Here is a 502,478-nt window from a genome sequence, read left to right as displayed (position 1 = left end):
CCTAACCCTCACCCCACCTCCAGCCCCCACGTCCCTCCTCCTCCTCTCCCTCCTCTTCTGCCCAAACCCCCAGAAGAAATGGGAGGGCGTTACGCGGGACGCGTGCTTGGCTCCAGCACTTTGGGAATGAAAGGAATTGCAGGAGAGCCCCGGAGCACACGGAGTTTTCAACGAGCTTCTGTATTCAATAAAAAAGCAGCTACTTGTCTCCTCGCACCCGTCTGGTAGCCTCGGGTTCGTCGGCGGGGGAGGGGAGGAGCCCGGCGTCTGATCCGCCACACCGCTGGAGTCCTGGGCTGGCAGCCGTAACCTTATCCTTGTGCAAAAATCTACTTGGTGGGGCAGACGTGGAACCCGCGGACTCGTGGCGCTGCCTGCTCCTGAGAAGTGTTTGTATGCTTTTTTAATCTGAGAATTAAAGGAAAAGCAGGATCCCCGGAGATCAATCACCCATGAGTTAGAAGGGAAGCAACCCTCCTTGGAGATCTGGGACTGTTGGGTTTCTCTATGAAATGTTCTAACTCCAACTCAGCATTAGGTTCATTCAGAGGCTCGCCTCTTAAAGAGCGGAACTGTCCTCTGAGGTCAGAAGGAAGAAATAAATGTATGCAAGCTGACAGTAAGGGGGTGGGTAATTTAATTTTCTAGCTGATTCTGTCCTGAGCTCGGAAGAGGGAGGAGAAAAGGCAGAGCAAGCGTAAATCTCCAAGTGGCAAAGCCCACAGCTCCTCAGGAAGCCACGGGCCCTGGCCCAGGCCCTGGCCTCAGCCTCGGGTCTGAAAGTATGGTGAGTGCACACAGTAATGAGGATCAGGTTTCCAATTTATCTCTCTCTCTCTTTTTTTTTTTTTTTACCCATCCTCAGGGAATATTGATTCCTTTATCACTTTTTCCTACATTTAAATTATTCCATCCTAGTGACTCCTTTTGTTCCTTAGAATTTCCTAAAATGTGTCTTTCAAAGACTTTCTGGAACAATGCGCACAGCATCATACTCCTTTTAGCCACTCAATGGAGATGTGTTAAATGAATGAACACTTTTCTGTTGCTAATACTGAAGTGTTGGCTAAGACCTACTCTTTAAGACTTTTAAATGCTTAGGTGTGTAATCAATTCTACATTTTCCACTCATCTTTAGAATCTAATTTTATAACATTCAGAGTATGTCTCATGACCCATTAGATCCTTTCACTTCATGCAGTTGAAAGAAAGGTGATCACAGACGCTATGGAGTCCCAAGATGGAATTAACAACAAGAATAAAGGCATTAAAAAATGAGCAAATCACTCAAAATACCTTCATTATGAATGTCACTCTCTGTCACAACCACTCTCTCATCAAGTTTACCTCTTGGGACACAAGATATAGTGTAGTGTTTCAGGTGCCTTATATCGCTACAGAGAAATACGGCCCAGTAATGCTTTAGATCACAACTTCAGGTTGTTAATATAATTTAGTAAAATAATTTAATTTCATCTTGCTTCTAAACTAGGACAGCATAACTACAAAATAAGGACTTCACAGTGGAAATGTAAGTCCATTTACCGTCCTCCTTATCTTCTCCCAAGTGGGAAATTGTGTTTCTAATTTCTAAACGTTTTTGAAGCTTGATTTTTGTCCACTTATTTTGTGTATTTTAAAAATTATTTTTCTGTCTTCCCTTATAACCTAAAATAGTAAAATGAATGCAATTTAAAAACACGTATGTGTAATGCCGGTGTTGTGGCATAGCAGGTAAGGCTGTTGCCTGTGATGCTAGCATCCCACATGGACACTGATTGGAGTCCCAGCTGCTCCACTTCTGATCCAGCTACCTGTTGGTGCACCTGGGAAAGCAGTGGAAGATAGCCCAAGTCCTTGGGCCCCTGAACCCACATAAGCAACCCAGATAAATTTCCTTGCTCCTGTCTTTGGCCTGGACCAGCCCTGGCAGTTGCAGCAGTTTAGGGAGTGAACCAGTGAATGGAAGATTTCTCTGTCCTCCTCTCTCTGAAACTCTGACTTTAAAATAAATAAATAGTTAAAAAAAAAAAACATAAAAAAGAATAAATACATATGTGTGAGGCTGCCAGAATCCTAAACTGAGTCAGTAACTAGAGTTTCAATGTTTGTGATAATGCATAGAGATGATATTCCAAATAGTTTTTAAGGCTCTCCTGACTTACTGACAGTTCCATGGCTTTATGCTGTTCTAGAAGGTTGAGAAATGATGCCGTCAATCTAGCAGTCCCTACCTCTGGTCACATCTCAACCATTCTGACTGCTGTGAAAGGGAGCTTTCAGACCCAGCATCTGAGGTGAATAGAGTCATTACTACCTTATGCTCTCTGGACTCTGTGGTCTGAATTCCTCTGGCCACTGCCCAGAGAGGCATAAGCTAGGTCTGAATTAATGCCCCTGGAAGGAAACACAGTAGATTCATGGTAAGGAATAATTATGTCAACCTCTGTAGCCTGCAGCTGGCTGCCAGATCTGGAGCCTCACAGGGAGCTGCCCATGGAATTACAGGCGTTGAACTCATTGAAAGGAAAGAAAATGTCCAGAAACAAAGGGAGCAGAAGACAATCCCAGGATGATCATCTCACCTCCTTCACCTTCACTCTGGGGAGCTTCCAGTAACATTGTTTTCTGGGCCCCCTTCTAGCCAGTCTTTGCTAATAGTTTATACATAGATTCAAAATGTAACACAATGTGATAATTCCCTCATTATTTTGAAGCATAATTACTTACATATTTCCTATTCTGTCACACTGAAAGACAATGTTTAGAGATACTTGTTCAACCTTGTGGAATTAGTCCTGATTTGCAATCCTTTCAAAAGCAAGGAGGGAGGGAGAGTGGGGAGAGAGAGATAAAGAAAGAGAGGGGTTATAACTTCCTTTGTAGTACTATCTTAATCTTTTGTCCATATTGACTTGTCAGAGAAACATAATAATTTGTAACTGACTAGGAGATCAAATTAAGGAAGCTTAAATGTTCTTAAAAAAAAAAATCTTCACAGTCCATGCAGCTTTCTTAAGAATTCTGAAAAGCTCACAGTTTTGAAATCCCTTCACAAATGTTTAGGAATCAGGAGATCTGGATTCAGTAATGTTTGAAATATTGAGACTCCGTAATAACCAAAGGAAACTGAAGATTCCTTGTCCAAGCATTGGAGTGTCAGGTGGAGAGAGCTCTGCAGATAGAATTATGAGAGAAGTAGATTAGATAACAAGATCATAGAAATGATACATCTTTTAAATCACTTGGCATTCATTCTCTTTTTCTCATACTGATATTTTGTCCTTTCTATTTTTGATACATACAGTTGGCCGTCTTTGCCCACAGGATATGAGTTCAACTAACTCCAGATTGAAAATATTCAGGGAAAAAAATCACATCTGTGTTGAATAGGTACATGCTTTTATTTTTTGTCAATAGAAAATACAGTAATACTACTATTTATATAGCATTTATATTGTTTTAGGCATTATAAGTAATTTTGAGAATATTTAAGGTATACAAGAAAATAGGTGTATCTCATAGGCAAATATTACACTTTTAATATAAGAGATGGAATAGAAAGATTTTGGTATCCGTGGAACCCATCTCCCACCAATACAGAAGAATTGGTGGAGAAGAGTTAGGGAGAAAGAGAGATTAGACATTGTTTTGCAAATGCTTTGTATCTTGAGAATTACTACATCAAATTTGACTTCTTAAGTGAAAAATTAATGGGAGGGGGACTCTTATACATTCCAGAAATATGTAACATGTCTAAGATGAAATTGTTTTCTAATCTATACTTCTCTTACTGGGTTGAATGATTTATCCTTCTTTCCCTTTTCTAAACTTTAGGTCAATTATTTTAAGAAAGAAATGACTAAGCATCTTGACATTCATTTTAGTTTTTCTTGTACATGAGTGGCTAGAAATTCATCTTAGTTTGAAAGTGGAATTCACTCACAGATGGGCCATTGTGTTGTAGAAAGTAAGGGTGGAGAGGGACACAAAGTTTATTCCCATAATCTAGCCTAGCTCAGAAGAACCCCACAGTGATGACTGGGTATTTTTTGGCAAACCACTCTGAAATAACTTACAGAACTTCAGAGGAATCCAAATTTAGTCCAATTTCCATGATACAACAGAATCCTCAGATGAAAATTTTGTTTTGTTGAAGAGTTGAAAGAGCCAGCTCAGAGATAACAGACCTACTCTGTTTAAAAAGAACTAAAATAAAATGAATTCTAAATGAACCCAAAAAAGCAAGGAATGTGACCTTGTATCTTCCTGTATGCTTCTTTAAAATACCCTGTAGTTAGCTATACTTACAGGAAGTGATCAGAGTTCTTTGTCATAATTATCCAATCAAAGATAAAAGGGAAGAACAGAAAATAGAATGAATCAGGGTAAAAACATAGATATTCTTTAAACTTGTCAAGACATTTTTGCTCTTTGCATAGTTTTCTTTCCTCGTTGAGTAGGTTTGGCATTTAGTAAACTCCAGGGATGTTCTGAAAATATGTATGTCAACCAAAATATAGCAAGATATTTTACAAAATGCTATAGCATAGCATCAATAAAACTAAATCGTAAATAGAGGGATAGATAGTAAACATTTTCATAAAACAAATGTCTTCGTTAAAGGACATATCACACTAATAATAAATAACAACAATGTTTCACTATGTGGCATCGCAACTATAGTGTTGACTAGTATTGCCTTTATTCACACTGGTTGTTTTTAATAAAATAAGGTTGCTGAACATACAGATTTCGGATCTTTGAAGGGATTATTTACTCAAATTTTATTCATAACAATTTCAAATTTAAAAAGATTAATTATGGTGGTAAAATGAAAATATACAAATAATTTTTCTTTGCTACTACTTAAGCACATAAATAATGACAGGGAAAAAGATTCCAAACACCACTGCACTTTCTAGAACAAGTAGCATAATCTTTTCCATCTCTATTGTATCTTCATTTCTTGATCCACATCAATGGCCTTTCATATTATTCTGAACTTGAAATGAGTATTATTTCCAGACAACCATATGGAGGTTTGTGCCTCCACTAACTATGCCAAGTCATTTAATTCTGAAACAAAATGCTTGCACTTCAAAAATCTGAAGATGTACACGAAACAGATTTCTGAATCATATACAATATTTCTATTTTCTATATAGCAGTCTTATACATTCCACGACAAATGTCAAGTAAAAGATTTAAGGCTGGTGAGTATGGCTAAATATCAAAATAAATCTGATTTTTAAAACATCTGTATTGAATAACTTCAATTTAATTTGTTTTGCAGATTCCAAGTGTTTAATACCTCACTCAGTATTGTATTTTCTGCCAGTACTTGTATGTCAAATTATTGCACATTCAAGGGTTGGTCAAACAATAGATATTATTTCAAAGCTCTTTATAATTTAATCCTCAAAGGTTGAAAAATCACATTTCAATATAAATAACTGAAAAATAAAAATATTTAATATGAAATCATTTTCTTAATGTTTAAAGGCACTTGCCCCTATATTCTTTTTTAATTTGATACAGAATGGCTTTTGTTAACCTTTATGACATTTTCAAAGGTGAGAATGTGACAATGTGAATAGTTTCTGTGTAAGGTTAAGGTATGGGAGACTCAAAATTCAAAGCAGGAATACAGAAGGAAAGAGAATATTCATATATGAAAACATACATATTTAATAATTCTCATTATGATTTCTATCCTCATAAATGATGAATTTTTAGAATACATGAAAGGTTTTCAAACATTCATAGAAAATGTATATTTAACAAAAATTAGGATGGATGTCAATATTTTTAAGCCAAACTAAACATGATTCCACTTTCTAAGAACTTTCTGGTGTCCTTGTGTTTTATATCCTTCTAGGTTAAGTATTAAGATCAATGGGCAGGCCGGTGCAGTGGCTCACTAGGCTAATCCTCTGCCTGCGGCACCAGCACCCGGGTTCTAGTCCTGGTCGGGGCGCCAGATTCTGTCCCAGTTGCCCCTCTTCCAGGCCAGCTCTCTGCTATGGCCCAGAAGTGCAGTGGAGGATGGGCCCTGCACCCGTATGGGAGACCAGGAGAAGCACCTGGCTCCTGGCTTTGGATCAGCATGGTGCCACGCTGGCCATTAGAGGGTGAACCAACGGCAAAGGAGGACCTTTCTCTCTGTCTCTCTCTCTCACTGTCCACTCTGCCTGTCAAAAAAAAAAAAAAAAATCAATGGGCTCTGTAGTGCTATACATCTTAAAGATAATGTCAGGATCATATTTAGAGCCTTAATACTATCTGTGAATCTAATTTAAAAAGTCACATATGTAGATACATTGATATTAAAAAATATTCAAACCTGTTTTAAAAAGTGAGTAATAGGGGCATTGTAGCATAGTGGGTAAAGCTGCCACTTGCAATGGCAGCATCCCATATAGGCACCAGTTCATGTCCTGGCTGCTCCACATTTGATCCAGCTCCCTGCCAACTTGCCTGGGAAAGCACTGGAAGATGACTCAAGCACTTCGACCCTGGAAGAAGCTCCTGGCTCCTGGCTTCTGCCTGGCCTCAGAGTTGGTTGTTGTGACCATCTCGGGAGTGAATCAGCAGATGGAAGAGCTCTTTCTCTGTCTCTTTCTCTGTAATTCTGACTTTCAAATAAATAAATAAATCTCAAAAAAAAGATAAGTAATAAGGGTGGTGTTTGGCCTAGCAGTTGATTCCTGCATCTCATATGAGAACAAGGGTTTGAGTGCTGATTCCTCCACAGATTCTATTCTCCTGCTAACATCTCTTAAATAAATAAATAAATAAATATACAAATAAATACATAAAAGGGAAAAAATTAGTACATTTTACAACAATGCATATACAGGTCTTACTCTAACTTTTATAACTTTATATACTTCTTTTGTGAGTTTTATTTATTTATTTGAAAGACAAGCGTTACATAGAGAGATGGGAAGACAGAATCAGAGAGAGAGAGAGGGAGAGAGACTCTATCACTGATTCACTCCCCAAATGGCTGAAAAGGCCAGGGCTGGGACAAGCCAAAGCCAGGAAGCAGAAATCCCATCCACTGGGTTGTCTTCCACTGCTCTCTCAGGCACATTAGCAGGGAGCTTTATTTAAAGTGGAGCAGATGGTACTTGAACAAGTGCTCATATGTGTTGCCAATGACAGAGGTGCTGGCTTAACCTGATGCACCATAGTGCCATCTCTTTTTATGCTTTTACAAAAGAAAGCATTAGAAAGTCATTTTATACTTTCCAAGAAGAAGAAAGAAAATGGAATCAATAAGAAATATCATACTTACATTAACATTTTGGAAATGCCTGGAATATCCTGAAAGTACAAATCCTATGTAAGAACTTCTAAGCCAAAACACAAAACCTTTGAGGTAGAATATATATTGAGCCTTAGATAAATATTTACTGCTAGACTGTAAATCTCTTGAGAGCAGAAATCACATTCTATCCTGATTTTCAACGTCTTGGTTTCCCATTCTCCTTGTGTTCCATATGATTTATCTGACACCTACCTTATTTGCTAATTCTTTTTTTTTTTTTTTGCTTTCAAACTTTTATTTAATGAATATAAATTTCCAAAGTACAGCTTATGGATTACAATGGCTTCCCCCCCATAACGTCCCTCCCACCCGCAACCCTCCTCTTTCCCACTCCCTCTCCCCTTCCATTCACATCAAGATTCATTTTCCATTCTCTTTATATACAGAAGATCAGTTTAGTATACATTAAGTAAAGATTTCAACAGTTTGCTCCCACACAGAAACATAAAGTGAAAAATACTCTTTGAGTACTAGTTATAGCATTAAATCTCAATGTACAGCACACTAAGGACAAAGATCCTACATGAGGAGTAAGTGCACAGTGACTCCTGTTGTTGACTTAACAAATTGACACTCTTGTTTATGGCCTCAGTAATCACCCTATTCTGCATTAAACAAAAAAGAGCCAATTTTCGTGTTTGCCCATTATTTTAAGTCTGAATCTTTAGATGTGAATCATTGTCCTTTCCAGTCTTTAGATTGGAACCCCAGGATACAACTGGTGATGCCACAGGGATTCTCCCAACTGGGAAAGAAGACAAGCACTTATACCAGCTGTGAAATTCACCTTTTGATTGTGGGTATTGAAGACAACATTTGGCATATTCCATGCAGTACAGTTAATTGGGACATTTAACTAAATCAAGGTTCAACACTTCAGAAGGATTGGTTCTACTAATACAAATGCCTTCAGATTCAAATCTTCTCATTTCCACAATCTCATGTCAATAATCATTGTGTATAGTTTGTCAAATATCACATGAGCTTACTATGGACAGTCAATAGCACAGATACTTATAGTTTTCCCCATCTTCTTGTTATTTCTACCCAATATCTAAAATAGTATATCTAGATAAATTTTGATGAATGATTAGAAATTGAAAGAACAAATAATTCATATTAGGATTTAAAATTGGGAGATTACAAATAATACATCAAAGACATTTTTGTTTGTTTAAGAGTGAACATATTCATATTGTATGTGATTTTCCCTTTACAAAATCTATATTCTTCAGTGATGTCTTAAACAGATCTTCAAAGGGCAGGTGTTTGGCACAGTGATTAAGATACCCCACTTACTGTATCCCAAATAACTGGTTCAAATCTCAGCTCTACTTCCAGTTCCACCTTCCTGCTAATGCACACCCTGGGAGGCAGCAGGTGATGGCTCAAGTATTTGAGTCATTGCTACCCCTATGGGAAACTTGGATTGTGATCTTGGCTCCTTGCCCTAACTCTTGTAGGCATGTGGGATGTGAACCAGCAGATGGTACAGCTCTCTTTCTCCTTTTGTGTGTGTGTATATGTTTTCCTTTTGAATAAAATGGAGATAAATGAATAAATAATAGATAGATAGATAGATACTTTCAGGGCTGGACGTTGTGGCTTGGTGGGTTAAATCACCTCTTGGAATGCCCAAGCCTTGGTCAGACTGCCTGAACTCAAGTCCCACCTCCACTTCCAATCTGGCTTCCAGCTAATGCCCACCCTGGGAGGAAAGATAATGGCCAAAGAACTTGGACTCATGCCACCCACATGGAAGAACCAGTTGGATTTCCTGGTTCCTGGTTTTAGTTTTGCCCAGCCTTGGCTATTACAGATGTTTGAGAAATGAACCAGCAGATGGAAGATTCTTTTCTCTCTCTTTTCCTTGTTCAATGTCATTCTTCCTTTTAAAATAAATAGGGCCGGCGCCGTGGCTCACTAGGCTAATCCTCTGCCTTGCGGCGCCGGCACACCGGGTTCTAGTCCCGGTCGGGGCGCCGGATTCTGTCCAGGTTGCCCCTCTTCCAGGCCAGCTCTCTGCTGTGGCCAGGGAGTGCAGAGGAGGATGGCCCAAGTGCTTGGGCCCTGCACCCCATGGGAGACCAGGAGAAGCACCTGGCTCCTGCCATCGGATCAGCGCGGTGCGCCAGCCGCAGCGCGCCAGCCGCGGCGGCCATTGGAGGGTGAACCAACGGCAAAGGAAGACCTGTCTCTCTGTCTCTCTCTCTCACTGTCCACTCTGCCTGTCAAAAAAAAAAAAAAAAATAGATAAAATAAAAAATGTATCTTCAGTTGGTATTATAATTTAAATAAAATTTATTTTGATGTTTAGAAATATTACAAATATGCATCTTAAAATACACATACAAACATACATACGTGGGCCGGCGCTGTGGCATAGCGGGTAAAGTCGTCACCTACAGTGCTGGCATCACATATGGGTGCCAGTTCAAGTCCCGGCTGCTCCACTTCTGATCCAGCTCTCTGCTATGGCCTGGGAAAGCAGTAGAAGATGGCCCAAGTCCTTGGGTTCCTGCACCCACATGGGAGACCTGGAAGAAGCTCGTGGCTCCTGGCTTCAGATTAGCACAGCTATGGCCATTGCAGCCAATTGGGGAGTGAACCATCAGATGGAACACCTCTCTCCCTCTCTCTCTCTCTCTCTCTCTGCCTGTCCTTCTCTGTGTAACTCTGACTTTAAAATAAATAAATAAATCTTTAAAAAAAAACTCATACATACAAACTCTATATTGCTATCTCAAATAAAATAAACAACTTAATGAAATGTAACATTATTCAGAAATTTGGTGATGGATATTATAGTCCTTGAGACAAATGCATACTGTTCTATTTAGTCTCTAGTCACAGAATAGAATTTATATTTGCTAGTTTCTCTTTAAAAAATTGGTTCAGTCTCTACTCCACCTGTTTTAGCAATATCCTTGAAGATTTTCAGTAGGAATTTCTTCTCACCAGTGAATGGAACCTACTCTAGGATTGATCACATACTAGGCCATAAAGCAAGTCTCAGCAAATTCAAAACAATTAAAATCATACCATGCAACTTCTCAGACCACAGTGGAATGAAGTTGAAAAGTAGCAACTCAGGAATCCCTAGAGCATATGCAAACACATGGATCCTGAACAACATGCTTGTGAATGAACATTTGGTCATAGAAGAAATCAAAAGAGAAATCAAAAACTTTCTGGAAATAAATGAGGATAACAACACAACATATCAAAACTTATGGGATACAGCAAAAGCAGTGTTAAGAGGATAGTTTATAGCAATAGGTGCCAACATCAAGAAACTGGAAAGGCACCAAATAAATGAGCTTCCAATGCATCTCAAGGATCTAGAAAAACTGCAGCAAACCAGCCCAAAATCTAGTAGGAGAAGAGAAATAATTAAAATCAAAGAAGAAATCAACAGGATTGAATCCAAGAAAACATTACAAAAAATAAGCCAAAGGAAGAGCTGGTTTTTTGAAAAAATAAACAAAATTGACACCCCATTGGCCCAACTAACTGAAAAAAAAAAAAAGCCCAAAGAGATGAAAAAGGAAATATAACAACAGACACCACCACAGAAATAAAAAGAATCATCAGAAATTACTACAAAGAGTTGTATGCCAGCAAACAGGGAAACCTATCAGAAATGGATAGATTACTGGACACATGCAACCTACATAAATTGAACCATGAAGACACAGAAAACCTAAACAGACCCATAACTGAGACAGAAATTGAAACAGTAATAAAGGCCCTCCCAACAAAGAAAACCCCAGGACCAGATGGATTCACTGCTGAATTCAACCAGACATTTAAAAAAGAACTAACTCCAATTCTTCTCAAACTATTCAGAACAATCGAAAGAGAGGGAATCCTCCCAAATTCTTTCTATGAAGCCAGCATCACCTTAATCCCTAAGCTGGAAAAGATGCAGCATTGAAAGAGAATTACAGACCAATATCCCTGATGAACAAAGATGCAAAAATCCTCAATAAAATTCTGGCCAATACAATGCAACAACACACCAGAAAGATCATCCACCCAGACCAAATGGGATGTATCCCTGGTATGCAGGGATGGTTCAATGTTTGCAAATCAATGTGATACACCACATTAACAGACTGCAGAAGAAAAACCATATGATTATCTCCATAGATGCAGAGAAAGCATTCAATAAAATACAACATCATTTCATGATGAAAACTCTAAGCAAATTGGGTATAGAAGGAACACTCCTCAATACAATCAAAGCAATTTAGCACAAACTGATGGCCAGCATCCTATTGAATGGGGAAAAGTTGGAAGCATTTCCACTGAGATCTGGTACCAGACAGGGATGCCCACTCTCACCACTGCTATTCAATATAGTTCTGGGAGTTTTAACTAGAGCCATTAGGTAAGAAAAAGAAACTAAAGGGATACAAATTGGGAAGGAAGAAGTCAAACTATCCCTCTTTGCAGATGATAGGATTCTTTATTTAGGGGATCCAAAGAACTCAACTAAGAGACTGTTGGAACTCATAGAAGAGTTTGGCAAAGTAGCAGGATATAAAATCAATGCACAAAAATCAACAGCCTTTGTATCCACAGGCAATGCCACAGCTGAGGAAGAACTTCTAAGATCAATCCCATTCACAATAACCACAAAAACAATCAAATACTTTGGAATAAACTTAACCAAGGACGTTAAAGATCTCTACGATGAGAATTACAAAATCTTAAAGAAATAGAAGAGGATACCAAAAAATGGAAAAATCTTCCATGCTCATGGATTGGAAGAATCAATATCATCAAAATGTCCATTCTCCCAAAAGCAATTTATACATTCAATGCAATACCAATCAAAATACTGAAGAACTTCTTCTCAGATCTGGAAAAAATGATGCTGAAATTCATATGAAGACAAAGGAGACCTCAAATAGCTAAAGCAATCTTGTACAACAAAAACAAAGCCGGAGGCATCACAATACCAGATTTCAGGACATACTACAGGGCAGTTGTAATCAAACAGCATGGTACTGGTACAGAAACAGATGGATAGACTAATGGAACAGAATAGAAACACCAGAAATCAATCCAAACATCTACAGCCAACTCATATTTGATCAAGGATCCAAAACCAATCCCTGGAGTAAGGACAGTCTATTCAATAAATGGTGCTGGGAAAATTGGATTTCCACATGCAGAATCATGAAGCAAGACCCCTACCTTTCACCTTAAACAAAAATCCACTCAACATGGATTAAAGATCTAAATCTGTGACTTGACACCATCAAATTACTAGAGAACATTGGAGAAACCCTGCAAGATATAGGCACCAGCAAAGACTTCTTGGAAAAGACCCCAGAGGCACAGGCAGTCAAAGCCAAAATTAACAACTGGGATTACATCAAATTGAGAAGTTTCTGTATGGCAAAAGAAACAGTCAGGAAAGTAAAGAGGCAAGCAACAGAATGGGAAAAAATATTTACAAACTATGCAACAGATAAAGGATTAATAACCAGAATACACAAAGAGATCAAGAAACTCCACAACAACAAAACAAACAACCCACTCAAGAGATGGGCCAATGACCTCAATAGACATTTTTCAAAAGAGGAAATCCAAATGGCCAACAGACACATGAAAAAATGTTTCAGGGAAATGCAAATCAAAACCACAATGAGGTTTCACCTCACCCAGTTAGAATGGTTCACACACAGAAATCTACCAACAACAGATGCTGGCGAGGATGTGGGGAAAAAGGACACTAACCCACTGTTGGTGGGAATGCAAACTGGTAAAGCCACTATGGAAGTCAGTCTGGAGATTCCTCAGAAACCTGAATATAACCCTGCCATACAACCCAGCCATCCCACTCCTTTGAATTTACCCAAAGGAAATTAAATTGGCAAACAAAAAAGCTGTCTGCACATTAATGTTTATTGCAGCTCAATTCACAATAGCTAAGACCTGGAATCAACCTAAATGCCCATCAACAGTAGACTGGATAAAGAAATTATGGGGCATGTACTCTATGGAATATTATACAGCAGTTAAAAAAATCAATGAAATCTGGTCATTTGCAACAAGATGGAGGAATCTGGAAAACATCATGCTGAGTGGAATAAGCCTGTCCCAAAGGGACAAATATCATATGTTCTCCCTGATCGGTGACAACTAACCAAGCACCAAAAAGGAAACCTGTTGAAGTGAAATGGACACTATGAGAAACAGTGACTTGATCAGCCCTTGTCTTGACTTTGATGAACAACTTAATACTTTATCCCTGTTAGTATTTTTTGTTCTACTTAGTACTATTGGTTGAAATCTTTAATTAACACACAATTATTCTTAGGTGTTTAAATTTAACTTAAAAGTGATCTCTGTTAAATATAAGAGTGGGAATAAGAGAGGGAGGAGATGTACAATTTAGAACATGCTCAATCGGACTTGTCCCAAATGGTGGAGTTAGAAACATACCAGGGGACTCCAATTCAATCCCATCAAGGTGGCATGTACCAATGCCATCTCACCAGTCCAACTGATCAATTTCAGTTCACAATAGATCATAATTATAGGACTAAGAGTCAAAGGGATCACATAAACAAGACTAATGTCTGCTAATACTAACTGATAGAATAAAAAAGGGAGAGAACGATCCAACATGGGAAGTGAGATACACAGCAGACCCATAGAATGGCAGGTGTCCTAAACAGCACTCTGGCCTCAGAATCAGCCCTGAAGGCATTCAGATCTGGCTGAAGAGCCCATGAAAGCATTTTAGGCATGGAAAGCCAAGACACTCTGGAAAAAAAAAAAAAAAAAAAAACTAAATGAAAGATCTCCACGAGTGAGATCCCAGTGGAAAGAATGGGCCATCAAAGAAGGAGGTACCTTTCTCTGAAGGGAGGAGAGAACTTCCACTTTGACTATGACCTTGTCTAAATAAGATTGGAGATGCCGAATTCAAAAGGCTTCCATAGCCTCGGCAACTCATGACAAGAGCCTAGGGTGATTACTGATGCCATAAACAAGAGTGTCGATTTGTTAAGTCAACAACAGGAGTCACTGTGCACTTACTCCTTGTGTAGGATCTCTGTCCTTAATGTGTCGTACAATGTGAATTAATGCTATAACTAGTACTCAAACAGTACTTTACACTTTGTGTTTCTGTGTGGGTGCAAACTGTTGAAACCTTTACTTAATATATGCTGAATTGATCTTCTGTATATAAAGATAATTGAAAATGAATCTTGATGTGAATGGAAGAGGGGAGGGAGAGGGAAAGGGGAGGGTTGTGGGTGGGAGGGAAGTTATGGGGGGGGGAAGCCACTGTAATCCATAAGCTGTTTTGTAAATTTATATTTACTAAATAAAAGTTAAAAAAAATTGGTTCAGTTTCTACTCCACCTGCTTTAGCAATATCCTTGAAGATATTCACTAGGAATTTCTTTCCAGCCTTCTATTCTCATAAGTTATGGGCACCTTAGATACATTTAGATTCCAAATCTATAATAAGACATCTTCTGGAATTTCATATTGCTAGAGAATTTTTCAAATTATGAGGGGATAGGAAAGGAATAAAAGTGCAAACCTTTATTGTAGAAAAGCAATCAACAATGGGAGAAAATTGCCTGCCTTTAAATGGAAAATCCTAGGGTTTTGGTGGAAAAAGTTGAGGAGGAAGCACATGGAAACATGAAAAAAAAACCCTCACACTTAGCAGTCTTTATGAAAAAAGGGACAGTTGTCTCAGAAAGTATTTTAAGACTGCTCGTCTCATTCTCTGGCTTCTGGAAGAAACACTTAGTTGTTAAGTAGTTTGGCTCCCATGGAACTTGGGGCCTTTCTCACGGGGGAGATGACCTCAACTAAAAGTGTATGGGAATACACCATAAAATACCAAAACCTAGTAGTGGGATAAGACTATCACAGGAAAGAAAAGTGATAAATTCCCAGTATCTCAGAGTATCATAGAATCCCCCAATGACGTTTTGTGACAATTATCCAAGAGGCAAAATTAACCAAACCAAAACTTAGGGGCTTACAGAAATGATTGGTCCTGCTGCTCATCGTGATGACAACCTGAGTCGCTCACACTATTGCAATAATTTGGGAACTTGTCTAGCACTGAAACGTAACAGGTGGATTCATTCACACACCTAGTGCCTCAGTGGAGGTGGCTGGAAATGCTGAACCCTGATTGGATCCCTTTCACCAGAAGGCAAGTCAGGCTTCCTAAACAATAGTGTGGGGCTCCAAGAGACAAGAGTCAAAAGCCACAGGCTGCTTGAAGCCTAGACTCAGTAGTAACTAAACTTCATCTGATTGGGAATCTACAGGTCACCACTAGTAATAAGAAGCCCAGATGCAGTCGGAGGAAAAGGTGATAGACAAGTAGAAGTGTGATAGCATGCCTACTCCATTAGAAGGAATTTAAGGGGCTGGCGCTGTGGCTTAGCAGATAAAGCCACCACCTGCAATGCCAGTATCCCATATGGGCATGGGTTCAAGTCCCAGCTGCTTCACTTCCAATCCAGCTCTCTGTTATAGCCTGGGAAAGCAGAAGTTGGCCCAAGTCCTTGAGTTCCCGCACCTGCATGGGAAACCCTGAAGAAGCTCCTGGTTCCTGGCTTCTGGTCAGTTCAGCTCCACCTGTTTTGGCCATCTGGGGAGTGACCCAGCAGATGGAAGACCTCTCTCTCTCTGCCTCTGCCTCTCTGTAACTCTGCCCTCAAATAAATAAATAAATCTTTAAAAAAGGAAGAAGAAGAAGAAGTAATTTAACACAACTCACACTCTGGCCAACCAGGCAGAGTATATTCAACTCCTCATAAATGCCTGGAACTAATTCAGCTGTGTCACACTATTTCAAAGTACACTGTTTCACAATTTGAATAAGACCCAGATGCAGATGAGCATTGGAGATACATCACTTCTTGAACTGGAAATATTTGAACTAAAAAAGTTAGTTATTTGTCTCCCACAATAGACCTTGTAATTCAAGAGTGGTGAGGAATGGCAAATATGGAAATCACCAGCCTCTTAGAGTTATAAATTCAACTAAGTGTTGGTGCCAATTCTCCCAGAGAGCTGGAAATATTTTTTGCTTACAGGCTACTTATCCTATCTGAAGATTGCTTGATGATTTGTAATTCTCCACAACTCTTCATTCAGCTCTCTCAGTTCTGTTAATGCCCCACCCCCTGAGATAGATTTTTTTCCAAAAAATGTCTATGCTTATAGTTGAGTAATATACCAAAATTTATTCCTGTCCAGAAAAAGTTGAGACTTTTCTATGGCTCTTTAAAAAAATTTGATCAATATTTGTGCCTTTTAGTCAACTGGTGTTATATTTGCTATTAAAATTTGCTTAAAACCTTGGTGGGTTTCCTATGAATCTTTTTGGGGTTCATTAGTTTGACTAGAAGCCATATTCATTATTATTTTAGGAAAACTTTTTTCTAATTTGAGTAATTCTATTTTCTGAAACAATCCCCTTATAACTTTTGAGTTTAACTGAGAGGTTATATAACACATATATTGAAAATGTGTAAAGTTTTTCAGACAGGGTTTTACAAGTATATCCGTGACTTGTCTTGACTTACTGTTGGGTTCACTTCATTATTTACTGCATATTGATTTGACTTTTCCCTGCAGTTTTCTCTTATGTTGAAACCTTCTTTTGCCTAATTAGTATAGCCTGGCCCAACTATTATTTTCTCTGAATTCTGTTTGAGACTAAATAGTCCCTTAGTTTATGTCTTTCTTCACACACACTATTTTATTTGTTTTGTTTTAAAGGCAGAGCCACAGAGAGGCAGAGAGAGAGAGAGAGAGAGAGAGAGAGAGAGAGAGTTTTCTATCCGCTGGTTCACTCCCTAGATGGCCACAACAGGTGGAGCTGCGCCTATCTGAAGCCAGGAGCCAGGAACTTCTTCCAGGTCTCCCACATGGGTGCAGGGGCCCAGGAACTTGGGCCATCTTCTGCTGCTTTCCCAGACCATGGCAGAGAGCTGGATCAGAAGTGGAGCAGCTGGGACTCAAACTGGCACCAACATGGGATGCCGGCACTGCAAGCAGCAGCTTTATCTGCTGTGCCACAGTGCCAGCCCCAACACATACATCATTGAGAATAAAATAATGGAACAAAATGAAAGTATCAATGTTATAATGAAAATCTCATTAGCTGATTTGTGATATTATGAAATGTTTATTTGGCCAACATTCCCATTTTCTGGCAACACACATTCTAATATCCTTGGAATCCCTTAAATAGTAAGTTCTTTTGTGAATGCTAATGAGATGACAGGTGGCTGGGGTTCTCTGAATCAAAGGTGAAACTAAGCACAGCATTAGAAGGTTGGAGTTTTCAGTCCCAAGCCCCACCTCTAGGGAGGGGTAGAGACTGAAGTTTGAGCTGATCACCAATGGCTCATGCTGCATTTAGTCATTCCTACTTAATGAAATTTCTATGAAAATGCAAAGAGGCTTGTTTTGTGGGGCTTCCAGTTGACTGAACATGTGGAGGTGCTTGAAGGGTGATGTGGAATGAAAGTTCCCCTGCCTCTTCTCATGTACCTTGCCCTCTGAATATTTTCCATGTGACTATTCATCTGTATATTTTGTAACATCCTTTATGACAAATGAGTAAACATATATTAAGTGTTTCCTTTAGTTTTGTTTGGATTTCTAGCAAATTAATTGAACCTGAGGAATTGGTTGTGGGAATCCTAATTTGTAAGCAGCGAGCAAGAAGCATAGGTTACAGCCTGGGCTTGTGATTGGCATTTGAATTGTGTTAGGGGGGTAATGGTCTCTCTTGTGGCCCTGAGCTCTTAACCTGTTGGATCTGACACCATTTACAAGAAAATATATCAGAATTGAGTTAAATTATATGTATAGGGCACTCAGTTGCTGTCTACTAGATAATTGACTGTTTACTTGGTGTGTGGGGAATTAAACCCACACATCTGCCATCAAATGTGTTCAGTAGTAGGTGAGAATGGAAAAGACATTTTAGTTTTTCCTATACTTTCTAATGATTTTTATCTTTCTAATTACTGCAGGTAATGGTATTATTAGTTTTTCACCATCACACATCATTGATTGCCCTTTCTCCAGCTTCCTCCAGCAATTTTTTTAAATTACTGTTCCAAGTTTCATAAATAATTTGTTTGCCATTTTTTCATCTTCAGGTAACTGGTCCTAAAGTTAACGCCAGATACCTCAAGGTTTTGTTACACAGCACTTCCCATTCAAGGACCAGTTGAAATCAATTATACTTAGAGAAAACAATTTCCAGATTTTTAATTTTTAATTATGAGAAACACTTCAGTCTCTTTTCTCATTTTCATTTCCATCTTTAAAACCAGAGAGATGTATGCAGCAGCTACTGAGTAGGGTTGGACAGAGAATGAGAAATATTGAAGTAAACCAGATGCCTTTCTCCCACTAAAACATTTTCCAGCCTTAGGCTTGAGCTGAATAAGTGGTCAAGTGTTAAATTGGATGAGAGCTTGGAGTTTTAATATTATACTTGGCTAAGTTTGAGAAATGAAAATCAAGAACTAAAGCAATGAAAATTTTCCAAAGAGGTAAACTACAACCAGAGGAGATCCTTCAGTTTCAGAGGTAGGAAAGAACAAATCAGCTTCATAGTTGTCTCCTATCAAGTCTACCTTATTCAAGAGGTTTAGAATCATCACTGATAATTTCTACACACTTCAAATATGAGATAAAGACCAAATTCTCGAATTCAAACTTTCTCATGACTCAACTATTTTCAGTTCTATTCTGTGCAACATTTTGGCAATATCCTTAGGAAAGACCATTTTTACTATCTTAGAATTCATTTTAAAATTTGGTCCACTAAGGGCAGTCATTGTAGCACAATGGGTTAAGCTGCCACCTGCAATGCCAGCATCAGATATGGGAACTGGTTCTAGTCCTGGCTACTCCACTTTCCAAGGCAGCTCCCTGTTAATTTGCCTGGAAAAGCAGCAGAAGATGGCCCAAGTCCATGGGTCCCTGCACCCACATGGGAGACCCGGATTAAGCTCCTGGCTCCTGGCTCCTGGTTTTGGCCTGGCCCAGGCCAGTCATTGTGGCCATTTTGGGAGTGAACCAGCACATTGAAGATCTCTCTTTCTGTATCTCTCCCTCTGTAACTCTGCCTTAAAAAAATTTGGTACACTCAACTGCTCTGAAGATCTTTCAGACAGATTTTATATTATTGACTCTTCATATTATTCAAAATAGTTGTTTCAAAGAAGACTGAAAAATGACTGACATTCATTATTGAAAAATTAATTAGAGGGTACATGTAGAAAAATCGATCTTTATAAAATACTAGAATCATCGCATTATTATTCCACATATAATTATATTGTGATATAAAAAATAAAATTTACTACATGGATGAATTTAGTACAAGCAAATATTCTGCTATATTTTAGATCTACTATTTTAGATCTCCATATTTTAGATCTACTTAATCATTAAAAAAAAAGTTACAGTCAGTCAAACCTAGGAATGAGAACAGGTTTTTTTTTTTTTTTTTTTTTTTGGACAGGCAGAGTTAGACAGTGAGAGAGACAGAGAGATGGAGAGAAAGGTCTCCCTTTTCCATTGGTTCACCCCCCCCAAATGGCTGCTACGGCCAGTGCGCTGCACCAATCTGAAGCTGGGAGCCAGGTGTTTCCTCCTGGCCTCCCATGTGGGTGCAGGGCCCAAGCACTTGGACCATCCTCCACTGCCCTCCTGGGCCACAGCAGAGAGCTGGACTGGAAGAGGAGCAACTGGGACAGAATCCGGTGCCCCAACCAGGACTAGAACCCCGTGTACCAGCGCCGCAGGTGGAGGATTAGCCAAGTGAGCTGCGGTGCCGGCCATGAGGACAGTTTTTAACCAATATCACTGGGAGAGAAGACTCCTGGATTGTCCTAGCTGCCATCTTGCTCCTAGCCCTGTAAGTTACAAATATAAGAGGTAGAGGATATGTATACAACTTCAAGTGAGACAGTAATAATTTGTATTTGTTTTTTTGACAAAAAAACTCAAGGAATTTTGGGAAATACAGATTATTCAGTGCACCTATCCAATAGCAAACTTAACTAGTTACCTCTTATCTCTCTTATAAAATATACTGTAGCATTTATATTTTTTTTAAGATTCATTTATTTATTTGAAAGTCAGAGTTACACAGAGAGAGGAGAGGCAGAGACAGATAGAGGTCTTCCATCCGATGGTTCAATCCCCAGCTGGCTGCAATGGCTGGAGCTGTGCCAATCCGATGCCAGGAACCAGGAGCTTTTTCCAGGTCTCCCACGTGAACGCAGGGGTCCAAGGACTTGGGCCATTTTCCACTGCTTTCCCAGGCCACATCAGAGAGCTGGATCGGAAGTGGAGCAGCCAGGTCTCAAACCGGCACCCATATGGGATGCCAGTGCTTCAGGTCAGGGCGTTAACCTGCTGCGCCTCAGTGCCAGCCCCAGGACTTATATTAATCACATAAATTGAAATATGTGGTTACTATTTTTGAATGATGATTTTCACTAATTAAAATTTAAATGGCTTTTATTTTCAAGGCTTGGTAAGATTAGTATTTATAAGAATGAAAAACCTCTAGCTTTGTCATAGGAATTTAACTTCTAATGATAATTATGCAATTATCAAAAGTTGATAAATCATTTATTTAGAAACCACATTTGATGTTTAAAATTTAACTGTCGAAGACAAAAATCACAGAAGTATCAACAAACATGGGAGAAGCCTATTTCTCTGTAGAAATATCCAAAATTAAAGCAAAACTGTCAGAATTATTTTCAATTTTTTTAAAAAAAGATTTATTTATTATTTATTTATTTGAAAGGCAGAGCTACAGAGAGGCAGAGACAGGCAGGTCTTCCATCCACTGGTTCATTCCCCAAATGGCTGCAATGGCCGGAGCTGGTCTGATGTGAATCCAGGAGCCAGGAGCTTCTTCCAGGTCTCCCACAACATTGCAGGAGTCCAAACACGTGGGACATCTTCCACTGCTCTCCCAGACCAGAGCAGAGAGCTAAATCAGAAGTGGATCAGCCAGGTCTTGAACTGGCACCCATATGGGATGCTGGCACTGAAGGCAGCAACTTTACTTGCTACGCCTCAGCACCAGCCTGAGAATTAATTTTATTAAAACTCTGAAAAATAGAACAGAGAGCAATAAGAGAGTGCTGAATCAAGGAAAAGACTACATAAAAAAAGGAAGAAAGTTCCGTGGCATTTTATTTGCTTTTGCCTCACATCCTTTGCTGCCTTCACAATGATCTTAAAGGTTGTACCCAACTCTCTCAAGGTGTGAATCTGATGCCTGGCAGAGGAATCAATGCAGAGCTTACATTCAAAGAATTGCAGCCTGCCTGAAGGATTGATGTAAAGTTTTTTGTGTTTGTCTTTATATATATATTTTTATTTCTCTAACTCAGAGCTCATGCTGGCTTTGGAAAGAGCAAGCATCCCTAGACCACACAGTAAGGCAAAGGAAGAAACATAGCTGCCTGGGGCAAAATATTAATGTCTAAGTACATAACCAAGTGCCCAACGTCTGGGAGGAATAACTGTGGAAAGAGAGTTTTTCTTTTTTTTTTTTCCCAGAAGTTATGGCACTTGAAAGCACAACTGCATACAGGGAAATTTCGGAAGCTACAGTAAATGCTTATGGCAAGAAACAAGTTCAGAAAAGATCTAGAAGACGATATTCTGTTACCTCTGGCCAATATTTAGTTTTAGTGCATACAGGAAGAGAAGGCTAAGACTGTTGCAAATGGACTGGCTCAGCAATTAAGGTATACCCAATTATAGAAATCCGAAAATACTGGGGAAAAGTATAGTTTCTCTCTCTCTCTCTCTCTCTCTCTCTCTCTCTCCCCCTCATCTCTCTCCTTTCTCTAATCCCTCCTGATTTTCCAGGAAAATTTGTCATCATACTAGCTAAGGGGTAGGCATTTGGTGTAGCAGTTAAGACATTGCTTGGAATGCTTGCATTCTGTACTGCCATGCCTGGCTGTGTTCAAATCCCCATTCCACTTCTGATCTAACTTCTTGCTAACATAAACTCTGGGCGAAAGCAGGTAATAACTCAAGTACCTGGGTCCCTTCCACCCATGTAGGGGACCTTTATTGTGTTTGAGGCTCCTGGCTTTGGGCTAGCCCAATCCCAGCAGTCATTGACATTTGGGTAATCAATCTGCAGGAAAAATGTCTCTCTCTGCTTCTCTCTCTTTCTTTGTCCCTCTGCTTTTCAGGAAAAAACAAACAAACAAACAAAAAAACCACCAGCTGACCACGAACTAAAGAATAGACTTCAATGCCTATAGGAATCACAGACTATCAATGGACAGTAAACAAACAGTAAGAGAGAGAAAAAAAAAGAAAGAGTTAAAATCTAATTTAAACTTTATGGTTTTTGACAAAAATTTCTTGTAAACAAGAAAGTAGAATGGGATTTTGACACAGTAGTTAGCTCACTGCTGGAGCCCACATCCCATGTTGGAATGGTTGGTTTAAATCCCAGCTACTTTGCTTCAAGATCCAGTTTCCAGTTAATATGTACACTGGGAGGCATCAAATAATGGCTCAGATACTTGGACCCCTGCCACTCACAAGGGAGGCTTGGATTGAGTTCCAGATTCCTGGCTTTGACTGGGATCAACCTTGGTTGTTATGGGCATTTGGGAAGTAAACCAGGAGTTATAAGATTTATCTGGGCCTGTCTCTTTGTCTCTATATTTCTCTCTATCTCTGACTTTCGAATAAAGTGAGAATAAATACTTTTGTTTTAAAGAAAGAAAGAATGACCTATTCACAGAAAACATTAATAAAACTGTCCTTGAGGAGGCATAGATATTAAACTTTTGAGATGAAGACTTAAATCAATTGTCTTAAAAATACTTAAAGAGCTAAAGGATACCATAGAAAAATAGAAAAAAAAACGAGAATGACAAATGAACAAACAGAAAATTTCAATAGAAATATAGAAATTGGGGCCTGCACTGTGGCATAGAGGGTAAAGCTGCCGCCTGTGGTGCCAGCATCCCATATGAATGCCGGTCCCAGCTGCTCCATTTCCGATCCAGCTCTCTGCTATAGCCTGGGATGGCAGTAGAAGATGGCTCAGGTCCTTGGGCCCCTGAACCCATGTGGGAGACCTAGAAGAAGCTCCTGGCTCCTGGCTTCAGATCGGCACAACTCCAGCCATTGCAGCCAACTGGGGAGTGAAGCAGCGGATGGAAGAGGCTCTCTTTCTCTGCCTCTCTTTCTCTCTCTGTGTAACTCTGATTTTCAAATAAATAAATCTTTTAAAAAGTGGAAATATTTTTAAAAATTAATTTTTAAAGATTTATTTCAAAGGCAGAGTGAGAGAGAGAGGTGTGTTGGGGGGGAGTCAGAGAGAAAAAGAGACAGAGACAGAGATCTTCCATCCACTGGTTCACGTCCCCAATAGCCATAAATATTGTGTTTGAACTAATTAAAACCAGTAGCCTGAAACTTATTTATGCCTCCAACATGGTTGGAAGGGACCTAAGTACCTGGGCCATCTTCTGCTGGTTTCCCTTGTCACATTAGCAAGGAACTGGACAGGAAGTAATTCAGCTGAGATTAGAAGGAGTGCTACAGAATAGGATGCTGGGGTCATAAGTGATAGCTTACCCCACTGCCACAGTGCCAGCCCAGGAATTCTGGAGCTTAAAAACAAAGCAACTGAAATGAAAAGCTCACTAGAGGGTTTTAATATGAAACTGAACAGAAAATAATGAATCAATCAATGTGAACTTGAAGATAGCTAAGTAAAATTATTTAGTTTGAGAAAGAAGAGCAAATGCATAAAGATGAACAAAACCTGAGACACTCTTGTGGTACCATCAAGAATACCAACACATGCATACTGGAAATGCAAGAGAGAAAGGCCAGGAAAACTACTTGGAGAAATAATGGCAGGAAACATCCCAAATATGAAAAAAGTATGTATAAGTCTGTTCATCTAAGAGTTCAGTAAAATTCAACAAGGATGTACACAAATTGATTTACCCTAGATGTATCATAATAATGTCAGGGTCAACGCATCCAAAGACAAGTGACTGGTCATACACAGAAAACCCACAATAAGATCTTACATGAAACCATGGTGGCAAGACAAGTGTGGGAAGACATTTTTAAAGTGCTGAAGAAAACTAAAACACATTGGCAAAGTATTCTATATCCAGCAAAATCATTCCTCAAAAATGAAGGGGAAAAGTCAGACATTTCCAAATAAACAAAGCTGAGGGAATTTTTTACTAGTAAGTCTGCCCTATGAAATATGTTAAACAAAATTCTTCAAACTGAAATGAGACACCAGACAATAAGTCAAATCCATTTGAAGAAATAAAGAACTCTGATAGGGGTAACTATACAGAAAAACATACTATCCAGTATTGGATTTGTAATTTGCAAAAAAGTAAAATAAAAGGCTTTGGAATTAGAAAGAAAGATAACTGTCTCCATCAGCAAGCAGCATGATTCCATGCACTGAAATTCTTAAAAATTCACAAAGAAAATTCTATACTAATAAAGTAATTCAGTAAGTTTGCAGAGTCAAAGGTCAACATGCAAAAATGGTTTGATTTTATACACTAGCAATGGATAATTCAAACAAGGAAATAAAAAATTATTTATTATGATATACAGAAGGAGAAAATACCTAGCAATAAATTTAAGCAAGGGAATGATAGATTGATATACTGAAATATAGAAAATCTTGCTGAAAGAGATTAAAGACTTAACTAAATAGGAAGACACAGCATGTACAGGAGCTAGTTGAATTAGTATTGCTAAGATGGCAATGTTGTTGAACGTGATCTACAGATTCAGTGCAACCCCTACCAAAATTATAATGCCCTCATCCACAGAAATGGAAAAAGTTGGTCCTCAAATTTATACAGAGATGTAGTGTATCTTAAACAGTCAAAAATATCAAAAAACAGCACTAGAGGACTCAAAATCCTAGTTTCAAAATTTACTACAAAGCCACATAAATAGCAAAAAGTACTTTGAAAAGCTTAGATATAGTGACCAATGGAATAACATTCAGAGTCAAGAAATAAATGCATAGGTCCATTGATAATTTTGACAGGGATATTAAGACCCTTCAAAGAAGAAGGAATAGTCTCTTGGACAAATGGTGCTGGATCAACTGGATATCCATATAAAAAATGAATTCAGATTCTTACTCCATATCATATATTATTATAACTCAAACTAGATCAACGTATCAGCTAAAACATAAGAGCTAATCCAAATCAGCATAACAACTTATACATGAGAGAAAGATTAGCTAAAATTATACAGTTTTTTTTTTAAATATAGGGGCAGTCCTCATGATTTTGAATTTTCCACTGCTTTCTTACATATGAAAAAAATGAGCAACAAAAGAAAATTAAATGAATCTGATATCAAATAAAAAATGTATGTGCATCAAAGGACACATTATCAAGATATTGAAACAAACATAGAGAATGAGAAAAATAACTGTAAATCTTATATATGGTGTCTATCACAACAAATATAAAGATCTACTACACTCAACAACACACAATCAATTTCAAAATCAGCAACTGGTTGAGTAGGTTTTTCTTCTGAAAATATATAAAAATGGCCAGTAAACACACACAAATATGCTCAACATCTATAGTCATCAATGAAATATAAATCAAAACTATAATGAAGTATCATTTTACAAGCAGTAGAATTGATAAACACTGGGGGTTGTAGCCTGATGAGCTATCTTAAGTTGACAATATTTAAGTAGAAAATAAATTTAATACACCTAACTTGCTGAACAATATAGCTTACATTATACTAACATTAAACATACTAAGAACATTTACATCAACCTGCAGTTGAGAAGTCATCTAATACGAAGACCATTTCACCACAGACTGCTTAGTATCTCATGTAATTTATTGAATACCAATATCCTGACATTTCTAGGTCTCTACTCCTGCCTGGTGTTATAAAAGAATATTGTACTATTTATGACTAGCCCATGTAAAGATCAATATTGAAAATCCAAAGTATGGTTTCTACTGAATGTGTATTGCTTTAGCACCATTGTAATGCTAAAAAATCATAAGCATATATCAAAAGTAGGGGATCATCTGTTATTACAAAGAAGTAAAAAGAATACATATCATCTGTGAGAAATTTGAACTCACATACATAGCTGGAAAGAATGCTGAATTCGTTAGCTACAGTGGAAAGTGCTTGCTTGATCATTAAACACAGAATTCACATAAAACCCAGCACTTCCTCACCTAGGTATATACCTCTGTTTTCACAGGAGGATGAACTATTGGATTCAGACAGACCAAAGAACAACTTCACAGCCTTTTGGGGAGTCATACCTCTTTATTCTTGCAGCAAGAGATGAGGGTTCAAACACATCCCCTTTGCTCGTGACATCCACTTAGCCTGTCCTGTTTCTTACATATGTTTTACTGTCAATGGTGGCACGCAGCCAAGGAGTTGCAGAGCAGCACTATAACCATTTCTGGGCCAGCTGACTAGCAGAAAATGTACCAGCTACTGGACATGCTTGGTTACCATGACAGTGAGGGAGACTCACTCCACTCCTAAAAATGTTGTATATATAACCTTCCAAGAGGGTCTCCATGATAGGAGAGTGGCAGGAGTGTGGACCATTGCTCTTAAAGGCCACACAACAATGCAAACTGTAGTAACACAATATAAATGGGCATATAAGGCCAAAAACAATGAACAGGCATGTTTTTAATCAATTTGTTAGGGATACACACCAGTCTTGGAGGGGATCCCCAGTCAGTATATGTGGGAGTAGCATTATTGTACCTATAGAAAATCAACCCAAACCATCCCACCCAGAACACTGCAACCTGGTTGGTTTTAATTATACTGCACCTAGGCTAAAGTATTTTCTTTAAAAAAAAAGATTTATTTATTATTTATTTGAAAGTCAGAGTTACACAGGAGAGGCAGAGAGAGAGAGAGAGAGAGGGAGAGAGACAGAGGGAGAGAGAGTCTTCCATCTGCTAGTTGATTCCCCAGTTGGCTGCAACTGCTGGAGCTGCGCTGATCTGAAGCCAGGAACCAGGAGATTATTCCTGCTCCCCCATGCTGGTGCAGGGGCCCAAGGACTTGGGCCATCCTCTACTGTTTTCCCAGGACATAGCAAAGAGCGGGATCGGAAGTGGAACAGCCAGGACATGAACCCACACCCAAATGGGATGCTGGCACTGCAGGCCAGGGCTTTAACCCCCTGCGCCACAGTTCCAGCCCCAGGCTAAAGTCTTTAGCTGAGTTTAGTTGTTATCCCCTAATGGATCAGAAGAATTCCATCATCTGCAATCAAGTCCAATTTTGGTCAGTGGCTGTGATTACTTTTCAAGGCAGTCCAGTTACAGAGCTGATAGGCTGTTTAGTGTACATCCAACAAACCAAATGGTAGGCTATTGTGGTGAAGGTGTGTGTGCCAGTCCACCAGGGTGTTTGTAGCCACCATGCTAAAGGCAATAAGACAAAGAACTTAGAGGCACCAAAAATATCAAGCCCTGAATATCAGGTAACATACAAGCCAAGGCTTTATTCTGAGATAACACTACAGCATGCACAAAAGATCATCTTAGCCTCTTATACCAGAGGTTGGGCATAGCTTGTGCTGGGTACTCCTCTACATGTATACTAGAAATTGGCAATGAAGCTCAGACAACTGTGCCCTTGGGCAAGATGGTGGCCCTTCCCTTTCATTGGAATGTACCTTGACCACAATGGGCCAAGTGGCTGTTATTCATGGTGTTGCCTCAATGTCTTCTCTTCTGGCTACCCACAGCAACAGCTAGTCAACCAGGCTTTACTAGCTTTTTGTATCTTTCATGGCCACTGCCAAGGTAGCAGGTTCCCCTGGCTCAAGGGCAATTGCAGCAGATAGCAACACATTGTTTTTATCTTTTGAATCCTGGTTTCAACAGATCAGTGGTTTGCAGCTGCAGCTGAGTGAGCACTGTTGAATAATGAAGCAAAGTGTCCATGGGAGCTAATGCTCCTGCTTGAGGCCATTCATTCAACAGCCACAACACAGTCCACAGTCTCTGGTCTATCGCACCAGGGGTCCTGAGTCAGCTTTCTTTCTGAGGCCTTGTTTCAATAGACCATTTTACCATTCAGTCTTTCAGATTGTTTGGGGAAGGTATGCATGTAGCTTCCAGCTGATACCCAGGCACTTAGCCAAGTCCCGCACTCCAGAGCCTACAAAATGGGTCCCATGATAATCTGTGGTTGCCCATACCTGGTACATACAAAATGGGTCCCATGATAATCTGTGGTTGCCCATACATGGTACATAGTCTTTCCAAGGCATGCGGGACCACTTCCTTGACCTCATAAGGGCAGGTACGTAACTGTCCAATTCTCTGCATGCCGTGTCACTATCTAGACAGTTAAGCCCTGATAGATTGCACAACAGTCCATGGAAATAGCAGTGGGAAAAGCTCACTTACAGCGATCAGCCATACTACTTGTAATTCATTCCATTGACTACTTTGATGATTATTTGTTTCACACTAGACTGTCTTGGTGAAAGGCTGAAAGTAGTCCGCAGCACAAGATGTCCTCTGCGGGGCCCATCTGTGTACCAGGCCTTCACAGGAATCTGGAGTCGCATCCTGGTAGGGACTAGGTACTGGTTCTGTGGTTCATGAGGCCTCAGGACACATACTGTCAGTCAAATAAGTCACAGGGCCCCAAATCCCTTGGTACTCACCTTGCAACTGGCCTGTGTTTAGAACTTCCCACTTCTACAAGTAGGCCCCCCATTTTATCCTTGTGGGCATTTGCATTGCCACACTATGTGGTTTCTTTCTCTTTTTTTTTAAGATTGTATTTATTGATTTGAGAGGTAGAGTTACAGACAGTGAGAGAGAGAGAGAGAGAGAAAGTTTTCCATTCATTGGTTCACTCCCAAAATGGCCTCAATAGCCGGAGTGAGTTGATCAGCAGCCAGGAACCAGGAGCTTCTTTCCAGTCTCCCATGCAGGCGCAAGGGCCCAAGCACTTGTACCATCCTCCACTGCTTTCCCAGGCCATAGCAGAGAGCTGGGTGAGAAGAGGAGTAGCCGGGACTAGGACTGGTGCCATATGGGATGCCAGCACTGCAGGCAGAGGATTAACCTACTGCACCACTGCATCAACTCAATACACTATGTGGTTTCAATGACCAGTCTCCTATTCAGCCAGAAATAGTTTGCGAGGTGCACACAGTGAAGGAGCAGTGCCCCTTATGCTTTCAGTAGTCGTCAAAGGAGCGTGTACTGCAGCAAGCTGTTTTTTGATTAAAGCATATGGAATCTATGTTCCTTTCCACAATTGGGACCATAACCCAGTAGGCTGTCTCAGCTTTCATGCCATTGCCAAAAGCCTCAAAGATTGAAAATCATGAGTTCTTATGTAAAACAAACACTTTACACATACAGCCATTGGAGCAAAGTATCAGGATAGGTTAATGTAAAATAATATCTTTGACATTTTCCATATCAATATATAAAGTCAAGATTTCCAAAAATAGTATTATCTCAATATTATTTTTATATCTTAAAGATAATAAATCTCAATACATTGAGAAAGAAATATTCTATTTAGAAACAATTAAAATAAAATTTAGTTGTATTCTTCAGTGCATGTTTAATTATGCTGAGTGTAATAAGCCAAGCCCAAAGGGACAAATACCACTTGTTCTCCTTGATAGGTGACAACTAACTGAGCACCAAAAAGGAAACCTGTTAAAGTGAAATGAACACTATGAGAAACAGTGACTTGATCAGCCCTCGCCCTGACTGTTGATGAGCAACTTGATATGTTATCCCTCTTAGTATCTTTTTTGTTTGTTCTACTTAAAATTTTTGGTTGAATACTGTAATCAATACATAATTCTTCTTAAGTGCTGAAACTTAACTGAGAAGTGATCGCTGTAAAATATAACAGTGGGAATAAGAGAGGGAAGAGATGTGCAATTCGGGACATGCTCAAGCTGACTTACCTCAAATGGTAGAGTTAGAAACATACCAGGGGACTCCAATTCAGTCCCATCAAGGTGGCATGTACCAATGCCATCTCACCAGTCCCAGTGATCAATTTCTGTTCACAATAGATCATAATGATAGGACTAAGAACCAAAGGGATCACATAAACAAGACTAGTGTCTGCAAATACTAGCTGATAGAATAAAAAAGGGAGAGAATGATCCAACATGGGAAGTGAGATACACAGCAGACCCATAGAATGGCAGATGTCCTAAACAGCACTCTGGCCTCAGAATCAGCCCTTAAGGCATGCAGATCCGGCTGAAATGCCCATGAGACTATTTCAGGCATGGAAAGCCAAGACACTCTGGGGAAAAAAAAAAAAAAAACTAAATGAAAGCTCTCTGCGAGTGAGATCACAGTGGTAAGAATGGGTCATCAAAGAAGGAGGTACCTTTCTCTGAAGGGAGGAGAGAACTTCCACTTTGACCATGGCCTTGTCTAAATATGATCAGAGTCAGTGAACTCAGGGGCCTTCCATAGCCTTGGCAGCTCATGACAAGAGCCTAGGGTGATTACTGAGGCCATAAACAAGAGTGTCAATTTGTTAAGTCAACAACAGGAGTCACTGTGCACTTACTCCTCATGTAGGATCTCTGTCCTTAGTGTGCTGTACCTTGAGATTTAATGCTATAACTAGTACTCAAACAGTATTTTTCACTTTATGTTTCTGTGTGGGAGCAAACTGTTGAAATCTTTACTTAATGTATGCTAAACTGATCTTCTGTATATAAAGGGAAACGAAAATGAATCTTGATGTGAATGGAAGGGGAGATGGAGTGGGGAAGGGGAGGGTTGCGGGTGGGAGGGACGTTATGGGGGAGAAGCCATTGTAATCCATAAGCTGTACTTTGGAAATTTATATTCATTAAATAAAAGTTTTAAAAAAATTCTAAATTTATTTTCATATATTTTAATATGTGATACATAAATATGTAGTATTAAGTTATGTATATGTATATATATCTATATATATGTATGTATACACATATTACTAGACATATTTGTATATGTACTAATATGGCCCCACAGAGTCATTTGCAGTTTGGTTCCTTAGTTGTCACCATAAAGGCTGTTGCGTCACACTCTCGGTCCCACAACTTTTAGTTATGCAGTATATGAAAGAACTGGTAGATTCCATTGCTATGTGTTCTTTTCTAAACTTCTTTTGTCACTGTGAAATGGATTATATAATCTTATAAGCATGGTGCTGATAGATCAAATATTCATTGTGTAATAGAAACCATGTATAGACAAAAAGGACAAACTGATTTCCACAGATGTGATTTAAAATAGCCAAAATGAATTGCTGCCATTGAAGTACAGTGTACTTACCCTGTCATCTAAAGGCTAGTTGGTTTCCTGGAAAGATAATTTTACAGTTGAGGCTCAGCACTGGCAATATCTTTTCTGAATCAACAATGCCAGTAATTTGATATGCCTTTTTTTTGTGAGAACTTCAACCACTGGGTTTATGTGTATCCTTCATTTCCATATAATCATATTTCCATTATTCTCATTGTGCCATCATTTAAGTAGTGACAGATACTGACATACTGACTTGTCAGCTGACTGAGAAATTTTGTCTAATTAGTTTAATGTTTCTTTCATTGTGGACATTCTCTTGCACACATTAATATGCAATACAAAGATCTTTAATCTGAATTTCTATCCCAATTGTTCTAGTTTTTAAACTAGTGTTTTCCATGAAATTCACATAGTATATTTTGCCACTGATGATCTAATACTGTAAGGACTTCTGGGCACTACAACTATCAGGGCTGCTTGCTCTATATACTCCAGATTTATTTTAAAAACTCCTATTCTTCCCTGAGCCCTTCCCACAGCTAGAAGCCAGAACATCATTCATAAATATGGAACGTACTGCTTCGAAAACTTGCCGCGGACTGCTGAGTGTAAGATGTAAGACATAATAATCTCTCTTTTTCTTTGGAGATGTCCAGGCATAAAGCAGGCAAGGGATCCCTAAAATATTCACTGATACGGCAAGTCCTGAATCTTAATATTTTAGCACCCATCTTTAAAATACATGTGACATATCAAGATCTCTGACATAGTTAAACTACAGTTATTCAGCTAGATATAATGGTATTAACAGTTTGCCAGTACGTTTTGCAGAATGGTTATATGGTACAGGATCCTTTGGCTCTATTTTGAAAGAAGTATGGAGAGTTTATAAAGATATATTGTAAATATATACTACTTTCTGTCTCAACTGAATTGAAATATTCTTAATTTTCTTCCTGTTATGAGTGGGAAGAATGGAATTATTGGATCAATGACTGCATAATATAACTGTGGTCACATTATTCTGCTACAACAGAATATCATCTCTGAAACAGTAGCAGCAGTCATTGTTAACTTTGTATCCTCCTGGGGCCTGCGCGGTGGGTTAAAGCCCTGGCCTGAAGCACTGGCTTCCCATATGGGCGCTGGTTCTGGTACCGACTGCTCCTCTTCCGATCCAGCTCTCTGCTAGGGCCTGGGAAAGCAGTAGAAGATGGCCCAAGTGCTTGGGCCCCTGCACCCGCATGGGAGACCAGAAAGAAGCTCCTGTCTCCTGGCTTCAGATTGGCACAGCTCCAGCCATTGCAGCCAACTGGGGAGTAAACCAACAGATGGAAGACCTCTCTCTCTCTCTCTCTCTCTCTCTCTCTGCCTCCCCTCTCTCTGTAACTCTGACTTTCAAATAAATAAAATAAGTCTTTTTTTTTTTTTTTTGACAGGCAGAGTGGACAGTGAGAGAGAGAGAGAGAGAGAGAGACAGAGAGAAAGGTCTTCCTTTTCCATTGGTTCACCCCCCAGTGGCCACTGCGGCCAGCGCACCACGCTGATCCGAAGCCAGGAGCCAGGTGCTTCTCCTGGTCTCCCATGCGGGTGCAGGGCCCAAGCACTTGGGCCATCCTCCACTGCACTCCCAGGCCACAGCAGAGAGCTGGACAGGAAGAGGGGCAACCTGGACAGAATCTGGTGCCCCAACTGGGACTAGAACCCAGGGTGCCAGCGCTGCAGGTGGAAGATTAGCCTATTGAGCCGCGGCGCAGGCCTAAAATAAGTCTTTAAAAAATTTTGTATCCTCCTCCAGTATCTAGCTGCATTCTTTGTCTTTGAGGATGAGACAATAACCATTAACACCTTACCTCTACTACCATGATATAATAGTTTGTTTTAAAATCGTGACTGGGAAAGCATTAGTTTCGTAACCTTGGAGTTGGCTTTTCTAACAATATCTCTTGCTCTACAGAATAAAGAGCCTGTATGGGGCTTGTGTCAAGGATCAAGTATCCATTATTTTGCATTTAGGGATTGAGAAAATTGCTATGGAGAGGGTCCAGTGGGTAATTTAGACCCAGCTTGAGTATGTATATACTATCTTGCTCCTATATAGTTCTACTCTTAGAGGGGCAGAAGCAATCCATAAATTTGGTCCCCAAGATATTAATATCACGTCAACATTTTTGGCTATTCCCTTTTCCTCATATGGTGTTGCATGGTCTTCTTTCTTGGGAATATAACCTATTCTTCAATCACTGTAATTGCAAGTCTGAGAACTGGTATAAATCTGTACCCTGACCAGAGCATTACTGAGACGGACACTCTTAGTTTCTAGGTATCCATTCATCCTTGATTTCATTGCTTTTATAGATTGAATAATGAGATTTTCAGATACTTTTACAACTATAGGGATTCCATATTTTGTTAACCATCTTTATAGTTTTCTAAAGGCCAGAACCCTACTAATCACCTCTATCTAATCTTATCTCTATTTATTTTCAAATGTTTATTTATTTATCTGAGAGGCAGAGTTACGAACAGAGAGAGGGAGGGATAGAGAGAAAGAGATTTCTGTCCGCTGGTTCACTTCCTGAATGGCTGCAACCACCAGAGCTAGGCCAATCCAAAGTCAAGAACCAGGAGCCTCCACCTGGTCTCCCAGGCAGGTGTAGGGGTACCAAACACTTGGGCCATCTTCCACTGCTTTCCCAGGCGATCAGCCAGGAGCTGGATGGGGGTAGAGCAGCCAGCCAGGACTCAGCTTAACCCACTATGCCACACAGCTGGCCCCAAGATTTATGTAGTTAAAAAGCAGGGTGGCATAAAGAAGGAGAAGGAGGAGGAGGAGGAGGTGGAGAAGAAAGAGAAAGGAAGAAGAATAGAAAAAAAAGGAAAGGGAGAGGGAGGGGGAGGGGAAAGGTAAGAGGGAGAAGAGGAAGAGGAAGAAGAAGAGGAGGAGGAGCAGGAAAAAAGAGAGGCAGGGGCCGGGCTGTGGCGTAGTGGATAAAGCCCCTGTCTTCAGTGCCAGTATTCATATAGGCACTGGTTCGAGTCCCGGCTGCCCCACTTCTGATCCAGCTCTTTGCTATGGCCTGGAAAAGTAGTAGAAGATGGCCCTCCCAAGTCCTTGGGCCCAAGCACCCAGGTGAGAGACCTGGAAGAAGCTCCTGGCTCCTGGCTTTGGATCAGCACAGCTGCCACCACTGTGGCCATCTGGGGAGTGACCCAGTGGATGGAAGAACACTCTCTCTCTCTCTCTCTGCCTCTGCCTCTGCCTCTCTGTAACTCTGCCTTTCAAATAAATAAATAACTCTTTAAAAAAAAGAGAAGAAGAAAGAAAGAGAGAGATATCTTCCCTCTGCTTGCTCATTCCCCTAAATGGCCTCAACAGCCAGGTCTTTGCCAGACTGAAGCCAGGATCCAGAATCTGCATCTAAGTTTCCCACATAGAGACGCGAGTACTTGAGTGATCTTCTGCTGCCTTTCCAGTGCATTAGCAGGAAGTTGGATGGGAAGCAGAGCAGCAAAAACACAAACCAGCATTCTGATTTCAGAAATAGTGCTTAAACTGGTATGCCATAACTACAACCCCTAAACACTCTTACATTTATTTATTGGTGAAACTTACCACTCTTACTTATGTCAGAAATCTCAGTTTAGTTACTATTTGAAAAAGTACCTTTATTCTGAGCTCTGGGTGCTAGAAGCCTGCCATACAGCAATTCTTATGCCTTTTCTTAGAAATATATTTGTTAATGCTTTAGTAATTGAAATGTCCTATGTATCATTGCACAGGTCATTGTTAACTGATGTGCATCCAGTCTTGGGCAGTATATCTACATTTGTATGCTTATTTTGCCTTTTGACATTGTTTCACAGATGACCAGAGGATCCAACACTTCTATTGTACTTAATGTGAATTATGCTTCCAGGACCCATCTTAGCACCATTTCTTGAGTTCTTTCCATGATTCAGAGGAATCCGAGGATTTGCAAGTTTCTGGTACCTTGAATTAGGTGTAGTTAGACAGCACATATTGTCTCCCATCTCCCCAGTGCATATATCAGACCTTCCCAGATAGAGTATTCAACTTCCTCAGAAATTCTGCCAAATGAATATACCTATGTGCTGGGTGCGACACTAGTTTTTTGGCCATATATACGAAAGAGATAGAACTACTTTATTTACCACTAACAGACTATCTGGCTCTTATGAATAATTTTTCATCATCGGTAATTAATCATCTCATATTTAGACTTTTTTTATTTCTAATATATCAGTTTCCTCTAGCAACATCCATTCAATTTCATGATCTTTACTGCTCATGAACTTCCGATATTTCTAAGATATTGAATCTGACATTGTATTTGCTTCCAACACCATGGAATCCAAGTTTATAACAGGTGAAAGTTTAACAATTCCAATAGTTGTTAAATACAATTATGCTAGGGGTTAACCATGCCTTACTTACCACAAGTAATGTGGGCCTCATTACCAGATGACCATTTGATGACTCAACTACCGAATTCCATTTTAGTTCGCATTTCTTGGAACACCTTCTGTAATTCATCCCTCTTACAGAAGGTTTCCAGGAAACAGACTTAAGCAGCTTTGCCTGTAGAATATTTATTGCAGGTTGCCCTACAAGATGAACACTTGTAGAAAAATCAAGGCCATAAGTTTGGGGTGAGAGAGCTGTTATGCTGTAACGAAACTGCAGTAAACAACTCCCATGATTCTCCAGGTATCTCTGGAGCTGGGATGAGCCTTAATAATTCTCCAGAATTGAAACAGTATATGTACATCTTTCCTGTATCATTATCTTTGGATTCAGTGTTCCCAAATGAAAAGGAGCTCTGTGGTTGGTTTCAAAGAGATTGGAACAGTGTTGACCCTTTGGGAAGTGGCAGAAATCTTCTCAGGGGCTTGTGATTTCTGTAGGCTATGCCATAAGGCTGAATTCTGGGTCAGGAGGTTCTTGGAAACCATAAATCTCCAAATTATATAGGGATTTCTTCCTTTTTGAGTTTTTTTTTTTTTATTTCTTAGGTGAACTGGAAGAGAGGAGATATCAGTCTTTCCCTATAATTTATATTACTTTAGTAACTGCAATAGCAAAAATCTTAAAATTAGTTCTCAATAGCAGCATCTTGTAACATGTTGACATTTACTTGTCTCTCATGAAAATAGCCCATCAGGATTTCCTCAAATGTATACAGCATAATCCTTTTGGGAGTACAATAAAAATCCTTTATTAATGACTCAGATGCAAATGTAGATTTGTGGTATATAGACATACTTTATACCGAGAAGTTTTTTCAATGAAGAATTAAGCCTTTATGAATTTCAAGGTTATGCACAAAGAAACTCAGTGTAAACATTCATAATGAACCCCAGATTTCCTACTCCCCACTTATTTTTTACAATAACTGAATTTCCCTGCTTTCCAATATGTCATAATAAGCATTAAATTATGTTAAAAATACAAATCACTCCAAGATTTAAGATAAACCCAGTCAATCATTATTACGTTTGAAACTAGTTAATGTTATGGCTGGTGCCACAGCTCACTAGACTAATCCTCTGCCTGCAGCGCCGGCACCCCGGGTTCTAGTCCCAGTTGGGGCACCGGATTCTGTCCTGGTTGCTCCTCTTCCAGTCCAGCTCTCTGCTGTGGCCCGGGAAGGCAGTGGAGGATGGCCCAGGTGTTTGGGCTCCTGCACCTGCATGGGAGACCAGGGAGAAGCACTTGGCCCCTGGCTTTGGATAGGCGCATCGCCGGCCATAGGGGCCACCTGGGGGTGAACCAGAGGAAGGAAGACCTTTCTCTCTGTCACTGTCTTAGTCTGCCTGTCAAATAAAAAAAAAAAAAGAAAAGAAAAGAAATTAGTTAATGTTTTTATTTCTGTAAGGCTGTTCTATATTGTTTTAAATAGAGTGGTTTTTTTTTTAAGATTTTTATCTATTTATTTATTTGAGAGGTAGAGTTACAGAGAGAGAGAGAGAGAGAGAGAGAGAGAGAGAGAGAGAAAGAGAGAAAGGTCTTCCTTCCGTTGGTTCACTCCCTAACTGGCAGGAACCATGCCGATCCGAAGCCAGGAGCCAGGTGCTTCCTCCTGGTCTCCCATGAAGGTGTAGGGACCCACACACTATCCTCTACTGCTTTCCTAAACCACAACAGAGAGCTGGACTGGAAGAGGAGCAGCTAGGACTAGAACCGGCACCCATATGGGATGTTGGTGCCGCAGGCTGAGTTTTAACCTACTGCGCCCCAGCGCTGGCCCCAATAGAGTGGTTTAAAAATGTGTATAATGAAAAAATTCATGTAACACTTTATTTTTCATGACAAATGAGAATAACATGCAAATTATGATTATTGATCCTTTTTATGTAATTGTTTACTTTTTGCCAAATTTCCCATTCATGTATATCTCTTTTCAGTGATAGAATCCACCTCACAGAAGTATTAGAAAAACAAGTAGGGCCGGCGCTGTGGCACAGCAGGTTAACAACCTGGCCTGAAGCACTGGCATCCCATTTGGGCACTGGTTCGAAACCCAGCTGCTCCACTTCTAATCCAACTCTCTGCTATGGCCTGGGAAAGCAGTAGAAGAGGGCCCAAGTCCTTGGGCCCCTGTACCCACAAGGGAGACCAGGAAGAAGCTCCTGGCTCCTGGCTTCAGATCGGCACAGCCTGGCCATTGAGGTCAATTGGGGAGTGAACCATCAGATGGAAGACCTCTCTCTCTCTCTCTTTCTCTCTCTCTGCGTCTCCTCTCTCCATGTAACTCTGACTTGCGAATAAATAAATAAATATTTAAAAAAGGAAAAAGAAGTGATAATATATGTGACACATTAGCCAGGTACAGAAACACATCACACATTCAATGAATATTGACAGGCTATTTGAACCAGCACTCATATGGGCTGCTGAGGTTGCAGGCCAAAGCTTACTTGTGGTGCCACAACACCACAAGTCCTTATGATATATTTATGAGTGGTTTGACACAACTTAAAAACCTCTATTGCTTTGTATCCTGGTTATTTCTAAGAATTTGAGGTACCCAATGTGTTCCTAAATATTTACACATTTCATTTATATTTCCTGGAACTTCAGCACAAATGGAATTTAATTTGTCAATTGTGGGGAGCAATCCGGACTAGACTAAGTTACTCGAATTAGGACTTATTCTATGCATCTGCTCTCCCACAATATGGCGCTGGGAGAGAAGTAAACAGCTTCCGCACAGCTGCCTCCAGTTCAACCAATTAACTGTAGGACTTGCTCCTGATTGGAGAGCAGCGTACTCAGCCGAGTTGGGATTGGCGGAGGAGGACTATAAAGGAGGAGAGAGACGGCACGCACCAGGAACATCTATGGGGAACATCTAAGGGAACCCGTGCAGCCCCCCAGAGAGCCGGCCGGTGGTGTGCCGCTCCCCTGCGGAAGTGGGGAATGCGGCCAGGGGGAACTGCCCTTCCACGGAGGTGGAAGGGATAGTAGCCAACCCGGGAAGAACCAGCAGCAAACCCGGGGAGGGCCGAGCAGACGAAAGAACAGCGCAGGGTCCTGTGTCGTTCCTCCACGAAGAGGGGGAGCGACATAATGGTGCCGTGACTCGGATATGAAGCCTAGGCAGGGCTTAGTGTCGTTCCTCCACGAAGAGGGGGAGCGACATAATGGTGCCGTGACTCGGATAGGAAACCTAGGACGGATATGAAACCTAGGACGGATATGAAACCTAGGACGGATAGGAAACCTAGGACGGATAGGAAACCTAGGAGGGAAGAAACGGGAAGAAGTGGAAAATTACCGGAGAGAGAGACTAGCGAAGAGCCTAGGGGAAAGCCGGACGAGAAAGGTGCCGGAAGAAGCTATTGAAAGCCTAGGCATAGACTTGGATATGGACTGTGGGAAAGAAGTTAGGATTGAAAGCGAAAGTGAAAGCTTTCATAGACTCGGATGCGGACTATGGCGGGGAAGCTAGGAGACTGAAAGCGAAAGTGAAACCTGGAAGAGGCTTGGACTCGGATACGGACTGTGGGGAGAAGCCAGGAGAAATGAGAGGAATATTGTTGGAAGAAAACTTAAGGAAACATACCGGGTAGAGAAAAATGTTAGGGAGGATGAAGCCGCGAGTGCAGGCCAAGCCATCTTGGAATTCTTCAAGTCACCCCGGGGAGCAAGAGGCGAAGATCTGGAACCAGAGGCAGAGACGTGGGCCGCCAGGATTCGCCAGGTTAGTCCGGGGAACTTGGACTGAATGCCGGTAGTGGCGGAAACATTCGCGGAAGCCGCCACGTGCAGAGAGAGCACGGGGCGTGAACAGATAGGAAACGCGAGGCTGGCGCAAGGCCGTGGTGCGGGCGCGAAGTGCGTGGAGACCGCGGAGCGTGCGCGCAGAGCCGGGAACCCGCCGGCGGGGCGAGGCGCCGGGAAGCCGCGCAGAGCCGTGAAGCCGCCGCGGGGCGGGCGCCGGCGGGGCGAGGCGCCGGGAAGCCGCGCAGAGCCGTGAAGCTGCCGCGGGGCGAGGTGCCGAGAAGCAGCCTCGGGGCGAGCGCCGCCGGAAAGCCGCGGGGATAAGAATGAGAGCGGGAAGCCGCAGGGATAAGAGAAACAGAAGTTTAGAGTAAAGTGAGAAAAATAGGAATGCTGGAAGATAGAAGTAAAATGGGAGAAATAGGAATGCCCGGAGATAGAGAAATAGAGAGAAATAAGGCCTCCCCTCAACATGCCAATTAGAAGGCTTGGATTCGGTCTGCCCGATTAGTGAGGCGATGAGCACCTGGGCGGCTAGCCGCAGGTCACCGAAGACAGGCACGAATTAACATCAGTAAAGCTTCCCCACAATGCAACAATTAGGAGGCTTGGATTCGGTCTGCCTGATTTAAGGCGGTAAGCGCCAGCAAAGCTCGACCAGAGTATGAGCTGCAGGTCACCGAAGATAGGCACGAACCAACACTAATAAGTCTCCCCCACAAAAAGGCAATGAGAAGGCTTGGATTCGGTTTGCCTGATAGAGCTTGTAAGCCCCTGCAGGCTCGACCAGAGCATGCGCTGCAGGGCACCGAACACAGGCACGCATCAGCGCCTAAAAACCTCCTCACAACATGGCGAAGAGAGGACCCGGATTCGGTTTTCCTGATTGATAGGACTTGTAAGAGCCTGTGGCAACGCTAGCAAGTAGAGCAGAGTGTGTGCCGCGGGACACCGAAGACAGGCGCGTATCAACGCCAAAAAATAAAAAGAAAGGGGGATCTGTGGGGAGCAATCCGGACTAGACTAAGTTACTCGAATTAGGACTTATTCTATGCATCTGCTCTCCCACAATATGGCGCTGGGAGAGAAGTAAACAGCTTCCGCACAGCTGCCTCCAGTTCAACCAATTAACTGTAGGACTTGCTCCTGATTGGAGAGCAGCGTACTCAGCCGAGTTGGGATTGGCGGAGGAGGACTATAAAGGAGGAGAGAGACGGCACGCACCAGGAACATCTATGGGGAACATCTAAGGGAACCCGTGCAGCCCCCCAGAGAGCCGGCCGGTGGTGTGCCGCTCCCCTGCGGAAGTGGGGAATGCGGCCAGGGGGAACTGCCCTTCCACGGAGGTGGAAGGGATAGTAGCCAACCCGGGAAGAACCAGCAGCAAACCCGGGGAGGGCCGAGCAGACGAAAGAACAGCGCAGGGTCCTGTGTCGTTCCTCCACGAAGAGGGGGAGCGACAGTCAATAGCAGTAATGATATTGAAATCAGTGTAATTTTGAAATTGAAATTTCTTGCAAAGGCAATAATACACCAAACACTCTATCAATCAGGATCTAATCACTAAAAATCATTTTGAGTATATATGAGAAAGATAATTTAATTCAAGTAATTGATTTCAGGAAATGTGGGAATATCTGTAAGGCTCCATGGGCATCCCAGGGTCTAGTGGTCACTCTTAGTGCTGTTCCTCACACCAAAGATACCAGCTAGTGGCTTCTCCCTGTACCCTGTCCTCCAAGCCCACCTAAGGGATACCGCTGCTGACACCTGCCAGAAGCTGGCTGGTACAGAGTCTTGAGAAATGATGCCTGCAAGAGTCACTCACCCTATGAAATAAAAAGCAGACCAAAGAATGAGCTGAAGGAAAGCAGGCAAAAATCGACACAGCAGAATCAAGAAGACAGCTTTGGAGAAGGAAAAAACAACATTATATCTTCAGGACAGCAATATCAACTGAAAAACCATTGGAAATCATAAAGTAGTTCTATAGTGACAAAGGTTAAGTTTTATTTGTTAAGGAATACCAATTAGAATATAGAAAGTGAAGGAAACTCCCATTACTTGGCAATGCTTCTACATTAATTCCAGCTCTTAGGACTCATTCCTAGCCTATTCCCACTTCTCATCATGGCCATGAGTGTTACTGCTTTTCCTACTCTTATTATTAGACCATGACGGCACTAAACACCAAAAGATGGCCCCTTGGGTAAAGTCTCTATGAAGAAATCAAAAAAACACCTGAAACTTGGAAAAAACAAAACTTACATTGAAAACATACCATGTTATTTGATTTAAAAAAGTGAATTTTGTAAAAAAATCCATGCACACAACCATGATTTACAGACTTACTATAGTTTCAGATAAGTTTGGGCAAAATTATCCCAAAGTTTAACTGAAAGAATAAAGGGATTAAAATATCAGAGATATCTGTTTTAACTAACGAAGTATCACGTGGACTTATTCCATATATTCATTTCCTCATTTATGAAATATTTAACAAACTCCTCACTATGTGATGGGTAGCATATCACAGCCGCAGACATGAACATTTCTTTGCATGAGCTTACAATCTAGTTGAATAGATGGAAAACAGCCAAGTCAGCAACCATGTGAAAAACACATGTGATGAAATAATATGGGACTCTATTATAATTCTATGTCTCTCCTGCAAAAAGAATTCTAGATTTTCAAGAAAACTAAATTTAGGAAAAATAGGAAATGAAATGTTTTTTTTAAAAAAAGAACTAAATGAAAATAACTTTTATGTAACTCAGAAAAAAATGTTTCATTTCCTCTTGGGACTTTATATACCGAATAAATATGTTATCATTGAATTGGTAGATATTCATATTTTCTCATAGATCTGGGGTTTTTTTTTCTATGTGTAGAATGTTTGACCCCATGTCTGTTTACTTAGAGCACTAACAACCTGGGCCATTGTCAGAGTGATTTTTTGGGTTGCACTTAAAAGACACAGATGGAGTAAATTTGGAGAAAGTTCCACTTTACAGAAAAAAAACCTGATAAATCTTTGGACAATGAATCCATAAATGGTGACAATCAGTGTAGGTATTTGTAACAAATATATAGTGATAAATGTGAGGCAATAACTTAAAATGGTTAGAGAGAGTTTCTTAAAAATGTTTTCTAAGATAACACATATTTACATAATCACAGAAGAGGATTGAAATTTTATTTAAATATGTAGTATCAATGACATTAGCAATAATAATGAAAATAAAAATGAATATGTGAAAAATTTGAAAATTTTTATAAGCATTTTTACATTCACTATATAATTTTATATGTTTAATTTATTTTTTAGAGTATTGTATTTCACTGTTGCACACCTACTTCATCTGTTTTGTATCTCTAAAAGGAATTTTGCTAAATTTTGAAAAGTAAGAATATATTATCTTAAAACAACTGTCACACAAAAAGAGTATATATTTATTCTACATTAAGAATAAAATACATCATTACACTATGAACATACAAAATTAAATCAACTTTGTCTCTTCCTTGCACACACACACACACACACAAAGCATATAGGTTTTTCATCCTGAAGAGTACAGATTAAAAACACCAGGTTGAAGCAGCATTTGGCACAGTGGTTAGACATCAGTTAGAATGTCCACATTTCATATTGGAGTGCCTGGATCCGAGTCCCAACTCCATTGTTCTTTCCAGCTTCCTGCTCATGTGTACACAGGAAAGCAGCAGGATATGGTTCAAGTAATTTAGTCTCTTCCATCCACTTGGGAGACTGTGATTAAGATCCTGACTCCCATTTGTGTCTTGAGCTGTTACTCGCATTTCGATGGAAACTCTTTCCTTCAAAAACATAAATTTAATTGCCGGCGCCGCGGCTCACTAGGCTAATCCTCCGCCTAGCGGCGCCGGCACACCGGGTTCTAGTCCCTGTCGGGGCGCCGGATTCTGTCCCGGTTGCCCCTCTTCCAGGCCAGCTCTCTGCTGTGGCCCGGGAGTGCAGTGGAGGATGGCCCAGGTGCTTGGGCCCTGCACCCCATGGGAGACCAGGAAAAGCACCTGGCTCCTGGCTCCTGCCATCGGATCAGCGCGGTGCGCTGGCCACAGTGCGCCGGCCGCGGCGGCCATTGGAGGGTGAACCAACGGCAAAGGCGGCAAAGGAAGACCTTTCTCTCTGTCTCTCTCTCTCACTGTCCACTCTGCCTGTCAAAATAAATAAATATATTAAAAAAAACCATAAATTTAATTAACTAATTAATTGTTTTTTTTTTTAAAAGCACATTGTCTCTTACCAGGTTAATATTTAAAAATTACACACGATTCAAGTTTTTCAAAAATAACTTTAATATTTTGGATACTTTAATTAAAGCTGTTTATTTATCCAAAGAATATTCTTAGGTATGATAATACAATATATTGTAGCATGTAGAAAAAGAGCAAATTGCCAAGTTTTGTCATTTCACATTTTGAAAACTCCTTCAGAAACTTGTTATAGTTTCATCTATAACATTTAATAATTATGCAGTTTCTGACTCTACCTTTTTTATCTCTATATCAATATTTTTATATTCCCCCAACATAAAGTTTTCTCAATTACAAGAACTGCACGTAATCAAAACAATGCAAAATGCAGAGTGCACAATTCACAGTGCTCCACAGATGTGATCATTAACTGTCAGCAGATATGGTATATATATATTTTAATTATAAAGAAGACACTTGACTACTTATGATGTCAGGTGAGTATAACTGAAGAAGTAGCCCTGACAAGTCTGTAACTTTGAAAAAGCTGAATACTCTGAAGGTGGCTGTTTTCTCCTAGAAAGATAATTATGCAACAGAAGCCAAAGAAATAAATGCATAATTTAGTAAAAAGAATTTAGCACATTGGGTATACTTGAGTTCACCAAGGTACTGATTTCATACATAGGAATCTAATTAAATGGATTTGTTTCATTCAGCCAATTTTCTCAAACAAATGCAATTTTTCCAAATGCAGATTTAAAACGGGGACATTTCTTGTCCTCATAGTCTCTAAGAATATTCCAGAGCCCTTTTTCCTCTGGGTCAAGGAGAGTAACATGAATACTAATGTTTCCTTTTGCTCTGATCAGAGTTCCACTCCACTTTGGATGATATTACTACTAGGTGCTTTTGCACTCACCTTAATGCTATTATAAAATAAAATGTATAGTGATTACAAAAATACTCATCATAGAAACAACAGAAAAAGTCCACATAATAAAATAAATATCAAACCCATAATTTTACACTCTCTACTGCTATTAAATTCACAGTTTTTCCTTTGAATCATGTTTCTGTGCATCTTTATACATCAGGTTGTAATTTATTTTTAAGTAAATTTTGAAAGATACTGTTCACATAACCATGATCTGTTTTTTGACTTAAAAAAGATTTACTGTGTCAAAGCATATTTTCTCCAATAACATTTTAACTATTATACATTATTTCATTATTTCCATGTGTCAGAATTTGCTTAACCAAAGTAGTATTGCATGTTGGCTGTTTTTCCTTTTAATTTTATAAAATTGCATCTGAAACATACTTTTAAAATTGAAGGTTATGGGTCAAAGGGTATAATGATTAAAAAATCTTACATTATTAGTAAGATTCCTCTAGACAGGAAAAAGAAAGTACTATCACCAACTATGTAAGAGAGAAACAGAGACCTGGCTGTTGTGGGCATCTGGGGAGTGAACCAGCAGATGAAACATCTCTCTCTCTCTCTCTCTTTCTCTCTCTCTCTCTCTCTCTCTGGCTCTCTCCCTCTCTATATCTTTCCTTCTATTTTCAGGGCTCTTTCCCTCTTCTCATGGAGATCCTATTTTAATGGCCTTATAAAACCCTAACTACCTCCCAAAGTTTACACTTCTGAACATCATAGGCAGGCTGTTTCTCTCCTTTTAGGATCTCACACTGGGGGTTAAGTTTGAACAAATAAACCCTGAGGGACATACTCAGACATATCCAATCAAGAGCAGTATCATTTCTAACTTTTCACTTATAACTAATGACATGAACAATGACTTTTACATATACAGATAACTATTTCAATAGATAAATAATTTATGAGGATTTAGAAAACCAGATAAATATTCTATAATCACAGTTAGAAAAGAAACAATTAGGTAATGCTAAGTATTTAGTTTATATGTGAGAAAACATGTTTAAAAGAATTCATACAAGGGATAGGTGTTTGGCTCAGTTGTTAAAACACCCTCTTAGGGGCTGGTGCTGTGGTGTAGCGAGTAAAGGCACTGCCTCTGTGCCAGAATCCCATATGAGCACCGGTTTGAGTCCTGGCTGCTCCACTTCCAATCTAGCTCTCTGCTGTGGTCTGGGAAAGCGGTAGAAGATGGCCCAAGTCCTTGGGCCCCTGCACCTGCATGGGAGACCAGGAAGAAGTTCCTGGCTCCTGGCTCCTGGCTTCAGATCGGCGCAGCTCTGGCCATTGTGACCAATTGGGGAGTGAACCATTGAATGGAAGAATTTTCTCTCTCTCTGCCTCTCCTCTCTCTGTATAACTCTGGCTTTCAAATAAATAAATCTTAAGAAAAACCAGCACCCTCTTAGATAACGGTGTCCCATATAGAAGTGCCTAGTTTGGAGTCCCGGCTCTGCTCTTTGATTCCAGCTTGCTGAAAACGCACATCCTGGGAGGCAGCGGGGGATGGTTCAAATATTTGGGTCCCTGCCAACCCCACACGAGACCTGGATTAAATTCTGGGCTTCTGGCGATGGCTAGCTCTAGCTGGTTGTTGCAGACATCTGGAGAGTAAGCAAGCAGGTAGAAAAATCTTTGTCACTCTCTCTCTTTATGTCTTTTAAATAAAATAAAGGAAATAATTTAAAAAAAAGCCCGAGTCTATTTTATTCAATGAAATACAATCCTTTAAGGATTAAGCAGTTTCGTGAGCGATTTTATCACTGTGACTGGGAAGTTGTTCACCATTTTCATAGTCTGCAAGATAAAACAAGAGATTTCCTTTTAGAAAAATGTGACATACATGCTCTGAAGTACTAGAACACATGAAAAGATAGAAATGTTTACTGGACATCACTATGCACTAGTTTAATAAGTTTATTTCTTTTTTAAGATTTATTTATTCATTTGAAAGGCAGAGTTATGCAGCGAGAGAAGGAGAGGCAGAGAGAGAGAGAGAGGTCTTCATCTGCTGGTTCTCCCATGTGGGTGAAGAGGCCCAAGGACTTGGGCCATCTTCTACTGTTTTCTCAAGCCATAGCAGAGAGCTGGATCAGAAGAGGAGTAGCCGGGACTAGAACTGGTGCCCATATGGGATGCCGGAGCTGAAGGCGGTGGCTTTACCCACTATGCCACTGCACTGGCCCCAAAATAAATATATTTCTAAAATTATTTAGTCACAGTATGAAAAAAGTTAAAGCATTACATCCTCTTTCAACAAGCCTAATTTACGATGTATTACTTATACTATTTAAGTTCTTTCTTTGCTATTATCTCAAGTTAGTAGGTTCTAGGTATTTTAAATTTCCCCACGACTTTTTACTCAACATTTAACTAACCATATTTATAAGAAGATTGTAATAAGAAGATTGATAAATTTTCAGTGTACCTAAGAGCATATGCTGGAGGGGCCAGAGCTGTGGCATGCAGGCTAAGCCTCTGCCTGTGGTGCCGGCATCTCATCTGGGCATTGGTTCATGTCCTCGCTGTTCCACTTCTGATTCAGCTCTCTGCTTATGGCCTGGAAAAGCAGTGGAAGATGGCCTAAGTACTTGGGCTTCTACAATGGTATGGGAGACCCAGAAGAAGCTCCTGGGTCCTGGCTTCAGATTGACCCAGCTCCTGCCGTTGCAGCCATGTAGGGAGTAAACCAGTGGATGGAAGACCTTTTTCTCTGTCTCTCCCCTTCTCTGTTTGTAACTCTACTTCTCAAATAAATAAATAAATAACATTTTAAAAATGTTTTCAGTGAATAAGGTTAAATTTTACAGTTAATAAGGATTCAGCTCTCAGCGTATGGCCTGGAAAAGCGGCGGAAGATGGCATAATTACAGACGGGGACTATCACATTTAATTGTGGTGGAAGTGGTTCAGAAACTTTAAAAAGACAAGCATGTCTAACACTAAGCTTTGATATGAAAAATCCAACACTCCATAAAACATCAATGGTCAGAGGAGGCTGTGAGGTGGTTGATATTTGTTGTGGGAAAGGAAGCTGGAGGAGAGGAAAAAAAAAAAAAACACAGGACTAAGAGTCTGGAGGGAATATAGGAAATTTCAGAATATGATTCGAGGCAGTAACTAGATAAAAGAGATATTCCCAGTCCCATCCATCCCCAATATTGGAGAGCGGTCTCCCTTTCTAATGATGATGCCAGCCTTATGTATTTATAGTTTTGAATATTTTAATTAACAGTTGTTCCTACAGACCTTGAGGAGTTTAGATTAATAAGATGTTCTTGATTATACTTGTTGAAAACTAACCCACACTACAATAAACAAAATCATTACATGCCTCTGCAAGTTTACAATTCAAAAAGAAGGTAAGATTTCATAACAACTTTTTTTATTATTATTATTATTTTGACAGGTAAAGTGGACAGTGAGAGAGAGAGACAGAGAGAAAGGTCTTCCTTTGCCGTTGGTTCACCCTCCAATGGCCGCCGCGGCCAGCTCGCTGCGGCCGGCGCACCGCGCTGATCCGATGGCAGGAGCCAGGTGCTTCTTCTGGTCTCCCATGGGGTGCAGGGCCCAAGCACTTGGGCCATCCTCCACTGCACTCCCTGGCCACAGCAGAGAGCTGGCCTGGAAGAGGTACAACCGGGACAGAATCCGGCGCCCCGACAGGGACTAGAACCCCGTGTGTCAGCGCCGCAAGGCGGAGGATTAGCCTAGTAAGCCGTGACGCCGGCTTCATAACAACTTTTTTTTTTATCTTTTATTTAATGAATATACATTTCCAAAGTACGACTTATGGATTACAATGGCTTCCCCCCCATTCCGTCCCTCCCACCCACAACCCTCCCCTTTCCCTCTCCCTCTCCCCTTCCATTCACATCAAGATTCATTTTCGATTATCTTAATATACAGAAGATCAGCTTAGTATACATTAAGTAAGGATTTCAACAGTTTGCTCCCACACAGAAACATAAAGTGAAAAATAATAGATGATTTTTTTTAAATGATGATGAAATCAGATCAGACCTATTGTCATGTTTAATCCCAGTGAGAGTCAAGTTGGGAATTGATAATTTCTTTTTTTTTTTTTTTTTACAGAAGATCAGTTTAGCATACATTAAGTAAAGATTTCAACAGTTAGCTCCCACACAAACATAAAGTGAAAAATAATAGATGATTTTTTAAATGATGATGAAATCAGATCAGACCTATTGTCATGTTTAATCCCAGCGAGAGTCAAGTTGGGAATTAATAATTTCTTCTTCTTCTTTTTTTTTTTTTTAATCAAATGCTTTGTGGGAGATCAGACTATTTGCATCTTTCTTTAAAAAAATTATTTATTTATTTGAGAGGTAGAGTTAGAGGGGGAGACAGAGAGAAAGGTCTTCCATCTACTGGTTCACTTCCCAAATGGCCAAAACGCCCAGAGCTGGGCAGATCCAAAACCACGAGCTAGAAGTTTCCTCCTGGCCCAAGCACTTGGGCTATCTTCTACTGCCTTCCCAGGCCATAAGCAGAGAGCTGGACTGGAAGAGGAGCAGCCAGGACAGGAACTGGAGCCCATATGGGATGCTGGTGCTGAAGGCAGAGGCTTAGCCTACTAAACCACAGAGTCAGCCCCTCATCTTAAATGAGGAGATAGCAATGTGAAAAAGTTCTAACAGCCCTAGAAAAGCCATGCAAGTCAAATGCCCTTTGAATCACTATGTTATGTTAACACACACGCACAATTATATATTAAATAAACAATAAATTTTAGCTGAAACTCTTAAAATGTTATAAGAAAATTAATAATTGGAATGGTTGAATCTCATATAATCCTCTAGGGAAAATGCAGAAAGAAGTTAACCTTACCAGGATAAATAGAGTATCCATTCAACATCAAATATCTGTAGACTCAAGTTAATAGAGGTACAGTTGTTTGGATCACATTTTCAAATTTGGGGAAAATTTAAGCATATTTTTCCTGAAAATATAAGTACTCCTTTAATAAAAGTATAATTTTCAAAGTTTTACTGCCTTCTTATGGTATAATTTGGTGTTATCTTTTTCCTTTTGGTCAGAGTAGTTCTCCAGGTCAATACTTTAAGTCAGTACATCCTAACTACATTTAACCAAATCTTGAATTAATCTTCACACAGTGACAATCTGAGTATCTCCCACTTCTACTAACGTTTGATGAAGAAATGGAAAACACATTGTGGAGATGAACAGTGCAGACACATGGGGAGGGACGGAAGATGTGACCCTGCATATATAACATACGTATCACTGGAGCTACCAACATCATGCTTGTTGTCAAAGGAGATGAACGAATAAAATTGTTTTCCCTGATGGGTTTGCCTTGGCAAGCTCATGGAAGTGTCCTGGACAGAAAACACTGAGAAACATTGATTTATTGTCATGGAGAAAATAGCTAAAATAACTAAAATTTTAATTTCCTTGAAGTTTTTGTCTTTATGAAGCCACTGGATAAATAAAAGAACTCACTTCTTTATTTTTCTTAGAAGTATATGTGCCTATATGTGTGCATCTAAGGTAATTTTATGTTTGGTTTGCTACATTATCAAGTGCAAACTGAAGGATTTGTGTTTGGTGGAACATACACTAATATGGTTTCACAGAGTTCACCACTTTTCTTGCTTATGTAAGTGAATATGTACACCATTAACTAAACTAATGCTTGATCTCTCATTTAGAATAAGTTAAGTGAATTTTTAAAATCTCCATATTCTCTTTAATTCTGAAATTCTGTGAAAATGTAGTCTTTTATGTTTGCAGAAGCCACCAGTGCAATGATCGTAAAATGCTACATTCTTAAAATAGCTATTTAAAAATTTTTAAAGTTTTAAAATTAATTATTCAAGCATTCATAAGATATTAATTGGGGTATTACTATATGCTACATGTTGAATTACCTCCTAGAGATAGAAAGAAGAATAAAAATATTCTTTTCACTTAATAAATTCATAATTTCTTGACACTCTGCTTGCCAAATTAATTTTACCATATGCACATACTCCTTGTCAAAATCTTATAAAAGCATAAACTGCAATAGAAAAAGTAGTTAATCTCAAAATTAAATGTATCCTTATTAATGAGTAACTCTTAAAATTTAAAATGTAGCATTGTTACCAATAACTAGAGTCTAGGCAGGTAAAGGGATGTGGAAAATTCCGTCCAGGATGAAGTGAGCCTAGAAATTCAGCCCTATTTCTTCAAAGATCAGTTATTATGGGGCAGCCTAAATATGGGGGAAGAATTCTGATCATGAAACCAAACTAACTCCTTTCTTTGTGACCAACACTCTATTTCTGGAAAATATGCATTTCAAAGCACCACAAAGAGTTGAAATTATGAAAGAGGAATTCAAAGGCTTAGTAGCTCAGCTGGTTTGAGGTGAGGAAAAGAATGTGAGGTTTTAAACACCAAAGTAAATTTCTCTAGGCATGAACTCTGAGAAATCAAGGACTGTACCCTAGAACGACCCTTTTCAGGTTCAAAATGTGCTGAATATTACTATTTATGGTGCTAAACTTAAATTGCACATTCTTTATTTTTAAATTATGAGTCTTTTTTCTTTTATACAAAATCCTCATCAGATGCAAATATTTAGTTTAAAAGAGTTCATCATTTTCAAAAAGTAAAGTTATTACAGTTTAATATTAACAAAACTCTAGATTCTATTTAGTATTCAAATAAATATACAGGAACATAAAGGCAACTTCAAATAGTTCATGGAAAAGTGGAATTTAAAGATAAGTTTATTTTGGTACAAAAAGTTGAAGACCATGCCTAGGTTTTTCATACTCTCCACTTTCTGTGAATTTCATGAATACCCTTTTAATATATTTTTTAAGAATTGAAGAAACAGTATGCAATGACGGGCATTTTAAAATATAACACAGTTTTTGGATCCCAAATGAATTTTATTGGTATGTGGGCATTTTGTTGAAATATGAAAATATATATTTAATCATGTGTTTCCACCAAATATTTCAAAAAATAATAAATATATCCTCATAGAAAATTTTATTTTGGATATTTGGCCTTAAGTCAGACAAATATTTTCAATTAGTACACCAGGAGTCAAATCTCCTCTCTAATTTACATCAGCGTCACTAAAGCTATCATTTCTGTCAGGAAAAAAATTAAAGTACATCTACAAGGCAATGTAGCTGGCCACGTCCCACTGTCTGCAGGCAGGTTGCCCAAACAAACAAAAAGTAAATAAATAAAATAATTAATGTCACTTTCAGCTGTTTGTGCTGAAGCACAGTGTTACTCTTTGCTTGAATGGTGCTAGTGGAAGGAGTTCAAAAACAGGAAATGGAAGGGGAAGAAAGAGGCCCTTTCATGAATTACTGAACCTTAAGACACCAAACTGCCTTTACTTCTGAATTTTCTGCTTGGAAACATGCTAATTCACGTTTACTCTGGAAAATTAATTTAAAAATCACAAATTAATCATCTTCTATAACTTAAAGTAACGCAAGTTAGCTTAATCTTTTTAGTAATTTTTCCCTGTAAATGTTTGTGAGACTGGACAGAGAATCTAAAGAAAATGGGCCCCTTCTTAACCACCCTTCTCTAAAAGAAATTACTTCTCAGAGATGAAAATAGTCTAATTTGATGTACAGACTAAAAAAAGCTGCATATCTTTTAAGAGCACCATTATTTAACAAAGAGAAAGAAAGAAAAGAAAAAACTAGTGGTAGAAAACTACATTTTTGGTTTCTCATTCTCATGAGATGTCTTAGTTTTAATTCAATTTCCTTAAATGGAAGGAAAAATGCATTTTAGTTTATGGCCTGTTTTTAATTTTTTCCACCCTACTTCAGTTGACTAAAAGCGTGAAAGAAAAGCATAGAACTATTTTTCACTGAATGTACTGTAGGAAGGGAGTGGTGTTCGTGGTTAGAAAGGAGGATTCGTAGCTCAATTTCTTGAGTTCTATTTCTGGCTTAATGCCTGGCAAACCGTGTGGTTTTATGACAGTTGCTTATATGGTCATATATGAACGTACTTATCTGAAAACTGGGTATTGCAAATGCTTTGTGGTTCTAAGAAGGAGTGTTACACTCTTAAATTCAAATTCCTACATAAGGGAGGGCCTTTAGCATAGCAGTTAAGACATTATTCAGGATGACCACACACTTGGGTTAGAATCCAACTTCTTGTAATGCACACCCTTGGAGGCAGCAACGTAATGGCTCAAGGAGTTGGGTCCCTGCCACCCATATAGGGGGCCTGGATTGAGTTTTTGACTCCTGGTTTTGACCTGGCCCAACTCGCTCTTTCACTCTTGGTCTCTCCATCTCTCTCTCTCCCCCTGTCAAATAAATAATCTTTTTTGACAGGCAGAGTTAGACAATGAGAGAGAGAGAGACAGAGAGAAATAAGATAATTTTTTAAAACCTTATATATTTGAAACTAAGTTTTGTATTTTAAACTTGTTATGCAACCTCACCTTTGTTATATAATCCTAAAAAAATTTTTTACAGGTTTTTCCTCACAATGTTCTCTTGTATCAACCATATACAACAGTCCCAAAATAATGAAGTTATTCTCATCCTTCCGGATTCAGCCTAGTTTTGCATTGTATCCTAATTGCCTGATTGTTAGAAATAGGAATCTTCTCTGGCTAGCTTAGACCACAAAGTAATTTCTTTGAAAGGATTCATCAGTATGCCTCAGAATCCAAAGAGAAATTGATCAACCAAGCTTTAAGGGACATGGGGATTAGGGTAAATTCTGGACTTCAGCAGAAAAAAATTCATGAATTGTTCTACTGGGGTACTGTCAACAAATTGGTTGTGCTCCTATGATTCCATATGCCCTTTTCTCTCAGTTCTTTCTTCTAAATTCCAAGAGAAGGACCACAATAGGTGCAGAATCAGTTCTTTAGGGCCTGGGATTGAGATTTACTTATTTATTTTAGTCACTATATGCATGAAAGCAAGAACAATTTTATGAGTCTTGGAGACAAATCTAAAGATCTTTACTATATTGTCCATTCATTCACTCACTGACCACATATCTTAACTTTCCATTAGGTACAAGAAACCATCATAGGGCCTTAGATCACAACACTAAACATAAAGGCATCCCTAGCTTCAAATAATAATTATACATATATAATACAAAATAGGTGTGAAAAGAAGTGGTATGAAATTTAAAAAGTACAAAGAAATGAAGAATTAACTCTCCCTGAGGATATTTTATCAAATAGAATTACTCCAGACTTCATCAACAAAAAACATACTACAACCACTTAAATAAGGGAAGTTTGCTTTTTCTTCTTTAAACCATAAAATAAGTATTCTGAAGGCTTATCACTATTGATATTAAGTCAACAGTTCAGTAAGTGATGTCAAATTCTTTCCCTAATAGCAACAAGATGGCTGCAGGAACTCAGCCCAGAAGTTGGCCAAATCCATTTCTTTATATCAAGAAAGCAAAAGAAAGCTGGAAAGTTTTCAAGGTCATAATATCAGCTATAGGTGTAAAGCTAGCTTATGGAGAAGGGAGGGAGGGAAGAAGGGTTGGAGGGAAAAAAAAGAGAGGGAGAGAGAGATGGTATTTGGCTTCTCTGAGACCTTAAGAGACCATGTCATTAATACCTCATACCAGGCAACCCTAGACACTGTTTTTGGAGCAGGCATTTAGTCTGGTGGTTACCAAGCTAGTGCTCTATGGGAGAGGGCTTGGATTCAATTCCAGGCTTCAGCTCCTAACTCCAGTGTTTTTGCTAATCCAGACCTTGTGGGTCAGTGGTGATTGTGCTGGTGGTTATATTTCTGCCACTCATGTCGGAGACCTGGGTTGCATTCCAGATTCCTTTCCTTTGTGGGCATTTGGGGAATAAACCAGTAAACAGGAGGTCTCTCTGTCTCTGTCTCTCCGCCTCTCTCTCTTTAAAAAATTATTTCTTCTAAAACCCTGTAGGCTGCTTGACTGTCTGTGCTTCTTATTATCCCATGATCATTTTCCAAGTTTAATTCATGTTAGTGATTTATTAATATTAAACATTTCTTTGCATCACCTCTAACTTCTCTCTTCTTCATAGTCTTTATGCAATATCTTATGCAACTTTTTTCTCTGATACAGAACTCTCCTTCCTCAGTCTCTTAATAGAAAGCTCTCTTCTCTGTGCCTGACCAAAACTGGTTCTCAGAACTTTCTACATCTTAGGACCAAAAAGTAAAGTTAATTTCATGTTTGCTCCACAACCACTGTTGGATATCATTAATTCTCTATCTTTGCATAAAACTTATGCACATTTGAGGCTTTCATCTTCTCAAATCTTTTGACCTCTACAGTTTCTCATTGTTTTGATGCTACGCATCCAGGAGTACCAAATATTTCTCTATGAATTAGGATTTCCCCAGTTAGGATTTCCTTTCCATTTTACCCTCTGCCTCCATCCCAGGAGGATTGTAAAATCCAAATCCATAGTCAATCTAGTGCATTGCTCTTAACTTCCTAATTATTTCTTCTTTGGTAGCATAATTAGTATTATCAATATGATTTATGCTATGCGTAATATATAATTTAGCATAGATTATTTCCTAGTGATTTTAAGAAGGTATAAACAATTTATAAAAATAACACGCATAAATGTTTTGAGTGGAAAAATATAACTATTTCTAGCCTTCTAACTGATACATAGGAAACTGAATGTTATTCCTTTTTTTTTTTTTAATCTCTAAGGTTCATGTTGGGGTACTAGAGCTTCTCAAGGGAGAAACTGTTCACTTACTAAAATGTTAAACTTCTTAGTCTCTGGTTACAAACTACAGTTTGTCATCTCTTTCTTAATCTCCCTTTTACAGTTTATTCTACTTGACAGAAATTTTGATTCCCTAGATCTTCTTTTGTTTCCCACAATCCTTTGTTGTTCAAGTTAATACTTCTCTTTCCATTAACCACTTTCTTTCCAATACCTTCAGTACTGTAACTCAGTTTTCTTTTTGTAACATTCTAGAAAAGATCCAACCAACATTTAAGACAAGTGTTTGGCCTTCTTCTGTCTTATTTCCACCTGAAATCAACATATCTATTCTTGCTTTCTTCTGCCTAGTGTGACATGACATATCTTTTTTCACTCTTTACTTTTCATAAATATATATATATATACGCACATATACATACACACAAACATACATGGTAGATTTTTAAAGACATAGTGTCTGTGTTTTCTTTGATATATATACAACTTGATTAATTTCTACCACATTTGTTACCATTTCTAATTTTTTAAAATTTTTTTGAGAGCAGGGAGAGAGACGGAGAGAGCAAGCTCCCATCTACTGGTTCACTCCCCAAATGTCTATGAAGGCCTGGGGATCAAAATCATAATTTGAAAATTCAATCCCAATTTCCCATTTGAGTATTAGAAGCCACTTGAGACCACTTGAGACATCATGGCTTCTACCTATGGTCTGCGTTCACAGAATGCTATAATCAGGAACCAGAGCTTGGAGGCAAACCCAGGCATTCCAATGAAGGGTGTATGTCCTAACATCTAGGCTCTCCCTACTGATTTCTATTTTTCTATCCTTGTTCTTTGTTCAATTTTTTGTTCTTCCTTCATTTTCTGACTTTTGTGGTATTTTTTTTGTTTGTTTAAGAAAGTATTTCTGGGTGTGTACCATGAAAACAATAATGTTCAGAGAGATTTTCTTTTTGTTTTTTTTTTAATTTTTATTTATTTATCTATTTGAAAACAGAGTTACAGAAAGAGAGGGAGAGACATAGAGAGAGGTCTTCAACCTGCTGATTCACTCCCCAAATGGTCCCAAGGTCAAGGATTGGTTCAGGCTGATTCCAGAAGCCAGGAGCTTCTTCTGGGTCTCCCACATAGATGTAGGGGCTGAAGCACTTGGGTCATCTTCTATTGCTTTCCCAGGCACATTAGCAGGAGCTAGATAGGAAGTGGAGCAGCCAGGACTTGAATCACTTACCTGCTATGCCACAATTCCAGCCCCTTGGAATATTATTTAAAGTGTTTTAAATTTATAGGCTCATCATTCTAACATCCCTTTCATATACAATTCTTGTTCTGATACTTTTTCTCTTCAAAATCTGTTTTTCAATTTTGTGTAGTTTTTTGTGTGCCTTGTAATAGTTTCTTGAAAATAAGACATTCAATATTTGATAAATGGAACTCTGGTAAATAGATCTTCAGTGATGTGTTACAATGTATTGCAGAGGGGGGCAGGTTCTACAGCCCTAAGTCATTCAGTGAGCCTGTGGCTCTGGGCTGGGGACTTCACAAGTGCTCTGTTTTATTCAGACATCTCAAGTAGATTAGTATGGTTACTTTGTGCTAGAGTTGAACATTGCCCTTCTTCATGCTTGGTGCCTGAAAAAACTCCAATGGAAGAGTGAATATTTGGCACGGCGGTTAAGATGCCTCTCTAGATGAGTGCATCCCATATCAGAGTGCCTGGATTCAAGTCTGTCCCCACTTCCCAAACACCCTACTGCTATGACATACCCCAGGAAGAAGCAGATAATGGCTCAAGGATTTGGTACTTGCCATTCACATGGGAGATCTGGATTGAATTCCAGTCTCTAGCTTCAGTCTGGCTCAGCCCTGGCTGTTGTGGGGATTTGGGACAAGACCAGCAGATGGAAGATATCTCTACTCCATCTGTTTGTGTCTCTTTTTCCCTCTGCCTTTCAAAAAAAAGTAATTAATTAATTTACCAAAAAACCTCAAGACATTAGAATCTGTATTAGTCCATTAAATTTTCTTGCAATAATAAATATACCCAGGGCTGGGTACTTTACAGAGAAACGAAATTTATTTGGCTCACAATTATGGTAGACAGAGGTTCCAAAGAGCATGGTGTCCCAACATGATTGAGAAACAGAGAGAAAACTGGCTGAATGCAGAAGGGATCATGTACCTAGGGAGGCCATACTTTAGAATGCACCCCCTCTCATGAGAATCAACTCAGTCCCCGAGACCTGCACTAATCCCTTCTAAGGGAGGTGCCCATGCACCAGACAGTGAATGCTGCTCAGTACCCAGGTTCTTGACTTCACCTGGGGAAGTAATTCATGAGAGAGTTGGGGAAGAGTAAATAGCATGACAAGTGTTTTATTGAGAAAGCGAGAGTACAGACTCAACAGTCAAAATATAGGCTCACTTGAATGGATGTGGCCTTGTCTCCGAGCTGTGTTTATTAACATTATATGGATTGTTTAATAAAAAGGTGGTGTATTTAATAAAGGGAATATTAATGGATTTCCTGAAAAGTATGTGGAGATTTACTGGAATCTGTTGCAGCCCCTTTTCACTCTTTTTGGTCCAATGTTTCTGTCATGTGAATGGTAGCTGTGTCATCTAGGATGCTAAAGTATTAAAATAAATGTATAATGACTTCTAAACCCATCTAGGTCAGCCTTGCCTACCTAAACTAGTATGAACCTGGCCCAGGCAGGGATATGTGTATCTTTAAGTCCTTAAGAGGAAAAAAATCTTTAGATAACAATTTTTACTCTCAAGTGACAAAAACACTTCCTCCCCTCCACCTTGCTGTCTCACCCCATAACCTAATCACTTTATACTAGTCTCACCTCTTTAATGTTACACCACCTCAACACTACCACACCAATATTCAAGCCTTCATCATGTGAAGCCTTGGGGGACAAACCACAGCAAATATTTTCTCTTGAAGGAAGGCCGTGCTAAGCACTGGTATAGTATGAAATGGCTGCCTTTACCCACTCCATGGTAACCGTAAGATGATTTTATATATTTTCACTGTGAGACTCTGATAGAACTCCAGGGAGTTAAATTGACATTTGTCCTTTGTTTTTTGTCTTATTTTTAGTTTTTTTTTGTTGTTGTTGTTAGTGGTGTCCTTTGTTTCAACAAAAATCCTTCTGGATATTTCTGTGAAACTGACTCGTAAGAACTAATGACAGAAATAGAGAAGGTGATATAGGCTATTTTATTGTACAGACTCAGGGGAGAGATGACGTTATCTTCAGCTAGGCTGTGGCAATAAAATGGGAGAAGTAATAGAACTGCAGAAGCATTTTGAAGGTAAAAGAGATTCTTCAGACAAAAGATTCTATATCTATTATAAGGTTATATTAGGTGGTGTTACTTTAAATACATTACTGCAGGGGTTGGGCTTATGACACAGCAGGTTGAATTGCTACTTGGGATGCCTGCATCCCATATCTGAGTGCCTAGGATTATTTCCCACCTCTGCTTATAAACCAACTCCCTTGGGGCAGGCACTGTGTTGTAGCAGGTGGGACTGCCGCCTGGGATGGCTGCATCCCGTATAGGTGCTGGTTCATGTCCCTGCTGCTCCACTTCTTATCCAACTCTCTGCTAATCTGCCTGGAAGAGTAACAGAAGATGGCCCAAGTCCCTGGGCCCCTGCCATCCAGGGGCGGGACCAGGAAGAAGCTCCTAGCCTCGGATTGGCCCAGTTCTGGCCGTTGCAGTAATTTGGGGAATGAGATGGAAGATTTCCCTCTCTCTCTCTCTCTCTCTCTCTGCCCACCCCACCCCTCTCTAGGTCTGCTTTTCAAATAAATAAATAAATAGATCTTTAAAAAAATCCACCTCCCAACAAATGTGGAAGCAGTAGACAATGGTCCAAGTACATGGGTTTCTGTCACCTATGGAGTTCCTGGTTCCTGACTTCTGCCTGGCCCAGTTCCTGTTGCAGGCATTTGGGGAATGAACCAGCAGGTGAAATACCTCGTTCTCTCTCTATTAATCTGCCTTTCAAACAAATAGTAATTATTTTAGGAAACAAGTTACTGGGGTTGGCACTGCGGAGTAGCAGGTGAGGCCTGCGGTTTGAGTCTTGGATGTTCCACTTTTGATTCAGTTTTCTGCTAATGACCTGAGTAAAGCAGCAGAGTATGACCCAAATACTTGGGCCACTGCTACCCACATCACAAACCCAGATGGAATTTCTGGTTCCTGGCTTTAGACTGGCCCAGCCCCAGCTGTTACAACCAGCTAGGGAGTGAACCAGCAGATGAAAGGTCTCTCTTTGTCTTCCCTCTATCTGTAACTCTGACTTTACAAATAAATAAATAAATATTTTAAAAATAAATAAGTAAATTGTAGCAGGTTTTAACAGTGTGTTTTGAAATAATTTTTTTGAAAATTCATTTATATAAATATTTTAAAAAGTTCATTTTCTTTTTGATAACTGCATTGTTCAAGCTTCATTTAATCATTGATTTTTTTAAAGATTTTATTTATTTATTTGAGTGGTAGAGTTACAGACAGTGAGAGGGAGAGACAGAGAGAAAGGTCTTCCATCCACTGGGTCATTCCCCAAATAGCCACAATGACTGGAGCTAAGCCGATCTGAAGCCAGGAGCCAGGATATTACTCCAGGTCTCCCACAGGAGTGCAGGGGTCCAAGTACTTGGGCCATTTTCCACTGCTTTCTCAGGCCACAGCAGAGAGCAGGATTAAAAGAGGAGCAGCTGGGACAAGAACCACAGGGGATGCTGGTGCAGCAGCTAGAAGATTAATCTGTGTGACAGCGCTGGCTCCTAATAATTGATTTATAAAAGCCATTTATTTGAGAAGTAAACACAAATTTGATTTGTGAACAAATGAGTTCCCAATCTCCATAGATATTATTAGAGAAAGTTTCATGTTTGTGTGATTTTATAAAAGAGAAAGCAATGCCATACAAAAGTTAAAAAGAAATTCATTTTGTACCTTCAAAATTTTCCTTATCACTAACTTCATTGCCTAATTCCGTATTTACATAATTATCCAATTTATTAATTTTTTAAAAGATTTTATTTGTTTATTTGACAGGTAGAGTTACAGACAGTGAGAGAGAGAGACAGAGAGAAAGGTCTTTCTTCCGTTGGTTCACTCCCCAAATGGCCACTACGGCTGGCATGCTGTGCCAATCTGAAGCCAGGAGCTAGGTGCTTCTTCCTGGTCCCCCATGCGGGTGCAGGGGCCCAAGCACCTGGGCCATCTTCTACTACCTTCCCATGCTATAGCAGAGAGCTGGACTGGAACAGGAGCAATCGGGACCAGAACTGGCACCCATATGGGATGCCAGCACCGCAGGCAGAGGATTAACCAAGTGCAACATGGCGCCGGACTCCCAATTTATTAATTTTTCATGTGTATTACTAAGTGTCTGAGTAAAGCAAAATGGGTAATTTGAGCAGTTTAATAGTCATATTGATTTTCTTAATGAAAAAATGTCATGGGAACATTTATAAATTTTACACTTTTATACTTACCGATGATGTCAGTAGTTTTAAAAGCAGTAGAGGGTTTTTTTTTTTAAATATAATTAAAAAAAGACATTTTATTTATTTTTTTGGAAAGCAAAGGGACAGAGAGAGAAAGAGAGACAGAAAAAAAACTTTCACTAGCTGGTTCATTTTGCCAGATGTCCACAACAACTGAGGCTGGGCCAAGCCAAAACCAGAATCCAGGAATTCCATCCATGTCTCCCAAGGCAGGAGGCAGGATCCCAGCCCTTGGACCCATCATCTGCTTCCTTTCCCAGGTTTATTAACAGGAAGTTGGATCAGAAGAGGAGTAGGTAGACTCCGATTGGTACTCTGACAATGGATGCAGGCATCTCCAGTGGTGGCTTAACCTGCTGCACCACAATGTCATCCCCTTTGTATTTTTAAAAAGCTAGTATATAGCATTTATGCAACACAAACCAAAAGTTTACAGCTCCAGGAATTATTCAAAAGTGTATGTACTTATGCAATGAAAATTCAGATAAAGAATTATAACACTGGCAATACCAATATGATCTCCTTGTAAAAATAACCCTCCGTGACTCTCCCACTTACCCATTCCTCAAGAACTACTAATCTGACTGCTCACAGTATACATGTTAAAGTTATTTTTAAAACTTTATAGAAGTGGAATCTTACAGTATGTATTAATTTATACCTTTTTTCATTCAACAGTAACTTTGGTCATTAATATTAATGTATATAATAGTAGTTGGTTCATTCTCATTGCTACATAGTATTCCATTATGAATCAGTCATAAAATCTATTCTTCCTCCCATTGACACAGGATTTGGGTTGTTACCATTTTTGGTTATTATACACATGTTCATACCTTTTTGTGATAATTCCTGAAAGTTCAACAATAGAAATGTTAAGTTGCAAGATATGTGTATATTCAATTTAGTAGACAGAGAAAACACTTTCCATAAGAATTGCATCAATTTATTATTCCTCTAGCACTGTTCCAGTTGTATGTAGTGATTTAAATGCACAATTTGAATTATACTTTTACTAATTATTAATTAAGGGATACTTCATTAGAACCATGAACTAATAAATCTATTTTTTTGGGTAGTCATGATCTGCCCCACCGGGTTATCAGTAGACTAGGTCATTTAATTGCATTGATTGTGAGTAATTTTGTCCTAATTTTTTCTGTGTCTTTTTTAAGTTTGATTCCTCCTATAATTTGTTTGTTACCTTATGAATAAATTACAGATTTTTCTTTACTTTCACAAATTCTGTGTAGCATATTTTTCTGCCCTTCCCTCAATTTATTCTAATTATAAACATACATACCTTTAGTCAAATTTTGTCATAAGAAAATTTCCAATATTTTATCTGGTGTTTTCTGTGTACATGCATTACACAGTTTATACTTTTTCCTTCCTTTTGTGTGTGTTTGTCTGATTCAACATTTTTGAGACAAAATGTTGTTACAATTTGATTCCAGTTTTCCATGAACTTATTGAAGTGCTCTCATCCATACTTGAACACTTTCTGTTTGCCCTGGTCTGTGTTAGGCACTCTCCCAAAGAGACAACCACAGGTGAAAATGGCCACTTATACTGGTCAACAAAGTAACATACAGGAAAAGCTAACCAGTACTTTACCAACTGTTTTTCTTTCTAAGAGAGTCTCATAATGAGATAGTGTTCATGATTCCTTTATTAGTAAAAGATAGGGTGAAACCTCTGGCCTTTTCTTTTTGGGTAGGAATTTGACAACCAGTCATCCCAAGAGCTCTTCAGGAAATCTGAGCTCAACAAGAGGGCTCATTTTCTTCTTGGGAAACATTTTCCTAGTCAGCTCAGGAGTCATCCTGCAGTACAAGGTAACCTGCACAAAGGGCAGTTTTCGCAAACAAAATTGTCATCATTGCTGGCAAGATTTGTTTGGAACATGCATTTTGGATGACCCCACACATCTCACAAACTATATTATAAAATCTAATGGCCTTTCATAGCAGAGTAGTAGTTTTTAAAGTATCACAGTGATTTCATAGGAAATAAAATCCTTAAAAAGAAATATTGGCTCCTAACATGTTTGGATTTGGGGTCAGCAGTGGAAGAATTTGCTATGAAGAGCCTGGAATCGTGTTGAGCCAACCATAAGATGACTTTAGCATTGATCCAGATACATTTACAAAGTGAGCCCGCTCCATCATGGAAGGAGAAAAACTGAAGGCTGTAACTCTTTTCAATTCTTTCCAAAATGAGAAAAATAACCTTGCTAGGATTGGTGCCAGCAGCACTGCCTTGTTTCCCAGGTGAAAGGAGAGAATAATGAAAGGGCAGCACCAGCCTCAGTCTCCAGATCCCCAATATTTTGAAAAAGGGATGCAAGACAGAAGAACGATATTTGAAACTGAAGTCATGAATGAAAATGCAGTTTAATATATATAAAGCCGGCACCTCAGCAGCTCAATAGGCTAATCTTCCGCCTGCAGCGCCAGCACCCCGGGTTCTAGTCCCGGTTGGGGCGTGGGATTCTGTCCCAGTTGCCCCTCTTCCAGGCCAGCTCTCTGCTGTGGCCTGGGGGTGCAGTGGAGGATGGCCCAAGTGCTTGGGCTCTGCACCCTGCACCTGGCTCCTGGCTTCGGATCAGCGCAGTGCACAGGCCACAGCGCGCCAGCCGCAGTGGCCATTGGAGGGTGAACCAACAGTAAAGGAAGACCTTTCTCTCCTGTCTCTCTTTCTCACTGTTCACTCTGCCTGTCAAAAAAAAAAAAAAAAAAAAAAAAAAAAAAAATATATATATATATATATATATAAAAACTCTGGACAGAATTAAAGTAACACCCTACCTTTTCACATTGGTTTATTTTCAAAATTCATTGCAAGACATTGCCTTTGTCCCTGAATTTGAGTTCCATAGTCTTGAATAAAAATTTTATTTTATATTTCATCCCTCTTGTTTTCTTTTTTTAAGATTTATTTTCATTTATGTGAAAGGGAGAGTTACAGAGAGAGGTAGAGAGACATAAACAGAGAAACCTTGCATCCATTGGTTCACTCCCTAAGTGGTTGGGGCTGAACCAGGCCTAAGCCAGAAACCAGGAGCTTTATCTGGGTCTGCCACATGGATGCAGAGGCCCAAGCACTGAGCCATCTTCTATTGCCTTCTGAGACACATCAACAGGAAGCTGGCTTGGACGTGGAGAAAAAGGGACTTGAACCTGTGCGTATATGGGATGCTCACATTGCAGGAAGCTGCATAACCCACTAAGCCACAATTTTGATCACTACTTTTTCTTTTGTAAAGTGAGCTGATCAATGAAAAGTTCACAACACACTCTAAAATTCTATACAAGCAAAAATAGTCATGCGAAAAATATCACTTTGGGAGAACGTCATATACCTGTCTTTTTTTTCTGTATGTAAGATAATATCTCTGTTTCCTGAAGAGAGTTCATTAATGTTTTTTGATGGAGGGAGTGGTAAAAATTGATAATATTCATATAAGAACTTTGAGGATTTATAAACACTGTTGTCTACTTAGGATGCATAAACATGTTCCACAGGTATATGTCTCAAATATAACTTAATATGTTGTAAAAATGTAGGTTAGAAATATCAACCCTTTCCCACAGATCATTTTGTATGAAAAAATTTAATTTAAGCTCACTATGAACTTTTATTTTGCATCAGAACATACCATAGCCACTCTCATCCAAAGTATTTGATATTTAGTACCTTTTGAATTTATGTATGATTTTGACACTGAAAACGATTAATATGTAAATCCTTTATAATACAGATGTGGCTTCTAACATTTTTGATAGTGTAGGTGAATATTTGTAACATGTAAAATTTAAACATAAAATAACTGGACTAAAAAGATTACATATTAGGGCAGGTACTATGATGCAGTGGGGGTAATCTGCTGCCTACAATGCCGGCATCCCGTGTGAGTACCAGTTCAAGTCCCAGCTGTTCCACTTCCTGCCCAATTCCCTGCTAATGCAACCGAGAAAGTAGCTGAAGATGACCCAAGTAGTTGGGCTTCTGCTACCCAAATCACAGACCCAGATGGAGATTTTGGCTCTTGGTCTTAGCCTGGCCCAGCCCAGGTTGTTGCTGCCATTTGAAGAATGAACCAGCAGATGGAAGATCTCTCAAATATATGATCTCTCCATGTATCTCTGTTACTCTGCTGTTCAAATAAAAATAAATATATCTTTTAAAAATTACAGGTTCCCTTTTTTCAATTCCATAAACATTGCCATATGCATACCCACAAACCATTGTAAACCACATGCCATGATTACTATATCCATCAATCCCCCAATTTTCTCATTCTATTTTGTTATACCTTCCTCCTGACTTTTTCCACTCTACCTCCTCATCCCACTCTCTTAACAACTGCTTATCTGATTACTATCACTATATATTTGTTTTCATTTACATTCCAGAGTTTTGTGTTAGAGGGAAATCCATATAGGTTCTTTCTTCCATTCTCAGGATACTTACTGCTGGATTTAACCATGCTGTCACATGAGTCAATATTTTGTTCCTTTTTGTTGCGGAGTAACATTCACTTGAGTGGATATGCCACATTTATTTTGCCTTATGTCTCTTAATAATTGGTTAGTTTGCTTCCAGTTTGGGGCTATTACAAATAAATCTAATGAGGACATTTATACACTAGTCTTTGTGTGGAAATATATTTTCCTTTTTTAAAAATATTTATTTATTTATTTGAAAGTCAGAGTTAAACAGAGAGAAAAAGAGGCAGACAGAGAGAGAGAGGTTTTCCATTCACTGGTTCACGCCCCAATTGGCCACAACAGCCGGAGCTGCGCTGATCCAAAGCCAGGAGATTCCATGATGGTGCAGGGGCCCAAGCACTTGAGCCATCCTCCACTGCTCTCCCAGGCCATAGCAGAGAGCTAGATCAGAAGAAGAGCAGGCGGAATATGAACCGGCGCCCATATGAGATGCTGCCACTACAGGCAGCAGCTTTACCCATTACGCCACAGCGCCAGTCCCTGGAAATACATTTTCAATGCGACTGGATAAGTACCCAGAGAGTAGAAGTTGGATTATCTGATATGTGTATGTTAGTTTTCAAAAGACTATCAGTTTGTTTTCCAAAATGATCATGCTATTTTTTATTGTCAAAAATAGTGCATGAAAATTCTACTTTTTATCCATTCTCGCCAATACTAGGTATAGTTCGACTTCATAGTTCTAGCTATTTTACTCATTATAGCTTTGATTTTCAGATCGCTAACAACTAATAATGTTGAGTATTTTTCATGATTATTTGACATATTTTTGATAAAATGTTCATTAAAACATATGATCTATTAGTGGTTTTCTGTTTGTTTTGTTTCTCATCTTATTATTACTTGGGGAGTTCTTTGCAAGTCCCATGTAAAAGATGCAATTTTTAGTCAAATTCTTTCACCCAGTCTGTCACTTGTACTGCCATTCCTTTAACATATTTCAGATAGAATGCTAAATTTCAACTAAGTCCAATTTACTCCATAAACATTTTCATGACATTATATCTAAGAAATTTTTGTGAAAACCAACATAAGGCCTTTTTAGACTTTGTTCTAGAAATTTTATACTTGTAGATTTTGTAAGTGAGATAAAATATGCACTTTACTTGATTTAATTTTATATGGTATGATGTATGATTCAACATTACATTGAAGGGGTATGCAGATGGCCAAATATTTCAGCACAATTTGTTAAAAAGGCTACCATTCTCCATTGAGCTTTCTTTGCAGAAAATCAGTTATTTCATAGAGCTGTGTGTCTATTCTTGGACTCTCCATTCTGTTGCATTGATGACCACACTACCAAAGCTATACTATTTGATTATTAGTACTGCATAAATCTAGAAAACAATATCTATTCCCAATTTGTCCTTACTCAAAGTATTTTGGTGATTTTAGCACTTTTATCTCTATATATAAATTTTGAAATCATATTTTCAATTTCAACTAAAAGCCTGCTGGAATTCTGACTGGCATTATACTGACTTCATAATTCAATTTGAGAAGTGCTATCTCATTAATATTTACTCACGTGACCAATAAACATAGTTAGCTATTTGTTATAGTTTCCTTACTTTATCTCATTAATTTTATTTGGTTTTATTGTTCAAGTCTTGCTCATTTTTGTCAGTAGATATTTCACTTATCTTGATGCTATTGTAAACTATATTATATTATTAAACTGTATTATGCTATTAATTTTAATTTCAGGTATTATTATTTCTAGTGTATAAAAAGTATTTTGTATATTAATCTTGTATTGTGTGACTGTACCAAACTCCTATATTAGTTCTAGTAACAGTAATTTGGTTCTCTAATACTTGGGGCTACTCTAGATTTTCTGTTTTGATTCCTGATGTAATTCCAGTATGATCAATAAATATATACTTTGTTTGACTTAAATATTTTAAAATTTATTGGACTTTGTTTCATGAGCCAGAAGACTTGGTAACAGTTCAGCATCCCCTTGAAAGAATGTCTACTTCTGTATTTATGGAGTAGAATGTTCTATAAATATCTGTTAGATCAAGTTAGTTCTTCAAGTCTTCAGCACATGTCTACTTTCCATTTACTGAGAAGAATATTGCAATCAGGATGATAATTTTGGAATTATCCAATTGTCCTTGAAGTTCTATTAAATTTCAAATTTTTATTTTGATGCTCTATTATTAGATAAGTAGACACATGAAGTTTCATGTCCTCTTTATGAATTTTAGCCATCTAATCTGTGAAATAAGGTTTATTTCTGTTAATATTCTTTATGCTGGAATATATTTCATTTAGTGTTAATATCATCTCACTGTTTCCATTGTTTTATTGTCAATCTATTTTTTTCTTAGCTTAAAGTGAATGTCTTGCTGGTACTTATATTAATGCTTTGATTTTTTAATTCATTTTCATAAACTTTGTATTTTAACTGGGGTGCTCTCACCACTTAATTTTAATATGTGGTCACTTCTGAATCTACCATCTTGTTATTTGTTGTTTCTATGCCCCCTCCTCTCTTTCTGCTTTCTTTGTAATTGCTTTCAAATCTCCTTTTTGGATTCTATCTTATATCCGTTATTATTTTAACAGCTATATCTGTTTTTCTTTTTAGTATTTGCTTTGGATTTCATAATACATCTTATAACTCATCACAATTTTAAGATAGTATAAAACTTCTTTTATTCTCTCAAGTATATTATATATGATTATGTATGACTTTCATGCTTTCCATTTATCTTTATGTTTTTTTTTCAAACATTTTGCTCATGGTAAAGAACACAAGACATACAATTTATCATCAGTTATTAACTATTTTTAAGTGTAGAGTTCAGTAATATGTATATTCACGTTGATGTGTATACACTACTGTGTCCTATCATTGTACATTTACATGAGATATAAACCCAATAATACATCATTATTCTACTTACTTTTAAAAGACTTACATTATAAGCAAAACAGTAAATATTTCTCAATGTTTTTACAATTTTTAGTTTTTCTTTATTTCTTTAGATACATTGATATGCACAGCTATAATTTCCCCTGTGCACGAAAGACTATTTTAACATTCCTTGAAGAGTGTTTGAGGACAGACCATATGGTGATTCCCACGACCCTACCTGTTTGTCTTCTCTACTTGTGTATAATTTTCTTTCCTTGAGTGTGTGAGGAGCCTGTCACATAATTCCTACCAATGGAATACGGCAAAAGTGATGGATGTGACTTTCATGATCGCATTTCATGACAGAGCGAGTCAATGCCAACCATGTGATTATGTTGTGCCATGAAAGATACTGTTTGCAAGTGAACTTAATCTTATTTTCCCGCCAGCCTTGAAGAAGCAAGCTGTCTTGCTGTAAGCTGCCTATTGGAGAAGAACATGTGTCGCTCCCCCTCTTCGTGGAGGAACGACACAGGACCCTGCGCTGTTCTTTTGTCTGCTCGGCCCTCCCCGGGTTTGCTGCTGGTTCTTCCCGGGTTGGCTACCGACCCTTCCACCTCCGTGGAAGGGCGGTTCCCCCTGCCACTTTCCCCACTTCCGCGGGGGAGCAGCACACCGCCGGCCGGCTCTCTCAGGGGCTGCTCAGATGTTCCTCAGGTGTTCCTTCAGATAGATGTTCCTGGTGCATGTTGTCTCTCTCCTCCTTTATAGTCCTCTTCCACCAATCCCAACTCTGCTACCCACACGCCGAGTACGCTGCTCTCCTCCAATCAGGAGCAAGTCCTACAGTTTATTGGTTGAACTGGAGGCAGCTGTGTAGAAGCTGTTTCCTCCTCTCCCAGCGCCATATTGTGGGAGAGCAGATGCATAGAATAAGTCTTAATTCCAGTAACTTAGTCTAGTCCGAGTTGCTCCCAGTTGCTCCCCACAAACATGCGACAGGGAACTGTCAGCATCCTCTAGGAGCTGAGGGCAGTTTCCAGCTGATTACTGTGAAAACCTGAAACTTACAGTTCAATACACAGAAGGAAATGAGTTCTGCCACAAACCAGTGTTTTCTGTCTGATCTTCCATGAGAAATAGAAGCCCAACAGACAATTCAGTCTGAAGCAAAAAATTCATTTAAGATAATAAAATTGTGCTTTTTATTCACATTTTTTGTTTATTTGAAAGTCCGAGTTACAGAAAGAGGAGAACACACATATAACAGAGAGAGAGAGAGAGAGAGAGAGAGATGAGAGAAATCTTCCATCTGCTGTTTCACTCCCCAAATGGCTGCAAACCTACCATATGGGCTGTCTTCAGCTACCTTCCCAGGTGCATTAGCAAGGTGCTGGGATGGAAGTGGAGCAGCCAGGACTAGAACCAGTTCTTCCATATGGGACACTGGCATCACAAGCAGCAACTTAACATGATGCTGCACCAGGTTGGGCCCAAAATAAAATATTTTTATAAAGTATAACTATATCATCAAATTTGCATTTCAAAACCTTGCCCTGGATGTGATTTGCATAACAGACCAGAACAATATCAGAATTTATGTTTGAAGACTGTTTAAATAGTAATTGAAGTATCCATGTCAGGGATAATGTGAACTCCAAGATGAGTGGTGATGAAAATGGAAATAAATGAATAGATTCAAGAAATATCTTGAAGGCAAAATTGATAGCTTTAACTTATTTTGTATTCACAAGTTAGTGAGGCTGTTGACTGAGCTACACAATATAATTTGCCCTCTATGAATCTTTGTGGGACTACATATTTCCCAGAATATCTTTCTTTCAGTAATTCATGGAGAATGGAGAACTTTAGATGTGTAATCTGGAACCATCATAGAGTTATCCCAGACCAAATGCCTGTGTAACTTAGGAGGTATATCCAGAACTGCATGGAAAGAGATGGAATGGAAGATGAGGTATGTAGGCTTTGTGGCATCGTTTTTTTTTTTTTTTTTAACTTAATTTAATTTAATTAAAAGAATAAGAAGCAGGAAATTTAAATTCAAAAGACTTGGAATCAAGTTCTCCCTTTTACCACATTCTGGTTTTAAAGCTCTAGGCAGATCATCTAACATCTGGATCTTAATTTAGAGGCATTATGGGTTAGAGACTAAGGATACAAGCTCTGTGGTTAGTGATTTTATACACATTTGAAAAATAAAATGACCAGGATGCTTTAATGATCTTAGCAAGTGAGATATCTAATCTATCTAAGATTAGTGAGCAAATGACTGAAAATCTGTTAAATAGAGATTTAATTAGTATAAATTAAGTACAGACTTTAATATCTGTAGAACATACTATTTAGGGATACAGGTTCAGAAATAATTCTAATTTGTCAAAAATTTCATATGTCCTACTATTCGGTGAACTCTCTACTTAGTGTAGAGTAAATCTGATGAGTATAAAATTAACTGAAAATTGGGGCCAGAGCTGTGGCGCAGTGGGTTAATGCCTTGGCTTGAAGTGCTGGCATCCCATATGGGCACCGATTCAAGTCGATTCAAGTCCCGGCTGCTCCTCTTCCGATCCAGCTCTCTGTTATGGCCTGGGAAAGCAGTAGAAGATGGGTCAAGTCCTTGGGCCCCTGCACCTATGTGGGAGACCTGGAAGAAGCTCCTGGCTCCTGGCTTCGGATCCGCCCAGCTCCAGCCATTATGACCATCTGGGGAGTCAACCAGCGGATGGAAGACTTTCTCTCTGTCTCTACCTCTCTGTAACTCTGTCTTTCAAATAAATAAAATAAATCTTAAAAAAATTAACTGAAAATAGATCTTTGTAAAAAGTAAGAATGGGAAAGCGAGAGGAAAGAGGAAAAAGAGTGAGTATGGGTGGGGGCGGGGGAAAGAATCACCGTGTTCCCAAATTTGTACACATTAAATGCATGAAGTTTGTATTCCTTAAATAAAGTAAAATAAAATAAGAAATAGATTTAAAAATTTTTCATATGTGCCATTTGTTGATAAACATATTAACATTACAATGCATCCTCTGTTAATTTATTATGCTTCTCTTGGTTCAATACTGTCTTTGAGCTTTATATAGCAAAGAATGCAATGTTTTCATTGTCATTTATAATTTATTGTTAGTTTGATCTCTATTATAGTAAAATCCACAAAATTTGGTGAACCAAAACAATAACCCTTTTTATTCTGCTTACAAATTTTTGAGTTAGAAAACCAGACTGAACACAGATTAGAGAATGTGCTTCTTCTTCATGAAACTGGGATCACAAATGAGAAGGTTAACGTTTCTGGAGGTGATGTGACTGGTTGGAGACTAGTCCCATCTGAAAGTATTTTTCATTCTTTAATCTTATGCCTAGACAGGAGTGATTCAAATATGAGTTTTTAGCTAGAACCACCAAGCAGAATGTCTTTATGTGGCCTTTTCCTATAGCATGTGCTTCCCAAAAGCATGACAAAAAAAAGCACTACAAAAGTAGTAGGATTCCTTACAAAACAGTCCAGGTGTCCAAGAAGGATATTTGTGTAATATTTTATTGGCTCCTCACAAAACCACTGGGATGTTTCTTATATGAAAAAAATGAAAGCAAACAAACAATGTGGTTAATTAGTGAAAGAGAAAGGACAAGAATTTTACAAAAGATTATGTGACAATACCCTCATCTTGAAGATTAAATAATTCTGGTCAATTTAAAGATTTGGAGAAAAGTATGTTTGTGGTTGCAAGATCTCCATAGGAAAATGAGCAAATTTTGTTTCGCTTTTTACCTATAGGGAAGGGAAAATAATAAAATGACATACAGACATTTATGGGAGATGTGTTTGTACAAACTTGGAACCTGAAAGAGTATAAAAACACTTGTAATGTCCCAGAACACAGACCTCCAAAAACGTGACAGTATGAGTGTTTGATTAAATTGTACTTCCTTCTGAAAATTGATGTAAATGAGAGTGAGGGAACATAATAGGAATAAAAACACAAAGACTAACAGAAACAGCATAGATTTAACAACTAACATGTACTGTCAATCAAATTCTAGCAGCCAAAAAACGAATGGAAAGTGGCGCTTGACTTAGAAAACTGGGGCAATACCTAAGTCTGTAGAGAGAAAGCCAATAAATCAGGTATTCATGCCAAAGCACCCTCTAAATCTTAAGACTTAGAGGCCCTGGGTACCTCTGGAGAAGGAACACTGATAAATTTGAAAGTCTGTAAAAAATATTTAGACTCTCTGAGTTTTTCTCCTATTTGAAATAAACATGCAGATTTTGCTACCACCTCTGGCAAAAGAATGTGGAAAGATGGAATAAAACAATCTGTTTTCAGAGATAAAAGTCAAGTCTGAAAATGGGCATGAAGAACTGTTTCTCATAAAATTAACAACAAAACTGTGGGTGGGGGCATCAATATGATAGTTTGATGGGATTTTGCCCAGTGGTTCAGATGTCTCTTGGATTGCCTATGTCCCTTATAAATGTGCCTAGGTTTACACCCTGGCTCCGCTCATGTTTCCAATCTCCTGTCAATGTGTCCCTTGGAGTCATCCAGGCTCCTGGCTTTAACCTGGTCCAGCTTTGAATGACGGAGCATTTAAAGAGTAAACCAGTGGATGGAAGATCTCTGTCTACCTCTGTCTCTCTTGTGTTTCTGCCTTTCTAGTAAAAATAAAATAAAATAAAAATGGGTGATTAAATAAAGAACCCTTCTATGTTTACAGTTTCAAAATTCCTAATTGCAATGTTTTTTGGGAGACTGAGGCTTCGGGAACTTACACAAGAAATTATGAATTTCAGGCTACTGCTATTGCTGTGTTGCAATGAAAATAGTTTTCTGGCTACTGCTATTTCTGTGAGTAATAAGTGATGCTTTTTTTCTGACACACCGCCTTGTGTCATCTGCCAGCATCCATAAAAAAAAAATGAGGTATGTTAATGTTTTCACCTGCAATTAGTGTAAAATATCAGCTGCACCACAATCCTTGACAATCCAAATTTATAAATCAGAAAACAAGGCTCAGCAAGGTTAGATGACATGTCCAAGAACACACACTAGATTAAAGCCTGGTTATGAACTTGTCTGTGAGATTCCAACTTCAAGAATAGATATATTGTTTAATCTAATGCTTTTGAGAAGGAAATTTGCTAGTAAAAGTGTGTAAGGCATAGAAAATATCTATGGACAATATTAGACTTTCATTGGGATGTCTAATAATAATTACCAGTAAATACCAGTAAAGTATAAGCTTTACCTTCCTTAAGGCGATTGAGGTGTGGGTGTTCAGTGCAGTGGTTAAGACACTGCACAGAATGCCTGTATCCCATATTATAGTGTTTGGCTTTGAGTTCCAGTTCCATTTCTGATTTCAGCTCCCTGCTAATGTGCACCCTGGGAGAAAGTAAGTGATGGCTCAAGCACTTGGGTCCCTGCCACCCACATGGGAGACTTGGATGGGGTTCCTGGCTCCTGACTTCAGCATGAGCCAGCCTGGCTGTTTCAGGCATTTGGTGTGTGAACCAGTGAGTGGAAAAATCTCTGTCTGTTGCTCTCTCTGTCTCTCAAATAAAATGAAAATAAATTAATATATGAAAATCAAAGCAAACTAAATTCTCAAGGATGGTCTTCCCTACAATGTTCAATGGACCTTGGAACTGTGAACTTGTCCTGAGTACAGTTACAGTACATTCTTTCTTTTGAGAGATTTCTGGATGGCATTAATTCTAGCAATGAGCTATTAAAGCAATGTGATGTTAAGGAATGTTGCCCTTTATTATCCTTAACTTCACAAGAGTGGCAAGTGTGTAGGCCAAACAGACAATAAAAATGAAACTGAAAAAAAAAAAAAAAACAAAACCCGCGATGTGATTTCAAACATGTGAGGCTGCTGCCGCTGCACAGTGCAGAGCTCCTACCAACATCTGTCTTTCCCACTTCTTCTGATTTCCTTCCAACTACAGGAACCACAGGAATTGACTGCAAGCAAACAAAGCCCTGGATGTGTGATGGTAATCTTTGTTACAAAATAAATGCATTAGTCTGGGAAACCTCACCTACAGAAAGAGACTTTCACTTTTTGTTAAAGCTCAGGGAGGTGATGTAGCAGAGAACAAAGGAGAAAAGAAATAAAATACTTGCTAGAGAATCTAGAAAAACACATTTTACCCAGTGCTCTACTCTTTTTTTTTTCCTTTCCAGCTCATAACCCAGTGCTATAGAAATAAATTCAGCTATATATAAAAATCCTCAAATGTTCTTGATACTGCAAATTCTGTCAATGTCGCATAGCCTCTCAGAACACATGAGGGAGGGTGGCACGAGACACCGAGGCATCAAGATATGCAGTTATAGGGCTGGCGCTGTGGTGTAGGAGGTTAAGCCTCCACCTGCTGCACCAGCATCCCATATGGGCACCAGTTCATGTCCCAGCTGCTCCACTTCCAATCCAGTTCCCTGCTGATGGCCTGGGAAAGCAGTAGAAGATGACCCAAGTGTTTGGGTCCCTACACCCACGTGGGAGACCAGAAGGAAGCTCCTGGCTCTTAGCTCCTGTCTTCAGATCAGCCCAGCTCTGGCAGTTGCGACCAATTGGGGAATGAAACAGCAGATAGAAGATTTTTCTCTGTGTCTCTCCCTCTTTCTGTCTGTAACTCTGCCTCTCAAATAAATAAATGTATTTTTTTAATATTCAGTTAATAGGTGGCAGACTCAGGATTCAAATTCAGTGGGTCCTCATCCCCAAACTGCAATATTTCTAACTTCTTATTGTTAGAAGTAGGAGGCCGTTAGCAGGAGACTGTAAACTTTGAGTTCCTATGTAAAAAACTACAACCTTACTTCATATGAAATGAAACTGGAATCGTATTGAGAATATATTTCTTACAACAAGTAGCTGGGTTTCAACCAATCACAAATAGCCCATCACAGGCAGCCAGCTGATCAAATCAAGCCTAAATAACAGTAAATTTACCCAGCGACAGCCATCAGTTGATTCTCTACATTGCTTCCACATTTGGTTAATAAAATATCCCTGCTTACAATTCTGGACTTCTGGATCTGAGAGATGCCAGATTCATGCATCATTGAATCATTATTTGCTCAAATAAACTCTGTTAAATTTAATTTATCTAAATCATTTCTTTTTCTTTTTTTTTAGATTTATTTTACTTATTTGAAAGGCAGAATTACCGAGAAAGAGGAGGCAAGAGACAGAGAGAGAGAGAGAGAAATCCCCCATCCACTGATTTACTCCTCAAATTGCTGCAATGGCCAGACTGAAGCCAGGAACCAGGAGATTCTTTCAGGTCCCCCATTGCATGCAGGGGGCTGAGCACTTGAGCCATCCTCTGGTGCTTTCCCAGGCCATTAGCAGGGAAATAGATCATAAGTGGAGCAGCCAGGACTTGAACCAGCACCCACGTGGGATGCCAGTATCACAGTTGGAGGCTTTACTCACTATACCACAACCCTGGCCCCTACGTTTCTTCTTTTAACTCTATAGTACTTTCCCACTGGAAAATGTCTTGATGGGAGATGAGAGCAAAGAATAATAAACAATAATAATCATCACTGAAACCCTAATTTTTTTGGAGTTTTATAAGCAGACTCATATGGCCCCAAAACAAAAAGTCAATAAAATGCAAACTGAAATAAAAAATTATATAAAAGCAAATGAGGGCAATCAAAAACTTAAATATGACATTTTAGCTGAGGTCTTTTTCAATTATTTTTCTCTCACAGGAAAGCACTGTGCAAGTAAATGTAAAAATATTGTGTCTGTTAATTTTCATTAGTATGTAAGCATCATGAGATCAAGTTTTCATGTTACTTACTGGTGTATCCTAAGCACCTAGAATGCTGTTGGTTATCTAACAACTATTTACACACACTAAATATATGAATAAATTAATGTCTTTAATCATTTTTTACCCAGAAACCTTTTATTTAAGGTACACAAACTCCATGCATTTCATAAATACAACTTTACGAACATTGTGATTCTTCTCACCCTACCCGCTCTCCCACCTGCACTTCCACCCTTCTTCCTTCTCCCTCTCCTATTCCCATTGTGATTTTTTACTAAGATGTATTTACAATTAACTTTATACACGTAAGATTAAGTCTATACTAAATAAAGAGTTCAACAATTATTCTTAGTCATTTAAATTTAACTGAAAAGTGATCCCTATTAAATATAAGAGTGGGAATAAGAGAGGGAGGAGATGTACAGTTCAACACATGCTCAATCAGACTTACCCCTAATGGTAGAACTAGAAACGTGACAGGGGATTCCAATTCAATCCCATCAAGGTGGCATGTACCAATACCACCTTACTTGTTAAAGTGATCAATTTAAGTTCATAATTGATCAAAAAGATAGGATTAAGTGTCAAAAGGATTACATAAATAAGACTAGTGTCCACAAATAATAATTGATAGAATTAAAAAGGAGAGAATGATCCTACATGGGGAGCAGGATACACAGCAGACTCATAGGATGGCAAATGTCCTAAACAGCACCCTGGCCCAGAATCAGCCCTTAAAGGATTCAGAACTGGCCAAAAAGCCTATGAGAATTTCGCAGGCATGGAAAGCCAAGACACTGTGGCAAAACAAACAAACAACAACAAAACAAAACAAAAAAACAAACCTAAATGAAAGATCTCTGTGAGTGAGATCCCAGAGGAAAGAATAGGCCATCAAAGAAGGAGGTACCTTTCTCTGAAGAGGGAGAGAACTTTCCACTTTGACTATGGTCTTACATAAATAAGGTCTGAGTTTGTGAACTCAAGAGGCTTCCATAGCCTTGGCAGCTCATGACAAGAGCCTTGGGTGATTACTGACATCATAAATAAGAGTGTCAATTGTTAAATCAACAATGGGAGTCACTGTGCACCTGCTTCACATGTAGGATCTCTGTCCTTAATGTGTTGTACTATGCAAATTAACAGTAAAACTACTACTCAAACAGTACTCTATACTTTGTGTGTCTGTGTGAGTGCAGTCTGTTGAAATATTTACTTAGTATAGAGTTGATCTCTGTTTATAAAGATAATTGAAAATGAATCGTGATGAAGAATGGGACAGGAGAGAGAGTGGGAGATGGGATGGCTGTGGGTGGGAGGGAGGTTATGGGGAGAAAAGCTGCTATAATTCAAAAGTTGTACTTTGGAAATTTATATTTATTAATAAAAGTTGAAAAAAAGTTCAACAAATAGTATGAAAAATAAAAACTGTCCCTCAATAGTCCAGACAAGGACTGTTCAAAGGCATTGCACCTCACAAAAAAAGAAAAGAAAAACACAACTTTTGCATTAAAGGCACCATTGGATGACTGGGAAAAGAGTTCTAGTCTAAACCAAGGATCTTTATAATGTACAGGTATATGTACACATGTACTGTGTATACTGTGTATACATACATTTATACACGTATAGATCAGACTGCTTTACAGACAGCGATTCTCTGTTATATCTCTAATTTTAGAAATTTGATGCGTTTGACTATGCCTTCACCTCAGCTGCTCTGACTGCTGAAACAGGTAGTGCTGAGGCCAGCAACCCGCTCATTACAGCCCTGAAATGATTTATTTTACACCCTCAAAACAACCCTTCCAGCTCCTCAATTGTGGTTTTCCATGTGTGAAAGCAGACTCTATGGCTGAGCAGTGACTACATAATTTAGGTGCAAAAGCATGACTATTATGGCCTTTAGATCCTTATCATTATGCTGTATTTCCGGTGCTTATTTTGCAGTAGCTTGGAAACCTGATCTTATAAGAGCTTATCAAAATAGAACCTTGAAAGGCATTAATCACAAACCTACATATTTGGTTTTTGTATGTGGAGATTATAGTGGTTTATTAGAAATCTTCTGACTTTGGCAATTAATATATAGGACAAGGTCCACAGGAAACCATTAATTAGACAAAATGTGTCATCCGTATTGTCACACTACATTGGCAGCTCATTTCCTCAATGTAATTTCACCCTGGTATTCCAGATGAAATGTTTTTGCTTGTCACATAAAAGAATTTTGAAATTTTAAATCGTACATGAAAAACATTTTTACTGAAAAGTTTTCTCCGTACTCACAGTATGTATTACAAATTTTAGTGTTTTATTTATATTTTATATTTATAACCTTGCGGTAACAGATTTAACTCAGTTTATACAATTGGTAAAGCTGGGCCTCATTGTCAAATTGATTAGCCAAATAAATGTGCTTTCTGTCCAAAATGTCAGGCTATATATTAAAATCAAATTATACATGCCTAAATTTTTAGTTCAAATATATATTAAAGTCAGATAAGTAATATTATTTTATTTTAAAAATATACACACATAAGCACATCTTATGAAAACCTTACACTTATATTCTAATTGTAAAATACATAAAGGAGAAAATGGGGCAGAAAGGTAACATCACACAGTCTTGCCCAGAGTGGGTCATGGGGATAATATTAGACAGATCCCATGGAACCTTCTTGCTTGGCATCACTGGAGAACACATTCCTTTGTTGTTGCCCTGAAGAACTTTGGAACCAACTACTGACAGCATTCTCTATTAAGAGTATACTTTCTCTTGTAATGTGATGGAAAAGAAAAAGTGAAAAGAAAATTAAGAAGTGAAGGCTGACAGGCTAGAAATGCTTTCTTAGGAAGAAAAATAGTAGGATAAAAAATTACTTAGAAGTTGAGGATCTGATTATCGACTGTCTCTTTCTACTGATGTCCACCAGACTTACTGAAAAGCGTTCATATATCCTAATATACGTGAATACTAAGCTTGAAGACTATATGTGAATACTGAGTTTGAAGACCACTCTAGATCAACACTTTTTTTTTGTAATTGAAAACCATGTTTACACATATCTAACATATCATGCTCAATTTTAATAATCTTCATTCTGGCTCCTGGCTCCTGCCAGGATCAGCGCGGTGCGCCGGCTGCAGCGGCGGCCATTGGAGGGTGAACCAACGGCAAAAGGAAGACCTTTCTCTCTCTGTCTCTCTCTCTCACTGTCCACTCTGCCTGTCAAAAAAAAAAAAAAAAAATAATCTTCATTCTACATTCCCTTAAATAGCATTGTTCTGGTTGCTTACATTAGATTAAAGTGGTAGATTGTTTCACTGATTCCATTAGTCCATTCCTTCTGTGTAAGAGAATTTTTCTCACTCAAACTGGCCCTGCCTCTTTGCAGCTGGAATGTGATTCCTCACTCCATGGTCCTTCTTGTCCGTGTGACTTATTTTGGCAAAGGGTATTGAGTTAGCCAGTTGTGTACCTCGTCCAAGCAGAAGCTTTGAAAATCTTACTAAATAAGCCAGCCATGTGCTCTGCTTTTACAAAAAGTGCATCCTGGAGAATGGCTTCTCCTTTCCTGTACCTGCACAACCTGGCCTGAGAAGATGCTCATGGCCCAGGAGAGCTCAGATACCCCACAGTTCTCAAGTCACCTGAGGAAGAAAAAAATCCATATTATTAGAGCCCAGTGAAATGTGTGAGCTATGCCACAATTTTCAACATCGAAAACAAACTAACAGGACCAATGCACAAAACAGTATTCTTACTCTCAGGTAGCTTATGTTCTACAAACACTTGGTGTATATTAAGTGCTCCTATATTGAAAATCCCAAATCCGAAATGTTCCAAAATCAGAAAAGTTGTGAGTGCCCACCTGAGCACCACAAGTGAAAAATTCCACACTCCATCGTATGTGATAGGTCACAGTCGAAATATAAATGAACCAAACACTTCATACAAAATTACCTTAGGAAATGTTTCTAAAGTGCATATGATACAGAAATGAATCTTATGCTTAGATTTGAATCGTATACCCAAGATATCATTTTGTATGTGCAAATATACAAAATTTGAAAAAAAATTCAAAATCCAAAACATTTCTGAGTTGAACCATTTCAGTAAAGGAAAATTCAACCTGCATCACCAAAAAATAATCATTTTGACCAGTATATGATTGACTATGACAATTGGAGTCTCCATCTTTATTCTCTTTAGTTTGTATTTCAAAAGAAAAAATATTTTCTTTTTCGTCTTGCATGTTTAGGAAACAAAAATAATGCATCCCTAAAATCAACAAAGATTTTGCTTTTGCTTCTCTGGTGCAGACCATATCTCAATTTGAAACAACAAAAACTAAAAACAGTGCTGTAACTAGACTGATTCTTTCACTTTGCACTGAGGAAAATAATCTATTTGGAGATAGAAACCCTTACACTTACATTTTTCAAAGTTATGACCGAAGTAGAAGAGCTGAATTCTGTGCAACATCCTTTCCTGGAGTGCACATCGGATTAAACTTGACTCTAGAATCCCCTCTTTTCCCATTAGTGTCTATCACCTGTTTGCTACAATCCATCCATTCAGCTCACTCACTGGGTGCCTTTGAGGCATTGCCACTATTCCCATAGGACATTTCTTCTCTTTGGATTACAAGAGTCAATGGGTTTTTAAGTGTTTTTCAAAGTCTCCTTTTAAATATATATTTCCTGTTTTTGCCATGGTTGTGGGAATACATTAAAAGTGAATGGCACTATGTGTCTGCCATAGATACAGGGAGAAAAAAAAAAAGATGAAAAATGAGACCTTGTGTTTACACCGTGTACATTCTAGAAGCCAAAGAAAAATAGAAATAAGTAAATTGAGCTGGCGCCGTGGCTCACTAGGCTAATCCTCCGCCTTGCGGCGCCGACACACAGGGTTCTAGTCCCGGTCGGGGCTCCAGATTCTGTCCAGGTTGCTCCTCTTCCAGGCAAGCTCTCTGCTGTGGCCCGGGAAGGCAGTGGAGGATGGCCCAAGTGCTTGGGCCCTGCACCCCATGGGAGACCAGGAGAAGCACCTGGCTCCTGCCACCGGATCAGCGCGGTGCGCCGGCCGCGGCGGCCATTGGAGGGTGAACCAACGGCAAAAGAAGACCTTTCTCTCTGTCTCTCTCTCTCACTGTCCACTTTGCCTGTCAAAAATAAATAAATAAATAAGTAAACTGAATTAATAAGCTAATTTTACACACAGGTACATCAACATGCTTATATAATAATGAGTCGAAAGTTTTCATTGTTTAGTGAAGGCCTTGCTAAGAAGGTGACAACTGAAACAGTTTCCAAAGAGGTTAGGCAGCCTGCCTTGCAGGCGTCTTTGGGAAGTGAATCCTGGACAGAAGAAACTGTGCAAATGTCTTGATGTGGAAGCATGCTTGGCGGCATAGAAAGCAGGCTAGTGCAGACAGAAAGAAAGGAGCAAGGAAACGAGCAGATTCAGAAAGAGAGTGAGACCCAACTTCAGGTTGGCGCTTGAAGATCACTGTAGAAATCCTCTACTTAAAATCTACTTTAAGTGGAGAAGAGGCATAATTTGACTTTTGCTAGAGAAAAAAACCTAAGAGTTGCAAAAGGAGGGCCATAGTCCATTTTCTGCAACTTCCACAGAATACCTCAGATTGAGTAAATTATACACAGTAGATGTTGACCTGGCTCAGAGTTCTGGAGGCTGGAAGATAAGAGAGCACGGCCTGAACACCACGGAGGATAGTTTATGCTGCATGAGAACACGGTGGAAGGGCAAATGAACAGACACAAGATCAAGAAGAAATAGGGCCGAATTCATCCTTCATACCAGGAACCCGGTCCTGCAATAACTAACCCACTTTCATGAATGCACTATTCATCCGTGAGGGCAGATCCCTCCAGACCTAGTCCCCTGTTGAAGGTCCAACCTCTTAACAGTGTCACATTAGGGATTAAGTTTCCGGTGCCTGAATTTTCAGGAACATATTCAAATAACAGCAGGGGGAAGCAGCACAGGCCCAAACAGGTTGCTATGAATTACTGAGGTGGCAGCCTATGCCTGCTCGTTTCAGGAAAACATCAAAATCCATAACTAATTAAGTCTTGGAAGTAGTCACATTCTGCATTTGTCTCTTTGTATACATACTCATAAAATCATTATTTTGGAGTTAGAGTGGAATAGGTGGAAGATTTATTCTAAAATCACTTGTGGACCCCCACAAAATGGAAACAGATAAAATCTCCCTTCAGGGTTGAAAAGATCTGCTATAGATATGTAAGATAGGCCATTCCTTTAAATTACAGAGGAAACATAGGTTATTGGAAGTTTGAGACTATTCACATGGTTTAAGTATTAAAAATTACCAGTATCTTTAGTTTAGTTCATGGTCCTGCATCACATCATGATAAAAAGTCACTGAAAGTGCATTAGCAAGAATTCTTTCACTGTAAAGTGTGAAATAAATTATCAGAGTGCAGTAATGTTGTTGTTTTTCAATACTTTATATAGATTCAATGACAGTGGCACATACTTTTACATTTGTTCTAGGACTCAAAAATGATATGCCTGCAGAAGGCCACCGAGTGGATCCATGTTGCAATAATGAAGTCACCACTCTGGATCCCACAGCTGGAGGAGCCTGGTTTGAATCTTGGCTCCTCCACATCTGATCCAGCATCTGGAATATGTGTGTCTTGAGAGGCAGAAGATAAAGGCTCAACTATCTGTGTTCCTGCCACCCAGCTGGGAGATTGACACTGAGCTCTTGGGCCCCTGCCTACAGCCTGATCCTGTCCTGGCTGCAGAAGGGATTTCCATAGTGTGCCAGCATACAGAAGATCTCTACCTCTGTCTGTCTCTCTTCCTTTAAAATAAAATAAATAAATACACATTTTTTAAAAGAAGGCTGTGGCCCGGGAAGGCAGTGGAAGATGGCCCAAGTGCTTGGGCCCTGCACCCGCATGGGAGACCAGGAGAAGCACCTGGCTCCTGCCTTCGGATCGGCGCAGTACACCGGCCATAGCAGCCATTTGGGGGGTGAACCAACGGAAGGAAGACCTTTCTCTCTCTCTCTGTGTCTCACTGTCTAATTCTGCCTGTCAAAAAATAAATAAATAAATAAATAAATAAAAATAAAAATAAGGCCACCTAGGCTATAGTTCAACTTCATAGAGAGAGAACTGTATCTTACTCAGTTTCTCGTACTCAGCTACAGTGATTTAAAAACATAAGGATTTGCTTCTCTCATAAACATGAACTCTATGTTGGGTGGCTCTTGATATGCACTGAATAACAATTCTCTTGAGCTTTCCTTCAGAGTTAAAAGATTATATTGAAGCTCTGGTCATCAACACAGATAGAAGGGGAAAGTCAGGAAAAATCAGTCCCTCTTTTTAATTAAATTTAATTTTAATTTGAGAAGCACAGAGATATAGCTAGACAGACAGGCAGAACTCCCATCTATGAGATCACTCCCTAATACCTTTAATGCTGAGGCTGGGCCTCTCTGACGATAGGAGCCATGTACTCAGTACAGGGCTCCCACATGGGTAGAAGAGACCCAAATATTCGAGCCATCAGTTAATGTCTCGCCTAGTGCACATTAGCAGGAGCAGAATCAAGACTGAACCCACTCTGCTATGGGATGTCCTCACTTGAAGGGGCGTTTTAACCACTTGGCCAAGTGCACTCAACTAGACAGTGCCTATGTTGATAGGGAAATGATATTCTTCCCAGCAGTTCTTCTGCAAAATTATTCTTACTCCTCATCAGCCATAACTATGTTACCTGGAATAATTGTGTTAGCTGGAAGAGCACACATTTAGCACATCACATTTCTGTGGTTTGATAGGTTATGTGGAAGAGACATCAACAGAGATCTGATGAAACACATATGCAAATGGGGGACTGAAACTTTAAAAATGATTTTTTAAGCTCTATTATATGGCATAATTGTAGAAATAATGATGAAATAACAAAATGGTTAGAAATGACTTTTTATTTTAATTTAGAAGGCAGTGAATTAAAAATAGACAAGATTATCATTTATCTGACAGTCCTTGAAACTGTAAAAATTAATCAAACTAAATGATAGTGGAATTTTGAGTAGAAATAATAGCACTAATTATAAGTAATTTTTCACTTGGCATAATGGTTTATAATAGTAAGACTTAAAGGATCTAGAACAATTTACTACTATTTTTTCTTGTCCATATAACTAGAAAATTATTAATGCCTATTATTGGTTGAATTGTGTTTTCTCAAAACCACATTGAAATTCTAAGACCTGGTAGCTGTCAAAATGAGTTTATGTGAAAATAGGGACTTTGTAGATGTAAGCAAGTTAGGAGGAACACCTTAAGGTAGACCCTGATATAATATGACTGGTAGACTCTTACAAGAAGGAGATGGGGGCGAGGGGGGGGGGGCCTGTGTTGTGGCATAGCAGGTAAAGCCACCTCCTGCAGTGCAGTTATCCCATAGGGGTGTGAGTTCAAGTCCTGGCTGCTCCACTTCCAATCCATCTCCCTGCTCATGTTCCTCAGAAAGCAATAGAAGATTGCCCAAGGGTTTGGGCCCTGGTACCCATGTGGGAGACCTGGAAAGAGTCTTGTCTCCTGGCTTCGGACTGGCCCAGCTCCAGTCATCATGGCCATTTGGGGAGTGAACCAGTAGATGGAAGATTCTCTCTCTCTCTCTCTCTGTCTCCCTCTCTCTCTCACTGTCTCCCTCCCTCCCTTTCTAATGCTGCATTTCAATTAAATAAATAAATCTTAAAGAAAAATGGCTGGCACCGCGGCTCACTTGGCTAATCCTCTGCCTGCGGCATCGGCACCCCGGGTTCTAGTCCCTGTTGGGGCGCCGGTTCTGTCCCAATTGCTCCTCTTCCAGTCCAGCTCTCTGCTGTGGCCCAGGAGTGCAGTGGAGGATGGCCAAAATGCTTGGGCCCTGCACAGCATGGGAGACCAGGAGAAGCACCTGGCTCCTGGCTTCGGATCGGTGCAGCACGCTGGCCATAGCGGCCATTTGGGGGGTGAACCAACGGAAAAGGAAGACCTTTCTCTCTCTGTCTCTCTCTCTCTCTCTCTCTCACTGTCTAACTCTGCCTGTCAGAAAAAAAGAAAAAGAAGAAAAAGAGGAAATGGAAACATACAGGGAGCAGATAAGCGTGTGACAAATGCAGTAAATAGAAGAGTGATGTAACTACAAACCAAAGAATGTGAAGACTATCAGAAACTTTATGCTTAGTGAAACAAGCCTGTCCCAAAAATACAAATATCATATTTATTCTGTGATTTGTGGTAACTCATATATAGAGCACAAAAATGTAATATATAGTGAAATTGGCATCTTGAGATTCGATGATTGTTTATAGCCCTGTCTACACTCCTGAGGAACAGTGGTCTTTCTACTTACTACTTGTTGAATTATTTATTTAGTGGAGGGTTAAGGTTGTGATTATAAGGTAAACTGAAAGTATATCATCACAAAAATTCAAAGAAAAACAAGAAAAGAAGGAAGAGGAAGGGTGGGAAGTATCATCATGTTCTTAAAACTGTATATATATACAAAATACATGAAAGAAAAAAATACTGTTGTTTTAAGTCACCCAGTTAGTAGTACATTATAACAGTCACTTTAGAAAAGTGATATAATATCTCAACAGTGCATTTTTAATTAGCAAATGAGTTGACTATCTTGAGTGTCCTTGTGGTTAGAAATAATAAGAAAAATTCAACAGGAAAAAAAGCAAAGTAAGAGGAAGTATGACTTTCCATTGGTCTTTAATATGATTTATTATCAATTATTTGAGACATTACATATATAAGTTGTGCATTTGTCTATGTTTAGAACTATGACATTAAAGATGGTTCTGAGATTTCCTAGATTCTAATCTCTTGTGTAGTTGAAAACATTGTCCTGAATTACTTTTTCACTTTCCTGTTTTTTCTGTATATAGGTAACTCATGCTGATACATGCAAGGAGATCGCTAACAAGGAGGAGCTGAGGTCACCAGCACCCTCCTGCAGCCTCACAAACACTGCAGTCCCCCCTGCACAACCCCACCCCCCTTTCTCTGCAGAAAAAAAAAAAAGCTTCTGCAGTTTTGCAAATTAGAACTGGTGCTGGCTAAAAATGCCATGACTGGGGCAGGTTCTGTGTCACGGTGGGTTAAGCCGCCTCTGGTGCTGCCAGCATTCCATATGGGCACCAGTTCATGTCCTGGCTGCTCCTATTCCAATTCAGCTCCCTGCTACTGCACCTGGGAAAGCAGCAGAGGATGATCCAAGTTCTTGGGGCCCTGCTGCCACATGGGAGACCTAGAAGAAGCTCCTGAATCCTGAGTTCAGTCTGGTCCAGCCATGGTTCTTGCAGCTATTTGGGGAGTGAATCAGCAGATGGAAGGTTTTTCTCTGTCTCTTCCACTCTCTATGCAATTCTGCCTTTCAAATAAAATAAATCTTTAAAAAAAAAAATCATGGCCACTATGGGAAACGGTGACTTGATCAGCATAGCCCTGACTGTTAATGAACAACTTAATACATTATCCCTCTTAGTAGTTTTTTTGTCTGTTCTACTTAATATGACTGGTTTAATTCTGTAATTAATACACAGTTATTCTTAAGTGTTGAAACATAACTGAAATGTGATCCCTGTTAAACATAAGAGTGGGAATAAGAGAGGGAAGAGATGTATAATTTGGGACATGCTCAAGCTGACTTGCCCCAAATGATAGAGTTAAAAACATACCAGGGGATTCCAATTCAATCCCATCAAGGTGGCATGTACCAATGCCATCTCACTATTCCAAGTGATCAATTTTAGTTCACAATTGATCATAATGAAAGGACTAAGAGTCAAAGGGAGCACATAAACAAGTCTAGTACCTGCTAACACTAACCAATGGAATAAATAAAGGGGAGAGTGATCCAACATGGGAAGTGAGATACTCAGCAGACTCATAGAATGGCAGATGTCCTAAATAGCACTCTGGCCTCAGAATCAGCCCTAAAGGCATTCGGATCTGGCTGAAAAGCCCATGAGAGTATTTCAGGCATGGAAAGCCAAGACACTCTGGCAAAAGAGCTCTGCGAGTGAGATCCCAGTGGAAAGAACAGGTCTTCAAAGAAGGAGGTACCTTTCTCTGAAGGGAGGAGAGAACCTCCACTTTGACTATGACCTTGTCTAAACAAGATAAGAGTCGGAGAACTCAGAGGGCTTCCATAGCCTTGGAAACTCATGACTGGAGCATAGGGAGACTACTGATGCCATAGACAGGAGTGTCAATTGGTAAAGTCAACAACAGGAGTCACTGTGCACTTACTCCTCATGTAGGATCTCTGTCCTTAATGTGCTGTGTATTGAGATTTAATGCTATAACGAGTACTCAAACAATATATTTCACTTTGTGTTTCTATGGGGGTGCAAACTGTTGAAATCTTTACTTAATGTATACTAAACTGTTCCTCTGTAAAAAAAAAAAAAAAAAAAAAAAAAAAAGAAAAGAAAAAAAAAAGAAATTATCAACTCCCAACTTGACTCTCACTGGGATTAAACATGACAATAGATCTGATCTGATTTCATCATCATTTAAAAAAATCATCTATTATTTTTCACTTTATGTTTCTGTGTGGGAGCAAACTGTTGAAATCCTTACTTAATGTATACTAAGCTGATCTTCTGTATATTAAGATAATCGAAAATGAATCTTGATGTGAATGGAAGGGGAGAGGGAGTGGGAAAGGGGAGGGTAGTGGGTGGGAGGGACGGTATGTGGGGGAAGCCATTGTAATCCATAAATCGTACTTTGGAAATTTATATTCATTAAATAAAAGTTAAAAAAAAAATCATGGTTGCTGGCTCTATCCAAATGATTACCTTTAGCTCACTGGAGGGTCATTATAATAAAATTACCAAGGCTAACACTCCCACTCTCATCAAGCACTTGACACCATGACACTTCCAAGATTTCCAGTAAAAGTAATAAAATGGGCTGCAGTGAAATCCCAAACTCTTCTCCTTGTAAATGATCAATTAAACCCTCCCTTATATACCATCTCCCATGCCTCAAGATGACACAAAAGAATGGACCCAAACCTTGTTGAATACAGCTGTTTATTGAGTTGTCCACACTCTTTCCTGAGGCTATACTTTCACTGTGCATGTGAATGAATCTTGCTTTTCTGCTGAGCTATACCTATGTCTCATCCTCAACTCTTTTCCTGCCTTGACGTCAAGAACCTGGACTCAGCCAACCCACAATAATATATGAGTTCTGTGACGTTACAACTTAGTCCACTTGTTGTGGATTCACTTAAATATCATTTAAATATAATATGGTTTTATCACAATATCTAACTATACCACCCTGCATTTTTTCCATTTTCAACTAGACAGATATTTTGTTTTTCTTGCAATGTTTTTGTCCCCCCAAACAATTCTGCAACTATCCTTGTAAGTATCTTATGAAGTATATTGCTAAAGGGTTATCATGGTGAACATCTAGAACTTAAATTGTTTAAAAGTAAGACATGTACATGTTCTACTTCACAAAATGGTTCAAATTATTTTACATAAGGGGATTATTAGTTATAATCCACCAAAAAGCATGTGAGTCCCTGTTATTCCTATTCTTTCTTTTAAATATTATTTATTTATTTGAAAGAGTTACAGCGAGAGAGAGAGAGACAGACCAGGGGTGGGCCAGGCTGAAATCAGGAGCCAGGAGCTTCATCTAGGACTCCCACATGGGTGCAGGGCCCAAGCACTTGGGCCATCCTCCACTGCTTTCCCAAGCATGTTAGCAGGGAGCTGTATTGGAAGTGGGGCAGCCAGGACTCTAACTGGTGCTTATATGGGATGCCGGCACTGCAGACAGTCATATAACTCATCTACCACTATGCATGCCTCTCATATTCTTGTAAATATATAATAGTAGCTGATTTTTTTGGGGGGGGACAGGCAGAGTGGACAGTGAGAGAGAGAGACAGAGAGAAAGGTCTTCCTTTTGCCATTGGTTCACCCTCTAATGGCCGCTGTGGCCTGCGCACTGCGGCCGGCGCATCGCGCCGATCCGTAGGCAGAAGCCAGGTACTTCTCCTGGATCCTATGTGGGTGCAGGGTCCAGGGACTTGGGCCATCCTCCACTGCACTCCCCGGCCACAGCAGAGAGCTGGCCTGGAAGAGGGGCAACCGGGACAGAATCCAGTGCCCCAACGGGACTAGAACCCAGTGTGCCAGTGCCGCAGGTGGAGGGTTAGCCTATTGAGCCACGGCAGCAGCCAAGTAGCTGATTTTTAAACCTGTTCCCATGCTATTAAATATAAAATGATATCCACTGTTGTTTAATTTTAAATTCCATGATTATGTTTATTAGTATGCGTGATTTCTCCTTGCAAATATTATTTAGATTATCTCATTTTGAGGAGTTGCTCATATTTTATCCTGTTGATTATAGATATTTTTATATATTCTGAACATTAATTCCTCATTGGTTAAATTTTTTACAGGTAGCTGTTTTCTTGTAAGTTATGTCTTTTCTTTTTTCCTTGTTACTCTAAAGTTTTTTTATATAATATAGTCAAACATAGTAGTATTCAGTTCCCCAAGTGTGGGGAGCAACTCGGACTAGACTAAGTTACTGGAATTAAGACTTATTCTATGCATCTGCTCTCCCACAATATGGCGCTGAGAAGGGAGAAACATCTTCTACGCAGCTGCCTCCAGTTCAACCAATAAACTAGGACCTGCTCCTGATTGGAGGAGAGCAGCGTACTCGGCGTGTGGGTAGCAGAGTTGGGATTGGTGGAAAAGGACTATAAAGGAGGAGAGAGACAACATGCACGAGGAACATCTATCTGAAGGAACACCTGAGGAACATCTAAGGGGAACATCTATCTGAAGGAACACCTGTGCAGTCCCCGAGAGAGCCGGCCGGCGGTGTGCCGCTCCCCCGCGGAAGTGGGGAAAGTGGCTAGGGGGAACCGCCCTTCCACGGAGGTGGAAGGGTCGGTAGCCAACCCGGGAAGAACCAGCAGCAAACCCGGGAAGGGCCGAGCAGACAAAAGAACAACGCAGGGTCCTGTGTCGTTCCTCCACGAAGAGGGGGAGCGACATAATGGTGCCATGACTCGGATAGGAAGCCTAGGCAGGGTTTAGTGTCATTCCTCCACGAAGAGGGGGAGCGACACCCAAGGATATTTAAAAATTGATCCACACAATAATACAGGTAGGATGACATTATTATAAATTTTATGATAATTTTAAGAAAGAAAAGAAGGAAAACTCTTAGAGGATAAAAGACCCTTGAAAAGAAAATCAGATTAGTGTTTGAAAATCAAATTCACTTCTAGACCTTGCTGTTTGGTCATGATTTAGAACACACCATTTCTAGAATATTTTATTTTAGAATAAATGTTTTTGTGTGTTTGGGTTAAGGCTGGATCCAACCAGGTATTTCTTGCTATATTTAACATATTAATTTAGACTCAGGACTTCACTTTGAATTAAGGTGTCCTTAATGACATCTAATTGGCATCTAAGTAAATAAAATCAATGATTTTGCTCATGGCGCAAATATACTACAGATGAGAAAGTTGTGACTATAGGTATAGTATAAAACAAAAATAACATGTAATTTTAATCATCATTGGATCTATTATCAGAGCTGTGGAAGTAAATATATTATAAAATATCATGAAAGTTTGATCTTCATTTCAAATGACTTCCAATAATAAATTACTTAGTGTAGAATTTTGGTGCAAAATCAATAAGGATTGCATATGAACTAAGTTGACTGATGTAATACAAAGAATGCCCACATTTCCCCCAACTTCTGATTTTAATAGAAAATAGATAAAAAGAGCAAAAAATTATTCTTTCAATTAAAATATTATTTTAAACAAAAGCAATTAAAATTCCATATTATAACTAATTTCCTGATGCCAGAGTTTGTTATATATTCTACATCAAATAAAAAGTTTAAGAGGGTGTGTGCACAAGTGGTAAAACAATTTGAGAGCTCACATAAAACTTTCTGTTGTATGTTTGAAGTTGTTTATGTGGCTCCTTCATATGGTCAGCAGCTGGGAGTTATGCAACATCAAAACCATGAGATGCTGTTCTACATAATTTCTAATGCCCTCCTTATGCAAAATGCTAACAGTAGCAGAGTTATGAACTGAATCCTTAGATGAATCATACATTTTAATGTCTTCTGAGGGAGATGACCTTAATATTCTGTAGCCACACCAAAACACATAAAGTATTTCCTAGAGTTCTAATATTTACTGACTGAAAATTCAAAGGCTGGTGCAAGGGTATGGGGGTATAAATTGACACCACAGGTCAGATTATAGGCAAAAGCATTGATTTCGACAACAGTCTGAGTTTATGTTCCGATTCTTTCTCTTAATATTTGCTTATCACATTTCTGTCTTTAAAATGAGACAGGTAAGACTGGTATAAGCTAGACTTCAGTAACAAACAACCCCAAGACTTTAATGACTATGCAGAGAACGATTCTTTCTTTGCCATGCTATGTGTGAGTTGGCTGGGCTTTCTGTGTGTTATCTATTCCCTCTGACACAGATAGAAAAACCACCATTCCAAAGGCTGTGAGGAGTTCCAGCACAAAAAAAGTGCTCCTACAAATACATACTTCAGTCAGAAAACGACACATGTAACTTCTTTCCATTCACAATGCATTGACCAGCACTCATCAGGTGCCACCCCTCAACCTCAGAGGAGTCTAAGAGAACATTCCTACCATGTGCCTGGAAAGCAAAGATCCAGAAACAGCTGGCAAGCCATGAGATTGCCACAGGGTTGTTGAAACTTGCAGCTAGTGTACATGAAGTTTTTAGCACAATGTTTATGACATGTGGCCAATATCTGCAACTATTCTTCATTAAATGTTGTTATTGAGCATAGAATGTTGGTATTAGGAAGCAAGAAAGAACAGACATCACATATAAACAGTTTTATTTATACAAGAAGTCTATCTTAAATCTCTGGTGAATGTATTTTAAGTTTACAGAAGCATTCTTTTCATTTATTTATTTTTAAATAAATAAAATGGCATCACAATAACTTATCATAATTTTATAACTAGTGAGAAGTTTGGAAGTTTAGCCAGAAGATCAAATAATATATGTTTCCAGATATTCTTTTGGTCTTTTCAAGATTTATTAAATTAGCTAGGAAAAAATCATAAAGTACTTATTAATGATTAAATGAAGCGATTCAAACAACATATTTTATAGTTCAACCTTTCAAACGTTTTAGGTAACTAGGCCCAGAAAAATAATTTTATTGCTCAAAATTACATGATAATTTGCTGGTGGAGAGAGGGGTGAAGCCTCCTCCATATTGTCTTAGGATAGATAGATGACCACAAATAGTTTCTGATTTCTTAAAGTTCTGTAATTTCTGGGTAGTTCCACATAGAATAGTATTAAAGTATCTATTATATTACAGTTACTATAGTAGAATAGTTTATATGATGAGTAAGCAATATTACTATACATCTAAATGTTTATAACTCTTAAAAAGCACCATTAATTCCATTTGTATTCACTTAATAATTACCTGACACAAAACATTGTAGTACATATCAGAAAGTAAGAGTCCTTGACAAAAGCTGAACAGACTGAATATTCTAATGTTGATCTCCAGAGAGATGAATAGTTCATAACCTACAAAAGATAATCAGGTATTATCAAAAAGCTATTTTGAATATAGATCTGTATTATCATAAATCAATTATATCCCAATTCTTAGATAACAAACTTCCTCATAACTATAACTGATTAGACCTTAAAATTAAATCTTCAAATCATGAGTTAAAGAGATATTTAGCTAGAACTGAGGGCTAACATTAATTTCTAGCTGAGGATAATAGATTCTACAACAATAGCTATATTTTAATACTTAACTAAATGGAGAGCTTGTTAACCACTTACCCAAATAATACATATTCCTATACACCTAAAATGAACATCTGTTAATAAGAGGAGGAAGAAGGGTTGGAGCATGGGTGAGACAGAATGTAGGGTAGGAAGTATCACTGTGTTCCTAAATCTGCATATAAAATACATGAAACTTTTATGCCTTAAAAATTTCAAAAATAAATAATAAATAAAATAATGATACTAAAACCCCTTACTGAATCTCAATAAATTATCAATCCAATGAATTTCAAGGTATTGAAAATAATGTATACACACCCACACAGATACACACATATGTCCATACATTCCGTATCTGAGAGATGTGGGGGCTGTGGAGATTTTGACTCATGGTACTAGAGGGGATTTGGAAATAGCTTCCTTCTTCTTCAGAGTAAAATATCGCATTCTCCCTTCTCCTGTCTCACAAGCTTAGATAACTAAACAAACATGTCAAATACAACACACCACAACTCTGTCACACTGTCTTCCTTTGGCAAGATTAACTGTTAAAAACTTTCCCAGGATCAGAGACTGATTCTTAATCCCTCCTGAAAGATAAAGTTGGTAAGCACCGGTTGTGAGATAAAGACAGATATATTGACTCTGTAGTCAAAAGACTTAATGACTCCAATGTGTTCCATTTGAAGTTGGAGAACCATGAATCATCAAAAAATGAATGAGACTACAAATCAGGAGTAAAGGGATTCTGTACTATCTTCACAAGGGAAACATAGGAGCAAAAATTCTTATTTGCTTTTTAGAAAGCAGATGCCTACAGCAATGTAATGATCAATAACTCAAAAGTAAGTTCAAAAAGAAATGCAGTAACCACTAGCTTATATTATGTTTAATAAGGAAAAACCTAATAGATTTCATCCAAATCAAGAATAAGAAAAGAATGCAACTTCTTTTCAATATTTTTTTTCAATATTTGAGGGTACTTCAAAAAAGTTCATGGAAACTGGAATTAAAAGATAATTTTAATTTGATGAAAGAAATTTAACCCATGCATATGAGGGATCTTCAAAAAGTTCATGAAGCTTATTCCATTTCCCTATGAATTTTTTGCAGAATCATCATGGCACTAGAACTAGCTAGTATGTGAGGAAATAAAAAGGTAAAGAAAAATTTTAAAAAGGAAAAAATATTTCAATCCTTGCATATAAGGGATCTTCTAAAAGATCATGGAAAATGTGTATTATGGGAAAAAAGGCTTCCCGAATTTCAAATTTTTTATATAACAATAAACTTTTTAAAATATTTATTAATTTATTGTAAAGGCAGAATTACAGAGAGAACAGGAGACAGAGAGATCTTCCATTTGCTGGTTCACTTCCCAAATGGCTGCACTGGCCAAGGCTGAGTCAGATCAAAGCCAGGAGACTGGAATTTCTTCCAGGTCTTCCATGTGGGTGGCAAGAGCCAAAGAACTTGGGCCATCTTCCACTGCTTTTCCAGTTGCATTAGCAGGGAGCTGGATCAGAGTGGAGCAGCCAGGACTTGAACCGGTGCTTCTAGGATACCAGTTTTACAGGAGGCAGCTTAAGCCACTGGGCCAAAATGCTAGTCCCTAAACTTATTTTTAATTCCACATTTTCATGTGTTTTTATAACTACCATTAGATATAAAGAACTCTCAGAATATGGCACTAAACATACAGACACTACAATTAGAAAATTAATAAAAAGCATTCAACAAACATTTCAAGAAACATGTTATACAGATGGCAAATAAGCACACAAATTGCAAGATGTGAAAAAATATTAACCATTAGGCTAACACAGATTAAGTCATAATGAGACATTACTACAAAGGTGGTAGATAAATTGAAAAAATATTGACAATACCAAATCTTTTCAAAATGTGGAAAAACTGAATCACTCAGAAATTGCTGCTAGAACATAAATACCGGAAAATAGCTTGGAAATTGGCTTTGAAAATGTAATCAATTCAACAATCCCCCTCTTGGTCATTTGTCCCAGAGAAATGAAAACTTGTACCCACACAAAAAATATATCCATGAATGTTCATAGCAGTTTTATTTGTAAAAATCCAAAATTGGAATTAATCAAAATGTCTTTCAAACTTTGATACATCAATCCCTTAGAATACTAATTGGTAATAAAAATGAATAAATTATTGATATACTTAAAATGGATTGATCTCAAAGGAATTATCCTGAGTGTAAATGTCAATCAAAAAGACATATACTATGTTATTTTATTTATATACTATTCTTGAAATTATAAACTTGTAGGGATAAAATAGCATATTAATGTTTGGCAAGGGTTATGAACAGGGGAGAGAAAGAGAGATATAGCAGTGATTATGAAGGGTGAGCTTGAGGAAAGTTGTTGTGCTATTGGAATTGCTCCTAATGTTAGTGGTGGCTATACGAACCTGAATATTTTGCAAACTTTCATAGATAAACTAAGTGTGAAGAAAATTGGTGAAATTTAGATAGAGTCTGAGTATTTTCCCATGTTTGTTCCATTTCAGTTCCTGCATGACCTTTGACATTTTTTATCTTTACACATTATGCTCTTAAACCTATGACCTTTTAGAGAATTTTGCAGAGTCAGAAGTCATTGCCACAAAGATAAAGGGATAATCCAATTTTTTCAAATATGGTTTGAAAAGATATCAGGATAAGTTCTCACTGACCTAAAAATCCAAACACAGAGCATCTTCAAATTGTTCAACTTCTCTGCTATAAAAGAAAGGCCATTTGCAACATTTGATAAGCAAAGGAGAATTTTTAAATCTGAAATGACTTTCTGTTTATAAATTACACAGTGTGAATTGAATTTGAATATTAAAAATCCAATAACTCAAAATTTCAAGATTCATTAAATTAAAGAATTGTAAACTTATCACTAGATGAACTTCTGTTTGTTTACTTCCCTATCTTTCTACTGCTGTCCAAATGACTAATTAATGGAAGCCACAAAAAATGCTCATTCTTAATTTGTCTCTATAAAAATAATTAGCTAGCTGATAAACAACTGAATCAAAAAATAAAAATGTTCCTAAAATGTAAGATAAATAGTGCAGGGCAGTAGCAAGTTGAGCCAATAAATATGATTACTTTCCAAGGTTCAGACCACAGGGCTAAGGTCACCCATATATTCTTCCATTAAAAAGCATGGGATTAGTAGCTTGAAAACATGGACCTATTTTTTAAAAGATACATGTGGATTTAAGTTGTTGCATCTCTGCCATTTACTTGCCTGGAAAGTAGACAATTCATCTTTCAACTCTAATTTTCAGTCTCTTCAGCTGTGAAAGTGGATAATAAAACTGCTTTCAAGGCAATTTAACCAGGTTTTAAGCAGCTTGATCTATGAAAAATGTTTTATAAAGTATCTAAAACAAAAAATAAACTACTCAATTAATATTAGCTATTTTTATTCTTATTTTTATCTCCTAGGAGGATAGAAAAATATAAGATTCTCTTAGGACAATGAATTCACTCTGGCTACTCTTTTTTTTTCCACACACACTTATTCAAATGCCATTTAGGAGGAGCATAGCTGTGGAGAACAACATACTAATGATTTTATTAAGGAATTTACCTATTCATGTGTAAATCAATTCATTTTTGCAATATCTCTTTGTGATTATTTAGCTATGACATAGCTTGTTTGCCATAAGCTAGTTGGTAGTCAATGGATAGAACTGAATGACTATAAGGGATTAACCTAGATTTTGCTAGGCAATAAAAAAGTGTGGATTTAATACAATGAAAATTAGTAGATGATTTTTGAGGAAAATCTGATCTATTTAAGGGAGGACGTTTGACACATTCTAGTTAGACAAAGGGTAGGCATGTAAGTAAAGAAGTAGGAACACTTAGAACAAGCGCACCTCTTTTTTAAAGATTAAAATAGCACTAAATCAGATTCATTCAAAAACTTAAAATATTCATACTTGTAACTTATAATTTCTTTTTTATAGTAATTTTTTTAAAGATTTATTTATTTATTTATTTGAGAGTCAGAGTTCCACAGGGAGAGAAGGAGAGGCAGAGAGAGAGGTCTTCCATCCACTGGTTCACTCCCCAGTTGGCTGCAACTAGTGGAGCTGTGCCAATCCAAAAGCAGGAGCCATGAGCTTCTTCTGATCTCTCATGTGGGTGCAGGGGCCCAGGGACTTGGGCCATCTTCTACTGCTTTCCCAGGCCACAGCAGAGAGCTGGACAGGAAGTGGAGCAGTCCGGACTCGAACTGGCACACATATGGTATGCTGGCACTGCAGACAGTGGCTTTACCTGCTATGTCACAGCACCAGCCCCTACAGTAAATATTTTTGCGTTGTGATCATATGGCTTATTTTTGTCTTTTAAGGTTTATTTTATTTATTTGAAAGAGTTACAGAGACGGGGAGAGACAGAGAGAGGTCTTTCATCCTCTGGTTCACTCTCCAAAAGGCCACAATGTCCAGAGATGAGCTGATCTGAAGCCAGGGGCTAGGAGCTTCTTTCAGGTCTCCCACGCAGGTGAAGGGGTCCAAGGACTCGGGCCATCTTCTGTTGCTTTCCCAGGCATATTAGTAGATGGATAGGAAAATAAGTAGCCAGGACTGGAACTGGCACCTATGTGGGTTGCTGGAGCAGCAGGCAAGGGCCTTAACCAAATGTGCTACAGTGCTGGTCCCTATAATTTATTTCTTGAGTACTTTTCACATGTGTTTTGTATGGAAAGCATCAAAAAGTCAGGGTCATACTTCATCCTATACTTACATTTGAATTTCTTTGTCTTTTATTAAATTTAGCATTCAAAAATGTGTATTTGGGGGAATAATTTAGTTTTATAAAAATGGTTGATTATTGCAACCAAAGAGCTGGTTACTCTCAAAAATTTATGTTTCTATCATTTTAAAATATAGTAAAGGGGCCAGCACTGTAGCATAGTGGGTAAATCTGCTGCCTGCTGTGCCAGCATCTTATATGGGCGCCCGTTCGAGCCCTGGATGCTCCACTTCTAATCCAGCTTTCTGTTATGGCCAGGGAAAACAGTAGCAGATGGCCCTGCACCCACATGGGAGACCCAGAAAAAGCTCCTGCTTTGGATTGGTGCGGTTCAGGCTGTTGCAGCCATTTGGGGAGTAAACCATCAGATGGAAGACCTCTCTCCCTCTTCTGCCTCTGCCTCTCTATAATTCTGCCTTTTGAATAAATAAGTAAATCTTTAAAAATAATCTTCCAGTCCATCTCTCTGCTGTGGCCTGGGAAGGCAGTGGAGGATGGCCCAAGTGCTTGGGTCCTGCACCCGCAAGGGAGACCAGGAGAAACACCTGGCTCCTGGCTACGGATCAGTGCGGTGCGCTAGCCGCATCGACCATTGGGGGGTGAACCAATGGAAAAAGGAAGACCTTTCTCTTTGTCTCTCTCTCTCACTGTCCACTCTGCCTGTCAAAAAAATAAAGGAAGGAAGGAAGGAAGGAAGGAAGGAAGGAAGGAAGGAAGGAAGGAAGGAAGGAAGAGAAAGGAAGGAAGAAAATATAGTAAAAACATAAGGATGGCTTTTATTCCTACCATATCTTGGGAATTTATACTAAAAAATATTGAAATATGTTTCAATGCCAAGTACCCAGCTCTACTGATCTGTATCCCCTATCTGCTTTATCCTAATAAATTCCAATATGATTGAAAACAATTACTGGGACTGGCGCTAAGGCACAGCAGGTTAAATCGCTGCTTATAATGCCAGCAGTCCACATCATAGTACCATTTCAAGTCCCTGCTGCTCCACTTCTGATTCAACTCTCTGCTAATGGCCTGGGGAAAAAGCAGTGGAAGATACCCAAATGCTTGTGGCCTTGAAACCCATGTGGGAGATCTGAATAGAGCTCCTCACTCCTGGCTCCAGACTGGCCCAACCGCAGAATTTGCAGCCCACTTGGACTAGTGAATCATCAGAGGGAAGATATCTTTCTCTCATACTACCTTTCAGATTGTTCTCACTGAAATCCTCAGAAACTTGCCTGTGTTCCTTTCATTACAACCTTCCCCCACCCCATTTTCCTCTTTGTTTTAGAGACACAAAAATGTGCTAGAATTGTAAGCTGGAATTGGTTTCATTTCCTGAAATTACAACTTTGTTCTCATGAAAGTTTATAACGACAATATCTATCTGTAGTTTATGTGAAAAATGATGGTCAAAGATAAAAAGAAGTTGTTTCCTCCCTCTCTTGAATATTTTAGGAGTAAAACGGATAACACACCAATAGAAAAAACAATGTTGTCCTGACTATCACAACATTGACATTTCATTTGGGAAAATATGAGTTACAGAGGGCAAACATTCAGCAAACAATAAAACCCCACACATAGTTGATGAGTCAATAAGTATTTATAGAGTGTCTAGTAAGTAGCTAACCAACCACTCAACTGTGTGGTCCAGATGCAGGCTGTAGGAGTTTGGAGCAGATAGTACCTATGTGATCTACTGGGCTTCCCAAGGTTTTTGCTTTAAACATTATGCGCCCCTATGAAGAATGTTTGGTATGTTGGCCAGGGATCAAATTAGTCAACTGCTGTGAAGACAAATATGCCTTCAACTTGGACTCCTTAATAAAGGCAGAACCCAGGATGGAGCAAAACCAGAGATAATGAGGCTCATTAAATGAGACCTCACTCACTGTCTGAATTAGTCCTTGTACCTACAGAACTTTGCAAAGAGAAAAATGTGAGCCTATTCGACTTTAAAAAGCCTCTGAGGAAGCATAGCATTGGATCTTAGCTTCAATAACCACTTCAGACAAATTGCTACAATAATTTGGTTTTACAATGTTCCTTTATAATAAATTCCCAAATGATTTTGAAGTAATATGTTTATTATATGAATTCCAATTAAAATGTACTGTGACAGTAGAGTCTTTTTATTCATTGCTTTATGTTTAGCTTCTGACACTGTGTGAGCAATAAACAAGCTAATCTTGGGTGGTACAAAAGGAGTTTATCTTGTGGTGCTTTATAACCCATCTTACTGATAACTGATTTATTGATTTTTAGTGAGCAGACAATTGCTAATGTTCAAATTCAATCCCTGAGTTGAGAATTGCTCCGTTGTTCTTCCTTCACATTTGATCTAGGCTAATATCCAAGGTCTTATGTGCTATATTTGAAATCAGAGTCACAGAGAGAGAAAGAGAGACATAGAGAGAAAGAGAAATGTTCCTTGCACTGATTCACTCACCAAATGCCTGTAACAGCTGGGGGTTAGCCAGAACAAAACCAGAAGCCAGGAACTCTATCCACAACTCCTGTGCTGGTGGCAGGAATCCAAATATTTGGACCACTATCTGCTGCCTTCCAGGCTCCTAAGAAAGTATTGGATATGAAGCAGAGGGAAGCAAAGGGAGTGGAGGTGGGACTCAATCCCAGGAACCTAAATATGGGATGAGATTGTCCCAAATGAAGGCTTAACATGATTTTCTACAATGCCCACCCCATTCTGGTTTAACACTTTTCTTTATTTTCCAATATCCTTTTATTATAATTTTAGATTAAGAACAGAAATACTTATAAATAGAATTGTTTTCTTTAGAAAGAGCTACAATTTATATCGCTGGCATCCTTCTAGGTGAGGATAATAAGGAAAATGTTCCTAATTGAACATTGTCTAAGCTATCCTACTGCCTCCTGAGTTCTAGATAATTTCCAATGACCTCTTTTATGAGTATCAAATTCTTCCTTTTTAATGTATTTTTTAAAGAATAACAAATTTTATAAGTACAACTTTAGGAATATAGCTATTCTTCCCACCATATCAGCCCTCCCACCCACACTCCCACCCCTGCTTCTCTTCCCTCTCCCCTTGCCAGTCCCATTCTCCATTAAGATTCATTTTCAATTAACTTCGTACACAGAAGACCAACTAAACAAGGCTGTAAGCAAAGGAGAAGTTCTCTCCTCCCTTTAGAAAAAGGTACGTTCTTCTTTGATAGCCATTTCTTTTCACTGGGGTCTTACTCACAGAGATCCTTCATGTAGAATATTTTTTGCCATAGTGGCTTGGCTTTCCTTGCCTGAAATGCTCTCATGGGCTTTTCAGCCAGACCAGGAAGGCTTAAGGGCTGATTCTGATGTCAGAGTGTTACTTAGAGCGATTGATACTCTATGAGTCTTCTGTGTGGACTGCTTCCTATGTTGGACATTCTCTCCTTCTTAATGTTATCTAGTATTATTGCCAGGCACTTGATCCGATTTATATGATCTCTTTAACACTTAATCCTATCTATATGCTTACTTTAACACTTAATATCACTTTAGCAATTAAGATGGCATTTTTACCACAAAGTTTAAGGGGATTTGGAGTTCCACGACAAGTTTTTAAACTGTACTCTTAAAAGTAAGTCTGTAGGAATGTATGCAGAACCATACAACTTAACAGTTTCAGACTTCCTCCTCCCTCTTTCATTCCCACTCTTATTTTTTACTGAGATCTATTTTCAATTGACTTTATACACATACGATTAACCCTATGTAAAGTAAAGAGTTCAACAAACAGTATGAAGAACAAAAGACAAAAAAAAAGAAACAAAAGAAAACAGAACTGTTCCTCAATAGTCAAAACAAGGGCAGCTCAAGTCATCCCTTCTCAAAAAGTCATTTTCACTTCTACAGATTTTGTTTTAGGTGCTCTAGAAATATATTTCCAATGGCCTACTCAAATGTCAAACTTAATATCTATCTCTGATGAAAGCCATTGTATTTTACCTCCAATCATCACTTTACTTAAGTGATCCCTCATCATTTGGTTCTTATCTTTTAAAATATTATATTTTATATCCATTAAAAGTCTTGAGTAATCTTCAACTTCCATCATAGTATGTTTCACATTCTCCAAAACCAAGTCAGTTACTAAAAATCATCAATTCAGCCTCAAAGTTTTTCTTAGATTACCCTATTCATTACTACTAGAGTGACATATTGAACCTGCATCTATTTTGCACTTAGATTATCAGAATCATGCTTTAGCCTCAAGACTTTCCTTTAACCTTCCATCTTTCATACAATTATCAGAATTATGTTTTTATAAAGTATCTCCATTCAATTATTCAGTAATTTGGTCACTCACATTTCCATTCAATAAATTCCCATATATCAGTTTATATGGGCTCAAATTTGATTTTGGCTTCCTTTTTCAGGTTGCCTGTTAGTAAATGTGAGATACATCTGTAGTAAATCCACTGCAAATATGTAATGCATCAGAAAAATGCATTTATTCAGTAGCTTCATTGCTCACTCCATTTTATGTATACTTTCATTACCTTTTCTATTTACTCTCATATTGTGTATTGAAATCATAATGATGATTAAGTTGTGCCACAAGATCAAGCACAGATGAAGTAGTCCAGCACACATTCAAATCTGATCTTACTGGCTTCCAAATTTTGGGGCTTCTTGTCAACACTAAAATGTAGTATAATCACCCTAGATGGCTATAATATCTGGCTCCTACCATTCTTCAGCTTCAAACTCACCGTCCTGTGTCCAGGAGCACTGTTTTCTACGAATTCAGAGAGTAAGTCATAGCTTTTCAACTTGCCTTGTTTTCATATTTATGGTTGTATTTTTTTTTTTTTTTTTTGACAGGCAGAGTTAGACAGTGAGAGACAGAGAGAAAGGTCTTCCTTCCATTGGTTCACCCCACAAATGGCCGCCATGGCCGGCACGCAGCACTGATCTGTGCTGGCTCCTGGTCTCTGTGGAGAATCTAAAAAAGAATCTAAAAAAGAGTCACGGATCACTGCTTACCTGACAAGGAGATGAACTGTGGAAACACAGTAAAACATTGAGTTAAGAAGTTACCACTAGCCACAAAATAAAGGTAAAACGGAGTCATAAGTCAGGAGCTGAGGTAATGCCTAACGGCTGTTCGGGAGACGCTCCTAATCATACCAAGCAGACATCTCTGGTCAGTCAGATAACAGTGCACTACGGGCAATACCCTCCAACCCATGCTGACTGGACCATTCAAACATAAGTAAGGCGGGAGCGGTATTGACTGGACTGTTCAAACAGAAGCAAAAACCAACAAAATTGCACAAGTTGTATGATGGCAAATTGGAGGGCTGCCAAAAAATGAGGATAAAAGGGGAGCCCTGGCGCTGCTCTCCCTCCTTTCGAGGATCATGGCCTGGTGCGTGTAAACCACCGGGAGCGGAAGAGAGAAGAGCGGAGCTGAGCCGAGCTGTCACTGAGCTGTCACTGAGCTGTCACTGAAGAGATCCTGACCCGTTCCTGACCTGTTCCAGCCACAGCTCTCGGAGCTGCTCCTGTTCCTGAGCGGCCCTGGCCGCTGTTCCTGGGCAGCCTTAACCGCTATTCCTGAGCGGCTTTAGCCGCATGAGCTGTCCCGTTCCGGTCTTGTTCCTGTCTAATAAAAGTTGCTGTAACACTTTCGGCCTTGCAGCCGAGTAAAGGGCCCGGTGTCTGTGAACCTCTGGATCTCCACACATCCGGAGCTGAAGAGGCAGCCCGCTACTTTGCACGGAGCAGGTAGCAGCACAAGCCGACCTGCAGTGCTGTCCCTGAGCTGTAACCCCACTGTCGAGTGTGTGTGTGTGTGTGTGTGTGTGTGGCCCAGTACGAGTGAACCTCTGGATCTCTTCGCATTTGGAGTCGAAGAGCCAGCCCGCTTGCTTTTGCTACACGGTACAAGGCGATGACGGGATCAAGAGGCCATCTGGAGCTGCTGCGTTGCTGCCCGGCCGCTGTCTGACCAGTGGAGCTGCCGCCTCACCACCTCGCCTGGAGTCCTTATCAGCCTGCTGCCAGAGCTGACCGCAGAGCCGGACCAGGCCTCTCAGCAGGGGACCTCTCCAACTTCTCGCCTGCCATCCGCCTGGAACCTTGAGCCTACTGCCCAGAGTGATAACCTTCCCACGGCTTCCCTCCTGTAAGTAACTGGTCCGAGTTCCGTCCCTGCTGGGACATTGAACTCTGGACACTCCCCGCAGGAGAAACACATTTGTGACAGTGATGCGAGCCTAGATACGTAGCAAACAAATGTTATGTATTGAATCTTTAGCTGTGCTTGTATTGTTCATTGTGATGGTACTTAAGATTATTTTCATAGTGTTTGTTGTGACTTGTGGTATAATATTGATTGCCTGGCAGATAAGTGATATTGTTAAGATTGGGTAGATGTATTAAGTTAAGTTTAGTAGTTAAGTAGTTAAATAGTTAAGTCACATTAAATAGTAGTGTTGTTTAGTGATAAGTGTTTTAAATAGTATAGATTGATAAGTGTATTGATACTGATAAGTGTATTGACCCCAATGAGCATGCTGATGAGTAGTGTGAATATAAAACCCCTGGTGTGTCCCCGGTGTGTGAACAATAAAATTGGAAAAGACAGCCTTGTGTCTGTGTGTTCCTTTTTTCCCCGTGACTGACAAGTCATACGTTGCACTTGCTACTGTTGAGCTATGCGACAGTAGGTGCTCGCGACAGTCTCCCATACGGGTGCAGGGCCCAAGGACTTGGGTCATCCTCTTCTGCACTCCCGGGCCACAGCAGAGAGCTGGACTGGAAGAGGAGCAACTGGGACAGAATCCGGCACCCCAACCAGGACTAGAACCTGGGGTGCCGGCGCCGCAGGCAGAGGATTAGCCAAGTGAGCCGCGGCGCTGGCCTATAGTTGTATTTTCAAACATGTTCTTCCCTGAGAACCTGTTATTGCATAGCTGGCAAACAAAAGTTCCTTATATTAAAGTTATAGAGCCAGGTAAGTTTGAGAAGTGATACCACATTCTCCTACTGAGTTGAGTGCACAGTTGCTTAAACAGCAGTGGTATCAAACTTGTAAATTTGAGGAATTACGTACAATGTTAATTAAAAGTCATAGATACTCAGTACAATTTAAAAAAAGACTCTGAGGGGCTGGCACTGTGGCGTAGCAGGTAAAGCTGCAACCTCCAGTGCCGGCATCCCATAGGAGCACCAGTTCGATTCCCAGCAGCTCCACTTCTGACCCAGCTCTCTGTTGTGGGCTGGGAAAGCAGTAGAAGATGGTCCAAGTCCTTGGGCACGTGCACTCACGTGGGAGACCTGGAAGAAGCTCCTGGCTCCTGGCTCCTGGCTCCTGGCTCCTGGTTATGGAACGGCGTAGCTCCGGACATTGTGGTCATCTAGGCAGTGAACCAGCAGTTGCAGGACCTCTCTCTCTCTCTCTCTCTCTGCCTCGCTTTCTCTCTCTGTGTAAATCTTTCAAATAAATAAATAAATCCTTAAAAAAACCATCTCAAAAAAAGAGACTCTGAATCATATTTCTTAAGTAAGTTCCTGAAATCTGTTTCGTTACTCTTATCAAGTGTTCTAAGATACTTTTATAATAAAAAATTTTGAAAAATACTCATGAAAGTTTCTTAGAATTAATCAATAAATAAACTTTTTTATCTTTGTTTAAATGTTTCAATGAATGTAGGTATGGACTAATTTTTTTAGATTGGATATTTTGTACAAATAAATTATAACAATGAGATTGCTCGATAATTTCTTCTTTGTGGCCTACTGTTTATAAGGAATTACTTATTTTTTTTTTTAAGAAAAATTGTTAAAAATACTTTATTTTCTGGTTGATTCCATATCTTTTTTTTTTAAACTTTTATTTAATGTATATAATTTTCCAAAGTACGACTTATGGATTACAATGGCTTCCCCCCCATACCGTCCCTCCCACCCACAACCCTCCCCTTTCCCACTCCCTCTCCCCTTCCATTCACATCAAGGTTCATTTTCGATTATCTTAATATACAGAAGATCAGCTTAGTATACATTAAGTATGGATTTCAACAGTTTGCTCCCACACAGAAACATAAAGTGAAAAATAATAGATGATTTTTTTTAAATGATGATGAAATCAGAGAAGACCTATTGTCATGTTTAATCCCAGTGAGAGTCAAGTTGGGAATTGATAATTTCTTTTTTTTTTTTTTTTTAACAGAGGATCAGTTTAGTATGCATTAAGTCAAAATTTCAACAGTTTGCACCCCCATAGAAACACAAAGTGAAATATATTGTTTGAGTACTCATTATAGCATTAAATCTCAATGCACAGCACATTAAGGATAGAGATCCTACATGAGGAGTAAGTGCACAGTGACTCCTGTTGTTGACTTTACCAATTGACACTCCTGTCTATGGCATCAGTAATCTCCCTATGCTCCAGTCATGAGTTTCCAAGGCTATGGAAGCCCTCTGAGTTCTCCGACTCTTATCTTGTTTAGACAAGGTCATAGTCAAAGTGGAGGTTCTCTCCTCCCTTCAGAGAAAGGTACCTCCTTCTTTGAAGACCTGTTCTTTCCACTGGGATCTCACTCACAGAGATCTTTTGCCAGAGTGTCTTGGCTTTCCATGCCTGAAATACTCTCATGAGCTCTTCAGCCAGCTCCGAATGCCTTTAGGGCTGATTCTGAGGCCAGAGTGCTATTTAGGACATCTGCCATTCTATGAGTCTGCTGAGTATCTCACTTCCCATGTTGGATCACTCTCCCCTTTATTTACTCCATCAGTTAGCGTTAGCAGGTACTAGACTTGTCTATGTGCTCCCTTTGACTCCCAGTCCCTTCACCATGACCAATTGTGAACTGAAACTGATCACCTGGAACAGTGAGATGGCATTGGTACATGCCACCTCGATGGGATTGAATTGGAATCCCCTGGTATGCTTCCAACTCCACCACTTGGGGCAAGTCAGCCTGAGCATGTCCCAAATTATACATCTCTTCCCTCTCCCATTCCCACCACCATGTTCAACAGGGATCACATTTCAGGAATTACTTATTTTTTAATTGGTCATAGTTCATATACAGTGTTACATCCTGATACATGTACACAAAGCATATGAGCAAATCAACATAATTAGAATTTTCCATTCTTTAAACATTTGTTATTTCTTTTCATTGGGAGAGCTTCAAACTTTTGTTTTCTAGTTCTTCATAAAATCTATAATAAATTGGGCCTAGAGTTGTGGCACAGCTGATGAAGCCGCTGCTTGGGACCATCCCATATCAGAGTGTTTGTTCCTGTCCCAGCTGCTCCACTTCCAGTCTAGATCTCTGCTAACATTTCTGGAAAAACGACTGATGGCCTAAGTACTTGGACCACTGCCACTCATATGGGAGACCTGCATGGAGTTCTAGGTTCCTGGCTTTGCTCTAACCCAGTCCCAGCTATTGTAGCCTTTTGGAGAGTAAAACAGTAGATGCAAGATCATTCTTTATGTATGTACGTGTCACTTTGCCTTTCCAATAAAAATAAATAATTAAAATCTTTGTGTGTGTGTGTTAATTGTTGAGGTCACTTTTTTAAAAAGATTGCTTATTTAAAAGGCAGAGTTGGGGATCAGCACTGTGACACAGTGGATAAATGCCGACAATGCCGGCATCCAGTATGGGCACTGATTTGAGTCCCAGCTGCTCCACTTCTGATCTAGCTCCCTGCAGATGTGCCTAGGAAAACAGCAGAGGATGACCAAGTCCTTGGACCCCTGCACCCATGTGGGAGACCTGGAAGAAGCTCCAAGCCCCTCACTTTGGATCAGCCTAACTCTAGCCATTATGGCCATTTGGGGAGTAAACCAATGAATGGAAGAACCTCTCTCTCTGCCTCTAGCTCTACCTCTGCCTCTCCATAATTTTACTTTCCAAATAAATAGATAAATATTTTTTTTAAAAGGCACAGTTACAGGGACAGGGGTGGTGGGAGGGAGAGAGAGATCTTTTATCTGCTGGTTCACTCCTCAAATGGCCCCAATGACTAGGACTGGGCCAGGACAAAGTCAGGAGACTGGCACTCCATCCGGGTCTCCTCCCTGGGTGGCAGGGGCTCAAATACTTGGGCCATCTTCCACTGCTTTCCTAAGCACATTAGCAGGGAGCTGAGTCAGAAGTGGAGCATCTGGGATTTGAATCAGTGCTCATATGGGATGCTGGTAGCAGCAGGTGGCAAAAGGTGTGGATAACCCACTGCACAATGGCAGTCCCTGTGGTCACCTGTTTTGTTTGAAATCCAGCTCTTAGAAAGCATTAAGAAATACTGGCTTATGGTATTGCCTTTCTGTAAAATTTTCTTCCCATCTATAAAATTTGTGGTCTTCTTCAAAGGCTGGGATCAAAGCAATTTTCTTCATTAAAATTTCTCCTAAGATCTATAGTGGCGCATATATATTATATATATATATATATATGTATTTAGTCAGATTGTATTATTATTTTAACAAGCCAATTTATTTCCTCAAAATTCTGAGGAAATTTCCTAGCCATTATATCAATGTGCTGGGGCCAGCGCCGTGGCTCAACAGGCTAATCCTCCGCTTTGCGGCGCAGGCACACCAGGTTCTAGTCCTGGTCGGGGCACCGGATTCTGTCCAGGTCACCCCTCTTCCAGGCCAGCTCTCTGCTGTGGCCTGGGAGTGCAGTGGAGGATGGCCCAAGTGCTTGGGCCCTGCACCTGCATGGGAGACCAGGAGAAGCACCTGGCTCCTGCCTTCGGATCAGCGCAGTGCGCCGGCCACAGCGCGCTTTCCGCAGGGGCCATTGGAGGGTGAACCAATGGCAAAGGAAGACCTTTCTCTCTCTGTCTCTCTCTCTCTCACTGTCCACTCTGCCTGTCAAAAAAATTATATCAATGTGCTTATACATAGACAAATATTTTACAAGATTAATGCATATGAATGATTAAATTAATGAACAACTCCATAAATGAGTGGTAAGAGATCATCAGTCAGAATAATTATCAGCCAGTTAGGGAAATATAATCTGAACCACCAGAAGGGTTAAATTCCCATTTTATTCTTTATATCAGTCTCACTTCTGACTAAGGCATGTATTAATTATAATCTGTATATGCAATTATATTAAATTAAATCCCCAAGCTTATGAACCACCAGTTACCATGTCAAATTTCTGTTTTAGATTTTCTTTTTTTTTCCCCCTCTAGAAACCTTTTATTTGAGGAATACAAACTTTATACATTTTATAAACATGACTTTAGGGAATATAAATATTCTTAGAACACTTTAAAATTGGAAAGTAACAGCAGAATCAATAATTTTTCCTACTATAATTTTGGCCATGTACCAAAATCCTCTTAAACTTATAGCTCAAGTATACTTTTAGGTTCATAACAGAGAACATCTAGTTAAAAGACTTACTTATTTTATTTAAAAGGCAGAGTTAATGAAAGAGAGAATAAGAGACAGAGATAGATTTTCTATTCTCTGGTCCACTGCCCAAATGGCTGCAACAGCCTGAAATGGGCAAGACAGAAGCTAGTAGCCAGGAGCTTCTTCCAGGCCCCCATGTGGGTGCAGGGGCCCAAGCACTTGGGCCATCCTCCACTGCTTTCCCAGGCCTGTTAGCAGAGAACTGGATTGGAAGTGGAGCAGCCAGGAATCAAACTGGCATCCCTACGTGATGCTGGCATTGCAGGCAGTGGCTTAACCTGTTATGCCACAGTGCCAGCACCAACAGAGAACATTTTTATGAAATGTTTGTTCAGACATATTTTATAGAAGGTCCAAAACAGCTGAGTTCAATGTGCAATTACTCTAATAGTTTCCTAAGATATCATTGTGAACTTGACATGAGGGCTGAATGCTTTTAAAAATTTTAATCTTCAGCTTGATGTTATATAATGGTTTAATGTTTATTGAATGACTTTTAGCACAAATGAAGAAAAAAGTTTAGAAATGAAGATTTATTGAAATTGAAAATTGAAATCTATCAAGATTCTTAAAAATGAGACAGTTACAATGTACATTGAAATCAAATGTTTATTCTTGTGGAGTTTGTTTTCCCATTTTAATTTCCACATAGTTATCCAAAACAATATGTAAACAAATTTTTTTTCTCATCTAGTCTACAAGCATGCATTTAGTAACATATTGTTAACTTCTCAATTAAAATACTTTTAGACAAGAATGAAGTTTGATCAGTGGATGTAGTCAACTGTTCATGAAAATAAGTCTAAGTTCAGAGAATTTTTTAAAAAATCATTCCCCAGATTTAGTTTTCAGAAACTGGTACTTAATTCACTCTCATAGATTTTTTAAAATGACACATTATTCTTTAAAGCAATATGTGAATATAATATCAATTATTAATTTCATAAAACATTGCTGTTTTTCTAAATATTAAATTATCTAATTTTGATTAAAAAGAGTGTCAGGGTCGGCGCTGTGGTGCAGTAGGTTAATTCTCCGCCTGTGGCGCCAGCATCACACATGGGTGCCGGTTCTAGTCCTGGCTGCTCCTCTTCCAGTCCAGCTCTCTGCTGTGGCCTACAAAGGCAGTGGAGGATGGCCCAAGTCCTTGGATCCCTGCACCTGCGTGGGAGACCGGGAAGAAGCACCTGGCTCCTGGCTTCGGATCGGCACAGCACTGGCTGTGACGGCCATTTGGGGAGTGAGCCAACGGAGGGAAGACCATTCTTTCTGGGTCTCTCCCTCTCACTGTCTGTAACTCTACCTCTCAAATAAATAAATAAAATTTAAAAAAAAATGAGTGTCTTATTTGTTTGAGTTCACAGAATTTAAGTTATAAGAGAGCTTTACATATAGAAGACATGTTCATTTAGTCATGTAAGCCTTGTTTAACTACACAGTACTACCACCTTATTTATTTATTTATTTATGTATTTTTTGACAGGCAGAGTAAGACAGTGAGAGAGAAAGAGAGAAAGGTCTTCCTTCCGTTGGTTCACCCCCCCAAATGGCTGCTACAGCCGGTGCACTGCGCCAATCTGAAGCCAGGAGCTAGGTGCTTCCTCCTGGTCTCCCATGCGGGTGCAGGGCCCAAGCACTTGGGCCATCCTCCACTGCCTTCCCAGGCCACAGCAAAGAGCTGGACTGGAAGAGGAGCAACTAGGACAGAACCGGTGTCCCAACCGGGACTAGAACCCAGGGTGCCGGCACTGCAGGTGGTGGATTAGCCTGGTGAGCCGTGGCGCCGGCCTACTACTACCTTATTAAACTACTGTGGAACTCCACAAAAGAGCTATCTTGATCTATGATGAAGAAAGTAATTGGTTTAGAAAAAGGTAAATGAGTTAAGAAGCTAAATGTAGAGAATCGTATATGAAAAGCAGAGTCCTAAAATTATTTTCAAGTAGTCAAAGGAATTCTTTGGACTAGAAAATGTATTGTATAGGCTCACCACAAAAATGTGACTGCCTTATATGTCTTTAATAGTATTGCATTCGTAATATTTCACTTATGAGCAATGGTAGCCAACACTTACACAAAGAAGCCCCAGAGGAGGAGAGGAAAAAGTCACATTCCATTATATAAATGCATGTCTCCTTGGCCTGATTCCTAGAGCAATGTTAAGGAAGCTTGCAGAAGTCTGCCAGTAGCACTCCTCCCCTTCATCCCATTTTTTGGTTTTTGGTTTTTGTATTTTTATTAGTATGGGGAACCACCTGCAGATGATTGCAGGCTTATTAGAAGTCACTGGTGTAGTCCTATCAGCATGCATTAGGTCACTGAGTCCGGATCTAGCTCCTGGTTCTCTGTTACCCAAGATAGGTGTGATAAGTTTTCTTTGATTCCCAGCAAAAGGATTGTAATTAAATTCCATTTTAGTCATTTATTTGTTGTTAACTTAATTGTCATGCTATATCTTAAACATTCTAGTTCCTTTTCTTCAGACTTTATATTTTAATTTTGAACTCTGGAATGAAGTAGTTAAGTATTTTCCCTTAACCCTGGTGTGTACTCATACAACTACATACTTCATGCTACATAATTATAATATTGACTGGCTCCTTTCGAAAACAAAAAATTTTCTTGATATTTACTATTTATGTACACTTCTTATAAATTAAATCTGTTCATTTAAGTTTAAGCTCACTTCTGAGTGACTGCTTGAAAAATTTGTAAGTATTTGTTGATTTCTGCAAGAACTTCATTAACGATAGCTAGAAATTTAGGGTGTTTTCATTTTTACTAATTATTCTTTTGTATTTCTAGGTCCTTGTACACTGCCTCTGTGCTTTTTCTATGATCTTTGTTAATACTCTAAGTGCATCTTCTAATTTGAAACAGGCTTGCTGCTGTTTTCAACTATAATCAGTTTGTGGGTTAAATATATGAGATAGAAATAGCTGTGCAAAATGTGGATTTGTAAGGCTAGACATTCCAAGTAGTCCTTTGCAGCCAGGAATGTGAGTTAGTCTGGGCAGAAATTACAAACCTAAGCTATTTTAAAGTAATAGTCAACTGGTGTGAAACCTGAATTTAGATGTTCATCTATTTAATTTATATGAAATGTTGTGTTTGAAGAAGAGTGTAGTTAGACTTTTGGATTAAATGAACCCATGCACAAATGCTTCCTGTGTGTGACGTCAGGCAAACACCAAAAATAAGTGATGTAAAAGGAAACGTGGCTCAACTTCCCCCATCCTTGTCTAGCTGCTAGTCTTCTCTGATGTCAGCTACTTTATTTTAGTTGGTAAGGAAATAGGAAATTAGAATGAGTTAATACACACATTTGTTTAAATTTGAAATCTCTGAAACAGGATGAACATGCTATGGTTAATAAGAGCAAAACAGCCGTAGGTTTACAATTCCTGCCCAGACTAACTCACATTCCTATCTGAACAGCCTTGTTGGAATGTCTCATACCAGTAGCCCTGCAGGCAGAAGTGATGGACATTGACAGAAGAATGGCTTCCACATGCTTTCAATATGGTAGAGTTCAGGTGACAGATTAATTCAATTGCCCACTCTTTTGATTTGGGTGGAGCAGCCCAAGAGATGCACTCTTCACAAATCTACATCCGACTTTTAGGAAAAAGGAGGTCAAATAAAACTGAAGGAGTACCGCAAGAATAGAACAGTAAAACTCATTCGGGAGCATTATGTATAGATTCCAGATAGCAGTAAAAGTAAAAATGAATAATGGAGGCAAACAAATAGAACCACAGTGTAAAAATAAATCTTTAAAGCCAGTTCTCCCATGGCTGCAAAGAACAATAAGCTTTTTTTTTTTTTGGACAGGCAGAGTCAGACAACGAGAGAGAGAGAGAGAGAGAGAGAGAGAGAGAGAGAGAGAAAGGCCTTCCTTCTGTTGGTTCACCCTCCAAGTGGCCATTACGGCACCCAAGTGGCCGGTGCACCGCACTGATCTGAAGCCAGGAGAGCCAGGTGCTTCTCCTGGTCTCCTATGTGGGTGCAGGGCCCAAGGACCTGGGCCATCCTCCACTGCACTCCCGGGCCATAGCAGAGAGCTGGCCTGGAAGAGGGGCAACCGGGACAGAATCCGGCGCCCCGACCGGGACTAGAACCCGGTGTGCCGGCGCCGCAGGCGCAGGATTAGCCTATTGAGCCGTGGCACCGGCCAGCTTGTTCATTTTGATTTTACGGGCCCAGAGTAAATTAAATAGGCTATGATTTTAGGACTAAATAAACTCCTGGAATTTAAAGCTAGGCCTCAGGACGTAGAGTTTGCTGTAGCAGTTAAGACGTCTACATCTCATACTGATTTGAGTGCCTGGTTTTGATTCCTGATTCTGGCCTCTGATTCGGCTTCCTGCTAATGCAGAGCTGGGAGGTGGCGCAAGTAGTCAAGTCCCTGACACGCCCATGGGAAACCCTGACTGCACTGAGGGCTCCTGGCTTCAGCCTCAGCTCAAATCCAGGCCATTTCAGACATATGAGGAGCAAATCAGAAGATGGGTGAGCTCTCTCTCTCTCTCTGCCTTTCAAATAAATCATTTTTTTTTTTCAAATGCACTTAAGGCTGCTGATGTGACAACATAGGGCTTGGAGGACAATTGGGAATCTCATATTAGTCAGGTTTGAGTTGGGGGTTGAATAAGGAATAATCGAGATAGAGGAAAGCATATTTTTCAGCAAATATTCTAAATCCTCATGCCAGATTCACACAGTTCTAACTGACCTTGGGCATATTACTAAGTATCTCTGAATAACGGGAACAAGAATTGATGAGACAGGGTTAGCCAGTAAATGGCTTTTCATCCCTGGATCCTAAATTAGACACACTAGTTTCAATGATTGGAGAAATGAGACAGCACGTACTTTGAAATATAAATCTTATCAGCAAGCCAAATATTTTACATTAAACCATCTTGTTTCTGTGAGGTGGAATAACATAAGCCTCAGTGCCCAAGATAATCTGCGTATCAAAGAATGTTATTATCCTATCTTAGTGTACATTTGATTTGCAAAACATCAAACGTTTGCTTTTTGTGAAGATAGAGGACATATAACTACAGAACTGTGCCGGTGCCGCGGCTCACTAGGCTAATCCTCAGCCTAGCGGCGCCGGCACACCGGGTTCTAGTCCCGGTTGGGGCGCCGGATTCTGTCCCGGTTGCCCCTCTTCCAGGCCAGCCCTCTGCTGTGGCCAGGGAGTGCAGTGGAGGATGGCCCAGGTGCTTGGGCCCTGCACCCCATGGGAGACCAGGAAAAGCACCTGGCTCCTGGCTCCTGCCATCGGATCAGCGCGGTGCGCCGGCCACAGCGCGCCGGCCGCGGCGGCCATTGGAGGGTGAACCAACGGCAAAGGAAGACCTTTCTGTCTCTCTCTCTCACTGTCCACTCTGCCTGTCAAAAAAAAAAACAAAAAAACAAAAAAACAAAACTACAGAACTGTAATTTATTTTATGGTTCCTAAAAGCTTATTGTTCTTGGCCGGCGCCACGGCTCACTTGGCTAATCCTCTGCCTGCAGCATCGGCACACCGGGTTCTAGTCCTGGTTGGGGCGCTGGACTCTGTCCTGGCTGCTCTTCTTCCAGGTCAGCTCTCTGCTGTGGCCCAGGAGTGCAGTGGAGGATGGCCCAAGTGCTTGGGCCCTGCACCTCATGGGAGACCAGGAGGAGGCGCCTTGCTCCTGGCTTCAGATCAGTGCGTGCGCCGGCTGCAGCGCGCCGGCCACAGCAGCCATTGGAGGGTGAACCAATGGAAAAAGGAAGATCTTTCTCTCTGTCTCTCTCTCTCTCTCTCTCACTGTCCACTCTGCGTGTCAAAAAAAAAAAAAAAAAAATGAACAAGCTCTTTTTTCCATCCTCCAGGAGTTCATAGACTAATATAGAGATGAATAATAATTAAAATGTGCTACCTTAATATATAAATTATTTTTATTGAAAAGCAAACATAACATTCTAAATGGAGCTAACAATTAATATGTATCATAAAAGAATGGCCAATGTCAGTCATAACAAAGAAACTACCTAGACAAAGTACAGAGGTGAAGATGGGGTCAGGCACCACCTTCTGTGTCTCTCTTTTTCCCTCCCTAAAACAGAAAACTGAAAATTCAGGAGCTATGTCACAGCAATGTGATAATAATATCCAGTTCCTTACAAAATAATCAACACTTATTTAATTACATTTTTTAAAGATTTATTTACTTTATTTGAAAGTCAGAGTTACACAGAGAGAGAGAGAGTTTTCTGTCAGATGGTTCACTCCCCAATTGGCCGCAACAGCCGGAACTGCACCCATTTGTAGCCAGAGGAGCCAGGAGCTTCTTCCAGGTCTCCCATGTGGCTGCAGGGGCCCAAGGACTTGGGCCATCTTCTACTGCTTTCCCAGGCCATAGTAGAGAGCTGGATTGGAAGAGGAGCAGCCAGGACTAGAACCGGCTCCCATATGGGATGCCGGCGCTTCAGGCCAGGGCATTAACCCGCTGCGACACAGCGCCGGCTCCTAATTACATTATTCTTATTCTATGAAAGATTATCCACATGATCTGTATTACTGAAAAATAATATTTGGAAAAATACTTATACCATTGACCTATTTTAACAAAACTGTATGTTAAACAGAAAAGTAAACCTGTCAATATATTATTTTAAAAATCATGCATGTGTACAGGTAAATATATAATCAAGATCATCACCAAATAGTATATTTATTTGAAAGGCAGAGTTACAGAGAAAAAGCAAGGCAGACACAGAGATAGCTTCCATCTGCTGGTTCATTCCTCCAAGGGCCACATTGCTGGAGCTGGGGCAATCCAAAGTCAGGAGCCAGGAGCTTGTTCTGGATCTCCCACAGGCAATGGATTAATCAGCTATGTCACAGCACCAGCTCCTGCATTTGTAATTTAAATAGACCACTGCTAAAGGATTCTGAATATGAATTTTCAGGGATTTTTGTTTACATAACTAGGAACCAGATTTTTCCCAGTGTTGCAGAAACTTGAATACTGCACGTATTACTGAGATACATACCCCCTCATAGGACTAAGCAGCCTCCTCATTTCTTTTTCCACTCTGTCCAGGACTACACTTTTGGGTACACACATTTGCTTGATGCAGATAGCGGCTCTCTGCAATGAAGGGGGATATAGTGGAGATTTGAACTCTGATCCCACCTCCATAAAAAACTTGCCTTTATGCCTGGATTATTTTTGATTCATGCTCAACTTGTACATAATAAATGATGGTTGAAAGTGCAGTACTCGGCCAGCGCCGTGGCTCAGTAGGCTAATCTTCCGGTACCCCGGGTTCTAGTCCCGGTTGGGGCGCTGGATATTGTCCCAGTTGCTCCTCTTCCTGTCCAGCTCTCTGCTGTGGCCTGGGAAGGCAGTGGAGGATGGTCTAAGTGCTTGGGCCCTGCACCCATATGGGAGACCAGGAGGAAGCGCCTGGCTCCTGGCTTCAGATCAGTGCAGTGCGCCGGCCGCAGCGCGCCAGCCACAGTGGCCATTGGAGAGTGAACCAACGGAAAAGGAAGACCTTTCTCTCTGTCTCTCTCTCTCACTGTCCACTCTGCCTGTCAAAAAAAAAAAAAAAGAAAGAAAGAAAGAAAGAAAGAAAGAAAGAAAGAAAGAAAGAAAGAAAGAAAGAAAGAAAAAGAAAGTGCAGTGCTCTGCTAGGCATTTTGAGTGTGAAAGCTTATATTGCCATTTAACAAGCTGGTAGACAAGCAAGAAGAAAAGATTAGCATACTAATTACCAGAACTGTATAATAAGTGCAATAAACGCGTGCAAATACTATGAGAAATTTTTCAGAAGGAATATGGCTTCTAGTGGTGGGTACAAGCAAATGCATGTTAACATCAAAATATGAGTATTTCATTGGCAAAATGTAATACTAAAATGTTTAGTGATAAAGTTTCAAAAGGGCTACAGGAAATGGAATACAATTGTTATTTTTTACTGCATTAATGCTATTAAATTGTATTGATCCCCATAAAATGTATTTTTGTCGTTCAGGTTTTAGGAAGCACTAAACAAAAATGCCAGAAATAATAAGTGTAGAATTCATATGAATTCAAATATGTACTCTCCTACATACTTTGGTATTTCACATTACTAGTCTACAATTTTTGACCTATGTATATATATTTTAACTTACACCTTGTAAAATATACTTTCACTTATTTAAGAAAAAAAATTATGATACTTCAACCAGTTATATCCTACATCAAATTTCTCTGCCACTTTTGCTGCTGAAAAATAAAGTCACTACCTTTTCAGTACTGAAAGCATACTTTCTTTTAAAGCCATAAAGCTTCTGTATTAATAGAATCCCAAACATTCCATAGTGGTGGCTCAACAGGCTAAAATGTGAGTTCAGAAAGCCCATTTTGATCTAAATTGTTTACTCTGATTTTCAGCAGGGGATACTGAACAAGGGTCTACAGTTCAGTTCTTGAAACTGTGGTCCAGTTAGGGAACCGCAGGGAGGTTAACTGGCAACGTTCAGAATGCCAGGGAGACAGGGCAAAGGGTTGTTCCTGACATTTTTCAAATGACTTTCTAAACAGAACTCTTCTATGAGAGGCTTTGAAAGGGAGATTTCAGCAGTTACAGAGTAAGATTCAGAGGTGGGAGATTGCTGTTAACCTGGTGGAGAAATGCATTTGGTGGGAAGATAGAGAAGGAGGAGAGGAGAGATGAAAGGGAGACAGGGAGAAAAGAAAGGCACAGAGAGTAGTGAAACAATGACAAATATCGTGTTTCATTAAAGCATCCTTCTTAGTTTATACAGAAATCCAAAGTATCACACTAACACAATGGACTTTCTGAGATAGAAAATGAAAGGTATGTCATTAAACCAAATATTAAATTTTACTTATAAAAGTAGCAAACATGGCAATAGGAGAAGCATCCACATTTAACAAAAGGGACAAAAGGACATTATGATAGCATAACACCAGTCTCTGGAAAATTGCTTTGCTAATTATACCTCAAGAATACTTCCTTTTCATAGAGTAGAAAATAGTGTTGAGTTACAAAAGTTTTTAAGAATTTAATTATGTGTTCAGAGGAGTTTTTCATTGAAATGACTTTCCTATAGAAAGTACTGATTCTTTGAGCAGCAACAGGCATTCATTCAGGTATCTGTGCTTTCTGTCTCATGGAAATTACATATCTATGTCATCCATAACAAGGGAAGTTCTTTTAGAGAATCTCTTGTGCAGGAGCCATGTTAGCTATCCTCGCATGTCCAGCATACATAATATGCAGCATACAGTAAAAACTCTGATTTGTGTGAATAGAACTGAAATGTGCATACAGGAGTGGAAATTATTTCATGAAGAAGCCACCAGCCGTGGATGTGAGATTCCACACTTTGTCTAAAATGCAGAAGAGTTTCAACTTAAAGAGTCCTTTCAGGCCTCCTTCTGAACAATGCCTTTCTTCCCTGTTCTATCAAACATTATGAAGTTCAACTTGAGAAAAATCACAAATGAAACATGTTACCTACTAATTCAACCATGGAAAGCAAACATTGCAATTGAGTTTTGGAAACCAGAGGCTCTTTCATCTACCTGACCCATAGAGTGTTATCAGTTGACAGACTCATTACCACATGGTTATCAACTTACTCAAGCAAATGAAAATTTCATGAATACTTAGCAACCATGGCAGATGTTAACAGAGTTTACAGAGATTCAAAACATATTATGTACAAGTTTCTCATTTCTTATTGCAAACTGTTTTCACTCTGTTGGTATGAACTGTGGGAACTGTTATGTTTTTCTCTTTTGTTGTTTGGATCACTATTCACTGCAAAATAATTCATTGCTTTCAGTCATTGCCAATTGTGATAAGGGGCAAATATTTACTTGGCATAGGTGGAGTGGAGCAGAATGACTATCTTCATACCATATTTGTCCAGAGGCAAAATTCTTAAAACAGACAATAATGATTTTATAATAATACCATAAAATGTTCCACACTGAATTCTTAACATATAACTGATATCTTTGATCTATTTACTGTACAAAAGACAGAGACATTATTTTTGTCATTAATTTCTTAAAACTTATTTGACAGGAAGAGATACAGAAAGAGAGAAAGTGAGACACTGGTTCATTCCCCAAATGTCTTCAACAGCTAGAGGAGGCCAGCGCTGGAGTTAAGAGCTAAGAACTCAATCTAGGTCTCTAAAAAGTATGTGAAGGATTCAACCACTTGACATCTGTTGCCTCTCAAGGTCTACATTGGTGGAGAGCTGGAATTGGACGTCAGAGTCCAAAACCAAATCCGTGCACTCTAATATGGAATGCAGACATCTTAACTGCAAGTCTAAACACCTGCCCCTGTTTTTCTCATTTTAAAGTTAACATAAGAAATACAGGGAGTAAGGAAGTAGCTGGCATGTGGCACAACACTTAAGGCACTGTTTGAGAGCTTGTATCAGCTATCAATGCCTGGTTCATGTCCCAGCTTTTCTACCTTTGTTACAACTTACTGCTAACATACAACCTGGGAGGCAGCAGGTGATGGCTCAAGTACTTGGGTCCCTACCACTCAAGTGGGAGATGTAGATATGGTTTCAACTCCCTAGCTTCGGCCTGTTACAAACATATGTGAAGTAAACCAGTGGTTGGAGGATTTTTCTTTGGCCATCTGTCTCGGTCTCGGTCTCTCAAATAAAATAACAACAAATAAATTTATTTTAAAAATGAGAAAACTTCAAAATATTTGTGGAAAATGAAATTAAAGAGTAATACACACTGTACATTAACTTTTTAGGAACCAATGTTTGTTTAGTCAATTCTAATCAAGACAAGGAAATATTCTATACCTTTTGTTGTTCTTTAATTCTTGTGCTTATGAACAATCTTTAAGAAGAAGGTTAAAGAGCTGAGGTTGCTACAGAGGAACCTGGGTTTGAATGCATTTCAACATTCCTGAATAAGTACTTCTTGAGGTGGATAAGCGCAAGGAACACAGCTTTAAATAAAATTGACCTCCTTGCTTACAGTTCAAAATAAGTACAACAAACATTTTCTACCCAAATTTCTTCTTTCTATGGGGCCAGCAAATGTGGTATAACAAGTTAAGCCACAGCCCGTGGTGCAGGCATCTCATATGGGCACCAGTTCACGTGCCAGCTGCTCCACTTCCAATTGTACCTGGAAAAGTGGCAGGGAGTGGTGGGAGTGGCCTAAGTATGTGGTCCCCTCTGCTCACATGGCACATCTGGAAGAAGCTCCTGACTCCTGGCTTTGGCCTGGCCCAGTCCTGGCCATTGTGGCCAGTTGGGGAATGAAGCAGGGGATGGAAGATATCTCTCTTCTCTCTATGTCTCTTCTAATCCTTGTAACTTTGCCTGTCAAATAAATATTTTAAAGTATTCTTCCTTCTGATTTCATATTTTCTCTTAAAAAACAATGTAATAACATGAGGAGATGCTGTGCCTACAATATGGTTAGAACATTTCTATAGTTGACAGCATTTTGTTGTTAGCAATCTTTAAATAATGGAAGAGGCTCACAAAATAAAAATAAGGTTGTGAAAATGAGTTTTTTAATCTATTAATCCTTATATTTAAAATTATGCTGTATTTTACAAAGGCCTGAGATCTGAGTCAAATTTCTAGAAAAACATATTTCTATTCTTTAAATGGAAACCAAACTGATGAAGTGTGTCCATTTTTATTTATTATTATTATTTTTAAAGACTATTTATTTGAGAGGTAGTTACATACAGAGAGAGGGAGAACTGGAGATGTCTTCTATCCTCTGGTTCACTCCCCAGATGGCTGCAACAGCTGGAGCTGGGCCATCCGAAGCCAGTTGCCAGGAGCTTCATCCAGGTCTCCCCTGTGGGTGCAGGGACTTGTGCCATCCTCTGCTGCTCTCCCAGGCCATCATCAGGAAACTGGATTGGAAGTGGAGCACCTGGGTCTCAAACCCCGTGCCTATACGGAATAAAGATGCTGCAGGCAGATACTTAGCCTACAATGCCACAATGCCAGCATCCTATTTTTAGTTTTAAGTGAACTAGTAATCAAGTAATCCTAAAAGTATTTCGGCTATAATTCATATTTAAAGGCAATTCTACATGCCTACTTCTAGTTTTATAGCCATATATTGTATAATTAGATGCAATCAATAATGAGTTTTATTACACAGATAAATGCAACACAATAGAGAGCCCAGAAATCAATCCATGTGTATATAGTGAACGGATTTTTTTGACAAATGTGCCCAGAACATACATTGAAGAAAGGATAGACTTTTTAATAAATGATGATGGCAAAATTGGATGTATAAATGTTGAAGAATGAAATTAGAACCCTACCTCTCACCATATACCAAAATCAACTGAAGAAGGATCAACAACTTAAATTTGAGATGTTAAACTATGAAATTGCTAGATGCAAATATAAAGGAAACATTTTAAGACATTGATGTTGGCAATGACTTCTTGGATAAGACCCTTAAAGTGCAGGCAACCAAAGCAAAACTAGGCAAATGGGATTATATCAAATTCAGAAACTTCTACACAGCAAGGAAACATTCAATAGTGAAGAGATACCTTACAGAATGGGAGAAAATATTTCTAAGCTACTTATTTGACAAAAGAATAATATCCAGAGTATACCAGCAATCTAAAAACTCAATAAGAACAACAACAAAAATCGAGCTAAGAAACAGGCAAAGAATCTGAACAGTTCTCAGAATAATAAATACAAACAGTCAGCAAATACATGAAACAATGCTCAACATCATCAGCCATCAGGCAAATGCAAATCAAAACCCCAATGAGATACTATCGCATTCCTGTCTGGCTGTTATCCAAGACAGAGAGCAACAAATGTTGATGAGGATGTGGAGAAAGTGAACATTTATACATTGTTGATGGGAATGTAAATTAGCATTGGTACCATGGAAAGGAGTATGGGACCAGCATATGTTAAGTTGCCCTCTGCAGTGCCTATATCCCATGTGGATGCCAGTTGGAGTCCCAGCTGTTCCATTTCCCATCCAGCTCCCTGATAATGTGCCTTGTAGGTAGTAGAAGATGACCCAAATGCTTGAGCTCCTGCACCCACTGTAGATATGGGAGACCCTGAAGAAGCTCCTAGCTTCTGGCTCCTGGCTTCAGCCTAGCCCAGCCCTGAAAGTTGTAGCATTTAGGGAGTGAACCAAGGTATGGAAGATCTCTCTCTCTCTCTGTCTCTCTCTGTAACTCTGACTTTCAAATAAATAAGTAAATAAACACATAATAAATCATTTTTTAAAAAAGCATTTTATATTTCTTTTAAACTAGAAATGGACCTACCATATGATCCAGAAATCCTTCTACCATGTATACTCAAAAGACATGAACTCAATTGGATCAGAGATACTGCTCCATCATCTGTATAGCAACACTGTTAGTACTAACAAAAATGTGAAAAACAACCATCATCAGATGAATAGATAAAGGAAATGTAACTCACACACACATGCATGTGCACACTATGGGGTATTATTCAGATAAAAAGAACAAAATTTTATCAATTACAGCAAAGTATTTGGAACTGGGGGACATCATTTTCACTGAATAAGCCAGACACAGTAGTCAAATTTCACATGTTCTCCCTTATAAGTGGGAACTGAAATTTTAAAAAAGGAGAAATACCCATGTATATCAGTTTTCCTGAAAATACAGTGCTTTGTCACACTTTGCATTAAATCTTCATCAAAAAAAATTGATAGAAGTTATATACTACTGTAACCTTCATGATTTTGTGATTATTTTAACATTGAGTTTCTATAAAAACATAATGAGTTTTGTTCTATTTCCTGAATGAATAAGCTCTCTATTGTCCTCCACTGTGGCAGTCAGACAGACACTGAATTGCTTCCATGATCTTTGCTTCCTGTGTCCTCACCTGTGCGTGATTCCCTCCCTGTTGAGTGTTAGCGTGACCATTGACTGCTTCTAAGCAGTGGAATATGCAAAGCTGATGAAGTGCCACTTTTCTGAAGACATTATAGTACATAAAACCCTATCTTTAGACTCAATCTAGAAATACTCTTTACCTTCTTAATAAAGTTTGAGACTATGTTGGTAGTGCTCATGTAGCAAAGAACTGCAGGATGCACGTGTAATTGTAGGCCTCCAGTTGTCAATAGGAGTGTCTAACTGACACTCTGGAAGAAGTCTGGAAGTCACACCTCAACAAGGTATTCTGCAAGCAGTCTGAGTGAGTTTGGGAGCAGATTATTCTCTTGAAGGTGCCAAGAGTTCAACACTGAGGAATCCCAGGCAACCAAGCTGGGTCTAGAACTACTGAAACCCCTGACAGAAATCCTCACATATTAGATGTTGTTAAGCTGCTAAATTTTTGATGATTTAATAAGCAGCAATAAAAGACTAATTCAGCAAATAATCTGTAGTACCTCTCAAAGTCTAAGTACCTGTAGTAATTGCTACAGATAAGCTAATTGTTTTTGCACTCAACCAATGCTTATTTACTGACATTACCATTCTTCTTACTAGGAACATGGTAATACTCATTAGGGCAAAACACTTATCATCCTATTGAAGTAACTTTAATGATATTTAAATTTATCAAAGAATAATTCCAGAATTATGTTGTGTTAAGTGAATAGCAAAGGATCCGTCTTGGTCAGGGACATTAGAAAAGCTCCCTCAGCAGTATGCTAGTACCTCTTGGCAGCAGGAAGAGCGTGCACCCTGTTTCATAGCATTTGCCTGTTTCTGTGGAGTAAATACATGGTCAATAATAATAATAAACATGGTCAATTTTAATATGAATGCGATATCACTGAACAAGTAGTAGGAAAGAAATATATATCATCAGCCTTTGCAACCTTGTTCAGGCAGGCCCCTTACATCACTAGGCTTCTTTAGAAAGTGGCAATAAAATGAAGTGCTAAACTAACAGTGATGGGAATAAAAAATGTTCTGGAAGAACAGCCAAAATACCAAAGGTCCTGAACCTTGTAGGACTTCTGAGTTTGAAGAACTGAAAAAGGAGTGTGGCTGGAGCTTAAAGGCTACAGTGTCAGAAATTCAAAAGGGCAGAAAGGAGAATCCAGCAGGTGTGGGACTGCAGAAAGAGAAAGGGGTCAGATATTTTTCTTGGCTCTGGGGACAACAGAAACACAAAGTCCCAGCCACATGGTGTCCCAGAGTCATATATGCCATGTTAAGGATTTTAGAATTTCGCCTGATAGCAAGACAAAATTATTGAAGCATTACTGGCAAGAAAGTAACAATTTCTATTTGCAAAAGATAACTGTTCTTTGGATAAATTAATTTTAAAAAGCATACGACCATTTCTGGGGAAATCAGTTCAGAGCATTTTACTCACCTCTGTGTCAATTCTTTCATCCATAAAATAAACACAATAACAGTACTTGTACTGTGATTATTTTGAGACTAACTTAATACATATAAATTGTCAAGAAAGTTGATCAAAACATAGTGACTCAAGAAATTTTAAGATGTTTTTGTCTTATTTTTTTCCTTACAGTTATATAAAATATAGGGAAAGAGTTTGTGTTAGAGATACAGATTTGAAAGTTATCATATAAATGTTGTTTTAAGTTATAAAAAATAATGTTAGGGAGATAAGGATGAGTAAGAAAAGAGGGCCCAGATCAAAGCTTCATGTGGAGCCCCCAAATCTAAAGATTGGCTACAATTAAAGGAACCTTCTTTCTCTGGCAGAAAACATGTCATAAATTATGGAAATGACAGGTTCTGTCTGCAGGACAAATGTCGAACTCACACCTGGATTACAGAATTCATTTCTAAGGTCATCATTATTAAAAACATGTAGAAAAACTGGATAGAGTTCAGAGAAAAGTAATGAGACTGATTAAAGACTTGAGGTTGATAGATTTATGAGAAAAGATTAAAAACTAGAACATGCTTCAACAAACACCATTGGAAGATAGGTATAATTAATATCCCAGAGTTTAAAAAGAGTAATAAATATGGAGGGAAAAAACCTATTTTTGTCAGATTGAAAAAAGAAACAGAAAAAAAATCAGTCTATTAATAAAATATTAGAAAAGGGAACCATGACATGGAGAACATTTAATTTGTGAAGTTTTTAAAATATTTTTCTGTGAGTAGATGTCATTCAAATATAACGAAACAAATTCTGGAAGCTTTTACTTCCAGATAAAATAGAATCTCTGTTGTGGGGTGAACCAATGGAAGGAAGACCTTTCTCTCTGTCTCTCTCTCTCACTTACTCTGTCAAATAAATAAATAAATAAAATAGAATCTCTGTGAGGGCAGAGATTTGAGTCTTTCTCTGATTATCCACAACATCTGGAACAGGACTTCAATAGAGACTGCGCTCAATACAGATGTGCAAAGTGTTTTAAAAGAAAAATGTCTCCACAGGGTGGTTTCACGGGGTCAGGAAGACTCCTGGCTTAGGACTGGCGGCCATCTGAGGAGTGAACCGGTGGAATGGGGAGCTCTCTCTCTTTCTTTCTCTGTCTCTACCTCTCTATAACTCTGCCTTTCAAATAAATAAATACATCCTAAAAACCAAAAAAGCATGCACCTGTGTTGCATCTGTGTCAGAGCACCCAGAGTGAACCGTCAGTTCCAGCTTCCTACCAAGGCAGGCCCAAACTTGGGTTCCTGCAGCTCTCATGGGGGACCTCAACTGGCAGGCTTCCTGGAACTTAGTCATTGTTAGTATAATCTGATCCAAAAGAGAGAAATAAAAAATTGAGTAGTCTTCATATAGGAGGTAGAGTGATCTTTTTACAAGTATGCCAGATCATATCACCCTTCATTATAATTAACAGTGAAAATCAAAGACCACATAGACAGTGACTGTCTTACTGTAATTTATTTGATTCTTACTACGTTCTGATTTCATTTTCTACCAGCACCCTCCTTCATTCTGCTCCCTCCACAGTTACCCAGAATGCTGTCCAAAGTACTAGAGATATGAACTTATTCCCTGCCTGCAATAGTCTTCTTCCAAATAGCTCTACAGCTTCCACCCTCACCCACTTCAGGCTTACGTCCAATCTTGCCTTGTGTTTAAGGCATTCCTTGTCTATTCTGTTTAAATTTTTTAAACTTTGATTCACTGTAGTTGTTTCTACCCTCCCCTGGATGTTTCCAGAGCACATATCATCACTGAACCCATTTTATCTCTTACTTGTAAAGTTGCTTATTGCTACTTTGTTCTTACCAGAACATAGGTTTTTAAGAGGACATATAACTCATTTTTTCCTGGTGTATCTTTAGCACTTTAAATGATGTCTTAGAATGAATTTTATATGAGATAAACTGATTTTTAAGTCAAAATTGTTTTGCAAGTTACATATTGTTTTCTAAGTAGCACTTTTCCTGTATACAAGTGCCTGTAAGTATAATACTACCTATAGTCAATAATTTTAGCTTTCACTATATATTATGCAAATAATTTTATGGTTTCATACATTAATATTGATATAAGATCATGGCAGGAAATTTCAAAATCATCAGAAACTACGAAAACCAAATTATATATGCATAATATATATCATTCTATTTTGGTATATTTTATCTTAATGGCATGTAAGTACTTTATGTACTTCTATATTTAATATTTATGTTATGGGAAATTCTAACATTTAAAATTTAATAAAAACATAAATACTATAAATATTTTAATGGTTTTGAACATCAAATCTAATAAATGACATTTATAATCATTTCCAGGTGATCCACTTGTTTCTGTTTTTACACTATTATAACAAATAATGTTATTCATTTTAGTGAAAATAAGGTTATATTAAGAAATCCTGTAATTATGCTGTCATGGAATAAGACAATGGAGTTATTCTATGACATCTAAAAATAATATATTAAAATAGAAAGCCTGGTTTTCTAAACTAGCATGAAACCCCACACAGAAAATGGTGGTTTGTTGTGTCAAGTCACATTGTGTGGTCACTGTAACTTTATAATCATGTCACATTTCAGAAAATATTCAGACAGGCGAGCCCAACAGTAATTTGGCAAAATAAAGACTGAAGTTGAGAGAGATTGAATTTGAAAAGGGAGAGCAAGACTTCTGGAATGTTAAAACCATAAGAAATACTAAGAAAGCCCAAATAGACATAAGACAGAATAATCCAGAAGTCAAAGATATTGGGTAGTCTAAGACTGATTATAGTCCATGATGAAAAATTAACTTGTTGGGAAAAAGGTGGCACACGACCCAGTTTTCTATTACGTGGTATTGCATCTTCTCATTATATATATGCAAAGGAATCCAGTGGTTGTTCACAGTTGTGTCCTTCATACCTGGAAGAGTCCTGGCATATTGGGGTGGGAACAGTATATAATTAGAATGACTGAATCTTTGTATCTAATAAATATGGGTTTATAAATAATTTTTACTAATACTCACCTCCCATATAAAATATTTGTATGCGGTGTCATATGGAGATATACGAAATATTAGAGAAAAAGTAGAATTGTTTCATATTCTTACTATTAAGCTTTGTAGAGGAGATAATAAATTTCCTCATAAAACAGGCAAAGAAACATCAAGAATTGGATAGATGAATTACAGAGTTTGAATTAAATAGAGACTTCCTCAATTTTCGTTTCACTTACTTACGTTTAAAGTCATACTCTACTTGTGAAAGAATTTTAGAATGCCTGGGGAAGAAGTCAGGGATTTCTTCAAATCTGATTTTTGTTATTTATCTTTGATAAGCTATCTTGTGTATTATATTTTAGTATCTTAATGAGTTGAAATATATCTCTATTTTGAAAAAAATCTCTAATATCTACTTGACTTGTCAATTCATTTATTGATTTATTTTTTTAAGCACTCATTTATTTAAGAAGTTGAGAGAGAGATCTCATCTGCTGGGTCCATTCTCAAGCGCTTGCAATAGCTAATGGGCTGAAGTCCAGAGTTGAGAACTTAATCCAGGTCACCCACATAGGTAGCAGGGACCCAGCACAAGATATGGCCACTTGCATTCCCCTCTATTTAGTCTAAAAGAAAGTCTTGGCTCCAGTTTCCTCAAAATGGAGGACAGGATGTCACTCAGGCATGCTGTAGTTCTTCGTGCAGACATCCCTCAAAGGTTCCCTTGCACTTAGCGAGTGCTTTGCTATAATAGGAATAGAAGAGTGGAGAGTGGTGGAACATAGATGAGAAATTTCCTTCCTAAATATGTGTGTCTCGGGGCTTCCAATAGTTTAAAGAAAATATAATTAAAAGATGTTTATTTTTGTGAAAAACTTTTTGAAATTATTGCATTTATTTTCACATTATGCATTTTCATGAATTTCTTATGGCCTCCTTGGTGGGTGTGTGCCTGTGTTTTCTCACTGGGCAATTATAGTTGCAATAGTCCGTATATGTTTAGTATTTCTTTTTTTAAAAGATTTATTTTATTTATTTTGATAGCCTGAGTTACAGGGAGAGAGGGAGAGAATGAGAGAGAAGTCTTCCATCTGCTGAATCACTCCCCAAATGGTCACAATGGCCAGGGCTGGACCAGGCAAAAGTCAGGAGTCAAGACCTTCTTCCAGGTCTCCCACATAGATAGGGTTCCAAGCATTTGGGCTAGCCTCCACTGCTTTCCCACATATATTAGCAGGGAGCTGTATCAGAAGTGGAGTAATGTGATGCAAACTGGCACCCATATGGGATGCAGGCACTGCAGGCAGTGGTTTAATACACTAAACCACAATGTTTACCCTTTGGTTAGCATTTCTATAAAATGATTTAAATATTACTAGAAAATTGTATACACACACACACACACACACACTTACATTGAAAACATTTTATATGGAGGTAAAGCTTTTGGTGCAACAGTTGAAACTCCTGCTTAGCATATGAAAGTGTCTAGGTTCAAGTCCCAGCCCTGTTTCTGATTCCAGCTTCCTCCAGTTGTGCAATTTGTGGGGCAGCAGATGATGGCACTTGTCTCTGGGCCACTGCCATCCATGTGGAGATAAAGATGGAGTTCCTGGCTCCTGGCTTTGGCTTGGTCCAGGCCCCACTTGTTATAGGCATTTGGGGAGAGAAGCAGTGGATGGAAGATCTCTCTTTCTTGTGTCTCTCCCTTTTTCTCTCAATCTTTCAAGTAAGTGAAGATTTAAAGAAAAACACTTCAAACACACACACACACACACAAATCTATTTAACAAAACAAACCTCTTGAAGCTTAATATATAGCTTGGCATCCCAGAATTTCCCTGCTTTTCTCTCTGAGAGAACACAGCAGCACTGACGTCCCCTTCTTATCAACATTTATGCTGCTGGGTGAGGGAGAATCCAGGTGTCTCCATATACCTTTAACATTAGCCAATGCTAAAGCCTCATCACAACTCGTTTCAAAGAGAAATTATTTGAAAAAGGTTCCTTGAGCTAGCAAAAGTTGACTCCACTGGAAATAGCAAAAAATAGAGTTGACCTGACTCCTATTATTAGCTAGACTGTGAGTAGGCCCAGCTGCAGCTGGGAGAGGGCAGACCAGAAATACGGAGCCAGAGAGTGGCACAGCCAGTTTAAGCTGAACACACAGTGAGAAACTGAAACGCATTTGTGCTTACCTTGGCTGAGCGCAATGTAAGTACTGTACGAAATCCCAAAGAAAGCTTTCTGCTCTGATGGGCCTTTGTCTGTCTATACCATGGGACTTGGCAGGATGCTACTGGGACCACAAAAGTGAACTGTTAGGCCAGAGCAGAAATTTACACGTAAAAGTGAAAGCAAGGTCACACCACTTAATTCTGTTTATGGTTTGTTCTTCTTAGAACCTTTTTATTGTACTTACAATGTCCACTTTGAATTTCTACCACGAAGTTACTTGGCATCATACAGAATTTCACAACGATTTAGATAACTAGTGGAACAATAAACAAAAAATTCAAAATATTCTTTCTAAATTAAGTAGATCTTCAGTTTTCAGTACTTAATCAATTTTTTTTTAAACAAATTTTTTTTTAATTTTTTTTTATTTTTTTATTTTTGACAGGCAGAGTGGACAGTGAGAGAGAGAGACAGAGAAAGGTCTTCCTTTGCCGTTGGTTCACCCTCCAATGGCCGCCGCTGCAGCCGGCGCACCGCGCTGATCCGATGGCAGGAGCCAGGATCCAGGTGCTTTTCCTGGTCTCCCATGGGGTGCAGGGCCCAAGCACCTGGGCCATCCTCCACTGCACTCCCTGGCCATAGCAGAGAGCTGGCCTGGAAGAGGGGCAACCGGGACAGAATCCGGCGCCCCAACCGGATCTAGAACCCGGTGTGCCGGCGCCGCAAGGTGGAGGATTAGCCTATTGAGCCACGGCGCCGGCTTTCAATTTTTAAAAGATTATTGATAACAAGCTTGAATTTCTGTCTTGTTAGAATTGATTTTCTATGTTTAGAAATCAACATCATTTTATAACATAACTTTATTCTCTCATTCTATGTAAGATGAGAAAATGACAGAGGTACGAGTGACAGTCTGAACTGTCTCTAGAATTAATATTATTTTAATATAAAATGAAATTATTTTAATATATTTACTACATGAAACGTTGTTATTTAAAAATAAATACTTTTTAACATGTTTCATTACATACTTTTTAAATTTATTTGAGAGGTAGTTTCAGACAGAGAGGGGATGAGACAGAGAGAAAAGTCTTCCAAGCCACTGCATGCAATACCGCCATACCTTATCGGAGTGCCAGTTCAAGTGCCAGCCACTTACCTTCCAGACCAGTTCTCTGCCAATGCACCTAGGAAAGCAGCAGCAGATGTCACAAGTACTTGGATTCCTGCCACCAATGTGGGAGACTTAGATGGAATTTCTGGCTCTTGGCTTTGTCCTGGCTCAGCCCCCACCTTTGTGGCCATTTGGGGCAGTGAATCAGTGGTTGGAAGAACTCTTTCTCTCCCTGTCTCTATCTCATTCTGCCTTTCAAATAAACAAAATATATCTTAAAAAAATTATCCTCTTTTTATCAAAAGTCTATTTTAAACAGTTGCCTTTTACATCAAAGACCAATATCAATCAGCCAATTGACTAAAGACTCATGACTTACTAAACATTTTAAGAGCTAATTAATTTGTAGATGGTGTGCGTAATTAATATTAGATTGCTTACCAAAAGTAGTTTTCTAAAAATATCATGAGTTATATCCACATTAATTTAAGCACATGTGTATTAGTCTATAAATAATACATATTCAGAAGATTGTGCAGCAATCATTACAAATCTAATACAAAATATTTTCGTGACTCAAAAAAGAAACCTTATGTCCAATAGGAGCCCCTCTCCAATTTCTCCACACCCCAGACTCTGAAACTCACTAATCTAACATCTTTTCTCCATGGATGGTTTGCTTATCCTGGACATTTGATTTAAAAGGAATCATACCATATGTGTGTGTGTGTGTGTGTGTGTGTGTGGCTTCTTTTAATTTAGTATAATCTACCTATCTAATATTATTAATTTTTGGAACTTTTATCAAGTCTTGAAACACCCTTTCTAAGTCCCCAAAATTATTAACCAGATAGTACTGTGCTCTTTCTCCTGACTCAGGCAAAGCATTGAGACAGCTAAAGAACATTACCAAAATATGGACATATTGTTTATGGATTAGGTGGTTAATCAAAACTACTATAATAACAGATATAATCACAATTTGAAATTGTCTTGAGTCAGTTTTGTCATGTATAAAATGGCTATGGCATACAAGTCTCAACTATTATACGAATTAAGTGAGATAGTATATGCAAAAGATCTTTAAAATTTAAAAATCCTATATAAATGTAGACTGTTGCCATAAAAGTGAATGTAATAATTTTTGCTAAGAAAAATAAAGTTTTGAAACTATGAAAAATATTACCTCACTTTTGTAATCTATAATTTATAAATAACTTTTCTAAAATTTTAACAATGAATTTATAAAAAATAGTGAATTAAAACAGTAACATGACTACTGCCAAAAAGCTGAAAATAATAAGTGTTGTTGAACAGGTGGAGAAATTGGTATATTTCTGCATTGTTAGTGGAAATGTGAAATGGTACAGCAATTTTGTGCGGCAGTTCCTGAAGAATGTAAGAACAAAATTAAATTTGCATATGATCCAATAATTCTGAGTATATACTCAAAAGAAGTGAAAGTGGGATCTCAAAGGGATTGTTCAGCTGTTTCCATAGCAGTATTATGTATAACAGGTAAAAGGTGGAAGCAACCCAAATGAAAAGAATTGAAAGTGGGAGCTGTGGGCCGGCGCTGTGGCACAGCGAGTTACCTGAAGCACCGGCATCCCATATGGGTGCTGGTTCGAGTCCCAGCTGCTCTACTTTCGATCCAGCTCTCTGCTATGGCCTGGGATAGCAGTAGAAAATGGCCCAAGTCCTTGGTCCCCTGCACCCGTGTGGGAGACTGGGAAGAAGCTCCTGGCTCCTGGCTTCAGATCAGCCCAGTTCTGGCCATTTTGGCCAACTGGGGAGTGAACCAACGGATGGAAGACCTCTCTCTCTCTCTCTGCCTCCACTCTCTCTGTGTAACTCTGACTTTCAAGCAAAATAAATAAATCTTAAAAAAAAGAAAGTGGGAGCTGAAAGAGATTACATAGATGTGTCCATAACAGTATTATGTACAATAGGTCAAAATGTGGAAGAAACTCAAATGTCCAATCATGATAGATGATTAGAGAAACAAAATTTGGTAAATGTACCCAATGGAATATTATTCAACATTTTAAAAGAAAGAAATTTTGACACAACAATACAGATGAACTCACTTAAGCAAAATAAGTTAGTAATAAAAAAGACAAATACTGTATGATTCCACTTACATAAAGTTCCTAAAGAGTATAAAATTGTGGTTACCAGGCATTTGGAGAGCAGGTGGTGGGAAGTTTTTGTTTAGTGAGTATAGTTTTGCAAGATGAAAAGAGTTCTGGCCGGCGCCGCGGCTCACTAGGCTAATCCTCTGCCTTGCGGCGCCGGCACACCGGGTTCTAGTCCCGGTTGGGGCGCCGGATTCTGTCCCGGTTGCCCCTCTTCCAGGCCAGCTCTCTGCTGTGGCCCGGGAGTGCAGTGGAGGATGGCCCAAGTCCTTGGGCCCTGCACCCCCGTGGGAGACCATGAGGAAGCACCTGGCTCCTGGCTCCTGGCTTCGGATAGGCACGGTGCGCCGGCCGCAGCACGCTGGCCATGGTGGCCATTGCGGGGGTGAACCAACAGCAAAGGAAGACCTTTCTCTCTGACTCTCTCTCTCACTGTCCACTCTGCCTGTCAAAAATAAAAATAAAAAAAAGAGAGTTCTAGAGATGGATGGTGGTGATGCATAATATGAATGTACTTCATACCAGTGAACTGCACACCCAATGATGGCTAAAGGGATAAATTCTATATTATATACATGGTCACGTGTCACATCTGGATGGTGATTATAGAAAAATTCACCATGCAGATTGGGAGGTTAAAGGAAGCACATTAAGATCTAGATTGGAAAGTGAGACCTGTATTGATTTTAGTTACTGTTCCTATTATACACAGAGAAGTAAAGTGGAATTACTTTGATGTCAGGATGAGGGAGTATAATTACTTTATCAAGACTGAGCCTAAATACATCATCAAGAGACGGCACTGGAAACCTAAAGGTCATTGTAGACAACCAGCACTGCTGTGGGTGCACATGAGAAGAGCGGTGAAACAAAAAGGTGAGGTAAATAGCTCCTGAGAAGGAAGATAGTAAGAGGAAATCCCCAGGAAAACCTTTACTCTCATGACCATTTTGCCAGAACGCTAGCAAATATCGAGAAGACCCAGATCTTGCAAGAAACTTGGTGGCAAAACTCTGCCACCTATATGAACAAGCCTATCTCCCTGCTGCCCAGTTACTTCAATGTGAGAGAAAACTGTAGTTATGGCAAAAAAAATTCACTGTGGCAATTGGACTGAAGATGATGTGAGGCAGGACGGTGGTAGTATAATTCGGACTATTTGATTTCAGATTCTTTTGCTAGAAAAATGGCAAATACAGAAGGCATAAAACGGATGATTTGTAACTACAGAAAATTTTTGGAAGTACCACAGTGAAATTTTTTTCAGTATTTTTCTAACATTAGTTACAGTAACTAGAGATGGGTTCTATCATTTTTTTAAAGTCTCTAAATTTCTGGCATGAAGTAGTCTTTCAGCTAATAATTGACATATGTTGTTGGTACGCTTGCTTCAAAGATGAGCTGTAGACTAAACAGAGAATCAGACTGGAACCACAGGTTTTGTTTCATCAGAGTTTTGGAAAATCATCCAGGAGACAAAAAAAAAAAAAATGGTATATCTTGTCACATTCTGATTCCTAGGTTTACTTTGAATTGGGGAGAACATCAGACTGACAGTTCAGAACTTTTTGAGAACAAAAATTTATATCACTAGAAAAGATGTAGCCTATGTTGTATTGTTTGCATTGATGGATTTGAGCATAAAAAATCTTTAGGGCTGGACCCAAACAAAATGGGAATTGAAAGCTTTGTTTCATGATCTTCAATCTTCCCTATTTGTCCCCACTACAGAAATTCTTACTTGCTTATAACACTTCAAGTCAAGGAGAAATTGCATCTAATTAGAAACTGGTTATGTTTGTTTCAGCTTTTCTCCGCATCCTGTGTAGAGTTGTTTTGGTGTGTGCGTTTTTATTTTACAAAAAAATCCCTCAATAATAAACTAAAGGTAACCTTCCTAATGACTTGTACCTAGCATAATGTTTGCTGCTTTGGGATTCTGAACAGGAATTATTACTTTATTAAATGATATGTTCATTCATTATTTTATTTCATTATATGTACAATTAATAATTACTTCTGTTCAAATACAGTCTTTAGAAACTTCATGGAAAATGTACATTATGAAAATACTGGCACCACTGGAGTCAAATTGGAGGTGTACGCCCAACAGCCTTGCCCCTGGTGAATTGTGAATGACTGCGGCAGGGCCTTTACAATGGGCAGTAACAGTCAAGCCATTAGTGGATTTCACAGTTCTCCAGTGGAAGTAAACCATAGACTTCAGGAGAGTTTGACAGTCATTAAAATCAAGGCTCCTTATTTAGGAAATACCTTGCAGTTTGGGGTGGTCTATTTTCCACGATTGACTGTAGTGTGGTTCAAGTCAGAGGAAAAGAGGACCCTTGGATTTCCAGTACAAGTGGTGGCCTGACAGGAGTCATCCTGGAAGCAAGGAATGGGCCAGTGGCAGTGGGATAGCTGGCATTCTCCTAGCCTTAATCAAAGAACCTGGCATCTTGGAGAGAAAATTTGGGTCTGAGCAGTTTCCCAAGAGTCCTGAGTTTGCTGACCACCCCTTCCAATTGTCTTTAATCATTTACCATCTCCACTGGGGACAATTAACAACATAAGTAGGATGTCTTTCCCAGGATTTCTTTAGCAGGATGAGCTGTAGGTCAAGAAGGATTTCAGAAGATCAAGTTAAAATCTGTTTTGAAAACCATAGGTGGGATCAATCATGACCAAATAGACTATGAAGAGGTTTTTAGCAATTTGTTCTTTGTAAGATAGTACACTTACTTATTCACACTTGGATTATATTTGGGATAAAAAAATTCTAATATTAAAAAAATAAGCACTTAGAAGATGAAAGGCCTTTCTCTGAAGGGAGGAGAGAACTTCCACTTTGACTATGACCTTGTCTAAATATGATCAGAGTCGGCAAACTCAAAAGGCTTAACATAGCCTTGGCAACTCATGACAAGAGCCTAGGGTGATTACTGATGCCATAAACAAGAGTGTCAATTTGTTAAGTCAACAACAGGAGTCACTGTGCACTTACTCCTCATGTAGGATCTCTGTCCTTAGTGTGCTATACATTGAGATTTAATGCTATAACTAGTACTCAAACAGTACTTTACACTTTGTGTTTCTATGTGGGTGCAAACTGTTGAAATCTTTACTTAATATATACTAAATTAATCTTCTGTATATAAAGAGAATTGAAAATGAATCTTGATTTGAATAGAAGGGGAGAGGGAGAGGGAGCAGGAGATGGGAGGGTTGCGGGTGGGAGGGAAGTTATGGGGGAAAAAGCCATTGTAATCCATATTCTGTACTTTGGAAATTTATATTCATTAAATAAAAGTTAAAAAAATTAAAAAAATGAATGTTTTATAGGGGCATATTTTACCCAAGTATGTCCCTATACAGAATGTGATAAAATTTCTTTCATCCAGATTAGACTCTACTAACCAAACACAAAATAGGTAACATATTTAACATTTTTCATATTGAGTTCTAATAATTTTAGTTTAATTTTTAACAGGTGAAATAGGTTTTAATATTAATGAAACAGAATAACATATGCTAGGGAATCCAAACAAATCTTAATTAGTTAGACTTATAAGAATGTATACCTGGGGGCTGGCGCTGTGGCGCAGCAGGTTAATGCCCTGGCCTGAGGTGCTGACATCCCATGTGTGCGACGGTTCAAGACCTGGCTGCTCCACTTCTGATCCAGCTCTCTGCTGTGGCCTGGGAAAGCAGTAGAACATGGCCCAAGTCCTTGGGCCCCTGCAGCCACATGGGAGACCCGGAAGAAGCTCTTGGCTCCTGGCTTCAGATCAGCATAGTTCTGGCCCTTGCATGATTTGGGAAGTGAACCTTCTGATGGAAGACCTCTCTCTCTCTCTCTTTCTCTCTCTGCCTCTCCACTCTCTCTGTGTAACTTTGACTTTCAAATAAATAAATAAATCTTAAAAAAAGGAAGGTATACCTGTCAACCATCAATATTGGAATTTGAACATTATGCGTTTCCTGGTTGTTGGCATGTTTCATTGAATATAGTCATTTTTAAAAAAAAGATTTGGTTGTTTATTTGAAAGTCAGAGTTACGCTCAGAGAGAAGGAGAGACAGAGAGAGAGAGAGTAAAGTCTTCCATCCACTGGTTCACTCCCCAATTGGGCTGCAATAGCGCCAGGAGTCAGCAGCTTCCTGGGGTTTCCCACGCAGATGCAGGGTTCCAAGGACTTGAACCATCTTCCACTGCTTCCCCAGGCCATTGCAAAGAGCTGGATTGGAAGTGGAGCAGCTGGGTCTCGAACCTGTGCCCATATGAGATGTTGGCACTGCAGGCGGGAGGCGTTACCAACTACGACACAGTGCCAGCCCCTATAGCGATCATACCTAACCATTTCATAAGGACAAGAAGTGGAAGATAATACCTTAGATTCCCAAGAAATGTTAGCAACCTTTCTTCCCATCATCTTCATCAGGAGGGTGGTGTTGACAGAGGTGTCCTAAGTTTAGAAATATGAGAAGTAGAAATGTATGAGAGAGTATGAGAAGTATGAGAGTATGATATGTCCAGTCTGAATTTAGAGAATTGAGTACATAACTGGAATAACCATGATGTTTTGAGTTTTTCTATAATTCATGGACCTGCAAGTCCCGCTACTCATAAAAGTTTTTGTGATAGTAAAACAAATTCTACATTGCTCATTTAGTAGTTGTCTTTATATTATTTAGAGCAATGCAACATATTTGGCATTAGTACTAACCAATTTGAATCAGTGAGTATTACAAGGGAAAAATGACACGGTTCAAGAAAAAAAACTAAAATTAAACAAACAACAAATTCAGCAAGAAACTAGGACACATAGTAGAACCAATACACTGAAATCCTTCCAAGTTTATAAAAACTAAAGGTTTCATCAGAATGTTACTAAAGTCATAGGTATCTTGTGGGATGTATACTTATTGAGCATTTTTCTCTGAAGTTTCACTTCAATCACACTTCACTTTGGTACAGTGTTACCCATTTTGTTCTTCCTCCATTACCTTTATACACCATGTACTGCATAGTTTTCACCTCCTAAATTCTTCCTCCAAAAACCATTTGTTCTCAAAGATATTATCCTGAGCCTGCGTTCTGTCTTTAATATAGAATCTACCAATTTGACTTTGAAGTTTCACTTCATTCATTTGCCATTTTCAGAGAAATATTTGGCCTTATTCATTATTTTTTACTACTCTAATACCTTATCAAATTATACCAAAATCATTTTAGAATGTTTTTAACTAATATAGTTTGTTATAGGGACTGAAACTATCCACAGATAATATATTTTAGTGATCTAATACTCACTCATACTTAGGTAGAAAAATAACAATGAAAGTTATTAATAATAACTGGTACAATACGTTGTGTAATATACCCGTGACTGCGTAATACACACAAATAGAAAAGTTAATAAAACAGTATTTGGTGTGCATTACCCAAAATCAATATCAAAATTTCAAGTTCTTTATAAGAACATTTGAAATGATTATTCATTGATTTCTCCAAAAATAAAATGATTAAAAATGCATTATGAAATAAAATCTCAATACATTTTAATAATTATATATTTTTCAGCTTCCTTGACTGCAATTTCCTAGTATTTAAGCAAATCTTTATTAAATTTATTTACATAATCTGTAATCTGGGGCTGGTATTGTGACGTAGCAGGTTAACGCCCTGGCCTGGAGTTCCAGCATCCCATATGGGTGCCGGTTCAAGACCTGTCTGCTCCACTTCCAATCCAGCTCTCTGCTATGGCCTGGGAAAGCAGTAGAAGATGGCCCAAGTCCTTGGGCCCCTGCACCCACTTGGGAGACCTGGAAGAAGCTCCTGGCTCCTGACTTCGGATTGGCACAGTCATCTGGGGAGTGAACCAGTGGATGGAAGACCTCTCTCTCTCTCTTTGCCTCTTATCTCTCTGTGTAACTTTGGCTTTCAAGTAAATAAATGAATCTTTAAAAAAACTGTTAGTCTTAGAACATTTAACTGTTACAGGAGTGTAAGAGTTATAAAAACGAAAAGAGATTTTCTTTCTTCTAATTTGTGTTGTCTTCAAAATAATGATATTATAGTCCACTGTTCTTCCTAAATGCGCCCTTGTTTTACACCTCTCTAGCACTTGTCTTTCTCTCTGTTTCTCTCTGGAGTGTTAAGTTGCAATGCAATCTTTTGACCTTTTAGAGGGAAAAGAACATCGAACATCTTAACACTTGTGGGAGAAACTCTTTGATCACATGTAGTCATTAATTGTCTTATGAGTGTGTATGTACGTATGTGTTATAAATAACAAACATCCTACGAGGTAGGAAAGATCCAAGGTTTATCTCTCTGTCCTGATTAACCTTGTTTTTTTCACAAGGTTAGATCTGGGCATAACATTATGTATACATTAAGTTTGAGTTTAACATACAATTATTTAAATGAAGAACACCAGTTTTTGCCTTTCCTGGAAGTTTCTTTGGGATTTTTTCTTTGTCTTATATTCAGGTATGAAACTCAAGAAAGGCAATATCCAGTTGGCACTGAAAGATTACTAATCTCTGTTCCAGAAACATAAAGTTTCTATACTTACTAAGCATAGAGAGAGGATACTGGGTGAAGTTTGATATAATGCTATAGGGTTTACTATCCAGCTAGAGCACATGGAGGGAGGCAGGAAGACCAAAACATTGACTTTTGAGCCAGATTTCTACCAATGGAGATTGTGGAAAGATAATTATAAATATATGCTCAAAAGTGATTATGCATTCTTCATCCAAAAATTCAAAGTGGTAAATATCAAAATCTTTTGATCATCAACATAATGCCTACTACAAGTGGAAAATTCTACACTGTAAGACTTTGTTTCGAGTATACAATTATCAAAAATACTGTATAAATTACCTTCAAGCTATGTGTATGAGATGCTTTAAAAACATAAATAAATTTCATGTTTAGACTTGAGTTCCACCCTCAAGATATCACATTATGTATGTATGAATATTACTGAAATTATGATATCTGAGTCACTTCTGGTCTAATGCACTTTGGTTTTAAAAAATCTATTTAATGCATCTATTTGAAAGACAGAAGGATGGAGAATAAAACAGACCTCCTGTCTACTGTTTCACTCCCTAAATGCCTACAAAAATAGCAAGGCCCTGGCCAGGTCAAAGCCTGGAGGTAGAAACTCAATGTAGGTCTCCCATCTGGGTGACAAGGAATCAACTGCTTGAGCCATCACTTGTTGCCCTCCTGCCACTCCAGAGTGGGCATCATAGGAAGCTTGAAGAAATAGGATCAGAGACATTACTTAAATCTAGGCATCCTGCTATGGGATGAAGATGTACTGATTGGCTTATTTATTGATAATGGCAAATGCCTCGATTACCCAAGCATTTTGAATAGAGAATACTCAATCTGTATTTGCAATACTAACAACTAGAAAAACTGCACCTTTAAAAATGGGTTGATAGTTATACAAAGCATGTTATTCTGTTGTAATTAAGTTAGTGATCCAAACAATCATGAAAGATACAAGGTGTACATTAAAAAACTGCAGGAGACTATAAACATCAATTCCTCTTAAAAGGCTTGATTAAAAAAAAGGCTTGATAAAAATATCACTTGGAAATAGGATAATACAAATTTTTTTTTTGTAATACATGTGTAGATTTTTGCATTTTAGCTTGCAATTTTTCTGAAAGAAAGCAGTGTGTGTCTACAAAAGGATCTGTGAAGGGCCTGTGTTGCTATAGCAGTAACTAGCAGTTCTGGAATTGATGTGAACCAGCATCAGAAAAGAAAGGACTTGGAAGATAGAAAGCAGGAGAGAAACAACATGACAGAAATTAGTGTGGGAATGTCTGGAATGGAAACAAAGGAATAATACATGTAATACTGGTAGTGCAATAGGAAGATACAGAAACTATCTTGGTTTGAATTGAAAACTTAGGTAAAGAATCAAGGACATTTCAAGATTTTTAGTCTAAACAACAGGAGAATTATTGCAGTAGATGATATATTTTCTTATTAGGAATTAGATTTTGGTAGGGTAATCAAGCAAAGTTAGCAAAATATTGATATATGATTCTGTGTGAAAGAGAAAGTAGAATTTCAGCCAAGTATCCATGTGTCATCCTCATAGATCCAATTAGATTGGATAGAAATGGGAGACTAAGTATTTGGAGTATTGGTTTTGTGTGTGTGTGTGATGAAGCATATCGGCTTTTCTAGGGAAGACTATGTATTTTTTCCTCGAAATAATGGATTTAATACATAAAATAAAATACATGAAGTAAAATTGAGATTAACTTATTGAAACAAAGCTACCAAAGTAACTTAAAATGTGACAGCAATATAAGTATTTGAGTTTTAAAGCATTAGAGAAAAGAATTTAACAGATGATCTCATATACTTATGACTCTCAACAATAACTTTAGAGATCTGAAAATGCTAGAATGTGATATTAACTGTATTTTCCAGTGGTACCAAAATTATGCATTCTGCTAATGTCACCATGATTTCTATCATATATTAATATATTAAAGAAATACTAAATTTCTTTTGGATCTTAGTGAGATACTCCTTTTCATCATCCAAATTCCTGGATCTCTGAATTGTATTCAGTGGCCCCTTCAAGACCCTTGGTTAAGAGTTCCTTCAGATGACCACTTATATTATATGAGGGGAAGTGGAGATTTCTAGAACTGATTTGGTGATTTGGAACACACTTGAAAAATTTTGAGTGTGGAGGTTTTCCAGAAAGGGCATACTGTGCTAATGTGTGTTATAATTTGTGTTAAATCTTAACATCATTGACTTCAAGACAGAACTCAGATCTTTCACTATACGATCTTGAGCATGTTACTTCACTTCTGTCTGCCTCAGTCATCAGTTTTAATTTTGTGGTATTATGATGAGAGTGAAATGTGTTAATCTTTCAGAATAATTTTGAACACTATATAAAAATTATTTGTCAAATATGTAAATACAGCCAGGCCAATCCCCCTGAGCCATGCAACTAGCTACAGGTTGATTCTATTGTGTTGGTCATCTGAGAGAGTGAAAGAGAAATACTGAATAGAAAGATATAGTAAAAAAAAACCTCAGCGAGCAAGTTAAGATGAAATGTGTCTCAAAAGAAGTTACTTCAGAAGACAAGATGCTATTTGAAGGTTAATGACCGAGAATGAGAACAGATACTTGGACTGAGAGAAGGAAGAACTGACGACCTAGGCTCTGTTCTTGCCTCTCCAAGAACAGGATGCCCATCAACACTTTAGTCAAGTCAACAACACGACTTCCAGGTTATAAAAATCTAGGGCCACCTGCTTTCTGGGGTCCTTCAGTAGTGTAGCAAGTGGGACAAAAGAAAATGGCACTTCGTCAGTCCTGAGCCTTGGGAGGCTGGCTCATTATGAATTTGATACGATTCTGTTGTCCTTTGCTGTATAAATGTAATTAAGCTTCTTCATTCAATTTTGTGTGGTGTGGTCGTGTTGTGTGTATGTGTGTGTGTGTTCTGTTTCATTGAACTCATGAAGATAATAGAAACTACAGCCCAAGATGTGGGGCTCTGAAGTGGTACTCAAGGCACAGTGACTTATCCTTACAGTATGAACATAAATTTGTAGGTTGAAAGAAAAGAGAATTTTCAAATTTTGGCTTGTATTTTCACTTTAAGTATAAGAAAAACAACTGAGTGTTATAAGATCTGAATGAGAGTCACAACAAATTCGGTATTTTATGTCAAAATGAAGGAGTGGCCTGCACTGCGGCTCACTAGGCTAATCCTCCTTCTGCGTTGCCAGCACCCCAGGTTCTAGTCCTGGTTGGGGTACTGGTTCTGTCCCAGTTGCTCCTCTTCCAGTCCAGCTCTCTGCTATAGCCTGGGAAGGCAGTGGAGGATGGCCCAAGTGCTTGGGCCTGCACCCACATGGGAGACCAGGAGAAGCACCTGGCTCCTGGCTTCAGATCAGTGCAGCGCACTGGCCGTAGCGGCCATTTGGGGGGGTGAACGAACGAAGGAAGACCTTTCTCTCTGTCTGTCTCTCTCACTATCTAGCTTTGCCTGTCCAAAAAAAAATTATAAAAAAAAAATGAAGGAGAATGAATAGTAAGAGAATTGGGGAAAACCCAGAGCAGTTGGTGTCATGAAAGTTCTAAATAAACATGAATAGAGACAAAGAAGAGGGACAGAAAGCCATACAACAGCAATTCAAAGCCATAAAGAAGATAAAAAAGAGGAAATCATACAGAGAAAGAATAAAAGTCCTGTAATCTGAATATAATTAAGAATCATAGATTGTGGAATTTAGATTTCTTTTATTTTTTAGCTCTATTAACTGAAAAAGTGCTTTTAAAAGAGAAAATGGTACAAGTGATGTGTTTTTGTTTGACAATTATCATTAAAACAGTTTCCCTAACTGATAGGTACACTCTGGAAGAACTAAGAACATAAAGAAATTAGAGACACTTAGTTGGACAAAAAAATGTATCTGCCTTTCTGAATACTTATAAATTCCTTTGTCAAAGATGTTCAAGTGAATCTTCCAAAACATAACAACATTTTGAATTTAATTATCTTATAATTGTAAAAATATGTTTTTTATAATTTTCTAAATTTTTCAAATTGGTTGCTTACAGCTTTTCCTAAAAAATGATTGAATTTTAAGAATGAAGGTATCTACAAGAAAAGAAACACACTTCGTCATTGTTCTCTTAGAAGTATTTGAATTTTATAATGTTGAATCAACATAAATTGCAATTAGCGGATCTTCAGCAGATTTGCTAACTGAAAAATGAGCATTGTCATCACTAGAAACATAGACTTTAATTCTTGTGCAATTGTTACCAATTTTTTCTCCAGAAATGACATCAAAATATGTGCCACCAGAAAGACCAGTTTTCAAAGTGGAAAATAATTATCTGTAGTATGAAATTTAACATTTAACTTAAATTCAATATAATTAAATGCAGAATACAGACCATCTCTCAAGCAAATAAAGAGATTAACTTTGTGCTGTAAACCTCTAAGCAGTCAAAGTTTCAATAAGAAAAAAACCCAATCACAAAGCTCTCTCCGATGTATGTGAAAACCTTCCTCAGGACCAAAGATCACCTTAGAAAAGAACCAGCAACTTCCTGGTCAGTAGTGAATATTTCTAAATAAATGAAGGTTGAATAATATCAGTGAAGATATGAAGGAACTGTCATGCTTCGGCAAGAGTGACACCTGAGGTAAACATAAATATTTAAATTTGTCCTTTTCTGAATTTAACAAAATATTGATCACTTTTAAGAATTTAAATGGGATTATTTCAGTTAAAAGCTGTCTTATTGGTCCAAGAGTCTAAAAATAACTTGTGTGGAGAAAGCCATGATGTAGCATTTCTGTGAGAAAGGGCCTAATCTGTGTTATAAAGCTGTCCTGAGTAAATTTATTTCAGTTCTTCATTCCATAAGTGGCAGAAATTAAACAACTAGCCATGGTGAAAAGGAGAACTATTTGACTATTTATTTATTGGCTACTAAAATACAATTTAGGATAGATTTATCTAGTAATGGGTAGAAGTTGGCCTTGGACTGAGGCATTTCAGCTGCTGGCAAAGAAGGCTTTCGAGCTGTGTTTCTGTATGTGAAGAAATCCCTGTGTTAGAAGCAGAGGATTCAAGGATCACAAATGAAAAGGCCAACAACAAGAAATTTCAGAACTAAATACTAACAATCTCCTGAGCCAAATAATTAGTCATGGGCACATATTTCTTACATATGTTATATTATTATTTTTCATAGAAAAATGAAGAAAGTGTAGCAAACAGATTTAGGAATAGTGGAGGAAAAAGATATTCTAGTATTAAGATAATACATTTCCATGATAAAAAAATCATTACTGTATGAGATTTTACAAGCATATATTAACTACATTATGTATTTTGTAGAGTGTGTGTGTCTGTGTGTAAGTATGTATAGATTTGATATATATTGTATAAGCACATGATTTCGCAATGATGTCCACAATAAAATTTATTTGCAAGAGAAAGCCATTATAAAATGGGAGAATAAAGGAAGAAGAGCCATCGTCTTTTTTCTTCCTATTCTGATATCTGGGTTTTCTTAAATTGCTGACTAAATTTTTTCTCAGATATAAGAAAACAAAAGAGCAGGAAGTGAACAGAATAAACCAACAATATATAAGTTTAAACTATTATTTTTAATTGATATCTACTTACCAGTCATCATTGTTAAAGACAATGAATGCTGTGTTTCCTCTTCCAAAAGCCACTTGATGGCTACCATTATCCCACCAGTTACTGAACGGCTGGCTATTGACCACGTTAAGGAAAATGACCACATTCCTAAAAGCACAGCATCATATAAAATGTTGATATCCTTAAACTTCAGCAGTTTTAGGAAATTTTACTATTAGAGAAAATCTCTAAATAAATATTCCCATGTTATTTGAAGCCATCAAATGCTCACAGACCTAGTCATTGCCACAAATAGTGTTTACATTAACCGTTACCTCTTTAACTAAACCATTACCCTTTGGTAGCCCAATCCAATCATTAGCATTCTTAAATAGGAAAAAGCAACCAGCTCATACTTTTAACTTACAGGCATTTGCCTCTTTCTTCTCTAATACACCAAACAAACCACTCCTGCTTCTTCTGCCTCTGCAATGATTTTATTTAGAATTCTATTCATTTAGCATTTTTACTACCATTTTTGAGTCCTTATCATGTGTGTAGCCTCTGGTTTTCTAATGTTGTGTTTCAAAAAAAGCTAACAAATTTTTATCCCTTCATTTTCTTTCTAAGAAATAGCTTCTTAGTACCACTATAATCAGTAGAATGTCATTGAAATTAAAGAGTATTAGTATCAGAAACACAAGCATTACAATAGTTTCAATTAGGACTAGTGAAGAAAGCTTAGTCAATTTAAATAGCTTTTCTATGCCACACACTCAAATTTGTAAAATGAGGATATTGCTTAGATGCCAGAAGTGTGATGCCAGAAGTTATAAAGAGAGTAAGAAAGAGGGAGGGAGAGAGGAGAGTATGGAGAGAGGGAGGCAAAAATGGAGGTGGAAATCATTGATGATTTCTTCCTCCCTCCAAGACCTGTTCTTCTGAGGGATATGAAAATATTGTTTAAAGTAGAAAGTATTATTAGAAGATGGGAAGACTGGAATGGAAAGACAGAATGGCCAAGTGATAACTTCGTTGAGTGAATGTGAGAAGAGAACATGCTTAGGGCAGTTTAATAATAACAGTAGGAAAAATACCAATACAGTAATCAGAAGATTATAGCAATCAAATATGAGAATATTGATACTTAGATAAAAGTATCCATGATAAAAGTTTTATTTGAATTAATTTGTTTAGTCAGGATAGCAATTCTATAAGATACATGTGAGGGGGCTCTTCAAAAAGTCTATGAAAAATTAGAATTAATAGGTACGTTTATTTTGGTGCAATAGAGTCCTAAATTGATGTATGTTTTCATAATACAGGTTTCCACAAACTTTCAAAAATCAAATGCATTATTTTTTCTAATGCATGGATAAACTTGCTGTAGAGAAGTTACTTTCCAGAGTCACAAAGCTAACAAATGGAAAGGTAAGGATTTAAATTATAGTTTTTCTGTCTCCTGAGGTCACTTTTTTTTAAAAAAGATTTATTTATTTGAAAGGCAGAGTTACAGAGGCAGGGCAGAGGCAGAGGCGGGGTGGGGGGAGAGAGAGAGAGAAAGGTCTTCCACCCACTGTTCACTCCCCAAATGACCACACTGGCTGGAAGTGTGCCAATCTAAAGCCAGGACCCAGAGCTTCTTCCAGGTCTCCCACGTGGATGCAAGGGCCCAACGACTTATTCCATCTTCTACTGCTTTCCCAGGCCATACCAGAGAGCTGGATCAGAAGTGGATCAGCTGGGATTCCAACAGGGATGCCAACACTGCAGGTGGTGGCTTTACCCACTACACCACAGCTCCAACCCTGAGGTCACATTTTTTACCATTAGAATGCAGCATCTGGAAACTTGAGTCAAGAATGAAGTACACATTATGCTTCACTCTAACTGCCAACTCTTTACAGCATCACCCTATTTCACTCACTGTCAAAACAGCCTTCTCTCCTACTCATATTTTAATACTTACCTACATCAGATCAATTCCCTTGTACAAATCCATCAAACTTCTGCTTGTGTTTTATTTTCAGATATCCATTGGACTGAACAACTCCCAAGGCAATCTCTTAGTCTATGTCCACACATGTATGCATACTGGGAAATGTATTCATTGGGAAGACCTTATTATGACAATGTACATACTCTTTTAGCTTTCTTAGTGATAGATTCTATCCCAGATTTTTAGTTACTTATCAGGTTCCTAATGCAGAATGTTTCTAGTGCTTCTATCTCAGTTCTCTTTGTATTCTGATCCACTTGAAAAACTCCAAAAGTTGTAACCAAATTACTTTCCTATCAAACAAATACCTTCAGTAGCTTCTTACAGCTTTCAGAAGAAAATCCGTCCTTTCCCCCTGACTTTATTGTCCCCAGTCCTACTTTAAGTCTCATGGCTCACCCCAACTAGCTTATGGCTCTAAAAAAGCAAAAAGATCCTTTCTTGAAGTCCATTTTTTCTTCACACACTCCCAACTGTCAGAAAGGATTTTTCTTCTTAATTAACTCCTGACATGTATTACTCATAACTCTTTTAAAACATTGATCATATTCTTCACTTCATTATTTTTATTTGTTTTTGTATGTGTATGTGTGGGGTGAGCATAACCTTTCAAATAGCTCTACTAGAAATAAAATGTAAATCTCACATGTAATTTAATATTTTTGTGATATTAAAAGAAGGAAATAGAAACAAGGAAAATTGAAGTTAATAATTTTTATTTAATATAACGTACCACAAAATAAAATTTTGGCATCTAAGCAGCATAAAATTATTGATTTTTTTTTTTTTTTTTTTTTTTTTTTTTTTTTTTTTTTTTTTTTTTTTTTTGTTTTTTTTTTTTATTTTTATTTTTTTTTTTAACTTTTATTTAATGCATATAATTTTCCAAAGTACGACTTATGGATTACAATGGCTTCCCCCCCATACCGTCCCTCCCACCCACAACCCTCCCCTTTCCCACTCCCTCTCCCCTTCCATTCACATCATGATTCATTTTCGATTATCTTAATATACAGAAGATCAGCTTAGTATACATTAAGTATGGATTTCAACAGTTTGCTCCCACACAGAAACATAAAGTGAAAAATAATAGATGATTTTTTTAAATGATGATGAAATCAGATCAGACCTATTGTCATGTTTAATCCCAGTGAGAGTCAAGTTGGGAATTGATAATTTCTTTTTTTTTTTTTTTTTTTTTTTTTTTTTTTTTTTTACAGAGGATCAGTTTAGTATGCATTAAGTAAGGATTTCGACAGTTTGCACCCCCATAGAAACACAAAGTGAAATATATTGTTTGAGTACTCGTTATAGCATTAAATCTCAATGTACAGCACATTAAGGATAGAGATCCTACATGAGGAGTAAGTGCACAGTGACTCCTGTTGTTGACTTTACCAATTGACACTCCTGTCTATGGCATCAGTAATCTCCCTATGCTCCAGTCATGAGTTTCCAAGGCTATGGAAGCCCTCTGAGTTCTCCGACTCTTATCTTGTTTAGACAAGGTCATAGTCAAAGTGGAGGTTCTCTCCTCCCTTCAGAGAAAGGTACCTCCTTCTTTGATGACCTGTTCTTTCCACTGGGATCTCACTCGCAGAGATCTTTTGCCAGAGTGTCTTGGCTTTCCATGCCTGAAATACTCTCATGAGCTTTTCAGCCAGCTCCGAATGCCTTTAGGGCTGATTCTGAGGCCAGAGTGCTATTTAGGACATCTGCCATTCTATGAGTCTGCTGAGTATCTCACTTCCCATGTTGGATCACTCTCCCCTTTATTTACTCCATCGGTTAGCGTTAGCAGGTACTAGACTTGTCTATGTGTTCCCTTTGACTCCCAGTCCCTTCACCATGACCAACTGTGAACTGAAACTGATCACCTGGAACAGTGAGATGGCATTGGTACATGCCACCTCGATGGGATTGAATTGGAATCCCCTGGTATGCTTCCAACTCCACCACTTGGGGCAAGTCAGCCTGAGCATGTCCCAAATTATACATCTCTTCCCTCTCCCATTCCCACCACCATGTTCAACAGCGATCACATTTCAGTTAATTTTCAACACTTAAGAATAACTGTGCATCAATTACAGATCTAAACCAGTCATATTAAGAAGAACAGATAAAAAAAACTACTAAGAGGGATAATGTATTAAGTTGTTCATTAACAGTCAGGGCTATGCTGATCAAGCCACCATTTCCCATAGTGTCCACCTCACTCCAACAGGTTTCCCTCTTGGTGTTCAGTCAGTCGTCACCGATCAGGGAGAACATATGGTATTTGTCCCTTTGGGACTGGCTTATTTCACTCAGCATGATGTGTTCCAGATTCCTCCATTTTGCTGCAAATGACTGGATTTCGTTGTTTCTTACTGCGGTATAGTATTCTAAAGAGTACATATCCCATAATTTCTTTATCCAGTCTATCGTTGATGGGCATTTAGGTTGGTTCCAGGTCTTGGCTATTGTGAATTGAGCTGCAATAAACATTAGGGTGCAGACCGCTTTTTTGTTTGCCAATTTAAATTCCTTTGGGTAAATTCCAAGGAGTGGGATGGCTGGGTCGAACGGTAGGGTTATCTTCAGGTTTCTGAGGAATCTCCAGACTGACTTCCATAGTGGCTTGACCAGCTTGCATTCCCACCAACAGTGGGTTAGTGTCCCTTTTTCCCCACATCCTCGCCAGCATCTGTTGTTGGTAGATTTCTGCATGTGAGCCATTCTAACCGGGGTGAGGTGAAACCTCATTGTGGTTTTGATTTGCATTTCCCTGATTGCTAATGACCTTGAACATTTTTTCATGTGCCTGTTGGCCATTTGGATTTCCTCTTTTGAAAAATGTCTATTGAGGTCCTTGGCCCATCTCTTAAGTGGGTTGTTGGTTTTGTTTTTGTGGAGTTTCTTGATCTCTTTGTAGATTCTGGTTATTAACCCTTTATCTGTTGCATAGTTTGCAAATATTTTTTCCCATTCTGTCGGTTGTCTCTTCACTCTCCTGACTGTTTCTTTTGCAGTACAGAAACTTCTCAATTTGAGGCAATCCCAATAGTTGATTTTGGCTTTGACTGCCTGTGCCTCCCGGGTCTTTTCCAGAAATTCTTTGCCTGTGCCAATATCTTGAAGGGTTTCTCCAATGTTCTCTAAATAGACAGATCATCCAGTCAGAAGATCAACAAGGATACAGTAGATTTAAACGACACCATAGCCCAAATGGATCTAACAGATATATACAGAACTTTCAATCCTACAGCTAAAGATTTCACATTCTTCTCAGCAGTACATGGAAGCTTCTCTAGGATTGACCACATACTAGGCCATAAAGCAAGTCTGAGCAAATTCAAAAGAATTAGAATCATACCATGCAGCTTCTCAGACCATAAAGGAATGAAGTTGGAAATTAGTAACTCAGGAATCCCTAGAGCATACGCAAACACATGGAGATTGAACAACATGCTCCTGAATGAACAATGGGTCATAGAAGAAATCAAAAGAGAAATCAAAAACTTTCTGGAAGTAAATGAGGATAACAGCACAACATACCAAAACTTATGGGACACAGCAAAAGCAGTGTTAAGAGGAAAGTTTATATCAATAGGTGCCTACATCAAGAAATTGGAAAGACACCAAATAGATGAGCTTTCAATTCACCTCAAGGATCTAGAAAACCTACAGCAAATCAGACCCAAATCTAGTAGGAGAAGAGAAATCATTAAAATCAGAGAAGAAATCAACAGGATTGAATCAAGAAAAACATTACAAAAAATCAGCCAAACGAAGAGCTGGTTTTTTGAAAAAATAAACAAAATTGACACCCCATTGGCCCAACTAACTAAAAAAAGAAGAGAAAAGACCCAAATCAATAAAATCAGAGATGAAAAAGGAAATGTAACAACAGACACCACAGAAATAAAAAGAATCATCAGAAATTACTACAAGGACTTGTATGCCAGCAAACAGGGAAACCTATCAGAAATGGATAGATTCCTGGACACATGCAACCTGCCTAAATTGAACCAGGAAGACATCGAAAACCTAAACAGATCCATAACTGAGACAGAAATTGAAACAGTAATAAAGGCCCTCCCAACAAAGAAAAGCCCAGGACCAGATGGATTCACTGCTGAATTCTACCAGACGTTTAAAGAAGAACTAACTCCAATTCTTCTCAAACTATTCAGAACAATCGAAGAAGAGGGAGTCCTCCCAAATTCTTTCTATGAAGCCAGCATCACCTTAATTCCTAAGCCAGAGAAAGATGCAGCACTGAAAGAGAATTACAGACCAATATCCCTGATGAACATAGATGCAAAAATCCTCAATAAAATTCTCGCCAATAGAATGCAACAACACATCAGAAAGATCATCCACCCAGACCAAGTGGGATTTATCCCTGGTATGCAGGGATGGTTTAATGTGCGCAAGACAATCAATGTGATACACCACATTAACAGACTGCAGAAGAAAAACCATATGATTATCTCAATAGATGCCGAGAAAGCATTTGATAAAATACAACACCCGTTCATGATGAAAACTCTAAGCAAACTGGGTTTGGAAGGAACATTCCTCAATACAATCAAAGCAATCTATGAAAAACCCACAGCCAACATCCTATTGAATGGGGAAAAGTTGGAAGCATTTCCACTGAAATCTGGAACCAGACAGGGATGCCCACTCTCACCACTGCTATTCAATATAGTTCTGGAAGTTCTAGCCAGAGCTATTAGGCAAGAAAAAGAAATTAAAGGGATACAAATTGGGAAGGAAGAACTCAAACTATCCCTCTTTGCAGATGACATGATTCTGTATTTAGGGGACCCAAAGAACTCTACTAAGAGACTATTGGAACTCATAGAAGAGTTTGGCAAAGTAGCAGGGTATAAAATCAATGCACAAAAATCAACAGCCTTTGTATACACAGACAATGCCATGGCTGAGGAAGAACTTCTAAGATCAATCCCATTCACAATAGCTACAAAAACAATCAAATACCTTGGAATAAACTTAACCAAAGACGTTAAAGATCTCTACGATGAAAATTACAAAACCTTAAAGAAAGAAATAGAAGAGGATACCAAGAAATGGAAAAATCTTCCATGCTCATGGATTGGAAGAATCAATATCATCAAAATGTCCATTCTCCCAAAAGCAATTTACAGATTCAATGCAATACCAATCAAGATACCGAAGACCTTCTTCTCAGATCTGGAAAAAATGGTGCTGAAATTTATATGGAGGCACAAGAGACCTCGAATAGCTAAAGCAATCTTGTACAACAAAAACAAAGCCGGAGGCATCACAATACCAGATTTCAGGACATACTACAGGGCAGTTGTAATTAAAACAGCATGGTACTGGTACAGAAACAGATGGATAGACCAATGGAACAGAATTGAAACACCAGAAATCAACCCAAACATCTACAGCCAACTTATATTCGATCAAGGATCTAAAACTAATTCCTGGAGCAAGGACAGTCTATTCAATAAATGGTGCTGGGAAAATTGGATTTCCACGTGCAGAAGCATGAAGCAAGACCCCTACCTTACACCTTACACAAAAATCCACTCAACATGGATTAAAGACCTAAATCTACGACCTGACACCATCAAGTTACTAGAAAATTATTGATTTTTATACTCTATTTTCATGCTGATGGAAATACAGAATGTATTTTATAACACAACTGTATTTATACTCATCACATTTTAACTGTTGAGTAGACAATTGCTGTTAGTAATTGTCATATTGGTTTTCACAATTCTAGAATTCTAGGAGAAACATTGGCATAATACAGAAAATGTTTACTTGTAGTCAGAACTATGATTGGATTCTACCTTTGTAACTTGCCATATCATGAAAAAATTTACTCAATCTTTCTAAGCTTTAATATCTTCAGGTATACAAACTTTCTGCAAAGATTAGAGTTGAGAGTTCTATAAAATTTCTGACGTAGTGTTTATTTGTTTTAAAAGTAAACTGATTGGGGCTGGTGCCGTGGCATAGCCCGTAAAGCTGCCACCTACAGTGCCAGCATCCCATATAGGCACTGGTTTGAGGCCTGGCTGCTCCACTTCTGATTCAGCTCTCTGCTATGGCCTGGGAAAGCAGTAGAAGATGGCCCAAGTCCTTGGGCCCCTGCACCCGCATGGGAGACCTGGAAGAAGCTCCTGGCTCCTGGCTTCGGATCAGCGCAGCTCCGGCCGTTGAGGCCAATTGGGGAGTGAACCTTCTGATGGAAGACCTCTCTCTCTCTCTCTGCCTCTCCTCTGTCTATGCAACTCTTTCAAATTTATTTATTTATTTTCAAATAAATAAATAAATCTTAAAAAGTAAACTAATTAAGACATAACCCATACTACAGTAACGTAGTGAGTCATATCTACAACTTAGAATTTGTATGTTATGGACTTCTTTTGGCCACCTAAGACATTATGTTAACTGTTTGCTAGGTTTTTGGAGCATTGAATGTGACATTTACTTTTAAGCAACTTAGTCCAAAATGGTGGATATATAAACACTTATTTAGAAAACACTTAGAGTATTAGTCAAATATAGTTTAATAAAGTTACATGAGTTAAAATCTATAATATAACAAAGGTTTATTGGCTGTGCCTGGGAAAATGAGGGTAATCTTCATAAAGATGTTGCCCTAATTAACTATGGAAATAATTGTAGTTATCAGGTGCACAAGCATGGTGGAAGGGGACGGTAGGGAGGAGGAGAGCACTTGGGATGCCATGGAGGTATGAAATTTTACATCAGGTATGATGAACCTCTAGTTCTGCAATGAACAATTCTCACATGGTTGGCTGGGGAAGGATGAAAGGAGAGCATGAGGACTGGTGGAAGAATAATTAAAGTCCTCTTATTTTCACTCAATGTAATAAATAGCATCACCATCAAATGCCTATTTCATTAATTTTTCTACTTTCCTCATTTTTAAGTGCTAATCTACTTATAAACCTACAGACTATCTGGCACTAAAATATATCTTGCCTAGATCCTAGTCCAAGTCACACATCTCTATTCTGGAACCTCATAAAGCTTATCTATCTAATCTTCCTTTCTCCACTCATAGTCTCCTATATTCTGTCTTCTTCCCAGAAGCAAGAGTGCTCTTCTTTCTTTTTTTAAGATTTACTTCATTTATTTGAAAGGTGGAGTTGCAGAGAAATGGGGAGAGTGACAGAGTTTGGGGGAGAGAGAGAGAGAGAGAGAGAGAGAGAGAAGACAGAGACAGAATCTTCCATCTCCTGGGGTTCACTTCCCAAATGGCCACAACAGTTGGAGCTGCTCTGGGTCTCCCAGGTGAGTGGCAAGGGCACAGGTACTTGGACCATCTTCCACTGGCTTCCCTGGTGCATTAGCAGGGAGCTAGAATGAAAGTGGAGAAGCCAGGACTCAGGCTGGCACTTATATGTGATGTCAGCATCACAAGTGGCAGCATACCCCACTGTGCCACAGCACTGATTCCAAGAGTGACTTTTAAAGTATAGTAGAATCTTTTAGCTTCTCGCCTCATAGCCTGCATGGATCTTCTCTCTTCATGTTCTATAGGCCATATGTGGTTTAACCCGCCTCTCTCATATCTCATCCTATTTTACATTCCCCTGTATCACACATACTTCATCTGTGCTGATTTTTTTTAATGTTACTTGTGTATTCTCATCTTTTTCCTACCTTGTAATTTTATTCTTGCTCTTTCGTCTATCTATATTGCTCTTTCTCTGATTTTCAGATAGCTGACTCCCTCTAACATTTCAAATTACAGTTTAAAATAACTACTTTAAGGATGCCTTCTTTAACTATCCAATATAAAATACCTTGAGAATGAAAACACTTTCTATTTTATCATCTTGTGTTTCATACTAATTCTGTTTCCTGCAAATTATTTTGTCATCACTGTTATTACAATCATTAAAGCTGTCTGAGAATAGAAAACTGTCCTTGTCCATCAGTGTATTCTTAACGTCATCCAAGTGTGTGGCAGAAGTGGATACTCAGACAATGCTTGCTAAGTGGATGAACGAATAAGTTTTTCCCCAACTATATTATTATTCTCTTTACTAGGATTTCACTTATGTCAAAAAAGAAGAGGTGTGTGGATTCATTTATTTAGTGTTTTATCAGATAAAAGAAATATTTGACCATGGAGAGAACACCACCACCAATCGCTTCTCGGCCTTTTGGCTAAGATCAAGTGTGAAAACCACCACCCCCACCCAAACCTTACTGCTGTAGCCCTAGTATTAAACAAATGATTTCATGGAGGGGAACAAAGTTCTCTTTCTCCAGTCCATCAACATTTAAACTTCCCTAGATCTTAATGCAGAAATCTTAATAACGAAAAGTGTAGGTAAGGGGTGGAAAATAATTGAAAAGAACATTCTGTTCCTTTTATTCATTTATTTGAGAGCTGGAGGTGAGAGTGAGATAGAGAGCAAGAAAGAGGAAGTGAACAAGCTCCCTTCCACTGACTCTCCCCACATGCCTGGGACCTGGGAATGCCAAAACTCGCATGTGGGTGGCAGGGACTCATTGTGTGAACCATCACTTCTGCCTTCCAGGATCTGCATTAGCAGAAAGCTGTTACCAGAAAGTGGAAACTAGGACTCAAACCCAGGCAATTCAGTGTGGGACATGGGTGTCTTAACTACTAGGATAAATGCCCAGCCCTGAAACAAATACTCTAAAATCAAGTTTAGCAGTAAGTAGTGGTGAGCAAGGACCAAAGCTCTAGATCTGCTTTTCAGTTCCTAGCCTAGGTGACTGAGAGCACATACCAAACTTCCCCCACCCTCCCCCTGCATTGAGAAACCTCCCCACCCCTTGCATTCTTCCTGAACCAGCTCAGCACCACCTCAGCTGTTAGCCCAGGCCTGCCAAAGAAGCCCTGCCAATGCCCACACACTCAGGACCTTCAGCTGCCTAAAAAGGATCAGAGAATAGGGCTTTACCCTCACCGGTAGTGCATCCCTCTCAGGGCCGTCTCTGAATAAACCAGCTCTGGTTGTTGTGGCCATTTGGGGAGTGAACCGGAGCATGGGAGACCTCTCTTTTTGTCTCTCCCTCTCTCTGTGTACCTCTGCCTCTCAAATAAAATAAATAAGAAAATCTTCAAAAAAAATGGTAAAAAGTTCTATTCTATAATAATACAATTTTTTAACTTTCAGAATGTATAAAATGGCTGTTGGATTTATGCTTGTTTATCTTTATGGAGTCACATAAGTAATGTAAAGAAATTTTGTGAATGGACAGTAAGTTTTAGAATTGTTGGAAATACATTTTTCCTGAAGAAAAAAGGCAGTTTTCATTTTTTTCACATGCGAGTATTACTTTCAATATTTATTCACCAAATATTTACTAGATATAAATGTAATATAGTGTACAGATCTTCGTAGTGCAGAGAATATTAAAGAAATAAAATACATGTTCTCTATTTTCAAAGAATGTGGAAACTGTTTCAGAATTTTGAAAATAGCCTCTCCCTCCAAAAAAAAAATAAAAATAAGGCAAAATTCAGGGAGTCTAATATATACTTCTCATAAGTACTCATTTCAAAGGACTGCTATAACTATTACACATGCAAACACTTGTAAAGAACTTGAAAGATATATATTGCCCATAGTACAAGCAATATAACATTTGTTAAATGTGTTTTTGAAAATTCTGTGCAATTCAAATAAATAATTTAGTTGAACTGAGCTTAAATAAGTAAATATGAGGGAAAGGAAAAACTGTATGCTATATATAATATAATATATGCATATAAAATACAATACACTTAATGTATTATACATATATTTAATGTATGTTAAAGAACAGAAATGTGCAGACTATTCCAGGATAGGTAAGAATGAGAAAAATATTTGGTAGTGTGGTAAAGACATTAGTTTGAATATAAATTTCAAAAACACACTGAGACATAATATTATGAAGATAATTTGAAAGTTATTGTTAGATTTCCTTTTTAAACTGGGTATTCAAAGTTCATCCCTTAGTGAGAAGTACCTGGCTCCTGCCATCGGATCAGCGTGGTGCGCCGGCCGCAGGGCGCCGGCCGCGGCGGCCATTGGAGAGTGAACCAAAGGCAAAAGAAGACCTTTCTGTCTCTCTCTCTCACTGTCCACTCTGCCTGTCAAAAAACCAAAACAAAACAAAACAAAATAAAACCTATATGTCTCATCATTGTCTCAGATGTTATCTCTGAATTATCACTTTGATGACAAAGCCATGTTTTTTTCAACAGTTGCATTTAATGTTTTCAAAAAGAAAGGATAACTCACAGTCAGAATTTGGGGAATTTTGCTGGCATTCTAGGATAGGTGGGGATATATAAACACACAACAAGCTTCCACTAAGGGTCCGGCATTGTCACATATTTTCCAATTTAATTTTATCAGGCAGAGTGGACAGTGAGAGAGAGAGAGAGAGAGACAGAGATAAAGGTCTTCCTTTGCCATTGGTTCACCCTCCAATGGCCACTGTGGCCGGCGCACCGCGCTGATCCGAAGGCAGGAGCCAGGTGCTTCTCCTGGTCTCCCATGGGGTGCAGGGCCCAAGCACTTGGGCCATCCTCCACTGCACTCCCTGGCCACAGCAGAGAGCTGGCCTGGAAGAGGGGCAACCGGAACAGAATCCGGAGCCCCGACCAGGACTAGGACCCAGTGTGCCAGTGCCACAGGCAGAGGATTAGCCTATTGAGCCATGGTGCCGGCCCTCAAATTTCAATATTATAAGATTTCATGCATTAATATTACTGTTGAACTTATAGAGGTTTATCTTAAAGTGATTTCTCTTAGTTTCTCTTACAGGTTTCTCTGAGGTCATAATTCTCCTGAATTATACATTGAGTTAAGTACCATGTTCTCAAATGAGTAAAACTGTATCCACCAACAGTAAATTGTAAAAAAAGGAAATGAACCTGATCTGAGGATAAATAGGTGAAGTTTAGAGGAAAGAAGGCAAAGATAATCAAATTTGTCTGCAAAATCACAAAAAATAGAAATATCTTGAGCCAAAGCTCCAGCATGTTTTCAGCATTTGCAGTAGACCTTGTGTTGCTGGACACCAAAAACAAATTGGCAATGAACCCAAAACACATTATCAAACTTTGAACTACATCAGATCATGTGATAGAAATGACTTATCTCAAGACAAATTAATTTATTAATTAAAAAACATGAGTGACAGGAACCAAATACTTTAGCCTTCACCACTACCTTCTACAAAGTGAGCTGAAGGCAGAAGTCAGAGTAGGGTATCAAATCCAGGCACTCCATTATGGATGTGATGTCCTAAGTGGCAAGTTGACTGCTGGGCCACGTGACTGCCTTCTAATCATTTTAAATTATACAGTGTAACTATTTTATCTTTGCTGCTAATTTTGTTCTAAATTCTTTTTGTTCAATAGTGATAAAGCTATGCTAGCATCTCTTTGATTGAATTTGATCTAGATTTTTATCTTTTCTTTTACTATTCATATTTCAAAAATTATACCAGAAAATTCTTGCTTTTAACACAAACATATAGTTTAATTTCACTGAATGGAATAATTGGCATATTTGTGTTTACACCCACATAGTCAACTGATCTTCAGTAAAGTGCAAAAGGAGATGCAGGATGATACAAATGATCCTGTTAGCAGATGACGCTGTAACTGTTGGACAGCCGCATAAATCCAGACACACGATTTATACTCCTCATCACAAGTAACTCAAAACAGGCCATAAGCCTCAATGTAAGAGGCAGCATTATTTGACACCTTGAAGAGAACATGGGAGAAAAATCTAGATAGCCTTTAGTTTGGTGGCTACCTTTTAGATACAATGCCAAGGATATAATCAATGAAATAAATACTTTATCAACTGGAAATCTATGTCTAGACAAAAACCTGCACACCAACATTTATGGAAACTTTATTTATAACTGTCAAAACATGTAAGCAACAATCAATATATCCTTCTTTAGGTGGACTGATAAATAAACTGTGGTGCTTTTCTTATAATGAAAAATTATTTAGAGCCAAAAAGAAATGAGTTAACCAGACATGGAGGGAATGAAATGCATATTATTAGCAAAAGAAGACAATATGAAAAGACTACATACTGTACGATTCCAATTGTATGATTTCAAGAATGATATGACATTCTTGAAAAACCAAAGTTTGTACTAACTGAAACTATCAGTGGTTGCCAGGGATTACAGAGGAGGGAGGGATGAGTAGATGAACACTGAGTATTTTTTAAGCAAGGAAAATATTGTATGCTATTATAATGGTGGAGACATCATTATGCATTTATGTAAATCCATAAAATGTTGAACAAAAAGTGTAAGTCATAACAAATTTTGACTGATAAAGATTTGCCAGTGTATAGGGTGGGTATTGTGGTACTATGGGTCAAGCTTCCATTTGGGATGCTGGAATTTCATAATTGGGGTGCCTGGTTTGAGTCTTGGCTACACTGCTTCTGATCCATTTTCCCTCAAACTTCACCCTAGGAAGCAGCAAAGCAATTATAACCCATTATACTTCTACTAGCGATCTAAGGGTAATCCAGTTGCTCCATAACTTCATAACATTTGCAATTGGCTGCCTTTTTTAGTTTTAATCGCATCATTCTGCAATAAGTAAAGTGGTATATCATTGTATCTTTAATAATTATCTTTTTGTAAAATGTTTGAAAGGGAGGGGAGGTTAGTGGGGGGGGAGAGAGAAAGAGAGAGAGATACCATAAGCTGATTCACTCTTCAAATAACCACAATGACCAGGGCTGGACCAGGTTGAAGCCAGGAGCCTAGAACTCTATCTGGGTCTCCCATGTGGGTAGCAGAGGCTCAAACACTTGGGACTGTCTACTGCTGCCTACTCAGGCACGTTAAATGGAGCTGGATTAGAAGTGGAGTAGGTGGGACTCAAAAGAATGCTCATATGGGATGCTGGCATCACAAATAGTGACTCCACTTGCTGCAACAAAATGCTGGCCCCAGTTTTTAACTTCTTTGTAACTAATGAGCATTTGTCTCCCAGCAGTTTCCTATAGTTTTCACTGTATTTAACTTATTCGATAAATTTAACACTAATTGTTTTGTGTTTTTGATGTTGCTATAAATCATATTTTTAAGAAATTAGTTCCTAATTGTTACTACTACATGTATATGTATATATGAACATACATAAATATGCATATTCTGAATATGTATATAAAATATAATTTTTTATACCCTTGCTAAATTTACTCATTAGTTCTGGCAGTTATTTTTAACCTTTGTGATTTTCTTCATAGATAATCATGGATACCTTGAACATCTATGCACATGTTTATTTCGGGCTCTCTGTTTTTTTTCGTTGTCTATGAACCATATTGTCTATAACCACACTGTGTTAACTGTGAATAAAGGTATCTTTGTCCCCTCCTTTTCTTGCCTTATTATATTTCCTGGAACTTTCAATGAAATAATGAATAGCTTATATCCTTGCCTTATTCTTTGTCTCAGGAAGGACACTGTTAGGGGTTGAATCATGTGCCTTCCCCAAATTCATATGTTGAAGTTCTCATTTCTAATACTTCATAAAGTGGCCTTATTCAGAAATCAGGTGTCCGGGTATTAATATAATGTGATGTTGTCTTTACAAGAAGGAGAAATTTGGACACAAAGACAACATAGATGGAAGATGGTGTGAAGCAACACAGGGAGAGGGCAAACATCTGGAATCAGACCGCAGAGAGAACCTGAAACCGATCTTTCCCACATAGGTCTCAAAAATAACCAACCTTACTAAAACCTTGATTTTGGATTTTTAGCCTCCAGAACTTTGAGACAACATGATTCTGTCATTTAAGCCAACCAGTGTGTGTGTTAGTATATGTTTTTAATGTCACTTCTAACAAACTGATACCAGAAGGCCTCAATTTTTTAATATTTATTTATTTATTTGACACAGTTACACAGAGGGAAAAGAGAGAGAGAGAGAGAGAGAGAATCTTCCATCCATCCACTGGTTCACCCCCAAGATAGCCAAAAATGGCCAGGACTGGGCCAGGTTGAAGCCAGAAGGTAGGCGCTTCATCTGGATCTCCCACTTGGGGGTGGCAATGGCCCAAATACTTGGACCATCTTCCATTGCTTTTCCGAGGCCATCGGCAAGGAGTTGGATCAGAATTAGAGCAGTTGGATCTCCAACCTATGTCCATTATGGGGAGCCAGTGTAACAGTCAGCGGCTTAAACCACTGTTGATATGACACCAGCCCCTGGCTTCATTTTGTTTACCATTTAGAATGACATTATCTATATGATTTTTTGCAAATAGCTTTATCCTGGGTATTGTGAATAATGCTGTGATAAATAGTTGTTTAATTATCCTCTCGATATCATACATTTAATTTATTTGGATATATATCTAGAATTGGAATTAAGGGATCATATGAAAACATTGTTTTTAGCTTTTTGAGGAAGACACATACTATTCTCCATAATAGCTGCACCATTTTATAATTCCACTGACAATGCACAAAGCTTGCAGTTTCCATATATCCAAACCAATTTTGTTTCCTTTATATAAAATAAAATTTCCTTTTTGTAAAAAAAATCATTTTATGTTGTTTATTCTCATATTCTAATAATTGGTGATATTAAAAGTTTTTTCATGTGCTTTTTGGAGATAAGTTAATTTTCTTTAGAGATAAGTTCATTTAAATCCTTCAACCAATTATAAATCACATTTTGTTGGTGGTGGTGCAATAAAGTTTTAAAACTTTCTTATATGTTCTGAACATTAATCATGTGTCATATATAACCACAATTATTTTCTCTCATTCCATGTATTGTCTTTTCACTCTATTTTCTTTTTCTTTCTTTTTTCTTCCTTCCTCTCTCTCTCTCTCTTTTTTTTTTTTTTTTTTTTTTTTTTTTTTTTTTTCCGTGCAGAATTTTTAAAGTTTGGTTTAATTCCATTTGTTGACTTTTGATTTAGTTTCCTAATCTGGCACTCTCCTCTCACCCCAAAATTATCAATAAATCTAATGTCCTAAAAGTTTCCCGCTCTGTTTTTTTCTAGGGTTTTAACAGTTTCAGGTTTTGCATTCAGGCCTTCAAATTGTCTGAGTTAATGTTTTTTGTATGGTGTAAAGGAAGGATTCAGCTTTATTATTTTGCACGTGGATATCCAATTTTTACAACATCATTTGTTGAAAAGACTGTACTTTCCCCACGTGTAGTCTAGGTTTTCTTATCAAATATCACTTGACCATCTATACAAACATTTATTTCTGGGCTCTGTATTCTGTTCCACTGGTCTATGTAACTATCTTTTTTAAACAGTACAACACTGTTAGCTACTGTTTCTTTTTTTTTTTTTTTAAGATTTTATTTATTTGTTTGAGAGGTAAAGTTACAGACAGTGAGAGGGAGATACAGAGAGAGAGGTCTTCTTTCCGTTGGCTCACTCCACAAATGGTTGCAGTAGCTGGAGCTGTGCTGATCTGAAGCCAGGAGCCAGGAGCTTCTTCCAGGTCTCCCATGCGGGTGCAGGGGCCCAAGCACTTGGGCCATCTTCCACTGCTTTCCCAGCCTACAGTAGAGAGAGCTGGATTGGAAGAGGGGCAGCTGGGACTAGAACTGGTGTCCACATGGGATGCCGGCGCCACAGGTAGAGAATGAACATACTGAGCCACAGAGCCAGCCCTTGTATTATGTTTTAATATCAATGAGTGTGAAACCTCAAAGATTGTTCTTTTTCAAAATTGTCTTTGCCAGGCAAGATTTTGAGATTCTGAAGAATTTTAGGATTTATTTCCTATTTCATAATTTACGTTGTAATTTTCATAGACATTGCACTGAATCTTTAGATCGCTTTGAATAATCTGGACAACTTAACCTTAACGTCCTCCAATTCACAAGTACAAGATACCTTTCCATTTGTTTGTATTTACATAGATTTCTTTAAGCAATGATTTATAGTTCTCAGTATATAAGTATTTCACCTCCTCAATTAAATTTATTTTAAGTATTTTATTCTTCTTGATGCACTAGTTAATTTCTCTTACAGTTTGGTCCCTGCCACATGTAGGAGTTTAACTGAATTTTGAGTCCTGATTTTGTATCATGCAACTTGGTGACTTTTAATAGGTACTGCTTGTATGTGGAATATTCAAAGTTTTCTACATATAAGATAATGTCTTTGGCAAACAAAAATTACTTTAATTATTCTTTTGCTATTTGGCTTCATTTTATTTCTCTTTCTTTTTTGATTGTTCCAGATAGAATGTCCACTACTATGTTGAATAATAGTGGTGAGAGCAAACATCCTTGCCTTCTTCCTTCTTTCAGAGGAAAAATTTCCAGGCTTTCCTCATTAAGTATGATGCTAGACATGGGTTTTTCATTTGTGGCTTTTATTACGTTGAGGTAATTTTCTTCAATTCTTACTTCCATCAGTGTTTTTTTAAATCATGAAGCATATTCAATTTTATCAAAGGTTTTTTAGACATTTGTTAAGATTATCACACTAATTTTATCTTTCTCTTAATGTGATATATCACACCTATTGATTTCTGTACATTGAAACATTCCTAAGATAGAGGCATGAATCTATCCATGTCAAAGGTACAGTCATTTTAAATATGCTGTTGAGGAGCCTGGTGGGTTAAAGCTCTGGCCTGAAGCGCCAGCATCCCACATGGGCGCCAGTTCTAGACCCGGCTGCTCCACTTCCAATCCAGCTCTCTGCTGTGGCCTGGGATAACAGTAGAAGGTGACCCAAGTCCTCGGGCCCATGTGGGAGACCCCGAAGAAGCTCTTGGCTCCTGCCTTCGGATTGGCACAGCTCTGGCCGTTGTGGCCATCTGGGGAGTGAACCAGCGAAGGAAGACCTCTCTCTCTGTCTCTACCTCTCTCTGTAACTCTGTCTTTCAAATAAATAAAATAAATCTTTAAAAAAAATATGCTGTTGAATTTGGTTTCCTAGTATTCTGTTTGTGATTTTGATATTGAAATTTATCATGCATATTGGTTTATAATTTTATTTTGATTTATAATTTTTTATAAACCAATATTTTTGCTTGACCTGGTCACAGGGTGAATTAGTGAGTTCTACATCACTATAACAAAATACTTGATATGTTAAGAAAATACTATGTTAAGAAACGAGGTTTATGTGACTCCCAGTTTTGTAGGCTGAAAGTTCAAATAGCATCGCAGAGTTTCAGCAAGGGCTGTCCCTTGGATGCATAACCTCACTAAGTGGAAAGATATGGTAGCAGTGTGTGCCAATGCAAACTAGTGATTACATCTTGAACTATCCACAGAGAGATCTGGGTGGATCTAGTCTCACTCCTTTTATAACAAATCTCTTGTGAGAACTTAAGGAGTGACACAAGAAATGCCAAAGGGCTCCCTGAGAACTTTTTCAAGGAGCTAAGCCCTTCTCAATTGACTCCACATCTTTCAGGTTCTCCCAGTACAACCACTCCGTGAACCAAGTCTCAATCATATTGGTCTTCAGGGAAACATAGTTAAACTATACTCAAGCCATATCACAAGCTTACCATATCACAGCCATATCACAGGCTGACCATACAAAATGAGTTTGGTAGTGTCTCTTCATGATTGGTCCTTTGGAAGGTTTGATAAGGATTGATAATAATTCTCTTTTAATTGTTCAATAGAATTCTTTTTTTTATCTTTTTTTTAACTTTTATTTAATGAATATAAATTTCCAAAGTACAGCTTATGGATTACAATGGCTTCCCCCCATAACGTCCCTCCCACCCGCAACCCTCCCCTTTCCCACTCCCTCTCCCCTTCTATTCACATCAAGATTTATTTTCAATTCTCTTAAAATACAGAAGATCAGTTTAGCGTACATTAAGTAAAGATTTCAACAGTTTGCTCCCACACAGAAACATAAAGTGAAAAATACTGTTTGAGTACTAGTTATAGCATTAAATCACAATGTACAGCACACTAAGGACAGAGATCCTACATGAGGAGTAAGTGCACAGTGACTCCTGTTGTTGACTTAACAAATGGACACTCTTGTTTATGGCCTCAGTAATCACCCTAGGCTCTTGTCATGAGTTGCCAAGGCTATGGAAGCCTTTTGAGTTCACTGACTCTGATCATATTTAAACAAGGTTGTAGTCAGAGTGGAAGTTCTCTCCTCCCTTCAGAGAAAGGTACCTCCTTTTTTGATGACCTGTGCTTTCCACTGGGATCTCACTCGTGGAGATCTTTCATTTAGGTTTTTTTTTTCCCCCAGAGTGTCGTGGCTTTCCATGCCTGAAATACTCTCATAGGCATTTCAGCCGGATCCTCATGCCTTAAGGGCTGATTATGAGGCCAGAGTGCTGTTTAGGACATCTGCCATTCTATGGGTCTGCTGTGTATCTCACTTCCCATGTTGGATCGTTCTCTCCCTTTTTTATTCTATCAGCTAGTATTTGCAGACACTAGTCTTGTTTATGTGATCCCTTTGGTTCTTAGTCCTATCATTCTGATCAATTGTGAACAGAAACTGATCACTGGGACTAGTGAGATGGCATTGGTACATGCCACCTTGATGGGATTGAATTGGAATCCCCTGGTATGTTTCTAACTCCACCGTTTGAGGCAAGTCAGCTTGAGCATGTCCCGAATTGCACATCTCTTCACTCTCTTATTCCCACTCTTATATTTAACAGTGATCACTTTTCAGTTAAGTTTCAGCACTTAAGAAGAATTGTGTATTGATTACAGTATTCAACCAAAAGTATTAAGTAGAACAAACAAAAAAAAATACTAAGAGGGATAACATATTAAGCTGCTCATCAACTGTCAGGGTGAGGGCTGATCAAGTCACCGTTTCTCATAGTGTTCATTTCACTTAATTGTTGAATAGAATTCTACAGTGAATGCATCTGCTCCAGGCCTTTTCATTTTGGGGAGGTTTTTATTACTGCTTCAATATTCCCACTACTTCCATAGCTGTTCAGATTTTTTATTTCTTCATGATTCAACCTTATAAGTTATATGTTTCTAGCAATTCATCTCTTTCTTCTAGGTCAATAAAATCATTGCTATAATTTTCATGGTAGTCTTATAATTTTTATTTTTTGTGAGAACAGTTGTAATGTGTCCACTTCCATTGATATTTTTAAATGTTTGAAACTTCTGTTTTTATGTTGGTCTAGCTAAGAGCTTGTCAATTTTGTTGGTCTTTTAAAAAAGCAGTTAATGGCCGGCGCCGCGGCTCACTAGGCTAATCCTCCTCCTTGGGGCGCCGGCACACAGGGTTCTAATCCCGGTCGGGGCACCGGATTCTGTCCCGTTTGCCCCTCTTCCAGGCCAGCTCTCTGCTGTGGCCAGGGAGTGCAGTGGAGGATGGCCCAAGTGCTTGGGCCCTGCACCCCATGGGAGACCAGGAGAAGTACCTGGCTCCTGGCTCCTGCCTTTGGATCAGCGCGGTGCGCCGGCCGCAGCGGCCATTGGAGGGTGAACCAACGGCAAAGAAAGACCTTTCTCTCTGTCTCTCCCTCTCACTGTCCACTCTGCCTATCAAAAACAAAAAAAGCAGTTAATGATTTCCTTGAGTTTTTCCTATTATGTATTTGATTTATCTGTGCTCTAATCTTTTTGACTCTCTACTATCTGAGACTTTGCTATTACTTTCTTCATCGTATTTTCAGGTGTAAGTTAAGGTTGTTGATTGGTTATCTTTCTTCTTTATTGATGTAGGTGTTTACCACTGTAAACTTCTTCCACAGAGCTATCTTGCAGCATATCCTATAATATGCTGTATATTTGCTTTTATTTGTCTGTAGACCTCCTAAATTCCCTTGTAATTTATCTTTTATATATTGATTAAGAGTACAATGTATAATTTCTTCTTAGTTTTGGATTTTTCTATTTTCTATGCACTATTAATTTTTGCTTTCAATCTTTTATGATTAGAGAAGATACTCTGTATGCTTTAAATCTTAAATTTATTGACTTATTTGTTGGTCTTAATAAATCCTCTATCTTAGAGAATATTCCATTAGTGCTTGAGAAGAATAAACATTCTGTTTTTGAATGAAGTATTCTGCTTATATCTGCAAGGATCAATTGTCCTGTAGTGTTGTTCAAGTTATCTGTTTCCTTATTAATCTACTATCTGGTTGTTCTATACTCCACAGAACATGCAGTATTGAAATTTCTCTATATTACTGTATTGTTCCCCATTTTTCCTGTCAGTTCTGTTAACAGCTGCAAAGCATACTTAGAGAATCAAATACATATGATCTAAAATAATATAGGTACATATGTATTTACATTTGTAATACTTTCTGGTGAATTGACTCTTTTATCATTTCATAATGGTCTTCTTTGTTTCTTGTGATGACTTTTGTCTTAAAATATATTTTATCTCATGTAAGTATGGCCATGCTTTTTCTCCTTAGAGTGCTGTATGAATAGATCGCACAAGATTTTATGTAAACCATTTCTTCCAAGATCACAGAGATCATTCAGTAATCTATTTTTTAATAAACTTTTTTTTCTCGTGTGTTCTAGGTGCTAGGCACTCTCTTTATCATTGTTAATTTATTAAGTCTGATTGCTTAGTATTTTTAAATTTATTTTTCCTTATAATTTGCATGAGAATTCTGATAGTAACTCTCCTGAAATTATTCCCATGAATAATTTAACTCAACATACTAAGAATAAATACATTGAAATAGTAACCAAATGGTACCATGGTGAATGTGTTGATATTTATCTTTAACAACAGTCTATACAAATCTCTATTAATACAAAAAGAACACATATGTAAGTATTTAACTAATCAGTTATCCATGCATACATATCTATCTACTCAGTCAATACATATTTACTGAGTATAAAACAAACATATTACTAATTTTTAAAAAAGAATTGAATATTTCACCCATCTTTGAAATGTTTATAAACTAGAGAGGGTACAACAAGAAAACAAATAGGCCGGCGCCGCGGCTCACTAGGCTAATCCTCCGCCTTGCGGCGCTGGCACACCGGGTTCTAGTCCCGGTCGGGGCACCGGATTCTGTCCCAGTTGCCCCTCTTCCAGGCCAGCTCTCTGCTGTGGCCAGGGAGTGCAGTGGAGGATGGCCCAAGTGCTTGGGCCCTGCACCCCATGGGAGACCAAGAGAAGCACCTGGCTCCTGGCATCAGATCAGTGCGGTGTGCTGGCCCAACGCGCTGGCCGCGGCGGCCATTGGAGGGTGAACCAACGGCAAAGGAAGACCTTTCTCTCTGTCTCTCTCACTGTCCACTCTACCTGTCAAAAAAAAAAAAAAAAAAAAAGGCCTACAATACATAGAAGTATAAAAAAATCTAACCATGTATAAGACTAGAAAGAAGGGAGTACTTAAGATAACTATTTGCCTTCTTTCTTGCCATTTATCTATTTAAATTTTAATATTTTTATTAATATAAGATGAATACATTTCATGTATTTCATATAAACAGATTTAGGAATATAGTGATGCTTCCCACCCACGCTCCCTCTTGCCCAAGTTTCCACCCACCCTTTGCCTTCCTTTCTCATTCTTTCTTTTAATTTTTACAATGACATACTTTCAGTTTATTTTATAATCATAAGGTTAACCATCACTAAGTAAAGAATTCAACAAATAGTAAGGAGAAAAAAAAAAACACTCTTCCTCAACAGTAGAGACAAGGGCTATAAACAATAATCAAATCTCCAAATGTCAATTTTGCTCAGACACATTATATTTTTATACTCTATTAGTTACCACAGATCAGGGAAACATGATATTTGTCTTTTGGGGACTTGCTTATTTCACTAAGTATACTGAATGTCCTTATTATCATACATGCCAAGAGAGTAAAAAATATGGATGAACTTCAGTCAAGCTTTACCTGGGCTAAGATGATATATTAACAATTGTTAAGGGAAAAATCATTGGCTAAACTGTCAAGAAAATGCAGCCTGACCAGTAAAAGGAAACTTTGTCAGCTGGTTTCCAGCAGCAAAATATTCTACCAGACCTACATTTTTCATTTGTTTTACTGTTTCTGAACTTTGATTGCTGTAAGAACTAGAAATATCTTTCATCTCCAGCTGGCAATAAAGCAGTACCCCATTTTCCAAGTTGGATTGCTATAATCCTCCTTAATGAGTCTACCATAGCTCACTCTCCAGAGCCTCCAACTGAATCAGAAAATAATCCTTAGCCAGAGAAGCAGCAGAACACCATGGCCTCTTCTTCCTGATGCAATGCTTTTTTTTACAATAGCTGCTATTTTATTTCTGTTCCAAAAAAGAGGTGTTTTTAACGATTAAATAAAAGATGAGCCTTGAAAACTCATGATCCTTGTTTTTTCTCTTACTTGTGAGAATAAAAACATTAACTCTGTTTTCAGAAGAGGAAATGTGAAAGATCCCACAATATTGATCTTGCATAATCAAGAAACAGCCGTCATATTTTATAGATTAAATCATATAATGCGTTCTCTTATTAAAGCAATATTTATTGGTCTTAAAAATTAAAATTAGTAGAACACTATGAGAAACGGTGACTTGATCAACCCTCACCCTGACTGTTGATGAACAACTTAATACGTTATACCTCTTAGTATTTTTTTGTTTGTTCTACTTAATACTTTTGGTTGAATACTGTAATCAATACACAGTTATTCTTAAGTGTTGAAACTTAACTAAAAAGTGATCGCTGTTAAATATAAGAGTGGCAATAAGAGAGGGAAGAGATGTGCAATTCGGGACATGCTCAAGCTGACTTACCTTAAACGGCAGAGTTAGAAACATACCAGGGGATTCCAATTCAATCCCATCAAGGTGGCATGTACCAATGCCATCTCACTAGTCCCAGTGATCAATTTCTGTTCACAATTGATCAGAATGATAGGACTAAGAGTCAAAGGGATCACATAAACAAGACTAGTGTCTGCAAATACTAGCTGATAGAATAAAAAAGGGAGAGAACGATCCAACATGGGAAGCGAGATACACAGCAGACTCATAGAATGGCAGATGTCCTAAACAGCACTCTGGCCTCAGAATCAGCCCTTATGGCATTCGGATTCTGCTGAAAGGCCCATGAGAGTATTTCAGGCATGGGAAGCCAAGACACTCTGGGAAAAAACAAAAACAAAAACAAAAACAAAAAAAAACAACAAACACCTAAATGAAAGATCCTTTCTCTGAAGGGAGAAGAGAACTTCCACTCTGACTACGACCTTGTCTAAATATGATCAGAGTCGGTGAACTCAGATGGCTTCCATAGCCTTGGGGAAACTCATGACAAGAGCCTAGGGTGATTACTGTTGCCATAAACAAGAGTGTCAATTTGTTAAGTCATCAACAGGAGTCACTGTGCACTTACTCCTCATGTAGGATCTCTGTCCTTAATGTGCTGTACATTGTGATTTAATGCTATAACTAGTACTCAAACAGTATTTTTCCCTTTGTGTTTCTATGTGGGTGCAAACTGTTGAAATATTTGCTTAATATATGCTAAAATGATCTTCTGTATATAAAGATAATTGAAAATGAATCTTGATGTGAATGGAAAGGGAGAGGAAGCAGGAGATGGGAGGGGTGCGGGTAGGAGGGACCTTATGGGGGGGGGAAGCCATTGTAATCCATAAGCTGTACTTTGGAAATTTATATTCATTAAATAAAAGTTAAAAAAAATTAAAAAAATAAAATGAGAACTCAGAGGCCTAAAAAAATTAAAATTAGTAATAAATGAATTATTGAATGAAGTAGTAAGTGATTAGCTGAGTTGTGATGTCTGAAATTTTGTCACATCTGCTACTTTTATAACAATTTGCTTATGAATAAAACCTTTCTTCCACGCTGTAAAGAATATTGTTAATCTTGCATTCCAAACAAGAAAGTTTGATATGAATGACATTTCAAAATAGACTGCAAAAGTCATCTAAATGCATATTTCATGAACGTCTGGTTAAAATAGATAACGATAGTTTCATTTTATGAAAGAGAAGACAGTGTTTGAACTTGCTTAGATTTTTCAGAATTGAATGACTATTTCCATATAGTTAATGCTAGTAAAAGAAATGAATTGACAGATTAATTGCATAAAATTTTATTTTTCCCTTTATTAAGACACTCAGTATGTGACTGCTGTCAAGTTATGCCATTTGTAGAACTTGTAGTATCTAAATGAGTACTCCTGTAATCTGATTCTTTAAATTAAGCCTGGACACACTCAAGTTATTTACTAATGCAAACAAAGCAAGCAAACAACAATACTCCAAACTGACCTTAACCTCACAGGAAATTCACGGGACAAAAATGACACTATAACCTGCAGTTGAGACTGGTAAGCTGTCCATCAGCAAGGAAGCTCTCAAAACACCAAATTATTAGTTCATACCCTTTATATGCTTAGTATTACAAGTTTATTCATAGATATATTAATAATAACCAAACAATAAACACATCTATAGTATTTTGAATCAGTATTTAAAATAATTTCCAATTTTTATCATGAGCGATGCTAATTACCTCATAATAAAAAGATTCTCTTGGTTGTTTTTATTTTGTATGTGCTAAATTTGACTAGCCAGTTTCCTCTGGGTATATTATCACTATTACAAAGCATCCCATCAAATATCCAAGATTCCTGCCTAGTGATTTTTTTTCAAGGTGATACAGTTACTAGCCAGTAAGATGTTAGGCCTCATTCTCATACCCCTATTGTACAATGGTGGACAAGAGGAGAATTTGAAAAGAAAGGAAGGCAAAAAGGAAGGAAGGAAGGAAGGAAGGAAGGAAGGAAGGAAGGAAGGAAGGAAGGAAGGAAGGAAGGAAAGAAGAAAAGAAGGAGGAAGGATAAAGAAAAAAGAAAAGAAGTAAAACAGGATGTGCCAGAGGATTTTATAATCCTATGGGCAAAAATAAAATTAATTCATGTATCAAAAATTCTAGTAATTCATAATCAAAAATTCTCTCTAATATGTGATAAAGAAGCAAACTAGGGCCAGAACTGGGATACAGGAAGCTCCACCAATCGGAGACCTCTAATAGAGTCTTAACAGTAAGCCATGTCTCTTTCTTGTCTCCCTGTGGATCTCTGTGTTTTCCCTGTCTGCCTCTATGTGCATGAGTCTGAATGTGTGTGAGTACTGTGTCTCCCTGTGTCTGTCTGTCTTTCTGTCAGATAGCTGCAGTAATGATTTCTGCATCACCAACTTCCCCACGCAGAAGGTTTTGTGATTTATTTTTTAGTTAGAAGCTCGCATTCCTTGGATCTTTGTGGGAATTCTTTGAGGCCTGGGTAAAGGATGTGTTCCTCCGAGAGGTTACAACACAAACTGTTTCCGCAGGCCTAACCTTGCTCATAATAATGTGGGAACTGCCAAGCAATCAGTTGACTAATCTGTTAAATAGCGCCTTAAATAGGCTTGTATTTAAAGAACCATTAGCATGTTTCTTTGGCATTTGTCCTGCTGGTCAGTGATCCTTATTAAAGATCTGGGATTAGACTTGTTTAATAGTATTTGGAGGTGGGAACAAAAAATATTAGGCAAGGGGAAACTATAGTTGCCAAAAGGCTCTTTCTGATTTTACATGGCATTTGTTGTCTAGCTGAAGACTTCTACACATTGGTTTCATTTTGCAGGACTTTTACAATGGTGTGACTTTTCAAATGGAATAGAACGTAATTTCTTTATTACTATTATTATTATTGTTTAAAGGCAGAGTTACAGAGAGAGAGAGAGGGACAGACAGAGAAAGATAACTTCCAATGACTGGTTCGCACCCCAAACCACTGCAATGGCCAGGGCTGGGCCAGGCCGCAGTCAGGAGCCAGGAGCCTCTTCCAGGTCTCTCACATGGGGAACAAGAGCCCAGGAGCTTGGGCCATCTTCTGCTGCTCAGTCACATTAGCAGGGAGCTGAATCTGAAGTAGAGCAGCCAGGACCAGAAAGGGCGTCCACATGGGATGCCAGTACTAGTTGAATAAATGTAACAACCGGTATTCCTATCTAGTTTCTAACCTGAATGATAATGATTCAACATTTAAACATTAAATATAATATTCCTGTAGCATTTTTAGAATTTGTTCTTAAAAAAGGGGCTGGCGCTGTGGCGTAGTGGGTTAACGCCCTGGCCTGAGGCTCTGACATCCCATATGGGTGTAGGTTCAAGACCTGGCTGCTCCACTTCCGATCTAGCTCTCGGCTTTAGCCTGAAAAGCAGTAGAAGATGACTCAAGTCCTTGGGCCCCTGAACCCACGTGGGAGGCCCAGAAGAAGCTCCTGGCTCCTGGCTTGGGATGAGCACAACTCTGGCCATTGCGGCCAATTGGGGAGTAAACCAGTAGGTGGAAGACCTCTCTAAATTTCTCCGCCTCTCCTCTGTGTAACTCTGACTTTCAAGTAAATAAATCTTTAAAAAATTAATTTACTCCTCTCAATCCTTAAGCCATATATTTTTTGTTTATTGATTACTGTGGTGAGGTGGTTGATTTTTAAAATGTTAAGCCAGGATAGGCGTTGTGGTGTAGCAGATAATGCCACCACCTTTTATACTCATGTGCTATACTACTGTTTGAGTCTTGACTGTTCTTCTGATTTAGCTCCCTGCTAATGTGCCTAGGAAAGCGGAAGATGTCCCAGTTCTTGGGCCCCTGTCATGTGGGAGAACCAAATGCCAGTTCAAAGCTCCTGCTTCAACTAGGCCCAGCCCTGGTTTTGAGGCCATTTGGAAAGTGAACCAACAGATGGAATATCTCTCTCTCTCTCTCTCTCTCCCTCTCTCCCTGTTTCTCTCCAGCCCCTTGTAATTCTGCCTCTCAAATAAATAAACACATCTTTTAAAAAATTAATAAAAATTATTTTTGACAGGCAGAGTTAGACAGTAAGAGAGAGAGACAAAGAGAAATGTCTTCCTTCCATTGCTTCTCCCCCGAAATGGCCGCTACGGCTGGCACGCTGTGCTGATCCGAAGCCAGGAGCCAGGTGCTTCCTCCTGTCTCCCATGCGGGTGCAGGGCCCAAGCACTTGGACCATCCTCCACTATACTCCCGGGCCACAGCAGAGAGCTGTACTGGAAGAGGAGCAACTGGGACAGAACCACCGCCCCAACTGGGACTAGAACCCGGAGTACCAGCACCGCAGGCGGAGGATTAGCCTAGTGAGCAGTGGTGCCGGCCAAAAAAATTAATAAAATATTAAGCCAATATTCCATCATGAGAAAACATGACTTTTTTATTATTTTTCTTTTATTTAGTGTTGAAATTAGTTTGGCAAAATTTTATTTAGATTTTTATATCTATATTCATAAAAGAGATAAATTATAAATTTTAAAATATTTATGTCTGGTTTGATTCTGAGACAAAGCTGACTTAGTAAAATTAGGAAATGTTTCTTACTTTACTTCCTAGGATATTTTGAAGACATTGTTTTGTATATTATTTCAATATTGAAATATTTTACCAGTGATGTCATCTGGGCCTACAGACTTTTGTTGGGAAATTTATAACTAGTATTTTATTGCTTTGATTGATTTAATTTATCTTTTTTTAATTTATTTAACAGATAGAGTTAGACACTGAGAGAGAGAGACAGAGAGAAAGGTCTTCCTTCTGTTGGTTCACCCCCCAAATGGCCACTATGGCTGGCGCTGCGCTGATCCAAAGCCAGGAGCCATGTGCTTCCTCCTGGTCTCCCATGCGGGTGCAGGGCCCAAGCACTTGGGCCATCCTCCACTGCCTTCCCAGGCCACAGCAGAGAGCTAGACTGGAAGAGGAGCAACCGGCACTAGAATCGGCGTCCATATGGGATGCCGGTGCCACAGGCAGAGGATTAACCAAGTGAGCCATGGTGCCAGACCTTAATATATCTATTTTTAATAAGCTCCTACTTCATGTTATATTTTCTAGACATTTGTCAATATCACGTAGATTTTTTAAGTCCAAAGCTGAAAGATATTCATAGTAGCTGATGTGTTGCAGGAGGTTAAGCTGCTACCTGTGACTCCAATATTGATTTGAGTCCCAACTGATCTGTCCACATCAAGCTCCATGCTAATGTGCCTGGGAAAGCAGAAGATGACTTCGGTGCTTGGGCACATGCCACTCATATGGGAAACCTGGACTGAGTTCCTGGTTCCCACTTCAACCTTGGCCAAACCCCAGCTATTGTGGTCATTTGGGAATTGCATCGGTAGATAGATGATCTCTCTCTATTTCTTTCCCTCTGTATCAGTAACTCTGCAATTTTGCCTTTCAAATAAATAAATATATTTTAAAAATTAAAGATATTAATAACATTCATAACATCTTCTCATGATCTATGTGATCCCAATGGAATTTGCAACAAGGTCAATTTTTCATTCACTTTATTGATTGTCTATCCCTTGTCTTGCCAGAATTTACTAAAAGTATTAATCTTAGATCAACTGAACATTTGTTAAAGGATACAGTCCAAATGATTTTAGTGTCTTAATATTTATTCTTTAAGGAAGAACTAATACCAATTCTTCTAAACTATTCCAAACAATTGAATAGGAGAAAATACTTCCAAACTCATTCTGTGAAACCAGCATTACCTTAATTCCAAAACCTGACAAAGGTAAAACAAGCAAAAATAGAAAACTATAGACCAATAACCATGATGAAAATAGATGCAAAATTTCTCTGCAAAATACTAGGAAATTAGATCCAACAAAACATCAAAAAGATAATTCACCATGAGCAAATGGGATTTACCCTCAAGGATGCAGAAATGGTTCAACATAAGCAAATCAATAAACATAGTAATAATATCAATAGAATGAAGAATAAAAATCATGATTATACCAATAAATAAAAAGAAAATACAATATACATGCATGATAAAAAAATCTTGAACAGATTAGTTATAGAAGGAACATAACTAATACAAGAAAGGCTACATATAACAAGCCCACAGACAATATCATATTGAGAGGGGAAAAACTAGAAGTATTTTTCACTAAGATCTGAAACCAAATGAGGATGTCTATTCTCATCATTCTCATTCCAAATAGCTTTGGACGTTTTAACCAAAGTCACTAGGAAGAGAAAGAGATAAAAAGTATACAAATAGTAAAAGAGGAAATCAAATTATCTCTGTTTGCAGGTGACACAATTTTATATATGGGGGGACCAGAAGAGTCCATCAAGAAACTATTAGAATTGATAGGAGAATTCAGGAAAGTTCCAGGATAGAAAAACAACTCACAAAAATCACTAGAATTTTTGTAAACTGAATAAAGTATAAGAAAAAACTTATAAGAGAAACTCCATTTATAGTAGCTATAAAAATAAATACTTTGAGATAAAATTTAACCAAGAATGTGAAAGAATACTATAGTGAAAATTACAAAACACTAATGAATTAGATGAAGATACAAACAAATGGAAAGACCTCCCATGTTCATGGATTGGAAGAACTAATAGTATCAAAATGTCTATTCTGCCCAAAACAATATACAGATTGAATACAATCTCATCAAAATGTGAGTGACATTTATAATAAGAAAAAAAATCCTAAAATTCATACGGAAACATAAAAGGCCTCAAATAGGCAAAGGAACTTTGAATAATAAACAAAAGCAAGAGGTATCACAATGCCAAATTTCAAGACATATTACAGGGTTATTGTAAACAAAACAGCATGGTACTAGGATAAAAATAGACTCATAGAACAGTGCAAGCAGAATAGAAACTCCAGAAATAAATCCACACATTTACAACCAATTTATCTTTGACAGAGTTGCTAAAAAGAAACCCTAGAGAAAGTAAAATGCTTCTAATAAATGGTGTTGGGAAAACTGATTTTACATATGCAGTTTAAAATAAGACCCATGCCTTACACTCTATTCAAAACTCAACTCAGAAAGTATAAAAAAAACTAAATAAGATTTGAAAGTATGAAATTACTAGAGGAAAACATAGAAGACTCCAAGACATCTGTATAAGCAATTGGTTGTTGGATAAGACCCCAAAATCATAGGTGATGAAAGCAAAAATAAACAATCGTGATATCAAACTAAGAAACTTTTGCATAGGGAAGAAAACAATCTACATTGTGAAGAGAAAAGCAACAGAATGAGAGAAAATATTTACAAACTATGAATGTGATGAAGGATTAACATGCAGAATATAAAAAATACAAAAGAAATTCAGCAACAGCAAAAGAAACTGATTTAGAAATGAGCAAATAATCCAAATAGACATCTTTCAAAAGAATAAATGCAAATGAAAACAAACAGATGAAAAATGTCCAATAACACCAGCAGTCAGGGAAATGCAACCAAAGACCACAATGAAGTATCATCCCACTTCAATCAGAGTGGCTATTATCAAAAAGTAAAAATAAATAAATAAATAAAAATGCTGGCATGGTTGTGGGGAAAAGGGAACTCTAACACACTGTTGTTGGGAAAACAATTTAGTACAGCCATTATGGAAAACGGTACAGAAATTCTTAAGAAAATACTAATAGATCTACCGTTTGACCCAACTATCCCACAATTGGGAATATATCTAAAGGAAATGAAGACAGCACATGAAAAAGAAACCTGCACATCTGTGTTCATTACAGCACTATTCACAATAGCAAAACTATGGAATCAACCCAGATTTCTACCAATGGATTGTTGGAGTAAAAAAATGTGGTGTGTATGCAAAGTTAAATATTACTCAATTATCAAAAAGAATGAAATCTTTTGCAACAAAATTGATGGAATTGGAGATCACTATGCTAATGAAACAAACCTGACACAGAAAGACAAATATCACATGTTTTATCTCCTCTGAAAGTTTTTATATATTATGTGTTTCTGTGGGGGGGATGTGTATGGTAAAATGGGTGGATATCATATTATTTAGTATATACTAATTATAAATATTGCTTTCATGTAATTATATGCCTTATCTAACCTTTGTTCATATTATAATCTGTCATGAGTCCCACATTATGTGATACTAATATATACATCCATGATTTCTCAGAAATACCAGGTGTGCATAGATATGTGATGTCTACATATGAAATGAATATGGCAAAAATTGAACAACTGGTAAAAATATCTGCATTCATTGAATTCTTCTTCATATTTTTCATTATTATTTAGAGAAAATTATACAATCCAAGTCTCCTTCTGGATGGCAGGGACCCAACTACTTGAGTTATCATCTGCTACCTCCCAAAGTACACATTAGCAGGAAGCAGTAATCAGAAGTAAAGTCAGAACTATAAATCAGGCACCCTGATATGGCATGCAGCTGTCCACAGAAGCCTCTTAATCATTGTACCAAATGCTGTTCATAGAGTTTTTGATGAAAGAATTTCTTATTTTAAAGATTTATTTTATTTATTTGAAAGGTAGTTACTGAGAGAGACAGGGAGAGAGAGAGAGAGAGAGAGAGAATCTTCCATCCACTGCTTTACTCCCTAAACAGCTACAATGCCCAGGGCTGTGCCAGGCCAAAGCCAGAAGCCAGGAGCTTCTGGGTCTCTCACATGGGTGCAACGGCCCGGACTTGGGCCATCTTCTGCTGCTTTCCCAGGCACATTAGCAGGGAGTGGGATCTGATGTGGAGCAGCTGGAACTCGAACTGTCACCCATATGGGACGCTGGCACTACAGGCCACGGCTTAACCCACTGTGCCGCACTGCTGGCCCAAACAGAATTTCTTAAGAGACTAGCTATAGGATTAAAGTCTTTAGAGATGGGATCCACTCCTTCAGATTTCCCTTACTGGAAAAAAATTTAGAGAAAACCATTTTGGTGGAATTACAGTTATTGACCTGAGACAGAAGAAAAGTATATTTCTTCATATTTGGTAAAAGAAAAGTAGAATTGAAGTCAGGAAATAGAAATGCATGTCTTCCTTTCTAGACTTTGCATAAGCCTCTGAAATGACAATTTATTTGAGTTTCCCACAATAGGGGCTGATCACAACCTCAGAGGACCTCTTGTGCAGAGTTGCATATAATGTCTTAGGGCTCTGCCTTCTTTCAGCTAGCACATCACCTACCTTGGCTAGCAATAACAGCCATAAGTTTGGATTGTTGCCCACAGGAAACCAACAGTCCTGGTATAACAAGACTGGGAAGATAGTTTGTCTTGCACTGCTGACTACTGACAATTGTAGAAGAGAAACGTAAGTGAAAATGTAGCACCCTGAAAATGACTTTAAGTGTGAAGCCATCTGTCTTTTGTTCTAATTTAACACAAGACCAGTTAGCAAATATTTTTTTGAATGTCGAAACTGTGTTAGGCAAATACTGAGAATTCATCAATACACAAAAGTGGCACAAATCCATGAATTCATGATGTTAACATTCTGTTGAACTTGCCTTGCAATAGCTTTATGTAAGACTGTAGCTATCATCCTAAAAAGTTTTACTGAGATGAAATTTCATATACCACATACAATCAACCCGTGTGAAGTTAACAATTCAACAGCTTATAGTGTATTTGTGGAGTTGTGGGAATCATCACAATCTAGCTTTAGAACATCTTCATTAAACCTAAAAGAAACCATATACCCATTAGAAGGTACTCCTCTTCCCTCTCCATTCTCCTAGCTCAAACAACTAATAACATAATTTATGTCTTTGTAGATTTCCTACTTTTAGATGTTTCATATCAATGGTATCATCCTTGGTCTTTTGTTCTTTGATGTAATATGTTTTCAAGTTTCATCCATTCTGTAGTGTGAACCAGTCATTCTTTCCTTTTTGAAGTTATCTACTTTGACATTTAAAGTAAGACATTCTAGTTCTTTTTTAGACTTTCTTATACACAATAGAAAATTTCAGTTCTAATCGAGCATACAAGTTTTAATGAAATCATTTAAGTTTAGAACTAGAAACAATCTGGAGGGCATCCAACTGCCTTATAGATAAGTAGATAGTGAACTACAACAAGTGGTGTGTTGATTGCTTCATAGCAGAGATAGTATGGGAACTGACTTCCTCATTTTCCTAGCTTGATACTTTCTCACAGGGCTAACTTGTGTATGTTTTGAGAGTCTCTTATTTATCTTTATGATTCTACAACCACATTAAATTGGATAAAGTGATTTTAAATCCTTTTATAGACTATTTGATTTTCCTATAAGTACAAATCTTTGTTTCTCTTCTATAATTGGAGAAAAGAAACTATACAAATCAAGCAAACAAGATTTTAATTGATCCAAATGTAATGCCACATTTGATACTATTCTTTTAAAAATGATGCAAAAATTTACCCCTAAAATTGTATATGCCATAATTTGTACTGGTACTTTCTCATTTCTTGGAATACGCACTATATATATATTGAAAACAAATAACCCAGTAAAAGAGTATCTATCTATCATCTATCATCTATTTTTCTACAATGTTTGAAATCATAAAGAATATAACTTTCAAAAATGAAAAAGAAGATTACTTTCATAATGTTAGAAACAAAATTAATTTTTTTCAATCCTTTAAAAATCTACCCCTAAGCTCTTTAGCTTCCAGATGAAATGAATATAGCAGAGTGCATCTCATCTATCCAGCATCTACCACAGCGTTCTTGAAGGTATTCAGCCTCTGCTTAAGACCACATTCCTAAGGTAAAAGATCTCTTTGAATGATTATATTTGAAATTACTCAGGAGTTTCTTAAAAATGCCTTTACATTTTCTCGAACTTTATTTCACCTGTATCTTGAAATTTTCATATGGTCCTCATATATATTTTATGTTTTATTTCCTGTATGGCTTCTGATGTTGTAGCATTTTATATTCATTTAATTTCTTCCGACTGAAACCTCTTTCCTCCTTTCTGCAACAGCAACCATTAAGATCCTTTGTGTATTATGTGTTATGTTTAGATTTTCCTACCTCTGATTACTATAATATAGTGCAGATACTATGCACAGAGCTTGTATTTCAAAATTATACCGACCTCCCCAGAGTGCAGTAGGTGCCTGCCTTAACATGTACTCAGTATTATTTATGTAGTATTCATTTTAACAGACTTCCTATTCCACTACTGAAGGTAGAACCTGAGAAGTTAAAGGAATTCTATCCAAATATTTGGTTCCATTTGAAATATGTAAGTAGTGTAGGAATCTCTTACTTATATACCAAATCAACTGCAGCTGTTCTTTAAGTTAGTTCTTACTATATAGAATATATCTTCTATCTATGCCCTATGTTCTATTTTCATCCATGTTTGATATATATTAAACTATATATTAAGAAAAAGTTAATGTGATTGACAGAGATGAACATTAAAATATTATTTAGCAAGTAACTTGAGAAAAATGTTTTAGAGAGACTCCTGAATGCATTTTCAAAGTTTATGGTTTCTTAATTGCAGCAAAGATTCCCAATCCCCATGACACCACCATCATTTTTTCTCTAGTCTTTTTTTTTTTTTATCACCTCAAGAACTTGCACAATTTCTCAGCCCTAAAGCATTCTGGAAAAGACCTAAAGAGCCTAGGCCAAATGAGCTGTCTGGTGCTGAAAGTCTGCAAAGGCTGTGGTTCACAGAACATGTCTGTTTTATGGCACAAACCTTTTCATATTAAGTCTGGCAAAAAGTAGTGCATATCAATAAAATATCTTTTTTGTTGGCAAGCTGGGCATGAATTGAGGATTATTTACATGGATTCTAAAATTATCTTTTCTGCTTCTCTGGAGGGTCATCTCTCTGCTGCCTCCAGGAATATGGTGTATATACTTTGATTCTACCTTCAATTTTTAGTTTAGCAACATTGTTAGTTTTCTATCTCCTGCTTCCCAAACCTGACTTTTTTCCCAGGCTCTTTAGAAGTTCCTGAAACGACCCCATGGTTTCAATACCCTCACAACAGGTGTTGTAATTTTATAAATATATGTATTTGATTTCCATACTTTTCTTTGTTGAATCACAGCACAAAAAAATTGCATTTTAACCTGAATTCTATATGCAATTTCTGTACTAGTATTTTAATCACCTTTATTTTTATAGGAAAAGGTGTAGTAGGCTATTTATAGGAATAATTATGAGAATATGTAGAAACAGGAAATATGGAACTAAGAGGAAAAACCCTGAAGCACCGGACACTAAACGAGTGATAATGAAAGTGACTATGTATTTCAGACTTTCTGAGTACCCTGACGTAATAATTAATAATGATTTTCAGGGAACAAAAATGTTCTAATTTGGAAAATAAGTTATATGTTAATATGCATTCATTTTCCTCAAAACCCTATACTTTAGCTATGTACTACTTTTGTTGCATTTTTGTGTGGGATATTATTGACCTGAATTGTAGATAATACAAGTCTCCGAGCACCGATGGGTGATGAGCTACAGTTACATGCATGCTAGACAATGGAGTCTAGTAACTCCCTCTCTATTACCATTCCTGGGATTTCCCTTAGAAAATCTCTATTTTGGGAGTCCAGTATTGTGGCATCCCGTATAGGTGCCTGTTAGAGTCATGGCTGCTCTGATTCCAATCCAGCTCCCTGATAATGCACCTGGGAAAGTAGTGGAGGATGGAACAAGTCTTGGACTCCTGCACCCACGTTGGAGACCTAGATGAAGCTCCAGTCTCCTGGCTTCAGCATTGCCCATTCATGGATGTTGCAACCGTTTGGAGGAGGGAAGCCCTAGATGGAAGAGCTCTCTTTATATATCTCTCCTTCTCTTCCTCTGTAACTCTGCCTTTCAGATAAGTAAAATAAAGCTTTTTTTTAAAAAAAAATTTTTGCAATTTTACTAAGATATTATTTAATCTAAAAAGTTGTAGTTAGGATGTACAACTTGTTGTTTTGTTAAATGGTTACCACAGTCAAGCTAATATCTGTTATTGCCACATAATTATAATTGTGTTTGAATGTTGAGAAAATGTGATTCAAGATCTATCTTAGTAAATTATAAGTATACTACAAAGTTATTCTTTTAAATGCTCTCCAAATGGATTTTCTCTTCAGACCAATAAGGAATAGTTATTTATTTCTTCCTTAGAATCCATTACTTCTGTTTTCCTGATCATTCTTAGCTCTGTTGGTGTCCTGACTTGTATAAATCAGTAAGAGATGATGTTAGGATGAAAGAGTAATCAATTAGAGCCCTCTGGCATGATGCGATACATCCTCAGTGGGATTTCTTTCTTTCCTTCATTCCTTCTTTCCTTCCTTCCTACCTCCCTCCCTCCTTTTCTCTCTCTTTTTAATGATTGTATTTTTTTTTTTTTTTTTTTTTGAGACAGAGTTACAGATAGAGACAGAGAGAGAGCTTCCACCTGCTGGTTCATTCCCTAAATAGCTGCAACAGCTGGGCTGAGCAGGAGCTTCATCCCAGATTCCCATGTGGGCGGTGGGACCTGGGCCATTTTCCGCTGTTTTCCCAAGAGCTGGATTGGAAGTGAAATGGCTGGTACAGGAACCAGCAATCATACTGTATGCAGGTGTCGTAGGCGGTGGCTTAACTCGCTGTGCCACAGTGCTGATCCCTCCATGTGGGATTTCTGGGAAAGACAAGGATCTCTTTCTTTGAATTGATCAGTGTGATAATGTAAGCCTAGAGTGTCTGCCATTCTGACACTGAAAGAAGATACTGAAAGATATGCATCCAACAGCAGAATTTGAGCCTCGTATCAGCTCACACTTTAAAATAATGTATTAATTTTTGTTGAATGTATATTTCTGAACTGTCAGTGATTATGTCCCTAAGGAAACATTTGACAGCTCTTACGGAGCTGTCTCTTACAACTGAGGGTTTGGAGTGGGAGGATATTACTAGAATTTAATGGGGAGAGGTTAGGTATGTTGCTAAACTTGCAACAGCACCCAGGACAGCCCCACAGGACAAAAGATTACCTGGACTTAAATATTAATATCACTAAGGCTGAGAAACTCTTACTTAAGCCAACATGGGTTAGACTATCTGTCATTTACAATATTAAAAATTCTAAATGATATAGAGCCCTTTTGTAGGAAAAGTCTCACCTACAAATTATTGACTCCATAAACTAATTAGATTTTCAATCATCACTTCACATAAAATCTCTGTTCCAGCACCTCCAATGGCTTCTCATTCTTTACATATATAATCTACAAATCTACCCATGCTTATATCAGAAACTAGCAAACTTTTGCTGTAAAAGGCTAAGTATTTTTCCTAATAACTGCCAAACTTTATCCCCTTAGGGTGAGAATAGTCATAGATAATACAAGAGTGAGTACTCCAATAAAATACTGCTTATGGATATTGAAATTTGAATTTTATATAATTTCCATGTACCATAAATCTTATTTTACTGTTGATATTTTACACCAAACATTTAATAGTATAGAAACTGCTTTAGCTTGGAAACCAAATAGAAACACACGATGGGTCAAACGCAATCTGCAGGCTGTAGTTTGGCCAGGCCTGCTCTGTATAATCCGCAACCCTCACCCTCGGATGTAATGAATTCTCCTGTATTTTCTTTCTTCATGAATTTCCATTTTTCAACCGCCACTTTGTCATTGCTTACATATACCAAGCAAATTCTCATCTCAGTGCAAAGTAAGCTGCACCTTTTGCCTAAAATGCACATTCTACTAATCCTTTCATAGCCAATCTCCTCCACCTTGTATAACTAATTATTCTCTTGTAAAATCATGTATTATAAAACACACAGGGATGGCCCACCGTCTCCTCTTACTGGGTTTGTAGTGTTAGTGTGTAGAAACTCACAGCTGCCCTATGTTTCCAAAAAAAGCTGTCCTCTGCTGAAGCTAAAAGTTAACCCTGAGGAAGGTGTTCACAGTAATTAACTAAGGACCAACAGAAGAATCTTCACTAAGGACTAACAGAATCTTGGGCCTTATGCCTCAAGGGAAGAACTTCCCAAGGTGCACTTCATTTTCCAGAGCCCTCCTACTGCTGCTCAGGCACTGAAGGCCTCTGCCCAAGGCTGTATCTCTGCTTATCCCTTTTGGTTTCCTCCTATCTTGCTTCACTCTCTCCATTCAGATAGTTTCCTATCAGCTTCATCTAGTAAATCATGTGAAGCTGGATCTTGATCTCCAGTTCGGCTTCTAGGAATATGTTCCTATTTTAATAAATCCACTGGGGTTGGCACCCTGGCGTAGTGGGTAAAGCCGCCGCCTACATTGCCGACATCCCATATGGGCACCTGTTCCAGTCCTGGATGCTCCTCTTCTGATCCAGCTCTTTGCTACGGCCTGGGAAAGCAGTAGAAGATGGACCAAGTCCTGGGGCCCTTGCACCCATGTGGGAGACCCAGAAGAAGCTCCTGGCTCCTGGCTTCAGATTGGCGCAGCTCTGGCCATTAAGGCCAACTGTGGAGTGAACCAGCAGATGGAAGGTCTCTCTCTCTGTCTCTCCTCTCTCTGTGTGTAACTCTAACTTTCAAATAAATTAATAAATAAATATTAAAAAACCCATCAACCATTACAAATAATCCACAATTAATAGGCATATTGAAATCAATCCCAACAAATTCCAAAACCTAGCATATGAAATGACCAGTTGTAAATATCTCAATTTCAGAGTATATATAAAGTAGGATGCATTCCATCTGTTGATAACCCTCTTGTAGAATTTAACAGCAGCAAAAACTGATTAAATTATATATGCAGCTTAAGAGATATCTTGTATTTAGAAATTTTCAGTATGTGCTACAGCTAACACATTTTGCTACTCACAGAAATAACAAATCTAAAATTAAATTAATATAATAAACAAATATAAGAATACACATATGAGCATATATTTGGGTCACTATACATATATTTACTCCTTGCTGAGAGGGAAAAGAAGCAAGCATGCCACATTAGTTCTGAGCACACCATAGCCCTTAGTTTCTAATATCATTCTTCAACAAAAGGAACCAGAGATTTTTAGAAAAATAACTGGTTGTAGCATTGAGGACACAATAAGTCTGGAGAATTTTATAGTGCACAAGGTAAAATGACAGCAAGAGGAAAAGACAACATAAACAATGATGTATATATACATATATATATATGTCTAAGCAGTACATAAGCAAAATGAATGATTGTCAAAGGACCAGGGCTGGAATAATTTGAACAAAATAAATAAAGTAATTTTGGGCTATAACTCAAACTATAAAATAAATAACTATGAATTTATTTTGATATTAAAAATTACAGAAACAAATGGGAGAGAATTCAAAATTTTGTCCCCAAGGAGGTGGAAAATAACATCTAAGTGCAGGCTGTTCAGGATTTAAGTGGTGAAACCTTACAAATTTTGTCTTAGCCAGATGACCAAGGCTGATATCAGCAATGATAATGTGTTGATAGTATGTCATCTTGATATGATTTGAAAATTACACTTATTCTCTGTAGTTTTCCTCCCCCCAAAACCGTAACCCCAGTCTCATGAAAAAATCATCAGCCAAATCCCAATTAAGTACGGTCTACAAATATCTGACTCCTCAAAGCTGTCAAAGTCATCAAAAATGAGGAAATCTGAGAAACAGTCTTACCTAAGTATGTGTGTTCAATAGGGAATAGAATTTGATGGGATAAAAACTAATATCTCTAGAGAACCTGTATCCTATCAGGGGTAATTTTAGGGTATCATATCTTGTATCCAGTTCACTTTTCACCATGTCATAAACATACATATTTGAACACATTTAAAGAGGGAGAGACACAGTCAAAAATGGTAAGGGAGCCCAACTGAAACACCCACTGAGTAAAGGCATTTTCCTCACAATAGAAACTTATTACTTTATGCCCAGAAGGCAGAATAGTGACAAGAAAACTAGTAGATTCTCATTGAATACCTATTGAAAAAAATGAATAGGAATAAATTTTCAAAGTAATACAGTTACTTTCAATTGAATTTGATGAAACTCAAATTTTTTACTATTATGTAGAAGGTCCTGTCATGAGCTCATCTCATGGGAGGTGGATTCTAGGCTGCCTCAAAGGAGAGGCCCTTTAGGAAAAATATATGCTTGGGAGTTCATGAAGATCCTGTGCAGTGCCCTGACATAGTAGGTATCAAATCAATGAATCTCCAATGTGCTCAATTATGGGCAACAAATAGAGAAATTCAGACAAATTAGAAAAAAGAGTTTAGACTTCCTTAGAACCTACTCTTATAAGCAATGTATGTGTCCAGAGGAATTATGTAAATGAAGCTCTGATTTTATGATATGTGGAAACTCCTCTGAGTAGTTTTTCAGGAGTTGATTAGATCCATTCATTGCATGCTTTTCTCATTTATCAAGTTGTATAGTTTTTATGCAGACTGTAACACACACACATACACACACACAATAATAAAGCATCATGCTATTAAGTGACTTCATTTACAAACGGCTTTAAGGGAAATATAAAAATAGAATTTCAAACACAGACATATTTTGAAGCAATACTATATAATTATCTGTGAGTACAAGGAGGAGATGGTTTCTCCAATATACATTAAGCAGTAAAAAGCCAACTTCTGTCTGGAAATTCCATTTTATTACGCAATATACTCTGGGGGAGGTGGGAAGAAGATTGTAAATATCCAGCCAAGATACAAGTGCTACAGAAATGGAATTTTCATTACTGTGAAATCACTACTTTAGCACTTGCATACTTTAACAAAAATAGGCAAAAATCTTCATGGCATTAAAAGTTGGTCAATTTGTTAAACTTTTCAAATTTCCCTTTAGTTTTATATTTAATTCTATTCTAAATAACTTTTAAATGAGTTAATAAGAAAAAAAACCCATTGCTTCCAAAATACTAATCTAATTTATTGCTAATGTCATTATTATTCCTACTTTTGGTTTAGAAATAAAAATATTTATGTTATTCAGATAATAGGTTATTCTACCAACACATATTAAAGTTGAGAATATGCTAAAGAAGTCACAATGGAAAGGATTAAACTAGCCAAAAAGGTTATCTTAATGTTTAAATGTCTCATGATTTGTTTTAGTACCTTTTTAAAAATATTGTTTGTAGCTTACAAGGTAAAGGGTTCATTTCTTGATCTTTCTGAATTAAAAGCCAATAGGATCAATTTCACAGTTTCAATTTATTTTTGTCTCCTTTTATTAAAGCTGACCAGATGCCTTGAATTAATCAAGAGGGTTCTCCTTGTTTTCTCCTTGCTCCAGTAAACTTGACATTGTTGGTGACAGAAAGCATGGAATGCATAAAGCAACTTGTCACAGCATATCATGCCCATAGATGTGAAGCAGACTTTTGTTTCTCTACTTTCACCTCTGTTAATTTTGTACCCACGTATCCACAAGTAAATTCTGGGGGCATTCAAAGGAAAACATTTATGCTTCTGATTAGCTGAAAACAGAAAGAGAAAGCACACTTGGAAAAATAATACACCTCATAGTCTTGAAAAAGATAGTAGATACACTGTATGGATAAATCTGTAACCATAAATCTTGAAAAAATGGAGCTATGTACTGAATTCAGGAAAAGGACATTCCATAGGTATAACAATTCTAAGTAGAGGCAGAGCTATGCTTAGTAACCCTCTATTCATATACTCACAGAGCATTATTCTATGCCAGCTACCTTATTGGAGGCAGTGACAACTTAGAATTCATGCTCTTATGGAGTTAATACGCCAGTGAGAAAAAATGTCTAAGACTAATATCAGTTAGTCAACAGCATTTGAGAGTAACAGCAAAAATGACAACAATGATATCAGAAATAAAAATAACTGCCAAATGTAATGTCTACCCAATGTCAAGTCTTTAATTTTATAGCTCTCCCAAGAAACATCGGAAACAGGCAATTAAACAATAAACAATGAGGAGAAAAGATTAAATCATTTACCGAAGGCAGGAAAATCAGTAAGAAGTGAAGATCCCTAGTCTGAATCTCAGGCCTTTTAACTTTCTTACACTGACTTTAAAAAATAGCCAACACTGAGGTTGAAAACAAACTTCTTCTTAATAAAGAAAACATTGTAAGTTTTATTTCTGGAAATGCAATATCTTGAAGGAGGATGACATTTACACACCAGGAGCCCTAATAGCATTGTGGTTAACAGCAAAAATTCTGAAGTCAGACATTCTAATTTAAAAACCTAGCTGCTACTAACAGCCAATTATTCAGTCCTTCTCTGCCTCAATTTTCTTATCTATGAAAGGGATGGGGCCGGCGCTGTTGCGCAGTGGGTTAAAGCCCTGGCCTGAAGCGCCCGCATTTTATATTGGGCACCAGTTCTAGTCCTGGCTGCTACTCGTCCGATCCAGCTCTCTGCTATGGCCTGGGAAAGCAGTAGAAGATGGCCCAAGACATTGGGCTCCTGCATGTGCAAGACCTGGAGGAGGCTCCTGGCTTCAGATCAGTGCAGCACTGGCCATTGCGGCCATCTGGGGAATGAAGCAGCGGATGGAAGACTCTCTGTCTCTACCTCTCTCTGTAACTCTGACTTTCAAATAAATAAAATAAATATTAAAAAGAAAAAGAAAGGGATCACAACAGCATTTCGTTTTTTGGCTTCTTAGGTATTAGCTGGTACATGTGAAGAGATTACAGCACTGCCTAACTGTATCAACAGTCAATGAGTATTATTGAAATTGTTCATCTAAACTCAAGCAATTGAAGTAGACCTAATGTAGACACTTTGCTTTTCAGGAAATCTATTAAAATTCTTTTACCTCTCCTTTCAAATTCCAGTAAGAGATACTTCAACAAATTTATGGAAATGTTTAAATATAAGAATTTGTTTAATGCATAAATTTTTTGAAATCTATGATTAGTTTTTGCCATCATATACATCTTCAGTGCATTTTCTCAAGTACCTCCTTATTCCTATGTTGCCTCCACTTTTAGTAAATATTGGTCACTTGTCTATTTGTCTTTCTCCTTTGTCATGGCCATAGCTTCTCTCAATATTTTAGTCTGTCATGGTTATCCTCCTCTTACTATATTCTTTAATCTATATTTTCACTCTTTTCCCTCACTTATTGTCCATTTCAAACTTTTGGAATTTGTTTATAAGTTACATTACAATTTGTACATTATTTTGCCTTACATTAATTCTAAATTTCAACTCTTACTGTTCAGTTAGTATTTTATCATGCTTTTTTCTTTTCTCCTTTCAGATATTAATGCAGCATCTAAAAGTGTTGTACGCATTGGCAAGTGATAGAAATTTGTGGGTATAGTAAATGAACACTCTTTAGCACTGTTTTGTATCTTCATGTCCCTTACAAAGGAGGGTAAGTAGGAAAGATAGGAAGAGTATAATTTCCTATAATTTGAACTTTTTCCCCTTTGTTTTATTTTTAGATTCAGAATTTTTCTGCAAGAGCCTTATACCTTATTGGTATGTCATATCATACTAATCATAGTATATACGTTCTCATTTTAGAAAACATTTGCTTTGATTTGAGTGAAACCTTTCCATTTTTGAATCCCTTTTTCACTGTACTTTGGATGTAATGAAAATGATCATGAACATTTTCTAAACTGTAATCCAGTGCCAACGTGGAGTGGGTTCTTCTGACCACTACATTGTTATAAACAAAACTCACACCGTAATTTTCCCCCAAATGACATCACAGGATCGTCTATCCAAAGCATGAGTATCTTTGGATGAGGGAGGCAACCAGAAGTGAAAATAGATGTTGGAAAATTACATATTATACTTTGTAATGTTTGTATTCAGCATATTTTGAGCCAACATCTGTCCCTTAGATGTAGTCATACATCTCTATGGATTTTAATGGTTGGGTATCTAAGCACAAAATACTTTGAAACAATTAATTTAAATCAAAATCCTTTGAAACTCCATAGAAACAATCACATTTTACTTCAGATGTGATCAAACTAGCACAATTTTACTGTAGAAGTGGAAAAAAGTATATTCAGGGGCCAGCATTGTGGCACAGTGGGTTAAGCCACCACCTGCAATGCTGGTATCCTATATGAGCACCCATTTGAGTCCCCTATGACAGACTTCCTATCCAACTCCTTGCTTATGCACCATGGAAGGCAGCTGAAGATGGCTCAAATGCTTGGGCCCCTGCCATCCATGTGGAAGACTCGGATAGAATTCTAGGAACCTGGCTTCAACCTATCCCAGCCCTGGCCACTGTAGCCATTTGGAGAGTGAACCAGTTGATGGAAGATCTCTTTCTATCTCTCCCTCTCTTTCAATTTGTAAATATGCCTTTCAAATAAATAAATCTTTTCAAAAGTATATTCAAAACACCACCTAAATGTTTTATACTATGTGGAAAATATCTCCCTTCAAAGTCAACATCTAAATACTCCTGCAAGATAACTCACAAGTGTCAATTGAAATATGTCATTTTATGACAACTAACAATTATGTTAATGCTAACTCAGGAAAAACATGAAGGTGAAAAACTAACACAAAACCAAAACAAATTGCTTGTGGGTCCCAGAATGGAAGCATTAGCATCTCCTTTTGACCACTGCTTCTCAAACTTGGAGTGTTCACGCATCAACCTGGATTCAAGAGAGCTGAAGTAAGGCTGATTGTTTCTTTTTCTTTTCTTTCCTTTCAAGTTTTTATTTTACTTATTAGAGAGAGAGAGAGAGAGAGAGAGAGAGAGAAATCTCCCATTTGTTGGCTGACTCCTCAGATGCCCACAAAAGCCAGGGTCAGGTAGGTCAAAGACAGCTGCTGGGAACTTATTCCAGGTCGCCTATTTGGGCAGGAGGGACCTGACTGAGCCATCATTTGTCGCTTCCTAAGGTGCACATGAGGAAGAGATTGGAATGTAGAAGAGCCAGACCTGAACTCATGTATGTAGCTTCTTAAGTAATATGCTAAATGTCCTAACCAAGAATCTGCATTTCTAATAAGCTTCCATGTAAGACCAAATTGCTGGCGTTGTGGCATAGTGGGTAAAGTGCAGGCTCATCCCATATGAGCACCGGTTTGGGTCCCGGCTGCTCCACTTCCCATCCAGCTCTCTGCTGTGGCCTAGGAAGGCAGTGGAAGATGGCCCAGATCCTTAAGCCTCTGCACCGGCGTTGGGGACCCAGAGGAGGCTCCTGGCTCCTGGCTTCAGATCGCCCCAGCTCTGGCCATTGTGGTCATCTGGGGAGTGAACCAGAGGATGGAAAACCTCTCTCTCTCTCTCTCTCTGTCTCTCTCTCTCTCTCTCTGCCTCTCTGTAAGTCTGACTTTCAAATAAATAAATAAATCTTAAAAAAAAAAAGTTGCTACCCCATGGCCCATGCCTTCAGTAGTAAAGGTTCTAGAAAATCAAGGGATTCTACTGTGAATGCTGTATTTTATCAGCCTACCCATAATGATATTTTTTTATGGTACTACACACTGCATATGCATGTCTGTGAAGCACTTTGGAAATAACAGATATTTCTTTTTTCTTTTTTCTTTTTTGACAGGCAGAGTTAGACAGTGAGAGAGAGAGAGACAGAGAGAAAGGTCTTCCTTCCGTTGGTTCACCCCCAAAATGGCCGCTACAGCTGGTGCGCTGCGCTGATCTGAAGCCAGGAACCAGGTGCTTCGCCTGGTCTCCCATGCAGGTGCAGGGCCCAAGGACCTGGGCCATCCTCCACTGCACTCCCGGGCCACAGCAGAGAGCTGGACTGGAAGAGGAGCAACCGGGACAGAACCTGTGTCCCAACCCTGACTAGAACCCGGGGTGCTGGCGCCACAGGCGGAAGGTTAGCCTAGTTAGCCGTGGTGCCGGCCAGCAAATATTTCTTGAATGTACACCCATGAAATAAAATTCAGAAGTAAAAACTTCGTATCAAGGAAGTAATTAAATAATTGATAAAGTTTTATGAATTAAATAATGGATAAAGCTTTTGGAAGTATGAAAAACAGCATGAAAAAAAAGAGGAAATTTATCAGGTTGTTGCAAATAAATGTATGGGGGCCAGCACTGTGGTGTAGCAGGTAAAGCCACCACCTGCAGTGCTGGCAGCCCATATGGGTGCCAGTTCGGGTCCGGGCTGCTCCTCTTCGATCCAGCTCTCTGCTATGGCCTGGGAAAGCAGTAGAAGATGGCCCAAGTCCTGCACCAGTGAGGAGACTGGGAAGATGCTCCTGGCTCCTGGCTTCAGATCAGTGCAACTCTGGCCGTTGCGGCCAATTGAGAAGTGAATCAGTGGCTAGAAGACCTCTCTCTCTGCCTTTTCTTCTCTCTCTGTGTAACTCTGACTTTCAAATAAATAAATAAATAAATATAAAAAAAAGAATGTAAATGTATGTATTCCCTGAAAAATGGTACACATTATGGCAAGGCCATGATTTATTTCAACATTTAACTTGATAACCACACCCTACTGATGAGTAAAATTATTTTAGTAATTTGAAGAGTTTGAAGGGAAGAACTTTTAAAAAAATGTGTATGAGCAACCCAAATAATTTTTCATAAAGGAAAACAGTAAAATCAGGAAGTTTGGCAGTTATTAAATTGTCAAGAACTTTGAAAATTTTAAATACATTAAGAATGTGCACTTGTTAGGGCCAGCACTGTGGTATATTAGGTTAAGCCTCTGCCTGCATTACTGGTATACCACATGGGCACTGCTCCACTTCCAACCCACACCTGCTAATGGCATTGGAAAGCAGCAAAAGATGCCCAACTGCTTGGGCCCCTGCACACACGTGGAAGACCCAGAAGAAGCTTCTGGCTCCTGGTTGTGTGTACAGCCCTGGCCTTTGCAGCCATTTGGTGGGGTGAACCAGCAGATGGAAGACCTCGTTCTTTGTCTTTCCCTCATCTGACTTTAACTATGCCTCTCAAATAAATAAATAAGTCTTTAAAAAGAAAAGGAAAAAAAGAATGTGCACTTGTTTTGACAATTGTATTCTTTATTCTCAACGAAATAGTAGTCTTTCTTACTAGGTTGATTTAATAGCAGTTGAGTGTGGTATATCCTATTGGAGCAGCAATTTCTAAAATGAAATATTGCTACATCACTAGAATATTTTAACATTCATAGGCATGAAATTTTGGAGCATTTAGAGTCACAAAAGTCCTTGGAAATCACATGGTGCATTTCCTTCATTTTATAAATGAAGAATTATTGTTCCAATAAAATTAGATGATTTCTTTAAGGTAACACCCAGCTAGTTAGTAGCAGAAGTAGGACTAGAAACCAAATTGCTTATTCTTGTTGTCAATAATTATTTTTACATAATAGCTTAAATTTTCAGGTTTTACTCTGGTCATTTTTCAAATGCACTGAAAACCACAATGATGATGGTGATAGATTTTTGCCCAACATTTGAAGTGCCTAAAACACAATTAGGCACATTTATTTGTTTTATTTTTTGTTGTTTCTGTTTAAATTAGATTAAAATATTTGCTAAAGTATACATTAGTTGTGTAAAGAAACAATTCTGGTGGCAATTTATTAACAAAGAAATGATATATTCATGAGAAGGAATTCTGATATAATTAGAATGTATAGGGTTTAAGTTGAAAGCTAAAATCAGAAATCTAAGTACTATATTTGCAATATAATTTTTTGTTTTGAATGCCACAGTTAAAATTATGTTCCGTTTTTACAATCCTGGATCCTTATCTGGCCCTTAGAGTAGGAAATCCAGTCTTTTCCCAATACTCCAGAATAAGAACCTATCCTTGTTTGCCCTGGCTTGTTGAATTTTTCCTTCTCCTTGATGGCTTGCTAATATAGCCAGAGACTGAGAACTCAGGTGTACTTTATTAAGTCAAATTTGTACAACGTCTGGCCTTCTCAGAGCCTCTCTGTGTGGTTAAATGTTCTCCAGTTCTGAAATCACTCTCTTGGCTAACTTTCAGAGCAATTCAGATATCTGGTGCAAGGCCATAAGCAATTGAAATTGCCATAGAGCCAAAGGACTGGATTAAACAGAAATAAAAGAAGCTCAGAAGTCAAATTGTCTGTAAGTCAATGCTTTTTTTCAGTGCAGTTGCCTGTTCTTTGGGGAAGGACCCCTCAAATGCTAGGTGCACTAAGAAAGTTCCATAACAAAAAGTGTTCTAAGCTTTTACTGTGACAACTTGTAAAGAGCAGATTTTTCAATTGCTTGCTTTCCATTTTTTCAAGTTTGCTCACAATCTAAGGTTTGAGTAAATTCCAGCATAAACCCTACATTGTGCCCAATTTAATCTTCCCAAAGACAATGGGAAGAGCAGCCCAGAATCACTCTTCCACAATGGGGAGTGTCTTCTGCACATGGGGCATGCATGCTGACCTTCCCTGACAGCAAACCTAATGGGACACCACCTTAGAATTCATGATATTAACTATTAAAAAATAGTTCCTGGGCCAGCGCTGTGTCTCACTTGGTAAATCCTCTGCTTGCGGCGACGGTATCCCATATGGGTGCCGATTCTAGTCCCGGTTGCTCCTCTTCCAGTCCAGCTCTCTGCTGTGGCCCAGGAGGGCAGTGGAGGATGGCCCAAGTACTTGGGCCCCTGCACCCACATGAGAGACCAGGAAGAAGCACCTGGCTCCTGGCTTTGGATCGGCGTAGCTCTGGCCATAGCGGCTATTTGGGGAGTAAACCAATGGAAGGAAGACCTTTTTTTCTCTCTCTCTCACTGTCTATAACTCTACCTGTCAAATAAATTAAAAAAAAATAGTTCTCAATATCAAGGAGAAATCTATGGCCCTACTTCCCTTACATTGGAAAGTTTCTTTGGCTAACTTTGGTAAAATTTCGGCTGAAAATACACTTGACAAAGAGGTTCTGCTTAAAGCCACACACCACCAGCATGGAAACCCTAGGTTCTTCACATACACGAGTAATCTAACACACTATTTTGAGAACAGTTTATACATAATTTCCTCACATCTGGGTATGTAATCTGTTTTAACACACAAAAACATATATTTGAACAAGATACATTACTACTAAGTTTTAGATATTAGCTCTAAGACTAGAAAAAAAACTATTTGAACATCCTACCTCCACAAGATAGATATAGACAAGGATAAAGCTATAGACAGTTCTTTAGAACATGGAAAATAAATATGAATAACTGATAGCAAAAGAAACCTGATATAGAGGAAAAATAAATATGCAATATTAAAAAGGATAACATTTTTGTCTAATTGGTGGTTGACTAGCCTGTATTTTCTTTTTTTAAGATGTAATTATTTATTTGAAGGAGAGTTACAGCCAGCACCTGGCTCCTGGCTTCAGATCGGCGCAGCGCACCAGCCGTAGCGGCCATTTGAGGGGGTGAACCAATGGAAGGAAGACCTTTCTCTCTGTCTCTCTCTCTCTTTCACTGTCTAACTCTATCTGTCAAAAAAAACAAACAAAAAAAAACACAACAAAGTGGAGCAAACTGGTGCCCATATGGGTTGCCAGCCCTGCAGGCAGCAGCTTTACCTGCTATGCTATAGTGCCAGGCTCGATTTATCCATATTTTCAAAAACATTTACTGAGCATCTATTTTTCATAGAGAAACCAGCTTTCTCTTTGATTCAGCTTCTCTACTTTTAAATACGTATTCTAAACTTTTTTCAATTCTCATTATTATATTTTGCAACTTAGGAAAACAAGTTTCATTGGGTTTGTGTAATAAAACAGAGAATACAATGTTTTACCATTAAACTTAAAAATATGTTAAAGCCTCAGAATAGTTTGTATTCTTAGCTAGTTATTTATATGCAAATAAATTGGGCATCTGGTTAACATGTCTTTCACCAAGGACTTCAGATCTTATAAAACTGGGCTATTATTCATGATTGTATTGATTCAGTAAATATTGAGTACACACTCTTGCTGTGTGCTTGTCTAACTGCTGGATTCAACACTGAATAAAACACATAACCGTATTTCAAGTGAGATTCTGAGATCCACAGCCTACAGTGGTCCTCACTGGTTTATAAATCTTGGTGTCCTAAATGACTCAGAGTCTGTGTTATACAATTTTAGACCTATCAAAATTATTTAGCGATTTTGTGTACTTTTTTTCCCTCTTCAGTGCTCTTTTTGTTTTATCTGGCAGAAACACAACAGATAAATAGGAAAATAATGAGAAGTAACTTAAAAAGACTGTTTGAATCTGATTTGGGGGCCTAAAATATCAGTGTAATAAGTTGATATTTTTATCCTCTAGCAAATGAGGAAATGTACTGCTTTAGATAAGAAGCAAATGGCTTTATTGAATCTACAATGGCTGAAAAGAATTGTAAGACATTTGTATCATGCAAGATGAAACATGATTGTACCTGATGTGAGTGATAATGAAAGAGATAAAGTAACAGATGGGAAGTATCTACTTGCTTCCATTTTTATTCCTTTTAGCGGAACCTACAAGCTCCAATTCCCTTCCTGGGTTCCTTTACAAGGTTAAGTTCAGGACAGGTTAAACTTCCTCTTTCACTGCTGTGACTTCTTATCATTGAATTAGCCTGCGGAGGATTCCAGCTTCTGCCTGGGAACCCAGCCTGTGCTGCATTGATTCTCCTTTTGCACTTTTCCCCCTCCAGTCTCAGAGTGAAAGCAACTTCCTGCTGCTGATAATCTCTGACTTCCCTCATCTTCCCTGGTCAGCCTTTCAACCTCTTCCAATAATTATATAATAAATTCCTGGAATTGAATTTCCTGTAGTTTTTGAGATGCTGAATGATGTTTTTGTTTCCTGAATGGACTCTGAGTGACACAGAGTGTTTCTGGATCAAAATATTTTAATGAGCTATCGATTTTAAATGAAGACCACATTCCATTCTGTTAAAAGGAGCTACAAGTGGATTTTTCTAAGATGAGTGTATTTAATTTTCTTGACTGAAGACTGTCCGGCCAAACAATAGCAACTTATTCCTATTAGCTGCATCAATAAATTTGTTTGTGGGAGGGTGGGAGGTTGTAAAGAGGAACTTAAAGGCAATTAATAAAAACAACTTGAAAGTACAGCTTCAGGTACTCCTTTTATCTCCTGATTCTGGATGCTGCAAGTCTGGGGTCAGGTGTCAGTGGGGTCATGCTTCCTCTGGAAGCTTTGTCTTTAGTAGAATTATTTAAAGTTTGCTTACTTATTTTCATCTACTTGAAAGTCAGAGTGACAGTGAGAGAGATGGAGAGGGAAAGAGAGATTTTCAGCTCGTGCTCACTTCCTAAATACCTGCACAGCCAGGACTCGGCCTGACCAGACAGGAGCCCAGAACAAGATCCAGGCCTCGATGTGTGTGGCAGGTTCCCATCATTTGGTGCCTCTCATGAAGCTGATTTGAACTGTGATAGCCGGGACTAGAAACTGGGATGTCCATACGTGATCCAGGTGGCAAACACAACTGAATTCACTGCACTATGTCTCCTGTCCCACTCTGGAGGCTTTGAAGGAGAATCTGCTCCATTGTTCTCTTCTGGCTTCTTATGGTTGCTGGCAATCCTTGGAGTTCCTTGGTTTGTAGATGCATCACTCCAATCTGTTTCAGTCTCCATATGTTACTGTCTCTGGATATCTCAAAGCCCAAAATAAACAAATGCTGGTATAAACATACCATGGAATGCTATATGGAAATGAATGAACTATTGAGACATGCAACAATATCAGCGAGTCTTAATTATGCTGAGTGGGAAAAGCAATACTATTTTGTTCCATTTATATAAAATTCTACAAAATCCAAAATAATCTATCACAAAATAAAGTGGATCAGTGGTAGCCTGGGGACACACTGGAAGGATTTGGGGATGGGAGGAAATACAAAGGGGGAGTGAACACATTTTTTTGGGTTATGAAAAAGTTCATTATCTTGATTTGTGGTGATGGTTTCATGGCTGTATACATATGTCAGAGCTCATTAAATTATAGTCTTTAAAACGTTCTGTTTATTGTATGTCAATTATACTTCAATAAAGCTGAAAAAATTGAATTCACTGGGATGAATGCCATGAGAAAGAAAAGCCCTGAAATATTCTGAGGATGTGCTGGGAAGGTACCTCATCCAGGCTAACTCTTTGAGGCATGGAAATGCTAAATCAAGAAGACATTATGATTTAACATTGAAAAAGGAATAAAACTCTTCTGGAAAGTGGGCCTTGTGAGTTGGGAGACATTCTATCGCAAGGAAGCGGGATGTACAAAGACACAGAGGCAGATAGCTTGGAACCCCTTCCCCAGACTGAGGTAAAACAGGTAAGGGGAGAGATGGGAGAGATGAAGTTAAAAGGAGAAGCACAAAGTGGATAGGATATCAACATTCCATTTCAGTCCATTTGAATCTTCTCTTGAAGACTAGAGGGACATTTTGAATGCTTTTAAATATGAAATACTCGATGTACTTCTTTAAAATGACTTTGAGTTGAGAATAAAAAAAATATGGCTATGTAGTCAAAAGTAATATAGGCAACTTGGGGGAAAACCTTCTGTCATCAATTATAATTCAATTTAGTTGAATTTACCACAGTTCTCTGAAGTCATTACATTTGTTTACAGTATATTCCACTGCAAACTGGGAGACATCCTGTCAGTAGTGTAAATATTATCTGGTATCCTATTACAAAAACAACTTCTTAAATTTATAATAATTTTCTGTAGTCTGGTTTTTAGATTAAAGACATTGTCATATTTCATTTTAAGTCTTAAATGCCTCTTCCAAAATTACAAACAACATGCTTCTTAGCCTTAACCAGAAGAAAATACTAGAATTCTAAAGAAGAATAATGGTTTTTATAAACATATTATACTGCTAATCTCTCCCTTTAGTTGTTTTAATCTATGATATTTAGAAACAGATATATGTATCTATAGGATTTTGGTATGATTTCTACATATAAAATTTTATTATGCATGTATATGCAACTTATTTTTCTCACTTATGAATATATAATGGACATTTCTACTCTATAATAAATTACAAAGTAAATGTCTACTTTACATAAGCATTATATGCAGTCCTAAATGTTTTTAAAAAATGTTCATTTTATTTGAAAGGCAAAAACATATGAGGGGGAGAGAGAGAGAGAGAATGAGAGAGCGATCCTCCACTGATTCACTCCACAAATGTTCACAATAGCCAGGGTTGCACCAGGCTGAAGTTTGGAGCTCAGAACTCCGTCTAAGTCTCTCAAGTGAGTGACAGGGATCCAAATACTTGGATGATTATATGGGCCTCTCAGGATATGCATTAGTAAGAAACTGAATTGGAAGTGGCTTGAACTGCATATTCTGACATGGGATACAGGCATCCCAAGTGGCAATTTAACCACAGTGCTAATTGCCTGCCCTAGTCCTGAATTTTAATGGATAGAGCTTAACTTCTCCCCAGATTTGGCATTTCTCAGTTCCATACAATGCTAGTCAATTTTCTCAGGGAATGTTTAACGTCCCTTTTACCTTGCAAATACAACCATTCTAGAAAAAAAGTACACTATAAAAAACTCAATGGATTTTAATTTTTTGCATCAAAAATTATTTTTAACTTGTCTTTTAATTAACTTATTTTACTAACTTTATCTTTTTAAAAGATTTTATTTATTTACTTATTTAAAAATCAGAGTTATAGAGAAGGAGAGGTATAGGATGGAGAGGTAGAGGCAGAGAGAGAGAATCTTCCTTCTACTGGTTCACTCCCCAAATGTCCTCAACTGGGTCAGGCCAAAGCCAGGCTCAGGAGCTTCATCTGGGACTCCACATGGGTCCATGGTCCCAAGCACTTGGGCCACCCTCCACTGCTTTTCCAGGCATGGTAGCAGGGAGCTGGATCAGAAATGGAACAGCTGGGACTCGAATCAGTGCCCATATGTGATGTTGGTGCTGAAAGTGGCAGCCTTATCCACTATGCCACACTGCCAGCCCTTTAACTTGTCTTTTAATTCTACTTTTCCATGAACTTTTTGAAATTAATATTTATTTTGACCTTTAGCCACTCAAGTTACATTGGACTGGAAAAAGAAAAGCTGCTATTTATGTTTTAGTTCCAAATAAAAGTGATGAGTAAGGACAAACATGTATGCAGATGTGTATCATAACACATCTACTAATATGTTCTTTTTAAAAATGATAGGTCATCCAAGCCAATCTCCATTAAGAGAACAATATAATATCATTTAAAATCAGCCAGTGCTTTGAGTAATGCTAATGGAACTTCACTGCTGAATTGGAATAGATGGAATTCATACAACTATAAATTCTTCATTTTATGAGAGATGTATGCTTTTAAATGCTTTTCTTCAGGAATCTGAAAAACAAGGGAAATGGTTTCCAACTCAGGAAAGAATTAACCATATATTACTTTCCTTAATACAGGTAGGAGTGTGTACTAGTTAGGCTCTCATGGTTCCAAAAAACATTGACGCACTTCTGGTAATGAAAAAAGGGAAGTTATAACTGCAAGGTGTCCGGCGCATAACAAATCTTCCCAGGCAGACGAATCAATTAATTCACAGGCTTTTATTGGGGTTCTGCTCCCGGGCAAGGTTCCCCGGTCCCAACAGAGTGGGGGCCGGGGAAGTCACGTGTCAGAGATTGGGAGGGCTCCTTTTATAGATTCAGGGCGTGGGGGTTAAAGGTTGAGGCGGGTCTGATCCTCACTGGTTGACCTTTAGGCACGCGCGGGGACCTTGACAAAGACTTTTCTTCCCTGGAAGTATAGGCCTTCCTTCCATGCGGATCCCAAAGCTACCATCAACATAAGCATGTTTCTTGAAATAAGAAAAAAATATTTCATTCATCAGTAGAGTCTTCAGAAAACTCAAGAAAGGCTGAACAATATTTTTGAGAAAAATAATTATGATACAGTAACTGTATATGAACATGAAAAATTTCAAAGTGTTTTTTTATACCAAAGTAAAAATCTTTTAATTCTATTTTTACAAACTTTTGATGTATCTTTGGATAGTAACTAAAGTATTGCCAGGTCTACCAAGGGAAAGTGGAACATGGTTCAGGTTTAAGGTTTATTAGTCTTCATAGGACCTCTTGAAGTGCCTTCAAGAATTGGTTTAACACCTAATGAGGTGTTTTCCCATTTCAGTTACAGAATTGTCTCACTCTTTCTGATTTTTAATGATCTATATTCCCACTCTACTATCATGATCAATTTGATGATTCTGCACCATCTCGTTTCAGCTTCTATTTTGAATTACCAAGAATAGAGAAGCAGTCACAGACTTTTTATATGAGCACAGTCTGGGAACCACACAGGCTTATGGATTAGAGTACGGATTAGGTTCTGTTTTGTCAGATGGTCATGCCTGCTCCTAATGACTAAGATCAAGGTTATGCTGTTATAATTCAGAGATGGCCACATATGCTAAAAGAGCAATCTGGAGATATTTTGTCAGCAAATACATCAATTCAGTCAGTTTCAATCAATACAGGCAAGTGGTACTAGTTGCCTAGTATCATGTGAAGAACAGCCTTTAATTATATTTATACATTCAAAAATGAGGTTTCCTTACATAAGTTATTTAACTGAAGGCATGGGTTTGCTAACACATGCTTACACACACATACACATGCCAACACATTAATGTATGCAACAGAAACACCTCTGAGTAGGCTTTAAAATTTGTTCACCACCTTCAATTGCTTTGATTTCTGAGTAGAACTGTAAGAAATAGTAATTACTAGAAGAAAATATTCTGTGTATTACTGAATGAAATCAGCAGGAAATTTTAATATGAATAAAGTTCTTATTAACAATGAGATATTTTCTTTGATGACCTGTTCTTTCCACTGGGATCTCAATTGCGGAGATCTTTCATTTAGGTTTTTTTTTTTTAACTTTTATTTAATGAATATAAATTTCCAAAGTACGATTTATGGGTTACAATGGCTTCCCCCCCATACCGTCCCTCCCACCCACTACCCTCCCCTTTCCCACTCCCTCTCCCCTTCCATTCACATCAAGATTCATTTTCGATTATCTTAATATACAGAAGATCAGCTTAGTATACATTAAGTAAGGATTTCAACAGTTTGCTCCCACACAGAAACATAAAGTGAGGAATAATAGATGATTTTTTTTAAATGATGATGAAATCAGATCAGACCTATTGTCATGTTTAATCCCAGTGAGAGTCAAGTTGGGAGTTGATAATTTTTTTTTTTAACAGAGGATCAGTTTAGTATGCATTAAGTAAAGATTTCAACAGTTTGCACCCCCATAGAAACACAAAGTGAAATATATTGTTTGAGTACTCATTATAGCATTAAATCTCAATGCACAGCACATTAAGGACAGAGATCCTACATGAGGAGTCAGTGCACAGTGACTCCTGTTGTTGACTTTACCAATTGACACTCCTGTCTATGGCATCAGTAATCTCCCTATGCTCCAGTCATGAGTTCCCAAGGCTATGGAAGCCCTCTGAGTTCTCCGATTCTTATCTTGTTTAGACAAGGTCATAGTCAAAGTGGAGGTTCTCTCCTCCCTTCAGAGAAAGGTACCTCCTTCTTTGAAGACCTGTTCTTTCCACTGAGATCTCACTCACAGAGATCTTTTGCCAGAGTGTCTTGGCTTTCCATGCCTGAAATACTCTCATGGGCTTTTCAGCCAGATCCGAATGCCTTTAGGGCTGATTCTGAGGCCAGAGTGCTATTTAGGACATCTGCCATTCTATGAGTCTGCTGGGTATCTCACTTCCCATGTTGGATCACTCTCCCCTTTATTTATTCTATCGGTTAGTGTTAGCAGGTACTAGACTTGTTTATGTGCTCCCTTTGACTCTTAGTCCTTTCATTATGATCAATTGTGAACTGAAATTGATCACTTGGAATTGTGAGATGGCATTGGTACATGCCACCTTGATGGGATTAAATTGGAGTCCCCTGGTATGTTTCTAACTCTACCATTTGGGGCAAGTCAGCTTGAGCATGTCCCAAATTATATATCTCTTCCCTCTCTTAGTCCTACTCTTATGTTTAACAGGGATCACATTTCAGTTAAATTTCAACACTTAAGAATAACTGTGTATTAATTACAGAATTTAACCAGTCATATTAAGTAGAATAGACAAAAAAACTACTAAGAGGGATAATGTATTAAGTTGTTCATTAACAGTCAGGGCTATAATGATCAAGTCACCGTTTCCCATAGTGTCCATTCCACTTCAACAGGTTTCCTTTTTGGTGTTCAGTCAGTTGTCACCGATCAGGGAGAACATATGGTATTTGTCCCTTTGGGACTGGCTTATTTCACTCAGCATGATGTGTTCCAGATTCCTCCATTTTGTTGCAAATGACTGGATTTCGTTGTTTCTTACTGCAGTATAGTATTCTAAAGAGTACATATCCCATAATTTCTTTATCCAGTCTACCGTTGATGGGCATTTAGGTTGGTTCCAGGTCTTAGCTATTGTGAATTGAGCTGCAATAAACATTAGGGTGCAGACTGCTTTTTTGTTTGCCAATTTAAATTCCTTTGGGTAAATTCCAAGGAGTGGGATGGCTGGGTCGAATGGTAGGGTTATCTTCAGGTTTCTGAGGGATCTCCAGACTGACTTCCATAGTGGCTTGACCAGTTTGCATTCCCACCAATAGTGGGTTAGTGTCCCTTTTTCCCCACATCCTCGCCAGCATCTGTTGTTGGTAGATTTCTGAATGTGAGCCATTCTAACCGGGGTGAGGTGGAACCTCATTGTGGTTTTGATTTGCATTTCCCTGATTGCTAATGACCTTGAACATTTTTTCAGGTGCCTGTTAGCCATTTGGATTTCCTCTTTTGAAAAATGTCTATTGAGGTCCTTGGCCCATCTCTTAAGTGGGTTGTTGGTTTTGTTTTTGTGGAGTTTCTTGATCTCTTTGTAGATTCTGGTTATTAACCCTTTATCTGTTGCATAGTTTGCAAATATTTTTTCCCATTCTGTTGGTTGTCTCTTCACTCTCCTGACTGTTTCTTTTGCAGTACAGAAACTTCTTAATTTGATGCAATCCCAATAATTAATTTTGGCTTTGACTGCCTGTGCCTCCCGGGTCTTTTCCAGAAACTCTTTGCCTGTGCCAATATCTTGAAGGGTTTCTCCAATGTTCTCTAATAACTTGATGGTGTCAGGTCGTAGATTTAGGTCTTTAATCCATGTTGAGTGGATTTTTGTGTAAGGTGTAAGGTAGGGGTCTTGCTTCATGATTCTGCATGTGGAAATCCAATTTTCCCAGCACCATTTATTGAATAGACTGTCCTTGCTCCAGGAATTAGTTTTAGATCCTTGATCAAATATAAGTTGGCTGTAGATGTTTGGGTTGATTTCTGGTGTTTCTATTCTGTTCCATTGGTCTATCCATCTGTTTCTGTACCAGTACCATGCTGTTTTGATTACAACTGCCCTGTAGTATGTCCTGAAATCTGGTATTGTGATGCCTCCAGCTTTGTTTTTGTTGTACAATATTGCTTTAGCTATTCGAGGTCTCGTGCCTCCATATAAATTTCAGCACCAATTTTTCCAGATCTGAGAAGAAGGTCTTCGGTATCTTGATTGGTATTGCATTGAATGTATAAATTGCTTTTGGGAGAATGGACATTTTGATGATATTGATTCTTCCAATCCATGAGCATGGAAGATTTTTCCATTTCTTGGTATCCTCTTCTATTTCTTTCTTTAAGGTTTTGTAATTTTCATCGTAGAGATCTTTAACGTCCTTGGTTAAGTTTATTCCAAGGTATTTGATTGTTTTTGTAGCTATTGTGAATGGGATTGATCTTGCCAGAGTGTCTTGGCTTTCCATGCCTGAAATACTCTCATGAAGGGAGGAGAGAACTTCCACTTTGACTACGACCTTGTCTAAATATGATCAGAGTCAGTGAACTCAAAAGGCTTCCATAGCCTTGGCAACTCATGACAAGAGCCTAGGGTGATTACTGATGCCATAAACAAGAGTGTCAATTTGTTAAGTCAACAACAGGAGTCACTGTGCACTTACTCCTCATGTAGGATCTCTGTCCTTAATGTGATGCACATTGTGATTTAATGCTGTAACTAGTACTCAAACAGTATTTTTCACTTTGTGTTTCTATGGGGGTGCAAACTGTTGAAAGCTTTACTTAATATATGCTAAACCGATCTTCTGTATATAAAGAGAATTGAAAATGAATCTTGGCCAGTACCTCGGCTCAGTAGGCTAATCCTCCGCCTTGCGGCACTGGCACACCGGGTTCTAGTCCCATTCGGGGCACCGGATTCCATTCTGGTTGCCCCTCTTCCAGGCCAGCTCTCTGCTGTGGCCCGGGAGGGCAGTGGAGGATGGCCCAAGTGCTTGGGCCCTGCACCCCATGGGAGACCAGGATAAGTACCTTTCTCCTGCCTTCGGATAGGCGCGGTGCGCCGGCCGCAGCGGCCATTGGAGGGTGAACCAACGGCAAAGGAAGACCTTTCTCTCTGTCTCTCTCACTGTCCACTCTGCCTGTCAAAAAAAAAAATATGAACCTTGATGTGAATGGAAGGGGAGAGGGAGCGGGAAAGGGGAGGGTTGCAGGTGGGAGGGAAGTTATATGGGGGAAGCCATTGTAATCCATAAGCTGTACTTTGGAAATTTATATTCATTAAATAAAAGTTAAAAAAATGAGATATTTTCATAGCAAAGCTAGATATATTGCCAATATGGAGAATTTTAGTTTGGACTTGTGCCTGAGAAGACAGCAGAGGATAACCTGTGGACTCTGGTTCCTGCCACTCAAGTGGGAGACACAGACAGAGTTTTGGAATCCTGCTCTTTTTAGCCTGGCCCAGTCCCATCTATTGAGCCATCTGAGTAGTGAACCAATGGATGGCAGATTTCTTTCTGTCTCTCTGTCTCTGTCTCTGTCTTTATCTCTCTTTCTCTCCCCCCAACCCCTCTACCTCCATCACTCTGCTTTCAAGTAATTAAACCTTAAAAAATAATAGAAATGGGCATTAGCTGCATTTTTATTATTAGAAAACCCCATTCTTTATTACATGAGCTGCCACGTTTGACAGTAATTCTATAGTAGGAAAATTTATTCATTATGGCAAAGTCTTGGTACAAAAGCAGTATGGGTTAAAAGTCTTACCTTTTTCAAGTAAAAGCAGCATTAAAAATACTATCACATAAGACAATATTTATAAAGGTAAAGAATGTATGTAAAGGAAGACTTTGTTTTTCATTCTCATCTTTACATTATTAAAAAAGAAAGAATGATATTTTTTCCAGAGTTTAACAATTATAAATAAATCATAAAAATTCCCTGGGTGGTTTATGTGATCTAGGAAGTATCTCTTAAAATGTGTCCCAGATACTTCCTTCACAAGAATCACCATGAGAACTTGCTAAAGAGAATATTCCTGGGTCCTACTACAAACCTACTACTTTAGAAATTCTGAGGATGGGACGAAGAGTCAGTATTTCTTAATAAATGATCCACAAGCTTGTTATAGCCACTAAATATGAGATTTACTTACTTTTGAAACACCCATTTTATGGGCTCCAAATGAAGAATTGAAACTTTCCCAGTGGAAAGTTTCTCCCAGCTCATATACACTGTTGTTTGATAGTCTGTCTCTCTTTCATGTTCCAGAAATCCTATATGAGAAAAGCAACACTAAATTAGGATAATTTCCACTTCCAAATAGGAGCTCAAGTAATGAAATTCTTTTCTTTTTTGATAAAACATGAGCCCACATTGTTTTATTGCTAGGGCCAGCTATTTAGAGGATAAAATCAGTGTGGCTAAAGGGAATCTTAGAATTTCACTTGGACACATGAACTAATATGTTACTGCAACAATCACTAGTGTTAGTGATTATTATGTTTTGAATTCATAAAAATATATCACTACCACTGTTAACTAGGACTTGCTCAACATTTAATAATCTACTTTTGTAGGAACTAGTTTTAGAAGAGCAAACATTTCATTTTAGAATATGTAAAACATATTTTGAGCATAATAGACTTTCTTAAAAAACATTTATTTGCTTATTTATGTGAGAGGTAGAGTTACAGACAGAGAGAGGGTGAAACAGAGAGAGAGGTCTTCCATCTGCTGGTTCACTCCCCAAACAGCAACAAGAGCCAGAGCCGAGCAGATCTGAAGCCAGGAGCCAGGAGCTTCTGCCGGGTCTCACACACGTGTGCAGGGGCCCAAGCGCTTGGGTCATCTTCCACTGCTTTCCCACGCCACATAGAGAGCTGGATCCGAAGTGGAGCTGCTGGGACTCCAATCCATGCCCTGTGGGATGCCGGTGCCACAGGCAGAGGCTTAGCCTACCATGCCACAGCACTAGCCCTGAGCATAACAGACTTTCTGCCTACTGAATTGTTCATACTTGTTAAGTCTACATCAGATAAAGTAAGCATATCAGTCTTGCGGATTTTAAAATAAAGACAACAAATCACATTTACATATATTATAAAATAAACTTGAATGTGATATATAAATGGGTATTAAAAAGCAAGTTAAGGAGTAATATATTTTTCTGAATTGTATAAAAATAGACACTAGATTAAAAAATCACTGTTATTGTTTATGTGATGCAAATGTGGGTGAATATAATCTTAAGTATTTGGATTGACCAAATTTTCCAAAATGAGCATGTGTTGCCTTCCAAATAAAAATAATACTATCTTTAAAAAATTCCATTTTCCTGGAAATAAAAGTCTAATTAACTGATTAATTTTGTATTTTGTATATATTCAATCAATATTTATTGCAAATGTTCTAAATTTCATTATTTATGCTTGGTTCTTAGATGATACAGTGAATAAGATAGCTATGGCTGTGGTGCTTACAGTATATTGAGAGAATATGGGCCATTAAAACAAGCAAATAAGACTTAGTCTGAAAGGTAATATAAGGGACAATATCAGGTAACATTAAAACTCTGGACCCAACAGAAGAATTTAGAGCATGCTTCTGGAAGCAGAGGCCACTTAATCAAAACTTGAATATTAGCAGCTGATGGCAAAGTAAAAGGAGAAATGGAAGAATCAGTGTGGTGCTTTGGGAACCTATTTGTAATTAAGTGTGTTTGTGTGTAGGGTGGATTGAGAGACTGTGCAAGTAGGAAGGAGGTAGATGCAAGGCTTGTAATTTAATCAGGGCCTAGATAATGAAGGGCTTTTCAAGGTCTGCTCACCTTTTTGAATGTTGCTCTAAGTACAATAGGAATCAATTAACAAGCTTTAATTTTTTTTAATGACCTGAACATTTTTAGAGAGAAGTGCAAATCAGATGAAAAGATTAGCTGGAGGGGACAAGACAGAGTTAATGAGACTGGTTAGGAAAGTGTTACAGAATTGCTAAAAGAGAAAATGATAACAAATCCAGTTTTGCACATCTTAATTGGCTTTGTTTGAAATTCTAGCATTGGACAGCAGTCACGAACAAAAAATTATTCAGAATGCTCCACCCTACCACATGTGCAGCTTCTATTTATAGCCAGAGAAAAGGAAATGACATACACAAAGCAGAAGTGAAGTACAGAGATAACTATTGGTGACAGCATGTTCTACACCTTATTTGAACCTGGTTTAAACAGTTGGCTTCCTGTTGTTGACTGAAGTTGGGCTGCTGGGAGTGTCTGAGACTTGCCTGCTTATAAGGAGTAGACGCCATTTTGTTTACACTTCAAGTAAGGTTACAGTTCATTATGTACAGAGACACTTTGAGCTCAAACTTCAAATTCATACAAAGGTAGCTTTAAACTCAGTCTAATTCAATTCAATAGTATCCTTTGAGAAGCAGAGGTAATGAAAATGGAGAATGAGAATGGTAAGACTAATGATTTGGATTTTAAGATGAAGAAAAATGAAGTCAAAACTATATTTTTATTTCTTTCTTTGAGAGTTTTTTTTTTTTTTAAGATTTATTTATTTATTTGAAAGTTAGAGTTACACAGAAAGAGAAGGAGAAGCTTACTCCCAAATTGGCTGCAATGGCCAGAGCTGTACCAATCCAAAGCCAGGATCCAGGAGCTTCTTCTGGGTCTCCCACATGGGTGCAGGGGCCTAAGGACTTGGGCCATCTTCTATTGCTTTCCCAGGCCATAGCAGAGAGCTGGATTGGAAGTAGAGCAGCCGGGACTAGAACCAGTGCTCTTATGGGATGCTGGCCCTGCAGGCAGCAGCTTTACCTGAAATGCCACAGCACTGGCCCCTATTTCTTTCTTTGGATAATAAATGGATGCTAATCATGTCTGCAGAAATGGAGAACATACAACTAAGAGTCAGTTGGCAGGTGGAGAAGTGAGTGGAGGGTGAAAAGTTCAATTTGGAACATGTTAAGCTTGAGGGGGCCTGTGAGATAATCAGGTGGGAATTTCCAGAAAGCATTTGAATATAGGTGTCTGAATTACAGCACTGATGTAGGAGGCTTCATGACATCAAATGATGATTGAAACCACATATATTGATCTCATCTTTCAGGAAACCACATAGAGTGAGATGGAGAAAGCCTAAGGCACAACTCTGAAATGCTTGGTGCACTCAATGGACTGTTAAAGAACACAGAGCAACCACAGAGATGGGAAACTTAAGAGATAAGGTAAGTTGGCTGATAAAATAAGTTAGTTTAAGAAAGCAACAGCTACATTGTTAAATGCTGCTATCATATGAATAAAAATAAGTAAAGCATCTGTTAGCTTTATCAGTAACAAAGTCATTGGTTATATTAATCAAAGTAATTTTAGCTACATAAGAACAGAAAGACATTGTGCTACATCAAGGAATGAGGGGGAAGTGAGGTTATATAAAGAGTATAAATTACACTTCCAAAATATATGGTTGGGAAGCAAAAGAGAAGGATAAGACAACAAAGTTAGTATGTGTGATGTGTGTGTCTGAGATTTTTTTTAATATAGAAAATTCTTCAGTGTTTGGACGCCTTGGGGGTGAACCTAATCAGGGAGGGAGAGAGACCTAAAATATAGAAATGTAAAATGTTGCTAAATTAGAAATTATTTACCTATTTTATTGAAATATATTCCCAATGATGAAATTAAGGTTAGAGAAGGTAATCTTATTACAATATTTATAACATTAGGCTGAATGCAGATTTAGAGCTTTGTACATTCTAAACAGCAGAACTCTGTTGTATAAAATTGTAACTATGAGGATACTTCAAAAAGTCATGGGAAAAATGGAATTAAAAGATTAGCTAATTTTGGTGCAAGAAGAAGCTTAGCTTTTTCATAATATGCATATTCCATGAATTTCTTGAATATCACTCATAGGCATGGATTTCAAAATTCTTTACAATCCAAATATTTACTTTTAAATTCCATTCTCCACAAACTTTTTGAAGCACCTTACTGTGTCGATTGTAGCTATCAAAGCAGCCCTCAAAAGATAAGACTGAGAAATTAGATGATGGATTTTGGGAACTAAAACTGTAAAACAGATTCCCTTCCAAAAAGTTCACCTGTATTTCCACAGGTAATACACTTTATTTCTGGATCAAGGATTGAACTAGGGAAATAGTAAAGCTATTATAATAATTTCTATAAGTTGTCAGATTCTTTACCCTCACTTTCGTGGTGCTCATTAAAACCACATGTAATAAAGTAAAATATATGTCCTTAACCTCCCTCCATTTCTCTTTTCCTCTTAAATCCACTTGGCTGGATATCCTATAGAATTTTCATACTTTCCTGAGGTTTGTTTATATTGTGGTTTTGCTAATAAATAGTGCTTTCAGCAACCTACCACACAGCAGCTAATCCAAAAGAATTTTAATTTCTTCTTGAACATAAAAAAAATATATGTTAATGGTACTTTCACCATGAGGTGCTCAATACAAGACACATGGAAACATGGCAGGCCAGTTATTCCTAAAACTATGATTGTAAATATAGAAAACAAAATTCAACAACTCTAATCCTTGGAATTTTTATTGGGTAATTAATTAATATGCAGACATGTATAACAATACTTACTACCAAGGTATATTTGATTGTAAGAAGATAAGAGTTGCGAGCATTTTATTGTATCAGTGAACAAAAAAAGTAGTTAGAATATGATCAAGTAACAATTTTTTTTAAGAAATCTCAAACTCCACAACCATACCGGAGAAAGACAAGTACTAACCAAGTACCAAACTAATCCAACACAAACAGCTATAGAACACTAAAATAAATAAAAATAATAATTAATACTTTGGGGGCTTAGAGCTATATTTTCAAGAGGTACTGTATTTTGGAAGCAATGAGCATGCAAAAACTGCTAAAATAGTGCCAAAATACTGAACTCCTCTTAAGTATTTGTAAAATTATATAACTTATTTGTCTTTCCCATTATTTCCTAAGAAACATTTTTATAAAATATGCATAACCTGTTTCTTAGCTAAAGACAAACTTTGAAACAAGAAGCAGATAATGCTTTTTCTGAGTGTAAAATACAAGGATTACAATTCTGTTTTTATATGGAAGTGCTCTTTTTCATGTGAGATAAATTGCTATTTCATGTAAACACTTGATCAAACAACATACTAGAATTTCAGCTTAATGTTGTGGGCAGGAACTTCCATCTTGGTTTCACTATTTTATCCCAAAAACATTATGTGGACTTGGCAAAGAGTAGAAGACAATTAAAGTTACTTAAATAGATGAATTTGCTTCATTAACTGTCTCCATTAAAAATAACTATGAACTGAATAAATATTTCTCAAAAGAGAATATACAAATGGTAAACAAGTATAAGAAAAAAATGTTCAACATCACTGCTCATCAGGGAATTAAAAATCAAAACCACAATGAGATATTATCACATCCAGCTAGAGTGACTATTATCAAACAGACAAAAAAAAATAACAGCTGTTGTCAAGGGTTCATAGAAAAGGGAAGATTTGTGCCAACTCTGTTAGAAGCATGTGAATTAAAAAGTCATTACAGAAAACACTGAAATTTTCCAAAAAAAAAAAAAAGGTAGAAATAGAACTACCTTATGATCCTGCAATCTCACTACTGGGTATATACCCAAAAGCAATGAAATCAATGTATTGAAGAGGCATGTACATTCACACTTTTGTTGTAGTACTGTTCACAATATCCAGAATATGGAATCAATCTAGTTGTCCACAAATGGATGAATGGATAAAGAAAATGCCATATATATACACAATGGAATATTATTCAGCCATTAAAAAGGAACAAATTCTGTCATTTGCAACAACATGCAAGGAAGTGGAAGACATTACATTAAGTGGAATAAGTCTGGCACAGAAATGAAAAGTACCGTATGTGTGAGTTAAAAAGTTGATCTAGAAGCGGGCGCCGTGGTGCACAAGGTTAATCCTCCACCTGCGGTGCCGGCATCCCATATGGGTACTGGCTTCTAGTCCTGGTCGCTCCTCTTCCAGTCCAGCTCTCTGCTGTGGCCTGGGAAGGCAATGGAGGATGGCCCAGGTGCTTAGGCCCCTGCACCCACATGGGAGACCAGGAGGAGGCACCTGGCTCCTGGCTTCAGATCGGTGTAGTGCCGGCCATAGCAGCCATTTGGGGAGTAAACCAATGGAAGGAAGACCTCTCTCTCTCTCTCTCTCTCATTGTCTGTAACTCTACCTATCAAATAAATTTTAAAAAAAAAGTTGATCTAAAAGAAATAGAAAATAGAATAATGGTTACAGGATCTTAAGAAAGGTGCAGGGGAAAAATGGTTGAAGAGAAGTTGGTTAATGGGTACAGGTGGATAGGAGGAAATAACTATGCCTGACAATAATTAATTGAATATTTCAAATTAGCTAGTAGAGAAGATTTTGAATGCAGCTAACACAATATATCAGATGATACATATTGAGTTAATCTGATCTGATCATTGTACATTATATACACATTTTGAAATGTTGCACTCTACCCAATAAATATATACAGTTATATGCGCATTATGTCATCACTTGTCATGAGGGCATCCCATGCCAGAGTGCCTATTCTAGCCCTGCCTGTTTCATTTCCAACCCAGATTTCTCACTAATGTGTCTGGAAGGCAGCAGATGGTAGCCCAAGGACTTGGGCCCTTACCATCCATGTGAGAAACCTAGATGGAATTCCTGGCTACTGGAGTCAGCCTGGCCTACGCTGAGTGTCACAGCCATGTGGAGAGTTAAAAGAGTGAAACAATGCATGGAATATCATTCTCTCTCTATTTTTCTCTCATTCTTCCTCTCTTATCTTCTTTCTCTCTTACTCTGTGTGTCTTCCTGTTACTCTGCCTCCCAAATGATGAATAAATAATAAATCGTTTTAATAACTGAAAAATGAACAGTGTTACTAAATGGGATATAACCTAGGTCTCCCAAAACCAACTGGTGATCCTTGACCTTGTAACATGGTCATTTTCCTTAAGATGGCATGATCTACAACCATCAACTCATTTTACCCAGAACATATGCTGGAATTCTTATTTCTGTTTTTTTAAAGATGAAGAAATTAATACCCATAGAATAACTTAGCACATTGTCAATTTGGAAGTCAAAGCCAGATCCATCAAACTACAAAAGCTACATTTAGGTTATATTGGAACAAAGCAATCATTTGTTTCCAAGGTTAAAATATCTTCTTAAAGGAGGCAACTGTGCTATTTGCATCATATCTTCCTAATGTGAAAGTCATGGGGCCGGCGCCGCGGCTCACTTGGCTTATCCTCCGCCTGTGGCACCGGCACCCCGGGTTCTAGTCCCGGTTGGGGCGCCGGTCCTGTCCCAGTTACTCCTCTTCCAGTCCAGCTCTCTGCTGTGGCCTGAGAGGGCAGTGGAGGATGGCCCAGGTCCTTGGGCCCTGCACCCGCATAGGAGACCAGGAGGAAGCACCTGGCTCCTGGCTTCGGATCAGCGCAGCGCGCCTGCCGCAGCGGCCACTTGAGGGGTGAACCAATGGAAAAAGGAAGACCTTTCTCTATCTCTCTCTCTCTCACTAACTCTGCCTGTCAAAAATAAAAAATAATAATAATAATAATAAAAAGAAAATCATGTTACAATGCCCAGTGTTTGGTTCTCATCCATCTGGTCCAGCTTCTGACTAACTTTAGTTATAGGTTGAAGGACATTAAGTTCTGATGCTGTAATTAAGAAACAGATGTTAACTTTTCAAAACCTTCAATTCTCTATGGTGTTCTTATCTTTATTTCTTGACTAATGGAAATTGTATTGAAGAAGCCTATAAAAGAAGCCTAAAAACAGACATTTTGTTGCTTATTGCTATAAGAACTGTGTGACTGACTTCCCAGCTGTTAGCTCCTGACCTTTTAAATTTTTATGTTTTTTCAGCTTTATTTTCTCCCATGAGATGAAGAGGAAGAGGAAGAGTGAAAGAGAGAGAGATGACTTTTACAAGGGAGCCTATCATTCTGACCAAACACCACCTACATTGGAGCAAAAGGGAAAAAAATTAGGTGAATACCACATTGCTCATCGCCCACCCACAAAGGTTGGGCCATTTATAGCCCAGACTTTGGAGAGTGGGTTGATGTGGGGACAGACATTAAAGTAGCTCCTATGCTGATGCCCCATTCGCAGAGGGAAGGCACTGTGATGTGGGTCTTTCTACACCCAGGACACTCCCTGGAGAGTGCTGGTTGGCAGCCTATCTCAGCCCACTAATACTTACCTGATTTCCTCTATGTGAGCGTAGCCTCTGGCTGCAGAGAGGAATGCTTTATCAAAAAAGTTTCAAACAAGGCTACCTGGTCAGTTCAGTACACTGAATTCAATGTTGAATCATTAAAGTTACAGGATCAACTACAACATTATAGGAGAAAAAACAATTTATTTTAATCTGAGGCAGATTAGACAAAAAATGATTTTTTTCTTCCTTTTGCTAGACTTGTTTGTAAAATCATTCATATTTATGACTTCAACATATTTCATAGGGTTTATGAAAAGCTTTGGGAAGATTTTGAGCCTTCCTAATGTATGTGATAAGTTTTAGACTATTTGGGAGACACAGAGATCTGTGGATGGTTAACAATTTCAGGTTAAGAGACAGGGTTTATTTTTATTCATCTATGGTGTAATGTTAGGTTTCTTTAATGTGCCCTTAAATAAACTAAATAGATAATAAAAGACAAGTCATTTGAATATTATTTCAAGGTTGAGATGGGTTAGAATAAGCATATTTTCCTTCCTTTTGATATGCCCTTTAACATGCTAATGAATTTACATTGAAACAACAATTATTGCAGAATATTCTTATTTTATTATTGTTTCTCAAAGCATAGCCAAGGCAAATCAACTTGGGAATCCTACTCTAGTGGGGTTCTCAGAGCTGGCTTGTATGGATAAAAGAGATGAGTTTTGGATCACATATTTAAGGTAACTAACTAAATGGTTATTTACAAAATAATAAGCAACCCCTTTCCCTACTTCTTGAATATCAGTAAGCTAAAGCTAGCATAGTCTTGTGAATTGGTTCTGCACGAAAGGGGAAATAGTCTTGACTCAGAAGGAGGTACAGATTTAGGAGAATATGGTTTTGTGGTCATTCTGGACTATCACAAAAGGAACAGAAAGTAAAAGATAGGAGACTTTCTAACAATGCCCTTGTGGAGTCAGCATGTGCCCTCCCAGCCAAGGCCTAGAAAGAAAAGCTTGCTCATTGACAAGATCCATGCACACTTCAAATTCAGTATATGTGTGTGTGTGAGTGTGTAGGTGGGTGTTGAGAGATGCATAGGTATTTGTAAAAATCAATCAATATTTACTAAATGCCTACTGTGTTACTGCTGTACATACTTGGAATATGGTGGTCAGGAAGGTAAATTTCCTGCCTGCATGAAAACACATTCTAGAAAGGAAACTGCATTGTACAAATATATTTAATTGGTATATTCTGATTACACAATACATATTGAGAGGTAAGAAAAATAAAACAGGAGAGCCTATTGATGAAATATTGCTGCAGTGTGTGGGAAAATCCATTTTAAGTTATATTGAATAGAAACCTTAAAAAGTTAAAGGGGGAGGAGCTGACATTGTGGCATAGCAGGTAAAATTGCTGCTTGTGGCGCCAGCATCCCATATGGATTTGAGCTCCAGTTTGAGTCCCGGCTGCTCTTCTGATCCAGTTCTCTGCTTACAGCCTAGGAAAGCAGTAGAAGATGGCCCAAGCACTTGGGCCGCTGAACCCACATGGGAGACCCAGAAGAACTTCTGGCTCCTGGCTTCGGATTGGCCCAGCTCCAGCTGTTGTGTCCATTTGGAGAGTGAACCAGCAGATGGAAGATTGATCTCTCTCTCGCTCTCTCTAACTCTTTCAAATAAATAAACAAATCTTTATAAAAAGTTAAAGGGGAGAGCTATGCAGAGGAAGAACATTCTAGCTAAGGAAAACTGCCAGTACAAAAACTCTGAAGCAATAATGGGATCAGTGTGTGCCAGGATGGTCAAGAAGGCCAGGATGGGTGACATGGGTACTTAACACACCATTCCTTAGGTATAAATTTGAATATTCAATTAAGAACTAACAGTCCCTTGACAAAATAGAATTAAAAACACAAGGCTAGGATGAGAAACATTCAAATTCTGATGGAAAAAACAGGAGTAAAGAAAACTGAGAAAATAAATTTCCATTTAAAGTTTTATATATTAAATGAAGATGTTATTGCAGCCATGAAACTAGAATAGGTAACTATTTTTTTAAAAAAGAGCAAAACACAATCTTAGAAATGAAACTTCGGGGCTGGCGCCATAGCAGCAGCAGGTTAATGCCCTGGCTTGAAGCGTTGGCATCCCATATGGGTGCCAGTTCAAGACCCGGATGCTCCACTTTCGATCCAACTCTCTGCTGTGGCCTGGGAAAGCAGTAGAAGGATGGCCCAAGTCCTTGGGCCCCTGCACCCGCATGGGAGACTGGGAAGAAGCTCCTGGCTCCTGGCTTTGGATAGGCTCAGCTCCAGCCGTTGTGGCCAATTGGGGAGTGAACCATCAGATGGAAGACCTTTCTCTCTCTCTCTCTCTCTCTGCCTCTCCTCTCTCTGTGTAACTCTAACTTTCAAATAAATAAATACATCTTAAAAAAGAAATGAAACTTCAAAAATATTATTTTAATTCTATAGGAGATATTTTTAATGAACTTGAATTGCTTTACTAGTTTAGAAAAACTATTCTATTATTTAAATGAACTATAACTAGTTAGAGTTTCCTAGATGCTAATCAGAGTGGACTGATCTGAGGCAAAAACATAAAGAATGAATTTCAAAGGAAGATGAGTGCATCATGTGTTGTTTCTTCTCTTTTCAGCTAGTTTTCAAACATGCACCAATAACAAATGCTTTTAAGTAGGAATGTGATTAGACATTGGCTTTCTATAATTTAAAACTAAGTCAAGGTCTTAGTTATATTTCAATCAATCAAATACTATGTTCGGAAACTAAAGTGACAGTATTCTAATGTAAATATTCAGACTCATCTTGAATATTGCACAGATTGCTCAAAAAGAGACTTAATAGAGACAAACATTTCCTTTCTATTGGAAAACTAATGACCATTCCTGGGGGGATGGGGAGCTACTGGGGCAAGTAAAAATGCTGATAAAATCACTATTTATAAATAAAAAAATTTCTGGAAATGAATGAAGATGACAATACATTATATCAAAACTTATGGGATACAACAAAAGTAGTGTCAAGAGGGAAGTTTATAGCAATTGGTGCCTACATGAAAAATTTGGAAAGGTACCAAATAAATTAGCTATCAATGTACCTCAAGGACCTAGAAGAACAACAACAAACCATACCCTAAATTAGGAGGAAAGAAATAATTAAAAATAGAGAAGAAATAAACAAAATTGAAACAAAAAATACAAAGGTTCAGTGAAATTGAGTTGGTGTTTTGAAAAAATAAACCAAATTGATACAGCATTGTCCCAACTAGCCAACAATAAAAAAAGAGGGAGAAGACCCAAATCAATAAAATCAGAGATGAAAAAAGATATGTAACAACAGATACCACAGAAATAAAAAGAATCCTCAGTAATTACTAAAAAAAGCTGGATGCCAACAAATTGGGAAAGCTAGAAGAAATGGATAGATTCCTGGACACATACAATCTACCACACTGAGTCATAAAGACACTGAGTCATAAAGACATAGAAATTGAATCAGTAATAGACTCACCCAAAGAAAAGCCCAGTACTGGATGGTTTTACCAGATATTTAAAGAAGAACTAATTCTAACTCTTTTCAAGCTATTTAAAACAACTGAAAGAGAGTGATCCTCCCAAACTCATTCTAAGAAGCTTGGTTCATCTTAATTCCTAAACCAGAAAAAGAAACAACAGAGAAAGAGAACTATAAACCAATATGCCTGATGGACATAGATGCAAAAGTCCTGAACAAAATATTAGCTAATTGAATCCAACAACACATCAGAAAGATCATTCACTGGGACCAAGTTGGATTTATCCCTGGTATGAAGGGATGGTTCAACATTTGCAAATCAAGAAATGTGATATCACACAATAACAAACTGAAGAACAAAAAAAAATAAAACAAAACAAAACAAAACAAAAAAAAACAAGGTTACCTCAATAGATGCAGAGAAAGCATTCAATAAAATATAATATTCTGGGGCTGGCGCTGTGGTGCAGCAGGTTAAAGCCCTGGCCTGAAGCGCTGGTATACCATATGGGTGCTGATTCTAGTCCCAGCTGTTCCTATTCTGGTCCAGCTCTCTGCTGTGGCCTGGGAAAGCAGTGGAGGATGGCCCAAGTCCTTGGGCCCCTGAACCCATGTGGGAGACCCAGAAGAAGCTCCTGGCTCCTGGCTTCGGATCGGCGCAGCTCTGGCCATTTCGACTGTCTGGGGAGTGAACAAGCAGATGGAGGACCTCTTTCTCTTTCTCCACCTCTCGCTGTAACTCTGTCTCAAATAAATAAAATAAATCTTGGAAAATACAATATCCTTTCATTTTGAAAATCTTAAGCAAATTGGGTATAGAAGGAACATTACTCAACATAATTAAAGAAATATATGACAAACCCATGGCCAGCATCCTATTGAATGGGGAAATGCTAGAACCATTCCCCCTAAGATTTGGAACCAAACAAGGATGCCTACTCTCATCATTGCTTTTTAATATAGTCCTGGAAGTTTTAGCCAGAGCCATTTGGCAAGAAAAAGAAATCAAAGAGATACAAATTGGAAAGGAGGAAGTCAAACTATCCCTATTTGGAGATGACATGATTCTATATATGGAGAAGCCAAAATACTCCATTGAGAGACTATTGTAACTCATAAAAGAGTTTGGTAAAGTGGCAGAATATAAAATCAACATAAAAAAGTCAATAGACTTTGTATGCACAGAAAATATAATGGCTGAGAAAAACTTTTAAGATCAATCCCATTCACAATAACTACAAAAAGAACTAAATATCTTGGAATAAATTTTATCAAGGATTTCAAAGATCGGTACTATGAAAATTATAAAACATTAAAGAAAGAAATCAAACATTAAAAATTAAAAAATCTTCCATGTTCATGAATTGGAAGATATCAGTAGCATCAAAATATCCATACTACTGAAAGCAATTTACAGATTCAATGTGATCCCAATGAAAATACCAATGACATTCATTGTAGATCTAGAAAAAATGATTCTAAAATTCATATGGAAATACAAGAGACCCCAAATAACTAAAAGCCATCTTATACAACAAAAACAAAGCCAGAGGCATCACAATACACGATTTCAAGACATACTACAGGGCAGTTATAATCAAAACATCCTTGTACTGGCACAAAAGCAGATGTGTAGGCCAATGGAACAAAATAGAAACTCCAGAAATCAATTCACGCATCTACAACCAACTTATCTTTGACAAAGCTGCTAAAATCAACCCCTGGAGCAAGGATAGTCTTCTCAATAAATGATGCTGGAAAAATTGGATCCCTGCATGCAGAAGTATGAATCTAGACCCTTAACTTACACCTTAAACAAAAACCCACTTAAAGTGGATCAAAGCCCTAAATCTATGACCCAATACCATTAAACTACTAGAGAACAATAGGGAAACTGTAAGACATTGGAATAGGCAAAGAATTCTCAGAAAAGACTCCAGAAGCACAGGCCATCAAAGCCAAATTTGACAAATGGGATTACATCATCAAGCTGAGAAGTTTCTGCACTGTAAAAAATCTCTCAGCCAAGTGAAGAAGCAATAAACAGAATGACAGAAAATATTTCCAAACTATGAAACTGATAAAGGATTAGTATCTTTAATCTAGAAATAGTTCAAGAAACTCAACAATAACCAAACAATCCAGTTAAGAAATGGGCAAAGGACTTAAACAGGCATCTTTTTAAGAGAGGAAATTCAAATGACCAACAGACAATTGAGAAAATGCTCAGGATCACTAGCCATCAGGGAAATGCAAATCAAACCCACTCCAGTTAGTACCACTCTCATACAGAAATCAACAAATAAGAAATGTTGACAAGAATGTGAGGAAAAAGGTATTCTGGTCCACTGTTGGTGGGAATGTAAACTGGTGCAGCCACTATGGAAGACAGTATGGAGATACCTCAGAAATCTGAATACAGACCTACCATATCATCCAGTCATCCCAATGCTCATTGTAGAAGATATGGAATCAACCCAGATGTCCATCAACTGTTGACTGGATAAATTAATTATGGTATATATACACTATGGAGTACTACTCAGCTATAAAAAAATGAAATCTTGACTTTTGCAACAAAATCAATGCATCTGGAAGCCATTATACTTAGTGAAATAAGCCAGTCCCAAAAAAGAGATACCATATGTTTTTCCAGATCTGAGGTAACTAATAGAGTACCTAAAATATAACATATTGGAATGAAATGGACATATTGAGATTCAATGATTATTTATAGCCTTTGTCTCTTCTGTTGAGGAACAGTGTTTTGTTTTTTTTTTTAATACTATTTGTTGAACTCTTTTACTTAGTGTTGGGTTAATTTACAATCATTATGTAAATTGAAATTAGATGCTTGTAAAAATTAAGAGTGGGAATGGGAGAGGAAGGAGAAAGAAGGGTTGGAACTTGGTGAGAGGAAGGGTAAGGTGGGAAGTATCACTATGTTCCTTTCTTTATTTTTACAAATAACTTTAATTGCCATTGTGTTAAAATAACTATAATTATATATAATGTTCTGCATTTTTCTTTTTGTTCTTTTTTTAAAATATTTTATTATTTATTTGACAGGCAGAGTTCCAGACAGTGAGAGAGAGAGAGAGAGAGAGAGACAGAGAGAAAGGTCTTCCTTCTGTTGGTTTAATCCCCAAGTGGCCGCAACTGCAGGAGCCGCGCCGATCCAAAGCCAGGAGCCAGGTGCTTCCTCCCAGTCTACCATGTGGGTGCAGGGGCCCAAACACTTGGGCCATCCTCCATTGCTTCCCCAGGTCACCGCAGAGAGCTGGACCTAGAAGAGGAGCAACCAGGACTAGAACTGGAGCCCATATGTGATGCCAGCACTGCAGGTGGAGGATTAACCTGGTGCGCCACAGCGCCGGCCCCTCTTTTTGTTCTTGATGCTCCACTATCAAAACCTTCCCAAGTAGTCACTCTAATTCTTTTGTAAAGGCTGCATTGTATTGCATGATGGGTATGTCCAGGAAAGGACTGCTGTCTAAGAAGGAATAATTACTTTGTTTCCAATTTGTACTACACTGGGTAATGAAGACATCCTTGTGCATCTTTCCTTATGTAGTGAGGTTTTTCTTTTTTTCTTTCTTTTTTTCTTTTCTTTTCTTTTCTTTTCTTTTCTTTTCTTTTCTTTTCTTTTCTTTTCTTTTCTTTTCTTTTCTTTCTTTTCTTTTCTTTCAGAGAGAGAGAAAGACAGACACACAGTTTTCCAAATGCCTGCAGTGACCTGGCTGGAGATCAAAGCTGGGAGCAAGAAATTCAGTCCAGGTGTCCTATGTGTCTGGCAAGAACCCACGTGTTAGAGCCATCATTACTGCCTCCCAGGGTCCTAACTGGCAGGAAGCTGGAGATAGGAGCTAGAGCTTAGAAGTGAACCCAGGTACTCTGATATGGATTGTGGGCATCATCCCTGCTAGACCAAATGCCCAATCCCTGAGGATTTTATTACTTAGGTATAGATTTCCAGGAGATAGGTTGCTGGGTCAAAGGATTGCCTTCTAGCTTTGTTTCTTCTCTTTTTTTTAAAAAAAGATTTTATTTATTTATTTGAATGGTAGAGTTACAGACAGAGAGAAAAATAGACAGAGACAGGTTTTCCATTTGCTGGTTCATTCCCCAAATGGTTGCAATGGAGCTGAGCCAATCCTAAACCAGGAGTCAGAATCTTCTTCTGGGTCTCCCAAGTGGGTGCAGGGGCACAAGCACTTGGGCCAGCTTCTACTGCTTTCCTGGGCTATAGGAGAGAGCTGGATTGTAAGAGAGCAGCCAGGACTCAAACCCATGCCCACATGGGATGCCAGCACCACAGGCAGAGGCTTAGCCCACTATGCAACAGCGCTGTCCCAACAACTTCTAGTTTTCTAAATGTATCTGCCAGCAGTGCATAGACTGCCTTGTTCTCTTCTTACTGACACTAGTTTTCATCATAGACTTCACTGTAAACAAAAAAATCTTACAGAAAAATCAAAAGGCCACATGCACAATCTAACGTAAGAGATCTTTAAAAACAGATAACCAAGAGACTGATAGGTGGATTGGTACACGGATGAGTAAAAAGAAATTTGACCATCAAAAAAATTCTCAGCATAGTGTTAGAATAAATAGCATTAGCCATGTTTAGAAAGATAATGGACAATAGATCTGAAAACAATATCTGCAGGGCAGAGCACAGATGAGAAGTTATTTACTAAACAATGGGCTCTTACAAAGAGACATGGGGGCAAATAACCCAAAAAGAAGATAGACAAATAATGTGCAGAAACACTGCACTGAAGAGCCAAGCCAAACAGTCAACAAACATATGCTGCATATTTTTAACAGTGGTGAAATCCTGTAACAATTAAGGAAATACAAATTAGAGTGACAGCAAGCCACTACTTCTCACTCTTCAGACTATAAAACTTCACAACACTTAAAGCTAGTGTTGGTTTTTAAAAAAAACTTCATTATGTCCCTAAATCTGTATAAATTAAAAACATGAAACTTGTCTAACTTAAAAATATTTTTAAAATTACAAAATATTACAATTATTGTTGAAGTCCTCTCCCCCACATCTTGCTTATTTATTCTTGGTGCCTTTACATTTCTTGTTCTTTTACTCTGATTAGTTTTATCATTTACCTCTCCTTCAAAAGCAAGGACAAATGTTATGTCTCACATGAAACTCTCCTAAAGCACTGTTTTTGTTTTCTTTTCCCTTAATAATGACGTTTTGTGATCAAGATCATGCATTTGTCTGCTTTCTAATATTCTATTAGGATAGAACTTAGATGCATTTAGGGTAAGCAGAAAGGTACTTACTGGCTACAAATGATTTGGTACAAGGCTGAAAATCTGCTAATAGAAATGTATCCCATTACTACCCACAGTCACGTAAAATGTAATACAAATCCGTTCAACCTTTCACAATTTCCCAACACTGTCTGACCAGATTGGTTTCTCCAAATGAAAGGTAGAAGAAATTGAAATATTCAGAACATTCTGAGGTATTTGCTAGCCTGGGAATGTTTAGAGGTGAGGAATATTTTTTAAAATGGAACCACTGAATAAAGTAAGTTCAGAAAGGAAATTTATATATTTATGTGTGTATGCATATGTGTGATAAACCATCAACTCCAACAATTTTCCAAGCACCAATCCTAGGTAGTTTCTTTTCTTTTTCTTGATTTCTTATTTATTTGTGTAAAAAGCAGAGAGACAGAGAAACCAAGAGATCTCCCATCTACTGGTTCACTCTCCAATTACCTGCAAATAGCCAGAGCTGGGTCAGGCTGAAGTCAGGAGCCTGGAACTCAATCTGGGTCTCCCATGTGGGTGGCAGGGACCCAACTGCCTGGTTCATTACCTGCTGCTTCTCATGGTATGCATTAGAAGTATATTGAAAAGAAGGCTATGATGGGACTTGAACCGAGGCACTAAGATATGTAATGTGGGAGTCTCAAGTGGTGGCTTAACTGCTGGCCCAAAGACTCCTCCAACACCCGACACTGGTCTGTAATTTTTTCTTCTGTACTCATATGCCTAGTTTTTCCTAATAAAACTGCAAGTTTCTTTAAGGGAAAAGCTGCTGTGAGCTAAATATAATTTCTAATATGTAATGCATATTTAGGCATACAGAAGTTTATTTATAGTGTATGGTTTTGTTTTAAACATTTTTTGCTATTTTTACTTTTCCATAATATGATAAAAAACATAAATATTAGAATATGTTATTATTGGGGCCGGTGCCGTGGCTCACTTGGTTAATCCTCTGCCTACAGCACCGGCATCCCATATGGGCACCAGGTTCTAGTCCCGGTTGCTCCTCTTCCAGTCCAGCTCTCTGCTGTGGCCCAGGAGGGCAGTGGAGGATGGCCCAAGTGCTTGGGCCCTGCACCCGCATGGGAGACCAGGAAGAAGCACCTGGCTCCTGGCTTCGGATCGGTGCAGTGCCGGCCATAGGCCATTTGGGGAGTGAACCAATGGAAGAAAGACCTTTCTCTCTGTTTCTCTCTCTCACTGTCTATAACTCTGTCAAATAAATTTAAAAAAAAAAAGAAAAAATTTAAAAAAGAATATGTAATTACTTGTAATAAGTTCTGTTCTGAATTTTATAATTGTTGTGATTCCTATAGGTTTTAGATCCCCAGGGACTGCAGAAACAAAATACCTCAGTCTGGTGGTTCATCAACATGGAGGCTGGAGTCTGGGAAGCAAAGTTCAAACTGCCAGTTGATTTTCTTCCAGTAAGAACTCTCTTCCTGTTTTACTGATGGTCATCTGCTGGCTATGTACTTACTGGGCCTTTTATTTCTTCTGAGAGATTAGAGATAGAGATAGAGATAGAGATAATAGAGAAAGAGATAATGGAGATAGAGATAGATAGAGAGAGAGATAGAGAGAATGCTTGCTTTCTAGGGAGTAATTATATTTACTTTTCCCAAAACAAGGTGGAAAAACAGGTTCGGAGAGATGCACTTAGCTATCTGCATACATCAAATCAATGTGACAAGATTCCAGCTTTTTCAAAAATAGTAGTTTATTGTGTTTCTCTCTTCACTCCACCTTCTACATGGGACTGTACTGTGTATTTGTAGTTTATAAGATTATCAACTAAGCTTAAATCTAGCAATTATGATCATTTTTAATTGTTCTTGAAAAAAACAAGAAAGCATTTTCTGAGGTAGAATGTTTGCAGTAAATCTAACAGAATAAATGTTTAAAGCACACTCTTGGAGAAAATGTTTTAGGAAGCATGCTGTGTTATTTAGAGTTCCTTCACTAGAGAAAAACAATTTGATTTAAAAACTGTTTTCTGTTTAAAAATTTTTCTTACTATAATAATTACATAGCAAAATTTCAAATAAAATGTAAAAATATAATTTTAATAAACAGTATTTTCAGTTATCTTTTCTTATTCTTTAAAAGATGTGAATTTTTGTAGTAGATAATTTACTTATGTATTACCAATATTCTCTTTTATTTTTAAATTAATTTCATCCACTAATGATACTGTCTACATGTCTGTAAATTTGCTTAGAATTAATTCCTCTTATATAAAGTTTAATAAATGTTTATCAGTTTCAAAGGACTCCTACTGAAATCTTCCCCACAGGATTTTAAAATTTAAATAAGTTATATTGTTTGATACTGGAAAAATATATTTAAACATATTTTGCACAAATATTTTAAGTGATAGTTGGGTTATTAATATCTACAAGTTATACATAAAGTTTAACTGCTTCTACCTACTTTTAAAGCATTAATTGATCAATGCCACTTATTACAGCGTTTTAAGCATCTAGTAGTCCAGAATTTTAAATACATAAATGTTTTTGTGCCAATGTTTTTTGTTTTTGCTATGTTTGCATTCTTTGAGTTTTCAGGATGCTTTGAGTAAAATATCAGACAAAATAAAAACCCTTAAGGAGAAGTTCCTACAGTTTCCACATACTTTCAGAAACAGGAAAAGATTTTCTTGGAATCAAAGCAGATGAATAAAACTCTAAGGACAATAACCACTTCCAGATTTTGCAAAAGTTAAATAATGTAGTTAAGTATCTATTTGAAGAATTATAAGGCAAATGAGTTAATTAACAATGGTAGGGCAAGCCTTGTGGCACACAAGGCTGTGCCACCGCTTAGTAAGACTGCATCCTATATCAGAATGATGTACTACTCCCTGGGAGGTAGCAAATGGCTCAAGTACTTGGGTTACTGCCACTCACATGAGAAACACAGATGGAGTTTCCAGCTTTTGGCTTTGGCCTGGCCAGTCCAGGCTGTTGCAGATATTTGGGGAGAAAATCAGTGAATGTAAGAACTCTATTTTTTCCTTTTTATCTCTGTCACTCTTTCAAAAATAAACAAATAAATAAACTTTTTAAATGAAGATGGTATTTCCTTATAAAAGAAATGACAGTAATTAAAATATCTGGCCATACTTGGATATTAATTTTAAATTTTCATAGAAAAATAATAAAACCACAAAACAAAGCTTAAAGAAAATACAGAGAAAGAATCCTATACAAACAGAATCAATTCCAAAAAAACTGGGGAAGATTCCTTTTCCAGTTTTAAATGTAATATCACTAAAAGTTTAGCAGAGTTTACCTGTGAGCATGACATCTGCTATTTCAGAATAATGGGTGACTTGACTTGATCTATGATATGTCATGTACACATGACATATTGAAGTGGAAATGTACTTTTTTAACACATGAGAAAATTGAAGTCTAGACTGATTAGTATACTAATATGTATTCAAAGCATCAGATTTTAGACTTTCAGACACTCAGTGACTTTTGATTGGAATTTGTTCTCGCAAATCTTGTGTTCTAATTAGGGCAACAGAAGCTTGCATAATTATAACAAAATTATATGAAAAATTTGAGAGCTACCTTTTAGCACAAAGTGGGGAGAATTTTTTTAAGGTTGGAGATAAGGAATATTTTCAAAAGACATGTCATACAGCTCGTTCTTAAAACATAAAGAACAAGTAGGGAAGGGTATAGCATTAATAAAGGTTCAGAAATGGATATAATGTTGCCTGTGTACAAACTCATTTGAATATAGAGCATGTATAGGGATGTCACTTTCTTCTTCATATCTTTCTTATATCATTGGACAATAAAAATGGAGGCTGGTTTCATTATAAAGTTGATAAAGTATGAAAGTAACATTTTCATAGCTCTATTGAAACATCACTGAATTAATTAACATTTCAGTTGGGTTGGATATTGGATAATAAAGTAGATACATGATGACAGATGAACCAAATAATAAACAATATACAAAATGTGTTGTGCATATATTGTCCACCTCATTCTTGAGGATGAACCTACTCCAGGCACCAAGCAACTAGGACCAAAAATTTCAAATCTCCTGTACATTCATACCTTATTCACTCTAGACAGTAGTCTGCCTCAGAATTCTCCTTCAGGTAAATATTCTAATCATGTAGTATTCAGTTTAACGGATAATCTAATGCCTTATCATCTTCAATCCTTATTAGGATATGTGCTTCCTTTAGCAGCAGCATGAAAGCACTCGGGAAAAGAAAGGACAACTACATAAAGACAGCAGCTCTCTAGGTGAGTGGATAGGACACCAGGAATTGCCATTCATTTGCACGTTCTGACATTCTGCAGAATGTCAAAAGGCTTACGAATAGAGTCGTACATAGTTGAATCAGTTTCAAGTGATGGAGAGAAGAAAAGCTTATTGAAAAATTCAGTTCTACTTACTGTCATTCACTTACTTACATTTGCTAACTTACATTCATTCACTTGTGTGATGGTCTAAGTTTGCTGTATTGTTATATTTAGATCATTATGGTATATGCCCTCTATGCAATACTGAGATAGATAGAAGTCAAAAACCCAGAGGTTGAATGTCTGGAATGAATTATTTTAACAGGAACTCATTCTTTCTGTGCAGAGGGAGCCTTTGTACCAGGGATTGTTCCAGTTTCTTTACAATCATTCTTGCTCTCATGGAATACATATTTTACTAGTAGATGGTAAAATTAGGAAAATGCCCCAAAGCAGATAGCCTTCCATAATTATCAGTGGTTTCCAGGGCTACTGAATAAATACTTAGCAGTACAACCATACTTCTCCAAAACATCTTTCTATTTCAAGGACTACCTTTGAAGGTTTCATTGTATACTTCTCCATGTGGTAAGCGTCCAAGAATCTGTGACCCTTTTCTTTTTTTATACTAACTCAGCCTATCCCTATGTCTCAAGGGGGAAAAAACCAAGGCTTTACATTAGAGTAAAATTTGCCTTGTAACAAATGAATTCCTAGAGGCAGATCTCTTCCATGGTATAAAATTCCCTAAAAAGATGGCCCCAGTCATACATAGCAATCTGTTTCTTCTCATCATTGTTGCCTCAGCTTACTATCATATCCATCTTTCTTAATCTTACACAATCTTTCTGGAAGTCTCTTCCACTCTTATATCCTTCTTAAAGTAGGAATTATGTCTTATTCACCTCTGTGTTACCAAATTCCAGCGCTACATTTAGCAAAAAGTAGCTCTTCAATGAGAGACTGTTTTACTAATTTGAGGCAACTGTTGCAAATAATGTGCTATTCTTACAGAACAATGATCAATATTACTTCTGGTAGTGGAAGAATATAATCAATCTAAATGTTCACTCAGAAAGCATTACATTACCATTAAAAAGAGGTACAGCGCCAGGTGTGGGGTATGACTGATAAGAAAGCAGTTGGCATACATGTATGCTAGATTTGAGTACCTGGGTTGGCGTCCCAGCTCTGCTCCCAATTCCACCTTCATGCCAGTGTGTACCCTGGAAGACAGTGGGTGATGGATGAAGTATTCGAGTTCTTCACACCCCTTAGTCTCAGGAATTTGGAGAATGAACAAGTGGATGGCATTTCACTCTGTCTCTCTCTCCTCTTTTTTTTTTTTTTTAAAGATGTATTTTATGCATCTGAAAATCAGGATTACAGAGAGGAAGAGGGAGAGAGATCTTCCATCTGCTGGTTCACTCTCCACATGGCCACAATAGCTAGGGTGGACCAGGCTGAAGCCAGGGAGCCAGGAACTTCATCCACATTTCCCATGTGTGTACAGGGGCCCAAGGACTTGAGCAACTTCCCCTGCTTTCCCCAGCACATTAGCAGAGACCTGGAGTGAAAGTGGAGCAGCCAGGACTCGAACCAGTACTCATATGGGATGCTGGGGTTGTAGGTGGCAGCTTAACACTTTATGCCACAATGCCGGCCCCCTCTGTCTCTTTCTCTCAATCTGACTGCTTGGTTCTCTCCCTGTCTATCTCTCTGACTATCAAAGAAAGAAAGAAAAAAAAATTTTTTTGAGAAAAGTAGATATCAACAAACTTCAAAAATTGTACAGAAAATGGAATTAAAAGAGAAGTTAATTTCAGTGCAAAAAATTTCTGAATTCCTTGCATAAAAGAGGTCTTCAAGAAGTCATGAAAATACATGTTATGAAAAACCATGTACATATATGGAGAGAGTCATGCATCATTTAATTACAGGGACATGTTCTAAAAAATGCATTGTTAATTCCTTCTTGTCTGGACATTATAGAAAGTACTCACAAAACCTAGATGGTATAGGTCACTCTCGTGGCCTCGTGTTGCAGTCAAAATGTGTTGAACAGGAGCTGCAAGGGCTGCTGTCCACATAACACAGCATACTGTTTTACAGTCACGTGTCTAAGAGGAAGGGGTATGCTCTAAAATAAGGGTACACTGTGAAGTAAGGATATGCTGTAGTAAACAGTTAAAGCAGTAACATAGATGTTTATTTTCATTATGAAGTATGTACTATATATGTGCTATATTGTGTGACTGGCAGGATAGATTTGTTTACACCAGCAGCAGCATAAACGTGTGAGAAATGTGTTGTGCTACAATGTGACAAGGGCAATTACATCACCAAGTGATAGGAACTTTTTAGCCCCATTAAGATCTTATGTGACCACCATGCTATATATGGTCCATCATTGCAAAATATTATTACACAATACATGACACTGTGCACATAAGTATACGTATATATATTATGTAATACACACATGCACCCCTCTTTTTAGTATGTGTTGCTATATATGCGAACTCTAAAATTTTTTGGAAACACCATGATACACATTGCCTATAAAGTATTATTCCCAAATTTAAAAATTTGTAATGCCTAGTCATAAAACTTGGAAAAAATTGTGCGACTATTACTGATTATCCTTGAGAAGCAGCAGCTTTACTTTTCATTACCTTACCCCTTCATTTTCTAATTTTTCATTAACAACTAATTTTCATGAAATGAGAATATAGAGAATTTAGGGATTTCTTTTTGATTTAATGCCAAAGTGTTTTTATTCATTGATTTATTTTATATCCTGGTGTCAGTGGCTTCTAAATGACAATTTATTCAGCATTCTGGTAGTTTAGGCTATAAAAGTAAAAATAAAGGAGAAGGGAAAAAGAAATAGTAGGAAAGGAATTTATAACATACAAGTATTAGTGCCTTATTTAAATGAAAACAAATACTTTTAAAATATTTAATCAATTAATTTGAAGTCTTCTCAGAAATATAAACATGTAGAAAAGAATTTTACATTCTTGCAAAAATGTACTCTGCCATTATGTTAGATCCTCACACTAAAAATGTTCATAATATTTTTAGTTTTTACTTTCCCTCATTTTTTCTCTTTGCTTTTGTAGAATTGGTACTGTTCCAAGAGGAACATCTTCAAGCTGAACAAATAGAATTCTTTTTAGTTCACTGCAGCATTGAAATGTACACTGAAAATAATTCAAAAATAATTTACAGTTTTGGCCCAAATACTAAATAAGATTTTTTTGAGCACTTGCCAATTCCTCTATTTCTGGTTAATCATTTCTTGAAAGATGTAGGGCTTCATTAATGGTTTCCCATTACTCTAAGAACACATAAATCAAAGAAAGATTAATCCAATTTTTGAATTTTTGGCATATATATATATAAAGAAATTAGACTATGGTGGAGTCATTATTATTCTTGCACTTCATATAATTCTGGAATGGGAAATCACTTAAAAATGTAGTCACCATTATCTCCTGTTTCAAATCTAAGTTTCAAAAATGATTCTATTCTGTAATATACAATCCTTCACATTGGTTAAAAAAAGAAAAGGTCTAGTAGCTAAATGAAAAATAAAATGTTTGCCAAAAGTACATCTGGAAACAATGTTGAAGGCATGGATTTCTATGTGCAGGATCTTGGAGGAGAAGTATACCTCAAAAAGAAAAAGCATGCCTTCAGCTATTGCTTTTCCATTTAAGAGTCAATTCTAATTTTTCAACGTTCAGTAACAGTTTAATATCAAGTGTAAGTTTGGGAAAGGCTAGTACTGCCATTGTATACTCAAGTTAATTGCAGTGATGGATCTTGGATGGTATTTCGTGGTACCACTGGGTTAAGCAACTTAGTTAAATGCAGAATGTCAGTTTATGGAAATGGTGTACATAACAGACTGAGGTTTCTTGGTATGTTCCTACTGTAGCCAGTTGAAATGCTTCCATTCCTCCCTTGAGTGTAATGAGAGAACACGTTTTGGGCTTTAAGGCTGTGAGTGAAAAACTCTTCAGTTGTATCTTTAAAAAACAGTGATCAAATAACTCTTTGGTATGTTTCAGTTTTTCCTTTCCTCTCAGAATTGTCCTTTTCTTGTACCTTTCTTATTTAGTTTGGCATTCAGCCCAATATCTATCTCCTCAGCTGGTACCAATTTGACTCCTGGGTTCTCAGAACACTATGTGCTTCAGTGAGGCAGCTGGTCACAGAAGTCTGCTTTTTGACAATTTTCTGAGACAATCAGCTGCTGCCTTGTCCAACTGCAAAAACACAGGCTCTCCCTCAGCTGAGCCTTTACATGTTGAGGATGTTCTGTTTATTTCTGGAGCACATTCTCTTTCTGATTATTGAGAGAAATCCTTCATAATATCAGTCAATAATGATGCAAAGCACAAAACTCTTCTAGTGCTGAACAAAATAAAGAATAAGCCAAGAGTTGGAAGGGAATTGAATGAAAGCCATGACCTCTACCTCGCAGTTAAACGTTATGTTCATCACCTGTGCTACCCAGCTTCTTGTCAGAGAGGAATGGAACTGTTTTCTCCAAAGGCCTTCTCCTATTCAACTAAGTCCCTATATGGCACTCTCTTTCCCATGACCTTAAAATGTTCCTCTCAATTGTAATTTCTTAATTGTTAGAATTTATTACTCTGAATAATAACTAGCATTAATGTAATATTATTAAGGGTAGCCTACTTTTAAAAAGGAAAACTTTTCCTTGATGCCATATCTTCATATAAATAATAATCTCCCAGCCCAACCCCAGTAGATCTCCGCTGAGTTATATTCAAATCTTCTCTCAACTCTCAGGTTGGAATGCTTTTAGCTGCAAATAATAACAACAAATCATTTTAATCATACTTAAGGGATTTTATTAGTTCACCAACAATTAGTCTAAACTTGAATGGTGCGAAATTTAGTATATCTGCTAGCTTAATGATATCAGGACTCTGGTTCCGCTCCTGTGATTCTCTCCGCCTTTGCCTTGTGGTCCTGAGAAACATTCTGCAATGCCAAACATCAGAAGCCTGTAAGTCAGTGCTCAGAAAGGGAAAAGAAGGAGCAAGATTTCTCCACAGGAAACTCCTTCTTTTTTATCAAGGAAGAGGCTTTCCCAGAAGCTCCCAGCACATTTGCTTTTACATTCAATAAGAACTTGGTCACATATTGTACCCTAGCCAGTCACCAAAAAGGGAAACAAATAAACCCTAAATTATCTTTCTAGAAATGGTCATTACTACATGATTTTCTTAGCCTAAATGTGCCAACAGCCCTTCAAATTTAACATATGCAAAGACTTAAATAATAATTTTGCATCTTGATCTTCCTGTATGTTTCCTTCTTCAATGACTCATGCCTGTATCCACTCATTTTCTGAGATAAAATTTGTGTCACACCACTCAAATTCAATCAGACACAAAATTATGAGAATTATGTGTTTTTTTCTAAGATTCACTTATTTTTTTGAAAGTCAGAGTTAGAGAAAGAGAGAGCGAGGGAGAGAGAGAGCAATCTTCTATCCACTGGTTCACTTCCCAAATGGCCATAACAGCCAGGACTGGGCCAGACCAAAGCCTGGAGCCAGGAGCCAGAAGCCAGTAGCTTCTTTGTGTCTCCCACATGGGTGCTGAGGCCCAAGTACTTGGGCTTTCCTCCACTGCTTTCCCAGGCACATTAGCAGAGAGCTGGATGGGAAGAGAAGCAACAGGGACTTGAACTGGCACCCACACTCCCTGCTCCTTTTTTTCTTTTAATTTCTACCACGACATGCTTTAAAATTCCTATATAATTACAAACTTATTTATTTATTTGAAAGGCAGAGTTACAAAGAGAAAGGGAGAGACAAAGAAAGAGATATTCCATCTGCTGTTTTTTCACTCCCCAAATGACTGCAATGGCCAAGGCTGGACCAGGTCAAAGCCAGGAGCAGGGGCTTCTTCTGGGTCTCCCATATGAGGGGCACCAAAACTTGGACCATTTTCCACTGTTTTCCCAGGAGCATTAGCAAGCAGCTGGATAAGAATTGGAGCAGCAGGGAAATGAACCAGCGCCCATATGGGATGCTGGCATCACAGGTGTTGGCTTAATGTGCTATGCCACAGCACTAACCCACTTTTTTTTTTTTTTTTTTGACAGGCAGAGTAGACAGTGAGAGAGAGAGACAGAGAGAAAAGTCTTCCTTTTGCCGTTGGTTCACCCTCCAATGGCCGCTGCAGCCGGCGCGCTGCAGCCAGCGCACCGCGAAGATCCGAAGGCAGAAGCCAGGTGCTTCTCCTGGTCTCCCATGGGGTACAGGGCCCAAGCACTTGGGCCATCCTCCACTGCACTCCCTGGCCACAGAAGAGAGCTGGCCTGGAAGAGGAGCAACCGGGACAGAATCCGGCGCCCCGACCGGGACTAGAACCCTGTGTGCTGGCGCCGCAAGGCGGAGGATTAGCCTAGTGAGCCGCAGCGCCAGCCTACTAACCCACTCTTACATATTTTACAAATTCCAAAAGGATTATATTATCACGGCTTTTTTTTTTTTTTTAATTAGAGTCAGAGAGAAATAGAGAGTACTCCTATCTGCTGTTTCACTGTACAAATGCTCACAACAGTGGGATTGGGCCAAGGCTGAAGCTAGGAGCTGGGAATTCAACATAGATTTCTCATGTGGGTTGCAGGGACCAAGGGCTTGAACCATCACCTGCTGCCTCCCATGGTGCATGTTAGCAGCTGGAATTTGAAACAGAGCTGAGACTTGAACCCAGGCATTGTGATATGGGGTGAAGGTTACTCAAGCATTGGCTTAAGTGCTACGCCAAATATCTGCCCTAGAAGCATTATTTTAAGGAGCAACATGGAGGGGGGCAAGGCTTTTGTGGCACAGTAGTTTAAGCTGCCACCTGTAATGTCAACAATCCTATATGAGGGTCAGTTGGAATGCCAGCTTCCAATCCAAACCAGCTCCCTGCTAAGACTCCTGTGAAAGCAGTGGATGATGGCATTTGGACTACTGCCACCAACTTGGGAAATCTGGATTGAGTTCTAGGCTCCTGGTTTCTGCAGCTACTGGGGGCATGAACCAGCAGACGGAACCTTTCTGTCTCTCTATGTCTGTCTCTGTCTGTCTCTCTCTCTCTTTTTAAAAGGTTTTATTGATTTGAAAGACAGAGTTACAGAGAGAGGTAGAGACAGAGAGAGAGGTCTTCCATCCGCTGCTTCATTCCCCAGATGGCTGCAACGGCCAGAGCTGCGCCATTCCGAAGCCAGGAACCAGGAACCAGGAGCTTCTTCTGGGTCCCCCACATGGGTGCAGGGGCCCAAGGACTTGGGCCATCTTCTACTGCTTTCCCAGGCCATAGCAGAGATGGATCTGAAGAGGAATAGCCAGGACTAGAATCGGCACCCATATGGGATGCCGGCGCTTCAGGCCAGGACTTTAACCCGCTGCGCCACAGCGCCGGCTCCTCTCTCTTTATATATATAACCCTACCTTCCAAATAAATAAATACATCTTTTAAAAAAAACCAGGAAGGTGCAGCATGTTATATGTATCTGCATAAAGGCATTCAAAGGCTCCTGTTGGCCTTAAAAATTGGTTCCTAACCCTAGCAGGCAATATGAGGCTTTTTTGATCTGAATACTGGAAATGTCCCCAGCTTTACAATTCTCCTAATGAAACTCCAGATACACTAAACTATCTCTATTTCTACAAAACTCCATGCTTTTACTTTCAACCATAGGCCTTAACACAATTAGCCCTCATCCTTTAAGGCTGGATTCAGAACACTTTATAAATCATTCCTGACTCATCCTGGACTAGTTTGTGGGTCCAATTTTTGTGCTCTCATCATCATTACCCTTTACATTTGAGTCATTATCTACCTTGTCATTTTGCTTTTTAGCTGCATGTAAGCTCTTACAGGCCAAAGCTGTATATTCTCTGAATCAACATAATGCCTAAAACACAGAGGACACTCACCAAAACTGTTTGAAGACATTGTGTGTGAACCTTTTTTTTTAAATTTTTAAAATGTTTATTAATTTTCTATGAATATAAATAACATATTTCAAGCAGCTCATAGATACAATTCGAAGAATATAATGATGCTTCCCTCTCTCTCTTCTCCCTCCTCCTTTGTTTTTCCTTTTTTTTTTAACTTTCTTGATGACATATTTTTAATTTACTTTATAATTTACTTTATAATTACAGGGTTAACATTTTTTAAAGACATATTTATTTGAAAGGAAGACAGAGAGAGAGATATTTTCAATTTACTAGTTCATTCCCCAAATGTCCACAATATCCTGGGCCAGGCCATGCAGAGACCAAGAGCCCAGAACACCATCTAGGTCTCCCTTGTAGGTGACGGGAACCCCTGAGCCATCATCTGCTGCCTTCCTCAGGTGCATTAACAGGAAGCTGGATCAGAAGTGGAGTAGCCAGGACTTGATGCAACACTCTAACATAGGATGCAGGTATACCAAGCAGGGACTTAATCTGCTGTAACACAATGCCCACTGCCATGTGGTAAATTTGTAATTACAAATTACATTTGTTAATACAAATGCATTGAATAACAAAGACAATTTTTCTTATTTATATTTCACAAACATTTCACTAAAGCAGTGAAACTACATTATAAAAATCAGCATTTCCAGAAATGTCTGTAGTATGAAAACAATATAGCTATACTAAAATAAATTATATTGAACTTACTCCTACAATATTATATTTTATTCATTTTAAAATTAATTTTTCCTTTAAATTTTTAAAATGTTTAAGTGACAAAAATTGTATCTATTTGTATGGTACAATGTGATGTTTGGATTACTGTCTAAATTTAATTGCATTTTTGACTTCTACTTTTTTCTATTGACATTATTTCCACTTTTTCCTTCTATGGCTCAGTCCTACTTTCATTTACTACATCTCCTTATCAAATGTTTGAAAGTCTTTTTAGTATAGTTATTTAGCACTGGGATCAAGTCTGGGGACCAACAAAATAAAAAACAGTAAAAGGAGAGTTAGTACTTAAGAGCCTTGTAACAACTACCAGTTTCCACTGTATTGTGGCAAAATTCCACCAACCTAAATCAGAATTAATGACTTATTTAATAAACAAATTTACTGACTGTTTTAAGTGGCCATTCTCAGTGAATAAAGAATCACTCTACTTGAATAGATTTATCTTCTAATATGATACTGGTTTTGATTATTGCAAGATAACAGAATTTTAAATAATTTTCATTTATAAATAAATATAATCAACAAATATAAATTAGTAGCCACGATATAACTGAAGCACTGTGTTGAACATCGATGACAAGAAGATAATATCTGAGACAAATAAATATAAACAGATATTTATAATACAGTGTAACAGTGATATGAGCTCCAAAATCACATATTAATACCAGTACAAATATAGAAAATCTAAGATTCATTAATTATTCATTGTGGGTGTTATTTTTTTAAAAAGATTTTATTCATTTATTTGAGAGGTAGAGTTACAGACAGTGAGAGGGAGAGACAGAGAGAAAGGTCTTCCGTTCATCAGTTCACTCCTCAAGTGGCCGCTATGCCGATCAGAAGCCAACAGCCAGGAGCTTCTTCCAGATCTCCCACATGGGTGCAGGGTCCCAAAGAGCTGGGTCATCTCCTACTGCTTTCCAAGGCCATAGCAGAGAGCCCGATTGGAAGAGGAACAGCCAGGACTAGAACCGGCGCCCATATGGGATGCTGGTGCCGCAGGTGGAGGATTAGTCTATTGTGCCACGGCGTTGGCCCCCTTGTGGGTGTTATTTTTAAAAAATTCATTTTCCAAAAAAACTATAATTTAAAATAACACATACTACAAAAGTTTACTGTTCACTGTATCAATTGTTATTATACTTTCGTTATCCTAAACTTCTTTTCTTAAGCTTTGAACTAGCTATACAATATAGTTTCCATTTCAAATCTCAACTATGCATGAAGTACCATGCTCATCTTAATTTCTTTGGTCTAACTGAATCATTAACACTTCCCTGGAAGAAAGTTATTGCTGTTTCTCTATCACATATAAGAAATCAAGGATCTGTGAGACTCAATAGTTCAGGACACTTTACACTGCAAGTATCAGAAACCCCATCCAAAAATGGCTAAAACTGAAAGCCTCATCTAGTTCTTCAGTACGGCTTCACTGAGTAGCACAATGCTGCATTACTTCTGGAATTTACATCTTCTGTTTTCAAGCTTACTGGGTAATTTGAAAGGCTGGGTAGACAAAACCCTATATAATCTTCTCTTTTCTGGCAGCAGCTCTGCAGAAGCAATTGTCCCTTTGTGATGAGGAAGTACATAACATGAGGTCCTTGATTATTACCTGCTACCTTGCCTCTGATTGTTAGTTTGGGTAGCATTTCCATCATGCAAGGACTCGGATTTCCATTCTCTCAAGCGTCATAAAATTGTAGGTCCTAAGCAAAATTGACTTTTTTTAAAGGAAAGTTTTGCTTTCTTTTTTCCTTGCTTCTTTATAGATCAATTTAAACTAAACATTTCTATTTCTTATAGTTTCTAAGTAAATGAAAAAATGTTGCCAAAGTATTCCAACACTTAAAAATTTCCCTACATTATTCCTTATCCTGCAACCTCACTAAACCCATTGTTTAAATGTCACAATCAAACAGGAAACATTCCAATCAGCAAATGACTTCCCAGTCTTACAGCCTAGGGTACAGGACTCATAATCACTATATACACTATTTCTACTCATCCAACTTAAAAATCTTTTTTTTTTTATTTGACAGGCAGAGTAGACAGTGAGAGAGAGACAGAGAGAAAGGTCTTCCTTTTTTTGCTGTTGGTTCACCCTCCAATGGCCGCCCCAGCCGGCGCGCTGCGGCCAGCGCACCACGCTGATCCGATGGCAGGAGCCAGGTACTTATCCTGGTCTCCCATGGGGTGCAGGGCCCAAGCACTTGGGCCATCCTCCACTGCACTCCCTGGCCACAGCAGAGAGCTGGCCTGGAAGAGGGGCAACTGGGACAGAATCCAGCGCCCCGACCGGGACTAGAACCAGGTGTGCTGGCGCCGCAAGGCGGAGGATTAGCCTAGTGAGCCGCGGTACCAGCCAATTTAAAAATCTTAGAAACTATTAATTCTAACATTCCTACACTATATTATGAAAATGTGAGAACTATTTTGTATACATACTAAGCATAAACACTTATCCAAATGACTTTAGCAAAAAAAAATGTATTGGTTTATATAACCGGTAATTTTAGATATAAAGCCTACCTCTTGCACAGATGCACGTTAGTTACAAACAATGTGTTTAGGACTGACTTTCATACCTTCTCCCAGCCATACCTTCTCTCAGTGGATTTTAGAATCAGGCTACATATGGCAATGAGGTAACTGCTGCTGTGCAAAGCATATTCCTTAGGTATAACCTGGTAATAGAGTAGCGCCTTTGCTTGAACATTTCCAAGTAAAGTCTCATTGCCTTTTGTTTGCCTTGATTTTGTCGCATGCCCATACTGGAATCAAACATTAAGATATAAAGCATCATTATACACCAGTTAGTTTTGGACAAGTTCACTTATTCCAATAATGAACCAGGAATGAGGCCCAATCCAGGTTTGTGGGGATAGAGTATGGTTGGGATTTAAAAAAAAAAAAAAAAAGTAAGGGGCCAGTGCTACCATGCAGTAGATTAAGTTGCAGCCTGCAGCACTGGCATGCCATATGGGCAGTGATCAGAGTCCTGGCTGCCCCAGTCCTGGTTCTGCTCCCTGCTAATGCATCTGGGAAAGTAGCAGAAGATGGCCCAAGTCCCTGGGCCCCTGCACCCACATGGGAGACCCAGAGAAGCTACTGGCTTCTGGTATCCACCTGGCCCAGCCCTGGCTGTTGTCATTTGGAGAGTGAACCAGCAGATGGAAGATCTCTGTCTCTCTGTCTCTTTCTCTCTCTCTCTCTCTCTCACTTGCTCTGTAACTCTGTCTTTCAAATAATTAAAACAAATTGTTGAAGAAAGAGTAAAGTTGAGAACTATTTTGTCAGTTTGTGCTGCCTTACCAAAATAGCATAACCCAGGTAGCTCTAAATGACAGAAAATAACTTCCGAGTTTTGCAAGCTGAGAAGCACAAGATCAAGGAACTGACAGATTTGGTATCTGATGAGGACCCACTTTATCATAGATGCTGCTTTCTTGCTTTGTCTTCACATGGTGGAAATGACAGATTTCCTTGGGCTTCTTTCATAATGGCATAAATTCCATTCCTGGTGTTTTCACCTCCCGAAGATACCACCTCTCAATGCTGACACATTAGGGATTGGAATTTAACACATGAATTCTTGGATGACACAATTATTTAGTTCAGTCAAATATTTTTCCCAAAGCTGGGAAAAGTAGGAAAAAAGATGGAAGTCTTAAATAATAGAGTGCCATTGCTCTAAGTTAGGATAGCTAGCTTGGCACTAAAATAGAATTTGAACCTAAAGGATGTTTTATGCAAATACCATACTGTATCCTTAAATCCAGTAAGAATTGTTTCCACAACAAAGCCAATTATTTAATTCCCTATATCATTTATATTTTATAATATGTTTTCCTTTCTTAGAAAAAAATCTTGGCCGGCGCCACGGCTCACTTGGCTAATCTTCTGCCTGTGGTGCCGGCACACCGGGTTCTAGTCCTGGTTGGGGTGCCGGATTCTGTCCCGGTTGCTCCTCTTCCAGTCCAGCTATCTGCTGTGGCCCAGGAAGGCAGTGGAGGATGGCCCAAGTGCTTGGGCCCTGCACCCGCATGGGAGACCAGGAGGAAGCACCTGGCTCCTGGCTTCAGATCGGTGCAGCGTGCCAGCCATAGTGGCCATTTGGGGGTGAACCAACAGAAAGAAGACCTTTGTCTCTGTCTCTCTCTCTCTCACTGTCTAACTCTGCCTGTGAAAAAAAAAATCTTAAAACATGTCTTAAATGCCTTATATCATTTTGCAGGTATCATCACTAATATTTTTGAAATATTTTGAATATTTGAATATTTATTATGAAAATAAAGCAAAATTTCTTTTTGGTTCATTTTTGTGGTTGCCAGCTTCAAGAAATAGGATCTTCATATGGGTTGACCTACTTGACTCTAAAAGAGAACATTGAGAGAACAATGAATTTGTCATACCCACACAACTCAAAATGGATATCATTCATTGAAACAGAAAACATTTTGATCTTAGCAAAAAATTCTCCCAATTGGACCAAAGAGCTGGGTAATGAAAAGGAAGCAGTGAGCTAGCTGTTACAGCCTGAGAGTCAAAGTGATACGACTTTTCAGTGCAAAATGAGCACTCAGGAAATAATCAAAATGAGCACTCACATATGTCCCAGAGAACTCAGCTGTAAAGCCTACCTTGAAATTTAGTGGGATAGCACCAGTGAGGGAATATTCTTGCAAGTATAAGCAGAAATAAGAAAGAACAAAATGAAACTTCGATGAGTATTTAGATTCACCACCTCAGTGATTCTCGAGGAAAGGACTGCTGGCATGTGAGAAGCTGAGGGTCTGGTTACTGGGCATTACTACAGTTTGAAAAACCTAAGCAATATACTCACTTTAATACCTACACCAAAGACTTCACTTGAGAACAAATACAATTATTTAACTGTCACCATGTTTATATTAGGATAACAAAATATGTGGAAATAAAAATACCCGAAACAGTTTTCTATGAATCTGTTGCTAACTTGGAGAGGTGTTATTTTTAAGTTTGAAGTTTTAAAACTTGGTAGAACATCCTGGATTTGTTTAACTTATATGAAAACCTTGATTTGTTTAGAACAAGAATTAATTAAGGAAGCTATACTCACAACCAGGAATACAAATATTGCCTAAGCAAAATTAATAACACTTGCATAAATATGTACAATTTCCATGGCATCTACAAGATCTTCAAAATGGCAAGTGATATATTGTATTGAGTTGAAATTTTCTGATCTATGATATTGGTTCCCTTTCTATTTTCTATGAAAAGGAATTTAGTTTTTTTTGAAAAGATTCACTGTTTATTTGACAGGCAGAGGTAGAGAGAGAGAGAGAGAGAGAGAGAGAGAGAGGGAAATCTTTCATCTACTGGTTCACTCTCCAAATGGCTGAACCAGGGTGAAGCCAGGTGCCAGAAGCTTCTTCTGGGTGTCCCACATAGGTGCAGGGGCCCAATGAGTTGAACTATCTACCACTGTTTTCCCAGGCTCATTAGCAAGGAGTTGAATCAGAAGTGAAGTAGTCAGGACTCCAACCGGAACTCATTTGGGATGCCAGCAGTGCAGATGGCAGCTTAACCTGCCACAATCTTGGCCCCAAGAAATTATCTGAATTTCATTTTAGGATTGGATATATCAGAGAAAAAAGACTAAGATTTAGATTTATATGGCTTTTCTCAGACCTGGGTAATACACTGCAATTTATGGAATACAGTTTTGTGTAAACTTTTTTTTAAAATTTATTTTTACTTATTTGAAAGAGTTACAGAGAGACTTAGAGACAGAGAGAGAGGTCTCCCAACCACTGGTTCACTCCCCAGATGGGCACAATGTCAGGAGCTGCGTGGATCCAAAGCCAGGAGCCAGGAGCTTCTTTCGGGTCTCCCACATGGGCACAGGGGCCCAAGGACTTGGGCCATCTTCTGCTGCTTTCCTAGGACATAGCAGAGAGCTGGATCTGAAGAGGAACAGTCAGGACTAGAACCGGTGCTCATACGGGATGCTGGTGCTTCAGGCTAGGGCTTTAACCCGCTGTGCCACAGCCCCGGCCCCTCATATAAACTTAACTTGGAAATTGGCAAAGAATAGATTGTTATCTTATACTTTGCTGTACACAACTCAAGAAATATGAAGATAATGGAATTGTTAGTCTGATGAAAACAGCACAAGTTTGGGAGTCAGAAACTGTGTTTATAAAACTGACCTAGACAGCTTATCTGACTGTGCATGGCCATTTCAGATGTCTGAACCTGACTTTTTCACTTAATGAGGAGAATATACTTGCCATATGTTATGAGTTGTTTACAGCATCAGAGTTTCTGAATGCACACACTTTATAAGTGATACCTTAACTCTATTCAAATGAGTTTTTATAATCTATATCATTTTAGTTTTACATTGATTCTATAAACTTACTATGTTTAGCCATTTTCTATCTACAGAAAAAAGCTGCTTACAATGTAAAAATTTACTTACTGAAAGATTATACAAAGGATTAAAAATAGAATATGTCATACCTTTGGAAAGTTACTGAACCTCAACTTTTATAGGACACAGTATGCTGCATATTCAGTAAAAGAAAGAGATCACTTTTTTTTTCCTGTGTGTTTCCCTCTAGTATATATCACTGATGTTCTTAGGGAAGAGACAAACCCAACATTGAGAAGCTGATGTCTCAGAACCCACTGTCCTAACTTGACTTTCTTCTCTCCTGGGAGTGTCATGGGTTGCGGGGAAAAGACAAACTATTTGAAATTTTGTACACATAGGCTATTTATTCATTGATTCATTCCACAAATATTTGTTGAGTATCTCCTATATGCCCACACTCTAGCCAGGGAATACAAAGATGAATAAGGCAAGATTCCTGCCATTAAGTAGCTCAGTCTCATAAAAGTTATGAAACTATTATTTTTTAGGATGCTTCTCTGACTAGAATACCCTTCTGAAAAGTAGAGCACTTCTGTAAGGATTATCAGGACGGAGACAAAACGCATAGAACTAGAGGCATGGAAAGGCTATGAAAAAAAAAAAAAACCACAGTAAGCCTTTGAGCATTAGTCACACACACACAAACACTCCACACTCTTCTCCTGAGTCTAAACTTAGTATGAAAATATATTCAGAAATGGATTGACGTTCTGGGGCAGCTGGATAAGCCACCACTTGTGTTGCTGGCATTCCAGTGCTGGTTTAAGTCTTGGCAATTCTACTTCTGATCCAACTCCCAGCTAAATGTGCTTAGGAAAGAAGTGGATGATGTCTTAAATACTTTGGTCTCTGCCCCCCATGTGAGGGACATGGATGGAGTTCCTGGCTCCTGGTTTAGGCCTGGCCCATCCCCAACTGTTGCATCTATTTAGGGAATGAAACAGTGGATGGAAGATAACTCTCTCTCTCTCTCTCTCTCTCCCCCCCACCCCCATCTTTCCATCTCTGTCATGTTGCCTTTCAAATAAATAACTAAATCTTAAAAAAATCTACAAAATATATTCAGAAAATACACTAAGAATGTAGCAGCTCATGTTCATAAAACCTTATTTAAAATATCTGAATGACTTTAATCTCTTCTGTAAAACATGACACCAGGCATATAAAATATATGAGTATAATTAAATAATGATGAATTAATATTTTTCTTTCTAATAATTTTTGTACAAGTGTTAGAAAATTTTTGGATATAGTTTCAGAATATTTTCAGAAGAAAAATGGATCACTGGGCTGGCGCTGTGGCTCACTAGGCTAATCCTCTGCCTTGCGGCGCCGGCACACCAGGTTCTAGTCCCGGTCGGGGCGCCGGATTCTGTCTCGGTTGCCCCTCTTCCAGGCCAGCTCTCTGCTGTGGTCAGGGAGTGCAGTGGAGGATGGCCCAAGTGCTTGGGCCCTGCACCCCATGGGAGACCAGGAGAAGTACCTGGCTCCTGCCATCGGATCAGCGTGGTGCGCCGGCCGCAGCGGCCATTGGAGGGTGAACCAATGGCAAAGGAAGACCTTTCTCTCTGTCTCTCTCTCTCACTGTCCACTCTGCCTGTCAAAAAATAATAATAATAAAAAAAGGATCACTGAAATGCCTGAATAATTGCATTGAAGGTTTGTTGTACTTCACCAAACTCCATTTTGCTCCTTTAGGTCTAGAATTCTGGTAATTTTTACAATGGTGGGTTATCCGTATCTTTACTCTCCATTAACTTGAGTAAATTTCCAGAGGATAGCTCCAGTATGTATTGGCTGGTGAGTACAGAGAAGGGTTTTGTCTGTGTATTTGTTTTGGGAGGAAGAAGTTGAACACTTAGAGAACCAACAAATCAGCTGCTTGGTAATTTTAATTTTGAACATTTGGAAATGATCCTAACCTTTTTATAACGGTTTTAGTAAAGATTTCTTCCTAAGATCAGTCCAACAATACTCTTCAGTCAGGTATGCTGGACATCGCTGTGAATAGTGGGAAATAAACCAAGAAGAATAAATTATAACTCTAAAATGGGAGCCAAAATACACATCAGTTTAAAATACTGCTCTGTAATGTTTGGCTCTTGTAAAAAAAGGTGTAGCCTTTCAGTTCACTGCAAATATAGCTGAATAACATTTTTAGGTCATTTTCTGATTAATTCTCATTTCCAGGTGAGGAATAACAGAATTATAGTGGTTTATCTTATTGCCACAAGCTACTTCTTCCACCTACCTTTGACACCATGCTCCTAGTTTTTTAACCTAAGGCCTTTTATCCTCACTCGTTGACCAGGACTTGTCTTATGTTGCATACCCTAGTTATATACCCTGAGAGGTTTCCATGTGAAGTAATAATATCTGTTTGAGGAATGAGAAGAGAAGGAGGCAACATAAGAGTGAAATACGGAGAAGTTTTCTGTGTTAGTGTCTTCCTTGTACTTTAATAATAAATCTGAGGTTTGGTACTTGATAAAAATTGAAAGGCTATTTAGTTCACATTTCTGGAAATTCAAGAGCATGGTGTTAGCATCTGCTCAGTGCTGCAGAAGGTCTAAGGTTAATACTTTTCTATCACAGTGACAGGAGCCCTTATGGAAGAGGGAAGAGAGATCTCTGGTAAGACATGAAGTATGACAGCAAGCCAAGAAAGCCAAACTCGCTTTACAGTTACCCATTCTCAAATAAGGTAATCCGCCCCACAAGACTTGAACCATTCCTGCAAGAGGGCATTTATCCCACTGCCTCCCACGTGGCCCCACATTTTTATCTTTTTAAAGATTTATTTATTTTATTTGAAAAAGTGAGAGAGAGAGAGACAGAGACAGAGAATGATTTCATCCACAAGTTCACTCCCCCAATGGCTGCACCTGCCAAAGCTGGGTCAGGACAAAGCCAGGAGTCTGTGGGTGGCATGAGTCCAAATATTTGGGCCAGCCTCTGGTTCTTTCCAAGCACATTAGCAGGGAGCTAGATAGGAAGTGGAGCAGCTGTCATGTGAACCTCCACTCATAAGAGATGCCAGTGTTGCAAGCGGCATCTTAACTGCTGCATCACACCTCTGGTCCCCTAGGATCCACCTTTTAAAGGGTCTACCACCTCTTAACTGGCACACTGAGGACCAAGTTCCAAGCACATGAGCCTTTGGGGGGCAAATCACATCCAAATTGTAGTCATAACTTTGGCTCAGTCCTGCAGAGGAGCTCAAGAGAAAGGACAGATCAATTATACCTCAGAGCTATCCTTACCAGGAAATAGAATATTAAGGCCTTCTATAGGCCCATTGTTCTAAGGGATGCACATTGCAAGCAAAAGTCCCCAGCACTTTTGATTATCGTGGAGCAGAATTGGTTCTAACATCCTAAGTGTAGTCTTCCACAAAGAGAAACCTGTGTTGGCTGGTAGGCGAGAAAGCCTAATGGGAGCCTGTGCACATGAAAATAACAAAGAGATAGAGAGATAGGAGTAGATTAATCACAGTGTCTACTTCCTATGAGTGATCACTGTCAAGTACTTTAAAATATATACCTGACAGAAGGTAATCAAGATCACTGAATAATATTGGATTAAATTTGTATTCTGTTTTATTATTTAGAACTCTTCTGAAGTAAATCAACATGACAGAATGTCAACATGGATCAGTTTAACCAAATAAAGGTAATTTATCAGCTCATGTACAGTCATGTACTGAAAAATGACATTTCAATCAAAAAGGGATTATATATATGATAATGGTTCCACCTAGTGCTGTTGTCACCACCATAGTTTGAGGAGTACTCTCTCTGACGGTCACAATGGCAAAACCATCTAATGACATACATAGCCTCATATGTTAAACAACACATGACAATAATTACACCACTGAATTAGCTAATGATAGAATTTTGCCTTGTGGATCAGAGCTTCCAGGACTGTGAAACTAACCAGCATTGCTTTTTCTCTTTTGTGTCTACTTCTATGTATGCTAGATTCATCTTTACTCAACATAGTAATATTGCTCCTCAACTCTGAATTCCATGCCTCACAATGTCACTCTCCTTTCCCCATGGTTATAATTTTAAATTGTAAAAAAGAAGTGCCCCTAACTGACCATGTTTGATAAGAGAATATTTCTCTTTTAGAATTATTGTGGTTTAGAATGAGTTACTACCTTTATATAGTGGGATTTGCAACCATTCTAGAACCCTGTGGCCAATAAGATAAGATTTTGTACAATTATAGCAACTCTAATTTGGGCAACATGGTTAGAAAAAGCAAAGCACATGGGGCTAGCATTGTAGTGTAGCAGATAAAGCTGTCATCTGTGACGCTGGCACCCAATATAGGAGCCAGTTCGTGTCCTGGCTGATGCACTGCCAATCCAGCTCCCTGCTAATGGCCTAGGAAAAGCATCAGAAGATGGCCCAAGTACTTAAGCCACTGCTGCCCAAGTGAGAGACCTGGAAGAAGCTCCTGGCTCCTAGATTCGGCTTGGCTCAGCCCTGGTTATTGCAGCTACCTGGGGAGTGAAACAGCAGATTGAAGATTCTCTCTCTTTCTCTCTCTTCCCCCCCTGCCTTCCATCTCTTTTAGTAACTCACTTTCTTTTTTTTTTTTTTTTTTTTTTTAAGATTTTTTTTATTTATCTGAAAGTCAGTATCACAGAGAGAGAGAGAGAAGAGGAAAAAAGAGAGGGGTCTTCTATCTGCTAGTTCACTTCCCAATTGGCCACAATAGCCGGAGCTGCACTGCTCCGAAGCCAGGAACCAGAAGCTTCTGCTAGGTCTCCCATGTGGGTTCAGGGGCCCAAGGACTTGGGCCATTCTCCACTGCTTTCCCAGGCCATGGCAGAGAGCTGGATCAGAAGTGGAGCAGCAGGGACTTGAACCGGCGTCCATATGGGATGGCGGCACTGTAGGTGGCGGCTTTATCCACTACACCACAATGCTGGCCTCGTAACTCACTTTCAAATAAATAAATAAATAAATATTTAAAAAAATAAAGAAAAGGCATAGCACAATTATATAGAAATAAAAAGATCAGGTCCCAGAAAAAAAGAAGGTAAACTGAGCAAAGCTCAATATTATTTGAACTTTAATTTTCTAGTTAATATTGTACAACTCAAAATTTTTTGTTAGATTTATTCCACAAAATTAAAATTTCATTATTAAATGTAATAATATTGCCTTAAAATTATGAAATTTATGAGCAAACATAATATGCCACTCAAATGGTATGTATAAACTTCTCTCATACTTGTCCATCTAAAATATGTTGTTGTGTTACTAGTTAAGCACAAGAAGGTGAAAGACTAAGGCAAGATATTAGGATCCCCTATCCTATAGTCTAATAAATAAAACTCAGGTACAGTTCCCTGAAAATTTGAAACCATAAATCTTGGAAGCAAATAGCTATATTTTTAACACAGATGAATTTTTAATGTGGAAACAAAAAGGAACAGCAACTCTTCTTACCATTATTTTTACAAATGCTATTAGGCATATCGTCTTAACAGTCAGAAAAATCACTAGGGCATCAACTCATGAGCTGTCTTACTACCTGCCTTGGGAAAAAAAAAAAAAAAAACTACCTCTTGGAAGCCCTATAAACAAAAGAAAGAAAAATACAACTAAAGAAAATCTATCTTTTGGATGCCTAATTTCTGTATATCCTCTAATTAGTCAGACTTAAACTTTTTCCAATACCATCAAGTCACAGTTTTTGGATCCTTTGCTGAAGATTTCCTATTCCCTATATACAGGCTGTAATTCAATGCAGAGGGAAAAATAAAAACACTTCCAAACTCTAATGGCATCACAGCTAAACAGAGTGGTATAACGTTACCATCCCCACTTCCAATCTGCCATCCTTTTTCTTTCTATGACAATTTGGTACAGGTTTTATCACTGTGGTCTCACATTATGGCAGCACCTTTGCAATCAGTATTTATATTTCCAATGTTTCCTTCAATCTAACACAAACTAATTTTTCTAAAACAATTTTATGACATGTCATTTCTCTCAAGAAAAAAGAAAAACACTGGTTCTAATATTTCAATAAGATAATATTTGCTTACTGATATAATTTTAGAGATGTGGGCCGGCGCAGCGGCTCACTAGGCTAATCCTCTGCCTGAGCGCTGGCATACCAGGTTCTAGTCCCGGTTGGGGCTCTGGTTATGTCCCGGTTGCTCCTCTTCCAGTCCAGCTCTCTGCTGTGGCCCGGGAAGGCAGTGGAGGATGGCCCAAGTCCTTGGGCCTCCATCCGCATGGGAAACTAGGAGGAAGCACCTGGCTCCTGGCTTCTGATCGGTGCAGCGTGCCAGCTGTAGCGGCCACTGGGGGATGAACCAATGAAAAGGAAAACCTTTCTCTCTGTCTCTCTCTCTAACTCTGCCTGTCAAAAAAAAAAAAAAAAAAAAAAAAGAATTTTAGAGATGTGGGAAAGCTTAAAACAGTTTGCAATAAATTCAGCCTAATTTTAGATAATGTTTACTCATGTCAGACTAGCATCAAACTGAAAAACGTTCTTAAAAATTTTCTGCATATGATGCACAAGTTAGAGAAAGGTCAGTGGTCTTTATGTTGTGGATTGAAGAGCAAAAAAAAAAAAAATGACCAATCCTAGAAGCATAAAATGAAATACAAAGTGAGTTTAAAAAAAAAAGAAACTGAAGGCTGGAAGATCAGTTAGGGCATAAAACCAAGTATCTAGGCAATAATTAATAATAGTCCAAATTTGAATGGTGGCAGTTAAAATGGAAAAGAAAGTGCAGATGCAAAAGACATTATGAAAGATAAATTGACAGAATTTGTTGACTGAGCCAAGAGAGAAAGGATATGTAAAACTTATTTTGAGATATTGGCTCTGGCAGAATGATGTACATACTACGAGCAGAGTAGGGAAAGCAAAAGAAGAAGTACATTTCTTGAAGCTTCTTGAGAAGGAACTATGTGTTGTTTGCCACATGTCACACATTCCTGAGCTTGGCAGCTGTTGTAACCTCATGCATTATTTACCTGGTAATTGTGCATAAACTTTTCTTAGGCAACTCATTGCTCCTTCATCCTCAGTTGAATCCTTTTCCAGCTATAGGGATGGGTTTCCAGTCTTCCAATGAAAGCACTGCATTTCCCTAGACCCAATGATTAATGCAAAAGCACACATGACCCACTTGGAGGCAAAGCTACAAAAGCAGATTTTGCTCGAATAGTTGGGAGAGAAACAAGTACTTGTTTTATTGGTTTCCCAGCAGTTAGCATGGTGTGGCTGCTGAGAATGAAGACAAGCCAACAAGAGGCACTGCCAAAAATGGACTGAGCCTCATTACTGATGATATCCTCTGAAATCCAAATCAAGTCTGTCTATATTTTCATTACATGAGACAACAAATTTCCTTTGGACTTCAAGAAGTTAGGTAAAGACTCTTAACTAACAACCAAAAAAGCCACAACATTTGCTTTATAAGAGCAATATTGTGCTCCTCTCTTATATGTAGGGAATATGGGGCAAGACCCTCAGTGGATGCTTGAAACTGCAAATGGCAGTGAACCTTATATGTAGTATGGATTTTCCTGTAGACACACCTATAATAAAATTGTGTTAAAGTTATCCATGGTAAGAAGTTAGCAACAGTAACATCATAAAATGCAACAAGATACTATAATAAAAGTGATTCAAAGCTTACAGTTTACTTACATAATTTTCCATTTAATGTTTTATGATCATGGTTGGTCATGAATAATTGAAATCTTAAGAATGAAACCATGGAAGACGAGTTCCGAAAATGGAACAACTTAAATCAGAAAGAAACAAAGTAAATGGAAGAAAATAAAAGCTTCTTGCAAAGCTGAGATTTTATTATTTATAAGGAAGGAAAATATATATTTGCCTATTTTTCAAAGGTGAACATCTGTTGAGAATCTTTTCAATCTTCTTCTGAGCCCTCCAAGTACACACCATTGTTCTGTGGCCATGTGCATTGCTAGACTATATCATTACATTTATTTTATATTATAATCTCCTTTTGAATCCATAAGCAAGTTCTTGGACATGTGTTCTCTCTTAAACCCACAAATTACTACTGGAAGAGTAATAGTATATTCCCTCTTTGGAATTTTGGCATTTTCAGCGACTGCCATGTCTTCATTTGGGCCTTGCCTTTTCCATTAGAATTCCAGAGAATGAAACCCCAGAATCAAGACCAGGAAGATGAGTGCTTGAGTAATTGGTATTGTAAGCACATATGGTATGCTTCATTTGAAAGGTTTTTTTTTAAAGTAAAACAAAATTATATATTTTTGACGAAGATGACTGGTTATTATCCTTTGCAGGGGTGGATCTTTTCTTTCATTTTATAAAATACTGGCACTAATACATTTATTTTTCCTGCTTAAGTAAATTATTTGCTCACAAATACATGTGTGTGTGTGTGTGCGTGTGTGTGTGTGTGTGTGAGAGAGAGAGAGAGAGAGAGGGAGAGAGAGGATGTTCCTAGAATGAGTTAATGAAGGAAAATGTGCAAAAGAGAAAATCTCTGCTTTCATATATATATACCAAATTTTATATACATTTTAGCATATGCTTTATAGTAAAACAGATTTCCTTGTTTATATAATTATATTTTTCCAATAAAAGAACTGTAAGAATGCAGCTTGATTATTTCTCAATAAAATTACTTTTTCTTATCTTCAGTACAAATTGGCACTCTAATTATCTGGGGAGAAAAATTATTCAGAAACAAATAGAAGATAAATATTTAGTAAGTCTCAGTTATTTTTTCAGTATTACCAGGAATTAAGAATAAATACATATTTTTTTAAAGATTTATTTATTTATTTGAAAGGCAGAGTTACAAAGAAGCAGAGAGAGAGAGAGAGAGAGTGAGAGAGAGAGGGGGTTGAGGGAGAGAGATCTTCATCTCTGGTTCACTCCCCAAATGTCCACAATCGGCCAGAGCTGGGCCAATGTGAAGCCAAGAGCCAGGAGCCAAGAGCTTCCTCCAGGTCTCCTACTCAGATGCAGGGTCCCAAGAATTTGGGCCATCCTCTCCTGCTTCCCCAGGCCACAGCAGAGAGCTGGATCAGAAGTAGAGCAGCCAGGTCTCTAGGCAACACCCATAAGAAATGCCAGCACACCAGGAGGTGTGCTACACCTCAGCACCGGCCCCAGAATAAATACATCTTAAAACCTGTTTATCCTAGAGTCCAAAATCTAGAAATAGAAAAAAAAGTGGTAGCATTGGGGAGGCAATGTTAACCTGAAGGAAAGGTATTTGGTTGCTAACTTGGCACACGTAGGATGAAATAGCCAAGGTAAATCCACAATTCTTTCAACTTTCTTGCTGACATTTCTAATTCAGCATTTGCTCTTTTTTCTAAAACCTCCACCCCAACAAAACCTGCCTTTATTCCACATTTGCCATCTTGAATTAAATGTACATGACTTCATACATGTAGAAGATAAGGCATAAGTTTAGAAGAAATTATCTTTTATCTCAATGCATTATTGAATATTTTTCACTGTTTATATTGTCATGACAGCATTGCAATGGGTAGATAATATTGCTATCAATTTTGCACATGAAGAAATCAAGCCACAAATTGTTAAAGGAAATTTCCAAAGGTCACATAATTGACAAGTGATAGAATTTGAATTTGTGTTACCTGAAGAATTAAAGATTTTTAATACTCTGAAATGCTGTATATATTAATTCCTTTTGGGTGAGTCATTTTTATTCTGTGCACTTCTTTTCTTTCAGCAGTTAAACAGGAATACCAATGTCTCACAGCATCATTGTGGTGAGCAGTAGAAATATTTGTAAGTGGCTGGCAAATAATAGATAGCTATCAAATAAAAAGATATTCTTCTAGTCTTTTCCACATGGTGGCGATAATATAAAAAAGCCTCAAGTAATCTCAATCCTTATAGGAGGTATTTCTGTCCTTAAAAGACATGTGAATATCAGGTCAGAGCTCAAGGAAAACTGCCAACAAACATGCTCAACTAACTTTACTTTAGACCTTAGTCAAGAAAGTCAAAATTATTTCTCAAAGTTCAGATTGAATGAAGTCTAGCTAATAAGAGAATAATCCACTTTCCAGAGTGTCCAGCGTGTGCATATTTCCTAAATAAGGCAACTGGAGCCACAGATCCTTGGTCAGATTTCATGATTTACAGAACTCTATCACAAGTTCTGATCAAGAGCCAGAAGCCTTCAATTTCCATTTAACTTTCCAGTTACCCATCGAATAGGCTTAAGCACATCAGCTCTTTGCATTATAGACTATTAAGTGACACTCATACAGTCAATGCTTCCATAGGGTTAACTTAGCCATGGACTCTCCTTGTATGTTAGCTCCTTCTGTCCCCTCAAAAAACTGTCAAATTAGGAAAAAGAGACAGCACTGAGGGTAGGGTTCATCAGAAATGAGAACAAGAAAGAGCTGGATCTTAAGCTGATTGCTGAAGGACAGAACATTTGTTTGATTTTTTTAAAGATTTATTTATTTATTTGAAAGTCGGAGTTACACAGTTACACACAGAGAGAAGGAGAGGCATTGAGAGAGAGAGAGAGAGAGAGAGGTCTTCCATCCGCTGTTTCACTCCCCAATTGGCCACAATGGCTGGAGCTGCACCCGTCTGACCCAGGAGCCAGGAGCTTCTTCTGGGTCTCCAATGTGGATGCAGGGGCCCAAGGACTTGGGCCATCTTCTACTGCTTTCCCAGGCCATAGCAGGGAGCTGGATCGAAAGTGGAGCAGCCAGGTCTCAAACTGGTGCCCATAAGGGATGCTGGTGCTACAGGGCAGGGCGGTAACCCACTGGGCCACAGCATTGGCTCCAAAGAATTTGGATAAACAAAGAGAACAGATAAAAGTATTCCAACAACAGCATCAGCATGACTCTGTGAGTTAAAAAACATCACTGACTACAAATTGTCAGACACCTGCTAATGCTGTTATCACTCAAAATCCACAAGCAACAAATTATTTTTAATGGAAACAAGTTTATAGATTTTACAGTCTAGATAAAATACAGACAAGGAGACATTTAATCATTATGTGGGGCTAGCTGTTACAAATAGAAAAGAAACCCAACAAAATGCTTGGAAGAAGAGGCAAAGAAAAGAGTAAGATTTTTAGTGGAACATACAAAGAATTTTACAAAATAAATGATATATAAATATGACAAATAGGGACTATTTTAAGTGCATTCCAAGCAGAAAAAAAAAAAAAAAAAAACAGAGTGTAGACATGGAACAAATGGCTCAGAAGCACCCATGGACATAGGGTACACAGGACAAAAATGAGCAATATGTATTAAACATAGTTTTGGAGTATTGTAAGTCCAGTTAATTTACTCTGAAATTTCAATTTAATAAAAAAATATCAAAAAAGTACTCCTAGCAGTTCTGGTATTTTAATCTACCTTACAAATGTCTTTTTTCCAATAGTATACAGACATGTGTGCATGGAAGCATCTCTCAGGAAACCCAAGACCTTGCTGATGTTTTCCCTCTTTACCCTTTCCATAAATTGCCACATTATAAGTACTTCACATTCAAGGAAACACAACTAGACTCATTGATCCCACAGTAAAGCAAATTTATTCTTAAAGAGCTAAAGTAAATACCTCTGCTTTAATCATCACTAAGAAAACATGTCCACATATCCCCCACCCCAAAGTACATTTGAGGCCCTACATCTAAGCCTGAGCAGATGGATTTCAGTGCAAGTAATTACAAGCTGCAACATAATTTCCTTCAAAACACACATACTAGACAAATACTTATTTGTGGTTATAGAGTGAGTAAAGTTACTATAAAAATAGTAGCACACCTTATAATAGTACTGTATGCCATAATTTACCTTTGCTATATCTGAAGTGTCATATCTTGTTCCAGATTTAATATTTAGTAACTAACAATTTAATGTACAAATCTCCAGTCTAAGCAACAGAATAATTAGAAGCAGCAAGTCCTCCCCTTTAATACGTGAAAAAAATATAAAAGATCCTGAAAAAATTCTTAAGGCTTATGCAGAAGATGGAATTGATTTTTAGACATGAAAAATGTATAGCAATTCTCAACTAACTTATAAAGTAAGCAGTAAGCACCAGGCAGGTATGCAGAAAGGTAATAAAGGGCCATAAATGAAAATGGATTTTTCTTATGAAAGTAAATGCATGAGTGTATCTTCAATTTGATGTGCACATGTCCTCTGCAAAGAGAATTAAAGCTTATCATGTTTAAAATAATTCAGGGAAGTTTTAGGGGGGAAAAGCCATTGTAATCCATAAGCTGTACTTCGGAAATTTATATTTACTAAATAAAAGTTCAAAAAATACATAAAAAATAATTCAGGGAAATCCATCAGGTGACAGAATACAGTCAGTGATTCCTAATTTATTTTTGGAAAAAAAAATCATTGAGGCAATTATCTGTTGTTTATCCACCCTTCAAAGGAAGTTTGTCCTGAAACCACCACCAAAAGAATAACCAATTAAATACATCCAGAACAACAAAAATGTATTCAGATACTATGCTATTTTTTTGAGCTAAATGAAACTCAATAGTGATTGAATTCATATCCCCCAAGAATTTAGCTATTTTTCTGTAATTTCTTGTAAGTATTCCAATCCATTTGGGTGGTATATTTGATATCTATGTACACTGGTTTATCACAGAAAAAAAAAGTAAAAACTCATAATTCAGTTCCCTTGAAAATGTCTGAACTCACAAAATTACTCAAGGGTAAAATCAATTTTTGACATGCATATGAAATCTGTCAGTTAAAGCAACAAAGAAAATATTGTTTGAGCATTTCCAAGTTATAAGATAACTTAAAAATGTGTTGGGGACTCATAAGCTAGTTAATTTAAGTTAACACATACACAATGTACTCCCATATTTGATTAATTTCAATTGTTTTATCTTTTATCATTCTGTCTAAAAAATTGGAAAAGGGAAGTACATAAGTCTTGCTCCTATCACACAAGCTATCTTCAGGACATTACGCAAAATAAAGAATGTATTAAAATGGATCATCAGTAACCTGAATACAAACCATTTCGGATAGCTGGTGAAACAAAAAACTTGCCATGAACTGAAGATAATAAATGAGGAAGTAAGGCCAGCAAATATAAAAGAATTGTCAGTAACCATCACTGTGAAAGAAAGGGTAGCAGATAGATTTAGTAGGCAGGGAATCAAGATGAAAATTAGCCACTACCCAGGTATGGTACCAATATAAATGTATCTTAAGACTGGAAGCCATTTTTTTATTGTTTGAGCCTAACTTCTCTTTTCTTTGTGAACTATAAAATAAATTATTATAAATTAAAGAGTCTTTCAGTTAAACATGGTAGAAGTAACACATAAGTTTCAGCTCATATCCTTGTAAAAACTCAAAAAAATTATGAAAAGGAATGAAATGTAGTTTTTAATAAAAAGGACGATGGAATGAAGAAGCAGAAAACAAAAAAAGTAACCAATGAAACACAATTTTATCTTAGAAAACAGGAAGACAGAATTATCATCCATAGTCATGTATACATTAGACATTTAAAACGCTTTTGATAAATTATATTGGGAGCGTAGTAGAGGGAAAGTATGTGCATGTGTGTGTGTGTGTATATCAGAAAGAGAGTTTTGGCAAGATTATCAGGATGTATTGAAGTCAAATACTCATTCTCACAATAGGAAATTTTTAGAGATAGTAAAGAATTTAAAGATTAAAAAAGAGCAGCAAAATACTAGGGGGTATTCCAAAAATTCACAGAAAATACATATTATACAAAACATATACACGGATTTCAAAAAAATTTTTGTACCAAAATAAACATGTTTTAATTTATTTTTTCAAGAAATCTTTTGAAGTACTCTCTTATATTTAAAATCATGAGTTAGAGGCTAGTCTAAAAAGTTAAAAGAAATTATCTGGAGTGGAACTTGACTTTAGATAGTGGATAAAACAAGGTACTCCTATTTTCATTATAAGCCTTTGACCACAATTCGATTTATTCAGCTACATAAATAGATTACTTTTTAAAAAGTTATGAATAGGGGCCAGTGCTGTGACATAGTGAGTGGAGCTGCCTGCTGCAGTGCCAGCATCCTATACGGGTGCTGGTTCAAGTCCCGGCTACTCCACTTCCAATCCAGCTCCCTGCTAATGTGCCTGGGAAAGCAGTGGAGGATGGCCTAAGTCCTTGGGCCGCTGAACCCTTATGGAAGACCAGGAAGAAGCTCCTGGCTCCTGGCTTCGGATCAGTTCAGCTCTGGCTGTCACAGCCATTTGGGGAGTGAACCAGTGGATGAAAGACACCTCTTTCTTCCTCTCTCTCTCTCTGGCTCTCTCCCTCTCTATATCTTTCCTTCTATTTTCAGGGCTCTTTCCCTCTTCTCATGGGGATCTTACTTTAATGGCCAACAGACACATGAAAATATGGTCACAACCATTAGCCTTCAGGAAAATCGATATAAAAACCACAATGAGATATAAACTCATCCCAGCTAATATAGCTATTATCCAAAAAGCAAAAAAATAACACATATTGTTGAGGATGTGGAGAAAAAGGTACTCTAATACACAGTTGGTGGGAATGCAAATCGGTAAAACCATCATGGAAAACAGTATGGGGGGTTCCTCAGAAAACTAAAAACAGGGGCTAGCGTTGTGGCATAGTAGGTTAAGCCTCCACCTGTAGTGCCGGCATCTCATATAGGTGCTGGTTCCAATCCAGCTCCCTGATAATGGCCTGGGAAAACAATGGAAGATGGCCCAAGTGCTTGGGCCCCTGCACCCACATGGGAGACTGGAAGAAGCTCCTCTGGCTTCAGATAGGCCCAGCTCTGACCATTGTGGCCATCTGGGAAGTGAACCAGCAGATGGGAGATCTCTCTCTCTCTATCTTTCCTCTCTTGCCTCTCAATAAATAAATAAATAAACCCTTATTAAAAAAACTAAAAACAGATCTACCACATGACCCAGCTATCTCAATCCTGGCAATATATCTAAAAGAAATGAAATCATCAAATAATCAGTTACCTGAGCTCCCATGTTTACAGCAGCTCAATTCACAACAGGTAAGATATGGTATCAATCTGGATGTCCATCAACTGATGACTGGATAAAGAAAATGTGATATATATACACATAATGAAATATTACTTAGCCATAAGAAGAGAGAAATCCTGACATTTGTAAATGGAGTTCATCATGCTAATTGAAATAAGCCAGATCCAAGAAGACAAATATCACATGTTTTCTCTTGTTTTTGGTAGTTAATACATAGAGAGAGTATAAAAATTCTGCGGATGTCATATCATTGTTAAATAGCTATTAACATCACTTCATTCAATCAGACCATAAAAGTATGATATATTCTTCATTTTGATGGTGGGAAAAAAAAGAAAATGGAGGAGGAGGAAGAATAGTGAGGATTCTTGGAGTACTAGTAATGTTTTATTCTTAATTTGGGTGTTGATTATGAGGAGGAGCTAAACACATTTATCTATACACTTATGTGCATTATCTGTACTTATATGAAATACTGTATTCCAACAAGTGTTTAAAAATGTAATGGAAACAGGCACAGTGTCTGGTACACAGTAGGTGATTAATAAAAAATTGCTTCCTTCAAAAAAGAAGTAAAAGATCAATTTCAAAGCTTTTGAGCATAATATATAGGGTTTGAAGAGTATTAAAGGATGAGAATGAATAAAATTGAAGACAAATTCATTACGAAGTTAGACCTTAACAGCACTCTCAATGTTTCCAACTAGACATCGTATAATAACAAGAAAAGTTTCATAATATCCAAGCACATAGATGGTTTGTTGTAGGCAAAGATGTTCTCAATCACTGGCACAAAACCATTCCTTCTCCATCTTCATCTGCCAGAATTCAGGTAATTCCTGAAGTTCTATCTCAAGCCTCCTTCATTTTTCTCCCTCATCCTCAACCATATTGAATCTTTTCTGCCTATGATCTTCATTGAACATTTAACTCCTTTCTTCATTTGCTTATCTCCTTTCATATTCATTTGTACATTCACCTCATTCCTAGTTGCTAAACTTTGAGTCTGTATTATTGATTTTGTATCCCTTGAATTAACTAACAAAGTATCTAAATACATATTAGTCATTTCGTGTTTGGATTAGATTAAAATTTGCCATGCAATTCTCTTCCATTTTTAAAACAAGTATCATTACATTGTCCTCATTTTTATTATCACTTATTTACAATACTTATACTAATCTAGCACTATTACAGCTTATACTACTATTAAATGTAACGTGGTTAAGAAAGATGAAATAAAATTGAGGAGCTAAGAGTTTTCATATGGACATTTTATCTCAAATTTCTTTTTTAAGAGCTATGGAAGGAAATAGTTGTATTTTGTTTTAAAACTTCAGGTGGAATCATATTACAGTCATGGGGATGGCACTTAATAGGCACAGACTTGATCATATATTATGAAGTATAGATTCCTTTTGGGTTAGACTCACTTTGGAAAAACAGTAAAAAACACTTTCATTATTGATAAAGAATAGTGTCTATAGAAATAATAGGTATTTAAAGTAAAATAATTATACATTGCTTTAATCAGTAATGACAATAATTTCCCTTTAATAAATTATTAGATTTATTCCTACTTTTAAAAATGTTAATATTTGGGCTCAGAATTTTACAGATACAATCTAATATGTTTATGTTTATCTTGAATAATTTTCTATGAAATAATATCAGCATAGAATGTAATAGTATATAAAAGAGTATAAAAATACACAGCAGCTATGATATAGTAAATTCAATTTTAAGAGCTTTTACATATACTAAAGCATTCAGCTTTACAACAATTCTGTAAAGTAAGTACGAATATTAATTTTTTCACTTTACAGTTGAGTAAACCCATGCACAGGCAAGTTAAGTAACTTCACTGTGATCACAGAGATAATTTAATGTCAGAATTGAACTGAAGAATCCAGAATTTGTGCCCTGTTATTATTAAATAGAAATCCTCATTACTTGTATTAGTCTCATTCTTCTCATGAGAAACTTGAGGCCTGTAACAGGAATTTGAAGTCAAATCTGTTCTGTTTAATAAGCCTTGAGGCACAAATCTAACTTTGGTAAAAAATAAAGAGAGAGTGAGAAGCACTATTATTTAAAATAGACTGAATTAAGATAGTAAAACAGAAGGTTCCTTTCCATTTCTTAAATTCATGAGGACATTTTATAATACTTCAAATGATTCTTTCTGTGGTCACACATGGATATATCCATGATTACAAGCATTAAGGAACTTGAATCCATTACTCCTTTTTACCAGGTCTTTTATGTAAATTATTGACAAAATATTCTCAAACACTGACTACCTTACTCTTCAAATAATATTTTTTCATTTGGATAAAGTATGCTTCTATAAAAATAGTCACTATTCCCTTTTGAACTGTTATGTAATTTCTTAAGCTGAATATTATTTACTATTCTATTCTTCGCTACATATTTAGCTGCACAAGTAGGCAGTTGGTATGTGCAACTTCAATGGATTCTTTCTGATGCCCCAAAATAAATCAAATTATACAGTAAGCAGGGATATCACTAAAGTCTATGTAAATAAAGATATAAAAAATTAAATATAACCTGTCATTTGCCTTGTGACTATTGAGAGTAAAATCATTCATGTAGCTCCAAATAAAACTCCAGAGGATCACAATTTTTTTTAAGGGAGTGGTAACTAAGAATGAACACTTTTTAACAGAGAGAGAAAAGGCCTTTTGAAGACCTGGTTAGACCTATTTCCCATGATTCCTTTTCTCTTTACCATGTCCCAGATCTGCTCAGAAAGATGACAGAACTTTCTTTCATCGACCCATATACCACTGAGCATAACTTCAAAGTGAATTGTCACAACAGTGTGCAGTAGTCTGTAAATATATACAGCATAATATGGAAGCTGCTCAGTGTGTGGTTGAAAAAAGTTTTCAAACAGAGACGGTCAAAGGCACAGCATTTCAAAGACGTTTTGTTCTGTATTTTTTATTAATTATACCATGAGTATTCTTAAAGGAACCAGTTTCTGGAATTTTGGAATCTTCTTTGTGTGACTACCCTTTTCACCTACTTCTAACCCACACTAAAGTCCATGGTAAAGCCTTTCTTCATGATCTGTCTCAGATGTTTCTTCTATTTGGTGCACTCTGTACAACACTAATGAATTAATTCTCTGAAATCTACACATAACATAGTGTAGAGTATGTCCTCAAAAAACTTTAGCACATCCATATTCAGAGAATCTTGTATTGGGAGGAGATCTTTCTACTCACTTAAAACATTCCTCCATTGTAGGCAAACTGGTAACTCTACCATACATCCTCCTACCACATATCAGTCCCACCTCAAAAACTGCTCATGAATCAGCTGATTGATGGTTCTTTAATTCTTCCAGGACCGTGCTCACTTCGGCAGCACATATACTAATTCTTTCAGGACCATTCCAAATGTCAACTTTTCATAATGAATTCCTTAAGAGTAAGGATACCAGAAATTTTTTTCATCTTCTGACTTCCTACAGGTTATTTCCTCTATTGTTCACTTATTTGACACCTAACAAATGTTGCTTATCAGTTGATTTCTGTATTTTTTATATCTGAACTTCTTAAAAATCTTTTCACAGGATAGTCTGTGCTGTATATCATGTTATATCTGCAAACAATGGCTCACAATAAGTTACAAAGTGCTTTTTTGATAATGATAATGCTGATAATTGGGATTAATTTAATCTCATCCATGTGAAAGTTTTTAGTTCAAAGATGAAAACATTCTAATAAGAACTTCTTGGAGTAAACTCAACATTATATAAGATTGGCTAGCTAACATCTAACATCCACATTATGCCTACTATCCCTTAATATTCCAAACTCCCCATACCTTAGATGGCCAAAAGTGATGAACCTAACCTTATATTATGCAATCTATTCAGTTAAAAAAAGTTGCATCACATCTATATGTCATCTTAGCATAATAGACAAAAGTGTAAGTCCAAATCTCTAAGGAATTTACAGTCTTATTAAAGACATAAACTACACACAACCATAAACTCATGTGTGCACGCATGCATATTAATTACAACAAAATCATTTGATAAGAAGTTGAACATGAGAAGAAACAAAGTGTCTTAGAGATTTTTTTAAAATTCCCTAATTCGCTGGAGCATTAAATATTCCTGGAAATTGTATTCTTGTCTTTAGATTTTGTTTTATTTTTTTAAGACAAATATCTAAAAATCTGTGTTTCATTCAGTCAATTCTTCCAGGTCAACAAGTCTTCCAACTTTCACTATCTTATTTGCTGCTAGAAACATTATATTTCAATACCTTAAACTGGTCACACATACTCAAATATTTGCTAACCTAAAATCTTGCATTTTTCTTTTTACCCTCAAGGATAAAATACATTATTGATACTTCTAGTACTTTACCATCTACAATCTCAACTCTGCCAATATATTATTACTGTCCAGAATAATGAAAACTAACATATATGTCACTTGATTGGTACATGGAATGTGTGGAGCCTAAACTTTTAATTTAGTGTTATACCTCGAATGTCTTTTCTGCTACATCACTTAAAATGGCCTATTTTTCCTGTGTATTTTCATTTGTATTTAGATAGAGCTTAATAATGAAACATGACATTTAGATTGATTGCCATTGATGACATATAACTGGGTAAGGATGTTCAGTTTCATTGTGCATGATGTAGTAGGCAGCCATTTTAAGTATAAGATAAATTAATGATGTTCAAAATTAAAAACCAAATTAAAAATGTACACATTCTCAAGCTAATCTAGCAAAATAAATTTAATTCTTATTTTAAAGAACAAAAGCTGAGGTTCAAAAGGAAAGGAGCATATTTCTGTTACTTCCTACACATACAATGTGATAAGTAAATTAATATTTATTAGATAAAACAAAAGTGAGACAATGAAAGAATTAAAGAAAAGAAAGGAGAGGAAAGAGGGAGGCAAAAAATTATAATTAGTATAAAAGTAGCTTCTAAAATAGATAAATTTCAAAATCTCAGTGGACTGTACAATAGAAGGAAGTTTTTCTCTCATTTAAATTTACCAATGGTCAGGAGGAGGCCCTGGCCTTAGAAGTAATTCAAGAACCAGGAATTTTTCATCTTGTCCCTGGTATCTCCAGCAAGTGGCTTCTAGAGAGAATAACAGGAGGAAAATTTTAGCATGTAATTCTGGAAGTGATGCACAACACTTTTGATCATGTACCAACAGGTGAGGTGCATAGCTATTCAAGATTTACTGTAACAAAGATAGAAGAAAAGAGGCAAAAGGAAAGAAAGGGAAATAGAAAAATGAGTTAATCTACTGAAAGACACACAGTGGGTATGCAGTGTAGAGAAGACTGTGCCCTATCTCTGTGATTCCTTTCATAACCCAATCGTCATCCACAGTATAGCTTGCTACTCTTGGAAACAACACAGCCTGTGTGAGAAGATGTTCGATTAAAGAAAATAATTGTTAACCACCAAATAACTTATAAAAATATCAAAATCTCATATCTTTATTGAATTGCTTAGCATAATATATCAAAAATCCAATATTAGAATTAATAACTTTATATAAAAATGTCCTGGTATAAGGCTAAATCAAAAATAATTAAAAGAATACTCAGTGGTATTCTCTTGTTCTCACTACATGTGCTGACTCACACTCAAATAAGTAGTTGTCTGTGACACATCTGACTTCACTTCTTTTTCAACATAGACTGTAGGTTACAATAGTACACAAACAAATGAATTGATTTTGGCTAATTTTAACTTTGAAGTAAAAGCAGAATAATTAAAAATGATAATCCTGGGGCCAGCATTGTGGTGTAGCAGGTAAAGCCTCCGCCTGCGATGCCAGCATTTCATATGGGCACCGGTTGGAGTCCTGGCTGCTCTACTTCCAATCCAGCCCTATGCCATGGCCTGGGAGAGCAGTATAAGATGGCCCAAGGAGACCTAGGAGAGAATAGCAGGAGGAAAATTTTATCCATGTGGGAGACCTAGAGGAAGTTCCTGGCTCCTCCTGGCTTCGGATTGGCGCAGCTCCGGCCATTGTGGCTATCTGGGGAGTGAATTAGCAGATGGAAGACCTCTCTCTCCCTCCCTCCCTCTCTCTCTCCTCCCTCTCCCTCTTCCGCTTCTTCCCTCCATCTCTCTGCCTCTGCTTTTCTGTAACTCTGCCTTTCAAATAAATAAATAAATCTTTTTTTTAAAAAAAAGGATGATTCCCTAATATCCTTAATCAAGCCAAGAATTGAACTAGAAAATAATTTTAGTTAATTGGCATGAAACATGATCAAACCAAAACTTTGGCTTAAGAACTCTAAAAGACTGTTTCAGAGGCCTAACCATGGTGACTGAATAGAGAGAAGTCTAACCCACCTCAGTCATAGTAAACTACTAAAACACAGGAAGGATCTTATGTACAGGGGACTTAAGGAGGGAAACTTTCAGTAAAGGAAGTGATTGTAACTGCAGACAGTACAGAGACTCTGAGAGCCAGCAGAGACAGGGGAGCAAAGCATGCCACAGCTGCCACAGCTTTTTTGCTGGCTTCCTAGCTAGGGGTATACCACCTGGCAGAGATAAGATAAGAGAGCACTGTGGTCCCCAAACACCATACACAGGTTGTCTTTAAGAAAGAATTTCACAATCCTCATTCACTTTAATTCCAGCCAAGAGAGCTGACTGGTGTCTGACAGACTACTTTACTCTGGAAAAGGAATCTACATTACTTTCCTCTGCCCTCAAAGTGCTAATCTCTGAACTGATATGATAGATCTGCTGCTAAATGCTATTTTAGCTTAATGGACAGCAAGAAACTCCATCACTACCAGAAGAGCAAGAGCCAGAGCCAGGGCAGTTGCCAGGGCAGAGAGCATGCTTCTCCCTCACCCCTGACCGAGTCCCTGAAGCTGTGGGAGTTTTGGGTATGAACCCCAGAGTCATGCATGTTCACTCTGTGTGATCCAGAGAGGTTCTCAGCTTCTGGAGGCTTAACACAGGAAGCTGCCCATAAAAACTCCAAAAGGTCCAGACCTGAGCAAGGCCTTTCTGAATGTCCGAGCACAAGGTACTGGGTGCCCAAGCACAAGCCCTAGTATCACCCTTGCATGCCCTTTGAGAACTTGGGGTTGATCCATCTGTGCCAACAGATCTGGGACTATTGCTATTGGTGCTGCAACCCCTAAAGCATATGTTCACCTGCAGTATCCAGTGAGCCTTGACTGAGTTCCACTGATTCAGGCTGGTGATCTAATCCCCAATCCACAATAGAATTGGCTCTCACCCTGTTGAGACCTGTGTAATCACCTTACTGCATCCTGAAGTTATAGGACGGTGACTCTATACATTATTCCTCAGAGTCAGGAGACTAATTCATAAGACCTAAGGAAGACCCAGATCTACAACTGCCAGTGCAAAATTCCAAGTATATCTTGTAGTCGTCCTATAGAACTAGGGCAAGGTCTTCTTCATATTCCCCAAGGCTGGTACTAGGTTTTTGGTGTTATAAACCCCAGCACTAGTCACTCTCTCTCAGCAGGACTTGAGAAAGGTCCTGGAAGAGAAGCTATTGATGCTGCCAGCCCCAGAATCACCCAAGCTTGCCCTGTTGGGACACAGGGACTGTGTCCACTGTATGTGTTTCAGCACCAGGTTGAGACACTAGCCACAGCAAACCCTAGTGTCAATGACATCAAACTGACAGGGGACTTAAGATATATCCTAGGATGTCCACATCTACTTTGAAGTCACACTTTACTTCCATGTCCTGCTATAACTTAAACAACTATGGCAATTGTAGATACTGTTGACTGTGATTAAAGCTAAAGAAATAACTCAGAGGTTACACTTCTGGGCCCACCTAGAATCAAAGGTAAAGCAACAATTCCAGTGATACCATGCATTCCATCTAAACAAGTCTATTCCAATAAAACCTCCTCCACAAGAAGTAGCAACTATTATACCAGATGTACATACATCCATGTAAGGACACAAGAAACATGAAGAATCAAGGAGGCATGACACCTCCAAAAGAACATGGTATTTCTCTAGAGATGGATACCAGTATGAAGAAATTCTGTGATATGTATGAAAAAGTGATCAAAATAATGGTCCCAAGAAAACTAAATGAGATGGACAGTTTAGAAAAATGAGGAAAAGTATAGATGATAAGAGAGAGAAATTGAATAAAGACATGTGATTATTAAAAGATCAAACAGAAATTCTGCAGCTGAAAATTTTAATCAATGAAATAAAAAATACAACTGTGAGCTCCAACAACAGAGTAGATCAAATGAGAAAAGAATTTTTGATCTTGAGGACAAGACTTACAAAAGTACTCATTCAGAAAAAAATGAAGAAAAAGGAATGAAGAAAGCCTATGCAACATATAGGATTCAATGAAATGGACAAATATTCATATTATGGGAATACCTGGAGGAGAAGAGAAGGGAAAAGACACTGAGAACTTACTGAAAAAAAAATATTGAGAACTTCCAAGGTCTTGAAAAAGATATGTACATACAGATTCAGAAAACTCAAAGGACTCCAGCCAGACTCAACCAAAATAGATTTTCTACAAGGCATACTGTAGTCATAGTCTCTAAAGTTAAGGATAAGAAGAGAATCCTAAAGAAAGTAAGAGACAAATGTCAATTTACATATACAGGGAAACTCATTAGACTAACAGCAGACATCTTAGCAGAAACCCTAGAGGTCAGAACAGAGTGGGATAATATAGTCAAGGTTTGACAGAAAAATATACCCAAACATGAATATTATATCCACCATAGCTATCCTTTAGAAGTGAAGGAGAAATAAAATTTTTCTCAGACAAGAAAAACCAAGAGAATGAATCAAGCCCAGATAAGTCTTACAAGAAATCCTGAGGGGAATCCTACATTAGAATTCAGAATAGTAAAAAATTCACTAAACCAGCAGATATTATCAGTAACCAATTGGCACAAGTGCCTGCTGTTATGCAGCTCTACAGGGTTTAAGAGTGACATGTCGGAGTACGGGGAAGAAAGAACACATGGACACAAGACTGTCTTTCGAATGAAAGGTTTTTATTGTTTACACCAATTTACACTAAGGCTTCCCCACTCTACATATCAATCTATATAGTTATATTCATTAATTCACAGACCATAACATACATCTAGCATCAAAGCAATCTCAAAGGCAATCCAACTATAGTAATATGTCCACAGATCTATAATCCAATTTCAAAGGCAATCCAACTATAATAATATAAGTATAGCAAAGCATATAACATTATTCTTAATCATAGGCTCGAGGCACATTCCTTCATATTACACATGGCTAATATCATTATAAATGTTGTGTTTTCAAGGTTCGTATCACAGTCACGAAAAAGTCAAAGTCCAAAATCCAGAGTCCAAAGTCTCCATTACCACTCAGAGAGACAGATCTCAGAACAGTCACTTACAGGCAGGAAATCGTGGGATGGCTGTCACTCTGGGCAGTAGGCTCGGGGTTCCCAGGTGGATGGCAAGGCAAGGAGTTGGAGAGGTCCCCTGGTGAGAGGTATGGTCCGGCTGGCTCTGTGGTCAGGTCTGGCAGCAGGCTGATAAGAGGCGTCAAGGCGTTGGCTCTGATGGAGTTTGGTCCCATAGTCACCCTGTGCTGCTACAGAGTAGTGAGCTGGTTTTTCAGCTGCAGATACATGGAGATCCAGAGGTTCACATGTACTGGGCCATGATCCCAGAGAGGATGGAGAACAGTGGAAAAGGCTCTCATTTTATCCTTGCCACTCTGAAGGGGGAGTTTTCAATAGGGGTCTGGGCATCACCAATTAGTTGGGCTCCCTCTTAAGAGTTTCCTGGGGTGCTACCAATCCGCTGTTCAGGATAGGGTGTATCTGGAGTGTTCCTCAGGTGTGGTCAATCACCATGCGAGTAGGAAGGTAACTCAAGGTTATTGTCCATAGCACACACGTTATCTGACTGCCCAGGGATGTCTGTTCAGTCTGATGAGGAGCATCTTTCTGGCAAGTGCTGAGCTTGGCATAAGTGATGTCATCAGCTCTGGCTGATAACATCAGTTACGCCATTTTTATTTCTTATTTTTCCTTCTTTGTGGGCAGTGGTAATCTATAACTCTTTTTTGGGGCTACCAGTGGATTTCTCCACAGTCCACCTCCTTTTAATCATTGGGTAAGCTGTGATCTGCAACCTGTTTTTGGGACTCCTGTGGGATTACAGGATTATTTCTTATCTATCAAATATTAACTTTGTAAATGGATTAAATATCCCTTTCAAAATATACAGATTGGCTGAATGGAAAAAAATACAAGACCCAACAAGAAATCCTCCACACACATGAAGGTACATATAAACTCAAAGTAAAGGTTTGAATAAAGATATACCATACTCATGAAAACCAAAAACAAGCCAATTAAAAAAAATCATCAAGAAAAAACACAAAAAATGGATATATACTCCATGTTTATGCAAATTACAAATTCAATGCTATGCTATTCAAATGCCTATAAAATTCTCTACAGAACTAGAAAAATCAATCTTACAATAAAAATGGAACCACAAAAGACCCAGAATAGCCAAAGATGATGAGGGAAAAAAAAGTCAAGCTGAAAGCAACACAATACTTGATTTCAAAGAATACTGCTAAGCAAGTATAATCAAGCAGCCTAGATGTACAGAGAATAATTTAATGTGTTTGAACGCAGACTATATGATAACTGAACACATCCAGGTGAACAAGGCACCCAACATGTATCACCATATCTACAGAGTTCATGGTTGGATTAACCCACATAAGAGTTCCACCTGCCACATTGAGATGATCCTCACTGAAAAGGAACAAATTGTTCCTAAACCAGAGAACCAGGTGGCAGAGAAGGAAAAAATATCCCAGGAGAAACTAAAGAAACAAACAAAAATATGGCTCAGAAATAAATTTAGCATAAAATAAATTAAAATTACAGAAGAGAAATTACTGAGGACATCAAAATGACATTTAAGAAGAAATTATTTATTTTCATTTTTTGCTTAAAAGGCAGATAGATAAAGAGACACACACAGACAGGCAGACAAATTTCTTTCTCCTTGTTTTGTCTTCAAATGGTCACAACAGCCAGCGTTAGACCAGTTTGAAGCCTGGAGCCAAGAACTTATTCTATGTCTCTCAGACAGGTGGCAGAACTTCAAGTACTTGAGCCCAAATCTCTTGCCTCCTAAGAGTGTGTGTGATAGTAGAAAGTTGGAATTGGGAGTGGAGCTCGGATTTGAATATAGGTACACAGAGGATGTTATAACCAATGATAGATATCCTATACCACACAACTCCCTAATCTTTGGTGATTAGACTTGGATGAGTATCTGCCCTATGGATTGCCAGGCTTAAAATATATATGAAATGGCCTAGAATAGAGAGGGTTTAGCCAAAACAGCCTGACCACTGGTAATCTATTTTAGGAATTTGAGTTATACAATACAAACAGATAAACACAAATCACTATTAGAGGTAGCATTATAAAGATGCACACAGCGGCAGGCACTGTGGCACATCCCATATGGGTGCCGGTTCGAAACCCGGCTATTCCACTTCCAATCCAGCTCTCTGTCATGGCCTGGGAAAGCAGTAGAAGATGGCCCAAGTCCTTGGCCCCCTGTACCCGTGTTAAAGACCTGGAAGAAGCTCCTGGCTCCTGGCTTCAGATCCGCGCAGCTCCGGCCATTGTGGCCAATTGGGGAGAGAACCATCAGAGAGAAGACCTCTCTCTCTGTCTCTCCTCTCTCTGTGTAACTCTGACTTTCAAATAAATAAATCTTAAAAAAAAAAATAGACGCACACAAAGAGACCAGGATAAAGGATTATAACAAGCCAGGAGATAACCTGAATTATGAGTAAACAAAAGCTAAGGCGTAAATTAAAGGGACTCAAAAGGAAGCAGGAGGAGAAGGCATTTGCAGAGAAGAGACAAGTGAATAACAATAATTGCTAAGAGTGATAAAAGTGTTTATACTATATACCAGGCTCTATTCTAAACATCTTAAGTAGATATGCCATTTTATATGGTTCCACAGTGCTAATGTTCTTCCAAATTTTGTATTCATTTATTTATTCTTTTTATTAATTTAATAGATTTCTATTATTTCTTCTGAGGACATAAAGATAATAAAGTTTTTGATGTCTTGGAATGTACGTAAAATTGCATTTTATACCTAAAGTCTAATTTTATATAGGAATTACTGTTAACTTTTATGAAGTGAAAGGAATTTGAAGGAAGTAAAAAGAAAACAAATATTTGTTAAACATTTGATCATGTGCCAGAGGTATGGCTATTTTTGCAATGCAGATTTTTCAATTTATTTCATAGTTTATCTCAGCTACACTATCAAGTCAGATGAACTAAATCATAAAAGTATATTCAGATTTTCCAACACAGTTTCCAATTCTGATTAGAGAAATACTAAAATTGTTTTATTTTTCTTCTTCTACTTCTTTTTGGTAAAACTGACTGCCGATAGAGTATATATGAACTAAAAATTGAGGATGTTATTCCCATCACTGTGCCTTTTGGGTAGGCTTAAATATTTGAGAAAGGCTTTCATATTACCTTAAACATTGGTTATATTGTTGGGGAAATAGAGTAAATTGTCCCACTGTCATGGCAACTAGCAGGCCCAAAAGCTGATAGATTTGTCTGTTAATTGGTGGGCCCAAAGACTGATACATTCCTGCAAGTCAGTGGTCCAGGGAAGCTGAAACATTCTCTGGTATACAACTACTTAGCTGTTTGCCACTGCTGTCTGTAAGCATGTATAAATAAACAGGGCAGAGCTGCGTGCCCATCTCTATGCTGCAGCTCAACTGGCATCATGAGTTTAGAGGATGTGTTTCATATGTACCATTCCCTGCCACTGCAAGGATAAAGAGGTATGAATCTATAGAAGGCGCTAAAGGTTTTATTTGTCCTGTCCAAATTCAGACCTAATCTTCTTGGAACTGAGCTCCTGCACTACACTTGGTGTACTTGGCAGGTCAAAATGGAGCCTTCTACCCCACTGGAGGGTGGGATTCAGCGGTGGCTGGTAATGAGCGAGTGGAACTTTGTGGCCATGATCTTGTCTACCTGGGTACCTCTCCAGAGTGGGATGAAATGGATGGATCACCCACCAGTGTAGAGAATGCATTGCGTGGCCCTGGAGACACATTAGGTAAGAAGGATACCTGGACAGCAGCTGTGGCCATAGGGTGGTTCTTCTGAACTTCCTTGCAGGCAGAAACTAATGTTAGATTGCAGGTGGAGACACACGAATCGGACTAGAGACTCGCTTTGGAGAAGGCCAAAGGGTAAAGAAGATACCATTTGTGCCTAAGAGGTTGCTATCTCTGAGCTCTATCTGACACCAGAGACAACAAAGAGGTTGTGGTGGTTGTTCTTTCAGCAACAAGGACAATACTGAGCCTTTAGTGCTGTTCAAGGCCCATCAGATTGTTACCCAGGAGAAGAAAACCCAGCAACAGGACTTCTCATGGTTAGCTAATCTCCACTTCCCCTAGGTGCTGGAACATTGATTGTTGCACCCACTGAAAACTAACCCACCAAGTCTGTTACATGAGGAATGAGTGACCCACTTCAATATAAATCCCTTGCTTGTATTTTACTTACTTGACACTTGGAATTTGCCATTGTTGGTGCCACTAACTTCTTTGTATTATCATCCTTAGCTGCAAACTCCCTGGTGGACTGGGCACATAACTTCACCAAGTTGGCTTGTTTATGTGTGCACTGAGTTGCCTATCAGCTCTGCAACTGGACTGCCTTGGAAGGTAACCAGAAACAAAGACCAAAACATAATTTGGATAAGGGGTGGAGTTCTGACCCATTACGGGATGACACGAGGGTTCATAGGAAGATTTTAGTCTGGGAGCAGTAGAATAAAACCTGGCCAAAATTGGGGCACTTTGTGTGAGGTAGTTTGGACTGCTTTCTGCAGAGGCAGTAGAGTTACTCCAATAACTGACAAAGTGTATAGAACAAGCAGGGAATGGGTACCAAGAGGGACAGATTCCACATCTTTATCTATGATGGTACACACAGTACCACTGTGGAGAAGAAAGAATCCCAAAGTTTCAGTGCTTGCCTATACATATCCTTGTGTGACTTATGGGTTTGTGGATCCTATGGATTGCCTATGTGCCTTACAGTTGGGTAGGATGCTCCATCTGGGGATGATCCTATCTACCTTGGTGATGGACCTCTGCACTTACACAGTTGCCTTCTAACTGGGGAGCCTTTAGGGCCCAACACCATGTAAAACATATAGTATGATGGATATGTAAAACATATCATCTCTGTTCTCCCTGGCCATGCTACCAGTCACTCAAACTGAAATTATTTGATTAACCCTACATACAGCTTGGAACTTTAACTCAAGTAACAAAGGTGCTAGCCCTGTACATTTAGATAGCATTAGGCATCCTTTCAACAGCCCAAGGTGGTGTGCGTTCCATGTTAAAAACTGAATATATATATATACACACATATATATACATACATACATATATATATACATACACATATATACATATATATATACATACATATATATATATATATATATATATATATATAAATCAGATGTCCCATCATAATATAACCCAAGCCCTTGCTGCTTTAAAGCAAGAAACATTGCACATCAAGCAGCTGACTGGGGGTGACCTCCAAGACTAGTGGTTATCCCTAATAGATGGATGGCAGACCATCCTGCTCATTGTATTTGGTGCTGCATGCTCCCTCATAGTTGCTATAACTTACGTTGTTGTGGAATTTGGATGCAATGTTCCATACCTCTCACACACTCCTCACACAGGGGACATCCCAGAAGATATCATATGCATATATTGTGAGGTAAGTAAACCTGAAGATGTGGAATGTTGGGGAAATGGAGTCAATCAGGCTCCCTTGCTGACGTGGCAACTGGCAGGGCTAGAAGCCGATACATTTGCTGCTGCTCAGAGTACCCAAAGGCTGATACACTCCTGCAAAGTCACCTGGTTGGGAAGCTGATACATTTTCTGCTCTGTAACTCCTTGGCTGCCGGCCACTACTGTCTGAAAGCACGTATAGAAACTGAGAGGACAGCTGTTTGCTACAAGTCTGCTGCTGCTGCAGCTCCTCTACTGCCACAAACATAGAAGATGTGTTTCATGTGTCCCCTCACCAGTTGCTGTGAGAATAAAGAGGTATGAATCTACAGAAGATCAAAGTTTTTTTTGTTGGCCTGTCCAAATTTACACCTAATCTTCCTGGAGCTGAGCTTCTACATTACATATACAGACATTAATGAATCAAAAATAAAAAAAAAATCCACAATTATTAAATGTAAAAATCATTTTATATTACTTGAAAGTAATTTGAAATTAAACGTTTCCATAATAGTTTGAATTTTCTGAAAATGAGTTTTGAATTGAAGAGTTTCATGCAATCAATAAGTCAGTTTCATTCATTTTCAATAGTGTAGGTATTCACTTATATTTCTATTTTGGTATGCTATACTATTATTGTGATAGATTCAGCAATTCTATATTTAATAAGTTACAGATATTTGTAAGCTCAGTATTATTTATCCAAATTAATTTTTAGATGCTAAACTAAATCTCATGTTATATTTGGTTAAAAGATTATTTAATTAAAAGATTAGTTTTTTTAAAAAAGAGTGTCATTTTACATTTACTATAGTACAAATTACACAAAGTATAATTTTCTAGCATATACTGAATAAAAGCTAAACCAAAAAATAGTATCATGTATTATGTTTCTCATTTTACCACAAGCCATTCTATAATTTGGGATGAGTTCTTTTCTCAGTTTCAATTCTTTCATCTTTAAAATGATGATTCTGTTCTACAAAGGCAAATTTGAGGAAGAACTATCTTATTTAACCTAATGAGCACACTGTTGAGATGTAAAAGCTAGGTTTTCTCATATGTAAGTAGCTTTCCATGTTTTAAAAATATACCCCACTTTATCAATTACTGTGCTTTGATTTATAATTTTTCCATTAAAATTCTTTCTGTACTGTAAGTTTACTACAAAATGCTTCTATTGCTTTTCAAGACTTGCTGATACTCTCTAATTTTTCTAGAGTGTGAATATTTTCATGTATAATAAGGTCATAAGACAGAATGTTTTAAGAGAAAATCTTTAAGCAACTTGCTACAGGAGTTAAAATATGCAAATTTTCATTAGATACAAAAATGCTATAAGAACAGATTATTTTGATTAAATAGTCTTTTCTCTGTATATTACATTTTTATCTGATTCAGAAAAGCTGGCATTTTTAAAGCTAGAAGAAGGTTTTGCTGTTTCAGTGTTAAACAAAGAAGAGAGTTTTGTAGCTTCTATACAAATAATTTTACAGCATAATTTTAAGGAAATATAAGATAAATACATTGTGTTATAAGTGATCCCATCAATAAATGCAGTAGTGCCACTAAGTTAAGGTTTTAAGGACTTCTATACACACTAGAAAAAATGGTGTAATTCCCAACTGAAGTTGTATTAAAATTATTACAGCTGAACATAACATTGAAATTTTCATGAAACAAGGCAGAGATTTTGCAAATTGAAAATGGGACCCTGTGATACTCTACCTCTTACACTCTGTTGGTGTTTTCTGTATAGTTTTAGTATAATCCATGATTATAACGAACTGGAAAAAAATCAGAAAGTAAGTAAATTTATGTCCATTTACTTAAACTGAGGGTCTGGCAGCACAATTTGGGTTTCTTGCCATTGAACAGACAAATATAAAGATACACAAACACACACACACACAAAAACTTGAAGAGGCTTTCTGAAGCTATCATTTACCTAACAGACAAAATATACTTTTCTTCAGAAGTAACTATTTGTGTCACTCTTTTCCCCTCGAAATCTACTTTTTCTATGCTCTGTAACAGGTTCTAAATTAGTATTTTAGCCCAATGTTGAATATTATTTTATGAAAATTGCTCATTCATTAATACTTTTTAGCATAAGAAATATTCACAAAGATATTGATTTTGAATACCATTTCATTTCTAAACACCTTCATACGATGAGTCCAGGTAACTTCAAAGGTCCACACCAGCTACCTGCCTTTAAACATTTATCTACTCTTTCTTGATTTGTCTATTCAAGTTTGTTGTTATTGTCTAGTATCAGATTTTAGAAACAAATGCACACAGATCTTCAAGTTTCCTTAGTCATGTTATTTTTGTGTCTTTGTGCGTGTGTGTGTGTATGTGTGTATGTGTAAAAGGTGTCACATTAGCAAAGTGTGACAGTAGAACGAATAATAACTTTGAGAATTATCAGTTTTTCATGTATTTTTCCCATAACAGATTCTTACCTATATCTGTGATCTCAGGGAAAGTCTAGAAATACTGAAAAGCATAAATAGTCCATGAGTCTCTGACAGTTTTGATCCCAACATCTAAGCTGCCCACTCAAAAGCAATATAATGCAAGCGACTATGTAACCTAAATATTCTCACCAAAAAAATGTTGTTGAGGTAATGAATATGTTAATTAGCTTGAACTCCTTCTGCAATGTATATATACACAGATCAAAACATCACATAATCTCACATAAATATTTACATTTATTATTTGTTAATTAAATTTTTCTTTCTCTCTTTAAAAGAAAAATTTAATTAACAAACAATAAATGTAAATATTTATGTGAGATTATGTGATGTTTTGATCTTTTAAATGGGGGAAAGCATATAGCATAACACTTAAAAGTCTGATGAGGAAATCCATGTTCTCTGTTGGGAAATCTGGGTGTGATTCCTGGTATAAGCTCCTGATTCCACTCTCAAGCTACTGTGGATCTTGAGAAGTGGCAGTGTTAGTTCAAGTAGTTTGATTCTTGCCACCCACATGGGAGATCTGGATTGTTTCTGGTTCTTGGATTTGGCCTCTCGGCCATTACAGACATTAGGGACTGATCCAGCAGATGGGAATCTTTCTGTCTGTCTCTCTCTTTCTTTCTCTGTTGCTTTGCCTTTCAAATAAATAAGCATAAAATTAAAATCCTTCCTTTATTTAAAGATTTATATATTTATTTGAAAGTCAGAGTTACATGGAGACGAAGGAGAGGCAGTGAGAGAGAGAAAGAAAGGTCTTTTATCTGTTGGTTTACTCCAAATTGGCCGCAACAACCAGATCTGTGCCCATCCAAAGCCAGGAGCCAAAAGCTTCCTCTGGGTCTTCCTTGCAGGAGCAGGGGCCCAAGGACTTGGACCATCTTCCACTGCTTTCCCAGGCCAGAGAAGAAGAGCACTGGATTGGAAGTGGAGCAGCTGGGTCTCGAATCAGCGCCCATAAGAGATGCAGGCACTGCAGGTGGTGGCTTTGCCCACTATGCAACAGCACCTGCCCCAAAATCCTCCTTTTTTTTTTTTTAAAAAAAAAAAGTAACCACATTTAAAGATATAAAAGCAAGTAGAATTAAATAATGCTTTTCTGTAACTGATATAGATATAGATATAGATATAGATATATAGATATATAAGACTTGCATTATCATTTAAACATGAAATCACATCTTGCCACATTTTAAGGAGCTCAATAGATACATGTAGCTATTGGGTATTCCATCAAACAATTTAGGCCTAAACCTTTAGATTTGCTGTATATAATTTTGGGAGAAGGATAAAAAATCTGAGTTTCCTCCAAGAATAAAAATAATTTCTTGTGTAGGGAAAACAAGACAGACAATGATAGGAGGCAATAAGACCCTAGAGAGGTCATCGTTCAAGATGACACTATAGATGGATTTGAATGGAAGAAAAAAGGTTCCTGTGTTCTCTATACACAGCTGGTAAATTGAGGGAGTTTCTAAAACTTAAAGGACCTGGTAAATAAGAAATGTCTCCCTCAGCTTCTTCATGTCAATCAAGGATCAGCTATGTCCACTACCTCTACAATACACCTCAGTATAGCACATAACTTTTCTGGAATCTTAGTATACATCGTTGTAAATCAGAAAGAAGGTGGGATCAATGTAGCTAAGGCCCACAATGACTGCATTTAAAATTTCCCAATAGTGCAACAGAAATAGGCTTTAGTAAAAATCATGTTAAAATATATAATTTATACAGTATACTTACAATCTTATATTTATACCTACTTTATGTGTGAATTATTTATTAAGTGTTTGACAGGTCAAATAACACTGAAAGTTTATGGAATGGTCAAAAATCCAGAAAATGTTATACAATACAAATTTATAATTTGTCAATCTATCTCCAACCTGAAAATTTGGAAAATTCTCTCTTAAACTATTTTCTGGAAACTTCAGGAAATAAATGATGAGCTACTACATTTTTCTTCCTCTTTCCTTCTCTTTCTCTATTTTTCTTTAAAAACAGTTTCATCATACAATTGCTTGCTGAAATAACTTGGTAGAAAGCAAAGGTTCTGGAATCAAGCAGTACAACATTCACCTTCATTTCTATAATGTCTGTTGACTTATGATGGGGTTATATCCCAGTAAATCCATCTAAGGTGAAAATACTGCATTAGTTTAAAATGCATTAAATGCACCTAACCTACTGAACATTACAGTTGAGTAACACAGTATACAGTAGAGAATTGGTTTTTCACCCTGGCAATCACATTGCTGACTGAAGCTGGTGTTTGCTGCTGCCACACAGCATCAACCAATAGTATTGTACTGAACTTTGGTAATCCAAAGATCAAAATTCAGAATTTGATGTAGGTTCCTATTGCATGCATATTGCTCTGATACTATCATAAGGTCAAAAAATTCTGAGTTGGGAACCATCTGTAATTACCTGTGACCTTTTACATTAAATGTTTGACTTCTCAATTTTTTCATCTTTATTGTTGAGACTGTAAAGAATATCTATGTACACAGTGTTGAAACTTAACTGAAAAGTGATCGCTGTTAAATATAAGAGTGGGAATAAGAGAGGGAAGCGATGTGCAATTTGGGACATGCTCAAGCTGACTTACCTCAAACAGTAGAGTTAGAAACATACCAGGAGATTCCAATTCAATCCCATCAAGGTGGCATGTACCAATGCCATCTCACTAGTCCCGGTGATCAATTTCTGTTCACAATTGATCATAATGATAGGACTAAGAGCCAAAGGGATCACATAAACAAGACTAGTGTCTGCAAATACTAGCTGATAGAATAAAAAAGGGAGAGAACGATCCAACATAGGAAGTGAGATACACAGCAGACCCATTGAATGGCAGATGTCCTAAACAGCACTCTGGCCTCAGAATCAGCTCTTAAGGCACGCAGATCTGGCTGAAAAGCCCATGAGAGTATTTCAGGCATGGAAAGCCAAGACACTCTGGCAAAAAACAAAAAAAAAACAAAAAAACAAAAAAACCACCAAACAGACAAACACCAATAACAACAACTAAATGAAAGATCTCCGCGAGTGAGATCCCAGTGGAAAGAATAGGTCATCAAAGAAGGAGGTACCTTTCTCTGAAGGGAGGAGAGAACTTCCACTTTGACTATGACCTTGTCTAAATATGATCAGAGTCAGTGAACTCAGGGGGCTTCCATAGCCTTGGCAACTCATGACAAGAGCCCAGGGTGATTACTGACGCCATAAACAAGAGTGTCAATTTGTTAAGTCAACAACAGGAGTCACTGTGCACTTACTCCTCATGTAGGATCTCTATCCTTAATGTGCTGTACATTGTGATTTAATGCTATAACTAGTACTCAGACAGTATTGTTCACTTTGTGTTTCTATGTGGGTGCAAACTGTTGAAATCTTTACTTAATATATGCTAAACTGATCTTCTGTATATAAAGAGAAACGAAAATGAATCTTGATGTGAATGGAAGGGGGGAGGGAGAGGGAAAGGGGTGGGTAGTGGGCGCACCGGCCGCAGCGGCCATTGGAGGGTGAACCAACAGCAAAGGAAGACCTTTCTCTCTGTCTCTCTCTCTCACTGTCCACTCTGCCTGTCAAAAAAAAAAAGTTAAAAAAAAGAATATTTATGTAAAAAGGTTGTAGTTAGAATTCAGTGAGGTGGTGAATGACTTAACATAGTGATTCACAATTAATATTTGCTCAATATAGTGTTTCTTATTAAACTATCTTATCAAAGATGCTAACACCAATATTGCATGTAGAAAATTCTAAAGCAATGGAGATGCTTTTATATAAACATTTATATATTGGTGCTGTTCAGTCTCATTTTTGGCCAAAATATCCAGCAATTATTATTTTATATAGTCAAGCTGAGATTGTCATTGATCAGGTGACATACCACCAACTTAACATGACACAATGAAGTTTTTTAATAATATTTTATTTTATGGTTAATCAAAGAGACTTGAAATCTAAGAACATATTTTTATCACATATTTTATTTATGCCTATTTACATTTATAAGATTTTTTTTTTCAAATCTGAAGTCTTACTCTATTTTTCATGATTTTAAAATGAGATGAAATTTAAAAGGTACAACTTAGTGGAACTTGGTAAATCTGCAATGGTGTGCATCTTTCATGTATAAAAAATTCCACAATGTTTACATCATCCCATAGAAGTCACCCCACCAAACCCATTTAGCAGTTACTCTTGGTTCACATATCCTGGAAGCACCCCATTCCATTACTTTGAATTAATCTACAGTGCTACCTTTTTGAGACTGATTTTCAGACTGGTTGTCACTAAACCTGATGTTTTTGAGGTTCATCCACCTTGTTGCATGTGTCAGTGCTTCGTTTCTTTTTATAGCACAAAAATATTTAATGTTAAGTCCTTAATTTGAATTACTTTTCAGGTGAGTCATGAATATCATTATTTTTCCACAGGGACATCATATTTAGACCATTATGATGCAACAGTACATAAATATTATGTACATATTATGTAATATGTTCAAGCTGCTTCAAGCCACTGACATATGTTCTGCAAACCTTGATGCTCATTCATTGTCAGTGACAAAAACGTCACAATTTCTTTGTGGTCTATCTGGTAAAGAAGATTTTATTTCAGAGTCATTAAAAGGCTTTTTACAAACAGGGCAAATGGGGCCAGTGCTGTGGCCTAGCAGGTAATGCTGTGGCATAGCGGGTAAAGCCTCTGCCTGCAGTGCCGGCATCCCAAATGGGTGCTGGTTTGGGTCCCAGCTGCTCCACTTCCAATCCAGCTCTCTGCCATAACCTGAGAAAGCAGCAGAAGATGGCCCAAGTCATTGGGCCCCTGCATCCACCTGGGAGACCCGGAAGAAGCTCCTGGTTCCTGGCTTGGGATCAGCCCAGCTTCAGCTGTTGTGGCCATCTGGGAAGTGAATCAGTGGATTGAAGATTCTCTCTCTCTCTCTGCCTCTGCCTCTCTGTAACTCTGCCTTTCAAATAAATAAATAAATCTTTTTTAAAAAAAAGACATATCAGAATTACTGAAATAAGATATTTCATACATAGATTCATAGATATACACATACAAACTTAAACATCTACACAATGTTTATATGTTAAATCACAATGTAAAACATATTTCTTACTGCGGATCCAAACTTTTAATGTTGCACACATACCTCTAACTCTAGTTTCTCTTAAGAGTTCTAACAACACTTTGTCCTAGATATTTTCAATAATTTGGGCATCTATATAAAAGTATCTAACCACAAATACATAGACATAACAAGGGTATAAACATTAAGAAACATATTTGTTACAGCATCAAACTTCAATTTGATGCTGTATGCATTTCTTAATTAGCCTTATTCATCCATCTTTGTGTTTCTTCTTTCTCAAATTACCTTCTTGGTAAATATAGATAGGTTTCTAGTAAATAATAACATAAGGCAGAATACAGTTGTTTCTTAGGTTTTGTAAAAAAGTAAACACTAAACTTTAAAATATTGTATACATAATAATTTAAATATATACTTTGAAAAGGTTTAAAATATTTTTTTCTCTATGTATTTGAGAGTTAGAGATACAGCAAGGGAGAGACAGCCCAAAAGACAGAGAGCTACCATCCACTTATTGCTCCCCAAATGTCCACAGGACAAGGGCTGCACCAGTGCCAGCAATCCAGGTCTCCCCTATAGGGGTGGCAGGAACCAATTTACTTGAGCCATTACTGTTGCCTTCCAGGGTCTGCATTGTCAGGAAGCTGGAGCTAGGGGCCAGAGCCAGGAAACAAAACAAGATACTCTGATGTGGGATGCAGATGTCTTTAACTATGAGGATAAACACCTGCCTGGAAAATTTCTTTTGAAAGTGTACTGTATAGTAAAATTTTTACACATTTCTCTTAAAATGATAACAATTCAAAAATAGCATAAAATAGCAAAGAAGAAAGGATATTGAAGTAACATGATCTAACGGTGTCAACTGACAATTGAAAAACTGAATTATGATAAGAAATGCTTTGCCAAAAGTCAAGTTAATAAATAGCTGTCTTGACTAAAACATAACCTTTAGTTCTAAATATGTGTCAGAACTTTTAATTTTTGCAAGTTTCTTGTTTACACATTTTAATTATGAAGATGACCGTCATGTAAGCCTAATACAAATACTAAAATTTTAAATGGCCAAAATATTATTTATACTTAACCACCAAATTTATCTATTTTTGCTTCTCTTACTCTTCACATGGACTATTTTAATATAATCATGATGAGTGTAATTTCAAAGTTTAATGACAGCTAATATATCACAATGTAAAGAAAAAAGAAATCTGTTTAAAACATGAAGTTTTACTCTCATACTAAAACACCAGATTAGAAAAATATAGGGCTTAGGCCGGCGCCGCGGCTCACTAGGCTAATCCTCCGCCTTGTGGCACCAGCACACCGGTTGGGGTGCCGGATTCTGTCCCGGTTGCCCCTCTTCCAGGCCAGCTCTCTGCTGTGGCCCGGGAGTGCAGTGGAGGATGGCCCAAGTGTTTGAGCCCTGCACCCCATGGGAGACCAGGATAAGTACCTGGCTCCTGCCATTGGATCAGCGCGGTGCGCCAGCTGCAGCGCTCCAGCCATTGGAGGGTGAACCAACGGCAAAAGGAAGACCTTTCTCTCTGTCTCTCTCTCTCACTGTCCACTCTGTCAAAAAAAAAAAAAAAAAAAAAAAAAAAGAAAGAAAAATATAGGGCTTATCTACTCTCCAACAGACCCACTTGTTTAAAGTTTTGAAGGATAATACTTTATATTTTTCATCAAGATGAGAATAAAATAGCAAACGTATATCTCACTTGCTATTTTATATTGTTTTATATTTTAAGTTGAATAGGGTTCCTATTGTGGTTATTTATTTTTATAACTTTATTCCTGTTTCACACATTGAGTTGAAATATTTCATTACAAAGTACTGAATGTAATCAAACATATTTAACCATCTCCAAACATTTGCTGCATGCAGCTGGACTCGGGTAGAACAGACTGCTTTCCAGAACCCACACACACACGCACACGTACAGACAGCCCTCACTGAAATGAATGGAGCTATTCATGGAAGTAGGAGAGGGACCGGTGCAAACGTTGAAAGAACTGTTGTGCCATGTATACATATTCTACCACATTCACCGTCTTTATTTGTGGAGTGCAAATCTTTCTGTCTGAGGGTCTACTCCATTTAGACACTTATTCAGTATTCATCATTTCATATTCATTTTTTTCTGGGAAATGATAGTAGTTTGAATATTTAGTTTGCCCCTCATATGAAAATAAACAGCATGGTTAGCACACTCCCAAACAAGCTAAAAGCAGCAATTGAGAGAGTTGAAACTGACAGTTGAATTCATAATTTATTAATTTGAATATATTATTTTGAGAATCTTCTAATTAGACTAGATTCTTTCTAGTGAAGATTCACATGTTGGCAATGTTTTGGAACTTTTATAGAATGGGGAGGGAGGAGGTATGCTGTAGACAATGATTCTACAAAATTCGGAAGTATTTTTTCAGAAAGAAGAAATTCAAGTATTCTACTAAATGATTTTGAGATCCACAGCAACATTTTTAAAGGGGTTCTATAAAAATACCTTTAAATAATAAACTTTTAAAAATAACTTTTTTAAGAAAATGAAAATAAAAGCTTTAGGTTGGAATCTTTTCCCTGAATTGGATTTTATTTTGTTTAATATTCTGTTTTTCTTTCTTCATTTCAATCAAATGTATGAATAATCCTCAGCAAAGCAAATAAATAATACAGATGTGCTATATTTTAAAATGCAGAGTTCATTGCTTCCAGTGAGCCCATGGCTTTCCCTACCCCACTACAGATAATTTTTTTTGGCTCTTATCAAATATACTGGGTTAATGACTACTGCAATTGTTTCATCTATAAAAATGGTAATTATTGGCCTTTATGGAAAATCATAATATTTTCAGCAAATTTGATATCAATAATTGATAAAAATGTTATATTATCAATTGTTCTCAATACTTTAAACTGTTAGATGTCTATTTCTCAACTGGAGTGCTTCAGTTCAATACCCAGCCATGACTCTTGACTCCAGTTACCTCCTAATGCAGACTACGGGAGAAGGTGGTATATCTTAAGCAGTTAGGTTTCTGCCAACTATAGGAAAGAAGAGAGTTGAGTTCTTTTTTAAAAAATAATTAAATTTTTAAATTTTAAACATTCTTATTAATATAAATAGAACAGATTTGGGGCTGGCACTGTGGCCTAGCGGGTAAAGCTGTCATCTAAGTGCTGGCATCCCATATGGGTGCCAGTTCGAGTCTTGGCTGCTCCACTTCCAATCCAGCTCTCTGCTATGGCCTGGGAAAGCAATGGAGTATGACCCAAATCCTTGGGCCCCTGCACCCGTCTAGGAGACATGGAAGAAGCTCCTGGCTCCTGGTTTTGGATTGGCGCAGCTCTGGCCTTTGAGGCTATTCGGCGGAGTGAACCAGCAGATAGAAGACCTTTCTCTCTCTCTGCCTCTCCTTCTTTCTCTGTGTAACTTTGACTTTCAAATAAATATTAAAAAAAAAGAAAGAGAACAGATTTTATGTATTTCATAGGTACAGTTCTAAGATATTGGCTCCCAGTTTTTGTCCTTCCTAGTCCTGACCATGGCAGGCACCGAGGAAGTGAAAAATTGTCTTGAAACAAGTTTCATTAAGAAGACAAAGTGAAATGTGTAATGGAACAAAAAAATAAAATAGACAATGTTTTGAAAACAAATGTATTGTGATACTGTGACAGTAGATCAGATAATCAAGGTGGATACCAAGTGACTTACAGGCAGATAGTATACATCATGTGTATCCCTTAGATTAAGTATTACTCATACCCTGTGCAGAATGAAGTGCCATTGTGCTTGTGTTGTGAAAGTTGTGAAATTCAAGGTGGAGTCTCCTGTTTCAACTGCAACAAAAAATAAATGAAGGAGTCGTCGTTATGGTGTTGCAGATAAAATTGCTGCCTGCAACGCAGGCACCTCATTATGGGTGCCAGTTCAAGTCCTGACTGCTCCACTTCCAGTCCAGTTCTCTGCTAATGCAACTGGGAAATCAATGGAAGACGGCCCAAGTGCTTGGGCCCCTGCATCCATGTGGGAAATCCAGAAGAAGCTCCAGGTTCCTGGCTTCGCCCTAGCACAACCCCAGCTGTTATGGCCATTGGGGGGTGAACCAGCTTATCAAAGATCTCTCTCTCTCTCTCTCTCTCTCTCTCTCTAGACTCTCTCTCTCTCTGTGTGTGTGTTTCTTATTCTCTCTGTGACTCTGACTTCCAAAAAAGTAAATAAATCTAAAAAAAATGAAAAAATAAATGAAGCTCGAAGGCTATGAAAGAGTTTCTTATACATGATTTCCTGATGGCAACTGCCACCAAAGATTCTACAAAACCATAACCTTATACAAAGGTCATTTCAAGTTTAAGCAAACAAACTAAATACCACTGCAAGGAAATCAACCCAAGAACTGTTTATCCTTGGACTGATATCACCCTGGTTATTAATCATTGTGGCCAAAGATTATTGTTTCAGAAGTCCTTGTTTAGTCCTCATTTTCACCTTTAAAAACTTTCCTTTATTTCAAACCTTTTGAATGTGCCTATAGTTTACAATGGCATGTATATTTCCACTGCAATGCTATGTTATTTCCATTGCAATGTTATTCTCAAATAAAACTTAATTTTGCTTCAATGGAAAAAGAAAGCACATTTATTTTGTATAATTAGAAACCTTAATATATGTGAGGGTAGAATCCATTTTTACAAACTACTTTATTTCAAACACAGATATGAGATATTTTATCCTTTTTTCAGAAAACAAATACATTACAACCAGTTTTTCAGATAAAATTTTCTTTTAAATAATCAATAACCACTCCAGGTCATTTCTATCTCTTCTTCGGAGACTCCCAGCACACATAACATACACTACTTGGCATTGTTCCAGATCATTAACGTTCCACTTATTTTAAAGTATATCTATTTTTTCATTATGTTTGAATAGTTTCTCCTCGATTGTCTTCAAGGTCACCTTTTTGTTTCAGTAGTTAGCCAAACACTTAAGGGGCATATATTAGAAGATTCTTCTCTTTGCAGATCTCTCCTACCCCACAAACACCAGCCCTTCAGCAGCTGTTAAATACAATTTCTGACCTTGTGAGAGCTCTGTTCTCTATTTGGGCTCCGTCTCCATGTATTATGGTTTAAAAACCTGTTTCCAGACAGAAATCATATGTCCTGTATCTTTCCCTTCTTCCAAAGATCAAAATACTAGGCTGTTTGCTTTCTAGTGTTTATGACTGATTGCTTAACATATATTTTTCAATTTAGAGTTCATGATAAGGGTCTAGTGCTATAATTATTACTATATCAAAGGAAATGAAAGTCCAGCAATTTTAGTTTAAATAGATGCTGTTCATTTATTTTCCCAAAAAATAAAATAATTCATACTACCATGAGCAATGTATCAAAGTGCCCATGTTTCCATAAATCCTTTTAAAAATTATTTTTACTGGACAAGCAGAGAGAGATAGAAATGTGTATATATATATATATATGTACATATATATATACACACACACATATATAAACATAGACAGAAAGAGCTTTTATCTGCTGGCAAACCCCTGAAATGCTTGTAACAGCAATGGCTGGGCCAGGCTGAAGCCAGGCTGAAGTGCGGAGCCAGGAACTCAACCTGAGTCTCCCATGTGAGTATGAGGGACTCAACCACCTGAGCCATCAACTGCTGCCTTGCAAGGTGTGCATTAGCAGGAAGCTGAAATCAGGAATGAAGCCAATATTTAAAATCAGGTTCTTGGATACAAGATGCCAGCATGCCAAGTAAGGTCTTCACCACTTGGCTCAAATAAAAATTTGTTAGATTATTTGCCTTTTTTTATTTTTGCAAAATCAACATGCAAAATTATTGTGTTGCTTTATTCCAATGTGCATTTCCTAAATAATGGAAATATCTCAGTATATTTTCCATTTACTTTACTCTAAATTACCTGTTAATATGCTTTGCTAATTTTCTGGTAACTTTACCTTATTCTCACAAATTTGAAGAATCCCCAATGTCCTTTAATATTTAATCTTATTTTGAATATTTTATTATTTTCTATATAACAAACTTACAATAAATGAAATTTTATTTAATAAAACATTATTTAAAATAAATTACATTTAATTTTGCTTGTGAATTTACTTACCAAATTATAAGAAAAGATCTATACCATATGCAACACTTTGTATTTTTTTAAAAGATTTTATTTATTTATTTGAGTGGCAGAATTAGAGAGAGAGAGAAGGAGATACAGAGAGAAAGGTGTTTTATCCATTGGCTCACTCCCCAAATGGCCTGAACAGCAGCAGCTGGACCAATCTGAAGCCAGGAGCCAGGATCTTCTTCCAAGTCTCCCACATGGGTGCAGGAGCCCAAGAACTTGGGCCATCTTCTACTGTTTTCCCAGGCTATGACCAGAGAGTGAGATCAGAAGAGGAGCAGCTGCAACTCAAACCAGCACCATATGGGATGCTGGCGCAGCAGGTGGCGGCTTAGCCTACTGTGCCACAGCCAGCCCCACACTTTGTACTCTAATCATCAAATATTAACTATTGACCAATTTCTTCTGTGTTTTGTGCTACTTCTCTAGAAGTAAATGACATGAGATTTTGAAGTAGCTAAAAGAAGACTTTGCCACAGTATTTCTATTTGCAGCCTTAAAGTGATGGTTTAATATTAAGATTTCTATAGCATCCAAAAGAACTGAATGACAATCCCAAGAACTGGCTTGGCTATTAGGAAAAACTGGCCATTGGATATAAATGACTATATTTGTAGTGGCTTGTGATTCACTCAGCGTACTATAACTGCAAGAGTTACATTTCTTTAAAAAATATTTTTATTAATCTGGAATGTAGGAGTAAAGCCTAAATTAATTAGTATAAAAGTTTGTCCTAATTTGCCATGTGGTAGGTGTAGACTGAATAGTTATGTCACATTTCCATTATTTAGCTAGAGATTCATGTTTTTATTTTTGTCTTGATTTTAGACTAATATAAAAAGTCAATTATTTCCAAAAACTACTTAGTAATAAAATTTTATATGGGACACGTATTAAATCATTATTTTCAAGTTTTTCAGTAATAAAAAGGCAGTTCGGCTTTAAAGTATGAGTCTTGGGGCTGGTGCTGTGGTGTAGCAGGTAAAGCCACCCCCTGCAGTGCTGGCATCCCATATGGGTGCCAGTTCGAGTCCTGGCTGCTGTACTCTCAATCCAGCCCAAGTCTTTAGGCTCCTGTACCCATGTGGTAAACCTGGAAGAAGCTCTTGGCTCCTGGCTTCGGATCAGCCTAGTTCTGGCATTGTGGTCATTTGGGGAGTGAACCAGTGAATGGAAGACCTCTCTCTCTCTCTCTTTCTTTCTCTTTCTGCCTCTGCCTCTCTGTAGCTTTATTTCAAGTAAATAAATCTTTTTTAATAATAATAAAGTATGAGTCGTCTTTGACAGATATATTTCAATGGTAGATACATTCATGCTCAGACATCTAAAATAAAATAAAATAATGTAAAAGAAAGTCAAAAAAGGAAGTCACAGGATTCAGTAAGCAAGATAATCTATAAAATCTCCAAACATATTTGAAATGTATGCTAGCAATGACATACATGGGTTTCAAATACAAATGCTATATATAACCAATGTGAAGAATTTTATTTTAACAAATACATTAGAGCTGGGCTGGCACTGTGGCAGTAGGCTAAGCCTCCACCTGCGGCACTGGCATCCCATATGGGCACCAGTTCATGTCCTGGTTGCTCCTCTTCCAATCCACCTCTCTACTAATGGCTTGGGAAAGCAGTGGAAGTTGTCCCAAGTGCTTGGGCCCCTACACCATATGGGAGACCTGGAAGAAGCTCCTGGATCCTGGCTTTCTCCCATCCCAGCCCTAGCAGTTGAAGCCATTTGAGGAGTGAACCAGTGGATGGAAGACCTTTCTTCTTCTCCCTCTATCATTTTGCTTCTTAAATAAATAAGTAAATATATCTTAAAATAAAAATAAATGCATTAGAGCTCAAATTATCAAAAAGGTATGGTATGTCTTTTAGGATAACCTGATGAATAATCAGATTACATCAACAGTAACAATATATGACAATTATATTTCTCAAATGCATCTAGTTTCCTTCTGTTATTCAATGTTTTGGATATAGAAAATAAATCAACTTCAGTACATTTTCTTGTAGAAATGATTCTACATGAAATTAATGCTGGGATATAAGCCTCCAAAACAACATAATCCAAAGTATGAGAAAGGGAGAAGAAAAAAGGAGTAATATTAAAATTCTACTGTTTGAAAACTATTCTGTGTACTATTGCTTCAAATATGCCCCATTGCTAAGCAATCATTTGAATTATTTATTTTGTTAAGATTTATTTTATTTATTTGAAAATTAGAGTTACAGAATGAAGGGTAGAGAAAGAGAGAGAGAAAGGTCTTCCATCTCCTGGTTTACTCCTCAAGTGTCTGCAACAACCAGGACTGAGCCAGGTCAAAGCCAGAAGCCAGAACCTTCGTCCAGGCCTCCCACGTGGGTGTCAGAGGCTCAAGCACTTGGGCTGTTGTCTGCTTCTTTCCCAGGTGCATTAGCCAGGAGCTAGACTGGCAGTAGGGCAGGTGCGACAAAAATTAGCACTCATATTTGCTGTTGGCCTTGCAGATGGCAGCTTAATCAAGCTGCGCCACAATGCCAGACCCTGAATTAATTTATTTAAACTGCACACAAACAATGTGAGAAAACTGCATTCTTAAACTAAATAGGATAAAACAGGTTTGAGGATTTCTAGTGATTTATATAAAGTATTAGTTGAATAAGCCCAACATTTGTCTGCCTCTTGGACTGTATTCCCTCAGACTGAGAATGAGATTCTTATAGAAGTGATTTATCAGGGGCATCTTCACAGGAGAAAAGGAAATGAGGGAAGCAGAAAAGGGGAGTTACAATAGTAGCATATACCACAGTGACAGACTCTCCACACTTTCTGAGGGACTTTTGGCTCTGATTATCCCTTTCCAGGTTGTAGTTGCTACAGTGATCGTTTTTACAGATAAAACTGGGAACAGATGCAAGGTGGATGGTCTGTGTGCCAACTGCATCCTTCCCTGTCCCTGTTAGGTTGCCACAATTTTGCTTCTCCATGATGACCAATTTCAAGTATTCCTGGCAGCAATAATTCTTTTTTGTCTTCTCTAAACTATCTACAACAGGAGTCCAAAGTCAACAGGCAGAATCCATAGTTTTAAGCATAGTCGGTCACTTTTTATATTCCCTGGTAGAAAGAAGTATCCTCATAAGAAACTGAATCTTAAATCATAAAGCTTAGGGTTTCAGGAAAAGGCAGCACAAATTTCCCAAAAACACATGACCATGAGATCTATTGACTCTCATACATGTTGTACTGTCTGAGCAGAGGCATCGGATCAAAAGTGTTAACTAGCTAAGAGTCAATATTCTTAGCAGTTTAAAGATGGAAACATGGACTCAGTAATGGTAATCTCAAAGAGCCACCGGTAGTGTCTACTATCATCTTAATTCAACCACACTTTTAGTCTTATTTCTTCCCTTTTAAAATGGGAATGAATATTGTAATTTTCTTGTCCCAAACATCTCATTGTATATTGGTAATACTGAAGGATAACTTGTCTCTTTAATTCAGAATGAGAAAAAGCATGCAAAGGCTATTCATCTACACCTGGGTCTGCTTTGGAGGACAAAAATCTTGGAATATAGAACTGAGTCTGATGCCAATATCAGATGAGACACTGCATATCTTGGAGAGTGTATTTTTGTTGTGCTTGGATTGTGGGTTATTAAGGGCACAAAGATGAAGTCTGGGAGATTACTCTTTTGATGATTCCCCCAATCAAAAAACAAAACAAAAACAGAACAAGAAAAAGCAAAGAAATATCTCCTGTTATTCAGAGTCTTTTGCAGTTCCCTCCCTTTAAATTTGGAATCTATGATTTTCTGTTGCTTTAACTGATAGAATACAGTGAAACGAATGCTGTACCACTTTCTTGCCTAGACCTTAGACTCTGCTTCTGCTTTTGCACTCATGCTGAGCTTCCATGTAAGAAGTTCAGCTACCCTGCTGAAAAGAAAATGTGGATCATGAAGAGGCCATGTGGGAAGAAAGAAACCTTGAAACTATCTGGAGGTGAATCAAGAAACTCAGTTGATGGCCAGCACAGAGACAGAGACAAGAAATGCTAGACATAAGACCCTAGATGAACTGTTCTGGACACCCCTTGCTTTTCAAGCCTTCCCAGCTGAAGCTGAAACATGTGAGGAAGAAAAACACCATGGATCTTGAAACTCCAGCAGATGTCGCAGGGAAGAGAAACAAACATTCCCTGCAGTGCCATATCTGAATTCCTGACCCACAGAACCCTGCACATATGAAATGGTTATTATTTTAAGTCATTATATTTTGGAGTAGTTTGTTACACAGTGATAGATAGCTAAAAGGACTAGAAAATGTTTTGCTTTTAAAAAGGCAAATAGAAATGAACATTGTGAACCTCAAGAACAATATAACTAAACAGTCCAGTCTTGAGTGTCACACTGTGATACTGTCATGCTGCTGCTGTTTTTCACATTGAACACCAGGTACCACATTCCCACTTCTGTGTCAGTAATCCTTTTTCTCTAACACATTTAATAAAAAAACAACTACAATAATGTGAGAAAATGTGTAAATGCATATCATTTTTTAATAAATTTATCTTAGCTATAGAGAACAGAAAGCTGATTTTTTTTTAAAATCTGTTTCCACTCAGGGATTCCAACTTTTTTTTTTACAAAGCCTTCTGGGAACACATTTCCCTGGTCTGCATTCCAGTAGCCTTTTTATTTCCTGTAGTTGCATCAAAAGCAGTAATAGCAACTGAAAAAAATGGAACAGGTTACTTTATAATATACATACCATATGGTTTCATAATCGAATTCTCTCATTGGTTATGAAATTCTTATCTCTGATAATAGTCAGTCCAGTAATTACTACCCACTGCATATGACTGGGTAAGTTAGTAGATAATAAAAGGAAAAGGCATGAGATTTCTTCTCACATCTTATCTTTCAGATTGTTTGTAATATCTTAAAAATCTACATTTTGTGACAGGATAATAGTTGTCATTTTATTGGAAATTTCTACATTTGCTGCAAAATACTATAGTACAGTATACTATTATTTAGTATATCTAAGCATATATATAAATAAGCTATAATAGTAAAGCTTATTTTTACCACATTTCCTGAGGTTTACAAAGCTTTAGCAGACATGGAAAAGTTAGATGGGTATTCTGGATACAACTAAGTGGACAGAAAATTATTTGATCAATTTCAAATAAAAAAGTTCAATTCATTTATGAAAGAATGCTTTCTTACTAAAATTATATTACCCATGCCATTTATCAATATTTATGAATATTGCAAGCAGCAGTTAAATTTAAAGAAAAAATATGTCATGAACTTGAAAAGAGAATTCACAAAACAGCAATAATTGTATAGTCAGAGGATTTGTATATTATGCTTAAGCAAAATTGTCATATTAAAAATTAAAGAGTAATTTTTTTATAAATATCGAAAGGGTATTAAGCATATGTATAAATGCAATTAAACAAATCCAGGTTGACTTCTTCTACCATAACGCACTGTATTTATAACAAATTTTAGGGAAATTAAAATAGAAGTGTAAACCCTAGAATAGAAAATTTAAGTTTAGAATAGTTTCCATACATAGAGTTACAATGTCGAGACAAAGTAAGATAAGGACATTATGGCTACTGATATGTACACCCTGAACTACAATCCAGAAAATAACACTAAGATGTATATGAAGAGCATAAAAATGAACTGAAGTAGTCCTATGTAAAATATATAAAAAAATCTAAAGTATTTTTACTACTCCATTCTCTTAACAAAGTCACTCAAAAGAGGTTGTAAGTGTCTCTTAACACTTTTCACAACAGATGAATGGGGTGTTCCCCCATACACTAAGCACTTCTCCAGTGTACACAGGGGGATTCCAATACTCCTCCTTGGATTCAATTAATTTCCAACAATAGTGTACAGGACTCAGGAAAGCACTACTTATATTTATCAGTTTATTTATACGGGGTATAATAAAAGATTAACAGCCAAATGAAGAACTCTTGGAATGAGTCTTCAAAGTGGTAAGTGCAGAAGCCTCTGTCTGTGCAACTGAGACATATCACCATCCCAGAGAACTGGGGGTGCAGGTGAAAGCTCCAAGCTTATAATCATGGCTGCTGCTGCTTTTTAGTGATCAGCTCCATTCAGGAGCTCATCAAGAGTCACTTCCAAAGAACAAAAGAAGTTGCTGTCACCTAGGAAATTACATGAGAGTTAGTCAGAAATTGGGAGTCAAAGTCCATATGCTAGACAAAAGATTATTCTTGCAGTTCTAGCTACAAGGATATTAGGAGCTCAGCCTTGAGAACCAGAAATGGGAAAAAGATCAAACATTGGAACAAAAGATGCTCCCAGCACCCCTTTTGTTTTGGAAATTACAAGGGTCTTAGAACCTTGGTGCCAGGAATTTGGGGCAGATAATAACATGCATAGTCTTATTATTTCACAAAAATCAAGAGATAGAAGGAAATAAACTATATACTGAATTCCAGGGACAAGTTAATCAACTAGTAGAAGTAGGCTAAGAATCGCATTCTAGCTCTATGCTATAAATTCTAAATGAGAACAAAACAATTATCAAAAAAAGAAGTTAAGATTTTACTTCACCCTCAGGATGCTCTTAAATCTGGGAATCAAGGCTATGCTACCATGCTTGCAATGGAAAAAAAAATAATTTGTCCACTCTGGCATATGGAAATTATCTTCTGAACAAATCAGAGTTTGCATCCCTTTTTGTAAATACAGTCCAGATAAAGTCATTAAAAGAGTTAAGTTCTTTATCTTGATGTGTGTATAAACCTCAGTGAAAAAAAAAAGTGTTTATAAGACAGAGACAAAAAAAGCATTAGAGAAAATGTGGGCCAAGAAACAAAGATAAGGGAACTCTGATAGAATGAATCGACATGAACATAGATTAAGTGTGAAGTTAAGAGAAGAATCTGTGACAGCTCCCACATTATTGTCTTAAGCAATTGGCTATAACTTTAAATGAGAAAATGTATTAATAGGGAGAAATGTATTAATGTCAGGAAAAAAAATCTACATTTGATGCATTTTTTAAATACTACATTTATACAAAGAACTATGTTTCTACCTGAAGTTATATTTAGGTAAGTGATTAAATGTTTATTGAAGGACAGAAAAACCTTTCAGTATAGAAAAACCACCTAGAAAAGTCCATGGTACAAATTTATATGTAAAGTGCAATATATGCCTGTCAACTTGCCCTACAGCTGGTGTACTGAAAAGGAAAGAACAAAAAAAAAACATTCTAGTATGAGGACATGGAAACTGACTCTAAAGTCACACTTACCTTGACTACATACTGGAACCTATCTTTCTAGACATACCTTTCTCTAAGTCTGTATAAGTCTGTACCAAACCAAACAAAAAAATCAAGGCCTTGTCAAAGTTTTTATAGTCCAATGGAAAAAACATTATCCTAAATATTGCAAATAAAATCAATTTTTAAAAGATTTGTAAAATTTATTTATTTGAAAAAGGCACAGAATGAGAGAGAGACAGAGGAAAAAAAGGGGGGGAGGGGAGAGAGAGCTGGTTCACTCCCAAACAGATGAAATGGCCAGAGTTGGGTCAGGCCAAAGCCAGAACCCGAAATTCTATCTGGGACTCTCACATGGGTGTCGGAGGCCTGAATACTTGGTGCATCTTCTGCTGCTTTCCCAGGCACATTAGCAGGGAACTTGATAGGAAGTGGTGCAGTCACTCAAAGTGGTACTCATAAGGGATGCCAGATCCCAGGGGGAGGCTTAATCCACAGAGGCACAAAACCAGCTCCACATATTTCTAAAAGTATAATAATTTATAGGAAATAAATACTCCAGAAATCATTTATCCCACTGATAAATTTGTAGAAAATATGCCCCTTTGGAAGAAACATTGGGATTCATAAAGAAAAAGCTAATTTAGACAAAGAATGAAAGTGAAATTGGCTAAAAAATGAAGTGTGAAAGGGAATTAAAAATTAATAGTTAAAGCAATGTCCAAATGGAGACAAAATAAGCAGAATTAAGACTGTAGAAACTGAATCGATGGTTTCCTCAATGTAATTGTCTTTAAAAGCTATAAAAGAAAAGGTACTACGGAGGACAGATTAGAGCTAAAAAGCATGAGACATATGAGGCAAACTTGGCACAAAATATGAATAACTGAGAGCAAGCAATAACCAAATATTAGAAAAAATTTTCTGAGAATAAATATTATTCAAGTCTATGAGTCAAAAGGACCTGCTTCATGAACTCAGAAAAATAAATGGAAAAAAATGACTCAAAATGAAGTATTAGCACCCCTACAATGAGAAACAAAAGTTACCTATGAAAGAACAAAAAGTCAAGCTGTCTTCAAGTTTCTCTTCTGTGTAACTGAATGCCAGAGGGCAACACAGAATGTCTACAGGATTTCAATGGAAAAAGTTTAGACCTGGAAATTCCACATCAACAAATTTATTATTCTAATATGAAAGTAACAGAAGACATTCCTAGGTTGTAAGGACTTGGAAAATATTGCAGCCAAGCACTCTTTTTGGAAAAGAAAAAGAATCAATGATATAATTCACATGATAAAAACATAAATAAACTATAAGTATTAGTGATGAGCACTGAAGTTACTTGAAGGCATCAAATTAATACAATTGAATACAAATCAAATAGCCTTCAACAAATTTGCTGAGTACCTACTATGTGCAGGAATATTTTAAATATAGCAGAAATGAGATATATATATATAACTTTATATATTATATATACATTTTATATATAAATTTATATATATAAAATATACATATTTCATATATATATAAAATTGGGGTGTGTGTGTGTGTATACTCTTCCTTGCCATACTGGAGACACATTCCATCAAATTAGAGAAGTGAGTGTACAAACAACTAAAAAGTGTCACATACTTATCAGCACTCTGAGAACATAGAAGAGGTTCAGGAAATCAGGTAGTGTTGCAATTTTGGATATGAGGGTACTTCATAAAATTTAGAGAAAAATGAAGTTAAACGATAAGTTTATGTTGCTGCGAAACAATTTAAATCCAGGTAATGATTTTTTTCATAATATTCATTTCCCATGAACTTTTTGAAGACCATTCAACAATAAGCAAAAGAAGGCATTTCTAAAGAGCAGGCATTTGAAATGAAGGAATAAACCCTTAAAGATGTTAAAGAAGAAATTCTAGAAATTTCCAAATATTTGAAGGGGGAGAGAGATGGTTTTCTTTCAGAAACAATAAGCCAAGTATAAGACAAACACAGAGAGAGGGAGAGGAAGAATGATAGATGTTGTTTGAAGAGTTTAAGTATTTAGTCCACAGAGTCTTGGGCAATATAGTCACGGAAGGCGTTTAAATTTTATTCTATGGCAGTTGGAATACCAATGGTGAGTTTTAAGCAGAGAACTAATACAATCTAACACAGCTTTGCAAATGATCACTTCACAGTTATATATGGAATAGACTTCAAAGTATCAGGATTAGCTAGAAGAAGGCTACTGCAGTCATTGTTCTATGATCTCATTTGTACAGCAGAGTCAAGTATCTTGCAGAGGGGATATTTAAATATTTTAAAGTCGCTATTGTGTCTGAGAAAGGCTACATTAACTGTACTTTGATAATTAAAGAAATATATGTTCATGTTGGCATGTGATAAGTTTAAGGACAGGTACTCATAGAATTTCAAAGATTGCTGGCCATTGGTGTGGGGGGAGTATAGTGGATAACATGCCACCTGGAATGCTTGCATACCATATCAGAGTGGCTTGGTTCTAGTCCTGGTTCTGCTTTGAATTCCAGCTTCCTGTTAATGTACACCCTGAGAAGCAGTAAGTGATGGTTCAAATACCTGGCCCTCTGCTACCCATGTGGGAGATTCTGAGTTCTGGGCTCAAGGCTGCAGCCTGGTCCAATCCTGGCTATGGAAGCCATTTAGGGAGTGAATCAGTGCACGGAAGAGTTCTCTGTCTGTCTCTCTCTGTCTTTCAGATACCAAAATTTTACAGTTTATGAAGAGAAGATGGAACTTTGAATTTCTTTTTTCTTTTTTCTTTTTTTTTTTTTTTTGACAGGCATAGTGGACAGTGAGAGAGAGACAGAGAGAAAGGTCTTCCTTTGCCGTTGGTTCACCCTCCAATGGCTGCCACGGCTGGCGTGCTGTGGCCGGTGCACCACGGTGATCTGATGGCAGGAGCCAGGTGCTTCTGGTCTTCCATGGGGTGCAGGGCCCAAGCACTTGGGCCATCCTCCACTGCACTCCCTGGCCACAGCAGAGAGCTGGCCTGGAAGAGGGGCAACCGGGACAGAATCCGGCGCCCCGACCAGGACTAGAACCCGGTATGCTGGTGCTGCAAGGCGGAGGATTAGCCTAGTGAGCCGTGGCGCCGGCCTGGAACTTTGAATTTCTAATGTGAAATTTTCTAAATTTTTAAGTACATACTAGAGTGTGTGGTAAGCAAATCTGTACTTGGAAGCAAAAAAATATAATTATAATAAGTTAACTAAATATTCAACTTACTCAGAAAAACAACTTCAAAGTAAAACCCAAGGAAAGTATTAATATGTTAAAATGGAAAACAAAAATTACATAAGTGGTTAAGAAAAAAATCTATGGTTATTAAAATGTACATAGTTATTAAAATGGTATAAACATTGACTTTTTAAAATTATTCTTCTTAAAGTAACAATAAAAAAGAAATGATTATAAGCAGAATCTCTGATGGGCTTGGCGACATATCACTGAAATTATCCTTCAAGGAAGGACTCTGCACTGTTGTTGTTGAGTGCTGTCTATAAAAGACCTTTAACAGCAAGCACCTGGAGAGATTCCTCCCCTCAAGGGCATGAACTACCCCCACATCCAATGACAAGGGAAACGAAGGTATAGAGCCAAGCTTTCCAGGATGGGATGATCTGAAGGGCCATTTTAGCCTGGGAACATCACAATTAAAGCTGACTCTCAGGCCAGTAATACAGCTTGACTTCTGCCTACACCTGCTTCCCGCTCTCCCCTGCCTTTTCCAGGTTTTGATTCAAAGGCATTCTCTAATAAACACTCCATACATTAAGCTCTGTCTCACAGAAAACCCACCCAACTTTTTACAAAATTTATATCACATTTCATGAGTTTGTTTAATAAGGGCCTATACTAGATATTATTTTATATACATATATATGTATAATACATACTTTTTAGGAACTATATACATTATTAAATTGATTCACATAGGAACAAAAAGCTAGTGAAATTATCAAATAAATACTGGCACTCAAAACCTCCAGAACAAATACTTTAGCTCCTTTTATAGTTTTTTTTTAAATTATAATTTGTTATAATACACCAAAATATATTCCAAAACTGGTTTTATTTGTGAAGTTACTAATGCATATAATTATAGAAAGGTATGGCAGAAAAAAAGACCAAAATAGAAGTGCTCTCAAATACAAACTCCTAACCAAGATCAAGATTTTTACACAAATATTTGAATTAGTTCTCATATGTATACAATAGCATGTGGTTGAGGTATGAACAACTGGAATTTATAAGCACTAAAAATAATAGTGAAAACACTAGTAAAATTAAGAATCACAATAACAATAGTAGGAAGAAAGAGGAACAATAACACTTATTGAAAACTTACCATATAAAATTCATTGGTTAGGCAAACAGAGGTTGCCAGGATGGTTCCAAGGGAGGGGTCCATTAAGTTCTGGGTATTGGCAGCTTATATAGGGGTGCATATGAATTAATAATAATACATAATAAGACATAATTCTTCTTCAATAAGACTGAGATCTGCTTTGCTTTTTTCTGTTAACCAATAGTACTATGTTGACCACTTGGGAGATCTGGCAGTTGAAAAATATTGTTGACCTGACCAATATTTAGATAGACTATGCCGACCAGATCATTTGCTAGGCATTTGAGGCATGATGCTTTGTGGTGTGTTCTGGTATGATGCCAGATTCCAGTTTCTCATATGATTACCTATGGGTATGGAACTCACTGTGTTCCCTGTCAATCTTTTCATTTTCTTGAGGCACCTTTTTTAAAAATTTTCTTCTTTTTTTTTCTTTTCTTTTCTTTTTTTTTTTTTTTAAGATTTATCAATTTATTTGAAACTCAGCTAAAGAGAGAGAGAGAGGGAGAGACAGACAGAGAGGCCTTCTTCCACTGTTTACTTCCCAAATGGCCGCAATGGCCCAGGGCTGTGCCAGGCCGAAGGCAGCAGCCAGGCTCTTCTTCTAGGTATTCCATGTGGGTGGCGGGGCCCCAAGAACTTGAACCATCTTCTGCTGCTTTCCCAGGCCTTTAGCAGGGAGCTATCTCAGAAGTGAGCAGCCCAGACACAAACCAGCGCCCATATCGGATGCCAATGTCACAGGTGGAGGCTATACCTACTACTCCACAAGACCAACCCAGGGCAATGTCTTTTGTCTAATCAACTGATGGCAGGTTTCAAACACTAGATACCATATTCCAGCAGGGGTCGTTCCTAACTGCTTATCAACCCTTCTAATTTCTCACAACAGAATGGAGATAGATCATTTAAAATACTTTTGTAAGGATATGGAAACATTAGTAAAGGACTCAAAATTTGAGTCCAGGCAATCTGACTCCCCTGAACTTCTCACTTCTTGTTTCTTAAATTTTATTGCATGAATATCTAAACACACACAAACAGCCTCCCTTAAGGCTCATCATTCCAATATACCCCCACTGGACAATTATATTGTAAACATTCTAATATGGAAATAATTCTGATCCACTATAGCATTAACATAACTATCCTCTACTTTAAAGAAGGCTTTCTCCACTCCCTGAATAGAGTTTAATATTAATACTATTAATAAACAGATCTGCTGATACAATCATCAATAAGACAAATGACAAAAACAGTCTCCAAGCAGTATATGAAAACCAGCGGCCATCAAATGAACAGAAGAAAGAACAAGTAAACAGAGGCCTAGACCTTAGGGTGGGAAAGACTTAATAACACATCTCAAATCAATTCACATACTAGTCTCCATATTTTCAATCTCCTTTCTTTCCACTTCACACAAAATGTTAAACCAATGTCACATGTGTTATAATAGGGTTTGACTTCAATGTGATAATTATTACATGTGTATTATCTGAGGTAACACTAATTGCTGTAGCAAATAAATGTTATTTGAGGTAGCACTAATTGCTGTAGCAAACAAATTTTTAAATTTTGATAGCATAATCCAATAGGTTATTTTTAACTTATGTAACAGAATGGATAAATGCTCCTGATTTGTGATAGCTTTCCTCCCCATAGTGACTCGTGACCCTAGGCTTGTCTCATCTCATGACTCTGTCATCTCAGTTTTATGAGATGAAAGGGCCATGAAAAACACATGTTGACTTTTTAAAATCTATGTCCTAAAAGTAAAACACATCAACTTTGCTTGTTTTCCAATGGTAAGAACTCCTGACAATTTCTTGATGAAAAAAGTGGATTGGGAAATAATAGTCTTTAGCTGGACAATTTTTTCCCTTTATGTATTACACAGATCCAATAGTAAAAAAATGAATGGTGCTGGTTAGGAAGCCATTTTTGCAATGGGTATCCTCAAACTTCTAAAACACTCCAATCTTTTTAAAGGTTTTTATTAAAGGAGGGAGTCATGTTTTGTCATCTTTTCAGTACCCTGTAGTTACTTACCTGTGTAAAGCAAATGAGATTTGAATAAAGATTCACCTTTTAAATTTACCTGATATCACTAGATATTAGATACGAATCTGTGCACACATATATGAAGGCATAATTTTTATTCTTATAAACCATGCATTTTAGAGCACATGGACTGCTTTATCTCATTAAGGAGTCAGTTTAGAGTAGTAGATAGGGAAAGGACTTTGTAGAAAGACAGACTATGTGGCCTAACTTGAACACTAAGCAAATTGTAGGGACCTGAGAAAGACACCTAATATCTCTGAGTCATTTATGAGTATGGGGATAATACTTAACATTGGGTAGAAAATTTTTTTTGATTATGTATATAAAGGTTTTTGGACCTGTAATTGACATTCAATAAGTGATAGTAATTACTGCTTTAGTATAAGTTTTTAAACCACAAACCTAGGAAAATTAAGCCAGAATGAAACTTAATTTTTTAAATTAATACGTGTGTTTATCTTACTAGGACTCTTCCAAAAGCTTACTGTGGCTTTATAGGAAATAAAACCCTAAATAGTAAATAGTCTGTTCCTTGATCAACCTAGGAAACTGTTAAGTTTCCATCTGCTAATTATAAGTACTTATTTAAGAGAACTCTACATTTTCCTAGCCAAACACCAGACTTAATATTACCTTGCATCAGCCTCATTGACTAGGAAAGTAAAAAATTCTCTACATTCTTCTGAAAATAAGTAAGAGAGCCTGGAATTGTGTTGCTGTGAACCAGTGAGTTTGTCTACATTTATTCCTATAAAAATGAACAAGAGGAGAGGTGAAGAGAGTGGAAGAAAGAAGGGGAAAATGGAAAAAAAAAAAAGAAAATTGTTACAAAAGCAACAGATTACTGAGTGGAGAAAAGGTTTTACTAATTAGACCAGCACAAAACTTCAGTTATTATTTTAGATCATTAATAGTCAAATAAGTTAATGAAATCGATTATAAAAATGAGTTGTTCTAATTTTTCCTTAACTTTTTCTTATTTTTACAAAATTTTAAGTCCACAGAAGACTTGAATAAAACAATATAATGAACACTCATCTATTTTTTCCTGCATGTATCTGCTTTTGAACCCTTCAAAAGTAAGGTACCAGAGCTGTGGCATAAAAGGTAAAGCCGCCACCTGCAGTGCCACATCCCATATAGTGCTCCTTCAAGTCCTGGCTGCTCCACTTCCAATCCAGCTTCCTGCTAATGCACGTGGGAAAGCAGTGGAAAATGGCCCAAGTGCAGTGGAAGCTGGCCCAAGTGCTTGGGTTCCTGCACACACGTGGGAAATGTGGAAGAAACTCCTGGGTCCTGGCTTGGGATTGGCCCAGCTCTGGCCATTGCAGCCATTTGGGGAGTGAACCAGTGGATGGAAGTCCTCTCTCTCTTTCTCTCTCTTTGTTTCTGCCTCTCTGTAACTCTGCCTTACAAATACATAAATAAAAATTAAAAAAAAAAAAAAAAGCAAGGTGGAGCCGATGCAGTGGCATGGCAGGTTAAACTGCTGCCTGAAGTGCTTGCATCCCATATGGGCTCTGGTTCAAGTCCCTGCTGTTCTAATTCCAATCCAGCTCCCTGCTAATGGGCCTGGGAAAGCAGTAGATGAAGGCCCAAGTGCTTGGGCCCCTGCACCCACATGGGAGACTTGGAAGAAGCTCCTGGCTCCTGGCTTTGGTCTGATCCAGCAAACGGCCATGGGGAGTAAACCAACAGACTGAAGATCTCTTTCTCTCTCTCTCTTTTCTTTGTCTCTGTAACTCTGACTTTCAAATATATAAATAAACCTTAAAAAAAAAAAAGTAAGGTAAACACACCTAAATATTTCAGCATGCATCTGTTAAGAAAGTAAACATTTTTCTATGTATTGATAATATGATCACATTGGAGGCTTTTAACATTGATTACTATTATCTAATATATATTTTATATTCAAATTTCCCTGCTTTCAGACCAGTGCTGTGGCTCACTTGGTTAATCCTCCACCTGCAGTGCCCAGCATTCTATATGGGCGCCAGGTTCTAGTCCCGGTTGCTCCTCTTCCAGTCCAGCTCTCTGCTGTGGCCAGGGAAGGCAGTGGAGAATGGGCCAAGTGCTTGGGCCCTGCACCCGCATGGGAGACCAGGAGGAAGAACGTGGTTCCTGGCTTCGGAAAGGTGCAGCACTCCGGCTGTAGCGGCCATTTGGGGGGTGAACTAATGGAAGGAAGACCTTCTTCTCTGTCTCTCTCTCTCTCTCACTGTCTAACTCTGCCTGTCAAAATAAAAAAAAAATTTCCCTGCTTTCAAAATTATGTCTTTAAGGGCATTTAAGATTTAATCTGGGATCCAATCGAATATTACCTTGAGTAAGAAAGTTTTCCTTGCTTTCCTTCCTCCCTTTCATTTAGCAGTATAAAATGTTCTGTGATACTTTTCATTTATCGTCCATTGATGTAATTATAATTTTTGATGCTCAAATTATCTCACATTAATTAGTGGGGGCCTTTTCAAGTTGAATTCTTTGTTGTTTTGATTTTTTTTTTTTTTTTTTTTTTTTGGACAGGCAGAGTTAGACAGTGAGAGAGACAGAGAGAAAGGTCTTCCTTTTCGTTGGTTCACCCCCCAAGTGGCTGGTATCCACTGGCCGGTGCACTGCGCTGATCCGAAGCCAGGAGCCAGGTGTTTCCTCCTGGTCTCCCATGCGGGTGCAGGGCCCAAGGACCTGGGCCATCCTCCACTGCCTTCCCAGGCAACAGCAGAGAGCCGGACTGGAAGAGGAGCAACCAGGACAGAATCCAGTGCCCCGACCGGGACTAGAACCTGGGGTGCCGGCGCCGCAGGCGGAGGATTAGCCTATTGAGCCGTGGCACCGGCCTTTCCATTAGTTTTTGAGAACTTCCTGAGTTCAAGCTCTGCTTTTTAAATTTGGTCCCATTAATCTGAATGGTGAAAAGTTGTGTATCACTACATTTATTCTGTACCTAACCTAAATAAATTAAGTTATTGGGAAACAATTTAGAAAAATGGTTAGACTCAAAGAAAATGAAGTTAAGAATTACATGTATAATATATAATCTCCGCGGGGATTAACACCCTGGCCTGAAGTGCTGGCATGCCATATAGGCGCTGGTTTGAAACCCGGCTGCTTCACTTCCAATCCAGCTCTCTACTGTGTCCTGGGAAAGCAGCAAAAGATGGCCCAAGTCCTTGGGCCCCTGCACCCGCTTTGGAGACCCAGAAGAAACTCCTGGCTCCTAACTCCTGGCTCCTGGCTCCTGGCTTTGGGTCAGCACAGCTCTGGCCAAGTGGCCAACTGGGGAGTGAACTATTGGATGGAAGACCTCTCCCTCTCTCTCTCTCTTTCTTTCTCTCTCTCTTTCTCTCTCTTTCTGCCTCTCTGCTATCTGTGTAACTCTGACATTCAAATAAATAAATCTTTAAAAAAAGAAAAAGAAAATGAAGCTTTAAAAAAATACAATCTAGGCACATTCATAGCTAAGTAATTCATTCTCTGACCTTCAGTACTCTCATATCTAAACAAGAAATAAATATCATGTGCAACTCAATGGTTTGTTTGGAAAATTAAGTAATACATGAAAAGAATTAGCACAGGATCAACTATTACACACTTAACAAATGCTCACATTGTAAATTATTATAAATTATAGAGTGTGGTGGAATGAGATGGCCATGCCAAGATGGCAGCTGGCAACGGAAACTGCCTGGCAACAGGCTATGATTGGTTAGGGCATAGACCGCCCCTTGACCGGATTGGCTGCCTTGGCTATTTAAGTTGCTGTACCAACTGAAATAAATGAGTCTGCAGGCTGCTTGCCTCTGGTCTGCTTTCACCCGGCTGCTGGGGTCTGTGTGGTGACTCTGCACCTCTTGCCCCCACCACGCTCCTCCTCTCAGAACGAATCCACAGCAACAATAGGGAGGTCAATGGAAAAACACAATTTAGAACTATTGTTCTTTACTCTCTATGAACAGAAGGGATATATGTTTTATGGTAGATTTTTCACAGTCACTCTGTCCCAAAGAATATTTTTTCTTCATTTAGAAAAAAACAGTTTAGATCACTAGAACCTCAAAGTTAACATGTCAGGTTTTGATGTGATATTCTATATGATTCCATAAAATGTGTTTTTAATTGACAAGTGACATTATCTATTTTCATCATTTGGAGAAGCCATGACTCCACAAGAAAACTGGGTCATCTGAAGCAACAGTACCTTGGTTTGTTGTCACAGTGGTTTGATTTCCTAAGGGCTAAATCTTGTGGGAATTTTGGAATGTCTCCGAGGGATGACCAAATATTTTGTTTTAAAATTTATATATATTTCAGTACCCTTTGTACAAACAAGATGCACTGTAATTTTAGGGTTCACATAAGTCTGATCTAATATTTAAAGACAGTCTAGTAAACTAAATGGAAAAATATTTTTAAATATTCACTAAGTGGTATATATTATTTAATTCTTCATCTCCCAGTAGCCACCAGAAAAAGGCACCACAAAATGTACCAGAGAGCGAGATGGCACAATGGAAAAAACTGAGTACTAGAACAATGGAACAGTCAAGAAAAAAATGACAATGGTTCCCTTTTAAAAGAGTTTACTTAGTCCTTAAACTATTCCATAATAATTTTTAATCTTCAGGAATAAGATCAAAATTTGCATATAATATTTAGTGATGGCATGTAGGAAATCATGTGCATGATCAGATATATTTTAGTAGCACTAAAATGTAAAGTGGAAAATTCAATGAAAGATGAGACTTAAAGGGGAACAGGTATTGATGACCCATGAGAAAATCCTAGGTTCAGGGGGCACCAAGACCAGAAATAAGATATGAATCCAATAATTTGATAACTGTGTGGCAATGAAGATTAAACTTCTGCATACAAAAGGGGAAGACAAAATCCAAAATCTGCTTGAGAAAAGAATAATTATGAGACTTCTTAATTATATATGGAGTTTGAAAAAATGATAACATGCTAATTTGGGATAGATTTTCAAGGGAATCTTTGTTTCCAATTATAATAATTCATGGTGATTAAAAACAAAGAACCAAGACTCATCAGGAAGTTCTACTTAACTAACTGTATTTTATGTATAGGAATCAATTATGTATCTATCAACAGTATAATGAATACATATATTTTTGAATAATCACATCATTAAATACTTACAGAAAATATAGTCAGTTAAATAAAGCTATAATTGTTACAAATAAATATTCTATTAACAAAGTTATGGTAAGGGATATATTAAACTAGGAACAAAACAAATTATAGCATCATATGTTTATACAAAGTTTGAAATCATACAAAACAAACCTATTCATCATATGTGGACATACCCATAAGTTGTTATAAATACAAATTCATAAGAATGCCAAACACAAAATTCAATTCAGGATAGTGCATTACTTAGGAATATAGTAAGGGCAAAATTAGACCAGTAAAGATCTGAAGGTTATTTTAAATTTATTTTTAAAATTTTGGATTAACATAAAATGCCTGTATACTTTGTGCACTATTATGAAATATTTTAACAGATACATATAGCATAAACCAATCACTCCAGGCAATGAGCCCTTCCATTTCCATTACTGCAGACTGTAGTTGCTCTACTCGTTTGTGGACACCAGAATCCATTACCTCTACCAGACTCCATTTTGGGACACATTGTCTGGTCATTTCCCAACCCCTTATCATACTCAGCCTCCAGTAATCACTAAATTAGATTCATATCAACTAACAAACATATACAAGTTCACACAAATGTGTATCTATAAAATGATCTAGAATTCCACCTTTTTGTTTCAACTGTCAGAATTTAATTTTTATGGCTCTGTAATATTCTATGGTGTATATATCCCATAGTTTCTTATCCATTCACCATAATGAACATTTAGATTAATTTTATAACTTTGTAATTATAAAGAGTGCTACAATAAACATGGAGTGTGGCTATCTCTTTGATAGACTAATTTCATTCCTTTGGATTCATTCCCAGAAGTGCAATAGCTGTATCATATGGGACATGTGCTTTTACTTTTTTGAAGAACCTTCATATTCTCCACAATGGCAAATTAATTTTCATTCCCACCAACAATGTATTAGGTTTCCCTTTTATCCACAACCTCATCAGCACTGGTGATGCCCTTAACCTATGGTTAAATCAGCAATAATTAGCAATTGAAAACACTGCTGTAAATCTTTTTGGAAATACTTAGAATCATGGGATCTTTAGTCTTCTGTATTACTTTTTGAACCTATACATGTAATATGAAGAGTGAACCAGAGCAAGGAAAGACATAATGTTGACACTTGTATGGTGTGCTATGGTAGGTGTAGAAGTGTGGTTAATGTATAGGTGTCTGATTGTATGTATTAATGGTTTGACCAAAGAAAGACAAATGAAAAACAAAAAACAATCTTCTCTTTCTCAATCCAAAATACTTGCTGAGAGTTCTGGAAAATTTCACAGATGTTCCCTGAAATTAAAAAAAAAAAATGCTTAACTAAATTACTCTTTCTTCCGATGGTTTGATCAGTTTTTTTCTTCTTCTTTTGGATATATTCCCCTTTTCTGACAAGATAATAGGCACTGTTTTTGGATTTTATTAGATGGGTTTTATTAGTGGAAAAAGTTTTAGGGTTTCTATATAACGGAGAAAATGATCCCTTCTTGGCTAAATGCATATTGTACTGACCAAGTAGTCTCACACCTTCTGAAAAGGCCTAAGAAAAGTTTTCTAAGTGTTTGAGAGTGTTGTTTGGGACAAGATATCAATCAAGTCACTTTGTGTTTGGTCCCAAGTCTCTTCTACGGCTAAAGAGCAGTAATATCAATATCTGCAAGATGAGGTGGCTCCTCATGACCCCAGAAAATGCCAGTCAATGTGAAACCTAAAACAATTGCTTGCTGACTTAGACCACAAAAAAGTCTTTTTTTTTTCAATTTTGAATGGAATAAACACTATTCTGTTGAGTATGAGAGCATATGTTACTCAGCACTATTAAGTAATTATTGCATTTAAGTTTTCCACTAATGGACTATAAACACAATTTACAATTTACTATAATTGATACTTTTAATCTATTTTATTTATGCCACTAATGACTTAGTTACAAAATAACTTCCAAATGAGAAATATAATCATTGTTAAGGTTTACTTATATCATTCTAGAAGCTTTAAAGAAAACTATCATAATATGCTATTTTAAGAAGTGTGCAGGGGCCAGCATTGTGGCATAGCGGGTAAAGCCACCACCTGCAGTGTCAGCATCCCATATGAGCGCCCATTCAAGTCCTGGCTGCTCTACTTCTGATCCAGCTCTCTGCTATGGCCTGGGAAAGCAGTAGGAGCTGGCCCAAGTCCTTGGGACCCTGCACCTATGTGGGAGAACCAGAGGAAGCTCCTGGATCCTGGCTTCAGATCAGCACAGCTCCAGAAGTTGCAGCCATCTGGGGAGTGAACTGGTAGATAGATCTCTCTCTCTTTCTCTCTCTCTCCCTCTCTCTCCCTCTGCCTCTGTAACTCTGACTTTCAAATAAATACATCTTAAAAAAAGAAGAAGAATTTAAATTGTTGAGATGTTAATAAGTGACTAAGATATCCAGATGATGGTCTGTTATTCCCAGTCTAATGCTTGTGAGACTGCCAGTCATCAAGACTCTCACACAGCAGGCAGGAAAAGGGCACACTTCCAATATGTTTATGAGCTTCATGCAGACTTATTGCCTGCATGTTGTTCAAGGCCAACAAATAAAATCTGTCAGCCCTGGGTTACATTTCTAATTAAAGTTTTAAATACTATCTAAAAAGCACACATTTAAAAGTCTACATTTGTTTTACTCTCACTCAAATATTATTCTAGCATTAAAATGCAACTTTCATATGCCCAAGATCTTAGAATGACCAACAGTCTCAAAATGTAAACGAAGTTTTATGAGAAAATTTAACTAGCCAATTTAAATCTCAGTAAAATATGTTACTCTATCTAAGAGGCAAGTTTCTACACTATTAGTTATTATTTTTTCATTCAGATCATTGAAATCAAATTTAGGCTTGAGAAATTAATTTTAAAAATCAAATGTAGTTTATTTTAGTAACTTGCTTTTAGCTGTTCTAATATTTATTTTTACATTTTTTTTAATTTACTTATTTAATGTATTTGAAATGCAGAGAGACAGAGACAGAGAGTTCCTATCCATTGGTTCATTCCTGAGCCATCTGCAACAACCAGGGCTGGGCCAGGCAGAAGCCAGCATCCAGAAAATCAGTTCAGGTCTCACACATCTGTGGCAGGGAGCCAAGTACCTGGATTCTCCAGGTGCACATTAGTGAAAAGTTGGAATAAGGAGTGAAGCTAGGACTTGAAACCAGGCACTTGATTTGGGAGGTAGGCATCTCGAGCAGTGATACAACCACTCACTCCATCTATCCTAAAAATATAATAATCATAATCATAATCATACTAATCACAAAATCTAAAATATCCTCTATCCTGTCAACTGCTTATATATAACATGATCATGTCTTAGCATCCCCAGATTTGCATCACCAAGAGATGAATCAGTCAGCATCAATGTGTAAATAATTTTACTTTTCTGTCTGCTTGGAATTTGGCCTCTGAGAACTGTGCCATGCTCTCAACTTTCCGTGTTATTCAATTCGTAGTCTAATTTGTAGTCTAAAGTCTAACTTGCTTTGCCTTTTTTCTGTTTTGCTCTTCATGCTGCTCTTTCACTTTTCTTACCCATCCTCCTCTTACTTCCTTTTACCATAATCTTTATATATTTTTTCTGAAATTCCTTTCTACTTTAAACATTTATCACTACATTCCCATTTTTTTTTGTTTTAAAAATATTTTTTAAAAAAGTTTTTTGAAAAAGTTTTTTTTTTTTTTTTTTAAAGTTTTTAAGGCTGGCGCCATGGCTCAATAGGCTAATCCTCCACCTTGCGGCGCTGGCACACCAGGTTCTAGTCCTGGTCAGGGCGCCGGATTCTGTCCCGGTTGCCCCTCTTCCAGGCCAGCTCTCTGCTGTGGCCAGGGAGTGCAGTGGAGGATGGCCCAAGTGCTTGGGCCCTGCACCCCATGGGAGACCAGGAGAAGCACCTGGCTCCTGCCATCAGATCAGCGCGGTGTGCCGGCCGCAGCACGCCGGCCATGGCAGCCATTGGAGGGTGAACCAACGGCAAAGGAAGACCTTTCTCTCTCTCTCTCTCTCTCACTGTTCACTCTGCCTGTCAAAAATAAAAAGAAAAAAAAAATTCATTTTACTTTTTTTCAAGGCATAAATATAGGCAACTGAAATAGAATTCTTTTACCACAAATTATTACTTAAAATGACATTTGTAGTACCCCCAGAACAAGAAAATAAAATTTCTTTTGCTCCAAGATATCCAAGGACATCATATCTAGCAATCTTCATCACCATTTTCTACCATCCTTCTAGTTTTCAAGTGCTTATATTCAATAACAACTCTCTGGAGGAAAGAGAACATAAAATGATCAATTTCCTTAAAGACTACTCTTATCCTTCCAAAAACCAAATGATCCAGTCATTTGTACAGACCAGATAATACAATATTTTTAGTCCTCTTTAAAAATATTTAATTCTAAAATATTTATATGAATGGAGCATAAAACTGATTCCTAAACTTAACAGATTACACAACAATGTCAACAGCAATGCAGACCAAAAACATTAATGAAAAAAAGCTTCATAAAATGATATTCAGAAAATAATTGACATCATGTTAAAAGATTAATGTGGGATTAACGCCAAAAATGTACAGATAGGTCAATATTTATCATGGTGTGCAATTCGGGACATGCTCAAGCCAACTTACCTCGAACGGTAGAGTTAGAAACATACCAGGGGATTCCAATTCAATTCCATCAAGGTGGCATGTACCAATGCCATCTCACTAGTCCCAGTGATCAATTTCTGTTCACAGTTGATCATAATGATAGGACTAAGAACCAAAGGGATCACATAAACAAGAATAGTGTCTGCAAATACTAGCTGATAGAATCAAAAAGGGAGAGAATGATCCAACATGGGAAGTGAGATACACAGCAGACCCATAGAATAGCAGATGTCCTAAACAGCACTCTGGCCTCAGAATCAGCCCTTAAGGCATGCGGATCTGGCTGAAAAGCCCATGAGAGTATTTCAGGCATGGAAAGCCAAGACACTCTGGCAAAAAAAAAAAAAAAAAAAAAACAACCACCTAAATGAAAGATCTCTGCGAGTGAGATCCCAGTGGAAAGAACAGGTCATCAAAGAAGGAGGTACCTTCTCTGAAGGGAGGAGAGAACTTCCACTTTGACCATGGCCTTGTCTAAATATGATCAGAGTCAGTGAACTCAGGGGGCTTCCATAGCCTTGGCAGCTCATGACAAGAGCCTAGGTTGATTACTGAGGCCATAAACAAGAGTGTCAATTTGCTAAGTCAACAACAGGAGTCACTGTGCACTTACTCCTCATGTAGGAGTTCTGTCCTTAGTGTGCTGTACATTGAGATTTAATGCTATAACTAGTACTCAAACAGTATTTTTCACTTTATGTTTCTGTGTGGGAGCAAACTGTTGAAATCTTTACTTAATGTATGCTAAACTGATCTTCTGTATATAAAGAGAATTGAAAATGATCATGATGTGAATGGAAGGGGAGAGGGAGTGAGAAAGGGGAGAGTTGTGGGTGGGAGGGACGTTATGGGGGGGAAGCCATTGTAATCCATAAGCTGTACTTTGGAAATTTATATTCATTAAATAAAAGTTAAAAAAATATTTATCATGGTGATAACCCAAAAAGAAAAATCCTTTCATAGTCTCTTAAAAATACTAATGAGGCATCTGATAAAATTCAACAACTATTTTAGTTTTTTCTTAAATCACACAGTGAAAACTTCCTGAACATGAAAATAGTATATCTTTTATCCAAATCCAGCATCTTCCTTAATGGGAAAATACCAAAAGTATTGACACTAAAATTAAAAGTCAAGATTTAAATATTAAAGAGTCTAGTTTATGCTGCTATTGTGCTATTTTGTACATATATGAATGACTTCAAAAAGTTCATAAGAAATGGATTAAACGATGAGTATTTTGGTGCAAACATTTTTGAAATTCATGCATGGTTTTTTCATAGTATGGATTTTTCATTAACATTTTGAGTATCACTCATGTATTCAGAAATTAAAATTTGGTTATAAAGAGAAGCCTATAGCATGAGAAGTTTACCCTCCTTGTCTAATATAATGCTTGGGATCTGAATTACATTTGTTTTATATTGAGGTAATCACTCTATTTTTTTCTTTTGAAAGGACATTTGCCTGTTTTTGTTAAGTCAAAAACATTACATTGGTTAACACTCATTCCTCGTGTCACTCATAAACTAAAGCCATTACAGGTACCATGGCAGAAAGAGGCTTAATTTAGAAATTAGAAATTCTTCAAATGTGAAGCTCTACAGATTAAGAATAGAAAAATTAGAGAAACAGTCACTGACCACACTGGCCTGGATGCAAAAGCCTGAAGTTGTGACCAAATCCAAGGAGTTGTGCACATCTATCAAGAAATGCACTGAGCATGTCGAAGGAAACTGCTTTCTGTGTGAACACTGGCTTGCTCTGCTTGTGCACACCGAGCCAGGGTTGCTCAGCAGGCCAGGGATTCAGGAGAAACCTTAACTCAGAACAGTAAGAGGATAAAAACTTGCTGAGGTCTGTTTGTACCACTTCATCCTTATCATGTCTGACCGTCATAGCCATTCAAATCAATTTCCCTTGTTTCGCTTACCTCTTCCAAACTGTGCAGGGTTCCTATCTTCGACCAAGTCTAACAAGATTCCATAGAATAAAGAGGAATCTGGGAAATAGTTTCCAGATTTAGACAGTAGCAGTAATGCCAATTTAACAAAAGATGATATAGTATACCTTTATAAGTATATGTAGTAAACGTTATTTTACTCTTATTTTAAATCTATTAGTTCATTTTTCAAATTTGGAATGATAAAAAATTTTTTCAACTTCTCATCTTTTCCTTTCTCATTCTGTAAGTGAATAACATTTCCCATTATTAGACATATAAATTTATACTTATTTCTTCATGTCCATCTCCATAATTCCTTTCATCTTTTTTCTAAATAAAATTAATTCAAAATTCAGGATTTTGTTATTGCTTCCCAGCTACTTGTTTAATTGAGGTTCACCTGCAAGCAATTTCCTCAACCAGGACTTTTGTGAGAAATAACCCTTGAGTACTAGCATAACCAAAAAAAAAAAAAACCTATTAAAATTTCACTTGAAGTATGACTTAGCTGTGTATATCATTCCCTTACCTTGCCTATGACATAGACATTGCTTCATTGTCTTCTAGTTCTGAAAATTACAAAAGAAAAATAAGAGATCTTGTTGATCTGTTTTACACTCTGCTAAGTTACTTGAAATTTTGGTCTACCTTTGCCAACAATTCTGTACATTTCAAGGAGCAATCACCTTACCAAATTGTATCTCAGTATTAGCCATTATAATTCAAATCTCCCTAGCACATTGCACCCCTTTTCAAGGGTGTAGATCCAAGCTTTCTTTCATCTCAAGAGTTTCTTTTAAATTATATGTTTCCCTACTCTGTTCTATTATTTTGACTTTCTTCTTAAGGAACTCCAATTATGTACATTTGATCTCCTTTGCTTTTTTTTTTTTCTATATCCAACTGTTTCCTTCCCTTCCTTTTGACTCCTCTATATTTCTATCTTATTTTGGTAACTTTTCTTATTTATATCTCAGATCTCTTCCAGTGCTATTCCTTATGCGCCTTCCAATTTTGTCTTTAGTAATTTTTTTGTTCTTGCTTTTTCCTGTGTTCTGACAATTTACATTTCATTTTCTCTAAAATTTTCCCTAAAATCTTGTTTTTCACATTAAGGTCTTCCTTCATTCTTCATTAATTTTCTTTTTTTACTCATTTATTCATGATAAAATATTTGGCTAGGCCTTTCCTCTGTCCCTTCTCATTTTGTTTCATATTCATTAGGAACATTTTTTTCAACTTTGTTTCTTCTAATATTTGGTGTCAATATTGGGCCAACTCCAATTTCACTTTTTACTATGGGATAAACTAGGTGGTCTTTGTTCAACTATGGCAGGAGTCTCTGAAGAGAGTGTACTTTACTGATATTTCTGTGATTTAGCATCATGTATCCTTTATTCTACTTTGCACATTTCTTTTATTCACTGTGCCCCATTTGTCTTTTCAGCTTTTATGGTCCTCCTTAGGTCCCACAGCTCTGTTTCTTCTTGGCCTTTCTTCAGAGCTGCTGCACCTGGGCCACTTTGCTACTTTCCCCATGTAGCACCTACTCCTTTTCAGTCTACCCAGTGGCTGTGCTAACCGTAGCTCCTTTTAACTGCCTTTACACTTGGAAAAAAACACATATATTCATATTCCAATAATCATATAAGATGAAATCGCAGTTTTAAAATTCACCTTATAGCTTTATAAATTATATTGAATGAAAATGAGAAACAATTGCATATTTACCTTTGAAATTCAATTGTTTAAAAAGAATGTCTTTACTTTCAATACCCTATGAAAAAATTTCATTGCATATATGTATTTTTCATCCTCATATCTTCTTTTTTTAAAAAATTTATTTGACAAGTAGAGTTATAGACAGAGAGAGAGAGAGAGAGAGAGAGAGAGACAGAAAGGTTTTCCTTCCGTTGGTTCACTCCCCAAATGGCCGCTACGGCTGGCGCTGCGCCAATCCGAAGTCAGGAGCCAGGTGTTTCTCCTGGTCTCCCATGGGGTGCAGGTTCCAAGCACTTGGGCCATCCTCCACTGCCCTCCTGGGCCACAGCAGAGAGCTGGACTGGAAGAGGGGCAGCTGGGACTAGAACCTGGTACCCATATGGGACGCTGGCGCCGCAGGCGGAGGATTAACCAAGTGAGCCACGGCACCGGCCCCCCTAATATCTTCTTGAAATATATCTTATAAACAGTTTTCTATTCCACTGACAAGATTCTTCCTTCATAGACATTGATTGTATTTTACTGAATTGATGCATTAGGAAAAGACAGCAACAGATCAAGGGTGATTAATCACTAGCTGAAGGCAAAATGTGAACTGAGGATCTCTCTGGTGTCATTTAAATAATCTCTTTTTCCTTTATTAGGAATGTGGAAAAGTGCTGTAGTTGAGAATTAGAAATTAATTACAAGGGTATTTGGTATAGCAGTTAAGATATTGGAGTGGTGGCTGGTGTTGTGGTACAGTGGGTTAAGGTGCCACCTGCAACACCAGCATCCTTTATGGGCACATCCTTTAAGTTCCAGCCCAGGCTGTTCCACTTTCTATCCCAACTCCTGCAAATGCTTCCAGGAAAGACAGCCCAAGTCCGCGGGGCTCTCCATGTAAGAGACCCAGATAGAGTTCCAAACTCTGGCTTTGGAGTGGCTTAGCACTGGCCATTGTGGCCGATTAGGGGGTGAACCAGTAGAAGGAAGATCTCTCTCTCTCTCTCTCTCTCTCTCTCTTCCTGTAACTCTGCCTTTAAATAATTAAATAAATCTGTAAAATATACTAGAGTGTCTTGGTTCAAGTTTTGGCTCCTTTACTTCCAACTCAGTTACCTGCTAGTGTTCACCCCGGGAGGTAACAGGTAATGGGTTAAGTAATTGGGTCCCTACTATTAAAGTGGGAGACTTAAATTGAATTCTAGATTCTTGACTTCAACATGACTCAGTCCAGATGTTACAGGTATTTGTGGAGTTTACCAGTGGCTGGAATATTTCTCTCCACTGTCTTTCTGTCTGCTTCTATGCCTTTTGAATAATGTAAAAATAAACAAATAAAAAATTTTAACTAAATTAAAAGAGATCTAGAGTTCAAGAGAAGTTTGTGTGGTCAAACCCTGCAGGTGAAGATAATTGAGATTTATGCTGCACAAGCTAGGCTGACACAATGGAATGCAATGAATCACTACATTTTGCCAAAATATCCTGCAGATGTGGCCTACCATTTCCAGTAAAGGATAAAATTTCCCTCATCAAATATAGAGCAGCAGAAGATACCAAAGTACCTGAGTCCTTGTCATCTCCATGGCAGAACTGACTTCAACCTGTCCTAGCCCAGGTCATTGCAGTTATTTGGAGAGTGAACCAGCAGATGTAAGATCCTCTCTCTCTCTCTCTCTCTCTCCACCCTACTGTCTTTTCTTTTTCTTTTTTTTTTTTTTTTTTTTGGCAGGCAGAGTGGACAGTGAGAAAGAGAGACAGAGAGAAAGGTCTTCCTTTTTTGCCTTTGGTTCACCCTCCAATGGCCGCCGCAGCCGGCACACTGCGGCTGGCGCACCGCGCTGATCTGATGGCAGGAGCCAGGTACTTTTCCTGGTCTCCCATGGGGTGCAGGGCCCAAGCACTTGGGCCATCCTCCACTGAACTCCCTGGCCACAGCAGAGAGCTGGCCTGGAAGAGGGGCAGCCGGGACAGAATCCAGCACCCCGACCGGGACTAGAACCCAGTGTGCCGGCGCCACAAGGCGGAGGATTAGCCTAGTGAGCCACGGCGCGGGCTCACCCTACTGTCTTTCATGCAAATAATAAATCTTTAAAAAAAACTACATTCATAGATATTTGTGAAATCTGCATGTAACACAAAAAGTCACAGAAATTTTAATAAGTTAAGGTAATAATTTAAGTAAATAAATGATACAGTAATATATATCAAGTACATACTAATAAAATATATATAATAATTAAAGTAAATAACAGATACAATAATATATATTAGGTACATACTAATACAAATATATATCAGGTACATCCTGATATATATCCAATGAGGCTGGAGTAGCTATATTAACACCAGGCAAATAAACTTCAAAGTAAAAAGCACTGTCATGGATACAAAGAAAAACACAATGATTAAAAAATTTCAGTTTATCAGTATAAAACAAAAATTACAAACTTGAATATACCAGATAACATATCTATAAAATATATAAGGATAAAACTTAACAGGCCTATAAAAAACACTAGAAGAACCTAATGTCACTATGGACTTTAACATATTTCTGTACATAATTTGTATTTATTACAAGAGAAAAATAGACAAAACCCAAAAATCATGATAAATTTAAACTAGTAGATATATATGGAAACTTGCAACAGTTAGAGAAAACATTATTTTTTAAAACTCTCAAGGAACAGTTACAAAACTTGATGACAGCAGTCAGTGTTGTGGTGATGGAGGTTAACCTTCCCATCAGCATCCCATATAAACTTGGGTTCAAATCTCGACTGCTTGGCTTGCAATCCTTCTCCCTGCTAATGTGCCTGGAGAGCAGAAGATGTCCCAAGTGCTTATGCCCCTGCAACACACATGGGAGACACAGATGGAGTTGTCAACTGGTGGCTTAGAACTGACCCAGACCTGGCTGTTAAGATCCTGTGGGGAGTGAGTCAGCAGATGGAAGATGTCCCTCTCTTTGTCTGTCTCTTTCTCTCCCTCCTCTCTCTCTCACTCTGCCTTTCAAATAAAGAAGTAAATAAATCTTTAAAAAAAAAAAAAAACTTGATGACAGTCTATCAACGAAAATAGTTTCAACACATTTTTTTTTTTTTAAAGATTTATTTATTTATTTGAAAGTCAGAGTTACACAGAGAGAGAAGGAGAGGTAGAGAGAGAGAGAGAGGTCTTCCATCCACTGGTTTACTACTCAATTGGCTGCAATGGTCAGAGCTGCGCAAAACCAAAGCCAGGAGCCAGGAGCTTCTTCCAGGTCTCTCACATAGATGCAGGAACCCAAGGACTTGGGTCACCTTCTACTGCTTTCTCAGGCCATAGCAGAGAATGGATTGGAAGAAGAGCAGCCAGGACTCCAACTGGCGCCCATATGGAATGCTGGCACTGCAAGCAGCAGCTTTACCCACTATGCCACAGTGCCAGCCCCAACACATTTTAAAAAATTCAGAGTGTCTACACACAAGGTAAAGTTGGATTCTAATAACCAAGATATTCTCTCTCTCTTTCTCTCTCTCTCTCACACACACACACACACACACACACACACATATTTAGAAACCGATAAGCATGTTTCAAAGAAACTCTTGTGTCAAAGGAAAAACAACTAGGCTACTTAGTAAACTTCATGAAGAAAATCTTTCACAGGAAATTCCAGGCTCTACTGTTTTCTCTTTCTTTGGGGGAAAATTATGTACCTGATATGTGAATCACTATTCTTATCTATGAAATAAGGATAATAATACTACTTACATTATAAAGTGATTATGAGGTTTAAACAAGTTATTGCATAAAAAGTGGTTTCAAGAGAGTGGCACACATTAATCACTTTCTATTACTGTCATTGAGAAATCTTAATGCTAGTAAGTGACAACAGTATGGGGAAAAAAAGCATAAGCTAATTTCTTCTGTTAACACAGATGTAAAAGTCCCAAGCAAAACATAGGAAAAGACTATCATAACACCATGAGTGTAGATTGAAAATTCAACTTCACAAAATTATGGGTTACAATATTGCAAAGAAAAGACCAGGATAGACCTGTTGCAGTTTCTGGAATCTGACTACTCAATTCAGTCTGTCCAGTTCCTGCCTGTAATTTACTGACATCTGGTGAGAGTTATCCACTCTGGCCCTAATTCAAATGGTAATGCATAGTACAAATTAAATGCTTAACAGATGCACATTGAATCAAATCTGAGTTAGCTGTCCTTACTTCCTAATGCTGGCCATAATACACTCCTTCAACTGTTTGGATTTTTAATTAATAACAATAGCATGAATAGAATTATTATGATAGGCTGCATTGTGCTAAAGCTTTCAAATATAACATCCATTTAATCCTTAGAACACTCTTTTAAGGAGGGTATTACAATCATTTAATTTTATAGGTCAATAAACTGTGGTACAAAGTGATCAAATAATTTACCTAAACTCACACAGGAAAACTGGAATTTAGACATAAAATGTCCTTAGAAGCCCACAAATTTAATCATAGGCTACATGCCCTTAATTTCTAATTAGAACTCCACTATAATCATTCCCAAAATTTACAAATCCCTCTCCAAAGAACCTGACCTCCATTCTTCTTGAATTTTAGTCCTGCTCTTACAAACTCAAAGATTTGAAGGTGCTACTGAGTTGACTGTGAGTACTACATGTTGAGTATCCTTTATTCACAATATGTGGAAGCAGAAGTGTCTCAGATTTTTTTTTAATATTAGCAAATACATAATAAGAAATATTGGGGATTCAAACTTTCAATACAAAAGTCATTTATTTTTCATATACACCGATATAGATAGCCTAAAGAAATTTTATGCAATAATAGAATATTCCTAACTTTCCAATACACCACATCACATGAGGTTAAGCATAGAATTTCTACTTAGCAGCCAGTGCCTCGGCTCACTTGGCTAATCCCCCGTCTGCAGTGCTGGCACCCCAGGTTCTAGTCCCAGTTGGGGCTCCGGATTCTGTCCTGGTTGCTCCTCTTCCAGGCCAGCTCTCTGCTGTGGCCAGGGAGTGCAGTGGAGGATGGCCCAAGTGCTTGGGCCCTGCACCCGCATGGGAGACCAGGAAGAAGCATCTGGCTCCTGGCTTCGGATTGGCGCAGTGCACCGGCCGTAGTGGCCATTTGGGTGGTGAACCAACGGAAAAGGAAGATCTTTCTCTCTGTCTCTCTCTCTCACTGTTTTAACTCTGCCTGTAAAAAAAAAAAAAAAAAAAAAAAAAAAAAAAAAAAAAAAAAAAAAATTCTACTTGGTGTCATGTAGGAACTCAAAAATCTTAAATTTTGGATCATTTCAGATTTCAGATTTTTCAGATTAGGGAATGCACAATCTGTACCACTGCCTGATAACTACTCTCTTTGATCATATCAAATTATTTTAAATAGATCAATCAAGATAAAGTCTGATTTTTCCAATTTTCTTCTGAATCTGTTACTTAAACTTCAGGTGGCTCATTCTGAAACCAGATAAATGGGGAAATTAGTGTACTAAGCCGTAACCCATGTTGGTGTCCTTGTGCGGCCTTGCTATTGATATACTGAAATGCCTGGTGGATTATCCCATTTGAGTTCCTATGCTTATTATATCATGTGTTCTCCCTGTTCTTACATTGTGTTGATTCATGTCTTTAATTCAGAAATGAAAATGGAATACAAAACTAAAATTGTGTGTCTGCCCTTTGACTCATTCTGAAGACCAAGAGAATGACAGAAAATGCAGCTGCTAATGGTTTTCAAGTCAAACATGTCAGATTTACAGCTGGGAAATTAATGGATAATTGTATAAGTATTCACTGTGTAATATTAAGCACAAAAAATTTCTTAAGACATATTTTTCAGTATTGATGCTCATCAGATTTAGTCACACTGTTTTCTATGATTGTCATATGGTAATCAGAACCCTAACTGAAAAATATCACCAATATTTTATTCTCACATAATAAAAGCCAGAAGTGTTTATTTCTTTCAATAACTTAAGTTGAAAACATCTTAAACTTTGGAAAATGTTCAACTAAAGTTAAGTTGACTCTTATCTACAGAAAGTTGACTATATTTTCATAGAAAAACTAAGTTCGATATGAAATGCCATGACTTGAGTCATTATGTGCAGCCTCCCAGGATGAACATTAGAATGAAGTTGGAAGATAACTGGAGGAAGTAGGATGCAAAACAGACACTCCAATATGGGATGCGAGCAACTCAACCACTGCATCCAATGCCCATCCCTGAAACCAATAATTTACTTTTAGAAAGCAGTATAAACATCTTATTTTGTTATGGGCTAATAAATATAAACAAAAATAGCTGAAGTAGTTGAAAATGGTAATCTTAAATAGTAAAACTAAAAATATGGAAGAAATTAGAGCAACAAGTGCTTTCATTAGACATTCTATAAAACAGCTGTACTTTTTTCCAACATCTCTTAATTTTATTCTAAAAATTGAATTTCACATGTGAAAGAATTCCATAAAATTATACCATCTTATATTCTAATGGCCTATACCTAACAGTCTTTATTTTCCATTTATCTGTTCTCATTCTTTTTGTTAATTCCATGTTGCCTAGACAAACTAGCTTCTTTAGTTGGCAATATTCTGTGTATATTATCACACATAGTAGTAAAAGGGAAGTAATACCATCCATGACACCACAGGAAGGGGACAAACAGAAGCTGTACTTTGGGACACCACCCTATGAATATCTTTTGTTAAGTGTAAATAAATATAGCCATGAGCAAAGTAAGAGTGAGTCCTGTGACATTTTCCAATGAAATGCCAAAACTGAACTTAGATTTGCAAAACTCCTGAACTTGCAGTTGTTGTTGTGAGTGAGAATAGTCAGTGTATTTTTCTGCCCTGTGTCTTTATTCTTTGTAAACTGGTTCACACCGAATAATAATAAATAAGAGAAAGTTATACTATCTTAGACTCATGAAATTAGAAATCAAGACTTTCTGAAGAATGTCTAATCTAGATGAGACATTGGGGAGAACTTTGTAATTCAATCACATGTTTCCTTTCCTTCCTTTCTTTAAAAAATATGTTTACGTTTGCTGCCTTGTTTACCAGCTAGAAAACTATTTTCTATATGACACTAACAAATGTTTTAAACAAAAGTGAATAAAAGTGGGAAATAAATATTACAATCCATGCATGTATAGATAATGCTTTCTTTGGAAGACCATTGGGATGCTTTCATAATTCAGAAGTGTGCATTAAAAAACCATGAAAAAAAAACCCTTGATTAGATCATATTGATGTTAAATTGTTAGTTATGGTAATGACAATGTGTTATAATTTATGAGTTAAAAAATTCTCAGTTACTCGGCAGTGCTAAGTAAATAATCAGCACCTCCATAAACACTGTGATCAACCTAACAGTTGACCTTTCCAAGTTGAGATTTCTAACAGGGCATGGAATAATGCATGTTTAGTCCAAACCAACAGGCTGCAGTAAAGACCTCATAAATAATAACATTTGAAGTTCTCCTCACAGAATAGAAAGAAAAATAAAGACTGTTGACTCTGGCAACAAGTAGTATATGCTTAACTAGTGATCTTTTGGGCAAGAGACAAGTGGAATTATAACTAAACATGCTGTATAATCAAAACCAATACAATATTCTTCATTGCTCTTTACATTTGGAACACTTCTCCAAGGGTATGATTTCCCACAAACAGAACAAAGTCATTGTTCCTTAGATTTTAAATGACATAATGGCCTTCGTCCCAAATAGGACTTTATATTTCTTTAAATTAAGAACTTCCAAGGGAGAAGCAATGAATTCCCATTAAAGATTAAGGGAAAAGAACAGTCCATTTAATACTTATTGCAAACCCAAAAGATGATGCCTTTTTCCCTTCTTAATGACTCAGGTAGGTAACAACCATTGTTAGATATCATCATTAGAGTAACTGACATGCATCACAAGAACTAATATATCACAGATCTCTATAAATCCTTATAGTATACACTGAAAGAGGCTAAAGCACAGCAAAAGACCAAGTTCATCTTAAGTTTTCAGCAAAAGGTATCCTCTGAAGATCTACAAAACTAACAAAATGTCCTCAAATGGCTCCTGAATTCTGAAAAATGGAAATGTTTGGAGACATTATTGTCAACTGGCTGCAGTAGGCGCCTGATTAAACTCCAAGACTGGGTCAGATAAGGTGATGCTTCCTTTGAGGAGCAGTGTTACTATGCACCCCTGCTGCCATTTAAACAATCTTCAGTCGGTGACTTTCCCTGGAGGACGCTACTGAGGATTCAAAAGGGGATGTAGGCTTCGTGTGGTCCCCTCCCACAGATTTGGTTGTTTGTACAAAATAACTGCCTTGCCAAAGGCCTCCCTCCCAAGGATTCTGATTTCCATTTATAGACATGTTGTTTAATTTTTTCAAGGATAAAATATTCATACTATTAAGAAAATATTTTAATCAAAGTAGCCTATAGTATATATAAAATAGCCATTTAATATTATATCTAGTAATATATAATATTATGATTCATTAGTGATAATAAGTGTCTTAGCACCTCAAAATATTCCAAAAAGTAGAATATTAAAATATTAATAGAATAAAACATTATTGAATCACAAAATGAAGAAATTCATCTAAAACTGAATCTCTACATATGTAATAAATTCATAAGTATATCATAAGTAGAAGTCAGATATTACTTGAATACTGATTTCCTTGAAAGGAGTTTAAAATTTAGAGAAAGTATGGAAAAAGGAAAACATGTACAATAGTTTATACCTCATCTATCTCAAATAACATGGATGTGGACAAAAAATTTTGAAAATTTGCATCTTTAAATAATATGATGTTATCATCTAAATATTTAATCCCAAATAAATAAATCATCAATAAAATAAAGTTTAAGTTTTCTTAATTTTTGGAACTGAATTACAAAAATTTAATGTTATACCTTCAATCCTTAGGGAAAAAATAACTCACAAAGAAAAATAAACAGATTTTATGAAGAAGTTAATTTAACTATCAGAAAGTATTATATCAGATTACACAAAAATACAGCTTCACTCACCAAACCTGGAACTGATTCCACCAAATTAACTCTCTATTTGGTCATTTATTCTCATCTTCAGCACCTCTTTATTGAAATGTGATTCAACTAGACTAATATTTACTTTCCATATTTGGACTCCGAATAAGTAGACACTATTTTCCTTGTTCTCAAAGAATTTCCAGTGCAATTAGGAAAAAACAATACTGTATATACTGAAGAACCATGGAAATGTTCAACTTACAGTAATTAGTATTATACAAAACTGAATCAACATGTAATAATGCTTTAGGTTATCATTTATCACAGAAAAGTGATACTTTTCCCCGGAAAAGAGCAGTAAATCCCACAATTGTGCATGGTATATAGTGTCTATTTTAGAGAATAATATTGTCTGCTTATTCATTTGTTCATTCATTCATTCAACAAATACTCACTGAGCATTACTTTTAAGCCAGATCCTCTTTCATGATCAGAATATAAAGCAGAAGTAAAACAAATAAAGATAAATACAAGATAAAGTCATACCTTCAAGGGAATAACATTCCAGACTTAGTAGTTTTCTCTTTTTTCTTATATTTAAGTCTTCATTCTCTCATTCTATCATCTGTTTGACAAACAGCCATTCTGAGTCATCATAGTAACAATACTCCTGGAAATAATAATTGGTAAAGTATTATATATATGAAACTAAAGATAATAAGACTCCTTCTTTAAAATTCATATTGTTACTGGAGCCGGCAGTGCCATGGCACACTAGGTTAATCCTCTGCCTGTGGCACAGGCATCCCATACGGGTGCCGGTGCTAGTCCTGGTTGCTCCTCTTCCAGTCCAGCTCTCCACTGTAACCTGGAACAGCAGTAGAGGATGACCCAAGTGCTTAGGCCCTTGCACCCGCATGGGAGACCAGGAAGAAGCTCCTGGCTCCTGGCTTCGGATTGGCACAGTTCCGGCCATTGCGGCCATTTGTGGGGTGAACCAACAGAAGGAAGACCTTTCTCTCTGTCTCTCCTTCTCACTGTAACTTTATCTGTCAAATAAATAAATAAAATTTTAAAAATAATTCATATTATCACTTTAATTTAGTTTAAAGTTGTGTCAATTTAAAGTACTCCAACTAATATAATAGATGTCCCAAAATATTATTAAATAAATTTCTACTGCTAAGAAATTTTAAAGCAAAGACAGATGACTGTGGTTTGTAATTCAGAGAAAGAAAAAAAGGAGAAGTATCATAAATAAACCTTAATGAATATATGATTTCCTTCAGTAAAATAGTGATTTTCTGAAAAATAAATAACACAATTCTATTACTCAGTAGATTGGTCCATGAGAGTTATTCCTGAAAATAAGTAGGAAATGTGGAACTGATTAAAATTTTCAGAAAACTACTAGAAAGAGTAAATTGTGAAGAAGTAAGTTTCATAATGAGTTTCCACAGGTGGTCCATGTTGTCCCCTGTAACTCTTGGGCCAGGCTGAAAAGTACTGTGCATTTTCATTTCCTACTCCTTCTTTCAATTTGGAAACTTAAGATTTTAAATGCTATAATGATATAAAATTACAAGGAGATAAAAAAGATTTTTCATAGCTGACATTAGGAAGTATATTATCATAAGTAATGAGATGCTTTCAGGAACTACAGATATATAGTCATTAAGATATAAACAGCAGGCCTCAGTTAATATATAAAATATACAAAATAGCTGAACTGTTCACAGCCAAAATAATTAGGATTCATGGTAAGCTCTTTATATATAGCATTTTGTGCCATTAAAAAAAAAGGCATTATGTATGCTGTGGGTATTACTATTACCAATAAAAATAATTATACATAAGATATCATGAGTCTGTTCATCAGAATTCAAAGTGTCAAATGTTATATGCAGATTTCAATGCTAAGTAAATTTAACTTCTACCTCAAACATTCCAAGTACTCACTATAATTAATGAATAGGCAATTTAACTTGGAATCTTTCTTCATTTCCCATTATTCTATTTATGTATATCTGAAAGCATCTCCTGAGTCAAGGAAAGGCTCCTCCCCATGGAAGATGACATTTTTCCAGAAGGAACACAACTCATCTTGTTCTTCGCTACAACCAATATTTATAGATTCTATTACAGAGGTACACTAGGAATACTTACTGGTGAACTATTGAATGCTTTACAATTAAAATCAGTAGTTGTCTCAAAGTTAAATATTATCATAGAATGAATTTCTGGAATGTAATCATAAATCTGGATTTTTATTATATAATTAAAATTATATTAGACAAGATCAGATATGTTCAGGGTGGTATGGCCGTAGCCTAAAATTATATTAGAAATGTATTATTAAAAAACCAGTCAGATTTTCACAATTTGACATCATGTACAGTAGTAGATTATTCCTGTGGTCACCAGATTGGACACTGGCCACACAAAATAGAAATTCACCTTCAACTGAGATTAGTAAGAAAGTGCATTATGTGTGTATGTATGCATGCAAGGTACATAAGAAGCTGCTACCATTACCAAGTAATTAAGGCTGTTTTCCACTCTAATAATAACTGATCAATGTAAAGTACTATATAATTTTTAACTACTAGAAATGAAGATTTTGGTTGATGGTGACAATGCAGTTTTAGGATACACTTCTACAAACTAAAACTTTCTACATAACTTAAACAACAGCTTTTAAAATATTTTAGATGTTGACAAAATTAATTTTTCCACTTATAATCGATTCTGTTTTTTAAGCACATATTGTGAAAAAATTCTGGTGGCAGATTTTGCATTATTCTTTTTTAAATGATTTATTTATTTATTTGAAAGAGTTACACAGAAAAAGAAGGAAAGGCAGAGAGAGAGGGAGAAAGAGGTCTTCCATCCAATGGTTCACTCCCCAATTGGCCTCAATGCCCAGAGCTGTGCCAATCTAAAGCCAGGAGCAAGGAGTTTCTTCCAGGTCTCCCACATGGGTGCAGGGGCCCAAGGACTTAGAACATCTTTGACTGATTTCCCAGGCCATAGCAGAGGTTTGGATGGGAAGTGGAGCAGCTGGGTCTTGAACCAGCACCCATATGGGATACTGGCATTGCAAGTGGCGGCTTTACCCGCTACGCCACAGAGCTGGCCCCTTGCACTATTCTAATTCATCCTTTTAAGATTTAACAAATTGTCTGCCGGCACCGCGGCTCACTAGACTAATCTTCCACGGGTTCTAGTCCTGGTCGGGGCACCGGATTCTGTCCCGGTTGCCCCTCTTCCAGGCCAGCTCTCTGCTGTGGCCCAGGAAGGCAGTGGAGGATGGCCCAAGTGCTTGGGCCCTGCACCCCATGGGAGACCAGGAGAAGCACCTGGCTCCTGGCTTCGGATCAGCGCGGTGCGCCGGCTGCAGCGCACCAGCCGTGGCGGCCATTGGAGGGTGAACCAATGGCAAAGGAAGACCTTTCTCTCTGTCTCTCTCTCTATCTACTCTGCCTGTCAAAAAAAAAAAAAAAAAAAAAATCTAAAATTGGAAAAAAAAAAAGATTTAACAAATTGTAAAAGTCGGATATTTGTTTGAAAGGTCTGTTGCAAGTATATAATTAAATAATTAACTAATGTAAATCTTAAAAATAATTTTGCAGGAGCCTCTGTTGTGCAATGGATAGCACATTGGACTTCTAGTGATGAAAAATAATTTTGCTTACTATTGGGAACAGTGAACACACCAATACATTCTAGAAAGATTAGGATTATAACATAATAGTTACATAGAACTTCAATTCAGATGAAAACTCCCTTTACTCTAATTGCCACTGATGTACAGGAAAAGTCCTATGGTTTTTACACTTTCCAGAAGACCTTTTTCAGTGACCATCAAATATCAAAGCAATAATGGAAAACTGATCTGCTAGTTCAGATTCTCCATGTAGAAATTTAGAGTTGTGAATTAATACACAGAGGGGCAGAGAAGTATTTTGAGACGGACCATATTATAGTCCCAGCGCCAAAAACTAGTCATGGTTTCTCTGAAGTAAGAGTTCTATAGGCATCTTGGCGTCAACTTTTCCTAAGGTCTTAGATTCCACAGTCAACAATATTCTCTCAATACATTTGAATTTCTTCTTGGCTTCTATTGCTTTTGACTACAAATACCTTATATGTAAAGATTCTATATGGTGTTTGTCATTTTACTCCTAACACTTAAGCATTTCTTATAACATTAAAATATTAAAATATTAACAAAGTAGAAATTTTTGTTATTAAAAATTAATATGAGGGTATTTCAAAATGTTCATGGAAAATAAAAGTAAAAGATACTGATTTTCATGCAAAATTTTTAAATTTATACGTATTTTCTTCATAATACAGTTCTTTTTTTTTTTTTTTTTTTTTTGACAGGCAGAGTGGACAGTGAGAGAGAGAGAGAGAGAGAAAGGTCTTCCTTTGCCGTTGGTTCACCCTCCAATGGCTGCCGCGGCTGGCGCACTGCGGCCGGCGCACCGCGCTGATCCAATGGCAGGTGCCAGGAGCCAGGTGCTTTTCCTGGTCTCCCATGGGGTGCAGGGCCCAAGCACTTGGGCCATCCTCCACTGCACTCCCTGGCCACAGCAGAGAGCTGGCCTGGAAGAGGGGCAACCGGGACGGAATCCGGTGCCCCGACCGGGACTAGAACCCAGTGTGCCAGCGCCGCTAGGCGGAGGATTAGCCTACTGAGCCGCGGCGCTGGCCGCATAATACAGTTCTGTAAACTTTATGTATATTCTTCATTCACATGGATTTCAAAAATGTTTATACCAAAATAAAGTTATCTTTTAATTCCATTTTCATGAAATTTTTGAAGTTCCTGCTCACATATATGGTATACTGAAAATTTTATGTATCAACACATGAATGTACAAAAATATCTTAACCAAGTTTACATTAATAATAAAGAGTCCAAAATTTGTGGTATTACAAAGAAGAGTAAATATGAAAATTCTTTAGGAAAAGTAATAAATAAACAAAAAAAGTATTCTAATAGGAATTTTTTATTGAGATTTATTTATTTATTTAAAAGTCAGAGCTACATAGAGAGAAGGACAGAGAGAAGAAAACAGAAGAGATCTTCGATCCACTCACTGGTTCACTCCTCAAATGGCTGCAAAGGCCAAAGCCAGGACGCAGGAGCTTCTTCCAGGTCTCCCATGTGGGTGTAGGGGCCCAAGCACTTGGCCATCTTCTACTGCTTTCCCAGGCACATCAGCAAGAAGCTGCATTGGAAGTAGAGAAGCTAGGACTCCAACCAATGCCCAAATTGATGCTAACACTACAGACAGAGGCTTAACCTCATATACCACAGCACCAACTCCCAATAGGAACTTTTGAAAGACATGAAAATTATAAATAGGTTTCCCCAAGAATTGAAAATGTTCTGTTTTGCAAAAAAAAAAAAAAAAAAAAAAAAAAGTTTTCTGGGTGGGTGTATGACCCAGTAGTTGACTCTGCTTGGGATGCTTGCATTCCATATTATAGTGCCTGGGTACAGGTACTAGCTGTGCTCCTGATTCCAGCTTCCTGTGAATATGGTCATAGGAGGCAGCAGGTGATGGACTTACTGCATAAATATAAAGAAGAAAAATATTCAGTATTGTATCAAACATAATTCATGTATTAAGGGATCAAATAAATAGATTTCCATATAACACAAAAAAGCACTTAAAAAAGTGAACATCCATATGTAACTTTTTTGAAACAGAAGCATTATTCTTAATGGTACAACATTATTATCGTTCATTATTAAAGTAAAGAGTTACTTGATATTTACAACTACTGCTTTAAATTGTTTGAAAATTACAATTCATGTGATTTAAAAAATGAAGTGGCAGGTAAAATTCTTAATATTGTAGTAATTGAGAATTTGAAGGCTTAGAAATGAAATAAAAAATTAAAACAAGAGTTCTTTTTTTTAATATTTTTTAATTTGACAGGTAGAGTTAGTGAGAGAGAGAGAGACAGAGAGAAAGGTCTTCTTTCCATTGGTTCACTCCCCAAATAGCCACCACGGCCGGCGCGCTGTGCCTATCCGAAACCAGGAGCCAGGCACTTCTTCCTTGTTTCCCATGCGGGTGCTGGGGCCCAAACACTTGGGCCATCCTCCACTGCCTTCCTGGGCCACAGCAGAGAGCTGGAGTGGAAGAGGAGCAACTGAACTAGAACCTGGTGCCCATATGGGATGCCAGCACTGCAGGCAGAGGATTACCCAAGTGAGCCACGGCACCAGCCCCCAAAACAAGAATTCTTTTTTTTTTTAGCTTTTATTTAATGAATATAAATTTCCAAAGTACAGCTTATGGATTACAATGGCTTCCCCCTCATAACTTCCCTCCCACCCGCAACCCTCCCCTCTCCCACTCCCCTTCCATTCACATCAAGATTCATTTTCAATTATCTTTATATACAGAAGATCAGTTTAGCATATATTAAGTAAAGCTTTCAACAGTTTGCACCCACACAGAAACACAAAGTGTAAAATACTGTTTGAGTACTAGTTATAGCATTAAAACACAAAGTGAAATATATTGTTTGAGTACTCGTTATAGCATTAAATCTCAATACACAGCACATTAAGGACAGAGATCCTACATGAGGAGTAAGTGCACAGTGACTCCTGTTGTTGATTTAACAAATTGGCACTCTTGTTTATGGCGTCAGTAATCACCCTAGGCTCTTGTCATGAGTTGCCAAGGCTATGTTAAGCCTTTTGAGTTTGCCGACTCGGATCATATTTAGACAAGGTCATAGTCAAAGTGGAAGTTCTCTCCTCCCTTCAGAGAAAGGTACCGCCTTCTTTGATGACCTGTTCTTTCCACTGGGATTTCATTTAGTTTTTTTTTTTTTTTTTTTTTTTTTTTTTTTGCCAGAGTGTCTTGGCTTTCCATGCCTGAAATACTCTCATGGGCTTTTCAGCCGGATCCGAATGCCTTAAGGGCTGATTCTAAGGCCAGAGTGCTGGCAAAACAAGAATTCTTAAGACAATGTATTATAAAATCAAAATAATTCACTTACACAAATAATAACCAGTCATTGTTACAAAGTAAAAACTTTACTTAAGAATAAATCAATATAATTCTAAGAAAGAACATTAAAAATCACTTAAGTATTATAAAGAATGATTTGAATAAATGGAAATGAATGCTTCTCTTATATTATCAGATTCAGTATCATAAAGATTCAATTGTTCATTAGTTCATAAAATTAATATTTGCTCCTATAAAAAACATACTATTCTTAATTAAAAGTTCATTTGGAAAGAATTAGTATTTAAATATCTTCCTATCATATTAAAATGTATTATAAAGATCTTCTGGTAATAGTAATGAAACAGTGCAGTTCAAGCACTATAAGGATTGATAGATCAGGGGCTGGCACTGTGGCATAGCATGTAAAACTGCTACCTGCAGTGACAGTATCCCATATGGGTGCCGGTTTGAGTACCCACTGCTCCACTTCTGATCCAGTTCTCTGCTAATGGCTGGGAAAGCAGTATAGGATGTCCTAAGTCCTTGGGCCACTGCAACCATGTGGGAGAACAGGAAGAAGCTCCAGGTTCCTGGCTTCACATCAGCCCTGCTCTGGCCATTGTGGCCATTTGGGACTGATTCTGTTAAGGGAAGACTCCTCTCTCTGTCTCCCTCTGCCTCTAACTCTGCGTTTCAAATAAATAAATAAATCTTTAAAAAAAAAAAAAAAAGGATTGATAGACCAGTGGAGCACAAGAGATGCAAGAGATGTACAGAACAGAATCCTAATACACATGGAAAATGAATATACGATGAAATGTTTCAGAATACTTGGAGTTGCAAGTCAAAGAAACAGCTCAAATTGGTTGCTATGGTTTGAATGTTTGGGTGTTCACTTAGTTCAAATATTGAAAGAAGCCTAGGGGCTGGTGCCATGGCTCGCTTGGTTAATGCTCCCCACCTGTGGAGCCAGCATCTGGGTTCTAGTCCCAGTTGCTACTCTTCCAGTCCAGTTCTCTGCTGTAGCCCGGGAGGGCAGTGGAGGATGGCCCAAGTGCTTGGGCCCCTGCACCCGTATGGGAGACCAGGAAGAAGCACCTGGCTCCTGGCTTCAGATCGGCGCAGCACTGGCTGTGGCGGCCATTTGGGGAGTGAACTAACGGAAGGAAGACCTTTCTCTCTGTCTCTCTCTGTCTCTGTCTCTCTCTCTCTCTCTCTCTCTCTCATTGTCTATAACTCTACCTGTCAAATAAATAAATAAAGAAATAAACAAAAAGAAAGAAGCCTAATCCCCAATATTGTGGCACTGGGAGGTAGGCCTTTAGGAAATGATTAGGTCACAAGGGTAAGGTTCTCATTAATGGGATTAATGTCCTTGTAAAAGATTCCCCAGGGACCTGCCTTGTCCCTTTCCATTATCTGAGGACCCAACAAGAAGGCACCACATATAAACCAAGATATTGGCTCTCATCAGAAATCAGATCTGCTTGATTTTGAACTTCTCAGTATTCAGAACTGTAAGAAAAATGTTTCTACTTCTTAAAAGTTACCCAATCTGTGGTATTTTGTTATAGAAACCTGCATAGACTAAGATACTGGTTTATGTAAAAGGGGAACTTGATTGGCTAATAGAATCATATCATGCAAAGCAAAGACTTGCAGCTGTGTCAATAGAAAATAGAAATTCTTCTCTCTGTGACAGTCCCTAGGAACTGTACAGTACCTGACAGAGAAAACAAGCAACATGTATCTGTTAACTGAATGCACAGATAAAGGAACAGGCTGAGATACAGTGTCAAGAGTTGGGATGGGGAACACAGTATAAAGTAGAACTTGATTCTTAGTTTCAGACAATCATGAAGGTAGAAGTAGGATTGTGCCCCCAATTTTTTAAAAAAGATTTACTTGAAAGGCAGAGAGGGAGGGAGAGACACAGAAAGAAGTCTTTCACCCACTGGTTCATTCCCCAAATGGCCCCAATGGCCCAGGTCTGGGCCAGGCTGAAGGCAGGAGCCAGGAGCTTTTTCCTAATCTCCCACTTTGAGGAGGGGGACAAGGACTTGGACCATCTTCCACTGTTTTCCTAGCACATTATCAGGGAGCTAGATCACAAGTGGAAGAGTTGGGACCAGAACTGGTGCCCATATGGGATGCTGGCATCACAGGTGGCGGCTTTACCCACTATGGCACAGTGCTGTCCCTGTGCCCCAGATTTTTAATGAAGCACAAAACTAGTAGCAGAAGAGAAGAAAACAGTACCTAAACCTGGGTTAGTTTTTTTGGAAATAGAATTTAAGAAACAGTGTATAGTGGAGGAAACAAGTCTACAGGTACACAGGGTGAAAACAAGTTTATAAAGTGGCAGAAACAAAATACAGTTTGAAGAGAAAATCACATGTATGGAAGTAAATAAAAAACAAAAATATAAACCTAAAAAGTGAAATGCATGTTATCGAGAGGAAACAGATGTTTTAATAAGGGATATTCGAAAGAGCTAATATTTAAGGGCTGGTATTGTGGTTCTACTTCTGATCCAGCTCCCTGCTAGTGGATCTGAGAAAACAGCAGAATACAGCCCAAATACTTGGCCCATGTCATCCACGTGGGAAATCCAGATGGAGCTGCAGGCTCCTGGATTTGGCCTGATCCAGTCCTTGCCATTACGGGCACTGGGGAGTGAACCAGAAGATGGAAACAGAAACTGTCGTCTCTGTAACTCTGCCTCCAAAATGAATAAATAATTTTTTTAAAAAATCTAATACTTAATACATTCTTCCTATGTTCCAAAGAACCTGATACAAAAAATTTAGTAATCAAAAATAGTTCATCAGACTGACAGTGTTACTGTCTCCAGTTTATAGGTAATAAACTGAAACTCAGAGGGATAAGCAAGTTGTCCAAGAGCACATAGCTAATAAGCAAGATGTAAGCTTTGAATCTGACAGTCTGACCCCAGAGCCCATGCAGGAGTCAGGGACTCAATTTGTGTCTCTCATGTGGGCTGCAAGTACTTGATCCATCACCTGCTGCTTTCTGGGTTTTTGTTTGTTTATTTTGCTTTGTTTTGTTTTGTTTTTGCAGGAAGTTAGATTTGGAGGTGGAGCTGAGACTCAAACCAGGTCACTCAGATTTGAGATGCAGCCATCCCAAGCAGCATCTTAACCACTGTGCCTAATGCCTACTCAGCATCACTCATTTTGAAATCTCCTCACCATAACTGATGCAAGAAAGTATACGAAAATGGCTAGTCCATGCTTTCCAAGTGTTGCCCTCTTTACCATTCCTCTTTTTGCCATTCTGATGTTTTGAAATTAGATTACTAGCATCTATCTGGTGAACCCTGAGGTTGCAGACTAACTCAGAGTTGGCTCTTAAACGCTTCTCCATTCTCTGTAGACTCAGACACTAGAAGCTTTTACTACTGCTTTTAAGGCTTTACAGTTCACAACTCCAAATTTAGTCTGCATTAAATGCTTAACTTCACTATAGCAGATCACGGTTAACAACCTTTATGTTTCCTTGAAGTCTTGGACTACTATCTGTGAAATGCTTTCATTTGTTGAGAATTATCTTTTATTATCTTGCAGTAGGTTCAGATTCCTCTTAGAAGTTTTCAATTCTGTATTCTGATACAGACCATCATAAGGCAGCATATTAAAGGGTTGCTCAGATAACCAAATAGTGATATATCAAAAGATCTGTGAAACAGTGCCCAAATTTAATTAATGGAAGACTACAAAGTGACAATGAAGTCCTCAGTAGTTATCTAGTTGGTAGAGTATAAATTTGGGTTGCTAAAATATACTTTTTTGCCAGACTCTTCTCTAACCTGAAGTGAAAAACTACTGTCCCTTATTCTGTTGTTCAATGAGATTTTATGGCTGAAACAGTTGCAGGTGGGGTTTCAGTTTCCACCAGGCTGAGATCACAGTGGAGAGTTTACTCAAAGCAGCTCCTCCCCATGAACCACATTCCCTGGGTCTACAGCTCCAAAGTCTGCAGTCAGAGTCAGTGTAGAAACCTTTCATTCAGCCCTCTGGTTGGTATTTTAAAACTTGATGTGAATAGAAGTTTATTCTAACTACCCAGACATTCAGCTTCAGTGCTCAACATTTTGTGAGACTCAAATAGTCTCAAATGGAAGACTCTATTTCCATTTCACCATTGTTGGTGTTCCATGACTTCAGATGTCTTCCATTCCTCTGGCAGTAAATTCTTTCCAAATGTCTTCTCAACTATTCTAGCTTTACTCCCTTCAAAAACACTGTTTGTGGGAATTTGTAATTTTTTTTTCCAGAGAGGCCTGTCTTCCCTACTTCTTGCCATAAAATTTAATTTGAGTCCATGTCTAACAGCTATTAAAGATTTATTTATTTATTTGAAAGGTGGAGGGAGAGAGAGAGAGAGAGGAAGAGAGAGAGAGAATATCTTCCATTAATTGTTTTATTCCCCAAATGCCTGCAACAGCCAAGGGTGGGCCAGGCTGAAGCTTGGAACCCACAACTCCAACAAGTTTTCCCATGTGGGTAGCAGGAACTCAAGTATATGGGTCATCATCTGCTGCTTTCTGGAAACATCAGCAGGAAGCTGGATATTGGAAGCAGAGGTGGGACTCAATTCCAGGCTGCCTGATATGAGATGCAGGCATCCAAAGCAGCAGCTTAACCCACTGTGCCATAATGCACCCCCCCGCCAGTGTATGTATAAATGATATTCAATCTTAATGAGTGATATAGAAATTTGCTCTCCAACTTGTATGATCTGAATTTCTTTATTTCTTTCTCTTTCTCTCCTTTCTCTCTCTCTTTCTCTCTCTTCCTTCCTGCCTTCCTTCCTTCCTTCCTTCCTTCCTTCCTTCCTTCCTTCCTTCCTTCCTTCCTTCCTTTTCTGATTTTTTTTGACAGGCAGAGTGGACAGTGAGAGAGTCAGAGAAAAAGGTCTTCCTTTTTCTGTTGGTTCACCGCCCAATGGCCGCTGTGGCTGGTGCGCTGCAGCTGGCACACCGCACTGATCCGAAGCCAGGAGCCAGGTGCTTCTCCTGGCCTCCCAAATGGATGCGGAGCCCAAGCACTTGGGCCATCCTTCACTGCACTCCCAGACCACAGCAGAGAGCTAGGGTGGAAGAGGAGCAGCTGGGACAGAATCCAGTGCCCCGACCGGGACTAGAATCCGGGGTGCTGGCGCCGCAGGCGAAGGATTAGCCTATTGAGCCACGGAGCCGGCCTGATCTGAATTTCAATCAGAAATACAGTTTCTTTGTGACCCAATACATATACATATTTATATGCAGGTAAAATATATACATAAATGTATACAGCTATATATGTTACAATTAGATAAATCCATTCTGTTCTATCACACTTCATTCACTATTTTAAATAGTTCCTGTTGTATAGGGAGGCATTGTGTTGCAGTGGATTAAGCTGCCACTTGGGATGCTTGTAACTTATATTGGAGTGTCTAGTATTAAGTCCTGTCTCCACTTCTGATCCAGCTTTTTGCTAATATGCCTGGGAAGGAAGCAGATGTTGGCCCAAGTCCTTGTGTCCCTGCCATCCACGTAGTGTACCAGATGGAGTTCTGGGCTCCTAGTTTCAGCCTAGCCACATCCTGGCTGCTACAGGCATTTGGGGAGTGAACCAGTGGATAGACAATTTCATGCTTGCTTTTTATCTCTCTCTCTCTCTCTCTTACTCTTGTTGCCTCTTTTCTCTCACCCTTTCAAATAAATAAATAAATCTTTTTAAAAAAAAATGCTTGTTGTGATTCTCCAAATTTATTTTATGATTCACCAAGTGGACTCAAAGAGAATTTGATAAATTCCTCTAGGACTCTGAGGACAGGGTCTAGTATGCATTCTTCTCTCAGGTGTACATAATTAAGTCAGTTTTGTAATTCAAAGTCTAAGATAGGAGACTTAACTAACTTCTTCCATGTTCCTTACTTCCAGTCCCTTGGGAATAAAAGAAATTCATTAGAAAAGGCTAATTTCCTTTTTAACAGAACATTCCAACAATCATTATATACCTGCTCACATTTTAAAAAGTATTTCATAAGCTTCTTGCACACAAAATCTCAGTTCAGTATTCTTTCCAAAATCTACAACGATTTATTTTATATTTATTTATTTTCATTTTATTTGAAAGGCAGAGAGATACAGAGAGACAGAGACACAGAGAGATCCTCCATCTACTGGTTCATTCAAGATAACTGCAACAGTTGGGGCTGAGCAGGCTGAAGTCAACAGCCAGGAATTCAATTAGAATCTCCCACACTGGTGTCAGGAACCAAAGTACTTATGCCATCACCAGCTGCCTCCCAAGACACGGGAATGTTGAATTGAAAGTGGAGTTGTACTCAAACCCAGGCACTCTGATATGGGATCTAGGCATCTCAAGTGGTGCCTTAATTACTGCATCAAATGCGTAGAGATTTATAAAAGTTTTGAGACTTGATGATTATTTACAACTTGTCTCTTCCATTGAAGAATAGTGTTTTTTTTTTTTTCTTCTTCATGTGATTTGTTGAACTCTTTTTTACTTAGAGTAGGGTTAACTATACAATCATGTAAACTGAAAATAGATTTTTGTAAAAATTAAGAGAATGGGAGAGGGAGGAGGAAGAAGGGTTGGAGTGTGGGTGAAAGGGAGGGCAGGATGGAAACTATCATTATGTTCCTAAATCTGTATATATGAAATACATGAAACTTTATAACAAATAATTTTAAAAAAAAGTTCCTGGGGCCCGCTTTGTGGCTCACTTGATTAATTCTCCGCCTGTGGCAATAGCATCCCATATGAGTGCCAGGTTCTAGTCCCAGCTGCTCCTCTTCCAGTCCAGGTCTCTGCTGTGGCCCGGAAGGGCAGTGGAGGATGGCCCAAGTGCTTGGGCCCCTGCACCCACATGGGAGACCAGGAGGAAGCACCTGGCTTCTGGTTTCAGATCAGTGCAGCACCGGCCGTGGTGGCCATTTGGGGAGTGAACCAATGGAAGGAAGACCTTTCTCTCTGTCTCTCTCTCTCTCACTGTCTGTAACTACCTGTTTAAAAAAAAAAAAAAAAAAAAAAAAAGTTCCCAGGAACCATTAATTCCTCAACATTGGGATAGCCTTTGTCTCAAAATTAACTGCCCTGAATTCTAAGTATTTTAGTTAGTCTTCCTTATAAATATATGTTGCATGAAGATCGTTTTTTTGCAATAATTTTGGCTTTATGTTTATTTAACTCTCAACCTTTAAATTTATTTTTATTTAATGAATGCATTTTTACATAGATACAACTTTAGGAATATAGTGGTTCTTTTCCCCATACCCCCTACTCCGCTCCCATCCCACCTCCCATTCCCATCTCCTTCTTCATTATGGATCACTTTAAGTACAACATTATATACAGAAGACCAACTCTATGCTAATCATAGATTTCAACACTTTGCCCCAGGCCCACACACAACGTATAGAGTACAGTTTGAGGAGAGAATTTGCAGTGGATTCGTATTACAATTCAATAGGGACAGAGGTCCTACCTGGGGAGCAAGTGTGCAGTGACTACTGTTGTTCCTTTAACAATTAACACTCTTTTTTTATGACGTCAGGGATCATCCAAGGCTTTTGTCATGGGCTACCAAGGTTATGGAAGTCTTTTGTGACCACAGAGGCCGTCGGTATTTGGACTCGGCCATAAGCAAAGTGGATGTTCTCTTCTCCCTTCAGATGACCCTTTCTTTCCTCTGAGGTTTTACAGAGATCCTCTGTGTAGGATTTTGTTTTGTCACAGAGTCTTGTCTTTCCATGTCTAAAATGCTCTTGCAGGCCTTTCAGCCCTACCAGGAAGCCTTATGGGTTGATTCTGAGGTCAGAGTGTTATTTACTGTGAAAGTCATTCTAGGAGTCTGCTATGTGAAGCATAAAGATCTTTTAAATAATCTACAACTTGTACCATATATAAGTAGCATATTTTACCCCATAATATTTAAAACTAAAAAAATTCTATTGTGTATAAATCAAATATCCCCCAAGGCACTACACAACTTACTGACACTAAATTCACTTCAGTCAATAGTGTGACTTTTTTCCGTGTAGTATAAGAAACTATTCTATGCTTAAATAATGCCTGAAAAACGGTCCATTTATGATATCTTTCCTACCATAGGTCCCTTAGGTTGACAGTATTGCAATTGAGCGCTGAAGTTGACTTGCTCCCAGGCACTAGTTCTGTATGTGTTTAACCAAACTCTGAAAATTATGTCCTTCCAGTACTTTTTAATTTCCTCCTCCACAACTCACAGCAAGTCTTCAACCCATATATTTTTTTAAGATTTATTTGAAAGACAGTTACAGAGAGAGGTAGAGATTATTTTTGTTATTTAAGTTGTTTGAGCTCAATGGCTGGAGCTGCACCAATCTGAAGCCAGGAGCCAGGAGCTTCCTCCAGGTCTCCCATGCTGGTGCAGGGGCCCAAGGACTTGGCCATCTTTTATTGCTTTCCCAGGCCACAGCAGAGAGTTGGACCAGAAGAGGAGCAGCCAGGACCAGAACCGGCGCCCATATGAGATGTCGGCGCTACAGGCCAGGGCTTTAACTCACTGTGCCATAGCGCCAGCCCCAAACCCATCTTTAATATTGGGTAATGTATGCCATCTAGACATGAGTTTTCATAGCAAGTTGAAAAAAAAAGTTTTCAAGCTTTTCTCCTTTGCAAATCTCAGTTAACTTCATACTCTTGGGCTAGTCATAGATTCTGCTCTAACCGAAAGCAAAACTTCATGGCCTACCTCTCATTCTTTAAAAAATGTCACTCATTTCTGTATTTTTTAAATATTATACCTCAGAATAGTTTCACATTTACAAAACAAGAATTATGAAGTAGTAATGAAGAGTTCCTAAATGTCCTTCCCTATATTAACATTCATATTGGCATATTAATCACCATTAATGAGCCACATCATTTTTCTTAATTTTTTAAACTTCTTTTATCTCTCTTACTTATCCCAGTTCTACTAATCAATATTCTGTATTCAGCTTGAGTTTTTGATTTGAACTGCCACATATAGGGAGAACATGCAATGTATGTCTTTCTGTCTAACTTATTTCACTCAATATTATATCTTCTGGTTTCTTCCATGCTGCTGCAAATGACAAGATTTCATTCTTTTTTTAATGGCTGAATAGTATTCTGTGTAGATATACAACATTTTCTGTCTGATTATGGATAGACAATTTGGTTGACTCTATTTTTTGACTACTGTGAACAGTACTGCTATAAACATGGTGGAGCAAGTATCTCTTTCATACAGTGAGTTCATCTTGTTTGGATATATATCAGATAATGAGCTTGCTGGGTCACATGGCAGTTCTATTTTTAAATTTTTTATGAACTTTCCATACTATTTTCCACAATGATTGCACAATGATTACAATCCCATCTGTGGGGAGCAACTCGGACTAGACTAAGTTACTGGAATTAAGACTTATTCTATGCATCTGCTCTCCCACAATATGGCGCTGGGAGAGGAGTAAACAATTTCTACGCAGCTGCCTCCAGTTTGACCAATAAGCTGCAGGAGCTGATCCTGCTCCTGATTGGAGGAGAGCAGCGTGCTCAGCGTGTGGGCAGCCAAGTTGGGATCGGTGGAAGAGGACTATAAAGGAGGAGAGAGACAACATGCACCAGGAACATCCGGATAACATCTGAGCAGCCCCCGAGAGAGCCGGCCGGCGGTGTGCTGCTCCCCCGCGGAAGTGGGGAAAGTGGCAGGGGGAGCCACCCTTCCACGGAGGTGGAAGGGTCGGCAGCCAACCCGGGAAGGACTAGCAGCAAACCCGGGAAGGGCCGAGCAGACAAAAGAACAGCGCAGGGTCCTGTGTCGTTCCTCCGTGAATGGGGGAGCGACACCATCAATAGTCCAGAGTTCCTTTTTCTCCATATCTTCACCAGCATTTGTTTCTGTCTTTTTTTTTATAATAACTAATTGAAAGGGGGTGAGGCAATATCTCATTCTGGTTTGATTTGCATTTCCCTGATGGCTAGTGATATTGAGCAATTTTTCAACAACTTTTGTTGGCCATTTGTAATTTGTATCTCTTCTTAAAAGTATTACTTCCTTGTATCAACTTGAGCCTTTTAAAATATAATGGGGATTTTAGAGTTTTAGGAAAATTGTTTATGGAGGGGCTGGCACTGGTTAATCCTCTGCCTGTGGTACCGGCATCCCTTATGGGTGCCGGTTCTAGTCCCAGCTGCTCCTCTTCCTTTTCAGCTCTCTGCTATAGCATGGGAAAGCAGTAGAAAATGGCTCAAGTCCTTGGGCCTCTGCACCCGTGTGGGAGACTGGAGGAAGCTGCCGGCTCCTGGCTTTGGATTGGCGCAGCTTCGGCCATCACGGCCATTTGGGGAGTGAACCAGTGGATGGAAGACCTCTCTCTCTGTCTCTCCCTCTCACTGTCTGTAATTCATCTCTCTCAAATACATAAATAAAAATCTTTTTAAAAAAAGGAAAAGAAAATTGTTCATGGAAAAAAGATGTTTTATTCTTTCTTGGTATGAGCTCACAAAACCAAAGAAAACTAAGATATAACTATGGTGTATGTGTGTGTGTGTGTGTGTGTGAGAGAGAGAGAGAGAGGTGGGAAGAAAGAGGGTTCTTGTTACAAATTCATTAGAAACACTTAAGACTACATTCTTGAAAGCTAGGGATAGTTCAATAAGAAAATATAAAAATTACATAAACTTTTTGCAAATAATTTATTTTCCCTATTATTAGCCACAAAAAGTATAAGATTAGCTATTATTATTTATTAACTTAATTTCTAAAATTACATGCCTCATTGAATTAACATGAGAGAAAAATAATTAAGTAGATTACAAATCTTAACATCATGATGGAAATCATAAAAATACACTTTATATTACCCTAGAAGAGAAGACTATTTATATTTCTGAATACACATAAGTGTTTAGTATTGAAACATTGTCACATCTGGAAAATTTCAAAATTGGATTTAGTCTAGATTAGGACAGCCACAACAATAAGATGAAGGGCAACCATCTTGTGTTTTCATCATGTCCAAGCAAACAACTTAAATGACAAAAATAATCAATATGAAAATATGGGACTAAATATATATATTATCCTCACACTTGACTAGGAATAAATACCACTGGTGACATATATGTATTAGAGAAGATAAGACATAATTAAGTTCAAGGATAACTGATTTCCCTTACATTCACAGGACAGACTTTAAAATTATTCTACTTCTATTAGTTGCACTAAAATTGTTATCATCATGTATATAATATTGATGAGAATAAAATGTAATGATTATATGAAGTTTCTCTAATTTTACTGAATGAGAGAAAGAAGGAAAAAATAAAACTGAACACTCAGCAAACCAAAGAAATTAAAACATCTCTTTTTGCTTGCCATGGCATTTTCCATGATCTAATTTACTCCAATTGAATTTTTTCAGTTGGTTTCTTTCATTTTTCGAGGTTAGTTCTACAGTGGCTTTTCCACATTTCTGTTTCAGTTTAAGATTTCCCAGTCTTTCTAAATGGTCAATTTTAAAATTATTAAAAACATGTTTGATTTTACTATGAATAATCACACTTATATATATATAAGCATGTATAAACATATGCAAGAATGAATGAAGAAATAATGAAGGGAAAATTGAAACACAATGAAAGATAAAACTTTCTAAGAGCTATAATTTGTGTTAAAATGTGTAATTTTTCTGTTTTAGTTGCTTTTTATTTTATATTATTTTGCCAATTATTTATGCTGTTGGTTTGCAATAATAGACAATCACAATATCTTTAGAGTACCAATCGTACTTTAACACAGAGGTTTGTTTCTTGCTCACACTACTTGCTCTTCACAGTTAAAGTGTGGTTTTGCTTCATGTGTCTTCATTACAAGACCATCTTCAATGTAATTTAAGAATCAATCTTATTCTAAAGGCCAAAGAAGGAAAACAACATTGGAACAATGTAATGACTTTAAAGCTCCTAGTCAGCAGTGTTCCCCATCACTTTCATTTATATTGTATTAATCAGAGCCTTGCACATGGTCAAGCCATGCTGTAAATGAGTCAGGAAGTAAGATTACAATCCTTTCTCAGGGAGTGTCAATTGCATAGCACAAAAAAACGGATATGTATTCAGTCTCTCTCCAGGTATGGGAGTAAACAATCTACCACAGAGTAAACAATGCAATCTACTATAGAGGTCTCACCAAAATTATTTTCTAAAGTGACTTGGAATGAGAGTATATTTGGAGTTGGTTTTAAACCATTAAATGCATACTGTTGGGTGGGCACTGGGGTACTGTTAGGAGAGCAAATATTCAAATTCCATCTGCTCTGCTTCTGTTCCAGCTCCCTGCTAATGTGCCCTGAAAGCAGCAGAAAGTGGCCTAAGTACTTGCTTCCTGCTACCCAAGTGAGATCTGAATGGAATTCTGGGCGTCTGCCTTCAGTCTGACCCAATCCCAACTGTGGTATCCTTTTGGGGAGTCAACCAACAGATGGAAGATTTCTCTCTCTCTCTCTCTCTCTCTCTCTGTCTCTGTCTCTTTCTCTCACTGTCATTCTGCCTTTCAAATAAATAAATCTAAAAAAAACCAAAGCATACTGTTGGGCCTCTTTATTTTCTGTTTCCTTGTAACTCAATAAAAGGATGCTAGAAATGGAAAAAAAAAATAAGACCAATACCCAAAAGATTTAGTTAGAGATTTCTAACTAAAAAAAGACTGTCTCTACTACTAATTTTCTGGATTTGTCATAAACCATTGAGTGAAATTCCCAATATCGCATGCATAGGTGGATAACACATATCAAGAGAACAACTCTCAGCCAAGCTGACTTTTTCTTTTTTCCTACCAGTGGAAGAGGGAGGAAATAATTCTGAGCACAGATATCAAGCTCATTTTGGATCTGGGCTGCATCCTACAGAATATTCCACAAGCATTGAGTCTGTCATCACCAGTAATGTCAGTTGTTCTCACCTGTACTAACTGTGGCAAAAGCAATTTTAAAACAAAAAAATATTTATTTGCTTATTCATTTTTTAACATCGGTTGAAACTGGCCCAATACTATATATCAGACTACAACACCGTGAGGCCAGCTTCAGTATCACACTTCTTCCTGGTACGACCACAAAGACCAATGTTTCCTATCCAATAGGAAAGGGAAATAGAGGGATGGCAAAAGCAATTTAACTAGTACTGACTTCATTCCAGTCAAAGAGCAAACTGAGACTAAAGTTCTGAGACCAATCTGCACTTGACACATGCGGACATTTCTCAGCTTCAGGGGAACATTTGGGTTCAGCTGGCCCTTTGGCTTCCAGATCAGTAAGACCTACCACAATCTAGGAAGCATGAAGAATGATATTTCTCCTTAGATATGAAGAGAAGTTGTGAGTCTGAAAGGAACGGAGCTGCTGAGGCAGGCTGGAGACATATTGCCGTAGCAATGATCCCTCAAATTTCTCCTTTTTCTCACTTTGTGCCTATCTGAGCCATGTCTTCAGAGGTTTTTCTCTACTTTACTGACTTTCTTACAAGCAGGGTAGTTGTGTAAGATAAGGTTAATTTTATTTTCTCCCTATGCTGTCACCATAATGGCACAATGAAAATAATATGCTAAATCATTTAATGATATGTAGTCAAAAAAGGAGTTATTAAAGGCATTCATTTTATACATACTACATGCCTCTTCCAATTAATGTGGACATTTGAGGAGTTTTGTAAATAACATTTATATGAATCTGAAACATACATATATAGTATTAAATATTTTACAGCTTTTCTGCATACGGGACACATAAACTATTATTTGACAATGTAGAGGCATTTCTAAATTTAAATCTATATTAAAGTTAACAATAACTGCAACTTATCAATTTTGAGACCTAAATACTATTTGTAGGGAAAGCAGAAAATTATTTATTTAGAATGGGTAAGTGTTGCCCAATCTATCAGTTATGCTGTCAGCAGCAAAATTCAAAACTCGTTTTCTTGCATTTGCAACACTTATTATATAAGAGGGCTTAATTCTCTCTCAATTAAAATAGTATACAGGGGCCAGCATTGTGGCATAGCAAGCAGGTAAAACTGCTGCTTGCAATTCTGGTATCCCATATGGGCACCAGTTCATGTCCTGACTGCTTCACTACTGATCCAGCTCCCTGCTAATAGCCTGGAAAAGCAGCGGAAGATGGCCCAAATGCTTGGGCCCCTGCACCCACATGAAACCTGAAGTTCCTAGATCCTGGCTTTGGCCTAGCCCAGCTCTAGCCACTGTAGCCATCTGGGGATTAACCAGAAGATGGGAAGTCTCTCTCTCTCTCTCTCTCTCTCTCTCTCACTCTATATATCCATCCCTCTGTAACTGGCTTTAAAATAAAAATAATCTAAAAAAATAAAATAAAATAGTATATATTCTTGGAGCCAGCATTGTGTTATAGCAGGTAAAGTCACCACCTGTAATGCTGGCCTCCTATATGGGCACCAGTTCATTTCCTGGTGGCTCCACTTCCAACTCTGTTCCCAGCTGATTGTCTAGCAGAAGCGCAGAAGTTGGCCCAAGTGTTTGTGCCACTCTCACACATGTGGTTCCTGGGTGTGGCCTGGCTCAGCTCTGGTAATTACAGCCATCCAGACAGAAGAGCTCTGTCTCTGTCTCTCCCTTCTCTCTGTAACTCTGACTTTCAAATAAATAAATAAATCTTTTAAAAATAGTATACATTCTTTCTATATTTCAGTGTTTAGATATCCTAATATATTGCAAGTGATCCCGTGAGGCTGCCTGCCTAGCCCATGCAGTTAGCCTGACTGATGGCAGGCAAACTAAATGGGTTTATAGTCTATCACCACCAGCTATCGGAGTCTATATGATATGTTCTTTTTGTCTTAAAGGGCACTCCACTTACAACTGGTCTTGTTCCAGTTTTGCTCATACTAATGAACAAACTTGTATGTTTCAGAACTCAACATGTAGGAGTAACTGACCATGCAGGGGACACAGACATTGGCAATGACCAAAGACTTCTCCAGCTCACAAGACAAATTTGTTAGATGAGTTAGGCAGAGACTTCCAGACCCAAGACAGGCAGAGCTTGCACTACGTCCCTCATAAGCAGGAAGCATCTATAGAAGATGTGATGCTTCTGCGCCCTTCAGCATCCCTTAGGATTAAGGGATTGGAGTCTCTGAAAGGGTAACGAAGTAGGCAGGTATACAGGATTAGGTTTGTGAGCTGGAAGACCATGCTTTCACCATGCCCACTGTGTGATCTCATGCCCCTGCCTGCCCACACCTGTGTGCCCACCTTCCAATCAGAAAGATCTGAAACATAGTGGGTCAGTTTTTTTTTTTTTTTTTTTCCCTTTGCCCTTCTTTTTCCTCCTGGCCCTTAATCCCCGTTTTAGGCGCTCTTCATGCTTGCCCTAAAACAAAGAGGGGAGATGTGGGTGAGCCCATGAGGCTGCCTGCCTAGCCCATGCAGTTAGCCTGACTGTTGGCATGTGGCAGGAGCCCTAGGCACATTTCTCCCCAACCTCGCCTTCTGCCAATCAGGTAATCAGCTCCCGGATGTGGCCTAGGCCCATTAGGACCACCTGGAAAGCTATCTTAGCTACGTGACCTTCAAGCTGATTGGAGAGGCATATTGGTGCCAGTGTCGGTTTTGTCCTATAGAATTAGTGTTGCCTTGGATTAGTTACACCCCTTCTACCTGCCTTTTAAAAGTATACGTAGCTGGCCGGCGGTGCGGCTCACTAGGCTAATTCTCCGCCTTGCGGCGCCGGCACACCGGGTTCTAGTCCCAGTTCGGGGTGCCGGATTCTGTCCCGGTTGCCCCTCTTCCAGGCCAGCTCTCTGCTATGGCCAGGGAGTGCAGTGGAGGATGGCCCAAGTCCTTGGGCCCTGCACCCCATGGGAGACCAGGAGAAGCACCTGGCTGTCGCTCCCCCTCTTCGTGGAGGAGCAACACAGGACCCTGCGCTGTTCTTTCATCTGCTCGGCCCTCCCCGGGTTTGCTGCTGGTTCTTCCCGGGTTGGCTACTATCCCCTCCACCTCCGTGGAAGGGCAGTTCCCCCTGGCCACATTCCCCACTTCCGCAGGGGAGCGGCACACCGCCGGCCGGCTCTTCTCGGGGGCTGCACAGGTGTTCCTTCAGCTAGATGTTCCCCTTAGATGTTCCCCAGTGCATGCCGTCTCTCTCCTCCTTTATAGTCCTCCTCCGCCAATCCCAACTCGGCTGCCCACACGCCGAGCACGCTGCTCTCCTCCAATCAGGAGCAAGTCCTACAGTTTATTGGTTGAACTGGAGGCAGCTGTGCGGAAGCTGTTTACTTCTCTCCCAGCGCCATATTGTGGGAGAGCAGATGCATAGAATAAGTCTTAATTCCAGTAACTCAGTCCAGTCCGGATTGCTCCCCACACCTGGCTCCTGCCAGCGGATCAGCGCGGTGCGCCAGCTGCAGCGCACCAGCCGTGGCGGCCATTGGAGGGTGAACCAACGGCAAAGGAAGACCTTTCTCTCTGTCTCTCTCTCTCACTGTCCACTCTGCCTGTCCAAAAAAAAAAAAAAAATAAAGTATACGTGGCTGTGAATAAGGATGGACATGTTCACCGAAACCTGTCTCCAGTGTTTCTTGTGGGAAGAACACTATTACCGTGACCTCCCTGAGAGTGCGGCCTTACAGGTCAAGCCACATTATATGACCTAAATTTTCATGTGGCCCAAATGTTAGTCACCTTCATTGAAAACTAAAATATAGGAACAAGTATTTGGCACCACAGTTACAACATCCCTTGGGACATCTGCATTCCATACCAGATTCCCCGGATTTGAGTCCTAGCTCTGCTCTCGATTCAGCCTTCATGCCAGAACGCACCCTATCAAGCAGCAGGTAATGGTTCTTTCCACCAATGTGGAAGACCAGGTTACTGGATACTGGTGTCAGCCTGACCCTCCCCTGGCTGTTGTTGCCTTTTAGGGAGTAAACCAGCAAATGGAAGACCTATCCACACCCCCACCCAAAATCTCTCTCTTGTTTGCAAGTAAATAAAATTTTAAAAATACTTTGTGTTTCTTTGTGGGTACAGTCTGTTGAAATCTTTATTTAGTATATACTAAGATGATCTTTTGTATATAAAGATAATTGAAAATGAACCTTGATGAAGAATGGGATGGGAAAGGGAGTGAGAGATGGGATAATTGCGGGTGGAAGGGAGGTTATGAGGGAGAAAAGCTGCTATAATTCAAAAGTTGTACTTTGGAAATTTATATTTATTAAATAAAAGTTTAAAAAAACCCACCAGTGATTGACTTCAGAATTTGGAAAGCTGTCAATGAAATTTAGTCATTAGAATGTTGTTAAAAAAATTAAATATCGGGGCCAGTGCTGTGGCGCAGTGGGTTAATCCTCCGCCTGTGGCGCTGGCATCCCATATGGGCACCAGTTCTAGCCATGGCTGCTCCTCTTCCAATCCAGCTCTCTGTTATGGCCTGAGAAAGCAGTAGAGGATGGCCCAGGTGTTTGGGCTCTTGTACCCACGTGGGACACCAGGAAAAGTCTCCTGGCTCCTGGCTTCAGACTGGTGTAGTTCTGGCTGTTGTGGCCATCTGGGGAGTGAATCAACAGAAGGAAGACCTTTCTTTCTGTCTCTCCCTCTCACTGTCTGTAACTCTACCTCTCAAATAAATAAATAAATAAAATCTTTAAAAAATTAAATATCCAATAAAATTTTTAGAAGCTTTTTTCTTTTTTTTTTCAAGTTTTTCTTTCTTTTTTTTTTTAACTTTTATTTAATGACTATAAATTTCCAAAGTACGATTTATGGATTACAATGGCTTCCCCCACATACCGTCCCTCCCACCCACTACCCTCCCCTTTCCCACTCCCTCTCCCCTTCCATTCACATCAAGATTCATTTTCGATTATCTTAATATACAGAAGATCAGCTTAGTATACATTAAGTAAGGATTTCAACAGTTTGCTCACACACAGAAACATAAAGTGAAAAATAATAGATGATTTTTTTAAATGATGATGAAATCAGATCAGACCTATTGTCATGTTTAATCCCAGTGAGAGTCAAGTTGAGAGTTGATAATTTCTTTTTTTTTTTTTTTTTTACAGAGGATCAGTTTAGTATACATTAAGTAAAGATTTCAACAGTTTGCACCCCCATAGAAACACAAAGTGAAATATATTGTTTGAGTACTCGTTATAGCATTAAACCTCAATACACAGCACATTAAGGACAGAGATCCTACATGAGGAGTAAGTGCACAGTGACTCCTGTTGTTGACTTTACCAATTGACACTCCTGTCTATGGCATCAGTAGTCTCCCTATGCTCCAGTCATGAGTTTCCAAGGCTATGGAAGCCCCTTGAGTTCTCCAACTCTTATCTTGTTTAGACAAGGTCATAGTCAAAGTGGAGGTTCTCTCCTCCCTTCAGAGAAAGGTACCTCCTTCTTTGAAGACCTGTTCTTTCCACTGGGATCTCACTCGCAGAGATCTTTTGCCATAGTGTCTTGGCTTTCCATGCCTGAAATACTCTCATGGGCTGAAAAGTTTTTTTCTTTTTTTAAATGCACAGTGAGAGAGAGAGAGAGAGAGAGAAGCAGAGATAGAAATCTTCTACCTACTGGTTGGCTCCCCAAATACCCACAACATCCTTCGATAGGATAGGCCAAAATTAGGAGCCAGAAGCTTCATCAGGTCTCCCATTAGGGTGGCAGAAACTGAAGAATCTGGGACATTATCCACTGCCTTTCCAGGCTCATTAATAGGAAACTGGATCAGAAGCCAAGTGCTTGGGATGAGAACTGGCACTCCAGTATGGGATGGTGCTTCCCAAGCAGCAGCTTATTCTTCCTATTAAATTTTTTTTTTTTTTTTGACAGGCAGAGTGGACAGTGAGAGAGAGAGAGAGACAGAGAGAAAGGTCTTCCTTTGCCGTTGGTTCACCCTCCAATGGCCACCGCGGCCAGCACGCTGCGGCAGGCGCACCGCGCTGATCCGAAGGCAGGAGCCAGGTGCTTCTCCTGGTCTCCCATGGGGTGCAGGGCCCAAGCACTTGGGCCATCCTCCACTGCACTCCCTGGCCACAGCAGAGAGCTGGCCTGGAAAAGGGGCAACCGGGACAGAATCTGGCGCCCCAAGCAGGACAAGAACCTGGGGTGCCGGTGCCGCATGCGGAGGATTAGCCTAGTGAGCCTTAGCGCCGGTCTTTCATATACACAGTTTTAAGAACATACTGTTACTTCCTACCCTATCCTACCTGGCTCCCTCACTCCCATCCTCCCTGCTCCTTCCTTATTTTCTTTGTTTCATTCTTTTTCTTTTTAAAGATTTATTTATTCGCTTGAAAAGCAGAGTTACAGAAAGAGAGGGAAAGATAGGTCAGATAGATAGATAGATAGATGATAGGTCTTCCATCTGTTAGTTCATTCCCCAAATGGGCAAAATGATCAAGGCTGGACCAGGCTGAAGGCAGAAGTCAGGAGCGTCTTCTGGGTCTCCCATGTGAGTTCAAGGGCCCAGACACTTGGGGCATCCTCCATAGCTTTCCCAGGCACATTAATAGCGAGCTGGATCATAAATGGAGCAGCTAGGACTTGAAATGCCACCCATAAAGGATGCAAGCACTGCAGGCAGTAACAACCTGCTGCACCTCCTTAGTACCCCCCTTACTTTTCTTTAAATTTTTGTAATGACATTTAAAATTTACTTTATAATCACAAGCTTAATAATCCACAAAACAAAAAATTCAACAAGTAGGTGAAAAGAAAAACCACTGTTCCTCAGGAGTATAGATAAAGACTATAAATAATCTCAAATTTCAATTTCACTCTTATACATCACATTTTTTGTTATCTATATATTAATTACCACAAAAAAGAGGAAACATAATATTTGTCTTTTTGGGACTGGTTTATTTCACTAAATATAACAATCTCCAATTGTACTCATTTTGGTATGAAAGATAGTATTTCATTCTTTTTTATGGCTGAGTAGTATTCTATTGTATATATATATACTACAACTTCTTTATCCAGTCATCAGTTGATGGACGTCTACGCTGATTCCATATCTTAGCTATTGTGAATTGAGAAGATATAAATATGGAGATATAGTTAACTGTTTCATATGCTGCTATCCTTTGGCTAAATCCCCTGGAGTAGGAAGGCTGCATCATATGGTAGTTCTATTTTCAGATTTAGGAGAAATCTCCATATTGTCTTCCATAATGGTTGTACCAATTTACATTCCGACCACCAGTTATGTTAGGATACTTTTTCTCCACATCCTCATCAGCATTTGTCATTTTTGATTTTTGGATGACAGCCATTCTAACTGGGGTAAGGAGAAATCTCATTGTAGTTTATATTTGTATTTTTCTGATAGTTAGTGATCCTGAACATCAATTGTATCATCATGGATACCACAATGCCACCAACTGTCAAAAGGCTTTTGTATGTGAAGAAAAGATAGTCATTAATTCATATAACTAAATTGTGTAAATTTCAACAAATGATGTAATAGTAGTTAGGCATCTGTAGCCAAAATAAATAAACATTGACATAGAACATTATGTCTCAAAACAGTGTTAGTTCAAAATACATCATAGATTTATTAGAAAGACATAAACATAAATTATTTAGGAGAAAATAAAGGAAAACTTGGTGAGACTCAAGATTAGGTAACACATTCTTAAGTATTACACCAAAATATAATTGCTGAAAGAATAAAATTGATAAAATAGATTTCATTAAAATTAACATTTTTTTCTCTCCAAAAGACCCTATAGAGAATATGAAAGACAAAGTACAAGTTAGGAGAAAATATTTGTAAATCACATACCTAGAATGTATAAAATATTCTGAAAATTTGAAAATAAAACATTTCAACCATCAAAGTAGAAAAAGAAAAATAGTCATAGCTAAATTTTCACCAAAGAGAATATATAAATAGCAAAAAGTACATACCAGTTGTTCAAAATCACTAGTTCTTAGGTAAATAGAAATTAAATTTACAATCGAATATTTCTATGTAGCTACTAAGACAGTTAACATTAGAAACAGTGATAATACAAAGCTCTCATAACAGTGCAGATTTTTCACTACCTTTTGGGAGGAGGTAGAAATGCTTCTCAAGCTCAGACTTTTTGAGATGCCTTACCACTTTGTGGAGGGCACTATTACTGAGCAAGCCACAACCTCAAGAATAAGAGACAAAAATCCTGCCTAGGACTAAGGCTAAACCAAGATATCAGAAAACATTAAAGTATATCTGCTCATGGCCCCTCCTGAATCTATTATCACATTCACAACCATGAAAGAATAAAAATAATGCACCTTCCAATAGGAGTAGGGCAAGAATAGGAAGAACCACCAAGATATTCAGCACATACGGAAGTCTAAGACTGTGAGTAGAGCAGGACCCTGAGAAAGATCCTTTTATTATTCATCACCTAAATCTTGAGTACTGAATCAACTTGAACCTGGTAATATAACAAAACAAACAGCAACAATAAAAATCATCTTCATTATCAACAGATTTACTCAAGGCCTCAAATGAAGGGCTAGAATGAAAGACAGCTGCGCATTTCCAGGTATCAGAGATACTTAACTCAGCTTCTGCTTGTCTTCATATGTTTGCATATGAAACACACACACACACACCCCAAGGTCAAAATACAAAGTGATCAACAATAAGGAAACCCAGGCTTAGATAAGATTCAGATGTTGAAACTCTCAGGGTATTTTAACAATTGTTTCTCATTTGGCAAGACTCTAGAGGAAAAAGTGGATGCTTTCAATGAACAGATGGAGAATTTTAAATGAATCTTATAGGTAAGATATAATCAAACAGTATTGCTGATGGAAAAAAATAAGACACATGAACTGTGCTTTCAAAGTGTCCATCAATTTAGCTAAAAAGGCAGAAAGAATATAATCAAACTTCCAGAAAGATTAAAAAAAAAACACAGAAATCAAGACAAAAGAGGAAAGACATAAAAAGCATAGAGAATTCTAAAAGTTGAGACAAATTTAGCAGTCCAACAGTATAATTGGGATAATAGAGAAGAGGGGGCCGGCGCTGTGGCTCACTTGGTTAATCCTCCACCTGTGGTGCCAGCATTCATATGGGCACCGGGTTCTAGTCCCAGTTGCTCCTCTTCCAGTCCAGCTCTCTGCTGTGGCCCAGGAAGGCAGTAGAGGATGCCCCAAGTGCTTGGGCGCCTGCACCCACGTGGGAGACCAGGAAAAGCACCTGGTTCCTGGCTTCAGATCTGCACAGCATGCCAGCCATTTGCGGGGTGAACCAACAGGAAAAGGAAGACCTTTCTCTCTGTCCCTCTCTCTCACTGTCTAATAAAAAAAATAAAATAAAAGAAAGAGAATAGGAGCAAAACATGTTTTTTAAAAATGAAAATATTTGATGATAAAGTGATTGAACTTTTAAGAATAAAGAAACTAAGAGAACAGCAATCAATAAAGAAAAAGAGAAAAATAATAAATGCAACATAATAAAAATGCTGAAAACCAAAAGAGAAAAAAAAAGGTTTTGCTGGAGAAACAGAATGAACAGAAAAACAATGATAAGAAATACAGCAGATTTTCTCATTAGATAATATGTAATCAGAAGACAATGGAATAACAGAAAAACAAACCAAAGCCTATAAAAAGAAGGACAAAATTAAGAAATAAACAAAAATAAATAAAATGGAAAACAGAAGATCAAACAAAAAACTAACACTTAAAAGATCAATAACATTAATAAACTGCTATCTGGTTTGACCAAGATAAAAATAGAAAAGAAAAAAATATAGTAATTATCAAGAATTCCACAAATCTAGAACTGAGCTAATTCTACAAATAATAGACCTAGAGATAATATTTTCAATACAAACACATATATCTTATACTTTGCTAATAATATGGCAAACAAGTCAATTGAAAGTGGATAAAAGATGTGACAGTCACTTTAAAAAATATAGGTTAATAATTACATAAGATAGATGATTAGATCATCAGATAAATATAAATGAAAAACACAAGAAGGTACCACTGCACACTGACCAAAAGTGATAGAATCAAAAGGACTGATACTACCAAATGTTAGAATGTATATGAAGTATTTGGTACTCTCACACATTGTTGATGAGAATGCAAATTATTCAGCTTATCATTACTTTTACTTAAATATCTAGAAGAAGCTAGTTATCAAGGAATAAAATTTAGTTCTTCAAATTTTCAGAGATTCACAATGCAAAAGCAGGTGGCCCAATTAGTCTAGTGTTTGATGTGGGTAACTGATAGCAGAAAACATATGGAGGAAGGATCATCCCACGATGATACTGGAAGCAGTCAGAAATGGAGCAGACTCTTTCTCCAAGTCCCTTTGGTGTTTCTTAAAGAAAGTACCATGAATCAATGATAGTGTTCCATCCCAACAGCCTAATCCAATCAAATTATTTCCTAACGCCCTAGTTTTAAATACTATAACTGAATTAAGTTCCATCCTTAATTAACATAATACTCAGAATTAAGCTTCAAACACATGGGCTTCTGAGGAATAATCAAACTACTCTCTAAAACATGACTCTAACTGAAGTTATTGGGAGTTTGTTTGGAAATTATGCATAAATTCACAATCAATTAATTCCTAGTTATTTTCCCAAGAGTAGAAACCATATCTCCTCACAAAACTTTCTCATGAATATTTATTATCACCTTATTCATAATTGCCCAATAATACAATCAACCCAAATGTATAATCCCAAGTAAATAATGTATATCAATACAACAGAATATAATTCAGTAATAACAAGGAACTACTGATACATGCAACAACAAATAAGAACATAAGTTTTGTTATAAAGTTTTCTTTGCACTCATCTATTCTCCTGAAACATTGTTTTCACATGTGGGGAGGGTTGGATTGCTCACTGAAAAGCCACAGTACAAGAAGACTCATGCTACAATTGTCTGATAAAGAGAACTTTCACAATATAGTGAAGAGTACTCAGCCCTTAAAATATGTACCATGGAGGCAAAGGAGGAGTCATTTCAATATTCTTCATGTGCTCAAATGTGTATACACATTCACACACACACAGAATAAATGAATCTATTTCCTCTTCTAGTTGCCTAGTGATGAAAGCACGTTACTATATTATACAACAAATTATATACAAAATATTTAGTATATCGCAGGAGTCATTCTGTAACTAGGAGGAGGAGATACGTCAATCAGAACATAGACTGAGTTGTAAGGTATGGTGGGAATGAGACTTAGCAGCTAATTATATATAACATTATTCAAGGCCTCGTATACTAAATGGAAGAGTTTAAATTGGATATTGTACTAAAGTTTCTCAAACTGTCCTATCTAACTATCTTTGGTATCAAATAAGAGCATGAATATACCAATATATGCTTCAGAGTTCTAGAGTTGTTGAAGTTACCTGCCATTTGCCACAATTATTTTGAATCTTATGTATTATATTAAAAACCCAGGAGAAACCTTTGTGCTAATAATTAATATAGGACATTCTTGGTATTTATCAAATAACAAACTTCTGTCCTTATTCAAGTATTCATGTGACATATTCAAGTAATCATTATTATATCATAAATACTTATTAATATTCAAGTATTCATGTGACATTGACCTTGCATAAAAGTATTCTGTGCTTACATTATGATATTACAGCTACAAAGAAAACCTCCTGGAGCACACATCCCACTGTTTCAAAAACATTCATAGGTAGTGGATAGCCCTTTCTACATTCTTAAACAGAAGGGAAAAATGTACTTTTATAAAGATTTACATGAAAGATAATTCCTCACACTTCATTTTTAGGCAAAGAATTTCCCATTTGAGCCTTACATTAATCTATGCTGGTACAGCAATTATATTCAAGCCCATTTTAAAGTAAATGAGGAAACTCATTTAAGTTGCACAGTTAGCATGAAAGCAAGAAAAGATCATATTCTGTAACTCTGAACTCAGTGCAAATTCCATAATCCTTAGACTCTCTGAGCAGAATATAGTATGAAATCAATTTATCTTGGATCATATTCCAGAGCATCTAGTTGTACCCATACTAAAAAGCAGATATGTTTATAGGTCATCCTAATATATACCCTGAGGAAAGTATCATGTACATTGGCATGTACAGTAAGTTTTCACATATCAAATTTTCTTGGCTACATCTGTCACCACTACAGACAGATGTGTTTTCCTTAATACTGATATGTTACCCTTTATTCTTAAGAGAATGGAAATGAACTGTCCAAATATACTGAAGAGAAAGAATAAAAGAAACAAAGAAATGCCCACTGCAAACTTCAATGAAAGTAGTTAGTATATTGGGGGTACATGTACTGCTTGGGTTCTCATTCTATTCTCATTCTGTAGAACCTCAGTCACCAAATATACCTATGAACTGACTAGAAATGAATGAGGACTCAATTTTATTCTTGCCCCAAATGATTATATTTTAATTGGCTTTGTGAGATACTAAACAGCTCTAGTTCCACTCACAGAATACTTTCCTCACTCCCACTAACTTCTGGCTCATTTATAGCGGCTACCTGCCCAGAGTCATTAAGGAGAAGGTTTTATATTTTTATTATTTTTTTATGCACACTTAGTTCTTTGATGAGAGCCAGATGCTTTGAAGGTAGCTGCTGATAACAAGCCTGCACTTGATGGACACGACTGAACATTTGACTGAATTTTCCACTTGGACTACTTCAAATGCGTTATCATAGTAGTCTCTGGTTCCAATGAAGGCAGACTTCCTAGACTATTCTGGATAGGATTCTCTTGGCCAACTGGGCACAGAAAATCCTGCCAAATTAGACTTGGATTCCTGGTCTCCTGATTTATAAAAAGTACAGACTCACATATTAGGTATCTATGACTGTCTTTCTTATCCACTGATAACAAAAGTTATTTATTTTCATTTAATCTTATTAGCAAAATTTCTTTGAAAGAGCAAAATAGGAATAAAAACAATATTAAGAGAATAAATAGGCTAGTTTTGAAAGCAGCTCCCAAAAGGAATAAGCTTGGATTTGGCCTTATAAATTCTTTTTTTTTTTTTTTTTTGGAATTGCAGGTTTGTGTTTCATCTGTTTTTTTTTTTTTTTTCTTGATAACCAAAATTAAGAAGGTAAGAATTTAGTCCTTTTCTTCATAGAACTTATAAATGCTAGTACATTTCACATATAAGGGGGCTTCAAAAAGTTCTTGGAACAAGGAAATAAAAGATGTTTCTTTTCATACAAAGAATTTTGAAATCCATGCAGTTTTTTGATAATATGCATCTTACATGAACTTTTTGAAGACCTTTCATATTTTTAGCAAATAGAATATCACTGCAAAAACCTAATCATGTTTAACATTGAAATATTCTGTGAATAAAACATAAAAGTTAATGAGAATATACATTAATATTGCCTTAGAAATATGCTGTGAAAAGGGAATAGGTAAGTGTTTATCCAGACAAAATCATGATTAAAAAGACTGGTTTAGTAATTTCCAAATTTTGCTAATGATGGAGTTGCCTGGGGATATTCAGAAACTACTGATGCCTGACTTATATCACAGACATACTTGGTTATTAGTCTAGAGGGGAAACTGAACTTTGAGATAATTAAAAGGTCTCCAGTTGAATATCTGGTCTACTACGGGATCCAAACTACCCAAGAAATATAAAGCCTTGAGTGAAATGCAGTATTTTTTGCTTATCTACTGTGGTGTTGTGACCAAGACCTCACCACACCTTTTTTTTCTTATTTGTAAAAAGGCATATTTATAACATATTTTTTATGCCACTGATAGGAATTATCTGGAGATTAAATGAGGATGTATGTAGAAAGTCAATTTATAAATTTTCAAGTTTAATATGTAGTGATACAGACATAGACACATACATACATGTTTTCAGACTATACATGCTGTTGTAAAGTTCAAGTGAGATATTGCATTGCATATATTTTGAACACTAAAAAAAGTTACATAAATGTAAAATATCATTAATTTCTGTAACAAGTCACACTGCTGCAAACTCCATAGAAGTATATGGCAAATGAAAAATATAGAATTATAATTACTGTATTGGGTTTTAAATTATTTCTTGGTCCTCATCTTCACCTTCACTTTGCCACAAATGTGTTGGCATGCATTGTAATTCAGAGGACAAAAAATAGAATATCTGATAAATCATGAAGGCGAAGTCATCTTAAGAGAGAAATTTTCAGCTGTAAGTATTTTTTCTCTCTTAACCTCAGAGTTGCACCTAGGAAAAAATACCTCACTTAGATTCCAGAGGTTCCTAAGACTGGCCATATGAGTAGGTGGTATGATCTGAGAAATACCAAGAGGCCACACCTGCCAAATATATCTTTCCTTAGGGGCATTCCTGGAATTCTCATCACTAGAGACAAAACAGAAAGTCCTTTTAAAATGCCCAGAGGTGTTGGGATATCATTGATTCACATAAGTTTGGCTAGAAAGTGAATAAAAGTACTTTGACATACTTTCAAGTTGGAAAAAGAAGTAGATACATTCTCATCTATGCCCTGGATAAAATGTTTTTCATTACCAAACAAAAATTAGTCTGTCTAAATTTGTCACCCTGTTTGTCTAAACTCAGGACAGACACTGCTAATTCTTAGGCTTTATTATCTGATTCCTTATAAATTTCTCCATATTTATCTATGTGCTACCCTTTGGTTTTCCTAGGACATACAATAGTACTTAGCAGTATTTCTTCATGTTCTTAACTAAGGGAATTCAAGTTTCTCTGTTTTTATTAGTCAGAGAATGCATTCATCTGATATTTTAACCTTAAAAAGGGATAAAATTGTGAAGAGAGCTGTCCATTACAGGTATATAAGAATATTTGCAAATAAAATTACACAAGCAAAGAGAGACTTTTTAAATTTATTTTTTTTATTTGAAAAGAGGAGTGACAGAAGAGAGGGAGGGAGGGAGGGAGAGGGAGAGGGAGAGAGAGAGAGAGAGAGAGAGAGAGAGAGAGAGGGAGAGATTTTCCATTTGCTTGTTCAGTTAGTTGACTCCCCAAAAGTCTACAACAGTCAGGTCCAAGCCAAGCCAAAGATAGGAGCCAGGAACTCCATCCTAGTCTCCCACATGAGTGGCAGAGGCCAAAGTGCTTGGAACATCCTATTCTGCATTCCCAGGTTCATTAGCAGGAAGCTGGGTTGGAAACAGAGAAACCAGAGCTTGAACTGGCACTTTAATAAAGAATGCCTGTGTTGCAAACAGCATCTTAACTCTCTGTGTTACAACACCTGTTCCTGAAGAGGTGATTTTTGAAGAATGCAAATTTTATGCTATAGGAACATCTTTTCAAATAATTTCTCACACCTGTGAACATATTTTTTTATACTCTATACAATCCTGGAATCAAGGCCAAGATTCCATTCCATTCTTAGTTCTTGACGTACACACAAAGTACTTGATTCTGAAATTCCCTGAGCACAATTATCTAAATTCAATTTATTTACTTTTTAAAGATTTATTTATTTATTTGAAAGTCAGAGTTACACAGAGATAAAGGAGAGACAGAGAGAGAGAGAGAGAGGTCTTTCATCTGATGGTTCACTCATCAGCCGGCCGCAACGGCCGGAGCTGTGCCAATCCAAAACCAGAAACCAGGAGATTCTTCCAGGTCTACCGTGTGGGTGCAGGGGCCCAAGGACTTGGGCCATCCTCTACTGCTTTCCCAGACCACAGCAGAGAGCTGGATTGGAAGTGGAGCAGCCGGGACATGAACCAGAGTCCATACGGGATGCCGGCACCTCAGGCCAGGGCGTTAACCCACTGTGCCATAGTGCCGGCCCTTCCAATTTAAATATCATTTCTTTCTTTCTCCCTCTCCCTCTCCCTCTTCTCCCTCTCCCTCTTCTCCCTCTCCTTCTCTCTCACTCTCTCTCTCCATCCCTACCTTAAGACATATATCTACTACTCTCTTCCTGGAGACTGTTTCCTGAAGTTTTTCATCTTCTCAAAAGCAACTTTCACCTTTACAACAACCATGGAAGATCTCTCTCTCTCTCTCTCTCTCTCTCTCTCATTCCCCCTCCCTCCCTCTCCTTTCTCTCTGTCACTCTTTCTTTCAAATACTATGCTTATCACTCCATTTCACCATTTTACAGCCTATCATCATCTCCAAGAATGATCCAAGAAACTTAGCAGCAGGATGTACATACTAACATTATCAAAAAAGTAAAATGTACATACTAACATTTCAAAAAAGTGAAACAGATGGCATGCATTTTATTTAAGATTTAGGAATTATTATATACCATATTGATCATGTTGATCTTTTATTATTCAACGTGGAGTGAAAATTTCTTCTACAAGACACTTGTGATGGGGCAAATTTCAGTGATGCTCAGAATGTGTCTGGCATATTGAGCCCATAGCAGTTAACTAAACAATGATTCAGTCCTACAAGATGTGAAGTGACCTTCTTCTTTGGAAAATATCTATATTTTTTATTTTAGAAATAGTCCTTGGTTTGTTATTAAAATGTGGACAGGACTAAATAAATGATCATGGGATAAGCGATTATGTGATTTGCATCAAAATTTTTGTTTTACGAAGAACCAAAACCTAAAGTTGGGCATGCCTAAAAACCATTTTTTGCTGAATAGAAATAGGTATATTAATGATCAGGCTAAGGTATCATGTGTCTTCACGGCCCAGGACAACTTTACCATTTTTTTCCATAGTTGCCATGTTGAAAAGTAAAAATCATGATTGCTAGTTAATTCTGTAAATATACAAAAAGTCATTAAATAGTACACACAAAATAAGTGAATTTTACAGTGCACAGAATAAATGTATGCAAATTAAAAACAATTTAGGAGCTCTGAAATACCAGGATGAAATGAAGAATTTTATGAATTTTACATGTATTTCAAATGTCTGAACCAAGCTCACTGAAAGGGGTAAAATAAAAAAAAAAAAAGTACTGTCCTGGGATTTTGGAAAACCCGGCATGGCAGAATCTGTCTTTAAGGCAAAAATAATTATTTATACATACTAAACTGTAGTTTATACTGTTGTTCTCAACTGAAATACAGGTTAATAATTCTGAAACCATAACACATGTATACCAAATTTGCAAAATTAAAAAATGCATGGTAGGAGCCAACTTAATCAGTGCTGAAATAAGAGGTTACAGAAAAATGAGGGAAGGAAATTTATAGTAGTGTATGTGATGATGGAAGACTGCTGGAGAGTTAGAGACATCAGTATGCATTCATATTTAGCTTAATTTAGAAATAGTAATCCCTCATTATCAAACGGGAAATGTTCCAAGACCCCAGTGCATGCCTGAAACTAAATTTGATACCAAAACATAATATATAATAATGTTATTTCCATAAAATATTATATAATATATATCTATAAAACATTATAGATGTTATATGTATTATGTTATGTGTAATATATACTTTTCTATACATGTATTCATAGACAAATATTAATTTATAAATAAAGTATAGTAAAAGGTTAACAATAATAATAATGCTAAAGAACAATTATAAAAAAATACCATGACAAGATAACCAGCATTATGACACTTATGCTTTGGGCATTGTTAAATAAAATAAAGGTCATTTAAACATAAGCACTTAGATATGATAGTCAATCTGATAACCAAGAAGACTACCAAGTGACTACTGGGAGGGTAGTATATAAGCATGGATACACTGGGCAAAGGGATGATTCACATTCTGGGTGGGGCAGAGTACAAAGATTTCAGAACACTACTCAGGGCCGGCGCCACGGCTCACTAGGCTAATCCTCCGCCTTGCGGCGCCGGCACACCAGGTTCTAGTCCCGGTCGGGGCGCCGGATTCTGTCCCGGTTGCCCCTCTTCCAGGCCAGCTCTGTGCTGTGGCCAGGGAGTGCAGTGGAGGATGGCCCAAGAACTTGGGCCCTGCACCCCATGGGAGACCAGGAGAAGCACCTGGCTCCTGCCATCGGATCAGCACGGTGCGCTGGCCACGGCGGCCATTAGAGGGTGAACCAACGGCAAAGGAAGACCTTTCTCTCTGTCTCTCTGTCTCTCACTGTCCACTCTGCCTGTCAAAAAAAAAAAAAAAAAAAAAAAAAAAGAACACTACTCAGAATGGTTGGTATGCAATTTAAGACTAATGGATTATTTATTTCTAGAATTTTCCATTAGATATTTTCACACTACAATTGTCTATGAGTAACTGAAACCATGTAATGTGAAATTGGATAAGGAGATTATTAAACCAATAATTGCATGTGACTACTGATTTATAGATATGTAAAGATACAAAGATTTACCTCCTTGCTCTGTCAAATGAAAGGGAATAGAAATTATGATATCCCAGTAACAATGAGGACACCTAGCACTCAGATTAGGAACCTGGGATCCTGAGCCTGCACTGTGACACAGCAGGTTAAAGCCCTGGCCTGAAGCACTATTATCTCTCTCATATGGGTGCAAGTTCGAGACCTGGCTGCTCCACTTCCAATCCAGCTCTCTGCTGTGGTCTGGGAAAGCAGTAGAAGATGGCCCGAGTCCTTGGGCCCCTGCACCCACATGGGAGACCTGGAAGAAGCTCCTGGCTCCTGGCTTCGGATCTGCACAGCTCCGGCCATTGAGGCCAACTGGGGAGTGAAGCATTGGATGGAAGACCTCTCTCTCTCTCTCTTTGCTTCTCCTCTTTCTGTGTAACTCTGACTTTCAAATAAATAAATAATAAAAAAAAAAGGAACCTGGGATCCTTCAAGAAAAAAAATTTCAGGACTGCAGCATCTTATCTATAGTGTATCTTACAATGCCAAGAAGTAAGAAATATTTTTACACATTCACAATGAGAGATATGACCTAGGGTTGCAGGAACCAACTGAATACCCAGTGGCCAAAACTGAAACAATTTAAGTAACTGAATTAAATTAAATATTGTTAGATTATAATCCAATGTAAAAACAGATATTTTAAGTCCATACTGAAATAAATGATTAATCAAAGATATAAATGAAGGAAAATAGAGAAATTTCACATGCAGAAGAATGACAAACAGAAAGCTTAAAATATGTTGCCCTTTGTAGGAAGTATATCAAGTATGTGGCGGTGGACGATAGCCCAGGTGCTTGGGCCCCTGCACCCACACGAGAGAACCAGAAGAAGCTCCTGGCTCCTGGCTTCCATCTGACCCAACCCTGGTTGTTGTGACCATTTGGGGAGTGAAACAGGATAGAAGAGGTGTTGCTCTTGTCTCTCTTTGTCTCTCCCTCTTTTGCTGTAACTCTGACTTTCAAATAAATAAATAAACCTTTAAAAAACAGAAAACCTGGTGGTCTACATTAACATCAACAGGGTTGTTATCAACAGTCATATTGGTGCAATGTACACTTCTTATAAGAGTATTTCAAAAAGTTTATGAGAAAATGGGATTAAAATATAAGTTTACATTTGCATAAAAATTTAATTCATAAATGTTTTCTTCATAATGTATATTTTCCACTAACATAATTTTGAAGAGTTCTCTTACGATGGGATGAAAATGACTTTAATTTTAACTTCTGTGGTTTTTCACCCCAAAGCACATTAACCCAATGTAAACATAAAAAAAAACCCCAAATTTGTATTTAACAAGATTCTACAAAATGCTTTGCCAATATTCCCCAGATTATCAAGACTATCAAAAATGAGGAAATTCTGAGAAAGTCACAACCAAAAGGAGCTTAAAGAGACAGGAAAATTAAATGTAATGTTCTATTTTGGATAAGATTGAGATCCTGGAGCCGAAAAAGAATCACAGGAAAAAAACTGAATAAATGTGAATAAAGTATGTGAATAAAGAATGAGGTTTAGTTAATAATAACATATAAATATAGGTTTATTAATTATTCTAAATTTACAATATTAATTTAAAATGGAGATTCTAATAATAGGAGAAATTAGGTGTTAGGTATAGAGGAATGCTTTGTACTATTATTGTAACATTTTTATAAATCTAAAACTTTTCTACAATAATAGTATTATTAAAACATACATTCATATCATTGCATTTTAAGTGATATTTGAGAGGATTATATTATTAGTTTATATTTTTTGGCTGACATTTATTGAGACTGGCCCATTTGTTACCATCATTTCCTAGAAATAGAAAAAGGCAGTGTTACAGTATTCCAAAGGATATGTACTCAAAGAAAGTAATTTCTTCTTTGATTATTATATTTGTATATTTTACATGTGAAATTCTCATAGTACATATTTTGCTAAGTGCACCATATCTGAGCATATTGTTTCATGAAGTCCAACAGCCTTTACTTGTCCTTTCCAGGATTAAGAAGTAAATCAGGTATTTCTTATCTTTTTTTTTCAAGAAATTTATGTTTATTTTATTTTAATTTCTTTAATAATTTTAAGAAACTGTTTACTTTTTCTGTATATTTTCTATTGCATATGTCAAGATAAAACAAATGATGACTTCTCCAAATTCTTGTTATATATATTTTCACACTTAAAAATATTACATAAAAACCAAAGAGAATAATATTTTAGTATTATTTCTGTGAGTTGACTACCAGAAAGCTACCTTTTAAGCTAATATTCAGAAAAGATATTGCTATTTAAGTCTTCTTTTCCCTGAATTTTATTGGATACAGTCAACCTTCTATTTTATGTTTCTTAAATTTCTGCATTTATTTAAATAAAAATATTACTGAGCCAACTAAAACACTAGTTTGGTAAAGCTGAGTTCCAGCAAAAGAATATGAACCAATTCCACACTTACAAATGAAAGGAGCTTGGTAGACTCTAAGCTTTATTTTTCTTTTCACTTAACTACTAATTAGGAACCATGGCTCTAAAACTAAACCTAAAACTATATGATGGAGAAATTTAAGATTTCAATTCTATTCTTCTAGGAATAAATATACTTAAAATACCTTAGCCCATAATTAACAAGCATGAAAAATCTTCTCTCCCAACTGACTTATTTACATATATATTTGCAAATATCAAATTCCCCCTGCTACTTTTATGCTACCATGTTAAATACTACATAGGACTGGTTCTCTATTTTTATATTATAATCTTTGTGATGGCAAAGACCTTCTAAAATTGATGTCATTCACAACTTGTGTAACAATCAGAACTATAATGAAAAGCATTTTCTGAGTTTCAGTGATCATTCTTTAAATAGCGCCAACTCTATTCAAGACAACCCAAACAAATGACTAGCAATCAACTGTTCCCTACCTTCTCCCAAAGAACAATCTGAAACAAAGCAATTCAATATAGTTATCATATAGGATAAATCAGAATACCAAAGACTATACTCTCACCAAGAAAGAGAATGAGGCAATATCTATTCAATTATTAATAGTCATGACTTCCTTTTTTGCTAGGTTCACTGCAATGACTTAAAAGAATGAAAAATTTTTTGAGTCAAACTTCCAAAAATATTTTATAATTACTTATCATTAGTACCAATAAGACAGTAGGAGGACTCATCCAGCAAAAATAATCAGCACTGACAGTACACAGGAGATTCAGTGCATCTCCACAGGAATATTTTACCTGATATTTTCTTCCCAAATATTTTTTAACAAAGTCCAGGCTTATTTTTTATTGTCCTTGTTAGTTGTTTATAAAATGTTAATAGGTATATTAAATATCACTTATCAAATGAAGGCACTGAAACTATGTAAATACAATCTTGTATATAAGGTTACATAGATCACATCATTCTTTCTTCCCAAAGAAGTGAATTTTCCATGTGGGCAGAGAAGTAATATGATACTGTATAATACATGAAAAAACAATGGTCTTGGATTTTGACTCTATGACTTATTTTTACTGGCACTTGCATGCCATTTAAGCTTTAGGTTCCTTAATTTACCCACAGTTGAACCAAAAACTCTGTGCTAAATGATTTCTAAAATGTCAACTACTTCTGGAGTTCAGGGTATTAGAAAGACCGTAGTAAACGCAATTTCTAATTAAACTACCAGAATTTCTATGTAAAAGAGGAAGTCACCAAAAGCAAAGTAGGAAAAACTTACAATATCTCCCTAATAAGCATTGTTATAATGAGAAAATCAATAAACAGTAAAGAGTCAATCAGCACCTATTTTTTAAGATAAAATAAATTTTGATAAAATAGAATTTGCTGAATTAAAAAGGAAGAGCTTATAATTACTGTCTTCTATTTTAAATTTTTACTATTAAAGTAATATTCTTTCTAGAATAATATCATATATAGCTAAAAAGATTATTGTTTATCTAAAACTATAAGCTCTTGGAAAACAGGTCCATTTTCTCTTATTTTCCCATCTACTGAGTCACCTCTATAGAGTAAGACAATTCTTAGTGGTTTCTATTTATTTTGAAATACTAGCACACGCATGAAGCTTCCATCTTAATCTCCCCTGAATGACAGGCTGAAATTATAAATTCTATGTTTAACATTTCTTATTGAATGTCTAATAAACAACTTAAGTATAATACAGCCATAATGGTAACACTGCTTGCCAGGTACATTAGTTTTCTATAGCTGTGTAGCAAATAACAAACTTCATAGCTTAAACAACACCTATTTATCATTGCATAGCTTCGGTGGGTCAGAAACATAATCACAGAGTAGTCGAGCTCTCTGCTCATTTTCACATACAGCCAAAATTAAGACTTCGGCTGGGGCTGTGATCTCATCTAGAGCTTAAGAGTACCCACCCAAGCTCATTCAGGTCATTTACACCATTCACCAGCTGTAGCTATATTTCTGAGGCTCCATTTTCACACTCTCAGCCAAGAACAACTATCAGCTCCCAGGCCATCCTTAAATTTCTGACATGTGCTCCCCTTCCTCTCATATATCAATTTGCTTCTTTGAGGTCAGAAAAGAGCATCTCTCTGACATTTCACCTTTAAAGGGCTCACATAGGAGCAGGCAGGCAGCATAGTGTTTTAAGTCACCCACTGGGATCCTTGCATCCTATACTGTACTGCCTGATCAAGTCCTGGCTCCTTGATTCCAATCCAGCTTTCTGCTAATACACATCCTGGGAGGCAGTACTTGGTTCCCCAACACTGAAGTGGGACACCCAAACTGAATTCCTGGCTCTTGACTTCAGCTTGGTCCAGTCTTGGCTGTGGTAAGCATTTGGAAAGTGAACTTGGGGTAGGAGATCTATAAAACATAAACTGAAACTATCTATCTCCTTTCCATTAATTTCTTCTATAATTCTCCTTCTATGCATAGCTGAATGACTTTTTTAAATGTTAAATGGAATCATGTTACTGTTTTGGCCTCCTATGACTTCCTCCACACTTTGAATACCCGTAAACCTTCTAAACAAGGTCTTACGAGGCCTTCTATGAAGATGCTATTGTTTGAATGTGTTCCTTCCAAACTTTATGTATTAAAACTTAATCCTGGAGCTGGTGCCGCGGCTCACTAGGCTAATCCTCTGATGCGGCATGGCACCCCAGGTTCTAGTCCTGGTCGGGGCACCGAATTCTGTCCCGGTTGCTCCTTTTCCAGTCCAGCTCTCTGCTGTGGCCCAGGAAGGCAGTGGAGGATGGCCCAAGTACGTGGGCCCTGCACCCGTATAGGAGACCAGGAGGAAGCACCTGGCTCCTGGCTTCGGATTGGTGCAGTATGCCAGCCACAGTGGCTGTTTCAGGGGTGAACCAATGGAAGGAAGACCTTTCTGTCTGTTTCTTTCACTGTCTAACTCTGCCTGTCAAAAAAAACAAAAAAACAAAAAAACAAAAAAAAAACCTTAACCCCCATTATAGAGATATGAAGAGATGGTTAAATGATGAGTGCTCTGCCTTCTAAAAAGGGCTTCAGAAAGATGTCCATTTATTTTTGCCCTCTATCCCTTTTGCCATGTGAGGACACAGCGTTTTTCTCACTGGAGGTTGCAGCAACAAGGCACCATTCCACAATGGTGCACAGAGTAGCTCTCCAGACACCAAACCTGCTGATGCCTTAATCTTGTACTTCCCATTGTTCATGACTTTGAAAAATGAATTTCTCATTTTTTTAAAAAAATTATTTAGTCTGTGGTATTTTATTATAGCAGCACAAGCATATTAAAAAGAGAAGCTCTCTCTGAGGAAACACTATTCAATATGTAAATAACTCTCTAAAGTAAGCCCCCTCATAATCTCAACAAAGAGTAGATCAGGCAGAGGTGATTAATGTAAAAATCCTGAAGCAGAGATAACGTGATGCATTAGAGGAACATAAAGGAGGACAGGATGATTGGCACAACTTACAGTGAGGGAGAGGATGGACTAATCACAGCTTCTGACTCCGTTGGTAAAATTAAGTATCAGGAAAGACTGGTAATCTAGCACATGGCAGATGAGTAACCTGCTGGTTTCATGGGGTACTTCTGTGGATTCTCTGGGGATCTGCAACAATTGAGGTCTTGCCCTAACAACTTCCTTCGTGAGTACACATGCATCCCTATGAGTGGTTATCTATGATGCCTCTCCTTATTGCCTGTCTTTCTATTGTGGTCTCCTCTTCTTTTAGACACGATTCTTGGAGTTAGTGTAAGACAACATTATACAGCCTACATCTGGAACCGAGAAAACGTGCAACCTTAGTTCAGTCTCTGTAAGTGGAGTTATTTCCTACTTGTACTATCAAACATGCTGCCACCAAGTCTCTTCAGTCAGACTTGGCTTCTAGATTAGATATGAATCAGATACCAGAGCCTCCACATCCTCCAAGTTCAAGTTCATCTAACATTCTTTTTGAAATCCCTATCATTTGACTTGAAGTAAGTGGGAAGCAATCTACTCCCATTCATGAGGACTCAAAACATCCTGACAAGTCTTTTCAAATTCCTACATTCTGGCTGAATTATGATTCTTCACTTAAGTAAACACTAACATTTCCAAAACTTACGTTTAATCCTTTCATATGTAATTAATATATAAGTTGTACTATAGCTCTATTTAAATGGTAGGAATAATGTACACATGAGTGCAAAATAGAGGGTATATTTAAGACAACAAATTTTGCTGGGTAATGTGTCTGGCTTTGCCACTCACCAGCAGTATGTCTGTGACCAAGTTCTTCAAACTTTGTGTATCAGTATTTTCATCTGTGAAATACAGAAAATAACAATCATAGTGTTAAGATGAGAATTAAATAAACTATATACACATTCTTACCCATAATCCAACAAACACAAGCACATGTACATTTTCAGCTATACACACATACACAATCTTTCATATTCTCTAATTTTTATATGTTCATATAGAGTTGTCACCTATTTTTTTTCATGCCATATATAACTTACGCTTGAGACAAAACATCTCATCTTAAGGTGCTATCTAAAATGTGTCAATAGGAAACAAGCAATATCAATATTTTTATATTTAAAACATGACAATTCTTCACTATATCATGTGGGTGTATTTTTTTAAATGTCTGAAATACATATGGACATAAATTTTCAAACTAAAAGAAAAAAATCACCTTTTCACATTATTAAAAACTTGAGTTCATCAGTTCTACTTAGACAATGACTATTATTATTTTTAATAATAAGCTGGCAGAAGTTAGGATACCACTTGGGATGACTGCTTCCCATGACAGAGTACCTGCATTTAAGTACTGACTCAGCTCCTGATTCCAGCCTTCTGCTAATGTATACCTTGGGAGGAGCAGCAGATGAGTAAAGTAGTTGGAAATCTGCTACCCACATGCGAGAGCTGGATTGAGTTCCCAGCTCATAGCTTCTGCCTGGCCCAACCCAAGCTGTTGCCAGAATCCAGGGGGTGAAACAGCAGATAGGTGCTCCTTCTCTATCATTTGTCACGTCTCTCTTTCTCTTTCTACCTCCCCCACCCCATGTGTGTATGTGTCTGTGTTTATGTCTGTCTCTCCAATAAATAAAAATAGTAGTCTTAAAATCACACACGTATGGCACTTGGTATTCAACATGTATTCATAACATTATTATACTTATTTTTATTATTTCATTTGAAGCAAAAGGTATTTTACATAGCATTTTTACATTTTAAATAATTTTTTACATGTGAAGAAGCTGACATTAAGAAATACTGTAAAACTTAGATAAGGAGACTAATAAAAAAAATAGACCTTTATCACTCCACTAAGTCCTTACCTAGTAATCTTTATACAGTTGGACATTGCTCCTTAACCCAGGTAGAAAGGGTATCACTAACTCCATTAGCTGAGATCTCACAGTGTTACATGAATGCTTTCTGAAAAATATAATTAGTATATTAAACCAAGACATGTAGCAGAGTTCAAATCACAATTATCTTTTGTCTCTAATACTTCTTGAAAATTTATTCAGTGTGGATATTCTTTCCTGTTGCTGGATGAAAAACTGGCTAATTTCATGACTTTTTGCTTCTTCCTAGGTATAAAGCAGTTCTGTAACCCTTTAAGTCATAAAGCATTGCCCTAATTCAATAATTACAATTTATACTTGTGCAATTCATGTTATTAATCAATGTTTCTACAGCAAATCAAATTTAGACTTTTCATTCCCAAACGCAAGGTCTGTATTTGCTTGCCTCATACACAATGAGCATGGTTCTATTTTGCCTTTTTTCCCCACCTGTCTTTCTCTTCTTTAACTGGCTAGCCACTTTGCTAGACCCTTCCAGGATCACAGTGAGCATGCTCAAAGAAATAAGAGAATGAAATGATTTTTCCTTGACCAGTTACATCATATTTTATGTGCTAGGTACATAAGCAAAGCTGATAATCTTATGGGAATCTTTTGTATCTTGGATTTAGAAGTTTCCATAGTTGGCAACATTTCATTCTCCTGACTGCATGCACTCCAATTCAGCCCTTCATGTTCCTGGACATCTCACACAAGGTCACACTATTGGAGTCTCTTTAATACTTCCTGTTGATCCTCTTTGTTAGTCCTCAGGAAAGTTTTCAACCCATTCTTTTACTTGCAGTGGCTCAAACCTAGTCTACTAATAAATTCTTTGCCACAGACCAGGGCAGTTTTAAAGAAGCAACAAAACTCTTAGGTCTATACCAAGCACAGTTAGCCCTTTTCTTATCACTTGAATAGTCTAGGTGAGTGATTGACTCCAGGTTGCAAGGTCCCATAATGTCAGGAAAGACATGTAAATCCCTCTAAGTGGTCTTGTGAAAACCCACTCTTTCTAACTGTACGCTTCTCTTCTGCACAAGTAAGATGAGGTTTGAATGCTGTTTCCTTCACAGAAGTTCTCTTCAAATCGTTTACCTTCTTCACACTCTGGTGGTTCATGTCCTTGAAATATCTGAGGGTTTCAAAACTCAGAAGAGTAGGTTTCTGGATTTTCCTCTATATTCATCAAAAAGAGAAAAAGTAGTGTCTGACTCATATTCATTTCAAAACTGTGTATTTGGAAAGGGCATTTAGCCTAGCACTTAAGATATCGGAGTACTGGGTCTGGCTCTTGGTTCCAGATTCCTGGTAATGCAGACACCAGGAGGCAGCAGTGATGGTTCAAGTAACTTGAGAGTTCTGAGTGCATTCCCCATTTCCAGCTTTGGCCCCAGCCCAGTCTCAGCTGCTGTGCGCATTTGGGAGAGTTAACCTATGAATGAGAGCTCTTTCAAACCGTATCTGTCTCTGTCTAATAAAAAAAAAAAATACAATTAAAAATTTATTTATTTATTTGAAAGTAGAGTTACAGAGAGACAGAGGCAAAGAGAGGTCTTCTATCCATTGGTGTAGCCATCCAAATGGCTGCAATAGCCAGAGATGGGCCAATCTAAAACCAGGAGCCAGGAGGTTCTTCTGGGTCTCCCACACAGCTGCAGGAGCCCAAGGACCTGGGCCATCTTCTACTGCTTCCTTAGGCCATAGCAGAGAGCTGGATCAGAAGTGGAGCAGCCAGGACTTGAACAGATACCCATATGGGATGCGGCACCACAGGTGGAGGTTTTACCCAAAATGCCACAGCACCGACCCCTTGGTAAGCCCTATCAATAGCCTGCTCTACATGTTCTGCTCCTTGCTTTATACTATCATATTGATGAATGTATTGTATATATATTATGTCCTCTGCTGAGTTACAATTTCCTTAAAAGGAGATACTGTGGTTTATTTATTTATACATTCTTCATGACACTTAGAATTGGATACACACTAAATGAAAAGCAACACGGAAAACTAGCCAAAGGCTAACGTGCAATTAACGGAAGCAAGAAGAATCTAACAGTTAAGCAAATAACATCAGACAGGCATGGAATTAAATCCTCGCTTTATCATGGGCTAACTCAATGGGTGACCTTGGAAATGTGGTTATACTTTATCTGCAAAGTATAAATAATGACACTTTCCTTATTTGGTCTTAGTGAAGAATATTTCCTTATTTGGTCTTAGTAGAGAATAATTTTAAAATTAGCTGTTTTAATTATTGTTATTATATTTGTTACCTATTTTTCTAGAAAGATAATAGATATGGCCAAAAATGTGAATAAATTTGTTTTATAAACAAGCTGATGATTAAATTAAAAAAACTCAGCAGTTATCTAAGCAACTTGATCGTTAAAAAACAATTTGAATTAATAAGGCTAGATAGACATATTCTTTATACACATGTGAGTAAAAAAGAAGAAAAAAATGAAGACACTGCCTGAAGTATGGTAAGCATTGACATATTTTTCATGGTTTTATTATGTTCCTGTAGGTTGAAAACATTAAAAAATTACCAGTATGAGGGAAAAATGTTAATCTTATATGGTTTATAATTTATTTTAACTTGATTAATTATGGAAAATGTGTAAAAAAAGTATGTTGGTTTCAATATATAGTCCAGGGCTGATAATTGGACTGTGGTTTTCAGCAATGATTTCCTACTACTTAATCTGAAGGCTGATCTCTAGGCTTCATCTATTTTACTCATCAACACCCGCTATTTGTTCATGAGCTCAATGTTAAATTACTATCAATACTATGTAAGTACACTAACTAAAATATACAAACAATTTCTTCACTAATTTTTATGAACAGATTATTAGAATCTGCTAATCTTATATTTTATATAAATGATACACTAGACATTATTCTTAAATGCTCCTCTATTTAGCCAGTGATTCTGGAAGATTATAGGTTATCCGGTTCACTAGAGAGCTAAAACAAAGCAGTCCCTCCTTTGCTGAGGCTTTGTTTTCTGTGATTTCAGTTTGATTCAGTCAACTGTGGTCTAAAAACATAAAATGGAATACTCCAGAAATACATAAATCTTTAAGTTTTAAATTACATTCCATTTTGAGTAGTGTGATGAAATCTGCCACCATTTTACTCTGTCTTGCTCTCTATGTTAATCATCTTGTCCAGTGCATATATACTACCATTCAATTACTCTCTAGCTATCCAGGTGATAAGATCAACTGTTGCTATATCACAATGTGTATGTTCAAGTAATCCATATTGTATTTAAGAATGGCACCAAAGAATAATAAAAGAGATATAGAAAACTTTATTATGGCATATTGTTATAATTGTCCTATTTTATTAGTTATTGCTGTTGATTTCTTACTATGCTTGATTTTTAAACTAAACTTTACCATACTTATGCATTTTTAGAGAAAACATGCATATATCTGTATATAGACATACACACACATTTACACACATATAGAGTTTAGTACTATCCACAATTTAAGGTACTCACTGGGGGTCTTAGGAGGTAGGCACATTCATAAGTGAAGATTACCCTATTGCTTATTTAATCAAAGGTCAATATTTATGCAAGGTATCATCAGAGCATATGCAGCAGAAAGCTGAGATTTCATGGTCTGTAGAACTTTACTCGTATTATTTTATGTTTGTTTATGAAAAAATATCCATGTGTAGCAGAATCTGTGCCATTATTCATGATGTGATGGGTAGATAAAAAAAGTTGGTTATATCACTTAACCAACTCCTACAATGGTAGCCACTATATTTACTAGAGATAATCTAATAGCTGTGAAATAATTGGTTTAGTCAGATCATGACAAATATTTGTGTATATATGATAGAAATTATATATAAATATATATGAGAGAGATTATTACTTCTTGAAAGATAACACTGCAAGAAATAGCTTTGAAACTGATCATTAAAGTTAGTGTTCATCAAAATATAGATGTGTTATTCGAAGAGGAAGGTAAGGAAGGTAAGAACAATAATTCTATTCATAGTGTTGGAGGAACAGAAACTGCAAGAATAAATCGAGGCATAATGGGTCTAAGAGATGGTGATACTAGTAAGAAGTTCCTGCAGAGTATTCAGAATATCCATTTCTTCTTTTTCATCTGATTTTTCCACTGGTTATGTTGGATTGGGATTGAAGGATGGTTGTTTTCACACCATCACTGATGAGAATAGCTAGGATTTAGGTAGAGAGAGATAAAACCTTAATGATAGGAAACTTGAAGATTTAAGTATCTGCAGTGTCCAGATTCACAACTAATTCTGATATTTAGGGTAATTTCACATTTCACTCATCTTCCTCTCTATAAACATCATTTTGCTGAGGTTGTATCTAAGCTGTAAGAATCTAAAAGGGCATCACACAATTAACAGGTGACATCTGGTTCTCAGTGACAACTTCAGGCTAACGCCGTGACATGCCTGTTTTCTCTGGTCTCTACTACTGGCGCATGCAGATGTCAGCTACGTCATACTTCTCTCCAGTCTGCTTATGCTCTGAGCTGTAACCATTCTGTTTTCAGTTCAACGTGAAAGCATTCTGCTGCTCTCCAGGGTTTATTAGTGAGACAAGAGATTCTAAGAGGCCATTTCAGGTCTGTACCTCGAATATGTCACTCATTTTGTTCTCCATACACCAAGTAAGGGACATAATTGGAGGTAGGGGAAGAGTGGCACAATATAACGTTTGAGATCTCTCTAAGCTCCACTGTAAGAAATCATCTTCAGTTCTAGAAACCCAATTTTATGTATTTGTTCTATTGTTAATCCCCAAACTGATCACTGGGCTTGAGGAAAAAAGGTACCTGAGAACACTTTCCAAGTGATATGAAAAAATCTAAATATTCTTTCCCCATTTTTGTCCTCTTTCTCACCCGAGAAATTTTTCTTGATGGATTTGAAAAATTAATTGATTTATAATCTGTTAGCATATTATTGCACCTTGATATTTTTCATTAACTTGTATGTGTGTAAATTATTTTTCTTTCTACATCTTTGCTTTTGAAGCATAAACAATACTTTGTTTTACTGCTGTTCCCCCTTTTAAATCTTTTTTCTAAGACATAAATTCAGAGTATCTAACATGTTGTTACAGTTGGGATCACAGATAGCAGCGAGTGGGGGTAGGAGGAACAACATCATGTATTAACCAAATTATCAGGAAAATTGTTTCAAAGTATTATACTGCTACATAACTACTAAATAATGTTTTTAATGAAGTCTGTAAAATTTAGTGATGGTTTCATAAAGAGTTCTATTGTTTACTTTTAAGGACAAAAGCTGTTTTCTGAGTCTTCAGTAATCTACCTAAAATAAATCTCCAAATTGGGCTAAATTAAATACTGACTACATCATCAATCTTGGGGCAATTATCACAAATGTCAGAAAGAGTAAAAGAGAAAATATTTAGTCTTTTACATAAAGAAATGCTTAATAAGCTTGATTTATTAATGATAAGTATTACAATCTGAGCTTTCCTTAGTTTTCACATACACTAAGCACAGTACTAAAACTCAGTTTATCTCTGTCAATCATTGAGAGATCTGATCAAATAAGGATTCCAAAAGCACCACTGAATGTATTCTCAATCTTCGTAAAATCTATGAAATGCATCTTATGTTAGTTGTATGTATAATGATCAATAACTCAAATTCTTTCAAATTGCATATAATCTACACTTCCATAATGAATTCCTAAATTATGGAATTATAATACAATTATGTCTTGGAAAGGATGTTTGCTGAAATTATCATTTAACCCAATATACAGTTATATATGTGATATACTGTATATTTTACCATGCATTTCTTCCAAAATGACCTTATACACACACATGCATGTGTACACACACACACACATACCAAACCTCAGCAAATGCTTCCTTATTTTATGAAGTCTAATGTCAGGTCCTAATTAAAGAAAATGTGAATAATGCTCTTCCATAACAACGTGATACAAAGTAAAACCCTGTTTCAGTAGTTCTGCAGTCCACTGTTAAAAAAAATCTAGAAAAAAAGAGTTGCAATGTGATTCAAAGACAGAGCATTGAAATTGATTCATATTTCACAGGGATCTGTAGAACTGTGGGTCTAGATTGCAGCTCTTAACCACTAGCCAGCTTTGCCTGCTTTTCCATGATAGGCTCTGTCTTCACTTTTTAAAATACTAACAGGCTTCTTGTGGGTGGGATCAAATAACTGCCCCTCTCCCTTCACCTGTGAAATTTCAGAGCCCATTTGAAAAGGGCCATTGTTTCCCAGGAATGCCAGGCCTAGTCCAGGAAAGAAAGTCTTCATTTCAACAGGAATTTGGAGCCTGCCTGAGAAGGCCAGCCAGTTACTTGGTGAAAACTGTGGCGATTCATTCAAGTTCTGAACAGTTACTATCCAGGCTGTAACTCGCTTACTTTCAGCTCCTAAGTTTCATGACTAATGTGTTTTTTTCCCTTAAATCATAGGGATGTGTGCGTGTGCATCTGTGCATGCACGTCACAGCAGAAAGGAGTAAGTATGTCTGAAGTGCAGTGTGTGCACAGGCAGTGAGCTATTGAAGGAAACCTCTTTTCCCAAACAGGGAGCTGCAGCCATGAGTATGAGACATAGGTTCCTCTGTTTCAACTTCTGCCCCTACAGTTACAGCAGTGAGTGCATTCATGTGAATAAGCTCATATGTTTAACAAGTATTTTGAAATAGGTTCCCAATAAAATATATTTGTACAAGAATACAAAACAACGATACAGTACTTGTATTCAAGACCTCTACAGAAGGCTCTTGTCTGAAACATATTAAAAATAATTTCTAAAGTAAAATTAGGACTAGAAGCCTAAAGAATACATGACTTCAGAAAGGAAAAAAAAAAACAAAACCTTGATACAGACTCAAACCCTTCTTAGTGTCTACAGGGACAGACTAGCAGTTTTACTATCTAAAGTTCCAACTATTTAGAGTTCCCTGACATTTTATACAGAATATCTTGGAAATTTTCCAAGATTTGTTCATTCTACTAATAAGATATTTACACTTGCAAAATCCTTATTAAGAAAATCTACCTCTGCCCCTCAAAAATTTCAAAACATCATTCAAGCATTCAATTTGACCAATGTGTACAAATACAAAGAAAAGACAACAATGTAACAGACTAGAAAGCAGAGCATTTAGCCTTATGCATGTTTGTTAGAAGGGCAGGCAGTAGTGTTCCCAATACAACTTCAAGATCACACTTTGGAAATATTTTTTCATGGCAAGGGCAAGCACTTTTTTTTTTTTTTTTTTGAGATGTTACATTAATTACTGTATTCAACATCTACAGAGTTTGGAAACCTTTTTGTATGATTCTCATAAGTCACATTTTAATCTCTCATTAAACAATAAAGCATCATAAATTTGTGGTGAATTGCCACATAAAGGTTTAACAAAGCAAATTTTCAAAAATTAGAAAATAGTGAAATAGAGTCAAATCACCTACAGAAGACATGGTTTGCCGTCTGTTCTCCTTCAGGGGATGTTTTCTGTGATCTTGTTAAAAACTTGATGTTGTGACACCATTAGTCGTTAGACTTGAGGATAGATGGTGCACAAAAGGAAGCTTGTCCTTTTGGGACGTGGTTTTGAATCAGTTTCAGATGACAGAAAAATACTCTTTTGTGGCTGCTAAAGTTCAGGAATGAATTCTGGCAGTCTTACCCAATTCCCTAAAGCAGAGTCCACATTACCAACATCTAATTGGCAGACTATGCTTGTAACTCCCATGAGGGCCAAGGTAATGAATGGATTTAGTGAAGGTGTCCTGAGTCATCTTTACAGTGGCTGTTCTGGGCACTAAGGCTCTTTCTCATAACCTCCCCAGACATATCACTCAAGGAAAAGAGAGAGAGGCTTATGTTCTAGCAAAACAGCAACAAGACATGGCAGTTTTATTAAATGGTTGTCTCAAAGAAAGCTGCTCTCTTCCTTTGATAAGGTAAAGCAAAGGAGTCTTAGGAAAGAAAATATATTCTTGCTTGATCACTTGATACCTTAATTTCCATTCCAAACACTCTTTTATATTTGGATTCAATTTCCAGCTAAATATGGTGGAATTTGACTTCCTTTTGGCCTACTCCAGATTATTCTTTAGTCAGTGAGGGAAGAAATTTGGCCCATTTCTCCCTAGAAAGCCTAGAAGGATTTACTCTTATTTATAAGTAACTTTTGTTCTTTGTATCTGGGAGACAGAATTGGTCCAGTCTTTCTAATTCTGTGCATATAAATAGAACTAAATAATTTTAATATAGATTTACTATTATCTTATTAATTCTTAAATTATTGATGCAAATTTATATCTGAAATTTTTTTTACATACACCAGTTGCTCAACACTAGCAAGCAAGATTGAATATAGAAATCTTCACTGCCAGTTGCCTCATTCACAAATTAGAACTGTAGTAGAGAAGCTGAGGTCAAAAAGGAAATGTCAGTCATGACAAAAATTAATGATTTACTGGTTTTGCAGAAAGTATTCTTTACTTCCTACAAACAGAATTATTATATGAAATACTATTAATCCTTAGCAAACATTTTCAATACTGACTAGTCTATAGAATTTATATTTGACAATGCTATCTGAAAGTCACATAGAATTATATTATTGGAATATTTTCAAGCATTTCTATATTCTTAAGCCCCCTTCCTTTACCAGAACCAAAATCAATATATATATATACTACCCTGCAATTTTTTTAATGAATAAAAAGATAAAGTGGAGTCTCAAGGACAAAATACACATTGAAAAACTAGGTGCTTTGAACTTTCTCATCACCTTACCAGGGTTTCCGCACAGGCAGCCTAAAAGACAACTCAGCAATGTCTGAATGGAACTGCAAACAATGGCTCCTTCACAAGTGGGTCTTTAATTGATTACGGCTGTGTTTATGGAAGCAGAAGAGAATTTACAAAAAATGACAGATTCCCTTAATTTTGAAGGACTTTTACTGGCATTCATGGTAAGAGTGGTTTATATATTGAACAGTCCAAATCTTTTCCCTACCTATACCCACCTGGTTGCCATCCAAACTAAGTAAACATTAAAGATGCTTACTTTATTTCCGAATTTAAAGTATTTTTTAAAAATTTGAGAGAAAGAGAACCCGGAAGTCAAAGAGAGATGTTAAAGAGAGTTCCCATCTGCTGGTTCACTCCCCAAATAATTGCAATAGCCAGGACTGGCTGAGGCTGCCATGAGTCAAAATTTTTCCTAGGTTTCCCACAGAGGGTGTCAGGGATTCAATAATTGGATCCATCATCACCATCTCCCAGGGTCTGCTTTAGTTGGAAGCTGGAATTGAGAGCCCAAGCCCACGGACTTGAACTAGGCATCTTCATATGGGATGCAGGCATCTGAACTGGCGCCTCAACTGCTTGGTCAAACACGTGCTTCTATGTCATTTTTTATTATAATTATTTCCTCATACTCAAATGTATAAAATTCACATTTTCTAAGATATAGTTTATGTTCAGAGAGTTGAAACAAAGACTGGTTTCTCTTTGTCACAGATTCTATATTAAATATTAGAGAAGATACTGAATAATTAATTGTTAGAACTGAAGGTAGTTGTGTTGTTCCTCTGCCAATCTACCTACAGAATTAAAAAAAAATGGAAGTTGGGAAATTATGATTCATACCTTCCATTCAAGTAATATCTACTTTTATCATAGCATCAAAATACTATAATTTTAAAGTTGTGTTACATTTATTTAATAACTTAATACTAGATAATCATATGTGATTTAGGGCAAACAGAAATTAAAATTTAGCTATATTAGCCTATGTCAAAAGGCTTTTCATTTGCCTGTTAATAGTGCCCTCTACAGGTCAATTATAACAACAACATAAGATCCTTAAGTAGTTTGGTCTATGGTCAGAGATTATCTCGATGGAAAACAGTGATACAATTGTAATATTAAATATAAAGTCTACTAGTCAATTCCAATTTACATTTTAAGTCTTTAAAATCAACCAAAAATTAAGTGGTCTAATGAATAGCATGGACTGTAATTTCAAAGCAAATACTTGAGAAGGTCTTAAGTGATTTATTCAAAGTTAATAAACTGAAGAAATAGCTTAGAAGCAGAATAACCTAAGGTGTATGCTAATGTTAACCTTTTTACACAAAATGAAGATGACAACATTTTATTATGGCTTCTTTGTGGGAAAAGTACATGAACAGGAAAAACCATCTTACCTCAGAACACTGAAGCTGTGGTTTTCCTCATTCATCAAGGACTCCTTTTTAAAACAGACTCACAAATCAGTAGCTGCAAAATATATTTATTTGTAGGACAACACTGTACTGTTAAATTAATATTATTACATACTGTTTCATTATTGCTTAATTTTTGACTTTCATTCTAAAACTTTGACTTGCAATGAACAAAAAATTAACCTAATAACTGGATTTCTTAGTTTAAATTTCACAGAAATTTCTATATATTTCCTATGAATGGCCCTACATATAAAAAACTCATTTGTGAATATTCTATATATTCTTTACTCCATACCATTCATGTCATTCATCAACTAGAATCCTAATCCTGAATGCTATTTGCCTGTCTACCTTGGGTATATCTACTCTTAAACAGAGGAACTTGATAACTTCAGAATATATATTTTAAAATACAAATAGTTCATAAAAGAATAAGCAGCATCTCTTGAAAATGATAGGAAAAGTTTTGATAGTAAAGATCTAGTACTTTTATAATGAATAATAGGTTTCTGAAATCTGAAGGAAAAAAGAATTACCAACAAAGTGGCTAAAGAATTACCAACAAAGTGGCTAAACAATAATATATATATAATATACATTATATATATATAATATTAATATATTAGTATATCCTGGAATATTTGAGTATCCTTGACTTTCTTAAGTTAATTGTAGTCATCAATAAATCTTTGCTGTCATTTACTTAGTAAACACCTTCTCTAAGCCTCTGTTACCTCTTATGTATATGAGCCTGCTAATGTCCATATCATAAAATAGCTATTATGATCAAAATAATTAGTATTTAAAAACCACACGGACTAATACTAGCACAGGTTTAGTGCTTATAAGGTATAAAGAAAACTAATTCTAAAATTGACACAATAGTAATGACAGTATTTTGAAAAATCTTGAAGGTACTCTTCCTTTCATGCCTTTTAAAATCACCCCTTATTTTGTCTGTTACAACTGGAATCATATTTTAATACATACCTATAAATTTTATTAATTATGTAATTAGATCCTTTGTGCATTTCAGTAAAATATTGAGGATGATAAAATATTGACTATAATTTTATTTGTAATTAAGGAATATCACCTCATTTTAGGTTGGCTACTAAAAAAGGAAAGAAAAGAACAGGAAGAGTACTAGTGAGAATGAGAAAGAATTGGAAGTTTTGTATACTGTGGTAGAAATATAAATTGTAGCTATGAAAGACAGTATAGCAACTATTTGAAGAAACAAATATAGAATTGTCATATGATCTACCAACCTACTTCTAGCTATACATCTAAAAAAATGAAGTAGCATCCCAAAGATATATTTGTATATTGTGTTCATAGCACCATTATTCACAGTAGCCAAGAGATAGAATCAATCCAAGTGTTCACCAATAGGCCAATGGGTAAAGAAAAGGTGATACACACACACACACACACACACATGCACACATAATGGAATACTGTTCAGTTTTATAAAGGAAAGAGATGCTGTCATATGTTACAATATGGAATCTGCTTGAGGAAATTATATTTGGTGAAATGAGTTGGTCACAAAAAGACAAATACTGTATGATTATTTTTATACAAAGGAATTTCAAAAAGTTCATAGAAAATGGAATTAAAATATTTAGTTTGGTACAAAAATTTGGAACTCATGCATAATATTTCTGTAATATTCATTTTCATTAAATTCTTGGAGAGCTCTGGTATTAGGTATTTAAAGCAATTAAATTTATAGGTAAAGAAAGCAGAATGATGGTTGCCGGGCTTATGGGGAAAGGGAAACGGATCTGTTTAATGAGTACACAGTTTCAGTTATACAAAATGAAAAAAAAGTTTTGGAGAACTGGTGAACAACAATGTAAATATATTTAAGACTCATGAGTTTTACATTTTAAAATGGTTAAAATACTAAATTTTATGAGAATAATTCTCTGTGGCTTAATTTGTCCCCAGGATCTTAGGAGTGCAGTAGCTTTACTCTTTCAGAACTTCTGCTTTCTCAGAAGTCCATTTTTCACTTGTAGAATCCCAGAAGTCTAATAACATTCCTTCATTTCTATGCCCTTCATTCTGGGTGACAGTGTTTCTGCTAGTATTAAATTCTCAAAAATCTTATTGGTCTTCCATAGATGAGAACGAAGTCAATCATTAGACACAAGGGTAATCATACTTTCTTCTTGGATGTTATGGTTTCAAGGTTTATGACTCCCTCTCTCTTCTCCCCTGCCCTCCCCCATCCAATTTATATACTGAAATCTTAACCTTCAAGATTTTATTAGAAACTAGGAACCTTTGTGAAGTGATTAGGTCATTAAAGCAGAGTCCTCATGAATGAGATTATGGACATTATAAAAGGAGCCTCAAGAAGACCTTCTTCACCTCTTTGATATAAGGGCACAGCACCATCTATGAACCAGAAAGTTGACACTCATAAGGCACAGAATATACCTATACCTTGGCCTTTGATTTTTTTCAGCCTCTGAAACTATGAGAAATAAAGTTCTGTTTTTTGTTAAGCCTCCCAGTTTATGATACTATGTTACAGCAGCCTAAACAAGTCAAGACATTGGATAACTCTACCTCCAGTCCTAGTTCTGGTGAGATAACTGGTTGAATTTATAAATCACATTTCTGAAATCCTTAGCAAAGGACTATTTATCCATGTTCATGTTGCTCGCTCCAGAGTATGTCTTAGAATTCTTGTGATACAGACTGGCTGAGAATTTTCCAAATTATTGTTATAGCCCATTTTTTGCTCAATAGTTTCTTCTTCAATTTTTATTTCTTTCCTCTCATATTTTACTATGTGCTAGAAAAAAAAATCATCCCACACTTTCCACACTTTCTTAGAAATCACATCAGCTAAATGTCTAATTAAATGGTGTTATTTATTTCCATCTGAACTCAGGAAAATATCCTCTAAACTCATATTTTTACCAACAGTGTTTTAAAGACAACCTAGGATTTTTTTCTATCATGCATGCACATCAGAATTCTTTCAGCAGGTACTGATTACCCAGTTCCAAAGCCAATCCCACATTTTTCTGTATTTATTACAATAGCACCATACTCAGTACCGAAATCTGTGTTTGTTTCCTAGAGATGCCACAACAAAGTACTGCAAATGATTCTTGGCATAATTTTTTTCAGGGCAGTCTAGTCAACCTAGTATGGTGGGTACTATATGAATAAGGTATTCAAGTTCTACTTTATAGAAGCAAATGTATGATTAAATGCAGTGTTTATAAGGCAAAATGAAAATTATATATATTCTTCACAATTTATTAAACTTTAAACATTTAGAAAAAAATTTAAAATATGTGTGATTGTACATAACTTTTCAAAATTAGTTTGGAGTAGTAGTTCTTGACGGAAATACATTTAATATTGTTCATCGGCAAAAGTTTCCTAGAATGGGTATTGGTTATTTGACAATATTGATACTTTTCTGTCATTCATATGAGCCAACACATTTGAGAATAGCAGGAGTCTAAAAAGATTCTCTTCACAATGTAATGAACAACATACTACAATCTCTATTGAGGTTTTCTTTTTTCTAATCCATAACTCTGTAAGGGGTAATTTTCTTTCTTGTAACCATTGAAGCTTTCAGAGATTGTTTGGTTGACTTAACTGTCTTATAAGGACACCTAATGTATTATGGGTGTTCTTATTGCCTGCCAAAGGAGCCATCTATAGAATATGAGAAAATAAATGAGAGTTAGATCTACTAGAATGTCTGGATTTTTTTTTCAGGAAGTGGAAATGGAGAAGGGTATTGGAAAGGGAATGAGTATCAGCATGGATGCATATAAAGCATGATTTGTTGAGGAAAAGAAAATGGTAGAGTATGGCTGGAGTTTAGGAAATTGTGGGGGAATATAAAGCCCAGATTATAAAGGTTGATTGAGAGGGAGGAGTTGAAGGTTGAAGGCGAAAAACATTGGAGTTAATTTAGGAGGCCTGGAATGGGGCAATTGGCTACAAGGCAATTGCCTGTTTAGAAGATATATTTTAAGAGTTACTATGGAATCAATATTTTGTGAAAAATCAGTAGAAAGAAAAAGTTTTAAAATTAACTCAAAATATTTTTTGACTTGGTTGAACATTTGCCTCAATAAAGATGAGGAAGATAAATGATCTTGATTAGGGTATAAGTACTCTAGGACTAAACCTGTTTGAACTATAGCTGAACTCTGATTCTTCACAAGTTGTTTTAGCAAATGGATCATTCCTGCTGGCTGGAACAGTCATTCTTTAATGAGATATGGTTAGTTTGGACCAAGAATGGTGCTGATATTCTAATTTTTGATGACTCATCTTGAACACAGACCAAGTTCAATGACATATTCTTTACCAAAAATTCTGATATTTAATTGAATGTATGGCACTGTGTATGGGTTACCACTTGTAGATATTCCAAACACAGCTCCAATTTTGGTCAACAACACCTGGGAAAGGGAGATGGAAATAGTAGTAGAACTGTTTACCCTATGAACCTCCTGCCACTGGCACCTAGAATAGTCATTCTCTGGGTACAGCTCTCTCTGCAGATCCCACTCCACATGTAGTCATCCTTCAGTAGAGGCCCTTAGAGGGATTTTGAAACAATAGCTTTGTGATGCCAATGGGCTCATGCATTCAGTGTTCTCTTTTGTCTTTAATTAATGTAATGATGTCATCCTTTTCCAAGTAAAATTTAAACCTAATTAGGTGAGGAACAGACAACACTGTATAAAAGGGATCATTCTGCCAGCGCCGCGGCTCACTAGGCTAATCCTCCGCCTTGCGGCGCCAGCACACCAAGTTCTAGTCCCGGTCAGGGCGCCGGATTCTGTCCCGGTTGCCCCTCTTCCAGGCCAGCTCTCTGCTGTGGCCAGGGAGTGCAGTGGAGGATGGCCCAAGTCCTTGGGCCCTGCACCCCATGGGAGACCAGGAGAAGTACCTGGCTCCTGCCATTGGATCAGCGTGGTGCGCTGGCCGCAGCGCGCCAGCCGCGGCGGCCACTGGAGGGTGAACCAACGGCAAAGGAAGACCTTTCTCTCTGTCTCTCTCTCTCACTGTCCACTCTGCCTGTCAAAAAAATATATTAAAAAAAATAAAAAATAAAAGGGATCATTCTTCTTGCACTGCCAACAGGCCCATAATCTTTTTTCCTTACTGTTAGCAGTACACGTGGACATGGATGTACTCCACACTGACAAAGAATACATTTTCAGAATGCAGTCATTAAATCCTAGAGTTCAAGAGAAACACTGAAAACAGGTTACCCTATGTTTATACCTTAAAATTACAAATGGTATATTTAACAAGACCAGAAAATGAATTATCATTACATTCCCTGCCTGCTGTAAGACATGAACCAGTGTCATTACCATTGAGAAGTCAGTATTCACTGAAGGATTATAGATAGCATAAGTAATGACTAAACAGCATTAAACACATGATATTGGAAATGCAGGGCAAAAAGATTTGCATTATTTCAATATAAACAGGTTCCAAATAACCATGGTATTATGAATAGTCTGCTGCTATCTTTTTCTTGTGATGGGAGACATGAAATTTCTAGGACTTGCACTAATAACAAAAAGAACAAAAAGATGATTCCTGAGTCAAAACAGGAATCTACAGTGCCTAAACACTGGGAAGAATTATCCTTTGCATGGATAGGTAATAAGTATCTTTGTGACTCTTATCTATTCTTTATTCTAAGTCACTATGCCTTATGTAGACACATCAATTTTGCAAATTTCTTAAATCAAATTACCTCATTTAACAGTGAATTCCAGCAGTATTTTCACGGTGCTCCATAATTCCTAACAGTGGCCCAATGCAACTATGAGAAATACTATCTACAAAATGGCCTAGAAAAATCAAGATAAAAGACTACAGTCAACCTGTTCTATTTATATTTGTGTTCAGAATTCCTCTTCCTATTCCACAGCCATCATTGTACTTAACTACCCTGTTTTGAAGAAATATACTATACAACAGGCCTGGTTCTCTCTTCATCTGGAAGGCATTTTAGAGGTTTAAGACTATGTTGCAAATTTCAAAAACTGATCACTCAGTCATCAATTCTTTGCTCTTCTCTGTCAAAGTTGTTGAAAAGGCTTAGGCAAAGCATAGAATTAGTATTCAATTTTGTTTCTCCAGCATAAAATAAAGTGACCATTAACATTTTGGTATTTATTTTTAAAAATCTTTATATTGTCTGCTCCCATATTTAAAGATCTACTTTAACACTATCTGTCAACTGAATAAGTCATACAGAAACACTTAAAAGAAGTACAATTTTTTCAAACTATCGAAACAATTTGCAGATACTAGAAGCCACAGGTTAAGGAATAAAAACAAGATACTGAGTCAGGCATTTTGCCATCTAGTTGAGACTGGCTAAGACATCTGTGTCCCACATCAGAACACTAGCGTTAAATATCTGGCTCAGATTCCTGACTCCATCTTCCTGCTAATGCACCCTGTGAATAAGTGGTGATGGTTCAAGTAATGAAGTTCCTTTTACTCATGAGGGAGACCTAGATTGACCTCCAAGCCTAAGACTTTAGCCTGACTCAGTGGCAGCTGATGCAGGCATTTAGAGAATGAACAAGCAGATTAGATAGATCTCTTTCTCTCTCTCTCCCTCCTACCCTCTCTCCTTCTCTGCATGTCTTCTTTCTGCTATTCATATAATCAAAACTTTAGAGTACCTGTGCTGTGGGATAGCAGATGAAGCTAACACCTGGGGCACTGGCATCCCATATGGGAGCAGTTCAAGTACCAGCTGTTCCACTTCTGATCCAGCTCCCTGCTAATGCACCTGGAAAACTGGGGGAAGATGGTCCAAGTGCTTGGACCCCTGCATCCACACTGGAGACTTGGTACCGGGCCCAGCTATGACCATTGTGGCCACTTGTGGAGTGAACCAGAGGATGGAAGATCTTTGTCCTTGTCTCTCCCTTTCGTTTTCTCTATAACTCTGCCTTTCAAATAAAATAATAATCATACATTATTTATAAAAAAATGAAAGTACCAGTTAAAAGCAAAATCTCAAATTGATATTTTCAACTGTTTTGCTTAGTCATTCTTCACTCATTCTCTTAGTAAGCCAGAGGGAATTTTTCCAAAGAATTTTGTGTATAGTTACATTTATATATATTTTAATTGGCATTTTTATCTCTGCTGTTTATTTCTTCTAAGTATTTTAACTTTTCAAAGTATTGTAAAAATAAGGATGTTTAGTATTGAAGTTATTTTAAGGTATTTGGAAATTAGAGGATTATATACAGTAAGTCCTAGTTCACTTATTTATTGATATATTTAAATAAAGCTACATACATTGTTCACTTGTGGGTTATGAGGGATTTAAAAATATATCTAGTTCTAAATATCTGCAGTAGGGGCCAGGATTATGGTACAGTAGGTTAAGCCTCCTCCTGAGATGCCAGCATCCAATATGGTCACCTTTTCATGTACCAGTCACTCCACTTCTGATCCAGCTCCCTGCTAATGTGCCCAGGAAGGTGGCAAGAAATGGCCGAAGCAGTTGGGCCCTGCACCCATGCAGAACCAGAAGAAGCTCCTGGCTCCTGGTTTGGGCTGGTTTACCCTGGCCATTGTGGCAATTTGGGGAGTGAACCAGAAGCTTCAATCTCTCTCTCTCTCTCTCTCTCTCTCTCTGTAACTCTGCCTTTCAAATAAATAAATCTTTCAATATCTGCAGTAAGGGGCTAGAGTGTGGCAAAGCATATTAAGCCACCACTTATGGCATTGGTATCCGTAAGGTTATGTTCAGGCTACGTTTAGATAATAGAGTGAAGATAACTAGTGTAAAAAAGCGTAATTATTAAACTACTGTCTTGATGAATAGATCTTTCAGAAGAAAAATGTCAAGCACTTTTCATGATCTGCTTCTTTTTTAGAGAGCAAATAGACAAGATGAAAGTATAAACCTAGCGCTTGGCGCTGTGCTGCAGCAGGTTAAAGTCCCAGTTTGCAGCTCCAGCATCCCATATGGCCGCTGGTTCGAGTCCCAGCTGCTCCACTTCTGATCCAGCTCCCTGCTAATATACTTGGGAAAGTAGTGGAGGATAGCCCAAGTGCTTGGGCTCTGCACCATGTGGGAGACCAGGAAGAAGCTCCTGGCTCTGGCCATTGTGTCCATTTGGAGAGTGAACTAGGGGATGAAAGACATCTCTCTATATCTCTACCTCTCTCTGTAACTCTTTCAAATAAATAAAATAAATTAAAAAAGTATAAACCTAGATTTTTCTCCCTTGATTTGGAATTAGATTTCAATAAGTTTCATGTTCTTATGACTATTACTTTTCCTCAGTTCTTCACTAGACCACAAGTAAAAGGGATTAACAGAAGTTGTAAAATATTATAATCCTTCTAGAAATTTTATAACTTGGCAGAATTCAAAAGCTTTAAGTAGAAGTAGTGTCATACCATGATAGACTTCATTCTTCTAGGGATTGACAAAAAAAAAAAAAAAAAGCTTTACATCTAAACTACAGATAAAAGTTTACTAACAAAGAAGATCATCAAACCAATATTTACAATGGTAAACATTAAATTTGCAGTATTGGGGAGTGGCTAAATGAATTATATGCCCAAATAATAATATGAGTAGTCATTTATAATTTTTCTAGCTTTACTGAAAACTAAAAAAGTATATATTTAAGACATAAAACTTGATATTTTCCATATACACATAAATTAAAAAAGACTCACCAAAAACAAGTTAATTAATGCATCCATCATTTCATACAGTAATTATTTTCTTTTTGGTGGTGTGTTATGAGCAGATGTTATGCTATATAGAAACAAGTACTGGGGTTAGGGCTGTGGCTTAGCGGGTAAAGCCACAGCCTGCAGTGCCAGCATCCCATATGGGTGCTGGTTTGAGTCCCAGCTGCTCCACTTCTGATCCAGCTCCCTGCTATGGGCTGGCAAAGCAGTAGAAGACGGCCTGGCCTGCACCGCGGCTCACTAGGCTAATCCTCCGCCTTTCGGCGCTGGCACACCAGGTTCTAGTCCTGGTTGGGGCACCGGATTCTGTCCTGGTTGCCCCTCTTCCAGGCCAGCTCTCTGCTGAGGCCCGGGAAGACAGTGGAGGATGGCCCAAGTGCTTGGGCCCTGCACCCCATGGGAGACCAGAAGTACCTGGCTCCTGCCATCGGATCAGCGTGGTGCGCTGGCCGCAGCGCGCCAGCCGGGGCGGCCATCGGAGGGTGAACCAATGGCAAAGGAAGACCCGTTCTCTCTCTCTCTCTCTCTCTCTCACTGTCCACTCTGTCTGTCAAAAAAAAAAAAAAAAAAAAAAAAAAAGAAGAAGAAGAAGAAGAAGATGGCCCAAGTCCTTGGCCCCTGCATACACATGGGAGTGAGTCATGGAAGAAGCTCCTGGCTCCTGACTTTGGATTACAACTCGGCCATTGCAACCACTTGAGCAGTGAAGCAGCAGATGGAAGACCTCTCTCTCCTTCTGTCTTTGCCTCTGTAACTCTGCCTTACAAGCAAATAAATGCTTAAAAAAACAAAAAACAAAACAAAAAAAAAAACCAGGTACTAAAACCAAAATTTAAAGTGTATATACAGGGGCTGGCATTATGGTGTAGAGGGTAAAGTAGCCACTGGCAATACTGGCATCCCACATGGGCACCAGTTGGTGTCCTGGCTGCTCCACTTCCAATCTAGCATCCTGCTAACAGCCTGGGAAAAGAAATGGAAGATGGCCCAAGTATTTGGGTGCCTACCACTCACGTTTAGATCGGAAAGAAGCTCTTGGCTTCTGGCTGCAGCCTACCCTTAGCCCTCGCCATTGAGGCCATCTGGGGAGTGGGCCAGCAGATGGAAGATCCCTTTCTCTCTTTCAGTCTCTCTCTGTAACTCTGAATTTCAAATAAATCAGTCTTTTTAATAGTATATATATACATGTTATCTTAACTATAGAAATATGTAAACAAACAGCAGAGAGAAATATAGTATATTGTTAGTCATGAATATATAATATGAATTATATATGAAGCACTCTTTAAAATTCTTTACTTTCTTTTTACTTTTACCAAGTATAGCAGATATGTTTATCATTTCCATTCATTTTTTTCCATTCATTTTCTACAATCAGCTATCATCATTGTCCTTAAAAAAGCACATCTTTATGTCCTCCTCATATACCTTTTTGTATTCAACTATGGAAAATCATCTGGCCCAAAGTTAGTTACGACACTGGAAGATCTGATGATCAAGCTGAGCAACAACTAAACTTAGACCACAAGATTGTAAGTACTGTCAAGAGATGCTGAGCATTCATAATCTAGTGTTCTTGTAAGTGATTCCAAAGGATATGAGTAAGAAGATGCTAAGTTAGAAATGGAATAACTAAAGTAGAAGTTGGAAACCTAGAAAGTAGATTTCAGATTTTATAGGGTTTCTTAGAATAACAGGTAATAGTCACAATTTCTGATGCCCTAAATCCAGTCCCCATTAAGTCTAACAATATTCATTTTCATTCTTTGGGACTCTGACATTTGTGTGTTTACAATAATCGCTTTATACTTCATCCAGTTTAAATTGATTTCTGTTCCTTAAAATCATAATAATTGGAATAAATATAAGGAAATATAGTAGACCATCTTCAGATGCAAAATTTTAATAGTGATATCAGCTAGCAAAATACAAGTTTCCATTGTATCCTTGCAAGCATTTTGAGGCCCAATTTTAATATATTTTATTTGACTAGTTCAAATACCATTTAAAACCAGAATAATGAATCAGAGAAATTGGCAGAAAAGGAAGTCACATTCCAAGGATGAGGAATCAACACCTTAAACCTACCTCTGAAATATTGGAATCCATGTACAATTATTGGGGAAGGAGGATTCTGAAGACAGAAAGAAGCTATAAATAAGGCAAATCAGCAGGTAGTGTTTGAAGAGGTATGCCATTAACTCAGAGAGTGATTTAAACAAACTGATATGCAAGGAGGGGCCAAGAAGCTGTATGTGAGAAATTTGACAGTATGTATTCTAGGCTTTAAAATATGTGTAACTTTTAACTTAGAATATTTCAAAAATATCTTAAAAATTTAGGCTGGCACCTAGGCTCACTAGGCTAATCCTCCGCCTTGCGGTGCTGGCACACTGGGTTCTAGTCCCGGTTGGGGTGCCGGATTCTGTCCCGGTTGCCCCCTCTTCCAGGCCAGCTCTCTGCTGTGGCCAGGGAGTGCAGTGGAGGATGGCCCAAGTGCTTGGGCCCTGCACCCCATGGGAGACCAGGAGAAGTACCTGGCTCCTGCCATCGGATCAGCGTGGTGCGCCGGCCACAGCGCACTGGCCGCGGCGGCCATTGGAGGGTGAACCAATGGCAAAGGAAGACCTTTCTCTCTCTCTCTCACTATCCACTCTGCCTGTCAAAAAAAAAAAAAAAATTAGATTACTGATTTGTTTAAATAATGACACAGATGTACTGTGTAACCACCATATGTTTATGATGAGATTTGGGACATGATACTCTAAAATGTGACATCTTGGAATTTGAGCAAACAGCAGAAACAGAAAGGTCATGCTTAAGCTTCCTGCTTCACTTCTCTCTTGAAGCAGACCATAATGTCTGGCAGTTCTTCTCCTGAAGATCCACAGGGGTCCTTCCTATACCTAGAAGAAAGTGATGTCTCTGTGAAGATCCAGAAATTCCAAGAACCTGAACAAACAGGCCTTGCTAAGTTCCCCTGTTATTGCCACTAGATCATGTCCTTTTGTACTCATACTTCACAGCTGTTCACAAAATATAGGCAAATTTTCCTAGATCTTTAGGTCTTAATTTCTAAAGACTCCCATTTATATAAAACTTAAAGTGTTATCAATAATTGTATTAGTAATTTAATATTTGTTATTTATTAACATAGTAATAATATTATTAATCTATCATTTGATTCAAAGGGTCTCAACCATGAACCTTTCAATGGGTAAGGAAAAGGCATTTTTTTAATCATTTATATATGTATGAACATGTGGCTGCCAGAAAAAAATTCTGGAAGTATATCCAGTGAATTATTAATGGTAATCATCAGAATAGCTGGATAACTGTTGAGTTTTATTTTCTCCTTTTTACTAGTATCTTCAAATTTTCCTATTGCAAATATTCATATATGTAATCCAAGGGTTTTTGTTGTTGTTGTTATTCACTTTAGCATTAATGAAGATATCTTCCTCTACAAACAGTGCAAAGAAATCCTAAGTGCCACAAATAACCAATAAATAAAGAAGTATTCCCTTTATCTGACACTCAATAGATCACTCACAACTTAAGAAAAACTATTTCATTTTAATTTACAAGACCCATTTGATTTGACAAATGAATGGGAGTAGCCATTTCTCAGGGATGTAATGAAGACTAAATAAGAAAATGTAGGTAATGAGATTAACTAGTGTTTAAGGCATAGTAACAAAGGAAGCACTACACTATGAGCACCCGTTAAAAATGTAGGGAAGGAAAACTATATCTATATTCTAGTGAGCATACTTTAGATACAAGTTACCATCAGCCAGTCCTTTCGCCTTTCTTGATCTCAGTTTCTTCATTTGTAAATTGAGAGCTAAGAATATTTACATGTATTTTGTTTGACCAGTAATGAATTAATTTAGAAAGATACAGAGAAATAGATGATAGGGAGATGACAGATAGATGATGGATAGATAAGATAGGTAGATCAATGACACAGCCCATCTCTAAGCTTTGGCTGAGAAATAGTTCTGAGTAACTGAGTAAGGCGAAAAAACCTATATAGATTTTAAAAGAAGCTTGGCTGCAAAGTAAAGGCATTAGAGTGATCAGTGTAAGCACAAATGAGGGAGAGCCTTTGCAAGACAGGACACATTGAGCACATTTATTTATTTCCTGAAGAGAAGAAGGGAAGAGAGAAAATGAAGCTATAGGAAGAGAAATGATAACTAATTCATAAAACAATATCTTTCATGAAATGGGAGTGGATGGGCTTCAAAGCACGGGACAGACACTAACATTCAGTTTTGTTTTTTTTTTTTCCCCCGTGAGATAAGAGGTAAGGACAGGTTTCAATATGGGGAACCCAAATCTTCAGGAAAAATGCAGTGTGTCCCACATTGAATAAATGTTCACCTGCAGCATGGAGAACATTTATTTTTAATTTACAAGTTTGTAAACATTCACTATGATTTTTATTGTCATTTTCAGTTCTCCTTGGTGTATTTCCAAAGCACCCCTACTCCCACAACATGGAAAACTTAGAAAAGTAGTCCACTGAAAAAATAAGTGAGAGAGGACATTTACTTGATCAGTGCCTTATCCAAACACCTTACCCCACAATTACTGCTAAGTCCCAGATATCTTTACACAAGTAAGCCTCAGTAATTTGAATTCCCATTTCATGTAAACATTGGTTAACACAAGGTATGTGCTTGTTTTCTTTCTTAGCATTTTGGATTAACATTTTGAACACTTCATTTCTCGGGTTCCATAAAAAGAATATTTTTAAGGTATTTTTGGCAGGTGTTTTGGCTAGCTTCACTGAATCTATTCATTAGTAAAAGGGAGCATTTTCCACTGGTTGCAGACCAAACTGGAAGTAAAACTTACTGAGTAAACATTCCTGTTTACTTGTCATGGTAAATTATTTGTGATTGAACTATTTCACTATACACAATAGTTTTGTGTGATAAATAAGTTAACAAATAACATATAGGAACTAGGATGAATGTCAGTGACATGTTTAGGATGACATAACCCTGCAAAGTCTTAGAGTAATCTATAATAAATTTATGAAGCTATATTGCAATTATCATCATCACCATCATCACTATCATTTTATTTTCACACAGAATAGAAGTTTCTGTTAAAAAATGAATTTGCCAGCACTGTGGCGCAGCGGGTTAACGCCCTGGCCTGAAGCACCAGCATCCCATATGGGCGCCCGGTTCTAGTCCCAGCTGCTTCTCTTCCTATCCAGCTCTCTGCTCTGGCCTGGGAAAGCAGAAGAAAATGGCCCAAGTCCTTGGTTCCCTGCACCCATGTGGGAGACCCAGAAGAAGCTCCTGACTCCTGGCTTTAGATCACTGCAGCTCTGGCCAATTGGGGAGTGAACCATCGGATGGAAGACCTTTCTCTTTCTCTCTCTCCTCTGTCTGTGTAACTCTGCCTTATCAAATAAATAAATAAATCTTTAAAAAAATGAATCTGAAAACACTTCATATTCATCAGCTATTTTGATTATTCCCCTCAAGTTAGTCATGGTTCTCCAGAGAGAGAACTAATAGGGTGTGTGTGTGTATATGTGTATGTTATTTTAAGGAACTGACTGATGCAATTACACAAGCTGGCAAGGAAAACATGTGAAGGGTGGACCAGCAGGTTAGACACCTAGAGAGAATCAGTGCTTCAGTCTGAAGGATGGGTACTGCAGGATTACTTCTTGCTTGAGGAATGTCAGTCTGTTGTACTTAGGCACTCAACTAATGGAATGAGACCCAACCCAATTATGGAAGGCGAACTGATTTAAATGATAATATAATACAAAAACACTTTCAAGAAAAAACCAGAATAATGTCCCACCACAAATCTGGGCAACAAGCCCCAATTAAGTTGATACATGACAATGAACCATCATACCCTTCCTTAATTAATTAATTTTAATTTTATGTGAAAGGCAAAAAGAAAGTTGGGGGGGAAGAGATCAACCTTCTATTGGCCCATCCCCAATGCCTGCAAAAGCTGGTGCTGGGCCAGCCAAAGCCAGAATCCCAGAACTTGGCCAGCGCCGCAGCTCAATAGGCTAATCCTCTGCCTGTGGCGCCAGTAATCCAGGTTCTAGTCTCCGTCGGGGCACCAGATTCTTCCAGTCCAGCTCTCTGCTATGGCCCGGGAGTGCAGTGGAGGATGGCCCAAGTCCTTGGGCTCTGCACCTGCATGGGAGACCAGGAGGAAGCACCTGGCTCCATCAGCGCTGTCTGCAGCAGCCATTGGAGGGTGAATCAATAGTAAAAGGAAGACCTTTCTCTCTGTTTCTCTCTCTCTCACTGTCTACTCTGCCTGTCAAAAAACAAAACAAAACCAGAATCCCAGAACTCAACCCAGGTCTCAAATATAGGCAGCAAGGACTCAAATACTTCAGCCATTATCTGCTGCTTCCCAGAGTGCATATTACCCTGAAGGTGAATTGGAAGAGGAAGACCTGGAATTCAAAAGAGGTCCTCTGACATGGGATGATAGAATCTCAAACAGCAACTCAACTCATGCCAAATGTCTACCCCTTACTCCTTAATGTTAATGCAACTTGTACAATTAGACTAGAAAGATAGACACCTGTGAGAAAGAATTGGGTGCAATAAGTCACTGTAAAAGACAAAAGTGTCAGATATTCATCCCTGCTTCATCTCTTCTATGGCACACATGTAAATCATATGCAAACTGTGCCATGCTGCCTGTCTTTGGTCTAAGCCCCAAATCTCCAAACCTGTTCCTGCTGAGACAAGCCTCCCAATATTATTCTACCTTAAGCCTTACTCAAAAATGCAGCTATTGGTATCCGTTCCTTTATTCCTTCATTCTTTTATCCTAGTATCTCCTCTGTTTTACTCTGCTCCTCTCACGTCTTATCCTTAAAAATGACAAGGTCTAGGGACTGCCCTCACTTTGCCTACACTTGATTGACTAATAAATCCTTGAATTGCTTGTCATTATTGGCTCTGGTAATACATGTTTGACATCTAATATCTATCATGGGCAGGGGTATAAGAAAAACAACTAATTTACTTGGGCAAGGACAGTAAGAGCAACAAACTATTAATTATATCTGTTCCTTGACAGGAGAGTGCAGAGGGCACTTGTTTTAACTCTATGAACATGTACATTAACAGACATACATTAATTTTGTAATTTTAAAAATCAACCCATATAATTAGAATAACTCAAATGAATATGATACATACTCTGCATTTTTATGATATGCATTTCAAATAGAGTATTATCAATGACTTCATCAAGACAGAAGTTAAATCACAAGTGAAAGCTCCAACTTGTGCTATCCAAAGTAACCTGGGAATCAGCCTCCTTCTGTTTTACGGTTTGTTCACCTAGTTAATTCTAGCTAATTCTAGCTAATTCTAGCTAGCAGTAAAAGAACAAAGGGGAAAGAAAAGCATTTCCTTTAATCTAGATGGCTTTGTGTCTGGCACTACAAGACAAAGGTGGAGATAGATAAGGTAACATAAATAATAAGCAGAGTTGACCACTATCACCTAAACTTCAGTTTAATAATTAAGATATTTTTAAAAACTTGTGGAAATATTGGAATAAAAGATAAGTTTATTTTGTTGCAAAAAATTTAATTTCATGCATATTTTCATAATTCATATTCCCAAGAATTTTTATGATAAAATTTATTTTAAATAAATTTATTGTAAATTATTTACTTTAAATAAATAAAATGATTCAAGTGCAAATAAAACCTAGTGGTCATATTTGTGTTTATTACTAAACTTTACCCTGTTCCATTGAATTCTACCTCTTTGGCAATGCCACACTATTTTGAATACTACAGCTTTATGTACATTTTATTTTTTACTTATTTTAATTTTTTTAAACTTTTTAAATTTTTAATTAATTTTAACAGACTCAATGTGATTTGTAGATACAATTCTAAGAACATGATATTCCTCCCTCCCTCCTTCCCTTCCTAAACCTTTTTTTAGTTTCTGAGAAAACATATTTTAAAGTCACATTACAGTAAAAAGGCCTAATACTTCATCAAATAAGAAGTTTAATCAGTAAAAAGCAGATCCTTCTTATGCTTAGGTCTCAAAACACAATTAAGATTTATTTGGCCAGCGCTGCGGCTCAATAGGCTAATCCTCCACCTGTGGCGCCGGTAATCCAGGTTCTAGTCCCTGTCAGGGCGCCGGATTCTGTCCCGGTTGCCCCTCTTCCAGTCCAGCTCTCTGCTGTGGCCCGGGAGTGCAGTGGAGGATGGCCCAGGTCCTTGGGCCCTGCACCCACATGGAAGACCAGGAGAAGCTCCTGGCTCCTGGCTTTGGATCAGTGCGGTGTGCCGGCTGCAGTGCGACTGCCGCGGTGGCCATTGGGGGGTGATAACGGAAAAGGAAGACCTTTCTCTCTGTCTCTCTCTCTCACTGTCCACTCTGCCTGTCGAAAAAAAAAAAAAAAGATTTATTTCAAAGACTGAATGTATGTGCATCTGATATATATATATATATATCCAATATATGTGTGTGTGTGTGTGTATATATATATATATATATATATATATGGAGAGATAGAGATAGAAATTGATTCACTGGGTCACCTCCCCAAATGACTGCAACAGCCAGGCTTGAGTCAGGCTGAAGCCAAGAGATAGAAACTCTACACTGGTCTCCCATATGAATGGGGGTACTTGGCCCATCCTCTGTTGTATTCTCGGGTACATTAGCAGGAACCTGTATCAAAAGTGGACCAAATCTCAAATCAGATGTATCAAAAGTGGACCAAATCTGAAATCAAAAGTGGACCAGAACTCAAATCAGATGCTAGTGTTGCAAGCAATGGCTTAACAAACTTTGCCCAAACCCTGGTCCCAGATTTCAAAAAATTTTATACCAAAATAAACATCTATGAATTACATTTTCCATGAACTTTTAAAATATTATTTATTTTTTCGAAAAGGCTAGAGAAAGAGAGACAAAAACAGAGCTCCCATCACTGGTTCACTCCCCTACATGCTTACAACGGCTGGGGGGCTGAAGTTAGGACCTTAGAAACTTAATCCACTGGGCCTGCACTACAGTGTAGCAGTAGGGGTACAGCCTGTGATGCTGGCATCCCATATGGGCACTAATTCAATTCTTGGCTGCTCCACTTCCAATCCAGTTCCCTGCTAAAGGCCTAGGAAAGCAGCAGAAGAAGCCCAAGTGCTTGGGTTCCTGCGCCCATGTGGGAGACTTAGAAGAAGCTCCTAGCTCCTGGCTTCAGGCTGGCTCAGACGAGGCTATTGCAGCCATCTGGGGGAGTGAACCAGCAGATGGAAAGTCTCTCTCTCTCTCTTCTTTCTCTTTCAAATAAACGAATAAATCTTTCAAAAAAAAAGAAAGAAAAGGAACTCAATCCAGGTCTCCCACAGGGATGAAAGGAATCCAACTACTTGGTTATCATCACTTCTCACAGGGTCTATATTAGCAGCAGCCAGAATCAGGAATTAGACCTGGGAGTCAAATCAAGGCACTCCAATTTGAAACATGGGTATCCTAACAGGCATCTCAACAGCTAGTCCAAAACCTGCCCTAATTTTTTCATAAACTTTTTGAAGTATATATATTATATATATTTATATATATTTTTGAAGTATATAGTATATATATTTGAAGTATATATGTAATACATATATGTAATATATATTACAAAATATACACACACATATATTTGAAGTATATGTATACATATATATGTAAATACATACTCATGCATAAACATTTAGAGAAAAAATAGATAATGTGTGATTCAGAAGTTTGAAGTTAATTAAAATTCTAACTATCCATCTGTTGTTTTGGTGATATAATTCAGTTCTGCCTATAAGGATTTACTTAATGTCAAAGGCATACTAGATTCATTTTGATTATGACAATGTACAAGCACTGAAAAACTTCTCTGTGGAAATGTAATAAACTCTGTGGCTTATCTGTTACATGGAAATTACTCCTTGTAGAGAAGTATTAGCTATGGCTAAGGTTGTGCTTGTAACAAACCAACCCTGTTGGTTCAGAGGCAAAAAATAACAATCAGTTATTCTTGTTCACAAATTGTGAGCTGAGTGGAGGTTGGCTAATTTAGGCTGAGATTTACTCAAAGCTACAAGTCATGTCCAAGTTCTCTCCATGTGTCTTTCTTGAACCAAAGGGATTAGTTGGCTGTCAAAGACATATTCTTTACCTGACTGTAACAGAAGCATGAGGGTAAGCACAATTGCTACATAATTTTTCAGACTTTTATTTGTATCATGTGTACTAGTAATCCATAGGCTATTGCTATGGACTGTTCATCTGTTCAAGTCTAAAATTAAGAGCAAAAGAACATCCTCCTGCCTACCCTGACATATTATAAGGGTGGGGGGTATATATGACTACATAACATATAGGAAAGCATACTTCACAAACATACTATGACCAGCCTTTTAAGATCCCATTTGCCACAGCATGTCACATGATGAGCTAAACATCAAGGAGTAATGAGAATTACAGTACTTTTTCTGTGTATGAGAGCAAAATTAAAAGGTTACATAGCGGGTGATGACAGGGAAGGGAAGAAATGAAGCAAATAATTCAACCTCCCACATAAGTGAACAAACCATTCATTTCCCATAAATATTGATAGGTTGATTGATCAATGGATCAGTCTATCTATATTTCCATGATACAAAGTTCCTTTAAAAAGTTTATAGGAAGTGGAATTAAAGATGTTTGTTTCAGTTAAAAAAAAAAAACTGAAATCCAAGCAGATCTTTTATTAGAACACATTTGCATGAACTGTTTCAAGATCTCATGTCCTTATTAGTAAGTATAGGAACTCAAGAGAAAAATCTCAAGGTAGCAGAATTTGCTAATTGGGAAAGCCATAATGAGATGGTTTTCAGAACCTCCTTGGCTTTTATTTAGCAGAGGTGAAGACTTTTAAAAATTTTCTTCCTTCCTTACTTTTCTCCTACAAAAATATTCTTAATTTTCATGACAGTTCTAATTATTTTGTAATATATATTATCTGGTATAAAGAAATTACTATAGTTGGGCAAGCCAATAAAGATGTTCAGCATTCTTACTGTCAAGCATTCTAGAAAAGTGGTTGCCAGCAATATCTTAAATTGTGACATTTGATATAAGATTCTGATGTGACTATTTAATGAAACATGTAAACACAAACTTGACTGGATATGCTTAGTGTCAAGCTCAACTATAAGATTTAGCTGTCAACAAAAATTTAAAAGCTAAAGCAGCACCATAATAACCAAGCATTTTTAAAGTTGTCCTTTATTCATTATAATAATAGCTGATATTTATTGAACTCTTATGAGCACTTTACATGTGATTATTTTTTCACAGAAATTATTTGATATAATTCTTTATATTTCATAGATGAAGGTCAAAGAAATCATTTCTGATGATCACAAACTCATAATAAGAGTTTTTTTCATATGCATTTATGCTTTCATATAGCTCAATTTCTTCAGTTTTTTTTTTTTATATATTTATTTGAGAGGAAGAAAGATCAACAGAGTTATATGTTCACATCCCAGAGCCCACAATATCCCCTGGTTGGGGCAAAAGCTAGGAGCTGAAGAAATCAATTTAGTTGTCTCATGTGTGTGGTAGGAACTCAACCCCCAGAGCCATCACCTGCTGCCTCTCAGGTTCTGCAATACTGAAAGTCAGAATTTAGAGTGAAGCCAAGACTCAAGCACTCTAATATGGGATTTGGGCATCCCATGTGGCATCTTAACCACTGGGTCAAATGCCTGCCGTTAAAAACTTTAGGATGCTCACAATTTTAATATATTTTGGTAAACTTAAAGTACCAAAACATATAAATACATTCAACCAGTTCTAGGCATTAGATATTGATAAAATAATTTCAATAATTCAAAAAAGTGGACATTTAAAGGTTGCTTAATTTGAAGTGTTCCCAACACTTTTTTTTTTTACATTCTTTTATACCATAGTCTTTTGGTAATTTTGTTAAACACAGTTGAAGTTGGATAGACACAATAGCTTTGAGCCTCACATTTTCTTCTCCCAAGGTGACACATTCAGAACAAAAAGAGACATATGCTTCACATAATCATAGAGTGATTGATAAACAGAAAAAAAAAAAAGACAAAGTTCCTTCTTAGAATGAGAAATAAAGAGTATAAGGTAAAGGACAATTTATATACCAGCCAAAGGCCAATTATATTTTGGAACTCACATGAAAAGGATTTGAGTTTAAAAATTAGAAAACACTTGTTAATAATGAGTACTTTAAGAGATCTTGCTAAATGCTTGGTAAAGCATCACTATGCAAAACATGAGCTATTCAAGATAGTAATGAAATGAAGAGAGATAAGATATAGACAATTTTATGATTAAACTTTCACTTTTGAACTTATGACATTTTCCCTCTGTTTGGGGTTCTCATTCTTCAGATTAAGGTTTAAATTAGGCAGTGTTTTGCCTTGCTTAGGACAAGCTTGCCACCTAGTGGCAATGACCACTAACTACAGCATATGGAAATATGCTCAGTGTAAACATGCATACCTTTACCTCAAAACTTAAACCATATATGTATTTTTAATTCAAGAGATGTTCATAGAGCTCCCAAAATGAGCAGGGATTTTGCCCACAATTGTGGGCAAAAATTAAAATGGCTCCTATGGCATAGTCAGTAAGGCCACAGCCGGTTCAAATCCAGGCTGCTCCACAACTGATCCGGCTCTCTGCTGTGGCCTGGGAAAGCAGTGGAAGATGGCCTGAGTTCTTGGGCCCCTGCACCCATACGGAAGACCCAGAAGAAGCTCCCGGGGGCTGGCTCTGTGGCATGGAGGGTAAAGCCACAGTCTGCAGTGCCAGCATCCCAAATGGGCGCCAGTTCAAATCCCAGCTGCTCCACTTCCGATCCAACTCTCTGCCGTGGTCTGGGAAAGCAGTAGAAGATGGCCCAAGTCCTTGGGCCCCTGCACCCATATGGAAGACCCAGAAGAAGCTCCCGGGGGCTGGCTCTGTGGCATGGAGGGTAAAGCCACAGTCTGCAGTGCCAGCATCCCAAATGGGCGCCAGTTCAAATCCCAGCTGCTCCACTTCCGATCCAACTCTCTGCTGTGGTCTGGGAAAGCAGTAGAAGATGGCCCAAGTCCTTGGGCCCCTGCACCCACGTGGGAGACCTGGAAGGAGCCCCTGGCTCCTGGCTTCAGATCAGCACAGCTCTAGCTGTTGCGGCCAATTAGGGAGTGAACCATCGGATGGAAGATCTCTCTCTCTCTCTGCCTCTCCTCTGTGTAACTCTGACTTTCAAATAAATAAATAAATCTTAAAAAAAAGAAAATGGAAAAACCCAACTTCCACTGAACTCTGTGTCATATTAACTCATCTAACAAAACAAGACTACTAAGTAGACATATTATTGTCTCTATCTTACATAATTGAATTTTGAGGCAGGGAGGATAAGTAAATTCCTCAATTTTACACAGCAAAGCATGAATAAAAGTCCAGGCCATTTGACCCAATATCTGTGCTTTTAGCCATTTATGAATGTAAAATTGAAAGTGTGACAAATGCATGCATGAGAAATATGACTTTGTAAGTTTCATTTATTCCTGTTTATTCATACATTCAACAAATACTTATTGAGTACCTTTAACATTGTGGGTACTATTTTTGGCCTTTGGATAAAGTAGCAAATATGACAAAGATTTTCAGTCTTGAAGCTTGTATTAACAACACACACACACACACAGTCAGTCTCCTTATATAACTTGTAGGGTGTTTATTCCATGAAATGAATAATGCAGGGCAAGTGATTAGTGCTGGATCAGGAAGGAGGAACATTATTACCACAGTGTTATGGAAGTTTTCTTTGAGGAAAGGAAATTCGAATACAAATTTACAGAAGAATGTGAGCTGACAGTAAATGTAAATGCCATCAGGAAGGATTGTTTTTCATTTTGCACCCAACTCCCATTGCAACAGGAATGACGGAAGGGGACTGAATGCATGTGGAGGTGAATAGGATATGAAATTGTAGACATGCTTGGAAAGGCTTTACAGGACAAGATAAGAACCTGAGATTTTATTGCAAGTGTAATGAGAAATCATTAAAGATTTAAAGCAGGGAAATAAAATGATGATTATTGTGAGGACAATAGACTACAATGTGCCTAAAGAAGCAAAGAAACTCAACAAGAGGCTATTTTAACACTTCAGAGAAGAGATAACAAGGAAGACAATGAAGAAATCTAATAGTCAATCATACTAAGTTTACAAATAACTGTAACAGGAAATTATACATGTCATAACATGACAAAAATATACAGGATATCAAAAGGACATACTTAGATAACAATAAGGAAAATCATCAAGAGATTGGCCTATGCAGCATGTATGCATTCTGTGACAAGAATATGAATCTCAATTATAAATGATGGATTTTTTAAAAAATTAAAATGAATAGGAAACTAACAGAAGGAGAGATCTAATAAAGCATATTTGAAACTACAAATTGTTTTTTAATTTATTTTTAGTAGCTCCATTAAATCTAGTTAATTCAATGACTTAGAAAATTGGGTACATATAGATGTGTTTATTTCTACAAGATAGATTTCAAAAGCATAATTGATGACTCATAGGCCAGTGTTTAGCTAAGAGTTAAGACAGTATTTGAGATGCCTATATTTCATATCAGAGTGCCTAGGTTCAAGACCCTACTTTGCTTCTGATTCCACCTTGCCTGCTAATACACATCCTGAGGGGCAACAGAGGTGAAGCTTCAAGTAGTTGGGTCCGTACCACGCGTGTGGGACACCTGGATTTACTCCTGGCTCCCAACTTCAGGCGAGCCCAGCCTGGGCTGCTGCAGGCATCTGGGAAGTGAACCAGTAGGTAAGAGCTCGCTGTCTCCCAAATAAGTAAAATAAGAAAAACATTTTTAAAAATTGTTGGCTCAAATAGCACATTTTCATCTTAACCAAAAAACTGTTCAGATTTACTTTTTGAAAAGTTTGTGAAATTGCTAAAAGAAAACTTAGAGGAAATATTTTAAGATACAGGTATAGGTGTTAACTTCTCGAATAAAATATCAAAACTCAGGCAACAAAAGCAAGACTGGACAGATGGGATTATACCAAACTCAGAAGTTTCTAAAAAGCAAGAAGGAAACAATAAACATACATTTTTAGAGGATGGCAGAAAATATTTGCATGCTACTTATCTGACAAAGGATTAATATCCAGAATATATCAGCAACTCAAAAACTTACAATTGACTTTTTTTTTTTTTTTTTAAGTAAGATTCAGAAGCAAGGTAATCATCTAAGAGTAAAATTGCAAAGATGGATTCAGGGTTAGAGAAGAGAAGAGAAAGTGTGGAGACAAAGATTTATTGGAGTGAGGCAGGAGAGAAAGTCAGGTAGGAGGTGATGGTTATGTTTTGAAAACCATGGAAAGGTGCTACTTCAGAGAGGAAGTGGTCAAGTGTGCTAAGTGCTGCTGAGATGAGAACTGGAGAAGCAAATGTGGTAGTGCAGTCGGTTATGCAGCCTTTTGAAACACTGACATCCCATATAGGATTGCTGATTTGAGTTCCAGCTACTTCACTTGTTATCCTGCTTCCTGCTAATGTGCCTGGGAAGACAGCAGATGATGTCTTACTAAACATTTGGGTTTCTACCACCCAAGTGGGAGACCCAGATGGACTTCTCCATTCTGGCTTCAGCCTAGCCCTCCTTAAGCTGTTGGAGGCATTTGGAAAGTGAACCGGTGGATGAAAAATCTCTCTTTCCTTCTCTTCCCCACCACCCCATTTCTTCCTCTTTCTCCACCACACTGTCTTTCAAATAAATAAATAGTTTTTAAAAAGAAGTTCAACAGAGTCAGTAACATGGAAGTAACTACTGATTCTTGCAAGAATGCACTGTGAACTGATGGGCTCAGAAGCCAGACAGAAGTGTGCTTTGCAGTGAGGGGTCAAGAAGAGTAATTATGCCTCTCTCAAAAACACTAATGATGAAGGGAGAATGCTTTAAGAGGCCAGGAGGGAGAAATGGAATCAATACCTTTCCACATTGTAGTTTCCCAAGATTCCAGAATGAGTCTCAGCATTTTTTCCCTGTATTCATGTGGAAAAAACAAACAAACAAACAAACAAACAAACAAAAAAAACGGTGCTTGTGGTAGGATAAAAGACATAATAAAGATACCCAGGCCAGCGCCGTGGCTCAATAGGCTAATCCTCCACCTTGCGGCGCCGGCACACCGGGTTCTAGTCCCGGTTGGGGCGCCGGATTCTGTCCCGGTTGCCCCTCTTCCAGGCCAGCTCTCTGCTGTGGCCAGGGAGTGCAGTGGAGGATGGCCCAGGTGCTTGGGCCCTGCACCCCATGGGAGACCAGGAAAAGCACCTGGATCCTGGCTCCTGCCATCGGATCAGCGCGGTGCGCCGGCTGCAGCGGCGGCCATTTGGAGGGTGAACCAATGGCAAAGGAAGACCTTTCTCTCTCTGTCTCTCTCTCACTGTCCACTCTGCCTGTCCAAAAAAAAAAAAAAAAAAAGAAATACCCAAATATTTCTATGGCCAAGTAAGGAAGCTTGGGGAAAATAAGTAAACCAAAAGTAACGCAAAATAAGATGCTCCTGTATGAGAAAGTGGGTAGTGAAAGAAAATTGATAGAATAAGATGAAACCAACAAAAAACACTACATGATGACAAATCTCCACCAATATATGGAAAAGAGATAATCAGAATGAGATAAAGAACCAAGAATTGGTCAGTGAAGTAAGATAGGATTCCACTAGGTTTCCCTCCTTGTACTCTCCAACTAAGAAAATAAGGTTCAGAAAAAAGCAAGACCCACAATTCTCAAACTATGTGCAAGGGTACCCCAGGTAACTCAGCTACTTCACAGGAGTGCTATAGAATATTTTTAAAATTTGTGAGGATCAAAGAAATACTCATTGTCCATCAGATACTATATAAACTACCTTCTTGAGTTGTTTCTCAATTTCAACATCCATTCCTGTTAAATTCCTTTTAAGAATGTCCTATTTTCACAAAGCTGGGCTTTTGACAGTTACTATCATAAAGAACAAGTGTTTCTTATCAGGAAACAAGGTGGCACATAGGCTGTGCTGGAAAAAAATTGCTCAGAGCATACAGCATCATGAACTCAGAAAGTTTTGAGATCTTCTGGCCTACAGAATAAATGACAACAGTATTTTAAGTAGACTATACCCACTTCCACTGAAACATGGGAAAGATGAAAACACTTTTTATTTTCCTGAAACCCTTTAAATCAAGCCCAAGGTAAAGGCAGCTTAAGAGGTGAGACCTTAATGGACTTTGAAATCGACATTTCAAGTGGACTTGGGCTGATAGTAACTGAAAGTGGCCAGAAAATGAAAACTTCCTGATATACTGACAAAGAAAAGATAAGGCAAATCGAATATAAGTAAAAGAAATTAGTGAGAGAAAATGATTCTGTCATTTTATTATTCACTTGTGATATCTCAATTACAATAGATAAGGACCATTAAACTCTATTTGATACCCCATATATCAACTCTTACCACAGGAAGCAATGGTAAATATGGAAGTGAATCCCTTCATGCATTTGGTAATTGAACAGATATTACAGAATGTCTAATTTGTGCTGAGAATGTTTAAAACACAGAGAATGTGAATGTGAGGGCCATCTGGCTGTGCCATTGATCATTAAGGTTGATTCTGCTGATCTAGCTGGCTACACAGATATTCCCTTCCTCTCTGCTCTAAAGTCAAGGCATATCAGTAGCTGTTAAAATATCCAAAAAAGCCCTCAAGGGATATACAGAAGTCTGTAAAGGACAGTGTTTAAAGATGCCTGCCCCAATCACTTTCTCATTACCCTATTGCTAGTATTTCAAAACACTTACTCACTGAAAGTAATTCATTTATTCATTTATATTATTTAGCATGTTTTTAGTACCAGAATGTAGCCATCAAGAGAGCTGAGATGGCTCTTCCTCCACTTCTCAACAGTGGTGGTATGCACCATAGATTTATAACAGGCTCCTTTCTATTTGCACCCTTATTATTTGGACAGAAATACTATAAAGTTTGACCCCATATGTATTCAGTGTTGAACTTTCCCCAAATCCCAAGCATACATATCCATTCCATATTCCTCCTTTCCCCTACTCCCACCACAATTCCTAACCTAGTGACGTTTTAGTCAGTCTCCTTATGCTTAGTAAATGACATTGTCATCTATTTACTTGGTGGACAATTAGGAGCTCAAGCCACAAATCCAGAATTTATCCCTGATTGCTGTTCTTCAAGTTACTAAAATTTTACTTCCAAAATATATCTCAAGATCCTCCTATGACTACTTCTGCTAAACCCTGTCAGGCTGTGTCTTTTCCCCTGGGCTTCCCCAGTAGCCCAACTTCATGCTTCTCCTATATTTTTTCACATGGCAATCAGAAAAATTTTCATACTAAAATTTGATCATGTCCTCATCTTCCCCAAATACACAACTACTAAACGTCTTTGCGGGGCCAGTGCCGTGGCTCACTTGGTTAATCCTCCGCCTGCAGCACCCGCATCCCATATGAGTGCCGGGTTTAGTCCCGGTTGCCCCTCTTCCAGGCCAGCTCTCTGCTGTGGCCCGGGAGAGCAGTGGAGGATGGCCCAAGTGCTTGGGCCCCTGCACCCGCATGGGAGACCAGGAGGAAGCACCTGGCTCCTGGCTTCGGATCAGCGCAGCGCGCTGGCCACAGCAGCCATTGGAGTGTGAACCAACGGTAAAAGGAAGACATTTCTCTCTGTCTCTCTCTCTCTCACTGTCTAACTCTGCCTGTCAATAAATAAATAAGTCTTCATTACCAATTGCTCTGCATAAAAGCAAGGATCTAAACAAACCTACAAGATTTACATATTGAGTCTCTACCTATTCAACTTTTTTTCCTTGCCAATTAATACTCCATGAGAACAGAATTTTGATGTATTGTTTACTGCTATCTCATTCACATTTATCCAAGGAGAAAATAAAAAGATCAAAGAAATACCTTGCTCCTTCACAGTGTAACAGCTGAACCTAATTTCACTTGGAGTGAAGGGTAGATTTCCGACCCTTTTGAGGTTATGCCTCACTATATTCAGAATCTAAGCAGAATAGTGGGTCACAGTACATACCCCATGTCAGAAGACCAGGGGTCAAATTTTAGCTTTCCCACTCTTTGTATATCCTCCCTTGAAAAAAAGACTACTTACCCATGCACCTAAAATGTATAAGGGTATTTCAAAAAGTTAATGGAAAATAACATGAAAATTTATTTTGGTGCAATTTTGAACTTGATATGCAGGCTTTTATGTACTTGTATGTGTAAAGACATTTATGCATTATGGCATGTCCTAGAGGCTGCCATTTCTGTGAAATGAATCGCTCACCCAAGGCAAAATGCTTGTAGCTATGTCCCTTGCAGTACCTTCTCCGGTTTACCAAAGGACTAGCTAACTCTAGTTATTTCACTGTCAGGACTGCAAAGGCACACTGCTTGTTCCCACACCAAGTTACATCCGCCAGCCTGTCCTATTCACTTCCCCGAGCCAGGGAATAGCCCAGAGGCACAGCCCCGGAGGCGCCGCGCCACGCCACGCCCAGACTCGCACACCCCACCGCGCAGGCGCGCAGTGAGTCCTGCAGTCCCGGGGCACAGACCCGCTGCCGCTCGGGCGGCGAGCTTCCCCGTTCTCTGAGTGCGAGCTTCTGGTAATTTTCATGCCTCTGTGAGCCGTGTTTGCTTTTAACACCTCTGGCGGCTACCTGGGATTTAACTCACTTTATTTGCCTTCACTGTCCGCACCTTGCCTTTCAGTGTGAGGCGTCCCGGACAGCTGCCGCTCGGCCGTGGCGCAGTTCTCGCGAGAAGGAGATCATCTCGCGGTGTTTCCTTGTTACCAGCGTCCTTAGCGCGAGGCGGAAAAGTGCTCGCTGGTGTCGGCTTCTGTTGATGCCGCTGCTTCGCGTCGGGAGGCTTCTTCCTGCGACTTATCTGTTGCCGCTTTTCCAAGGAAAATGGCGGCCCCCGAGCAGCCGCTGCTCGTATCAAGAGGATGCACAAGCTCTACGCTGTCCCCGCCGCGAGGCGACCGAACCCTTCTGGTGAGGCACTTGCCAGCAGAGCTGACCGCTGAGGAGAAAGAGGACTTGCTGAAGTATTTCGGGGCGCAGTCCGTGCGTGTCCTGTCAGATAAGGGGCGACTGGTAAGGTTGTGCGTCCTCCTGAGTATCGCGTGTAGCCCTTGAGTGCTTACCGGGCGGGGGAGGCGCTGACGAAAGGGGCGGAAACGAGTGGAGACGAGGGGCTTGTGTGAGCGGAGGGGCCTCAGCTTCCCCCTTTTACGTCAAAATATCTTGTGTGCGAGGGGGAGTTTGAATTGGCTTGGGTCCGGATTTCGTCACAGCACCGCCAAGAGTGAGAAAGTGAAAAGAGTAGAAATGAAAATAGCTTTATTGTATTCCCGTTGTTGACCAGTCTCCGAATTTCTCAACGCCTCTGAATTTGGGGTACTGGGAGTATTCTTAGGAATAGGTAACAAAGGAGTTTTTAAAAGTTCAGGCTCATTTAGAAACCGTTGTCAAAACACTGATCAGAATAGAGCAGAAAGTGCAATAGCTGTTTGAGTAAACTAGATAGAGGATTTCTGCTAAGTTTTTGACCCAGGTGCTTTTTCATCAAGATTTCCCTACGGGATCTTTTAGGGAAAAATACTTTAACACTTAATAATTCCTACCCACGAATTTGTACAGTTTTATACTTGATGTTTTAGGTAATTTTCTCTTAGTTAAAATAGTAATGGCACTATTCAGTTGCTGCAAAATGATCTGTGATGGGGCAAGACGTCAATGTTTTTAAAAAGTCTCTCCAAGAGACTCCAGTGTGTAGCCAGGAGTGAGAATCCCTAAGTTGGAAGAAAGACCGGTTTTGATGAGTTTGAGTATTACGCATTTCGAGCAAATACAAGTAAAATACCGCATCTGGTTCAACTGAAGTACACTTAGTTAGATCATCTTGGATCTAATTAGATAAAATTGGGACGTGTGATGTAAGTAAGCAACACTTAATAAGCATTTACAAGAACTCAGTATAGTGTATAGTGTAGGTGTATTGTAAATAGGGGCTATTTTATATTTTTAGATGGGTTAAGAGTGATCCTCTGAGGATAGTAGGGGTTTTTAAACTTCAGATATGTTTCACAATTTATATAAATAAAGCCTGCATGGAGTATGTTTATACCTTTATATGAAAAATGTTGCATAGCTTTCATCTCAAAAAGTCCGACCCAAAAAAAGACTCAAAATCACTGAACTGAAATCAGTCATCAGTTTAAATGTACCATCATTTTATTAATGTGCCACATTCCTCCATTAGTACTGTTAGGAAAATGGCACAGTCTTATCTATGGCACAATCTACTCCCTGACACCATCCTAGGCTTTATTGCTGGATGCCAGGTGGGCATATGGCCCAATCACCAATGTCAAGCTCCACCCCCATCCTAATTGGATTCCCTGCTACTTCCCTGCCTGTCCTCCACAAAGTTTTAAAAGGACCTGTTCCTGAACACGTCTCTCTCTCCTTCCACTCTCCCCTCCTCTCTCTCTCTTGCTCGTTCTCTCTTGCCCCTCTCCTTTCTCTCTCTCCCCCTCTCCATCTCCTGCCCCCTGTCTCTCACACTCTCCTTTTCCCTCTTTTCCTTCTTTGCCCCTTCCTTCTGGTCTGTCGGGTTTCCCCCAATAAACTCTTTCCCTTACTCCGGTGTTTGGTGTGTTTTGTGGCAGCCTTACAAGTACAACATCAGATTTCTTTATGGGTAACTGAAATTATACTGGAAGTAATTTGTACCTTAAATTTGTTTCAGAAACATACAGCTTTTGCTACTTTCCCTAATGAAAAAGCAGCCATAAAGGTATGATTTTCTTTACTATTGAAGTTATCAACAATTTCCTGTATCTAATCTTGGTACAAAAATGGGAAGAACTATTAAACTTTAGTTTTTAAAAACTTTCAAAAGAGTTAACATTCCATGTGTTTGCCCAACAGACTATATTTGTTTTGGCAATTAACAGATCTTTTTGTCTAACATTTAGGTAATGGTATGTAAGAATAGTGAAATAAATCAAAATTAGCAGCATATATAACTAAAAAAATGGCAAGTTCAAAGCATGTGAAGATAACTAACTGTTGGGAAGCAAAATGGTTTACGTATTAAAGGAGAGTGAATATACACACAGAGAGTACTTCAAAAAGTTGAGCAAAAAGCATGTTAGAAAAACTATGCATAGATTTCAAGAAGCTTTCAAAGCAGTAAATTTACCTTTGAATTCCATTTTTCCATTAACTTTGTGAAGTCTCAGAATCATTTGCAAAGTAAGTGGCCTTTCACATAATCTCTAATGTTTGGTTGTTTTTTGAGAGATCAAGCGAGATGGACCTTGCAGATTTGAGGTACACAAAGTAAAGATTTAGGACATGGAAATGTGTAAGTAGGTCAAGGGCTAAGGGTTGTGATGGAAATAGGAATGGAAAAATAGACTGAGTAGAAGAGACATATACTAAAGGCACTTGATACTTTTGACCTAGCTAATAATATGAACAGGCCTGTGAAAGATACTTGGTGGAATTTATATCATGGATCCAGTGTGGAGAAATATTAAATATAGCAAGTCCAAATAGAAAGCTGTTAAAATGGCCAGGGTGAGAATAAGTATCTGAAGAAGGTGATCCAGTGACAAAGGGTAAAGAAGTATACTTGATAAAGATCATGTTGGTAGGCCTTGTGATGTAGGGTTGAAAGAGTGAATAGTTCAGATATGTGGACTGAGTTGTTAGGTTGTCAGATTAGCTTCTCTGGGCAGTGAGAGTAGGAAGATGTTTACAAAGGTACATAATGAATTCAAATGTCATTTGTTAACTTTGAAAAGTCCTTGCTACTTCAATGGAAAGAGCTAGTAAACATTTAAAAATATTAGCCTAGAGCTGAGGCAAGGTCAAGAACTCAGATTCTTCAACCTTATGAATAGATACTACCAAATGAAAGGTGAACTAGTAGAAAAGACTGGGTGAGAGTAGTATTTTTTTTTAAAAGAAAAATGTAGAATTAGGAAATAAATTACCATGGATGTAGAGAGTAGTTTTAAGAAAATGAGATCCAGTGATGACACAAAATGCAGAATGAACAAAATGTAATAGTTAGTGATTTTTATTATGAAACAGAAGTGACCCAAATTCTCATCAGTAAGGGAAACAGATACTTCAAATGGTTATGCGGAGTGAGCATCCATAAATTGAAAATCTGAAATACCCCAAAATTTGAAACTTTTGAATGACAATATGGTGCCATGAGTGGAGGAAAAGCTACATCTAACATCATGTGACAGTTGTAGTAAAAATGCAGGTGCACTAAAAATATTGTGTACAGTTACCTATAGACTATGAGTATTACAAGGTTTATATGAAACACATATGAATTTAACATGTTGAATTGGGTCTCATCCCTTAATATACCTCATTATGTATATGCAAATATTCCAAAATCTGCAATCTAAAACACTTCTGTACTAACCATTTTGGATAAGGGATATTTAATCTGTATATCCATATAATGGATTCCCAGCTATAGATGTATTAGTAAATGGTAATAGCCCAGATAGACTGCATGAAAAAGGTTTCAAAAATTGTAATATAACCTCACATTTTTCTGAAAACAGATAGTAAACCTGTTAATATATTCCAAGAAAAAAATGTGGCAGAACTAAATACCTAATTGTTTAAAAATGTGGTTCTCTGAAAGTGGAATTTCAGAAGGTTTTCACATTATATTTTTGCCATGTATAGGGGACTTCTTTTTCCAAAGAAAAAGACTTTTAAAATTAGTGCCATAAGTTATAAGTACAATATAGTAATGTAAAAGGCATAATTTTATTATCATAATTAACTGGATGAGAGGTCATGGAGCTAGCCATTGTCTGTGGTGATGTTTGCAGTAAAGTGAGTGGGTTAGAGGATAATGGTGGTGATAGAGCTTTTAGATTACAGTACACTTAACTTTATTGGCAACTGGTAAATAAACAAAGGGAGAAATATGAATAGGAGAATAAGGATAGAATAAGAGTAGGTACCTAAGGGGGGATTATTAATTCAAAATTTAATTTTTATTAAATTAACCATTAAAAATGAGAAGTCATCCTTGAAAATAACAGAATGTATGACATCCATTTTGAAAGGAAACAAGTTGAGGCAACTCAGATTAAATGACCTCTGTTTTAGATCACCAAGGATGCACTGATAGTGAAGTGATCTAGAATTGATTGAGGGTCTTGAAAATTACTGAAGCATTATAAAACTTTTTGTGTGATAAAAATAAGGATTCAAATTTGGTTGCATAGTTATGATAGAATGAAATTATAGTCTCACTTAAGGCCTAAAGTTCCATTTGTTCAAAAAATATTAAGTGCCTCTTATGTATTAGATGTTATTTTGAGTTTTGGGATATATTAGTAAAAAAACAAGTTGCCCTTATTTTTACACAGACTCTTGAGGTAAGATAAACTACGTGATAAACTTAATTCTTTGATATTTTAAAAGACATATGGTTAAAAAAAAAGCAGTGAAATCAGGAGGTGCTGGATATGGAAAGTTCAGGTTGCAGTTAGGGATAGGATCATATTTCAGAAGCAATTTGAAGGAGAAAAACAGAGCAACTGGAATAGAAGGCCCTAGGGTAGCAGGATGTCAGTCATTTCAAGGAAGCCACTGTGACTGAAACAGATGAAATTTGGGTGAAGATTATTGGATTTGAAGTTGGAAGTCATAGAATCAATATCATGTACATGCATGTGAGAAAGACTGTAGATTTTACTTAGTATGATGGGTAACTACTAGAGTATTTTGAGCAAAGAAGTGACATGAGACAACATATTTAAAAGGATCACGTTGGCTGTTATTTTGAGAATAGACTAAAGGATAGGAAGAGTAGAAACTAGAAGTGATAGTATGTTTTAAAAGATTATTAGGTTGGCCGGCGCCTCGGCTCACTAGGCTAATCCTCCTCCTTGTGGCGCTGGCACACCGGGTTCTAGTCCCGGTCGGGGCACCGGATTCTATCCCGGTTGCCCCTCTTCCAGGCCAGCTCTCTGCTGTGGCCAGGGAGTGCAGTGGAGGATGGCCCAGGTGCTTGGGCCCTGCACCCCATGGGAGACCAGGATAAGTACCTGGCTCCTGCCATCGGATCAGCGCGGTGCGCCAGCCACAGTGCGCCGGCCGCGGCAGCCATTAGAGGGTGAACCAATGGCAAAGGAAGACCTTTCTGTCTGTCTCTCTCACTGTCCACTCTGCCTGTCAAAAAAAAAAAAAAAAAAAGATTATTAGGTAATTCAGTCCACAGGATGATGGTTACTTGAACCGGAGTGATAGCTATGGGAGGTAGTAGGCAGTGGTTAGATTCTGGTTATATTTTGGAGGTAGAAGCAAATGGGATTTCCTGATGCCTTTGGTATGCAAAGAAGGAAAGAAAAGTTAAAGATGTTTATAAGAGTTTAGACCTGAGTAAGTGGAAGAATGGAATTACTGTAAATGAAAATGAGGGGAGGGCTGTAGTAGACAACATTTGGGGTAGAGAAGAGAGATTAGTGGTTCAGTTTCTGAACCATTAATTTTGACGCACCTGAAAGGAGCAGTTCATTATGTGAATACATGTTCCTCATTTGAGGACAGTTCTGGCTAAAGTTAAATATTGGAGAATAATCAGTCTAGAGGTGATATTTGAATTTTAGATGCTAGATTAAATTACCAAGAGCATTTGTTTAGAGAGACCAAGATTAGAACTCTGGGATATTTCAACATTAAGAGTAAGATTGAGCAGTAGAAAACAGTTAGGAAGAAAACTGAAAGAATGGTGTCTTGAAACCTAGTAAATGATTTCTATGAAGGAGGGAGTGATCAACTAATTTAAATGTAGTATAATGAAGACTAAGAGTTTTGGCTTGACAATAAAGAATTTGAGGTGGTCTAGTGAACTGATTAATTGGACTAGGCTTGAGACTGATGAGAGGAATTGTTGATAAAGAGTTTAGATAACTGTTGTGGAAGTTTACTGCAAGAATTTATTTTTATTTTAATGGGCTGTGTAGTGAGGTCATAGCAAAAGAAAAAAATTTAGATGGGAGAAATAGGAGCATCATCTTTGTATACTGATGTGGGTGATCAAGTAGATCATATAAGTAATTAATAATATAGATAAGAACATTCTCCCCATACATTTCCAGACCTAACTAAATAAAGACCCTTGAAGAGAGGGGGAGAGGATGGTATTCAGTATGCAAGTCAAGAAGCTGGATATGTAGATTGTTAATATGTATAACAGATACAGAATGTAGACTGTTTTGGTTCAGGTGCCAATTGCTAGGGCATTATGGTGAGAGTTCAAAGTTCTCATTTAGTTATTTCAGTTTTCTTTAAGAAAGAAGCAAATTACTAGGCTAAAAGAGTGGGAAAGGAATATTAAGTTAAATTAAAATGAAAATGTACAAAATACTCTCTCAGAGATAGGTAGAAAATAATGAACCAAAAATTTTGTGTGTATTTGTGTGGTGTCCTTAAGTGCCATCTTGAGATTTTTGGTTGTGTTTATGAATTTAAAGTGAGACCAGGCAGGTTTATATTCCTTACTTAGCCATTAGTGGGTGCCTGGGTATAAGTAGAGTTGGATTTTTCCAGTTTTTCATTTTGCTAAATTAGAGGAGGCAATCATTAAATGAATAATAAAGACTTAATAGCTTGAGAATAGAAATAATTAAGACAAGGAAATTATAGCATTAACTAAAAAATGTATAAATCATTTTTGTATATGATCTGTAACAAAGTTTTGAGTACAGTCATCAATTTTTCTACTCTTCTAACTGAAGGCACTGACAAGACTTCATCAGCTGAAACTTTTAGGTCATACTTTAGTTGTTGAATTTGCTAAAGAACAAGATCGAGTTCACTCTCCATGTCCTGCTTCAGGCACTGACAGAAAAAAAAGGTATGTAGGTACTCAGGTTTTCCTCACCTTTTAAAGTAAATCAGTTACATATTTACTAGATTATTTTCAGATTTAGTAAGTAAATAATTTTAAAGAGTAATGATATGTTTCTCTGTTAAGCCTAGTACAGCCTTTATTTTTGCTTCTTTTTATGCATTAGGAACTGGAGTGTCAATTTAACATTAGAATTAGTCAGTATAAAGTGGGAAGCAAGTAGGGTGAAAAGCATTCAACTTTTGGTAGAGGGAAAATAACCACAAATGAGCATCCCTTATCTGAAATGCTTGGACCAGGAGTGTTTCAAATTTTTAATTTTTTTCTTTCAGAGTTTGGGATATTTACATATACTTGATGTAGGTATTTGGAGAATAGGCCTAAGTCTAGAAACAAATTCATTTATGTTTCATTTATACCTTATGCACATATGCTGGAGGTAGTTTTATATACTATTTTTAGCTAACTTATGTTTTATTTGGAAGGCAGAGACAGAGTTCTTCCATAGGCTGTTGGAGGGAGACAAAGAAATAGAGCGAGATCTTCCAAGTGCTGGTTTACTGCCAAATACCTGCAATACTGAGGGCTGGATCAAATCAAAACCAGGAGCTCAGAACTCAGTCTTGGTCTCCTACAGTGATGGCAGGGATTCAAGTATTCCCATTACCTGCTGCTTCCTAAGGTGCACTTTAGCAGGGAACTGGATATAAAGCAGAGCTGGACTATGAACCGAGGCACTCCAATATGGGATGTATGCATCCTAAGCAGTATGTTAACTGTTGTGCCACACAAGCAACCCATGTACTTCCATTGTAACTGCAACCTGTCATATAATGTCAGGTGTGATATTTGCTACTTGTGGCATCATGGCTGTCCTCAAAAGGTTTTGAATTTTGGAGCATTTCAGAATTTCAGATTAGGGATGCTCAACCTGTAGTATGAAGTCCTAATATTAGAGATAGCAAGGTGTCAGAATAGGCATGGCTTTTGAAATGAAATACTGGTTTTGTTTTTCAGTTATGACATTTTATAGTTATACAACCTTTACAAATTTGATTTACACTAGTGTTTCTCAAAATGTGGTCCCTTGACCAGCTGTTTCATTTGAGAACTTGGTTCAAATATAAAATCTTCAGCTTTTTCCAGAATTACTTAATTAGAAACCTAAGGAGGAGGGTGGGGGAGAAGTAAAGTTAAGGTCCTAGAAAGCTCTGCGTTTTAACAAAACCTGTAAATGATTGGGGTATACATTAAAGAAATTTGAGTACCACTATTTGCATCATTTAAATTTCTGTTTTATTTTTAATTGATGAATTGTACCATCTGCATGGACTTTGAAGAGTAAATTAAAATGTGTACTGTCTTATAATAATATAGACTAGAAGGTATTCTGTGAATGTTAATTCTATATCCCTTTTCATTAGCATTTGCTTGAGAAATACTTGAGAAGATTTTAATTGGAACTGTTTTCATAATGCCATGTTTGAAAAAATAATTTGTGTTTTTTGAATGTAGTTTCTCACTTTTTCTAAAAATAAGACCGTCTTTCATTATGTTCTAGATCTGATGACATTGTGGAAGATGATAAAGAAAAGAAAGAAGTTGATTGCTTAACAATAGAAAATGGAATCGCACCAAACCATGGGTTAGAATTTGTTCTTTTAGTCTTTTGGTTTTGTGGTTCTATGTATGTATATTGCAAATAATATAATTTTTAAAATAAGTACATTTTACACATGTTATATGTTTTCTTCTTTTTTATTTGAAACACACAGAGAAAGAGAGATACAGACACAGAGATGTTCCATCTTCTGGTTCAGTCCCTAAATGCTTCCAACAGCCAGGGATGGGCCAGTTTGAAGCCAGGAGTCAAGAACTCAATTTGTGTCTCCCACATAGTGACAGGGACCTGAGTACTTGGGCCATCACCTGGTGCCCTTCAGGGTATGCAGTAGCAGGAGGCTAGAATTGCAAGCAGTGCTGGGACTCAAATCTAAACTCTGGACTATGAGCTGTGGGCATCCAAGTGGCATCTTTACCACTATGCCAAATGCCAGTTCCTCATATATGTTTTTAATATGTTAAATAAACCTTTTGAGCTGAGTTTGTCACTGAATTTACTTCAAAGGAAGAATCCATTAACATGTTTGGAGGTATAAGTAAGAAATAACTCATTTTTCTGTGATGAAATCACAAGGCAAGTTTCCTTTTAAATATACCCATTTAACTCTAAGGAACAAGGCAAATCTAAGAGTATTGTATCATTTGAGTAATTTTGTATGTTATCAGATTATTTATTTATATATATTTATATTTATATATTAAAATATGCCAAACATTTATTTTTTTATTTAGGCTGACTTTTCCTCTGAATTCATGCCTCAAGTATATGTACCCACCACCTTCAAGCACAATCCTAGCAAACATAGTAAATGCTTTGGCAAGTGTGCCTAAATTCTATGTACAGGTAAATAAAGTTTATTTTCCTAAAGGTATATGTTTGTATAAATTAGTTATTTTGTTGTCCTGATTTCCATACTAGTTTTTAATGTTAGAGAAATTCAATATAGGTAATGATAAAATAATATTTTAAAGATAATGAACTACTCTGTACTACTTTGAAGTAAAGTTTTTTATAAACTGTAGTATGAATTGATACTAGTAAACAGAAGCTAATTTGGAAATGTTTCTGATAATACTCTGTTGCTTTAAAGTACATGCAGAGAGCTTTAAAGTAAAAGATATAGTTGACTTTCAGAAAATGCTTGACAGTTTCTAAAGTAATAGCATACTTCTTTGAAATACAAAATATAAATGATGTTTATTTTTCTCATTGTACTTTTTAGTGTTTCACATTTACAATAAGCAGGAAAAAGATTTAAAAATATTTCTGTGGGTGTTGCATTGCAAGAATATTTCATTCTTAGTAATTGGAGTAATTTTGTAGTAGTAGACAAACATTTTAGGATAGGAGGGCTAATCTGCTGAGATTTAGCAGTGTCCTACTTTCTTCTAGTATTATAAAGGTAAATGAGAATTTAACTTTGAATTAAGTTATTTAGTAATGTTATTTTGACTTTTTTTACATAAAATATGGAAAAGATGTGTTATATCCTTAATACTGTGTGATTTGAAATGTTTTATTACTTAAAGGTGCTTCATCTTATGAATAAAATGAATTTGCCCACACCTTTTGGACCAGTTACTGCAAGACCTCCTATGGTAAGAAAGCTCCCAGAATTTTAAGAGTCAAGAGTTCTTTTCCTGAGTGAGATTAATTGAGCTAGAATGCACAAGTGTTGTAACAACTTCTGGTACAGATTGAAAATAAGTAACAGTGAAGTAATATAATAATATTGAAAATAAGTAACAGTGAAGTAATATAATAATATTAAGTCTTAGCCCTCGCCCTGATTGTTGATGAACAACTTAATATGTTATCCCTCTTAGTATTTTTTTTGTTTGTTCTACTTAATACTTTTGGTTGAATACTGTAATCAATACACAATTCTTCTTAAGTGCTGAAACTTAACTGAAAAGTGATCGCTGTTAAATGCAAGAGTGGGAATAAGAGAGGGAAGAGATGTGCAATTCAGGACATGCTCAAGCTGACTTACTTCAGTTAGAAACATACCAGGGGATTCCAGTTCAATCCCATCAAGGTGGCATGTACCAATGCCATCTAACTAGTCCCAGTGATCAATTTCTGTTCACAATTGATCATAATGATAGGACTAAGAACCAAAGGGATCACTTAAACAAGAACAGTGTCTGCAAATACTAGCTGATAGAATCAAAAAGGGAGAGAACAATCCAACATGGCAAGTGAGATATACAGCAGACCCATAGAATGGCAGATGTCCTAAACAGCACTCTGGCCTCAGAATCAGCCCTTAAGGCATGCAGATCCGGCTGAAAAGCCCATGAAAGTATTTTAGGCATGGAAAGCCAAGACACTCTGGGGAAAAAAAAAAAAAAAAAAAACACCTAAATGAAAGATCTCCGCGAGCGAGATCCCAGTGGAAAGAACAGGTCATCAAAGAAGGAGGTACCTTTCTCTGAAGGGAGGAGAGAACTTCCACTTTGACCATGGCCTTGTCTAAATATGATCAGAGTTGGTGAACTCAGGGGGCTTCCATAGCCTTGGCAGTTCATGACAAGAGCCTAGGGTGTGCACTTACTCGTCATGTAGGAGCTCTGTCTTTAGTGTGCTGTACATTGAGATTTAATGCTATAACTAGTACTCAAACAGTATTTTTCACTTTGTTTCTGTGTGGGAGCAAACTGTTGAAATCTTTACTTAATGTATGCTAAACTGATCTTCTGTATATAAAGAGAATCGAAAATGAATCTTGATGTGAATGGAAGGGGAGAGGGAGTGGATAAGGGGAGGGTTGCGGGTGGGAGGGACGTTATGGGGGGGAAGCCATTGTAATCCATAAGCTGTACTTTGGAAATTTATATTCATTAAATAAAAGTTTAAAAAAAAAGTCTTAGAACTGAAAATCAAGGAAGGTCAGAACATTAAAAAATACTCTTTTTTTATTTAATTGTTTTAAATATTTATTTATTTGTAAGGCAGAGATACAGAGAGCATGAAGGAGAGATGGGTGGGGGGTGGAGAGAGAGAGAGATAGAGATAGATCTTCCATCCACTGATTCATTCCCCAAATGACTACAAAGGCCAGAGCAGGACCTGGCCCAAAGCCAGGAGCCAGGAACTTCCTCCTGGGCTCCCACAAGGGTGCAGGGGCCCAAGCGCTTCTACATTCCCCCACTGCTTTCCCAGTTGCATTAAAGGGAGCATCCTGGTGCAGTAGCCAGGACTCAAAGGAATGCCCATATGGGCGTGCCTGTGCTACAGGCAAGCACCTCCTTTCGGCATGGTAGCAGGCCCACCAAAAATGCTTTTGATGATGGATTCCATCCTTTTCTTTCAGTGTTATTTAACTTTAACCCAGAGTGTTGTGCCATTAAGTATGATAATTGCATTAGACTAAATTATCTAAAAGTTCTATTGTTCAACATTGCTTTCTTGCAAATATTCACTTACAAATGACAAAAAGATAACTAATACTTTTATTAGGATTTTTGTGCAAATCAAGTGATTTACGCAGTTGACTGGGTCCTTGAAATTAATTTGCTGTAGTACTCTATATAATAATACTACAAAATTATTTGAGTGTTAACATAAATAGAAAAAAATTGATTTGGGGCTGATTGCTTTTTTCCTGTATATATTACTTTCCTAATTTTTCCTTGTAACACCAACACAAGTTTGATTTGTTGCAAGGCTATTAGTTAAGGTTATGCTAACTTACAAATCAAAACAAAACTTAAATTTTTTGTCTTAATACAATAAAAGTTATTTTTTTGTTCATTTCTTTTTCAAAAAGAGGGCAGAGGCATATACTCTTATACTGTTATTCCTTTTTTTTTTTTTTTTAAGATTTATTTATTCATTTGAAAGTGCAAGAGAAGGAGAGACAGAGAGAGGGGGAGAGAGAAAGAGAGGTCTTCCATCCATTGATTCACTCTCCAATTGGCCACAACGGCTGGTGCTGTGCCGGTCTGAAGCCAGGAGCCAGGAGCTTCATCTAGGTCTCCTGTGTGGGTGCAGGGACCCAAGCACTTGGGCTATCTTCTGCTGCTTTCCCAGGCGATTGCAGAGAGCTGGATGGGAAGTGGAACGGTCGGGACTCGAACTGGCACCCATACGGGATTCCAGTGCTACAGACGGTGGCTTTACATGCTGCCCCACAGTGCAGGCCCCATACTGTTATTCATAAAACTTAAGTTGTTTCCACCATGTGCTTCTTCATGTTGATTAGGCCATTATCACATAGTCTGCAGAAATGAAGAGTGTATGATATTTAGAATTTTGGCTAAAGCCCAGTTGCATAATGGAATATAACTGCAAAAGAGGTTTGTAAATTTAGTTTAGCTTGATACCAAGGAATAAGAAACAAGTTTTGTGATTAATGGTTGCCAGGGCAAGTTTTCCCTGAATATGCATTGAATGTATACCATAAAGTGAAGAGAAATGAGAGTCATGTGGAAATGGTTTATTTATTCTGACTTCATAGATTTACATAGTATTTTTTTGTTTTGTACTTTTAATTAGTATGAAGACTATATGCCATTGCATGCACCTCTTCCACCCACATCTCCTCACCTACCTGAGGAACCTCCTTTACCAGACGAGGATGAGGAATTATCTAGTAAAGAATCAGAATATGAGAGCAGTGATGATGAGGATCGACAGAGGTTTGTAATATGAACTATTTGTTTAGATTCTAAGAAATGTTTTTTTTTTTTTTTGTCTGTGGGAAAGAGACTCTCATTTTCTTTGTAAAGCTTGCATATAATTCTTTAAAATTTAAAGACATCAGAATTTGTCCCCAGCTTACCCCTTCTCTTACCCCCTCAAGCATATATAGTAGCCATAGAAAATAAATTATCAAGATCTAATGGCAATTTTTGGATTTTGTGTCATTTTTTAGATTGATGATTATGGTATTATATAGTTAAGTCTCATTATTTGTTATTCTCATATTCGTCAGTCTTCCTACTTGCTAAAGTTTGTGGCCTCCAAATCAATTCTTAATTGTATAACCATTTTTTTGTGGATATGGGCATGAATAGTATGGTGAAAAATTTGTCACTTGACATACCTGCTCCTAGATAAGGGTGAATAAAGTGACCCTTTATTTCAGCTCTCATACAGTACACTAATACCTTTCATGGTCTGTTATTGCCCTGTTTTTCATGTTTTTGAATTTTTTTGTTAGTGATTTTGCTGTTTAAAAAGGCTCCCAAGCAGAGTATTTGAAGTGCTATATATTATTTCTAAGTTCAAGAAGCTTTGTCATATGGAAAAAATACATGTGTTAAATAAACTTCTTTTGGGCTAGAGTTGTGGTGGTATTGACTGTGAGTTCAGTGTTAAACAACATAAATAAGGTGTTCTTTTGCTTTTAAGCTTTATTTATTTATTTGAAAAGCAGAGTTACAGAGAGAAAAAGAAGGGGAGAGAGGGAGAGACAGATCTTGCATCCACTATTTCACTCTCCAAATGGCCACAATGGCCAAAACTGGCCTAATAGGAAGCCACGAGCCAAGAGCTTCCGTCTGGATCTCCCGCTTGGCTGTTAAGAGTCCAGGCAACTCTTCTGCTTTACCAGGCACATTAGCAGGGGGTTGGATTAGAAGTGGAGCAGCCAGGACTCAAACTGGGGTCCTTACGGAATGCTGGCCCTGACTTTCTTAAACATAAATGAAACAAGGTTATGTGTTTATCAATTGAGAAAATGCTGTGATTAGAGTCTTACAGAAATCTCACCCTGAATTTCTCCTAATGGTTATGTTTCAGTGTTTATTAATTTATGTGTGTAGATACCTTATGGAATGTGACTGCTACAAGTAGCAAACATGGTTGTATTCATTTTTTGACAGATTATTTCCCTATAGTTGATTCACTTCAGAGTAATTTCTATAAGTTCTGTAGGCTTTCAGACAAAGCCATTCATAGTGACCATTGCAAATGAATCATTCTTTTTATTGATCTCGACACTTTATACTTTATTTAAAGATTCTGATGATTCTGTTAATGATGTTTGGGCATGTAATACACAGCCTAGCTTAGAACAGCAATTACCAAACATTTTCTATATGGGTCTGTAAAACAAATATTTTTTCACTTTGTGAGCCAGGTGCCTGCGGTGCTGGCATCCTGTATGGGTGCTGGTTCTGGGCCTGGCTGCTGCACTTCCAACCCAGCTCTCTGCTGTGGCATGGGAATGTGGTAGAGGATGATCCAGGTCATTGGGCTCCTGCACCCATGTAGGGGACCCGGAGGAGGCTTCTGGCCCAGCTTCAGCATTAGAGCCATTTGGGGAGTGAACAAGCAGATGGAAGATGGATCCTTCTCTGCCTCTGCCTCTCTGTAACTCTTTCAAATAAATAAATACAGCTTTAAAAAAAAATAGCAGGCAGCCTAGTCTAGCAAGAGTGTTAAGGGGTAAATGATGCAAATCTTAGAAAACTATAAGCAGAAGTCAGGTAGAGAAGAAATAATCGACATGAATCAACTCAGGCGGAGACTCAAAGAAACATAAAACAAATCAGCAGTGATTTGAGAGTATTGCTGAGTCAACATCTATGGAAAGTTAAAATCAAATACAAGTGAGGCTGAAACTACAAAATAGGAGTAAATAGAGTATCTGTACTGAATAGAGGCATTTAGAGGAGTTGGTAGTTCTTGATAGATGATAACTTGTTACTAAATAAAAAGCATATAGAGTATTTGAATTGGACCAGTTACTTAACCTATGTGAATTGTACCTTTTTCTTTGCCTTTTTTTTTTTTTTTAAGGTAATTTATTTATTTGAAAGGCAGAGTTACAGAGAAGCAGAGAGAGAGAAAGAGAGTATGTGTCTTTCATCTGCTGGCTCATTCACCAAATGGCCGCAATGGCCAGAGCTGGGCTGATCTGAAGTCAGGAGCAAGGAGCCTCCTCCAGGTCTCTCACACAGCTGCAGGGGCCCACGCACTCAGGTCATACTCTACTGCTTTCCTAGGCAGTAGCAGAGGGATTAGAAGTGTAGCAACCGGGACTCAAACCAGCACCCATATAGGATGCCGGCACCGCAAGCGCCAGCTTTACCTGCTACGCCACAGTGCCAGCCCCTGTAATTTCTTTTTAAACATAGTGATGATAATCAGAAATGCTATACATAGACTGGTCAAAATTTGTCTTTGCTTTGCTTATTTAGGTTTACATTTAGGGATATAGGATAGGACTCTGTCATTAATTCATCTTTAATTGTGAGACAAAACTTCTAGTTTCAAGCTTCTCAGTTAACTTCTGGAAATACATCAAAACCAAAAAAAAAAAAAAAAAGGGAAGGAAGGAACAAATGAACAACCAAAAATGGTACATTTATTCAGCATATATTTAAAGATTTACTTTTTAAAGTTTTATTTATTTATTTGAGAAGTGGAGTTACAGATAGAGAGAGGGAGAGTCAGAGAGAGGTCTTCCATATTAACTCCCTAAATGGCCACAACGGCCAGAGCTGGGCTGATCTGAAGCCAGGAGCCAGATCTTCTGATCCAGATCGTCTAGATCTCCCGTGGTGATGCGGGGGCCAAAGTGCTTGGACCATCTTCTACTGCTTTCTGAGTCCATAGCAAAGAGCTGGATCAGAAGAGGAACAGCCAGAACCAGATCCAGCTCGCATTTGAGATGCTGGTGCTGCAGGGGGAGGCTTAACCCATTGCACCACAGCACCGGCCCCTCATGGTTTACTTTTTGAGAGGGGACAGAGAGAGAGAGAGAGGTTCTCTCTCCCAATGTCTGAAACAGCCTTGGCTGGGCAGGCTGAAGCCTGGAGCTGGCAATTCCATCTGGGTCTCCCAGATTGGTGAGAGAGACCCAAATATTTGGACCATTGTCTGCTGCTTTCTCAGGTGCATTAACAGGGAGCTGAATCAGAAGTGGAGCATCCAGTATTAGAGTTGGCATTCCTATGTGGATGCCAGTGTCGCAGATGGTGGCCTAACCCACTGTGCCAGAATGTTGGCCCCTCAAAACATACTGATTGATCACTTATGTCTGGCACTGTTGCAGAGACTTAGTATATTTTGTGTGTGCAGTATATAAATGTGGACATCTACCTTGAATAGCTGGATTTTTTTTTTTTTTTTTAGAAGATTTTGGCCAAACATAGTTGTTAAGAAGCTTTAAAAATTTACAGCATGGGACAGGGTGTTTGGCCTAGTGGTTAAGCCCTTTGTTGGGATGCCCACATCCCATATCTCAATGACTAAGAATCCCACAGGACATGCTAGGGTGATGTTGGTGCTCCCCACCAGCATTCTGTGATAAGAATTGATGAAGGGGATTCGTTAGGTATTGTCCTCTGGGATTGTGTATGGGTTACTGCTGGTAACTAGCCCTAAGAATCCAAGGGAAGTTCCCTAGGTGTCACAGAGCATATAAAGAGTTGTGGGTCAAAGTAGGTCAGTCTTGCCTTCCTAAACAGGTGTAAGAATGGTTCAGGGAAGGGTCTGTTTATTTTCTGTGTAAGTGAAACTAAAACCATATCCTGTAGGTCTTAAGATAATAGGAACTATTATCTCCAGGTGGCTCAATTGCTTTTCCCACCTCCCTTTCTCTCTCTCTCTCTTTTTTTTTTTTTAAGATTTTATTTATTTGAGAGAGTTATAGACAGTGAGAGGGAGAGACAGAGGAAGGTCTCCCTTCCGTTGGTTCACTCCCCAAATGGCCACAATGGCTGGAGCTGCGCCGATCCGAAGCCAGGAGCCAGGGGCTTCTTCCGGGTCTCCCACATGGGTACAGGGGCCCAAGGACTTGGGTCATCTTCTACTGCTTTCCCAGGCCATAGCAGAGAGCTGGACTGGAAGAGGGCCAGCTTGGACTGGTATCGGCACCCATATGGGATGCTGGTGCCACAGGCGGAGGATTAACCCACTTTGCCAGAGCGCCGGCCCCTCCCTTTCTCTTTAATAAAGGGGGAACACCAGTTACACTTCACAAGAAAATACTATTTTTTTTTCTTTAAAGATTTATTTATTTATTTGAAAGTCAGTTACACAGAGAGAGAAGGAGAGGCAGAGAGAGAGAGAGAGAGGCAGGCCGGCCTTCTATCCACTGGTTCATTCCCCAACTGGCCACAATGACTGGAGCTGTGCTGATGCAAAGCCAGGAGCCAGGAGTTTCTTCTGGGTCTCCCATGCAGGTGCAGGAGCCCAAGGACTTGGGCCATCTTCCACTGCTTTTGCAGGCCATAGCAGAGAGCTGGATTGGAAGTGGAGCAGCCAGGACTTGAACCGGGCCCATATGGGACTCCAGCACTGCAGGTGGCAGCTTTACCTGCTACACGACAGCACCATACCCAAGAAGATAATAGTTTTAACTATCAGACTAGAAGATGTTTTTTGGTAAGCAAAACATTTGATGCTGGTGTATATGTTCTGCCATAAAAATATGGCAACTCTCCTGCTGATTCTAGCTCTCTCCTAATGCACACCCTGGTAGGCAGATGGCTGCTGTTGCAGTTTGGTCTCTGCCACCCAGGTGGGAGACCTAGATGTTACTAGCTCCTGGCTTCAGTCTGGCTCAACCTGGCTGTTACAGGCATTTGGGAAACAAACCAACAGATGGAAGATTTTACTTTCTCTATGTTTCTACATTATCTCTTTGTCTTCTGTCTCTCTCTGCCTCTCAGATATGATTAATTTTAAAAATTCACTTAAATTTCTAGCATATTTGACTTCCTCCCCTATATTTTGGTGAATGTATGTATTTATTTTCCTTTAAAATTTCACAGTTGTAAACCCACAGGGTAAGCTATGACTGTTCATTTTTGATCTCCTATAATGTGGAAAACGTAAAAAAAAAACCCTAGACAAGAACTATATAAAGATGCCTAAATGTGGGACCAGTCCTTGTGGTGAAGTGGGCTAAGTAACTGCCTACAAGGCTGGCATCCCATATGAGTGCCAGTTTGAGTGTTGGCTGCTCCACTTCTGGATACAGTTTCCTGCTAATGTGCCAAAAAAGCAGCAATGGATAGTGTAAGTATTTGGGCTTCTGCTACTCATGTGAGAGAACCCAGGTGGAGTTCCAGGATCCTGACTTTGCCCTGCCCAGCCTTGGCCATTGTAGCTATTTGGGGAGTGAAACAGCAGATGGAAGATCTTTGTGTCTTTCCCTCTCTGTAACTCTGCTTTTGAAATAAATAAGTAAATCTTAAAAAAGCCTAAACAAGAATGAATATTGAATATTCATACTCTTAATAGAGAAATTATATATAAGCTCTCAGTTACCTCTTCTTGATTTGTTTTCAAAGTTCAGTGTTTGAAAACTGTTCTCAAGTAATATCAAAGCACCTTGTTTGCATAATGATTGATTGCAACAATTATGCTCAAAATACTTGTAAATGAAATACTTCAGTCCATGCTGTTTGTTAGTTAGAACATGAATCACAATAATTTTCCTATGTTTAAAAGATCTTTTGATTATTAATTAAGAAATGATTAATAAACTTGGGGCTGGCACTGTGGCACAGCGGTTAACGCCCTGGCCTGAAGCGCCAGCATCCCATATCGGTGCCGGTTTGAGTCCCGGCTGCTTCACTTCCAATCCAGCTCTCTCCTATGGCCTGGGAAAGCAGTAGAAGATCGCCCAAGTGCTTGGGCCCCTGCACCCACGTGGGAGACCCGGAAGAAGCTTCTGGCTTCTGGCTCCTGGCTTCGGATTGGCACAGCGCTGGCTGTTGCGGCCAGTTGGGGAGTGAACCAGTGGATGGAAGACCTCTCTGCCTCTCCTCGCTCAATGTAACACTGACTTTCAAATAAATAAATAAATCTTAAAAAAAAGCATGTTTTAAAAAAAAATTTTAAAGAAATGATTAATAAACTCACATAAATTGCATAATCTTATTCACTTGCTTTGTATGAGGTCTAGCAATTTTATGTGGGTAACTAATGATGTTTATAGTGAAACATTTTTAAAAATTAGTAAGTGGTAAATTAAATTATGAATTCCTTTCAAGTGAAATGAATGTTGGGCAAGGCAATTTTGAATTTGAGCTATTGTGAAATTCTCTCTTTGATAGCTTGGAAGTTATACTTATTCCACGTAAGTACATTCCATAAAAGTTAAACAAACAAATCACCTTATTTTATACACCCAGATACAAATTGAAGCTTAATAAAAATAGTCATAAATAACTGTGCTTCTGGATAAAGGAATCCAGTTTAGTTCTCTTCTCCCCAACATAGAATGAGCAAACTAATGGAACTAGCAAACCTTCAGCCCAAAAGACCAAAGACTGTAAAGCAGCGCCATGTGAGAAAAAAACAAAAGATAAAGGATATGCTGAGTACGCCTTCATCTGCTTCACACAGGTAATGTTGTTTAACATTATGAAATGAAGGTTGTCTGTCTGTACTTTATTGAGTTAATTCACATCATTCTTCAGTCTGGATTTTGTTTCATATTAGTCTGTTTGACTCACCATTGATTTTCTACTCACCAAATTCTGAAGTATTCATAACTCTGTCATGTTTGACTAGTTTTTGATGCTATTGACTTCCTCAAATCTCAAAATTTTCCTTTTATTTTAACTTACCATTTCCTTTTTTTAACTACTATCTTATTGGTTCTCTTTTATTTCCTTCCTTCTTCCCTCTCCATTTTTGCCTCCATCCTTTCACTCTCTCTTCTTGGATTTCATGTACTTCTTATTCATGGTCATCTTCTGTTTCTAAATTTATATTCGTTATTAATCTCATTCATTCTTATGGTTTTAGTTGTTCTCACTAATGATTACTGCATCTCTAGATTTAATCTATTTCTTGAGGCCTTAAATTTTCATTTCTGAACTCTTATCTACACATTCAGAATGTCTTGTGGCATTTAAGGTATTATCTGAAAGCAAAACTGATTTACTTTCCTTTCATTATGATTGTTTTTCTGCATTTAAAATTTTGCTAATGGTATCATTTACTCATTTATATAAAATAATGTAGTTCTTCCAACTCTTGCCTGATGTTCAATGCTTTTTGACTTTAAAAATTCATACATATAACATGATAACCAGGTCTCACTAGAATGTCTTTAAATATTTATTGAATGTGTCTGGAGGTTTTTTGCTGGCTATAGTGAAGCAACTTCCAAAGGTTTATGCTGTCTTTTCAAACAGTGAGTCTTATGGGCAGTACACCGTAAGTTAATGCTGTGTTTTCAAGCAATGCATTGATAGTCTTATGGTCAGTACACCATTTGCAGATTAATATTGTGCTAGCTGGTATACTACATATCATAAAGAAAATAAAAATTAAGAACTGAAGGATTGTGACAAAAGATAAGTCACAGCTAGTTGAGAAATGTGGAAAGGCTTTGAGAGAGGAGACATTTGTGAACTGAACCATTAAGGATTAGAGGCAAAAATTAGGTAGGGAAAGGAAATCCTTTGTGAGTGGAAAAGAAAAAGGAAAATTTCCAGAGGTAGGAAAATTTGTTGAATAGTAATAGAAATAATGAAAGGGAAAACTGGAAGAACAGGGAGAGAGATATATGCCTTACATGTTAGGCTGGAGAGTTAGAATTTATTGAAAGTCATTGGAATAACATTGACATAAAAAAAAGAATTTTTTTGGACTATGTTATGTTATATTAACTAAACAGGAGTGAAGAACAGAGCCACATTTATGCATAAATGTTACCTAATATAAGTTACATTTCTACTGTTTCTTGGGCATTTTCTTATAGTCCAGAAGGTACCAAATGGGATGATATTATTTAGATGTATGTTTTGTTTCAAATATATTGCCTTTTAATTGTGACATCTTGCATTAACAAGATTCTAGTTGAATTTAAAGAGGGAATTTGATTTTTCATCTTTGCCATAAAACTGTATTTTAATATCTTAATCAGATAAAAATTAGTATGAAATTGCAATTTAAGCTCATTTAAATTTTCTACAAGGTAAATTTCTTCCTGACCTTGTAACTTCATAAATAAAAAGAGCTTGATAAAATTATCTTTTCCTCTTTTTTTGAGGATTAGGTTTATTCATTTTTGTTTTTATTTCACTTCAAGCATAAATAAAATGATGTATGTTTTGACTGACCTATATTTTTATCTTGGTGTGCTGCAGTTCCATGCTTTTATTTATTTTTTTTTTTTTAAAGATTTATTTATTTTCGTGAAAGAGTTGCAAGGAGAGAAAGGAGAGAGAGATCCTCTGGCCGCTGGCTCAGTCCCCAAATGGCTGTAATGGCCAGAGCTGTGCTAGTCCAAAGCCAGGAGCCAGGAACTTCATCTGGATCTCTCAAGTGACTGCAAGGGCACAAGATTTGGGCCATCTGCTGGTCCCAGGCACACTGTAAGGGAGCTGGATCAGAAGTGGACCAGCTGGGACTCAAACCAGCACCCATATGTGATTCTGGCATTTCAGAAGGCAGCTTAACCCTCAGGGCAACAGTGCTAACCTCCAGTCCCATGCTTTTAATGTATGCAGCAGCACTGGACATTAGAAGTGAATGATGTACGCCACATTGTTTTCCAGTAGCTAAATTAAAAAAGTAGAAACAGATGTAATTAATATTGATAATATAACTTATTTGACTCTTTATACCCAAAATATTTCAGCTTACATTTCAGTATAAAAAGTTTCTGAAATATTTTCATTGTTTCATAGAAAGTCATCAAATTAGGTATGTACTTTACACTTATATCTATGTATTTTAATTTGGAAAGCAATGTTTTAAATGGTTATTAGCCACATTGTCACTAGTGGCTATTCTGTTGGCACTGTACTATTCCATAGTCTGAATATAAAATTAAAATGCTGTATTAACTCTAGAAAAAAACTATTGCATGTAGGTAAATATGTGGGAGTTTAAAATCAATAGTCATTGTGGTTCCAGCCTAGAGGCACAGCAGCTTGAGCTGTTGCTTGCTACACTGACATCCCATATCAGAGTGCTGGTTTGAGTCCTGCTGCCCTGCAGAGACTCAAATCCAGTTTCCTACTAATGTATCTGGGAAAGCAGTGGATGATGGTACAAGTACATGAGTCACTAATCTCCTGTGAAAAGTACCCAGATGGGGTTCCTGGCTCCTGACTTTGCCTAGCCTAAGCTCTTAACTGTTGTGGGCATTTGGGTAGTGAACCACGAGATGGATGATCATTTTCTCTCTGTCTCTGTCTCTCCCTCTCCCTCCCTCTCTCTCTCTCTCTCTCTCTCTGTCTATCCCTGCCACTCTACTTTTTTAAATAAATAAATACATTTGAAAAAAATCAATAGTCATCTAGTTCACTCTCTCCCATTTATCCAGTGATTTTGCAAATTGTTAACATTGTTAAACTCAGTCTACTTACCTGTAAAGTAGAATTAAATAGTACTTGTATTAGAGCATTTTTAAGGCTTATTGAATTATTAAACCTTTTATTTTGTGCTGTGCCTGCAGTGCAGTGAATGCTTTATCCATGTTTGTTTCTAAAATTAAAAGTAAATTTGAAATAATGTTTTGCTCAAGATTTTATTTGCAGTTGCAAGCTAATGTTGGATTGTCTTTAAATAGCAATTTACATCCAGTGCTGTTACCATCAGATGTATTTGACCAACCACAACCTGTAGGTAACAGAAAAATTGAATTCCATATATCTACTGACATACCAGCAGCATTTAAGAAAGATTTAGAAAAGGAAGAAAATTTTGAAGAAAAAAAATGTGGTAAGAAAATTGTAGTTCTTTCATATGCTAGAATCAGCTTTTTGTGTTAAAAGTTGTTTTGTATATACAATGTTCCTGTATTTTAGTATTTGTCAATTTAATGTGCAGTTAGTTCTTCCTCAAGATCATGAAATAATACCCATTTTCAACATTTTGATGTAACTAAAACTAATGCTAAATGATAATATTTTTTCTGTTTGCCTAATGCTAATAATGACTATTAGAGTAAAATTTAGGATTGTTTTTTCCTAATGTTTACACTTAAAATATAGTTAGTTTCTGGTATTGACTGAATTTTTCATTGCTTAATATGATGTTCTATGATATAATTGTATATATAATTGTATTGTTAGGAAACATTTTTTCAGTTAATCCCCAAACCCAACTCTCCTATGTCTCACTCCCTGGATATAACCACTATTAGTAATTTAGAAATTGAGAGTGTGTATATATGTGTGTATGTGTATGTGTGTACACATATAAAAAATACTCATATATCCTCTCATATCTTATCCTGTACATGTATACACATTTTTCTCTTACTCTTTCTGACTGAACATCATGTTTTACATAATTTTTTATCATTCTAATGACTTACTGCAAGTTTGTTATGTAGTAAGTTCTATAAAAAAATTAGACTTGGTCTAACCACTTAGTAGCCACGTAGCTGTTTAGCTGTAGTCTGTCAGTGTTGTCATAGTATAATGCTAGAGTTCAATGGTCATGGTAGAAACCATGTGGTCCACAAAATATTTATTGTTTTGACTTCTGCTTAACACCTCCTACAAAACATTGAGAAACACTAAATAATTTTAGTGCCCAAAGATATCTTATTAAAAAGAAATGGAAGAAAGGAAACCTGAAAACTATTTTGAAGGAAGGGATTGTTAATGACTTATGCTAATGTTGAATTCTTAGATGTACCTGGTGCTGAAGTTGATGCATCCAATATAGGATTTGGAAAAATATTCCCAAAGCCTAATTTGAACATCACAGAGGAGACTAAAGAAGACTCTGATGAGATGCCATCAGAATGTATTTCTAGAAGGGAGTTGGAAAAGGGCAGAATTTCTAGAGAAGGTAATGTCATTAAATAAAGTACATATTCCATTTTCCATTTCTTTGGCTCTATGGAAACAAAATCTATTAGTGCCATGTACTGGAATTTAAATCACACACTTCAAAACTAATATCTCTTTAATTTTTGTTTATCTTTTTGGTTTTTAATACACTTAGTAGAGAAGGTTGTTTTCCTTCCATACAATATTGCCACTCTATATTTTTTGTTTTCATTCCTAAAACTTTTGAATGGCATTGAAAACAAATCTGTGTATCTTATAAGTCTCCAGTTATATATTCCAAATATAATGCAATTGATGAACTATCACAATACTGTATCTAAAATACATATAAAGTGATTGTAAAAAGTTATTTGGTCATTAACAATCCATAGTTCAGGATTTTATATCCTAACATGGTAGTTTTTTTTTTACTAGAGAATTTTAATTCTTTTAGTATCTCTTGGGAAAAATTTGAATTTTTGATTGATGAGTTGCTCATAATCTTTTCCACAGTAACAGGAAATGGACTTCCAACTAGCATTTTTGCACATTGATTTCTAGTGGTGAAAAACAAATTACTGAGAATAAATAGGAATATAGCTGGAAAGGGATTCAGAGGCTCCAGTTTGTTTGAAATACCTAGTTATTGGGTTTGAATACTGCATTCTTACATTTGTATGAGGAAGTGGACATTTTATTGGGCAGGTTATAGTTATTCTAAGTGCCTGGAATTTTAAAAAGAAAATTTAAAATTTTTTTCCTGCATTCAAATTTTAGTAAGTATTTTATGCCTGTTAATACTGCTGTTAATTTCTATGATTTTAACATTTTCATGTTTCAGAAATTTATAAAAATTAATTTTATTATCCTTGTTTTGTTTTTAATAAAGAAATGGAAGCACTTTCAGTTTTCAGAAGTTATGAACCTGGTGAACCAAACTGTAGAATTTATGTAAAGAATTTAGCTAAACATGTTCAAGAAAAGGTAGGTTGACATTTATCAATTGATTTCTATTATTGCATACCTTGTTTCCTGTCTTTCTTATTTATTTTTTTCTTGTTGAAATTCTAGGACCTTAAATTTATTTTTGGAAGATATGTTGACTTTTCATCAGAAACACAACGGATCATGTAAGTAGCAGTCCTCATTTCAAATTAAGTTTTGTTTTTGTTTTATTAAATATCATTTTTCTTTTATTATTTTTGTTTGAATCTCATATGATGTTTTTAAAAATCTCTTAATCCTGCGCTAATCAAAAACATTTGGTGTGCCAGATTTTGAGCTGGAACCATGGCCCACTTTACCACCCTCTGCTGTACACATTGCGTTCTTGTCTCACTGGGCCACTTTCACATCCTGTGATGCCTCTTACTTTCTCTGTTCTGTACTATTCTGTATTCTTTTATGTGATGGCTAGCCAGGTGCAGCCACTAGAAGAAACAGAACAGAGACACAGGAAAGCAGAGTTTTTCAACTCACAGATGCCAGAAACAGGGAGCTCTTCTCACCACATGGGAAAAGAAACCAGGGTGATCAGGAGGCAAGAGGCAAAAGCTCATAGCACAGTGAAGGACTTCTCAGGCCATGGTCTTCATGGAGTCACCAAGGGAAACAAAAAGCAGGTCAGGATTAAACCAGTTAGGATTGGCTAATTTTTTTTTTACCTTTTTGAATTTTACCTCCAATTTTGAAGGGATTTGGAGTCCCATGACAAGTTTTTAAACTATACCCTTAGAAGTAACTTTGCAGGAATGTATGCAGAACTATATAGCTTTATAGTTACAGTTTTCCTCCTCCCTCTCTTATTTCCACTCTTATTTTTTACTGAGACCTATTTTCAGTTGACTTTTTATGCATATGATTAACTCTGTTAAGCAGAGAGTTCAACAAATAGTATGAAGAAAAAAAGATGAAAAATTAAAGAAAGCAAAACTGTTCCTTAACAGTCAAGACAAGGGCACCTCAAGTCATCCTTCTCGAAGTGTCAATTTCACTTCTACAGATTCCCTTTTAGGTGCTCTATTAGCATCTAAAGATATGGAGATCATATGGTATTTGTCCCTTTGGGGCTGGCTTAGTTCACTAAGTATAATTTTTTTTCAGAAGATTATTTACTTGAAAGTAAGGGCTACACTGAGAGAGAAGGAGAGGCAGAGAGAGAGAGAGAGAGAGGTCTTCCATCTGCTGGTTCACTCTCCAATTGGCTGCAACTGCTGGAGCTGCACTGATCTGAAGCCAGGAGCCAGGAGTTTCCTCCAGATCTCCCAGATGGGTGCAGGGGCCCAAGGACTTGGGCTATCTTCTACTGCTTTCTGAGGCCATAGCAAGAGCTGGATCAGAAGTGGAGCAGCCAGGACTTGAACTGGTGCCCATATGGGATGCCTGCATTGGAATCAGTGGCTTTACCCACTAGGCAACAGCACTGGCCCCAATAAGTATAATGTTTTCCAGATTCATCCATTTTGTTGCAAATGACTGGATTTCATTTTTTTACCTCTGTATAGTATTCCATACTGTACATACCCTATAATTTCTTTATCCAATCTTCAGTTGATGGGCATTTAGGTTGATTCCATGTCTTGGCTATTTTGAATTGATCTACAATAAACATGGAGGTGCAGGTAGCTCTTTTCTTTACTGAATTCATTTCTTTTGGGTAAATTCCCAGGAGTCAGACGGCTGGGTCATATTGTAAGTCTGTATTCATATTTTTGAGCAATCTCCATACCATCTTCCATAGTGGCTTTACCAGTTTACATTCTCACCAACAGTGGATTAGGGTACCTTTTTCCCCACATCCTTGTCAGCATTTGTCATTTGTTGATTTCTGTATGAAAGCCATTCTAACTGGGGTGAAATAAAACCTCATTGTGGTTTTGATTTGCATTTCCCTTACAGCTAGTGATCCTGAACATTTTTTCGTGTGTCTGGTGGCCATTTGGATTTCGTCTTTTGAGTTCTTGGCCCATCTGTTAAGTGGGTTGTTTGTTTTGTTGTTGTTGAGTTTCTTGATCTCTCTATAGATTCTGGTTATTAATCCTTTGAAAGTTGAATAGTTTGCAAGTAATTTCTCCTGTTGTTTAGATTGCCTCTTAATTTTCTTGTTTCCTTTGCCGTACAGAAACTTCTCAATTTGAAGTAATCCCATTTGTTAATTTTGGCTTTGACTGCCTGTGCCTCTGGTGTCTTTTCCAAGAACTCTGCCTATGCCGTTGTCTTGTAGGTGTTCCCCAGTGTTCTCTAATAATTTGATGGTGTTGGGTCGTAGATTTAGATCTTTTATCAATGTTGAATGTATTTTTGTGTAAGGTATAAGGTTGAACATTTTGCTTAATCCTTCTGCATGTGGAAATCCAATTTTCCCAGCACCATTTGTTGAACAGACTGTCCTTGCTTCAGGGATTCATTTTAGCTCCTTGGTCAAATATAAGTTCATTGTAGATGTTTGGTTGATGTCTGGTGTTTCTATTCTGCCCCATTGTTTGTCCATCTATTTTTGTACCAGTACCAGGCTGTTTTGATTATAACTGCCTTGTAGTATGTCTTGAAATCTGGTATTGTGTTGCCTCCAGTTTTGTTTTAGTTTTATAGGATTGCTTTAGCTATTTGATGTCTCCTGTCCCTCCATGTGAATTTCAGCATCATTTTTTCCAGATCTGAGAAGAATGTCTTTGGTATCTTGATTGGGTATCACATTGAATCTAAATTGTTTTTGGTAGTATGGACATTTTGATAATATTGATTTTTCCAATCTATGAACATGGAAAATTTTTCCATTATTTTGTATCTTATATTTCTTTAATGTTTTATAATTTTCATCATAGAGTTCTTTGACGTACTTGGTTAAATTTATTCCAATGTACTTGATTTTTTTTGTTGCTGTTGTGAATGGGATTAATCTTAGAAGTTCTTTCACCCGTGGCATTGTCTGTGTATACAAAGGCTGTTGATTTTTATGTATTGATTTTGTATCCTGCTACTTTGCCAAACTGTTCTATGAGTTCCAATAGTCTCTTAGTAGAATTCTTTGGATCCCCTAAGTAAAAAATCATGTCATCTGCAAACAGGGATAGTTTGACTTCTTCATTCAAAATTTGTATCCCTTTGACTTCTTTCTCTTGCCTAATGGCTCTGGTTAAACTTCCAGGGCTGTACTGAATAGCTGTGGTGATTGTGGGCATCACTGTCTGGAACCTGATCTCAGTGGAAATGCTTTCAACTCTTCCCCATTCAATAGGATGCTGGCTGTTGGTTTGCCATAATTGCCTTGATAGTTTTGAGGAATATTCGTTCTATACCCAATTTGCTTCGAGTTTTCATCATGAAAGGGTGTAGAATTTTATTGAATGTTTTCTCTGCATCTATTGAGATAATCATATGGTTTTTCTTCAGCAGTTTGTTAATGTGGTGTATCACATTGATTGATTGGCCAAGTTTGAACCATCCCTTCATACCAGCAATAAATCCAACTTGGTCTGGGTAGGTGATCTTTCTGATGTATTCTGGAATTCAATTGGCTAGAATTTTGTTGAGAACTTTTGCATCTGTGTTCATTAGGGAAATTGGTCTGTAATTCTTTCTCTGTTGCACCATTTTCAGGTTTAGGAATTAAGGTGATGCTGGCTTCATAGAATTTGGGAGGATTCCCTCTCAATTGTTTTGAATTACTTGAGAAGAATTGGAGTTAGTTCTTCTTTAAATGTCTGGTAGAATTCAGCAGTGAAAACATCAGTTCCTGTGCTTTTCTTTGTTGGGAGGGCCTTTATTACTGAATCAATATCCATCTTGGTTATGGTTCTGTTTAGGTTTTCTATGTCTTCATAGCTCAATCTAAGTAGGTTGTGTGTGTCCAGGAATCTATCTACTTCTAGGTTTCCTAGTTTGTCATTATACAGCCCTTTGTAGTAATTTCTGATGATTCTTTTTATTTCTGTGGTGTCTGATGTTACTTTTCCTTTTTCATCTCTAATTTTATTGATTTGGGTCTTTTCTCTCCTTTTTTTGGTTAGTTGGGCCAATGGTGTGTCAATTTTGTTTATTTTTTCAAAAAACCAGCTCTTTGTGTTGCGGATCTTTGTATTTTTTTTTGGATTCAATTTTGTTGATTTCTTCACTAATTTTAATTATTTCTTTTCTCCTACTTGTTTTGGGTTTGGTTTGCTGTTTTTCTAGATCCTTGAACTGCATCGATTGCTCATTTATTTGGCACCTTTCCAATTTCTTGATGTAGGCACCTATAGCTATAAACTTTCCTCTAAACACTGCTTTTGTTGTATCCTGTAAGTTTTGATATGTTGTGTTGTCATCTTCATTTGTTTCCAGAAATTTTTTGATTTCTTCTATGACCCACTGTTTATTTTATTTTATTTTTATTTTTTATTTTATTTTTTGACAGACAGAGTGGACAGTGAGAGAGAGAGACAGAGAGAAAGGTCTTCCTTTGCCGTTGGTTCATCCTCTAATGGCCGCCACGGCCGGCGCACCACGCTGATCCGAAGGCAGGAGCCAGGTGCTGATCCTGGTCTCCCATGGGGTGCATGGCCCAAGCACTTGGGCCATCCTCCACTGCACTCCCGGGCCACAGCAGAGAGCTGGCCTGGAAGAGGGGCAACCGGGACAGAATCCGGCGCCCCGACCGGTACTAGAATTCGGTGTCGGCGCCGCAGGCAGAGGATTAGTCTAGTGAGCCGCGGCGCCGGCTTATGACCCACAGTTAATTTAGAAACATGTTGTTCAGTCTCCATGTGTTTGCATATGTTCTTCTAGAGATTCCTGAGTTGATGATTTGCAGCTTCATTTACTGTGTTCAGAGAAGGTACATGGTATGGTTTTGATTTTTTTGAATTTGCTGAAACTTGCTTTATGGGCTACTATGTTGTCCTAGAGAAAGTTCCGTGCACTGCTGGGAAGAATGTGTGTTCTGCAACTTTAGGATGAAAAGTTCTATAGATATCTGTTAGGTCCATGTTGCCGATTAAATCTGCCGTTTCCTTGTTGTTTTCTGTCTGGTTGAAAAGTCCATTGCTGAAAGTGGAGTATTGAAGACCCCCATTACAATTGTATTGGAGTCTAAGTCTCCCTTTAAATCCCTTAGCATTTCTTTGAAATAGCCAGGATCCCTGTAATTAGGTGCATATATGTTTATAGTAGTTATATGTTCCTGTTGAATTAATCCCTTAATCATTACATAGTACCCTTTTTTTTTAATTTTTTTTTTTTTTTTTGACAGCAGAGTGGACAGTGAGAGAGAGAGACAGAGAGAAAGGTCTTCCTTTGCCATTGGTTCACCCTCCAATGGCCGCCGCGGCCGGTGCGCTGCGGCCGGTGCACCATGCTGATCCGAAGGCAGGAGCCAGGTGCTTCTCCTGGTCTCCCATGGGGTGCAGGGCCCAAGTACTTGGGCCATCCTCCTCTGCACTTCCCTGGCCACAGCAGAGAGCTGGCCTGGAAGAGGGGCAACCGGGACAGAATCCGGCGCCCTGACCGGGACTAGAACCCCGTGTGCTGGCGCCTCAAGGCGGAGGATTAGCCTAGTGAGCCACAGCTCTGGCCAATTTTTTTTTTTTTTTTTTTTTTTTTTTTTTTTTTTTTGACAGGCAGAGTTAGACAGTGAGAGAGACACAGAGAGAAAGGTCTTCCTTTTTCTGTTGGTCCACCACCAAGTGGCCGCCGTGTTGCGGCCAGCGCGCTGCACCTATCCGAAGCCAGGAGCCAGGTGCTTCCTCCTGGTCTCTCATGCAGGTGCTGGGCCCAAGGGCCTGGGCCATCCTCCACTGCACTCCCGGGCCACAGCAGAGAGCTGGCCTGGAAGAGGAGCAACCAGGATAGAATCCGGCACCCTGAGCGGGACTAGAATCCGATGTGCCTCCGCTGCATGCAGAGGATTAGCCTAGTGAGTCGTGGTGTCGGCCAGTAGTGCCCTTCTTTGTCTCTTAATGTTTTCGTGTTAAAGTCTATTTGTCTATTTTGTCTGATATTAGGATGGCTACACCAGCTCTTTTTCTTTTTCTTTTTTTTTTTTTATTTTTTTTTTGGACATGGAGTATCTTTTTCCATCCTTTCACTTTCAGTCTGCGTGTATCTTTGTTGGTGATTTGTCTTTGTTTTAGGCAGCAAAGAGATGGTCTTTGTTTTTTTAATCCATTCTGCCAGTCTGTGTCTTTTAACTAGAGAGTTTTGGACTGTTGATGAGTAATGACTTTGCCCTGCCATTTTTCCAAAAATAGTCCTATTTTTTAACTTTGAATTTCCTTTGAACTTTTACTGAGAGATTTTTTTTTCTTTACCTTCTTTTGTAGTGATGACCATGTTTCTGTATGCAACACATCCTTAAGCATTCTTTGTAGGGCTGGATGGGTGGTGACAAATTCTTTCAACTTCTGTTTGTTATATAAGGCCTTAGTTTGACCTTCATTTATAAATGAGAGCTTTGCATGGTATAGTATTCTGGGTTGACAGTTTTTTCTCTTAAGAGTTGGACTATATCTCTCCATTCCCTCCTAGCTTATAGGGTTTCTGATGAGAAGTCTGCCATGAGTCTAATTGGGGATCCTCTGAGAGTAATCTGGTGTTTCTTTCCTGCACATTTTAGAATCTTCTCTTTATGTTTTACTGTGGAGTTTGATTACAATGTGTTGTGGCGAAGATCTTTTGTGGTCATGTGTATTAGGACTTCTATGTGCTTCCTGTAACTTGGATGTCCCTTTCTTTCTCCAACTTTGGGAAGTTTTCTGTTATTTCACTAAAAGGGACTTCTAATCCTTCCTTTCTTTCCACGCCTTCAGAAACTCCTAGAACTTGTATGTTGGGTCATTTTATAGTATCCTGCAGATTACCAACAGTGTTTTTTAGATTTCTAATTTCCTCTTCTTGTCTTTGGTTTGACTGTATACTTTGTGTGCTTTGTCTTTTAACTCCAATATTCTTTCTTCTGCTTTACCAATTCTGTTGTTAAGGCTCTCCACTGCAGTTTTTATTTCATTTTGATTTCTCTTTAAGATCTAATTTCTGGCCTGCGCCGCGGCTCACTAGGCTAATCCTCCGCCTAGCGGCGCCGGCACACCGGGTTCTAGTCCCGGTCGGGGCGCCGGATTCTGTCCCGGTTGCCCCTCTTCCAGGCCAGCCCTCTGCTGTGGCCAGGGAGTGCAGTGGAGGATGGCCCAGGTGCTTGGGCCCTGCACCCCATGGGAGACCAGGAAAAGCACCTGGCTCCTGGCTCCTGGCTCCTGCCATCGGATCAGCGCGGTGCGCCGGCCGCAGCGCGCCGGCCGCGGCGGCCATTGGAGGGTGAACCAACGGCAAAGGAAGACCTTTCTCTCTGTCTCTCTCTCTCTCACTGTCCACTCTGCCTGTCAAAAAAAAAAAAAAAAAAAAAAAAAATCTAATTTCATGGGAGAAATTTTATTTGATGTCCTGTATCAATTTGAGTAGTTCTTGCATTTGCTTCTGGTTACTTCTGTGTAGTCTTATGATCAATTTTTCAGTTCCATTTTTTCCATCTTCAAAATATAGTATTGAAGTTCTGTGTTTTTTTGAGAATGTCATATTGACTTCCTTATTCTTGTTTTTTGAATTGGTACATTGTTGTTTGCATTTGTGGAGGTACTTGGTTTTTTTTTTTTTTGCTGTGGCAGCTTTTATCTTTGTACTATGACTCTATAGATAAATGGAATGTCTGCTTTCAATGAATATCTAGAGGCTTGTAGTGGGTATGGCCAAGGAGCTCTGTTCAGTTCTCCATGGTTAAGGGTGTGCCTAAGTGACACATACCAGGTTTGATAAACAGAGTCACAAGCTCTTGGCTCCCTGTTAGTTCTCCCCACCAGAGTCAGGAGTCTCCACTAAGCTGGTTGCTGGCACAGACACGAATTGGCATAGCTGTTACATATGTCCAAAATGGTGCCTGCTCTTTCATCTTGTTATAGTACACCATTGTAAAGTGACTGGGGAGAGAGAAATGTGTCTATCCCCTCTTTTTTTTTTTTTCTTTCTTTTTTTTTTTTCTTCTTTTTTTTCCTCTAGTTTGGCTGGTACACTGCCCCCACTGAGGTTCCAAGCCTGGTTTCCTCTAGGCTCTTCCTGCAGCTTTTTTCCCAGTGGCTTGGGCTGCTGCAGTCCAGTCTCACCTCACTTTTCAACACTGGTACGTAGGCTCTTGGCTTCTGGAGTCTCGATTTGTGGGTGTCCTATGCCTCCATGTAGGTCCACTGTGTCCCTCTAATTTTGGTAGTTTCTCCCTAATCATCCATGTTTTGTTTTTATCTGTTAAAATTACCTTTTTTTTTCTTACCCCATGATTTTCTCTTTGGAGATACAATTTATATGAAAAATTCATTTATTCCATTGTATAAGTAATCTGATAGAGTTGTACATTTCTACTATAAAGAGTAGATAACAAAAATTTAATATTTTTATTTTATTGTAGACCATGCAGTGTTAGAACTACTGTTTTATCATTGTAGAGTGAAAAGAACCATAAACAATACGTAAATGAATATTCATGTCTGTATTCTAATAAATCTTCATAGAGATAGACACATGATAAATTTTGGCTTCAGCCCCTGTCTCCAAAGCATTGGTTCTCAAACTTGAATATTGTGTAAGAATCCACTGGAGAACTTGGCAAACAGTTTTGTAGGCCCATACCCAGAGTGTCTGGTTTTCCTTTGCATTTGTTATAAAGGTTTTGGATGATGTTAAAGTTGCTAGCCCAGAGAATACAATTTGAAAACCATTGTTTTAATGATCTGCCTAAGAATATATCTACAGGCAAAATATTTTATTTCATTTGTTTATTTTTTAAAGATTTATTTACTTATTTATTTGAAAGTGTTACAGAGAGATGGGGGCAGACAGAGAGAGAAAGTTCTTTCTCGCTGGGTTATTCCCCAGATGGCCACAGTGTCCGAGCTTGCACCAGGCCAGTGCTAGGAGCTAGGAGATAGGAGCTTCATCCTGGTCTCCCGCTTGTTTGGCAGGGCCCCAAACACTTGGACCATCTTCTGCTGCTTTCCTCAGTCCATTAGTAGGCAGATCAGAAGTGGAGCAGTTGGGACACAAACCCTTCCCATGTGGAATAAAGATGTTTCAGGTGGTAGCTTGACCCTTTATGACACAATGCCAGCACTTGGCAGAATATTTTAGATTCTAACTCTGGCAATACATTTTTGTCTTTTAATCAGACTGCATTAAACATGAAAGCTCGTTTTGTGAAAAAAAAAAAAAAAAAAAGTCTGGAATGAGGTTTATAAATGAGATAAAAAATAATATTTGAAGTTAGAATTTCCTTCTTTAAAACTCGTATTTGTTAATTCTGTATTTTTTTTAAAAATTTATTTATTTTATTTGGAAGTCAGAGTTACACAGAGAAGGAGAGGCAGAGAGAGAGAGAGAATCTTCCATTCTGCTGCTCCATTCTGTTCACTCCCCAGATGGCTGCAACAACTAGAGCTCCGCTGATCCACAGCCAGGAGCCAGGAGCTTCCTCTGGTCCTCCCACATGGGTGCAGGGGTCCAAGGACTTGAGCCGTATTCTGCTGCTTTGCCAGGCCATAGCAGAGAGCTGGATCAGAAGTGGGGCAGCTGGGACTTGAACTGGTGACCATATGGGTTGTCAGTACCGCAGGTGGCGGTTTTACCCACTGTGCCACAGCACCAGCCCCTTGTTAATCCTAAAGGAAGACTCTCAGTCATTAAACATTAAAGCTCCTTTTGTGGAAAAGAGAGTCTGGAGTGAGGTTTATAAATGAGATAAAAATTAATATTTGAAGTTAGAAGAAAAATTAAAAGGAAATTAGAATAGAAAAAAATGAGATTTTTGAGTGGAGGCTAAAATAGAGAAGTGATAGTTATGCACAGTTGGCACTGTGTTGTAATTCTGCATTTACATTCATTATTGGCAGATACTCTGTTCTCATCAGGATATCAAGATTTCTTTTGCTAGCTATGTAAAATGCTAGGTCTTGTTCTTTTTCTTTTATGCCTATAACAAATACTAATCTGAAAATTTTCTAATTTTCTAAGTGTCTTTTGGATATAATTGTCTAAAAAAGTGTTGAAAATGACTATATTGTAAAATAATAAAACACCATATTGGATTTTAAAAAAATCTGGTTTGTGTTTCTGTCTCAGATTTTATCTGTGCACTTTGGAGAGTCATTGAATGTCTGTAAATATCACTTGTAAAATGATGATTTTGACCAGATGAGCAGTAAGGTCCCTTTCTACACTGCAATTCTGTAATTGTTTATAATTGGTTCCTGTTATCCTTTGTGTTCTTGAATGTATGTTTTGTTTTTTCCTTATAGTCATCTGAACAAAAATGAAACTTTCAAAAAAAATAAACATAAGAAATAAAAAGGAGAATGGTTATATAGTTGCCAGCAATATAATTTTTAAATCATGGAAGTACATTTTTATTAGTTAAAAAATAGATAAAAGCCTACCATCAGACTCACAGTATGTTTGTACACTGTAATATAAAATCCAACTTTAGAAGACCTAATTAATCTTGTAATAAATAGTATAGTCATTTTTACTTTGAAATAGCAAAATTTATGTTCACATTTTTATTCACATCATCATAATTTTATGCCATTCTTTGAATCAAAACTAATTTTTTTCCTTGACTTGTAGGTTTGATATACGGTTAATGAAAGAAGGTCGCATGAAAGGTCAAGCTTTCATTGGACTTCCAAATGAGAAAGCAGCAGCAAAAGCCTTAAAGGAAGCTAATGGATATGTTCTTTTTGGAAAACCCATGGTGGTTGTATCCTTTAAATCAATCTGTTACAGAACTTTAATTTTTAGAAGAAGTGTATAACTGAAACTAAAATCATGTTGTCCTTCTAACATCTAACTGAAATTCTAACTTGGGTAGTTGTACTTAAACATGCCTTAGCTGAGTCATATAACTTTGTTAATTAGATTTTAATTCAATATACAGGAATTTCAACTTTTTTGAGGTTACTAAATTCTAGCCAAGTCTAAATGTTTGATTATTCAGCTCAAAAGTTGATACTTAAAGCTAAGCCTAGAAGAGTACCTGAAGAGAATATCTAGAAATACATTTAGAGTCATTAAACAGTAATTCATTTTAACGTTATTATTCATATTGTGATTTACACAAATACTTTGAAGTGTTTTTTTGTTTGTTTGTTTTTTGTTTTTTGTTGAATGACCGCTCCCATCCCACCTGCTGCTGGTTCTTTCTTCAAATGCCTGCAATGGTTCCAGATAAGCCAGTTTGAAGCTGGGAACCAATAACTCAGTCCAGGTTTCCCTCGTCGGTATCAGGGATCCAACTACTTCAGCCAGCATTGCTGCCTCTTAGGATTCGCATTAGCAGGAAACTGAAATTGGCAGTGGAGCTGGGCCCCAATGCAGGTACTCTAATGTGGGATGCAGGCACCAGGCATTAGGTGCCAAATACTGTACCTCCCCACTCCTTTTAAATTTTTATTCATTTATTTGGGAGGCAGAGAAATGAGAGCATTATTTGCTAGCTCAGTCCCCAAATGCCCACAGATTGGGTTGGGGCCAGGTTGAAGCCTGAAGCCAGAATCCAAGAAGCTAGTACAGGCCTCCCACTTGGGTGGCAGGGATCCAAGTGCTTGAGCCAAAGCTGCTGCCTCCCAGTGTGTACATTAGCTTGAAGCTGAAATCGGGAATAGAGTAGGGACTTGAACCTTGATGCTCTAATATAGAATATGGGCATCTTAACCAGCAGCTTATCCACTACACAAAAAATGTTCACTGCCACTCCTACATGAGAATTTCAATAGCCAGAATGTATTAGTGATTAACCATATTGCTTTTAGTAATTAATGTAATTTGCAAGCCAGAAAGCAGCAGGAGAAAAAAATGTCTAGGTCTAAAAAATAGTGACTCTAAACAAAAGGTTAATTTTTTATTTCTCTTATAAATCATAGACAGCAAATAGTAGACAGTCATGGTAAGTTAAAAAAACAGTGGTACTCATACTATATTAAAAGTGTTTTTGTTTTTTGTTTTTTTATCTTTTTATTTATTAGAGAGATGGAGATATAGAAAGTTTCCTTATGCTGGTTCACTTCCCAAATGCCTGCAGTGGCCTGGGCCAAAGCCAATAGCTAGGAACTCAGTCTAGTCTCACATTTAAGTAAAAAGAGCCAACCTGAGCCATCATCTATTGACTCCCTGGATCTGCATTAGCAGGAAACTAGAGTCAAGAGCAGGGCCAGGAATCAAGCCTAGATACTCTGATATGGAATATGGATGTCTTAATTGTTAAACCAAAGATAGTGCTTGATAATTATTTGGAAAAGATTCTTGTGATGAAACCTTAATATTAAAATATTAGCAGTTTGCTCGATCTGCTAGACCAAAACAAGATTCTAAAGAAGGAAAAAGGAAATGTTAAAAATCAGTAAAGGTAAGTTAAAGATAAAATGTAAAAAAAAAAAAAAAAAAGACTATTTCCAGAATTAAAATTAAAAATAAAAGCCTAATAGCTTAGTAATTTTGATATCTCAAGATTTTTTTAGGATATATCTTGTCTATGCCATTAATTCCCACTGAATTTCAAAATTATAATAAAGTCCATTTGTATATAAAAATTAAGTTTGAAGAATGAATTTTATAACAGGAATGCATCTGTTACTCTTTGTTTTCTTTTCCTGTCTAGAATAAAACATTATTACTTAAACTTTAACATGTATTATAATGGACATTTTTATAAAACACAGATTACTAGTCTCCCTGCACATATGCCCGCAAAAGTTTTTAGTTGAATACATCTTAGATGGAGCCTCAGATGACCAATTGTCCATTTTCCTGTGACTGAGAGATTTGCCAGGGTTCATGGCTTTCAGTGATAAAATGAGCAAGGTAACTGATAAGCCAGGACAAGCTGGTCACCCTTAGTTATACCAAAGAATATGCCTAACTTGAATTCTCTGGTGATAGTGAGGTAACTGGTCCAAGGACCACACTTGGAAAGCTTCTGAGAAAAACACTTAAAGCTAAGCTATCTAGCTGTTAGGATTCTGTAGTACTGAGAATATAAAAACACACTTCATAAAATACGTTTTTGTGAAGTTGAATGTCTTAAATAATTTAATGATTAAAAGTGGCAGAATTAAGCATTTTAAATTCTAAAAGTTTGTGTTGCACTATTTGATTTGAAAATTTTGGAAATGCACCTTTTCAACTTTAAATCTGTCTTTTAAACTGGAGGAACATGAAGTAAGTCTTCAGCTGAGAAAAAAGTCATATAATTAAGAGAAAAGTATGCTTAATGTTTAGTTCCTCCATGAGATGCCTTGAATATTTGTTTTCTGTTATACAGGTGTAGTCAAAAATCTTACTTTAGAGGAAAAATTAAATAATTTCAGTTTTTTATTTAAGAAAATCATTTATTTGTAATCTAATGATGAAAACTAAGAAAAAATTAAACTACATTCTGCTGTTCTTCTTTCGAAGCATTCCTGCGTTAATACTGCTGTAATACTGTCATACAAAGTGTATCCTTTCTTGTGGTATCCTTTTTGGGGCAGTGCTTTTTTTTTTTTTCTCTAGAATTGTTTTGTCCCTCTTCTACCTACCTATTGACCTAGGTTAAGTAATAATTTTTTATACTTTATTCAAATGAAATATTTGAAAAACTATGTAGATTGAACAAGTTTTTTATTTTTCTTAGATTTACTGTTGAATTTCTGATGTCCTTTAGTTTGTATAATTTTTCCAGAGAAAGTTAGTGAATCAGGTCAACTTACTTTGAGAATATGCATTTACTTTAACCATGATCTTGTTTCTTCTATTTGTGTATTGCCTAAATATAATTCAGAAACATCTGCTTTCTAGTTTATGTTAATATTCAGTTTAGGTGCTTTATAGAATTCAGACATAATTTGAAATTTAAAACAACTGAATCTCTACATTAATTCCAAGTGAGAGTATTACATGTCAGTTCTGAAGTTTATTATTGAAATCTCCTTTGACACATACACTAATTAGAAGTATTTTTCTTCTCACCATTTTTTCTAAACAAAAAAAAGAGACAATAAGAAAATTATAACAGAGGGGAAAAGACAATGTTGATTCAAGGTAGCCCCGTTAGAGAAACACTTCTGGTAGGTATATGAAGAAAGAAGTTTCTAAAATGTTAGATGACCAGAATTACCCAGAATAGTGATTCTCAATCTTGGCTGCACATTGGAATGACCTGGAAACTTTAAAAAAATAAAATACTGATTAAAAGAAAAAATATATATTGATGTCTGATTCCCCTTCAGATTTTGACTTAATTGCTTATACTGTAATATGGCTGTTGGCATTTTTCAGATTTTTCATAGTGAATGTAATATGCATCCAAGGTTAAAAATCTACCAAAGAAACGTTTTTCTGCATAAGGATTCCTAGGCTTTATCTTAGAACTAATAAGTCAGAATATCTGGAAATGGAGGTATCTAAGGATCTAGTTTGAGTAATTGTGGGGACTGACCATTTTGAATCCTGTTTTCTTAGAGTGAAATTGTGAGGTACTAATATCAACCTAGCCATCCAGCCTTCTATAAGTATAACAGTAAAGAGTTGGGACCTATATATTTCTTCAGAATTCTTTCGTAAAGTACTATGAAAACTACTCAGAATCCTGTATATAATCATTATTACCATAAGAACTCAGTTTATTAATAATCATTATCACTCTAAGAGTGTATTGAGAGTAGATATTGAAATTGCAATTGTTCATTTTTTCTATAGGCACAATGAAAAATATTTTATTTTTATGGTATAAATAAATTTATATATGACTGTTAATTAAATTTGGATATTTTGACATGATTCACTAATTTTCTAAGTGCAAATGTTTTAGCATTTACTTTTAAACTAGTGAACAGTTAACAGTTACATTTGTGATTATTTTTTTAATTGACTTTTTATGATGTTTTAGGTTCCTTTTGAATTCCGTATCTTTCAAGTGCTTTTCAACTTTGAGAAGAAATTTACCAGTTGGACTATGGAACTGTGCGTAACAAGCTTTGCAAATGTGTTTAAAAATTAAATCTATACGCATTTAAATCAGTTTATTAGAGATATATGTGCTTTAACAAGTTGCCTTATATATAATAAATTATTTTCATTCCAATAAAATGGTGTTTGTAATTTTTTCCTTTCCTTTTATACATATTGAAAAATGTAACTTGATAATTATAAAATTTCTTAGGGTAATTCTATAATGTGAATTTCCTTTTCTGTTTATAAATATTACCATTTTTCATTCTTAACCTGAATGCAATGAATTTATACTGTTTTTGTTCCTTTTTACTTTTAATAATAATCTTACTTATTGTAACTGGTTTAGAAGTACTTTTGTTTAAATGGTTTTGTGAGATTTTTGCTTTTTGTTTATTTTCCTTTTGGTAGTGAGGGATTTGTCTTGTTTCCGGAAATTTGTGTATTGTAATTTAATCTTCCATAAATCTATCCTCTATCAAAGTATTATTTAAGTTTGAAAATATTTCTCATATGAAATTACTATTTCATTAGTGAAATTAATATCAGCTCAATATAAGATTTTTTTTTATCTTCTTGATAACTTTCCTATGAGTATACAATAATAGCTTCAATTTAGAGCTACTGCCTGGGACTCAAGACATGTAAAAATGCTTTCATGAATCAGTTTTTTCCCTTTTACTTAAAAGTGTTGTGAAGTGCAGAGAGTAAGAACATTAAAGAATTAAAGATGATAATTAGAAGCATAAGGAAATGAATCTTGTAACATGCTAATGTTGAGGTATCAAGTAGGTAAGAAACAATTAAGACAGACTGAAGAACAGCTAAAAATCAAATAAAACATCCCAAACAGGAAGGGATGATCAAATATATTAACCTTACTGATGAATCAAAAATAAGCTGTCAAGATTGATCATTGGGTTTGGCAACATTTGAGGCCTTTCCCTTGGCAAGCTTATTTAATGAATGGAAAGAGTGAAAAGTGGTATTCATGAGAATTGTAGAGAGGAATTTAATAAAAATTGAGGACAATTCATTTTCTAGAAACTTTGCTTTCAAGGGGAATAGAGAAATTGATTATAAATGGAAGGTAATACAGTATCAGAAGAATTTTTTTTTTAAAGACTAAAGATATGACAAATTTATATGTTAATAGGACTAGTTCATTAGAGAAAAAAACATCCAGGAATGAGAGAGATTGCTAGAGCCATAGATCTGGTTCACAAATACAAGGTTTCTAAAGTAATCATGAAAATATCATTAATAGCAATATAATGAAAGATGGATAATGTGGATCTGAATGTTTGTAGTTCAGTATCTATCAGAAACATGTAAAGTGTTTTTTCAGTGAAATAGGAAGTGATGGATTGAAGATGAGGGGAAAGTAATCTGAGTAAGGAACTAATTGAGAAAATACAAGTTGAGTTACAGTGACAAATAGTATAATCAATTGTGGGTTGCAGTACAGTTGAAGATGTCTTGGAATTCTTTACTAGAGGTAGAAAATAGAAAATTGGGAGATTGAAATAAAAAGATGGCTGAAATTTGATTATATTGGATAAAATCTAGGATATGAAGATGAGGATAGGCTAGAGGCAGAATGATGGAAAGAATTAAATTCAAGAAATTGACATGGGGGCCGATGCTGTGGCATAGTGGGCAAAGCTGCCACCTGTACTGCCGGCATCCCATATGGATGCTGGTTTGAGTCCCAGCTGCTCCACTTCCAATCCAGCTCTCTGCTATGGCAATAGAAGACCCAAGTCCTTGGGCCCCCACACGTGGGTTAGAGACCCGGAAGCTGATGGCTCCTGTTGGATCAGTGCAGCTCTGGCCATTGCGGCCAACTTGGGATTGAACCACCGGATGAAAGACCTCTCTCTCTCTGTGTGTGTGTGTGTGTGTGTGTGTGTGTAATTCTGACTTTATCAAGTGAATAAATAAATCTTTAAAAAAAAAAGCTTGAGAGTATTGAAAGGATTGTCTAAATGGATTTTGAAATTATAAAGACTTCAGACGGGTAGTATGCCAAAAGGGAAATCAGTTAAGTTACTCCTTAAAGCATGTAGATCTTCCAGATATGCAAGAAATAGTATTTTTAATAACTTAAAACTCAAGTTCCCATCCCAGTTTTGTAACAGGAAATTCATTCTAAATAGTTGACTGAGAAACTGTATACTGTAGTATTTTTAGGAGTATGGGTCTTAAATTCAGACCTTATGTTTATAGCTGGTCTATAGCTTTGTGCAAATTCTTAACCTACTCTGTCTTATTTACTTGGGAATAATATAACATACCTTAAGGCTGTGGATTTGATGAATATAACATACTGAATACAAGTCTGATAGATTGTAACTTCCGAAATGTTGGCTTTTCATTCTGGTTCATAACGGTTTCAGTCCATTTTCTGTTGCTATAACAAAATATCATTTATTTGACTTACAGTTCTGAATGTCCAAAACCATGATGCTGGCCACTGCTCTGTTCTGGTGAGGGCCATGAGATGGATGGCATCACAATGTCAGGAACACATGGCAAGAGGGATTAATCAGATGGTGATACAGGAAGCCAGTGAACAAGGGACCAGTCTTACTTGTGAAACTGGAGTCCCATAAGAACTTAATTTAATCCTTTCTGAGGATAATGACCTCCTCCATGATCGAATCATCTTGAACGAGGCATCACCTCATAAAAATCCCACCACCTCAGAACCACTGCACTGAGAACCACATTTCTGATGCGTGAAAATTTGGAAGACAGAGTCAAGTCGTTTCCAAACTGTAGCATCAGTCTACCTCATTCTGGTTATATGAAAATTCTGAGGTCTAGACCAAACTTCAGTCATCCTTCCACCTTGATTTTCACTGAGATATCTAGCACTCCTATTGCTTTCTTGCTTCACTTGGAGCTTTGAACTACTTGATAAGTTTAAGAACTTAGATATCTAAAATTTAACATCTCTGTGAGTAATATACAAACATCCCCAACATAAGTTAAAACTATGGTCCAAGTAGGTTGAATTAGATGAATTTCCTGGGGCTTATACAATAATCTTTGTTTTTCTTTCTATTTGGTAGAGTAAGTCTGGAGCTGTTAGCAAAATTTTCCTGGCAGTAATCCTGTTGATAGCCCATGGCCATTATATATGAGCCTAAGAGCCATTATGGAGTTAGAGTAATACTGATAATTTGAGCCTCATGCAGAAGCCCTAACAGCTACCCTACTATTCAAAATTTTCAATTACTTTAAACAATAAATTCTATTTTTCCTTTAACTAGAGAGATTTGGTGCTATTAAACTGGCTAAATGTAGGTTGAATATTTCACTTGAAATAGGAATGGGATTTCATCTAAACTACATGAAATTTGAGTTGATACTTGTTCTATAGAACAAACCAACAAAATATGGGGCTGTGAAATCAAGAGGGAAACTAGGCACCTGAAAAAAATTTTTTGTTGCAGTATGTAGTATATAAAATTCTTACTTCCATGTGGTTAGTTTCCATTTATGCCTTTTTCTAGCACTGAACTAGTGTGAGGTCATTAAAGCATGTAAGGTGTAAAATCTAAGGCGGCTGTCACAGAATAATACAAGAACTCTTTGTTTCAATCTAGTCTTAATGGCTCTGGTTCCTGTTGCTGGTAATTGAACAGAATCAGTAAAATCCTGATTATGCAGTGGTGTTAAATGCTGGTCCATAGGCCATACGAGGCCTGTGTGGTCTGGCTCTGCCAAGGCAACCTCAGGTGGAACTCAAAATTCAATAAATCTATAGCAGGCTAATTTTTCTAAGTTGATAATTTTGTGTGGCTCATGAATGATATAAATATCAAATGGCCCTTGCCAGAGAAAAATGGTTCCCACTCCTGAAAGGCAATAGCATTCAAGTGTTATGTTTGATTATTTGGAAAGTATTTATAGAAATAGTTTCTGAAATTTTCCCAAAAATAGAGCATGAAATTCAAGACACTCAAAGAAAACTAGGAAATACAAAAGAACCTACACTAGATACCGTAATAATCCATCTGCTCCAAGTAACAGATATAGGGCTGGCGTTGTGGTGTAGCAGGTAAAGGGACGGCCTGTGACACTTATCCCATGTTGTTGCCAGTTGGGGTCCTAGGTTCTCCACTTCTGATCCAGTTCACTAGTGATGGGAAAAAGGCAGCATATAAGATGGTCCATGTGTTTGGGTTCCTGTGCCCTCATTGTAGACTTAATGAAAGTCCTTACTTCTGGCTTTGGCCTGGTCTGTTTTTGTCATCTGGGAAGTGAACCAACATATAGCAGATTCTCTCTCTCCTCTCTCTTTTCTCTGCTCTCTCCTCTCTCCTCTCTGTAATTCTGACTTTAAATAAATATATAGGGGTCAGTGTTGAGGCCTAATGGGTAAAACAGCTGCCTGCAATGCCAGCATCCTATATGGGTGCCAGTTCAAGTCCTGGCTGCTTCACTTCCAATCCAGTTGCCTGCTAATGCACCTTGGAAAGCAGCAGAGGATGTCCTGAGTCCTTGGGCCCCTTTACCCATATAGGAGACCCAAAAGAAGTTCCTGGCTCCTGGCTTCATCCTGGCTCAGCCCTGGCTGTTGCAGCAACTTGAAGAGTGAACCAATAGATGGAAGATTCTCCCTCTCCCCCCCCCACCCCTTTCCTATCACTGTATAACTCTGCCTTTCAAATAAGTAAAACTAATGAAAATAATTAAATAAATAAATCTAAAGAAAATTACCAGATATTGAGACAACCTTGATAGTATCAAAAGTAACGACATTTACAAGGGAGCTCCTATTAGATTATAAGATTTTTCAGCAGAAACCTTGCAAGGTAGAATGAAGTGGGATAATATATTCAGTGTGCTAAAATAAAACAAACAAACAAACATCTTCCAAACGAGTTACATATCTGGCCAAACAATTTCAGAATTGAAGGAAATGGGCATTTCCAGATCCTCTCCTGATTCCAGCCTCCTACCTGCCTGTCTACTGAGGCAAGAGGTAATGGCTCAAGTAGATAGGTCTCTACTCACAGGGAAGACCTGAAGCTTTGCCATGGTCTGGCATAATCCCTTTTGGGCAGTGTACTGGTAGGTGACAGATCTGTATCTGTTGATGTAACTGTTTCTCCATCCTTCAAGCAAATAATAATAATAATCAGAAATGAAGGAAACATTTTCTCAAACAAAAGAAGAGAGTTAATCACAACCAGATTTCTCTTTACAATAAATGCTGAAGAATTGTAAACATTGAAGTAAAAGCACAATAAAGAGCAACACAAAATGATACAGAAATATAGGCATTCTTGGCAAAGGTAAATGTATAGACAAGTACAGAATCCAATGGCTTTATAAAGCAGGTGATTTAATCTCATATATTTAGTATAAATTTTTTAAACCTACAAATTATGTTACAAGGCATGCAATGTAAATAGATAGAATTTGTGTGATCAATAATACAAGGTAGAAGGGCAGAGTTATGAAAGCACAGCCTTTGTATGCAACTAAAATGTACTTCTTAGTTTGAAATAGAGTGTCATAGCTTTAAGATATTTTATATGATTACAACGGTAACCACAAAGAAATGGTGAATGAAAAGGAAATCAAAAAGTGAAACTACAAAAAATCAATGACACAGAAAAGGAAGAAACTGGAGTGGAAAAAAAGGGATAAAAAAGCTATAAGAAACCAATATAAATGGCAACAGTAAGTCCTCTCATATCAGAAATTAATTTAAATGTTGATGAATTAAAGCCATCAATTAAATGACATAAGCTAAATGGATAAAAAGTAAGATCCAGGGTTAGGCATTTAGTGTAACAGTTAAGATTTCATTTGGGATGCCTGTATCCTATATTTGAGTGCCTCAATAGGAGTCATAGATCTGCTCTTGATTCCAGTTTCCTGTTTGTTAGGAAAAGAGTGGCAGATTGGTGTCTCCTGACATGGGGCACCAAAATTTTAGGAAAATAGGTGCAGAATAGAGAAGAGGCAGTGTATGAATTTACAGCCAGACCAAATTTATTCAGAGAAAATAAATCCATAGAGGTTGGTGACCAACTGCCCGTGTGCCCATGATGGAACACGTGGCAAAAGGCCTGGACTCCAGAGACCAGGCCTTTTTATATTTTTGGAGGGCTGAGGATGGGGGTGGGTTAGGGAGCAGCAGGCAGAGAATTCCTGGAACTGGTCTTTCAGGTGGCTGTAAGGATTGAGGTATGAAGTCAATAGGGTGTGAGACCCAACTGAATTTCAAGAGCAAGGAATACATTCCAGTGTTTATCTCCTTTGGGCAATGAAGGAGAATGGCTGAGTTTTCCGTCCTTGTTCCGTCACTTAATATGCACCCTTGGAGCCAGTAGGTGATGGCATAAGTAGTTGAGGCCCTAACATCCATGCAGGAAACACAGATTGACCTCTTGCCTCCTGACTTTATCCAGGCTCAACCCTGGCAGTTTTGGGCATTTGGGTAACTAACAAACTGATGGGAGATCTCTATCTTTCTGTCTCTGTCTCCCTCCCTTTCAAATAAATTTTAAAAATTCAATGTTGCGCTACCTTTATGTAGTGGACTTTACATCTAAGAACAGACACAGACTCAAAGTGAAAGGATAGAAAAAGTCTGAGAATCTAAATATTGCAATATATGGCAAAATTGTCACAAACAACAGAAGCACATTACATAATGATAAACGGAACAATTTACCAGGAAGATGCAACAAATATAAATATAAATATTAAACAAATATAAATATTAACCTATCATATTTTATACATCTGTTAAAAGTGTCAAGCCATGGATTCCCAAGAAAACAAATCAATCCATATTTAGATAACATAAAAACTAACACTGGGCCAGCGCCGCAGCTCACTAGGCTAATCCTCCAACTTGCGGCACCAGCACACCAGGTTCTAGTCCTGGTCGGGGCGCCGGATTCTGTCCCGGTTGCCCCTCTTCCAGGCCAGCTCTCTGCTGTGGCCAGGGAGTGCAGTGGAGGATGGCCCAGGTACTTGGGCCCTGCATCCCATGGGAGACCAGGATCAGCACCTGGCTCCTGGCTTTGGATCAGCATGGTGCGCTGGTGGCAGCGCAGCGGCCATTGGAGGGTGAACCAACGGCAAAAGAAGACCTTTCTCTCTGTCTCTCTCGCTGTCCACTCTGCCTGTCAAAAAAAAAAAAAAAAAAACAACAACAACAACAACACATTGATATTTGTAAGGTAATAAATACAGAAAGATAATTCATCTAAAGGGATAGCAATTAGATTGACACCTGACTTCTCTAAAGGTATTGTGAAATCCAGATATTTATGGAATATCCTCAAGATTCTGGAAGAATATAACTTCTATAAGTTTACCCACAAGAAATTTTTTAAAAATAAAGGTAAAATAAAGACATGAGAATAGAAACAACTAATAGAATTTGTCCTCAGCAGATATTCACCATAAGAAATTTTAAAGAACATATTTTAGACATCCAGAGTAACCTTAGATGCACGAGGAGTGAAGAGTAAAGAAAATAGTAAAGGTCTGAGTAAACCTGAGTGAACCCTAGCCATTATTCCTACAAAAAAAATTTAATGTTATGCAGGATTATATGAAATATACAATAAAAATCTAAACCATACCTGAACTGGAATAGAATAAGTCATGGTTAAGTATTTTAAGTCTACTTTATTTTATTTATTGTGTTCAAATGTGCACAGGTGTTAATTTCGGACTATGAAAATATGAGGTATAATTTCTGTTCATAGAATAAAGTAGAATGAGTAATTTATACTAAGATAAAGGGCAAAATATGTAAGCTACTTTTGTACTTTAAAAAGAAAATCTATGGGACAATAATAAAATGATGTAAACACAAATTTATAATAATTTTTTTTTTTTTGACAGGCAGAGTGGACAGTGAGAGAGAGAGAGAGAGAAAGGTCTTCCTTTGCCGTTGGTTCACCCTCCAATGGCCGGCGCACTGCGCTGATCCGATGGCAGGAGCCAGGTACTTCTCCTGGTCTCCCATGGGGTGCAGGGCCCAAGTACTTGGGCCATCCTCCACTGCACTCCCTGGCCACAGCAGAGAGCTGGCCTGGAAGAGGGGCAACCGGGACAGAATCCGGCGCCCCAACCGGGACTAGAACCCGGTGTGCCGGCGCCGCAAGGCAGAGGATTAGCCTAGTGAGCCGCAGTGCCGGCCAAATTTATAATAATTCTATTCAGTGTAAGTTGCCTACATGTTCCTATTCAAAGGCAAAATTTTCAAGCATAATTTAAAAAGAAACATGAATAAAAAACATTAATGGTAAAAATGTACAACAAAATAAATGATGAAAATTTAACCAGACATGTTGGTGTAAGAGCCTACTATGTGATTTGTTGCAAAATAAATAAACTTAAGAACAAAGAATACTGTCAAAAATAAAATTGTTTTACAATAAAAATAACTCATGATTGGAAAAATCAATAGTTCTCAATATTTACTCACATTATTAATAAGTTTTAAAATAAGTAAAAGAAAACCTTCACAGAATGTTAAGAAAAAATTTGAAGTCCACAACTGTAATGATTTTTAATATTACAACCTCAGTAATTGTTAGATCTCATAAAATTTTCATTACTTTGATCAAATGAATATATAAAGAGCACATTCTTTTTCCAATTTGTTACATACAAATGCAGAAAGTCTTTCAAAGTATTTAAATAATACACAATCTATTAATTGGACAAATCACATAGTAGGCTCTTACTATATTTTATTCAGTCATTTTCCAATACAATGGAGATTTAAGTTATTTCTAAAAATTCTGATGTAATAATTTTTTTAATTTTAAAGTAAAATTTTTTACATAATGGGAAAAGATTTTATGTACTTCATATATGCAGTTTAAGAAGATAATATTTTCATATTTATGCATATATTTTCATATCATTGTTTATGCATATATTTTCATATATGCAGTTTTAAGATGATATTTCCCATCCCACTGTCTCCCTCCTTTGTTCCCACTCTCCCTCATCCTTTCTTTCTTATTTTTCTGTTAATTTTTTCAATAACATATTTTGTTAAAAAACAAAAATCAAAAATACCTCAATTTAGTGGGAATATAGACAATGGCTATAAACAACAATTGAATTGAATATGACCATTTCACCCATATACAGTAAATTTTAAAGTATTCACAGATCATTAAAACTATAGTAATGTAATGTTTTTGTTGCACTACTTAATTTTTACTTAGAAAACTTTTATTTAAGGTATACAAACTTCATGCATTTTATTTATATAAATTTAGAAACATAGTGATTCTTCTCTCACTACCCTCCCTCTCACCCCTACTCCCATCCTCCTCCTCCTCCTACACCCTCTCTTTTTCCAATTTTTATTTTATACATAGATATATTTTCAATTAACTTTATACTCATAAAATTAACCCTACACTAAGAGTTCAAAAGATAGTATGGGGAACAAAACTGTTCCTCAACAGTCAAGACCTGGGCTGTTCAAAATCATTGCATCTAAAAGTGTCAATACCATTTCCATAGATTGCCTTTTAGATACTGTATTAATTACCACAGATCAGGGGGAACATGTGGTATTTGTCTTTTTGTGATTGGTTTATTTCACTAAGTATATTGGTTTCCAGTTGCATCCATTTTGTTGCAAACAACAGGATTTCATTCTTTTTACTGCTAGGTAGTATTCCATTGTGTACATACACTGTAATTTCTTTATCCAGTCTTCAGTTGATTGATACTATTGATTCTATATCTTAGATTCTATATCTTAGACATTGTGAATGGAGCTGCAATAAACATGGTGGAACAGATAACTCTTTCATATGTTGATTTCATTACCTTTGTGTAAATTCCCAGGAGTGGGATGGCTGGGTCATTTGATAGGCCTATATTAATTTCTGAGGTATCTCAATACTACCTTCCATAGTGGCTGGACCAGTTTACAATTCCACCACCAGTAGATTAGGGCACGTTTTTCCCTACATCCTCACCAACAATTATTGTTTGTTGATTCCTATGTGAGAGCCATTCTAACTGGGGTGAGGTGAAACTGCATCGTGGTTTTGATTTGCATTTCCCTTATGGCTAGTGATCCTGGACATTTTTTCATGTGTCTGTTGGCCATTTGAATATCCTTTTTTGAAAAATAACTTCAAGTCCTTTGCCCACTTTTTAACTGAATTGTTTATGTTGTTGTTGCTGAATTTCTTGAGCTCTTTATAGATTCTGTATATCAATCCTTTATCAGTTAATAATTTCTAGTATTTTCTCCCATTCTGTCGGTTGCCTCTTCAATTTGCTGAATGTTTCTTTTGCAGCGTAGAAACTTCTCAATTTGATGTGATCTCATTTGTCAATTTTGGCTTTGATTGCCTGTGCTTCTGTGATCTTTTCCAAGAAGTCTGCCTATGCTAGTGACTTGCAGCATTTCCCCAATGTTTTCTAATAATTTGATGGTATCAGGTTGTAGATTTAGGTCTTTGATCTTTTTTGTGTGGATTTTTGTGTAAAGTGTAAGGTAGGATTCTTGCTTCATACTTTTGCATCATACAGAGATCCAGTTTTCCCTGCACTGTTTGTTGAAGAGACTGTCCTTGCTCCAGGGATTGATTTTAGCTCCTTTGTCAATGATAAGTTGATTGTAAATATATGGATTGATTTCTGGAGTTTCTATTCTGTTCCATTTGTCTACACATCTGTTTTTGTGTCAGTATCATGCTGTTTTGTTTATAACTTCCCTGTAGAAATGTCACCGGAGGAAAGGCCATGGAAGCCATGGAGTTCTTGTCTTCATGCAAGAAAGAATTCAGGCGTGAGTCCAGAGAGCAGAGTGATAAGGTTTTATTGGGGATAGGACATCTGGCAGAACGGAAGGGGCAAAGAGAGTGTGCCCAGTCACTCAGACTGGGGAGAGCGAGGTTACATGGTTGAAAGGAGAGAATATACCTGGACAGTCCAGGTGGGTGGCTTAGCTGAGAGGCAGAAGACTGAGCACAGTCTATTTGGACTCCCTAGATTTTAAGAGAGTCTCTTTACCCACCTCCCCCTCTCCTCCAGGACAAAGGATGGGGAGTCCTAGTGGAAGGGTTTGTTGGATGAAAATTAGCAAATTCCTCCCCAGATTTGCTGGCCCTGGGCAGAGCAGAGGGGCTTCCCTTAGAGTGTCTGTGTAGGTTTTATTGCCCCATGTTATCAGGTCACCCATTTGGTCCTGAGGAGAGAGAATTCTCCTGGGAGCTTTCCTTGGGGGAAGACCTGGACAGTTATCAGGGTCTGAACAGGACTTTGAAGTGCAAAATGTTGGGCTTCTGGAGCTTCAGCAGTAGGTGCTGGTCATAAAGGCCTGTCTCACACACACATAGGCTAAATTTCTAACTTCCTACCTAACAGTATGTCTTGAAATCTGGTATTGTGATGCCTCTGGCTTTGTTTTTGTTGTTTATGATTGCTTTAGCTATTATAGTCTCTTGTGTTTCCAAATGAATTTCAACATCATTTTTTTTTTTAGATCTGAGAAGAATGTCCTTGGTATTTTGATTGAAATTGCATTGAATCTGTAAATTGCTTTTGGTAGTATGAATATTTTGATGATATTGATTTTTCCAATCCATGAGCATGGGAGATTTTTTTCATTTGTGGTGTCTTCTATTTCTTTAATATTTTGTAATTCTCATCATAGAGATCTTTGACATTCTTGGTTACATTTATTCTGAGTTGATTAATTTTTTTAGCTATTATGAATTATATTGATATTGGAAGTTCTTTCTCAGATATGGCATTGTCTGTGTTTACAAAGGCAATTGATTTTTGTGTGTGATTTTATATCCTGCTACTTTACCAAACTCTTTTATGAGTTCCAATAGTCTGTTAGTGGAGTTTTTTGGATCCCCTGTATTAGAACCATGTCATTTCCAAAAAGGGATAATTTGACTTCCTCCTTCCCAATTTTTATCATTTTGATGTCTTTTTCTTCTCTGATGGCTCTAAAACTTACAGGATTATATTGAATAGTAATAGTGAGAATGGGCATCCTTGTCTGTTTCTGGATCTTAGTGGGAATTTTCCCAACTTTTCCCCATTCACTAAAATGAAGGCTATGTGTTTTTCATAAATTGCCTTGATTATGTTGAGAAATAGAAGAAACATTTCGTCAACACAAACAAGAAATGTTTTAACAAGGGTCAGTATTGAGATATAGCAGGTTAAGCCATCCCCTGCCACATTGGCATCTCTTTTTGATGTGTAGTTCCAGTCTTAGCTACTCCACTTCTGATCAACCTTACTGCTAATGTGCCTGGGAAAGCAGCAGAAAATGGCTCATATACTTGGGTTGTTGGCACTCATACGAGAGATTATGATGGTGTTCTTGGTTCCTGGCTTCAGCCTACCTCAGCACTGGCTGTTGCACCCAATTTAGAGTAAATTAGCAGATGGGAGATTCTCTTCCTCTTCCTCTTCCTCTTCCTCTTCCTCTTCCTCTCTCTCCCTCCCTCCCTGCCTCCCTTCCTCATTCCCCCTCCCTCCCTTTCTCTCTCTTACCCTCTCTCCTTGTCACTCTGCTTTTTAAAGAAAGAATCTTTTCAAAAATGCTGTAACAAACATCTATGCATGTATCTTCCTGTACACTTGGATGAAGATTTCTGTAGATTAGATAACTAAGTGGCATTTAAAGTGTATTTTTATCTCTTAAAATTATGCAAAATTGCCTACAAGGGGATCAATTTGTACTCTCTCTACTACTGGTACTATAGTGCATCATAGTACCTTACCACATTCTTACTAAGTTTGATGTTGTCATGTCTCTAATTATTTTGTTTTCCTTTTTAGTGGATAAGAAATGATTTCTAACAATTAACATTTTCCAGATACTCTCAAGGCTGAGCATGTATTCACATTCATTTTAGCAATATGAATTTTCTGTTTTTTCCTGTACCTTTTTACGTGCTTTAATTTCTAAACTGTATTTTACTTTATTTTTTATTCACTTGAAAGGTAGAAAGAGATAAGGGGGTGGGGGGAGAGCAAGCTTTCATGTGCGATTTCATTTCCCTGATGCCCCCAGTAGCAGCAGCTGATCCAAGGTAAAGAACCAGGACTGTGAAACTGATTCCAGATTACTCATGTAGATGGCGGGGACCCAAGTACTTGAACCATCATCTCTACCTCCCAGGATGTGCGTTTGCAGGAAATTGGAGAAGAAAGCAAAATAAGAACTTGGAATGGGGCCGGAGCAGGAGGGCATCCCAATGGCATCTAACTAAGCCAAACAAAGTACTGTAATATTTTTGCTGATGAAATGTTGTGATCCTATTGTCAGACTAATCATAACTTTAATAAGTTAATTCTAGATAAAAAATAGCCACAGAAAATCTAAGATGAGGCTTGCATATATTCCTAGCTGACTAGGAAGCTACACATGTTCCAGAGAGACTGCAAAAGGACTTAGTAGAAACTAAATGTGTGGAAAACTTCAGAACTCCTAGAACTTTATGCTCTCAATCACAGATGTTCAGATATAAACAAAGTAACCCTATGACCTAAAAATTGGAAGTAGCTATGATAAATAGAATATTCCAAAAAATTAATAGACTAGTGAAATTAAAAGGTATTTATTTTGGTGTGAATTTTTTTAAATCATTTCATAGTGTTTTCATAATGTGCACTACATGAAATTTTTAGACCTCTCATATGCAGCCTTTCCTAATTTTGTTTTTATCTGCAATTTTGTTTTTGACTATCTTAAGTATTGTGATCTCATCATTTAGAAATGTGTGCTGATGGTGTATCTCCTCTACTTTGACCCTTCTAATGAGGTGGCCAAATCACTATTAACCAAACACAAATCTTCAGTAGTTTCCAAATTATCTATTTCCAAATAGCTGTTTATACACAATCCTGAATTATAACTTGGTGTAAGATAGTAAAGAATTCAAAAGGGAAGTTTAACTTGTTACTCTATCTGGTCATGCTGATGTTCAAGCACGACTTTAAATCATGTATAAAATATGAGCCATGTTAAATTTTCCTTACTGGATATGCATAAGCCACACTTAAAGGCTTTCTTAAAGAAGTAAAAGGCAGCATTGTAGATACTGTAAATTCTAATTAAATTGAGATAGTTAAATCCAGAAATATGAAATAAGCATTGCTACCTATAGTCAGCTCTTGCTTTAAGAACTTAAGAACAAAAACCAGAAACAAATGAGTCTTGCTTGGTTCTGAAACTGAAGAGATTTCTTCAGTAATTTTTTTTTAAGGTTTATTTATTTATTTGAAAGGTAGAGTTATTTGAAAGAGAGGGAAAAGAAACCTTCCATCTGCTGGTTCACTCCTGAAATGGTTGCAATGCCAGGCTTTGCCCTGGCCATAGGCAATAGCCCTGAACTCTATCCTGGTCTCCCACATAAGTTGAAGGGGGACATTCCTGATTTCCTGGGTGCATTAATGGGGAGCTGGGTTAGAAGTGGAGCAGTAGGACTCTAACTAGCACTCATATGAGATGCTAGCATTGCAGGCAGCAGCTTAACAGACTGCACCATAAGGCTGGCTCTTTCCCATAATTTTAATATAAATTCAGCTTTTCTACCAGTTTTGAGTTGGCATACTCTGTTTTTGTGAAGCATTGAACAGTATTAGTTAAGTACAATCATATCTTTAGAAAGAGAAAACAGGATTTACTAAACTGGAGTTTACCAAAATTTCAGTGGACCAAATCACATTTATTTAACCACACAAAGCAATTTTACTTAAATCAGAACTGTCCACCAAAAATTATTCTTTCAGCCATTCATGATCTTAATTTTGGTGTAAGAATTATGGTGCATGTAAAAAATATCATGAGACATGACTGTTTTGTAATAAGCAGTGGCCCACCATTATTCATTTGTAACTCTGTTGAGATCAGTTATCAAGACTGCTCATTAATTCTAATTCTTTTTTTAAGGTATTTATTTAATTGAAAGGCGGAGTTAAAGAGAAGCAGAGGCAGAGAGAGAGAGAGAGAGGGATGGAGTGGGGAAGAGAGAGAAATATCTTCCATGTCCTGGTTCACTCCCCAAATGACTGCAATGTCTGAATCTCAGCTGATGCAAAGTAAGGAGCCAGGAGCTTCCTTTGGGTATCCTACGTGGGTGTAGGGGCCCAAGGACTTGAACCATCTTCCCTTGCTTTCAGTAACATTAGCAGGTAGCTGAATTGGAAATGGAGCAACTGGGACTTGAACCAGCACCCATATGGGATGCCAACAATGTAGGAAGCAGCTTGACCACCTATATCACAGTACCATCTCCATTCTTCTTCAAGCCTGTGAATATCATTTTGGTTTTAAGGATGCATTTCTTGGGCTATTCAAAATACTGTATCAGAGTGTCTTTTTACCTTTGTTCTTTCTGGTATCTGAGTAAGAGAATCAGAATCCTATCTGTCCTGCCTTATGCCCAAAGAGACCATGGAGATTTGACCCAATCTTGTGCTTGCCTTTTGGACAGAGTGGCACAGGGCACACTTCTGAACAAAACCTTCAACATCACCCATTTTTAATTAGTGCTGTCATCACTTGCACTGCAAAGGCTCACATTCTGAAGTTGGATGTTCTGCTTTCTAATGCTTTGCAGAATTTTTTGCATCCAAATAAACTTTTTAATTCCATTTTCCAAAATCTTTTTGAACTTACCTGTATGTTCTAAGAAATAAAATATTGTTTAAGAATCAAAAGCAAGGGGCAAGCGCTGCGGCTCAGCAGGTTAACACCCTTGCCTGAAGCGCCAGCATCCCAAAAGGGCGCTGGTTTGAGACCCAGCTGCTCCACTTCCCATCCAGCTCTCTGCTATGGCCTAGGAAAACAGTGGAAAATGGCCCAAGTCCTTGGGCTCCTGCACCCACATGGGAGACCCGGAAGGGGTTCCTGGCTTCTGGCTTCAGATCAGCACAGCTTCGGTCGTTGTGGCCAATTAGGGAGTGAACCAGCGAATGGAAGACCTCTCTCTCTCTCTCTCTCTCTCTGCTTCTCCTCTTTCTGTGTAACTATGATTTTCAAATAAATAAATAAATCTTTATAAAAAAAAGAATCAAAAGCACAGTTGATGCAAAAAAAAAAAAAAAAAAAAAAACAAATGCCACCTATGAAATTGGAATGATATAAAAAGAACAAAATGGTAAAATAGGATGTCTCTTCTTTTCTCCTGGACTCAGATTTTAGAGCAAGCCAAAAAATACTTCTATGTGATTCCTGAAAACCAGATAAAAGTTTCCTGAACTCAGGAAGACAAAAAAACCAAATGCATAGAGACTAGGCAGGAAATTTGGGACACTGCTACCTTTCTTCTCAGAACAACACCATTTTTCTACCTCCGACTCAGCCCATTCACATGGCTTGATGTGTTTGGAAGGAAGCCTTCAACTCCTGTCTTCTCCTTGGGAATGAAAGAGAGTAGAACATACATTTAGCTGAAATTCAGGAAGACTTCCTGAGGGACTAAATGCTATCTTTACTGTAACCAAGAACTTAGAGGAACCAGGCACCACATTGGAGGTCTCTGGTTACCAAATTGCATTATCCTCCAGATACAGTGGTGCCACAAAAAGACAGAAAATGAGTTTTGAGACCATGATTTTAGGTTAATACCCAGATACTACAGTATTGGAGACACAAAGGAGTTCCTGAGTAGAAACCAGCCAACTTCTTCAAATAGGAGGGAACATAGAAAAACACAGAAAAGAAAAATATATACATAAAGAGCTTGAGAGATTTCCAGAGATTTATCTAGTAAGAGTTTGTAAATAATAAAATGAGACTTCAAAAAATTTCAGGTGCTAGAAGGACCAGAACAACAACAACAACAAAAAGACACACAAAGAAACAACCAAGATATGTTTAAAGGAACTAATGAAATCTCCATAAACGAACATAAACAATGGTAATACATAATTGGTAGAGAATTCAAAGTCGCTGTTCTAATGAAACACAAGGAATTAAAAGAGAACACAGTTTTTTTGTGTGTTTGTTTGTTTTGACAGAGTGCACAAGTGAGAGAGAGAGACAGAGAGAAAGGTCTTCCTTTTGCCGTTGGTTCACCCTCCGATGGCCACTGCGGCCAGCGTGCTGCAGCTGGCCCACTGCACTGATCCGAAGCCAGGAGCCAGGTGCTTCTGCTGGTCTCCCATGGGATGCAGGGCCCAAGGACTTGGGCCATCCTCCACTGCACTGCTGGGCCATAGCAGAGAGCTGGCCTGGAAGAGGGGCAACCGGGACAGAATCCGGCACCCCGACCAGGACTAGAACCCGGTGTGCTGGGCCGCAGGTGGAGGATTAGCCTAGTGAGCCGCGGTGCCAGCCAAGAACACAGTTTTAACAACTAAATGAAATCAGGGAAATGATGCATGACAAAAATAACAGTATCAACAAAGAAATAGAAACTGTGATAAACCAAATTCTGTAACTGAAAAAGACAGTACATGAATTGACGTTCTCTGGGGGGAATGTGACGGGGAGAAGAAATAAATATAAACTTGAAGACCATATTTATGAAATCACTGAAACAGAGAAGCAAAATAAATAAATGAGTCCAAGGAGTTTATGAAATTTAAAAACATGAATAGAAAAGAATTAATGATAAAAATCTACAACAAAATAAATGATAAATATTTAACCAGACAAGTTGGTATAACTTTATCAGTATGGACAAAATAAACTTAAGAACAAAAGTGTTGTTTTATAATAAAAATTATTCATGTTATGATTCAAAAAATCAATAGTTCTTAGTATTTACTCACATTGTTAATTAGTTTAAAATAAGTGTAGGAAAACCTTTTCAGAGTAGTACAAAAAAGCAGACATCCACAATTGTAATGAGAAATTTTTATATCACAACCTCAGTAATTATTAGATCTCAACAAAAGTTTTATTAGTCTTCAAATGAGCATATAAAGAACCCATTCTTTTCCCAACATGTTACATACACAATCAGAAAAGTGAGTTTTTGAAAGGATTGAAATAACACAATGCGGTAATTGGACTAAAATCACATGGTAGGTTCTCACTGACTTTTATTCAGTCATTTTCCAATACAATGGAGATTTAAGTTATTTCTAAAAATTCTAATGTTATAAGAAATGTTTTAACAAGGGCCAGCACTGTGACATAGCATGTTAAGCCATCACTTGCCGCATTGGCATCACATATTGATTGGTGTGCAGTTCAAGTCCCAACTACTGCACTTCTGATCAACCTTACGACTAATATGCCTGGGAAGGCAGCAGAAGATGGCCCAAAAACTTGGGTATCTGACACTCATATGAGAGACTAGGATGGTGTTCTTGGCTTCTGACAGCCTGACTCAGCACTGGCTATTGCAGACATTTGATGGTGAATTGGCAGATGGAGGATCTCTCTCCCTCTCTCTCTCTTTTTCCTTCCCTTCCTCATTCCTGCTCCCGCCCTTCCTGTCTTTCTCTCTCTACTGTCATTCTGATTTTTTCTTTTAAAAAAGATTTATTTATTTATTTGAAAGGTAGAGTTATAGAAAGGCAAAATCAGAGTGAGAGAGAGAGAGGTCTTCATCCGCTGTTCACTCCCCAGATGGCAGCAACAGCTGGTGCTGCGCTGATCAGAAGCCAGGAGCCAGGAGCTTCCTCCAGGTATCTCATATAGGTGTAGTGGTCCAAGGGCTTGGGCCATCTTCTGCCTTCCCAGGCCATAGGAGAGAGTTGAATCAGAAGTGGAGCAGCCGGGACACAAACCAGCGCCTGCATGGGATGCTGCCCCCACAGGCAACGGCTTTACCTACTGCACCACAGCACCAGCCCTCACTCTGCTTTTCAATGATGGAAAGAAATCTTTTCAAGAATGTTATAACAAATTTCTGTGTATGCATTTTCTTGTACACTTGATTGAATATTTCTATAGATAACCAAGTGTATTTAATGACTTTTTATATCAAAAAATAATGCAAAATTGATGTCAATTATTCAAAAAGGTACCAATTTGTACTCTCTCCTTTTTTTTTTTTTTTTTTTTTGACAGGCAGAGTGGACAGTGAGAGAGACAGAGAGAAAGGTCTTCCTTTTGCCGTTGGTTCACCCTCCAATGGCCACCGCGGCCGGCACGCTGCGGCCGGCGCACCGCGCTGATCTGATGGCAGGAGCCAGGAGCCAGGTGCTTTTCCTGGTCTTCCATGGGGTGCAGGGCCCAAGCACCTGGGCCATCCTCCACTGCACTCCCTGGCCACAGCAGAGGGCTGGCCTGGATGAGGGGCAACTCTACTCTCTCCTTTAATGGTACTATACAGTGCATCATATACCTTACCACACTCTTATTAAATTTGATGTTATCAAGTCTAATTTTATTTTCCTTTTTATTGGATATATTTGACTCTTATTTTAATTAGCATTTTCCAGGTACTCTCAAAGCTGAGCACATTTTCACATCTGTTTTTGCTATATGAGTTTCCTCTTTAATGTTTCCTGTTCCTTTTCACATGGTTTTTATTTTTAAATTATATTTTATTTTTTATTAATTTGAAAGGTGGGGGGAAGAGAGAGAGAGAGAGACTCTTTCATGTACTAGTTCATTCTCCTAATGCTCCCAGTAGCTACAGCTGTTCAAAGGTGAATAACTAGGATTGTGAAACTGATTCCAGGTTACTCATGTAGTTGGCTGGGACCTAAGTACTTGAACCATCACCTGCTACCTTCTAGGACATGCATTAGCAGGAAATTGGAATAGAAAGTAAAACAGGAATTTGGAATGGGGCCGGGGCAGAGGGCATCCCAATGGCATCTAACTAAGCCAAAGAAAGCACTCTAATATTTTTGCTTATGCAATATTGTGATCCAAGACCAATTATAACTTTAATAAGATGACCTTAGAAATAAAATATAGCTGTAGATAATCTGAAATAAGGTTTGCACATATTCCTTTCTTACTAGGAAACTACACATATTTCAGAGAGACTTTAAAAGGACTTAAATGAAAGTAAATGCCTGGGAAATTTCAGAATTCCTAGTACTTTGTGCTTACAATCACAGATCTTCAGATACAAACAAATCAAGACATGCTAAAAATCAAGTGTTATCAATACTCCCGAAATGGAATGGCCTAACAATTCAAAGTAGAAATGAAAAACAGAATATTTAAAAATTTAATAGAAAAGTGAAATTAAAAAGTATTTTTTTTTGTTTTACACTAGGCATATTTCTGGCTATTTAAATGAACTGATAATGTATCTAAAGTGAGACATAGACTCCAATACAATAGTAATGGGGGACTTCAACACCCCACTTTCATCAATGGATAAATCAGCCATACAGAAAATCAACAAAGAAACAACAAAGTTAATCAAAACTATACACCAAATGGAACTAACCAATATCTACAGAACTTTCCACCGCATAGTTGCAGAGCACACATTCTTCTCATCAGTGCATGGAACTTTCTCTAGGATAGACCATATACTAGGCCATAAAGTAAGTCTCAGAAAATTCAAAAAAATAAAAATCATGCCGTGCATCTTCTATGATCACAGTGAATTAAAGCTAGAAATCAACAACAATGCATATTCTATATCTAGAACATATGCAAACACATGGAGACTGAACAACATGCTCCTAAATGAACAGTGGGTCATAGAGGAAATCAAAAGAGAAATAAAAAACATTCTGGAAACAAATGAAGACAACAATACAACATATCAAAACTTACGTGATACACAAAAGCAGTGTTTAGAGAGAAGTTTATAAGCAGTTGTTGCCTACATCAAGTAACTATAAAGTCACCAAATAAATGAGCTAGCAATGCATTTCTAGAACCTAGAAAAGCAATAATCAAACCCCAAGTTAGTAGGAGGAAAGGAATAATTAAAATAAGAAATAAACACGATTGAAACCAAAAACAATATAAAAGATTAATGAAATGAAGAGCTGGCTTTTGCAAAAATAAACAAAATTGACACAACATTGGCCCAGCTACAAAAAAAAGAGGGAGAAGACCCAAATCAAGAAAATCAGAGATGAAAAAGGAAATGTAACAACAGATACCACAGAAATAAAAAAGAATCATCAGGAATGACTACAAAGAGCAATATGCCAACAAATTGGGAATACAAGCAACCAAAATTGAGTAATGAAGACATAGAACATCTAAACAGACCAATAAACAAGATGGAGATTTATTTAATCAGTAATAAATACCCTAACAACAAAGAAAAGCTCAGGTCCCGATGATGGTTTCACTACTGAATTCTACCAAACATTAAGAGATGAATTAATTTCAGGTATTTTCAAGCTATTCAAAGCATTTGAAATGGAGGATATCCTCACAAACTCTTTCTATGAAGCCAGCATTACTTAATTCCTAAACCAGAAATAAAAACAACAGTGAAAGAAAACTATAGACCAGTTTCCCTGATGAACATAGATGCAAAAATCCTCAACACAATACTAGCCAATCAAATCAAACAGTGCATCAGAAAGGCAAAGATGGTTCAACATCCAACAATCAATAAATGTGATATATCACATTAACAAAGTGAAGGGGAAAAAAGCCATATGATTATCTTAATTGATGCAGAGAAAGCATATAATAAAATTTAGCATCCTTTCATGATGAAAACTTTAAACAAATTGAGTATAGGAAGAACATTCCTCAACATAATCAAGGCAATTTATGAAAAACCCACAGCCATCATCTTACTGAATTTACGGGTAAGCTCTGGAGGCATTCCCACTAAGATGCAGAATCAGACAAGGATGCCCACTCTCAGCTTTGGTATTCAATATAGTCATGGAAGTTTTATCCAGAGCCATCAGGAAAGAAAAGAAATCAAAGGAAGGGGCCAGCATTGTGGCAGTGCAGGTAAAGCCACCACCTATAGTGCTGGCATCCCTTATGGGCGCCTGTTCATGTCCTGGCTGCTCTGCTTTGATCTAGCTCTCTGCTATGGCCTGGGAGAGCAGTGGAGGATGGTCCAAGTCCTTGGGCCCCTGCACCCAAATGGGAAGACCCGGGAGGGCTCTGGGCTCCTGGCTTCAGACCTGCACAGCTCCAGCTGTTGTGGACAATTAGGGAGTGAACCAGCGGATGGAAGACCTCTCTCTCTCTCTCTCTCTCTCTCTGCCTCTCCTTCTCTCTCTCTGTAACTCCTTCAAATAAATAAATAAATCTTTAAAAAAAAGAAATCAAAAGGATACAAATTGGGAAGGAGGAAGTTAAACTATCCCTATCTGCAAATGAGGTGATTCTATATATTTAGGGGAACAAAAGACTCCACTAAGGGACTATTGGAGCTCATAGAAGAGTTTGGGAGAGTAGCAGGATATAAAATCAACATACAAAAATCAGTAGCCTTTGTATACACAGAAAATGCCATAGCTGAGAAAGAACTTCTAAGATCAATCTTATTCACAATAGCCACAAAAAGATTAAAATATCTTGGAATAAATTTAACCAAGGATGTCAAAGAACTCTATGATGGGAATTACAAAGCATTAAAGAAAGAAATATAATAAGACTAAAAAAGAGGAAAAGCTCTTCCATGTTCATAAATTAGAAGAATCAATACCATCAGAATGTCCATATTATTGACAGCAATTTGTAGATTCAATGTGATCTCAATCAAAATACCAACAACATTCTTGGATCTAGAAAAAATGATGGTAGAATTCACATGGAAACACAACAAACACTAAATAGCTCTAGTAATCTTAAACAACAAAAACAAAACTGGAGGCATTACAATACCAGATCTCAAGGCATACTACAAGGCAGTTATAAACAAAACAGCATGGTACTGGCACAAAAACACACGTGTAGGCCAATGGAACAGAATAGAAAATTTAGAAATCAATCCACACATTTACAAACAACTCATCTTTGACACAGCAACTAAAATCAATCCCTGAAGCAAAGAGCCTCTTCAATAAATGGTGCTGTGTGAACTGGATCTCCACGTGCAGAAGTATGACACAAGACCCCTACATTATACCTTACACAAAAATCCAATCAAAATGGATCAGCGACCTAAATCTATGACCTGATACCATCAAGTTACTAGAGAACAATGAAGAAACCCTACAAAACATTGGCATAGGGAGAGACTTCTTGGAAAAGACCCTAGAAGCACAGGCAATCAAAGTAAAAATTAATAAATGAGATTACATCAAATTGAGACGCTTCTGTACTTCAAAAGAAACACTCAGCAAAGTGAAAAGGCTACCAATAAAATGGGAGAAAATATTGACAAACTACGCAACTGATAAAGGATTAATATCCAGAATCTATAAAGAGCTCAAGAAACAACAACAGAACAAACAATCCAGTTATTAAATAGGCAAATGATTTGAATGAAAATTTTTCTAGAGGGGAAATTTGAATGGCTAAAGACACATGAGAAAATGCTCAGGATCAATAGCCATCAGGGAATTGCAAATCAAAACCACAATGAGGTTGCACCTCACCTTCATTAGAAAGGCTTAAAAAAAAAAAAAGACTTTCATACAGAAATCAACAAACAACAAATGCTTATTAGGATGTGGGGGAAATGTATGCCAATTCACTGTTGGTGGGAATGTAAACTGGTGCAGCCACTGTGGAAGACAGTATTGGAGATACCTCAGAAAGCTTAATATAGACCTACCATATGACCCAGCCATCACACTCCTGGGAATTTACTGAAGGGAAATAAAATCAACATATGAGAGTTATCTGTATCCTCAAGTTTATTGCAGCTCAATTTATAATAGCTAAGATATGGAATCAACCCAGATATCCATCAGCAGAAGACTGGATAGAGAAATTATGGTATATATATACTACACAATACTACACAGTAAAAATAAAATGAAATCCTGTCATTTGCAACAAAATGGGTGCAAATCAAAAACATTATACTTAGTGAAATAAGCCAGTCCCCAAAAGACAAATACCATATGTTCTCTGTGATCTGTGGTAACTAACAGATTGCCTGTAATGTAATCTATAGGAGCTAAACTGACACTTTGTAATATGATGATTTTGAACAGCCCTTGTCTTGACTGTTGAAGAATAATTTTTTGTTTGTTTTTGTTTATGTTTTCTTTTTTCTTCATACTATTCTGGGCCTTCTCTACTTAGTGTAGGGTTAATCTTATGAGTATCAAATTAACTGAAAATAGATCTTTGTAAAAAATAAGAATGGGGATGGGTGAGGGAAGAGGAAGAAGGGAGGGAGATAGGGTGGGAAGAATAAATATGTTCCTAAATTTGTATATATGAAATGCATGAAATTTGTATTCCTTAAATAAAATTTTTATTAAAAAGCTAAAGAAAAATAAAAATGCATATCTAAGAGCAGATAATCACCAAATGAAGAGATATTTTTTGACCTGAAAGAAATAGCTATAAAAAATGTGGAATGAAGCTTAGAGAGAAACATAAAAGATAGAAAATATGAGAGAGAGATTAAGGGACATTTTGAATATAATGACAACTACTTCTATATTCAATTGTAGTTCAAGGAGAAGCATAATAAGTAAATGAGTAAGAAAATCGGTGAAATTATGCCTTCTGTCTTATTTATCTGGCAAAAAATTTAAACCACAAATTCCTAAGAAAGCGTGGGAAGTGAGATACACAGCAGACCCATAGAATGGCAGATGTCCTAAATAAAACTCTGGCCTCAGAATCAGCCCTTAAGGCATGCGGATCTGGCTGAAAAGCCCATGAGACTATTTCAGGCATGGAAAGCCAAGACACTCTGGGGAAAAAAAAAAAAAAATCTAAATGAAAGATCTCCGTGAGTGAGATCCCAGTGGAAAGAATGGGTCATCAAAGAAGGAGGTACCTTTCTCTGAAGGGAGGAGAGAACTTCCACTTTGACCATGGCCTTATCTAAATATGATCAGAGTTGGTGAACTCAGGGGGCTTCCATAGCCTTGGCAGCTCATGACAAGAGCCTAGGGTGATTACTGATGCCATAAACAAGAGTGTCAATTTGTTAAGTCAACAACAGGAGTCACTGTGCACTTACTCCTCATGTAGGATCTTTGTCCTTAGTGTGCTATACATTGAGATTTAATACTATAACTAGTACTCAAACAGTATTTTTCACTTTATGTTTCTGTGTGGGAGCAAACTGTTGAAATCTTTACTTAATGTATGCTAAACTGATCTTCTGTATATAAAGAGAATTGAAAATGAATCTTGATGTGAATGTAAGGGGAGAGGGAGTGGGAAAGGGGAGGGTTGCGGGTGGGAGTGACGTTATGGGGGGGAAGCCATTGTAATTCTATAAGCTGTACTTTGGAAATTTATATTCATTAAATAAAAGTTAAAAAAAAAAGAAAAGCTCTATACTTAGATAACATAGAAAACCTAGCTAAGAACATTGACATTGATAATATTTGTAAAGTGATAAATACAAAAAGAATAAAAATTCCTCCACAGAGATAGCAGTTAAACTGACACCTGACTAAAGCTACAGTGAAATCCAAATATTTATGGAATATCCTCAAAATTCTGGAAAAAATAACTTTTACAATTTTACTACAGGAAAGTTTTTTTTTAAAAAAATAAAGGTAAAATAAAGACATTATAAAATAAACAATTATTAGAATTTGTCCTCAGCATATATTCACCAAAGTTTTAGACACCCAGAGTAGCCTTAATTACAAGAGGTATAAAAAGCAAAGAAAGTAATAAAGGTGTCAATAAACCTGAGTGAACATTGGGCATTATTTCTACTGAAAAAATGTAATGTTTTGCAGAATTAAAATATGAAAGATACTTTAGTATTTTTTGTCCTACTTAATACTATTGGTCGAACTCTGTAATTAACACACAATTATTCTTAGGTGTTTAAATTTAACTGAAAAGTGATCTCTGTTAAATATAAGAGTGGAAATAAGAGAGGGAGGAGATATACAATTTGGGGCATGCTCAATCTGATTTGCCCCAAATGGTAGTGTTAGAAACATGCCAGGGGATTCCAATTCAATCCCATCAAGGTGGCATGTAGCAATGCCATCTCACTAGTCCAAGTGATCAATTTCAGTTCACAATTGATCATAATGATAGGTCTAAGAGTCAAAGAGATCACATAAACAAGACTAGCATCTGCTAATACTATCTGATAGAATTAAGAAGGAAAGAACGATTCAACATGGGAAGCCGGATACACAGCAGACTTATAGAATGGCAGATGTCCTAAACAGCACTCTGGCCTCAGAATAAGCCCTTAAGGCATTCAGATCCAGCTGAAGAGCCCATGAGAGTATTTTAGGCATGGAAAGCCAAGACACTCTGGCAAAAAAACAAACAAACAAAAAAACAACAAAAAAAAACTAAATGAAAGATCTCTGTGAGTGAGATCCCAGTGGACAGAACGTGCCATCAAAAAGGAGGTACCTTTCTTTGAAGGGAGGAGAGAACTTCCACTTTGTTTATGACCTTGTCTAAATAAGATCGAAGTCGGCAAACTCAAAACGCTTCTATAGCCTTGGCAGCTCATGACAAGAGCCTAGGGTGATTACTGATGCAATAAACGAGAGTGTCAATTTGCTAAGTCAACAACAGGAGTCACTGTGGACTTACTCCTCATGTAGGATGTCTGTCCTTAATGTGTTGTACAATGTGAATTAACGCTATAACTAGTACTCAAACAGTATTTTAGAGTTTGTTTTTCATTGTGAGTACAACTGTTGAAATATTTACTTAATTTGTACTAAATTGATCTTCTGTATATAAAGATAATTGAAAATGAATCTTGATGTGAATGGAATGGGAGAGGGAGTGGGAGATGGGAGGGGTGTGGGTGAGGGGGAGGTTATGGGGGGGGAGTTTGTAATCCATAAGCTGTACTTTGGAAATTTACATTTATTATTTTTTTTGACAGAGTGGACAATGAGAGAGAGAGACAGAGAGAAAGGTCTTCCTTTTTCCATTGGTTCACCCCCCAGTGGCCACTGCGGCTGGCGTGCTGTGGCCAGCACACCATGATGACCCGAAGCCAGGAGCCAGGTGCTTCTCCTGGTCTCCCATGTGGGTGCAGGGCCCAAGCACTTGGGCCATCCTCCACTGCACTCCCGGTCCACAGCAGAGAGCTGGACTGGAAGAGGAGCAACTGGGACAGAATCCAGTGCCTCAACCAGGACTAGAACCCAGTGTGCTGGCGCCACAGGCAGAGGATTAGCCTAGTGAGCTATGGCGCCGGCGGAAATTTATATTATTAAATAAAAGTTAAAAAAATAAAGATACTATAAAAATGAGAACAATGACTAAACTGGAAAAGAGTAAGTCATATTGAAGTATTTTAAGGCCATTTCATTTATTATCTTCAGAAATGTATACTGTGTTAATTTTGGACTATGAAACATAAGTGGGATAATTTCCATTCATAGAATAAAAGTAGAATGAAAGTTTCTACTGTATGGGGCCAGCGCTGTGGTGTAGTGGGTAGAGCCACCACCTGCAGCGCCAGCATACCATATGGTAAGACTCTAAAATAAAATAAATGATGAAAATTTAACCAGAGATATGCTGGTATAACTTTATCAGTGTGGACAAATAAGAACAAATTAATGTCAAAGATAAAATTGTTATGTTTTACATTAAAAATAATTAATGATTGAAAAAATCAATAATTCTCAGTATTTACTCACTTCATAACTAGGTTTGAAATAAATAAAAGAAAGCCTTGATAGATAGTAAGAAAAAAAAAAGAGAAATACACAGTTGTAATGAGAGATTTTTAATATTACAACTTCAGTAATTATTAGATCTCAAAAGAGTTTTATTGTTTTGATCAACTGATCACATAGAGAGCATATTCTTTTTCTAACTTGTTGCATACAGTCAGAAAGTATTTCAAAGAATTGAAATAACACAATGCGTTAATTGGACTAAAATCACATGGTAGGTTCTCACTGACTATATTTTATTCAGTCATTTTCCAATACAATGGAGATTTAAGTTATTTCTAAAAATTCTAATGTTATAAGAAATGTTTTAACAAGGGCCAGCATTGTGACATAGTAGGTTAAGCCATCACTTACCACATTGGCATCACATATTGATTGGTGTGCAGTTCAAGTCCCAGCTACTGCACTTCTGATCAACCTTATGACTAATATGCCTGGGAAGGCAGCAGAAGATGGCCCAAACACTTGGGTGTCTGACACTCATATGAGAGACTAGGATGGTGTTCTTGGCTTCTAACAGCCTGACTCAGCACTGGTTGTTAAAGACATTTGGGGGTGAATTTCAGATGGAAGTTCTCTCTCTCTCTCTTTCCTCCCTTCCTGATTCCCCCTCCTTCCTTTCCTCTCTCTTTCCTGCTCTTCCCGTGAGTCTGCTTTTTAAAGAAAGAATGAAATCTTTTCAAGAATGCTATAACAAATATCTATGTGTGTATCTTCTTCTACACTCGGATGAATATTTCTGTAGGCCAGATAACAAAGTGGAATTTGAAGGACATTTTTATATCTTAATATTATTTAAAATTGCCCACAGAGGTACTAATTTATACTCTCTACTAGTGATACTATAGTACATTATAGCATCTTACCACACTCTTACTAAATTTGATGTTATTACATTTCTAATTTTTGTTTCCTTTTTAGTGGCTAAAAATGACTTCTTATTTTACTTAGTGTTTTTCAGGGACTCTCAATGCTTAGCATTCTTTTACATTTGTTTTTTTCTATATGAGTTTTGTCTTTTGATGTTTTCCTATTCTTTTTCACATGTTTCTATTTGTAAATCGCATTTTATTTTATTTTTTATTCAATTGAAAGGCAAATTGCATGAGAGAGAAATAGAGAGATAGAGAGATAGAGAGAGAGAGAGAGAGAGAGAGAGAGAGAGAGAGGAGGGAGAGGAGAGAGCTTTCATGTGCTAGTTTGTTCCCCAAATGCCCCCATTAGCTGCAGGTGCTCTTTGAGGAAGAGCCAGGATTCTGAAACTCAGTCCAGATTACTCATGTGGGTGGCTGGGACCCAAGTACTTGAACCATCACCTGCTACCTCCCAGGATGTTCATAGAGGAAGCTGGAATAGAAAACAGAACAAGATCTTGGAATGGTGCTGGCATGGGAGGATATCTCAACTGGCATCTAACTAAGCCAAACAAAGTACTCCAACATTTGCTCTTGTTTAGTGCTTAGTGTTCCTCCTTGATTTTGCTATTGCAAAATGTATTGCAATTATATTATCCTAATCTAAAGCTTGTTTTTTGAAATTGCTTTCATAATTTATAAAAATTTCAGTTATCATCATTGTTGGTAATAATTAGTACAGTGCCAAAGATATGGCTACATTGAATTTTTCAAGTATTTGCCATGCAAAAAAATTTGTTACTGTTTGTGTTTAATTTTAATTTATTAAGTTTTATTCATTTGAAAGGCAGAGAAACAGAGACATAAATAGACAGGTATTTTTCATCTGTTGGTTCAATCCTAAAAAGCCTGCAACAGCTGGGGCTGTGCCAGATGAAACTAGAAGCCACGAAACTTAATCTGGTCTCCTATGGGGTTTCAGGGACCCATGTATTGAACTATCACCTGCTCTCTCCAAGGGTACACATTAACAGGAACCTGAAATTGGAATTGGAGCTAAAACTCAGACCCAGGTACTCTTGGGATGTAGCCATTCTAAGTAGTGGCCTTAACATTTGTGCCAAATGCCTGCCTTTTCTTACTTTTTATTTTTTTTTAATTTTTTTAAAGATTTATTTATTTATTTGAAAGCTAGAGTTACACAGAGAGAGGAGAGGCAGAGAGAGAGAGAGAGAGAGAGAGAGAGAGAGGTATTCCAACCTCTGGTTCACTCCCCAATTGGCCGCAATGACTGGAGCTGGACCAATCTGAAGCCAGGAGCCAGGAGCTTCTTGTGGGTATCCCACACAGGTGCAGGGGTCCTTGGGCAATCTTCTACTGATTTCCCAGGCCATAGCAGAGAGCTGGATCAGAAGTGGAGCAGCTGGGTCTCGAACAGGCACCCATATGGGATGCTGGCGCTTCAGGCCAGGGCATTGACCCCCTGCACCACAGCTCTGGCCCACTTTTCTTACTTTTAAATTGGTTAGTTACTTAAATATATGTAATTTATCTCATTCATAGTTCTTGTTTTCCATATTAATACAGTGAAAAGAATGGATTTAGAGGGGTTGGCACTGTACCATAAGGGGTAAAGCCACCCACCACCTGCAGTGTCAGTATCCCATATGGACTCTGGTTTGAGTCCCAGCTGCTCCACTTCCAATCTAGCTCTCTGCGATGCCCTGGGAAGGCAATAGAAGATGGCCCAAGTTCTCAGGCCCCTGCACATGGGTGGGAGGATCCAGAGGAAGCTCCTGGCTCCTGGCTTCGGATCGGCACAACTCCGGCCATTGTGACCATTTGGGGAGTGAACCAGTGGATGGAAGACCTCTCTCTCTCTCTCTTTGCCTCTCCTTCTCTCACTAGGTAACTCTGACTTTCAAGTAAATAAATAAATCTTATTTTAAAAAACAAAATGGATTTAGATAAGTTGTTCCAAATGACATAAAGAGGAAAGAAAAAGGAAAGATTAGACAGCAGAAAGGAAGGAAAGAAGGAGAGGAGGGAGGAAAGAAAGAAGGAAGCAAGGGGGGAGGGAGGGAAGGAGGAAGGAAGGAAAGGAAGGAAGGGAATGCAAAAAGAAAAGAAAAAAATAATAGAGGAGGAAGGGAAGAGAGTCAAGGTGAGAGTAAAAGGAAAGAAGGAGTGAAAAAATAAAAGAAGAGGGAAGAGACCTAAGAACATTTATTAATGGTAGATTCTTTTATATAGCTAAATCTCATTATTTTATACTGAAATATTTCATGAAATTTTGAAAATGTTACTGGTTGCTTAGAACTGAAAATTTGGGAATCACTGAACTAACTTAATTCAGTAGTCTTTATCATTGTTAATATTTTATGATTTATTCTCATACTGACATTCTATATCTAAATAGAAAGGGAATTTCATGTAGAATGTCTTAGGAATCAACAGCTTAAGGGACTTTAGTGGCTGCATCCTTCAGTATAAAATATAGAAGCTCTAGTAGCAAAAACGTGAAAAAAAATCTCAGTAGTTTACAATAACCAAGTTTATTTGTCATGTTCAACTCTCACCAACAAAGGTATACATCCTATTATTTCCTTTGCAATATGTGACAAAAACATTTGACATAGTTTTTAACAATCTAGAAAACTTATATTTGGTAAAATACACTATATCTGCTCACACATCATTGTTGAAACCAATCACATGAACACCCTCAAATTCAACAGATCTGGAGCACATACTCCACCTGCAAGGGAAACTCCAAATATTTTTAAAATATTTTTGTGTGTAAATATGAGAGCAGAAATATGCACTGCTATAGAAAAATAAGTAATTTAATATTGAATGATCACTTTAAAAGCAAGAATTAATTTGACTCATTTATATGCTAATCTATTCTTTAAGATTATTTTAACAAGCTTGTTTTTCAATACTGATACAAATGATTGAGAAAAATAAGATCAGTTGAGATTAGGAGAGAGGATATTGTAGAAAGAGAAAGCAAACTAAAGACGTACAGTGTAGTTGGAAGAGGTTGTAGGACAGCAAATTGAGCGAAGAGGAGAGACAGCAGTTTGCCAAGGAAACAGACATGATAGTGCCAAATCTGGTGTCATTGTGAGGCTCAGCTTAAACTGTGCAAATCATATTTAAGTGCTGTAAGAGTGCATATTACAAAGCAGAGGTTATAGGATATCTGTGAAATCCTAAATCCCTCATTATTTTCCACCTATGAAGAAAGCAAGCCCAGAACAGTGAGGCTTGTTATTTCATGACTGAAAAACAGGAAACTGTGAGTTTAGAAGATTGTTGATTTAAATAAGTAAATAATATAAGCTATTTTAATGTTTTTTGTGTTTCATAAAGGTTTCCTTTCTCCCTTCTCTCTCTCTCTCTCTCTCTCTTTTTTTTTTTTTTGTTGTTGAGATAAGTGGTTTCTGTCATATGGTTTGATACAGTTCAGAGTTGCACAATCTATTTTAGGTTTGTTGACAACACATGTTTTAGTCTAACAGCTCAAAATGTACTGTTAATATTGGAAATATGTCCAGCTATGGCTCAAAATGTTTCTCTGATTTCAATGATTTGGTAGACAAATTTGATTATGTTTCCTTTTTATCTCTAACATTCATATATGACATACCATGAGCCCACATCCATTTCCTTTTTGAATTACATTTTTGTTGATCAGGGGCTGCTAACATTTACTCTTTTGAAAAAATGTACACAATTTAATGTAAAATTTAAAGGGTTGTGACTTTTTTCCAGTAAAAGAAACCACTACCTTGACCAAATTTATAATACAATCAATATTTGAGTTTTATAATATTGAAAACTAGTAAAATAGAAAAAAATTAAAAGTCAACACACCTGGAGTTAAATGGAAATGATAAAATAACACGTACAGATGTGACATGAAAAATAATCCCATAAGATTTCTGATGGGATTATTATTACTTATATGCTCTAAAGAAATTTATCTAGAAGACATCTAAACTAAGATCTATGAATGATGAATAACTTGCCTCTTCTTGATCAATGCATGTATTTTATGTTAAAAAGTGTTACTATATGGCCATAGATGTGAGGCTACTTCTGGAAGAAGGAAAGAATTTTGTAAATAACTGGTGTGTGTGTGTGTGTGTGTGTGTGTGTGTGTATGTGTGTGTATGTACATGCGTATATATGTAAAAGAAACCATAGAAATCTAAGTTTTATGGAGGTTACTACTTTTTGGTTAACACTTTAATAGTGTTTTTCATTTTTTATAAGTCTGTCTTTATGTGATTTCAGAAAACTTTAAACTAAATGATTACATTTGTTACTCAAAGTTTAAGACACAGTTTAAGATAAATTTACACTACAGGCTTTCCCTTAATGTCCTTCAAATTAAATAAAATAGCAGATATCTTTCATATTATGTTGATTGGAGGGAAATCTTTTGAAAACACCATATTTTGTACTTTTAAGTTAATACAATTTTTTTTTTGACAGGCAGAGTTAGACAGTAAGAGAGAGAGAGAGAGAAAGGTTCTTCCTTCTGTTGGTTCACCCCCCAAATGGACGCTACGGCTGGTGCTGCGCCGATCCGAAGCCAGGAGCCAGGTGCTTCATCCTGGTCTCTCATGCGGGTACAGGGCCCAAGCACTTGAGCCATCCTCCACTGTCTTTCTGGGCCACAGCAGAGAGCTGGATTCGAAGAGGAGCAGCAGGGACTAGGACCTGGTACCTATATGGGATACCGGTGCCGCAGGTGGAGGATTAACCAAGTGAGCCACGGCACCAGCCCCACAATTTTCTTTTTAACAATAAATATATTGTATTGACACTTCAAATTTAAATACTCTTTCAGGAATATTGCTTTTTCTTATGACATTACCAAATGAACTATTTTATATTTTTATGGATTTCCTGAGATATATCATTTGGCACACTTAGAATACTGCAGGAAATATACAGATGAAAGAGCATTGATATTAATATTAATAACTATGATAACTTCTTTGTGGAGAAGTCTTTAAATATGACTATTTCAATAAGTAAATGTAATAATTTGTTAATGATTCTTGTTTTGGATAGCAAAAATTATCAAAACTTTATTTGCAGACTTTTATAAGCAATAAATGAAGTGTTGTTGTTTTAGTGTCTTTGCTATTGTGTTTATTGCTCTTCATGTGCTTTTTAGGTGAAAATTAAGATTGAATGAGAAATATATGACATTAGTAGAAATTTGTTATTTTCTTGTACATCACATATCTAATGGTGCTAATAAAATCCAAAATAAAATATAAAGTAAATCTGAAAATAGGTCTGCTAGTCACTGCTTATTTTGAAAGCATCCTAAATGCACTGATCTGTTATTAAAAAGAATAGTTCAGAGTTAACCGTGAGTACACCAGAAATTCTAAATAGGGAAAGAGGAAGAAATGAGGGAGAGAGAGAGGGAGGAAGGATGAGAAGAAGGAAGGAGAAAAGGGAGAAAGAAAAGAAGAAAGGCGGGAAGGAAGGAGGAAAGGAAGGAGAGAAGGAAGGGAGGGAGGGAGAGAGGGATAAAAGGAGAGAAGAAAGGATAGGGACAGGGAGGGAAGGAGGAGAAAACAGAAAGAGGGAAAATGGCAAAAAAGAAACAAAGAAAAAATTACAGGTGGAAAACACTGGTAGTTCCTTTTCATCTACTTGTTCTTCTAGGTGATATGAACATAATTATGAGAAGTAGAAAGTATTATTAGAAGTTTGGAAGAAAGGAATGGAAAGGAAACAAAAGACAGGGTGGCCAAGTGCATTAATTTGTTTAATAATGATAACAACTTTATGAGATATCTATTATGTATCTAAAAGTTCATGGAAAAATAGAATTAAAATATAAGGTTTCTTTGATGCAAAACAATTTTGAAATTCATCAATAGTTTATAATATGCATTTTCCAAGAATTTTTGTAAACTCCTCATGTTACTTTTTCTAGTAATAGATAAAGCAGTTACTTTCCAAATAGTGAAAGCAGATACTTGATGAATAGAAAGGTCAGGATTTATATTACAGTTTTTCTGATTCTTATGTTCATTTTTCCTAACCCTTACATTTCAACCTTTGGAAAAACAAGCTCCTCCTCCCCTCCCCTCCCCTCCCCTCCCCTCCCCTCCCCTCCCCTCCCCTCCCTTCCACTCCCCTCTTCTCCCCTCCCCTCTTTCTTCTCTCCTCTCTTCTCTGTAGGCTCTTTATGCTGTCATCTTTATCACTCAGTCTTCCCTTCTACTCTGATTATAATACTCATCCATATCCAGTAATTTTCCTTCACTCCTTGAAAATTTTTCTTTCTATTTTTGATTTAAAACCTTTCTCTGGAAACGAAACACCTCTCCCTATTTTAAAGGCACATCTTTATCCTCTTGTTCCTGTTCACTACACCTCATTATTTTATAAAACTGATGGACTTTTCCCAATGTTGCAACTTTGTATTTGACATCTGTCTTGTCAAAAGTTAAGGTGACAACTCTTCAGGCCTCATAACTGCCCCTGTGCACTGGCTTGTACATACTACTTGCTTAGCGATAGCATCTGTTTTGATCAACGTCTGTGTTAAATCAGTTGTTATACTTTGTGTGCCTTTTCTCACACTATGATTGCATGTGGAAAGTTCACAAAGCTGTGTACTCATTTCCTCATACATGTTGTTTTGTTCATTTTATTTTTATACTTCCTTTTGCTTGTAAAAGTGGTACCTCAAACTAAGTATGCCTCCCATATTATTTACTCAGTTTCCTGAAAGCAAAATATCCCTTAAATTGCACTATCAGTGACAAACACATTCTTTCACACATTCAGAGAGTCTACTTTGGATCTTTCTTCTATTTCCTTACATCTGATTAATGAGCATTCCCTAGAGAGACAATGCCCACTAACTCAACAGTGTTTCTTCTATCTGTGGTATTGAGTTATTGGGGAATAATGATAAAAGCTCATGCCTCACAGCTCTGTAGGTTTGCTAGGTGAATTTTCTGCTGGTTTAACCATGGGTAGCCACCTCTAGTTGGTTGGTTAACTCAGGGGTTGGAAGGCCTATGGACAGCCAGCCCTCTTCATGAGGTCTGTTAACCCAGTTACGCTCACATTGCGATGATGTCAGTTTCAAGAGATGAACCCCTTTGTACAAATCTTAATCCAAATCTGCTTGTGTCTTATTTGCAGACACTTTCAGGACAGAACAAGTCACAAGGCAATTCTAAAGTCTTTATAGGAAAAGACCCCACATAAGTATAGATCTTGGTTAGTGGCATTCATTGGGTGGCCCTTATTGTGACAGTCCACCATGCTGTGAATTTGCTTTCTTACTGCTGTACTCCACGTTCAGATTTTTGTTACTACTGTTTCCTTATGGAGAAGTTTTCCAATGTTTCTGTTTCAGGTCTCTGTTTTAAGCCATCTAATAGTCTCCAAAACTTCTAATCAAATTACTTTCCAGTGTCCAACAAGCAAGCACACACACAAAAACACACACAACATGCACACACCTCTAACTTCCTGAATCTTTCAGATGAGAGTCTGTTTTCTTCTCCCTGATTTTGAGTGTCCTAGTATAGTATACATGCCCTACTTTAACTCACATGGCTCACTACAACTAAGTTTTGCTTATAAAACATTGTATGATCTCTTCACATACTTATTTCCCTTTTCCTTGCCTATTTCCTTTTTCATTTGATAATTCTGTTTTTCTTAAAAGAAATTTCACATTATCTCTTTTGTCTCCTTTTTTAAAGATTATTTATTTATTTGAAAGGCAGAGTTACAGAGAGAGAGAGGAGAGGCAGAGAGAGAGAGAGAGAGAGAGAGGTCTTCCATCCCCTGGTTTACTCCCCAAGTGGTCGTAATGGCTGGAGATGGGCTAGTCTGGAGACAAGATCCAGGAGCCAGGAGTCAGGAACTTCATTCAGGTCTCCCAAGTGGGTACAAGGGCCAAGCACTTGGGTCATCTTCCACTGACTTCCTAGGCATATTAGCAGGGATTGGATCAGAAGTGGAGCAGTGGGGACTAGAACTGGCACCCATGTGGCATACTGGCGCTGCAGGCAGAGGCTTAACATACTATGCCACAAAACCAGCCCTCCATCTTTTTTTATTAAAGGAAAATCCGTTCTTCAATCAGTTTTAACTTTGCCTGTTTTTATCTGTCAAAAATGATTTTTTTCACTTTTGACTAAATCCTGAAACAAATTACTCATAACTATCTTAAAATTGGGATTATATCCTTCACTTCATTATTTTTGTTTATTTTTTATATATGTCTCCTTTCTTTGACTTAAAATGACCTCTACAATAGCCCTTATAACACAATTCACATATCTAATGTAGCAATTTATGCGACATTAAAAGAAGCAAAAGAACAGTAATTTCAGTAATGTCAAGTTTATAATGAATTTTATTTAGTCTAGCATATGGCACAATAGTTTTCTGTTGCAATTAATTTCTCAACAATGTTGCAGTGGATTGGTTTCTGAGAGGAGGAGCATGGTAGGGGCAAGAGGCGTCAAATCACTGCACAGACCCCAGGAGTTGGGTGAAAGTGGGCTTGAGGCAAGCAGCCCACAGACTCGTTTATTTCAGTTAGTACAACAGCTTATATAGTCAAGACCAGCCAATCTGGTCAAGGGCCGGTCTATGCCCCAACCAATCATAGCCTATTGCCAGGCAGTTTCCAAAGCCATCCAATCACAGCCTGTTGCCAGTCAGGCTCTTGTTGCCAGGCAGTTTCTGAAACCATCCAATCACGGCCTGCCATCAGTCAGGCTCTGTTGTCATGTGGTTTCCTCTGTTGTCATGTGGTTTCCGAAGCCATCCAATCACGGCCTGTTGCCAGGCAGTTTCTGTTGTCAGCGGCCATCTTGGCATGACCTTTTCACCTCAGCGGCCATCTCTATATGACCTTTTCACCTCATTCTACCACAGTTTTTCAACATAGAAGCAACATAAAAATTGTTAACTCACATATTCTATTTTCACATATATTCTGAAATTCAGAGTGCATTTTACATTTGTAGTATATCTCTGCTTAGACTCATTATATTTCCACTGTTCAATAACCAGTTGTTACTACTATCATATTGAACATCACATCTCTAAAATGCTGAAAGAAATATTAGCGTAACATGGAGAATGTTGACTTGTAGTCAGACCTTTGATCAGATTCTGTCTTTGAAACATAACATAAACCTGGACAATTACTCAGTCTTGCTGGGCCTTATTTTCTTCCTGCTTACAAAGTACAGCGTACAGTGCACACAGCACATAGATGCCTGCAGTAAAATCCTTTAAGTTACACTGTATTTAACATTTTAATGCTTCTTAATTTTAACTTCATATACTGAATAGATTTTGAAAGATAAGACTCTGCCAGCTCCTTGAGTTATTATTTAGACATGGAGGGTATGTTATATATGGATTAGCTTCCAGTTACTGAGGGTGATTATGCTTTGGAGAATACCAGTTCAGCCAGTTTGAGTTGGAAAAAATGCCAAACCAAATTCATATGTAGTGTTTTACCTAAAGATATTCTTCAAACCATGCCCACATTCCATTATTTTCCTCATCTTTACTTAAAAAAAAGCAAAGATAAATGTTAGATATCTAAAGAAATTTCTAATGGAAAGCCTATCTTTACAATTCTATCAAAATGTGCTTTAAGACATGCATTGACTATGTAGATGCAGATATAATATACAAAATAAACCTTTACAGATCCACTTATACAAAAACAACTGTATTATGCTCCCTCAAGGAATGTATGGTTGGTTAAGACCTTGATAGTGGAGTAAAGGAAAGAAAGCTAGAATTTAGAGCTTTGAATACTTCTATTTGATCCTAAGAACACATGGAATTGTGATGAAATGTAACAGAATACAGTTGGATTAGTTATGTAATAATTCTTATTACTTGTCTAGCCATTGTGTTTTGTTCTAAAAACTAAACTTTAAATCTGTATGGTATTACCTGGTAGGTCTCTGTTCTTTAGTTTAAAAAGAAGAAGAAAAAGAAAATCCCACAGTCTGTACTCAAGAAGTGCCTAAAACTGATTTGTGTTGATTTTTAAGTCCATCTAATAAATAATATCTGTTTTCTATGGTAAAAAAAAAGTACTTGTGGTGATTAAAATTAAGTGCATCACACAATTTCTGTCATAGTCTTCATTTATTTTCAAAAAATCAATTAAAATGTAACCCATGTTATGCCAAATTCTTGCACAATACCTGAAACCTATAATTTGCATATTATAGCTGTCAATTAGGGTCCTAAGACATTACACCAATCATTTGCAAGCTTTTAGATTATTAAGTGTGAAGTCTACTTTAAGAAACTTAGTCCCAAATTGTGGTCAAATAAACATTCAATTAGTTAGAATAAAGTTGCAATACAAATAAAATCAGCTTTAATAGTGTCATATAAGTTTGAAAGGTATTATACAGCAGAAGAGTTATTGACTCAACTGAGAATATATGGGCAATCTTCATAAAAATGTTGCTCATGCTGAGTGTGGCAGGAAGGGTAGTTTACAGGTTCACAAAGATGGCAGAGGGGAATTATAGCATGAAGGAAAGCAATTGATATGTCATGGAGGTCTGAAATTGTGCATAAATTATAATGAACTGATGAACTTTTTGTTCTGCAGTGGATAGGTCTCAATGGTAGCATAGGGAAGGACCAAAGAGGAGCATTAAGACTGATAGAGGGTGGCAGGCATTGTCGAACAGTGGTTAAGTATCACTTGCAACACCACCTCCCATGTCATAGAATCAGTTCCAGCTGTTCTGCTTCTACTCCAACTCCCTGACAATGTACCTATGAAAGTAGCAAAAATGGTCTAAGTGCTTAGGCCACTGCCAGTCACATAGGAAACCAAGATAGAATTCCAGGCTCTAGCTTCATCCTGGAACAGCGCTAGTCATAATGGCCTTTTGGTGAGTGAACCAGCAGATGAAATATCTTTCTGTCTAATGAATCTTGATGTGAATGTAATGGGAGAGGGAGCGGGAGATGGGCGGGGTGCAGGTGGGAGGGAAGTTAAGGAGGGGAAAATGCCATTGTAATCCATAAACTGTACTTTGGAAATTATATTTACTAAATACAAGTTTAAAAAAGAAAGAAAGATCTTTCTCTCTGTCTCTCCTAACACTTTGTCTCAAAACAAATAAAAATTATTTTAAAAAAGCTTGATAGAGGAATAATTAAGGTCCATAGCACCCTTGAAACCCTTCCCAAAGCTGGCACTTCCTTAGTTTTCCTTATGGTAATAAATAACTTGACAATCAAATGATTATTTTTACCATTATTTAGACATAGGCTGTTGCCTCTCTACCCCTGAAATATATCCTGCCTATGCCCTAGTCCAAGCCACACATCTCTTTCCTGGACTATGGTAAAACTCATCTATCTGATCTGTCCTTCTCTACTCTTACTCTCCTACACTCTGGTTTCTTCTCAGAGGCAACAGTGGTTGTCTCTAAAAGCATAGTAGAGTTGTTCAGCTTCCATTTTTAGAGACTCCATGGCTCTCTATTTCTTTATGGTCTACATGGTCAAACATGATCTAGCCTAACGCTATGATCTCATATCACTCCATTTTACCTTATCCTATATCAGACTAGGTTCAGCTATCTTAACTTTTTTTTTTTAATATTCACTGAATATTCTCATTGTTTTCTTACTTACAGCCATTACTCTTACTCTTTCTCTTTTTTTAAAAAAGATTTATTTTATTTATTTGAAGGACAGAAAAATAGAGAGTGAGAGAGAATCTGCCATCCACCAGTTAATCTCTAAACGCTCATAATGTTCAGGGCTGGGCCAAGCTAAAACCAGAAGCCTGGGACTCCATCTGGGTCACTGACAAGGGTGACTTGGGCCAAAGTACTTGAGCCATTTTCTGCTGCTGGATTGGAAGTGGAGTAGCTGGATCTAGAACCAGTGCTCACATGGGATGCCTGTCTCTTCAGAGGCAGCTTTAGCCACTGTGCCACTGCACCATGACACTGTCCCTCTTTTTCCTCTTTCTCTGACTGTCAAATGACTGACTCCATCAAATCCTCCAAATCACAACTGACAGTATCTACTTCAAGGATGCCTCCCTTTTAGATCCAGTATAAAAATACCTTGATGGTGAGGTCACTCTCTATTTTGTTTTCCATACTACTCTTTTTTACTACCTGAAATTAGGTTATTTCCACTGTTATTACTATTATAGTTATTATTTACTCATGTATTTTTTCCCATTCACCAGAATGTAAATTGTCTGACAACAGAAACCTCTGTCCATCATTGTATCCTTAATATTCAAAAAAGTTTGGCAAAAAACAGACACTTGAGAAATACTTGTTGAATGAATGAATGAAGTTTTTTCTCAGCTGTACTATTATTCTCTTTCCTAGGATTTCAATTATGTTAAGAAGGAAGAGGGATGTGAATCCATTACTTTAGTGTTGTATCAGGTACAAGAGATATTCGAGTAGAGAGAGATGGCAACCACTTCCACCACAAACCCTACTACTATAGCCCCAGTATTAAATGCATGAGTTGACAGAGAGGAATAAAGGTCTCTTTCTCTAGTTTCTGAATATTTAAATTCCAAGTAGTTTCCTAAATCAAATGTAGGAATTTTAATAACTAAAAGTTTAGGTTTGGGTAGAAAACAGAATTGAATAGGATATTCTGTTCTTTTATATTATATTAAATTAAAATTGGATATTTTATAAAGTTAACAAAATAATTACTTAAAGCAAAAATTTTTAAAGATTTATTTATTCATTTGAAAGTCAGAGTAACACAGAGAGAGAAGGAAAAGCAGAGAGAGAGAAAGAGGTCTTCCATCCATTGGTTCACTCCTCAAATGGCCACAATGACCAGAGCTGTTCCAATCCTAAGCCAGGAGCCAGGAGCTTCCTCCGGGTCTCCTATGCGGGTGCAGGCAGGGCCCCAAGGCCTTGGGCCATCTTCCACTGTTTTCCCAGGCCATAGCAGAGAGTTGGATAGGAAGTGGAGCAGCTAGGTCTTGAACCAGGGCCCATATGGGATGCGGGCACTTCAGGTGACAGTTTTACCTGCTGTACCACAACGCTGACCCCTAAAGCAATATTTTGAATATGATTCTGTTGGCTTTGTTATTTTCCTTCTGTTACTGAAGGACATGGGAAGATCTAACCCTAATTGAATAAAAATGAATAATTATTTTTTAGATATATATAATGCCCAATGTTTGAAAAGCTAATATTCCCTGAATAAGAAAAATCAGTAGTTCTATGAGGCCATTTAGATTATTTTCCTGGGAGATCTTATGAATGTTCTTCAGCTGTTGCATGGACATTATTATTGATAATCTTTTTCAGAGAATGAATAGACAACTTGTATTTTAAGTATTTATTCATATTAACATTTCCTTTGTAACATGTGCTTTTACAGGAATATAAATAGCTCCTAGAAAGAACATCTATCACCTGAGAGCAAAATGAAAATCTTTCTGTTGCTTTTTGCCCTTGGGTTCTGCTGGGCACAGTATAGCCCACATACCCAACAGGGACGCACATCTATTGTCCACCTGTTTGAGTGGCGCTGGGTTGACATTGCCAAGGAATGTGAGCGATACCTGGCTCCCAATGGATATGGAGGAGTTCAGGTGAGTTTTGTTAATGGGATGAATTACAGAGTTTGCTACGTTTATAGTAAATAGTATTCTGATCAACATCTCCAAAGCGAGGTAAAGTGGGTTTTCATATGAATGGACTCTCAATAAAACAGTTTGGTACTTCTGGCAGCTTTTTTTTTGGTTTCTGATAGAATCTTTCCCAGCAGGATATCTTTAATATGCTATTAATATTTTAGTTGGTTATTAAGAAATGCAGCCACATAAAAGTTGAGAAATAATTGTTGACTAGTTTTTAGAACATCCAATGGTATAAAATAAAACTGTAATTTGATACTTATTGATACATTTTATATTTTAGGTCTCTCCACCCAATGAAAATGTTGTAGTTACCAATCCTTTTAGACCTTGGTGGGAAAGATACCAACCAATTAGCTATAAAATATGCACCAGATCTGGAAATGAAGATGAATTCAGAGACATGGTGACGAGATGTAACAATGTCGGTGTAAGTAAAGTTTCCTTTAAAAATATTATGGAGGAAACCAATTTTTCCCTATTGTCTCTTGCTGTTTTGAGCAGAAAGATTTTCATATTTTAAACTGTTAAATTTCACTCCATACCTTAGCTGTAACTCAAAATTTGCATTGTGCTATGTTCAAATTGCATAAATTTTTTGTAGGCATAATTTATCTACTAACGAAGAGACAAATTAAAGTTTAAAGCAGAATTCACTTATATAGCAAAACATTTCCTAAAAACACTTTTCATTTTAGAAATAGGATATCAGTTACAATCATTGCAGTCATTTTATGATTTACATTTCCATCCAAAATTCCTAGGTTGTCTTCCACATTGGTTTTTCTTTACAAAATAGTTATTTTCTCTCTTTAATAAGAGACTAATATCTACCTTCTTCTTTTCAAATACCAAGTAAAGGGTAGAGGCAAACTTCTTTCTTAATAACCTCTCCTGTCTCAATTGAATCTTATTTCCTCAAAAATGGCATTTTTCATTTATTTATAATTATGACATTTTCTTATCTGTCAAGTTATTATTATGTAAATACACAGTTGATCAAATGTTTTTAAGAGTTGTTGGTCTTCAGTTAACATTAGTTCCTTTTCATACTTCACTTTGTTTTTGTAGAAAATTTATAAAATATCAGAAATAATTGAGTTTTATTTGTGGGCTGTATATAATATTCAATAATAGTTTTGATTTCTGCCTCTCTCTAAGTCAAACTGGAGTGGAAACCTTGTTTTTCAGGTCCGTATTTATGTGGATGCTGTAATGAATCATATGTGTGGTGACGGTCAAGGTGCGGGAACACATAGTACCTGTGGGAGTTACTTCAATGCTCAAACCAGGGATTTTCCAGCTGTCCCATACTCTGGTTGGGATTTTAATGATGGTAAATGTAAAAGTGGAAGTGGAGGCATTGAGAGCTATCAAGACATTTATCAGGTAATTTTTAAAAAATTAGTAATATGAGTAAAATATCATCTGTATTTTAAATTGTATGCATATAGCTTATTGAATTCCATTTCATATGAGTGTAGAATCTTTGGGAAAATGTGTTACCAAGTCTGTTTAAAAATACAAACTCAAACCAATGTTCAAAAACTTACCCCAATTAAAAAAAACTCATCTTTTATATTTCATAAATTCTCCAATTTATACTAAGGAATAATTTAAGGATGTATCTGTAGTGCCCAATGCAAAGAAGGCACTATAGATGTATCTGTTGGTGAACCTGTTCATCAAAAACCAAATAGATTCTCAAGTTAAAGGTGATGTTTTATGAATCACAAAATTTCAACCTCAACAGGTCAGAGATTGTCGTCTGACTGGTCTTCTTGATCTTGCATTGGAAAAAGATTATGTGCGTTCCACTCTTGCTGCGTACTTGAACCGTCTCATTGACATTGGTGTAGCAGGGTTCAGACTGGATGCATGTAAGCATATGTGGCCTGGAGACATAAAGGCAGTTTTGGACAAGCTGAACAATCTAAACACAAAGTGGTTCCCTTCAGGAAGTAAACCTTTCATTTACCAAGAGGTATGTCAATACGTATAAGTGAAGATAAAATAGTCTAATTAGAAACTAAATGACAGATTTAATTAAATACACATTGTATGGAGGTTAATAACGGGGTCATTTATATACAGCAGTGTTCTTTAAGCTCTTTTACTTGGAGACAGCAATTCTTTCTCACAGTCATTGTATTGGAAGTGCAAACAATTTAAAGAGGCCTCAAAGCCCCAGAAAACAGTATGGAAGGCAGAGCATCACAGAGGTATTTTTTCAAGCCAGTCTATCTGGGTTGGAATCTTGACTATACATCTAATAACCTTATGTTTTTTAGGCAACTTTTCTAACCTTTCTGAGAACAATTCTTTTCCATAAAGAACTGGGTTAATTATAAAGTTTTTATCTTGGTTGTTTTTGGGGAATTACTAATGAGTTGATGTTCATCAATCCCTGAGAATTGTTGTCAGTCAAATAATAAATGCTGTGTCATTTTGAACTCTTATAATCATTTATGTGGGAGACTAAATTAGGTCAGTATTCTCTCAGGACAACAGATCACCTTGTCATCATTTTTCTTTCAATATTGTAACATACGTGTTATCCAAAAAGTCAGACTCACCCTATGAGCATAACCGTTTTAGACAATTAAAATTACATATTCTTAATCCATTCTCTATCAATGTTAATGTGTTCACTAAAATAATTCAAAATTCTCATGTATTTTCTCCTAAATTTCTACTAGGTGATTGATCTGGGTGGTGAGCCAATTACAAGTAGTCAGTACTTCGGAAATGGCCGTGTGACAGAATTCAAGTATGGTGCAAAACTAGGCACGGTTATTCGCCGGTGGAATGGAGAGAAGATGTCTTACCTAAAGTAAATGACGTATTATTTGTCACTTGAGTCATGTCTCACATCTACTGGTGTTACTGCCCAAGTTAAAATTACCTTCTTGGAAGCTCCCAATTTTGGACAAATACCAAAGAGTCAATTATTTTAAGTGTTACAGTGCCTCAAGCTCCAAGTAATCATCTTTTTTTTTTAAAATTTAGAATGCCAATCACATAGAAGTTTGTCTAGAGACTGAAAACATCACCTGCATTTTTTTTTAAATGTGGCTACACTATGAACTGAAATGTAGTATATCAGTTATTTTGATATGTGAAAATGTTTATACATGGAAATTCAGAATTGAAGCCTCATTATAACCCATTATGGTATTCTGTATAATGAGAGGATATTGACCTTCTGAAGTCTATCTAAATTGCAATATACTGAAACCTCTATAAGAACTTTTTAATAACAAAATTGATAGTATCTATAACATGAATGGAATACAAATAATTCACATGTATATAAAAACAGGAAATATTTGAAAATTGCATGTATATTATAAAATCCTATAAAATATATATACTTTTAGAAAGAATTTATCTGAGAGTGATATATAGATTATTCTAATGCCATTGAAAAGAATATGTATCTTTATAACTTATTTTTTAAATAGGAACTGGGGAGAAGGCTGGGGTTTCATGCCTTCTGACAGAGCACTTGTCTTTGTGGATAACCACGACAATCAGCGAGGACATGGCGCTGGAGGAGCATCTATTCTTACCTTCTGGGATGCTAGGTAGGAAAGAGAATACGTTTGTTTTTTAATCTATCTATGAAAAATTATACCCCATGATAATGTCATTTTGTAACTTTCAGACTGTATAAAATGGCAGTTGGATTTATGCTTGCTCATCCCTATGGAGTCACACGAGTAATGTCAAGCTACCGGTGGTCAAGAAATTTTGTGAATGGAAAAGTAAGCTTAAAGTTGTTCAAGATACCTTTTTTCTCCAGAAAGAAGGAAGATTTGTGTTAATTTTACATGAATATATTGCATTCAATATTTACTAATTAAATATTTATTAAATATAAACATAATGTAATACATGGATCTTTGTAATACAGTGGATATTAAAAAAGCAAAATTCAAGTTTTCCACATTCAAAAGTGTAGAAACTGTTTCAGAGATATGACAAATATTCGCTCTCCACTAAGAAAAAACATCTAAACATAAGATAAAAGTCAGGCAGTAAAATATGTACTTCTTTAACTAAAGGACTGGTATTAAGAATAAGAACAGTTTGGGTTTGGTGTAATAGAAAACAAAAACGAAAAAATATATTTGATAAAACTGTGAATTATTTGCTATTTGTGTTTCTAATTAAGGATACTAATGATTGGATTGGGCCACCAAACAATAATGGTGTAACTAAGGAAGTAACTATTAATGCAGACACTACTTGTGGCAATGACTGGGTCTGTGAGCATCGGTGGCGCCAAATAAGGTGGGACTATTTATGTTGAGATTTTCTCTAGTAGTAAAATGTCTTTAAACAGAAGCAGTTTAAGGATATCAACATTTTTTATGATGCTATGCTTATAGGAACATGGTCATTTTCCGTAATGTAGTCGATGGCCAGCCTTTCAGTAACTGGTGGGATAATGGTAGCAATCAAGTGGCTTTTGGAAGAGGAAACAAAGGATTCATTGTCTTTAACAATGATGACTGGTAAGTAGATATCAATTTAAGAGTACAGCTTAAACTTGTATATTGTTGGTTTATTCTTTTCCTATTTTTTAACTTTTTATATTTGAAAATTCTTCTAATGAGTTTTTTTTTTTTTTTTCAAAAACAGAGATATCAGAATAGGAAGAAAAAAATACCCTGATGGCTCTTACTCTTTAGTTTTTATTTTTTATAATTGATTTCTTTTAATTTTTTAAATTTACTTATTTGTTTGAAAGTTGGAGTTACACAGAGAGAGGAGAGGCATGAGAGAAAAGAAAGAGAGAGAGAGAGAGAGAGAAAGGTCTTCCATCCAATGGTTCACTCCAAATTGGCCGCAAAGGCCGGAGCTGAGCTGATCTGAAGCCAGTAGCCAGGAGCTTCTTCTGGATCTCCCACATTGTTGCAGGGGCCCAAGGACCTGAGAAATCTTTCAGTGCTTTCTGAGGCCATAGCAGAGAGCTCGATCAGAAATGGAGCAGTTGGGTCTCAAACAGGCGCCCATATAGGATGCTTGTGCTTCAGGCCATGGCGTTAACATGCTGGTCAGCTGGACCCTATTTCTCTTTCAAATTTTATTGTGTGCATCCTTGAAAAATCATGTGGTTATACAATATATAATAAAACCTATAAATGCTCACACACAATCTAAAGATTTATAATATAGTTAATGTAGTGGTTGTGCAATCCCATGTTGTCCTGATTTTTTTTCATGGAATAAAATTTCCTCATTACTGGAATATCTTTATTTTTTTTCTTGGCACTTTTCCTCTACCCCTCCTCAATCTGATTGTTTGGTATACATTCTTTACTTTTCTATGACAAATTTGATATTGTATAGCAAATATGTAAGAAGTATGTACCTTATGGTTAATGATTTGCTTCAGGAGGTTTTTAATGTTTAGTTTTGAAACTTCCCATTGTTGGCCTTGCATTTGTGATTCTTGAAACCTCTGCCTCTAATACAGTGATACTTGACATACAGAACCACAGCTTGAAAGACTTCTTTGTAGGCAGTTGAAATGTCTCCACGAAGGCTTAAGTGCACCTCTGATCAGCTCACTCTACCATAAATTACATTTTACTGGTCAATTAATAAGTAAATATATACTTATATACAAGCCTTTCTCCTTTTCAACACAGGAATGCATAGCTAGTTCTTTAATTTTTGCTATTTATGAAATGTAAAACCAAAATAAATTATTCAGGAAAGCTTCATATTCCAAATTATGTCCTTCACAGAAACGTTAGATTATTTTAACCTCCACACAAATTATTTTTAGCTTCTTGAAAAGCAAAGAGCTTTTTGAAGATAGAATCCCATTTAATTCTTAAAAATGCTAGTATTTTCTTAAATTCATTTGAAGACAAATTTAAAATATTTATATCTACCAGAAGTAGTATTTATATAAAGGTGGCAATTTCTGCAGATCTTCACTTATATTTTGCAACCTTCGTATTTCAGTGATATTCTCTACTGAGTACATTTTTCTGCTAGATTGCCTTTGGTCCTGAGAGAGCTTTTCACATACACTGGAAAAGTGTTTGTGCTTGGATATTTTTCTATCGAAAGCTTTGATTGCTAAGAGTTGTGGTTTTTTTTTTGTTTTGTTTTGTTTTTGACAGGCAGAGTTAGACAGTGAGAGAGAGAGAGAGTTATAGACAGTGAGAGAGAGACAGAGAGAAAGGTCTTCCCTCCACTGGTTCACTCTCCTAATGGCCACCATGGCCAGTGCTGCGCTAATACAAAGCCCGGAGCCAGGTGCCTTCTCCTGGTCTCCCATGCACTGGGCCATCCTCCACTGCCTTCCCGGGCCACAGCAGAGAGCTGGACTGGAAGAGGAGCAACTGGGACTAGTACCCAGTGCCCCAACGGGAACTAGAACCTGGGGTGCCAGCGTCGCAGGCGGAGGATTAGCCAAATGAGCCATGGCACTGGCCTGCTTAGAGTTTTTTATAAGATTTATTTTATTTATTTGAAAGACAAAGTTACAGAGAGAAGTAGAGACAGAGAGAGATAGAGATCTTCCATCCATTGGTCCACTCCCCAGATGGCTGCAATGGCCGCAACTGTGCCAATCCGAAGCCAAGAGCCAGGAGCTTCTTCTGGGTCTCCATGTGGGTGCAGGGGCCCAAGGACTTGGGACATCCTCTAATGCTATCCCAGGCCATAGCAGAAAGCTTGACTGGAAGAGGAGCAGCTAGGGCTAGAACTGATGCTCATATGGCATGCTGGCACTTCAGGCCAGGGCTTTAACCCGCTGTGCCACAGTGCTGGCCCTGACTGCTTTAAGTTTTATGGCACAAAGTAAATTATTTGCTTGGGAGATGATCTGTATTCTTGCATTTAATTACAGTGAACTGAAAGTAAATGTTCAATTTTATGTTACAGGTCATTATCTTCAACTTTGCAAACTGGTCTTCCTGGTGGCACATACTGTGATGTCATTTCTGGAGATAAAAGTGGTAACAGTTGCACAGGAATTAAAGTCTCTGTTTCCAGTGATGGCAAAGCTTACTTTTCTATTAGCAACTCTGCTGAAGATCCATTCATTGCAATTCATGTTGGTGCAAAATTATAAAATTCAAATAAAGTGAATTCAGCAAAGCAATGACTGTGTTCCATTTCCTCATTAATCTTTAGTAGAATCTGTAATAACTAGGGGGTAGCATGGGGCAATGGGTTAATTTGCCACTTGTGATGCTGGCATCCCATATAGGAGTGCCTTGCAGGTCTCGGCTGCTCCGTTTATTATCTGGTTTCCTGTAATGTGCCTAGAAAAGCAGTGGAAGGTGGCCTATATCCTTGGGTACCTGCCATCCAATGGTGGACATTTCTTGTTTTGGCTTGTCTCAGACCTAGCTGTTGTGGACATTTGGTCAGTGACAGCAGATAGAAGCGCACGTTCTCTCTCTCTCTCTCTCTCTCTCTCTCTCTCTCTCTGTATGTGTGTGAGTGTGCATGTGTGTGTTTCTCTTTCTACCCTTTTGATTTGTCTCTGTCACTCTGTCAAATAAATATATACTCTTTTTAAAAAGCTATAAGTATGGGGCTGGCGCTCTGGCTCACTTGGTTAATCCTCCGCCTACGGTGCTGGCATCGTATATGGGTGCTGGGTTCTAGTCCTGACTGCTCCTCTTCCAGTCTAGCTCTCTGCTGTGGCCCAGGAGGGCAGTGGAGGATGGCCCAAGTGCTTGGACGCCTGCACCTGCATGAGAGATAGGAAGAAGTACCTGGCTCCTGGCTTCAGATCAGTGTAGTGCCAGCTGTAGCAGCCATTTGGGGAGTGAACCAACGGAAAGAAGACCTTTCTCTCTGTCCCTCTCTCTCACTGTCTATAACCCTACCTGTCAAATAAAAAAAGATTAAAAAAATTAAAAAAAGCTATAAGTAACCAACTTGAAAAAATCTATAAAAGCATAAAAAATTCCACATATAAAAATGAGATAAATGCAATTAACATGCTGGATATTTTAGATTACTTTAATCTGTTATTCAACAGAATGTCTAAGAATTCAGAATGACAACCCGAGAAATACAATTGTTGTCATTAATCCTATTTTTCTAGCTACATATCTCTTATTTATATCTGTCTCTATAATAGAGTGCTTTTATCAGTTACTTAGGGAGAGTCAGTATACTGATGGTTATATGAAAATATAGTCTGTATGGATTTTGCAAAGTGAAAACACTTGATAGAGCTGAAAAATAGAAGAAATCTAAATTACAGAACATATCATGTTTAATTAACAGAAATCATTTACTTATATTCTCTCCTCTTTTTCATTTTCTTCTTAATGGCTTTGACTTACTATATTTTGGCTTTTTATTCCTTCTCTTATTCTCTAACACTGATGTTCATTTAGGACCTTTGTGACATCATGTCCTCTGAATTTTCTTCTTAACCCACTAGTATATTTTTATTTGTATGAATCTCATAAATACAACACTAGGAACATAGTAATTCTCATCCACCCTCCCACCTGAAATCGGAGAAGGCCTCCTAAAATATACCCTGAAATGTGGCCCTTTAAAGTTCCCTAGAAATGCAATCCGGGGTGCCACATGTGCTACCGGAATTTGGGGTGCCTTACGATTTCACCACGGGCTTATTACTAAATCCCCAATATTAATCCCACTTCCAAAGGGGAGTGGTTAATTAACCTGGGGTTAACTAGGACCTTTGTGACATCATGTCCTCTGAATTTTCTTCCTAACCCACCCTCCCACCTACTATCCCACACCATCCACCCTACCACCCATTCTCCCAACCCTCTTCCTCCTCTTTCTCCTGTTTAATCCAAGAAAATAAAATTAAAAGAAATAAAGGAAAAAAAGAGAAAAAAGTAAAATAAAAACCCTAGAAAATTGCCCCCTAGCTTCTACACAATGGCGGTTTGATGTTATTTCTTCTCAAAGGCGATATCACTTTTTCCCCCTTCCTGTTTTTCCTTCCTTCCTCCCCCTTCTTTCCTTTTAGAAACTTACTTGTCTTTAAAGAAGAACCTAAGAATGATACATCTTTTGTGAGCTCTTAGACATACCTATGACTTATGAGACTTAAAAATATACTCTATATAATACACTAAAATGAAGTGATCCTTGAGAGTAAGTTTTACTGTTAAGTCTCATGATATAGCTCTTTGAGGACAAAGGTCCTGCAGGGGAATTATGCACCGTGACTCTTGTTGTTTATATAACAATTTTTTAAGGATTTATTTATTCATTTGAAAGTTAGAATTACACATAGAGAGAGGCAGAGGAAGAGAAGGAGAGGGATCTTCCATGTGCTGTTTCCCTCCCCAAATGGCCACAATGACTGGAGCTGCATGAATATGAAGTCAGGATCCAGGAGCTTCCTCTGGGTCCTCTCATGTCGGTTAAGGGGCCCAAGGACTTAGGCCATTTTCTACTGCTTTCCCAGTCCATTGCAGAGAGCTGGATAAGAGTGGAGCAGCTGGGACCCAAACCAGTGCCCATATAGGATGCCTGCACTGTAGGTGGCAGCTTTGCCAGTTACACCACAGTGTCGGACCCTATATATGATATATATGATATATATGATATATATATATATATATCACTCCTATGTATGACATCAGTAATTGACAGAGGCTCTTAAGTGATATGCCTATGCTATGTAATCCTTTTCGATGCTCTAGATCAACAGGGCCATAAGCTAAGTAGAAGTTCTTTCCTCCCTCAGAAGAAAGTACATCTCTCTTTGGTGGCAACTTCTTCCCACTGGTGTCTCACCCACAGAGGTCCTTTATGTAGAACATTTTTTGCCACAGTGTCTTAACTTTTGATGCCTGAAAAACTCCCTCAGGGCTTTTCAGGCAGACCAGAATGCCTTAAGGGCTGATTCTGAGGTCAGAGTGCTACTTAAAGCTATTGTCATTCCATAAATCTACTCTGTGGACTGCTTCCAATGTTGAAGTTTTCATTCCTTTTTAATACTGTCTATTATTGTTTCCAGATATTAATCCTATTTATATGATCACTGTAACACTTGACCCTATAGATATGGTCACTTTACTACTTAATCCTATTCCTTTGATCTCTATAACATTTAAGGAA

The 502,478-nt window shown here is 37.6% G+C and overlaps 2 protein-coding genes, 1 long non-coding RNA gene and 1 other non-coding gene across 40 annotated transcripts; 2 read left to right on the top strand and 2 right to left on the bottom strand.

Moving 5' to 3' along the window:
* Positions 1–138,012: 138,012 nt before the first annotated feature.
* LOC103350106 (uncharacterized) lies at positions 138,013–409,732 on the bottom strand. 24 transcript variants are annotated; one of them, XR_016237135.1, is made up of 8 exons: positions 409,578–409,712; positions 370,696–370,795; positions 369,611–369,663; positions 329,593–329,723; positions 325,030–325,153; positions 314,283–314,322; positions 313,742–313,810; positions 307,008–308,421 (listed from the first exon to the last, which is right to left on the bottom strand). It is a non-coding gene; the product is annotated as an uncharacterized LOC103350106 (long non-coding RNA). The 24 variants fall into 24 exon arrangements; XR_016237137.1 differs by lacking the exon at positions 329,593–329,723 and adding an exon at positions 380,972–381,044 and having other exon boundaries at positions 409,578–409,711; XR_016237144.1 differs by lacking the exon at positions 329,593–329,723 and adding an exon at positions 380,972–381,044 and having other exon boundaries at positions 409,602–409,709.
* On the bottom strand, positions 344,544–344,675 carry LOC127493851 (small nucleolar RNA SNORA61). The gene has a single exon (XR_007924389.1). It is a non-coding gene; the product is annotated as a small nucleolar RNA SNORA61 (small nucleolar RNA).
* An 81-nt stretch (positions 409,733–409,813) lies between the features above and the next one.
* On the top strand, positions 409,814–450,281 carry RNPC3 (RNA binding region (RNP1, RRM) containing 3). 11 transcript variants are annotated; one of them, XR_011390129.2, is made up of 17 exons: positions 409,814–410,002; positions 411,660–411,707; positions 416,704–416,822; positions 418,378–418,461; positions 419,172–419,283; positions 419,970–420,038; positions 422,941–423,083; positions 429,628–429,753; positions 432,938–433,089; positions 434,008–434,169; positions 435,040–435,134; positions 435,222–435,280; positions 445,785–445,917; positions 447,490–447,561; positions 448,611–448,651; positions 449,186–449,260; positions 450,082–450,281. XR_011390129.2 is itself a non-coding variant. In XM_070076933.2 (15 exons), exons 1-14 carry the CDS (start codon positions 409,814–409,816, stop codon positions 447,547–447,549), a joined length of 1,551 nt encoding a protein of 516 aa, XP_069933034.1. In that variant the 3' UTR covers positions 447,550–447,561; positions 450,082–450,281. The 11 variants fall into 11 exon arrangements, 5 of the variants coding, with proteins under 5 accessions (XP_069933034.1, XP_017201533.2, XP_089193149.1 ...); XR_016237132.1 differs by having other exon boundaries at positions 449,145–449,260; XR_016237133.1 differs by having other exon boundaries at positions 448,477–448,651; positions 449,145–449,260.
* Positions 449,200–499,509, top strand: LOC100343733 (pancreatic alpha-amylase). Of its 4 annotated transcripts, XM_002715825.6 has the most exons (12): positions 449,200–449,260; positions 450,082–450,155; positions 492,122–492,335; positions 492,664–492,810; positions 493,572–493,769; positions 494,134–494,364; positions 495,080–495,213; positions 495,845–495,967; positions 496,048–496,147; positions 496,558–496,676; positions 496,775–496,900; positions 499,290–499,509. In XM_002715825.6, exons 3-12 carry the CDS (start codon positions 492,168–492,170, stop codon positions 499,477–499,479), a joined length of 1,536 nt encoding a protein of 511 aa, XP_002715871.1. In that variant the 5' UTR covers positions 449,200–449,260; positions 450,082–450,155; positions 492,122–492,167; the 3' UTR covers positions 499,480–499,509. The 4 variants fall into 4 exon arrangements, with proteins under 4 accessions (XP_002715871.1, XP_069933035.1, XP_089193151.1 ...); XM_070076934.2 differs by lacking the exon at positions 449,200–449,260 and having other exon boundaries at positions 450,022–450,155; XM_089337025.1 differs by lacking the exons at positions 449,200–449,260; positions 450,082–450,155 and adding an exon at positions 469,168–469,421.
* The last annotated feature ends 2,969 nt before the right edge of the window (positions 499,510–502,478 follow it).

This window comes from Oryctolagus cuniculus, chromosome 7 (assembly GCF_051225735.1).
Source record: "Oryctolagus cuniculus isolate XC-2025 breed Fujian yellow rabbit chromosome 7, ASM5122573v1, whole genome shotgun sequence".
Classification (NCBI taxonomy): Eukaryota; Metazoa; Chordata; class Mammalia; order Lagomorpha; family Leporidae; genus Oryctolagus; species Oryctolagus cuniculus.
Note: the sequence above shows the minus strand (reverse complement) of the source record. Positions and strands in the feature narration are given on the sequence as shown.

Bases quoted from the DNA above. Each gene is read 5' to 3' on its own strand.
- RNPC3 (XM_089337021.1), top strand. From the start codon at position 409,814: ATGGCGGCCCCCGAGCAGCCGCTGCTCGTATCAAGAGGATGCACAAGC. The intron at 429,181-429,627 runs GTAACACTGACT...TCCCCAACATAG, and splicing joins TCTGCCTCTCCTCGCTCAAT to AATGAGCAAACTAATGGAAC. The intron at 435,281-443,171 runs GTAAGTAGCAGT...TTTTTCCTCTAG, and splicing joins TCAGAAACACAACGGATCAT to TTTGGCTGGTACACTGCCCC.
- LOC100343733 (XM_002715825.6), top strand. From the start codon at position 492,168: ATGAAAATCTTTCTGTTGCTTTTTGCCCTTGGGTTCTGCTGGGCACAG. The intron at 492,811-493,571 runs GTAAGTAAAGTT...CTTGTTTTTCAG, and splicing joins CGAGATGTAACAATGTCGGT to GTCCGTATTTATGTGGATGC. The intron at 496,148-496,557 runs GTAAGCTTAAAG...TTTCTAATTAAG, and splicing joins GAAATTTTGTGAATGGAAAA to GATACTAATGATTGGATTGG.